This window comes from Capricornis sumatraensis, chromosome 18 (assembly GCF_032405125.1).
Source record: "Capricornis sumatraensis isolate serow.1 chromosome 18, serow.2, whole genome shotgun sequence".
In the NCBI taxonomy this organism is placed as follows: Eukaryota; Metazoa; Chordata; class Mammalia; order Artiodactyla; family Bovidae; genus Capricornis; species Capricornis sumatraensis.
Window position 1 is genome coordinate 21187761 of NC_091086.1, and position 576716 is coordinate 21764476.

The window sequence follows — 576716 nt, forward strand, 5'->3', positions numbered from 1 at the left end:
TAGCTATGAAAAGAAGAGAAGTGAAAAGCAAAGGAGAAAAGGAAAGATATAAGCATCTGAATGCAGAGTTCCAAAGAATAGCAAGAAGACATAAGAAAGCCTTCCTCAGTGATCAATGCAAAGAAATAGAGGCAAACAACAGAATGAGAAAGACTAGAGATCTCTTCAAGAAAATTAGAGATACCAAGGGAACATTTCATGCAAAGATGGGCTCAATAAAGGACAGAAATGGTATGGATCTAACAGAAGCAGAAGATATTAAGAAGAGGTGGCAAGAATACACAGAAGAACTGTACAAAAAAGATCTTCACGACCCAGATAATCACGATGGTGTGATCACTCACCTAGAGCCAGACATCCTGGAATGTGAAGTCAAGTGGGCCTTAGAAAGCATCACTATGAACAAAGCTAGTGGAGATGATGGAATTCCAGTTGAGCTATTTCAAATCCTGAAAGATGATGCTGTGAAAGTGCTGCACTCAATATGCCAGCAAATTTGGAAAGCTCAGCAGAGGCCACAGGACTGGAAAAGGTCAGTTTTCATCCCAATCCCAAAGAAAGGCAATGCCAAAGAATGTTCAAACTACCACAAAATTGCACTCATCTCACACGTTAGTAAAGAAATGCTCAAAATTCTCCAAGCCAGACTTCAGCAATACGTGAACCGTGAACTTCCAGATGTTCAAGTTGGTTTTAGAAAAGGCAGAGGAACCAGAGATCAAATTGCCAAAATCCGCTGCATCATGGGAAAAGCAAGAGAGTTCCAGAAAAACATCTATTTCTGCTTTATTGACTATGCCAAAGCCTTTGACTGTGTGGATCACAATAAACTGTGGAAAACTGTGAAAGAGATGGGAATACCAGAACACCTGACCTGCCTCTTGCCTCTTCCTGTATGCAGGTCAGGAAGCAACAGTTAGAACTGGACATGGAACAACAGATTGGTTCCAAATAGGAAAAGGAGTACATCAAGGCTGTATATTGTCACGCTGCTTATTTAACTTATATGCAGAGTATATCATGAGAAACGCTGGGCTGGAAGAAGCACAAGCTGGAATCAAAATCGCCGGGAAAAATATCAATAACCTCAGATATGCAGATGACACCATCCTTATGGCAGAAAGTGAAGAGGAATTAAAAAGCCTCTTGATGAAAGTGAAAGAGGAGAGCGAAAAAGTTGGCTTAAAGCTCAACATTCAGAAAACGAAGATCATGGCATCCAAACCCATCACTTCATGGGAAACAGTGGAAACAGTGTCAGACTTTACTTTTTTGGGCTCCAAAATCACTGCAGATGGTGACAGCAGCCATAAAATTAAAAGACGCTTACTCCTTGGAAGAAACGTTATGACCAGCCTATACAGCATATTCAAAAGCAGAGACATTACTTTGCCAACAAAGGTCCATCTAGTCAAGGCTATGGTTTTTCCTGTGGTCATGTATGGATGTGAGAGTTGGACTGTGAAGAAAGCTGAGCACTGAAGAATTGATGCTTTTGAACTGTGGTGTTGGAGAAGACTCTTGAGAGTCCCTTGGACTGCAAGGAGGTCCAACCAGTCCATTCTGAAGGAGATCAGCCCTGGGATTCTTTGGAAGGAATGATGCTAAAGCTGAAACTCCAATACTCTGGCCACCTCATGCAAAGAGTTGACTCATTGGAAAAGACTCTGATGCTGGGAGGGATTGGGGGCAGGAGGAGTAGGGGATGACAGAGGAGGAGATGGCTGGATGGCATCATGGACTCGATGGACGTGAGTCGGATTGAACTCCAGGAGTTGGTGATGGACAGAGAAGCCTGGCATGCTGCGATTCATGGGGTTGCAAAGAGTCGTACACAACTGAGTGACTGAACTGAACTGATGGCTTCACTACTCCTTCTGCTGATAGCAGCTGCTGTGCTTGGCCTCACGGCCATTCAGGAATCCTATGACTTGGCCTTACCTGTTTATTTGATATATGTGAACAGGAACTTCCTTGTCGTTGGTATCTTTGCTTGTTAAAGTTGCTATAATAACACACCACAGGCTGGGTGGCTTATAAGCAGCAGAGATATATTTCTCAGATTTCTGAAGATTGAGAAGTCCAAGATCAAGGTGTCAGCATTTTGCCTTTTGGTGAGAACGTTCTTCTTGGTTCATAGTCAGAACTTCTTGTTGTGTGCAAGAAGCAAGGGAGCTCTCTGGGATTCCTTTTTTAAAAGCACTAATCCTGGACTTCCCTGATGGTCCAGTGGTTAGGAAGCCAGGACTTGGGTTCAGTCCCTGGTCCAGGAAGATCCCACACATGGCATGGGGCAACTAAGCCCCTGTGTCACAACTACTGAGCCTGCCTCCTCTAGATCCCCTGCTCTACGACAAAGAAGCCATCACAGTGAGGAGCCCAGGCACTGGAACTAGAGAGTGGCCCCCGCTCAGCACAACTAGAGCAAAGCCCACACAGCAACAAGACCCAGTGCAGCCAAAATCTTTTCTAAAAAAAGCACTAATCTCATTCGTGAGCTCCACCTTCATGACCTAAGTGCCTCCCAAAGGCCTCAGTCCCCCACAGTACCATCATCCTTGGGATTAGGATGTCAACATATGCATTTGGGGGCACAAACATTCAGACTGTAGCAATTGGGTTCGTGCTACAAGCAATCGAGAGAGTCCTGCCCATGATCTGTAAGGGCTGCCTGACAAGAAGCAGCAGTTAGTTCCCACAACGAGGCAGGTCCTCAGAAGGGCTAGAAGCACCTTCAAGGGGACATTGGGGGAAGTGAAGAGTCAAGATGTCCTCTGCATTAACTGTGATCCCTCCAGCTTCCTGATCACTGAATAATGATAAAAGTCTTCCTTCACAGATTTATTCACTGCCAAGTGGAAAATAACACATGGTCCATGGCACATAAAAAATAAAAAGACAGGGAAATGCTGAGATAAATTAATATTAAACTCATTGACAATTTAAATGTATTACTCAGCTCATTTTTTTAAATATCTTCCTTTCTTCCTGGCCTGTAAGTTCCTTGAGGACAGGGTTCATGTCTTTCTGGGGGTTGGAAATTGTGTTTTTTTCTGTAACCTAGACCTGAAACAAACATTTTTTAAAGAATTGAATATAGGTGGATATTTGTTTGTTTTCATAGTTTTTAGCTTTTAAAGGAAATGACTTACTTGAATGTAGAGATTTACTTCCAGGAAATCCAGTATACTGGCATGTATACTATCTTAGCCTGGGATACTATAACAAAATACCATAGAATGAGTGGCTTAAATAACAGATATTTATTTCTCACAGGTCTGGAGGCTGGGAAGTCCAAGGTCAAGGTGCTGATCACTTCTGTTCCTGCTGAGGGCCCTGTGCTTGGCTTATGTACAGCTACCTTCTCGTCTGTGTGCTCATTAGCAGAGAGAAAGCTCCAGTGTCTCCTCTTCTTACAATGACACTAATCACATCATGGAGGCCCCACCGTCATGACCTCATCTAAACCTAATTACCTCTCAAAGTCCCCACTACTGAACACCATTATACTAGAGTTAGGGCTTTGACATACACATTTTGGGTGAAAACAAACATTCTGTCCATGACACACATTTATTAGGAAAAGAAACTCTCCTTAGTCTCACTCAAGGTCCAGACTTCCTCTTGGAAGAAGAGATACTTGTTAAGGCTGTGCACTGGGTTAAGTTCTGACCTCCTACTTCCCCAAGGGCAGCCCGCCATATTGGAGTTTTTGAAGCAGGCTCTTTCATATCCTTGGTTGAGACTGGGCCTCATGGCAGATTGTCCTGCTGCTGTGAGACTATATTAGTGTCAGATTTCTTACCTTAGCCCCAACTGGACAAGACTTGTAAGCTTCCCTCTGGACATCAGTCTTGACAAAATTCAGTTCAGTTCACTTCAGTTCAGTCGCTCAGTCGTGTCCAGCTCTTTGTGACCCCATGAATCGCAGCACACCAGGCCTCCTCCCTGTCCATCACCAACTCCCGGAGTTCACTCAGACTCACGTCCATCGAGTCCATGATGCCATCCAGCCATCTCATCCTTGGTCGTCCCCTTCTCCTCCTGCCCCCAATCCCTCCCAGCATCAGAGTCTTTTCCAATGATTAGCCCCACCCAACTCCAAACAGAAGGCACCGCAACTCCTCCATAGGCTGACCCAGGGCAGCAGAAACTGTTAGAGTGTTTAAGCAAGATTTCTTGGTGCCATCATCATTCCCCTCTGACCCCAACTGCCTACCCTCAAGGCCTCTCAGATCACCACTGGACAGGTGCCTCAGCTCCCCTTTCCATAAACAGGTGCCAATCACCATCCAATAGCAGCCATTGGATGTGGGAATCTGAACATATGGAAGCACTGGGGAAATTTAAGTTGTAATGTTTTTTTTAATAGAGTACAGGCCTTTATAGGGTGAAGGTGACCAGACAGAACTGTGATCCCTGTTCCTGGAGAGAGAGAAAACTTAAAAATCATTTAATTATGACTTTGGGGCTTAATATTAACAAGCTCAAAAGTTTTCCAACACCCTTCCACAAAGCCTCTCAGCCTCCAAATAATTTCAGCTGCTCCAAGACAATCCACTCCATGTTTGGGGCATCAGTTTGATTTACAGAGCATTTCAAAATATTTATATATTTTTTAGGGTTTCCATCACTGCCTCAGCCAGTAACCTGCTGTGTTTGAAAATGTCTGGGCAGTAATTGTCATTGTTTGCAACAGCTATTTTGGACTCCAGCGAGTGCCGTGGCATTTTGTAGAATCTAGGAATGCAATTACCAAAATTGTATACATAATCCAAGTGACCTCCTGGCTTCAGAAGCTCAACCCCTAGGAAAAAAAGGATAACAACAGCAAAACGTTTGTTTAATTTTTCTTCTGTAGTTGGTCAGTGGTAGGTGGATTATATTGTGGCCAATTTGGCAAAAAGATGATTAGTGTAACAATTCCTTATAAGTACAAAACAATGTTGAATAAAACATACAAGAAAGAATATGACATGGATGACAGGCTCTTGTGACCCACTGTCCTACCTATGTGTTTGTAGAGGAAACTGAGGGGACGTCTGGGTCCTGTAATGACTCATTCCTCATGATGCAAGAGATTGCTTTTACCAATTAAAAGTGTGTACTCTAATGTCATTTAGAAAAGAGTTGCTAACTGTGAAGAAGTTTATGTAAAACAACAATAACAACAAACATTTGTTTGAGAAAGAGACCATTTTGGAGTCACTAAATGAATTTACAAGTTGCCCCCAGTGTCATTAGGGATTTAGGTTTCTTGAATCTTATCAGTTTCTGATAGTCTCAGGTCATTCTCAAATTATTTTCTCCTCTCCTGTTGTTTCTCTGCTTTCAGATACTCTCTGGAAACTGCACTGTGAAAGCCCTTCCTTAGAGTGAAGCAGAATTGTCAGACCTAGATAAGGAATTGATAAGCACAATCTCTTGATTTCCAAACAGATCCATGGTTTGGGTAACTCTTTTGCTAGGATTACAGAATTGCCAAGAACAGCCTGCAAACTTCCAGTCTTCCCTTAGGGAAAAAACAATAATTTGTCACAGAGAAATACCCAGGGTCGTTCTGCTACCACCTTCAGGCCTATGCAACAGGTCCCCACTCCTGTCTGTCCACAGCCATAGTTGGTGTCTGTGGATGTGGACCCCATGAGTTTCAAGCCTCTGCCAGAGTGTTCCCTCAGACCAGATCCAGTGCTGGGCTTCTGCTTGATAGTGTTCTTTGCTTTCCAGCTTGTTCACAAGGCACTATACTAAAACAAAACTGGCCATAAGCAGCTCTTCTGAACCCCTGTGAGGGCCTATACCTCCCTGATGTGACTCAAGACCAAAAAAATGGGACCCGGCTGACTCTGGGCCTTCTCACTGTTTGGAGTTCATTTTTATTTATTCTACGTCTTTACCAACCCCTTCACTTCATCTACTGTTTCCTCACTCCTGTGTGGAATTACACTGAGTATAGACAAACACCCTCCAACCCTCACGTCCTCCAAAACCACACATTCATTCTGGAGTGCTGCTCTAAACCCAGGCTGGGCTCCCCAGCCTTCTAGGGGAGCCGCACACCAGCACACCAGGAGCACACACAGCTTGTCTCTGCAGAAACACAATGCCAGCGAGTCTCTGGGAAAGAGCCCCGTCAAGATGGGCTAATAACCCCCAGTCCGGCTGGGTACTGCAGGACTGTGTGCAGACAGCTGTCAGCCATGGTTAAGGAGGAGGCAGCCAGCCCAGAGAGGCTGGGGAGGGGTCCTGAGCCCAGACTCGGGAGGGTCTCCAGTTGTGGTCATAATAATTATCTCCAAAGCGTCTGCCACCTAAAGAGGTGACCTCATGCACAGTCTCTTGATAAATCATCCGGAAAGCTCCAGCGGGAAGTTGTCCTCCCGGATGATGTCCATTTTTTTTTTTTTTTCTTTTTCTTTCAGATTATGCACATGACCAAGATAAAATATCTCTGTGGCTACCGTTTACATAAATTATATGGCTCTGAAATGCCAATTTCGTATCCAGACAGGCAAATCTTTCAGCCAAAGGAGCTTTTATAATGTAAGCTTTACTAGGTACTTCCTCTCGCTTTCATGTATTCTCAGTTACCCCGGTTTGTCTTTTATTACTGTAAGCATGGCTTTTGATGAAAGGAAATGAAAGCATTGACATTTTTGTTCATTCATTCATTCATTTTAAAAGGAGACCGATGCTTTTGTGATGTAAAGATGTTCCCTGGGAAGCAATGACAGCTCTGCTGGAAGAGCAGATTTAACAACAAATACATTATTCTTGCGGAATTTTTCCTTGTGCCAGGAAAGCAAAGTGCTGTGAGCTTCCTGGGGGAACACTGCCCTGTCCCTGCGAATTCTAGGCAGTGGAAAGGGCTCCGTACCCTTTAGTGTTCACTGCAACTCTCAGCTAGGATGGCCTCACCACGAGCAAGCAAATTAACCCTTTGATGTGTCTTTATCAAAGTCCAGATACCAGGAGGTGATGGGAGGCTACAAGTTTGTCTTCCATCGTGTATGCCTGAGTCTGAATGAAGTATTTGAGAGCAGATTTTGACAGATGGGGCTTCCCTGGTGTCTCAGACAGTAAAGCATCTGCCTGCAATGCGGGAGACCTGGGTTCGATCAATGGGAAGATCCCCGGGATGGGAAGATCCCCTGGAGGAGGGCATGGGAATCCACTCCAGTACACTTGAAGAGCTTCCCTGATAGCTCAGTTGGTAAAGAATCCGCCTGCAATGCAGGAGACCCTGGTTCAATTCCTGGGTCAGGAAGATCCCCTGGAAATGGAGTAGGCTACTCACTCCAGTATTCTTGGGTTCCCCTTGTGGCTCAGCTGGTAAAGAATCCGCCTGCAATGTGGGAGACCTGGATTTGATCCCTGTGTTGGGAAGATCCTCTGGAAAAGGGAAAGGCTCCCCACTCCAGTATTCTGGCCTGGGGAATTCCATGGGCTCTCTAGTCCTCGGTCACAAAGAGTCGGACATGACTGAGTGACTTTCACTTTTGACAGATGGGAACACAGAATGTTAGAGTCTAAAGAATCTTTGTGTGTGTGTGCACACTCAGTTGTGTCCGACTCTTTGCGACCCCATAGACTGTAGCGTGCCAGCCTCCTCTTTCCATGGAATTTTTCAGGCAATGATACTAGAGTAGTTTGCCATTCCTTCTCCAGGGTAGCTCCCCAACCCAAGGATGGAACCTATGTTTCTTGCATCTCCTGTTTTGGCAGGCAGATTCCTTACCACCAGCACCACCAAGGGAGCACAAGAATCTTCAGAGGAGATCAAACCCCATCTCCCAGTCCTACATTCTGCCTTATAAGTTGTTCTGGACAATGCTAGCCTGTCTATGGGACAGGTCTGAGGGAGAACGGAATTCTATTTCTGTTGTTTGGAACAAAACACAAGACATTCTTTTTTTCTACCTAAATGCCTCCACATATTTGAGGATAACCACTGTGTTTCCATTCAGTCTTCTCTGGGTTTCTGTTCTGTCAATTTCTCTTCATATGGTATCATTTCCAGACCTTTCATATCCTAACTACCACCCACTGAACCAACTTCAGTGGGTCAGTGTTTTTAAAATGTGGTGCCCAGAACTGGATACGGTATTCCAGGTGCTCTGTGGATCACATTCTGTGCTCCAAACAATCCAATTCTTTTCTCAGAGCACACTCTCTTGTTGCACTCAAAGCCAACTTTCTTCCTCATGAGCTGGTATCAAGCCATGTCACCCCCAACCTGTACTTATTCTTAATGTAAAATTGATATTTGTCTATATTGAATATTTCTCCTTGATACTTCCAGTCTTGGTTGTGTCTTGATCCTGCCATCTTTGTATTTGCTAACCTACTTAGTTTTGTGCCAATATAAAATGTGACAAATAGGTCTCCTATTATTGTTTATCAAAATCATGGCTAATAAATAATGTTACATAAGGTATGGACAATGCCTAAGATTTGTGGCATGCCACTAAAAACCTCCCTCTAGATAGAAATCAATTCACCAAGTGGCATTTTTGGATTCTATTCTTACTTCCTTTCTACCATGACTAATTTGTCTTGTATCTCACTTAATTAGCCCAGTGCCTGGCACTGTGTAACTTAACTGTTGACTGAATGAATGACACCCACCATATTTCTCCACTCAGTGCACAAGAACAGACACTTTGTGTATGTATATGTCTGCGTTGTCTTCCCAAATCTAATAATGTGACAAGCCATGTAAAAGGAAATGAGTTTGTTTACAATAACTAATTCAGGGCTGTATTCTTTTCCAACCAGGCATAGCATACCTGCCACAGCTGGGAGCTCAACCTTCCTTAGAGTTTGTCTATTCTTCTGATTAAAACCTGGTCCTTAGCTTTCTCTGCCATCCTGAAGGATCTGGGAGCCGTTTTTGTGTGACACCTGGGAGGCCCTTTGCTTTCATACTTCACTTTCTATTGCCTGTCTTTTGCTTTCAGCCCTTTATTGTCTTTTCCTAGTGATGTGGGGCTTAGCAATATCCATTCAGTTTCATTGACTTTACACTTACTGTTTGCCTCATATACCTCAAAAGCCTGATACTTTGCCCCAGTTCATGTAATTTCTTTCTGCTATTACTGCTAAGTCATTTCAGTCATGTCTGACTCTGTGTGACCCCATAGATGGCAGCCCACCAGGCTCCCCTGTCCCTGGGATTCTCCAGGCAAGAACACTGGAGTGGGTTGCCATTTCCTTCTCCAATGCATGAAAGTGAAAAGTGAAAGGGAAGTCGCTCAGTCGTGTCTGACTCTTCGCGACCCCATGGACTGCAGCCTACCAGGCTCCTCCATCCATGGGATTCTCCAGGCAAGAGTACTGGAGTGGGGTGCCGTTGCCTTCTCCTAATAATTCACCAATAATGGAGCTCTAACAGTTGGACTTCCACCTTGTGCTGGGGGATATGTGTGCTCTACCTACCACCAAACAGGCTATAAGTGATCCAGCTCTAAAACTCAACCTTCCCATCTGTGCTCCCAGACTCCTCCTAGTTCCAGCTTCTCTAGGAAGCAGGGTCAGATAAAACCTACCATGCAAGATGTTTATTAAAAGTACCCTTGCCTGGAACACCTGAATATGACCCCCAGATGCATTGACTGTGTTATCAAGGTTCAATAAAGAAACAGTCATGCATTTGAACTCTGGAGGAAAAACTGGCCTTATTAAACATTCTAACAGGCGATGACTGGGTCCTGACATAGCATCTTCTTGAGGAAATGTTAAGGGGAATTTTGACTCCATGTGAATTTCATATTATTTATCTTATTCCCATGCAATTCTGCTCCACTGGCCTGCACAGTTTCTGTGGAATCTCTGGCTCACTTGCCTTCTCCTGTTATCTCTAATTGCACATCATTCCCAAGGGTGGAAAGCAAACATGAGTGCATTGACACAAAAACTGAGGGGAAACTTGCCTATGTCACCATTTTGTCCATATTTGGAGATGAATAAGCCACAGAGTGTTCTCACTTCTCACCATACCTTCATTGATATATTTATTCATTCAACAAACATTTTTGACTGTCTGCCACACTGGGACTCAAACGTAAAATGCTATGGGCCCTGCTTCTAAGTTACTCTCTCACAGGACAGACAGGAATAGAGCAGATCATGTATTTAGTGATAAAATGTGTGTGTGCAGTAACAGAGGTACAGAAAGCAGCATGGCATAAAGAACCTGAGCGTAGACCTTGGAGCCATGAGACTTGAGTTTGAGTTTGAATCCTGACTCTGGAAATGCATTAAGCGTGAAGACTTGGACAAGTCATTTAACCTTCCTTTACCTCAGTTCCCAGTTTCTTTATTGGATATAACAATCCATATAGACTAATGGTTAGTAGCAGAGAAACTAGTATATAGTATATGTGATGTATTATTATCATTATCATTATCTTCCTTCCCATCATGGAAGGAAGACTACCCTAAACCTGCTTAATAAAGTTAGGGTAAGCTTCCCAGAGCTCAGTTATCTTAAACTGGCCAAGCTGACATAGGAGAAAGTACATTCTAGGCAGAGGAAATTACATATGCCAAGGTACGTAGGCATGTAAAATAGTGTAAGTATCACAAACAATATTTTTATGTATTTATTTTGGCTGTGCTGTCTTCCTTGCTGCACGCGGGCTTTCATTGCTGCACATGTAGTTGTGGTGAGCAGGGGCTCCTATTCATTGTGGTGCGCGGGCTTCTCACTGTGGTGGCTTCTCTTGCTACCAAGTAGGGATCTAGGGTGCACGGCCTTCAATAGTTGTGGTGCACGGGCTTAGTTGATCCGTGGCACTTGGTATCTTCCCGGACCAGGGATCAAACCATGTCTCCTGCATTGGCAGGTGGATTCTTAATCTCTAGACCACCAGGGAAGCCCCCAGGAACAATATTGAGATAGAAGGGGCAGAAAGTGAAAGGAGAAGTGTCAGCTTTGACCAGATCGTAAAAGAGAGGAACTCTATCTTGGGTAGACCATATAAGAATTTTCAGAGGAGCAACACAGTTGGCTTTGCATTTTTCTAAAGACAACTCTGGGTACAATGTCAAGAATAGACTGAAATGAATTAAGGCAGTTAACCAATGGGAGCATTTGGGAGGCTACCACCTCTACTAGGCAGAGTTGGCGTAGCCAGAGAGTAGAAGGGATAACAGATAAGCTTTGTTGATTGAATGCATATTGGGGAAGAGGGAAGGAGGCATCAGAAAGTGACTCCCAGGGATCTAGATTGTTTTCCTAGGAGGATATGGACCACAGGACGTGGACCAGTTTAGGATGCGGTTGGAAATACACATCTGGAACCAAGGTAGAAAGTCTAGAAATACATTTGAAAGCCATCAATGACTAGGTGGTAGCTGGTATTATGAATTCACTATGTTCACCACTGTTTACTCTCTCTCTGGGAAAGCTGACATGGACTTGCTCTCAGGCGCTTATCGACTAGTGGGGAAAGGTAAAACATTTAATAAATGATTTTTGTAAGAACTGTGATGGGTGGTGTTATGATCAAGGAAATAACAGAATATCTAACCCAATTTAGGGCTTCCCAGGTAGCTCAGATGATAAAGAACCTGCCAATGCAGGAGACTTGGGTTCAGTTCCTGGGTTGAGAAGATCCCCTGGATAAGGGAATGGCAACCCACTTCAGTATTCTTGCCTGGAGAATCCCATGGACATAGGAGCCTGGGGTCGCAAAGAATCGGACATGACTGAGGGACTAACACACAATCCAATTTAGAGTTCAGAGTCTGTCTGACAAAGTGGCATTTTACACTTGACTTTAAGGATGAGTCAAAATTAGGAGAAGAAGAGCAATTCAAGCAGAATGGATTCTACATCAGGGTACACAGCGTGTAGTAGAAGTAAGCAAGAGCAAGGGTGCACAGGGCCTGGTAAGCCTCGACAAGGAATTTAGACTTTTAAGTCAGGAGTGTCTTGATCAGGCTTGAGTTCTAGAAAATTCATGGTGGCTGCACTGAGAGAGTGACACAGAAAGGAGTGAAACTGTTTGCAAGATTCAGTGGGAAGGCTTTTAGTGGCCTGGGTGAGACTGATGGTGATATGCCAGATTTGATTTTTTTTTATATTAATAGGAACTCTCAAAGAGACAGAAATGACCTCTAAGAAGCTCTGTTAAAGGTGGGGAATTTTTTGGCTCCTGTAACCAAATCATGGAAATGCAAGGAAGCCACTGGCCCTGTCACAGCTGGTTTGGGGAATGGCATCCTGCCATCTCTTTCTATTTTTATTCTTATCTTTGGAAGTTAGCTGTTCACTCTTTCAGGCCTGGTTACATGACCTGTTGGTGGCTGTGAAATCATGTCTTTGCAGCGTCTGATGAAACCAAGGAGTCCTGCTCTTTGTGATTCAGAACAGCTTCAAAATGTAGGGGCCCAGGGAAATCTGTTTTTGACAAGGCTTGGATCATATGCTTACATCTGGGCTCATCTCTGGATGCAATGGGAGAAGTACTGTGTCTAAGGGATGTGCTCTCATCAGTGGTCAAGGAGGTAAGTACTATCACCAGATAAGTAGAGGGGAGTTTGGGGGCAGTCCTGGGCAGACACAAAGGCATGACAGAATAAACTGAACTTGGTGACTGATTGAGATGATTGATTGATTGTGGAGGAGGGGCAGGAATGAGCCAAGGAGGGCACTTTGGAGATTTTCATTTGGGGTGATAGGGAGATTTCTAGTTGAGGGCATTCTCTTGAAAAGAGTAGAAGCACGTTTGAAGTAGAAGACATTGAGTTCAGATCTGTACCTGGGATATGTTGAAGAGCACATGGAACCTCCAACTTGAGATGCCCAGTAAGAAGCCTGGTGCACAGGAGAAGCAACTGAGCTGGACAGAGACTTGTGAATTGTTAGTGTTGAGAGAGTCCTTGCAGCCCCAAGATTGGAAGTGATCTTCCAGGGAGAATGCAGACTGAGAAAAGAGGTGGCTGAGAAGGAGTTCTGGGGAGCACCAGCATCTGAAAGTCAGAAAAAAGAAAGAGTTTTTTCTGGAGTGGTAGGAAGGAGGAAAGCAGGACAGGATCCTAGTGTTATATGAATTCTGGTTCACCATGGAGGGAAGAACTGTCAAAGAAGGATCAAAAAGCTGGTGGCAAAGGATGAGAGAGAAGATAACACATTCCAGTTCATGATGTCTCCAATGCTACATGAACCTATTAGCTGACAAAACAAGCAGTTTGTCACAGCTGCCAAAATGGGTTCTGGGAAGGAGGGAGCGGGAAGAGTACTGGGATTGATCAGGGCAGCCAGAGGAGGCAGGGTTTAAGTAGATTCTAAATAATGAGTAAGATTTCAATAGCTGGACAGTGGGAGTCAGGGGAGGAATTCCAGGTTGGGGGGTTTCATAAACAAAGGAGGAAACACAGCAGGAAACTTCAGGAGATATGCTTAACGTTGAGAACTGATGAAAAGTCATTTTAGGAGGGTGAGCTCAGGCCAGTGGGAGAGGGCCTTGAATGCCAAGCTAAGACATCCAATAATCAATTGTAGTTAGTAGGGAGCCTCCAAAGATTTTGACTATGCCCTATAAGGAATTGTCTTGTGTTATTATATTTTCCCTTTCACAGCGTCCCTGTTACATGCATATATTTCTCTCCTATCACATTGTTCCTCCCCTTGTTGACTTTGTTTTCAAGAACATTTGGTGTGACTGACACTTCTTGAATGTCAGAGTTGATCTGGACCTATTCAGAAGCTTTCTCCAACAGGTAGTTCAGTTTTCTTTTCCTCCATCCTATTACTTCCAGTTACATCCCTCAGGGACTATGTGAAACAATTCCATGTTCTCCTCATGTTTATGTTCTGAGGATGCTTATAGAGTTTCCACATTCCCTCTGCTTTGAGCTTAGCCAAGGTATACATGTTTAATTCTTTTAATCTCTCCCCCTAAGTCACTCCCTCTGGCCTCTTAATCATCCTAATTGCTCTTCTCTGAATGGCAGCCAACTCAGTGTGTGCCTCTTCCCTGTGAGGCCATGAGGAACATACTATTCCACGTGTGGCCTCACTAGACCCATTTATTACCTCCCAGTTTCATCATCTGATGGTTGGGCATGTGAGGCTGTTCCTCTCTGCCCTGCCCCCTTCCCACAGCGCACCCTGGCCTGGGTAAATCCCTTATCTCGACAGGTTCTCTTTCATTTCCAGGTGGCCTGTTCCAGAGCTTGGAACCTGTGTTTGTTCTCCCCCAAGCTCCCATCCCTGCTGGCTTCTTCCCTGGGAAGGTGGCCTGGGACCAGGCCAAGGATCTATGGAAAATTGCAGCTAAGCTTGCATAAGTAAACCTTGGAAGAGGGGAGGCTGAGGAATGCCCAGAATGGAAGGATGCTGCGGCCTGTCCTGAGCTTTCCAGCCTGCCGAGCTATGAGCCTTCAAGAAGGTGTGACTTGAAGCAGCTTCTCTGTTTCCAATTATCCTTTTTATCTCTGCTCTGGCCCCTCTTGTTACCTAAGTGTTTTCATAGCTCTCAGCCATTACTGTTTAGCTTTGGGAGGATAAACGTGAAACCAAACAAATTATAAATATCCTGTTTCAAGATGTGTTATCACTCTGTGAATAGAATCCCCCAGAAGCCTGAGTCTTTTGAAAGCTCTAGTCTTTTTTTTTTTTAAGCCTTGGGAAAAAATCCTCTGCCGCTCTAAGGATGTGGTGGCAGAGGTTAAACTGCCTTTGAGAAAGTCAAATGTTTGGATTTCAGTGAAGGTTGACATGGAAACCCACCTGAGGCTTCCTCAGGCTTCTTGGGAGGAAATAAAACCCGAGATGGACATTCTTGTTACAAGAGGAAGAGCAGCTTCGTGGGGCAGCAGGTGGGGACCCCCATGTAATGGGGAGTTGGAATTGAAAGCCAGAGAGGGCACAAGGGGTGCGTGTGTGGGAGCCGGGAGCTGGCTGTTCTGGGACTTGTCAGGGCTGCAACTGGAAAGTTGATTTTTATTTTGTGAAGCCCTTCCTGTGAGCAGCTTGATAAACAGCAGCGGCGGTGGGAGCCCCTGGGGATGGCGGCTGGGGGCGCCCTCCTCTTGGGGCCCCACCGCCCCTCCCGCACCAGTCTTGCCTCCTGACTGGTGACTGCAAATCCTAGTGAAGCGTCTCTCGCACCTCAGGGTTAATTGCTTCAATCATGTCTGCACGTCGTAGGTTGAAAATCTACGTGAAAACCACAGTGGAAAAAAGGTGTTTTTTGGTTTTGTTTCCTTTTTTTACTTTTTGTTTTTCGGGATTTGTTTGGCTTTCGGGGATACTGGGGCGAGGAGGAGAAGAGTCGAAAGGGAGAGGAGGAAAAAGAACACGTGAAGAGAGGAGCTTGCAGGAAGAGGAAAGGGCATACCCTGCTGGCTATCTCCTTTTCTTTGATTCCTCTCCCACTGCCCACTGCTGGCCAGGGGAACCAGGGGGACCAGGGGTGCCAGGCTCATGGGATGGACTAACCCTTGCCCTCTAGGAGTCTTAGACTCTTCACCTCTCTACTTTGGGTACTTGTGGCTGCCCTAGAAATCTTGAGGACCTTTCTCTTAGGGATTTTGAAGGCCTCATCCTTCGACAGCCCCTGTCTCCTGCAAGTCTGAGTTATCTGTTCAGTGGAGGGTTGTGAGGATGCCCAGTTCAAGTTGAACCTCAGATCAACAGGGACTATATTGTATATGTCACATACACTAGTTTTTGTCTGTTTTGCTAAATCTGGCAATGCTAACTCCATGTGTATCTATGGTTCTTCTGGTTCAATTCCTGTCCAGATAGCAATTCTTTAAAACAGGAAGGGAGCATGCAATCACCAGGCCAGCCATCAGGCACAACTTCCTGTGTTCCCCCCGGCCCCCCACCCCCACCTCCACCCCTAGATTGGTGCAAGTTCATCTTTAGGCTAAACCCTCAGGTGTCTTCTGGGACAGTCAATGGAGAGACTTGAGGTAGGAGAAAAGATCGAAGGGACAGTAATTTAGGTCACCTCAGTCAGCATTGCTTGTAAGCACTGTTTTCTCATTTATCGGAGGCATTTGCAAGATGTGCTGTGAACATGAGAGTTAAATAGTAATCAGCTTTTGTAACCAGCAACTCTAACTGGGGTTTACATTTGGGATTAATAGTAAACTCCCCAGGCCTTACTGACTGAAGAATGTAGTTGCCCAAATAAACAATATTTTCAATCAGGAGTCAGGACCAATCCTCAGAGCACACAGCCTCTTCCTAGCAAGGAGCATTTCCCAACTCTGAAGTAATTTGTAATGTGCTAGGAAAACATTTTCAAAAAATGGATATCTTCGATTCCATAAAAGGGAAAACACTTCTCTCTTTTGAAGTAATAAATACCATTTGTAGCAGAATTCTTTCAGTTTGTATTTCTCAATTATTTCCTGATAATGCTAGGGTTAGAGTGCCCAAGTGGTGCCTACTGCCTAGTAAGGAAGAGTCTAATGGAACACTGTGGGCCTGGGGTTTACTGTCCTCTAAATGTTACACATTCTTCTTGGGACATAAAACTAAGAATGGCTCCCAGTTATTGGATTACTGTCAGCTTCATGGGGCTGGCCATTCAGACACTGAGGGGAAAGCGCCTCAGACAGTGGAGGGTAGGTACCAAAAGGGTAGGATGAATTATCCACATTTCCTGAGGAATCCCAACTTTCTAGCTCACTGCCTTCCTCCGCTTCCCATCCTGACCGGGACATCACACGCTGGATTTCAGAGATACCGTACTTTGACTAGAAACATGAATGTGCCGAGAAGCACAGAAAATATGTTGTTGTTCTACTGGGAGGTCTCAGACGGCTCCAGGAGGACTCTCTTGAAAAGGCACCAGCTCCCAGCCAACTCCAAAAGTACTGCTCACTCTGCCCCCTGGTGCATGTGTGTGCGGCTCCTTCAGTAAAGAATCTGTCCTCCCCACTTCCAGGTGATGCTGTGAGCAGCTCTGCAGGATCCTACCTCCCAGGGGCCCAGGGAATGTTTCTCACTCTGTGTGTCCTGTGCTCAAGGCGTGGGGAAACCAAAGACTTGGATTCCTTGCCAGTTCATTCCTTCAACAAATATTTATTGGTTTCCTTCTGTGTCCACATCACTCTTCACCAAGCTGTCAAGGGAGGCAGGCTTGTGGATAAATGTAGGGTTCTGAATCATCGTGGGGTGTGGTGAGGGGAGACGGGTGGCAAGGAGCAGGGTAGGCTTGTGGGAGTTTAGCAACAGTAATGCTGCTGTGTGCCTAGTGTCCCAGACTGTGCCTGGCACCAAACAGACGCTCAGAAAATATTTGTTGAATCTGTTTGAAGATGAGATATTCTGGGTATCTAAGTTTTTTGCTTCCCCTAAACTAACTTCTCTTTTCATCTCAGTAACTATCTCTTATAAGTACTACCTTAGTTAAAAGTGTGTACTAAGCAAATTAGTTTTTTTTTGTTTTTTCCTTGGATGGTTAATAACTTAGTATCATATCAGACTCATCCTGATCTTGGATCGTGTCTGCCCAGTGGGGAATGAGTCCTCAGCCAGAGGTATTGTGGGTGATGGGCTGAGAATGCACTGACCCAGGGACCAGTGGGGCTCATCTGAAGGAATCCCTTTTGTGAGCTTCTTTGTGGAGAGGCCGTATCTCACTGAGATCCAGCATATGATATTTGGGGTCAGGATTGGAAGGAGAGGCAATTAGTTAGCTAGAAAACTGGTTAACTTGTGTGTGCTAAGTTCGCTTCAGGAACGTTTGACTCTTTGCAACCCCATGGACTGTAGTTCCTCTGTCCATGGGATTCTCCAGGCAAGAATACCAGAGTGGGTTGCCATCTTCTCTTCCAGCGGATCTTCCTGACCCAGGGATCAAACCGGAGTTCCTTAGGTCTTCTGCACTGTCAGGTGGGTTATTTACCACTAGCACCACCTGAACTTCCCTGGGGAGTCCCTGCTAATTAAGGCAATGGATGTATCCAGCCCAATGGCAATATGCAGGTGCTTTAGGTTTGCTTGAGTAAAGTGGATGGGCCTCTCCTCAATCTTTGGCTTGTAAGAATGTTCTGCGAGAAGCCTATTAAATCCTTGTGACTGGTTGCTCACCCTATATGAAATTTTCAGTTTGCCCAAGACCTGACAAGTGAGCTAATGCTACTGACTTTTCAAGCAATTAAATATTTTTCAAGCAATTAGACGTTGAAGTCTAGAATGTTCCACAGTGCTCAGTGTGGTGGGAGAGGGAGACGGGCGGTGGAGGGGGTGCAGAGTGGAAATGGCTCTGCCTTTCCCTGGTGGGAGCTTGTGGTGCAGTTGGGGAATCACAACTAACACACAGAACCACTAAGCCCTGTGTTAAGGAAGAGTAGAGAAGGCAGAGAAAGGCATGGGTCTTAGGAGCTGGAGAGAGTTGGAAGGCAAGGAGGGACTTGAGCTGGCAGTGTCACCGGCAAAGCCCATTAACAATTCCTGGGAAATATAAAAAGGAATCTGAGTAATGAAATAAGGTCTAAACTTAAAAAAAAAAAAAATCCTTTGTGCTGAGTCTGGTTTCACTTGCTCACAGGGGCCACATGCAGAGGCCTCGCACCCAGCCCTTTAGACCAGAGTTTCCGGTGGGAGATAGCTGTTTCCTATAACTCAATTCTGGCCAGGCCTGTGCAGAAGCGCTGAGCACAACGCTCCAGTCAAGATGGCGGCGGTGGCCGCAGGCAGTGTGCGGAGGAGCGCTGAGCGCGGCTCTCTGGAAGGAGAGCAGCGCACTTGTGCCAGCCCCGAGAGAAATCCGCCCCCTCTGGCGAGATCCCTATAAGGCAGCCGGGGCCACAACCTGTGGGATGCGCTTGTGCTCTAGAGCCCGAGCTTCTGGCTGTCCATTTTCTGAGCTAAGAAAGGTTTCCTTTTCGTCTGCACCGGACTAGTTCTCGCTAGCCTGAGATACCCTGCAGGAGGTGTCTTGTTGGGGTCCAACTGAAAAGGGTCAGTAATGGTAGGAGGAGGCCAGGCAGTGGGCTAAGAGAACTGAGTAGTGGGATCCCAACGTCCTCACAGCAGCTCCGTGGGGGTTGTACCATCGTTGCCCCCTTTTGCATGTGAGAAGCCGACCTTACGGAAGTTAAGTAACTTGCTCCTTGTCACTCAGGGAGTGGAGGTGAAAAACAGTTGTGCAGAAGGTAAGGGTGGGTGAAATTGTAGGTTAGTGAAAAAAAACACCATTTCCTCTCCCCCTTCTCTCTTTACAGCGCAGATAATAATAACCACCTTTCAGGATTGTTTGGTGGGATAAATGAGAGGGTTTGTGAATGTTCTGAGCTGCATGTGCTCAGTGGGAAGTCAGGCCACATTAGGGGAAGGGAGGCGAGGACAGACGTGGCATGGAGGGAACTCTGACATGACTAATGGCAGCCATGGGAAATAAATTTGGAAAGGAAAAGGGCTCTGGTTCATAGAGGGCTTGCAACCTGAGAGAGGGTGGGGATTGATGTGGCCTAGATACTTTCATAAAAGGGATTGTTCTCTTCTTGTTTTTAAAATAGTACATACTCATGAATATTTTAGAGGAAAAAACCCAGGAAAGTATAAAGATGAAAATAAAATAATTCTACTACCCAGAGATACCCACTTAGAGCCTTTTTTGCGTTATCTAACTTTGATCCTAACCTTGTGAAAGGTGTTATAAACTAGGAAATTAAGATATTAAAGTTATGAAATAGTGTTTCTATGCATGATATGTACATAAATACAGTGTTCTTTATACTGTAAAATAAGTCCTGCTTTTTTCAGTTTGTTGTGAACATTTTCCTCATCACTAGATTTAAAAACAATTTTTTAAGGCTATAGAATGTGAATAATAAGGTAGAACCATGATATACCTAACAGTTTCTCTGTTGTTGTCTGTTTCCAACTTTTCACTATTAGAATTAGCACTGTGATGGATATCCTTATACAAAAGCTTTAATTGCATTAAAAATTATTTATTTAGGCTGAATTCCTAGAAACAGAGACATTAGGTCAAAGAGTATAAGTGTTTTTAAGATTCTTGATTCATATTGCCAAATGGCTTTCAAGAAAGGTTGAATTCATTTATACTCTCATCAGCACTATATGAGAGTTTCCATTTTATGGGCCTTCCATTTCATGGAAACTTTGCCAACAGTAAGGTCTTTTTTTTTTTTTTGGTAACTTTGTCAGTTTCAAAGAAAAAATGGTATCTCGTTTCAATTTGTATTTCTTGGATTATAAGTGAGGTACTAACAATTTTTTGTACCTAGTTTATTGTATTTGTTGTTTTGTGAATTTTTTGTACCTAGTTTATTGTATTTGTTGTTTTGTGAATTTTTTCTTTGTTTTCTTAATCATTATTCTAAAACAGCCCTTTTCAATAAAGACCTAACATGAGCCATGTATGTAATTTAAAATTTTCTAGTATCAACATTAAACAAGCAAAAAGAAACAGGTAAAATAATTTTAATGAAAAGTTATTTTAATAATAAAATTTTTTAGCTGAATATACCCCAAATAGTATCATTTTAACACTGACACTAGCCTTGTTTCAAGTCTTCTTGTGGTTAGTGGCTACCCTATTGGACAGTGCGGAATTAGAACAGTTAGATAGAACTAGCATAGAATGTTGGAGAAGGCAATGGCACCCCACTCCAGTGCTTTGCCTGGAAAATCCCATGGACAGAGGAGCCTGGTAGGCTGTAGTCCATGGGGTCGCTAACAGTCGGACACGACTGAGCGACTTCCCTTTCACTTTTCACTTTCATGCATTGAAGAAGGAAATGGCAGCCCACTCCAGTGTTCTTGCCTGGAGAATCCCAAGGACAGGGGTGCCTGGTGGGCTGCCGTCTATGGGGTCGCACAGAGTCGGACATGAGTGAAGCGACTTAGCAGCAGCAGCAGCAGCAGCATCAAATGTTAGTATCTCTGATATTTATTTATGAGTCCTTCATAAATTCAGAATTTTACCTTTTGTCTGTTGTACCTGTTATAACTTTTTCTAGTACATCATTTGCCTTTTTTTTGGATTATGTATTTTAAAATTACATAGACAAATCTTTCATTTCTTTTTTCTGTTGTTCCATTGTTTTTAGATTTACCCACTCTCAGATCAGCTAATTTTTCACCTAGATTTTAAATGGTTTAATTTTTAATGTAATTATATAATTCCAGAATTCATTGCATTTATTTTTAGTCTACCTGACTTATCAAAAAGGTTGCTCTAGTTTTATGTCTATTGACTTCTTATAATTTTTTATTGAATTTTATTAGACTTGGCTAGGTTTCCATTGCAGTGTGCAGGCTTTCTCTATGGTAAGAGGGAGGTACTCTCTCCTTGAGGCACTCGTGTTTCTCATTGCAGTGGCTTCTCTTGTTGCAGAACATGGACTCTAGGGCTCTCAGGATTCATTAGTTGTGGTGCTTTGGGTTAGTTACCCCAACATATGTGGAATCTGCCCAGACGAGGGATTGAACCCATGTCCCCTGCATTGGCAGGCAGACTCTGACCACTGGATCACCAGGGAAGTTCTCCTTGTAATTTTTAATTGTTTCTATCTTATGTACTTTGATGCTTTGTTACTTAGTAGCAGATCCCAATCATTGATCTTTATAAAGGAATATGATCGTCCTTGTCCTTTCTAATGTCTTTTGCTTTAACTTTCAATTGTTTGAAATTAATATTGTCATACCTCGGTTTGGTGTCTGCATTTGCTTAAGAAATCATTGCCTAACCTTCAATTTTTAGCTTTTCAATTTTATTTTGCACAAATGTGTGTGTGCAGAGTCATGTCCGACTCTGCAACCCCATGGACTGTAGCCCACCAAGCTCCTCTGTCCATGGGATTTTTCCAGGCAAGAATACTGGAGTGGGTTGCCATTTCCTTCTCTAGGGGATCTTCCCAACCTAGAGATTGAACCCATGTCGCTTGTGTCTCCTGCATTGGCAGGCAAATTCTTTATCACTGGTGCCACCTGGGAAGTTTTGTGGGAAAGAGGATGAAGAATAAGGGGTAAAGAGAATACACCAGCTGTCTCTTAAAGATGCACGAGCACCTTTGTCTTAAAGGCCACTGGTGAGAACTTCATTCATGGGGATACCTAGGTGAAGAGTAGGTGATGGTTCCTTTTCTTGGAAGCCGTCATCTGGCTATAGATTCTTACCAGAGAAGAAGAAAGAATTGATATTGGGGCGGGGGGAGGGTGGTGGCAATGAGAAGTTACTGCCACACCAATAGTAGGGTTGTCTCTGCCTCCATCTGGTCTGAAGCACTCTGGATAATGGGAGGCATGTTCACCACACCCATTTTTCTATATCCCACCTTGTTGTAGGCTGGGAGCAATAGTTCTAGAAGGACACGGTAGGGGACACACTTAGAATAGTTTTGAGGATATGAGGGGAATGTAATGTGCTACTCCAAAAAGCAGTACGGTGACAGCTGCGTGATTTTCTGAAGTACATTCCAGAATGTCATGCAGGAAGTGGGAAAGAAACATGTCTTTGCCTTTCAGACTGTGGTTTGTTCAATTTTAAGTGGCAAAAATTTGTCACCTTCTATTTTTTGTTGTTTTTTAGTCGCTTAGTCGTGTCCAACTCTTTTGTGACTCGTGGACTGTAGCCCACCAGGCACCTCTGTCCATGGGATTTCCCAGGCAGGAATACTGGAGCGGGTGGCCATTTCCTTCTCCAGGGGATCTTCCTGACCCAGGGATCAAACCCACGTCTCCTGCATTGGCAGGCAGATTCTTTACCACTGAGCCACCAGGGAAGCCCTTATCACCTTCTATAGAATTTCTCAATTCAGTTCCAAATGTTTTGTAATTAGTAGATTGTCCTTGCATACTTTAGAAACTTGCAAACTTTAGATTGACAATCCCGGTTTTAGTTTTTCTTGTATGTATGTATATGTATGTCTTTCATACATATACAAGCAATAGGAATTGTTAATCAAACATTACATGTTTTTCCTCCTGTGTTAATAATTCATTTTGACCGGAAGTTGCCATCATGAAAGCCATGCTTCAGAAGTATGCCTGACTTTACAAAAGATGTTTGGAAGAGATTGAGCTTGGAGGCATGTACACAGGCTGGGGGTCAATGGCAGCAGTCTTACACTGGGGCAGTGAGACCCTTGATAGGATAGGGACATGAGGGATGGAGCAGAAAGTGTGTGTCCACGAACAGTTCCTCTCAAAGGAAACACTGAGTCTTTGTAAAAGACTGGACACAGCTGATAAAGAGAAAAGAGTTGACTTAATTTTTTTGTTTGGGTTGACAGAAATTCTGTGTGAAATCAGAAAATCTCACAAAAATATGAGAGGATTGGAAATCTGACTTATCGGAAGATGTTGTTTTAATTTGGGATATGCTAAATTTGAGAGGTAAGCAGTCCATATAGGGAAGAAACTGAAGATTAGCTTGTTCAACAGCCATTCTCTCTCCCTTCCAGGGGTCCTCTATCACAAGGTATAGGAAGATAACCAAACACACCTATTCCTCTCAGTCTTCTTAACAGATTGGCTATATGCATGTGACTTAGATCCCACAATTAACTGCACCTTTTGAGATTAAATTGCAGAATTGAGTACACACAGGCTTGGGGAAGAGGTTACCTTTGAGCTTGGGTCAGTAATTATGTGCTGAGGGTAATGAAGTGGTAGGATGGCTACTCAATGAGAGGAAGAAGAATGTGTTGGTCAAATATGCGGGGATTGTGCTAAGGAGATACTCTGAAAAGCATAAAAGGATTGATTAGATGCAATTGTGGGGCTTGTTGAAGCTAAAAGGCATGAAACTGTAAGGGCCATATCAATTGAATTTTGTCTTTTTTTCTCCTTTGGAACCCCAGGCAGTGCCTGGTGGGGTAACATGATCTGTATTTGCTACGACTGCGTTGTTACTGTTATTTTAAGTATTTTTAAACAAGAAGACTTGTTTTAAAAGATTCTGTTTATTATTGGCTGGGCTGGGTCTTCATTGCTCTGCAGGCTTTTCTCCCAATTGTGGTGAGCAGGGGCCACTCTGCTGTGGTGCACGGGCTTCTTGCAGTGACTTCTCTTGGAGCGTAGGCTCTAGGTCATACAGGCTCCAGTAGCTGTAGCTCCTGGGCTCTAGAGCACAAGCTCAAAAGTTGTGGCACATGGGCTTAGTTCTGCGGCCTGTGGGATCTTCCTGGATCAGGGATCGAACCCATGTCTCCTGCATTGGCAGGCAGAGTCTTTACGACTGAGCCACGAGGAAAGCGCCACCCTCCCTTATTACTATTGATAATGTGACCTTCAGCAACTTGTTTAGAGTTTTTGAATTTTAGCTTCCTCCTCTGTAAGAGGAAGATCATCTTACATGTGTAACAGAGTTTGCTGGGATTGAAGCACCCTCCAAAGTGAGTATGCAATTACAGTTCCCTGCCCCTGTCAATCAGATAACAGGCTAGGCAATTGAGATACAAAGCATATTATGACAAAATCCCTGCCCTCAGGAGCTCACATTCTACTGGGGGAAACAGAGAGGAAAATGATGATGGCAGTACAAATAAAGTCTGTGATAACAGTATCCAGCAGGTTCGTCTCGTTTTGTAGGACTGGGAATTGCAGGGGAAATCAGGCGGGATTCTCAGAGGAGGGCAGAATTTGCTCTGGGTCAGAAGGGTGAGTGCAAATGGAAGACAGAGAAGGCAGGGCAAGTGGGCAAGTCATTTCTAGCTGATCGAACAACGTGAGGCCACAGATTAAGTGATTCTATACCACAGCGGTGGCACAGTGGTGTGAAAATTCTCTGCCAGCCCGGGGGAAGAACTAGCAGTGTGTCAAGGTTTCTGGGGAGGAGAGGGAATCACGATCAACCCATTCATTGGTTCTGGGACTGGCTCTGTCAGTTGACACCTTCCTTTTTCATGTCTTCATAATTCGTCTCCCTTGACAGCCTCTCCTTGGTTGAAACCTGTACACTCATGTTTCCTCGGGTCTGAAATCATTTTCCTTGTTTGCTGTTTCCTCAATCTACTGTCCTGTACCTCTCTTTCTTTTCCTGTCATTCCTGGCCTCCTTTTCCTCCCTTTACAACTCATTACTCAATGCCCTGTGCTCTGGATTCTCTGCCGATTCCTGTCCTGAGGGGTTCTTACAGGTCACCATGGCCCCTTGGTGGCCAGAACTTGTTGCCTTCTTTTTTATTCCCTTTTCATTTACTTCTGTGATGGTTAGGCTTTTGCCATCTCTTCCAGAGTTTCTGTCTCACTGTCCCCTCAGATCCTGTTGCGTCTTTTGCCGCCTTTGTCAGGACTCTTCTACTGCCCAACCCTAAAGTTTGCTGTTTCATAGCATTCTTTTCTAAGCTCCTTAACAAGTCTCTCTGAGTAATGTCATCCACTCTTAAGGTTTCCATTACCTCTCCTAATTATTCTCGTGATTTCCACTGGGTATCTGTGGAAATCACTTTACCTGTGGCCTCTGCCTCTGTCCTGGGGTTCCAACTCACATTCTTTATCTCCTATTAAGGACTCCACTTCTCTGTCCTTCAGGCGCCTCTGAGTGAACATATCCCAAACCAAGCTTCCTATCCTCTCCAACGATTCTGTTTCCTGTATGTCCCACTTGCATTTCACAGTCCAAATGGGAAACCCGGGAGTGGTCCTTACTCTCTTCTCTTTCTCTCTCCAGTCTATCCAATCTGTCAACAAATCCTTTTATTTCTACTTTCTACATATCTCATGAGTTTATCCTCTCCTCTGTCTCTTCCTGTTACTGTCAAAGCTCTTTTCCTTGTTCAACTTGAGCAGCTTCCTTTCACTGCACTCATATTCATCCTGGAATATCTTTTAGAGTGATTATTCCAAAATTCATTCATTCCTACAGTGAATGATTTAAATCATGCTGCATTATTTGAAGTAATCATGCCCTTATTTAAAGTAATTATTTTTTTATCACCCAAAATAGTAGTTCCCAATCCTTTTTGCATGGGTTTTTTTTTTTGTTTTTTTTTTTTTATGTCAAAAAACATCATGGATGCCCCCATGATAGCTATACTCTTTTCACCTGTTAATTGAGAGATTACCTAAATTAAAAGCTACTTTGAATTCAGCAACAGTTTACAATTTATTATGGGGAGGGAGGTGGGAGGGGGGTTCAGGATGGGGAACACGTGTACACCCGTGGCAGATTCATGTTGATGTATGGCAAAACCAATACAATATTGTAAAGTAATTAGCCTCCAATTAAAATAAATAAATTTAAAAAAAAACTTGAAGAAAGAAATAAAGCATTGACATACAATTGACCAATAATATCTATCCAGAAACATAAGATACATTCAATCTGTAGACAATGAATTCTTGATTTCTTGCCATGATGACTTACCACCAGTCAAGAACCACTGCCTTGAAGATGACATCCGCATTAATTAGCGAGCTGTATAAGCTGTTTTAAACTGTTTCCAGTTTCATCTCCAGTCATTTAGCTGTGCTTACCTTCTTGCCCCACTACAGCCACACAAGCTGCTCCCATTCCTCCTACTTGTCACTCATCACCATTCCCAGAAATGCCCTTGCATCCTTTTCTTTGCCTCGCCTTATCCCATAAGAGTTTTTGCTCTTTTGTGTAACTCATAATATTTCTTATGTCATCCCTAGTGCAGCACTTACTATATTGTATTTGGGTGGTTTTTAACATTTGTCTCCCTCACCAGATTCTGGGCTCCTTGGAGGCAGAGTCTGGGTCCTATTCGCCTTTGTATCCTGGTCCCTAGCAGAGTGCCTGGTGAATAGTAGGTGCTCACATGGTACAGGTGGGTTCATAATGACTATTCGGATATCTTTCACAGCCTTAGAAAGAGCAGTTTCCTGGCAGAAGAAAAGCAAAACAGCCCTGCCCTGAGTGCCCAGGTCTTTCCTTGTAATTGCCGCTCTATACAGAAACAAATAATAATCTTACGCTCAGCTGAAACGCTGCAGAAAGTCACAGCTGGAAGGAACTGCAGCTCTCATTAAATGTAACTCCTTCATATTGTGCATCAGGAAACTGCACTGAGCCTTTCCTTGTCTAGGTCCAGCAACACAGTTTTCAGCTTTCTCCATATTCAGGTTCTTGATTCATTTTCTTTGACTCCTGACTTGTCCACGGTCCTCCTAGTTTGTTGGAGTAAGTTGTTCATTTACGAAAGGTTTAAAAATCGTTTTAGTCACTGACTTTCAAGTTGTCAAATGGCTACAACTCATAGATAATTTACACTTTAAAATAGTTTAGAAACATAGGGAACACAGCTCAGAGCTCCATGATGACCTCGAGGAGTGGGCTGGGGCAGTGGGAGGGAGGCTGAAGAGGAAGGGGATATGTGTATGTATATAGCTGATTGATGTTGTTGTACAGTGAAAACTAGCACAATATTGTAAGGCAATTATCCTCCAATTACCAAAAAAATGGTTTAGACATGTCACCTTTCTTGGCCAAATCTTTTACCAGGCAGAATCTAAGGAGGAACCAAATTGGCAGATTTGAATCCTAACTTCATTTACTTCTCTTGCCCAGGCTCTGGTGGCAGTGCCTGAATGGGCAGCAAAATGCCAAAGGCAAGTGGCCAGAGGAAGAGCAGCAACCCGGACATTCAACCTCTGGAAAAATGAAAATTCACTGGAGTCTCGTCTCATTTCAGAGAGCAGAAGCTGCCTGGTTTCTAAACTTGGAAGTGCTGAGTCTCAAATGCCAGGTATCAGATAAGAGATGGGTGTTTCTGTGGCAACTGAGAGTTTTGTGTAAGGGGAACGGTTTGTATGGAGCTGTGAAGTACGTAGATTGGGGAGAATATGGGGGAAATTTGCCTTTGGCAAGATGCTAAACCTCTGCAGTATCTTCAGGGCACAGCGTATAACATGGAAAAAATGAAACCCTCTTCTGTTGCATCCAGCTGCATGGTCACTGAGAACAGCAAAGTAGTAGTTATTCTTGAGTGTGTGCAAGGAAGATCAGCAAAAGGAAGTCACAGCCTAGGATTCCTGAAGAGCCTGCCTCAGATTATTGCCCCTCCACAGAGGGAAAGCCTGGGCCTCCCTCTGAATTTAAACGAGGTATTACTGCCAACCATTAAAAATGAAATCCTCCTTCATCCAGTAGCCTGTAGGTGTGCAGGCATCCTTACCAATTGGTGTTCCATCTTTTGGCAAGTAAATATGACCTGATATCATCTAGTTGTACTTTATACAAAATTCCTAACTCCAAGGGATAAAAATTGTCAGGCTCCCAAATTCAAGTCTAGAGAAGTTAGAATCCTGATTGTTTACAAAGCTTGCCATCAACTGGAGCTGGTGTTAATTAACTCTGGCATCCCTAAATTCAACTTTGCATATTCAATGGTTGCTATGAAAAGCTGGGTCTGAATAACAAATGCACAGACGGCACCATTAAGCAGAGACCAGGCATCACATAGTTTTCCTTGGGTTGCTTCTGTTACCAATCAAGCTTGTAGACGTGAGGCTAGAGGGTTTCTGACAGTAAGTTCCACAAAAAGATGCTGTTCATTTATTTTGGCAGTGGGCTGTACTATTCTAAGAAGGCAGCTGTACGTGGCAGAGCCCAGCTTTATAACTCAAAATTTGTCCTTCCTTCACAGTTGCAGGGCATTGGGTTATGGCATTTTAGAGGGAGATGGAATGGATAGAGGGCTGCACTGAGAAACAGCAGTTAAAATGCTATGCCTCATAAAATCCCTTATGTGCAGTACAATGTTTTCAGTTGTTAAATGAGCATAATTCAAAGGGCAATTTACTTTTCATCATTTGTACTATTGTATGTTCCTGCCATATTTGTCACTTTTATTTCTTTGCAGACAATTTTCAACTTGCGCAGTTCGATAGTAGCTCATGGATATATTTAAATCCCAAAGCCAAGAGGGTTTACATTGACATTTTAGCAATTATAGTGAGCATTTTCCAAGTTCTACAAAAGCTGTATTTAAATAGAATATTTCTGGACATAAAACAAGCCAGCAATACAATAGCTGAAAAGTGGGCCTTTATTTTTCAGCTGATACTTTTCTGGATAACACAATGGTGAGGTCACGCTGAGGGGATTCTGAGGCACATGGAGAAACACCCATGTATATAGCCAAGGAGCAGTCTGACCTGTGGTGAGCGTGGCTTTGTCTGGGCTCATGTGACAAAACAATTCCCAGATGCTCGAATGACAGGCACATTGTTTTCCTTTCGGTTCTTGGCAGGATGCTCACTGTAAACCGAGAACGGAGTTCAGCACCTGAGAGCAGGGTTCTAGCAGGGCTGGGGGGTGAGAAGGAAAGGAGAAGACAACAAAGGGCTCCATCTTTTTCCTCGGTGTGAAGGGTACACAGTCTGTTTTTGTTTCCTCTGTCGATTTCCAGGCACATATCTGTCTTTGCATATGCTCAAATCAACTGTTTTATCAATGCTTCTAGGATAAAATACACAAACACCCGGGGCTATATTGTTCATCATATATTGTTGTCTTTGCGTATATGCTAGAGTTCACTAACTCCAGTTCACCCCATTGCATCCATATAAATTCATAGTAGTATCTGCATTGTTTGATGTTAGAATAGAGATTTGGGTTTGGAACTGAGATCTATCCATAAAAATTTTTTTGTAATACTTCTTTCTCTGATTATTTCCATTTAATCTACTCTGCTTTAAGCCAGACGCTCCTAAAATAGTCTGTACCTTGAACAGACTGGGCATTGTTGGGGTTGCGTGCTTGTAGTTCCACGGAAACCATGTCCATGAGTCAGAAAGCAAACACCAGGCCTGTTGTATCGATACCATGATGTGTGCTACTAATGTAACACCTAACACGTGTGAACTGGCCAAGAGTTTCTCTGCAGGATGTAGGGAGGGTTGGAGCTAATTGGAAGCATAACCCATGACTGTTCGGGGAACGTAAAGTCATGCCATCTCAGAGGCAGGCCTTTTCTTACGCTTCTCAGTGGGGCTCCTCTTTCCTTGCTAGTGCTCATGGGACTTTCCTGGCTGTCCAGGAGTTAAGACTTCATGCTTCCAATGGAGGGGATGCAAGTTCAATCCTTGGTTGGGGAACCAAGATCTCATGTGCCACAGGGTGAGGCCAAAAAGTTAAAAAAAAAAAAAGATAGTGGTCAGGGTTTTAAGGTAGTGAGTAGAAGACTAGAGGCCTTTTGCTTCCTGCACATCAATCACTTTGCACCTCAGACCTTAGAGTGTGTTTGTTTATAAGAAGGCAGGCCACACAAGCTTTGCTTCTGAATTCTTGGAGAGTTCTTATGTCAGCTAACTGCAAGAGCCCAATGAATCAGACTCTATGGTGGAAAGAGGTGAGAATAAAAACTCAAATGTCTCAAGTGATTAAGCAAGATAGATTGCATATCTGTTGTTTTCCATGGCTTCATAGGTCAGCTTTAAGCCAGGGGTCAGCAAACTATCGTCTGTACCCTGATATCGTGCAGCCCACAAACTAAAAATGATTTTTTTACATTTTTAAAGTGCTGTTAGAAAAAAACACTAAAAGCAAATAATATGGAATAGAGAGTGTATGTGGCCCACAAAATATAAAATATTTAATATCTGGACTTTTACAGAAAAAGTGTCTAAGCTAGGAGGGTGTAATCATGAGAAATTTCTCAGTTTTAGCTGCTATGTCATTTCTCTTTGTCCCTTAAGTTGTCTGTGTTGTCTGTCAGCTTAGGAGAGGACTTGGCTCAAGGACCCTACGAGAACCACATGCAATTTGGGAGCTTTCTGCATCACGCTGAGGCATGCCTTACCACAGTCCAAGGCCGCCAAACCTTGTGTTCAGCAGGTAAGTGGATGCAGAACCAACGGCTTACAGAGAGTGAGACAGAATGTGGACTAGAGCAATGCTCTCTAACTTCCCAGCCATGGAGGGACTCCCAGAGCAGCCTTGCCTCCCAGTGAGCACACGTGTTTATCAAATCGTCTGAGCCATTTGATACTTGGGTGTTTTTCTTCTAATACCCTTCTTTAAGAGCTGGCTCACCTCCAAGGTTTGGGGAAGATAAGATTCTAAGCTGATTCCTAAAGTTTCTGGTGAGATAGAGACTGCCTTTCATTCCAGGTTCTTCTTCTTTACTCTTTGATCTGAATCCCAGAAGAGTCATGAGTGTTTCTCCTGCTGCAACTGTGTCTGAATGTTGCCAGGAAGCTCTGCTGATGTGTCCGTAGGTTGATTACCAGGCATTCGGGGTATAGAGGGGGAGCATCCTTTGTCTTGCTTTCTCATTGGGCCAAACTCTCTTCTTGAAGGAACACAAGTCCCAAGTCCAACATGCTGCCCCTGAGGTCGGTTTTCCCCCCATAAGCAGACTAAGCAACAAGCCCAGGGCTGACATCACCATCTCCTCATGACTTTCATTTCCCCCACTCTTCATCCTATCTGAATTGCCCCAGCTCAGGCCCTCCTCATCTCTCACAGAGACCAGTGTAGTGACCTCTTCGCTGGTGACTTGACTCCAGAGGCCAGCTCAGTCTGCTCTGCGTCCTGCTTCCAGGGAGCTGGAAACCGGGCCACATCACTGAAGGTTGGAGCCCTCCATTTGGGTCTCCATTGCCTACAGAATGAAAAGTTCAGTTCTGTTGCAGCATTTTTAGACCTACTTAGTTTTCTAGTAAATCTGCCTCCTTCCTTCCCTCACCTTCCGTTTGCTCTTATCCTTCAACTGTGGTTACTGAGAGATGTGATTCCTTATGCTCATTTCATTACCTAGCCTTTACTAACAACTCTGGTTCTACCACCTGAAATGCCCAGCTTGTTTCACTAATACCTAATCATTTTCAAGTTGAGGTGTCAAAGGTCATGCTAAGGATTGCATTTTGTCCCCCCAAAAGATGTTGAAGTCCTAATCCCAGTCCCTTATTTGGAAATAGAGTTTTGCAGATGGTCAAGTTAAGATGTGGTCACTAGAGTGAGCCCTAATGCAAAATGACTGGTGTCCTTATAAAAAGACTAAATTTGGTTGTAGATAGACTTGCAGAGAGGAAAGACCAGGCGAAGACACAGAAGAATACCATCTACAAGCCAGGGGATGACAAAGGCCACCAGAAGCCAGGAGAAAGGCATGGAACTGATTCTCCTTTAGCCCTCAGAAGGAACCAAGGCTGCTGACAGTTTGATCTTGGATTTCTTTGCAGCCAAAGGTGGAGAAGCTCTATACAGTCAGCAAAAACAAGACTGGGAGCTGACTGTGGCTCATGTCATGAACTCCTTATTGCCAAATTCAGACTTAAATTGAAGAAAGTAGGGAAAACCACTAGACTATTCAGGTATGACCTAAATGAAATCTCTTACTACTATACAGTGGAAGTGAGAAATAGATTTAAGGGGCTAGATCTGATAGACAGAGTGCCTGATGAACTATGGATGGAGGTTTGTGACATTGTACAGGAGACAGGGATCAAGACCATCCCCAAGAAGAAGAAATGCAAAAAAGCAAAATGGCTGTCTGAGGAGGCCTTACAAATAGCTGTGAAAAGAAGAGAAGCAAAAGGCAAAGGAGAAAAGGAAAGATATACCCATTTGAATGCAGAGTTCCAAAGAATAGCAAGGAGAGATAAGAAAGCCTTCCTCAGAGATCAATGCAAAGAAATAGAAGAAAACAATAGAATGAAAAGACTAGAGATCTCCTCAAGAAAATTAGAAATACCAAGGAAACATTTCATGCAAAGATGGGCTCAATAAAGAACAGAAATGGTATGGACCTAACAGAAGCAGAAGATAATAAGAGGTGGCAAGAATACACAGAACTGTACAAAAAATATCTTCATGACCCAGATAATAACAATGGTGTGATCACTCACCTAGAGCCAGACACCCTGGAATGGGAGTCAAGTGGACCTTAGGAAGCATCACTACAAACAAAGCTAGTGGAGGTGATAGAATTCCAGTGGAGCTATTTCAAATCCTAAAAGATGATGCTGTGAAAGTGTTGCACTCAATATGCCAGCAAATTTGGAAAACTCAGCAGAGGCCACAGGACTGGAAAAGGTCAGTTTTCATTCCAATCCCAAAGAAAGGTTATGCCAAAGAATGTTCAAACTACCACACAGTTGCACTCATCTCACACGCGAGTAAAGAAATGCTCAAAATTCTCCAAACCAGGCTTCAACAATATGTGAACCATGAACTTCCTGATGTTCAAGCTGGTTTTAGAAAAGGCAGAGGAACCAGAGATCAAATTGCCAACATCCGCTGGATCATGGAAAAAGCAAGAGAGTTCCAGAAAAACATCTATTTCTGCTTTATTGACTATGCCAAAGCCTTTGACTGTGTGGATCACAATAAACTGTGGAAAATTCTGAAAGAGATGGGCATACCAGACCACCTGACCTACCTCTTGAGAAACCTATATGCAGGTCAGGAGGCAACAGTTAAAACCGGACATGGAACAACAGAGTGGTTCCAAATAGGAAAAGGAGTACGTCAAGGCTGTATATTGTCACCCTGCTTATTTAACTTATATGCAGAGTACATCATGGTAAAAGCTGGGCTGGATGAAGCACAAGCTAGAATCAAGATTGCTGGGAGAAATATCAATAACTTCAGATATGCAGTTGATACCACTTTTCTGGCAGAAAGTGAAGAACTAAAGAGCCTCTGAAAGTGAAAGAGAAGAGTGAAAAAGTTGACTTAAAGCTCAACATTCAGAAAACTAAGATCATGACATCCAGTCCCATCACTTTATGTCAAATAGATGGGGTAACAGAGGAAACAGTGGCAAACTTTATTTTTTGGGCTCCAAAATCACTGCAAATGGTGACTACAGCCATGAAATTAAAAGACGCTTACTCCTTGGAAGGAAAGTTTTGACCCACCTAGACTGCATATTCAAAAGCAGAGACATTACTTTGTCAGCAAAGGTTCGTCTAGTCCAGGCTATGGTTTTTCTGGTAGTCATGTATGGATGTGAGAGCTGGACTATAAAGAAAGCTGAGCACTGAAGAATTGATGCTTTTGAACTGTGGTGTTGGAGAAGACTCTTGAGAGTCCCTTGGACTGCAAGGAGGTCCAACCTGTCCATCCTAAAGGAAATCAGTCCTGAATATTCATTGGAAGGACTGATGCTTAAGTTGAAACTCCAATACTTTGGCCACCTGATGTGAAGAGCTGACTCATGAGAAAAGACTCTGATGCTGGGAAAGATTGAAGGCGGGAGAAGAAGGGGACAACAGAGGATGAGATGGTTGGATGGCATCACTGACTCAATAGACATGAGTTTGAGTGAACTCCATGAGCTGGTGATGGACAGGGAGGCCTGGCATGCTGCAGTCCATGGGATGGCAAAGAGTTGGACACGACTGAGCGACTGAACTGAACTACAATGTTTTGTTAGGTTCAGGTGTACAGCAGAGTGATTCAGTTATACTTTTGTGTATATTTTCAGAGTCTTTTCCATTATAGGTTATAATAAGTCATTGCATATAGTTCTCTGTGCTATATAGTAGATCCTTATTGGTTACCTATCTTATATACAGTAGTGTGTGTCTGTTAATCCCAAACTCCTAATTTATCTCCAGCCCCCTCTATTCCCTCTCATAACCATCAGTTTGTTTTCTATGTCTTGAGTCTATTTCTGTTTTATAAATGTGTGTTTATATCATTTTTTAAGATTTCACATGTAAGTGATATCATATGATATTGTCTTTCTCTGACATACATAATCTTTAGGTCTATCCATGTTGCTGCAAATGGCATTATTTCATTGTTATGGCTGAATAATATTCCACCGTATGTGTATACCACATCGTTTTTTCCCATTCGTCAGTCCCTGGACACTTAGGTTGCTTCTGTGTTGTAAATAGTGCTGCTGTGAACACTGGGGTGCATGTATCTTTAGAGTTTTTTCCAGATAATACACCTAGGAGTGGAATTGCAGGATAATATTAGTCAGTTCAGTTCAGTCGCTCAGTCATGTCAGACTCTTTGCGACCCCATGAATCGCAGCACACCAGGCCTCCCTGTCTATCACCAACTCCTGGAGTTCACTCAGACTCAGGTCCATCAAGTCAGTGATGCCATCCAGCCATCTCATCCTCTGTCATCCCCTTCTCCTCCTGCCCCCAATCCCTCCCAGCATCAGAGTCTTTTCCAATGAGTCAACTCTTCGCATAAGGTGCCCAAAGTACTGGAGTTTCAGCTTTAGCATCATTCCTTCCAAAGAAATCCCAGGGTTGATCTCCTTCAGAATGGACTGGTTGGATGTCCTTGCAGTCCAAGGGACTCTCAAGGGTCTTCTCCAACACCACAGTTCAAAAGCAGCAATTCTTTGGCACTCAGCCTTCTTCACAGTCCAACTCTCACATCCATACATGACCACAGGAAAAACCATAGCCTTGACTAGACAGACCTTAGTCAGCAAAGTAATGTCTCTGCTTTTGAATATACTATCTAGGTTGGTCACAACTTTTCTTCCAAGGAGTAAGCGTCTTTTAATTTCATGGCTGCAGTAACCATCTACAGTGATTTTGGAGCCCAAAAAAATAAAGTCTGACACTGTTTCCACTGTTTCCCCATCTATTTGACATAAAGTGATGGGACCGGATGCCATGATCTTTGTTTTCTGAATGTTGAGCTTTAGGCCAACTATTTCACTCTCCTCTTTCACTTTCATCAAGAGGCTTTTAAGCTCCTCTTCACTTTCTGCCATAAAGGTGGTGTCATCTGCATATCTGAAGTTATTGATATTTCTCCCAGCAATCTTGATTCCAGCTTGTGTTTCTTCCAGCCCAGCATTTCTCATGATGTACTCTGCATATAAGTTAAATAAGCAGGGTGACAATATACAGCCTTGATGTACTCCTTTTCCTATTTGGAACCAATCTGTTGTTCCATGTCCAGTTCTAACTGTTGCTTCCTCACCTGCATACAAGTTTCTCAAGAGGCAGGTCAGGTGGTCTAGTATGCCCATCTCTTTCAGAAATTTCCACAGTTTATTGTGATCCACACAGTCAAAGGCTTTGGCATAGTCAATAAAGCAGAAAGAGATGTTTTTCTGGAACTCTCTTGCTTTTTTGATAATCCAGCGGATGTTGGCAATTTGATCTCTGGTTCCTCTGCCTTTTCTAAAACCAGCTTGAACATCAGGGAGTTCACGGTTCACGTATTGCTGAAGCCTGTCTTGGAGAATTTTGAGCATTACTTTACTAGCATGTGAGATGAGTGCATTTGTGCGGTAGTTTGAGCATTCTTTGGCATTGCCTTTCTTTGGAATTGGAATGAAAACTGACCTTTTCCAGTCCTGTGGCCATTGCTGAGTTTTCCAAATTTGCTGGCATATTGAGTGCAGCACTTTCACAGCATCATCTTTCAGGATTTGAAACAGCTCCACTGGAATTCCATCATCTCCACTAGCTTTGTTCATAGTGATGCTTTCTAAGGCCCACTTGACTTCACATTCCAGGGTGTCTGGCTCTAGATTAGTGATCACATCATCATAATTATCTGGGTCGTGAAGATCTTTTTTGTACAGTTCTTCTGTGTATTCTTGCCACCTCTTCTTAATATCTTCTGTTTCTGTTAGGTCCATACCATTTCTGTCCTTTATTGAGCCCATCTTTGTATGAAATGCTCTCTTGGTATCTCTAATTTTCTTGAAGAGATCTCTAGTCTTTCCCATTCTGTTGTTTTCCTCTATTTCTTTGCAGTGATCGCTGAAGAAGGCTTTCTTATGTCTTCTTGCTATTCTTTGGAACTCTGCATTCAGATGCTTATATCTTTCCTTTTCTCCTTTGCTTTTAGTTTTTTAAGGAATCTCCATACTCTTTTTCATAGTGGCTACACCAATTTACATTCCCACCAACAGTGTAGGAAGATTCCTTTCTTTCCACACCCTCTCCTGCATTCATTATTTGTAAACTTTTTGATGATGACCATTCTGACTGATGTGAGATAATACTTCATTGTAGTTTTGATTTACATCTCTGTAATAATTAGTGATGTTGAGCATCTTTTCATGTATCTGTTGACCATCTGTATGTCTTCTTTCAAAAAAGTGTCTACTTAGGTCTTCTGCCCATTTTTTATTGTTTTTTTTTTGTTGTTGTTGTTTATATATATATATTTTAAACTTTTTCTATTTTGCAAATTAATCCCTTATCTGTAGCATTGTTTACCAATATTTTCTCCCAGTCTGTAGGTTGTCTTTTGATTTTGTTTGTGGTTTCCTTTGCTGTTCAAAAGCTTTTAATTAAGTCCCATTTAAGGCACTACTTTTAAAGTTATAATGTACATACAAATCACCTTGTAGCCTTGTTAAAATGCAGATTCTGATTCATTAGGCCCAAACTGGGGCCTCAGATGCTGAATTTCTGTTTTTTTTCATTAAGTGAAAGAGGTTTATTTAGGGAGATAAACACTCCAGAGACAGCGTGTGGGCGATCTCAGAAAGTGAGAGGGGTCAGGGCCCGGTGTTGTGAGTTTTTATAGGGGGTGGGTAGTTTCATAAGCTAATGAGTGGGAAGAGTATTCCAGCTATTTTGGGGAAGAGACAGAGATTTCCAGGAATTTGGGCCACTGCCCACTTTCTGGCCTTTATGGTCAGCCTTGGAACTGTCACCTGAGGGTGTGTTGTGGGTAGCTTGCTCATATAGTGTGAAAGTATATTAAGGCTCAAGGTTCAGTGGAAATCAGTTCCGCCATCTTGGACCTAGTTGGTTCTAACCACTGTATGTTGTGTCCTCGATGACTGTCATTCTTGTAAAGGTTCTGCCCTCCCCCTTTCCCTTCCGTTTCATTCCCCACTTAGAAATTTTACTCCCATAATCTTTTGAGAAGCAGAAGGGGATAGTCTGTTTTCTGTAGCTGCTTCAGGACTAAGTAGGGGCATCAACTCTGCCTGTCAGAAAGTAAAAATCTTTTGAAGCCTGATCTAGAGGCCCCAAAGGGCAGGACAGCTTCTTGTTTTAGGTAGGTTTGGGCTGGAATTCCTGCACAGACATCATCTTAATGTGGAACTGTTGTAACTGCTTCTGTAGTCTTTCTATGAATCTTCCTGAAGATAAAGCACTTTTGTAACACCATCAGAGTACAATAATAATTGTCTATGAATGACAAAAGACTGAAAAGTCATGTTTAGACATCTGATTACAGTGTAATTGATATAGAAGCTTGGTTACTGTTGTGACATACAACTTGTCAAGATAACAACTAGAACTATAGCATTATACCAGGACTTATCCAAATTTTAGAAACTTTATATAATTTTTAGAATGTCTATATTAATAACATTCATCTATACAGTATATCTTAAGTCAGTTTATTGCTCGTGTAGTAATGGGCTTTATGTAATTTAATATACCAAATCATATTAGTTAAACATTTTTCTCTGAGATGCCCTCTAAAGCATCCCAACATTAGCTGGAAGTCAAAAGAATGTTAATTAAAATTTGGTATTTGGGAAGTTTGTCAAAAAACTTTGAAATACTTGGTCAAATAAGATCATTGGTCACAGTGAGACAATACTTACTTCTTAACCAAAGTTAAAAGAGACCAAGATGCTGAATTTCTAGCAAGCTCCCAGGAGATACCAATGTAGCTGGCCCACAGGCTACACCTTGAGTGCCAGGACTTTAGGGCACTTGTTTATATGTCTGTAAATGATGCTGTAATGTGCCTCAGGGCTAAATCTTTGAATACCTAGTGCAGTGCTGGGGACTTGACAGGCACATAATAAACACTAGTTGAATGACTGATGAATGAGTGAATGAACCTGTGTTAGAAGATCATAGTGAAGTGAAACTCACTTAGTCATGTCCAACTCTTTGCGACCCCTGGACTATACAGTCCATGGAATTCTCCAGGCCAGAATACTGGAGTGGGTAGCTGTTCTCTTCCCCAGGGGATCTTTCTAACCCAGGGATCGAACCCAGGTCTCCTGCATTGCAGGCGGATTCTTTACCAGCTGAGCCACAAGGGAAGCCCATACCTTGGTATTGAAGTTCAGTTCAGTCGCTCAGTCGTGTCAGACTCTTTGCGACCCCATGAATCGCAGCACACCAGGCCTCCCTGTCCATCACCAACTCCCGGAGTTCACTCAGACTCAATGTCCATCGAGTCCGTGATGCCATCCAGCCATCTCATCCTCTGTCGTCCCCTTCTCCTCCTGCCCCCAATCCCTCCCAGCATCAGAGTCTTTTCCAATGAGTCAACTCTTCACATGAGGTGGCCAAAGTACTGGAGTTCCAGCTTTAGCATCATTCCTTCCAAAGAAATCCCAGGGTTGATCTCCTTCAGAATGGACTGGTTGGATGTCCTTGCAGTCCAAGGGACTCTCAAGGGTCTTCTCCAACACCACAGTTCAAAAGCAGCAATTCTTTGGCACTCAGCCTTCTTCACAGTCCAACTCTCACATCCATACATGACCACAGGAAAAACCATAGCCTTGACTAGATGGACCTTAGTCGGCAAAGTAATGTCTCTGCTTTTGAATATACTATCTAGGTTGGTCACAACTTTTCTTCCAAGGAGTAAGTGTCTTTTGATTTCATGGCTGCAATCACCATCTGCAGTGATTTTGGAGCCCAAAAAATAAAGTCTGCCACGGTTTCCCCATCTATTTCCCATGAAGTGATGGGACGGATGCCATGATCTTTTATTCTGAATGTTGAGCTTTAGGCCAACTTTTTCACTCTCCTCTTTCACTTTCATCAAGAGGCTTTCACTTTCCGCCATAAGGGTATTGAAGGGTCATTCCCAAAATATGTTGGGCATGTAATAATTGCACTGCCAATTATCTCATAGCTTTCCATACCCTTCAGCATTTTTATTCATTTAAAACTCATCTTGGAGCGGAAAAGAAGCTCTAATCACAGTTGAGAGAAAACATTCTAGAATGCCACACTGTTGGTAGGGAGGTATATCACTCTTCTTTCAACTGTATTTGAGTCAACTCATTAACACCAGCTGACAAAAGCTTCCCTCCTCTGTCTTTTTCCTGCATCTCCTCTCTTCAGATCACTGCAAAGAAACTGGTCACCGAGAGCTGAGGGACAGGCAGGAAACATACATGACTAATCTCATAGTAGGGATCTAGCACTGTACACTTAAAACAAGTCACTGGCGTAGGTATTATTATCCCTATTTATAGATAGAGAGTTGAGGCTTGAAGAAGTTTGTCCAAAGCTATTAAATTAGTGGGTGATAGAGCCAGGGGTCAAACATTTAACTTCAAAGTCTGGTTTTTTTTTTCTTTCATCACACTGTGAGAAAGAGATCTAACAGTCTAACTGGCTACACAGGTATTTTTCAAAATGTATGTAGGTCTTGCTTTCAAAATCAAAAATAACTCACATTAACTGCTAAGAAAAGGTTACCAAGATTTCTTATTGGATGCTTTCTGTTGAGTAGAAAACAATATTCATTTGGCCTTAGACAGTCTTAAGTAATTTAAACTTAATGCTATTATCTTTTATGATATTACTTCCATGTAAAATCATTTCTAAAGACTAAAAAGATAAATTCTGATCTCAACCAGGTTGAATTTTGTAAATTCCTAATGAATTTCTAATGAATAGGGTATAACTTTATTATGTGTCTGTTTATATAAAATAACATATATATTTAAACAGCTAAAGAGTCATCTCAGTGACATTTTGACATTTCACAATTTAAGGTTTTCCTGTACCTTTGGGAATCAGTTTTTAAAAGCTAAAAGGGAATTTTATTTATATCTACTTATCAAATTAAATGCTATAGTTTTTCCTTTAGAAAACCGAGAAGAGAACAAAGGAAGAACAAGGGAAGATGAAGAGAAGAGGGGGAGTTGGCCAAAATTAGGCAAAATTAGGCAAAAATGTGTGTAGGCAACGGGAGCCAGAGGATGGGCCCTGCTTTGATTGACTGGAATGCCTGGGTGAGAGTAAATGAAAGGCACAGCCCTTGGAGGCAGCCTAGTCCTTATTTTTACAGACAAATGACCCTTAGGGGTCTTCTTAAAAAATAGCGTTTGAAAAGTCACTGTGGTTTTTCTAAGAAGAATTTCCTACCAGTAAATTAGTTCTTTTAAAAACACAAACTATAAGGTTTACTTTCTAGACTGGGCTTTTTATTCCGAATAGCTTTTGAATAAGGAGATTCACTACAAACTAAAAGTATGTTCATCTCAAATAATGCAACAAATTTGAGTTCTAGCAGGATTTCCTGGTTTAACAGAAGTGTTCCATAACAAATTAAAACTGTAATCTTAACAAAAACAAGGAAACCATACTTTATATGTCTTTTCTTACCTTTTCTTCTTTTGAAATAACAGCAGTTTTTTCTTGTTTCAAAAAGTTTTTATGATTTAGTGAAATAGACTGATATGTTGGAGTTTAGAACTAAACACCAGGCAAACATGCAGTTTAAATAAATTTACAGCTTGCTAGCCAGAAACACATCTGTTGGGCAAAAAACCTTATAGAATAATTCTGAGTATAATTAACTTTGGTTTTCATTGGTCATATAGAAAAACTAAGGGCCATTTCTTTGGCCATAATAGTACTATCCAAAAAAAGAGAAAAAAGGGATATAAAAAGGACATTTTAGTAAAATGTGTGTTTACACAGTCTAAACAGATTTTTAAAGACACATAACCACCTAAGTACAAATTAAATATTCCCCAAAGCTTCAGTTTTTAACCACTATTTTACCAACATTATTTTTCATTATTATTTTGGTTTAAGGAAAAAGCTATTTCCACACAGTCCATCAAAGAGCACGAAAGTCTATCAATAATCTTCTTTAAGCTGTCTGCTCATGCACATCAAAAGGCTTTAATTATCTATTTATTTGTGCTCCAATCAGAGAGATGGCCTTCTTTTCTTGCTCTAGACCGCTCTCTAACTGTGGGAAGGAAATATGCATTTTACTAGGGAAAATGCAAATTGTATTTGCCTGTACCCACAGTACTTGGATCTTTCCTTTAGAAATTGAAAATTTCTAAATCAATCAGAAACCAAGAAGGAAAAGAAAGAGGAAAATCAAGATGTAGGCAAGACTCCCTACAGCTTGTGAAAACTCTTTGATGGCTTTTTTCTAACTAGGAAAGATTTCTCAAGAAAACACACACTCAGTGAAACACACACACACACAAAGCAAAACCAGAAACACTTCCTCTTCTGTCTGTATCATTGAAACTCAAGTTTGTATACAAAGTAATTTGAACTGAATTGCCAAGCCTCTTGTTGTTTTCAAAACTGCATCTTAGAAAAGCTTGGACCTTTTTCGGAGCATTAAAAAAAAAAAGCCAGTATAGAGAAAAGCAGTATTATCGCAGAGTCCATTTTGCCGGTGAACAATGAGGACACTTTGTTAGAGACGAGAGTTACTAGTGGTTCTAAGGCCCAACTACAAAAATGCCCCTATGCAATTATTCAGGTCACTCACATGATTGCTTTCAGGGTACTCCATATCTGATTATCCATAGCCAGGATAAATTAATGGACATAGTTCATTGACATTGTATGTTTTGGTTACCTACTTTTTCAGCCATTTGAAAAAATAAACATTCTGTATATGTGCCAAATTTGTGTTTCATTATGAGAAATGAACTTTAAATGCTTTTTGGCCAAGGGGAAATATTTTTGGCTTCAATCTCATGTCAGGCATTTCTTTTTTCCCTCAAGTTTGTAAGACCTTGGTGGACTTCTTGGAATCCAGGTCTTTTGTGTGTGTGTGTACTGTTTTTAAGTACATGCCGAGACATTTAAGTAAATGTTTTTAAGTAAATTTGATTCTTTATTTTAAACAATCTTAATTTCCTCTCAAAATTGTGGTTATGGGTGAGAGACTCATGGTCTCAGTGTTCCAACGATCCAACTTTCCAATTACTCAGACCGCACCTCCCGAAAACCCCAGTGTCTTCCCTCAAAAGAGGCTGCTCCCACAAATTCTAAGGTCCTTATTGATTTTCCTTCAACAGTGAGTTGACAGATATTTCATGTGGTGCCATAGTGGGCAGCCTCTCTTCCTTCCACCTTCATGGACCTCACCCGTGTTTGCTATAGGAATGGATTTTGTCTTTCTGAGAGAATCCTGTTCATTGGAACTGGGTGTTCTGTTAGTTTTTTGTGGTAAGGAAGAAGCATTGCAACAGTTCCCTACCCTTCTGCTGGAAAATCTGTCTCACCCTGGCCCTTATCTCCTTTTCGTGTAGAGTGAGGTAAAGAAATGCTTTATCCTCTCAACTGCATGTTCGGCATTGTCTCGCTGACTTCCCTTCCAGGCTCTCCATGGGATTTGAGAATTTATATTTCCTCGCTTTTGTTTGCTGATTGTATAAAGGATTTTTATCTTCTTGTTTCACGTTAAGTCTCACAAGCTAGGATTTCCTTTCTTTAGTAACACTTTGTCCCCTAAGCATTTTTAAACTTTTTTTTTTTCCTGGAGTTTGTTCACACTCTATTTCACTCTTATTCTGTTTCTTGTATACTCTGAGGCCATTGCTTTTCAGCTTTATCTATTGTCTTTTTCTTTCCTTTGTTTTCCTGGAATGGCAAACTATGGCCTCCCACTCTCCTGTCTTTCTTTCCCTATTCTTTAAAATGACCTGAAAGGTGAAGTCCAGTATCCACCCCATGGGCTTCTATTTTTTGCTTCTAAATGCACCATCAATCAGAACTTACACCCATACTGAATAGCTGTTCTCAATTTAGAATCACCTATTGTCATTCACCTAAGTGTCATTTGTCCTTGGGGTGTAAGTTTAGCTCTACACAGGTGAAATGGAATATACACCAGAGGGCACAGAAGAACAAAGACCATCATTCTCTGGGCTGCCACCTACCTAATCACTAGCAGACAAGGACTTACAGCAAATAGTTTGGGCCTAGGACTTAGAGTGTTTCACACCAGGGTGTGTGTGTGTGTGTGTGAGAGAGAGAGAGAGAGAAAGAGAGAGAGGGAAACATATATTAATTTCTGTAAGAATTAAAAAATTAATGAATCTCATAAAGACAAAAGAAATAACATTGCAAGTTAAATTCAATTTGTATAAAATAATTACAACAGAAGGTATATTTATAAGATATTTTCCAAGCTGCAATTGATGGCTCACTTTTTTTTTTCCCCATGGCTCACATATTTTTTTTTATTGCTTACATTTTTGAAGATAATATTCTGTATGATAAAATTCCAAGTCAGTGAAATTGGAATGTGCCTTAGAATTTGCTATAGGGAAATCCAGTTTGTATTTAGTTAATTCAATTGTTTTGAAGTTTTCCTCTTAATACTTTAAAAATATTTAACTGATAAGTAGTAGCATTAGTTTGATTCAGGTTTATAAGGTATAAAGTAAAAGACCTAGTAAGTTACGTGGTTTAAGGCAACAATGAAAAAAATCTGGCTCTAAAAATTCCACGCATTAGCAAAAGCAGCAAAAAGGAATCAAATCATCAGCCTTTTCAAACATGACCTCTACTGTCTTAGAGGATCAGCAGCAGCAGGAGAAAAATCACAGCCCTAAGATTTCACCTTACGAGATGACTCCTGGTGTGCAGTTAGAAAAGATCAGAAAGAGCTAACTAAAAAGCAAGAGTTTTAAAAAGCACAGCAAACATTTATCTGACTTCCTCTCTCCCCTGTTTCAAAATTGCTAGCTTTCATGGTTGTGTCAAACATTTTTTAATGCATTTACTATTGAGGTCTTATATCACAACCTAAATACACCTATAACAAATGTGCAAGAGGATTTTTAGGATAGTGAAATTTAACGATTGTGTATGAGGCTATAATGGTAGACACATGTCATTCATTATACTTTTGTCCAAACCCGCAGGATGTACAACAGCAAGAGTGAACCCTAATGTAAACTGTGCTCTTTCAGTGACTACGATGCGTCAGTGTAGGTTCAGTTGTGGTGGTGGAGCATGTTGACAATAGGTGAGGCTGTGTGTGTGTGGGGAGAGGGAGTATATGGGAAATCTCTGTATCTTCCTCTCAATTTTGCTATGAACCTAAACTGCTCTAAAAAATCAATTGAAACAATGTACACATCAGAGACCCCCCCCCAATCCCCTGCCTACTCTCTCCAGGCATTTCAGTTCAGCTTTTCACATGCTTTGGAGTAACCGAGACAGCACGTAACTAGCCTCCAGACATTCCTGTATCTAATATGGCCACAGAATTTATCAACTACATAAAGCATTTTCGGAGTGAAGGGACCACTATTAATAATTGTGTAGAGACAACAGGCACCTGAGACTACTCTAGCAAAGCAGGATGTATGATTACCTAATATTCCCCGGTTTACCAGCAATTTTAGACTATGAAAGTAATGTGGCAACATGATGGAAAACTTGAAAATGAGGGGGGGAAACATAATCTCAGTATCCTGAAAGAACCATTCAGTTAATAATTTTGGATTTGCTTCCAATGTTTTCCCTATTTTTTTTTTTTACAATTGCAATCCTAATATGTATACGATTTTGTATCCTGTGTTTTTCCCTTACTGTATGTCATACACACTTTTTCACATTAGTTGTTTTTGAAATCATTTTAACATCCATTTCAGTATTCCATAGAGGAGGTATACCTATCATTTATTTAGTCATGTACGTGTTTGATTTTTTTAAAAAGTTGCATATAATGGAGAAGGCAATGGCAACCCACTCCAATACTCCTGCCTGGAAAATCCCATGGACGGAGGAGCCTGGTGGGCTGCAGTCCATGGGGTCGCGAAGAGTCGGACACGACTGAGCGGCTTCACCTTCACTTTTCACTTTCATGCATTGGAGAAGGAAATGGCAACCCACTCCAGTGTTCTTGCCTGGAGAATCCCAGGGACGGGGGAGCTGCCTGGTGGGCTGCCGTCTATGGGGTTGCACAGAGTCGGACACAACTGAAGCAACTTGGCAGCAGACTTAGCAGTGCATATAAAGTAAGCCCCTTGGGACTCAAAGTGTGGCCTGATAAGCTGGATATCACCTGAGAGCTTGCTAGAAATGCAGAGATGAGAGCCCCACTCAGACCCACCAGATCTACTAAATCTGCCCTTTAAGAAAACCTCTAAGAGATGCGCATCAACTTTGAGAAGCTCTGAGTTTGTCTACTTATAAATAATGCTGCTGTGAACATCTTCATGCACGTGCATTTCCCCTGCTCATGGAGAATTAGGGGAGAGTGCTTTAAGAGGCAGAGGGGCGGGTTTAACTGAGCACTCTAACCTGAAGATTGGTCCAGTTAGCTCCTCTGCTGGGTGGTGGACTATGATTGACCCATTGGGCCCTCTGGTGTTAAAAATTGTATGGCGTAAAGAACAAGCCTCATATTCCCATCTGAAGGCAGAACCAGAGAGGAAAATAACTTTCTATTGCATCTTCCCACCCCGTAGAACCACAGAGCTCCTAGCAGTGCCCATCAGATTTCAAGACTGACAAATCCTAAATATTCCAATTAGAGGCTAGAAATCTCCTTAAGTTTCGTGTCTCGGGAATTCATTCCTGACTTTCTCTGAGTCATGAAGAGAAAGAAATGCTTCTTTGGGGGGCCTTTAGAGTCACCTCCAAGCCACAGTAATTCTAGCTCTGCTCTGGCATCCATACCCAAAGGATCACTGTGCTGCTTCCCTGATGGCTCCTAAGTCTTTCTTCCTCCCTGGGAGCTGCTGGTATTTTCTTTTACAGATCATCTCAGCCCTTTGGGGGCCTGTAATTCCAGTGTTTATGCCATCCCTCTTGGGTTCCAGCACACCATCCAGACTTTGCTCACCACTCCTTTCCTATCTGACCTGCGTTTGTACTCCAGAATCTCCAGTTTTTCAGCTGGCCTCTGGGTTGCTATTTTTCTTGGGGCAGTGTCACATTCTGAGGTTTATGATATGCTTTCCTGATAGTGATACTGTCCAGATCCTCAGTTTGCTTCGTAGTGTTCTTAAGCCTGCCCAGCAAAACTGCCACACCTCAGGCCTGCTTATCGGTGTGGATGTCTGGAATAGAGTCTGACGACTTCATCCTGCTGGCTCACCTTCCTTTAAGGATGGTTTCAAGGGAACATCTGGATTTCTCTTAAGATAACTGGGATTCAGTGTCCATCCTGATGGACCTGACTAGATCACTGACCCGTCATCACTCTTTCTTCTGAAGACATTTTCCTCACTTAAGTTGCTTTCCCTTTCCCATTAGTGACAGAGCTTAATGTTATTTCAGAGAGAAATGGAAGAGTGGTTTCTGTGACCTATTCTTTATGGGAGTAAACCTGTAATTCCTACTTTATGTAATCATCTTTGGTGTTCAAGTATGGTACTATAATTGCCATCATTTGGAACTGTTTGTGTAAGTGTGTGCATGCATGTGCCTGTGTGTGTGTAAGGAAAAGAGAGAAATGTTGAGAATCTAACTGACCTTTACTGTAGTTCATTTTGCTCTGAGATAGGCCAAGTAAATTAACTTGTCCCCAAGATGACTACCATCCCTTCATTCCTGGAGGGAAAAACTGCTCACACTGAGCACTAGAATTTGTGCCTCCACATATTTGAGTCTGGGCCAATCTGTGAATGCTGTGACCTACAGAAGAAGTGAAGTTAGTTTACAAGAAGGCTTATAGCTTTTGACTGGCTCTCTTGCAATGCTCACTTTAGGGGGAAATCCATTATGATATGAGAAATCTGACTTCCCCAGGGCTACCATGCTGTGAGGAAGCCCAAGGTAGTCACACGGACAGAGATATGACCAAGAAGCCCACAGTTATCTCAGCTCATTTGTCACACATGTGAATGAAAAAATCTTTTAAGACTCCCAGCCTCTGCCTCCATCCTGCTAAAATTATATGAGGGACCCCATAAAAGAAAAACACCCAGCTGAGTTTTTAAAGGCTCAGAATCATGAAAGATAATAGTAAATATTTGTTGTCATCTACTAAGTTTGGGGGTTTTGGCAGGGGGCAGAAATAAATAACTAACTACAATACCAAGTATCTGTTTTTGTCAGGAAATCTCTCAGATCCAAGGTAGTGAGACAACTGAATCTGTTATTATGCCACAGGGTTTGAAGTTCTGCTTCACCTTGTCTTTAAAAGCTACAGCATGCTGAATTAGCCTGGAAGGGGTAAAGTGTTATGGCTACCTTAATTTGTTATCCAGATGTGGCTTAGATGTGCTCCAGAGCTGGGTGGTGAAGGATGTCAATTCAGTGCTGATGGACTAGCTGTGTTCAAGGACTTCATTCTTGGAGAGTCTGACATTATGAATATTAACTATAGTTATAGTATGAAAGCAGGCAATAGTCATAGAAATTTAGAGGAAGAAGGAGCCATGTGTATAGAAATTGCTAGTCTATTCATGGATTTTTTAGACTGAGTGAGCAGAAGTGCACAAAGGTAAAATGTCTTGCCCAGACCAGAGGGCTGGTTGGTTTTCATGTTAACACAAGAATTCAGGTCTCCTGGTCCAGAATCAACTCCTTTTACTATATCATTTTGTGTTCTGGTTTATAAAGAAACACTGAGGAAATCAGTAGGCTATGTGGCTTTGTCTTCCCTTCCATTTATTGTGTATGTCCTACGTGCTATTGATCTGTTTTCAGATAGCAATAATTAGCAATAATCGTGCCTTGGATAAACCTCATTGGCTACACTACTGCCACTGCGCAAAGCTATTGCTCTATATAATGGGACTTACAAGGACCTTGTATAATCATTATGAGAGTCAAAGGGGATAGAGCATGGAGATTATCTGTCACCTACTGTGTACTCAGTAAATGGTGAGTATCCTCTTCAAGAGCCTAGTGAGACAAGTTCTTGGGATAATCATCTCAAGGGCCTTTAAAATGAAAGAATTTACCCCCACAAACAATACCCTACGTATGAGAAATTCATCCCTGGGGAGGAAAACAAAAGGGAATTCAGCATCCACCCAAGTTCTAACCCAGACGAGGAGACATTTAAACGACCTGTGAGGAAAGAAAGGAGCTGGATGGGGATAATTAGCAGGAGCGCATGGAATAACTCACCATCCTGCGAAGGGAAACAGAGAGCTGAGTCAGCTCTGGACACAGGACTGAGCAGGGAGCGGGCCTGGATGTCTGGATTTCTTTCTGTCAGCTTTTTATAAAAATAAGTACCTCGAGCTGTCTGTCTGTCTGCTGAGGAGACGATCCATCACCCGGTCTGTGAAAGCGGCTTTCCTTGGGCCCATCTCTCCAGACTTCTGTTGTGGTTACTTGTCTCACTGTGGTTATCCCCACGTCTGCTTCTCTGTCTCCCTCGTATCGCATGTGCTGGGTATGTGTGTAAAGCTCTTTATGTGGAGTCTGGGAATGGTTTTTAATACATTCAGAGCAACAAGCCAGAACCTCCACCTTTCATACCTGCTTCTGCCATTTCTCATCAGTGGGGCTGTGAGCACATGTGGGGAGCAGCCGCCTGAAACGGATCAGGGCCTCACTGTGCAGGGAGAAGCAGATGGAGGGAAAAGGGAGCTATTGTGTTGAACACCTGTCCAGCAATAGAGACCAGAAAAAAAAAAAAAAAAAAAAAGGGTTCATAGCAGCTATGAGGAATAGTGGACAGAGCCCAGATTGTGGACACAGTAACCAAGGATGCCACAGGTTAACTATCATAGCGATTTCAGGTGATGAGCAGGAAAAATTTTTCTCACGAGTTTTCTTGCTTGCCTCATGGCAAGCAAGGTGAAATTGTTTCAGCGCTCTTGGCAGATGCCTTTGGAGCTAGACTGATGGCTTCAAATTCCAGGTCTGCTGCTGGTTGGCTTTATGGTTTGTGGTAAGCTATTTAACTTCTTTGAGCTACAATTTCCTCACCCAAAAAAACCCAGGGTTGATGATTATGCCTGCTTTATAGGCATGTTGTAAAGAAGATTACATGGAAATAGTGTAAAGACCTATCACTGCCCTGGAATTTTATACATGCTCCATAAATTATAGCCATTATTATATTGATAATGATTTTCAAAATAAGTGGGGGAATATTAGAGAAATGCAAATTAAAATCATAATGAGATATCATCTCATGCCAGTCAGAATGGCCATCATCAAAAAGTCTACAAACAAATTCTGGAGAGGGTATGGAGAAAAGAGAACCCTCTTACCCTGTTGGTAGGAATGCAAACTGGTGTAGCCACTATGGAGAACAGTGTGGAGATTCCTTACTGGGAATAGAACTGCCGTACAACCCAGAAATCCCACTACTGGGCATACACCCCGAGGAAACTATAATTCAAAGAGACACATGTACCCCAATGTTCATTGCAGCACTGTTTATAACAGCTAGGACATGGAAGCAACTTAGACGGCCATTGGCAGATGAATAGATTAGGGAGCTGTGGTACATATACACAATGGAATATTACTCAGCTATAAAAAGGAACACATTTAAGTCAGTTCCAACGAGGTGGATGAAATTGGAGCCTATTATACATAGTGAAGTAAGTCAGAAAGAGAAAGATAAATACTGTATATAAATGCGTAAATATGGAATTTAGAAAGACGGTAACGACTATCGTACATGCAGCGCAACAAAGGAGACACAGATGTAAAGAACAGATTTTTGGACTCAGTGGGAGAAGGCAAGGTGGGATGTTTTGAGAGAATAGCACTGAAACATATATTACCATATGCAAAATAGATGACCAGTGCAAGTTAGATGCATGAAACAGGGAGTCAAAGCCAGTAATCTGGGACAGTCTAGAGGGATAGGGTGGGGAGGGAGGTGGGAGAGGCATTCAAAATGGGGGGCACATGTATTCTCGTGGCTGATTTATATTGATGTATGGCAAAAACCATCACAATATTGTAATTATCCTCCATTTAATTAAAAAAAAATGGGAGAAGTGCTGTAAAGTGAAGGAAATTAGCTTACTCATTTGTACTAAATCTTCAACCTAACACTTAAAGCATCACTTAACCTCTCTGAACCTATTTTTATTTTTTAAAATTTTATTTGTGTTTGGCTGTGCTGCATCCTCACTGCTTCTTGGGCTTTTCTCTGCGGTGAGCGGGGGCTACTCGCTAGTTGAGGTGTGAGGGTTTCTCATTACAGTGGCTTTTCTTGTTGCAGAACACGGGCTCTAGGGCGGGAGGGCTTCAGAAGGTGTGGTGCATGGACTCGGTAGTTGCAGCTCCTGGGCTGTGGAGCAGAGGCTCGGTAGTTGTGGTGCACGGCCTTAATTGTTCTGCAGCCTGTGGGATCTTCCCGGATCAGGGACCGAACCTGTGTTTCCTGCATTAGCAAGCAGATTCTTTACCACTGAGTCACCAGGGAAGCCCCTCCCTTTTAAATGAGGATCATTTTGTTTGACCCATCACGTATTTGGTGACTCTTAATCTTAGGTCTAGTTGGACTTCCTTTTCACTTCCTTTTCTCTTCAACATCAAAATGTCTAGCTCCAGAAGAAGTGAGGGACCGTATGATTTTAATCCAGGGGTCAGGATTGGTCTGAATCTGTTTATAAGACAACACTCAGTCATGTCCAACTCTTTGTGACCCCATGGACTGTAGCTGTAGCCTGCCAGGCTCCTCTGTCCGTGGGGATTCTCCAGGCAGGAATACTGGACTGGATTGCCTTTCCCTTCTCCAGGCAATTTTCCCGACCCAGGGATCGAACCCTGGTCTCCCACACTGCAGGCCTCATTTCTGTGAGCCACCAGGGAAGCTCCCAATCTGAGGTCCAGTCAGACTTCCTTTTCTCTTCAACATCAAGATGTCTAGCTCCAGAAGACATGAGGGGCCACAGGATTTTAATCCAGGGGTCAGAATTGGTCTGAATCTGTTTATAAGACAAATTCAGGGTGAGGGTTTTTTTTTTTTTTTCTGATGGGAGATGGTTAGAGCTCCTCCTCAAAAGGACATATTATAAACATCCGCTACTATTGTTTATGCTTTTAAAATGTTAATGTTCTGTATAAAGACTGAAAAAGGAATTTCTAGTCCTACGTGGTTTGCTAAATTTTGTAATAAGTATGATAGCGAATTGTGTTTATAGACTCAGCTAATAATAAAAAAAAAAGAGAGAAAAAAACCATTTATTGAGTGCCTGCTGTGTGCAGGCATGTCACAGTCCTCCTCTAAGTAAGGACTATTGCATTCCTATTTTTCAGAGAGGAAATCGGAGACTTTGAGAGGTTAAGTCCTTGTTGAAGTCCCTGCTGGCAATGGGTAGATTCTGGGTTTGGATGCAGATCTGATTCCCGAGCTCTTGTTCTGTCCAGTCCACTTTACTGCCTCCCTCTGCAGCTGGATTTGCTGGACTTTGATATGGACCCAGTAGAAACAGCCTTGCCGTTTTTGAGGCTCTTGAAATCCTACGAAAGATGCGTGCTCTCATCTTAGGCGTGGCTCGCTGCTTCCACTCTGGGTGCAGACGATAGAAACTCTCTGTGCATATGTCAGTTATTTCAAGACGCTGAGTGTGAAACTTTTAATCAAGTCTTTCAGGGGAAGGCCCCATCTGGAAACAGTTATCCAGATGTTATAAACCACTTCGGCCAGCGGTTGCCAGACTGCTGTCCAGGTGATGAGTGGAGGACCCCCCTCCCTATGTGGAAGATGTTCCGCAGGGACTGAGAGCTGGGAAGTTTGTAACTACTGGGCTTCATTCTCCCCTGGAATGGCTGTCAGGGCCTTATGTCCTCAAGACCGAGGGTGTCCTGACTCCCAGAAATGTCTGTGCTGAAGAGTAAATGTCCCCATTTCCTCATGATCCCTAGCGCCTACCCTGAAAGTGGGGTGGGGGAGTAGTCTGTGCAGCTGCAATGCTATGGGCACCTGCCCTCTGCAGCTCCAGTTTGGGACTTTGGTTATGGATTGTTTTCTATTCCCCCAGGCCTCTACAGAGAAAGTGCTGAGTCCCAGAGCTGCCTAACAGAGAAAAACTGCAGAATTACAGAACTATGGCCACTGGGAGACAGAGGCATGGAGCAGATCCTCTGTCTGGATCCTCCATATAAGGCCCAGGTTTTTAATGAACTAGAATCGCCATCCAGAAGTGGGAGGGCTCCCTATGATTCCTACAGCTCTGTGTGACAAAAATGACACAGCTTCTAATCACACTTTATGATTTGTTTTGGTCTCAAAGTTCACTGCTGCTGTTGTCAACTGAAGCCATGCTACTCATAAGCAATATGACATCAGGCAGAAAGGGTGGAAAGCTTAGATGTGAAAATTAGACTGTCTGCATTCACATCTATTGCCTTCTTCCTGTGTTAACTGGTGTGTTAACTCACCAGGGATGAGTTAACCTTAATCTCTCTGAGCTTCTGTATCCCCCTTGAAGAATGGCAACATGACAACATGACAATACAGTGATGTCACATGCCATAGGTCTGCTATGAAGATTTCTGTGGTGGCTCAGATGGCAAAGAATCTTCCTGTAACGTAGGAGACCCAGGTTATATCCTTGGGTTGGGAAGATCTGCTGGAGAAGGGAATGGCCACTCACTCTAGTATTCTTGCCTAGAGAATTCTCCAGACAGAGAAGCCTGGTGGGCTACAGTCCGTGGCGTCATAAAGAGCTGGACATGACTGAGTGACTCATACTTTCATTTTACAGGGCTGCTGTGAGGATTGGAGGAGATGATGCGTGTAAAGCACTTAGTACAATGTAAATACCCAGTGGACCTCATGATTGTGGGGATGGCTGCTGATGACCATTGTTCTAAGAAAACTTGATGTCTTCCTGTTAGCTAGAAGGTGGTGGGATCATTTGTATTTAAACTGAATTGGCTAGTGATCTGGGGCTTCCAAGGTGGCGCTAGTGGTAAAGAACCCACCTGTCAGGGCAGGAGACACAAGAGACATGGGGTCGATCTTTGGAGTCAACCTCCAGGAAGACCCCCTGGAGGAGATCATGGCAACCCACTCTAGTATTCTTGCCCGGAGAATCCCCATGGACAGAGGAGCCTGGTGGGCTACAGTCCATAGGGTCACAAAGGGTAGGACGCAACTGAAGTGACTTAGCACGTATTGGGTCAGAGAAGGCAAAGGCTAACTGGGAGGGACGAGATCCAGCTGATGCCATTTACATTCACACTAGCAGACTGGATTTGTAATCTGGCCCAGCCAGCTTGATTGAAAATCAGCCTCTCCACAGGAATGTCACACATGCAAATAAGGATTTTGATGGTCTCTTGTAAAACAACCTTCAGTTTAGTCTGCGTAGCCCTGCCATTTGAAAGCCAAAGTCCCCAAGGTGGGCCAAACTCACTGCATAATTGCTCTAGTCTGATCCTAGCCTCGGGAACCACAGAGGCAAGTTTTCTACCTTCCAGTCGCAGAGGATGCTGTCAGCATTGCTACTGAGTGAGCAAGCCCTGTGGTTATTTTGGAGCAGAGGGAGCCAGGCAACATGCAGTCTGGGAAACAAAAAGTGAACCCTCACAAGCCCCCTCTGTTTAGTAATATGTTCTAGCAAAAATGTCAGTTGAACCTTTGAGGATGAGAAACCATGGTCTGTAAAACCAGTAGGACCCTTTCAAGGGCTGCTCATTTAGAAACTTTTCCTGATACATTGAATGTTTTGGAGTAGGATTATATGCTTGTAATTATTCACTTACTCCCTGAAAACCTTTATTTATTTTTAACATTTTTTTTTCAGAAGAGTAAAATAGTAGAACTCTTGAATCTATTTAAGTATAATTTTGCTTTGTTTTATCCAGTACATCTGGATTAATTTAGCCCCAGGCAAAGATCCATTCGCATCAAACAAAACAAAACTATAGCTTTCAAACCATATTTTTCACTAAAAATTTCTACCTTAAAGCAAATGTTATTTACATAGTTTGATACAGAGAGGACTCATTCACACTCTGACTTCTTGAATGATACCTTTGTATTTACTTCTTTCTTCTTCTCCCTCAAATGTTGGTCTATCCCAAGAGTCTCTTGTTGGTCCTCTTCCCCAGTCTTATGATGCTTCTGCGCACAGAAATCTTAGTCACCCCTATTGCTTTGCTTGTTACCTCTGCTCAGGTACTACCCAAACAGTGACACTAAGAAAAAATTAGAATGATTTTCAAATGTGTCAAGTTCAAATACAAAAGTCTCAACAGAAGCATACAGAGACACTCTTAGGAAAAGGCTTTTTCTCTTGCCTGTAATTATGTCTTGAAAAAGCTCCTGTTTTAATAAATCATGGTTCATATCTATTTGCCAGAGAGGCTGATGAAGCAGGTCTATTTTTCTAACAACTTTTTCCCCCTAGCCTGTGGGGTCTCCCATTTCATGCTTCTGTTTATCCAAGTTTTATTTACAATATCCTAAATAAATCTTTGTGCTCTGGGATCATGTGGACATGAAGACGGTTTCAGCGGTTACCCGTGAGTGTTGTAATGTTACGAACCATATGGCAACACTTTACTGTTGAGGACAGAGGGATCTCACTGTGTGAGACTGAAGTTAGGCTTCTCGCTCTTGACTTAAGGAAAGTGATTCAGACAGAGAACCAGATGGAATCTTATGCAGACCCCATCCAAACCACCACTGGGCTAGGAACAGTGAAAAATGCCCATGCTCTCCCTTCTTTGCTTGGATGATGACAAGTAGGAAGCAAATTATTTCCATAATAAAAGTGTAAATAAAAATTCTTACTGTCTAAATGTTCCCAAGTCTTACCTGCCTGCAGGTATAAATGAAATCACATCAGTGTTACTTCCTTAGCCTCCTTCTAAAACCTGATCCACAACATTTGGGGGCATCTCCAGGACTGTCCCACATGGGTGAATATTTTGATATTATTCCATCGGGACATACACTTGGTATATATTGCTCTGTTATTTCCCTATTTAGTGTACTGTGAATTTTCTCCTATGAGGGGATATTTTCTATAAACTGATTTTTAAATGATTTATTTGTTTTTAAGTCTTATTTAGTTTTTTTTGGCTGGGCTGGGTCTTTGTTGCTGTGCGGGCTTTCTCTAGTTGTGGTGAGCAGGAGCTCCTCTCTGGTTATGGTGCGAGGGCTTCTCATCGTGGTGGCTGCTCTTGCTGTGGAACATGGGCTTTAGGGTGCTGGCGCCTCAGTAGCTGCAGCTTCCTGACTCTAGAGCACAGGCTCAGTAGTTGTGGTGCACAGGCTTAGTTGCTCTGCAACATGTGGGATCTTCTCAGATTAGGGATTGAACCTGTGTCTCCTGCATTGGCAAGCAGATTTTTTTTTTTACCACTGGGCCTCCAGGGAAGCCCTAACATGACTCTTTTTTTAATTTATTTTTTTACTGATGTATAGTTGACTTACACTGTTGTGCTAATTTCTAATGTATAGCAAACTGACTCAGTTATACACATGTTGTTGTTCAGTTGCCAAGTCATATCTGACTCTTAACAGCCCCATAGTCTCCAGCACACCAGGCTCTCCTGTCCCTCACCATCTCCCAGAGTTTGCCCAATTGAATCAGTGATGCCATCCAACCATCTCATTCTCTGTCACCCTCTTCTCCTTCTACCTTCAATCTTTCCCAGCATTAAGATCTTTCCCATGAGTCAGCTGTTCACGTCAGGTGGCCAAAGTATTGGAGCTTCAGCATCAGCCCTTCCACTGAATATTCAGGGTTGATATCCTTTAGGATTGACTGGTTTGATCTCCTTGCAGTCCAAGGGATTCTCAAGAGTCTTCTCTAGCACCACAGTAGAAAGCATCAATTCTTCAGTGCTCAGCTTTCTTTCTCGTCCAGCTCTCACATCTGTACATGACAATATACATTCTTTTTCATGTTCTTTTCCATTATGGTTTATCCCAGGATATTGAATATAGTTCCCTGTGCTACACAGTAGGACCTTGTTGTCTATCCATTCTATACATAAGAGTTTGCATCTACTAACTCCAAACTCCCAGCCTGTCCTTCCCCCACCTGCCTCTCCCTCAGCAACCACAAGTGTTCTCTATGCCTGTGAGTCTGTTTCTGGTTTGTTGGCAGGTTCCTTTGTGCCTTGTTTTGGTTTCCATATATAAGTGATATCATGATATTTGTCCTTCTCTGTCTGATTTACTTCACTTAGTATGATCATCTTTAGGTCCATCCATGTTGCTGCAAATGATATTATTTCTTTTTTATGGCTGAGTAGTATTTTATTGTTTGTATGTACCATATTTTTTTTATCCATTCATCTGTTGATGGACATTTAGATTGTTTCCTTATCTTGGCTATTGTGAATAGTGCTGCTAGGAACATAGGGGTGCGTGTATCTTTTTTTTTTAACTGTAGTATAATTGCTTTACGATGTTCTGTTAGCTTCTGTTGTACAACAAATTGAATCAGCTATATGTATACATATATTGGGGGCTTCCCTGATAGCTCAGTTGGTAGAGAATCCAGCTGCAATGCAGGAGACCCTGGTTCAATTCCTGGGTTGGGAAGATCCTCTGGAGAAGGCATAGGCTACCCACGCCAGTGTTCTTGGGCTTCCCTTGTGGCTCAGCTGGTAAAGAATCCACCTGCAATGTGGGAGGCCTGAGTTCTATCCCTGGATTGGGAAGATCCCCTGGAGAAGGGAAAGGCTACCCACTCCAGTATTCTGGCCTGGAGAATCCCATTAGTCCATGGGGTCACAAACAGCTGGGCACGGCTGAGGGACTTCCACCTTCACTTTCACTACTGCATTCCCCCCACTCCCCTGCCCTACTCCTCTAGGTCATCACAGAGCACCGAGCTGAACTCCCTGTGCCCTGCAGCAGCTTCCCACTAGCTATCTGTCTTACACGTGGAAGTAGAGTTCAGTCAAACCTAATCTCCAATTCACCTCCTCCTCCCTGCCCCCTGCCCCATGTCTACACATCTGTTTTCTACATCTGCATCTCGGTTCCTGCCCTGGAACTAGGTTCATCTGCACCATTTTTCTAGATTTCATATACATGCATTAATATACAATATTTGTTTTTGTTTTTCTGACTTCACTCTGTATGACAGACTCTAGGTCCATTCATCTCTCTACAAATGACTCAGTTCTGTTACTTTTTATGGCTGAGTAATATTCTATTATATATATGTACCACAACTTCTTTATTCCTCTATTGATGAACATTTAAGTCACTTCCATGTTCTGGCTATTGTAAATAGTGCTTCAGGGAACATTGGGATACATGTGTCTTTTTAAATTATAGTTTTCTCAGAACATATCCCGGTAGTGGGATCACTGGGTCATATGGTAGTTCTATTTTTAGCTTTTAAAAGAACTCTCAGACTGTTCTGTGTAGGGGTTGCACTAATTTACATTTGTACCAACAGTGTAGGAGAGTTCCCTTTGCTCTACATCTTCTCCAGCATTTATTATTTGTGGACTTTCTGATGATGGCCATTCTAACTTGTGTGAAGTGATACTTCATTGTAGTTTTGATTTGTATTTCTCTAATGATTTGCATTGATGAGCATCTTTTCATGTGCCTATTGGCCATTTGTACCTCATGCGAAGAGTTGACTCATTAGAAAAGACTCTGATGCTACGAGGGATTGGGGGCAGGAGGAAAAGGGGATGACAGAGGATAAGATGGCTGGATGGCATTACTGACTTGATGGACATGAGTTTGAGTGAACTCCGGGAGATGGTGATAGGGATAGGGAGGCCTGGCGTGCTGAGATTCATGGGGCTGCAAAGAGTCAGACACGACTGAGCAACTGAACTGAACTGAACTGATGTCATCTTTGGAGAAATGTCTGTTTAGGTCTTCTGCCCATTTTTTGATTGGGTTATTTGTTTTTATGTTGTTGAGTTGTACAGACTGGTTGTCCTTGGTGGTCGTGTTGTTTGAAAATTTTTTCTTCCATTCCATAGGTTGTCTTTTTGTTTTATGTTTTCCTTTTCTATGCAAAGGTTTGTAAATTTGATTAGACCCATTTGTTTATTTTTGTTTTTATTTTTATTGCCTGGGTAACTGATCTAAGAAAGTGCTGGTATGATTTTATGTCAGAGAATGTTATACTTATGAGCTCTTCAAGGAGTTTTATGATGTCTTGTCTTATATTTAAGTCTTTAAGCCGTTTTGAGTTTGTTTTTGTATATGATGTAAGGGTGTGTTCTAACTTCATTGATTTACATGGAGCTGTCCAACTTTCCCAGCAAAAGTGAAGTCATTCAGTCGTGTCTGACTCTTTGTGACCCCATGGACTGTAGCCTACCAAGCTCCTCTGTCCATGGGATTCTTCAGGCAAGAATACTCGAGTGGGTTGCTGTTTCCTTCTCCAGAGGATCTTCCTGACCCAGGGATCGAACCTGGGTTTCCTGCATTGGAGGCAGACTCTTTAACCTCTGAGCCACCAGGGAAGCCCACCTACTTGCTAAAGAGACTATCTTTTTCACATTTTATATTCTTGCTACCTTGTCAAAGATTAATTGACTCTAAGTGTGTGGATTTATTTTGGAGTTCTCTTTTCTGTTTCATTGATACATATGGCTGTTTTTTATGCCAATACCACACTCTTTTGATTACTGTAGTTTTGTAATATTGTCTGAAGTCTGTGAGGGTTGTGTCTCCTGCTTTGTGTTACATTTTTAATGATTATATAGTATTCCATCATATGGATAATTTGTTTAACCAGTCCTTGATTGTTGTACATTTACTACCAATAATAATATAATTCTGTGATGATTGTCTTTGCATGCACGTCTTTACATTCACATCTTTGCACACATCTCTTAAATGCTGTCCTGAAATGAATTCTGGGCATGGAGTTGCTTGGTCAAGGCTGTAGTTATCATAATGGGTTAATTCTATTATTATTAATAAATCATAATGATATAAAGTCCTGTTAAACATTGGGCCAATGGGAGGCAATTACTCTGGAGACAGTGCTTGAAAACAAAAACGCAACATGTAAATTCTCTAAAAAAATGCGTATTAAGAAACAAGAACCAGTCCAAGTTGATCAATACAAAGGAAATTTTTGAATTTTTAAACTCCTTTATAATCTGACATTTTTGTTCCTAAAATTTAAATTAGATACAGTATTTTTACATAGGAGTAGTAAACATCTCTTTAAAGGACAATAATGTTTAAATTGTTTATTAGTGATATTTTTCATCAATAAATCATGCAAATCTGGACAGATATTTTCACTTTATGTGAAGAAAGCTCAGCATCCTAACATTTGCCAACTCTCTACGAGAGAGATTTTCAAGTTCCTGAGGCCCCTAAGGGATTAAGTGGAATGCATGACTTGTATCCTTAACTAGATTTTAAGAGAAAGGAGTTGTCACCAATATATTTTGCCCAAATGTCTTATTAAAGACACCACCAAGAATGGAGCTTGGAAGCAAGGGAGGCCCAGACACTGCTGGCAGCTCCGACGCTCTGTACTTTAATAACTCATTGGCAACAGGATGAAGTAGTTTATGTTCCAGACTTTGCCTCCTGGTATCTAGATTTTTATAGGTGTTTTGACTGAGGTGTAGAGGAGGCATTTTTTTGGCCGCTGATTTCTATTCCAGATTGTGGGATGTGAATAATTTGGTAAATTAACATCAATGGGTTAGACTGTTCTTTGTTACCAAATGCCCCTGGGCTGCCTGTTCCACTGGATGGTCACATTAATTTGCAGCCACAGGAGGATGGCTGCTGGGCAAACACGCCCAAGTTAAATTTCCTTTTGCAGGCTTTCCCCCTATTTTGGATATTCAGGTAGCCACTGAAGCAGCTCTCTCTTGTGCATTCATAATTCTGGCTAAGCCTAGGGCTTCCAAAACTAATATCAGGGAGGAAAGATCCAAACCTTATTGCTTTTGTGGCTTTTTTTTTTTTTCCTGGGGCCAGCTTTCGGCCATGATTCCAGTGATCAGTCTGTACTTCTAGTTATATACTAAATGCATAAACTGTGTGTGCTACAAATGATGTTTTTCTAGCCTGTCCATATAGCCTATTAAACCAGAGTTGGCAGTTTTCCACCCCTTAGGAGAAGCATTTGGCATAAATAATATTGTCATTTGGGAAGGCTAGACATGGTTTGAAGAAGTGACCTTGTATAAATATTGTCTGAGGTATGACTGAGGCTAAATTATATGACAGGGAGCTAGTATAGTCTGGGCTCTGGGCCCTCCTGGTAATGAAGTTGCTTCTTGTAGTAATGGAACCATTTGAATTGAAAATGTAATCAAATACATCAGAGGCTATTAAAACACAGAAACCAGGCTATTTATGAACTCCCAGGGTCCAGAGGATGGCAAAAGGGTACTGGAATTTCTTTGTCATTCAAACAGCTTTGTCTTTTGAAGGGACAAGATGTCCTAGAAAGTGCCTTTGTCCTTGCCTTGGAATTTCCCTCAGTGCTGAGACTCCTGAGCATGCCAGATGTCTGTTGATCCTCCACCCATGTGTGGGGTGAGCTGTGGGCACTGAACGCAGTGTTGCTAGCTAGTGGGTGACCTGGTATATCAACACAACACAGCCCCCCAAGGCAGCTACTTTCCATTCTGCACGCAGCCTCCTACTTTAGGACTTTGTTCCTCTTTCCTGACCTGTGTTACTCTGCCTCTTAATTGTACAGAATTCCCTTTCTCTTCCTTCTGTTAATTGATTTGCCAGATCTGTCTTTCAAAAGTATGATTTTATTTTCATCAGTCCATCAGTTTATCCATTCATTCAACAAATATTTATTGAGTGCCAACTGGGTGTTAAACACTTTGCTCTCTGCTGTAACAAGATTTATGGTCTAATGAGGGAGAGACATATTTGACAAAGAATTCCAGTGCTGAATAGACAATTATAAATTGGTGAGCATTTCTGTAGGAAAGAAAGGTTCTTTGATAGTACCTATAAAACAAAGGGGGCTTCCCAGGTGGCTCAGTGGGTAAAGAATTTGCTTGCAATGCAGGAGACTCGATATGTGGCTTCGACCTCTGGGTTGGGAAGATCCCCTGGAGGAGGAATGTATTCGAGTACTCTTGGCAGCCAAATTCCATGGACAGAGGAACCTAACGGGCCACAATCCATGGGGTCGTGAAGAGTCAGACGTGACTGAGTAAACACACACCTCAATTGGAGAGAGTAGTTGGGGAGGCTCCTCTGAAGAAGTGATGATTAGGTTGTATGCGTATGTGTAGGTATAGGTCTCAACTAGGCAAAAAACTGGGCTGGGCAGCAGGAGCAGGTTGGGCTGAGGAGTGTTTTCCAGAGTAGCAGGCCATGGTGAGGGGAGCATGGTGCCCTGGGAGGAATGGAGAGGAGGTCACTGTGGCTGGAACAGAAGCGCGAGGGCCACAGGAGGAGGGATACGTAAGCTGTGTTCAGAATTGTGATCTCTGTCTACCAGGAGTGGGAAGCCATTGAGGAGCCTTTGAACAGACTGGATTTGCATTTCAAAAAGACCACTTGGGCTTCAGTGGGGGGAGTTCATTGGCAGTGGGCAAAGAGCTCAGGAAGGAGAGATCATAGTGAATGCAGGCTTTAGCAGTGGAGATGAGAAATAGACAGGCTTGAGCATTGTCTATGTGGGAAAACAGAGTTTGATGATGGATTAGACTCAAGGGAAAGGGATCATCCAGGATGACTGAGGCTCCAGTTTGTGCTGCTGGATCAGCTGAGCTCCACTTATGTGTGAGGGATCACTGAAAAGTAGAACAGAAATCATGAGCAAAGGTGGCCTTGAATTGGACAAAACTCGATGGTTTTCAAGGAATAGCATGGGGAAGAGCAGTAGGAAATGAGATCAGAGGTGTGATTGGAGAAGGCAGATGATATAGGTCACCAGGAAAGGATTTTACCTTTTGATGGGATGCTGTCAGGATGGGATGCTATCAGTATGGGATGGCTGTTGGAGGGTTTTGAGCAGAGGCATTGCGTCATCTGATTTAGGGTTTTGAAAGGTTTTTTCTATATGGAGAAAAGACTCTAGGAGGACAAGACTAACAGCAGGGAGATCAGGTGGGTGACAGTTACAGTAATCCAAGTAGAAGGTGGTGGCGGTGATGACTTACTCCAGGGCAGTAGCTGAGATGGTGGTGAGAAATGAACCTGGGCAGATTTTTAATACAGAGTCTTAGTCACTCAAATATGTTCGACTGTTTGCAGCGCCATGCACTGTAGCCTCTGTCTGTGGGATTCTCCAGACAATACTAGAGTAGGTAGCCATTGCCTACTCTAGGGTATCTTCCTGACCCAGGGGTTGAACTGGGGTCTCCCACATTGGCAGGTGGATTCTCTACTGTCTGAGCCACCAGGCAACCAACAGCATTTTCTGATGGATTAGATGTAGTGAGCAATTAAAAGGAGGGAAGGATGACACCAAGATTTTTTGTCTTGAGCTGTTAAAAAGATGGATTGCCAATCACTAAGATATCAAAGACTACTGTAGAGTAAGGAGTTGATTTTGAATATTAGGTTTGATATCCTTACTAGATAATCAATTTGAAAGCATGAATAGACTGACATACAGGTTAAAGTTTAAAGAGGAGAACTAAAATAAACATACAAATTTGGTTATATTGGGGGTATAGATAGATGATACTCAAACCAATGAGAAAGGACAAGTTCACCAAAGGAATTACGATAGAGAATAGGAACAGTATGTTTAGAGGCTGAGCATGAAGAAGGTAATTCTAGTCAGTAATCAAGGTTGATATCAGCAGTAATGAAACATAGCAATATCACCTACCCCTTGATATGATGCGCTGAGAAGAGTATGAAATTACTTCTGTAGCATTTTTGCCAAAAAATACATAATCTCAATCTAACCATGAGAAAACATCAGGCAAATCCAAACCGAGAGACGTTCTACAAAATAACTGCCCAGTTCAGTCGTTCAGTCGTGTCCGACTCTTTGCGACCCCATGAATCGCGCACGCCAGGCCTCCCTGTCCATCACCATCTCCCGGAGTTCACTCAAACTCACGTCCATAGAGTCAGTGATGCCATCCAGCCATCTCGTCCTCTGTCGTCCCCTTCTCCTGCCCCCCAATCCCTCCCAGCATCAGAGTCTTTTCCATTGAGCCCAGTGCTCATCAAAAATAAAAGACAAGTGATTGAGAAACTGTCACAGATTAAAGGAAACTAACAACAACTAAATACAATGTGTGGTCCCAAATTGCATCCTGGGACAGAAAAAAGATGTTAATAGGAAAACTGTTAAAATTCAAATATAGACTGTGGTTTAGTTAGCAGTATTGTACCAATATTATTTTCCTGGTTTTGATCATTGGACTGTGGTTATATAAGATGTTAACATTAGGGAAGCTAGTTTAGAGAAATGGAGGAACTTTTCTGTTTTATTTTTGCAAGTTGTCTGTAAAAGTATTCCACACACAAAAAAAAAAAATTAAAGAAAATTAAGTTCATGACTTTCAGGCACATACCCCCAAGGATGTGGTTGCCCTCACATCCAGTCTAGAGATGCTGAAGAAGTAGGCAGGGCCATCCTGCAGCGTCTTCAGATCATGTTAAAGGCTTTGACTTTCCTCTAAGAGCCAGTGCAGGATTAGGCTGGGAATGTGGAAGAAGATGGGAAACTAGACATGTTTGTTTTAGGCAAAAAGAGACAAGAAAACAGAATAAATACTGGGTTAGGCCCAGATTCAAGCAAACACCCAGTTACTCTCAATTATTCATCCTGTTCTCCAAACAGAATTGACCATGAGTTAGTTCATGACTCACAAGGGTGTTAGCACATTGTAACGTCTGGCTGGGAAGATTGCTCAAATCCCAAAGGATTATCCTTGAGGAGCCTCGCATCCTCAGTCCTGTTTTCTCCTGGCACTCTTACAGTCCAAGCAGAACTGTGGAGGGGATCTGAAGCTTGTAGGCCTGAGAGGTGAACTGTGTGCACGTTACATCTGGTGCTGTCTGTGTGGAATGATTCCAGAACAAGGACCACAGCTGGACTGAGATACCAGCCTGCAGAGAGTGAGGAAATGACCCTCTAGAAATGAGGGGACAGACTCCTGTGCCCTTCTCAGCCAGCGCTGGTGGGGCAGGGCCTGTGGCAAAGCGGGGTGGGGTGTGTTTCATCACGTCAGAGTCCCCAGGGGGGTTGCAGAGCAGTTGGAGACGGTGACTGGGAAGTGCTAATTATAAAATTATATATTAAACATTAGCCAAGGGGAAATTGTAAAAGTGGCTTATATAGAAGACAGAGGGTTCCCTGAAGCTGGAGAGTTCATGCCTCTGCCCAAAGAAGGGGTGAGCCATGGAGAAAAGATGTTCCATTTAACTCCCTGCTGTCCTATGGGGCAAGAGCTGAGAATCCAGAGAATCCCTGGGGTCTAGGGTCTGATCACCCCTTCCCCACCCTCCCGCCAGCAACCCACCCTGTTTGCTTGGCCTGGGAGGAAGCTATCAGCCTCCAAGTCTGCTCTCTGAAACTCTGAGATCATGCAGTCTAACACCTTGAGCCTCCAATCCTACAAAATGTTATTTTTAACAGTTGCCATTGGTTTCTGAATCCTTACTGTGTGCTAGAATCTTTATATAATTGTTTCTAATCCTTTCAACAACGCTTTACAGTAGTTATTATCACCTCCATTTTCTGGGGGCCATTCTTGGTGAGGACTCAGAGGCTTAGCTTGTCTGAGTGTATGGCTGAGTCAGGATTTGAACCCAAGTCTGTGTCTCCCTAGTATTGAATGAGCTCAGGATGCCATGAGTGAGGAACCCTCTGGGAAGGGCCATGCCTGGCACTGACCATCACCCCCAGTAGCCCAACTTCATAAGCATACACCCATGTGCTGGACTTTAGGAAATTTCACTGAGGATGTGGAATCAGCAGCCCATGACTCATAGGGCTGAATTCGGGGGAGGCTGCCTGGTGGGACTGCTGCAGTCTGTTTCCAGGACCCGAGGTCTGGGAAGAGTGAAGAGGAGGGGCATAAAGAGTCGTGACCAGCACACCTGCGCTCCTCATGTTGAAAAATCATGAGGATGTGCTGTCAGTGTTGGCCTGCAACTACATTTCTGGCTTAAATTTTGGGTGGCTTTACTAAGCCTTGAAAGTGGAAAGAACACATCATATTGAGAGTCTGACAGTGAGTGAGGTCCAGGGTGCTAGCTGGCCCGTTGCCATGGACTTGACCTGTGAAGACGAGCAGAGAAGCGTTTTCATTACCATCAAAGTCTGCCATGTGCTCCGGGCATCCTGCAGAGGGAAGGGTCGCCAGGCCTCAGCCCCACTCCCGGGATGCAGAGTCACAGAGACGCCCAGGCCCACATAGACACTGTAATGACCTACCATGTTGATTAAATAGATCTGCTGTGAACTATTTTTAAAAATGCAAGCAGTGGGGCAAGAGCATTTTGCATGTTGCAAGCATTTTAAGAAGTTAGCATTCCCCAGAAAAAATAAAGGAAGGAAAAAGAAAAGTTGGTTCTCATGGTAGGTATTGAGAAAAGGGAGTTGAGAAGGACTCCATCACACTGTTAGGTCATAACACTGCTATTTTCTTGTTCTGCCTCCTCTGTTTCCCTCCTCTGCTGCATTCCCTTTTGTTCTCTGGCTTTTCTGCTTTATCCCTCTCCCCAGGTTATCTCCTGCCATTTTCCTCTCCCTGCTTCCCAGCACTTGAGTAGCTCCTCCGTGTCCTTCACTGTGCGGCTCAGTTTCTTTCTGGGGTGTCTTCCCTGCCCACCTGAGCTTAGGTAGGAGCCATTCCTGTGCATCCTGTCAATTCTTCTAGCCAAACGCTCATCACTTTGTTTTGTTAGCTCCTCCAAAGTAGGGACTGAATCACTGTTCCCGGCTCTTTGTGTGCTAGGCTTCAGGGATATGTAAGAACCAGAAAGTAAGAACACCCAGCTGTAGACTAGACGCGAATGTCCCACTGGCTCCTTCCATGGTTTCCTTGTCCCTTCAACCATCTTTGATTCTTCTTTTCTCTACTTCCTTTATTCAATCACCCTCAAAGTCCTGTCCACTTAAATAACAGTAAAAGGAAGCTCTTAATATGTGTTCAGTTCAGTTCAGTTGCTCAGTTGTGTCTGACTCTTTGTGAACCCATGGACTGCAGAATGCCAGGCCTCCCTGTCCATCACCAACTCCCAGAGTTTACTCAAACTCATGTCCATCAAGTTGGTGACGTCATCCAACCATCTCATCCTCTGTCGTCCCCTTCTCCTCCCTGCTTCAATTTTTCCCAGCATCAGGGTCTTTTCCAATGAGTCAGTTCTTCGCATCAGGTGGCTAAAGTATTGGAGTTTCAGCTTCAGCATCAGTCCTTCCAAGGAACATTCAGGACTGATTTCCTTTAGGATGGACTGGCTGGATCTCCTCGTTAGGTGTTGTCAAAAGTACTCTACATGTGTTGTCATCAAGCTTCACGACTTTGTAAGGTGGATGCTGTCATACTCCTGCTTTACAGATGAGGAAATTGAGGCAAAAGAGATTAGACAATTTGCCTGAAGTCATACAGCCAACATGTGATAGAAGTAGGATTGGAACCCAGGCAGTCTGGCTTCAAAGCTCTAAATACTCAATGTGTCTCAGTCCTCTGAGGCCACCATGATGTCATGTCCCCCGCCCTCGGTTCCCTGTAACACTCCATTCCCTATAATGCAGCCAGAGCAATTGTTCTAAATGAGCTCTCTTTAAAACCCTCTCTAACTCTTATTTCCCTCCAGACAAAGTCCATACTTTTTAGGGCAACAGGCAAGACCCTTCCCCTGGCTGCCCTTACCCACCTTCCAGACTTTTCTCATGCTGCTCCTCACTTCAGCTCCCAAGCCCAGGATATTTTGTGCATGGAACACCATGGCTGCCTCCTCTCTTTGCCTGGCTAATCCCCTCAGATCTCTGCTTAGACGTTACTTCTCCCAGACGCACTCCTTGACCCCTTGACTCAGTGCTCTCGCGGTATCCGGGCTCACCCCTTCGTAGCAACTGTCCTACCTTCAGAAAGTCTGCCCCCCCCCCTCTATCTCCTCCACCAGCTGTAAGCTACACAGATGCAAATATTGGCTCTTGGTTTTGGTGACTCCCCCAGGCATAGCACAGTATTCAATAAACATTTGTTAAATGAAGGAATTAAAGGATGACCTTTTGAAGAAATATTTATTTATTTAGGCTGTGCCTGGTCTTAGTTGTGGCACGTGGAATCTTTTGTTGTGGCATATGGGATCTTAAAAAAAAATTTTTTTTGATGTGGACCCTTTTTAAAGTGTTTTATTGAATTTGTTGCAATACTGCTTCTGCTTTATGTTTTGATTTTTTGGCCTTGAGGCATGTGAAATCTTAGTTCCCCAGCCAGGGATCGAACCCACACCCCCTGCACTGGAAGGCAGAGTCTTAGCCACTAGACCATCGGGGAAGTTCTGGCATGCAGAATCTTTCAGCTGCAGCAGGCAGGATCTTGATTTATGGCATGTGGGATTTTTAATTGCATCATGTGTGACCTTTTAGTTGCAATATGCAAGATCTTCAGTTGAGGCATGTGGGATCTAGTTCCCTGATGGGAGATTAAACTCTGGTCTCCTGCATTGGGAGCATGGAATTCTTAGCCACTGGATCACCAGGAAAGTCCCTAAGGGATGACTTCTAAGCTGAAGTTCTGACCTTGGCTGATTCTGTGAGCATTCCTACCCCTGACTCTTCCTACCTTATGTAATACACAGAATTACCAGATTCATGAGTGAAGACGGTATTAAAGGGCAGATGACATGCAGTAGGGGACTGTAAAGGGAGGCAGACACTCTCCCCATGAGACAGTATCAACTTCTACTTCCCAGGGGAGACAGAAGACTTCCTGGGACCTTTTGCTTGAGAGTCTCTGGCTTTAAATTATATCTCCTGCACTTGTCCACAGCCAGAGTGACATGTGAGAGGTCACACTACCTGTGGCTCCTTCTAGGTGTCAGCACTGCTCATGTGGTGGCTTTTGGACTTGGCTATAGCTTTATCAAACCTCACTTTACTCATCTGGAAAAAGATTATCTGGGTTTTAGTTTCTGGCAGTATAGCAGATTAGATACACCGAATGACACTTCCAACTGAACCAACTAAAATGAAAGAAGGAAAAAAAAAGTGCCTTTAAAAAACAAAAACACGTTGTTAAAGTGTCTTGAAAATAAAGAATCTGTGATTCTCAAAAGGAAAGGAACAGCAGTCACTGAGAACCCAGGAATCCAGGAGTCACTGAGAAACGAGGTAATTTTCACCCTGAGGTTTTCTGGAGGGCCAGCAAATTTCTACTTTGATGGATATGTCAGACTCAAGAAGTTGGAGTTAACTCCCACACTTGCTCAGCATGGAGATTGAGTAAGATACCCTGGCATGAACTGCCACAGAGAGAAATCAGTGCACTGACCTGGTTACTGGGTGAAGGGATTAAACAGCTCCTCCTCCTGAATTATGTAATCACAACTGAGCCCTCATAAGGGTCTATCAGCCTGAATTCATACTCCTTCAGGGTCAAAACAACTTTAAGTAAAGTATTCAACTTCAAATAGTACCAGATTAGTGTCCCCAGGAGACTGGCAGAAGCAATTTGAATCTTCTGAAGAGGAACTCACCTTCAACCCTAGACTTAAAGAATTTTTTCAGATAAAGTTACAAGGAAAATGAGCAACTCACAATAAAATCAAACCCAAAAAGCACACTAAGAAAACAGAACACTATGAATGAGGGAGAGAAAAAGAGACAGCAGAAACAAAACTCCAATTATGAAGAAATTTCCTAGATTAAAAGATGGATGGCATTGTGAACAACTTTATACCAATAAATTTGAAAACTTAGATGAAATGGATTCAGTCCTAAAAAAACATAATGGAAAAACTGACTCAAAAAGTAGAAAATCTGAATAGTTCTACTATAATAGTTTTAAAAAAATGAATTAGTAATTTAAAATCTTTCCACATACAAAAACAAAACAAAACAAAACAAAGAGCTGCCAGGCACATATGACTCAGAAAAAGGCATTTGATAAAATTTAAAATTTATTCATGATTAAAAAACAAACAAAAAGGTTTACCTAATTTGGAAAATGGTGTCCATTAAAATCTCTACAGAATACATTATAATTTTTAAGGAAATATTGAAAACATTCTACATAAGATCCAGGAAAAAAAAGGGAGACTGAATAGCTATTCAGTATTTTACTAGAGAGTCATTCAAAACAGCATATCATTTACAAAAAGCAATGCATTAAAAAAATAATAATAATTTATGGAAATGCCAAAATACACGTGATGAATAAATCTAAGAAGAAAATGTGAAAGTGCTTAGTGGAGAAAATTATAGAACTTTATTAGGAAAAAGATACAGTAAGTTAGTCACTCATTTGTGTCCAATTCTTAGCAAACCATGGACTGCAGCACGCCAGGCCTCCCTGTCCATCACCAACTAGGAGCTTGCTCAAAGTCATGTCCATTGAGTCGGTGATGCCATCCAAAAATCTCATCCTCTGTCATCCCCTTCTCCTCACAGCTTCAATCTTTCCCAGCATCAGGGTCTTTTCAAATGAGTCAGTTCTTCCTATCAGGTGGCCAAATTGTTGGCATTTCAGCTTCAGCATCAGTCTTTCCAACAAAAATTCAGGGTTGATTTCCTTTAGGATTGACTGGTTTGACCTCCTTGCAGTCCAAGGGACTCTCAAGAGTCTTTTCCAATATCACAGTTCAAAAGTATCAAGTCTTCGAAACTAAGCTTTCTTGGGCTTCCCTTGTGGCTCACCTGGTAAAGAATCCTCCTGCAATGCATGAGACCTGAGTTTGATCCCTGGGTTGGGAAGATCTCCTGGAGAAGGGAAAGGTTACCCACTCCAGTATTCTGGCCTGGAGAATTCCATGGACTGTATAGTCCATGGAGTCACAAAGAGTCAGACACGACTGAGCAACTTTCACTTTCTCACATCTATACATGACTACTGGAAAAACCATATCTTTGACTGGATGGACCTTTATCAGCAAAGTGATATCTCTGCTTTTTAATATGCTGTCTAGGTTCAGTCTGAGGAGGTCTTACAAATAGCTGTGAAAAGAAGAGAAGCGAAAAGCAAAGGAGAAAAGGAAAGATATACCCGTTTGAATGCAGAGTTCCAAAGAATAGCAAGGAAAGATAAGAAAGCCTTCCTCAGACTCCAAAAGCCTGTTCTATACATCTGTGTCTCTTTTGCTGAAAGGGTGGGATGATTTGGGAGAATGGCATTGAAACATGTAAAATATCATATATGAAATGAATCGCCAGTCCAGGTTAGATGCATGATATTGGGGCTGGTGCACTGGGATGACCCAGAGAGATGGTACGGGGAGGGAGGAGAGAGAGGGGTTCAGGATGGGGAACACGTGTATACCTGTGGCAGATTCATGTTGATGTATGGCAAAACCAATACAATATTGTAAAGTAACCTCCAATTATAATAAATTTAAAAAAAGAAAGCCTTCCTCAGCGATCAATGCAAAGAAATAGAGGAAAACAATAGAATGGGAAAGACTAGAGATCTCTTCAAGAAAATTAGAGATACCAAGTGAATATTTCATGCAAAGATGGGCTCAATAAAGGACAGAAATGGTATGGACCTAACAGAAGCAGAAGGTATTAAGAAGAGGCGGCAAGAACACACAGAAGAACTGTACAAAAAGATCTTCATGACCCAGATAATCATAAAGGTGTGATCACTCCCCTCACCTAGAGCCAGACATCGATTGTGAGGCCAGGTGGGCCTTAGGAAGCATCACTACGAACAAAGTTAGTGGAGACGATGGAATTCCAGTTGAGTTATTTCAAATTCTAAAACATGATGCTGTGAAAGTGCTGCACTCAATATGTCAGCAACTTTGGAAGACTCAGCAGTGGCCACAGGGCTAGAAAAGGTCAGTTTTCATTCCAATCCCAAGGAAAGGCAATGCCAAAGAATGCTCAAACTACTACACAATTGCACTCACCTCACATGCTAGTAAAGTAATGCTCAACATTCTCCAAGCCAGGCTTCAGCAATATGTGAACTGTGAACTTCCAGATGTTCAAGCTGGTTTTAGAAAAGGCAGAGGAACCAGAGATCAAATTGCCAACATCCGCTGGATCATGGAAAAAGCAAGAGAGTTCCAGAAAAACATCTATTTCTGCTTTAATGACTATGCCAAAGTCTTTGTGTGGATCACAATAAATAATGGAAAATCTGAAAGACAAGGGAATACCAGACCACCTGACCTGCCTCTTGAGAAACCTGTATGCAGGTCAGGAAGCAACAGTTAGAACTGGACTTGGAACAACAGACTGGTTCCAAATAGGGAAAGAAGTACGTCAAGGCTGTATATTGTCACCCTGCTTATTTAACTAATATGCAGAGTACATCATGAGAAACACTGGGCTGGAAGAAGAACAAGCTGGAATCAAGATTGCCAGGAGAAACATCAATAACCTCAGATATGCAGATGACACCACCCTTCTGGCAGAAAGTGAAGAACTAAAGACCGTCTTGATGAAAGTGAAAGAAGAGAGTGAAAAGTTGGCTTAAAGCTCAACATTCAGAAAACGAAGATCATGGCATCCAGTCCCATCACTTCATGGCAAATAGATGAGGAAACAATGGAAACAGTGTCAGACTTTATTTTTTTGGGCCCCAAAACCACTGCAGATGGTGGCTGCAGCCATGAAATTAAAAGACTCTTACTCCTTGGAAGGAAAGTTATGACCAACCTAGATAGCATATTAAAAAGCAGAGACATTAATCTGCCAACAAAGGTCAGCTTAGTCAAGGCTATGATTTTTCCAGTAGTCATGTATGGATGTGAGAGTTGGACTATAAAGAAAGCTGAGTGCAGAAGAATTGTTGCTTTTGAACTGTGGTGTTGGAGAAGACTCTTGAGAGTCCCTTGGACTGCAAGGAGATCCAACCGGTCCATCCTAAAGGAGATCAGTCCTAAGTGTTTGTTGGAAGGACTGATGTTGAAGCTGAAACTCCAATATTTTGGCCACCTGATGGGGAGACCTGACTCATTGGAAAAGACCTTGATGCTGGGAAAGATGGAGGGCAGGAGGAGAAGGGGACGACAGAGGATGAGATGGTTGGATGGCATCACCGACAGAAGGGACATGGTTTTGGGTGGACTCCACGAGTTGGTGATGGACAGGAAGGCCTGCCGTACTGTGGTTCATGGGGTCGCAAAGAGTCGAACATGACTGAGCGACTGAACTGAACTCAATCATTCAGTTGTGTCTGACTCTTTGAAACCCCATGGACTGCAGAATGCCAGGCTTCCCTGTCCATCACCAACTCCCAGAGCTTGCTCAAACTCATGTCCATTGAATCATTGATGCCATCCAGCCATCTCATCCTCTGTTGTCTCCTTCTCCTCCTGCCCTCAATCTTTCCCACAATCAGAGTCTTTTCCAATGAGTTGGCTTTTCACATCAGGTGGCCAAAGTATTGGAGTTTCAGCTTCAGTGTCAGTCCTTCCAATGAATATTCAGGACTGATTTCCTTTAGGATTGACTGGTTAGACTCCTTGGATTCCAAGGGACTCCGAAGAATCTTCTCCAATACCACATTTCAAAAGCATCAGTTCTTGGGCACTCAACTTTCTTTATAGTCCAGCTCTCACATTCCTACATGACTACTGGAAAAACCATAGCTTTGACTAGTGGAACTTGGTGGGCAAAGTAATGTCTCTGTTTTTTAATATGCGGTCTAGGTTCGTTATAGCTTTTCTTCCTAGGAGAAAGCATCTTTTAATTTCTTGATTGCATCACCATCTGCAGTGATTTTGGAGCCCAAGAAAATAAAGTCTGTCACTGTTTCCACTGTTTCCCCATCTATTTGCCATGAAGTGATGGGACCAGATGCCATGATCTTAGTTTTCCGAATGTTGAGTTTTAAGCCAACTTTTTCACTCTCCTCTTTCACTTTCATCAAGAGGCTCTTTAGTTCTTCTTCACTTTCTGCCAGAAGGGTGGTGTCATCTGAATATCTGAGGTTATTGATATTTCTCCCGGCAATCCTGATTCCAGCTCCTGCTTCATCCAGTCCAGCATTTCTCATGATGTTCTCTGCATATAAGTTAAATAAGCAGGGTAACAATATACAACCTTGACATACTCCTTTCCCTATTTGGAACCAGTCTGTTGTTCCATGTCCGGTTCTAACTATTGTTTCTTGACCTGCATACAGGTTTCTCAGAAGGCAGGTAAGGTGATCTGCTATTCCCTTCTCTTGAAGAATTTTTAACAGTTTGTTATGACCCATAGAGTCAAAGGCTCTGGTGTAATTAGTAAAGCAGAAGTAAATATTTTTCTGGAACTCTTGCTTTTTAGGTGATCCAGTGGATGTTGGCAATTGATCTCTGGTTCCTTTGCCTTTTATAAATCCAGCTTGAACATCTGGAAGTTCACAGTTCATGTACTGTTGAATCCTGGCTTGGAGAATTTTGAGCATTACTTTGCTAGCGTGTGAGATGAGTGCAATTGTGTGGTAGTTTGAACATTCTTTGGCATTGCCTTTCTTTGGGATTGGAATGTAAATTGACCTTTTCTAGTCCTGTGGCCACTGCTGAGTTTTCCAAATTTGCTGGCATATTGAGTGCAACACTTTCACAGCATTATCTTTTAGGATTTGAAATTGCTCAACTGGGTTTTCATCACCTCCACTTGTTTTGTTTGTAGTGATGCTTCCTAAGGCCCACTTGACTTCGCACTCCAGGATGTCTGCCTCTAGGTGAGTGATCACACCTTTGTGATTATCTGGGTCATGAAGATCTTTTTTGTACAGTTCTTCTGTGTATTCTTGCCACCTCTTCTTAATACTTTCTGCTTCTGTTAAAGTGAAAGTGAAGTCACTCAGTCGTGTCCAACTCTTTGCGACCTCATGGACTGTAGCCTACCAAGCTCCTCTGTCCATGGAATTTTCCAGGCAATAGTACTGGAGTGGATTGCCATTTCCTTCTCCAGAGGATCTTCCCAACTCAGGGATCGAACCCGGGTCTCCCTCATTGTAGACAGACACTTTACCGTCTGAGCCACCAGGAAAGTCTCTGCGTCTGTTAGGTCCATACCATTTCTGTGCTTTATTGTGGCCACCTTTGCATGAAATGTTCCCTTGGTGCCTCTAAGTTTCTTGAGGAGATCTGTAGTCTTTCCCATTCTATTGTTTTCCTGTCTTTCTGTGCATTGATCACTGAGGAAGTCTTTCTTATCTCTCCTTGCTATTCTTTGGAACTCTGCATTCAAATGGGTATATCTTTCCATTTCTCCTTTGCCTTTCACTTCTCTTCTTTTCACAGCTGTTTGTAAGGCCTCCTCAGACAGCCGTTTTGCCTTTTTGCATTTCTTTTTCTTGGGGATGGTCTTGATCAGTGCCTCCTGTAATGTCACAATCCTCCATCTATGGTTCTTCAGGCACTCTGTCCCTTGAATCTGTTTGTCACTTCCACTGTATAATCATAAAGGATTTGATTTAGGTCTTACCTAAATGTTCTAGTAGTTTCCCCTACTTTCTTCATTTTAAGTGTGAATTTTGTAAGAAGGAATTCATGATCTGAGCCACAGTCAGATCCTGGTCTTTGTTTTTGCTAACTGTACAGAGCTTCTCCATCTTCAGCTACAAAGAATAAAATCAATCTGATTTCAGTGTTGACCATCTGGTGATGTCCATGTGTAGAGTCTTCTCTTGTGTTGTTGGAAGAGGGTGTTTGCTATGACCAGTGCATTCTCTCGGCAAAATTTTGTTAGCCTTTGCCCTACTTCATTTTCTACTCCAAGGCCAAATTTGCCTGTTATTCCAGGTATCTTTTGACTTCTTACTTTTGCATTCCAGTCCCCCGTAATGAAAAGGACATCTCTTTGGGGTGTTAGTTCTAGAAGGTCTTGTAGGTCTTTATAGAACTGTTCAACTTAAGCTTCTTCAGGATTACTAATTGGGGCATAGACTTGAATTACTGTGATATTGAATGGTTTCCCTTGGAAATGAACAGAGATCGTTTTGTCATTTTTGAGATTGCATCCAAATACTGCATTTCAGACTCTTTTGTTGACCATGATGGCTACTCCATTTCTTCTAAGGGATTCTTGTCCACAGTAGTAGATATAATGGTCATCTGGGTTAAATTCACCCATTCTGGTCCATTTTAGTTCACTGATTCCTAGAATGTCAGTGTTCCCTCTTGCCATCTCCTATTTGACCACTTCCAGTTTACCTTGATTCGTGGACCTAACCTTCCAGGTTTCTGTGCAATATTGTTCTTTACAGCAGCGGACTTTACATCCATCACCAGTCACATCAAAGGTTGGGTGCTGTTTTTGCTTTGGCTCTATCTCTTCATTCTTTCTGGAGTTATTTCTCTGTTCTTCTCAAGTAGGATATTGGGCACCCACTGACCTGGGGAGTTCATCTTTCAGTGTCATATCTTTTTACCTTTTCATACTGTTCATTGGGTTCTCAAGGCAAGAATGGTTTGCCATTCCCTTCTCCAGCTGATCATGTTTTGTCAGAACTCTCCACCATGACCCATCCATCTTGGGTGGTCCTACATGACATGGCTCATAGTTTCATTGAGTTAGACAAGGCTGTGGTCCATGTGATCAGTTTGGTTAGTTCTCTGTGATTGTGGTTTCCAGTCTGTCTACCCTCTGATGGATAAGAATAAGAGACTTGTGGAAGCTTCCTGATGGGAGGGACTGGCTGTGGGAAAATCTAGGTCTTGCTCTGATGGGTGGGGCCATGCTAAGTAAAATTTTAATCCAATTTTCTGTTGATGGGTGGGGCTGTGTTCCCTCCCTGTAGTTTGGCCTAAATAATGGCTACCTCCTTCAAAAGGAAAGAGGTTAAAAAGACCTAAATATATGATCCAAGAAAAAGAAATGCAAAAAGGCAAAATGGTTGTCGGAGGAGGCCTTACAAATAGCTGTGAAAAGAAGAGAAGTGAAAGGCAAAGGAGAAATGGAAAGATATACCCATTTGAATGCAGAGTTCCAAAGAATAGCAAGGAGAGAGAAGAAAGCCTTCCTCAGCGATCAATGCACAGAAAGAGAGGAAAACAAAGAATGAGAAAGACTAGAGATCTCTTCAAGAAATTTAGAGGCACCAAGAGAACATTTCATGGAAAGTGAAAGTGAAGTCGCTCAGTCGTGTCCAACTCTTTGCAATCCATGGACTGTAGCCCACCAAGCTCCTCCGTCCATGGAATTCTCCAGGCAAGAATACTGGAGTGGATTGCCATTTCCTTCTCCAGGGGATCTTCCCAACCCAGGAGACCCAGGGATTGAACCCAGGTCTCCCACATTGCAGGCAGATGCTTTAACCTCTGTGCCACCAGGGAATTTCCATGCAAAGGTGGCCACAATAAAGCACAGAAATGGTATGGACCTAACAGAAGCAGAAGGTATTCAGAAGAGGTGGAAAGAATACACAGAAGAACTGTACAAGAAAGATCTTCATGACCCAGATAATCACAAAGGTGTGATCACTCACCTAGAGGCAGACATCCTGCAGTGCGAAGTCAAGTGGGCCTTAGGAAGCATCACTACAAACAAAACTAGTGGAGGTGATAGAATTCCAGTTGAACTATTTCAAATCCTAAAAGATGATGCTGTGAAAGTGTTGCACTCAATATGCCAGCAAATTTGGAAAACTCAGCAGTGGCCACAGGACTAGAAAAGGTCAATTTACATTCCAATCCCAAAGAAAGGCAATGCCAAAGAATGTTCAAACTACCACACAATTGCACTCATCTCACACGCTAGCAAAGTAATGCTCAAAATTCTCCAAGCCAGGATTCAACAGTACATGAACTGTGAACTTCCAGATGTTCAAGCTGGATTTATAAAAGGCAGAGGAACCAGAGATCAATTGCCAACATTCTCTGGATCATCTAAAAAGCAAGAGAATACCAGGAAAAGATCTACTTCTGCTTTACTAATTATACCAGAGCCTTTGACTGTGTGGATCGTAACAAACTGTGGAAAATTCCTAAGAGATGGGAATAGCAGACCACCTTACCTGCCTCCTGAGAAATCTATATGCAGGTCAGAAAGCAACAGTTAGAACTGGACTTGGAACAACAGACTGGTTCCAAATAGGGAAAGGAGTACATCAAGGGTGTATATTGTCACCCTGCTTATTTAACTTATATGCAGAGTACATCATGAGAAATGCTGGATGAAGCAGAGCTGGAGTCAGGATTGCTGGGAGAAATATCAATAACCTCAGATATTCAGATGACACCACCCTTATGGCAGAAAGTAAAGAAGAACCAAAGAGCCTCTTGATGAAAGTAAAAGAGGAGAGTGAAAAAGTTGGCTTAAAACTCAACATTCAGAAAACTAAGATCATGGCGTCTGGTCCCATCACTTCATGGCAAATAGTGGAAACAATGACACACTTTATTTTCTTGGACTTCAAATTCACTGCAGATGGTGACTGCAGCCTTGAAATCAAAAGATGCTTGCTCCTAGGAAGAAAAGTTATGATGAACCTAGACAGCATATTACAAACAGAGACATTACTTTGCCAACAAAGGTCTATCTACTCAAAACTTTGGTTTTTCCAGTAGTCATGTATGGATGTGAGAGTTGGATTATAAAGAAAGCTGAGCATGAAAGAGTTGATGCTTTTGAACTGTGGTATTGGAGAAGCCTCTTGAGAGTCTCTCGGACAGCAAGGAAATCCAACCGGTCCATCCTAAAGGAAATCAGTCCTGAATATTCATTGGAAGGACTGATGCTGAAGCTGAAACTCCAATACTTTGGTCACCTGATGTGAAGAACTGATTCATTTGAAGAGACCCTGACACTAGGAAAGATTGAAGGCTGGAGGAGATGGGGACAACAGAGGATGAGATGGTTGGATGGCATCACTGACTCAATGGACATGAGTTTGAGTAAGCACCAGGAGTTGGTGATTTGATAGGAGGCCTGGTATGCTGCAGTCCACAGTATCACAAAGAGTCGGACCTGACCGAGCGACTGAACTAAACTGAACTGAAATAAGTGAAGCCATATAGCAAATTTTTCAGTAGGAATTTACAGTAGCTTACAAATCAATAAATACAGAGATTCAATAGAATTCCAGTCAATATTCTCTCAGAGGTTTTCCTGGAACTTGATGAAATGATACTAGAATTTTTATGGAGGTACAGAGGCCTAGAATAGCCAATATTCTCTGGAAGAAGACTGCTAGAAAACTTGCCCTACCAGATCTGCTAAAGCCATGGGAATTAAATTAGTGTGATATTTATACAGGAACAGATAAAACAGGCCAGTGGAACAGAAGGGAGGGTTCCAAACAGACATGTACACATGGACAGTTGAAAGAAGACAAATTGGCCATGGTAGATTGCATGAGGTTGACAAATGGTATTGGGACAATTGGTTATCCATGTGGAAGAACCTGAAATCAGATCTGAACTTAACCTGCACACAAACATCAAGTTCAAATGGAATAAAGACTTAAATATGAAAGGCAAGTGTATAAAGTTTCTAGAAGGCAAATTAGAATATCTTTATGGTATTCTAAGGGTAAAAGAGGGTTTTCTAAGCCAAAATATGAAAACATAAACCATAATGAAAAATTGAAAAATTCAATTTGGTTAAATATCTTTCAAAAGATACCATATAAGGAGTAAAAAGAGGTCATAAAGATGAAAAAGGTATTTCAACACATATAATCAAATACCAAAAAGGACTAACATTCAGACTATATTAAAGTATACTATCAATAAGAAAAAGACAGCATGGTCCAATAGATAAAAGAATGAAAATAGGCACTTCATAAGAGAGCCTCAAATTCACTAGTGTTCATCCTTTTCTAACAATCAAGGAAATATATATTAATATTAAAATTATAATTTCCTACTCATTGGATGGGTGAAATTTTAATTCTGATAAATGCAGATGGCAAGTCCATGGAATAATGAGCCCTCTAATCCACTGTAACTTGGAATAATGTAATTATGCAGAATATAACTTGGTGTAACCATTTTACAAACACTTTGGTGTTACCTAGTAAAGCTAAAATGTGCATATCCTGAATCTATTCCTTATACTTCTGAGTCTGTCACCTAGAGAAACTCTGCTTATGTATGTTAAAGACATGTAGAAAAATAGCCTATAGGCTTCCCTGGTGGCTCGGGGGTAAAGAATCTGCTTGCCAATGCAGGAGTTACAGGTTCGATCCCTGGGTTGGGAAGATGCCCTTGAGAAGGCAATGACAACCCACTCCAGTATTCTTATCTGGGAAATCCCATGGACAGAGAGCATGGCAGGCTTAGTGACTAAACAACACAAAAAGAGACGAATATCCTAGCAGCATTGTTCCTGATAGCTCTGATTGGTGACATTCTACATGTCCATAAAGAGTAAAAGACATAGACTACGGCTTATTTATACAGTGGGAAAAACACAGCAGAGAAAATGATTGAACTACTATAACATGGACGATTCTCAAAAACAGAGTGATGATAAAAGATACAAAAAAGCATGAAAAATGTAACAAAATAAGACTACAAATGGGATGATTCCACTTATATAAAAAACAAAAACTGGCAAAACCAAGTATCATGCTCTAAGAGATGCATACACAGTTGGTAAATTATAAAGAAAAGCATGGCTGTGGTTAATAAAAGCTTAGATACAGAGAGAGAAGGCAGTGCAACTGGAGAGAGGCCTCAGAAGCGCTAGGATACTTGGTAATGTTCTGTTTCTTATTCTGGGCAGTGGTTACACATTTCACCATTATTTTAAACATTTACAGATAACATTTATTCATTTATCTGTGGTACCTCCTGCAATTAAATAAAAACTCCACTTTGTGGTATTATGGCAAAGATTAAAAAGATTAAATGGCCCACGACACACCCATGGTGCCAGGCATAAAAGTGATCAATATAATACGTGTGTAAATTTTTTTAAAAAGAATAAAATCATTCTTCCCTGAGTCTTGGCAAGGGCGGGGCCGGACGGCCCAGAGGAGTCGGCGGCGGATGGCAAGACAGTCTGCTGGGCCCCAAGTGAGGATGCAGAGCCTGGACATCGGCTGGAGCCCACCCAGTCCCTGAGGAGTCTGCCAAGTGAGGCAGGCAGACGCATTCCAGAGGATGGCATGTTTACAACCTCTTGGCCCAACACCACTGCCATAAAAGCAGCCAGCTCAAAGGCCGTTCTTCTTATCTACAAATGAGCCCCAGGACATTATACCCTTCCTGGAAGAAAGTACTGTTTTCTAAGAGAAGATGACCTGAAGTCTCTACAGCTCCTCTCCACCCACCAGCCCTGCAGAGATCTCACGAGGAGTAACGTGGCCACCTGGCGATGCTTTTCTACCTCACCACGGGTGTATGTGTGTGTGTTAGTCGCTCAGTCCTGTCTGACTCTTTGCGACCCCATGGACTGTAGCCCAGCAGGCTCTTCTATCCATGGGATTCTCTAGGCAAGAATACTGGAGCGGGTTGCCATTCCCTTCTCTAGGGCATCTTCCCGACCCGGGGATCGAACCTACATCCCCTGCATTGCAGGCAGATTCTTTACTGTCTGAGCCATCAGGGAAGGGAATCTCAGACACACTGGCTGGAGGCCAGGTCTCACAGTGGGCCCTACAGGTCTTTTCACCAACCTTCAGTGAGCGCTGATAACCTCAGGACACCTTGCTGGATGCGTGGTGTTATGGGTTGAATTGTGTCCCTTCGAATGTGTTGCAGTTCTCAGTCCCTGTGAATGTGACCTTATTTGAAAATAGGGTCTTTGCATGTGATCCAGTTAAGATGAAGTCATGAAGGAGGGTGCTAATCCAAAGTGACTGGCTCCTTATAAAAGGGAAATTTGGACGCAGAAAGACCAGTCACACAGGGAGAATGCCATGTGGAAATTAGTGTTCTGCTGCTACAAGCCAAGAGGCTACCGGAAGCTAGGAGAGAGCCTGGAGCGGATCCTCCCTTCATGCCTTCAGTGGGGCGTGGCCCTGCCCAGACCTTAAGCTCAGACTTCTAGCCTCCAGAACTGTGAGACAGTATGTACCCAATTTGTGGTACAATATTTTGGTAACCTCAGGCTGTGCTGTGCTTGGTTGCTCAGTCGTATCTGACTCTTTGCGACCCCAGGGACCGTAGCCCTCCAGGCTCCCCTGTCTGTGGGGATTCTCCAGGCAAGAATACTGAAGTGGGTTGCCATGCCCTCCTCCAGGTGGACCTTCCCAACCCAGGGATCGAACCCAGGTCTCCCACACTGCAGGTGGATTCTTTACTGTCTGAGCCACCAGGGAAGCACCAGGAAACTAATACAAATGAGGAGACATGAAGATGAAAAGGAGAGGACTTCCTGCCCTCACAGAGCTCACTGTCTCCAAGGGCATGGGAAGAAGCAGTTGTATTTCAAGCAGAATGAAGTACATAAAATAACAAAAAAGCAAGGACACTGTTCTGGTTGTGCAAGCTGGAGAGTGATTCCAACTGTAGAATGCAAGGTGAAGCTTCACACTTCCATTGTTTATTCTTTTCCCCACATTTTCATTTACTCACAGGGAGCTGTCAACTATATTAATCAAAAGTATAAGCTTTGGAATCACAAGTTCAAATTTCAGCTCACTTGGTTTTTAGTGATGTGATCCTGGGAATGTTATTTGTTGTTGCTATTATTCAGTCACTAAGTTGTGTCTGACTCTTTGCAACCTTGTGGACTGCAGCACGCCAGGCCTCCCTGTCCTTCACTATCTCCTGGAGTTTGCTCAAATTCATGTCCACTGAGTTGGTGATGCTACCTAACCGTTTCATCCTCTGTCACTCCCTTCTCTTTTTTATATCTTCATTAAGGCTCTTTTTCCCCAATCTGTAAAATGAGGATAATCATACTTAAATGATAGAGTCATTATCTTTATTAAATAAACAGTATATTGGGATCTATATATGCATATATCATATATATATAATGTATATAAATATTTCAGTACGGTCAAGCTCCTTCCTGTCACAGAGACAAATGTGGAAGCAAACAATTACAAAATAACAGAATAAGTACTGGTAGAGGTAGATGTCAAGGGAGAACCAAATCTGGGGTGTCTCAATGAGAGATCAGGGTGGAGGCAGAGAGGTGATGCTTGAGATGGGTTTTGAAGGATGAGTAAGAGTTTGTTGAGGAGAAGGTCATTCCAAGGAACAGGAAGGAGTGTGTACAAAGAAGCAGAAACAGGGAAGAATGGGCAACAACATTTGGAGAAGGGCAAATAGTTTGGTACAGTGGAAGCACAGGAGCCTGGAGGTGATCGTGGAAAGATGGGCAGGGCCATGTTACCAAAAGCTCGCTATGCCAGTCAAAGGAGTTTGGACTTATATCTCTAAGCAACGAGCACTTTTGAGACACTTTTGGTTTTTCAGTAATGGATGGTAAGTAAGGGTAAGCTTTTAGACATGTTCCTCTAGCATTAGTGAGTTCAGTTCAGTCACTCGGTCATGTCTAACTCTTTGTGACCCCATGAATTGCAGCACACCAGGCCTCCCTGTCCATCACCATCTCCCGGAGTTCACTCAGACTCATGTCCATCGAGTCCGTGATGCCATCCAGCCATCTCTTCCTCGGTCATCCCCTTCCCCTCCTGCCCCCTATCCCTCCCAGCATCAGAGTCTTTTCCAGTGAGTCAACTCTTCGCATGACGTGGCCAAAGTACTGGAGCCTCAGCTTTAGCATCATTCCTTCCATAGAAATCCCAGGGTTGATCTCCTTCAGAATGGACTGGTTGGATCTCCTTGAAGTCCAAGGGACTCTCAAGAGTCTTCTCCAACACCACAGTTCAAAAGCAGCAATTCTTTGGCGCTCAGCCTTCTTCACAGTCCAACTCACATCCATACATGACTACTGGAAAAACCATAGCCTTGACTAGACGGACCTTAGTCGGCAAAGTAATGTCTCTGCTTTTGAATATACTGTCTAGGTTGGTCATAACTTTTCTTCCAAGGAGTAAGTGTCTTTTAATTTCATGGCTGCAATCACCATCTGCAGTGATTTTGGAGCCCAAAAAAGTAAACTCTGACACTGTTTCCACTGTTTCCCCATCTATTTCCCATGAAGTGATGGGTTCGGATGCCATGATCTTTGTTTTCTGAATGTTGAGCTTTAAGCCAACTTTTTCGCTCTCCTCTTTCACTTTCATCAAGAGGCTTTTTAGCTTCTCTTCACTTTCTGCCATAAAGGTGGTGTCATCTGCATATCTGAGGTTATTGATTCCAGCTTGTGTTTCTTCCAGTCCAGCGTTTCTCATGATGTACTCTGCATATAAGTTAAATAAGCAGGCTGACAATATACAGCCTTGACATACTCCTTTTCCTATTTGGAACCAGTCTGTTGTTCCATGTCCAGTTCTAACTGTTGCTTCCTGACCTGCATACAGGTTTCTCAAGAGGCAGGTTAAGTGGTCTGGTATTCCCATCTCTTTCAGAATTTTCCACAGTTTATTGTGATCCACACAGTCAAAGGCTTTGGCATAGTCAATAAAGCAGAAATAGATGTTTTTCTGGAACTCTCTTGCTTTTTCCATGATCCAGCGGATGTTGGCAATTTGATCTCTAGTTCTCTGCCTTTTCTAAAACCAGCTTGAACATCAGGGAGTTCACAGTTCACGTATTGCTGAAGCCTGGCTTGGAGAATTTTGAGCATTACTTTACTAGCATGTGAGATGAGTGCAATTGTGTAGTAGTTTGAGTATTCTTTGGCATTGCCTTTCTTTGAAATTGGAATGAAAACTGACCTTTTCCAGTCCTGCGGCCATTGCTGAGTTTTCCAAATTTGCTGGCATATTGAATGCAGCACTTTCACAGCATCATCTTTCAGGATTTGAAACAGCTCAACTGGAATTCCATCATCTCCACTAGCTTTGTTCGTAGTGATGCTTTCTAAGGCCCACTTGACTTCACATTCCAAGATGTCTGGCTCTAGATTAGTGATCACATCATCATGATTATCTGGGTCATGAAGATCTTTTTTGTACAGTTCTTCCGTGTATTCTTGCCACCTCTTCTTAATATCTTCTGTTTCTGTTAGGTCCATAGCATTTCTGTCCTTTATCAAGCCCATCTTTGCATGAAATGTTCCCGTGGTATCTCTAATTTTCTTGAAGAGATCTCTAGTCTTTCCCATTCTGTTGTTTGCCTCTATTTCTTTGCATTGATTGCTGAAGAAGGCTTTCTTATCTCTTCTTGCTATTCTTTGAAACTCTGCATTCAGATGCTTATATCTTTCCTTTTCTCCTTTGCTTTTTGCCTCTCTTCTTTTCACAGCTATTTGTAAGGCCTCCCCAGACAGCCATTTTGCTTTTTTGCATTTCTTTTCCATGGGGATGGTCTTGATCCCTGTCTCCTGTACAATGTCATGAACCTCATTCCATAGTTCATCAGGCACTCTGTCTATCAGATCTAGGCCCTTAAATCTATTTCTCACTTCCACTGTATAATCATAAGGGATTTGATTTAGGTCATATCTGCATGGCCTAGTGGTTTTCCCTACTTTCTTCAATTTGAGTCTGAATTTGGCAATAAGGAGTTCATGATCTGAGCCACAGTCAGCTCCTGATCTTGTTTTTGTTGACTGTATATAGCTTCTCCATCTTTGGCTGCAAAGAATATAATCAATCTGATTTCGGTGTTGACCATCTGGTGATGTCCATGTGTAGAGTCTTCTCTTGTGTTGTTGGAAGAGGGTGTTTGCTATGACCAGTGCATTTTCTTGGCAAAACTCTATTAGTCTTTGCCCTGCTTCATTCCACATTCCAAGGCCAAATTTGCCTATTACTCCAGGTGTTTCTTGACTTCCTACTTTTGCATTCCAGTCCCGTATAATGAAAAGGACATCTTATTGGGGTGTTAGTTCTAAAAGGTCTTGTAGGTCTTCATAAAACCATTCAACTTCAGTTTCTTCAGCATTACTGGTTGGGGCATAGACTTGGATAACTGTGATATTGAATGGTTTGCCTTGGAGATGAACAGAGATCATTCTGTCGTTTTTGAGATTGCATCCAAGTACTGCATTTTGGACTCTTTTGTTGACCATGATGGCTACTCCATTTCTTCTAGGGATTCCTGCCCACAGTAGTAGATATAACAGTCATCTGAGTTAAATTCACCCATTCCAGTCCATTTTAGTTCGCTGATTCCTAGAATGTCAACGTTCACCCTTGCCATCTCTTATTTGACCACTTCCAAGTTGCCTTGATTCATGGACCTAACATTCCAGGTTCCTATGCAATATTGCTCTTTACAGCATCGGATCTTGCTTCTATCACCAGTCACATCCACAACTGGGTATTGTTTTTGCTTTGGCTGCATCCCTTCATTCTTTCTGGAGTTATTTCTCCACTGATCTCCAGTAGCATATTGGGCACCTACTGACCTGGGGAGTTCCTCTTTTGGTATCTTATCATTTTGCCTTTTCCTACTGTTCATCGGGTTCTCAAGGCAAGAATACTGAAGTGGCTTGCCATTCCCTTCTCCAGTGGACCACGTTCTGTCAGACTTCTCCACCATGACCCGCCCCTCTTGGGTTGCCCCTCAGGCATGGCTTGGTTTCATTGAGTTAGACAAGGCTGTGGTCCTAGTGTGATTAGATTGACTAGTTTTCTGTGAGTATGGTTTCAGTGTGTCTGCCCTCAGATGCATTAGTGAAGAGGTGAGAAAAGAGGCAGGGGAAACCAGTTAGGAGGTGATCACAGTCAAGACCACACACTATTAAGACTAGCGCTGAGTCAGCAGTGGTGGGTAGGCTCGGGAAATGGGAGACAATGCGAGCTGACATCTGTGATGCCCTGTGGCTGCCCTCCATGTTTTGAACACTCCTTCCATGCTTTGGAAATTTCCCAGGAAGCCTTCCTGACACATGGGGAACAGGCATGTGATCTAGGCTTTGTCCACTAGTACCTGATTTTAGAAAAGAGGGGCGTGAAGAAAGAGATAACAGGGAACATATTCTGCAGAGGAGAGTGGGGGCCATTGAGTGTTGAGAGACCGTGATCCTAGCTATAATTTTCCCCTCTGGTTTGTTGTGATCTTTGGGGCCTGGGTCAGCAGGGACAGGTTTCCTCCGGACAGCTTGGCAGGGTGATCTGGGCATTGTTCTTGTCTGCAAATCTGCCGAGTTGGGCCTTCGGCCTTCCTGAAGGTGCTGTGTCCTACCTGGTGGTTTAGTAAGTGCTCTTTGATTTTTCTTAAAGCAGCTGCAGTGGATTCTGTTGTTTGTGACCAAGAACGCGATCTGATACCAGTGGAAATGGTGGGATTTGGTGATAGACTGGGGTGAGAGAAAGGGTGAAATCTAGAATGACACCCAGAATTCTGTCTTGAGGGCCTAGATGAATAGTAGTGCTGTTAATTATGCTTGGAAATGATGGGGGATGAATGGAAGGAATAGTGAGCTCAGTTTCCATGCTGAGTTTGAATTTCCTTTTGGACTTGTGGGTCATACACAGCAAGTTATATGGATCTAAGTATCAGTGAGAAAGTCTAAAAACAAACTGTGGACTGGTTGTTGTTGTTCAGTCACTCTGTTGTGTCTGACTTTTGTGACCCCATGGACTGTAGCAGCCAGGCTTCCCTGTCCTTCACTATCTCCTGGAGTTTGCTCAGACTCATGTCCATTGAGTCGGTGATGTCCTCTAACCACCTCATCCTCTGTCACACCCTTCTCCTCCTGCCCTCAGTCCTTCCCAGCATCCGGGTCTTTTCCAGTGAGTCAGTTCTTCGCATCAGGTGGCCAAAGTACTGGAACTTCAGCTTCAGCATCAGTCCTTCTTTATGGTCCAACACTCACATCCATACATGACTACTGGAAAAACCATAGCTTTAACTATACAGACTTTTGTTGGCAAAGTGATATCTCTGCTTTTTAATATGCTGTCTTCGTTTGTTATAGCTTTTCTTCTAAGGAGCAAGCATCTTTTAATTTCATGGTTGCATCACCATCTTCAGTGATTTTGGAGCCCAAGAAAATAAATCTGCACTGTTTCTGTTGTTTCCCCATCTATTTGCCATGAAGTGATGGGACCATATGCCATGATCTTAGTTTTTTGAATGTTGAGTTTAAAGGCAGCTTTTTCACTTTCCTCTTTCACCTTCATCAAGAGGCTGTTTCTTTTTGCTTTCTGCCATTGGGGTGGCGCTATGTGCATATATGAGGTTATTGATATTTCTCCTGGCAATCTTGATATTCATTCAATAAATTAATATAAACTGAACACTTACAATCTACCAGGCACTGGGGAAACACTTGTGAATAAGACAATTATGAAAGTTAGTCACAGAGTCAGATCCAACTCTGTGATCCCACAGACTGTAGCCTGCCCCGCTCCTCTGTCCATGGAATTCTCCAGGCAAGAATACTGGAGTGGGCTGCCATTTCCTTCTCCAGGGGATCTTGTTGACCCAGGGATCGAACCTGGATCTCCTGCATTGCAGGCAGATTCTTTATCAACTGAGCCACTAGGGAAACAAGATCATTATAAAATATAAAATTTATAATCTAATAGGATAAATAAAAATAAGTAAACAAGTAAATATAAAATATGACTTTGGAGTGATAAATGTTCACAAAGAAAAACAGAGCAAAGCAAAGTGGTAAAGAATGATGGTTGGAGGTGGGGTTGGAACAGCTCTTTCAGAAAGGGTGTCCAGGAAGTTGTCTCTGAGGAGGTGACATTGAAAGGAATTAGGGAGTAGGTCCTACAAATGTTTGAAGACAAGGAGAAGCGATCTGAATGAAGCAGTGCAAAGGGAAGATAAGCATAGTGTGTTTTAGGGACAGCAAGAAGGACCACGTGGGCAGAGGAAAATGAGCAAGAAGAGAGGGATAGAGGTTGCTCTTGGAGAGGTGGTCGGGGCTAGTCATACGGAGTTTACATTGTTGACCATGTTGAGGGGTTTGTATCTTATTCTAAGTTTGATGAGAAATCATTAGAGGGTTCTGAGCAGGGAGTGAAATGATGTCACTTAAGCTTTTAATGACCACTGCTGCCATTTGGAGTAGAGTCTTCAGGAAACAAGGGCCAAAGAGGGTAGATCAGATGCAAGGCGAGAGCAGGAATCCAGGCAGAATGTGATGGCAGCTTAGACTCAAGAGGTGATGAGAATGACAGAGTGGTGAAAAATGTTTGGATGCTGGATATCTTTAGAAAGTACAACCAATGGGACTTGCCAGTGGAATTGCTGTGGATATTAGTGAGAGAGAGATCGTGAATGACTCTCATGCTTTTGGCTTAAGGAATTAGGTGACCAGTGGTATGATTTAACAAGGTGGAGGAGAGCCAGTTTGGGGAACAGTGGTGTAAATCAAGTATTTCATTTTGGACTTAAGTTGGAGACGTCTATTAGATATCAAAATGGAAAAGTTTGAGGCAAGAATGATTGATTTGGAAGTCATCATCTCAGAGACAGTATTTAGCCATCTCCCTTCCCTTTCTCCCCCATAAATCTCTTGCCAAATCCCCCCTGAAACCTTGGGGGAAGCCTCCTGTTGTGGGTGAGTTATGGGAGGAATCTTCATTGTTCCTCTCTGGCATAAGTCTTTTCCCAGGAGGTCTGTGCTGAGTCTACCACAAGTAAAATATAGAAAATAGGAAAAACAGAAAACCAAGGCATGAAATTTTAAAGAAAAGTACATTGCATTGTGTTGTGTTTGTTGTTCAGTCACTGAGTCATGTCTGACTCTTTGCAACTCCATGGATTGCAGCATGCCAGGCACCTCTGTCCACCTCTATCTCCCGGAGTCTGCTCAAATTTACGTTCACTGAGTCCATGATTCTATCTAACCATCTCATCCTCTGCCTCCCCCTTCTCCTGTTGCATGCAGTCTTTTCCAGCATCAGGGTCTTTTCCAATGAGTTGCTTCTTGAGTCAGGTGGCCAAAGTATTGCAGCTTTAGCATTAGTCCTTCCAGTGAATACTCACGGTTGACTTCCTTTACGATTAACTGGTTTGATCATTACATTGCATTATGAGTTTTAAATTTTTAAGTTGAGTGCATACATAATATATGTGTGCTACATGTTTTAGGCTTTAATCCTCTGTAAGGTAGCAACTGTTTTGTTTTGTGACTTCTTGAGAAGCAGCTTGGAGAAGTGGTTAAGATCACCGGCCTTGGAATCCCACTTCTTGTTCCAATTTAGAATTCATAATCTTGGTTTTGGTCTATAATCCCAATCTCGGTCTAATTTGGATCCTTTCATATCCTTATCTATAACATGGAGATTATAAGAGAACTACAGGTTTGGGACTATTGTGGAGGTTAAATGACTCTGTAAAGCCCTTGGAGTGGTGCCCATGTTCAATGCACTCAGTAACCACTCAGTTCAGTTCAGTCTCTCAGTCATGTCTGACTCTTTGCGACCCCATGAACCACAGCATGCCAGGCCTCCCTGTCCATCACCAACTCCCAGAGTTCACCCAAACCCATGTCCACTGAGTCGGTGATGCCATCCAACCATCTCATCCTCTGTCTTCCCTTTCTCCTCTCGCCTTCAATCTTTCCCAGAATCAGGATCTTTTCCAGTGAGTCAGCTCTTCGCATCAGGTGGCCAAAGTATTGGAGTTTCACCTTCAACATCAGTCCTTCCAATGAACACCCAGGGCTGATCTCCTTTAGAATGGACTGGTTGGATCTCCTCACAGTCCAAGGGACTCTCAAGAGTCTTCTCCAACACCACAGTTCAAAAACATCAATTCTTCAGCGCTCAGCTTTCTTCACAGTCCAACTCTCACATCCATACATGACCACTGGAAAAACCATAGCCTTGACTAGATGGACCTTTGTTGACAAAGTAATGTCTCTGCTTTTTAATATGCTGTCTAGGTTGGTAACTACTAACTGTTAGTATTATGTGTTTTGTAGGAATGTAGGCCTGCTGTGAACCCCACGTAGGAAATGCTCAAGCAGAGGCTAAAATACTCCTACTGTTAAAACGTTGTAAGTGAATATAGTACTGGGACATGAGGGGACAAGGGTGTCTGGATCTAACATCATCTTAGATTATTTTCCATTCTATGAAATAATTCCTGTGCTGCCTGGGAACATAATATGTGAACCTTAGGACAAAGAATGAGGCTGGTGAACAGGGAGCTTCTCAGGGCCCTTTCAGTGCCACTGCCTTTCTTGAGATGCTCATCCTCATCTCAGGTGCCAGATGGCTGGTTGCGCTGCCTGCTTATTTGGGTTCCCTGCTTCTCCATTCCTCCTGTTTGGTCAAGTGCCTTTGCCACATAACCCCTTTCTCTATCAGCTTGAGAGATAACCCATCTTGATTCTTCAGGTGAGTCTTTGATAGCTAACTGGCTCTAAGGATGCATCTTTCATCTTTCCTTCTAGGCAATAGTTAGCATTTTAGCAGATACTACTATGACGAGGTTGCACAGGTGAATGAGATGGGCACACCAAGCCAGGGAGGGGATGGTAGAGCCCACAGTGGACAGTGTAGTGGGATTTGGACAAGTCCCTATGGCCCACCCTGCGGGGGCCCTTAGAAGAGTTATTCTAGAAATGATTGAATTCATCTAAACTCTAAGCTCTGAAAAATAGAAAATGAAGTTTGTACACACAGTGGGTTTCACTATGCCTGTAGCATGGGACTCTAATTTCTCTGGAGAGATTGGATAAGACCTTTCAAGCTAGCAACAAGGATAATAAAACTCTTTTGCAGCTATGTTTGAGTGCTGTGCTGCTATTCTGAGATAGGCACCATATACCTGCACTTGTCTCAGAAAATCCAGGTCAGTATATATGGTTTGCATTTTTCTTTTAAAAAAAAAAGCACATAATAGAACCTCACCATTAACAGTGCCTCCCGCAGGCGATTCCTTCCAGATGCAGCTGGACAAGACACCTCTCTCCCCTCTGCCTCTCCCTCACTGAGACTGTGAGAGGGGTGGTCCGTGTCTCAGTATTTAATGGTGTGAGGGGGTCTCACTAGGGGAAATGTCAACACTTTGACTGATTCTTTGTGAAACCAAGTAAGCAGCCAAGAAAAAGCTCACATCCTCTGTCTAAAAGGACATGACAGCCAAGTGTAATGAATGATTCCTGACCAGATCCTGAGTTAGGAATAAAAAACTGTCAAAGAGATTTTTCAACTATTGAAGAAAGTTGAATATGGATTGTATATTATTTAGATCCTTACTATTTAGAGTTTGGACAGCTGACCAGCAGTGGCAGCACCTGGAAGCTTATTAGAAATGCAGCTTAAAAAAAAAAGAAAAAAAGAAATGCAGCTTAAACCTCAGGTTGTTTGGATGCACATTAAAGGTTGAGAAGCATTATATTAGAATATTAGATGATATTATTAAATCAGTTTAACACTTCTTTTTAAAATGTTATTTTTAATTTTTAATTGAAGCATAATTAATTTTCAATGTTGTGTTAGTTTCAAGTGTACAGCAAGGTGATTCAGTTATACATATATATATATATATTATTTTTCAGATTATTTTCCACCATAGGTTAGTATAAGATATTGAGTATTGTTCCCTGTACTATACGGTAGGTCTTGTCATTTACCTATTTCATGTATAGTAGTAGTATGTATATGTTAGTCCCAAACTTCTAATTTACCTCCCCCTCATCCCCTTTTGTAACCACAAGTTTGTTTTATATGTCTGTGAATTTATTTCTGTTTTGAAAATAAGTACATTGGTATTAGTTTTTTAGATTCCACAAATAAGTAATACCATATGATATTTGTCTTATTCTGACTCACTTCACTCAGTATGACAATCTCTAGGTCCATCTATGTTCCTGCAAATGGCATATTTCCTTCTTTTTTATGACTGAATAGTATTACGTTTCTTGGTTGTGATGTTACTACATCAGGGGAATGCTTCTGTGTGTGTGTAGAGGGGAGGAGCATCTGGGTCATCCAAGTAGCATTCAGAGGCACGTCCGCAACCCAGACCAAAGGTGAAGCCCTCAAGGGAACTGGACCCTAGACTCTTGCGAGGCACCGTGGGTTGTTCTGCTAGAGCCGTTTAGAGTCTTTTACTAGATGGGATAGCCCAGACATGGAGATGGGTGCTACACAGAGGAGAGGAAGAATGATGGAGGCAGGCTACCCCCATGGGAAGAAATTCTAACCCCAAAGGCGCTTGGGGATTCATTCCCAGTGTGTGACAAGGCAACTAGGTCAGGAGTCTGGGTGTGTCCCCTTAACTCAGTGGAGAATTTTCCCCTGTGTTGGATGACACAGCTGAAAATTCCTTCCTTCATATGTTATAATTCCCTTTGGTTTTCCCCAACCCTTTTCTGAGGTCTGACAACACCCGTACAATGTTGTGCATCAATGACTGGGGAGGAGAGACCTGCCTTGTGTTCACAGCCCTCAGTGGAGGGCTTTGCAGAGGGAGCAGAGTCCTTCCAGGGGGTGGGAGGTCTCAAGGTTCCAGGCTGCATTTTTCAGAAGGAGAGGTAAGCTGCTGCCAGCTCCTGGGTCTCAGTTAAGCATCTCTGTCTCCTCCGCAGGTCTGAATTTTGTATTCAGGATGATTAACTTGGAGACCTTTTCTGTACTTGTCAAATCACATAGGGGAAGTGGTGAGGATGGACCTCCCCCAAACCCCATATGTCTGTAGCTGTAGAGGATTTGATTCATGCTGGGTGTTTATTTCAAATAAAGACTAGCACAAATGGAAAAGATCTGAGAAACTGCCTCCTCCCATTGTTTCCAAATTCCACTCAGGTTTGGAACTTTTTTGAATAATTTTCATTTTGAAACTTGAAAAGGTAGAAGAATCCAGCTTCCTTCTGCTCGTAGGAGACCTAGATAAGCATCTCCCACAAAGGTACACGATTATGTTACCCTTCTGGAATCCTGGTAGCCAATTCAAGTTGTTTTTGAAGCACAATGCTACCCATGAGGCCTAAACTAAAAGAACCAGACATTCCAGATTGACTCAAATAATTCCATTTTTTAAATGTAATGTTCTGGCACCTCTGTGATTTCCATATTTGTTCCAGTTTTCATCACACCCTGTGATATTGAATGGTAAGATCAAGAATAAAATGCTTCTTTGAATGACTCAGCTGCCTTCCTACCTTGTGGCTGTTAGGTATAGAACAGTTTGTCAGGAATTAGAGGAAAGCAAAATTTAGAATTTATTTCTCTTTGAGAATTTAGAGAACTGAGAATTTAGTTTTCTTTCAACAAATATAAAGAAGGTAAAATTTGTTATGTGGTTGTATGGGGAGGGAAAATCTCATTAGAAAATAAAAAACGAAGGAAGGAAGTCCTCGATAGAAACTGTGGATCTTTGATGACTTTTTCATTTCTGCATGATTTGAGATTTAGAAGAGCCAAGCTGAAACCTATTTTGTTCCTCACTCTATCTTATAATTCGAGGGGAAATGACATTAGTAACTATTGGACTATATTATTCTCAAATACCCAATAACTTAGCTTTGCAGGCAAGTCACAATGCAAGTCACCCCAAGATAGGAAGGTTAAGTCTGTTTCATTTCCTTTGGAACTGTTTGCAAGCATTCAGAGCTCAGAACTGGGCTGTCCACCCTGTGGTCCATGCAGTGTAGCTGTGCTGTCTCTGACTCTACAGAACGAGTTTATACAACTGAATTGGAAAACAGCTCTCCTGCTCTATGTCTAGTCCAGTCTGTGTAGGCCAGGCTTTATCAGTTTTGGGTACTCTGTGTGATAATTACTCCTTGCCAAACACACTTGTCTGAATTATTCCATGAAACAACTTGATAAATGGGTTTATCAAGACCATTAAGTCTTGAAGAACTTAAATTAGTCCCAGATGACTCTCTTTCCAGTTAAAAAATGGATTTAAACAAAATCTGAATGTAAACATATTTTTAACTCAGTTCTATTTCAACCACTGAAGCACATTCTGGCAGTAAGCACTGTATCTATTTTTTGGCATTTATGACTTTTGTGCTTGTTGGAAACAAACAAGATCTCAGGTGCCTATATCTATTTTTTATATTTATGACTCTGTTGTGTTTGTTGGAAATGAACATGTTCTTGATTTTTTTATCTGTAAAATAAAATAATAACAGCTGCTTCATAAGGATTTTAAGATGATTAAGATAGTAGACAAAGTGATTTCACAGTATGAGGTACATAGTGAATGTTTAATAAATTTAATTCCTTTAGTTCATGGTAGAAGTATAAAGACTTGGAAAGTGAGTTAAATATAGGTTTCTCCTACTATCTGAAAATAGAGAGTTCCTAGGAAATTATTTCACAAGGTGAAATGGCAAAAAGTGAAAAAGCAATTACCTTAGGACACATCTTGCTAAGGATGCATGAAATAAATCAAGATATCCTCACAGACAGTTCAAAGCTATGGCATTTTTTTTAAAATTGAAGTTTGGTTGATTTACAATATTGTGTTTGTTTTGGATATACAGCAAATGATTCAGTCATACATACATATATATTTCACTTTATTTTCCATTATAGGTTCTTATAAGATACTGAATATAGTTCCTTGTGCTACACAGTAAACTTTGTTGCTTATCAGTTTTATGTATAGTAGATGATATCTGTTAATGCCATGCTTCTAATTTTCTCTCTCTCCCCATTTTCCCCCTGGTTAACCATAAGTTTGTTTTCTGAGTCTATGAGTCTGTTTCTGATTGGTATATAGATAAATATTATATGATATAACTTATCTATGGGATCTAAAGAATAAAGCAAAAGCTATGGCATCTTGATGCGGAGATGCTGAGTGTGGTTTCTGGGGAAGGAGCTTGGTGGGGCCACTCTCACCACTTGAGCTGGGTGCTCCTCTGTCAGTCTCTGCAAGTCAGACACTGAAGTGTATTTTTGCTTTTCACCTCTTTTCATAAAAGCAAAAAAATCCTCCTCAGATTTCTTTTAGCAAAAACAGGCACTAACTTAGGCCTTATGTAAAAGTGAAATGATGTAAAGTCAAGTTTTGAAAAGTGGGTAATACCTGTAATAATATCCATCGGTTTTCAAATTAACATTTGTCTTTCATTGTAAAATAATGAGTTTTTTTTAAAAAAGATTCATTTATTTTCTTTATTTTTGGCTGCACTGGGTCTTCATGGTTGCACACGGCCTTCCTCTGGGTGTGGCAATCAAGGGCTACACTTCGTCGTGGTGTGCGGGTTTCTCGTTGTGGTGGCTTCTCTCATTGCCGAGATGGGCTCTAGAATGTATGGGCCTCAGTAGTTGTGGGGCACGGGCTTAGTTTTTCTGTGGCATGTGGGATCTTCCCAGACCAGGGATCAAACCTGCATCCCCTGCACTGGCAGGTGGATTCCTAACCACTAGACCACCAGGGAAGCCCAATAATGAGTTTTAATGGCAATCAATATTTTGTGCATTAGTTAAGTTTTAAAATTGAAGGCTGTTCCCGATCTGCTTTTAAAGCCCTCTGCTTCTCTGGTCCTATTCCACACCACTTCTTTCCTGCTTCCAACTCACCAGTCTGACAGAACCATGTACTAGTCCTGATACATTCCACAGTTTCTTTTCCACCTTTACTGAGATAAACTGACAGGTAGCATTGTGTAAGTTTCAAGTGTATAATGTTGACTTGCTCACTTATATATTGCAAAATGCTTACCACCACAGTACTGGGTGTGACACCTGCATCATGTCCTAAATGACCACTTCTTCTTTGCAGTGAGAACACGTAAGATCCCCTCTCTTAGGAACTTTAAAGGATGTAATATAGTTTCATTAAATATAATCACTGTGCTATGCATTCGATCCTTGGAACTAAATGACTTTACAACTAGAAGTTTGAACTCTTTGACCAACATTTCCCTCTCTCCTACCACCCCATGCCTCTGGTAACCACTATTCTATTCTGTTTCTTTGAATCTGAGTGTTTTAGAGTTCACACATATGTAATAATCATATACTATTTGTCTTTATCTGACTTATTCTGACTTAATTTCATTTAGTATACTGCATTCAAGATCCATCCATGTTGCCATAAAGGATGGATCTTGAATGCAGTATGCTAAATGAATTCATTCTTCTTGTGGCTGAATTGCATATATACATACATATCTTCATATCCATTCATCTGTTGATGGACACAGGTTATTTTCATATCTTGACTATTGATTGTAAAATTTCTTTCTTTTTGCTTAATTTATTTAATTTTTACTTTTTTTGGCCACATGGCTTGGTTCCCCAACTAGGGATTGAATCTGTACCCTCTGCATTGGAAATGCAGAGTCTTAATCCCTGGACTGCCAGGGAAACCCCTGCCTCCAGCCCCATAGTTGCTTATATCATTTTTCACCTGTCAGTTAACTTCTTCCCTAGTTTTCTTGATTATGATCCTATTCTTCCTTTAAAGTAATCACATCTTTTCTGTTACAAAGTCACCTCTGATTCCCTTAGTACAAAAATAATCTCTTCCTTCTAGTCATTCTCATGGCATTGCATATTTTTAAAATAAAAATTTAAATATAGAATAGGATTAGATTTACAGAAAAGTTGTGAGGACTCTATAGAGAATTCCATATTCCTCTTAGCTAGTTTCCCTTAATGTTTACATCCTACATTACTGTGGTACATTTGCTACAACCAATTAGCATCATTGGTATATATACTGAGCACTTGCATTTATATTATAACTCACTCATAACTGTAAACTCCTTGAAACCAGGCCATTAACTTTTTCATTTCTGTAATACATACTAAGTCTGTTTCCCACTGAGCACTGTGTGAGCACCAAAACAATACACGGCAAATAAAAGAAGAGTTGTCCTCATTCCTTTAATTGCCTACCTCAACCAAAGCCCTCAGTTTGTCTGTTTATTATAAATCAACTTTTTGTTGGGGTAGAACATACATGCAGAAAAACGTGATCATAAATCACAGAGCTCACTGGATTTTCACAAGCAAACACACTCATATAATTCACCCACATCTTCAAATAGAATATTTCCAGCACATTTTCTTTCCCCAGAAGTCCCCCAGTGTACCCCTTCTGGTAACTGCTGCTTTCCATTTTGATGTCTGATATTGCCCTCAGTTATATTTTAATAATGGATTCACAATCACAGTATCTTGGTATAACCCACTTTTATATTATCATATCCATGCAAAGTGGCTTGAATCTATCTATTAAAAAATTAACTGCTTGATTAAAGGAAGTAGAATGAAGTAGCTTTCGCAACAGCCAAACAATGTCCATTGTCTTTGTAGTTTATATAGTTTCTGCATCAAGGTCCAGCTTATGGTTGGAAGTACCCACTCTGGCTGAAGGACAATTCCAGGCTGACAACATCAGTCAGGCCAGTGTAGGAAGTAGGACATAAACCATTTTGGTTTCTGTTCCCTTAGAAACACATGGAACAAAATAGAGTTTGTCAAATGGAAATATACAAAACCACCGGGGAAATAAATGTTATTTTTAAGCTTCTAAGAGGCTATCACAAATAACTGGGAGGAGAGTGGAAAGAATTCAAAACGCAGGTGACCTTTTAACAGGCAGAACACAGCAGGGTCAGCAAGTGCCTAGAGAACGTTGTGACTTAGAGAAAGATGCTGAGAGTCCAGGCCAAGAGGGACTGACCTCACTGGACATGATGAGAAGTAACTGTGAAGGAGCTGGCTTTTTCCTAGTCCTGTGAGAGCCAGACAGCAAAAAGGAAACCATCCTCCAGAAATGGAAGCATTGAAAACCGCTGGCTACTAAAAGAGGACCAGATTTTGAGATCTGGGAGCTGGTGGGTTTGCTGCTGGAAGGCAGGTCTGGAGTGTTGCCCTCCAGAAAGCTGGTTCTCCTCTCCTCGCAGACCAAGTACCATGGTGGTGTGTCTTAATGCTGCCAGTTGGTCAGTCTAGCTTTCCTCTCAGAGATAGCATTGAGGAAACAGACTACACTGGAGACAGAGCTCTTGCATAAAGGGAAAGTGTCCCCAGACCAAGCAAAGAGGGGAGGGGAAAGCCAGGGCTGCTCCTGGCTTTCTCTTGGGTTACAGACAGTCATGGCCAAGCATGGCTGGGACCTGCAGTGCTCTGGTCCTCACACAACTAGTAGGGTGGTGTGCCTCTCACTAACGAGACTAACAAGTGATAGGGTGCATAAAACCTGGGAGAAGAGGCCCTGGGAGGCTGAATTTACTCCCCAGCTGCCAGCCTTTGTCCCACTATCTCCTCCTCCTATCACAACTTGCAGACAAGGTGGCTTGCAGGAGGTAAAATAGAAGTAGGCTTATGCAGGAGCCCACAGAGAAGTTTTGGATGGCTCATGGGTTCTGCTTATCCCAGCTATCTGGAATCTTACAAAAACATTACACCAGTCTCTCATAAAATGGAGCAGGGACTTTCCAGAGGGCAGATCATAGCAGGGCAGTAAATGCAAGTGGTGATTCTCTCCCTTCACTCAGACCAGTTCTCCCACCTTTTTTTCTCTGATTTTATTATTTTTTAATAGAAAGAGACAAGAAGAGTTTCCCCAAATAATACATTGGAGCTTGTGACCAACAGAATTAAAATAGATCATTTAATAACAGTGTTCTAAAAATAATCAAAAGATGCTTGCTCCTTGAAAGAAAAGCTATGACAAACCTAGACAGCATATTAAAAAGCAAAGACATCATTTTGCAAACAAAGGTCTGTATAGTCAAAGCTGTGGTTTTTCCAGTAGTCATGTAGGGATGTGAAAGTTGGACCTTAAAGAAGGCTGAGCACCGAAGAATTGACGCTTTCAAACTGTGATGTTGGAGAAGACTCTTGAGAGTCCACTGGACAGCAAGGAGATCAAACCCATCCATCCTAAAGGAAATCAACCCTGAATATTCATTGGAAGGACTGGTGCTGAAACTCTAATACTTTGGCCACCTGATGTGAAGAGCTGACTCACTGGAAAAGATGCTGACACTGGAAAAGATGCTGACACTGGGAAAGATTGAAGGTGGGAGGAGAAGGGGGTGACAGAGGGTGAGATGGTTGGAGGGCATCACTGACTCAATGGACATAAGTCTAAGCAAACTCTGGGAGATAGTGAAGGACAGGGAAGCCTGGCATGCTGGAGTCCATGGGGTCACAAAGAGTCAGACAGGAATTAGCGACTGAACAACAAAAATTAATTAACCCCTTATCTTCACAGGGAGTTTTCCCCATAGTTGCCAGATTACTACCTTCTTGACCTCTCTGTCTCAGCTGAGTGGAGAGGGTGCATCCTCTTCTGTCGCCAGCCTCCATCTCCATTGCAAAGCCCTGTGACCTCTCACTTCACAGACAACAGAAAGCTCATCCTGCAGCCAGCCCCTACCCTGGTTCCCCACCCTCAGCAATATGGAAAAGGGCGGAAGTTTTCAAGTTCTCTCTTTCTTTAACATAAACTGGATGAAATTCTTAGTTTGGGTTTGTATGTTTCACCAAAAACCAATCCTAGGCAAACATGAGAAAGGCTGCAGAGTTGGTCCACCTGTTACCTGGATTCCAGTAAAAGATGGAGGCATCCTGGCGGTGGTTTAGTCACTCAGTCGTGTCCCACTCTTGTGACCGCATGGACATCCCACGCCCATGGGATTCTCCAGGCAAGAGTACTAGAGTGGGTTGCCATTGCCTTCTCCAGGGGACCTTCCCAACCCAGGGATTGAACCCGGGTCTCCTTCACTGCAGGCATATACTTTACCAACTGAGCTATGAGGGAAGCCCCATCTTAGATGTCCATAAAATAGAAATAATATTTTCGTATGTGAGAGTACATCCACTAAGGAGGTTCTAAAGGAGCTTTACAGAAGCTCTACAGAAGCACATGCAATGTATCTGTTCCCACATTAAGCTAAAAAAGATTCAAAATTATTTCCTTATAACACGACTGCAGCTGGGCAGTGTTAACATCTGAAAATCTATTGCAAAGAAAGACAAAAACGGCTGGAAAGAAATGCATCAAAATGAACAGAGATGGAGCCCGCAGGGTGAGACGTTGCTTGATTGCCTTTTCTCTATAATTTTCCAGCTTTTGAAATGAGCATGTCCTACTTTTATAACTATGAAAAAAAGCACAGAAAGTCTTGAACTTTGCATTTAACCAGTGGGCCAAAGCAATAAAGAGCAGAGGCTCCGTGGCGGGGCACCCAGCGCTCCTCAGGGCCGCAGGGCGGAGTTGGCTACCGCCGTCCGGGCGGGGCGGGGTCCCGGGATCGCCTCCGGGGCTCAGGACCCTGCTCTGCGCCGGAGCCTTCAGAAGGGAGCCTGTTTTATCTCTGCGCACCTATGACGTCACCCTAGGAAAACCAGAAAGCGCCGATTAATCACGAAGTCAGGACTAATCCCTGAAAGGAATTCGGGTCCGGGTGAGACGAGAGGGTGCCCCAGACGGCGATGTCAGACGCCGCCGCGGGGGCCGCCGTCCGGACAGCCACGCCCCCGGCCCGGCGGGCTGCGCAGGGGCGCATGCGCAACAGCCCGCAGGTCGCTGGCCGGCCACCTGCTCCCTCCAGCCAGGCAGATTTGCTGTGCTAAGACCGTGCTTGACTATCACCACAGTGCTGAGACAATGGTTTGCCCACCATCTGCAGTAGTATCAGAGCCCCAAAGTGTAAATTAAATCCTGGACCGTAACTGAAATTCACTTGGAGAGAGAGGCCATTCTTAAAGTATAGGGTTTTATAGCTACCTGCTTTAATGAGATCTGTATTAGAGTTCCATATTATTCATGACTTTATTTTTATTAAAATAGTTTTAACGATTTCCAACCATTGTTAGCCTGCTCCGTTAGCCAGTTGTTGGAGGATGGCCGGGCTCTAGGATCCAGAGTCAGGTGCAGGCCTGTGTTCCCCAGGAGCCCTTGTGGGGAGCCACCGCACCAAAAACAGAATGGGCACCTAGCAGCATTTTATGGAACAGGGCTGCCGACGCCTGGAGAGGCTTGCTAAGGGAGGGTGAACCTTGGATGCTGGCTGCTTTCCTTGGAGATGGTCCTCACACTGGTCTTGGTGAAAAGCTATGTCCTCTGGGAGAAAAAGTGATCAAAGGATTCTAGGGGTTCTGAGATGTCAGTAGAGACATCAGATAGTGAAATATGTCGTTCTTATCAATGGCTTTGTAAAGTCTTCTGAAAAGAATTCTGGGTGAGGTGACACAGTCTTTTCGGGCCAATCAAGCAAAGGGCTTGATGCGTTTTAAGTGGGAAGCTACTGGACTTTGCTCAGGAGGCAGTGCTGGGAAGAGCGCCAAGGGGCACAGGGAGTGAGGGACGCCTCCCTTCGCCTTCACAGCGGCTCGGCTCGTCTCACAGCAGGCTCTTCCATGAACTTTCCTGTGGGCAGTCTTGAAGCACTCCCGCTGGAGTCCCTGCAGCTCAGTGTCCTGGCTCCTACACCCTGTGTTTGGTTTATCAGGCACATGTTAAACTGTCAGCCATCCTATGAGTCACACCAGTGAGCAGGGTGCAGGCAAGTACCTGGAACTTGGGGACGAGTGGAGATGGAGCTGGAGTCGGGGTCCACATGAGCCGCACTGGTACTCCTAAAGAATGCCCCTAAGTGCAAACTGCCCTGCTGATTCGTTTTAATCACATGAGGACTTGACACGATCTGTTTTCTTCCTTCCTTCCTTCTTCCTCTCTCTCCCTCCTTCCCTCTCTCCCTCCCTGCCTCTCACTCACACACACTCTTTCACACTCACACACGCACTCTCTCACATACACACACTCTCTCTCACACAGTCTCTCTCATACACTCACACACACACTTTCTCACACTCAAACACACATACTCTCTCTTACTCACTGTCTCTCTCACACACTCTGTCTCACACACTGTCTCATGCCCACACACACGTTCACTCTCTCTCACACACAGTCTCTTTCTCACACTTTCCCACACACATTCTGTCTCTCTCACACACATTCTGTCTCTCTCACACAGTTTCACTCACACACACACGTTCACTCACTCTCTCCCACACACACTTTGTCTCTTTCTCACTTACACACACACTTTCTCACACCCACTCACACAGTCACTCTGTCTCTCACACACAGTCTCTCATTCACACTCTCTCTCTCTCTCTCTCTCACACTCTCTCTCTCACAACAGAGGTCTCACCAGGGTTGCTTTATGAGCTTCACCCGCACACTCAGTGCTACGTCATGTTAGATTGCCTTGGCAGGGAGAAGGGTGTTTATCTGCTTCTGATCACTGTTGGAGTCTCAGGCCTTTAAATCTTTTGAACTTAGATCCATTGTTCCACACTGGCTGCTACTGATTCTACAACCCCAGTGCTTTCTTGATTATATTTCTTTGGCTAAAATGTGATGCCTTTTCTCCCTCTTGGACCCAAGGGGCTGGGGATGTGGAGGAGGGTTCTTAAGCCATAATCAGTAGCTTGAGTCCCTGTGACCTGTTTGGAGCTCATAGTCAATATCTAACTGGGTTCAGGAGAAGTAGCAGTGGGTTTATATAGCTCAGGAGAGATAAGCCAGTTCAAAGGTGTGGGAGGAAAAGATAGGGATGTTTGGTGGCTACTAAAATCAGAGCTTCTTAACCTGAGGTTATCATCAGAATTACCCAGCAAACTTAAAAATAGAGGCTTCCAGGGTTGGGAGTGGAGCAGACATCTGTGGTTTTCAAAGCTCTTGGCTGATTCTGATATCAGGTAAGGCAGGGCCCACTGGTTTACGGTGTGGGCTACTGTGAATGAGGGGTAGCACTCAGCTTAGGCAACACAGTGTTTCTGTGGGTGAGGCTGCTAATCAGAAATAATGAGGTTTTGGAGATATATTTAGCCCAGTTTTCCAAAATTAGCCTTGCTGTTGGGGATGACCTTAAGACTTGGGACTCAGCTGAAGGGATCTGGGAAGAGGACCAAAGTACCTACCTCCTGAGTGATTAGTAGGAGGCAAAGGTTTGCAGGTCCCTAAGCCTAAAGGAAAAGAGTTTGGCTTAGGTCAAAGAACCATCAGTCTTTTGAGGTAAACTGTATGTCCAAATTACAGATGAGGAAACCAAAGCTCAGAGCAATTAGGTGAATCATCTAAGGATTCCCAGCTAGTTGGTGGCAGAGACAGAGCTTGACCTTTAGGCTGTTTGATTCCCGAATGTGAGTTCTTTTGCTGTCAGATTTCATTTCCCTTTTTAGAGGCCGTTTTAGTCCAAGAAGGGAGTTGAATATAAGTTGAAGAGTTGGGGTAGTGGAGGTGAGCAAAATTTAAGGAACGAATGATAGTGCTAAAAGCCGCAAAGAGCATTTATTTTGAAAACTCACAGTGGGGTTATTGTTTCAGTTAGGTTCTCCATAGGGTGAGATTTTAGTATATCCATGATATCTTCAAATCAGCTTGAGTATTAGGTAGGGGCATAATAAACCAAACCAGTGGAACCAAAGGATGCTTAGGTTCTAAATTTTAATAAACAACTATTCATACCTTTCCAGAATCACTTAAAAGGAAACTGGTATAACTTTGATAATACAGCCCTCACATTTTAGCAGTGTCTCTAAAGTGCTCACTGTCTTGGTTTGAGAAGGAAGTCAGCAATGACTTGGAGACCATGCCGTACTTGCAACATGGGCTTGAGAGTCCAGAGCGGGGAGAGTAAAGGAAAAGACAAAGCACCCTTTGGAGGATGAGGACAGAAATCCATGTAGGAAAATAATCACATCTTGGGGATCATGAAGGGTCTGTAAGTACTACCGATTACTCATCAGTTGTAAGATCTCCCAGCATTAATCCATCTTGGCAGTGGGAAGGATGTTACCAAATGATTACATTGCCTGCTGGCTTCTTCCAAACTCCTGGCTGGAAAAAAAAAAAAGAGTGAATATTCACTCTGGATGATGGAATTGTTTCTTGTATAGAGTCTACCTCATGGAGGTCCTTCAAACAAATAAACTGGGATTTGAAATTTTATTTTTTTGTTGACCACATTCCAACAAATTCTAAAGCATCTAAGTCGTATCCTGGAAGCAGTTTCCTTAAATTTAACCAGACTCATGTCAGGCCAATGACCACTGAGGTTATATTTTAGCCTTATATTTTAAATACTCTGGAAATGTCAAACTTGGCCCCATCATATTGGATGAGACAGAGGGGGGAAAAAGAGCTTGGTTCTTGAAGGTGCTGTAACATTTTTAGGTCAATGTTTACTTAACTTCCAGCACACAAGATGATTGGAAAAAAGTGCACTTGCTGAAAAACAAAATAAAAAATTTTTTTTCCTCTATTGGTAGGAGATTCTTAGAAGCAGTAAGGATAATGTGGGATAGAAGACAAGAGGAACTGCATTCAGGTGCATGCAGGTGCTAGAAGAATTCTTTGGCTACTATGGATTTTGAAATGGCTAGCCCTTCTTCAGGTAATACTTGATGGGATTGTCGGGGGCGGGGGAAGCCCCATTATTAACTAGCAAACCTCAGGAGACGCTAAGTGTCTTGGATATTTAAAGGAGAAAGAGAGAGAGGTAAGTGTACCATTTTAGCATATTACTAACCCTTGTCAGCAGAGAGGAGGTTTTCTTTGAAGAGAGGCGCTAAACACATTTTCACATTATACCTACAGAGAGGGTTCACCCAGGAGCCAAAGGCAGGTTGTCATCCAGGAACACAATCTTCTCCCAGCTCAGCAGGTCATGAGGACCTTGTTCTTAAACCTGGGACTATTGCCAGCCTGTGGAGAGACACTTTGGCTACTCATATAGCTCACAGGCCTCGGAAGCGTGTCTTTGTTCCATATCTTACTGGGTGGCCGTGAAATTATAGGCCTGGTGAAAAACCACCTTCCTCAAAGTGCTGCAGATGGCTGGGGGCCAGAGGCAGAGGGCTGTGGGCCGGAACGGTGATGCTCAGAAGCCTCTTTAGTTATTGTAGAGTCTGAACTTCCAGGCAGATCTATTTCTTGAGCAAGTCATGGGCCTCTGCAGGTGAGATGGAACATTGGCTAGCCCAAGTCATAAATTACTGTCTTGTCACTGAATCAGCTAGCTTGTGCCACAAGTTTTACAGGAAGACAAGTATTTGATGAGTATTCACAGTGGGAAAGTGAGGTAGTACAGGCTAAGTCATGTGGAACAAGCAGCACTTTTAGCTTCCACCTGTTAAATGCCTTGGCTCTGAAGGCCATTTTATCTCAGGGAGTACTGACCAGATTCCTCAGAGCCAGCATCCAAGATGAGAGTTAAAAAAAAAAAAAAAAAAGAAGAGCAGGACAAGAACTGCTGGTAGGAAAGGGAGAGTCAGGATTAAGAGGTGGGAGGAGAGAGTTCCAAGAAGGTAGTGGTATAAACCCTGTGAAGTCAAGCCCCACAAGGGTCTTCCTCCCACACCCCGGTGTTGTTTGAACCAACAGAAAGAGAGCAGGTTTGGTTCAGAAGCGAAGGAAAGCTTTCTTCTTTGATCAGAGGATGTAGAGGCCGACGCTCAGGCTCTAGCGCACATGCCGTGGGATAAAAGAGGATCATTGGAAATGAATCTTCATTTTAACCTGTATCAGAAGGCAAGGACTTTTTATATTCTAAAAGTTCCTAAGGGTTTTCTTTTGTAATCCTAGCTTGTCCTGATTTTCTCCCATTCCCCATGGTTGCAGATGAGATTTCAAAGTGGCAGGAGAATGCGAAGTGGGAACGAATTACTGCTCAAGTCAAAACTACTTGAGTTACATATGAGACCCTTGATTGTTTCCAAAGCATCATTCAAAGCACAATAAAAGTAAATTTGACTTTTAATTGTTATACCTTAGGTAATGAAGGGCCCCTAATAAGGTTCTCTCAATTTATTCTCATTCCTATATCCTTGGGGAAAAGACTTCTGAGAGTGAGTTGAGCTTAAGGCAAATGAAGCCTTAGTACCAGGAAAAAAAATTCACTAATATTTCTTGTAGCAGATTTAGTACTGCCAGAAAAGGATACCTAAGGGATTATATGTAGAGAACAAACACTGTAATCTTGATGTTATGATGGGGGACATTTCACTGATTAACTTTTTGAATAGTTTGCTATCTACTAACTTTGAAGTATTTCTTACAAAAAGATGGCTGTGGGAAGGTTATATTCAAACACACCTGGATAAATCACCCATTGTTTCGGTGAACTCAACTGTTTTTTCTATCTGATAAGTTACTCAGCCTTGGAGCACTAGAAATACTTACCAAGATCATTAATTATATTTCCCATCATGTACACATTGTGTTCGGGAAGGGCTGTCATAGCCACTGCTGTGAATTGAGAACAGACAAGCTGTCCTACTTTCTTCCGCACTTCTAGCTTGATTGCATAGGTGTGCTTGACTTTATGCAGTTTCTGTGAAACATTCTGCATATCATAGAACACAGTGAATTTACTTAGGCACTATTACATAAAGGAAGGACTAAGAGATGTGTAATAAAAAATTTAATCTACGTTTTACCATTTTAAAATTGCATTTCCAATAGATGTATTTCATTCTCTAGCCTTCTGCTTTAGGGCAGCATCTAAGTCTGATTTTCAGGAAACAGGCATCAGAATTGTTGGGGAAGTTTGTTAAAAATCTAACAGAAAAAGCAACAGATGCTTGGGCTCCCACCCCAGATCAACAGACTTGTCATTTCTGAGGCCTGGGAAATTGATTTTTACAAGTTTCCTGACCCTTCCACCTCCCCCATGGTGACCTGGAGCACAGCAATATATTTATGGTCTCACATTCTGTGTTGTTTCTCTGGTGGGGGGAGGAGGAAGGAGAGAGAGATGGGAGGGGAGAGAGAGGGAAAGAGAAAGAGAGAAATTCTGTTTTGCTCTAAACCATGAACAAAGAGAGAGTAACCTCTGTTGACAGGCAGAGGATGAGATGGTTGGATGGCATCACCGATTCAATGGACATGGGTTTGAGCAAGCTCCGGCAGATGGTGAGGGACTGGCAGGCCTGGCGTGCTGCAGTCCATGGGACTGCAAGAGTTGGACACAACTGAACGACTGAACAACAGCAACAAGCCTCTGTTGATGGTTTCTTGCCTCCTGAAATGAACAAGGAAACAGTTGAAGAAATCCTGGGTGTTTTTGTAAAGGGCATGCACTGGTTGTGTGGGCAGATAAACCTGGGGCTGAAAACATTTGAAACTGCAAATTTTCAAAACCATGAATATTTGGAATTTTTAAAAATAAATAGGAGCACACTATCATAGTTACCATAGTTTGAATCCTAGTAATTTAGAGTATGTGACTCTTTAGAGATAAAATCTGCAGAATATCCAAACCAAGAGTCAATGTTCCAAGGTTTCATAAATTTAGGACTTTAAAAGATATATAAATTCTTGAATTCAGCCATTAATTGTGCCTGTTAACAGGTTTTTATAATGCTTAACTAGGTAATATAGGTACTATATTTATAATTTCTCTTAATCTCATCTAATTTAGTCATACCTCTATAGATCTTAGTTTACATGATATACTGTATAAAGGCAAATTACATCAAAATATTGTCTTTTTTGGCTGAAGTTGTGTCTACCTAATGGTCTTAATCTAGCATTCTCAATCCTTGCATGAAATTGGATTTGAAGGGAAATCATTTAGGTGGCTCTAAAAGGAACAGGGAACCTTGCATAAGAGTTGTGTTAGTGGTCTCCAACCAGGTTCCCTCCGCCTGTGGGCCTGGCTCTGGCCTCTGGATGGAGGTGCGTGGGGGAGGTCTCTTGGGGATCCCGGCTTGGTTTACTACTGTGGCGAGGCTGACGGCAGCTGCTTTCCCAGGCCTGGAGGCTTCCACCCTTGAGGTGATGTGCAGTTTCACCCCCTTGTCTAGCCCATCATGACTTCCTGTTCTTTTTCTGTAATGTTTTTCAGATCCGCTCCTTCCTGTTTCTTTCCCCCGCCTGATTCTGGTCCAGGCTCTAATTACCTCACACACACCTGCACTCTACTCACATCCTCTTTCCTGTCTACAACTTTTCCTCTCACCATATTTTTTTCTTCACATGGTTGTTAGCATCCTCTTCCTTAAGCATCCTTTCCATCACACGCCTCTTCCAGCAGCTCCCAGTTGCATCAAATGCAAGCTCCAGTCCTCCCTCACTGCCCAGACCATTATCTCTTTGACAGCTGGACCCCACTCCAGCCAAACAAATGTCCTGACACGATGTCTCTACAATGCTGCAACATCTGGTTAATTCAGTCAACTCTGTCAAATCTTCAGTTAATCATCTGGATGTTTTGTCTACAGGATGCCAAACATCTGGATTGACTGAAGAAATCTATGCTGATAGGGTTGTTGTTTTTTTTTAAACTGAATTGGCCAGATGTTTTGGCATCATGTAGACACATCACTGTCTCCTGCGTTTGTCTTAATGGCTTGTCTGCATAACGTTCTCTCCACCTGCAACATAACCTGTCTCCTCAATGCCATGTTCTCCCTTCCTTCCAAATTATGGTCAGAATTCTCTCCGCCACAAAGCAGTTCTAGACTAATCCCACTAAACCATAGTCCGTGTTCATTCTAGCACTCACTTAGTTTTTACACATATAACTCTTGTCAACTGAAGTCACTGTGCTGTGTCTTTATTCTGGGCTGTTAGCCTCCTTTGGATTGTAACTCTATAGGTATATGCGAGCTGTACTGTAAAGCAGTCTGGTTTGTACAGCAAGAGGCATGGTAGTCTAGTGATCAACTCAAAACTCTGGGTTCAGTCTTGTTTTAAATTTCAGCAAGCTGCTTTACTTCATGTGTGACCTGGACAAATTACTTAACTTTGCAAAGCTTCAAGTCTCCTCCTCATTTGTAAAATGGAGGCAATAGTACAGCCTATCTCACAGAGTTGTTTATAAGGATTAAAAGAGTTAATACAGATAAAGTACTTAGAAGAGTGTCTGGCATAAAGGAAGCATCCATTAAATGTTAGCTGTTTTCATTATATGCTTTATAAAGCTTGGTTTTTGTGTTTATCCCTTCTTTTGACTGTGACAGGTAGGTAAGGCAGCTGATACTGTTTCCATCTGAGAGGAGAAAACTGATATTAAGAGGTTATATTGTTTTTCTGTTAAATCAGTTGCATGTCTGAAGCCTTATACACATTCCACGTCTGGCTTTCTACATATTACCTGTTGGCCCTCGGCTCCCTCTCGTCTCAGGAGTTAGAATATTGCTTTCTATAAAGAGCAGGTACTCAAGGAAGCCATGTGTGTTTTTCTACAGACCAGAGGTCCCTCCAAATGCTCTTTGGATCTGTGCCCACCTGTGACAAAGCATCTTATGTTAGAATGAGAAAAAGACAATGTAGTAAGGTTTCCTAAAGTGAAATTTCTTCAAATATTAGAGCTGTTTCTGAACTGAAGTTATAACCTTCCTTCATTTTTAGTATACAAATGCCCTAGCTTTCTGAAATGATGGTAATATTAAGTGATAAAATACAGAACAACACTACATAACATTGGGCGCTCAGCTGTGTCCAGCTCGTTGCGACCCCGTGAACCATAGCCCACCAGGCTGCTCTGTCCATGGGATTCGCCAGGCAAGAATGATGGAGTGGGTTGCCATTTCCTTCTCCAGGGCATTTTCCCCACCCAGGGACTGAACCTGGGTCTCCCACATTGCAGGCAGATTCTTTACTGTCTGAGCCACCAGGGAAGCCTCAATACTATAATGGATCCTGGTGTGTTTTTTTTTTTGGAGGGAGGGTTATTCATTCAACAAATATTAAGTGTCTGTCTTTGCTAGGCATGGTTCTAGGCACTGGATCAATAATAAAACTGACAAAACTCCTTGTCCTCTTGGAGGGCATTCTGTGGTGGGAGATTATGATAAACAACAAATAATTAACATCTGTAAAGCTTAGTTTCTCATCTGTAAAGTGGTAACAAGAGTTCGTGCCTCCTCCATAGGGTTGTTAATAAGAGTTACATAAATTAATAAGGCAGAGTGCTTAGGAGTTTGTAGTGCCATTGAATATAACTACAGTGGGAGACGTAGAGAAACAGCATGCGGGGTGGGGAGGGGTTGCAATTGTAAAGCTGAGTGGGTTACTGTAGGCCTTACTGAGAAAGGGCCATCTTAGCAGCCTTGAAGGAGCCGTGGGAGTTGGGGTGTGGAGGACAAGAGGTCAGGCGGGACCGGCTAGCGCACAGCGCCTGAGAGGCCCGCATCTAGCTCGTGTGATGCAGCGGCGGACACACGGCGCGGTCAGTCCGGTGATGAGGAGTGTAAAAAGGGGGGAGTCAGAGATTGAGGGAGGGGATGGGGGTCCTCTAGAGCCTCGTAGGCCATGGTGAGGCTGTGGGTTTTACTGTGAATGAAATGGGGAGACGCTGCCGTGTTTTGAGCAGAGAAGTATAACAATGTAACTTATGTTTTAAAAGGGTGCACTTGGCTGCCATGTTGTTAGTAACTTAGGGAAGCAAGGGTGGAAGCAGGGAGCCTGGCTATGGTGCTGTTATAGTTCTCCACACGAACGCTGATGGTCCCTTTGACCAGGGTTGGTAACAGTGGGAAGCAGTAAAAAAAAATGGTGAAATTCTGGGTATATTTCAACGGTTAAGCCAACAGATTATCATAACAGACTGGATACAGGGTGTGAGATGAAGACAGGCATCCAAACTATTTGGCCTGAGCAACTAGAAAAGCCTCACTGCCAGTGGGGAAGATGGGGCAAAGTGCAGGAGAAGCAGATCCGGGGAAGAAGGGCTCGGAGGTGTAGACAGACTCAGTGTGGACATGTTGGCCTGATGACACATGAAATCCACAGGATGGACATTAGGAAGCTTCACTCTGAAATGGACCCACACCTCACATGCATAACTTTTCTAAATCAATTTAAAAATCACTAATTGAATTCTTTGGTTGCTTGGGAGATAGTACCTATTCTTAACTACTGTATTCATTTACACCAATAATATAATGAAAGTTTAGAGCAGAGATCACATTCCTCTTACCCTAAATATTTCCTCAAAAATTGCAAATTAAAGAACAATTTACACACATAATACCAAAAAAGAGGTAGTCCACAAATTTTAAATTTACTCATAACCAGTGAGAACTAGCCATAGATACTACTTTAAAGTAGTCATTTATTTTCTATACATGATGCCTTTCATTTCAAATATATTTTCAATACATGATGCCCTTTGTTTCAAATATATTCTTATTAAAGCATCTGAATAACAAAGCTCTGATTATATTAATCAGAAAACAAATGAGAAAATCACATAAGAGTTTTCTGCTCTCAAAGTTATTCTGATTATTAAAAAGTGCTGGAGCTGCAGTAATGATTATCATTTCTGGCATCATGGAATGAGAAAATAACAATTTTCTAAAAGACTAAGAACGCCTTCTTTTTGACTGGTGCTATGAAGAAAGCCGTCAGAGGATGTTCTTACTGATCAAGTAATGTGAATTAGTATCATGATTTAACCTTAAAGGAATAATCCCCAGCAGATGTGGAAGAGAGAGACCAGATTCCTGTCTGCATTTAGAAGCTGGTGTTCTCTCCAGGTACGATTCTCCAACCTTAGCCCAAAATATTTTCCAAAAAATTTAAATGATGAATTTCTACATTATCACTCACAGAAAATAATTCAAAGAAATGTAATTACATTTCCTTTTCCCTCCCCGTTTTTTCTTTCTGTGAGATTTGGACTAAATTGAGGCAAAAAGATGAGCAGAGGGAAAAATAAATGTGAGCCATGTGACTTCAGAAACCTCTCTCAGCATATATCTAAAGATGCAAACTCTATGAAAAGCATAGGGTGCAGGCGTTGCTACAGTTTAGAACTTCACCAAACTGTCTGAAGTAATCACATCAAAGAGAAATACGCCTGAAGACTGTGTCATCTTGGAAAAAAGGTTAAGAACCTTTGTGAGTTCTCTAGGGCCAGTGCAAGAGTTACTGTAGAGGTTCTTTTTAGCAATGGAACAGAATGGGAAAAACGACCGGTTGTAGCCGAGAGCTACCTTTGGTGGCTTGAGATCAGCCACGGTGAGAGTATTGACACCACAGAAGTTGGTAAATGACGCAAATCAGGGCTTTGCTTGCCTTCTGTTTTCACGGAGCCAGTTAAGCAGCGCACCATTGCAAACTCTGCCCAGGGATCCGCACAGCCCTTAGAACCCGTGACAAAGCCGTTCGCGTGTGGCTTTGCAAGGAAGATTTTGAGGACTAATGAGTATTCTTTCTATAAGCATACTTCTCGTGGAGACTTCTAATACTTGTCAAGATTATTTTATTTCTCGAGGAATTCAGATTTCACCGAATCCTTATTAGAAAGGATTTCTCTAAAATATGGCTCTTATTTGGCCTTTATTAAAAGCTAAAAGAACAGAGATAAAATATATATGGGACAGGAAACCCTCCTGGTTTCTAGGAAGCAGAAGTGGTATCCCAGGATAAACTGTAGTCATTGGAAAGGAGTCAAAGCCATAGAGACACCAGACCTCCCCCCCGCCCCGCTTTTTTTTTGTGAATGACGGTGTTAAAGAATGTAACCCCTCTTAACTTCTCTACACCCCGTACATACAAATTGCTTATACTGATACAACCCTCAGTGGTAACTCACTTCACACATCCATTTTCTTTCTTGTTATCACCAAGATTAAACAGCATGTTGGGGCAATATTCTGCATTTATCTAACCTTTTCACTCAGGCCACAGAGATACAACAGCACAGGTTTCTGTTCCTCACACGTCAGATCCTATCAAGAGACTTGGTAGTGACAGTTGATAAGGACACCATAGTTTATTGAACTTGTTCTAAAAACAACAGCAGCAAACCACTTATCTCCTCACACTTTTTTAATGACCTTGTTCTGTGGTGTCCCTGTTTTTAGATGCAGCAGACGTACTACTGACTGCGTGGCCTCGGAGCATACAGAGAGCTGCGGGCATGTGGTCATGTGCATCTTGCCATTCTATCATTAAGAATTCTAGAGATCTGCATTTCTTCAGTTACCTATTGAGAAAGGGGAGGTCTAGAGTGAATTTTAACTTTCACCTTGCCATCAGCTTCAACCAATGTGATAAAAAATGGCTTGTCAGGAAAATGAGGGGAAAAAAATTGCTGGGAGTTGCTTTTCTCTCTGCTCTCTACAATGTCCAGCATCACCAAAGACAGTGAACAAGAAGGCTTCCAGACTTCACTGTTTCAGGATAACACATCCCTAGAGGATGCATATAGAGAAAAATAAGCCCAAATAAATGTAAAACTAGAATGAACTATTTGGAGAAGGAAATGGCAACCCACTCCAGTGTTCTTGCCTGGAGAATCCCAGGGATGGGGGAGCCTGGTGGGCTGCCATCTCTGGGGTTGCACAGAGTCGGACACGACTGAAGCGACTTAGTCGTAGTAGTAGTAGAATGAACTATAAAGGCTAATTTTCTTACATATTTTCTCTTTTTTCTTTGAATTCATTTTTTTGCTTTTTTTTTGCAATTCACATGGCCCAAACATGTTCCTGTGACATTTCCAAAGATTTTGCTATAAGCACATTTAATATCATATTTAACAGTTTAACCATGTTCTTAAGCTTTTCAAAATTGCTATTGCTATTATTTGGTTAAGTTCAAAGTCAGTTTTATTATCATGGTGAAATTCTGATTAGATTCTAATCTCTGCAGAATTTCAGATCTTTCTGCTCCTTGCAGTTAAAGCAACATAAGGAGCACTCAGCCAACCTGGTTTAATTCTGTCATTCACTTCTTTTTCAGCCTATAAATACTAGTCTTCTGGTTGCACCCCAGAGACCTGAGGTTCCTTCTGTTTTGAAGACAAAACCACACTGTTTTAGGTGGACACAGTCTTGGAGGAATGATAGAGAAAACCTATGGGGTACTTCAATACAAACAGGTCTAGTGGTAATACTTTTCAACAGTAACCAACAGAGACTTCGTGAGCTGAGGAAAGAGCCTTTTGCTTTGTGAACCTCTGTAATACAACTGCTGTTACAGTGATGAGGGAAAGACAGGGCACATTTCCAAACACTGGCTTGTGTTTTGGTGACTTTGCATCTATTTCCCAGAAAACTTTTATCATATTCCTCTCCACTTTGAAACTTTCTCCTACTTCTGTGCAAAAAAGAAAAGGATTGTCCTTCTGTCTTCTTACCCCAGGTTCTAGATATGATCATAAAGAATAAATTATGAAATATTCCAGGCATACCAAAATATATAGAGAAAAATAGAGCGAGGATTGACTACCCAACATCTATCGTAAGAAATCAAACATTACAAACATAAGTGAATCTGCCTATGTACTCCTTTTGCCTCCCTAGAGGTAAACACTAACTTTTGCTACATGTGTACGTCTATAAACAATATATAATTGTGAGCTGCACATTTTAAATTTTTATATGGGAGCTTTCCTTTTCCTCACATGATTTTTAAGAGAAACTAATACAGAGAGATCTGGTTTATTGATCTTTACCGCTTACAAAGTATTCCACAGCATGGATATACAATAACTTATTTATCTAGTCTTTGGTTGATACTTCAATGTATATTTAGTACAGTTCCCTTGAGCAGTGTGTGAGAATTTCTTTAGGGAGCAGACCTAGGATTTGAAATTTTGGATCACTGGATATGAACATTTTAAACTTCACTAGATATTGCTGTCTCAAAGACTGGATCACCAGCAGTGAAGCTGGCAGGTTGTTTAACAAGCTCTCTATGATCAAAGTTTCACATTCTGTCTAGATGGGGTAGCGGTGGTGGGGAGTATGGCAAGAATTTGCTTTTCTAACATGGCCATAAGTGAGGCTGCTGCTGCTACAGCTGTAGTGTCTGGGACTATGTTGTGAGAGAAACTGCTGTAAAGAAAGCCTGCGTGTGTGTGCCACGTTGCTTCAGTTGTGTCTGACTCTGTGCAACCCCAAGGACTGTAGCCTGCCAGGCCCCTCTGTGGAAAACCAGGCAAGAATAATGGAGTGGGTTGCCACGCCCTCCTCTGAGGGACCTTCCCGACCAGGGATTCTGCCTGCATCTCTCTACATCTCCTGCGTTGGCAGGCACATTCTTTATCACTTCCGCCACCTGGTAGCTTCATAAAGAAAGCCTATTGGGTTCCACTTCAAAAGGGAGAACTGATGAGACACTATCTGAAAACATGTAGCTGGTAAGGTTTTTATTAAGTAACTGAGCATTAACCTGTGGTAATAATTTTGGCATTCAGATTCTAGAAGACACTGACTAAATAGTATAGATAACATAGAGCATGACCGACTGTCATAAAAGGCTGAATTCTTAATGAGTTCTGTTGCCAGGATGGGACCTCCGTGTGTGCTCCTGCTGTGGCTGTGCTGAGAAGGGCAGGTGGATGGGCCAGGCCATGGTCTGCAGTAAGCCTGGCTGATACTACTTGGTGTGGTTGCGTCCTGACTGCAGTCAGTAAGCCTAGGTACCTAGATGCAGGTGTCAACACTCACTCAGGGGTTCCTGAAGATTTAAAACAAACCTATCAATCTTTATATTACATAATTTAAAAATTATATTTCAAAGATAGCAGAATGCCAAGGAGGTTTCCCTTAAATATTCTTCCTGTAAAACTTTTATAAAAAAATCTTGAAAACAAAGGCTTCACAGATTTTAGGGTAAAAAGATACAAACAGGCTTGTGCAGTCTGCAAATGGTTAATATGTAAACTGGAAGGAAAGTGATTTTATTTCAGATTTAGCAATACAAAAGGTCAATTAGAAAAAAGAAAAAAACATATACCAGTAACCAAAAGCATTTGCTTACATCATTCCACAATTTACATAAGATAATTGCTTTTCAAAACCAGACAACAGGTTCAAAAATACTTCTTTTCACACCCTTAAGTGATGCTGTTGTTCCGGAACAATGGCTGTTATAAGGCCATTTATTGTGGGCACATTTCCAACGAGTTCTGGTTATCATTACTCTCATTTTATCTTCTTTCTTTTTTCTCTCTCATCAGCTTTTTGCTTTCTTCCCTCCTCCTTTTATTCACTGGATTCCGAGGATCATAGATTTCAAATGTGTCTGAGTCTTGCATGCTTGCATCTTTCACTTTTCTGCTTTTATCCTCAAACTGAAGTACATGCGACATCCTAAAGTGGGAGAGAGATGGTTCACTGATTTTGGCATAAGAACTGAAAGAAGTTCTACACTACACTTGTCTTGGCATAATGAACCAAAAGGCTACAAAACATCAAGATGGGTTGATTGTTTACTGGTGCTTAAACCACATGGAAACCAACTTCTCAGAAAACACTTAAATTTGAAAAACATGTCTGGAGTTTGTTTTGTTGGTTTGTATTTCTAGTAGTGAGTCTCTGTGCTTCAGACTTCACTTGAGGTTCCTTCTCTAATGGGAGGTAAAGAGTTCTACCCAGAAGTCTTCCTTCAACTAAACTCAGAGAACATTTTGTCAGCTTCCTTTAAAGAGCACACTCACTGAGCCAGAGTGAGCCAGGTTGCAAAGCAAAACCCTGACAGTAAACCAGCCCTATCTGATTTGTTTTGTTTGCAGTAGTTCAATGGGTCAAGTAGGGAATGTGTTCAGAAAATTCCTGTTCAAATGGTGTTATGACTCCCTTTTCTGGGGAGTTGCTGAGTTTAAAAAAATAATTGTACAAGAAGAAACGGAGCTTTGGGCACAGATCCATGAATTAATTTCCTCCTCTTACTGTTGATTACAACAAATCTAACCACCCTGCTTCCCTACTTTATCAAATGCTCACTGGTCTTAAGGTATCAACATGTGCTTGAATTCTAAGTGGTCATAAGTTGGCCATGCTTAGCAGCACAGAACTGTGTAAGTGATTAGCTCTGCCCCCATTAGGAGGTGTTCGGAATAAATAGAGAAGTTCCAAACCAGATTCTAGGGCAGCTGAATAAATTTGGAATGAAAACAGTTCAGTTTTTTGATATATAAGTAAAACTACTAAGGCTTCTTTTTCTCACGAGATATTTAAGCAATTTTAAAAACAGGCGTACCCAGCACTTTTCTTTATCACAGCAGATATGGCTAAATTGCCTAAAGGATTAACACTCCCCACATGTCAGCTGTAACTTTCAGATGAAATCCAAATATTATAGTGATTTCTTTTTCCCTCTATAAGCAGAGATTGGGCGATAGGTACTAGCAGAAACTCCCACAGCCTTTCTTCCTGCAGTACCACAAATGCTGGGTGAAGTTTACTTGTGTTAAGAATTCCCATGGATATACTTAGATTTTTGAAGAATTCTAAAAAGATGTTGTGAGCAAAATGAAATGTTACAATATTAGTGATACTACAATTGCAAAGAATTCAGTAGGGTTGATTGTCATGAGTTGACTATATATTACCACCATTCCCACCCTCTTCTTTCCCAGAAAAGCTTATTGGAATGCAATGAGTACAAGTGATATTATTATATGGATGACCTAGAGTCTAGTTTACTAACTGAAGTAAAGCACATTTGCATTTCTGTACTTTATTATTAATATATTATTTGCATTAGACTTCATAACAGTATCACACATGAAAACTGCTGACTTTTCATACTTTCACAGCTTTAACCTCGGAAACAGCCTTATTTAGAAAGTGCATTATAGGATTATTGCTTATTAGATGGAATCCTCTGAGTATGATTTTCTTATGCTTTCAATGTTCTACACTCTTTAAGTATTAGCATCTGAGAATAAAACAATCCTCAACTCCTAGCAAAAGGCAATTACTCTCGAGCCATGGTAGCAAGGGACCATTAGAACCAGACTGAATCGATCAAACAGGATTTAATCAATTAATGATGGCCTGCGTAGGCCAAAATGATCAGTGGTAACTCATTTCAGTTAATATACCTCTGAAAAGCCAAAAAATCAGTGACAGCCTCATGCTCTTGAAAGTTGGCCAGTCAGTGGCAGAACCACACCAGTGAACATGCTTCAGAAAGCCCACCAATCAGTCACCAGGGGCCTCTCCGTAACAGTGGTGCTTCGGAGGCTGTGATCAACCCTGAGACGATCCCCAACCCCAAAACTCTGCATAAGGTTTGCAACCTGCTTTGCTCAGAGACTGTGCCTAAAAGCAAGCTCTTTCTTACTTAATATGCTTTTTTCCCCCCAGATGCTGAGAGGTAGTCTTTTTCTTTTTCTTTGATACTCCATACAATCTATGCAGCATTCCCTACAGAGTGTGCTCTTCAGAAACTGTAAGTGTATTACTGCTGATAAGGACTAAGTTTAGAAGTGTGGCAAGACTGTCCTGTTAAAGGTCCTTATTACATGTGGGGAACCCAGACCCTAACACTTTATTTTGGTAAGTGCGCAGCAGCTTTCCAAATGACTTGTGCTGAGGCTAAGCCCAAACCAGAAAATAGCTGGAATCATCTTCCCTTTAAAACAATCTTATTTGATACTCCTATATTAATATAAGAATACAAACTCCACTATCCTAGTTAACTTAATACCTTTCCATATATACATTCTTCTATTTTAAAAATTAGCCCTTTCTCTGCCCCCAAAGACAGATGGTTTTTTTTTTTTTTTTGTATTATCTACTTCTAGTAGGGGTTGTCCATGTTTCAAAAATGACTTTATCAGAATTTGTCAAGTAAAACCATTACAGGCACCCGCCTTTCTATGTCATGAGAGAATCTTACAACTACTGAATTTAGTTGGCTTTGGTGTTAAGAAATAAAATCTAGACATGTGAATAATAGCATAAGAGTCCACAAAAAGAAACAGATTTTCCTACAAATCTGAAAAAACAGAAAGCTGTAAATTAAAGTAGCTGTCATTTTCAACTGTTTGTTTCATACACCACTGCACTGAACAAGTCCAACATTTTGATTAATAACAAACCTAAACCCAGAGGAAAGAAGGGGCTATCAGCTTACAAACTACTTCAGCCTTAATATCATACTATTTAGCATGGCTGGTTACTCAGCAATAATATTTAATCTTTAATTGAAATAAAAACATAATCAAAATGCTTCTCCCATTTATCTTTCAACATGCTTTGGCCACTTCATTTTAAAAAGCAAAACAAAACAGTTATTATGATTTTCAGCATAATAAACTCCTGACCTGTGTGCCTTCATAAATCACAGACTGCATGAATTGAAAGCACGCCCACATTTTACAGTCTCCTATGAGAATACACACGCAGACTTATTATACAGACTTAATTCAAGTACATAAGGTCTGGTGGTTTATAACCCTGTATGTACTAATAACTCACTCTGTGGCTGCTCATAGAATTGGGCCAGCAAGAGCAGTGAAGTTTTTGGAATTATACACATCATTTACATATGAAAATTTTAGAGCTTGTTCAGCTGAAGGCAAAGACAAATATTTAGTTTTCATTAATTAAAAATTTTACATAAGATCAGATTCTCAAGGAAGAACATTGACTTTAGTGGTTTTAGAAATGTGGAGGCTTTCCATTTCCACAGAGGCTGCGTCTGACAGGTGTATGGTCAGGCCCTTCAAGATGGTGGTTCTCTTGCTTTCTATGCAGTCCCTGCTTTACCACATGACCCATCTTCCCGCTCAACCCCAGAGCCTCAACAGTAACCACTACATGTGTGCCCCCCTGTCCCAGGTAGTGACTATTCCAGTGCTGAGAGCAGAACCAGTCCACCAAGCAAGGCTATCAAAGGGGAGCGTCCCCCTTGGCGACGGTTAACCTGAGGGGCTGGCAGAGACTTGCTCCTCTGTGGTTCTCCTGTTAACTGGTGAGCCAGTCTGACATCAATTTCCCCTGTAAATGGTGACCTCCTTCCCCGCCGTGGTAGCTAAGACTGCTGCTGCCTCCTGCCTGCCATCTGCCTGTGGGGTAGGGTGTCACTCCACGCCCTTCTGCTTCTGGCTTGTAAGGTTCCCTATGCAATGCATCTTGGGTGACTTTGTCACTGTTTCCGGGTTCTTTCTTTGGTCTCACGGGTGGGCAACTAAAAGGCTCATAGGCCAGTGGGGTGCAGCCCACAAACAGGTAAGTTTATTTTTCTTTTTTGTATGAGACTGTGTGGAATTATAAACAGAAGTAAGCAAGTGATTCTTCAGAAGGGACCTGGACTCTGACCAAACTGACATCTGTTTTTAAAACCTCTTATATAATTGTGAACTAGATTAAGATGTGACAGCAGTTCATATTCATTGGGAAAACAAGAGAGGTCCTTATTCTCAGACATAGAGTAAGTAGTATTACAATACAGAATTCCGATATTCATAACTCATTTCTGACTGAAATGCATTTATGTTTAATATAATGTAAACAGCTATCTTTTTCATCAGCAATTCTATAAACCACTCTTTCCCATTACCAAGTCTCCCTAACATAGGAAATTACCACCCTACCCTGAGATTGTTGTAGGTGTCTGTACTATTTCTCCTTTTTCTAACCGCCAAAGGTTCTAAAATAATCTTTCTTATGTTGTTGTTTAGTCACTAAATCATGTCCAACTTTTTTGCAGCCCCATGGACTATATAGCCTGCCAGGCTCCTCTGTCCATGGGATTTCCCAGGCAAGAATGCTGGAGTGGGTTGCCATTTCCTTCTCCAGGGGATCTTCCCAATCTAGGGATCCAACCCATGTCTCCTGCACTGCAGGCAGATTCTTTACTGTTGAACCACCAGTGAAGCCCTAATCTTTCTTATACATATTCTTTGACCAGAAACTATCAGCTATTGGATTCCACTGAGATACCTTAGCCTGACCTTAAAACCCTTTGACAATGGGATCTTCCTCACCAACTCTGTTTCTTTCATCAACTTTGACCATTTTGTAATTGCCTGTTTACTTGAGTTTGAACATCAGTTATTTCAGACAGTCTTTTTCACAGCTAAGTTCTCTCTCTGTGCTGGGAATCAAAGCCTTCAGATCCTCTGTACTGGCCAGGCCCTCTGGCTGCAACTGGCTGGTTTGCTAAACTAACACTTAACCTCCTTTCATGGGCAGGGACTGTTTTTTATTTCTATGATAAACTTCTAAATGTCTAACAGGTTCTGCGGAAAGTCTGGGGCTCCGCACAGGCCCACCTTTTCGTGACCTCTCATAGCTTGGCTCACATTGATGGCTGCTTTTCCACTGCTCTCAGATCAGTGATGGTTAGTTTTTATTCCCTGCAGACTGTGGTGGGAGCGTGTCTTACGTTCTTTCCCATTTCCTATGGTACGGTACCTAATGTAGGTACCTGTAGAACCAGACAGGATTTCTTTTAAAACAGTGTTCCTCAAAGTCTAATCCCAGAGTTCTGCAACAAACATAGGTTGCACATTACAATCACTTGGGTAGTTTTTAAAACCATCAATGCCAGGCTTCATCATCCCAGGATGGGGCCTCAGCCTCAGTAATCTAAAATTTTTTTTTCCCGGTGATTTAAAAATACAGCCAAAGTTAAGACCACAGCATTAAGTTTAAGAACCTTTACATGTTCAGATTGATTGATTTCATCAGCCATTTGTTCTGGTCCCTTCAGAGAACATTAAGAACAGCTGGTTCCTAATGACAAACTACTCACATACTTAAAGAATCTTAAGTGACTTCTGAGCCTATTTTAACTGAATAATCTCAAGTGTATCATCCATTTCTTAAATATAGTCTGAGGGAAAGGCAAGGAGCTACGCTGAATTATTCATTCAACACTGGAGCCTTTTTATGTGTGAGACCTAGTGTCAGACACTAGGGAAATAAAGCCGAACATGACCCAGGCTCTGCTCTCCTGAAGTGAACAGCCTGTTAGGGGAGATGAACATACTGGCACCGGAACAAATGTACATTTTGGAACTGTTTGCAGAGTGTGAGGCAACAGTAAGAAGAGCATCCTCTTACACAGCAGTCTATGAAGAGCTTTCATGTGTCTGGTATTATCTTCATAATAACTATATGGGGTAGGTGGGAAATATGTCATTCATCCCATTTAACAGGCAACCTGAGAGATTTGTGGTCAACAAACTTGTAGCTGATAAGTAGCTGACAGAATGCTTGATTGAATGTCTTTAGAGGTAACAAACGTTCGTCTTGTGAGGATGTATTTAACTTTAGGAATAAATCAAAAGTTAATTCAGTGCTAAATCCTGTTTCTAGGGAACAGGATTTAAAAAAAAACCTCAGATCGAGTAGTGCTTATTTCAGAATACAACATTATGAAAAGGCAGCTCTGAAGGAGAGAAGGGTGGGCGGGCGCCGCGGCCACGGCCATAGAGAAGCTGCGCAGGTCCTAAGCAGCCAGGACGACAGGAGCAGGGCCTGACGGCACAGGTCCTTGATGGCCTCGACGCTTAGTTTCAACACCAGGCTGAAGTGGTTTGCCATATGCTTTGTCAGTGGCATCTTCTCCATCCTTGGAACTGGATTGCTGTGGCTCCCTGGAGGCATACAGCTTTTTGCAGTGTTTTATACTTTTGGAAATATTGCTACATTAGCCAGTACATGCTTCTTAATGGGACCTGTGAAATGACGAAGATCATGGCATCCGGTCCCATCACTTCATGGGAAATAGGTGGGGAAACAGTGGAAACAGACTCAGGCTTTATTTTTTTGGGCTCCAAAATCACTGCAGATGGTGATTGCAGCCATGAAATTAAAAGACGCTTACTCCTTGGAAGAAAAGTTATGAGCAACCTAGATAGCATATTCAAAAGCAGAGACATTACTTTGCCGAATAAGGTCTGTCTAGTCAAGGCTATGGTTTTTCCAGTAGTCATGTATGGATGTGAGAGTTGGACTGTGAAGAAGGCTGAGTGCTGAAGAATTGCTGCTTTTGAACTGTGGTGTTGGAGAAGACTCGAGAGTCCCTCGGACTACAAGGAGATCCAACCAGTCCATTCTGAAGGAGATCAACCCTGGGATTTCTTTGGAAGGAATGATGCTAAAGCTGAAACTCCAGTACTTTGGCCACCTCATGAGAAGAGTTGATTCATTGGAAAAGACTTTGATGCTGGGAGGGATTGGGGGCAGGAGGAGAAGGGGATGACAGAGGATGAGATGGCTGGATGGCATCACTGACTCGATGGACGCGAGTCTGAGTGAACTCCGGGAGTTGGTGATGGACAGGGAGGCCTGGCGTGCTGTGATTCATGGGGTCGCAGAGTCGAACACAACTGAGCGACTGAACTGAACTGTGAAACAACTGAAGAAAATGTTTGAAACAACGAGATTGCTTGCAACAATTATTATGCTTTTGTGTTTCGTGCTCACCCTGTGCGCTGCTCTTTGGTGGCATAAGGGGCTGGCCGTATTATTCTGCATATTGCAGTTCCTGTCGATGACCTGGTATAGTCTGTCATACATTCATATGCAAGGGATGCAGTAATTAAGTGCTGTTCTTCTCTCCTGAGCTGAAAGCTGTTTGAAAAGGAAACTGTTTGAAAAGACCTTTTGAAAGTTGATGTCTGTTGTTGGTGCGGTGTCCTTTTCCTGATACAGTGATCACTCCAGAACAACTGCACTGACCATCTAAGACCATTTTGTATACTGATAAAACTGCATACCCATTAAACTGTTAGATGCTTGTGACAGTAAATTCATCACGTGCCATTAATACGCTCTGTCAGAGACAAGGAGATTTTAATCATTACCAAGTGTAAATGATTTTTAGCCAGTTTTAAAATCGTTTTTCTAAACAGCATTTGAGATGTGAATATTTAAGGATAAACCTACGCTGCAAGATATATTCAGCTTTTTTGGTGGTTTTTAAGGGTCTACATTTAAAATATATCTTTTTAAAATAAAAACTTTAAATGTGAAAGCTTTTACTTTAAGCTAAACCGCTTTATTGTATTCATAAAAATAATATATAAATCTTCATATAATAAACCATGAAATAAATAAATAAATAAATCTTCATGAAATAAACCCACTTGGAAAAAATTTAAAAATAAAAGAAAAGGCAGCTATGATGAGCCAAGAATGATAATATTTGCAGCTCCCAGGCTGGCCTTTAATGCCATTTAGAAAAGAGGCTCCAAAAATGTCCTGAACCATATGAGAGACTCTTTGGGAAAAGGCACTTCTCTGTGAGGTGAACATTTGCCTTTTTTTTTCTTTTTTTTAAAGGGGGCAGTTAATTTTCACTGTTAAGTTTTTATGCCTTTATTGCCTTTTCTTACTGTTCTCTGAAATCAGTCCCAATTTCTCCATAATCCTAAAATGAGGACCTCCATTCGGCTGGAGGTCCAAGAGGAGCAAGAGCCAAGGGCCCCGGCCAGAGCCTGAGAGAGTGGATGTCTGCGGTGCCACAGCCCTGGCTGACCCTGTAGGGTGATGTCTGGCCGTCTCCTCTCAGCCATCCAAATTGCTAAGCAGTGCCTTGTGATTGATGATATCCAGGAAGTCTTTTCTGTTACATATATATTTTTCAAAAATTCAGATTTAGCCACGAAAACTGCCCTGTTCCCACTATCTAAACAATGAAACCCAAATTTCCTATGTAGCCTCTATGACCCAGCTTTTGTTCCTCTCTCTAAGCTACTATGTCCTCTTCACATCTCATGCTCCAGACATCCCAAATTACTCGCTGTTCTCTGCAGAGCCTGCTCTCCTGCCTCCTTGCCACCTCTGTATGGTGATATACTTCTCTCCCTGCTTCAGTTGAGGTATCATCCCTCTGAGAATCAGTCCATGATTCCTCTCCTGCTCTTTTTCAGGAAGGTTAAGGTCCTCTTACGAACCTATTTTTAGTTCAGCCTCCCTCACTAGACTGAAGATAGTTGTTTTATGGACTTCTGTACCATCACAGTCACCAAGGCTTCACAAGAAGGATGCCCTCAATAAATGCTAAATAAACACATGTTTCTGGATAGCTAGTAACCTCTAAAAACCTGGCTTTATTCACCTTTCTCCTTGAGTATTAAAAGGTAATTCCAAATTTTTTTTAGCAATTACAGTTGACCCTTGAACAGCACAGGTTTGAAATGCACAGTCCACTTATATGCAGATTTTTTGCAGATTCTTTAGCACTATCTGATCTGTAGTTGGCTGACTGTGCAGACGTGGAGCCACTTATTTAGAGGAACCAAGTATGTGGAGGGCCAATCATAAATTATAAGTGGATTTTCAACTGCACGAAGTGAGGGTGCCTTAAACCTGCACATTGCTCAAGTGTTAACTGAATGTTTGTAAGTCTTTCACTTTTCCAGATTAAGTAACAATTTCAGAAGGATAGGTATTAACTCTTCTTTAAATGTTTGATGGAATTCACCTGTGAAGCCATCTGGTCCTGGACTTTTATTGGGAGTTTTAAAACCACAGATTCAATTTCAGTACTTGTAATTTGGTCTGTTCATATTCTATTTCTTCCTGGTTTAATCTTGGGAGATTGTGCCTTTCTAAGAATTTGTCCATTTCTTCTAGATTGTCTATTTTATTGGCATATAGTTGGTTGTAGCAGTCATTTATGGCCCTTTGTATTACTTTGGTGATGGTTATAATTTTTTTCATTTCTAGTTTTGTTCATATGGTCCCTCTCCCTTTTTTCCTTGATGAGTCCGGCTAAAGCTTTATCAATTTTATCTTTTCAAAGAACTGGTTTTTAGTTTTGTAAATCCTTTCTATGTTTTTTTAAGTTTCTAGTTATTTCTGCTCTGCTCTTTATGATGTATTTCCTTCTACTAACTTTGGGTTCCATTTGGTCTTTTTCTCCTTGCTTTAGGTGTAAGTTTAGACTGCTTGGTTGGGATTTTTTTTGGTTCCTAAGGTAAGCTTGTGTTGCTATTAACTTTACTCTTACAACTGCCTTGCTGTATCCCATAGGTTTAGGATCATCATATTTTCCTTTTCATTTGTCTCCGGGTATTTTTTGATTTCCTCTTTGATTTCTTCAATGATCCATTGGTTGTTTAATAGGATATTGCTTAGCTTCTATGTTTGCATTTTTTTTGCAGTTATTTCCTTATATAGTCGATTTCTAATCTCATAGCGTTGTAGTCAGAAAAGCTGCTTTATGATTTCAAGTTTCTTAAATTTTGACAATTTCCAGGGATACTGGTTGGATGTTTTGTGGGATGCCCCATCACTGAAATTTGTCTGATTCGTCTCATGATAAGACTGGGCTTTGAGTTACTGGGATAAAGACCAAGATGTAAAGTGCAATTATCATTACATCATATCAAGGGTACATACTATCCACATGATTTATAATGCTGATGTTGACCATGACCACATTGCTGAGGTAGTACTTGTCAAATTTCTCCACTGTAAAGTTAATCTTTTTTTTTCCCCTGCTTTCCATGTTGAGTTCTTTGAAAGCAAGTTCACTATTTGCAGTCCACACCAAGGAGTAGAGTTATACTTATCTACTCTTTTTATTAAGATTATTGTTTTCTAACTTATTTCAGAAAAATGATTGATTTTTGTGTATTTATTTTATATCTGGTAATAATACTGATTGCTTAGGACTGCTGGTAGATAGCTTTGGATTTTCTAGATCTGCAAGTAACTTGTTTTCCCCCATTTCGTTTTATAGATAAGCAACTGAAGAAAAGCTATTGAGATTATTTACCAACCTGAAGCCTGATTTCCAGTTCATGCCTAGAAATCTGTCTCATTATGTCCAATACTTTTACAGGTACTTTTGCTTCTATAAAAAAAATAAAGACTTAAATCACTTGTTGAGGATTTAGGTAACTATGCTAACACACATTTGTTACTTATTACAACTTTAAGAAAGTACAAGCAGTATAAAAATTGCAAACTTTTAGATTTGTATCAAATGAATCAAAACTAGTTATATAAGGAATAATGAAATTATCAACCACAGATATCACAAATCTTTTTTCTTTGAGTCTCAGTTCATTTTGGACACTTAAAAATATAACAGGTATTTTTGTTTAAATATTGACATTTTCTTATGACTTCTCAGTTCAGTTGCTCAGTCTGAAATAACAAGTTAGAAAACAAGAATTTAAATAAAAAGAGTAGGGAAGTAAACTCTTCACTCCTTGGTGTGGACTGCATATAGTGAATTTGCTTCCAAAGGATGCAACATGGAAAGCAGGAAAAAAAAAAGATTAACTTTACAGTGAAGAAATCTGACATGACTTTGTGACCCCATGGACTGCAGCAGGCCAGGCTTCCCTATCCATCACCAACTCCTGGAGCTTGCTCAAACTCATGTCTATCAAGTCAGTGATGCCATCCAAGCATCTCATAGTCTGTCGTCCCCTTCTCCTCCTGCCTTCAATCAGGGTCTTTTCCAGTGAGTCATTTCTTCCCATCAGGTGGCCAAAGTATTGGAGTTTCAGCTTCAGCATCAGTCTTTCCAATGAATATTCAGGACTGATTTCCTTTAAGATTGACAGGTTGGAGGTCCTTGCAGTCCAAGGGACTCTCAAGAGTCTTCTCCAACACCACAGTTCAAAAGCATCAATTCTTCGGCGCTCAGCTTTCTTTATAGTCCAGCTCTCACATCCCTACATGCTGCGGCTGCTGCTAAATCGCTTCAGTCATGTCCGACTCTGCGCGACCCCATTGATGGCATGACTACTGGAAAAACCATAGCTTTGACTAGACGGACCTTTGTTGGCCAAGACCAAGATGTAAAGTGCAATTATCATTACATCATATCAAGGGTACATACGATCAACATGATTTCTAGAATAAATTTAAAAACATTAATTGGATAATACTGATTAGATGATTTAATTTCTGCATTTTTAACTCCAAAATGTAATATTAAAGTTAAAACCTTATGAATTTTTTTATTTTTAGGATTTAGCGCCATCACTAGTTAAAAACAACTTATGGCTCTTGTTTTCACAAATGTTCAAAACTTCTATAGGGATTAAGAAGTTAAAGGGTTAAAAAGTACCAGTTTTTAAAGTATCTTTTTTCAATATGAAGTATATAGAGATCATAGTAATTCATAGGAAGAGACAGACAAAACATAAATGAGTCCAGAGACCAAAGTATGTATGTTTAAAAAGAATTCCTGGAAAATGAGGTCACTAGCATTTTTTATGAACAGCAAAGCAGGATGGCACAAGACAGATGATTGAGAAACAGAAAGACTAAAAAAGCAAGAAAACAAGGAGGGAAAAAATGTAAGAAAACTCAGAGAGGGAGAGAGAAACAGTGACTAAAGGAAGCATAGAAAAATGCAGATAGGAATGTCCAAAACTCAAAGAGTTTTGGAAACTGACCTAGGAGGAAAAATAGGAATAAGCAAAGTACAGGAAACTAGAACACTAGGTAAACCAAGCAAAGAGGAAGATAGACGCTGGCCTTTGAAAAAGAAAACACAGATGAAAGCCAGTGCGTTTTCTTTTTCTGTTCATCATTCACATGGGAAAACTTCCTTTGTTCTGAGTTTTGAATGAATATTAGTATTTCTCCTTTAGTTTAGAATTTTGAAAAGCTGACGTTAAAAATATATTTTGTTTCCTTTAGTTGAAAAAGAGAAATTCCACAATATTATAGAGTGCCTTTAATAAATACTGCATATTGTTGAGGCAAATATAAAATATGTAACTTTTAAAATATATTCAGCGACATGGGAATGCAGTTTCTTGGCTTTCTGGCCTATCTAGCATGCGTCACACTCAACAGGACACAGGTGGAAAGATTTAAGAGGGTTTCCAGAATAAATTTGTAATATGTATTTTTACACTTGCCATGAGATTTAACCAACTGCTCAGGCAGTAACTTTAAAAAAGTTATTTAATTGTAGGGTAATTGCTTTACAATATTGTGTTGGCTTCTGCCACACATCAACATGAAACAGCCACAGGTGTACACATGTCTCCTTCCTCTTGAACCTCCTTCCCACTCCATTCCACACCTCTAGGTTGTCACAGCATCAGATCTGAGCTTCAGCATCATAGAGCAAATTTCCACTGGCTATCTAATTTTTATCTGTGCATGTGGTAATGCATATGTTTTAATGCTACTCTCTTAGTTCTTTTCACCTTCTCCTTCCCTGCCCTGCATCCACAAATCTGTTTTTCTACTGTCTTGGTCTCCAAGGCTGCCCTGCAGATAGGTTCATCGGCACCGTCTTTCTAGATTCCATAATGTGTGCGTATTCAGTTTTGCCTGACTCTTTGTGACCCTTTGGACTATAGCCTCTCAAGTTCCTCTGTCCATGGGATTTTCCAGGCAAGAATATTGGAGTGGGTTACCATTTCCTGCTCCAGGGGATCTTCCTGACCCAGGGATTGAATCTGTGTCTTTTATGTCTCCTGCACTGCAGGAGGATTCTTTACCTGCTGAGCCATTCCATACATATATATATGTGTTAACATTTTGATGTCTGTCGCTTTCTGACTTACTTCACTATGTATAATAGGATCTACGTTTATCCACCTCATCAGAACTGACTCAAATGCATTCCTTTTTATGGCTGAGTAATATTCCATTATGTATATGTACCACAACTTCTTCATCCATTCCTCTGTCGACAGATATCCAGGCTGCTTCCGAGCACTGCTGTGAGTAGTGCTGCAGTGAACGCTGAGGTATAGGTCCCTTTTTCAATTATGGTTTCCTCAGGGTATATGTCCAGTAGTGGGGCTGCTGGATCATATGGTAGTTCCATTCCTAGCTTTTAAAGGAGTCTCCACACTGTTCTCCACAGTGGCTGGATCAATTTGCATTCCCACCAACAGTGCAAAAGGCTTCCCTTTTCTCCACACCCTATTCAGCATTTACTGTTTATAGATTTTTTGATGATGGCCATTCTGACTGGTATGAGGTGACACCTCACTGTAGTTTTGATTTGCATTTTTCTGATAATGAGTGATGTTGAGCATCTTTTCATGTGTTTTATTAGCCATCTATATGCCTTCTTTGGAGAAATGTCTATTTAGGTCTTCTGTTCACTTTTAAAATTGGGTTTTCTGGTATTGAGCTGATTGAGATGCTTGTATATTTTGGAGAATAAACCTTTGTCAGTTGTTTCATTTTCAATTGTTTTCTCCCATTATGAGGGCTGTCTTTTAATCTTGTTTATTGTTTCCTTTGCTGTGCAAAAGCTTTTAAGTTGAATTAGGTCCCATTTGATTATTTTTGTTTTTTTTTTCCCCCATTACTCTAGAAGATGGGTCACAGAGGATCTTGTTGTGATATATATTGAAGAGTGTACTGCCTATATTTTCCTCTAAGTTTCTGGCCTTACATTTAAGTCTTTAATTCATTTTGAGCTTATTTTTCTGTGTGGTGTTAGGAAGTGTCCTAGCTTCATTCTTTTGCATGTAGCTGTCCAGTTTTCCCAGCACCATCTACTGAAGAGGCTGTCTTTTCGCCATTGTATATTCTTGCCTTTGTCAAAGATGAGGTACCTATAGGTGTGTGGGTTTATCTCTGGGCTTTCTAACTTGTTCCATTGGTCTATATTTCTGTTTGTACTACTACCATACTGCACTGTCCTGATGACTTTAGCTCTGTAGTATAGTCTGAAGTCAGGAAGGTTGAGTCTTCCATTTTTCTTTCTCAAGACTGCTTTGGCTATCTGGGGTCTTCTGTGTTTCCAGATAAACTGTAAAAGTTTTTGTTCTAGTTTTAAAATGTCATTGGTAGTTTGATAGAGATTGCACTGAATTTGTAGATTACTTTGGGTAGTATAGCCATTTTCACAATATTGATTCTTCTAAGCCAAGAATATAGTATATCTCTCCATCTGTTTGTGTCATCTTGCCAGTAACTTTTAATATATGGTCTGTGAACTAATAAAACATAGGGAAGATGGAGTTTCCAATCAAAAGGCCTGGTGAGCAGCTGGGGTACATGGCTATTTGCCTGTGTCAAGACAAATCCACAAACAAAGCAAACTTCTCTAATGTGATAGAAATTTATTTCAGAGCAGACAAGAAAGCAGAGTAAATACAGATGAGTCTTCTTCATCCTGAAGAAAAGGGCAGAAAAAGAGGTAACTTCAGGGATTGGACAGAAGGCTTACTACAATTTGAGTAATCACCTTTCCAGGGTCAGCAGCTCTGACAAAGAGTTACTTATAAAGAACCATGTTGGTCTTCAGCAGCATTATTTATAGTCTTGTATAAAATGAACACTAAATAGGGAACCTGGTCTATAATCATATTCCTTCTCCTTTCATTTTCTTACTGCCTTAGAACTTGGCTAAGAGGGAGAAATGGAAGGAAAACATTCACATTACACTTGAGCCTATAATTGTATAATCTCCAAAGTAATGATATTCTGCTTCATATTTAAATTGTATTTACCAGTGAAACCCCACCCCCTAATTTCTTTCCAGCACTGGCATCAAAGGAAAAAACCCCCAACATTTCATTTATGAGGTAGTATGGTTTTTCCAGTAGTCATGTATGGATGTGAGAGTTGGGCTGTGAAGAAAGCTGAGCACCGAAGAATTGATGCTTTTGAACTGTGGTGTTGGAGAAGACTCTTGAGAGTCCCTTGGACTGCAAGGAGATCCAACCAGTCCATTCTGAAGGAGATCAGCCCTGGGATTTCTTTGGAGGGAATAATGCTGAAGCTGAAACTCCAGTACTTTGGCCACCTCATGCGAAGAGTTGACTCATTGGAAAAGACTCTGATGCTGGGAGGGATTGGAGGCAGAAGGGGACGACAGAGGATGAGATGGCTGGATGGCATCACGGACTCGATGGACGCGAGTCTGAGTGAACTTCGGGAGTTGGTGATGGACAGGGAGGCCTGGCGTGCTGCGATTCATGCGGTCGCAAAGAGTCGGACACGACTGAGCGACTGAACTGTTTATCATAAAAATATCAGATCTCAATTTTTTCTCAGAATATTAAGAATTACAGTAAAAACTAAACACTGTAACTTGTGGGCTAATGAGGGAAAGGTCACAAAAACTGTCAAATATTATAGAAATGCTATAAACTCCAATCATCATCTCAATATACTGAAAGTAGTCAAATATAGACAAATTAATTCTTAAAAATATCAGGGACAACACTGAATGAGAATAAAATACTTTCTGGAGCACTGATTGTTCCAGACACCGTGTTAAATCCTTCAAAACCAGTATTCCACTTAATCCACGGATATACCTATCAGGAAGGTACTCTTATTATATCCAATTTACACTTTAAGGAACAGGCTAAGAAAGGATATATAATTTGTCCAAGATCACACAGCTAGTAAAGTTCCAAAGTAGCATTCAAAATCAGGTCTAACTTCAAACTCCATAATCAACCACTCTATTTACATTTTTAAGAAAAATTACAAATAAATCAAAGGTACTTCTTGTTCAAGTTAAACAACATTTTGAGTAACTTTCTGAATTATAATTCTTCAAATAATATAGGGATTATAATAGTAGGGCCATGAATTTAACATTTTCCATGATCTAAAGATGGTCAGACAATTTTTGATCAAGAATTAAAGTCCTGAAGTCACTTGTCTGACCTAGTTACTACAGTTTGAAACAATACTGCCTTATTAGAAATACAAAAATATGCATTGTTGAAATACAAAGTCACAAACAAGGTAATGTTTTTGAAAACAAACAATCAAGTCACTGAGTCAAACATGATTGATTATTTCTGAAATCTACCACTTCCTAGCTATGAGATCTTGACCAAAATTATGTGACCTTTCTGTGCCTCAGATTCTTCCTATAGAATCTGGGCCTAAGAACAATATCAGAAAAGATAGGTGTTTTGAAAATGTTCAGTAAAAGTTAACTTCTTACTATGGTTTACTTCTACTTAGAAAAATAGCTCAAGCCCACTGTTTTATTTATCATAGTCAAGTGAACTATCTGAACACAAAGAACAGAACATTATTATTATATGTAACTTCATTATGCACTAGTGCCAGAGAAGAAAAAGGGTATTAATAATCCAAAATGTCAGGTGGTAGAAAGATTATTAATGAATGTCTTTGGAAGTTGGTTCTGTGACTTGCATTTATACATGGCCACCCTAGATGTCCTTGGAATTCACATCTTATAAAATATAAGTGAGCTATTGTCTACCCTATGGCTTTGTTGATCCTTTGTGCTTTTGTTCAGTAACAGGGAGATGGAAAAATTCTGATCAACCTTCTCATAAAAACTTTTATATACCTATAATAGAAAATGGCAATCAAATATCCTAGATTTTGTCCTTTTTATTCCTCACACTACTTATTTTCCACATGTAGTCTTTTCCATTACTTTGAAGGAAGGGGGTTTGCCTAGGATTGATTACTTCCTTCTTGGCTCTAGGGGCACAATTCAGGTAGTGGCCACCTGTTAAATAATGAGGGCTTTTTACTGATTTCATGGTCAACTGTCTTAAGGTTTCTCCAGGTGTGGTTAACTAAAAGAAAATAAGAATGTAGCACACTAACCAGTTGTTTAAGCATTTACAGTAAAAATAAAAATGTTGAACAATAAAGTCCAACTTGCTTACCAAATAGTAAATAGTATTACACAGCTACGGTTTTGAGGTACGGACACAGGAATAGATAGAAAAATCCATGTAAAATAATAAAGCCAATCCAAAAATGTATGCAAGACCTATTCCATCATAAAGGACATGCTTAATATTGGTGGGGAAACATAGGACTATTCAATTGTGGTGATTAGTAATTTAGGAAAAAAAAGTTGTAACATTAACCTAATATAATATACCAAATCAATTCCAGGTGGATTAAAGATGTAAAATTAAAAATAAAACCATAAAATTACTCGAGAAAGATACAACTAGGTATTTATAATCCTGGGGTTTTTAAAGGCCTAAAGATGAAACTGGGCAGAAAACATGGAGAAAAAGATTAGCAGATTTGGCAATGCAAAGTTAAAACTCTTTTCAAAACAAAACAAAAACCTCTATAAACAAACTATAAAGCAATGACAAACTGGTAAAAATATTTAAAGCAAATAATATCATTCTTAATATTTAAGAGCTTTTTTAAAACAATAAGAAATGTATAATCATCTTAGAGTATACAACTAACCATCACCAAAACAATAATGAAATATAAATGGGCTAGTTAACATATTTAACAAGTTCACTTTGGCAGTAAACAAAGAAACAGAAAATAATGCAGAGTAGAAACTGGCAAAGACTACCGTATCTGTATCCTGGGATATACTACAGCACATACATTAATAACACCTAGAGTATGGAGAATCCAGCAACTTCATACATTGCTGTACAGGTATAGATGACTCATTTTTCTGGAATTCAATCTAGCAAAAGTGTCATCAAAGGCATACCTGAGCTGACAGAAATCAGAGAGTGGCTGGGTGAGGTGGCTGGCTGAAAAGGGGCACGAGGAAACTTTCTGGGGTATTGTAAGTGTTCTCGATCTTGTTCTGGTGGTGTTTATAATGGCTATATTTAATTATTAAAATTCTAAAAATGAACAGTAAGAACTGTTAATTTTTTTATCTGTAAAATATACCTCAATTAAAAAAAAAAAAGCATACCTGGCTCAGCGGTTTAAATTCCTTTAGTCTAAGAAATAACAGTGGATACACAAAATATTTAACTACTGGATTATTCACTGATGAAAGGCTTATAATAAAAAGGTGAGTGTTCTTAGTCTAGACAAAAGCATAGTGATGATTACCTGTGGGATATAAGATCAAAATGATTTTTCCTTTTCTTTTTCAATGTTTTATAATTCAGTGTCCATGGGGTCACAAAGACTCAGACATGACTGAGATCGACTGAACAACAAACAACAAAACTCGTATGAAAGAAAATGACACATTGTTTAAAACTGCTTTTAGAGAAATACAAACAAGACTATGTACAATTTATGTATAGTCTTTCCTTAAATTTTGCCTGGAATCTTACTACTTGGGTTTTTCTATCTTGCTTTAAGCGTCATATAACTTCAGATATGGTTTGCTGAGAATTTCTTGATTGCCTGTGTACGATGGCAACTTCCAGTCTCTCATTTTGTACTGGCTTTATTGCTGTTTGAAACTACCATTGAGAAATGACTTTTTAACTACATTGTGCTAATCCTAAGGACCTTTGCTTGCTCCCTAAACTAAAAAAAAGAAAAAATTATTTATTTATTTGGCTAAACTGGGTCTTAGTTGCAGCATGTGGGATCTAGTTCCCTGACCAGTGACTGAACTGGTCCAGAAGTTCTGCAACTGCTGGAACTGGTCCAGAAGACCAAGGCCCCTTGCCCTCTGAGCTTGGAGTCCTAGCTGCTGGAGCACCAGTTCAGTTCAGTTCAGTTCAGTCAGTTCAGTCACTCAGTCGTGTCGGACTCTTTGTGACCCCGTGAATCGCAGCACGCCAGGCCTCCCTGTCCATCACCAACTCCCGGAGTTCACTCACACTCCCGTCCATCGAGTCCGTGATGCCATCCAGCCATCTCATCCTCGGCCATCCCCTTCTCCTCCTGCCCCCAATCCCTCCCAGCATCAGAGTCTTTTCCAATGAGTCAACTCTTCGCATGAGGTGGCCAAAGTACTGGAGTTTCAGGGAAGTTCCTTAAACTTACTTTTTAATAGAAGTAGACTTCTTATGCCTATATAGTTTTCTCTGTTCCAAAATGCTGTCACTTGTTGGCGGGGGGAGATTCTGGAGAGAGTCTACAATTTATGACTGTGTATTCCCACTCTCCTCCTCTTTTTCTATGAATGCTCTGTTTGTATCAGCTGAACTCTGCCCACTTAAGCATTTTATAATCTTGATTCAGCTAAAGAACCTGCTTGACTATACTTATCCCCTTTTCTCAACAGAATTTAAAATAGAATCACTGAGCACTACTAGCCAATTTAATGACTATGTCTACATTCCTTCCAGGTCACAGATAACATAAGTAAATGAACATTTGCCTTTTCTTTATATGTTATTTTTTCTTTGAGGTTATTACAATGAGAGGACTGTATAACTAACATTTTGCTAGTTTATTTAGTTTGTGTTGTCTGGGTAATTTGGCAGGCTTTATCAATACTACCCTGGTACCATGCACCCTCCTTCTCTCACACCTAACATTTCCCGAGCATTTCCTAAGAGTCAAGCACTCTGTTGACTACTTTACATTAATTAGCTCGTTTAACTCTAATAATAACTCTGAGGTATGTATTGTCATCTCTATTTTACAGGTGAAGAAATTGAGGCTTGCAAGAGAGGCTGCTTGCTGCAGTCACTGAGAGAGAAGGGACATTGAACCAGGTGCTATAACTTAATAGCTCACTGTGTAATTAGGAAATGATTCAATATATGGCATTTCAGAGAGCCTCCATGAATGTATTTTTTTTAAAGGAACATGGAAAGTATTCCAAAGATGAGAATGGGTGATATACTCTGTAACCAGCTCCAGAAGACAGATATTATTATTTGGAATCAAAAGTATCTGAAAGTCCTACTCATCCTACTAATTACTATGATTTCTTCTCATCCTGCAGATTATTACTTCATGTTCAAATGACTGTTGATAGGAGCTGGTGTTCTGGAGGCAGGATGGGCTCTTAAGTGTGACTGACAGCTTCACTATTTATTACTGTGTGATCTTGGACGAATCATCTGTTTGAGCCTCAGTTTTTTCATTTATAGGATGAAAGTAATACTAACTATCTGATAAGAGTTAGAAACAAATCCACCACGGTTGGTCTCTAACCCTCTTGGGTGCCTGAAATGTGGCACATGTAAGTATTTGCTTTAAGAATGAACTGGTGGGATCCAGAGCCCCCTTCATCCCCTGCTCCCAGTGTTATGTGTGTGTGCTCACTCCAGGGCATCTTCCCAACCCAGGGATTGAGCCTGCATCTCTCGCATATCCTGCACTGGCAGGTAGGTTTTTTGTTTTTTTTTTTTACCACTGTGCCACATGGGAAGTCCACTATCAGCACAACAGCAAAAACAAAAAAGCATAAAAAGGATGTACACTTACTTTAAAGTCAAGTATAAGCAACTCTGATTGTCAGATATTTTGTGTAATCTTACTGATTAATCTGAATAACTGATAATTGGCTAAAAGCATACTTAACCAGTGGTTTTAAAAGAAATGATGAGATTTCACATTAAAGTAACCCTGAAGATATACCAAAACAGAAAGTCTATGAAAACATAAACACTCCACAAGCAAAAAAAAAAAAAAAAAAAAAAACCCCAAACTGAATCTAGACAGACTTACATCCTTCACAAAAATTAACTCAAAATTGATCATAGACCTAATGTAAAATGCAAAAGTATAAAATGCCTAGAAGATAACATAGGAGAAAACCTACATGACATTGGATATTTTAGATACAGTATCAAAGGTGTGATCTAGGAAAAAATAATGTATAAGCTGGACTTCATTAAAATTAAAACACTTCTGTGAAAAACAATGTCAAGTGAATGAGAAGACAAGCTACAAACTAGGAGAAAATATTTGTCCAAGATATATCTGATTGAGAACTGTTATGCAAAATATACAAAGAACTCATAAAATTCAACAATTACAAAATTTTAAACTTTTTGCTAATTAAAAAGTGAGCAAAAAACCTTAGTATACACCTTACCAAAGTAGATATATAGAAGGCAAATAGCACGCAAGAAGATGATCAACATCACAGGTCATTGAGAAAGGTAAAAAGAAAGTGAAAGTGCTAGTTGCTCAGTTGGGCCCAACTCTTTGCGACCCCGTGGACTGCAGCCTGCCAGGCTCTTCTGTCCATGGAATTGTCCAGGCAAGAACAGCGGAGTGGGTAGCCATTCCCTTCTTCATGGGATCTTCCCAACTCAGGGACTGAACCCAGGTCTCCTGCATTTCAGGTGGATTCTTTACCAGCTGAGCCACCAGGGAAGCTCTGGTGATCAACATCACAGGTCATTAGGGGACTGCAAATAAATGCAACAACTGGGTACTACTCCACAGCTCCGTCAGTAAAAAGAATCCCTGCAATGCAGGAGACCTGGGTTTGATTCCTGGGTTAGGAAGATCCTCTGGAAAAGGAAATGGCAACTCACTTCAGTATTCTTGCCTGGGAAATCCCATGGACAGAGGAGCCTGGTAGGCTACAGTCCATGGGGTCACAAGGATCAACACGACTTAGCAACTAAACCACCACCACACTTATCACAATGGCCAAAATCCAAAACACAACACCGAACACTGCTGAAGACATAGAGCAGGGAATCCTATTCATTACTGGTGGGAATACAAAATGAAACAACCACTCTGGAAGATAGTTTGGCAATTTCTTACAAAAATAAATGTACTCTCACCATACAATACAGCAATCATGTTCTTTGGTATTTATCCAGAAACCTATGTCTACACAAAAACCTACACACAGAGGTTTATAGTACCTTTCATTGTAACTGTCAAAACTTGGAAACAACCAAGATATCCTTTAGTAGGTAAATGGATAAATAAACTATGATACATTTAGACAATGGAACATTATTCATTGTTAAAAAGAAACGAGCTATAGAAAAATATGAAAAGACATGGAGGAACTTTAAATATATACTGCTAAGTGAAAGAAAAATTAGACATCAAATTGCCACCATTCCCTGGATCATGGAGAAAGCAAGGGAATTCCAGAAAAACATCTACTTCTGTTTCATTGACTATGCTAAAGCCTTTGAATTTGTGGATCACAACAAACTGTGGAAAATTCGTAACTAGAGATGGGAGTACCAGGCCACCTTACCTGTCTCCTGAGAAACCTGTATGTGGGTCAAGAAACAATAGTTAGAGCTGGACGTGGAATAACTGACTCGTTCCAAGTTGGGAAAGGAGTATGGCGAGGCTGTATTTTGTCATCCTACTTATTTAACATATATGCACAGTACATTAGGCAAAATGCCAGGATGGATGAACTACAAGCTGGAATGAAGATTGCCAGGAGAAATACCAACAACTTCAGATATGCTGATGACACTCTAATGGCAGAGAGTGAAGAGGAACTAAAGAGCCTCTTGATGAAGATAAAAAAAGAGAGTGAAAAAGCTGACTTAAAAACTCAACATTCTCCATTGCTGCCCTGAAAATAAATTCATCAGTGCCATCTCTTCAGATTCCATATATATGTGTCTGTATATGATATTTATATTTCTCTTTCTGACTTACTTCAGACATACAGAACAGACCTGTGGGACACAGTGGGAGGAGAGGAGGGAGAAGGGGAGATGTATGGAGAGCATAACATAGAAATTTACAATACTGTATATAAAACAGATAGCCAATGGGAATTTGCTGTATGACTCAGGGAACTCAAACAGGGGCTCTGAAATAAGCTGAAGCATGGGCTGGGGAGGGAGATGTCCGGGAGGGAGGGGATATGGATGTACCTATGGCTGATTCTTGTAGGTATATGACAGAAAACCACAAAATTCTGTAAAGCAATTATCCTTCATTAAAAAAACTCAACTTCCAAAAAACTATGATCATGACATCTGGTCCCATCACTTCATGGCAAACAGAAGGGGAAAAAGTAGAAGCAGTGACAGATATTATTTTCCTGGGCTCCAAAATCACTGTGGATGGTGACTGCAACCACGAAATAAAAAATACTTGCTCCATCCTTATGGCAGGAAGCGAAGAGGAACTAAAGAGCCTCTTGATGAAAGCCAGACATCCTGGAGTCCAAAGTCAAGAGGGCCTTAGGAAGCATCACTACAAACAAAACTAGTGGAGGTGATGGAATTCCAGTTGAGCTATTTTAAATCCTAAAAGATGATGCTGTGAAAGGGCTGCACTCAATATGCCAGCAAATTTGGAAAACTCAGCAGTGGCCACAGGACTGGAAAAGGTCAGTTTTCATTCCAATCCCAAAGAAGGGCAATGCTAAAGAATGCTCAAACTACTGCACAATTGCACTCATCTCACATGCTAGCAAAGTAATGCTCAAAATTCTCCAAGCTAGGCTTCAACAGGACGTGAACTGTTAACTTCCAGATATTCAAGTTGGATTTAGAAAAGGCAGAGGAAACAGCGATGAAATTGCCAACATCCGTTGGGTCACAAAAAAAGCAAGAGAGTCCTGAAAAAACATCTGCTTCATTTACTACTCTAAAGCCTTTGACTGTGTGGATCACAATAAACTGTGGAAAATTCTGAAAGAGATGGGAATACCAGACCACTTTACCTGCTTCCTGAGAAACCTGTATGCAAACTGGTTATCTGAAGAGGCTTTACAAATAGCTGAAGAAAGAAGAGAAGTGAAAATCAAGAGGGAAAGGGAAAGGTACTAAACACAGAGTTCCAAAGAATAACAAGGAGAGACAAGAAGGCCTTCTTCAATGAACAGTGCTTAAAAATAGAGGAAAACAACAGAAGGGGAAAGACTAGATATCTCTTCAGGAAAATTGGAAATATCAAAGGAACATTTCACCTGAAGATGTGCACAATAAAGGACAGAAATGGTAGAGACCTAGTAGACGCAGAAGAGATCAAGAAGAGATGGAAAGTATACATGGAAGAACTGCACAAAAAAGATCTTAATGAACTGGATAACTACGATGGTTTAGTCAGTCACCCAGAGCCAGACATTCTGGAGTGTGAAGTCAAGTGGGCCTTAGGAAGCACTGCTGTCAATAAAGCTAGTAGATGCGATGGAATTCCAGTGGAGCTATTCAAAAGCCTAAAGGATGATGCTATCAAAGTGTTGCACTCAATATTTCAGCAAATTTGGAAGACCCAGCAGTGGCCACAGGACTGGAAAAGGTCAATTCTCATCCCAATTTCCACGAAGGGTAGTACTAAAGAATGTTCAAACCATCAGACAATTGCACTCATCTCCCATGTTAGCAAGATCATGCTTAAAATCTTGGTGAACCAAGAACTTCCAGACATCCAAGCTGGGTTTAGAAAAGGCAGAGGAACCAGAGATCAAATTGCCAACACTCGCTGGATCATAGAGAAAGCAAAGGAATTCCAGAAAAACATCTACCTCTGTTTCATTGACTACACTAAAGCCTCTGACTGTGTGTGGATCATAACAAACTGTGGAAAGCTCTCAGAGTGATGGGAATACCAGATCATCTTACCTGTCTCCTGAGAAACATGGATGGGTTGAGAAGCAACAGTTAGAACCCTGTATAGAACAACTGAGAGGTTCTGGATTGAGAAAGGCGTACGACAGGGCTGTCTGCCATCACTCTGTTTGTTTAACCTATACCCTGAGCACATCAAGAGAAATGCCGGCCTGGATGTGTTACAAGCTGGAATCAAGACAGGCTCGAGAAACTTCAACAACCTCAAGAATGCAGATGATACCACTCTAACAGCAGAAAGCAAAGAGGAGCTAAAGAGCCTCTTGAGGGTGAAGGAGGAGAGTGAAACAGCCGGCTTAAAACTAAATATGAAAAAACTAAGATCATGGCATCTGGCCCCATTACTTCATGGCAAACAGAAGGGGAAAAAGTGGAAGTAGTAACAGATTTCCTCTTCTTGGGCTCTAAAATCACTGTGGATGGTGACTGCAGCCATGAAATCAGAAGATGATTGATTCTTGACAGGAAAACAATGACAAACCTAGACAGCATGTTGAAAAGCTGAGACATCACTTGGCTGACAAAGGTCCGTATAGTCAAGGCAATGGTTTTCCCAGTGGTCACATACGGTTGTTTGAGAGGTGGACCATAAAGAAGGCAGAGCACCAAAGAATTGATGCCTTTGAACAGTGGTGCTGGAGAAGACTCCCGAGAGTCCCTTGGACAGCAAGGATATCAAACCAGTCAATATTAAGGGAAATCAACTCTGAATACTCTTTGGAAGAACTGATGCTGAAGCTGAAGTTCCAGTATTTTGGTCATCTGAGAATAGCTGACTCACTGGAAAAGTCCCTGATGTTGCGAAAGATTAAGGGAAGAAGCAGGAGAGGGAGTCAGAGGATGAGATGGCTGGATGGCATCACTGATGCAACGGACATGAACTTGGACAAACTCTGGGAGATGGTGAGGGACAAGGTGGGGTGGTGTGCTGCAGTCCATGGGGTCACAGAGTTGGACACGACTGGGTGACTGAACAAGAACAACAGTACCAAGTCTAAGTCAACGGTGCTGGGCACATTTAATTCAGAAAGCACCACTTTGGTACCACTTGAGAACAAGGATCACAAACCAGGATGTGGAATAAAGCTTCCCAGGACCTACAGATTGGGTCATACCCTCTGATAAATGAGGACCACTGTGACACACACAATGACTAAAGGTGCTCTAATTTAGCAGTTCTCAAAATGTTGGGGGTCACTGTGCCTGCAATGTCAGAATTATTTTCTATGAATACCAAGACATTATATACCCTCATTATTCTCATCCTCTCATGAACGTGAAGAGAAAATTTTCAGAGAACACATGATGTATTAGATCAAAACAGAGTGAAATGCAGATACGAGAACCAGCTCTTCCTGTTATGCTGGACATGAGATATGAAAAAATGTAAATAAATACCACTCTTTTCAGTTTTTTTGCTGCTGAGAATATAATTATTTTCTGCTTTGAAAATATAATTATTCTTCATCAAAGTACATTACTTATGTTAAATGTAATAGGTTCATTATTGTTATTTTGAAGTGATTTAAAATTTCTAGTATTAATTCCTAATAAGGTAAATATCAATAAATATATTTCACATAAACAAATGCTCTTTGGGGTTCTCAAAAATTTTTAAGAGTATAAAAGTGGCCCAGAGACCAATAGTTTGAGACCTGCAGTTCTACTTATCACTAAAGGGTAAAGATCTCTTAGTTTGCTGACAAAGGTCCTTATAGTCAAGGCTATGGTTTTTCCAGTGGTCATGTATGGACGTGAAAGTTGGACCCTAAAGAAAGCTGAGCACTAAAGAATTGATGCTTTTGAACTGTGGTGTTGGAGAAGACACTTAAGAGACCCTAGGACTTCATGGAGATCAAACCAGTCAATCCTAAAGGAAAACTGTCCTGAACATTCACTGGAAAAACTGATGCTGAAGCTCCAATACTTTGGCCACCTGATGTGAAGAACTGACTCCTTAGAAAAAGCCCTGATGCTGGAAAAGATTGAAGGCAGGAAGAGGAGGGGGCAAGAGAAGATGAGATGGCTGGATGATATCACCGACTGGATGGACATGAGTTTGAGCAAGCTCTGGGAGTTGGTGATGGATGGGGAAGCCTGGCATGTGGCAGTCCATGGGGTTGCAAAGAGTCGTACACGACTGAGTGACTGAACTGAACTAACACCAACTTATTACCCTTGCCTGGCAATGTGCTGCTTGAATGAAGTAGGGAATATAATTAAAATATTCATTTGTTGTCACAGCACCTTTCGTTCAATACATGACCACATCATCCACAGTATGTATTACATTTGTAATTATAGTATTACATATAAAAGGTGTTTATAGCTTTGCTAGTACAAGGAATGAAATGAGACTATATCCTTTAATGGTATCTTATAGTGAGGTCTAAACTGGTCTAACAGTTTGTAATCTTTTTTTAACATCTACATTATTAAATTTTCACTGTGTTGGATACTCAAGACAACTGGTACTTGTTGCTTCTATGCTATGCTAACTTGGTTCTCAGAACTCTAATCTTTAGCAGAAACAAACTGTCTGGCTGATAGACAAAACTGATTTTTAATGCAAGCCAAAGTGTAATAATAAAATGGGAAAAACATTCTAGATCCTGAAGTTCTAACACGAAGGATTATCTTGAAGGCTTTTTCAGAACCAAGAACAAGGATACTTAGAGTGACAATCTTGAGGAGCTATGTTGAAATATGTACCAGTTATTGATAGATTAAAAACAGGAGCAAACCAGACTGGGTATTTTTTAAAAGTTTACAAGGGAAAAGCATTTCTTCTGAAATGTTATACTCTTTCACTAAGCATTGCAAAGTACCATAATTAATTCTTACGATTCTAACAGTCCTAAAAGCAAGTCATAAAAAAGATATTTACTTGGGAGTATAAATTGGAATGACATTTTGCTAGGGCCACTTGAAAATATTTAGCAGAGTCTAACATGCATACCCACTGACTAAGCAATTCCAGTTTTAGAAATTTATCCTGAGAAAACTGGCAGTGACACAGATATAAGGATGCTCATTACAGTGCTGTGTATAATAATAAAAACTGGAAAGAGCCTGAACATCCAACAACAAGGAATTGACCGAGTAAAACGTGGTTCAGCATATAAGGGAATACTTTATGGCCACAATACAGAATACAAACAGAATATCATAAAATTATATATCACAAGGGAAAGTATTTATTATACATAGCTGAGGGAAAAAAGCAAATTATAAGACCGTAGCATTATATAATCTCATTTCTGCTTAAAATATGAGTAAGTATGTAGAAGGGCATATATATATGCATAAATTAATACCACATTGTTGAGTTTGGGATCACAGGTGATTTACTTTACCTCTTTTGAGGAATCTATACTCTGGTTTTTCTACAGTGAATATCTTTTCCTTATATAATAAAATCTTTACTTGAGGTGGTGATGGTGATTTAGTTGCTAAGTCGTATCCAACTCTTGTGACCCCGTGGACTGTGGCCTGCCAGGCTCCTCTGTCCATGGGATTCTCTAGGCAAGAATACTAGAGTGGGTTGCCATTTTCTTCTCCAATTTACTTAAGGCAACCATTGCAATTGTTAGTGTTTTCCTATTCTTATATTACTGAATATTGTATGTACTAAGGGAAAGTGGCGAAGGGGAGAGAGAGGAAAAGGGATGAAGGCAGATAGACATTTATACTGTTCATTATTTTATCATGTATATTTGTTGTGAAGTTTTACGTTAATAATCTGGAAAGAAGTTTCAATGGAACACAGTAATGAATAATTAATGTTCACAAGACTGCAGTCTACTCTCATAGACTTAATTTTTTTCCCTCTTCTTGGAATGCTAATTTTGTTGTATAAGGAGCAGGTGGCTTTCTCTTTTTTTATAAGTCTCCCTACAGCCTTGTCAGACACAACTCTCAAAACTTTTCTGGAAGCTAACCAAGCTTCATGAACTAAACTCAAAATGGCATATGGACTTCATCTACATGGTCATACAAATCCTTTGGCTGATAATTCCTGCTATGTATCTAATTGGTTTTATAAAATCCATGTCTGAAGTTGGTTTCTATATCTAGACGAGTGTGTGATGTTATAGGATGTAGGATGGGAAGAAGGAATGTCATGGCAAAGAGGTTCCTTTAGCTGCTACACTAGAATCTGGTGCCCGTCACTACCACTATCAAATATTGGCAGTATATATCCCAACAAAGGAAGAATGCTAATCGTTTTGAGTGAAAAATTTCTATCGTGCATTTCAGCTTAGATCTACTAATAACACTTTCTTAAATGCCTTGTTAGACAGTGAAATCTGGGAATAATTATCAAACACTATATATGGTGTTTACAATAGAATCATATTTCTTTTCTTTCTCTCCCCTTCCCACTTTTTTTTGCATAAAAAATAGAATGCAGCTGAATGGTACCCAAATGTCTGTTGTATACCATGCCAATACAGCAGCTCGGCCAAAAATGCGAATAGAACAGTTTGCCAAGTAAAAGAAAACATAACAAATTGGTAATGGTTTCTATCTTGACAGAAAACGAAAATGATCCCTCAATGTGTGGTCACTCATGCGGACACATAAAAATGTCTTAGAAGCAATCATTTTACCTCAGATAACAGACCCTGACAGTGTAGTACAGCACTGGCTGACTTTCACTTCTTAGAAAAGTGGCAAGCGTGACCTACAAAACAGTCTGGGAACCATGTAATTTATGCATAACACACATGCATATGCCATGCACTCATAATATTTGCTATAAATCATTCTGAATATAAGACATCTTTTCCTAGTGGAATATATTTTATAAGAGATGATCTAAATCACCAGGGATTTGATAAAGCTGAACTGGTTTATACTGGTTTATTTATGAACAGAAGTGATGCCATTGCTTATCAGGTTATAAAATTTCAATAGTTTACACCGCAATAGAAAGGCAGTAGATAAGAGCTCCAGATATTTTAATTAGATGTTAGATTAAAAAAATACAAAATTGTGTAGGTATATAGTGTAGACTTCTGACTTTCTGGTTGCTGCTGCTGCTTCTAAGTCACTTCAATCGTGTTCGACTCTGTGTGACCCCACAGACAGCAACCTACCAGGCTCCTCCGTCCCTGGGATTCTCCAGGCTAGAACGCTGGAGTGGGTTGCCATTTCCTTCTCTAATGCATCAAAGTGAAAAGTGAAAGTGAAGTCTCTCAGTCTTGTCCGACTCTTCACAACCTCATGGACTGCAGCCTACCAGGCTCCTCCGCCCATGGGGTTTTCCAGGCAAGAGTATTGGAGTGGGGTGCCATTGCCTTCTCCAGACTTTCTGCTTAGGTGACTGTAATTGGAAGCAGAAAGGTACCCCTTGAAAGACCTGGTAATGGTTCCTTTATCCTAATCCCTCTTCCTTTACCACTTATTTTTGTTTCCTAGCTGGAGAACTAGCCAATATCATTGACCTGTGATTATTACCCCCGCCACCCCCAATCTGGTGAAGTTTTCCCGTTTGTTTTAACTTTCTAATTGAGGGTGTTAGAATATTGATTGTATTATGAAATCACCTCAAAAATAAAAATGACCCTTTCAAAAACACTAATTGATATCTGATGCTAATGAGGGATTCAAAATGAGAGGATATGGAACCCAGGGACTAGGAAGAACCTTGGGAAGTTAAATGGTCTTGCCAAGTTGAAAGTAAATTTGAATCCTGTGGGTTATGAGTTTCAAATGAAATTTCTGGGTTTAAATTTGTTGGTGACTTTCCTGTTCAATAAAAAAGGACTTAAATGGCTTATAAAAAGGTTAAAAAAACTTATTGGGCATCAAACTGCTCTTACAAAACACCATCTTGATGAGTTAAGTGTAAATGAATCAGAAACACATGGATCATATTTCCTTAAAAAATGCATATGGATTCAAAAATAAGAGGAAGAGGACTTGGCAAAACATTTTTGTGTGTGTGGTGGCTGAACCCAAAACATTTGAAAGATATTTTGAGACATTCAAAGAATCCAAAATAAAACTAAACCTGTCCAGTCATATAAAAAAACAGAAAGTTCTGTGCAATGTGCATTTATCTCTGTGGGTCACTCACCACTCACTGAGCCTTCACCTTTGGCAAAGAACTATGGGATAAGCCAGCTTCTGTCTTAAGCAACGTTGAATTTAAGTATAAACAAATACACATAAGCAATAGAAACCTATTAAAAGAGACTTAGGGTTTTACAAACATTGGCATCCTAACCCAAATCATACAGAAATTATAGACTGAGAAATACACAAGTGCTTTCAGGATCGTAGGGTACATAAGATTTATCCTATTCAACTCATCATCACCTGGTCCTTTGGATTAAAGTTAGATATAGTTGCAGAGTCTTACTTGCTTAAATGTTTTCTTAGTAAGTGTTTTTATGTCCTTTTAAATGTGTGTTCCAGCCCTCTTTCCTCCACCCTCTAGATTTGTGAGTGTTCAACAAATCTTGCTGACTGGTTTCCTGGAGCATGGGAGTGCTGAACAGTGTTTTGAAATGGGGGAGAGATGCTGTTTGGCAGAGGGGAGTGAGGCTGTGATTCTGGGTTGGGGTAATGGCACACTGTGACAGTTTAGAGGCTCCAGAGAGTGAGTCATGTGTGGGGGTGACCAACTGGCTTGCTTGAAGCAACGTGCCTGAGCCAGGGTGTCGTGGGAGGTGGAGGCAGTTAGGTGTGGGGAGGCCTAATATACTACATGTGAAGTCAACTGGAGGGCAGAGGAGAATGATAAGAGAAAGCACAATTCTTTTTCTTCCCCCTCCAGTATAGGATAAAGTGCTAAGCACAGGACATTAATCCCTTTATTTCTTATCAGTGTCTTTTAAAGCTGAAAAATATCCAAAGATAAAAATGAGTTAACTGTGTACGTATTGCTAGGATCCAGGAGATCATAAATTTGAAGAGGAACTTAGTAGGATTATGAAATGGACTAATGAGTTCTAAAGTGTTTGTGTGAAAGTGTAAAAAAATTAATGATTCGGAATCGTTTAAGACTGTTTTCTCGTTGTTAAATGTGAGTCTTATCTTTCCCATGATATTAGAAAATTATTTAGCGCAAGGATAGTGTCATATATTTCCTGTGTGTATTCTACTGGATAATACAATAGTGGGAATACACAAAGCGTTATGCTTACTGAACTGAAATGGAGTAAAAGGAGGTTGAGACCATATAAGATGAGGATATAATCGAATGTAAAGTCTAAAAAAAAAAGATGCTGTAATAGAACTATTTTAATAGTGTCTCTGCTCTGAGTCCATTTGTTCATAGTTAATATAAAGAAATCAAAGGCCTTACCATCCTTCATCATCTTCTACTTCTGTTTCAGAAATTTCATTTTCAGGAGTTTCAGCAATTGCTTGAGTGAGTTTAGATTTAAACTGGTTCAGCAGCGCAAGAGTCTGAAATAACAATTAGGACTGCTAAACATCCTGATAAGGGTAAATATAATTTCAAAAGAGACACTCAAATTTGGTAGAAGAGAAAATATCCTTCCATAAAACAATTTTCTAACTTTGAAGGAAAATAACAAAACTGCCCTCCAATTATAACCATGATTGATATTTACAAACCTTGACATTGCCCTGTTTGTATTTGCACTAACATTTTTCCCCAGGAATATGTGACTATTTCTCATTTGGGGGATATAAGCTTGTTTATATAGAAGACATTTAAACTTTAAAATGCATGCTTACTAAGAGCTAAGTTTTTAGGGTACACAAGATAGGGAGTATTAATACTTCACTAAGACATGTGAAATCAAAAACAAAACACCAACAACAAACAGCACTTTTCACTGAACAAATTTCCAAAAATGTAAAGATGTCGATGTTGGGAAAGGTGAAATGAAAGAACACATTAATTGTTGGAAGGTGGGTAAACTGGAGTGACATCTTTGGAAAGTTTTTTATACGTATCAGAAACAATAAATGCTCATTGTCTTTGATTCAATAATTCCAATCCTGGGAATATATGTAGAAAAAGAATCTGAAACACTGAAAATGGCTTATGCAAAAGATGTATACTGCAGCAGTATTCATACAAGTGAAAAAAGGAAATGCTAAATATCTATTGATAAGAAAATAGGTAAATTTGGTAAAAAGCAGTGAATGTATGATTACACTATTATTAAAACTATATTCATGAAGTATTCTATTGTTAAGTGAAAGAAGTAGGATATGATGATCACGTTGAGTATAATTTTATAAAAAAGGGACCAGTCCTCTGATTTTTTTTTTTTTGACTCCCATGCCCTTTACAGGTAAGAGGAAACAACAAGTGCCTGAAATATTAATCATACTGTCTCCAGCTATACCTTAACAATTTGTTTCAGAATTTGAGCAGAGAAATCAGAAAAAAAAATTATTCTACAGTTTTAGAAGGTACATAATTGTGAAATGGGATAAAGTACCACCCGTCTAAAAAAAAAAAAAAAAATCAAGTTTCTAATTAAGACAATGGCGCACTGAATTCAGTACTGAAATATAGCTGACCCCTAAACAGCATAAGGGCACCCACCCTCTGAGCAGTTGAAAATCCGCCCTCTCTCTACTTCTGTGGTTATGCAACCATTCATGGTTAGTCCAGGACTCTAGTATACATTTATTGAAAGAAATTTGAGTATAAGTGGACCCATGAAGTTCAAAGCTGTGTTGCTCAAGGGCTAACTGTACTTACATTTACAAGGGAAAACGTGTAATAGCTCAATGTGTGAAAAACAAATATAATAGTCATGGTAACTTGGAGGCTCCAGAATGTACCTAAAATATCATTAAGACCACAGTTTATGAAAAAATTTAGTAGGTGTTGGTGGCCTAGAACCTAGGCTCGCTAAGACAGGTGGTGTCAAAATAACTACAAGAAACAAAGGAAATTATTGTTAAAAAATGATAGGGAAAAGTGCCTTATATGTTTTTGTAAGATTTAATGCCTGCATAGACAATAGCTGAAAATATACACATTACCACAGTTGCTGAATGAGATGAGTTTTAACGAAAAACTATAAATTCCTATAGAATATCCTCATAAGCATTTAAGGGCTGCTAGTGAGTTAGGGTTTAGATATTTTATTTGTTTCTAAAGTAGTAATTAAAGGATTAAGCACTTCAAACAATGTTAATAAAGAAAACATCCTTTGTTTTAAAACCTTATTCATTAAAAAAAAACCCATTCTGCCTTCAAACTTTTATTGTATTTGCTTTATAATAAGGAAATAAATTATTGTGGAAATATCAGAAAACACAGACAAGCAAAATAAAAATATCTACTATCCCACCACTAAGAATCAGTAGCCACTGTGGACAGCTGGTATATATCCTACAGGGGTTCCTGTTCGTGTGTGTATATGTGCATGTGTTTATATATTTATATATTTCAAAAACACGTATCTCTACATGCATGTATCTACAAACATGTATCTCTATCTATCACTTAAAAGCAAACCCCATCAATTTTTAATGGTGGGTTTTCACAAATTTGGAAATGTCTTCTCTGGGGACATAAATAAAAATGAAAACAAAGGAGACATCTTAGTGGAATGATTTTAAAACTTCCTAGAAAATTACTAGACATGGATCTTATTCTTTCGAGGTGAAAGTGGCAAGACAGTCTGTTTTTAGAGCCAACTAATGTGGTACCGGCATTTGCTCAGAGGAGAGCTGGGACTACGACAAGCAAAAAATACCCTCGTGGCCTTTCTTTTTGTTGTTCAGTCGCCAAGTCATGCGTGACTCTTAGTGACTCCATGGACTACAGCAGGCCAGGCTCCCCTGTTCTCTCTATCTTCTACCTAGAGTTTGCTTCGATTCATGTCCACTGAGTCAGTGATGCTATGTAACCATCTTATCCCCTGCAGCCCCTCTTCTCCTTTTGCTGTCAGCTTTCCTCAGCATCAGGGTCTTTTCCAATGAGTGGGCTCTTTGCATCAAGCGGTGAAAATACTGGAGCTTCAGCTTCAACATCAGTCCTTCCAGTGAATATTCAACATCAGTCCTTCCAGGGTTGATTTTCTTTAGGACTGACTGGTTTGATCTCTTTGCAGTCCAAGGGACTCTTAAGAGTCTTCTCCAGCACCACAATTCAAAAGCATCAATTCTTTGGTGCTCAGCCTTTTTTATTGTCCAGTTCTCACATCTATACATGACAACTGGAAAACCATACCTTTGACCATACAGACCATTGTTGGCAAAGTGATGTCTCTGTTTTTCAATATGTTGTCTAGATTTGTCCTAGCTTTTCTTCCAAGGAGCAAGCTTCTTTTAATTTCATGGCTGCAGTCACTGTCCACAGTGATTTTGGAGCCCAAGAAAATAAAATTTGTTACTACTTCCGCTTTATCCCCTTCTATTTGCCATGAAGTGATGGGAGTGAATGCCATGATCTTCGTTTTTTGAATGCTGAGTTTCAAGCCAGCTTTTTCACTCTCCTCTTTTACCTTCATCAAGACTCTCTTTAGTTCCTCTTCACTGTCTGCCATTAGAGTAATACCATCTGCATATCTGCAGTTGTTGATATCTCTCCTGGCAACCTTGATTCTAGCTTGTAATTCATCCAGCATGGCATTTCATATGATGTATTCTGCATATAAGTTAAATAAGCAAGGTGACAATATACAGTCTTGCTGTACTCCTTTCCCAATTTTGAACCAGTCCGCTGTTCCATGTAAGGTTCTAACTGTTGCTTCTTGACCTGCAGATAGGTTTCTCTGGAGACAAGTAAGGTGGTATTCCTAGACAAATAAGTCTGGTATTCCCACCTCTTTAAGAATTGTCCACAGTTTGTTGTGATCCACACAGTCAAAAGATTTAATTTAGTCAATTAAGCAGAAGTAGATGTTTTTCTGGAACTTGCTTGCTTTCTCTATGATCCAATGAACGTTGGTGATCTCATCTCTGGTTCCTCTGTCTCTTTGAAACCCAGCTTGTAAACCTGGAAGTTCCCGGTTCATATACTGCTGAAGCCTAGCTTGAAGGATTTTGAGCATTACCTTGCTAGCATGTGGAATGAGTGCAAATGTGCAGTAGCTTGAACATTCTTTGGCATTGTCTTTCTTTGGGATTGGAATGAAAACTGACCTTTACCAGTCCCGTGGGCACTGCTGAGTTCTCCAAATTTTCTGACATATTCAGTGCAGCATTTCACATTCAGCATACCAGTCAATTTCACAACATTATCTTTTGGGATTTGAAATAGCTCAGCTGGAATTCCATCACCTCCACTAGCTCTGTTTGTAGTAATGTTTCCTAAGGTCCACTTGACTTCACACTCCAGGATGTCCAGCTCTAGGTGAGTGACCATACTGTTGTGGTTCAGCTCAGTTCAGTTCCGTCAGTCAGCTGTGTCCAACTCTTTGCGACACCATGGACTGCAGGATGCCACGCTTCCATGTCCATCACCAACTCCCAGAGCTTGCTCAAACTCATGTCCATCTAGTTGGGGATGTCATCCAACCATCTCATCCTCTGTCATCCCCTTCTCCTCCTGCTTCAATCTTTCTAAGCATCAGGGTCTTTTCCAATAAATCAGTTCTTTGCATCAGGTGGCCAAAGGATTGGAGCTTCAGCTTCAGCATCAGTCCTTCCAATGCATATTCAGGACTGATTTCCTTTAGGAATGACTGGTTGCATCTCCTTGCTGTCCAAGGGACTCTCAAGAGTGTTCTCCAACACCACAGTTCAAAAGCTCAATTCTTTGGCACTCAGCTTTCTTTAAGGTCCAACTCTTACATTCATACATGACTACTGGAAAAATCATAGCTTTGACTAGACAGACCTTTGTTGGTAAAGTGGTATCTCTGATTTTTAATATGCTATCTAGGGTGGCGATGGCTTTTCTTCCAAGAAGCCAGCATCTTTTAATTTCATGGCAGCAGTTACCATCTGCAGTGATTTTGGAGCCCCCCAAAAAGAAAGTCTGTCACTGTTTCCTTTGTTTCCCCACCAATTTGCCATTAAGTGATGGGACCAGATGCCATGATCTTAGTTTTTTGAATGCTGAGTTTTAAGCCAGTTTTTTCACTCTCTCACTTTCATCAAGAGGCTCTTTAGTTTCTCTTTGCTTTCTGCCATATCGGTGGTGTCATCTGCATATCTGAGGTTATTGATATTTCTCCTGGCAATCTTGATTCCATCTTGTGCTTCATCCAGTCAGGCATTTCGCATGATGTATCCTGCATATAAGTTAAAATAAGCAGAGTGACAATATACAGCCTTGACGTAGTCCTTTCGCAATTTGGAACCAGTCCATTGTTCCATGTCCGGTTCTATCTGTTGCTTCTTGACCTGCATACAGATTTCCAGAAGGCAGGTCAGGTGGTCTGAGAGTATTCTCCACTCTAAGAATTGTCCACAGTTTGTTGTGATCTATCCAGCCAAGGCTTTAGAGTAGTCAATGAAGCAGAAGTAGATGTTGTTTTGGGATTCTCTTGCCTTTTCTGTGATCCAGTGGATGTTGGCAATTTCACCTCTGGGTCCTCTGCCTTTTCTAAAACCAGCTTGAGCACCTGGAAGGTCTCAGTTCACATACTGTTGAAGCCTCCAAAATTTTGGAGAATTTTGAGCATTACTTTGCTAGCATGTGAGATGGGTGCAATTGTGTGGTAGTTTGAGCATTCTTTAGCATTGCCTTTCTTTGGGATTGGAATGAAAACTGACCTTTTCTAGTCTTGTGGCCACTGCTGAGTTTTCCAAATTTGCTGGCGTATTGAATGCAGCACTTTCACAGCATCATCTTTTAGGATTTGAAACAGCTCAGCTGGGATTCCATCACCTCCCCTAGCTTCGTTTGTAGTGCTGCTTCCTAAAGCCCACTTGACTTTGCATTACAGGATGTCTGAGGTGAGTGACCGCACCACCACGATTATCTGGGTCATGAAGATCTTTTTGGTATAGTTCTTCTGTGTATTCTTGACTCCTGTTCTTAATATCTTCTGCTTCTGTTAGGTCCATGCCGTTTTTGTCCTTTATTGAGCCCATCTTTGCATGAAATGTTCTCTTGGTATCTCTAATTTTCTTGAAGAGCTCTCTAGTCTTTCCCATCCTATTGTGCTCCTTTATTTCTTTGCACTTATCTCTGAGAAAGTCTTTCCTATCTCTCCTTGCTATTCTTTGGAACTCTGCATTCAGATGGATATATCTTTCCTCTTCTCCTTTGCCTTCAGCCTCTCTTCTTTTCTCAGTTATTTGTAAAGCCTCCTCAGACAACCGTTTTGCCTTTTTGCATTTTCTTTTTGGGGATGGTCTTGATCACTGCCTCTTGTACAATGTTACAAACCTCTGTTCACAGTTCTTCAGGCATTCTCTCTATCCAATCTAATCCCTTGAATCTATTTGTCACTTCCACTGTATAATTGTAAGGGATTTAATTTAGGTGATACCTGAATGGTCTAGTGGTTTTTCCTATTTTCTTCAATTTAAGTCTGAATTTTGCAATAAGGAGTTTATGATCTGAGCCACGGTCAGCTCCCGGTCTTGCTTTTGCTGACTGTATAGTGCTTCTCCATCTTCAGCTGCCAAGAATATAATCAGTCTGATTTCAGTATTGACCATCTGGTGATGTCCATGTGTAGAGTCATCTCTCGTGCTGTTGTGGTTATCTGGTCATTAGGACATCTTTTTTTGTGGTTATCTGGGTCAGTAAGACATACACAGTTCTTCTGTGTATCTGTGACCCTCTTTCTTAACCTCTTCTGCTTCTGTTAGGTCCTTGCCATTTCTGTCCTTTATTGAGCCGATCTTTGAATGAAATGTTCCCTTGATGACTCCAATTTTCTTGAAGAGATCTCTAGTCCTTTCCATTCTACTGTTTTCCTCTATTTCTTTGCACTGTTCGTTTACAAAGGCTTTATCTCTCTTTGCCATTCTCTGGACCTCTGCATTTGGTTGGCCTTTCTAAACATTTCCTATTTTCAAGATTGGACTTTCTCTAGTTGCATTTGAAAGGCAAGACAGATACTAGCCAAAAAAGCAGACACTGTGGAAAGAAATGGATGAAAACAGGATCTGCATGGAGGTATTAATGTTTGGCATCCAGAGGAATCAGTCTCCTGGCTCCCGCAGGAGGAATAAAGGACTGACCACTAGCCACATTCTCTTCAGCACAGAGTGAGCCTTCCAGCTGTGCTGATGAAGAAGATGTGTTGATGGCACCTCCCCTGGTAGACCTTTTGCACACATGTGTATACAAGGGTCTCTCAAATGGCCTTTGCTCCTCCAGTCCTGCCCCGGGTCCTCTACTCTCCATACAGCAACCAGGCTGGAGGGATCTTCCCAAACTGCAAATGAGATTATAATACCTTCTTTCTTCAATGTCTCCCCACTGCTTTTAGGGTAAATCTCAACTCCTTCATATGGTTCAAAAATATCTTGTGTGAACTGGCTCCTGCTTACCTCTCCAGCCTCATCTCTTTCTTTCTCTTAGTTTAAATTCCAGTCATACTTCACATCTTTTAGTTTTTTGCAAAGAGGTTAAAGAATTCTCATATAGTATTCATGTATCTTCTCAGTAACCCTCAAGCGGACACATCATTTTCTCAGGGAAGCCTTTCCGGATTCTTATGCCGTATTAGGTCCTACTGTGATACATTTACATAAGTTCCTGTATCTAACCTGTCATAATGCTCATACCCTTTTATTGGTATTACTTGTTTAACTGCCTTTTTTTCCAGATAGCTCAGAGAAGATAGGGATGTTTCTGCCTCGTTTACCACCAATTACAGTGATTAGGACATGGTAGATTTTTAATAATTATTTCCTAGGAGGAAGAAAGAGAAATGCAAGAATAACAGTGATCCTTAACATCTTTTGGTAATACATTCAGAGGATTTTGTGACTCCATGAAAACAAGTTAATAAAGCACTTTTCTTAATTTCATTTGATGTGCCATTTCTTTTGAAAATTGCACATAAGTTAGTTCGCTGTAATTATAATTTCCTATACCTGAATTCTCGTTGAATTTTCCCTATGATTATTTTCACGCTAGGCACTGATGCATGATCTTCCTTACCAGTAATTAGGTGTCATTTATAATACAGTTCTTGATTAGATTAATTTATTCAAACAGGCCTGGGCTTTTTAATTTACTTTTATTTTGCCCGTTTTATTTATATGCCTAAAATGATGTGTTCTCATATATATATGGCAGCACCAAATATAAGTAATTTTGGTCTGCCCCCTAGCTTTTCAACATAAAGGGCTTCTCAAGGGATCCATCTCACCAAGTGCCAAGTGCTGCATGGTGTTGACTCCCAAGTTGTTGAGCTAACTTTCTCTCTTTTTTATTCTTGATTTGTGACAATCTTCTTATATTACTAGCTAAAGATTCAGGAATTACTTTCAGTAAAGAGAGTTTTGCAATATTGTTTATGGTAGAAGTTAACTAGCAGATCAAGTGCCTTATTTATAGGCAGTGTACTATTTCAAGTGAAGTTGGCTAGCCAGCAGGTGAGATGCTGAGCCCTTCATCATTTATAATTATGGTCTCATAATATTCACTTAGCGAAGATTCTATCTGAGTATCTGGTAATATGTGGTTTTACCACGTTCCTGTGTTTAATTAGGGAGGACTTCCCTGGAGGCTCAGACGGAAAAGAATCTCCTGGCAATGAGGGAGACCTGGGTCAATTCCTGCGTCAGGAAGATCCCCTAGTATACCTAAGGTCTATACCAGGTGCCCATGATTTAAGGCTTGCCAGGTGGCGCTCATGGTAAAGAACCCACCTGCCAATGCGGAGACATAGAGATCTGAGATCAGTCCCTGGATGAGGAAGATCCCCTGGAGGAGGGCATGGCAACCCACTCCAGTATTCCTGCCTAGAGAATCCCTTGGACAGAGGAGTCTGGCAGGCTACAGTGCATGGGGTCACAAAGAGCCGGACACGACTGAAGCGACTTAGCATGCATGCACAAAGTTAAAATCTGAAAGTCTCAGGCTTTATACCTTTCTATCTGGAAAGAACTCTATCATCTGGATCTTAGCTTGAATGGCCAAGGTCCTGGTCACTTCACCGTATCTAATATATCCTTTTTCATTTTTCAGACATAATGTTTTCTCTCATGTATAATCAAAATAGGTTCTGTTAACAACTCCTGCATACAATTAAAAGGCAATGAATTGCATATGGATTCTGGTTTGTGAAGTTACCTGGTCTTCCCGGGAAGTTCCCGTCTTTGCCTGCTGCTTCCTCAAAGCTTCATACTTTTGCTTTTCTCGCCTGTATTCTGCAACAGCACCATCCGGAGCAGCTTCTTCCTCTGAGGAATAATAGACTAGTTTTAGAATAAACACTAAAAAGGCTGTATGGATTCATATTGAAGTCTGTGAATGTCTATTGCCGAAGAGGAGGTCAGAACCTGGGACTGGTTTTCCTCCATTTAAAAAAAGAAAACTCAGCAAACAAACCAATAAACTCTACAAGCTCCACAATGATTTCCTAGATTAGAAAGTGATTGATGTTAATTAAACAATAAATTTTAATGTCTTTATTTTATACTGCACTATTATCGTTGTTCTCACTTGTAATTATTTGACTATAAAATCACCTATGTCACCTTTGAAATAAGATAGTCCTAAAATTCAGCAATACCATTTCATATTGTTCTTCTGCCTTACAAGATATAATCCTTCAATATTGGTTGATTTTCTAATTACTTGCTATTTCTGCTTCCTAGTTAAAACAATAACCAAACAACAACAAACAACTTCAATTTAATAGCATCATAAAATATAAATATATCTAACAAAATATCAGGAAAGTTGCCCAGAAGCAGATAAAAGTAACTTTAACTAAATTAGAAATGAGAAAAAAAAAATGGATTTGATCCTGCAATAAATTCCATACAAAGACTAGTTAACATCTGGGTTCACAGAAAACAGTGTTGCCTCAAAAAAAAAAAAGTACCAATATTTTACAATACTTACATTTATATATATTAATGAAAACTTGTGACTTAAGAAAAAAAAACCTATATCTTCTCATCTTTGCAAACCAAGATGAGCCAGTTGTAATCAAGAATATGAAAAACGGTTCTACTCAAGCCTTGGTTTGTTGCTTGTCTCTTTGTTACCTAGTTTGAGAAGCATAATTAATGTGTAATATATTAATAATCAGCCATTTTGTTCAAGAGATTATCTAGTTTAAAAAAAATGTGTGAACCAAGAAACAAGGAGTCTTCTTATGGTTACCTGATATGATTTTGATGTCAAGGGTACAAAGATTCAATTATGTGGGATAGGAAGGTTCTGGAGATTTAAGGTACAGCATCATCTCACACACTAGTAAAGTAATGCTCAAAATTCTCCCAGCCAAGCTACAGCAATATGTGAACCATGAACTTCCAGATGTTCAAGCTGGTTTTAGAAAAGGCAGAGGAACCAGAGATCAAATTGCCAACATCCCCTGGATTACTGAAAAACCAACAGAATTCCAGAAAAACATCTTTTTCTGCTTTACTGATTATGCCAAAGCCTTTGACTGTGTCGATCACAATAAACCGTGGAAAATTCTGAAAGAGATGGGAATACCAGACCACCTGACCTGCCTCTTGAGAAACCGATATGCAGGTCAGAAAGCAACAGTTAGAACTGGACATGGAACAACAGACTGGTTCCAAGTAGGAAAAGGAGTACGTCAAGGCTGTATATTGTCACCCTGTTTATTTAACTTACATGCAGAGTACATCATGAGAAACACTGGGCTGGAAGAAGCACAAGCTGGAATCAAGATTGCCGGGAGAAATAACAATAACCTCAGACATGCAGATGACACCACCCTTATGGCAGAAAGTGAAGAGGAACTAAAAAGTCTCTTGATGAAAGTGAAAGAGGAGAGTGAAAAAGTTGGTTTAAAGCTCAACATTCAGAAAACAAAGATCACGGCATCTGGTCCCATCACTTCATGGAAATAGATGGGGAAACAGTGGAAACAGTGTCAGACTTTATTTTTTGAGGCTCCAAAATCACTGCAGATGGTGATGCAGCTATGAAATTAAAAGATGCTTACTCCTTGGAAGGAAAGTTATGACCAACCTAGATAGTATATTCAAAAGCAGAGACATTACTTTGCGAACAAAGGTCCGTCTAGTCAAGGCTATGGTTTTTCCTGTGGTCATGTATGGATGTGAGAGTTGGACGGTGAAGAAAGCTGAGCGCCAAAGAATTGATGCTTTTGAACTGTGGTGTTGGAGAAGACTCTTGAGAGTCCCTTGGACTGCAAGGAGATCCAACCAGTCTATCTTAAAGGAGATCAGTCCTGGGTGTTCATTGGAAGGACTGATGTTGAAGCCAAAACTCCAATACTTTGGCCACCTCATGTGAAGAGTTGACTCATTGGAAAAGACCCTGATGCTGGGAGGGATTGGGGGCAGGAGGAGAAGGGGACAACAGAGGATGAGATGGCTGGATGGCATCACCGACTCGATGGATGTGAGTTTGGGTAAACTCCGGGAGTTGGTGATGGACAGGGAGCCCTGGCGCGCTGCGATTCATGGGATCGCAGAGTCGGACACGACTGAGCAACTGAACTGAACTGATGGTAAATATAGTTAATAATACTGTATTGTATACCTATAATTTGCTAAGAAAGGTGATCACCACACATACGCAAAGTGTAACGCTGTGAGGTGTTAATTATGTTAATTATCTAGATTGTAGCTATCTAGTTCTCGGTAATTATGGTTTCTCTAGTTCTCGGTCTTCTGAGATTTTTAACTGTCTGTTTTTTCAGATGTGTTTCTTCTCCTTTTTAGATTTCTAGCCAAAATGAACAAACAACTTTAGAATAGCTGTGAGATCAGCTGGTCTTTCATTATATACATCTGTGATACCAGGATTAAGCCTAAGGTTCCATTTGGACTGCATAGAAACTGTGACTCAAACACTTCAACATGGTACACACAGCCAAACGCAATGATTATCTGCTACACAAACCCAACTGTGTGAAAAAATACGGTAAACTCTTGTATTTCCTAATGGGGCATATTATATCAGCATGAAGTACGTCTGTTTATAGTGTGATCAAATGTTCACAGCACATTCATTTTCATGCTTTTATTTCTCAGTACTATACTCTGAGTAATTTCCTTAGCTCTACTTTAGTTCACTAATTCTCTGTTTAGTTGTATCTAATCAGTTTTAAGACATAAACTGAGTTGTTGATTTTAATAATCATATTTTAAAATTCTAGATATTCTATGTCCTTTTCAAATTGACTTTTTTTTGATGGTCTCTTTTATTATGATTTTTATACAATTTCAAAAAAACTTTTTTATCTTAAACACACTTGTTATGTTTTATCTTTTGGATTTTTCTTGGAGTTGCCTTTGTTATGGCTCTGACTCTCTCCCCACAGTGGCTGTTTCTCCATGCAATTTCTAATTCTTGATTTTGAGTGTTCCTACAGCTAAAGCTGCATCTCCATCATGCTCCATAGGAATCCCTGACACCCAGGATTGTGTCAACATTCCTCCAGAGGGCTTCTGCATTTGTTTCTACCAGGAAATTAAAGGGGTTCCATTAGTGCACAGCCATTTTCTCCCGAGTTAATTTCCTGGCTTAGGATTTCTGTACCACATAGTGTACATTCAGACTTTATAGCTGTGCCTGGTAGAGGTTTAGAGTTTTGATTTTTTATGATGGCCTTTTTCTTTTTCCTTCCATATATAGTTTTGAAAAATGACGAGCTTCTTTGTGGACTTCATGACCAGGAGGACAGTTTTTCTAGCTCCTTCCTCTGTTGATCCAAGACTGTATCTCTAAGTGTGATATTAAAACCGGAGCTTCTAGCTATCAGAGCCCACATCTGGTTTCAATATCCCCCTGGGCAACTACTGTGTCAGTTTGAGCATTTAATGCTCTAGTTAGGCCTCCCCTTTGTTTCTAGTACCTAGGAATTTTCTTTTCTTTCTTAGCCCCTCTCTCTCACTTCCACTTTCCCTAACCCCCGCCAACGCCCCCTCTGTCTCTTTCAAGCTTAGCTACGTATTTATTTTTTAATTGGAGGATAACTGCTTTACAGTGTTGCACTGGTTTCTGCCTTACAGTGTGAATCAGCCTTCCTGAGCCTCCCTCTCACCCCACCTCCATTCCACTCTCTGCACCATCACAGAACACTGGGCTGCCTCCCTGTGCCGCACAGCAGCGTCCCACTGGCTGTCTGTTTCACACAGGGTGGTGTATGTATGTCCATGCTGCTCTCTCACTCGCTCCTTCCCATGTTGTGTTCAGAAATCCATTCTCTATATTTGTGTCTCTATTCCTGCCCTGCAAATGGGTTCATCAGTGCCATTTTTCCAGACTCCATATATATTTAGCTAAGATTTAGACTGGGCTGGATCATATTTTATCTAGCATTTCTATATGTTTGGAGAAAGATGTTCTGTTTTAACTAAGTCCATGTGGCCAGAAGAAAAAGTAGCACATTCACGGTTTCCCTGGTGGCTCAGATGGTAAAGAATCTGCCTGCCATGTGGGAGACCTGGGTTCAGTCCCTCAGTTGGGAAGATCCACTGGAGAAGGGAACGGCTATCCATTCCAGTATTCTGGCTTGGAGCATTCCATGGACAGAAGAGCCTAGCAGGCTACAGTCCATGGGGTTGCAAAGAGTCGAATATGACTGAGCAACTTTCACTTATACTTTAAATGCCCCTGAATAAGCAAAAATTGAGTAAGTGACCAGATGATGTTAGTGATATAAAATTATCTAATAAAATAGAAAAGGGGCTTGGAAAAAAATCAGTTTCTTTAAGTACAGAGTGCTCCACATCTAATACCTTTCTTAAAAATGTTAATATATGTTGGATAATTTATAAATAATAATGCAATATGACAACTATTTGTCATTAACTGAAATCTCAACAAAATGTATGCTAAATAACTAGGTATGGAGAATGGGGGAAAAAAGAACATTTACTAAATACCTACTATATGTTAGGTACCATGCTAAGGTTCTTTGACTCTCCATGAAGAAAGCATCTATAAACTCATTTTACAAACTAGGAAACAGGGTTAAGACCACAATTAGAATATACTAAAGCTGTAACTTGAACCCAAGTCTCTCTGATACTAAAATCCCATCCTGTGCCCAATTAAAAGTTCAGTTCAGAAAACAAAATTTAATGTGTTCCCGCTGTACACCTGGCTTTTCATTCTAGAAAGTAATTTAATGGGTAAACATAATATATGTAAAAATAGTTAAGAAATCAAGCCACTGATTATAAGTATTATGTTGCTGATTCTTGGATAGACTATTAGCCACCAAGACAGGGTTTAAAGCTTACCTATGCTATTGTTCATGTATGGATGTGAGAGTTGGACTGTGAAGAAAGCTGAGCGCCGAAGAATTGATGCTTTTGAACTGTGGTGTTGGGGAAGACTCTTGAGAGTCCCTTGTACTGCAAGAAGAACCAACCAGTCCATCCTAAAGGAGATCAGTCCTGGGTGTTCATTGGAAGGACTGATGCTGAAGCTGGAACTCCAATACTTTGGCCACCTCATGTGAAGAGTTGACTCACTGGAAAAGACTCTGATGCTGGAAGGGATTGAGGGCAGGAGGAGAAGGGGATGACAGAGGATGAGATGGCTGGATGGTATCACTGACTCAATGGAGTTTGGGTGAACTCCGGGAGTTGGTGATGGACAGAGAGGCCTGGCATGCTGCAATTCATGGGGTTGCAAAGAGTCGGACATGACTGAGCGAATTAACTGAACTTAATGTTATTGTTGTTGTGTTAGTTGCTCAGTTGTGTCCAACTCTTTGTGACCCCATGGACTGTAGCCCAGCAGGCTCCTCTGCCCATGGGATTTCCCAGACAAGAATACTGGAGTGGGTTGCCATTTCCTTCTCCAGGGGATCTTCCCAACCCAAGGATTAAACCTGGGGCTCCTGCATTGCAGGCACATTCTTTACTGCATGAGCCACCAGGGAAGCCATTACCTGTGCTATAGTGTTAGAATGAAAAAAAGTGTGAAAGTTAAGTCACTCAGTTGTGCCTGACTCTTTGCGACACCACGGGCTATAGCCTGCCAGGCTCCTCCATCCATGGGATTTTTCAGGCAAGAATACTGGAGTGGTTTGCCATTTCCTTTTCCAGGGAAGCCTGCATAGTATTAGAATAACAAAACTTAAACATATTAGTGATCTTCAAAATAATAATAGAAAATATATTTAAAAGGGTTTGGTGACAAGAATGTCCAACATCACTATAACCATCAACTTACTATTAGAGCATTAGTTTACTAGAGCACCAGAACTTAGCTAGTGTCCCATGTGGATGAGAAGCAGAACTTGGGCTAAAACTTATGTTCTGACTCTGAGAACTGGTGACATTAATACTGTACTTTCCCCGCTGTGTGTTATAAGAATGTCTTTAACTCTTCCCTAAGAACTAGTCAGAAACATAATCTTTGTTCCACTTGACTCTCTTCATTACAAAACTATTTTGTTCTGAGAATAAAGGGGTGAGGACTACTCAATTATTGGTTACTTAGCTAATGAACCAATGGTATCTATCTACAAATCTCACTTCACAGATAAAAGGGCTTATACCTTCTACTGTCTCAGTACTAGAGCTCAGGCAGCTGAAAGCTTCAAGTAGGTGCATATTCATTCATTAAAAAAAAAAGTTTATTAAGTGATTATTATGTGCCAGAAACTGTTAATAAAGTTACTTATGATTTTAAATAGAATTCCCCGATGGCTCAGTGGGTAATGAGCCATCCTGCAGTGCCTGCAATGCAGCAGACACAGTAGACTCAAGTTAGATTCCTGAATCACGAGGATCCCTTGAAGAAGGAAATGGAAACCCACTCCAGTATACTTGCCTGGAAAACTCCATGGACAGAGGAGCCTAGTGGGCTGCAAAGAGTTGGACATGACTAAGCAACTAAGCATGCACATGATTTTTAAACAGATCCAGGCCCACTGTTTCAAGGAAATTTTTATATAAAATATAAATATATTTATATATATTTTTATATAAATAAAGGTGATATGTTAGTGATAATAGTAAACAACATCTGAAAAGAAAAGGGACAGACTTTAATGAATATGAATATGGAAAAATACCAAAGTTACTAACATCTAATTGTATCTCATCATACTGGAAGCTACAAAGTATATTTTTATCAAATTTTATATATACCTGAAATTAATTCTAGGAAAAGCACCAGACTTGAAAATAGCTAACATGATGCAAAAAAAGGAAAATAATAAATAACATGATAGCCTAACATTTCAAGTGCTCACTAAGTGCCAGATACTGGTTCCTTGAATTACTTGTTTAATCCTCATAAACAAGATATTATTAACCTATTCTGCTGACTGGGTTATAATTGGGGATTATAAACATGGGAATAAAAACCAGGCAGTCCAGCTCTAAAGTACAATCTCTTAACCAGCGTGGTTATTTTTTCCTTCATGTCTGAAACAAAAAAACTTAGAAGAAGATATTCCACTTTGACACAAAAAGGCATCATGTCACCATACTGGAAGTGTCCTGATGAAATATAAAGTCCTACCAAAAAATTTGGTCTTGAATTCCTCCTGGACCATAATAAATAGGAACAGTGATATGCCAAACAGTGGGTTAATGAAAATAATTTCCATCTAGAAAGAGTCCTTTATGGCTTTTCTTGATTCCCCTTAATTAATCTTATATTTCCCTCATTTGAATTTTTAAATACTTTCTAGCTCCTCACTTAACTATATCATAACTGTCTTTTTGTACTGCCCCTTCAGCTATAAACTCGAATGTTAGGGACAGTGCTCTGTTTGTGGGCTAGTATATTCCTTGCATATAGTATGTATTCAATAGATAGAAGCTGAATGGACAAATAAACAAAATGTGCTCATTTTTAGATCTTAAATTACAACAGTGTCCATGGTTACCTTGTAGCTCTTGCTGGATGGAATGGCTCCTTGAGGGCCTTGTAGGGGCTTTGGGCCCCTAGTGAACAAACATTTTTTCAATAGATAGCTGCCTAATTGAGTTGAGTTGTAAGGAATTAGATAATTTCTATGCTTATTAAACGAGGTGAGAGGAGTAGAAGTCAACCTGAAGGCAGTTATCCCTCATGAAGCCCTTGAGCATTGAGCTTTCTGGGTAGAATCTCTGTAAGAGCTACAGCCAATCACTGAAGCTTTATACCATCTCCTTGAGGAGCTAGTGGGGATAAACGGCATATCTTCCACCTCAGTCAAAATGCCTGTTTTTTTTTGGTTTGTTTTGTTAAGAAAATCCACTACAGAAATGATAACATTGGGAATATTCTGTGACATTAAAATGAGAGCTAATGTGTAATATAGCCATAATTATAATCCACAATATTTATTTATTGTACTAATTTTGTTTTAAAGATAACTGAAAGTGCTTAGATGATATCTTTAAAAGGTGATAAGAAAACTGGTTTATCCAATGAAACTGCTAATATAAAAACTAATTCACAATAAAGAAATTATTTAATGGAGGTATCTACATTTATGAAGACTAGGCAGAAATTTAGGGAAAGAATGGGCTAAAAGTTTAATTTTTTCTGTACTATGTGCCGACGTAAGAAATCTACAACTTATTAATTTCATTTAATCAATTTTTATTTTCAGTATATTTTAAATTTTACAAATCAAACAATGCTGGCTCCATCTGGTGGTCAAAATAAGCCTCTAGAAATTCAGGAAAATTACTCAAAAGTGATTAAATAATTTAGGTACTATGTGAAATAATATACTTGAATATTGAATACTACACATTGAGGTATGCCTCAACATTGAACGTTAAGTGGAATTGTCTACATTTACACAAATGTAAAACATTTTTCTTTCTGTTGTTCATACTAGCCTCATTTCATCATGTTATTTTGGAGCTTAAAATAATTCTCCAAAGTAATATAGACTACCTTCCTGTGTGCTTTTCTATTAGATGATTTAAGAAATATAAAGGCAACACATTAAATACAGTTAAATTTATCCACATTTTCAGATTGTATTTTATATTTTCATTTGGAATATAACTATATAAATATATATATATATATATTACTTTTTTCCCCCATTTAGGCACTTCCAGGAGGGGTGACTAGTGAACATATGACAGTTCATATCTAGGGGTCTGTATGTTCATGTTCTGCTGCTGCTGCTAAGTCGCTTCAGTCATGTCTGACTCTGTGTGACCCCAGAGACGGCAGCCTACAAGGCTCCCCCGTCCCTGGGCAAGAACACTGGAGTGGGTTGCTATTTCCTTCTCCAATGCATGAAAGTGAAAAGTGAAAGTGAAGTTGCTTAGTCGTGCCCGACTCTTCGCGACCCCATGGACTGCAGCCCACCAGGCTCCTCCATCCATGGGATTTTCCAGGCAAGAGTACTGGAGTGGGGTGCCATTGTCTTCTCCGTGTTCATGTTCTACTAGCTATTAAATCTTAATTTTTAAATTTAGTACAAAAGGAATATGTGCAGAATCACAACACAAAATATCAACACTAAGAATTTAAACAGTAATAACTTGCTTATTTTACAGATGGGAAAACTGAGGTTCAGAGAGGTTAAATGGCTGTGCTAAGCTGAGAATATCAGAAACCAGATTTTCTGATAACCCAATGCTGTTTCCTTTCTCTATACATTGCTATGTGTACTTTTTTTTTGTAGCACATAATCACTGCAGATGTATTTCATTATAGTCTAATAACCACTTTCAATTATATACAGCTGTCCTCAGTATCTGTGGGGAACTGGTTCCAGGACCCTCAACATCCAGAGTAAAACCCAAGGATGCTCAAGTTCCTTATATAAAATGATATAGTATTTGCATATAAATACGCACATCCTCCCATAACCTTTAAATTATCTCTGCTGCTGCTACTGCTGCTAAGTTGCTTCAGTCGTGTCTGACTCTGTGCGACCCCACAGACGGCAGCCCATTAGGCTCCCCCGTCCCTGGGATTCTTTAGGCAAGAACACTAGAGTGAGTTGCCATTTCCTTCTCCAATGCATGAAAGTGAAAAGTGAAAGTGAAGTTGCTCAGTCATGTTCGACTCTTAGTAACTCCACGGACTGCAGCCTACCAGGCTCCTCCGCCCATGGGATTTTCCAGGCAAGAGTACTGGAGTGGGGTGCCATTGCCTTCTCCTAGATTACCTAAACCATTTTGTGTGCTAAGTTGCTTCAATCGTGTCTGACTCTTTGCAACTCCACAGACTATAGTCTGCCATGCTCTTCTGTCTGTGGGATTCTCCAGGCAAGAATACTGGAGTGGGTTGCCATGCCCTTCTCCAGGGGATCTTCCTGACCCAAGGATTGAACGAAACATGCATCTCTAACGTCTCCTGCATTGGCAAGCAGGTTCTTACAAAAATTAGTACAATGTAAATGCTATTGTAAATAGTTGGTATACAGAAAATTCACGTTTTGCTTTTTGAAGCTTCCTGGAATTTTTAATCCCCAAATATAGTCTACTCTTAGTCATTTAAAAACTTGTTTTTTAAAGTCTCATGTATGTTTAGTCACTCAGTTGTGTCTGACTCTTTGCGATCCCATGGACTGAAGCCCACCAGGCTCTTCCGTCCATGGGGATTCTCCAGGCAAGAATACTGGAGTGGGTTGCTGTGCCCTCTTCCAGGGGATCTTCCCAACCCAGGGGTAGAACCCAGGTCTCCCGCATGCAGGTGGATTCTTTACCATCTAAGCCACCAGGAAAGCCCAAGAATACTGGAGTGGGAAGCTTAAGTTTCACTCCTTTCCAAATAAGAAATTTTGTCTGTTTTTTTTAGAGAGAGTATATTGATTTTCGAGTCTATAATTCAAGTAGCAGGCATGTTGGAAATAACTTATACAACACATAAATTAATGACCACAACACATATACTAAAAATCAATTCAAGTAAAGTTAAATGAACTTATCTAGTAAATTAAGAGATAAGAGAACATAGATTGGTAAAGACAGGTTCAGAACCCTAAACGTTAAACTGATTTCAATTAGGCTTAATTGCCTTATATTTTACTAATAAAAGTTTTAAATTATATGACTATCTGATAAGCTTTTCATCAGATGCTTCTCCATTCTTATTAATAATGATCACAAGAAACAAATACAATATATAAATAGTTACTGAGAATTACTGACGGGCATAAATGACTACTCTTCTGGGGGCTCCAGCTTCCCACCTGTCAGCTATAGCCTGTCCTCCTGTTCACTTTTACCTTATTCTGCCTCATATGGACCTCAGGACTAGCACATGGTTGACTGATGTTGCCTCCAGACCCCTCAACAGAACATACTTTGTACTTCTCCAGATGGTACAACACACAATTCTTGTAATTTGATGGGCATTTTGACAACATCCCTATGTTGCCCTGTTATTCTGAATGTGGAGCCTACAAATTATTAATACATATTCTGTGTTGTATCAATAAGGAAAAAAACCCCTGAATATTTAAAAATAAAAAGATTTCATAAAGTCAATCAGTTCAGGTCAGTTCAGTCGCTCAGTCATGTCTGACTCTTTGTGACCCCATGAATCACAGTTCGCCAGGCCTCCCTGTCCATCACCAACTCCCGGAGTTCGCTCAAACTCACGCCCATTGAGTTGGTGATGCCATCCAGCCATCTCATCCTCTGTCGTCCCCTTCTCCTCCTGCCCCCAATCCCTCCCAGCATCAGAGTCTTTTCCAATGAGTCAACTCTTTGCATGAGGTGGCCAAAGTACTGGAGTTTCAGCTTTAGCATCATTCCTTCCAAAGAAATCCCAGGGCTGATCTCCTTCAGAATGGACTTGTTGGATCTCAAGGAGGATACTAAAGAAATAACTGCTATCTAAAATCTCCTGAGGCTATGACTACCCTAGCAAATTCAACTGTGCAGAATAACATAATTGCTAACAGTACTTAAAGGAGGATTCTATTATTTTGGAGTAAACTCATGAAGTACTTTTCTTCAAGTTAATTATGAGAGTTTCTAAACTGGTTCAAAATAGCCCTTAAATCATTTCATGTGTGGTATGACAGAGTCTTCTTCCTGTCCTCTATGTGGCTGAGGAAACAAACAATAAAGTGGCTGCTAAAATACAAGCATGACTACCACCAGCACCATCTCCACTTTTTAGGATCTAGCTTGTCTGAGATACTCATAACTCTGTGCCTGCTTTCTCACTTAAATTTATGCTGTAACAACAGGAGTATGATCATCTCATACTTCTGCTGAAGTACAAAGAAACAGAGGTTCAGAGAGTTTAAATATGAAGAAACAGAGGTTCAGAGAGTTTAAGTAATTTGCCCATGGTTATATGGCTAATAAATGATAGAGCAAGAATTTGAAATCAGGGCTCTTAGACTTCAAGGTCCACGCTTTTGCTGGCCTGTTATATGGCAGACAGTTACGGTGGGGGCACTGTTACACATGAGAGCGAGGGAAAAGCAGACAGTTGTGATGTTGTAGAGCTTGTAGGCTGGAAAATGGATAAGACATACTCTTCAACTATGCGATGGTGCAAATGACATATGAGAGGTCCTGATAAAGTAATTATGAAATTTATGCAGAGGAGGGAAAAATTGGGTGGTGGAAGTGGAAGCAGACCTGGGCCTTAAAGGAGTAATAAGATTTAACCACAGCAGGTAGCAAAGACAACACAGCCAAAGCACGAAAGCAGCATGGTGCAGGATACACATGAGGAAGAGGAGTAATATTCTGGGAAAATGAAGAATGGGTAAATAAAATGGGGCATAAAGAAAATAAGTTAAAAATCTGATCACAAAAGGAGTTTGAACTCCCTCAGGGGACACAAGGAGGAAGCCACAATTTATACCGCGCAGGTCACAAGTGTTTTTGACCCTTTTAGAAAATGAAATGAAGTGTGCGGAACCACCCTAGGCTGTTAAGTTGTTAGAACTCATTTCTAAGAAGCTTTTTAAAAGGCATTTCCTTATTATAGTACTAGTTTGAGTTAGTTGATACAATTACAATTCCAAGTTTCCTGACATCCACACTTCCCTAAATCAAGGAAAACAATGCATTTCCCAAATTCAGGGATGAAGAGAGCAAGGGCAAGTGGGTACGAGAGAGAAAGAGACAAAGAGAAACTGACTCCCCAAATCTTATAGGATTTTTCCCTAATTATTTTAGAAAGAAACTTTGAAAAATATCCTGGAAAAATACATTTTCCACATCTATCAGAATAATTTAATTTAAATGTGAAAATATGTGCCATTATTTGAAAGGACCATACTCGGGATTTCTGGCTCTCTTCAGTGTCTCAGATTTTTTTTTTACCTGCCTAGACTGTTCTGTAATCTGGTTCAGATTTTATCTGTTCTTCCCAACCCCCATCTTTAATGATAGTTCTAACAAGGTACATTTAATGAAGTGAGAGTAGAAAAAAAGATGATCAAATTATGCTTCACCTGAAGTTGACTGTCCAAATATGCTTTCTGGAACCTGGGGTTAGAGGGTGAGTTGGACGGGGGTCATTTTATTCAATCTTAGTGGTAATGCTGGAAATTATAGGCCAGTCCTCTGTCTGCTGATTCTGGCTTCAAGCTAACAGGTCATATTGCTTGTGGCTTCTTTTGTTTCATTTTAAAAGGAAACAATGCTTTGCAGTTTTATAGTGGAAAGAATATTGGACAGAAGATCTGACTCCTCAAATCTACCATTTAAGTTAGGGTGACTACTAAGTATCTTTAATACTGGTTTCTTCATTTGCAAAATGGACACAATACTTGTTTAATCTACTTCTCAGGACTGTTATAGAACTAAGTGTAATGAGGCATGTGACAGGATTTTGTAAACTATTCACGTTATATAAATATGAGGTATTATTATTTGGCAGAGAATACAGAATACCACATTTTATGCCTATAAGCTACTTTATAGTTATGGTTCCCCTCAAATGACTAAATCTCAGTTGAAGAAGCAAGGAATAGATATAACATTTTTCATTCTATTAACATACTTGTTTGACTAAAAATATTTTTGTATATTAAATCATCTTTTCAAAGCACCAATAAAACTTACAATTGGAAGAAATGTAGAGAATCCTTGTGATGTGCATTATCAGAACAGTTTATATTTTTATAAATTTAAATGTTCAGGTAGTATTCTTGTTATGAGGCTTACCCACACCCCTGAATTTGCTTAAGAATAGGCAGTATCTGCTGGCATGCTGATAGGATGGAAAACGCTTTGCTACTCCTACCTTCTGAACAACTCCTGTATTCAATCTGTTTTGTTATTCAGTCCCTAAGTCGTGTCCGACTCCTTGCAACCCCATGAACTGCAGCACTCCAGGCTTCCCTGTCTTTCACTATTTCCTGGAGTTTGGCCAAATTCATGTCTATTGAGTCAGTGATGCTATCTAACCGTCTCATCCTCTGCCGTCCCCTTCTCCTCCTGCCCTCAATCTTTCAAAAGACCTAGCATCAGGGTCTTTTGAAAATTTCAGGGTGAGAAATTTTCCACTTCACCAAGAAGAAAAGTGTAAGATTGCTTTGGTAACGATTTCAGTTTATGAAATTAATCAGACAAACAAACCAAAATAATCCTTGGTTTTGGATTATTGCTCTTTGCATCAGGTGGCCAAAGCAATGGAGCTTCAGCTTCAGCGTCAGTCCTTCCAGTGAATACTGAGGGTTGATTTCCTTTAGGATTGACTGGTTTTCAGCTGAGACCAGTTTCAACTCTCCAACTGGTTTGAGAGTTGAAAGGACTCTCAAGAGTCTTCTCTAACACCACAGTTCAAAACTATCAATTCTTTGGCACTCAGCCTTCTTTATGGTCCAACTCACACATCTGTACATGACTACTGGAAAAACTACAACTTTGACCTGTAGCTGACACTTATGCAAATAGGGCTTTCCATGTGCCACTTATTTTAAGTGCTTTGTGCATAATAACTCATTTAAATATAATAGGGAAGAAGCTGCCGCTAGAAAGATGAGGGCATTACATTTGGAAACCTACCATTTTGGAAAAAGCAGAAAACTGAAAAAGTATGTGATGAGTGAATGTTGGTGAGCTCAAACTGAAAAGGGCACCAAAGTTAGATACAACCTGTGAGTTCACTGAGGGCAGTGACTTTTCTGCTTTACTTGCCGATTTATGTCTAGAGCCTAAAACAGTGCCTGTATGTTTTCAGGCATTTGACAAATATTGTTCTAATGAATAAATTTTTTAAAAAAAGGAAAGTCATATTTCAGCGGAAAGTGGATTCTTAAAGAAAATAATTGAGAGTGGGAAATGGTAGTGTGTCAAAGCAGAGTAGGCTGAAAAGCCAGTCTTCTTTGTCTCAAACCATGGAGAGCTGTAATCTTCAGGTGCTCTCTTAGGCTTGGTGTCGCTGAACAATTCTTACATGGTACCCACAGTCAAAAAACAATCAGGAAACCTAGGACATATAACACTCATCAAGGTAGTTTATCAACCAAAGTTAGTCTCTGAACTCTACAGTATAAAAACATATTTAATGGAGGAAATAAAATGATTTAGAAAGTACCTAAGTTTTCAAATGGTATTAATTAATCCTTTAATGAATAAGGATTATTTTGGTTTGTTTGTCTGATTAATTTCATAAACTGAAATCGTTACCAAAGCAATCTTACACTTTTTTTCTTGGTGAAGTGGAAAATTTCTCACCCTCTTATTTTGGATTAGAACATAATTACAGACACATTCTCACTGATTAATTTTTAAAAAATCTCTGGCTTAGTCACAAAAGAAAGCCAACACACTGAATGGACTGGGTTCAATATTTTGAGTTAGCAACTTTACATTCTATTCCCAGTTTGTCACTCACTGAAGTAAAGGCTTGAGTCAACCTCACAAATGCTTTGTCTCTATTTTATTAGATGGCAAACTCAGTATTAATTACTATTGGCTTAAGAGTATATAAGGTAGTAAATTAATTACTGCGGTATGCTTGTTAAAATACCTAGAAAAATGAGAGTGTGAATAATAGAAAAATAAACAAGCTAATCTTGAGAAATATTTCTGAGAAATTAAGTTGATTGGATTCTATCCCAGTAGTCTGCCCAGAATCTTCACAAGATACCACAGACTAGGAAAGTCTTTGGCTGTAGTAGGATAAATATTACAACCATTTTCTTTTCAACCACAGCCAAATTGGTAAGAACACACATAATTTTTCTTATATATTTGCTTAATTTTGAACTCAGCACAATATGAAATGAAAGTGTAAGGGACGTCTCCATGGGTTTTGTGGAAGAGAAAGTACGAAGGCCTTATTTTTGATGCTGTCTTCTTGTAGCAGACTCAGTCTGTCTCCTTAAATCACAGAAAATACTACAACCAAGATGTTTAGAAATGAACCAGAAAAGAGTGGTTAAGTAGGAAATTAATGCCGCTAATTCTTAGTTGGGGTTATTTGAAAAAAGTCCAAACTATAAGGGGGTTTCTGGAAAGTATTCTAGAAAGTATTCTACAGCGTCTAACATACACTGCCAAATAGTAAACTTGACCCTTGAACAGTGTGGGCAGTTAGGAGTGCCAATCCCCCAACAGTTAAAATTCTGAGTACGACTTTATAGTTGGTCCTCCATATCCATGGTTCCATCTGTACAGATTCAAGCAGTCACATGCTGGATGCAGCCACTGAAAAAATCATGAATAAATGGAACTGTACAGTTTAAACCCTTGTTATTCTAGGGTAAACTGTAATAATAAAACTATAAATTTACAAAAATTAGAGACTTTTATAGGATAAAATTTTATTTAATATTCCTTCTTAGCTGTTCATATTATATATATATACATACATACATATATTATATAGGTGCTCAGTCACTAAGTTGTGTCTGATTCTTTGCAACCCCATGGACTGTAGCCCATCAGGCTCCTCTGTCCATGGGATTTACCAGACAAGAATACTGGAGTGGGTTGCCATTTCCTTCTCCAGGGGATCTTCCCAACACAGGGATGGAACCTATGTCTCCTGTGTCTCTTGCTTTGGCAGGCAGATTCTTTACCACTGAGTCACCTGGGAAGCCCTCATGTATATACACATATACATATGTATATATGTGTCACATATATGCATACATATGTACATATATGTCATATATACACACACACATATATGTGTTTTTTGTAGAGAGAGAGAGAAAGAAGACGAGTATAGATATTCTACTCTCACTAAGCATTAAACTATCATAGTAAGGGACAAGATAAAAATGACTGCCTAAAATTCCTTTCTACTTTATATTTCAGACACACAACTTCCAAGACAAGAAAAGGTGCCATATTTTCTCTTATTTCTATGTATTTGCATGCACTGTATCTTCTATCTAAAACAGTTATTCAGCTAATTTACCCACTTGATCTAGTAGCCTCAAAAATCTGTAAAAGTGAGAGGTTTCCAGAATACAAATGACTCACTGAGAGGTGAAAAAAAAAGGTAAGAATGCTGTTTATATTTCATTCTCTCTTTAAGACATTTTGGCATATGTTATATGCAGTACTTACTGAATGAATATGCAGTAGCACCTACGTGAGTCATAAACACACTTTAAAAACATATATATTGGAAGTGTTCATACTTTATAAGTGACCAAAATGTCCATTCAGTTGACAAATTAATAAAATGTGGATTAGCCATAAAATTGAAACCATAAAGAGGAATGAGTTAGTTGATATGTCCCACAATATAGATGAACCTTGAAAACATGATAAGTGAAAGAAACCAGTCACAAAAAGCCACATATTATATGACTCCATTCAAATGAAATATCTTTAACAGAGAAGTCTATAAAGACAGAAAGTAGATTAGTGGTTGTCTACGCTTGGGGGAGGGGAGGCTGAGGCTGTTGCAGTCGCCAGTAAAGAATATATCTTCTTTTTGACATGATGAAACTGTTCTAAAATTACAGTGATGTTTGAAGAAATTTATGAAAAAATGCTATACTGGTAACTGGTAGTCTCTCTCTTTCATCTGTTAAAACTACAAACCCTATATCCTCACTGTATATCACAGATTAAAATAATTTTAAGGTGGCTTAAAGAATTAAAAGTATAAATAAAATAATAGAATAAACTATAGGAAGATATGGAGGAATATTTAAACCATCTTGATCAGACACCTGCGGAGTTTAAAAAAAAACTGAAACTGGGTCTCCCTTCCTGAGCTTTAGAATTTTCAGGTGCTTCTAATGTGCAGAAAAGTTTGAGGACCACTGGAAGTGATGAAGGAGACATCAGAAAAGGCATCTTAGAGAAATGGTCTGAAATAACAACTTGGGTATGGAGGCAATATCCACTACAAATAGAAATCATTTCAGGAAGAGGAAGCTGGATGGAAAATAGGTTGCTTTGCAGAAACATTAAGCCTGTGTGGAGCACAGAATCCACAGTGAGAGATGAGACTAGTGTGGCAGGCAAAGTTTAGTCCATGTGGGTCCTCGTATGGAATGCAAAGGATTTCATCCTGTAGGAAATGAGATGCCATTAAAGAATTTTATGAAGGGGATTGACACATGATCAAGTTTGTGTTTAAGAAAGCCACACACAGAATGTATTGGCAGGATCTGAGATTAGCAACAGAGATCTGTTGGCAGCCTGTTAGCAGGTTGTTAAAATAGCCTAACAGAAAAAATCGTGGCTAAAATGGTCAGGGTAGGACATAAGGTGTGGACTTAAAACCTGCAGTAAAAGAGGTGGAATTTGCAAGAGAAATGTACAAAAACAGATCTGTTTTGAGGATATGGCAGTATTTTGAGATCTAAATCTAATTCTTTTCATTTAGGAAAAAAAAGGCAAACACTAATCCCTCATTGACACATGATAAATGATGTTTTTTTTTTTTTTCTAAAAATACCTCTAGGTATCTAGACAATAAAACGGTTTCTAAAATCATTATCCTTGAAGTCATGGATTTCACATTCATTTTCAGAAATCTTAATTTGTTTATTTGCTAAGTAAAATAATGAGTTTCCCTGAAGTTATAATTCTACATTTCCCAAATTTCTTAAAAGAAAAATCAAATCTTAAAAAGAAACCAAAACACCCACTAGGTAAAATTAAAGTGATTTTGTAAGGTACCATGAGCTCTAAAGTGAGTTGATCACATTAGAGTTAGGGGTTTTCAAAGTGACACTGTTTTTTGATCTTATTTCATCAAAATTATATATTATTCATGATTTCTCTCTCATAGAGGTTACTTCATGTTTCTTCAAGGTTCTGTAAATTATCAAACTAAACTACTTAACTTGTGTTACAGAGATTAAACATGTTATAAGAATGTGCCCTTTTGTCCAGTTAGACCCATTTCTTCCTTTCTCTCTCAATGAGGAACCTTTTCTTGATTTTAGTATTTCTCACTATTCTGAATGCCTCTAAATCTTATAGTTCAGTTCAGTCGCTCAGTCGTGTCCGACTCTCTGCAACACCATGAACTGCAGCACGCTAGGCCTCCCTGTCCATCACCAACTCCCGGAGTTTACCCAAACTCACATCCATCGAGTTGGTGATGCCATCCAGCCATCTCATCCTCTGTCGTCCCCTTCTCCTCCTGCCCCCACTCCTTTCCACCATCAGGGTCTTTTCCAATGAGTCAACTCTTCTCATGAGATGGCCAAAGTACTGGAGTTTCAGCTTCAACATCAGTCCTTCCAATGAACACCCAGGACTGATCTCCTTTAGAATGGACTGGTTGGATCTCCTTGCAGTCCAAGGGACTCTCAACAGTCTTCCCCAACACCACAGTTCAAAGGCATCAATTCTTCGGTGCTCAGCTTTCTTCACAGTCCAACTCTCACATCCATACATGACCACTGGAAAAACCATAGCCTTGACTAGACGGACCTTTGTTGGCAAAGTAATGTCTCTGCTTTTGAACATGCTATTTAGGTTGGTCATAACTTTCCTTAAGACATGGCTGCAATCAACATCTGCAGTGATTTTGGAGCCCCCAAAAATAAAGTCTGACACTGTTTCCACTGTTTGCCCATCTATTTCCCATGAAGTGATGGGACTAGACGCCATGATCTTCGTTTTCTGAATGTTGAGCTTTAAGCCAACTTTTTCACTCTCCTCTTTCACTTTCATCAAGAGGCTTTTTAATTCCTCTTCACTTTCTGCCAGAAGGGTGGTGTCATCTGCATATCTGAGGTTATTTATATGTCTCCTGGCAATCTTAATTCCAGCTTGTGCTTCTTGCAGCCCAGCGTTTCTCATGATGTACTCTGCATATAAGTTAAATAAGCAGGGTGACAATATACAGCCTTGACGTACTCCTTTTCCTATTTGGAACCAGTCTGTTGTTCCATGTCCAGTTCTAACTGTTGCTTCCTGACCTGCATACAGGTTTCTCAAGAGACAGGTCAAGTGGTCTGGTATTCCCATCTCTTTCAGAATTTTCCACAGTTTATAGTGATCCACACAGTCAAGGCTTTGGCATAGTCAATAAAGCAGAAATAGATGTTTTTCTGGAACTCTCTTGCTTTTTCAATGATCCAGTGGATATTGGCAATTTGATCTCTGGTTCCTCTGCCTTTTCTAAAACCAGCTCATCTGCACACCGAATTTAGCACTTCAAATGTCTATTAATTGTGAATACTGTTTAATTATGACTATTAATTATTAAATTGTCTATTAATTATAAAATATCTGTTTCTCATGAATAGTCTTGTTCTACCCAGCAGAGGTTAGCTATTTTAGAACAGGGGGAAAGAATTTTGTGGGGTTTTATTTTTCCTGGTTTAGCACAGCACTATTAGACATTTAGTCTAATGCACTGATGATGAACTTTTTAGACTGTGACTTAGCACAGGAAATAAGTTTTTCACCTTAATTCTACACACATGTTTGGTATACATAACTAACATATAAAACTGTATGTATAAGGCTGAACCATATGAAATCACTGGTATTCTATTGTTTTACCCACAAAAAAGGCAATTTCATATTGTTACTATAATGAAAAAAATAAAAATTTCATAAAACACTATTTACCCTTACTACATGTGATGCACTCTGATGTTTTCTTGTTCATACCATTCCATTAAATCAAAATGTTGATTAAGACACACTATTGATTTCATCCTCTCCCCCCCCCCCCTCAGTGAATTATCAACTACAGTTTGAAAACCCCTCCTCTAACCTCTAACCTACTGTTCAGGCCTGCCTCTAGCATAAGACTTAGGCTTACAGGATAAAAAAATCTTGAGAGACTCACAAGTGGCATAGGGCAGTAGGGTAAAGATGAAGCACGTCAGAAAGGTGGTGCAATTGCCTGGAAGCTCTCTGTGCATCCCTGAGTACTTAGCAGAACTGGCAAGGACCATACAAAACGGACAGAATACAGAGATTGGAGAGCTTGATTAAATCCTTTCTGACTCTACACAACTAAACTGATCACGTAACTAGACTGTGATTCAGCATGGTTGACTGGTAATGTTCAGAAGGAGGGCTATCCCTTGGCACACAGTGATAGCTTTATAAGGCTCTCTCCAAAGCCTTTTCCTGAATCCAAAAAAAACTTTACATGTAATGCCAGATTTTCTTCCACAAAGAGAAGAGGCCCATAGGGAATAACTCTGTCTGACACTTCTTTCCTTGCTTTTTAGAAGATCATCATTTTGTTGGATGAAATGAAACTTTCCATGATGCATAACATGTTCTAAAAGTGAAGCTTATCCAGTTCTGTTAATAACGAGTGAAACAGTACAGATGATAACAGATTGCAGACATACTGCTTATATTCTGATTAGGCTTTTAGCTTATTAAAAATGATGTTTATACAAAGATCTTGTACAAAAGCTTAATTATTAACCATTTTGTCAATGAAAACCCAAAAACATGAGTTCTTATCCAAATGACTCAACTATTACCAGACAGATGCTGATATGTGCATGGGCAAGTGTCACTCTCAGCTCTAAGGCTTCAAGCAAGAGCACAGGCACTCAGGCTAATATGGGAGCAATGAGAATGCATTAACCTGCTCTTTGGTGCTTGAATCATGTGCATTCATACCACCCCCTCTCACCCTTTATGTTACCAGCAGCTTTATCTGATGGAACAGTGTTGACAGAACTTGAACTGGTGCCAGCCCTACTGATGAGAAAAGGTGGAACAGTTGCTGGCTGGAGGGAATGTTTCCTTTTTTGGAAGTAGCAGAAGATGATATATGAAAAAATGGTTGAAATGGATTATCACAGTTTTCTGATATTAAAAAAAAATGTTTTTAGTTTTTAGAAAACAAAGAATCAAAGAAAGTCAAATAAATGGTCGGTGTATACAATAAGGCACTAAAAGGCTGAGATGAAAAATATTAATCTAAAGGAAATAACACCTGGCCACACAGATAAGCATACTAGAACTGAACTGAGTTCTAGCTCATGCAAGACTGTTTAGTCCTTTTACTGTTTATTGCAGCAGATAAAGCATGACAATAGTAAAGATAAGAATGCCAAGTCCTAGTCAGTTGAGAGGCCTGACTACTTATCATGCCAATCAAAAACTACAGACCTATGATGCCAATATAAAAATCAGAGGGAAAAGAAATTTCCTGTCTAATTTTAGGAAGGAAGAAAAATCTGAAACAAGTAAGTTTTATAACTGTAAATGCTAATAAGAGCAAATAGAAATAGCAGTTTTAATAATAAGTATCCTTTTTTTTTTTTTTTTTGCTGCACTGCATAGCTTGTGGAATCTTAGTTCCCTGATCAGGGATCGAACCTGGGCCCTTGGGAGTGAAAGCTCACTAATGAACTGCCATGGAATTCACAATAAGCATCTTTCTTAAACCCAGCACATTTTCAAGTTCCAGACCAAGAGAATGCTTTCATCTGCTCCATCCTGTAATCTCATGTTAGAACTTCAGGGCATTCACTGTGTCTTCTTCACTGAATAGTAAACCTAAATGTCCATCACTCTATTCACCACAAGTTTTGTAAAACTGGACATGCTTAATCACCATGCAATGATAATAATGGATAATGGCCCTGATGTCCACCAAAAGGAGTTACAAAATTCAGAAATACATTTTGAAATGTCAAAGAGGGAATAAATCACATTCAGGATAGCTTTAGTGTTAGATATTTTATTATGTGCACTTATTCTGTGTTATACATTATGTAACATGTACACACTTATGGTATATATGTATGCACATACACATAGCTAGTCTACTAGTATCATGACACATTGGAATACTGTAAATAATTCCTTCTAGGTGAAAAAGTTTACAAATACCTTTTCCTCTACTATCTAACAAAAAAAGGTGACAATTATGCCTGTTCACCTTACTTGACTGGTTAAAAATAACAATCTTTGCTGAAACAGATGATTTCTCATGGGGAAGTGAAGGGAAGGAGGTGGGCAAAATATGGAGGTATCTGAGAGCAAAGCATATTCCGCATACTGTTATGTAAAAAGTACACACTGGCAGTAAATAAGATAATCAGTAACCAATGTACAAATTACTACAAAAGTCCTTTAATCCTAAATACAGAATAGGCTCATATTAAATATTCAGTATTCTTGTTTTTTCCATTTTGAGACAATAGGCAAAGGAAAAGGTAGACTCATAACCACTCTTCTGAAGGTCAAGGCTCTCTTGGCTTGCATGAAGGGTGACACATTATTCCACAAAATACCATACTAGACATTGACTCTTACGATTATACAGTGGAAGTGAGAAATAGATTCAAGGGATTACATATGATAGACAGAGTGCCTGAAGAACTATGGATAGAGGTTCATGACATTGTACAGGAGACAGGAATCAAGACCATCCCCAAGAAAAAGAAATGCAATAAGGCAAAATGGTTGTCTGAAGAGGCCTTACAAATAGCTGAGAAAAGAAGAGAAGCAAAAGGCAAAGGAAAAAAGGAAAGATATATCCATCTGAATGCAGAGTTCCAAAGAATAGCAAAGAGAGATAAGAAAGCCTTCCTAAGTGATCAATGCAAAGAAATAGAGGAAAACAACAGAATGGGGAAGACTAGAGATCTCTTCAAGAAAATTGGAGATACCAAGGGACCATTTATTTCATTCAAAGATGGCCACAATAAAGGACAGAAATGGTACGGACCTACAGAAGCAGAAGATATTGAGAAGAGGTAGCAAGAATACACAGAACAACTATACAAAAAAGATCTTCATGACCCAGATAATCCTGATGGTGTGATCACCCTAGAGCTAGATATACTGGAATGCGAAGTGGGCCCTAGGAAGCATCACTATGAACAAAGCTAGTGGAGGCAATGGAGTTACAGTTGAGCTATTTCAAATCCTAAAATATGATGCTGTGAAAGTGCTGCCCTCAATATGCCAGCAAATTTGGAAAACTCAGCAGTGGCCACAGGACTGGAAAAGGTCAGTTTTCATTCTAATCCCAAAGAAAAGCAATGCCAAAGAATGTTCATACTATGGCACAATTGCACTAATGCTTAAAATTCTCCAAGACAGGCTTCAACAGTACGTGAACCATGAACTTCCAGGTGTTCAAGCTGGATTTAGAAAAGGCAGACGGACCAGAGGTGAAATTGCCAACATCCGCTGGATCATCGAAAAAGCAAGAGAGTTCCAGAAAAAAAACATCTATCTCTGCTTTATTGACTAAGCCAAAGCCTTTGACTGTATGGATCACAACAAACTGCAGAAAATTCTTAAAAGAGATGGGAATACCAGACCACCTTACCTGCCCCCACAGAAATCTGTATGCAGGTCAAGAAGCAAGTTAGAACTGGACATGGAACAATGGACTGGTTCCAAATCAGGAAAGGAGTATGTCAAAGCTGTATATTGTCACCCTGCTTATTTAACTTATATGAAGAGTACAGCATGAAAAATACCTGACTGGATGAAGCACAAGCTGGAATCAAGACTGCCAGGAGAAATATCAATAACCTTAGATATGTAGATGACACCACCTTTATGGCAGAAAGTGAATAACTAATGAGCCTCTTGATGAAAGTGAAAGAGAAGAGTGAAAAAGTTGGCTTAAAACTCAACATTGAAAAAACAAAGATCATGGCATCTGGTCCCATCACTTCAGGGCAAATAGATGGGAAAACAGTGGAAACAGTGACAGACTTTATTTTTTTGGGCTCCAAAATCACTGCAGATGGTGACTGAAGCCATGAAATTAAAAGACACTTGCTCCTTGGAAGAAAAGCTCCGACCAACCTAGACAGCATATTAAAAAGCAGAGACATTATTTTGCCAACAAAAGTCCCTCTAGTCAAAGCTATGGTTTTTCTAGTAGTCACATATGGATGTGAGAGTTGGACTATAAAGAAAGCTGAGTGCCGAATTGATGCTTTTAAACTGTGGTGTTGGAGAAGACTCTTGAGAGTCCCTGGACAGCAAGGAGTTCAAACAAGTCAATCCTAAAGGAAATCAGTCCTGAATATCCATTGGAAGGAGTGATGCTGAAGCTGAAACTCCAATTCTCTGGCTACCTGATATGAAGAGCTGACTCACTGGTAAGACCTTGATGCTGGGAAAGATTGAAGGCAGGATGAGAAGGGGTTGACAGAGGATGAGATGGTTGGATGGCATCACTGACTCAATGGACATGAATTTGAGTAAACTCTGGGAGTTGGTGATGGAGAGGGAGGCCTGGCGTTCTGCAGTCCATGGGGTCAGAGTCGGACACGTTGAGAGAATGAACTGAACCATGGAAAGAGGACTGCAGTTGCTGCCAGGTAGTTTAGGTTCTACCAGTGTGTCGGTGCTCTCGGGGAAAAACAGGTTAACTTATCTGAACCATAATTTCCTTGTGCCAACCTGTCCCACCTTCCTCTTGGGTTCTTGTAAGAGATAAAGTGAAGTTGCTCAGTCGTGTCCGACTCTTCGCGACCCCATAGACTGTAGCCTACCAGGCTCCTCCGTCCATGGGATTTTCCAGGCAAGAGTACTGGAGTGGGTTGCCATTTCTTTCTCCAGAGGATCTTCCCAACCCAGGGATCGAACCCAGGTCTCCCACATTGTAGGCAGGTGCTTTACTGTCTGAGCCACCAGGGAAGTGTTAAAGTAAATGTCACTCAGTCGTGTCCGACTCTTTGCGACCCCATGGACTGTAGCCTACTAGGTTCCTCCGTCCATGGGATTTTCCAGGCAAGAATACTGGAGTGGGTTGCCATTTCCTTCTCCAGGAGATCTTCCCAACCCAAGGATCGAACCCAGGTCTCCTGCGTTGTAGGCAGATGCTTTACCATCTGAGCCAATGGGGAAGCTCTAAGGTGGAGCAGAAAAGGAAAAGGGCACTAAATTATTCACAAGTACAGGCTTATGTTGAATGTGAATGTGAATGTGAAGTCGCTCAGTCGTGTCCGACTCTTTACGACCCTGTGGACTGTAGCCCACCAGGCTCCTGCGTCCATGGCATTCTCCAGGCAAGAATACTGGAGTGGGTTGCCATTTCCTTCTCCAGGGGATGTTCCCAACCCAGGGATCGAACCCAGGTCTCCTGCATTACAGGCAGATGCTTTAACCTCTGAGCCACCAAGGAATCATAACATAAGCCACTAAGGCTTATGTTAGATACAGCTGATTGTCCAAATAATAAGCCTACTTTTTTTTTTTGCTAACAAAATCTGGACCTGTTTTGGGCAATAGAATGCTTAGTAATGGAGGACAAATCATGACTCTTTAAGCCAATTAGTTCATCTTTCTTTATCCAAATATCGTTTTTTGAATATCTGTTGTTGTTGTTCAGTAGCTCAGTTGTGTTCAACTATTTGTGACCCTATAGACTGCAGCAGGCCAGGCTTCCCTGTCCTTCACTGTCTCCCGGAGTTTGATCAAACTCATGTCCATTGAGTTGATGATGACATCCAACTATCTCATCCTGTTTACTCCCTTCTCCTCCTGCCTTCAATGTTTCCAAGCACCAGGTCTTTTCCAAGGAGCCAGCTCTTGACATCAGGTGGCCAAAGCACTGGAGCTTTAGCTTCAGCATCAGTCCTCCCGAGAATATTCAGGGTTGATTTCCTTTAGGATTGACTTGTTTGATCTCCTTGTTGTCCAAGGGACTCTCAAGAGTTTTCTCCAGCACCACAGTTCAAAAGCATTATTCTTCAGTGCTCAGCCTCCTTTATGGTCCAACTCTCACATCCATATATGACTACTGGAAAAACCATAGCTTTGACTCAAATATGGACCTTTGCTGGCAAACTGATGTCTCTGCTTTTGAATACAGTATATAGGTTTGTCATAGCTTTTTGAAGGCCTACCACAAACCAAACATTGTTCTAAGTGTTAGGAAAATAGTAAGGAAAACAGACAAAAATTCTGGTGGGGAAGATAGAAATCAATAATAAGCAAAACATATAGTCTATCAGAAAGTGGTAAGATAGTACAGAGAAGAAAGAAGTAGGGAAGAGCAGTTAGGGAGTGCCAAGCAAAGGTGGTCTAAGAGGGTCCCAGTGAGAGTATGATCTGATAGGTAAGGGGATGAGTCATTGGAAGCCTGGAGGAACTGCAGTCAAGACCAGGTATGAGCCCATACAATGGCCCCGGGGCAGGAAACAATGCCCAGCATGAACTCAGATCAACAAAGAGGCTGCCATGCCTAGAACAGAATGAAGGAGTGGGAACTCCAAGTAGGGGAAGTGAGACAGGTAAAAGGAGATGGGGGAACAGATCAGGCAGACCTTCGTAGGCAAACACTGATGCTTTGGCTTTCAAAAAATCCATTGGTAGGTTCTAAAAAAAATGAGTGATAAGATCTGCCTTACACTTTGAAAAGACCATTCTGGTAACCATGTTGAAAACAGACTTTCAAAAGCAGAGAGCAGTTAAAAAACAACTGTACTAATTTACGTAGGAGATGACTGTGGCTCCCACCAAGGTGGTAACAGTGAAAGTGGTCAGATTACATATCCTAGATTTGCTGACCAGATGGAAGGTATAAAAGAATGAGAGAAGTTAAAGATGATTCTAAAATTAACTGATATAGGGAAGATTTCAAGAGGAGTAGGTTTGGGATATAAGATTAGAGGTTCAATTTGGGACATGCTAAACTTAAGATGCATACTACTAAATACTTTTCAAATTATAAGCATATAGATGATATTTAAATCCATGAGACTTACAGCAAAGTAAGGCTAGAACAGAGAAGAAATTGAAGGCTAAGTAAAGAAGGTGACTAAAAGAAGGGGAAGTGATCAACAGTGCAAAATGCTGCTGACAGATCACTTAAGAAGAGGGCTGAGCAGCTGACTTGCAAGAATGAAGTAAGTTTAAGGGGGAATGGCAGCAGAGGAATTGGAGATGGCAAGCATAGACAGTCTTCCATGGAGTTTTTCTGGAAAGAGGAACAGAGCTAAAGAGCATTAGCTAGAGGGAACTATGGGGACAAAAGAGTTTTTGTTTGTTTTTTAAATGGGGAAAATACTGCACATTTTCATGCTGGTGGTAAATGATCCAGTAAAGAGGGTGCAGGACAGAAAGAAGAGAACTGTTGGAGTGTATCTGTAAGTGGGCAAGAGGTAGCTCTGGGTAAGAGGTAGGTCTGATAGATAGCACGCTTAAGAGGTAGAACTGATAGAGTGCTTGAAGAACTATGGATGAAGGTTTGTAACACTGCATAGGAGGCAGTGGTCAAAATCATCTCTAAGAGGAAGAAATGCAAAAAGGCAAAACGGTTGTCTGAGGAGGCCTTACAAATAGCTGAGAAAAGAAGAGGAGCAAAAGGCAAAGGAGAAAAGGAAAGATATATCCATCTGAATGCAGAGTTCCAAAGAATAGCAAGGAGAGATAACAAAGCCTTCCTAAGAGATCAATGCAAAGAAACAGAGGAAAACAATAGAATGGGAAAGACTAGAGATCTCTTCAAGAAAATCAGAGATACCAAGGGAACATTTCATGCAAAGATGGGCACAATAAAGGACAGAAACAGTATGAACCTAACAGAAACAGAAGATATTAAGAATAGGTGGCAAAAATACACAGAAGAACTATACAAAAAAGATCTCAATGAGCCAGATAACCAGGATGGTATGGTCACAGACCTAGAGCCAGACATCCTGGCATGCGAAGTCAACTGAGCCTTAAGAAGCATCCTTACGAACAAAGCTAGTGGAGGTGATAAAATTCCAGTTGAGCTATTTCAAATCCTGAAAGATGATGCTATGAAAGTGCTGCACACAATATGCCAATAAATTTGCAAAACTCAGCAGTGGCCACAGGAAAAGGTCAGCTTTCATTCCAATCCCAAAGTATGCAATGCCAAAGAATGCTCAAACTACTGCACAGTTCCACTCATCTCACATGCTAGTGAAGTAATGCTCAAAATTCTCCAAGACAGGCTTCAATAGTATGTAAGCCAAGAACTTCCAGATATTCAAGCTGGATTTATAAAAGGCAGAGGAACCAGAGATGAAATTGCCAACATCCATTGGAGAACAGAAAAAGCAAGAGAATTCCAGAAAAACATCTACTTCTGCTTTACTGATTATGCTAGCCTTTGACTGCATGGATCACAACAATTGGAAAATTCTTAAAGAGATGAGAATACTCTCGTATTACCTGCCTCCTGAGAAATCTGTATGCAGCTAAAGAAACAACAGTTAAAACTGGACAAAGAACAATGGACTAGTTCCAAAGTGGGAAAGGGGTACGTCAAGGCTGTATATTGTCACCTTGCTTATTTGACTTACATGAAGAGTACATCATGCAAAATACCTGACTGGATGAAGCACAAGCTGGAATCAAGATTGCTGGAAGAAATATCAATATCCTCAGATATGCAGATAACACCACCCTTATAGCAGAAAGCGAAGAGCAACTAAAGAGCCTCTTGATGAAAGTGAAAGAGGAGAGTGAAAAAGTTGGCTTAAAACTCAACATTCAAAAAACTAACATTATGGCATTCAGTCTCATCACTTCATGGCAAGTAGATGGGGAAACAATGGAAACAGTAACAGACTATTTTCTTGGGCTCCTAAATCACTGCAGATGGTGATTGCTGCCATGAAATTAAAGGACACTTGCTCCTGGAAGAAAAGCTATGACCAACCTAGACAGCATATTAAAAAGCAGAGACATTACTTTGCTGACAAAGATCCATCTAGTCAAAGCTATGGTTTTTCCAATAATCATGTATGGATGTGAGGGTTGGACCATAAAGAAAGCTGAGCACCAAAGAACTGATGTTTTTGAACTGTGGTGTTGGAGAAGACCCTTGAGAGTCCTTTGAACAGCAAGGAGATTAAACCAGCCAGTCCTAAAGGAAATCAGTCCTGAATATTCGTCGGAAGGACTGATGCTGAAGCTGAAGCTCCAATACTTTAGTCACCTGATGCGAAGAACTGACTTGCTGTAAAATATCCTGATGCTGGTAAACATTGAAGGCAGGAAGAGAAGGGTACAACAGAGGATGAGATGGCTGGATGGATCACCGACTGGATGGACATGAGTTTGAGCAAGCTCTGTGAGTTGGTGATGGACATGGAAGCCTGGCGTGCTAGAGTCCATGGGGTTGCAAAGAGAAGGACATAACTGAGCAGCTGAACTGAAGAGGCTGCAGGATCTAGTGCAGAAGTGGAGGAGTTGGTCTGGAGTATGAACAGCTACAGGGCAACAGGCAAGCAAATTGCACAGATACAGGTGAGTTGGTAGCTGTGGTGATACACGTTTTCTTCTCGTTGTTTATAGTAAAAAATCTCACTCCTCTTTGGCAGTGATTAGTCCTATGGGTCTAGTTTTGACCAATGGTATGCAAAGGGACATCTGGCAGGGGATTCTGGGAAAGATTGTCTTTCCCATAAAGAGAAAGGTCCAAGATAAGAAAGGCCTTTTACATTTTCCCTTCATTCTTACCTTGGATGCTATTTTATGAAGATATAATGCTTAGAGTTGGTGTGGACATCTTATTACTGTGATGGGAAATCCACTATGTATGTACCAGTAACTTTGCAAATGTGTGTAGACGGTAAGGTCCACAAGGGCAGAGGTCTTTTTCTGCTTCCCCCAACCCCAGTTTTATTAAGGTGTAACTGACAAAACTGTAAGATACTTAGGGTGTACAGTGTGATGATTTGACCTATTTATCCATTTTAAAAGGACTCCACAGGTCTTCATTTTGTTACCTGGTGTATCCAAGGTGTCCAAAAAGAGTGTCTGGCACATAGTACACACTCAATACATATTTGCTAAATAAATGAAGTATTATCAAATGGGTTGTGCTTTTAAGAAATTCACTGTACATTGATATATACTAGCAAATAAAGAAATAATTACACTCCCATGCTCTAAGTGGTAAAATAGGGGAAAGCACTGGATGTTAGCTAACCTTGACTCTGAAAGGAAATGAACTTCTTTGCAGATTGTGAAAATAAGCTTCCACCATTTGAATGTTAATTATAAAATGTTTTGCCTCATATGAATATTTTGATAATTTCTTTATAAAAATAAATTGAAAAGAAATTTATTTTATATGATCCTTATATTCTTCCTTAGTAAGACACAACTAGGGCCATGATCTAGGAGAACATTTGTTTTATTCATTAACTTCATTGTTCTCTCTTGTCTCCATCTTTTTTTTTTTTTTTTTGACCTAGGAGTACAAGCATACTGATGAAACATTTTACCACAGCTATCACCAGTTTTTATTGAAAAGCACACAGGATGCCCTGTTTTAAACATTTAAGAGTTTCAATGTCTGCTTTTTTCTTTAGAAGAGTTATATTTCTTTGTTCCATGCCAGGAGGCTTTTTCCTCCTTTCATTTTTAGCAGATAAAGCATTATCTTTTTCTTCTGGAATCATTTCTGTGTACCTGAGTACAATCCTTTATTATACGACAGAAGATAAAGTATTTGCAATTTTATTATAGGAGCACACATGTGGCATTATATATACAGGAATAAAATTAAAGCTGAAGTATCCAAAGCTTGGAATAAAATCATATTTTTGCTGCTAAAGGCAAGAAAAATTATTTAGTCTACAGTAATGAGTAAGTAGCAGCAAAACAAATATTTGGTTGACTGTGGAAAGCCAATGTTTTCATTACTTGTTACAAGCATAAAAGCTAAAAACAGGCTGACCAAGCACATTCTAACAGCAAATAACACATGCATTCATCAATTCTCTGGTATATGTATTATAAAACTATGATTCCTAATTTCTGGATTTATATGTAATGGAGGCATAACTGACTTTGCCTTAAATATAGTATATGCTATTATGCATATATGCATACATATATATTTATATTGTCCATTTATTTTTAAAAGATCTATTGCCAATTTTTTATTGGTAGAAGATACACTTCCTGCCCTTAAAAGTGCTTCCATCTAGTACAATATACTTAGCATATTAACAAACTTGTTAATAAATTATTTACCTACACATGTAAATAACTCCTTTGATAATCTGCAAAATGGTCATATTTGCTGAATGCTTGCTATGTTCAGAAGTCTGTAATTGGTAATCTATATATATATTACTTAAATTGTTGTACCTAATTTATTTATTATATTCAGATCTTAAAGATAAGGAAACAGGCTCAGAAATAACTCCCCTATCCCCAAAGGTTGCCCATCCCCCAAATCAGAGTAACAAAGCCTGCATCTATCTGAGAATTCTGTAAAATCATATTCCTGATAGTACAGCAGGGACAAGCAAATAGTTCAAGGAAAGGACATTACATATAGTGCAACATACATACATTTATTCACTCATGCAAAACTACAAACATATAGCGTATGCAAATGTAACAAAATGTAAACTACCGGCAAAACAAAGAAAAGATGTAAAGAATCACTGTATTCTTGCTACTTTTTGTAAGTTTAAAATTTTCAAAAGTAATCATTTCTTATGATTTGAATGCTTAATTCCCGTGATCTTTGGAAAATCAGTTTTTCTAGGCTTTAAAAAAGAGATTTAATTCTGTTCAGCATATAGCCAATGAGCATCTCATTTATAAAACCTCATGTCAGGTCCTACAGATCAGCTGGAGTAATGTTCTGAGTGTGATACCCAGACTGCACTTGGAGTATCAGCTTCACTTGAAAACTTGATAGAAACTCAAATTCTTCAGTTCCACCCTAGGACCACTTATGCTCTACAGAACATAAGAGCAGTAATAGGGAATAGGATGCTAAACTGTTTGAAAGTAAGATTATGGAGAACAGCATTAGATGATTTTACATTTAATTTGGTACACAATAAGACACTACAGAAGGTTTAATACAAGGTTTAATGACCAGAGGAATAATACAATAATTGTATTAAGAAGATCACTCTCGTAGTAGTGTATAGAATGTGTTACTTCTGGGAGATTCGGGAGGAAAAGAGCACTGTAAGTTTTTTATAAGTGTGCCAAGAAAGATGTGTTAAGAACCTGAACTAGCCTATGGGACTAGAAGGGGACAGATGAGAGATTTCACAGTGGGTGAGTGTATTGGCTGAATGAGATACAGGCACAGGATAAGCAACTGTGGTGAGAAGAGCTGAAGAGGTAAGGGAGAGACGAGAGGGAGCAAAGGTTACTGAGATTTCACGCCTGGGTGGTTGATAGAAGAGTTTGGATCCAGATGAATTCAAGAAAACTTCCTATAGCTGGGCCTTTTAAAGGCCAAGATCCCAGCCTTATAATCCTATAAAAGCATGTTCTTCTAAACAGTGTCAAGTAAGGAAGTGGTGATTCCAGCCTTAACATTCTATAAAGCATGTTCCTCTAAACAGTGTCATGTAAGGAAGTGCTTTTCAGACGTGCAGATTTTAGAGATCTAAAAACATTCCAAACAAACGTAATGGATGAGTTGCTTTTTAATTTCATAAATTAAGAACTCCAAAAAAAAAAAAAAAAACCAAAAAACTTCTTTTAGCTGTTGAGAGTGAAAGCTGGTAAAACTACTTTGGAGAAAAATGTCAATATCCAGGGGAGGTGTTCGTGTTCTGCTGAGCACGGCTTGTGTATTGTGTATTTGCTTCTCCCTCACTGCAGGCAGGGAAGCCATCAGGGAAGCCCCATCGCTAAGAACATACATCAGCTGAATCAGAGCTCTGACCCCTTCTACTTATTGGATTGGGACCTAGAGTTCAGTTTCCTTCATCTGTAAAATGTAGATAATAACAGTGTCTACCTATTGTTTTGAGGATTAACTAAATTAATACATATGAGGCACTTAGAACAGTGCCCATGCCCAGTACATAACAGTGGTAAACACTGCCTGCCAATAGGATCATCAAGATGTTGACAATCCAGATCTAGCAATTCCATTCCAAGACCTTACCGAGAGAAACTCTTTATTTACGTGCACAGTAAATGCTTAAGGATGTTTTCTGCAGAATGTTTAAAATAGAAAATATACGGAAAGAATGTCAAAGTCTATGAACAGGTATAAGCATTCAGTGAATACACCATTTAAAATGAATAAAGATGTAGTACATTTAAAAACAGACAAGTGTGGAAAGCATAATGCTAAGTGCAAATATAAGGTGCAACTGGATACACAGCATTTGATAATGCTTATTTTAAGGGGCATACTAACAATATTATTATTTTTAATGACTATATACAAATATATGTAGTAAAAGTTTAAAAATATGCACAGGAAGGAAACACACTTACTTCTGGGTAGTGGATACTTTTGAGGAGGGAGAGAAACTAAACTGGAGAGTACATATATATACAGATGACTTAATATATGTAAATTCACATTAAAAAACCCTCTAAAACAAGGGTGAAAAAAATATTCTGGTTAGTTAGGTAAAATATAGGTTAAATCCCTGTACTTCTCTGTGTTTTAAAAATATTTCATAAGGTAAAAAGGGGAAAAAGCAGAAGAAAAAATGGCAGCCCATCAATTTGAATAAAATTTAAAACTCACATCTTAATGAAATGTAGAAGAATTAGAAAAGCTGAAGAATAATAAAACATATTTTTATACAAAATCATCAATTTTTAACATTTTGCCACAGGTTTTATTATTTTCTCTCCCTTTGCATATTTTCTCTCAACCCCTTGAATGTAGTTTACCATGGCCCTTTAGTCCTTAATATTTCAGCTTGTAATTATTAGAACAAGGATGGCCTATTATGGAACTAAAGCATGATTATCAAATTCAGAAGATAAAAATTGATGCAATGCTTTAATACACCATCCACATTCCAATTTGTCAAGTACCTCAATGATGTTCTTTTTTAGCATTATTTTTTTTCCTTTGTTTCAAGAGTCAGTCTAAGATCATGTACAGCATTTAGTTAAACATCTCTTTACTCTCCTTAGCCTTTCTTTGTATTTTATAAATGGACATTTTTTGAAGAATATAGGGCAGTTGTTTTTTTAATAAACAAGTTTGGGTTTGTCTGATGCTCCCTTATTAGAATTCAGGCTAAAGCACCATATGAGGGACTTTTCATCCTTCTCAAGGTATCATTAGGAGATACGTGGTGCCCCTCACTGCTGATGTTAATTCTGATGAGCCAATCAAGGGCTTCCCTGGTGGCTCAGCTGGTAAAGAATCTCCCTGCAATGTGAGAAACCTGGGTTCGATCCCTGGGTTGCGAAGATCCCCTGGAGAAGGGAACGGCTACCCACTCCAGTATTCTGGCCTGGAGAATTCCACGGACTGTAAAGAGTCAGACACGATTCAGCGACTTTCATTTTCAATCAAGGTGTTATTTGATTTCTCTAGAGAGAAACAATGCATGTATTTCATATTGCAACTAATAAGCAATCAGTGGGGAGGTACTTTAAGATCATGCAAATACATCGCTCTTCATCAAACAGTCCCCATACATTTAGTATCCTTTGATAATTTTTAGCCAAACCCATCTTAACTATGAAAACTTCAATTCTACCACACTTTGCACATCTACTGGTTGGCATCTTACTGTAAGAAGACTTTCTTTTGCTTCTAAGTATTTATTTACTCATTTATAGCTTATGGACTCACAGATATTATTTTAAATTTCATTCCTGTTCTAAATTACTATTTTTTGCATTTTCTTTTTTTTTTTAATATTTATTTTTGTCTGTGCTGAGTCTTCACTGCTGTGCAAGGGCTTTCTTTAGTTGCAGTGTGAGGGCTTCTCATTGTAGGGCTTCTCTCGTGAATCCCAGGCTCTAGGCACTCGGGCTTCAGTAGTTGTGGCTCATGGGCTCCAGAGCTTGGGCTCAGTTGCCCCTAGGCATGTGGCATTTTCCTGACCAGGGATAGAACTGATGTCCCTTGCATTGCAAGGCAGATTCTTAACCACTGGACCACCAGGGAAACCCATATTTTTTGCCTTTTCTTATTAAGGTAAAAATCCACATAAAATTCACTATGTTTAAATGTGTAAGTCAGTGATTTTTAGTACAATCATAATATTGTACAATCATCACCACTATATAATTCTAGAACAGTTCCATCACCCAAAAAAGATATGGTACCTCTTAGCAGAAACACTCTGAAAAGTGAGTCACAATTTTCACCACCCTGCAGCCCCTGGCAACCACTAATCTTTTTGTCTCTATGGATTTGCCTATTCTGGATACTCCATATAAATGGAATCATGCCATGTGACCTTTTGTGTCTGGCTCTTTCATTTAGCGTAATGTTTTTAAGGCTCATCCATGATGTAGCATGTGTCAGTACTTCATTCCTTTTTATGGTTGAATTACATTTCATTGCATGGAACTATATTTTGTCAGGTTGTTTCTGTTTGGTTTGTTTCTACTTTTCAGCTATCATGGATAACTGCTGTGAACACTGTGTACAAGTTTTTGTTTGAACTCTTGTTTTCAATTACTTTAGGTATATAGCTAGGAATGAGATTGATGGGTCATCTGTTTAATTCAACGCTTAAATTTTTTGAGGAAGTGTTAAATTTTTTTCTACAGTGGTTGTACCATTTTACAAGCCCACTGGCAATGTATGAGGGTTCCAATTTTTCCATATCCTTGCCAAAACTTCTTCCCTATTCCCTTCCTCTTTCCCTTCCTTCTTTTCTTTTAAAATTAAAGACATCCTAGTAGGTGTAGAATAGTACCTGACTGTGGTTTTGATTTGCATTTCCCTGATAGCTAGTGATGTTGAGTATTTTTCATCTTATTGGCTGCCTGTATATCTTCTCAGAATAAATGTTTTGCCTATTTTTACACTGGGCTGTTTACCCTTGTGTTCTTGAGTTGTACATCCTCAATTAGCTGCAGCTCAAATTATTCCATATGTGACCTGGGAGTAGGGAGGGGCCTTTCAAGATGCCTCCTATGACTTCTTGACACTTGGCTTGCATAACAGGTGATCCAGGCTTAAGAATACTGCTTTTCTCCAAAGAGCTCTGTTTCCTCTCACTGGCAAATAGTATTAGAAACCAATATCTGGGTGCTAGGTGTGTTCATTGCTGTTGATTTTCTGCTTTTAGGTCTTTTTAGCAATCATAGGTAGGAAATACACATATCTATGTATATATACAAGAGAGTTCCAGAAGAACATCTATTTCTGCCTTACTGATTATGCCAAAGCCTTCGACTGTGTGGATCACAATAAACTGCGGAAAATTCTGAAAGAGATGGGAATACCAGACCATCTAACCTGCCTCTTGAGAAATCTGTATGCAGGTCAGGAAGCAACAGTTGGAACTGGACATGGAACAACAGCCTGGTTCCAAATAGGAAAAGGAGTACGTCAAGGCTCTATATTGTCACCCTGCTTATTTAACTTATATGCAGAGTACATCATGAGAAATGCTGGACTGGAAGAAACACAAGCTGGAATCAAGATTGCCGGGAGAAATATCAATCACCTCAGATATGCAGATGACACCACCCTTATGGCAGAAAGTGAAGAGGAGCTAAAAAGCCTCTTGATGAAAGTGAAAGAGGAGAGTGAAAAAGTTGGCGTAAAGCTCAACATTCAGAAAATGAAGATCATGGCATCTGGTCCCATCACTTCATGGCAAATAGATGGGGAAACAGTGGAAACAGTGTCAGACTTTATTTTTGGGGGCTCCAAAATCACTGCAGATGGTGATTGCAGCCATGAAATTAAAAGAAGCTTACTCCTTGGAAGAAAAGTTATGACCAACCTAGATAGTATATTCAAAAGCAGAGACATTACTTTGCCGACTAAGGTCCGTCTAGTCAAGGCTATGGTTTTTCCTGTGATCATGTATGGATGTGAGAGTTGGACTGTGAAGAAGGCTGGCTGGATGGCATCACGGACTCAATGGACGTGAGTCTGAGTGAACTCCAGGAGATGGTGATGGACAGGGAGGCCTGGCGTGCTGTGATTCATGGGGTCGCGAAGAGTCGGACACGACTGAGCGACTGAACTGAACTGAACTGATGTATATACATATATATGAAATTATGAGTTTATGCAAATTCATTCCCTCTCCCAGAGTGTTTATCTTCCCTCTTTCTGTATTTTTTATTTCCTTTCTTCTCTGATGAGAACTCTGGCTCCCTACAACATCAACATATGCATTCATTTACTAAATCTCATTCATAAACAGCTTTATAATTAGTGGGTCTATAGAACAACAAAAATAAAACCTCCTAAGAAGAGTTCAAAATTTGTTGGCTATTCTCATCTTCCCCCCAGACCAAACATAATATAGTCAAAATACCAAGTTCAAAGTTTGAATTAATTTTCTCTTTCTTTTATCCTTCATCAGTGTAATGTTATTCATTTGACTTATAGTTGGGTTTATTTGTTTCTGTTTACATTCAGTTTTAGTCTTTTTTTTCTTCCTGTGCTTGCTGATTTAATTTAATTTTTAAAACACATAGAACATATTTCCCAAAGTCAAAACCACACCAAAAGACAAACACAGACCAGTGTTACTGCCTCCCCATCTCTTCCACCCATTCTTGCTCTTCTGCTCCTTACAGACAACGAACTTCACTGTTCTCTAGCTTATCCATCCCATGCTTTTTTTTTTTTTTTTGCAAAAGTAAGGGTGTATGTGTACACTTATTTCCTCACTTTTCCCTCACATAAAAGTAAACATATGGCATATGCATAGCATATACTTAGTTTTTTCACTTATTTTCAAAGAATAATAAAAAAAAAGTTTAAGACTCTAAAAAGGTATTTTCAAGGATTCCCTTGGGAAGGAAGTAGTAAATTACGAGTTTTCTCCTATCTTTATTTGAAGTAGTCCCCTAGTAATCCCTTTTCAGCATTAGCTTTACAACACAGAGATTGCTAAAAGAAAAACAAAACAACTGATAATTGAAAACAAACAATATTGTCATTTCCTATGATTCTACTGGATATCTGGACTTTTAAAAGTTTATTTTTGCTATGGAAGAGTAAAAAAAAAAAAATGTATTTCAGAGAAGCAACTGGCATGCCTGTGTTGTAAACCTGAAGAGGCAATGGTGATAAGAAAAAGACTCAAGTTCCTCAACAGAATATGAGAACTGAAAAAAGGCAATGAGTATGGATGACTGTTGACTTTTAAAAGGACAATTTTTGCAGCCACTATGGAAAACAGTACAGAGGATCCTTTAAAAACTAAAAATAAAGCTACCATCTGATCCAGTAAACCCACTTCTGGGCATATATCCAGAAAAGATAAAAATTTTAATTAGAAAAGATATGTGCACTGCAATGTTCACAGCAGCACCATTTACAACAGCCAAGACATGGAAGCAACCTAAGCACCCATCGACAGACAACTGGACTAAGAAGACATACACAACGGATATTACTCAGCCATAAAGAAGGATGAAATATTGCTATCTGCAGCAACATGGATGGACTTAGAGATTATATTACACTTTAGTGCAAGTATTATACTAAATGAAGTACATCAGATAGAAAAAGACACATATATGATAACACTTGTATGTGGAACATAAAAATTAACATTAATGAATACAAAAATAGAACAGATTCACAAACAGAAAACAAACTTATGGTTAACAAAAGGAAAAGGGAGGTGGGAAGGAATAAATTAGAAGTGTGGGATTAACAGGTTTAAATTGCTACACATAAAATAAATAAGCAACAAGGATTTACAGTGAAGCACAAGGAACTATATTCGATCTTGTAATTACCTATAACGGAGAATAATCTGGAAAGATATATCAGTTCAGTTCAGTCGCTCAGTCATGTCGGACTTTTCGCGACCCCATGAATCGCAGCACGCCAGGCCTCCCTGTCCATCACCAACTCCCGGAGTTCATGCAAACCCATGTCCATCGAGTCGGTGATGCCATCCAGCCATCTCATTCTCTGTCATCCCCTTCTCCTCCGGCCCCCAGTCCCTCCCAGCATCAGTCTTTTCCAATGAGTCAACTCTTCGCATGAGGTGGCCAGAGTATTAGGTGGCCAAAATATATGTGTGTACATGTATATACAAACTGAATCACATGCTGCATACCTGAAACTAACACAATATTATAAATAAACTATTTTTAAAGTTCTTAAAATGTTTGTCAGTCAGTTGTGTCCAACTCTGCGACTCCATGGACTGGAGCCTGCCAGGCCCCTCTGGTCCATGAGATTCTCCAGGCAAAAATGCTGGAGTGGGTTGCCATTCCCTTCTCCAGGGGATCTTCCCAACAGAGGGATTGAACCTGAGTCTCCTGTATTGCAGGCAGATGCTTTACCATCTGAGCCACCAGCGAAGTCAATAATTCTATTTAATAAACTATACTTTTATTTTTTTTAAAGGACAATTTTCATACAGTTGTGAAGTTAAGAACCTAGATCCCAAGAAATAATTAGAAGCTGTAAAAAGAGACAGGATTTTTAAGATTGCTCCTTTCAGAAGTAGATCAACAGTGGAAAACAGAATTTGAAAGGAAATAACAAACTTCTTCTACAGAAGAAACAAAGTTAAAACATCATCTTTAAGGTCAGGGGAGAAATAAGCAGATACCAGACAAAGGGAAAAAAGTTTGTGGATGTGGAGAGACTTTTGCACAAGAACAAGGATTGAGAAGAGAAAGTTCCTGAAGATCGTGGGGCTGGGTAGATAGCTGGTTAGCCTTAAAAAGAATTAGGGTCACCTTGTCATGAGTCAAAAGAGTCTGCAGAAATATGTGGCGAAACAAATCCTGTGGTGGAGAGGAGTGAAGTTGAGGAAGCTCATATCAGATGGTCTTCTGAAAAGAGTAAAGATGAGGTAATCTGTGAAAAGTTGGGGCAGGGAGGCAGCGTTGACACTGTGATGTGAGAACTGTGGAAAATGCTTGGCAGAGAGAGAGGCTACATGGAGAACCCAGAACAGAACGAACAATATAAATATGACAATCTCTGTACTGGAATTTATTCAGCTTTGAGTTTAATAATGTAAAGTACACTTACCTACATTAAAACCAGGGATGTCAATAACAAGTAAACTCTTTCAATTTTTCCCTATTTCAGTGGAACATTTGCCAGATACTAAATGATGTGACTGTTCTGAAATTGCTGCCATCTTTTTATTATTGGACTAAAAATTTTAAGCTATCCCATAAAATCACAAACAATATATCAACTCAACAAAGAGTTGAACTTTTAAAAATACAGCACTTGCTAAGTCTGAACTAGAAATATGCATATTTGTGATTATAGGCACACATTGTATTTACATGTTATTTTAAGCTTGTAGTAATAACTATCTAAAGAATTCTCTTCACCATTATAAGTACTTAAAAGAATGAACTGATTTAAAGGTTAATGTTCAATAACATTGCTTTTACACAGTAAAACACCATTCTTTGAGAACAGTTTTCAGGAATGTCTCGATTTTTAGAGCCAAAAAAAAAAGCTGACTGCTCATAAAATAAAATGGTGGTGAATCCTAGTTCAGAGAGAGATTAAAAAGTGAGACAGTTAAAGAAACTGAAAAAACATTCTGTGAGATAACTCTGTGAAGCAAGTAGCATAATATGCTTTTTTCCTACTTTGTTTGAAGTCTGCCATAATTTCCTTTCAACACTCCTCTTACAACACAGATATTTTAAAAACAAACAAACAAACAAACTTTCTGGCAACTTAAAACTAGTAGAACTGTCACTGTTGGTTGCTCAGTAGTGTCTGACTTTTTGTGACCCCCATGGACTATAGCCTGCCAGGTTCCTCTGTCATGGAATTCTCCATGCAAGAATACTGGACTGGGTCATTACCGAACATTATAAAGTATATTTGCTTCATTACTGCCTATCCCAACTCACCACTGCCTATCCCAACTCACCCCATGCCTAACTAGAATGTAAGTCCCCTGAGAACAGATACTTATCATTTTATTCTTTGTTTTCTCAAGAGCCTTGAATGTTTAGACTAAGTACTCAATAAATATGGATTAATAGACAAAAAATCTGGAGAAGGAAATGGCAACCCACTCCAGTATTCTTGCCTAGAGGATCGTGTGGATGGAAAAGCCTGGTGGGCTGCTGTCCATAGGGTCGCACACAGTCGGATATGACTGAAGCTACTTAGCATGTATACATACATTGGAGAAGGAAATGGCAACCCACTCCAGTATTCTTGCCTGAAGAAACCCAGGGACAGAGGAGCCTGGTGGGCTGCCGTCTATGAAGCTGCACAGAGTTGGACACGACTGAAGTGACTTAGCGGCAGATAGAACATCAAATATATAATCCTAATGCATATAAAGGAAAATGTAATCCTAAGGAAAAAAGGTTTATATGATATAACATCAGCCCTGTGGATACTGGGAACTATATATTTGGTTGATTAGATCATTGCTAAATATCTAAGATACAGTCAAGAGTATAAATTGCTTTTTAAAGATTACCATTTTCTTTTGCATAAAATAAATGGTTTAAAGCTTATGTATATTTAATGAAATTATGTTTAATTAGATGAAAGACATATTTATTGTGAGCCTTCAGTATACATGTTATGGATTGATACAGAAGATTAATACAAGGCAGAATATGGTAAGTATCATAAGAAATTTACTGAGATATCCAGGGAAATGTATTTTGAAATGTCTGAGGTATGGAGCTAGAAATAGATTGGTGAACCAGCAACCATATCTTTTGTGGGATTTTGATTAGAGTCTAAGGGAGTTTGGGAAAGGTTTGTAGGTGGAAGAGTGTTTGAGATGGGGCACGAAGGACAATAATTCCAGAGACTAAAATGGTGGGAGAATGGTACAACAAAATTGTATAAGCAGTAAGCAATTTGACACAGACAAGAAAGGGTGGAGGGTAGTCAAAGATCCATGGGGCAGCTGGGGGAGAAGATGGAATCTGTCTGGGGAAATAATGGAAGAAAAGACTTCAAATCTGTTTTACAGCAGATTCTGAGTGCATATAATTTTCTTGAAAACAGGATGGGCATAGACTGAGAGTTTTTCTTGGCTTAGCTTATCTGACTTAATCCTCTAGACAATCATGTGAGACTGGTATTATTATAATTGTGGTGGGCAAACTGCTCCTCTGAGTCCATGTGACTCTAAGGGAGCTGATTCTATGGCATGAGAAATGGCATGTGCTTCAGGACTGTTCAATTAAAGCCTTTAGTTCTATAACTACAGTAATCATTATAGTAGCAGCAGCAATGTGGTGGTGTGAGATTTTTGTTGAGACCTCTGGGAAAAAGGAAAGCATCCTCTGTCCACTGGATTAGATTCAGGGAAGATATGAGGAGCTGATATGACTATTCAAACCCACAAGGGGGAAAACCTGAATGGCACAAATAAGGTGTGTATATGGGGACTGAGGTGGGGATGTGAAAGCAGAATGAAAAGATGGAGACACAGAAATCAAGGTCTACCTGACATTATTTTAGCCTCTGATAAAGCTGTGCCTGAAATCAGTTCTATCTATAGCTCCAAAATACCAATGGACTATTTCATGCAAAGATGGGCATAATAAGGGATAGAAACAGTATAGACCTAACAGAAGCAGAAGATATTACGAAAAAGTGGCAAGAATACATAGAAGAACTATACAAAAAGATTTTAATGACTCAGATAACCACGATGGTGTGATCACTCACCTAGAGCTAGACATTCTGGACTGTGAAGTCAAACGGGCCTTCGGAAGCATCACTATGAACAAAGCTAGCGGAGGTGATGGAATTCTAGCTGAGCTCTTTCAAATCCTAAAAGATGATGCTGTGAAAGTGCTCCACTCAATACGCCAACAAATTTGGAAAACTTAGCATTGGCCACAGAACTGGAAAAGGTCAGTTTTCATTCCAATCGCAAAGAAAGGCAATGCCAAAGAATGTTCAAACTACTGCACAACTGTGCTTATCTCACATGCTAGCAAAGTAATGTGCAAAATTATCCAAGCGAGGCTTCAACACTATGTGAATTGAGAACTTCCAGGTGTTCAAGCTGGATTTAGAAAAGGCAGAGGAACCAGAAATCAAATTGCCAACATCCAGTGGATCACAGAAAAAGTGAGAGAGTTCCAGAAAAACACTGACTTCTGCCTTATTGACTACACCAGTAGTCAATTGGAAAAGCCTTTGACTGCGTGGATCTCAACAAACTGTGGAAATTTCTTAAAGAGATGGGAATACCAGATTACCTTACCTGCCTTCTGAGAAATCTGTATGCAGGTCAAGAAGCAGCAGTTAAAACCAGACATGGAACCACGGACTGGTTCCAAATTGGGAAAGGAGTATGTCAAGGCTGTATATTGTTACCTTGCTTATTTAACTTACATGCAGAATACATCATATGAAATGCCAGGCTGGATGAAGCACAAGCTGGAATCAAGATTGCTAGGAGAAATACCAATAAACTCAGATATGTAGATAATACCGCCCTTATGGCAGAAAGTGAAGAGGAACTGAGGAGCCTCTTGATGAAAATGAAAGAGTGACAAAGCTGGCTTAAAACTCAACATTCAAAAAACTAAGATCATGGCATCCCATCCCATCACTTCATGGCAAATAGGTGGGGAAACAACAGAAACAGTGCCAGACTGTATTTTCCTGGGCTCCAAAATCAATGCAGATGGTGACTGCAGTCATGAAATTAAGAGATGCTTGCTCCTTGGAAGAAAAGCTATGATCAACCTAGACAGCATATTAAAAAGCAGAGACATTACTTTGCCGACAATTGTCTGTCTAGTTAAAGCTGTGGTTGTTCTAGTAGTCATGTATAGATGTGAGAGTTGGACCATAAAAAAGTAGAGTGCTGAAGAATTGATGCTTTGGAGCTGCGGTGTTGGAGAAGACTCTTGAGAGTCCCTTGGACAGCAAGGAGATCCAAACAGTTCATCCTAAAGGAAACTGGCTCTGAATATTCACTGGAAGGACTAATGCTGAAGCTCCAATACTTTGGCTACCTGATGCAAAGAACGGACTCATTGGAAAAGACCCCAATGCTGGGAAAGAGTGAAAGCAGGAGGAGAAGGGGACGACAGAGGATGAGATGGTTGGATGGCATCACCAATTGGATGGATGTGAGTTTGAGTAAGCTCCAGGAGTTGGTGATGGACAGGGAAACCTGGTGTGCTGCAGTCCATGGGGTTGCAAAGAGTGGGACACGACTGAGTGACTGAACTGAATTGCTAGCTCAAATATAAGCTTTTTAGAATGTCAATAAGCCTGATTAACTATTTGACACCGTAAGATTCCCAACTGATAGATAGAATGTCATTTCCATTTTACAAAAGAAGAAATTGAAGGATAGAGAAAGTAAATAAGTTGTCCAAGGTCACATAGGGCTTAAATAATAGATTTATAGCTCAAATTCATATTTGATGGCTTCAGGCCCATGTTGCTAACTATGAATTTTTTATTTCATGTGTTTTCATATATATGTGTATATATGTCTAAAAAAGAGAGTGAGGAGACAGAAAATCAGGATTTAACTTTAGTTTATTTTGGTATATAAAAATACTACCTACTACTCATTGAGCACACTATGCCTTTACCTAGAATTTCTCTAGGTGCCAATCATTACCAGCTTGTCCATATCTATGTCTAATGGGATCTCCTTGTCCACAGCTGCAGCTCCTTCTATTAGCCTCAGAGGCTAGAGTCAGGGGTAGCATGTGAGACATGCATGCTCCCAAGGGACTGTGACTTGTGTAGCTAGTCAAAATATGTGATAGGCCAATCAGGTTCCTTTCTTGAAAATACGGTGAGACTGAGCCAGTTGGTGGTAGGCAAAAAGATGTGCATATTCAGAGATAGGATGGGCATTATGATACCATGTGCAACACAGAATTCTACAGGAGATGAAAAAGAGAAGACTGAACAGAAAGAACAGTGCAGGGCACATGTAGAAGGAAAAGCAGAGACACAAAGCGGAAAGGAGACGGCCTATCTCTAGGAGGAGGACAACCTCAGTTTCTGGTCATATCTGTTCGGTTTCTGTCTCTGGGTATTCATGAGATTCCACTGTATGCTTACAAAAATTTCCTTTTCACTTAAGCTAGCTTGAATGGTTCCTGAAGCGTGAAACCAATAAAGTATAAACTTGAACAACAGGTCATCCAACTGAAATATCACAGTGAATTACCCATGCGGTAAGGTATTTTCTAGATAAAAAAAACTGAGGTTCAGCAAGTATAAGTAAATTTCCTAAGAAAAAGAACTACTATGAGATGAAGCTAGGATTAAACCTCAGGCTCTGTGTCTTAACTCCACAAATGTAAGAGTAGCTGGAACAAGGAAACATCAAGACAAGGAAACCAATTGGGAATTAATGACAACATTTTAGAAAGAGGTAGTGAGAAACACACCAAGAGCAAGGATGAGGTAACATAACTGAAGGGACAGGTAAAGATGGACAGGGTTGCCTGTGGGTCTAGGGAGGAAGGGCGAATAAGAGATGAAGGATGAGTGAAGAAGTGGAAGAAGCCAAAGATGATACTAAGATTTTTTAACTTGGCTGACTGAAAGAACATTGGTGCCATTAATAATACTAGTAGGGGAATTAGGTCAGGGGCTTATTTTTTTGGAGAAGAAAACACATTTAATTTTAGTCACTATTAGTTTTACATGGGTCTGAAGCTCAGAATTTTGGAATTATTTTAAATAACTGACTTCACTGAGGTCTTTGTAAAACTAAGTAAATCATCATATATATAGAAAAAATTCAGTACTGCACAAATACAAAGCTTTAAATTAAGAGATAAACACCATATTTAATCTTAAGAAGAGATTGCTTTAGATTTCTAGCCAGCTTTTACAGTGACAAATTTACTGTATCCAAATGACAAAGTGGAGCAACAAAATCAAAATCTAGTTATTTAGTCCTATACAGTCAACAGCATGTGTGCACACACACACCCTCAAACATTTATATCTCTAAAGGATATAATAATGTTTTAAATTGTACAGCAAAAATATATGGATATAATGAAAATGACTTGTTTTTATACCTTCCACTTCTCCATGGAACTTAAAGTCCTTTAACAGACATTATCTCATTGTTTTAAGAACTGTTATGAAACAATATGACATTTATACAACACGATTCATTCTCAATCATCCCAAAGGGCTTTACAAACCCTGGAAGAATGACTTTGCTCATGTTCAATACATAACCTCTGAGGGATGGAGGTGGGGTGGGTGGGAAGAAAAGTGGGCAGGACTGTGGTGGGTATTCTGTGGAACAGAGCAGTAATATTAAACAACCATTTAAGAAAAGAAGTGAAAGACATTATTAAACTGAAACCAAGAAGAAACAAGCAGAAAAGATTCAAGGTAAGACTGCATTACACTTGTTAAATTAAAGAAAAATATTAATACCAACTTGTCTTATTTTCATTTTTTAATCTTATTAGAATGACATATAGATACTTTAAGATTTATTATTTAAAGACTTCTCTCCTCCTTTCCTCTTTTTTTGGACTGAGAGTAGGATGCTGAAAAACAAGCACTCAGCTGGAAAAACAGAAAGGGTTTTTTTTTGTTTTGAATTTACCAGGTGTATTAGTCAGGGTTCTCTAGAAAAGCAAAACCAATAGGATTAGATGCAGTAAGCGGTTTACTATAAGGAACTGGCTCACAAGATTATGGAGGCTACAAAGTTCCAAACCTGCAGTTGGCAAGCTAGAGATCCTGTCTGAGTCTGAAGGTCCAAAAACCAAGAGAGTTGATAGTTTAAGTTCTCATCTAAAAGAGTCATAGGTTTGAAACTGAAGAAGAGCTGATGTTTCAGTTTGATTCTGAAAGCAGGAAAAGACTAGTGTCCCAGCTCAAGGTAGTCCGGGCAGGAGTTTTCTCTTACTCTCAGGAAAACAGGCCTTTTTGTTCTATTCAAGTCTCAAACTGATGGATGAGAGCCATCTACCTGCACTAGGGAGGGCAATCTCCTTTACTTCTCTACCAATTCAACTGCTAATGTCATCCAAAAACACCCTTACAGACACACTCAGAATAATGTTTGACCAAGTATCTGGGTACTTTGTGGCCCTATAAAGTTGATACATAAAATTAAACATCACATCAGATTAAGGGCCTTTGTCCTTTCTTTGACAAAATGAACAGAATTCAGCTTTCATATTACACATGCAGTCCACGTAATAATGCATATACAGAAGATACTGCCAGATGCCCTGCTTGGAACAAGGAAATATGTTTTCCTGGGCTACTAATGCTGGAAGGCTGCAGTACCTCAGTGCGGTCTCCTCTAGTCATAATTACACCAAGGGGACTACAGAAGATGGGTGGTACCTTGGTTGGGCACATGTGTGGAAGCAGAGGGGATTCAGGGGAAGAGCTGAATATCACAAAAAACTGCAGAACTAATCTCCCAGCCCCAAGTCATATGCTTATGAGGGAACAGAGCCAGTTTTCTGGAGGAATGAGAACATAAGCCTTATAGGCGACTTTGACTATCCGTTTAGCTACGGTAGAAAGGGGAGAACATTCTAAAATACCAGCTGAGGTCCCGAACCTGAAGATAACCTTCCAACACACAGCAAATCCTCTATACTATTACTGCCCCTATCACCACTGCCACCAGAGCTGCCACCAAAGATACTGCATACCTTACATGCTCAAACCTAACAATAAACAAATGAATATACTCATTGCACAGAGGAGGAAACTGAGGTAAGAGAGGCCAAGTGTTGTGGGTATGCTTTTGTTTGCCTAGTATATTTCTGACTGCTTCCTCTGATAACAGATCCTGCCCCTGATGACAGAGTGACACACCAATCAATTGATGTCTGACTTCTGGGAGGTGGGTACACAAGAAAGCTAGAAAGAAGCTAGGGTGAGTCGTCTGGTGATAGATCCTGATAAGAATCCTAGACGTCCTGCATCCAATGCCTTTGGTCTTCTTGCCTTTCCTGAAGCTTGGCTTTTCAGTGTGCTATCTCAGTATCCTATCCTGTGGTTTAAATTGTAGTTGGGTGAGACCAAGAACCTTAAGAAATACACAGATATACAACTTATCCAAGAGCAGGAGGTATCGGTGGAAGAGCTAATTCTCAAAACTAGATTCTTCTAACCTCAAAGGTTGTACTTTTAACCATGACACTTTTCTTGTCTTTGAAAATTGAAATCCTATAGTCTTATCTGCCACCAAAAGAAACTACAGCGTTTTTCTAATTATGTATGTATCTTGGCTTCTTTAATAAACTTTTTGAAAACAGTTAAGCTAACATGGAAAATCTTGTAAAATTACTCTGAAAAATACAATTTCATTTTATTGTTGAAAGGGCAAATCTTTAGTAGGCATATTTGAGTTGTGTTATTTGAGTACTATATAAAAGAGACAGACAAAGTAAGAAAATGATACTTGAAAATGATACTCTTTCTCAATCAGTGAGAAGAAATAAGAGCAAAACCGTCAAAGACCTTCATAAGTTGAAAAAACCACAGACCTTCTCCTGCAGGTTAATACAATGGAAACACTCAAATATTCAGATTCTGCTGGTTCTACAACTGTATGAAATGGGCTAGATGAATCTCTCTGAGTTTCAGTTTCCTTATTTATAAAATGGGGATTGTAATATCCATCTGTATAGGGTTGCTGTGTGATAACTAAATTCAGGTAAATAATACATAAAACTTCTAATATACAGCCTGGCACATGGTAAGCATATATGATACGGTAGCTGCTATTACTGTTGTAGCTGTCATTAAACTGAGTCAGGTGAAGGTGGTTAGAGGACTGTCAGGACAAGGATGTTGAGAAGGGTACAGAAAAACAGTTGGAAACCAAAAGCATAGAAGTATCTAATGGGTAGGAATTTTTAATTTGTTGTCAGGGTCTCTTAGATATGCACATATGTGTGTGGGGGTATAATCGTATTTATTGTAACACAGACATTGAAAAATTCTGGATGTCTGGTGCTGCTCTATCAAAATCCTAAAATTGAATTCATATGAGTAGGTCTAGAACCTTATGGTGGACAGAGCTGGAAGGACTTTGAGGAATTTGTTAATGAAAGCTTCAAAATCCTGAAGGAACTGTTTGTAGAAGCATAATAATCTCTGAGAATACCACTGGTGAGGGTTAAAGCAAAGTGAGTGTACAAGAAGTTCATAGAAACTCTATTCAAACAGTCAAGAAGTAGGAAAAACTCAAAGGGCTTCCCAGGTGACTCAGTGGTAAAGAATCCACCAGCTAATGCAGGAGACACAAGAGATGCAGGTTTGATCCCTGGGTTGGGAAGATCCCCTGGAGTAGGAAGTGGCAACCCATTCCTGTATTCTTGCCTGGAGAATTCCATGGACAGAGGAGCCTGGCGGGTTACAGTCCAAAGGGTCACAAAGAGTTGAACACAACAGAGCGTGTGTGCTCATGAAAAGGAAAAAACTCAAAGGTCCGTCAACTGATTAGCAGATAAACAAATGATGGTATATCTATTCAATGGATTATTAACTGTCAGTAAAAAGGAATAAACTACTGATACATGATACAATATGGAGACCTTGAAAATATGCTAAGGGAAAGAAGCCAGTCATAAAAAACTAAGGGAAAGATTTCTACATAAAAAATTCAATTCAAAAATGAAAAATAAGTAAACGAGACTTCATCAAAATTTAAGTTTTGTTTTTTGAAAAAAAATTAAGAGAATGAAAAATTAAGTCAGTATCTGTGAGAAAACATTTGCAAATCATATGTCTGATAAAGGACTTGTATCCAGAATGCAAAATCCAGTAAAAGATAACAATAATAAATGGTCAAAAGATTTAAATAGGCTTTTCACTAAAGACTATATACTGATGGCAAATAAACATGAAAAGATGCTTAACATCATTATTAATTAGAGGAATGCAAATTAAACCACAAGGTAACATTACCAATTATTAGAATGACTAAAATTAAAAGTGACCATACCAGTGTTAATGAGGATGTGGAATAAGAGTATCTCAAACACTGCTTGTAGGAATGTAAAATGGCACAACTAGTTTGGAAAACAGTTTGTACGTGAAGTGTGCTAGGTCTTTATGACCTCATGGATTGTAGCTTGGTAGGCTCTTTTGTCCATGGAATTCTCCAGGCAAGAATGCTGGACTGGGTTGCCATTCCCTCCTCCAGATCTGCCTAGGATTAGAACTTGGGTCTCCTGCAATGCAGGCAGATTCTTTACCACCTAAGTCATCAGGAAAACAGTTTGGCAATCTTTAAAAAGTTAAGCATACAAAACATAAACCTATCACATGACCCAGTCATTCTACTTCCAGATATATATCCAAGAGAAATAAGACCATACAGCTATATAAAAACTCACAGTAAAAACAAAAATCCTCACGGCATATCTATATCATGGGCTACTATTTAGTATAAAAGGAATAAATTACTGATATATACAATAACATGGATAAATCTCAAAATACTTATGCTGAGTGAAAGAAGCCATGCCCCAAAAGGGTATATTATGTAAGAAACATATAATTCTATTTAAATAAAATTCTAGAAAATACAAACTGCTTTATAGTGATAGGAAGAACTTGAGGGGTTGTCTGGGGATTCAGTTCAGTTCAGTCACTCAGTCATGTCTGACTCCTTGTGACCCCATGGACTGCAGCACGCCAGGCCTCCCTGTCCATCACCAACTCCCAGAGTTTACCCAAATTCATGTCCATTGAGTTGGTGATGCCATCCACCCATCTCATCCTGTCATCCCCTTCTCCTCCCGCTTTCAATCTTTCCCAGCATCAGGGTCTTTTCCAAGGAGTCATTTCTTCACATCAGGTGGTCAAAATATTGGAGTTTCAGCTTCAACATCAGTCTGGGGACTAGGGAGGGGATTATCAAGGGGCATGAAAACATACTGGACCTTGAAGAAAATATTATTTTGATTGTGGTGAAGGTTTCACAGGTATATTGTTGTTCAGTAGCTAAGTTGTATCTGACTCTTTGTGAACCCCATGGACTACAGCCTGCAAGGTTCCTCTGTTCATGGAACTTTCTAGGCAAGAATACTGGAGTGGGTTGCCATCTCCTTCTCCAAGTATATACATATGTCAAAACAAGTCAAACTATTAACTTTAAATTATTCCTTAATAAAGCTGTTAAATTTTTTTATGCATTCAAATTAATGTTTGTGGATTCTGTTTGTGATTGGGTCCTTTCGGATACCCACTCAATTTAAAGTAGCTCTCTGGTCAGTGTTTCACACTATCCTGTTTTATATTACTCTCTTAGCTCTTACTATCTACTTTATTATTTGTTCATCTGTACTCTTCATTTTAACATTTTAAAAATATTATCCTGTTTCCTTCATTCTTATTTTTCTCTTTCCCCTTACAAGTTATAGAATTATCCATTTAGATAGAAAAGTCAATTTAATTCATTCCTTCTGCAAATATTTGTTGAATACTTTTTATTTTGTGAGTCACTGTGTCAAGTACCAAGCACAGGGAAGGGATGAATCAGCTATGACTCCTGCCTGGCAGGGCACCCTTCCAACTATTGCTCTACTTTATTGCCCTTCATTTTACGGTGAAATCTTAGTTCTCTCTCAAAATCTGGCTCAGATACTTGGTCAGGTTTTTTCAACCAAATGGATTACTGCCTCTTTAGTTCTTCACGCTTTGGTTTATATTATGTAACAGAATTTGCTGATTTTCTCTGTGAATTTATTCTCTCCTTTTACCTTTTAGTGACAGAACCAACCCTCACCTCCCCAGTCCTAACATTAAGTTCTAGTCAGGCATTTGGCCACCCAGCTGTATTCTAGCTTTCTGAGAGCTGGGTATGGCCATGTGATTTCAGGACAATATGATATGAATGAAAGTGCTGGGTGCCACTTTCTGGTCAATTTTAAGATGAAGCCTTTTGTCTGGTCCTTGATTTTTCCTCTTCCCTCATTAGAACACAGACATACAGGTGAGCAATGCGGACACTGAAAAATCAAAATGAAACGAAATTTGTCTCTTGAATCACTTTCTAGCCCTGAAGTGTTTACACGCCGATGGCCTGCGCGAGAGAAACAATCCCCAGTTTCAACTGAACACTGTATTTCTGTGTCCCTATCTGCTTCTCTCACTCACTCTTTTTAACAGCAGCTTCTTTTGTAGTGAATAAAAGCAACACTGGTAATAGAAACTTTCCCCTGTGGAACTCCTTGTACAAAGTAAGCAGATCTTATTTTCTCAGGATGGGAAGGACATCCAATAAATACCAAGTGACAAATGTCTAACACAACATCATCAAATCAATTTCCTCATTATCTACCATGTTATATAAAGGACTAAGAAGTTATGCCAGGAGTAATTTATTATTGTAACCCTGTTTTAAAAACTATTTTGTTGATCCTGTTATTAGTTCCTTTTTTCCACCTCATTGCATTAAATTTGCCTGCTTCTTTTTCTTTTTTTAAAGCTTCTTTACATGAGAAGCATTTTTTAGTAATTTCCTAAAATAGTACAAGTATCTGAAGCTATGATTTTCCTTCTAAGTACAGCGATAGACACATCAACATATTTGGAAATCATTCAGTTCAAAATCAGTTGTTATTAATTCTTAACAACTGCATTTTGTCAGAGAAGGTAGGCTGTTTGAAAACAGTCAACTGAAACCTTTCTAACTTTCTTCAAGGATGCTGGCAAAGACTGCATTCTGAAGCTGTTGGGTGCAATATTCTCTATAGGTGTATTATATAAAGTAGGTTAACTGAGTAGTCCAAATCTATAGTTTCATTAATTTTTCTATATGCTTTTAAAATCAGTTATTGAGAAAAATGTATTAAATTCTCCCACTATGATGAACTTATTTACTTATTATAGGTCTACCAATTTTTGCTTCATACATTTTGAGTTTGTGTTACTGGGTACACTCAGGTTTAGGATTGATAAATCTTCCTGGAAAAGTAAATTTTTGTTATTAGGTAGAGACTCTCTTTATCCCTAATCATACATTTTGGCCCTAAGAATTAGATTGTACAATATATTTAAGATGTTTCTCAAGTAAATAGTACCTGATTAAATTTCTTTTTTCAACCCAGTTTGACCATCTCAATCTTTTAAAGTAAAGTATTTGACTTTTTGCATTATTTCAGTATAATCACTAGTATATCTTTATTTTATGTCTACTATCTTATTTTGTACCATTATTTTTAATATCCTATCCAGACTGCATTTCTTTTTCTCTTTTTTCTTGCTTCCTTTTCAGTTCAATTTTTCCTTAATCCATCTTTTTTCTCTACCAGTTTGGTAGTTATTTTTCCATTCCTTTTATCAGTTTTCTTAAAAATATTAACATGCATATTTACTGTGATCAAGTCTAAAAGTTAATTTGGGTCTTTACTTTCTTCCCAAATAAGAACCATAGCATGCTTTTCCAAACTTCCTTATCTGCTCCTCAAACTTATATGCCATTGTTATTATATATTTTATTTTTATTGTTAACATAAGACATTATTGTTATTTTATTCATTCAATGTTTCTTCAGATGTACTCATGTATTTATTACTTTCCACATTCCTTTCTCTTTGCACTACAGATTTTCCATATGGGCTCACCTTTTGCCTAAAGTATGTCCTTTAGAATTTCTTTTAATGACGGTATGTAGGTAGCAAAGTCTCTCAGTTTTGAAGAACATTTTCCTTCAACATGCTGAAGATTATATTCTTACGTCCTCACTTGTTGCTGTTGAAAAATCAGCTCTTCCTTTTAAAAAGATGTCTTTTCTCTACTGCTGCTTTTAAGGTCTCTCTGTGTTGAATGCTAGGAAGTAGTAACTTGACGTGTCTAGAACTGGTTTTATTTTTATTTATTCTCTATTCATTTTTTTTTAAAAAAACTTCGTTACTCTGTGAATTGATCTTTTTCATTAGAGAATTTTCAGCTATCATCTCTTCAACTCTTGCCTTTGCCTTTTGATCTCTTCCTAGAATTTGATTAGACATTAGGTAATTTTTTTTCTCTTCTAGGTCTATCATTTGGGGCTGAATTTCACATAATGTTTTCAGATCTGTCTTTCAGTGCACTAATGTTCTTTTAAGCTGTGTCTAATTTGTTAAAAAACCAAACAAACAAAAAAAAAACCTCCTGAGTTTTTAATGTCAACTATTATAGATTTTATTTCAAGGAAATTAACCTTTTTTGTTTCAAAATTTGTTTGTTCTTAGTTTATCATTTCTTGAAATACGTTACATATACTTAACATTCAGTGTCGGAATGAAGTCCTAAGAATCTGTTCGAGTCTGATTCCATTCTCTGTTGTTTCTATCAGGTTTTTGACAGGATGCCTGGATTGGTGTGTGTCTGTTTGTGTTTTCATTCAGAACTACTCTATTTTCTTTTGAATTTTAAGAAGAGGGGATGAAAGCAGGTTCCTCTTAAAAAGATTTATGCTTTCTTCTATCAGACTTATGCGGGCACTAAGAATCCAGGACTATTCCCAACTACATTCTTGGCGGGAGGATTTTGAAGCCATCCAAGCATGGTCAATTGGCACTCCAAACTAATGGGAAGACTGCCTCGTGGCTAGACTTCCTAGTAAATGCTCTTGCCCCAAAATACTCTGTGACATGACTCAAGACAGGTAGTTTTCCTTGTAGTCTTCTGATGGGGGATAAGGTGATTTTGTTTATTTCTAATTCTCCCTGCCATGAAGGATGAGATGGTTTGGGTCCCCAACTACATGGGACAGTCTTTTATTAGTCAGCCTCTACCTTGGGAAGGGCTTGGGTTTTATGTTCTCTCTTGGTAAGACCTCAAAAAACAATGTTTCAGTTCACCCAGTTTAGCAAATGTCATTAGAGTTACAGCTAGACCTGGTGCCCCACTTACTTCTATTACCTCACACCTTTACTTATTCCTTGGTTTGAATATTTCTTGTGGGCTTTTTTTTTTTTAAAAAAAAAGCCCATAGGAGCATATGAGAAGTTCTTTTATTTAAATAGTATATCCAACATTTCTAGTTGCTTTTAGCAGTAAGATCAGTTTGAACTCAATCTGTTGTGTTGTTAGAAATGAACATTTTCTACAACATTACAATTTTTGTCACTCATTCAAAAATCTTATGTTTTAGTCTTTGAAAAAGCACAAGTCTAATGATAAAGTGCTCTTTAAAGGACTCTAGGTTTGTTGAGAAGATCTTAGAAACAATTATTAGCACTAAAACCAAGGTGAGTTTTAATAAATAACAATTGAAAAGTTACAGACTGTACCTACTCAAGATTAGATCAAACTGAAAAGCAGAGCTGTAGAAAGAGCTCTGCTACTGGCTATGCGGCTTGGGTAGGCCCCTTAACGGGCTGGCCTTTGGTTTCCTATGGGTTTCCTGGTGGCTAGGATGGCAAAGAATCTGCCTGCAATGCAGGAGTCCTGGCTTCGATTCCTGGGTCGGGAAGATCCCCTGGAGAAGGGAATGGCTACCACCTCCAGTATTCTTACCTGGAGAATTCCATGACAGAGGAGCCAGGTGGGCTATAGAGTCCATGGGGTGGCAGAGTCAGACACGACTGAGTGACAAACACTTTTGATTTCCTATATATACTGGAGGGGTAGGGCTGGATGTTCCTCTCAGAACCAAACCTCTGTGACTGCACAGAGCTATGGGATGTAGACCATACTCAGCATAGAAGTCTCTGATGTCATAGCATTGCTTGTGGCTAGCCTAGTTTCACATTTTAAACATACTGCAGCATGTTTTTAAAAAGCTTACACTCTGGTGAGGCCATTAAAAAAAATCAATATAGACTACTTTTGTACTTCAAATAAATTCTTAATGATTCTTAATATTTTGACATCTTCTTAGTTCTGAGAACTTCATTATTCTCTTTGTTCTATCTGGTATTTCAAAATTTTTAATGTAGCTATTAACAAAATTTATGGATTATCTGGTTTTTGCATGAAAAATTACTATTACTCAAAAGCTGCATCTGAGTAATCTGCCAGGAGTTTATGTGAAGAATTTTGAAAACAGAACCATTTAAAACTGTCAGCATATTGCATTAATCATTAAAAAAAAAAAATCAACCTAATACCACACAGATTAAACTGTCCCAAGTAAGTTTTAATGCAACATATTCACAGGTTTACACTATAAAGTTGTGAAAATAATATCTTTTTCAAATTTGATTAAGTGCTGCAAGATGTTGAAGAAACTCAGCACTCAAATGAGTTATATGTTTGATGTCATTTTTGGCAAAGCCTCAGAAAATGTCACATAAAAGAAAAACATCTTACTTAAAATAAGGTCTTGACAGCAGTCTGGAATAGTTAACAACACCATTCCCAAATGGAATTGCTGGTTATAATCAAACTTTTAATGACGGTATTAGTTCCCTCTTCGAGACAATTTAAATACCCAAACAAAACAAAATAAAATAACAATATGTGCACGCACACATACACAGTCCTCACCTCTTTTATTTTCTAATGTGGACGAATTTTTAATTATTTCAATTCAAGCTCCAAATATCTTACAGATTTATCAATGGCCACTTGGGAAATGACAAGATGGCAAGCTACCAGGCAATGTCAGTCTTCTAGTTTTAACTTATGAGAGGTACAAATAATTCCCATCAGCAATGCAGATGGAGTCCCTCACATCTTCTAAACCCTAGAACTAAAAACAATGGGAAATTTTCATCTCTCATTTACATTTATACAGTCTTTATCATCTTCTAAAGTCTACTCTATCAGATATGAGAGAATGAAGAGGAAGACATGTCCCTAAAAGCAAGTTGTCCATTTAAGAGTTAACAGTCAATTCACTTGGAAAGTTTGAAAAATATATGTATTACAAAAAAGATTATGATAAAATAAGATTATGGAAAACAATACACATGTGTTTCTGGCATGAAGATTTAAAAGTACAGAAAAATAAATATCACAAAGTTAACCATGGCTATCTTTGGAAGATGTATTATGGAGTGGTCTTTCTTTTTCTCATTTATACTTCTCTATATTTCTGCTATCTTTGCAAAGGACATATGTTACTTTTACTATTGGGAGAAATAACATACTTTTTTTTCTTTTTAAAAAGAGACAGTTATGGCCAAAGGTTCATACTTACCCAAATCAATTAATAAACCTATATTTAATGGGTTAGGAATGGCATTGATATTAAAAAGGAAGACAGGCTGCAGTTACTAAAAAAACAGCTTAAGGTTTTTGTCAAATTTCCAATATTGGAATTACATCAATCACCAGGCAAAAAGAATGCTTATTAAAAAACTATATTAAGACAGTGAAGGGCAGCAAAGAGGTATTCCTAATACACTGGCTTTTAAAAGTAGCAAGAGATGAGAGTCCTAAGTAACTGCTAGGAGGTCTGCAAGACGGCACAGAATTCAAGAAAATAAAATTAAATATGCCCACAATGTATAATCCTTAAAGCACAACAAGATTTGTTCATGGTGGCTAGCGAAAAGTCTGAGAAGGACTGTCTAAAAAAGAATAGAGTTCGCTATGGACTCACAAATTAAAGATAATCATCTCTTACTCACTTTATAAAAAGATTAAATTCTTGGTCTAATTGTGAGGGTATGTACATCTTTATACTTGTTATATGCTTTTAAAAGTCTTTATTATTTTAAAAAGTATATTTTTGAAAAACATACTGTTACAAATAAACATAAATGTAAATGTACATAAATGTAGTAAATGCATGTAAATGTAGTAAAGGTACGTAAATGTAGTAAACTGCATTCAATAAGATTTCACTTGACAGACTGTCCTGACTATAGAAGAAAGCTTCATTTTTCCAGGACTTCTAGGAAATGAAGGATTCCACACAATTAACTATTTCAGATAAAAAAAAATCTTATCTTTAGCTGATAAAATAATTAAAAACAGTTTTTCAATCAATCAAGTTAGACCCACTGCCCATTCTCTGCCTTATTAAACAGTAATAAACAACATCTAAACTTTTCTTAATGAACCAGAGTTATTAAAATGAGCATCAATAATTTGAATATTGACATACTTTCAAATATAGTGAAATATCATCTATAGTAAATATGTCCATAACATTCCACTACCACCTTCCTGTGTTTCCTTGCCTAATGTAGTGTTCAGTATCAACCCTTACTGCTACCTGAATGGATGTCCCCAGCTGTATCTTTATCTCTCACTTTAAAAAATTTTATTTTCTTTTTAGTTCAATAAAATAGTAGGCTAGGAAGATCCACAGGGAAGTCCTGCCCTGGGTTTTCCTTTGCTTATTTATTTTCTAGTCCTTGAGATATACTTTATACACCATCAAATTTTCCCTTTTAAAGAGGACTGTCCCACACTTGTATTATTCTTTAACTTGTTTTGAAATGTAAAATCAGATAAACAATTTGTTAGTACCACGCTCAAAGTAAGAATCTATAGACTATTATTGACGGTTGGACTGAGAGGCTTTCTATAAGTCAAGGGCAAATATACTTCCACTTTTCTGTGTAAATAACATTAAAAGGTGGCAATACAGTAAGAGTAGACTATGGGAAAAATAGGTCTGATACTTCTAGGCTCCAAGAAAAAAATGATGACTTAAGACTCCCTGAAGAGAGTTAACTGCTGTGGCAAACAGGACCAGTTTGCTCAGAGAGGAATTAATTATACATAGTATCAGGCACAACACAGAGCTAACATTCCACAATGGTTTCTGTTTCTTATAAAAACCAAGATTAAGCTAGTTTAACATAATATGTGAGACGAAAAGTAGTTAAAAAAAACCCAAAAAACTATATACTTTCACAACCTATTAAGCGTGAAGGGCCTTAATCTGACTTAATCCAGCATTAAAAAGACAGTTTGAAGAAACCTGAAATGGCCCAGAGCAATTTGAGAGGTACTAAGCACCTCAGGGATGTGTTTCATGAAGAGGGTTTTAAATTCTTTCTTGATTTACAAGCTCAGATTGCTCTTCCTCCTCTAATTTCTGGCACTAGTCATACAGCAGGTATTGTGTGCCTGGAACTTTGAAAAGAGGATCTGACACCTTATCTCCCTAAAGCTGATTAGAGAATATGTCCAAACATGTATTTCTATGTGACTGTGTTCAGTTTGGTACTGGTTTTGATATGATGAAACTTAAAGAAATCTGGAAAGGACTTAGAGGCATAATTTAATGAAAAGGATTATATAGTTTATTAAAGAACTTGACAGAGCCAACCCAGGAAACCAACTCTATCTCCAATTAACTATCAATCTTACTTGAAATTTATTACCCCCTACAAAAATCCTATGCACAGGCCTGGATGATTTACAGTGGGACTAAAGAGACTCCCAGGCTGTAAACAGACTGTCCTGCAGTACATCTCTTTTGACACTGCTGGTATCTAAAGTAAAACACCACATTCCTTGTTTACTTAAATTGGGATGTTAGAGCCTACTGCAGAATCTGTATTCAACTAAGAAATGTAACTGTTTTGAATTTTAGAATCAAGTTTCACATTACTATAAAAATTATCATTATACGACTATAATAGTGGCTTTATTCCGTCACATTCTAGTTCTCTAATTTACTGAAGTCTTCTTTTATACATTAGCTGAAGCCTTTAAAAACTAAATAGGTGGCAGAGCAATGGCAAAAATTATGAGGTTATATTTATGTAGTGCTCTTCTTCATACATAGAGGCATAATTACATCTATTACCTGACCATATCTCTGTGATAGAAGAAAGAGCAGAACTTGAGGTTTACTGGGAAGACTGAAGGGAAAAATGGATGGCCCCATATTCAATTTTACCACATAGAGAAGCTTTTTTACTACACTAGTGTTAGAAAAGATTTATACATTGACTCAATTATATGTACATGCTTTCATACTAGGACAGAGATGTTAAGAGGCTTCTGGTTTACGGATCAATATTCTTTTCTGGGGAACAGCTTTGTTGAAGCATAACTAGCATACAAATGAGCTGTACATGTTTGAACATGCACAGTTTGCAAATGAGCTGTACATGTTTGAACATGCACAGTTTGACGGGTTTGAACATGTGCATATACTCAGGGCCACTATCACTACAATCAGGTAATATCAAAATGGCAATGTATTTAGAATTGCTTAATTGTATGTGGCCCAAAGTATTTATCAATGTAAAAGTAACAATGAATTTTAATTATTTTATTTTCTGTCATAACGGAACTGAAGGAATTAATAAAGAATAAATTCAGTAAAACATTAAAAAAGCAGACCTTATGTTAAGATTATATAAAATCTTATCTTAGATTTTCTATATGGAGAAACAGATGGATCCTGGTTTCAAAGTACTTTCCTCAGGTAATAGAAAAGATTTAGAAGCCAAACTGGTTAAAATGAAAAAAGGGAAAGTTAAAGTATTAGTCACTCAGTCATGACTGACTCTTTGCGACCCCATGGACTGTAGCCCGCCTGCTCCTCTGCCCGTGGAATTCTTCACACAAGAATACTGAAGTGGGTTGCCATTCCCTTCTCCAGGAGATCTTCTCAACCGAGGGATCAAACCAGGGTTTCCCCCAGTTGCAAGTAGATTCTTTCCCATCTGAGCCACCAGGAAAGCCCATGGTTAGAATACAAATTCCTAATTATCTACACAGGTCTGGCTAAGGATCTAGCTCAGGAAATTCGACAGAGATGATAAAACTAAGGGAATACTACTCCCTGATCAAAGGTGATTCCCTGCGATGACAGCAGCCCTGAGGAGAGCACCACATCTTCTAGAGCGCCTGCCTGCGTGGGAGACCTCCATTCACACACTGACCGAGCTTGGGAAACCAGTACAGGGACAGGAGCACACAGAAGCTTTCTTGTTCTTAGGGGTCTCTTGCCAAGTGCTTTTAATGTGGAAGTAATACGTTAAATTCTAAAAAAAAGTGGCAGTAGTCAGCAAGTATTAGACTTGCCAAATTAATTCATAAAATCAGGAAATACTACTACTGGAAGCTTTACTTAAGAATGCAAATACGTAGTTCACACACACATACTTTTTAAGAAAGAATATAATTATAAAAATACAACTGTGAAAACACAGTTAAGGAAAGCTCATTGTGAGATTTAATTTATGTCATATTTACATGTAGCCATGTTGATTATAGGCTTTAATTCGAACACCATATTAAAATTCATATTTTAAGTTTGTAAGTCTGGACAGAGAACAAAATAAAACCATGAATAACTATATTTCTCTTACAAATATAAAATTATTATTTTTATATAGCACTGTAAATTTATTAAAGGTCTTCTCATTACCTAATTCGGAGAAGGCAATGGCAACCCACTCCAGTACTTTTGCCTGGAAAATCCTATGGACGGAGGAGCCCGGTAGGCTGCAGTCCATGGGGTCGGGGAAGCAGTTGGACACGACTGAGTGACTTCACTTTCACTTTCCACTTTCATGCATTGGAGAAGGAAATGGCAACCCACTCCAGTGTTCTTGCCTGGAGAATTCCAGGGACGGCAGAGCCTGGTAGGCTGCCGTCTATGGGGTCGCACAGAGTCAGACACGACTGAAGTGACTTAGCAGCAGCAGCAGCAGCATTACCTAATTTACTTTTTACAAGCAACTTGAAAGGTGCACAATGCATTTTATCTCTAGATTTATGATAAAAAAATAGAGTCACTAAAGCTTAAAAAACTTCACTGCTAGTAACTGAAAGTGAGTCAATACCTTCCTGTATACCTTGAAAGAAAATATAACATTCTAAACGATTCTTACAACCATTAGTGTTACAGATAAATGAGCACCTAGTATTAATGTCAAAATTTGTATTAAAAATAGTAAATTCTTCTTAACGAAGTATTCCAAGTAATAAAAGTAGTAGTAATCAAGAAAACAGTCACCATTAGAACACCACAGTAAATAACTGTTGCCTGTATGCAATATCCATCAATGGAGGCTGAAATTAGTGGGAGGAAATTCAAAAAGAAGCAGGATATTTGTGTAGTCGCAAAATATCTTCCCCCGCAACAGTTATAATTTCAAAGGGAAAAAGCAACTTAACAGTGTAGCAACTAAGCAGAAACCACATTAACCAGGTGATCATGGTAGTATCACCAATAAAAAGAAAGCCGACATCTTGTTACTTCTGGAACAATGTATGGAGAACGACACACCACTTATGAGGCAATCTTTCCAACAAATGTGTAACCTCAGTCTAATTATGAGAAAACAGGAGACAAACTCAAACTGAGACATTCAAAATATTAGATACAAAAATCTAATTAGATACAAAATATCTAATCAGGATTCTCCAAAGTGTCAAGGTCAGGAAAGACAAGAAAGGATGGGGGAAGTGTTAAAAATGAGAAGAGACTAAGGAGACATGATGACTAAATGTGGTATGGAATTCTGGAAGGAATTATAGAACAGACAAAGGACATTAGTGGGAAAACTGATGAAATTCTAATAAGTTCTGCAGTTAGTAATAGTGCTGTGTTAATATTAATTGCTTAGTTTTGATCCTTGTACTATGGTTATAAGACCTTAACATTAAAGGTATATGGAAACTCCTGATTTTTATAACTGCTGTGTAAGCCTAAAATTATTTCAAAATAATAAAAAAAATAAATGGCCCATTCTGAGACTAAAAGAAAAATGACAGCAACCAAATGATCACAGTTTTAGAGAAGCTAATTTTAACTGTCTTTTAGATTTAGGGAAAATCCAGGTATTTCTAGATGATACAAGAAAAATTAAATTGAGAAAATTACCAATATAATTCTCTAATTACAGCATAAAAAGTTTTAATCTGGTTAACTTTCATATAAACAGACTGAAATAAGCTTCAGAAGACTCTTTTGTTGTGTTAAGAAATCAATGTTTTAAGACTCAAATCTTTCTTTACCTAATTGTATTAAGTATTTCAAAGGCAGATAAATTAACTCAGCAATGTTTACATCTAGTATAAGTCTTAACCATACAGCTCTATTTAAGAAACTTCCTACTGCAGTTCTCTCAGTTCTTTGAGATCATAGACTACAAAAGCAAGAACCATCCATTGCCAACTTCACAGTACATCATGGACGTTGAGATGGAGTGTGGGAATAACAATTACTAGGTCAGAAAAGAATAAAAAAATGAAGATCTTCCCAGTTAAAAGGAATTACTTTCATATATTTAGAGTGCTTTTTAATTATAAGAAACAATCTCCTGGGAAAATTATACATAAACTTAAAGAATCCTTATGGTACTTCAAATCTCAATATTGCCAATATATCTTCTTTCTATTCTGGGTTACATTTTACCAATATGATCTAGTCACATATATAAGTTTATCCTTTTTTGGGTGAGTTAACTTTTTAATAATTTGTTTCATTCAAACATATTTTGGCAATTTCAAGTTCTTCATCAAGTATCTTGCCTTTACTACAATAGTCATTGGGAACATGGTGCAAATCATCTAAGAACTTCGAGCTTTAGAGGGTTATGTGGTATAACTTGCGCTACTTAAAATAAATAATAATCACATGGTCAAATGCTGTACCACTGTTTGGTTTTGGAATGTGTATTCTTTAAGGTTAGATGTTACATCTTATGCTTTATCTCCAGTCACTATTACAGAAGCTAGTATCAATTGATAAATTATTCATGCTTTCCAAAAGGGAGAATACACAAGATATATGCACAAAGCAAATTTATTAAGCCAAATTTAGTGTACATTATTAAAGATAACAGTTAAATTTCTGATCATGTTCACCAAATCTATAATGTATTTTACTATTATAAAGAGAAGACAGATTTGAGGGTTCCAATTGCTATTTTGGAAACTGAACATTACATGTTTCATAGCTGAAACAGCTAAAAGATCTTCAGTGCAATAGCTTTTCTGAAGCTGTTCTAGCTTAATAAAAATAAAAAAATCACAGTACAATAAAGAAATATTTAACTTGTATAAAAAGCAGGGTATTATTCTGATAAGCTTTTGATCATTTTTATCAATGTTTTAGAGTTTCTGTACTTAAATAAGAGCAAAATAAAAAACCAGGAATTCGTATTTAATACTATTCAACGATGTATGAATAATGTTTACACAAGTGCCATATGCAGGGCCTAAACACTTTTATTAAATGTGTTAAAGAGTACACAATGTTAAAAAAAAAAAACACTCTATCCTGTGCACTTCTAGATATGTGCTATGACAACATAAGTTTTGCCTGATGTTAAGTACTCTCTTTATTAAGGAACAGTAGTTATGATCACATTTGACTGAATTTCCTTTTCAGACAAAAGTTCTAAATGAAGCAATTTTATTGACTAGCCAAACAAAGTAATAAATACCACCACCACTCAATTCAGGAAGGAGAGAGGGAAGAAATACCAAGTGAAAATATAAGCTTGATAACCGTGCTTACCTTCACTTCTTTTTTCTGCTTGTTTTGCGGAATTTTCTGCTTTCTTCTGTTTTGCTGCTAAGAGTTCCCGCTTTAATTGTCTTGCTTCTTTTCTGAGCTCTTCACTACAAATCAAAAACAATTATGTAAGTTTATAACAGACTGAGAAAAGCTGTTTAGCAAAAAAACCTGAACCCAGTTGTCATGTACGGTAAGAAAACATAAATAATGTAATTCATTTTGTTTCTGTGTATGTGTATTTACGGTATGGAAGTGAAATGAAGTGACAGTCACTCAGTCGTGTCCGACTCTCTGCAATCCCATGGACTGTAGCCTGCCAGGCTTCTCTGTCCATGGAATTCTCCAGGCAAGAATACTAGAGTGGGTTGCCATTCCCTTCTCCAGGGGATCTTCCTGACCCAGGGATTGAACCTGGGTCTCCCTCACTACAGGCAGATTCTTTACCATCTGAACCACAGGGTATGGAAACATACTTAAAAGATATATTAAAAGTTGTGATTTCACCAAAGCAATATAATATGAAAGTGAAAGTGAAGTCGCTCTGTCTGACTCTTTGTGACCCCATGGACTGTAGCCTACCAGGCTCCTCCATCCATGGGATTTTCCAGGCAAGAATACTGGAGTGGGTAGTCATTTCAGAACCCAGGTCTCCAGCATTGCAGGCAGACGCTTTACTATGAAATATAGGGGCATCCCAGGTGGCACAGTGGTAAAGAATCCTCTTGCCAATACAGGAGACCCAGGAAAGGCAGGTTTGATTCCTAGGTTGGGAAGATGCCCTGGAGAAGGAATTGGTAACCCACTCCAGATTCCTGCCTGAAAAATTCCATAAACAGAGGAGCCTGGTGGGCTCCTCCATGAGGTCACAAAGAGCTAGACATGACTGAAGCAACTTAGCACGCACACAGGCATGCACTATGAAATAAAGCCCTTCAAGTATATCAAACAGTTGATGAGTGATAAATGAACCTTTGTTCTCCCTCTAATTTACTTTCAAATTTAACATTCTAAATTCAGTTTAATAACACATGGAGATTCCGAATCAAAACAAACTTTTTAATATAAATACTATTCTCTAAACCTGGGCATACACAAAAAATATCTGACTTCAAAACTTACTGAATTCCTGAATTGGTACCAGTAACTACCACTTATCAAGCGATTATTACATGCTAGGAACAATGCTAAAATTTTTCTTGAATTCCTGAATTGGTACCAGTAACTACCACTTATCAAGCAATTATTACATGCTAGGAACAATGCTAAAATTTTTCTTAAACTCAGTTCATTTCTAACCCTTTTTTATTACAGGCTAGGAGCAATGCTAAATTTTTTTTAAACTCAATTAGTTTTTAAACCTTTTGATACCACAATTTATCAAATAATTTTCTCTTCTGTGAAACCTATCAGGCTGAGATAGTTTGATAATTAATACAATCATATATCAAAGGCAAATGAAGATGTAAGTGCTGGCTTTACTGCAACACTTACATGTTATGTGACTGGTTTCTACAAGCCACTTTAGGGCAGGAGATTCAATTTCAAGCCTTGGAAACAATTATTAACTGCTCATGTCATGAACCCTGTGAGTCACTTGCAAATAGTTAAAACTATGCATTTTATATCTGTGAATGTCAGGCATTCACTCTATTTTCAACACGCTAGAGTGTGTCATGAAGACTGAGAACACTGTAGCCCAAGGAGGCACCCCATTCTGGAAGTCTCTAAAGACACTGGTTCTACGCTGATTCAGCCTTTAGTCCAGCTCAGCAGTTCAGTCGCTCAGTCATGTCCGACTCTTTGTGACTCCATGGACTGCAGCACACTAGGCTTCCCTGTCCATCACCAACTCCTGGAGCTTGCTCAAACTCATGTCCATCGCAGTGGTGACACCATCCAACCATCTCATCCTCTGTCGTCCCCTTCTCCTCCCGCCTTCAATCTTTCCTAGCATCAGGGTCTTTTCCAATGAGTCATTTCTTCACATCAGGTGGCCAAAGTATTGGAGTTTCAGCTTTAGCATCAGTCCTTCCAATGAACATCCAGGACTGATCTCCTTTAGGATGGACTGGTTGGATCTCCTTGCAGTCAAAGGGACTCAAGAGTCTTCTCCAACACCACAGTCCAAAAGCATCAATTCTTTGGGATTCAGCTTTCTTTATAGTCCAACTCTCTCATTCATACATGACTACTGGAAAAACCATAGCTTTGACTAGATGGAACTTTGTTGGTAAAGTAATATCTCTGCTTTTTAACATGCTGTCTAGGTTGGTCATAGGTTTTCTTCCAAGGAGCATGCGTCTTTTAATTTCATGGCTGCAGTTACCATCTCCAGTGATTTTGGTGGCCCCCAAAATAAAGCCTTTAGTGCTTCCTCCTAAACCCCAAGTCTCAATTTTTTTTTACTCCTGTCCTGTATTAGAGTCACCAAACTGATGGGTTTTATAATGTGTGTGACTCAGTTCTTTTCACATTTTTTCTGTATCAAACACACACAACCCTATTTGTATGTATCTGCATGACCTCCAAGGTCCTCATTTCTGAAACTTCCCTCTCTGGTCACTATGCTTTTAACTTTCTCAGTCTTTCATTCCTACTGAACTTAGCTCACTCTTCTATGAATGAAAGACAACTCCTTAATCACAGTTCATGGTCCGCCAGTCTTATTCTAACCAAACTGGCTCTCTGTGCATTCTGATGCTATGGTCAGTCATTTCCCTCATGTCCGCACCAGGATCCTTAATTTTCTTGTTTGTCCTGTTGGATGCATCATAATCATCTACAAGAATTGTTAAAACATGTTCAGGGAGACATATCTCCAGGAAATATGATTACTTTAGAGGTGAGACGTTGCCTGGAATTCGCTCCTGTGACAAGTTACCCAGGTGACTCTAACATCACTCAAGTTTGGGACCCAACGCCTTAGGACCTTACTACAGAAATTATCTTCTCTTTCTTAACAATTTCAAGTGCTTCTACTTTACTGATCCTTTCATTCAGCCAACAGCATACTCAAATTTCCCTGTACTCTGCTCCAACAAGAGATCATTATCTTTACAAGTGGACTCCTTGCCTGAAAGAACAGCTTATATACAGAGTCTAATTCATCAAGCTCTAAGTTCTTAATCTCTTGCAATCGATCCTTCTTGTACTCTACTGAAATTGGTTCTGTATCAGTCAAGTTCATTGGCCTTTTCTCAGTCCTCTTCTTCCTCTTTGGCCTTTCTTATCATCCAATGATATGAACTACTTCCTTCTGAAATTTTCTGCTAATCAGACTATGTACCACTTTAGAGTCCTGATTCTCCATTTCTCCTCTGAATTACTCTTTCTCTTCTCATACTATAATTGTCATTTTCCTCATTTCTATACCCTGTATGCTGGCATTTTATCTAATCTTATAAACTATCACTTCTGTAATAGGATATTTCCAAATCTAGATGTTTCCCCCCACACTTCTATCTATTACAAATCTCTACATAAATTAGTACTGTCCAACAGAAATATAAGCCAAGACACACATACAATTTTGTTTCCTAGCACATTTTAAAAACTGGTAAAAAGAGACAGGTTAATTTTAAAAACATATTTTATTTAGCTCAATAACTAAAAATATCCAAAGTATTATTATGTTAACATGGAATCAATATAAGAATATTAATAAATACACTATTTTACATTTTTTCTGTACTAACTCTTCTAAATGCAGTGTGCATTTCACACTTAAAGGACATCTCAATTCAAACTAGTCATAGGTCAAGGGCATAGATCCAGATGTAGTTTGAGGCTAGATGTCACAAGAATTACAAACTCTCTCTGTCCAAACTCCAAATCATCTTTTCCCTGGTCGAATCTGTTCCTTCTCCTGAAGTCCCTATTTGATCATGAGACCGATTTCCTTCTAATAACCAAACTTTAAACTCCCCCTGGGACTGTTCACCCTCCCTTTCACTGAATCACTGTCCCAGTGTGTCATTTTCCAATTTCTCTCTCACATGCAACTGCTCTTCTTGACTCTCACCATCAATGCCTGGGTTAGGCTCTCATGATCTATCTCTCAGATAAATGTGATTACTTCCTATTTCTTGAAGTTATATGAAAACAGAAAATAGCAACCACATCTTTGCTCCATCTACTAATACTAGCTTAAGTTTTGGTTTTTTTTTTGGTAAATAATTCAAGAAATTCAGATGATATTTTCCGAAGACTAAGGTGATGGGAACGTTATTTTGAAAGCTGAAGAAGTGCTGCATGACAGCCGAACAAACTAGTTATCAGGGTGATCTGAAGTATGCAAAGAATGAGAGGCAATGAGAGTATAAACTATTGTAGAGCCAGCAAAGCAAAGATATCAAAAAGACTAACACAGATATTAAAGCACAGATATTAAAAAGATCAGAAAGTCCTGATTTAAAAGCCAATTCCATCACTTATTGTCTGGAAGACCTAACAACAATTATTTAACTTCTCTGAGATTCAGTTTCCTCAGCTATAAAGTCAGAGTAAGGTATTTAAAATATTGGGCATTCAGTACATTTTCAACAAATGATGGCTATTATTATTTGGATCTGTTAAAAACAGTACCACAGTTAAGGTCTGTTTGTCAAGTAGGAATATTTTCTTATATTATTTGTTATAAACAAATGCCACCGCTACTGCATATGAAGATCAACTCTGTTCATAATTTTTAAAAAGGGTAATAAATGTTTAATGCCAGCTTCTAAAAATCTACTCTTAAATAGACAAAGATTTAGATACACTGCTGAAGTAGCCATAATAATAAACAAACTGAACAATGATGAATAAGAACTCAAAAAAGACAAAGTAAGAGGTTTCTGTCTATACACATAAAACTATGTTTCATTATACTGAATTTTTCAAGTAATTAAAAATTTACAACACTGTCAAAATCTCTCAAGACTATTCAAACAACACCATTTGTTAGTACACATGGAATCTGTAACTCTTAGAATGAAGTGCATGTTTTTAACCTAGTCTTTAGATAACAGTTTAGTTTTAGGGGACCCAATCTTATATTCTCTGGAATATAATTTCATTCATTGGTAATAGAATATATTTGAACCTGCTAAAAAAAGAATGAAAATTGTAAGCCTGGACTATATGTCACTTTACACAGCTTACAAAGCAAGAATACAAACTATGGGCTTGCTTGAGTCCAGGCAGCATCTGTTTGGCTTCCTCAGAGCCTAGTTTCCACTTGTATGATAAAATAAATATTTCTATAAGCTACTGTTAATTTTAAGCTAATTAATTTTTTTTCCTAATAGATCTTTAATTTGGATTCATTTGAATTTTAACATGGTTTTTATGACATCAGCATCAGATAATTAGCCATCAGTTAAAAATTCATCATATATATTTTTAAATTTGGTAAATCTGTAGTATCAGTTCAGTTGAGTTTAGTCGCTCAGTTGTGTCCGACTCTTTGCGACCCCATGAACCGCAGCACACCAGGCCTCCCTGTCCATCACCAACTCCTGGAGTTCACCTAAACTCATGTCCATTGAGTTGGTGATGCCATCCAGCCATCTCATCCTCTGTCGTCCCCTTCTCCTCCTGCCCTCCATCTTTCCCAGCATCAGGGTCTTTTCCAATGAGTCAGCTCTTCGCATAAGGTGGCCCAAGTATTGGAGTTTCAGCTTCAACATCAGTCCTTCCAATGAATACTCAGGACTGATCTCCTCTAGGATGGACTGACTAGATCTCCTTGCAGTCCAGGAGACTCTCAAGAGTCTTATTCAACACCACAGTTCAAAAGCATCAACTCTTTGGCGCTCAGCTTTCTTTATAGTCCAACTCTCACATCCATACCCGACCACTGGAAAAACAATCGCCTTGACTAGACCGACCTGTGTTGACAAAGTAATGTCTCTGCTTTTTAATATGTTGTCTAGGAGTAAGCATCTTTTAATTTCATGGCTGCAATCACCATTTGCAGTGATTTTGGAGCCCAGAAAGATAAAGTCAGCCACTGTTTCCCCATCTATTTCCCATGAAGTGATGGGACCAGATGCCATGATCTTCGTTTTCTGAATGTTGAGCTTTAAGCCAACTTTTTCACTCTCCTCTTTCACTGTCATCAAAAGGCTCTTAGTTCTTCTTCACTTTCTGCCATGAGTGGTGTCACCTGCATATGAGAAGTTACTGATATTTCCCCCCGCAATCTTGATTCCAGCTTGTGCTTCCTCCAGCCGTGTTTCTCATGTTGTACTCTGCATATAAGTTAAATAAGCAGTACACTTTGCTCCAGTGAAAAAAATAATTAAAAAAAAATCACCCCAGTAAAATATCAGGAGCCTACACTTCCCTATGACCATAGTCTCCATCTTGGTCTACATGCTTCTGGTCTGACCTTTCTTACATTCACTTTGCACACTGAGGCCAAATCCTGTGCACTAATCTCTTTCCCCAGCATTCAAGTGTCTCTCATGAGAAACTGTGGAACTACCTTTTAATTTTATCTGTCACAGATCCTCTACAATTACTCTAAATTTCAGCCAAAATATACTAGGAATAATTACCTTGGCAAACTCTGAGCTTCACCACACATACCCCTTTGTTCATGCCATTTCCATTACCTAAAATGGTCTTTATTTCCTATTTCTGCTAACTAAACTCTTCCTCATTTTTCAAGGTTTCATGGCGAAAGTAGCCCCTGAGCACAGCCTTGGGGCAAGGTTGTCAAGCTCACTGAACCTCAATTTTCATATCTATCAGTTCATTTCAGTTCAGTTCAGTTGCTCAGTTGTGTCCGACTCTTTTGGACCTGATGAACCGCAGCATGCCAAGACTACCTGTCCATCACCAACTCCCGGAATCCACCCAAACTCCTGTCCATCGAGTTGGTGACACCATCCAACCCATCTCATCCTCTGTCGTCCACTTCTCCGTCGCTCAATCATTCCCAGCATCAGGGTCTTTTCCAATGAGTCAACTCTTCGCATAAGGTGGCCAAAGTATTGGAGTTTCAGATTCAACATCAGTCCTTCTAATGAACACCCAGGACTGATCTCCTTTAGGATGGACTGGTTGGATCTCCTTGAAGTCCAAGAGACTCTCAAGAGTCTTCTCCAACACCACAGTTCAAAAGCATCAATTCTTCAGCGCTCAGCTTTCTGTATAGCCCAACTCTCACATCCATACATGACCACTGGAAAAAACATAGCCTTGACTAGACAGACCTTTGTTGGCAAAATAACGTCTCTGCTTTTTAATATGCTGTCTAGCTTGGTCATTACTTTCCTTCCAAGGAGTAAGCATCTTTTAATTTCATGGCTGCAATCACTATCTGCAATGATTTTGGAGCCCAGAAAAATAGTCAGCCACTGTTTCCACTGTTTCACCATCTATCTGCCATGAAGTGATGGGACCAGATGCCATGATCTTAGTTTTCTGAATGTTGAGCTTTAAGACAACTTTTTCACTCTCCTCTTTCATTTTCATCAAGAGGCTCTTTAGTTCGTCTTCACTTTCTGCCATAAGGGTGGTGTCATCTGCATATCTGAGGTTACTGATATTTCTCCCGGCAATCTTGATTCCAGCTTGTGCTTCCTCCACCCCAGAATTTCTCATGATGTGCTCTGCATTTAAGTTAAATAAGCAGGGTGACAATATAGAGCTTTGATGTACTCCTTTTCCTATTTGGAACCAATCTGTTGTTCCATGTCCAGTTCTAACTGTTGCTTTCTGACCTGTATACAAGTTTCTCAAGAGGCAGGTCAGGTGGTCTGGTATTCCCATCTCTTTCAGAATTTTCCACAGTTTATTGTGATCCACACAGTCAAAGGCTTTGGCATAGTCAATAAAGCAGAAATAGATATTCTTCCAGAACTCTCTTGCTTTTTCGATGATGCAATGGATGTTGGCAATTTGATCTCTGGTTCCTCTGCCTTTTCTAAAACCAGCTTGAACATCAGGAAGTTCACGGTTCACGTATTGCTGAAGCCTGGCTTGGAGAATTTTAAGCATTACTTTACTAGCGTGTCAGATGAGTGCAACTGTGCAGTAGTTTGAGCATTCTCTGGCATTGCCTTTCTTTGGGATTGGAATGAAAACTGACCTTTCCCAGTCCTGTGGCCAGGCTGAGTTTTCCATATTTGCTGACATATTGAGTGCGGCACTTTCAAAGCATCTTCTTATCTATAAGTAGTGACTATATTCAGCCTATGTATTATAACAAGACCAATGCAAAGATTAAGGATTAAAATAAGATCACTATTAGGTGCTTAGGGCTTCCCTGGTAGACCAGCTGGTAAAAAATCTGCCTGCAATACAGGAGACCCCAGTTTGATCCCTGGGTTGGGAAGATTCCCTGAGAAGGGACAGGCTACCCACCTCAGTACTATTGGGCTTCCCTTGTGGTTCAGCTGGTAAAGAATCCGCCTGCAATGCGGGAGACCTGGGTTTGATCCCTGGGTTAGGAAAATCCCCTGGAGAAGGTAACGGCTATCCACTCCAGTATTCTTGCCTGGAGAATTCCATGGACTGTATAGTCCATGGGGTCACAAAGAGTTGAAAACTACTGAGTGACTTTCACTTTCATTAGGTGCTTAGAACGTGTGCTTAGTTGCTCAGTCGTGTCTGACTCTTTGTGACGCCATGAACTGTAGCACACCAGGCTCCTTTGTCCATGGAGATTCTCCAGATAAGAATATCGGAGTGTGTAGCCATGCCCTCCTCCAGGGGATCTTCCCAACCCAGGGATTGAACCCAGGTCTCCTGCATTGCAGGTGGATTCTTTACTGTCTGAGCCACCAAGGAGGCCCAAAGTATTTGTCCCTCAGTCATATCTGACTCTTTGTGACCCCATGGTCTGTCCATGGAATTCTCTAAGCAACAATATTGGAGTGGTCTGTCATTTCCTTCTCCAAGGGACCTGTCAACCCAGGGATTGAACCTGGGTCTCCTGCAGGCAGATTCGTTACCATCTGAGCTACCAGGGAATTTTTTCTTTTTTTAAGTAAGAAAATATACTACAACCAACTCATGACTATTAAATTACATAAGCAATTTAAAGAATTAAAACTTTAAATAAAAATCAATGATTTTTATGTAAAATGATATTAATTACTATACTGTTAAAGATATACACTCTAATCTCATTGATGGATGTTGTTTTCATCTTAATGCCCATGTCCATTTCAAAAGATTAAACAAAACTTCTGCATAAAAAAAAGAGATGTGTTTCAGAAGACCTAGACCCAACATCACTACATGGTTACAGGAAAGCAGTTAATTCTCTTCCTTTATCTCAGTTGTATCTTCATCTAAAAATAATCCGAGGAAGGTATAAATTAATATTTTTGAAATGCATAATCAACTATAAATGTAAAAAGTAACTGTACTCTGTATATCATTCTGTTTCAATTCCTTTGGTTTTAGGATCTTAAACCCCATTATCTAAAGAAATGGTGAGAGGTCTAGACACAAACAAGTTGAAGTGTAGAGACAGTAAGAGTTTTTTATTTTTTTCAATATTGCCTAAATCAATTACAATACTATAAACATGATACAGACATCCTAATTCTTTATGCAATTTTCCCCTTAATATGCTTCCTACCCACTGAATGAAAAGTACATTTAGACCTGAATACCTTATTTTTGAGCTGAGTATTTTTCATGCAACAGAACATACTATGAATAAGTAAGTAGGCAGTATATTTACATTTTTATCAGACTGTTTATATTACTTTATAAAAGGTAGAATTCTTGAAATTTTTAAAATCGTACAAATTTTAAGCTTGAGATTGAGGATTTAATATGGCAAGGATACGTATCCTGCATAATTTTCAGTCAGTTTTTATTTTTTCCCAGATGCTTTTCTCATTTTCTCCAGTTTCCAGGAATGTGCCTTAGGAAAATTTTGAGTTATATCTGTTCTTTTTACATATGGCATGAGAAATATTATCTTAATATAAGGGTGGTGAACTCAAACACTGAACTCTAACATTTACCTTAAAAAAAAAAAAAGGGAAAGTTATCAAGACTTGAGTACTTGACATGCTTTTGAAAAGAACTTTAATCTACAAAAATAAAATGGAATATGTATATATATCTTACATAAGATGGTAAATGAATTTGCTTAGAGACCTTGTTAAGCAAGCTGACCGCTAAACACATGTCCATTACAGATCATTGCTTCTTGGGCCATGGATGTAGTATTTGCAGTTAGCTTAAGCCTACTATTTCCCAACATCTGATAAGAATTCATAACACATGGAAATGATTGCAAGCTAAACAGTACAGCCTTCATGGTTTTTAGTTTGTCGCTTTAATCACAAAGATACTGAATCTGTTTGTAATGAAACAACAGCTTGGCTGTTGATGAAATCATAAAATGGCCATAATGAAAGACCATCATAAGTATTAAAACTATAAATGTATGACATGATTTTTAGCATGGTATCATCAGCAAAGAGCAGAAAGAGTAGAGATGCAGGTTAAACATGTATTAGGAAGTATAGTATGCTACAGTTTATCCATTAATTTTGAAAGTATACACAGGAAATAAAAAATCAAAATCAAATTAAATCACAGAACCCCTGATTTGTGTGTACAGAGTTCTGTTCTACCTGTTTCTAGCAGTATGGGCTTAGACAGTTAAGCTAACCAATGTAAATCTGTTTTCTCATCTTGAGAATTAAGGTAAAATTGTAAGGAAGAAACATGATTCCATAGAAATTACTCAGTATACTTAACATGGTGCTTGGCTCAGAATATGTGCCCAACATGAGTTTGCTTCTTCAATTACCATCATTCTTCTCCTCTCCAGTATTAACTCTACTATTCTTACTATTTACAGGATCAATTACTGACAAAATAAGATCTCAGGCTAACTGAAGAGATTAAAAAGGCAAATCCTTCCATTTTTCTCATGGATGCACAGATTTTAAAAGCTCACTGTTAAGTTTTGTGTGTGTGTGTCTGATGTACTGCTTGGATTAAATATCATATGCTATGAAAATGAGGAATATAAAGTAGATAAAACCCCTAAAAATTACTAAATTCTCACATCTTAATTGTGGTTACTAAAGACTTGGAATGGAATTGCTTATTGTCATCCATATAGTCTAGTCAAGAAGATAAGGAATAAACAAGTCAACAAGGAAATGTATATATGTATGTGTGTGTGTGTTTACACACTTATAATTTCTATGAGGGAGATTAACAGAGAATCTACATTATTTTAGTCTAAATGATCCTAGACGTATCTATCAGAAGATAAAATTTAACCTGACAGATAATGCTGCACATGCCCTTTTATAATCTGTTATACCGCTACGTAGGAAGACTGTAATACCTATCCATAGGTACATAGTCCCTACATACATGTACACTGAAATTTGAGAAGGAAGAATTTAAATGCATCTGCAACTAGCCTTTAGACTTACAGTCTTATTCCTTTCATATGAAAGAGCACATTTATTTTTAAATAAAAAGTTTAGACATCTGATATAGATTGTCAACCTCCTTCATATATTAGAAAATCTTATTGTCTATTCCAGAACAAACTAAACAAGAGTAAACCCTGCACTAAATCATAAAGTATCCAGAATAAGCACAGGTGATCGTATTATTCTATCTAAATACCAAGTAAAAAATTCTAAATCAAACATGTTATTTCACAGGAAGAACTTGGCTTAGCCAGTATTTCAGAGAAGTAGAGTAAATCTGTTGTGGCAGAAGTTCGGTCTTTAGCCATATGTCTACTCCATAATCCAACTTTATAGAATGACATTAAATCATTATAAAAAACAAATGAGGTTTCCAATTCCAGTAAGGCAGAATACTAGGTAACCCAAAAACTCTCTTACAATCAAATACCTAGGAGGGCTGAATAACACACATTAAAAAAAAACATACGTTTAAATGCATAGCTTAGCTCACTAAAAACCAAGGGGTTGAAAACCAAGGGGAAGACTAAAAACCAAAGAAGCACTGGTACTATTATTGAGACATTGAGTTATTCTACCTAGGAATGTGGGTTTAACATGGGGTTTTAATCATGAACTAGAACTCCTATACATAAAGCTTAACATTCTCCACTCACTGGAAGGGTGGGAATAAACACATCAACTATAAAACAGAGAAAGGCTGCAGTGAAGCTTGTCTGTCTCAGATCTATGTGGATAAGAAGGCGTTCAGGCTAATGCATATTCTCAGGGTATTTAAGGAGTATTTTCAATTAAAATCACTAATATAGTATGGTACTCTGATGCACCTGCTTGATCTAAAATGAAATCCTCTTTGAAACAGAGAATCTTTAATTTAGATATCACAGAACTCTAAAAAAAAGTTCTAAAAAAATCAGCTCTCAATAAAAAGAGTTCATAATATACAAGGAAACAAGGCATTGTTTGTAAGAATAAAGGGACAATAAGTAATTGAACCTGATGCTCAAAACTTCAGATACTGCAAAAATAAAACAAATATGTTTATTATATGGAAAGAATGAAAGAGAATAAAGAACTGAATATGAGATCTACAACAGTAACTAGAAAAAGAATAAAAATACTTTCAGTTCAGTTCAGTTCAGTTCAGTTCAGTCGTTCAGTCGTGTCCAGCTCTTTGCGATCCCATTAACTGCAGCACGTGAGGACTCCCTGTCCATCACCAACTCCTGGAGTTCACTCAGACTCACGTCCATCGAGTCCGTAATGCCATCCAGCCATCTCATCCTCTGTCGTCCCCTTCTCCTCCTGCCCCCAATCCCTCCCAACATCAGAGTCTTTTCCAATGAGTCAACTCTTGGCATGAGGTGGCCAAAGTACTGGAGTTTCAGCTTTAGCATCATTCATTCCAAAGAACATCCAGGACTGATCTCCTTTAGAATGGACTGGTTGGATCTCCTTGCAGTCCAAGGGACTCTCAAGAGTCTTCTCCAACATCACAGTTCAAAAGCATCAATTCTTCGGCACTCAGCTTTCTTCACCATCCAACTCTCACATCCATACATGACCACTGGAAAAAACATAGCCTTGACTAGACAGATCTTTGTTGGCAAAGTAATGTCTCTCCTTTTGAATATGCTATCTAGGTTGGTCATAACTTTCCTTTCAAGGAGTAAGCATCTTTTAAGTTCATGGCTGCAATCACCATCTGCAGTGATTTTGGAGCCCCTAAAAATAAAGTCTGACACTGTTTCCACTGTTTACCCATCTATTTCCCATAAAGTGATGGGACCAGATGCCATGATCTTCGTTTTTTGAATGTTGAGCTTTAAGCCAACTTTTTCACTCCCCTCTTTCACTTTCATCAAGAGGCTTCTTAGTTCTTCTTCACTTTCTGCCATAAGGGTGGTGTCATCTGCATATCTGAGGTTATTGATATTTCTCCCAGCAATCTTGATTCCAGCTTACACTTCTTCCAGCCCAGTGTTTCTCATGATGTACCCTGCATATAAGTTAAATAAGCAGGGTGACAATATAGAGCTTTGACGTACTCCTTTTCCTATTTGGAACCAGTCTGTTGTTCCATGTCCAGTTCTAACTGTTGCTTCCTGACCTGCATATAGGTTTCTCAAGAGGCAGGTTAGGTGGTCTGGTATTCCCATCTCTTTCAGAATTTTCCACAGTTTATTGTGAAATAATAATAAATTCATTCTTCTTAGTATCTTCTGCTTCTGTTAGGTCCATACCATTTCTGTCCTTTACTGAGCCCATCTTTGCATGAAATGTTCCCTTGGTATCTCTAATTTTCTTGAAGAGATCTCTAGTCTTTCCCATTCTGTTGTTTTCCTCTATTTCTTTGCATTGATCGCTGAGGAAGGCCTTCTTATCTCTCCTTGCTATTCTTTGAAACTCTGCATTCAGATGCTTATATCTTCCTTTTCTCCTTTGCTTTTCACTTCTCTTAATTTGGCCTTGGAGTACGGAATGAATCAGGGCAAAGGCTAATAGAGTTTTTCCAAGAGAACACACTGGTCATAGCAAACACTCTCTTCCAACAACACAAGAGAAGACTCTACACATGGACATCACCAGATGGTCAACACCGAAATCAGACTGATTATATTCTTTGCAGCTAAAGATGGAGAAGCTCTATACAGTCAACAAAAACAAGACTGGGAGCTGACTGTGGCTCAGATCATGAACTCCTTATTTCCAAATTCAGACTTAAATTGAAGAAAATAGGGAAAACCAATAGACCATTCAGGTATGACCTAAATCAAATCTCACTTCCACAGTGGAAGTGAGAAATAGATTTAAGGGACTAGATCTGATAGACAGAGTGCCTGATGAACTATGGATGGAGGTTTGTGACACTGTATAGGAGACAGGGGTCAAGACCATCCCCATGGAAAAGAAATGCAAAAAAATACTTTAGAAGTAATAAATAGTTAAATTTAAGGTTAATGAAAAGTTGAATAGCTGAAAAAGAGAATGAGTGAATCAAAAGACCTATTTGAAAAAAAAATGAGTAACACAGGATGCAAAACCCACAGAGAAAAACATCAACTATGAGACTTTAAAGGACATGGAAGACAGAGTGAGGTCTACCATATGTATAAGTGAAACTGTAGAAAGAGAAAAATAGAATGACTGAGACTGAGATAGTAATGTCTGAGAACTTTCCAAAATTGATGAAAAACATTAGCTTTCAGATTTAGGAAGCTCAATGAATTTAAGCAGGATAAATGAAAGTAAAATCCAAATGTAGACATCTCGTAGTCAAAATGCAGAACACCATAAACAACCAGCATAAATTAATAAGGATAAATCACTTCAAATCGAGTTCACTTTTTTCTTTGACAGTACACTGGACAGAATCCCGTGGACAGAGGAGCCTGGTGGGCTGCTGTCCATAGGGTCACACAGAGTCAGACACGACTGAAATGACTTGGCAGCAGCAGCAGCACACTGGACATACTGTGAGAATAAAGTAGTCACGGACTTATGCAGCAAAAGATTTAAGTGATATCTTTCATTACAGCCATTAAAGCAGAGAACAAATAATGCCTAGATGCTTAAGCAAAAATGATTTTTAATTAGTCTCAACTAGTGCAACTCTTCCCAGAATGCTAAATAATAGGTCAAAGTTAACTTTGAGATATATTTCTACTAAGATACTGTCCACTAGGTCCTTACCATATTCTGACATATGACGTTGCATTGAATATAAATCAGAAGACAAAACAATTACAGACAGAGGGTATATGAGTGGGTCAGGAGGTAAGAGGAGTAATAGCGGCAGCAAGAACAAAAAGGACTGTGAAGCATTTAGTTGACCGCACAGTCTGAATCAGGCTTCCCTGGTGGCTCAGACGGTAAAGCGTCTGCCTACAATGTGGGAGACCCGGGTTCGATCCCTGGGTTGGGAAGATCCTCTGGAGGAGGAAATGGCAACCCACTCCAGTGCTCTTGCCTGGAAAATCCCATGGATAGAGGAGCCTGGTAGGCTACAATCTATGGGGTCGCAAAGAGTTGGACACGACTGAGTGACTTCACCTCACCTCACCTCACCTCACCTCAGAGTCTGAATCAACACTATGATGTGACTGCCAAAAATGGTTATGTTCACTAGGTCTAGGTGGTGCTAGGTGGTAAAGAACCTTCATGCCAATTCAGAAGACATAAGAGACGTAGGTTCCACCCCTGGGTCGGGAAGATCCCCTGGAAAAGGGAATGGCAACCCATTCTAGTATTCTTGCTTGGGGAATCTCATGGACAGAACAGCCTGGCAGGCTACAGTCCATGGGGTCACAAAGAGTCAGACACAGCTGAAGTGACTTAGCACACAAGAAAAGTACAGTATTTACACCTTGTGTAACTGTTCTGCAGTCCTTGAATGTTCTTTACTCTTTGCTCAGTTTTTGTTCTCTTTGCGCTTCAGTTTTTGAGGATTCTATTTGATATATCCTTTAGCTCAGCGATTCTTTCCTGAGTCCAGTGTGCTAACTAGCCCATCAAAGGCATTCTTCATTTCTCTTACAGTGTTTTTGGTCTATAGAATTTCTTTTTGGTTTGTTCTTAAGATTTTCATCTCTCTGCTAACATTGCCTATTTTTCTTTCATGCTCTCTACTTTATCCATTAGAGGCTTAAGCATATTAATTGTAGCTGTTTCAAATTCTCAGTTTGATAATTCCAACATCCCTGCCATGTCTGGTTCTGATGTTTGCTTTATTTCTTCAACTTGTGTTTTTGTCTTTTAGTATGCACTTTTTTCTTGATAGCCAGATATTATGTACCAGCAAAAGGAATTGCTGTAAATAGAACTTGAGTAATGTAATAAGGAAGTATGGGGAAAGGGGGTGTGTCCTACAGTCCTGTGATTAGGTCTCAAGTCTCTTAGTGATACTATGCCTCTGGATTGTGGAATATAGAAATGTGTCTTAGGTTTTTTCTCCTCCCTTAGGTAGGGACAGGATGGTTAGGATGGGCTGCAGCTGGGTGTTTCTATTCTCCAACATGGAGGGTTAGAGCCACCTGAAGCTGGCCATTTCCCTTCTCCCAGGTCCATTAAGCTCTGATAACCTGCAGCATGTTGCTGCTGCTGCTGCTAAGTCGCTTCAGTCGTGTCCGACTCTGTGCGACCTCATAGATGGAAGCCCACTAGGTTTCCCCGTCCCTGGGATTCTCCAGGCAAGAACACTGGAGTGGGTTGCCATCTCCTTCTCCAATGCCTGAAAGTGAAAAGTGAAAGGGAAGTCGCTCAGTTGTGTCTGACTCTTAGCGACCCCATGGACTGCAGCCTACCAGGCTCCTCTGTCTATGGGATTTTCCAGGCAAGAGTACTGGAGTGGGGTGCCATTGCCTTCTCCTGCAGCAAGTTGAGCTTTAGTTAACTGGTTTTCCCTGAAGGAAAACAGAAAGAGTGCTCTGGTCTAAGTCAAATGGTTCCTTTCTTCCTCCTCCTAAAGGACGGAGTAGAAATTTTATTTCGGTGATATTTACTATGAGGACCTAGTCAAGCATTCAAAAATAAATCCCACAATATTGTGCCCCCTACATGACCAGGTGCCCCTGGAGTTTTTAACTCTCAGACTTATCCATGCTCCACCAATTTGTCAATTATAGTTCAGGTTTCATATTCTAGCACTGGTTCCAATGCAATTTCTGCTTGTGCTCAGATAAACAGCTGAATACAGGGAGTCAGTTTCTCTCTCTAATCTTGGCCAGCAGTAGTTTGCCCTGTGTCCTCACCTCTTTTAGTGACCCAAGAAGAGGGAAAGGAAGTTTAGACAGATAATTTTATTAAAAGAGACTATTTTATTGTACTTGAATTTAACACAAAAATATTAAATAGAAGTAAACCAAGAAATTTCTAATTTTTACATAAATGTTTGGCTACCCACTCTAGTATTCTTGGACTTCCCTTGTGGCTCAGCTGGTAAGGAATCTGCCTGCATTGTGGGAGACCTGGGTTCTACCCCTGCGTTGGGAAGATCCCCTGGAGAAGGGAAAGGCCACCCACTCCAGTATTCTGGCCTGGAGAATTCCATGGACTACAGTCCAGAGGGTTGCAAAGAGTTGGACACAACTGAGGGACTTTCACTTCTTTGTCTCAAGAGCTTTCTTAAGAAATGTCTCCATTTTACAGAAAAATGTTATGAAAATACTAAGAGAATAGAGTCACTTTTTAAACTACATGATTTAATTTTAGTTTATATTGATTAACATCCTGCCCTAAAGGTTGAGGAAATTAATTACAAATAGCTGTGAAAAGAAGGGAGGTGAAAAGCAAAGGAGAAAAGGAAAGATATAAGCATCTGAATGCAGAGTTTCAAAGAATAGCAAGACATAAGAAAGCCTTCTTCAGCAATCAATGCAAAGAAATAGAGGAAAACAACAGAATGGGAAAGACTAGAGATCTCTTCAAGAAAGTTAGAGATACCAAGGGAACATTTCATGTAAAGATGGGCTTGATAAAGGACAGAAATGGTATGGACCTAACAGAAGCAGAAGACATTAAGAAGAGGTGGCAAGAATACATGGAAGAACTGTACAAAAAAGATCTTCACGACCCAGATAATCATGATGATGTGATCACTAATCTAGAGCCAGACATCTTGGAATGTGAAGTCAAGGGGGCCTTAGAAAGCATCACTACGAACAAAGCTAGTGGAGGTGATGGAATTCCAGCGGAGCTGTTTCAAATCCTGAAAGATGATGCTGTGAAAGTGCTGCACTCAATATGCCAACAAATTTGGAAAACTCAGCAGTGGCCACAGGACTGGAAAAGGTCAGTTTTCATTCCAATCCCAAAGAAAAGTAATGCAAAAGAATGTTCAAACTATTGCACAATTGCCCTCATCTCACATGCTAGTAAAGTAATGCTCAAAATTCTCCAAGCCAGGCTTCAGCAATACGTGAACCGTGAACTCCCTGATGTTCAAGCTGGTTTTAGAAAAGGCAGAGGAACCAGAGATCAAATTGCCAACATGCGCTGCATCATGGGAAAAGCAAGAGAGTTCCAGAAAAACATCTATTTCTGCTTTATTGACTATGCCAAAGCCTTTGACTGTGTGGATCACAATAAACTGTGGAAAATTCTGAAAGAGATGGGAATACCAGAACACCTAACCTGCCTCTTCAGAAATCTGTATGCAGGTCAGGAAGCAACAGTTAGAACTGGACATGGAACAACAGACTGGTTCCAAATAGGAAAAGGAGTACGTCAAGGCTGTATATTGTCACCCTGCTTATTTAACTTATATGCAGAGAACATCATGAGAAACACTGGACTGGAAGAAACACAAGCTGGAATCAAGATTGCCGGGAGAAATATCAATAACCTCAGATATGCAGATGACACCACCCTTATGGCAGAAAGTGAAGAGGAGCTAAAAAGCCTCTTGATGAAAGTGAAAAAGGGGAGTGAAAAAGTTGGCTTAAAGCTCAACATTCAGAAAACAAAGATCATGGCATCCGGTCCCATCACTTCATGGGAAATAGATGGGGAAACAGTGGAAACAGTGTCAGACTTTATTTTGGGGGGCTCCAAAATCACTGCAGATGGTGACTGCAGCCTTGAAATTAAAAGACGCTTACTCCTTGGAAGAAAAGTTATGACCAACCTAGATAGTATATTCAAAAGCAGAGACATTACTTTGCCGAGTAAAGTCTGTCTAGTCAAGGCTATGGTTTTTCCAGTGGTCATGTATGGATGTGAGAGTTGGACTGTGAAGAAGGCTGAGCGCCAGAGAATTGATGCTTTTGAACTGTGATGTTGGAGAAGATTCTTGAGAGTCCCTTGGACTGCAAGGAGATCCAACCAGTCCATTCTGAAGGAGATCAACCCTCGGATTTCTTTGGAAGGAATGATGCTAAAGCTGAAGCTCCAGTACTTTGGCCACCTCATGCAGAGTTGACTCACTGGAAAAGACTCTGATGCTGGGAGGGATTGGGGGCAGGAGGAGAAGGGGACGACAGAGGATGAGATGGCTGGATGGCATTATGGACTCGATGGACGTGAGTCTGAGTGAACTCCGGGAGATGGTGATGGACAGGGAGGCCTGGCGCGCTGCGATTCATGGGGTCGCAAAGAGTCGGACACGACTGAGAGACTGAGCTGAACTGAACATTTTTTTTCTACTTTTTCTTCCTTCATTTTCCAATTTGGGGTATGTTAGTGTTTTTAAAGTTTCAAAGTCTACAGAATCTGCACAAAATTTTCAGAGTTGTATAGCCTTAGTTTTCTTTTTAAATGGATTCATTTTTTGCCACCATCTCTTTTACTCTAGTACCTTTCTCTGGTCCTGAGTTGAAGAGATGGTTGGAATAAAGTTTACTTACTGATAATGATAGTTATTTCTGGATAGTTTTCAGTGACCTGTCATTTTCGGCTTCCTATTTTCTCCTCTCTCTGATGTATTGCCTTCATTTTTTATGAGCAGGCATCATTTTTACAAAAAACGAAAGTCATGTAAAAAATTTAATAAGGTACATTTATCACAGTTTCTAACATTGAGTATACTATGTAGTATATACTAAATAAAAATAGTCATAAGTTAAGGGGAAAACAGTATCAGAATACTAATCCTGGAAACCACCAGAGGGAGGTGTGGAAGCTAGGAAAGAGCAGAAATTTTGTGAGAAGAAAGACATCTCAAATGTAGCACACAGGATAAAAATTACTAAGAAAAAGACATAATTTAAAATAATGTCTACCTAAAAAAAGATGGGGTCATTTTAGTGAAGGTCATACTTACTCAGTGACAGAAAAGCTTTACGCAAATGAGATTTCCCATTTCCCCCAGTATTCTGAAGTGTGCTTTCCTGACATCAAAATGATTTCAACATTACATAAAAGAATGAAAATGTAAACAAGTGATTTTAAGTACAAAATGGACTATATGACTATATAAGGAAAAGAAACTGAGGCAAAAATTTTTCTGGCATTCAGCTGGACTTTCATCAGTATGAATCAGAATTATATAAATTGGCTCTTAGAGAATCATGAGGTTTTATACAGTGTTCCACAAATGGAGCTGCATGGAGGTGTTCCTCTTACATCACTGAAACTTTTCACATTTTAAGTTTAGGGACAATTGGCCCTGCCTTTCTTATAGTATGCAGAGATGCTGAGGTCTCCGTTTCATCTGTAAGTCCACTTCACATGCCTCCGGAACCATTTACGAGGAAGACAAAAAATATAATGTGAGCGAGCATTTTCCTGGCTCCAAAATGTTCTGTGCCTCACTCAGTCGTGTCTGACTCTTTGCGACCCGTGCACTGTAGCCCATCAAGCTCCTCCGTCCAAGGGATTCTCCAGGCAAGAATACTGCAGTGGGTTGCCATTTCCTTCTCCAGGGGATCTTCCCAACCCAGGGATCGAACCCGGGTCTCCCACATTGCAGGCAGATGCTTTAACCTCTGAGCCACCAGGGAAGCCAGGATAACTTTTTAGAGCTCAAATTTGATCTCATTGCTTCCATGCTACACAGCACCCCTTAATTCTCAAGGTCCATATTCAGTAACTCTACTACAAGGTTCTTCACGGTTTCAGCTGTTTTATTCTCCAGCTCTAGCTCTGGTGCCTCAGTCCCTATGTGCATCTCACACATTCTAAAATCCTACTATAATAGTTCCTAGAATGTGTCATAATCTTTGACACCTACTCCTCATGGCCTACAATACTCCTTCCTCTTACATCCTTCCTCCACATAACTCAGTTTGTCCTCAGTTCTCAGCTTTCATGCTGAGACTTCAGAATTCCTGATACTGGTACACAAGCTGCCTGTATTTTATCCTTACTGTTACACTTACCATACTGTATTTTAACTCCCTATTATTTGTTTGTAATCTCCATTAGTCCAATAAAATTGAGTCACTTCACTTTTACAAACCTAATAACTAGCATAGAATCTGACATATAAGCAGTATTCAGCATTCAGAAAACACATCAAATTGAACCAGATTGCTGGTGGCGTTAATTTTTCCTCAAAACTGCCTAATGCAGCAATTTATCTTCATTTTGAATAGGTGAAAAAAGTACATTTAACACTAAAAAAATAGTTTCTCTTAATCACTGACAACATGTATCAGTACTAAATCTGTGTACCCTTGAACTCAGCAATTCCAGGCATTCAACTAAGGGCTCCAAAGTGTTCAAGCACCTGGACCAATGCAAAAAAAAAAAAAAAAGTGCTGGCTGTTCATTAAAACATCATTACAAATGGGAAATGTCTATTTAAAATAATTAGACTATATAATATAGATTATATAATAAAGACAAAGAATCATTCAATTTATATAAAACCATATGTTTGTGTGTGCATGCCAAGCTGTGTTCAGTCGTGTCTGACTCTTGGTGATCCCATGGACTATATATAGATCGCCAGGCTCCTCTGTCCATGGGATTCTCCAGGCAAGAATACTGGAGTGGGTTGCCATGTGAAAGATTTGAAAGTAAGTTTACCAAAATGAAAACAATTATTAGCTCTGTACACTATAATACCACATGACTTACTGATTTTTATAAACTCTCAATTTTGATTATAAAGAAAAATCTATTTCTGTTAAAAAAAATAAAGTTTCTTTTTTAGGGGAATTATTTGAAATAGTTTTCCCTGAACATCTTTGGTATGTATTATGATTCATTGTTTCTTCCTTGATCTTCTTTAAAGCAAAAAAAAGAAATAGAATTAAAAATTACAACTAAGAACTTAAATTTAATCAACTGAAACTTCTCTGATGTCCAGCACTTTGAATGCATCATTCTGACCAATTTAAGAATCCATCTGTTATAACTTTCTGATATCCACAACAGTCACAGTGCATAATCTCAGATATTAATCTCAGATATTTTAGAGCTTATTAATAAAATATACTATTCCAGAAGAGAAGACAGAGTTTAGCATATTTGAATGCTTATACAATGTTTAGATTTTCCTGTTTGTAAGACAAATTCTACTATAGGGCATATTATAGTTAGTACTAAGTAATAAGTTGACTATCACACAATGGCATTGAGATTTTTAGAAAAGCTTTCTTAAAATTTCCATTGCAATTTTATTAGCTGTCACTACAGATAAATAAACTTGCTGTACAAATTTTATAAAATTATGAACCCAAATTACTCAAAATCTTTTACTCAAATTTGATCTCACCTCTCAAAACTAAACATTTTGGGACCTACACTGAAATATGCTTTTGAGCCACTAGGAAGGTGTTTGGAGAATGAACATAAACCTTAATATTTTTTTTAAAGCTTCTTTCCTATCCTCAGAGCCATGGGGGAAGGGAATGGAGGTTGGGGGAAGGAGCAAGAAACCAAGACAATACGAGGAAAAGAGGAAAAAAAATTCTAATACTTTTAATAGTAAAAAGTAAAGCTCTAAATTTAGAGGAAAAACTCCACTAGTTTTCTTTCCTTTCTGGCTACATAACACATACACACGGTACAGTATGAAAGTATTACATATCCAATAGGCACTGAGCCATAGCAAAGGCTATCAATCTGTGTTTCCTGACTTTTGTAAAAACTCTCACCTACACTAGTGAGATTAATTAGTATTCAGATTCTCGACTTCTAGAACCCTGGTTGGTATTTAGCTGAAAACAAGCTGCATCCTCAGAGCATTAGTGGCTGGATGCAAGAACTGACTCACTTCCAGGCTATTGCTGCAAAAAGGTCAGCTTCTCTTTTCTGCAAGTCGATGTAAACTTAACCTCTCTGTGGGTTTCCCAGTCTGTTACCACCTGGCAGACAAAGAGGACCAAAAAACTTGCTTGAACTGTGCTAGACCAAGCCGTCAGGAAAATAAGGACAAGATGTGAGCTTGAAAAAGCACTCTGGAAACTACTTGCACCTAATAAAAACATATTTTTAATTCAGCTTGATGCGAAATCCAAACTAGCGCCATCTAAATGGAAAAGATGCTTTATTTATACTTATGTGAGTTTTTTATTTAGGCTTGATTCGTGATTCATGAATACAAGCTGCCATTTTATAGAATAAGGTGTACATTTGGCCATCACATACCCCTCCTGCTTTTCGTTAAACCAATATGAAATGTGTGGCAAGATTCAGTATTTGTCCTTCAGTTTAGTTCAGTTCAGTCGCTCAGTTGTGTCCAACTCTTTGCGACCCCATGGACCACGGCACGCCAGGCCCCCTTTCCATCATGAACTCCTGGTTTACCCAAACTCATGTCCATCGAGTCGGTGATGCCATCCAATCATCTTCATCCTCTGTAGTCCCCTTCTCCCCCTGCCCTCAATCTTTCCCAGCATCAGGGTCTTTTCAAATAGTCAGCTCTTTGCATCAGGTGGCCAAAGTACTGGAGTTTCAGCTTCAACATCAATCCTTTCAATAAACACTCAGGAATGATCTCCTTTAGGATGGACTGGAAGGAACTCCTTGCAGTCCAAGGGACTTTCAAGAGTCTTCTCCAACACTACAGTTCAAAAGCATCAATTCTTCAGAGCTCAGCTTTCTTTATAGTCCAACTCTCACATCCATTCATGACTACTGGAAAAAACATAGCCTTGACTAGATGGACCTTTGTTGTCAAATTAATGTCTCTGCTTTTTAATATGCTGTCTAGTTGGGTCATAACTTTCCTTCCAAGGAGTATGTGTCTTTTAATTTCATGGCTGCAATCACCATGTGCAGTGATTTTTGGAGCCCCCCAAAATAAAGTCTGCCACTATTTCCCCATCTATTTGCCATGAAGTAATGGGACTAGATGCCATGATCTTCGTTTTCTGAATGTTGAGCTTTAAGACAACATTTTCACTCTCCTCTTTCACTCTCATCAAGAGGCTCTTAGTTCTTCTTCACTTTCTGCCATAACGGTGGTGTCATCTGCATATCTGAGGTTATTGATATTTCTCCCGGCAATCTTGATTCCAGCTTGTGCTTCTTCCAGCCCAGCGTTTCTCATGATGTCCTCTGCATGTACGTTAAATAAGCAGGGTGATAACATACAGCCTTGGTGTACTCCTTTCCCAATTTGGAACCAGTCTGTTGTTCCAGGTCCAGCTCTAACTGTTGGTTCCTGCACTGCATACAGATTTCTCAAGAGGCAGGTCAGGTGGTCTGGTATGCCCATCTCTTTCAGAATTTTCCACAGTTTATTGTGATCCACACAGTCAAAGGCTTTGGCATAGTCAATAAAGCAGAAATAGATGTTTTTCTGGAACTCTCTTGCTTTTCCCATGATGCAGCGCATGTTGGCAATTTGATCTCTGGTTCCTCTGCCTTTTCTAAAACCAGCTTGAATATATGGAAGTTCACGGTTCATGTAGTGTTGAAGCCTGGCTTGGAGAATTTTGAGCATTCTTTGGCATTGCCTTTCTTTGGGATTGGAATGAAAACTGACCTTTTCCAGTCCTGTGGCCACTGTTAAATTGTCCAAATTTGCGGGCATACTGAGTACAGCACTTTCACAGCATCATCTTTAGGATCTTTTTTGGTGTTAGTTCTACAAGGTCTTGTAGTTCTTCGTAGAACCGTTCAACTTCAGCTTCTTCAGCATTATTGGTCAGGGCATAGACTTGGATTACCGTGACATTGAATGGTTTGCCTTGGAAATGAACAGAGATCATTCTATCGTTTTTGAGATTGCATCCAAGTACTGCACTTTGGACTCTTTTGTTGACCATGATGGCTACTCCATTTCTTCTAAGGGATTCCTGCCCGCAGCAGTAGATATGATGGTCATCTGAGTTAAATTCACCCATTCCAGTCCATTTTAGTTCACTGATTCCTAGAATGTCGACATTCACTCTTGCCATCTTCTGTTTTACTACTTCCAATTTGCCTTGATTCATGGACCTAACATTCCAGGTTCCTATGCAATATTGCTCTTTACAGCATTGGACCTTGCTTCTGTCACCAGTCACATCCACAACTGGGTACTATTTTAGCTTTGACTCCACCCCTTCATTCTTTCTGGAGTCATTTCTCCACTCATCTCAGTAGCATAATGGGCATCTACCCACCTGGGGAGTTCATCTTTCAGTGTCCCATCTTTTTGCCTTTTCATACTGTTCATGGGGTTCTCAAGGCAAGAATACTGATCTGGTTTGCCATTCCTTTTTTCCAGTGGACCACATTTTGTATTTGTCCTTAATTTTGTCAATAAACTAAAATTTGTCTAATGGAGTAAATTCACTAAAAAATTATAAGCAGTGAAGTAATATGATCAGAACTTCACACAGTTCCTTTTATCTTTCTGTCTATTCTAAAACGTTCCAAGTGCTTTGCTAAGTACATCTATATACACTTTCGCCTTTAGACCTCACATCAAACTCTATAGAAGTTTTATTTTACAAGTGGACAGAGGGAATGCTATGGGCAATTGAACAGAGGGAATGATATATGCAAAGATAATGAGGCAAGAAACTGCAAAATAAATGAAGTAACATTTCAGCTTACCTAGAAGATAGTGCACAATAACTTAAACTACAAGTCTAAACCTGGGATAACAAAACGACATATTTCATAAACACTGCATTCTAAATGTCAAAAGAGTCTGATTGGACAGATAAGCTTAAAGATCACTTAAGATAACAGTGGGGGCAGGTGGAAAGTGTTTTCAACGGAATCTAGTTTAAACAGTGTTCTCAACTGTTAGCACACATCAGAATCACACTGGTCTCTACTCCCATGCTCTCTCTTTCCTTAAGTCTGAGGTGGGGTCTGAGCTTTCCATTTGCAACAAGTTCCTTGGGGAAGATGATGCTGCTGGTCTGAGAACCATACTTTGAGAACAAATGGCTCAAAGAAATGTCACATATGCAAATCTTCAATTTTTTTAATATTAGTTTAAATTTGAAGATAAGTCTAAGTCAGTTATTGAATAGAACTAGTTTCTTTGTTGTTCCTCACTTAGTTGTGTTAGATTCTTTGTGGCCCTGTGGACTGTAGCACACCAGGCTTTCCTGTCCATCACCAACTTCTGGAGCTTGCTCAAACTCATGTCCAGTGAGTTGGTGATGCCATTCAACCATTTCATCTTCTGTCACCCCCTTCTCTTCCTGCCTGCAGTCTTTCCCACCATCAGGGCCTTTTCCAATGAGTTGGCATTCTGCATCAGGTGGCTCAAGTATTGGAGCTTCAGCATCAGTCTTTCAATGAATATTCAGGCTTGATTTCTTTTAGGATTGACTGCTTTGATCTTGCTGTCCAAGGGACTCTCAAGAGTCTTCTCTAGCATCACAGTCTGAAAGCATCAATTCTTTGGCGCTCAGCCTTCTTTATGGTCCAACTCTCACATCCATACATGACTACTGGAAAAACCACAGCTTTGACTATACAGACCTTTGTTGGCAAAGTGATATCTCTGCTTTTTAATACACTGTCCTGGTTTGTCATAACTTTTCTTCTAAGAAGCAAGTGTCTTTAAATTCACGGCTGCAGTCATCGTCCAATGTGACTTTGGAGCCCAAGAAAACAAAGTCTGTCACTGTTTCCATTCTTTCCCCATCTATTTGCCATGAAACGATCTGATCAAACTTTAGTATTTATAGCTGGGGACAAAAAAACTTCAGCGGCAACTGGGAAATGGTGGGTAAGTACATAGATGTAATTTTGCTCCCAGGTAAGATCTTCAATAAACAAACTCAGGTATTTTCCAGAGGCCAGAGGGAACACAGATTCCCTCTACATGCTTAATGCTCTTTCACTGTCACAGTTAACATGGAGAGCTTTCAGAATGACTTTTCTAATATGTAGTTTAAAAGAAGGTAATACATTTGGGGTAGGGAGAGTAGTCTTCCAGAATCTTGGTAATTTCTTGATGAATTTTCAACATTACCATTAGATTTATAGATGTTACTGCCCCCTGGTTTTATGATGTGCATTCTTAACTGGCACTATAATGCAAGTACTGGCTCAGAAGGATACAAATCTGGTATTTGACACAGCAGTGAATGTCTACAACTAATGTTAAAAACAGAACAAAGAACAAAAACAAATGGGATCTGGAGGTATCTCCTAAAATACTTTCCTTCTCTTCTCCCTTTGATAAGCTTCCCTAGTTGTGGGTGAGAGGAGGTTAGGGTTAGAGATAAGTCCTAATGTTCTGCATTGAAAATAATCTCGAATACTCAATATACTATAGGAATCTTGACATGGGATCACTGTCATTCAATAAGTTCACACATCAAGTGTACTTTGTAAGTACTGGAATATTATGACTGAGAGTACCTTCTCATGTCCCACTGATCTGCAAAGTAATTCCTTATAATTCACACTGGAGGTCTGTCCCAATGCCTAACAAGGTTTTCTTTATCAGGACCCCTGACTTGGTCTGCAAATTTCGACTCTGCAATCTTATCACATATTTTAGATTCTGAGTAGTGCTGCTTGCCCAGCTGTTAGGATTAAGTTAATGATAAATCACTGGCTGCTTTCTTAGATTTCATCTCCTCTCAATATCCACATGAAAAGGGTGCTCATAAAATAGAAACTTATTCTTGTTAAAATGCAAATTCATACTTTATAATCCTGAAAATTTGTAACATATCTATTTACAACAACATCAATAATACCAAAAGCAAGATTCAAACGTATTCCATTTATAAGTTCTATATGGTAAGTTCTGGAGAAGGAAATGGCAACCCACTCCAGTATTCTTGCCTGGGGAATCCCATGGGCAAAGGAGCCTGGCTGGCTACAGTCCATGGGGTCACAAAGAGTTGGACACGACTGAGCGACTATATACGCACACACACATGGTAAGTTCAGAAGTTTTGCAGTCAGAAATATATGGGTTCAAATCCAGAGTCAAAAATTCATGATCTGTGTGACATTAGGGAAGTTTATATACAATCTCTGAGACTGCTTCCAAGGAGTACTGGACCACAGTATTGCTGGGAATTCTCAACAAATGTTGATTTTTCTTCTTTTATTCTCAGACTAACCCAAACTGTTTCTCTTTTTTTGCTAGAAGCTACTGAATTCTATTTATTCATAATTCTTAGGTTTGTGGAATGTTTATAAAGCATTTTAGTAGAAATATCTCAGTAAAAGTGTCATAGCTTTCCCAACACTCCGGCTTATATCTTGTGGTGGACCGAAAGTGTGGGCTCTAATCTATTGAACACTGCACCTATCAAGAGCAGAATATATGTTTTACTCCAGTGCATATAAAAGAGTCTCAGGATAAGCTATATACCAGGTCATGAAACAAGACTCAATGTAGTTGTTAAAAGAAGCGAAATCATACAAAGTATGTTCTCTGAACACATGGAATGAAACTAGAAATCAGTAACAAAGAGAAATTTGGAAAATTCACAGATATGTGGAAATAAACAACACACTAAGTAACCAATGAATCAAATCCCAGGCAAATTAAAGTTATTTGAGATTAATGAAAACGAAAATACAACAAATCCAAATTTGTGGGATACAGCTAAAACAATGTTCAGAAGGAAATTTACAGCTGTAAATTAACAGTAAAAAGATGTCAAATCAGTAATATAAATATAAAATAAAAGCAAACTAAAACTAAACCAAGCAGAGGAAGGAAATGATAAAGACTAGAGCACAAATTAATGAAACAGAAGACACAAAGAAAATCATCTAACCCAAAAGTTGGTTCTTGAAAAGATTAACAAAATTGACAAACCATTAGCTGGATTGACCAAGGGGAAAAAAGAGACAAAATTCAACTTATTGAAATCAGAAATGAAAAAGAGGCTATCACTACTGACTTCACAGAATTAAAAAGGACTATAAGGGAATGTTATGAACAACTGTACACCAACAAATTGGGTAACCTAGATGAAATGGACAAATTCCTAGAAAGACAAAAAATTACTGAAACCAAAACAAGAAGAAATAGAAAATTGGCATAGACCTATAACAAGTAAAGAGACTGAATTAGTCATTGAAAAATTGCCCACAAAGTAAAACCCAGGATGGTTTCAATGGTGAATTCTTATAAACATTTAGAATTAATATTGATTCTTTACAAACACTGCCCCAAAACAGAAGAGATAGGAACACTTTCTAACTCATTCTGTCTTATGTTGATACCAACACCAGACAAAACTATCACAAGAAAATTCCAGATCAAAATCTTGTGGATACAGATTCTAAAATCCTCAACAAAAGTAGCAGATAAAAAGAATTATAATTATGATCAAGCGAGATTTATCCCAGGAAAGCAAGGTTGGTTTATCATCTAAAAATCAACTAATGTAATATGCAATGTTATATTCCAATCAATGGAATAAAGGACAAAACCCATATTTTAATCTTAATAATTGCAGGAAAGGCATTTGAAAAATCTAGAACCCTTTCATGAAAAAGAAACTTAACTAGAAATGTAAATGAACTTCAATCTGTAGTGAGTATATAAAACGTACACAACTATCATCACATCTAAAGGTTAAAGACTGAATGTCTCTCCCTAAGACCAGAAACAAGACTAAAATATCTGATCTTGTCCCTTCTATTCAATATTGTATTGGAGATTTAGCCATTAAAATTAAGAAAGAAGAAGAAATAGAAGACATCCAAATTGGAGGTGATGTAATTTTGTGTAGAAAATCATAAGGAATCCATAAACATAATATTAGAACTAATAAGCTCCACAAGACTGTAGGATACAAACATTCCCATGTGGCGCTAGTGGCAAAAAACCCACCTCCCAATGCACGAGATGTAAGAACCATGTTGATCCCTAGGCTGGGAAGATCCCCTGGAAGGAATGGCAACCTACTCCAGTATTCCTGCCTGGAAAATCCCATGGACAGTGGAGCCTGGTGGGCTACAGTCCATAGGGTCACAAAGAGCTGGACACGACTGAAGTGACCTATCATGTAAACATGCTATATATTAGCAATGAACAACTGAAAAATGAAAATAAAGAAAAAAATCCCATTTATGCATCAAGAATAGACTACTAAGGAATAAATTTAACAAAAGAAGTACAAGGCCTGTATACTGAAAACTAGGAAACACTGTTCAGATAAATTAGTAATTATGTAAATAATTGGGAAAAACTTCTGAGATTCCTGCATCTGAAGACTTAATACTCTTCATATTGATCTATAGATTGAACTCTATCCTTAACAAAAGTGTAGGCTCTAGAGTCAGACTGCTGAGATTTAAAGTCCAAGTCAGTCACTCACTAGCTATTTTCATTTGGATGCAGAGTTCCAAAGAATAGCAAGGAGATATAAGAAAGCCTTCCTCAATGATCAATGAAAAGAAATAGAGGAAAACAACAGAATGAAAAAGACTAGACATCTCTTCAAGAAAATTAGAGATACCAAGGGAACATTTCATGCAAAGATGGTTCAATAAAGGACAGAAACAGTATGGACCTAACAGAAGCAGAAGATATTAAGAAGAGGTGATTAATGTAAGGCAAAACCAATACAGTATTGTAAAGTAAAATAAAGTAAAAATAAAAATTAAAAAAAAAAGAAGAGGTGGTAAGAATACACAGAACAAGTATACAAAAAAAGAACTTCATGACCCAGATAACCGTGATGATGTGATCACTCACCTAGAGCTAGACATCCTCAAATGCAAAGTCAAGTGGGCCTTAGGAAGCATCACTACAAACAAAGCTAGAGAAGGTGATAGAATTCCAGTTGAGCTATTTCAAATCCTAAAAGATGATGCTTTGAAAGTGCTTCACTCAGTATGCCAGCAAATTTGGACAATTCAGCAGTAGCCACAGGACTGGAAAAGGACAGTTTTCATTCCAAATGCAAAGAAAGGCAATGCCAAAAACTGTTCAAACTAATGCACAATTGCACTCATCTCACATGCTAGCAAAGTAATGCTCAAAATTGTTCAAACCAGGCTTCAACAGTATGTGAACTGAGAATTTGCAGATATTCAAGCTGGATTTAGAAAAAGCAGAGGAACCAAAGATCAAATTGCCAACATCCGTTGGATCATAGAAAAAGCAAGACAGCTCCAGAAAAACATCAACTTCTGTTTTATTGACTACGCCAAAGCCTTTGACTGTGTGGATCACAACAAACTATGGAAAATTCTTAAAGAGATGGTAATACCAGATCACCTTTCCTGCCTCCTGAGAAATCCGTATGCAGGTCAAGAAGCAACAGTTAGAACTGGACATGGAAGAACGGACCGGTTCCAAATCATGAAAGGAGCATGTCAAGGCTGTATACTGTCACTCTGCTTATTTAAATTATATGCCATGTGCATCAGGCAAAATGCCGGGCTGGATGAAGCACAAGTTGGGATCAAGATTGCCAGGAGAAATATCAATAACCGCAGATATGCAGATACACCACTCTTATGGCAAAAAGTGAAGAAGAACTAAAGAGCCTCATGATGAAAGTGAAAAAGGAGAGTTAAAAATTGGCTTAAAGCTCAACATTCTAAGATGGTGGCATCCAGTCCCATCTATGGCAAATAGATGGGAAAAATAGAAACAGTGGCAGACTGTATTTTCTTGATCACTGCAGATGGTGACTGCAGCCATGAAATTAAAAGATGCTTGCTCCTAGGAAGAAAAGTTATGACCAACCTAGACAGTATATTAAAAAGCAGATATATTACTTTGCTGACAAAGGTCCATTTTAGTCAAAGCTATGGTTTTTCCAGTAGTCATGTATGGATGTGAGAGTTGGACTATAAAAAAAGCTGAGCACTGAAAAATTGATGCTTTTGAACTGTGGTATTGGAGAAGACTCTGGAGGGTCCCTTGGACTGCAAGGAGATCAAACCAGTAAGTCCTAAAGGAAATCAGTCTTGAATATTCACTGGAAGGACTGAAATTCTAATAACTTTGGCCACCTGATGCAAAGAACTGACTCACTGGGAAAGACCCTGATGCTGGGAAAGACTGAAGGTATGAGGAGAAGGGGACAACAGAGGATGAGATGGTTGGATGCATCACCGACTCAATGGACATGAGTTTGAGTTAGCTCCAGGAGTTGGTGATGGACAGGAAAGCCTGGCGTTCTGCATTCCATGGGGTTGCAGAGTCAGACATGACTAATTGAACTGAACTGAAAGGTGGTTTAATTCCTAGGTCATGTCCAACTCTTGTGACCCCACGAACTGTAGCCCACCAGGCTCCTCTTTTCATGGATTTCCCAGGAAGAATACTGGAGTGAGTTGTCATTTCCTTCTCCAGGGCATCTTCCCAACCCAGGGACTGAATCTGGGTATCCTGCATTGCAGGCTGATTCTTTACCATCTGAGTCATCAGGGAAGCCCCTGGGGTAGGTAACTTAAAATTTTCTAAGCCTCAATTTCTTCAATTTGGAAATGAGATTAACAACAGTACCTGCTTCATAAGGATGTTCTGAATAATAAATGAGATAATTATAAAGTGCTTTTTACTGCTTTAGCACACTGTAAGCCTTAAGTAAACATAAGCTATCAATATGATACTCTTAGCCTAGTAATTGTTTTCCAGTATTTTCTCCTAATTTGGACCATATAATAAGAATCAACCAGTGAATTATTTCCTCTTGTCATTTGCTACTTGGGAATTATACTTCTGGGAGTTCAAAAGTTAATGTGATAACTTGGAGATAAAAATCACTGGCCTTGGTCTCAACCACATATTCAAATCATACCAACAAAGTTTGTGTACACACATGATCTTACCAAAGTCTCAGAGAATGCAGGGCAGGGGCTTATCACCTGTTCCATGGATGAAAAAATTGAGGCCCTTATTAAGAAAGCATCTTGGTCTCAAGTTCCAAGAACTTAGAAATATTTGTTATTTATGTGTGTGATTATTTTAACCAAGTCTTTCTAACATACTTTGGTAATAATGACTTCTTTTGAGTTCCAAATATTTTAAATCCAGATTGACTTTCTTACAGTCACAATATATGACAGATGTATCTGGAAGAATTTAAAATAAGAGGAGCTTTTTAGAAAATGATTCTAAATGTACAATTCTGTTAAGATTAATATTCCAACAAGATATTAACTATTCAGGTTATCAATATAAAAATCTATGAGTCATAAATAATACTCATAAAAAAGAAAGCCAAGACAAACAAACAAAAAACTCATTTGCCATCTCTAGAGGTGACTATCAGAGAAGGAAATGGCAACCCATTCCAGTATTCTTGCCTGGAGAATCCTGTGGGTAGAGGAGCCTGGTGGGCTGTTGTCCATGGGTCACAAAGAGTCGGTCACGACTGAAGTGACTTAGCATGCATGCATGCATTGGAGATGCAAATGGCAACCCACTCCAGTGTTCTTGCCTGGAGAATCCCAGGGACAGAGGAGCCTGTTGGGCTGCCATCTATGGGGTCGCACAGAGTCGGACATGACTGAAGCGACTTAGCAGCAGCAGCAGCAGCAGAGGTGACTATTACACTTGTTGCTAGAAAGTTTGGTAATGAAAGGAAGGAAATAAGGATTTATCCTGTCTTTATATTACTAACAACATCTCAAACTAACCAATAGCTTCAGCTAATGAGTGAAACCTTTTTTTATAAAAGATGGCAAGCTAATAAATATAGAAAGAATGAAGAAAATCACTATTTTGAGACTTCTACTGAAGTAACTGATTCAAGAAAAGAATTACCAATAGATAGGAAAAACTTTACTAGATTACTTGAATACTAGATATTCATGTGATACCAAAGTATCACCTCATAGAGAATATGCCAGGAAAAAACATAACTTTACAATATTGTAGACTAGCTATCAGTACCTAAACTTATTTCTTGAGGAAATAAGAGATAAATAAATAAATAAATAAATAAGAGATAAATAAGAGATAAACTTAATCTTGAGGAAACAAGAGATAACCAGATACCACATCCAACTAAGGCCGCAGATACAGCAGAAAAGAATGAATGGTCCCTTTTGTACCCTATCTAAATTTCTGATGGGCAGAATTAGTTTTTTGTCTTAGTCACTAGGTTTGGGAATAGTTCCACACAGAAAGAGATAACTGTAACAGGAATCTAGTATGGTGCAAAGTCATTTATATACTGATAACATACCAAGAGTACTCATAAGTTAGCAGTGATATTTTTTGAAGGAATTCACCTATATTAATCAGTCCAAATGGTGCCCACAAAGAGTTGGATCAAAATACCTGAGGTTAAGAGGACATACAAATGTTTCTATTACAACAGTTTAAAGGGAAGGGAAAGTCGCTCAGTCTTGTCTGACTCTTTGCGACCCCATTGACTGTAGCCTACCAGGCTTCTCAGTCCATGGGATTTTCCAGGCAAGAATACTGGAGTGGGTTGCCATTTCCTTCTCCAGGGGATCTTCCCGACCCAGGGATCGAACCCAGGTCTCCCGCATTGTAGGCAGACGCTTTACCCACTGAGCCACCACAACAGTTTAAAACATACTATATTATACATGTAAAATACCCACTCAAAAATTTGATGTGAAGTTTTAAGCTAGAAAGATTTATGCTGTTAATATTAACAACATTAAAAATAAAAAGACTCCAACGAGATCCTTGCACTGAACATACTCAAAATAAAACACAGGCAAAGCATCCAAAGGCAAAAACTGAAAATCAAGCCTTAAAACCTTGAGCTTGGGCTAGCATTTCAGCCTTATCTGACGACACCCATCACACCATAGTGGTCTGCTTTAAAATCACATGAAGGGCAGTTCATGGGGTGATGTAGACACACAACCCCAACAGACAGGGGAGGCAAAAGTTCTATTTAAGACAGATGTTGATGTCTGATGCTTTATTTATCATTAATGTTAATGATTTTTGCATTTTATTCACATTGAGGGTTTAAATACATTAAAAAATCTAGTATTATATTAGTTTATAATTTTTTTCACCATTAATATCTTAATTTATTTAAATATCAACAAATGATAAAACTGTTAAAATGTGACAGTTTGTTAAAGTTAATGTAATAATGGTAGGAAATATGACAAAGCAGTTAAATACATGGTTATCTGAAATGAGACTACTTGATCTGGAATGCTGCTCTGCCACTTTTTAGCTTTTGGCCATGGCTGCTTAACTCAAAAATAGGTCTATTCTTCAATATCTGCAAATCAACCAATGTACTACACCACATTAACAAATTGAAAAATAAAAGCCATACGATTATCTCAATATGCAGAGAAAGCCTTTGACAAAATTCAACATCCATTTATGATAAAAACCCTCCAGGAAGCAGGAATAGAAGGAACATAACTCAACATAATAAAAGCTATATATGACAAACCCTCAGCAAACATTGTCCTCAATGGTGAAAAATTGAAAGCATTTCCCCTAAAGTCAGGAACAAGACAAGGGTGCCCACTCTCACCACCACTATTCAACATAGTTTTGGAAGTTTTGGCCACAGCAATCAGAGCAGAAAAAGAAATAAAAGGAATCCAAATTGGAAAAGAAGAAGTAAAACTCTCACTGTTTGCAGATGACATGATTCTCTACATAGAAAACCCTAAAGACGCCACCAGAAAATATCTAGAGCTAATCAATGAATATAGTAAAGTTGCAAGATATAAAATCAACACACAGAAATCCCTTGCATTCCTATACACTAATAATGAGAAAATAGAAAGTGAAATTAAGGAAACAATTTCATTCACCATTGCAATGAAAATAATAAATACTTAGGAATATATCTACCTAAAGAAACAAAAGACCTATATATAGAAAACTATAAAACACTGGTGAAAGAAATAAAAAAGGACACTAATAGATGGAAAAATATACCGTGTTCATGGATCGGCAGAATCAATATAGTGAAAATGAGTATACTACCCAAAGCAATCTATAGATTCAATGCAATCCCTATCAAGCTACCAATGGTATTTTTCACAGAGCTAGAACAAATAATTTCAGAATTTGTATGGAAATACAAAAAACCTCGAATAGCCAAAGCAATCTTGAGAAAGAAGAATGGAACTGGAGGAATCAACCTGCCTGACTTCAGGCTCTACTACAAAGCCATAGTCATCAAGACAGTATGGTACTGGCACAAAGACAGAAATATAGATCAATGGAACAAAATAGCCCAGAGATAAATCCACACACCTATGGACACCTTCAGAGAAGGCAATGGCACCCCACTCCAGTACTCTTGCCTGGAAAATCCCATGGATGGAGGAGCCTAGTAGGCTGCGGTCCATGGGGTCGCTAAGTTAGACACAACTGAGCAGCTTGACTTTCACTTTTCACTTTCATGCACTGGAGAAGGAGATGGCAACCCACTCCAGTGTTCTTGCTTGGAGAATCCCATGGACGGGGGAGCCTGGTGGGCTGCCATCTGTGGGGTCACACAGAGTCGGACACAACTGAAGCGACTTAGCAGCATGGACACCTTATCTCTGACAAAAGAGGCAAAAATATACAATGGCGAAAAGACAATCTCTTTAACAAGTGGTGCTGGAAAAACTGGTCAACCACTTGTAAAAGAATGAAACTAGAACACTTTCTAACACCATACACAAAAATAAACTCAAAATGGATTAAATATCTAAATGTAAGACCAAAAACTATAAAACTCCTAGAGAACATAGCCAAAACACTCTCTGACATAAATCACAGCAGGATCCTCTATGACCCACCTCCCAGAATATTGGAAATAAAAGCAAAAATAAACAAATAGGACAAGTTAAAATGGAAAGCTTCTGCACAACAAAGGAAGCTATAAGCAAGGTGAAAAGACAGCCTTCAGAATGGGGGAAAATAATAGCAAATGAAGCAACTGACAAAAGATTAATCTCAAAAATATACAAGCAACTTATGCAGCTCAATTCCAGAAAAATAAATGACCCAATCAAAAAATGGGCCAAAGAACTACATAGACATTACTCCAAAGACGACATACGGATGGCTAACAAACACATAAAAAGATGCTCAACATCACTCATTATCAGAGAAATACAAATCAAAACTGCAGTGAGGTACCATCTCACAATGGTCAGAATGGCTGCTATCAAAAAGTCTACAAGCAATAAATGCTGGAGAGGGTGTGGAGAAAAGGGAACCCTCTTACACTGTTGGTGGGAATGCAAACTAGTACAGCCACTATGGAGAACAGTGTGGAGATTCCTTAAAAAACTGGAAATAGAATTGATATATGACCCAGCAATTCCACTGCTGAGCATACACACTGAGGAAACCAGAATTGAAAGAGACACGTGTACCCCAATGTTCATCGCAGCTCTGTTTATAATAGCCAGGACATGGAAGCAACCTAGATGTCCATCAGCAGATGAATGGATAAAAAAGCTGTGGTACATATACACAATGGAGTATTACTCAGCCATTAAAAAGAATACATTTGAATCAGTTCTAATGAGGTGGATGAAACTGGAACCTATTATACAGAGTGAAGTAAGCCAGAAAGAAAAACACCAATACAGTATACTAATGCGTATATATGCGTTATATATATTTATATTGAGAAAGATGGTACATATTTAGAAAGATGGTAATGATAACCCTGTATGCGAGACAGCAAAAGAGACACAGATGTATAGAACAGTCTTATGGACTCTGTGGGAGAAGGCGAGGGTGGGATGATTTGGGAGAATGGCACTGAAACATGTTTATTATCATATGTGAAACGAATTGCCAGTGCAGGTTTGATGCATGATACAGGGTGCTCAGGGCTGGTGCACTGGGATGACCCAGAGGGATGGGATGGGGAGGGAAGTGAGAGGGGGGTTCAGGATGGGGAACACGTGTATACCCATGGTGGATTCATGTCAATGTATTACAAAACCAATAAAGTAAAAATAAATAAATAAATAAATAAAATAAAAAAAAAACAAAAATAGGTCTAGTTATAGTAACTCTTGTAGGGTTGTGGAGAGGGTTTAATGAATTAACATGGAAGACTGCATATATAACATGTGCCAAATAAATATCTGTAATTGTTATTAACTTTACCAATAATAAAATGTTGATGCTACAGTTTCAAAATTCAAAATTAAATGAACAATAACATTGGATGGGATTACTGACTCAATGGACATGAATCTGAGCAAACTCTGGGAGATGGTGAAGGACAGGGAAGCCTGGCATGTTGCGGTCCATGGGGTCACAAAGAGTTGGACACATCTGGGCAACTGAACAACAACGGCGACTCTCTGGAAAAGGTCTCTCCAAGAATAAGAAAATCAACATAAAGGACTCAGTATAGTCCCTGAGACAGAATAAGTACTTAACAACAAGAATAGAATCCTAGCAGGAAAGGATCTTAAGGAATCATCTGATTCTGCTTCTGGAATGTGTTGCCTTCTTAATGCTCAAACACACAGCAGTACCTTCCTCAGACAAAGTCCCTGTAGTAACTTCATCATAGCTGATAGGTCTACTTGCCCCTACTTTAGTGATGTTGGTATTCTACTCTGAATTCTAATCATGTCCTATTCTTTTTTGAAATTTTTTTCTTTTCTATGAGATATAATTTAGACAAAGTGTAATAAACTGTATCTTAAGTGTATACAGTTTAACAAGTTTTGATAGATGTTTACACTGGGGTAACCCAAACTCTTAGAGTGTTTCCATCATTTCAAAAGTTCCCTTGTACCCCTTTGCACATAATCTCTGCCACTCCCACTATCCCTGCCCACAACCACTGCTCTGGTTTTCTAACGCCGTATGTTAGATTGCCATGTTCTAATAATTCATACAAATGAAACTCATGTAGTAAGTTCTTTGTTGTCAGGTTTCCTTCACTCAGAACAAAGCACTTTTTGAGATTCATAGAAAATACTATAGTGTGGATCAGTAATTTGTCTCTTTTTTATTGCTGAGTGGTAGTCCATCAAGAATATATACACGTTATCATCGATTATGTTGATACAAATTTGGATTGCTTCTAGTTTTTGGCTGTTATGAATATAGCTATTATGAACACACATGTACAAGTGTTTTTTGTGGATAAATGCTTTCATTTCTCTTGGATAAACACCTGGGCATGATGGAACACAGGGTATGTGCATGATGAACTTTATTAAAAATTCTCAAATTGCTTGTCATATTTCATACTCCCACCAGTGACTAGTTTGCTGCATTTTTGCTAAACTTCCAGTTTTTCAGTCTTTTTTATTAGTCAATCCAGTGGGTGTTATCTCACAGTGGTTTGATTTTGTTTCCTTTAAAATGATGTTGAACGTTTTTCCATGTGCTTACTGGCCATTCGTCTTCCTGTGAAATGTCTGTTCAAGTCCTTTCCTCATTAAAAAAACTATCTTCTTATTTTTGAATGGTAAGATTCTAGATATAAGTCTTTATCAAATATACATGTTGCAAATATTTCTCCAAATCTGTATCCACCTATTCATTTTTTAACAATATCCTTTGATATGCAAAAAATTTTAATTTTGTAGATGTCCTTGTTATTCCTTTAAAGTGCAATTGATACTGGAATTATATAATGTGAAATCATAATTCTAATCATTATTAAATCCAAAAGAAAATGCAATGAGGTCCAAGATGAATTTCCAAACCACATCTGTCACTGACCTCTGGTCCACGATTTCCTCTATTACTTGGATACATTTGACCTGAGCGGCTTTCCATTTTTAAGGCTTTTTCTACACCGCACGCCCCCCTCCACCGCCGACTTAATAAGGCTATTTTAAATCTGACCTCTAGTACTTTAGTAGTGCTACCTTATGTGTACAAATATACTGAATATTAATTTGACTCCTTTTTTCAAAGTCAACAAATTAGATATTCACACGGATCAGGCACTCAATACACCCTCCAGGTTGCCAAAAAGTGCTAACAGTTCCTCTGTGGGTCTGATCCTTAAATTACCTAACAGTAGGTCCCTGTCAAGGGTTCCACTTTCATGGGCTTTGTATTGCTGGATCTTTTAAACCTGGTAGTCATAAAGTGAAACCCTGACTGAGTGTATTCTGCCCACACATAGGCATTTATTCTTGTCTCTATTTGGACAGTAGCAGAACACTAGTCAGTGAGTAAATGGAGCGAAAAAAAAAAAAGCACAATCTCAGTATATTAGGCAGTGATGAATAAACTGAATACTGAAATTTAAACTGATAATAAATAATAAATTGCTTTATTCTTTAAAACAATATATCACTCAGCTATTAACAACTTACTCAGAACTTAAGTAAGAGCTTACAATATCTCCAATCTGAGACCTTCTCAGAAAGAATGGACTGAAAAATGTACTGTCAACTGACACTTTTCTCTTTGCCAGTAAACTATTACTATTCTTTATAGGCTTTTACATATTTACAGATCTTTATCAACATACCTGTATTTTCAACCTGGGCTATTTATATTAGCTAACAGCACTTGGTCCATCACAAACTGTTATTATACAGAGATCATTTACAGAAATAAGAAAACAATGTATATTTGATTTTCAGAACTATTAAAAAAATGGAGTTGATTATACAGAAAGGCTGTGAAAAGGCAACTAATAAGTCTATTTCTACTGCCTCCAACTATTTCTTCAAACATATATCTTTAACAATGTCTACCTCTTAAAACTACCACTGACTTAATATGATCTCTTTTCTTCTAATGAATGTGATATCCCTGAATGAGCCAAGTCCCTAATTCTCCCTAGAATTACATGATGCAACTAGAGCAATAAGAGAACCTCACAAACTTACCCCAAATATTGTTTTATTTCAGCAGACACAAAAACTTGTTGAAAAGCTAAATGATTAAAAATTCAGATTAAAATCTAGGATATATATATATATACACACACACATACACACACAACACACTAAATTTCTTTAAGTATGAAAGTGGTATAACAGCTCTCAAAATATATAGGAAATAGTTTCAAGAAAAAATTAAAAAGCTCTCTTTAAATTTTACTATAAATGCTTTATAATATTTCTTCCTATTAGGAAAACTATTTTTATTTGCTTTTGAAAATATGTTCTACAAAAGCTTTAATTAAAGCATAAATATATCAACATTTAAAAAAAAGTTATAACAATCAGAACAAATCAATCATGTCTATAAGTACTGACATTAGGTGGTGTTATTCTCATTGTTTAACTGCTAAGACATGTCTGACTCTTTTGCATACTCATGGACTATAGCCTGCCAGGCTCCTCTGTCCACAGGACTTCGCAGGGAAGAATACTGGAGTGAGCTGCCATTTCCTTCTCCAGGGGATCTTCCTGACCTAGAGATCGAACCCAAGCTCCTGCATTGCAGGAAGATTCTTTACCATTGAGCCACTTGATATTAGGTGGTATGTGTACCTACTAAATTGGCTCATTACAGGACACATTTTGCTTTTTAAAGAGAATGTGAGGTATTTGTTTAAAATTAATGTTGAAGACTTCAGTCATCTAAAAAACTACAAAATCTGCATTCAAAAAGAATAACCTAAAAACTTTTGGACTAAACAGGATGGTGATGATAATAATTCCCTGTAAGCCAAGCTTCCTCTTGATAGCTAAATTTATGTTTGACCTGCTCATATTATGGATTTCTTACAAATAGCCTTTTTCAGTCTTTGCTTTTCTCTTGGAAACCTACAATAAGACTACATTAAATCAAGAAAAAGTTTTTTTCTATCAAAGTGAGCGTGAGGGAAAATGTCTGAATAAAAATGGTTACTCCCAAGTGTTCAGTTTGAGTTACTCACACTTCCATACCCTTGTTTGCCTTGTTCTATTAAAATAGAAAGAAGAACCTGACGAAGCTTTCTGAAGAATCTTTTCATGTTCAACCAAATATTATTTGTGAAATGGTCATGATGGAACACTATTTAAGTAGGTACATTATTACCACATTACTCCCAACCGCTCACTGTGTAGGCTTGCTTCAGTCATTATTCAATAAACATTTATCCCTGGGAGGTTAAAAGACGTTCCACTTGCTTGAGCCTCATAGTACTTGGTTTTGATTCATAAATAGAGTATAACTATACCTTATACATTTCTTATATTGCTCTCAAAGAAGCAATAAATTAATTGAAACCTCCTCATTTTAAACATAGACCAGAGCCCTGCTCTATGTCAACCCTAACTATACAAGGTGAAACAGCTACAAAGCACCTGCTTATTATGCCAGAATGTTCAGAAAAGATATATATTTTCTACTTGCAGAAGTCTCAGAATGTTGATTTCACTCATTGCTAAGAAAATACTACTTAAAACACTCTTCTGCAATAATTACTTAGGAGTGAAAACTTTCAGCTCTCTTACTTCCTTATTTATTCCCAAACCACTTTTTTCAAATATGATAACAATCATAAATCTCTTTTTCAAAAGGCCAGCAACTGGTAATTGTTAGACCGTTAATACTAAGGTTACCAAGCATTTACTCAAGATAGCAAAAGTTTAAACATGACCACACTAACTATAAACTTGGCTCAGAGTACCAGTGATCTCATATCAGCCTGTAGGCACTGCAGGGGAAGAAAGGAGAAGAGAAAAACTAAACACTACAACTCCAAATGTAGTAAACCAGATTCTTTTCTTGACAAGACTCTTAAAAAAAAAAAAACACAACTCCAAAAACCTTAATTCCTAGATACAGTGAATAGTTTGCTTGTAGACTAATCAGTATGTTTGTCTTTCACAAGTGTTATTTTAAAAGTGCTAGAATAAAAGAAAGAAGCAGACTGCTAAAACCAGGAGATGGATTATGACCCTAAGCTAGGATATTGATAGGTATTTATGAGAAAAACACATATAAGTTAACATCAGTGCTGAAAATTGGAATATTAATCGAGAAACAGCTATAAGAAGAACTAAGGTGTGGCTTCCTTGTTCTATCCTAGAACAGAGAATATTGACTCTATTAATATTTTTTATCCAAGATCAACTTTATAAAATGAACATTTTATGAAAATATGAGTTTTCATCTCAAGTACGAATTTTTACAAAGTAGGTGGTATGTGTAGGGTATTGCACAAGGCACTGAAGTTAAAAGTGTCAGTACTCCTCACATCCATAAGAATGACTATTATCAAAAAAAACCCCAAACAGAAAATAACAAGTGTTGGCAAGAATGTAAAGAAATCAGAACCCCTGTGCACTGTTGGTGGGAATGTAAAGAGTTCAGCACTATGGAAAACAGTATGGCAGTTCTTCAAAAAACTAATAAGGGTAGAATGACCTCATGACCAAGCAATCCTACTTGTGGTTATATACCCCAAAGAACTGAAAGCAGGATCTCACAGAGGTATTTACACATTCATTTTTCTAATAGCATTATTCACAATAGAAACCCAACTGTCTGCTGATAGATTAATGGATAAACAAAATGTGGTACATAAATACAATGGAATATTATTCAGTCTTAAAAAAGAGGGAAACTCTGACACATCGAGGAACCTTGAGGGCATTAGGCTAAGTGAAATGAGCCAGTCACAAAAAGACAACTACTGTATGATACTACCTATAGTAGTCAAGGTTACAGAAACACAAAGTAGAATGATGGTTGCCAGGAACTTGGGAGGAAGGGAAAATTGGGAACTATTTAATAGGTATAGACATTCAGTTTTGCAAGATCAAAAAGTTCTGGAAGCTGGTTATACAACATGAAAAAAATTAACTCTACTGAATTATACACTTAAAAGGGTTATGATGGTAAATTTTATGCTCTGTTTTACCACATCTAAAAATTTTTTTAAAAAAGTGAGTTCCACGAGAAGGAGGGGCAAAATTATGTCAATACTTTGCATAAGACAGTGCTCAATAAACTAAGTCAATTAACTTCTTGATGATATGCTGAAATAAGGTCCAGAAGTTTTGCACTGCTTCCTCAGAAGAAAGCAGGGATTCACTGTTTGACTCAGTAGGGGCCTTAAAGTTCATTTCTTAATAAAGTCCACTCTCTCCCCATTCACACCCCTCCCCAGCACCTCTGGCAAAGGGCCGTTAACTTCCATTTGGACCACTGTAATGCTTTGTGATATGGCATATGTGTGTGCTTAGTCGCTTCACTCATGTCCAGCTGTTTGTGACTCCGTGGACTGTAGCCTGCCAGGCTCTTCTGTCCTATTTTGAGCCTGGTCTACCTGGTACAGGGCTTTCCTGATGGCTCAGCTGGTAAAGAATCTGCCCGCAATGGGGGGATCTGGGTTCGATCCCTGGGTTGGGAGGATCCCCTGGAGAAGGAAAAGGCTACCCACTCCAGTATTCTGGCCTGGAGAATTCCACGGACTATATAGTCCTTGGGGTCACAAAGAGTACGACTGAGTGACTTTCACTTACTACCTATTACAAAGTTTTTATTTATTGTTGAACCCAAAACTGCTTCGTAGTAACGTTCATTCATTAGTTCTGGCTCCCGCCTTAGGAATTCTAGAGAGGACAGAAATCACCTAGTTCTTTCATATGAACATCTTTCAGTATAAAGGGGTTGGAGACAATGCCATAATACCATAGTCTCTAGCTTTTTGCCTGCAAGTTCACTAGCCCGTTGCCCTCAAGGATGGGTAATAGGACCCATATAATTCCAACTCATTTTCTCTTAAAATAGAGTTCAAAATGTTCTGATTAGAAGTTCAAAGGAATGTTAATTCATTTGAAATCATTTATAATTTTAGGTTTTCCTTCTATTTGGCAATGCAAGCCTTTAATCACCAACAGGGTTTTTTCTTCAGACCCTGAAACTCCATTTGGCTCTTCTGTCCTTCCTCCAAGTAGCTCCCAGACATCTATAAATGCTGTTAGCAAAGTGCTTTAGCCCAAAGGTTGTGACAAAAGCACAGTATCTTATTAGGAGCCATTTGGTTCATTTTCATTTGTGTTGGAGATTTTAGGTGTTCAGCACTTAACAATCTAAAGTGATTAAGACGATTTTTGTCACTGTGATCATTGGGTTCATTTGTATAAACAAGAACCAATACTAGGCATTAGTTTGCAGCCCATCTAAATTACTGAAGCACTCTAACCAATTACTTTTGCTTTCCACTGTAAGGAAATCTCCTATATTTCAGTACTAGTGAAAGTTTATTTCAGGAATTAAAAAAAGTAATTTAGGTAACATTATCATGTCTTCAAAATCATTCTGATGGACTATGCTGTCTAACCTATATCGATAGGTTATGCCATATACCAAAATAATTGCTTATAAACTTTTTGAAAAGTCTACTTTCGTGTACTTAATTGAAATTCTATTAGCTTCTAAAAGGGTTGAAATTTACCTGAAGAGGAAAATAAAAATAAATTCAATAACTTAAATGCAATTAAATTCATATAATTAAAATTTACATTTCTCAAAAATTTTCCAGTAAATTTTATTTAAAAGAAGATATTTATATAGGTACTTGAATGGCTATAACTATGTTTCCATTTTGATTTTCCAGTGCTATAAAAAGTTCTGCTAATATTGAGAAAGAGACAAGCAACTAATTTCCCTTTTAAAACACCTGGGACCTTTCTCAAATCAAAATCTATGAGTTCCTTTCATTTTCAACCTAGAAAACAAGGTCCTTCTCTTCTGACAGAATTCCTTACTGGGATAAAGGGTAAAAAGAACTGATTCCTGACATATTTCTCCTAGAATATGTCATTAATAGAGTCTGTTTGAGACTAAACTTGCAAATGAAATGTCTTTGTACTTTAAAATGTTTCAATATTGTTTATTTAGTGCTAAGACACTAAAAAGAATGTTCTCTCATATACATAGCAAAACTTTGATTCCGTTTTCTCTTGCACACAAAGCTATCTTCAACTTTTTTTATTGTGCTGAATTTGGAAGTCTATAAAAGGCTCTCTTTGTTTCCTGATAATATGTAGTCGTCGTCTTTCCAGAATCACAAAATAAATGAAAACAGCAGAAGTGTTAAAAAATCTTAGCAAGCTTCAGAGTTCTCATCGAAGAAGTAAAACTAATGTCTGGCAACAATATTTACTCTTTTCCTTTTTATTGACATATACAACTGACCACCAATAGATGGAGGTTTTCTAAGAAATATCACCTCATAGAAACATGAATTCATCAAATAATTTCTGTACAAGACTTTGAAAAACTAAACTTCATAACATTAACATTAATGGAAATTGTTCTCATGTAAATGATCCCTTTAAAGTGAACCATTACAAAGAATTTGATGATTGAGATAGGGTTTATTGGCAAAGGCATTTTGGGATTAGGATTTGAGAAACTATACTAGAACTCAGTACCTGCTATGTGAAGGAGTTGTAGATTTAATTCTGTTGGCTGTTGGGTGCCATTAAAGAAATATGATCAAAGGGAGCTGATACGACTAGAACTGCGTTTTGGGAAAGTCACTCCATCAACACAGTAAAGGCCAGATGGAAGACTGAAGTCAGGGAAGCCAGCTAACTGCAACAATATACGCCAAGGGCCAGCAATATTTCTGTAAAGGACCAGATAGTAAATATTTTTGGCTTTATAGGCCACATGGTCTTGATCACAAGTACTCAACTCTGCCCTTGTGGTATAAAGGCAGCAACAGACAAAATGTAAACAAATGAGTGTGGCTGTGTTCTCTTAAAACTTCTGCCAACTAAAGAACGTCGCTAGCCATCCGCTCTGCAAGGGTTGAGTCACTAGCCACTGCAGTCGCTGACCTTCAACACACCCTGAAAGGAGTTCAGGGTGGAGATCAAGAATGAGGTACTCTGTGCTCTAGTAAAACTGGCAAAACAGGCCTTCAGATAGATATTTTCAGGAGAAAATTTTGTGAGTTAAATTTCTTGCATCCTCCCATATTTAGTAAAGCACTAAGATCACTAACAGAGGTATCTGTGCCTCGTGACTAGCAGAAACCTTTTACTGAGATGTATTTGGCTGCACGCATCCCTTTGCCAAAATCACATATATGCTGACCTCCCGCCTCACTTCTTCGGAGCAGTTCCTCAGACCTATCTGAGAGGCTGCCTCCTGGGATACAGTCCTCAGTAAGTCCCCAGTATAAATGAAACTCACAGCTCTCAAATTGTGTGTTTTTTATTTCAGTCAACACTTTCAGAAACAGGTGATTCAGAAATAAGTGGCAGGATGGATTTAGTCTGTAAGCTGTAAGTTTGCCAATCTCTGTTCTAAGTAAAAAATAAAAACTAGAACTTGGCAAGTACAGTGGCAATGAAGACATAAAGAAATCAATCTTAAGGATTTAAGTAGAAGATCTGGTAGGTTTTGGAGACTGACTAGATGTAGAGATAGATATGAGAGGAATAAGAGTCTAGGATGTCATCCAAATTTCTAGTTTGGTCATCTAGGTGGGCAAGAACATAGTCACTGAGAGACGGAATCTAGGATGGGAAGTAAATGTGGTAAGAATTACCGCCATTGTGCTTCTTTATATTACACCTCCAAAGGTCTGTATAGTCAAAGCTATGGTTTTTCCAGTAGTCATGTATGCATGTGAGAGCTAGACCATAAAGAAGGCTGAGCGCTGAAGAACTGATGTTTTTGAACTGTGGTGCTGGAGAAGACTCTTGAGAGTCCTGTGGACTGCAAGGAGATAAAATCAGCCAATCCTAAAGGAAATTGGCCCTGAATATTCATTGGAAGGATTGATGCTGAAGCTGAAGCTCCAATACTTAGGCCACCTGATGAGAAGAGCTGACTCACTAGAAAAAGACCCTGATGCTGGAAAAGACTGAGAGGAGGAGGAGAAGGGGACAACAGAGGATGAGATGTTTGGATGGTATCACCAACTCAAGACATAAGTTTGAGCAAACTCCAAGAGACAGTGAAGGACAGGGAAGCCTGGAATGCTAGTCCATGGGGTTACAAAGAGTTGGATGTGACTTAGCCACTCAACTGATCAACAAGAACACTATGGCCAAAAGAACCATTCTCCAACATAAATCTGATCATGGCACTCCCCTGCTTAAAACTCAACAGCTCCCCAACAATGTATAAGTCCTTTTAGGATCTAACTCCTATCTGAAAGTGAAAGTGAAGTTGCTCAGTCATATCCAACTCTTTGCAACCCCATGGACTGTAGACTGCCAGGCTCCTCCATCCATGGGATTTTCCAGGCAAGAATACTGGAGTGAAGTGTATGGAGAGAATACCATGGAAACTTACATTACCATATGTAAAAGAGATAGCCAACGGGAGTTTGCTGTATGGCTCAGGAAACTCAAACAGGCTCTGTATTAACCTAGAGGGGTGGGATGGGGAGGGAGATGGGAGGGAGGTTCAAAAGGGAGGGGATATATGTATACCTATGGCTGATTCACATTGAGGTTTGACAGAAAACAAAATTCTGTAAAGCAATTATCCTTTAATTAAAAAAAAAAAAGAAAAAGAATACTCAAGTGGGTTACCATTTCCTCCTCCAGGGGATCTTCCTGACCCAGGGATTGAACCTATGTCTCCCTCATTGCAGGCAGACTTTTTATCATTTGAGCCACCAGAGAATCCCATCTTGTTGAAAAATAATAACAAGCAATTATAGTAGCTGCCTGTTGCCTTATATAGCATACACCATTACCTTCAGCTGAAAAAAACCTGCTCCATAGAAAAACTTATAAATATTATGCCAAAAATATGAACAGTTCTATATAGATGAGGAAAACTTTTTTAAACAAGTTTTTGTTTTCTGAAATGTCTTGAATTAGTACATATTACACCCCCTCCCTTTCTTTTTAATGAAAAGTGAGAGAAAGTTAAAACACATACAAGAGCAACAACAAAAATTCCCTTTTCTGGCAACTCCTTCTGTTATGTCCTTTCGAATACTCCATCTTTGCATCTATATCCTTTCAGGACAGGGCTCTGGGGTGGTGGAGTCATTCCTCCCCATCTGGCTGTTCTCTGGAACGGCCTGCAGAGTTCAGTTCTCTGCTTGGCACACTCAGTTACTTGTTCCTACCACACTAACTCCCAGACCCAGACTGGAGATTTGGCTCAGGAGGGGGCAGGCCTGAAGGGCTATGTCCCTGGCACGGAGCTCATCTGCAGGAGTTTCCTCCCAAAAAGAATCCTGTGAGATTAGGTATAAGAAAATCTGTAATTTGCAGTCTTCTGGCCACGGATGGCCCTGCTCAGGCAGTTACCAGGCCGCTGGTAAGAAGTGTCAGGAATCCTCTTTGATTCTATCCCCTCTGGGTGCTCAGTCGGTGCCATGTCTAGCTGCCATTTCTTCTTTCACAATCAACTTTTCCCCCATCTTCTCCTTTCTATGTTCTTTTCAAGTGCTTTAATCTTTCCTTTGTATAACTGCCCCAGATTCCTAACTGATCTTTTTGCCTCCAGTCTTCCACTGCTGTAATCCATCTTACAAGTGTAGCACTCAGAAACCTTAAATAGCCCTCCAAGGAAAGCCGAGACAGACTGCCTCAGACTCCACTCCAGATCAGCACTTCTTTCCCCAGTATTTGTCCATGAAGACAGCTGGGTCTCTCCCAGCTCCCTCACCAGACCTTGTGTTTTCCTGCTTTCAGGTATTTTCTCAAATCCCCTCCAAAAAGGAGTGGCCTGTCTTTATCCCACTCAGTTTTAAAAAAAATTTTTTTTAATTGAAGTATAATTGCTTTACAGAATGTTGTTGTTTTCTGTCAAATCTCAACATGAATCAGTCATAGGTATACATACATCCCCACCCTTTTGAACCTCCCTCCCATCTCCCACCATCCCACCCCTCTAGATTGAATCAGAGCCCCTGTTTGAGTTTCCTGAGCCATACAGCAAACTCCCGTTGGCTATCTCTTTTACATATGGTAATATAAGTTTCCATGTTACTCTTTCCATATATCTCACCCTCTCCTCCGCCTCCCCATGTCTATAAGTCTATTCTCTATGTCTGCTTCTCCACTGTTACCCTGTAAATAAATTCTTCAGTACCATTTTTCTAGATTCCATATATATGTGTTAGGATACAATATTTATCTTTCTCTTTCTGACTCACCTCACTCTGTATAGTAGCTTCTAGGTTCACCCACGTCATCAGAACTGACTCAAATGCATTTCTTTTTATGGCTGAATAATATTCCATTGTGTATATATACCACAACTTCTTTATCCATTCATCTGTTGATGGACATCTAGGTAGCTTTCATGTTCTAGCTATTGTAAATAGTGCTGCAGTGAACAATGGGATACATGTGTCTTTTTCAATTTTGGTTTCCTCAGTATCCCACTCAGTTTTTAGTGAGTGAGTGAGTGAGGGAAGTCGCTCAGTCGTGTCCGACCCTTTGCGACCCCATGGAAGGTAGCCTACCAGCTAAATGCTATCTACTCTGTTAAGCTCTCCTTCTTCACAAGAGTCAACCTGAATTCCTTCCAACACTGCCTGGATAATAAACTTAACTCCCCAACTTCTGTCTCCTATGTCACTATACTACATTTTACTGAAGTTAGTTTCCCCTCATCTTCTTCATTATTGGAATCATCACAGGGATCAACATAATTCAACATACAGTAGATGAATGCTGAATTAATGTTTCTTCTCAACAAATGTTTTAAGGACCAAGACTTTGTCTTCACATCTCTAATCTCTGCTCATCTAATTAAAGATCTGATGAAGGTACTTAATAGACATAAGTACTTCACTTATTCACTCATTCAATAAGTGTTTCCTGAGCACCCAGTGTATGTCAGGCACAGAGGTTAGGAGTTCACAAAGAGGACTGAACTAAAATTATAAAAATCGTCTGTGACATGGGAAGATGTGCCTGTGACACAAATCTCCTAAAATACTTGTAATCTGCTGAATGATAGGGGTGATAGAAGTGTCTTATACAGAGCTCCTAAATTTCTTTGAACTTCCTGGGTGACAAGAGTATCTTTTGTTCTAATGAGGTGACTGTTGGCAGGCTAACTGGACAGCCTCAGGATAGAGGCCGGCACGAGAAAGGTCAAACCGTGATTAGAAGCTTGGAACTTTCAGCTTCACCCTCCATCTTATAGGGAGGGAGGAGGAGATGGAGATTGAGTTAATAATCATGCTTTTGTAATGAAACCTTCACAGAAACTCCTAAACTTCAGGTTTTGGAGAGCTCATGGGTTGGTGAAAGCAACTATGCGCTCGGAGGGTGATACCCTCTAAACTTCACAAGGACAGAGGTGCCTGTGCTCAGGACCTTCCAAATCTCATGAGATGATTATCTCCTCTGGCAATTCACCTGTATCCTTTATAACAAACCAGTAAACAAAAGTATTTCCCGGAGTTCTGTGGGTTGTTACAGCAAACTACTGAACTTGAGAGAGAGGAAAAAATGTGGGAGCCTCAGATTTGTATCGAGAAGGCAATGGCAACCCACTCCAGTACTCTTGCCTGGAAAATCCCATGGATGGAGGAGTCTGGTAGGCTGCAGTCCATGGAGTCACGAAGAGTCGGACACGACTGAGCACCTTCACTTTTACTTTTCACTTTCATGAATTGGAGAAGGAAATGGCAACCCACTCCAGTATTCTTGCCTGGAGAATACCAGGGACGGGGGAGCCTAGTGGGCTGCAGTCTATGGGATCGAACAGAGTCGGACACGACTGAAGCGACTTAGCAGCAGCAGCAGCAGCAGATTTGTTACAACGTTGGACTCACTGTGGGTCATCTTCAAACCCACAGCTTGCAACTAGTATCTGAAATGGGGGAACAGTCTTGTGGGACTTTAGTGTAAAAAGGCACAGCATAAGACATGACTGGGCAAGATGGAAGTTGGGGAGTAAGCATATATGAAACCTGTGGAATGTGTGCTAAGTCGAGGTATTAAGTAGCAGAACTGAATAAAATTGTAGGACACCTAGTTAGTGTTGGTGGAGAATTGCTTGCTGTGGAAAACCACACATTTGGTGTCAGAGGTGTGTGAGAAATAGTTTTTTCTTTTATGGTGCCATCTTGCATTGTTTTGAAAGGTTATTTTCCTATTGAAGAAGAGAGCAGGTAGCTTCTTTTCTTCTTGAGTCAAGTTTTCATAATATGAATCATTATTTTTCAAAAATACCCTAGGCACATCAAATCTGAGCATAAAAGAAATTCTAAACCGAAATGAACTATTGTATAAATTTGGTCCATTTAGATTAGTATAGTTCTATTCCTTTTCTTTGATGCAAAAAATCAAGAGCTTACTAGGTTATTCCAAGATCCAAAGTTATAAATTTCAGGTTTAATACTTAGGGGGAAGTGGGCCTTCCAGAACACTTGTAAGTAAAGAGACAGAGGACACCTGTGTATTAACTCTGATTTCGCCCTCTGAATGAGAAAATGTCCTTGCTGACACTGAGTTTGGTTCAAGAACCAGGAGTCTGGTAATTATAAACATTCCCTTAAAAGGAAGCCCACAGATGGTCAGTTTAAGTTCTGGAATAGTGATGAAAATGGAATAGCTCCCAGATCGTTAGTTCTTTTAGAAGAGTGAATCTAAAAGGGTAGTGACATAGAAATAAATGAACTTTTCCTAATTCAAGGATACTACCTTGCATGTAATTTGTTATTAGCAACTGCTGATTCCTATTATGAACTAAAAGAAGCTATGCTCAGATATGTTACATCTGCTTTTGCCCTGACTTAACTTCTGATAAGATACTGGATCTTTAGTTAATTAAATTAGGAACTAAAGCTAAAAAGCACACATGTATGTATATATGTTAACCTCCTGTCAATCTAAAACCCACCCAAAACACTGTACTTAATTTAGAGAAAAACTAAGACAGCTTTGACTAAATAAGTAATGTTACTTATATTACTCAGGAATAAATCAATTACATGATCAATAATAACTACAAAGAATGATCATTTGATTAATTGAAAATAGTCCTTCTAGAACAGATAGTACTCCTACTCAGGAAACAAAATGTATATAATTCAGGAATCTCTAGGAAAAATATAGTATGGTGCTTTTTGACAGACACTTCAACTTTTTAGAAATGACACCTCAAAAGAAACAGAAAATGTCTTTTGACATTAAAAATGTCTTCCAAAGGAAATACTATTAAAAGTTTTCTTCAAAAATACTTTGAAGGGAAGAGTTCCTAGAACCAGCAACAACTACTTTAGATTTTATATTTTGGAACAAGTTCAGCAAAATTACACACTAAATAAGTTGTAAAGTTGTAAAACTAAATAAGAAAGATCCTTGTGAGCAGTTTTTGGGGTTTCTGTGTTTTTTTTTTCAATGTCCAACATGGAAAAAAGAGTGGTAAAATGGATTTTGTTAAGCCTGGATTTCTCTCTTATTGGTCTAAGCACAAGCTGTTTTGCTATATAGTAACAGATAAGACTAACATTAAACACGACTTCACTGAAATCTTTTCTGGTTTCCTTATGAAAAAGAGACTGATTAAAATCTTCTCCTGAGTTCTGAAACCAAATTTGGCAGTTCAGTAGCCAAAGTAAGCAACGGAGTCACATTAAAAACTTATCAGTGTACAAAGTTCTTTTTAAAAGTTAACAAAAATAAAGTAAGCTATTAAAGATTTTAACATCTCTAAAATACCAGTCCCAACAATCAAAAATGTAGTTACATATGACAGAGATTATAATGGTGCTGTTTTACTCCAAAGGTATTAGAATTCCCTCCTGAAATAAAGTGAGCCTCTGATATATCTACTTCTATGTAAACAAACAAAAAAAATTAAATTAAAAAAAATTGTAAACCTTAAAACTAAACCTCATTCCAAAAGTGCAGAGGAAAGACAAGTTTTCTGAGACTTTCTCATTTTTACCTGGAAAAGTCTTGAGCTTGAATGACTTGAGAACTGCAATTAAGTACACCCACAAATGGCCCACTGCAGACATGAGTATTTGTTTGTAACATTTGGTGGGGGTGAAGTGGCAAGCACAAAAGCCATCCTTTTGAAACTTTTCCTGGTGTATGGAAAATCTTAGTTTCTCATTTATGTAAACCAGTCCTGTAACTCAGATAAATACAACTTTTTTAGAATAGGAACATTACAGCAGCCTTGCTTTTCCTTAGCTAAACTTAGAATATTCAATGATGGGCACATTTTCTGGGCTCCACCTTCTGCAAACAAATTTAAAAGTAGTGAAAAGCAACCAAGGCTTTACATCACAGAATAACAGATTTGGGAACAGAAGACTGGAGAAATGTTACAAATAGTACAGTTACCCTTTGGGGTGATTTAAACAGTAAGATTTATGGTCTCTTTCTAGTCTAAGTTTAAACCATGGATTTTGTCAAAGGTTAGTACTAACTCACATCAAATTAGGCTTGATGTGAATGGGCAACCTACTTCTAACCACATACTAAAAGTAAGATGATTTGCCTTTTTTTTTTTTTTTAAAGGTCACATGTCTGGGACCACAGCAAACAGTATTAAAGGGAAAACTCCATGTGGTTCCAAGAATAGCAAAAACATCTTCACAGAGGAAACTCTTGATTAGCAATTGAATGAAAGTAAAAACATAACAGTTAAGTGAAATCTAAAAATAGAACATGCCACACAATGCAGTGCAGGCCTACAGCAAGCAATCTGTGCTATTTGTGCCTGGCTGTCTCAGATTCACTTCTTTTCTCCTTCCGGTCCATTGTCTTCTAGAGCCACCAAGGACATTAGATTACTTCAAAAGCGGAGGATTTATAAGCATTTTGAAACAAAATGGTACCTCAGCAATATTCAGCCTAAGTCCTTTGCTCAAGGTTCACCAGATTCCACTATCACAAATCGATAAGAATAATATACTCTCAGTTGAATGCCTTAAATATGATAATTAAATAATTAATTTGAACGCAGTATTCAAATATTTGTTAAACTGGATATAGGATATAATTTATAAACTAGTTTGCTTAACTCAAGAAGGAAATACTTAATGAGGTAATTTACTCTCTATTTTCATCAAAATTAAGCTGGCAAGTTTTAAATTTTTGTTTGGGTTTGGTTGTCCACATTTCAACAGTATCAAGAATTAAGATAAGCTCACAAGAAATAAGAGATCCAGAAGCAACATATATCAGGACAAAACAAATTTTTTTTCCTTAGGCAAGAATACAGTGAATTCATGTTGATATATGGCAGAAACCAACACAACACTGTAAAACAATTATCCTCCAGTTAAAAATAGAGTCAAAAACAAGAAAAAAGAACACAATGGTCTCTCTCATTAACATTTTTAAAAAAATTATGCAGTCCCAAAGGGTGCCCCCAATATATTTTTTAATCACAAAGGAAAAACAGTAATTTTATAATAGAAAACCTGGGCCATACCACCTTGATGAAATAGTTAGGGATAGATAGTATCATCAATAAAAAGATCTATGGGTATTCTGTACTCCTAATATGACATTTTTTGATACTCTCTGCCTACTTATCAGAAAACATCAAACAAACCCACAGTGAGGGGCATTACAAAATAGTTGATCAGAACTGTTAGGCAGTTAGAATAGGGAAAAGGAGTCCAAAATGGTGGTGGCTAAAAGACATGGAAGAGAAGAGCCCACGAAAATAGAACAGAGGAAGGTCAAAGAAGGTCTGAGGACCAGAGTGAAGACTTTAGGTAGAACAGCACTCCTGACTAAGCCCAATTTGCATAGGGCAGGCCCAGGGGGAAGAAAAAAACATAAAAAGAGGAGCCAAAGGGTTCTCTCTCTCTCTCCCGCATGCTGGGGCGCTCTTCTCTTCATGTCTTTGGATCGATGTGCCCTCATGCCTCAAGATGGATTTTCCTGCTATCTTCTAAATAAAATAGAGCTGTAACACTAAGCTGTAACACTGATTTGTCTAAGAGCTATAACATGGTCTGTTCGAGACCAGAGAGCTGTGACACGGTCTGTCGAAGACCCGAGAGCTGTGACACGCCGAGAGGGCTTTCATGTCCGTCACTCCAAATCTTTGCTGTGAGGAGACAAAGAACCGAGGAGCATACACTCCACCTGACAGAACCCTTCAGAAGTGTCAAGGTTATGAAAGACAAAACGAGGTAAAAGAACTCTTTAAAACTGGAGGAGGCTGAGGAGACACAGAACTAAATGCACTATGGGATTTTGGACTGGACCTGGTAACAGAAAAGGACATTAGCAGAAAAATAAATAAAATTCAAACAATGTCTGCAGTTTAGTTTTAAAAACTTAAATCTTTAATTTTAGGCAGGGCCTACAACGTCTGAGCTGTCTGCTCTGGCCCTCTCTAAGCCCAGGAAGGTCAAAGCCTAATTACACTGTAGTGGATCCTGAACTAGTTGTTGAATGACTACATCAAAACTGAATTTTATCTGTGACACTGTTTTATACTGACCTGTTATGAATTTTAAGTTTCCTCTCTACTATAAGGTTCTTAATTTTTTATCTTCTATATAAAAACTAGATTCGGGGCACAAAGATAAATATCTGTTAAAAGTGTAATACTATAATATCTGTAAAATTGTAATATCTGTTAAAAATGAATATTGTTGAATGTCTAATTTTAAATAGGTTCTTAATTTTTTATTTTCTATATAGAAACTAGATTTGGGGCATAAAGATAAATATCTGTTAAAAGTGTAATACTATAATATCTGTAAAATTGTAATATCTGTTAAAAGTGAATATTGTTGAATGTCTAATTTTAAATAGGAGCCTCTTAGATCGTAAGGATAACCATAGGCTATTAGAAATTCTTGAATTGGGATAATGTTTTTCTGAATGCAAATATATTGTATTCATATGATTTAAAAAAAAATAGGATATACTGTATAGCACAGAGAATTACTGCCATTATCTTGTAATAACCTATAATGGAGTATAATCTGCAAAAATAATCCCTATGCTATACACATGAAACTGCATATTATAAATCAACTATACTTCAATAAATAAATAATATAAAGATATCCTATAAAACAAGTCACTAGAGAAGTCTGATTAATTTTGCTAGAGGCTAAAAATCCATTGAAGTTTAGAAGAAAAAATAAATTATTGAAAGATACTCCTATACAATGAGAAATGTTAATATAAAATCTAATTTATACCAAAAACTGAACCATCAATTTATGGCAAACTATTCCTTCTAATAGAAATGAATCTGCCTTACCTATATTTAGCAAGATAACATCATAGAGAAATATACAGCTATTTCCACTGCTAATTTACATAATGGAAAGTGGAAAAGTTTACTGTTTCCAAATCCCAAGCCAAAGCATATAATTATCTTTGCCAAACATTCAGCAATCTACAGACTCTGAATGCACAAGATATCCATAGCCAGTATGACGTCTTTTTTATGGACAAGCATGTAAATGGGAAGGAGGAACACAGATTTAGCCTATAATCCTTTAAAAAATGTGATTTAGACTTTACATAGAAAACTGCTATTCATTTATTCAGGAATTTTTTGAAAAGTAAATTCTTAAATTGTAATATTGGAAGATGTCTACTAGTCAAAGACACAAGGCTAATATATACTAAAGAAGTTGAGTGGAAATATCCTACTGTTAGAAACGTTTCTTCATTCTACTATTTATGTGTCTGAAAGAGTAGTGTTTTATTTATCAAAATAAATAAAATTACTTGTAAATCTAAAAACCATAAGAAATTGTACATTTATTACAATGTTCTCCATTTCTGTTTTGTTAATTCAGGTTTTAAAAGAGTGTCTCTGTACTGTTAAGAGGGGGACATATGCAGGCTCCAGAAACTGTCAGTTGTTTTGGCGGTGGGAGCCTGGGGAACTCCCAGAATTGCAAACTCTTTTCCTGTTCTACATCTGAATCCAAGGACAATCTTTAGAAACAATTCTTGCTTCACCAAATATGAAGCTTGCTTTTGGAGATGGCTCAGGGGAAAGGATTAAGAGCTTAGGTGTACACAAGTCTTGAAGCATAGTATAAGCATATGACTGGGAAACTTTTGGACCCTAGGTATAGAATACATATGTGTCCTTGGAGTTTACGAAGAAACTTTAATTTCAATCAAAGCAAACAGCAGAAAATACAAAAAAGGGCATACATCAGTAAAAATCAAGCTAAGATATAAATGCTTGGAAATCTCTCCATTTTCCTTTTGAATGTGTCACTGCATTGAGTATTACCTTTTGGCCAGACTGAGAAGAGTGATTATCATCTAGTCTAACTTAGAGTGAAAGGCGTTTCATAGAATGCCAAAAACCAAATTATAAACATGAGGTTAAAACAAAATATAAAAGTATTCCAGACCTTTTGTAGGGTCTTAGCAAATTACATCAAAGTTGCCTTGTTTAAATAGAAAGTTCCTTTGTGTTATGATATGTAGAAGAATACTGAGTTAGTAAGAGGAGACGTAATAGAGCTTTATAGAAGAGTTCATTTAAAGTTCGAATAAGAAAAGAACAGACAATTGTTTCTGGTTATAAAGATGACAGAAAAAATTGTACTTATTACTTTTATGTAAACAGATGAAATTCAATAAATATCGAAAATTTTCAAAGAAATAATTGGGTTTTACTTTCTTTAGAATTTGAATATAAATGATACAATATGTTTTCCTTTAAAAAATGGCAAGGAGCAAATTTTGAGGTTGGTTCCCCCCAAAATTCACCATTGATTTTCCTCCATCTGTTTAGCAATACTAAACATATTCATGTAACTGTTATTTACTATTCTAACAGAATAATTTCATTTGATGTGACTGATCATTAGCATAAAGGGTCCTGTTAGCCTCAAAAATACAGTTAAGCTAACTTTACATTTAATCAGAAGTTATAGCAAGTGTAAAAGACAGGCGATCAATAGCTTGTATATTCTGGATATATGATGAATTTAAATTAAGCAAAGACTAACTTTGACTATATTGAGAGACTCAACATTTTCCTCCTACATTGTGTAGCAAAGATGACAATTAGCCTCTTAGTACAAAGCTCTGAGTGAAGGCCATAGGAAGGAGAGAATCAAAACTCCCGAGTATGTCACAGAGCTAACAACTTTCATGTAAATTCAAGTTGCAAAGAATATATGAACTGAAAGCAAAAGCCTACATAAAGCAATACAAATGGTTGTTTAACTACAAGACTAGCCGAGTTGTGCTATCGTTTAACACTGAAGGCCAGAACAATTCACCAACCCCTTTACTACCACTGAAAATACCTCTAAAGGCCACTTAAGATGCGAAAGGAATCATCTCAAAAGCACACACTGATCAACTGATAAATAAGAGAATCCACTTACAGCACATAAATGGAAGCATTTACTCCTCGACTGCTATCAAACAATCCAAAGAACACTCTTCAAATTGAAGCAATGTCAAAAAAATACATGAAGAACTGTCCCTGAGCATCTTCAGAACTAAAATGTATCACCTATTTGGTTTAAGTATGAGCGGATTTGAAAGCAGTGAGATGAACCTGGAGTTTCCAAATATCCAGAATTAATGGAATACCTACCTAAATCTGTAAAATATAAAAATATAATTTGCAAACCCATAGGCTTACTCTATGCCAGGCAGTGGTCTAAAAGCTTATATATATTAACTCATACCCTCCCACAAACCATATATCACACTATTATAAATTCACTTTACAAATAAAGCTGAAGTAATTACTTGCTCTAGATCTCTAGATCTCATGGCTAGGCAGAGCCAAATGCATCTGAGTGTGCACAATACCTTAAAACCACTCCATGAGCAGTTCTCAAACTATGGTTCACAGACCCTGAAAAGCTATAAAACCATTTCAAGAGTCTGTGACCTCAAAGCTATTTTAGTAATGCTTTTAAGATGTGATTTTCCCTTTCCAATGTGTTGACATCTGCTGTACTGATGGTACAAAAGTGACTGTAGGTAAAACTGCTGGAACTATGCCATGAATCAGGCAGTGGCAGCACTAGGGTGTAAGTCATTGTAATATTTGTCACTGTCAGGAACTCACAGTGGAGAAAACACTTTTTAAACCAGTTTCACTTGTGAATACCCTTGATGAAGCAGTAAAAATTATTAATTTTATGAAACTTCAACCCTTGAGCACAATATTTTATGTGATGAAACTGAAGTATTGCATAAAGCACTTTTTCTGCATACAGAAATGTAGCTGTTCTGAGGAAAAACATGCAATTATTTGAATTGTGAGGTAAAACAGTTTTGTTTTTTCAAATAATACACCGCTTTCATTTGAGTGAACAACAGACAAACTGGTTGTTCTGATCTGGGAACAAAGTGATACTTTTACTTCAAGGAAAAGGACTGAAAATGGTAAATTTGTTGACAATGATAAACTCTGAGTTTTCAAGGGAAAGAAATTGAATTTCAGAAAACTCAGAACCACACTATCACTACACTGGGAGACTCTGGAGATCAGTGATGATATTAATGAATGTGATTTTTTTTTTAATTGCATGGCAAACTGTATCAACATTGGTAGATCTGCATTGACTAACTGGATCAACACTTTCCAAATGATCAATGCAAAATAATAAAAAAATCATGCATGGTAAAAAATCCATTCAAGGTGCAAATTAAACCAATGGGTTTTAAAGTATAGTAGATTATGAAGGATTTATTGGTTTCACATTAACCTATAAAAAACTGAAAGGGCTATTAAATACTCATCTCTACTCAAAGCATATACCTGTGTGAGAACATATTTTCCTCCTATAATTTAACCAAAACAACACACAACAGACTCATTAAAGAAGTAGATATGGGAATCCAGCTGCCCTCTATTGAGCCAGTCATTAAACAGATTTGTAAAAATATAGAACAATTCTACTTTTCTAACTAAATGTTTGTTTTTTTTTTAATTTAGGGAAATAGGCTTTTTTCCCCCCCTAAATGTGCTATTTATGTTAAAATAAAATGAAGTTGACTATTGCTATTTTAAATTTATATTAATGAATATTAAGCTCCTTGGGGTCCTCAATAAATTTTTAAGAATATAAAGGATTCTGAGACTAAAAGTTGAGAACTTCTACACAAAGCTATACTGTCACTATTCTATATGTGTGAGTTTGTGTGTATCCATGTACATGTTAGGGGATAGAGGGAAAACAATAGCCCTTGGCTGCTCCTATATTTACTACCCAACTTCTAGAGTTTTGTTTTGTGAAGGATGATTCTCTACTTCCCTATAGGGAAGAGCATGTACGGACCACAAACATGAAAATAATCTTAGCAACTGTAACTCTCTAACTCAAGAAATTGTTATTCAGCATTAAAATAAAAGTAGTGTTCTAAGCAGAAAGTAGTAATAGTAATTAAGAAAGCTATGAGGGTCAAATGGCCAGCAAAACTATATAAGCACTCCTGAATATTTGAAAAAACACAAAATTAAATGTGTGACTGACAAACAGACCATATTTATAAAGTAAGGCAAATACTTATACAAGCATAACATAATGCAATATACCATATGTTCAAATCCTATCCATCTCTGAAGATCTAGCTAAGATATAAACTTCTTAAAATATGCCATAAAGACATCAGATGCTAAATAGATTTTAACAAAAAATAGGTGAATAAACTGATTAAAATGATTCTCCTTCCGCAGACCTGCCATTGAAATTATTGTCAGGATATATTTAGCAATTGTGTATATGCGCCTTACATGTAGTTCTAAAGGCACTTCCTAGATTTTACACATACACACTAATGCATATGTATGCAAAGTTACATATTTATCTCTTAACATCTTTGTTTCCCTAGTGGCATTCCAATAGATCCCAAATTAAATTTCCCAAATTAAGAAAAACCAATTACAAGTTATAGCCTGCTTCTATAGGAAAATTTTCTTCAATTCTAAATAAAAAAACAAAAAGTATATGATCCATTTACGAATCAGTGAGCACCCTGACATTAAGCCAATAATTCTAAAACTGGAAACTGACTGAATTTCCTCGACCCAACAAATAATCTAACAAAAAAAGAATGAAACATATGAGTCATAAAAGGTACACGTGAGGCAAGTTTTTAGAAAACCCAAATCAAGAAAGGTAATTTTCTTAGTCACATTAACAGTTTAATTATTCTTTTGTAATCAAATTTATCTTAAACATCAGAGTACTGAAAATCACACTTTCATTTGACACCATCACTGGGATTATCACTTGCCTAACTCATAGATTTAATATTCACTCATTCTTTCACAATGGCTGAATAATTTATTACACACAAGATGCCACTGGTAGAAGTTGTGACTAGTTCCTTAGGTGGTTTCCTGGCCTTTTGCTTGTGTGTACTATTTAGGGAGTAGAGGAAAAATAATGTGAAACTCAAGAGCTGCTTCCAGAATTTCACATGTTGCAGCAGACTGGAGAGTGGTTTGGAAGCTTTCAGAGGCAAGTACATGACAAAGCATGCCACACTGACATTCAGACTCACTGAAACTGCTTAGGTTGTCCATAACAAATGATCTTGATCTAGTCACTTAACCTCTCAAAGTTTTATCTGCTAAATGAGGAAGCAGAATTGTAGCTCAGCTGATAAAGAATCCGCCTGCAACGCAGGAGACCCTGGTTCAATTCCTGGGTCAGGAAGATCCTCTGGAGAAGGGATAGTTACTCACTCCAGTATTCTTGGGGTTCCCTGGTGGCTCAGCTGGTAAAGAATCTTCCTGCAATATGGGAGACCTGGGTTCAATCCCTGGGTTGGTAAGGTCCCCTGGAGAAGGAAACAGCTGGCCCACTCCAGTATCCTGGCCTGGAGAATTCCATGGGGTTGCAAGTGTTGGACACTGCTGAGCAACTTTCACTTTCGTGGATCCTCCAGTTTTAAACTTACATAATTCTATTTAGGTGCTGTGAACATTTGGCTTAGAACTATTGAGGCAGGAGATTATATGCTTCTTAGTAGGAAAACAAAAGTAGTATAAATGACTCATCCTAGCTATTTTAAAATGTACTATACATTATTAGTGTCTTCTTAAATTAAGAAACTAAACAGTAAAATGAACAGTATTCAGAAAGAATCACTCAAAAGGTTCTGAAAATATATTAGAGAATATCATTGTAAGTACAAAGTTTCTTGAAAACAGAAAAAGAAACTATTATAACTGATGCAATTTTAATAACTATGATTTACTGACTGCTTACTGATTTACCTCATCATATAACAATCTGGTAAAAAAGGTATTTTAATTCCTATTTGAAAATGAAGAAACTGAGGCTCAGATTAAATAATTCATCCAAAGACACTAAATTAAATAATGGCACCACTGATATTCTAACCTGGGTCTGTCTGACTATAAAGCAATACTCTTCCCACTATAACATCATGCATTTCAATTCACACAAATGAGTATCTTTTTTATAGTCAAGCTTTAATCGCTAATAGTAATGGGAAAAGGAAAAACATGGAAAAATAAATCCCCCACACACATGGTATAACACTTTATGACATGGAATAAATTTCAGTAAAATGAGTTCTGGGGCTGGGTGAGAATCTAGATCAGATGGCTTCTTAGGCCATTTTCCAAGTCTCAAATCTAAGCAGTCTTCTTCATTCACTGAGGCTTAAATAGGTTATCTAATGCATTTTCCCACTCATACATAAATGTATAATTTATATACATCAATCGTAGATTAATCACAAATAATAAGCATATAATTTCAAGAAGTAATACTGGGGATCTTCTAAGGAAAGGATCCGAAGACTTGCTCTTTTAAAACTTTCTATTTTCTTTCATTGAGTTTAAGAAAAACACTGAAAACTCAAAAGACCATTTTAACCCGGGGTAATAATGCTTTCTTAAAGACAGGAAAAACTTGCTCCAAAGGGTACAGCAACAAAATTACCACACACACATAACACACACACACTGTTTTGAAAAAATTAAGTAGGACAAATCCAAGAAAATTTATCAACTAAAAATTTATTCTTTGATAATCAAGAAGAAGCTGAGAAAGATTTCTAAGTATTATAAAAGTATTATATAAGACTAAATTGAAAGCAAAGACATGAAACTAACAGTTGTCTTATATTATGAACTACTGCAAATAATCAAGTAGTAAGAACTGCAGTTAAAATAACTATTAACTTACTAATTGAAATAACTATCTTGCCTAGAAAACCCCATGGATGGAGGAGCCGGGTGGGTCAGTCCATGGGGTCGCAAAGAGTCAGACATGACTGAGCGACTTCACTTTCACTTTTCACTTTCATGCATTGGGAAAGGAAATGGCAACCCACTCCAGTGTTCTTGCCTGGAGAATCCCAGGGACAGGGGAGCCTGGTGGGCTGCCATCTATGGGGTCATACAGAGTCGGACAAGACTGAAGTGACTTAGCAGCAGCAATGAAGTAGAAAGTCAGAACTTATTACTCCATCTTTTAGTTTTTTAGAAATAGGATAATTTTCAAAAATCTGATCAGTCAATGAAATTTATAAGCTACCAGGTATAACTCAAACATTAAAATGCATCTAAGGTCCCATCAAAAATCTTGGGGTCATTTATAGAACATTCCAAACAACCACAGCAGGATATATATTCAAGTTCACATGGAACATAAGCCAAACACTGGACCAAAAACCAAGCCTCAATAAATGTTAAGGAACTGAAATCTCACAGAATATGTCCTCTGACCACAATGAAATCAATTTAGACATCAGTAACAGAAAAATATCTGGAAAATTCCCAGATATTTGGACAATAAACAGCACACTTCTAAATGACCCATAGGTCAAAAAAGAAACCACAAGGGAAATTAGGAAGTATTATGAACTGAATGAAATTGAAAGCACAATTGTATCAGTCCAGGTTTAACCAGTCTTCCCTGGTGGCTCAGACAGTAAAGAATCTGCCTGTGATGCGGGAGACCTGGATTCGATCCCTGGGTCAGGAAGATCCCTTGGAGAAGGGAATGGCAACCCATTCCAGTATTCTTGCCTTGAGAATCCCATGAACAGAGGAGCCCATGGGGTCGCAAAGAGTCAGACATAACTTAGCAACTAAATTACTAGGTTTAACCAGAGCAATAGAACCAGTAGAATTTCTTCTTCAGGGAAGCCTCAGCTCTGCTCCTCAGCTTTTCAACTGATTGAATTAAGATTCCCAGATTATCCTGGATAATCTGCCTTAAATCACTGATTACCGATTTTAATAGTATCTACAGAATACCTTCACAACAACACCAATTGGAAACAGTGGCTGACTTTATATTTGGGGGCTCCAAAATCACTGCAGATGGTAACTGCAGCCATGAAATTAAAAGACGCTTACTCCTTGGAAGGAAAGTTATGGCCAACTTAGACTGCATATTAAAAAGTAGAGACATTACTTTGCCAACAAAGGTCCATCTGTCAAGGCTATGGTTTTTCCAGTGGTCATGTATGGATGTGAGAGTTGGACTATAAAGAAAGCTGAGGGCCGAAGAATTGATGCTTTTGAACTGTGGTGTTGGAGAAGACTCTTGTGAGTCCCTTGGACTCCAAGGAGATCCAACCAGTCCATCCTAAAGGAGATCAATCCTGGGTGTTCATTGGAAGGACTGATGTTGAAGCTGAAACTCCAATATTTTGGCCACCTGATGCGAAGAGCTGATTCACTGGAAAAGACCCTGATGCTGGGAAAGATTGAGGGTAGGAGGAGAAGGGGCTGACAGAGAATGAGATGGCTGGATGGCATCACCAACTCAATGGACATGGGTTTGGGTAGACTCTGGGAGTTGGTGATGGACAGGGAGGCCTGGCATGCTGCGGTTCATGGGGTCACAAAGAGTTGGACACGACTGAGTGACTGAACTGAACGGTCTATAGCATACCCAAGTTGATAGCTGATGAAACTGACAATCATAACAATATGTTAAAATCGGTGAGATCCAGAGAAGGCCGTGCTTAGAGGGAACATTGAAGCTTTAAGTATTTATAATGGAAAAGAAATTCCAAAATCAACTATCTCAGCTTCCAGAAGAAGCTTAAAAAAAAAAAACAAACACAAGACAATAACAACATCAAAGGACAAGAAGAAAAAGAAGAACGAGCAGATTAAATAGAAAGTAAGTAAAAGAAGGAAAGCAGAAAGCTACTTGATTTCAAAACTATTTTATATTATAAATCATGTAAATAGGTATCTCAAAGACTTTTAATCACATATGAAACGTGACAATTTGAAAATTTCTCAGTTTCAACTTCTCCTTGCTTACCATGCTCCAGATACAACTTTCACAGAAGTTGAAATCTGGATGCATCCTTGAAGGTAGAATGAAGTTCAAGCCCTTCATTTTCAAGAAAAGACACCAAAGATCAAACAGCTAGGAAAAAGTTGAGCAAGGACTAGCACCTGATTTCCAAAACTGCTTCCCAGAGTTCTTCCCATGGCAATTTACAATCTCCCAGTTGCTTTACCTGTCACTAAAACTCTGCCACATCTAGGCTACTATGCTAGAGTAACCATCAGGAAAACTACCACCATATCTATCTGCTCATTTTCTTTTACTTCTTAAATTTATCCACAGGCCAGCACATAAAACACCTTTATGCATATTCTCTCTGGAAAATCTCCTACAAAATACACATATTTTTTCAGCTGAGAGATTACAAAAAGGCACCTATTTTCAAAGTCCATGTGGCCCCTCACCAGTGCACAAGGCTTGAAGTGGAGCTCCAGCCAGATTCCAGCCCATGTTCATACTCTCTGGCTAAGTCCTCTTTTTCAGGTTACAATGGGCAAAACTGTATTCAGTAGTCCTACTTAATCATTTGCTATAATGTCAAATGCACAAAATCAAGTAATGTCACTCCATAAAAAATACTCCCTTCATAAATGAGTTGAATGTATATAAAACAAAATTTAAAAAAGGAAAAAATTACATTTTAAAACTCTTAAGCTGTATCTTAAAACTCTTGGCATACAGAAGTTCTAATATTATAAATACTCAAGGAGAATCTCAATGGTAAGTGTTAGACAGAAAAAGTTTATTAACAGTATTTCATTTTAAAAAGTGACATTTTATGTTTGTTTTATTTAGTTAGATTTGAAGTGTTTCTGTAAGTGCTATATTAAAAGTCACATGGAAGGAAAAAATAAAGCAACATGTTTTCCTAAGTAATAAATGTCATCATTGCAAGGACATTTATCTTTCTAAAATAAAACAGTTGCATATACTAGCTAAAGTTAGAATTTTATCTTCTAAATTTGCTTCCTTAAGTGAACATGTCCATAATCACATTTGTAGACACATGCTATTTTTGTTTTATGAAGTTGTCATTAAGTTTTTATTATAAACAGGATGTTCTCAAAAATAATACTTCCATTTTTATAAACATTCAAAATGAAACAAATGAAATAAAAATAGTAATTAACAATTTCAGTAAAACACATTATCTTAGAAGATTTCTTTTACTAGCAAAATTACTCCTACAATCCACTTACTGCAGTTTAGGTTCTGACTATTGGCAATATAAATAAATGGCCTTAAAACACACCTTCAGGAAAACTAATTAACTTCATCTGACTTAACAATATTTTACTTGGGATTTTCTATGTATTCAGAGTACTCTGTCTATACCATTTGGTACTTTTCAATGTATTACTTTCTTAAGTAATTTCATGTGCTCGTCATTTACAGAGCATGAATTAGGCAATAATCGCACGTGATGCAGAGTACATGCTCGGTAGTCAACAGAGGGATGTAGGAGGCTGGACAACCAGGACATCTATGAAGAACAGCAGTGACTAATTTTCTTTCTAGGCAGTCTTGGCTTGTCTCTCTACCTGGTCCCCATGGATCTCTTCTACCCTGTGGTGTCATACCCCTTAAACACATACAGCCCCTTAAACACTACACTGGCTGCCATCCATGCCTAATAATAATTGTCAATTGTCTGAAAAATTAATTTTTCATTTTATTTTAAAATATGCCATGGTTGGAAGGAGTACCAAAAGGTGAGCTGTCCTATGCTCATTAAAGAAAGGGTTGGATTGCGAGGTAGCAAAATCACTTTAAACTCTACAGTCATGAGCCATCAGTAGCATCATGTTTTAAAAGTAGTCTCACATGCAATATTTCATCTGATCTGACCGCAATTCTACTGAGACAGGGAGGGCAGGTACTAATCACATTTTACAGGTGAAGAACAGATTCCGAAAAGTTGACTTGTTCAGATCTCACTTAGAGTAAACAAAGCAATTCAGCATTGTTTAAATTGGCATTAAATTTGAGTAACTTTCAATATGGGTTCTCTGGTGGCGGGGAGTGAAGTGAAATGAAAGTTGCTCATTGTGCCAGACTCTTTGCAACCCCATGGACTATATATGGTCCACGGGATTCTCTAGGCCAGAATACTGGAGTGGGTAGCCTTTTCCTTCTCCAGGGGATCTTCCCGACCCAGAGACTGAATCTTCATCTCCTGAATTGGCAGGCAGATCCTTTACCACTGGCCACCAGGGAATTCCTATCTATATTTGATACCGTATTTCAAATGATTCTGAGGATGTTTTGATCATTTGGAATTCTGTGGAAATTAAAGACATTTTCAGTCTAGAATACAGTTGTTATTCTGCCAAGAAATACACAGAGGGAATACACAGAGGGAAGCTCTCTGCCGGCTTAATGGTAAAGGATATACCAGGAGGAGATGCAGGTTCGACCCCTGGGTTGGGAAGATCCCCTGGAGGAAATGGTAACCTACTCCAGTATTCTTGCTTGGGGAACCCCATGGACTGAGGAGCTTGGTGGACTACAGTCATTGGGCTAGCAAAAGAGTTGGACATGACTTAGTGACTAAACAACCAGAACTTTCATTGAATAATGAATAATGAATTTTAGTTGAATAAATAAAATTTTTAGTACAGTGCCAGAAATAAAACTTGTTTTCGTCTTGCCATTAGGCGGATTCATCTCTCTCCTTAAACTGCAGCCTCATTTACTACAGGCACTCATTTTCCAATTATAAAAAGTAAAATAAACAGTAAACTACCAGCTATAGTAGTCTCACCAAACTCTCTTTTCCAAAAATGTAGAAATCCAAAATTTACCTAACCTTGAATCTTTCAAACTGATATACTTTGGTTGAAAAAAAGAAGTTGATCTGTGGCTTATCTGTACATTTGAATTAATACAAAAGTCAAGCAAAAATGAGTTATATTTCTACTTTACTGTCCTGGAAGGTACCTCATCTATCCCAAACTATCTTCCCAGCTTTATTTCCAACTATATCCTCTCCTCTAGACACAACAGATTGTTCCTCAAATACACTCTGTACTTTTCTAAGTTTCCTCTACTGGAAATGTCCTTTCCCACCCATTTCCTCTTATTCAAACTCTACCCCTTCTTCAAGGACTGGTATTAATGCTATCTACTTTACATACATGCAGACTTCCTGACCCCTAAGTCAGAATTAATCTCTCCCTCCTCCGTGAGGCTACTGTACTTTCTCTGGACCTCTGTTTTATACTGAGTTCATTGCGTTTTATAGTTCATGGCTGTATATATATATATATCAGCTCAGAGCTTGTGGCAAGGGAGTATCTTTCTTTAGTTTTATACCTACCACATGCATACTGTAGATGTATGAAAAACTGTTTTTAACGCAAATTACTTAGCAAACAGAACATTGTCTTATATCAGGCTTTCATCATATCTCACTTGGACTTGGTCTAGTAAAGCAGTCTCCTGGTCAGTTTCCTCAACCTCTAATTCTGGCTTTCTCCACTGTATTTTCCATATTACTACCACAGTAGTCTAAGACAAAAACCTGACTATGTCCCTTTCTCAATGTACACTATTCTCCACTGTCTAAGGGAGATCTTGACATGACCCTAGTCTACTTCTCTTCCATTTTGCATGGTTAATTCATGCAGATGTGCATCCATGTTTACACGCGTTTCCATATTTATCAGAACAGCAAACTCTCACCTATACCTTGTAAGACCATCTACAAGATCCATCATTCTAACAGCTCATTCTTTATACCTCATCTCAGGGGAGGTATAATATGGCAGTTGAGTTAAACATTATCTGTGTTTAAATCTTAGATTGTCCTTACTTGGGAGAGTAATTCTGAGTAAGTTAAACTTTGCAAATACAATTGAGGGAAGACTGGAAAACTCTCTAGCCTCACCATTCTTTTCCTGCTCTCTTTGCAATACAACTCTGCTCTAGTGGTTAGGTGGGCAACATCAACATTTATTGTAAAATACATAAATAAGAGCCAGCATTAAAATCTAAGCTCTAGGTTCCTTGTCAGAGAAGTATTTGATTTACTTTAAAACAAATAAAAACAAATAAGCAGTACTCTTTGTTTTCTTCTAGCTCCATATTCACTGTATACTAAAATATGCAGTAACAAAACAGAAAATTTCAAATTGTTTTTCAGTTACAATCGTTGTCCATCTCAGCAAGGATATACATACTGTACATTTTCATACATTTTTGCCTCATATATCTTTGGTGAAGTCTGTTCAGATCTTTTGTCCATTTCTTAAACTGCTTTGTTTTCTTACTGTTGAGTTTTAAGAGTTCTTTATATACTCTGGATACACGGTTTTTTATCAGAAATGTAATTTGGAAATATTGCTTCCCAGTCTATGGCTTGTCTTTTTATGCCCTTAATAGCATTTTCTGCAGAGCCAAAGTATTCAAATTTATTAGTGTATTTCATGTTTTTTGTATCTTAAAAACTCATTATCAAATCCAAGTTCATATGGGCTTTTCTCCTTTGTTTTCTTTCAGAAGCTTAGAAGTTTTACATTTAGTTTTATGATTCATTTTGAGTTAATTCCTATTTAAATGTGTGTATGTGTCAAGATTCACTTTTGGAGCATATCGAACTCTATTCTATTACCATTTGTTGAAAAGACTACCATTTCTCAAATTATCTTTGTACTTTTGTCAGAAATAAGAAAACCATATTTGTATGAATCTATTTCTGGGCGCTGTATTCTGTCCCATCAATCTCTCTCTACTCTTTAGCCATCTATTATTTCTTCCTCTTTAAGATTTAATAGGTATGCAATGCTCTAGATTTGGTCAACAGAATATGCTTAATTAAGTATTCCTTCTAGTTCAAGGTTCATGTCCAATGTATTGTAGTTTGATTTATGAGTTTCTTTCCGTCCTGAGAATAAAAAAATGGAAATCTAACAACAATAACAAAAAGTTGACCTAAGCAGAAATTGACTAATGTGTAGCAAAAAAGTAATGCTGTAGCATGCAATAATATACTAAGGCTAGGCAATTGTGCTACCTAGAAACTGGGAGTTTTTCAACATTAAAGGGCCCAGATGAGGTAAATCCCTTTGGCATAATCTCATTTCATATTAGATTTATAGCTCTATAGTTGTTTTAATTGCTTGCACTTTGTTTTAACCCGGTTTAGATGCCAGATGTTCATCTATATTAAACTTCAACAGTAATAGTGCTATAAATAAAAGAGTAACTCAAAAATACATACATTACAAACATTCTTAAAATGTTACTTTAAAAGAAAATAAAAAAATTAAAAAAAAATGTTACTTTAAAAACTTTTTAAAAGAACAAATTAATCTTCTCATATGCAAATATGCCTTATGTGCTTTTTGTGGTGGAACAGTCATTTTATCAGTATTTTATGAAAAGTACCTTGAGTTAGTAGGAGCTTTTACTCGTGGTAAAAGGCTATTACTTAAACTTCACGAATTAAGGTAGTTCTAACATTCTCCATTTTATGGCTCTAGCACCAAAGACCCAAAGCAGTGATACTGCATTGAACCATCCTTAGACTGCAGCCCCACTCTGGAGGCCAAGGTCCTAGGTGTTTTGTTGAAGGCTGTGTGTAAGCACTATAGCAGGTGTTATGTCTCTTTCTTCCTAGTGCAAACTGTTGCTATTCAGTGGCACAGCTTAGAAACAAGGTTAGCTTGGCTGGGAGAAGGGTTCTTCTCACTTTGTCTCTCTACAGTAACCACTGTCTTCTGCAAACATCTGAGCCTAACATTGAAAAAGACAAATGTTTGATGCAGGATACAGGATGCTTGGGGCTGGTGCACTGGGATGACCCAGAGAGATGGTATGGGGAGGGAGATGGGAGGGGGGTTCAGGATTGGGAAGACGTACATCCGTGGCGGATTCATGTTGATGTATGGCAAAACCAATACAGTATTGTAAAGTAAAATAAAGTAAAATTTTAAAAAAAACAGAAAAAAAAAAGGATACTGCATAGCTGATGAATCAAAGAGTAGAAATCTCAATAAAGGATCCCAAAGAGATTATTAAAAAAAAAGAAAAAGACAAATAATCTATATTTAAACCTGTTTTTAATCTTTTTACCTTTATTCATCTATACTTTCAATACATAGAAAAACATTAAGTAACATTTTTATCACTAATTAATTTACTAAAAAACTGTGAGCAAAGACTTAAATATTTACTAAAGCATAAACACATTTTGTTACAAAATCCATTGCATACCATACAGTATCCTTAAAACAATAAAAAAAAATCCTAATTTTTCAAAACTTCCCTAGGACACTGATAAATCCTACCTAAGAGTATAATGATGAGCATAAAGTCAAGTAATTAATACTGGTGATAACTCTGCAATGTTATCCTGGCCTTCAAATTCTGGGCTATTCTCCAGAAGCATCAGGATTAGACATTCTCACCTTCTATCACAAATATGCTTTCACAGGTCAGCCATAGATCTTTTTTCCTACATGACTAGGCAAGTACATACAAATTGCATCTAAAACTGAATTTTACCAAAGAGCAGCAAGGATATAAAATAGAGACTATAACACTCAAGTCTTTGTATGAGGCCTACATGACTATCTTTCTGAACTCTTTGAAGTCCAGCCAAGGGTTTTTCTTTTTAACTCCCTTACATAAAGCCCGACTTTAAAACATTTCAAGTTACTGTCAATACTGCGAACAAATAAGCACATCCAGAAAATTTCTATTAATCTGTAATGATTAATAAAATCATTGATAAAAAGGTAAATGCTTATCTAAAAGGAAAAAGAAATTGGCAGGAAGTCATTATATAACTTTTGAAGTTAAGAAAACATTTTCTTAGGATCAAGAAAATCAAATATACAGCAAAGAACAAATCTAACTTCCTATCTGTTGAGTACATATATACCTTTGATCTAATGAATTTCTAGAACAAATTGAAAACACAAATTAAAAAGAAAGGATTTAATACTTAAGCTTGCATGCCAATTTAATAACTGCCTTTGACCATAAGAAAAGTACTTTTCAGTAGGAACAGAATCCTATCCACTATCATATAATAAACTCGAGACTGTTTAAACAAGATAAATCTTTAAAGAAGCAGCTAAATCAACAATATAAATTTTAAAATGGAAAGCAAACTGTGCTGACATTACAAAATTTTCAATTAGTGATACCATAAAAATGTATTAAGAACCTTTAACAAAAAAATGAAGTAGAAGATAGGCTTATATTCACTTCCTTCCTGTCTATATTCCCACCTGAAAGGACCTACCCTATTAGCAGCCCTGGAAGAAACAGGCTTACTATATTTATTGAGTTACTGAAAAATAAATCAAATAGAAAATTACATTAAAAATCTGACATTAAGCCACTGAAGCTATACTTCAAAGTAATACTGGGAAACCTGTTTAAGGTTTAACACTCACATGAAAGTGAAAGTGTTAGTTGCTCAGTCGTGTCCAACTCTTTGCAATCCCATGGACTATAAGCCTACTAGGCTCCTCTGTCCAAGGAATTCTCCAATTAAGAATACTAGAGTGGGTTGCCATTCTATTCTCCAGGAGATCTTTCCAACCCAAGGATCGAACCCCGGTCTCCTGCATTGTAGGCAGATTCTTTACTATCTGAGCCACCAGGAAAGCCCTTAACACTCACAGAGATGCATTTATATAGTACACACATTGAAATCAATATAAATGCACACTTACATTGAACAAACTGATACACATGGCATAGCAATATCTAACAAAAACTAAGGAAGGAGGAGAGGTCAAATTTTTCTAACATATCAAAATTGGAAAAAGGAAAGAATTGTAGTGAATTGTGAGATTCTTCTTCAAAGTAAGTCTTTACTGAAGACTTTATATCACATCTACTCTTAAAAAGACAAGCTTAAATAAACGCTAAGATTCAATAAGGCTAACAAAACAGAACAAAATCCACTTGCTTAGAAGATTAATGCTGATTAAACACTAAAGTAATCATTCTTAAAATTGTAGAACTTGTAGAAAAAGTGACTTTGGTGGGGAGGAGAAACCGTCCTAACTCCCTAGAGTAGAGTGCCCATTGTCTTCTACAAAATCTGAGCCTGAAAAGGACAGATAAGTTAGTTCCATACTTGCTTTTTAAACTGTTTAATTTTATTCTCTGATGCTCCCAACACTGTGAAAACATTAAGTAATGTATATTTTCATCACTAATTAACTAGCTTCAAAAACTGTGAGCATTTCTATTCGCAATTTTTTAAGGAATCTCCACTGGAGCCGATTATACAGAGTGAAGAAAGCCAGAAAGAAAAACACAAATACAGTATACTAACACATATATATGGAATTTAGAAAGATGGTAATGATAACCCTGTATGCGATATAGCAAAAAAGACACAGATGTATACAATGGACTTTTGGACTCTGTGGGAGAGGGAGAGGGTGGGATGATTTGGGAGAATGGCACTGAAACATGTATACTATCATGTAAGAAACGAATCGCCAGTCTATGTTTGATACAGGATACAGGATGCTTGGGGCTGGTGCACGGGGATGCTCTAGAGAGATGATATGGGGTGGGAGGTGGGTTCAGGATTGGGAACTCATGTACACCTGTGGCAGATTCATGTCAATGTATGGCAAAACCAATACAGTATTGTAAAGTAAAATAAAGTAAAAATAAAAAATAAAAAAAAATGTGAGCAAATCATATTAGACATACTGAAAGAGTTTTGCTTTTTTGTTTGCTTTTTTGAGGGGAGCCGGTCCTAGCATTTGTTGTTGTTTAGTTGCTAAGTTGTGTCCAACTCTTCTGTGACCTCGTGGACTATACTCAGGAGGAGGACTATAGCTCCTCTGTCCATGGGACTTCCCAGGCAAGAATACTCTGGTGGGTTGCTATTTCCTTCTCTAAGGTCCTGTCCCCAGGTCATTTGGGTATGTACCATCAGTGACACTTGAGTAAGGAATTGAATGGCTACTAAGAGGAGGAATGGTTACTAAGAATATCTCAGAGAAGAAAGTTTCAAGCTGAGGCAACCCCAAGTGCAGAGGCTTGAAAGACGAATGAGCTTTACATGTCCTTGAAATAGCAAGAAGGATAATATGCCAGGTGTGAAGTGAGCAACAAGAGTAAGGTAGCTAACAGCTTGGTAATAAGTGTAAGAAAGTGAGGATCAGAGAAGAGAGTGGGGGGGTTGCCTTCGCTAGAAGATGAATTCAGATGTAGATAAGTAGATTTCGTGGTGGGGAAATGAGAAAGTTCTCCCATTACTTCTGTTTCTGTAATGAAATAAGGAGCAAGATGATTCGCCAAAAAGTAAGAGAAGGGATGGACATGTTGAGTGTTATTGATTGAGATGATTCTCTTCCAGGAACAATGAGAAAACCAACTAAGAAAATTATCTGAAATAATGAAGCAGCTATTCATTTCCTCCCTTCCCACATTCCCACCTTAGAGAATCTGGCCTACTCACAGCCCTGGAAGAAACAGTCTTACACTATCAGTTAGACTTAGGATCTGCCACACTTAATAGAAAGCTGTAACACACCTAGACAGCCTACTAAAAAGCAAAAACATCACTTTGCCAACAAAGGTCCATATAGTCAAAGCTATGGTTTTACCAGTGGTCATGGAGGGATGTGAGAGTTGGACCATAAAGAAGGCAGAGTACCGAAGAATTAATGGTTTCACATTGTGGTGAGGGAGAAGACTCTTGAGAGTCCCTTGGACAGCAAGAAGATCAAACCAGTCAATCCTAAGGGAAATCAACCCTGAGTACTCACTAGAAGGACTGATGCCGAAGCTCCAATACTTCGGCCACCTGATGCAAAGAGCCAATTCATTGGAAAAGACCCTGATGCTGGGGAAGATTGAAGGCAAGAAGGGTACGACAGAGGATGAAATGGTTGGATGGCATCACCAAGATTCGACGGAAATAGCAAGTTCAGGGAGCTGGTGATGGACAGGGAAGCCTGGCGTGCTGCAGTCCATGGGGTTGCAAAGAGTTGGATACAACTGAGCAACTGAACTGATGTTTATTTTTGTGTTTTCTGCCAGGAGGAGGATGGATAAGTTTATTACACAAGCACAGGTGTTTATAGCAATTCCTGGATAAAGCACAGAGGCTGTAGTAGATTGTGTTACTGTTTCTAAGCACTCGATGAAAGGTTGATGCTTTACCATGTGGACATCAGGCTTGGCTATATCACTTGCTCTGGCTAATAAAATGGTGAAGTGATATATGCCACTTCTAGGTAGAAGCTTTAAGAACTAGCATATAATTCATTGTCACTCTTTTCCCTCTACCATGCTTCTCAGAAAGAGGCTGTTCCTTCATCCTCTATCCCTAAATGAAAATGATAATGGAGCAGATGTACAGATCTCACCAGGATGTAGCTAGAGCAAGGAATAAACATTAATTTTAAACCAGTGAGATTTGGGGATTGTTTGTTACTACAGCATAACCTGACCTAAACTGACTTATTTCTGTTTGGTTGCTCAGTCGTCTCTGGCTCTGCAACTGACTTAAAAGGTGAAAGTGAAAGTTGCTTCATTTGTGTCCAGTTCTTTGCTACCCTTTGGACTGTAGCCCACAAGGCTCCCCTGTGCATGGAATTCTCCAGGCAACAATACTGGAGTGGGTTGCTGTGCCCTTCTCCAGGGGATCTTCTAGACCCAGAGATCGAATCTGGGTGTGCTGCATGCAGGCAGATTCTTTACCGTCTGAGCCACCAGGGGGAGCAATTAAATAAGAAACAATTCAGTATGTATGTTTACGTGTTGAGACATCAATGTGTAACAGAAAGGACTAACAGGAGAGAAGCAATAGGAACATCCAGGGTTCCCGTCTCAATTCTTATCACACTACTTAGCCAATTATCCAAGCCAGAAAACAATCATCTGGAATATATCTTTTTCCTCTAAGTCTCCTACATCCAATCTATTACTCCTTAATGTCTCTTGTATCTATCCTCACAGATACTATCTTAATTAGCCTCTTACTACCTTTCCCTTGCACTAAAGTAATAATCTACTAATTTGCCTTCCTGCTTCAGTCTCCTTCCTCTAATCCACTCCCTACATTTATACAGAGTAATACATATTCCTAAAACGATGTTGCCACTTTGCCAGAAACATACCACATGAGACACACTTCAGCTGGAAACACAGGAGTCAACCCTAGCCAACCCCTCTCTAGGCTCATAAAGGTATCAAACCACTGCAGGTTCAGGTACAGGTTTTGCCACTTTTTGGCCACAAGTCACTTAACCTCTTCAAGTACAATTTTTTTTTTCCTTTGTAAAATAAGAATCATAATGTTACTTGCAGCTTTGTTCTCAGGATTAAATTAGAGAAATAAACTGAGTTGGCATAATTTATTGCCTGGTCACACCGTAGAAAAATAAACACTTGTGGAATAAGAGAACAAATCTCTGGCTGTGAAAACTTCACAGCTCTTACTGGCTTATCTAATTATCACCCTTTACTAGAAACTAAGCAGCTTGAGAAGGGGCTGAGCCTCTCTCATCTGAGCACCCTGGGACCAAGCACAGCGCCTGGACTAAAGAGGAACTCAAAGTATTAAAGTTAAGTGATGTCTGAAAGTGGATAACACACCCTGAATGGTTACAGAAGGAAACAGAGACAAAGGGTAAAGTCAGAGTGAATAAAATCAATAATGATAAATCTTCCTTAAGTCCTTGTGTAACTACATGTGCTTTTAACTTTGTGCTAAACAAGAACTTGGCATGTTGGGTGGCTATTCTCTTCTGTATTTAACCAAACTACTCTTGCCAACTTCATTTACAGGTGAATTCACAAAGTCCTGATAAGGAAGGTAGGAAAGCAATGAATGTTTAAAAATTCTTCAGTGTGACAACACTGAACATTTCCTCAAATGCTGGATAACTTAAAAGAATGTTTTCCCGCACATAATCTCAATGCTACATTTCAAATGTATAATTCCACTGCCTATAAACAATTGATACCACAAGATCAATAGAATGTAACTCTCAAGGGTAATACAAATCAATATATTCTGCTGCTGCTATTGCTGCTGCTAAGTCACTACAGTCATGTCCGACTCTGTGCGACCCCATAGATGACAGCCCACCAGGCTCCGCCATCCCCAGGATTCTCCAGGCTCCGCAGTCCCTGGGATTTTCCAAGCTCCGCCATCCCTAGGATTCTCCAGGCAAGAATGCTGGAGTGGGATGCCATTTCCTTCTCCAATGCATGAAAGTGAAAAGTGAAAGTGAAGTCGCTCAGTCGTGTCCGACTCTTCGCAACCCTATGGACTGCAGCCTACCAGGCTCCTCCATCCATGGGATTTTCCAGGTAAGAGTACTGGAGTGGGGTGCCATTGCCATCTCCACAATACATTCTAAAGAGATACAATTACTTCTTCTCTATTTTGACAAGAGAATCTCCCCCCATACGTACACTTCCCTGTTTTCTTTCTGTCATATAAAACCTAACTGTAAAAATGGTAGGGTGGTTGTATTTCTGAAGTGTATAACTGAAGTTCAAGGACTTTTTTGGTTTTATTTTGAAAGTGATTCTTTGGATACGGATTAAGGTTATCAATAAACTAACTTGGCATTTTAAAGTGGTATTTTATTTCTAACTGCCCAAGAAACAGTTTTATCCAAATTCTTGCTATAAATACCCAAAAAGAAGAAAACTGGAAGCTCACCAGAAAAGTCAAATAATGGTATAGTTTATAACTATTTCATAATTTTAAAAATTACAGGTAAAGACAATATGATAAACCATCTAGTCTACATAAGGAGATTATACAACACTAGATGATTTGACAATGCTAAAATGTTATTTCTTTTAGATAGTGGTTCCAAAAAATGGCCTATCTTACTAGGATTTAGGTGGAACTTATATGAGATTACTGTATTTTACTATTCTTGATCTACAAAAAAGGCAATTATACATTCAATCCTTTTTAAACGTGGTATTTTAATCTTTTCCTGAAATATACATTGCCTACTTAACATCTATAATATTTCACATGCACTTCCATTACAGCACATGTCATACTGAATTGCAATTAACTGTTTATAATTCTTACTCTTGTGCTACAGTTGTGAACATCTGTGGGCAGAAACCATTTCTCCTTTGTTTTCATGTTCCTGGGGCCTGGCACTGTCTGGCATATAGCAGTTCTTGCACAGTAACTGACAATAAGAGAATAGAAGGATAGATTAAGAAAGAACATACAAAAAAGAAAAGTCAAGTTCTAGTAAAAGTTAGTATGCAAACTAGCTGCTACCAGACCACTCCAAAACTTAACATCTGATGTTAAACCCAAATATTTTCTGAAAATACAGTATTTAAACCACTACTACTCCATACCAAAGAAATAACACTTGCAAATTTTCAGAGACCACTTATCCAGTATATAGATCGTACATTTCTTTCTTTTCTTTTTTTACTCTCTGCTTCAGTACAATATCTTGGGGCAACAGAAGGTGAAAAGAAGCAGAAATGCTCTAATGGGTTAATTTCATTCCTTGCTTATAAAAGTTCTGAGAGCAGCAGGGGGACTTCTTAGAGATCATGGTTTTAATGATTTACATAGGATGGTTAGAATGTCTCTGGTCTTCAATCTTTGTTACTGTCTTATCTTTTAAATAAATTTTGTACTATCATTTTTAAATGTGCATTATCTTTTAAATTTTTGAAACTTAAATATGACACTATCTTTTTGAATTCGCTAAAGTAAACTAAACTTAAGTACTGGAGACAGCTATGTACTTCCTCAAGTTTGATCACAAAGTAAGAGAAACAGAATACAAAGTATATTAAGACTCAAAAAATTCCCTAAGGCTCAGGGAAAACTTATTAATATTTTTCAGAAGGCTAGAAATATTGAGGAAATAAAAGTATTCAAAGTGCCATAAGAAAATGTGGTCCCATATTTCAAATTCAACAAAAGGAGACTTACAGTGTAAGGCTAAAATTAGCAACAGCTCATTTGGGTGTTCACCCAAGCCAAAGGAGGTATTTTTGACTGTATTATCCCTTGTTTCATAATTTAAAGTTCAACTCATTAGGTTTCAAACTCAATTTCGATATTTATATCTAAATTTTTGATACTATCAGATAAGATAGTTCATATTCAGTTAACCTAACACAGCTTATGAATAGAACACAAATTAACTTGACTTTACCAAGTAAGAGAACTGTTTTTATAAAAAAGGAATAGTGCCACAGTTGACTTAATGTGACATAACACAGCTGACCAAACAAGAACCTCTGCAAACACCAAAACTAACATTACTCCAGTTAACCTTGAACAACTACTACAGAAACTAATGATGGTGATTTCAGGGTACGTGTCAAGATTTCTTTGATTTATATTTTAATTTGATGAAAATAATATAGAAGTAAGAGTAATCACAATAAAATTAGAGATGATAGAAATTACACAATAAAAGAAAGGATTTCCATGATGACTGTAATCAGCACAACAGAACACTGATTTCTGACTATCCAGTCTGCTTGTTACATCTGACTTTACTGTTTAGCCATTTATTATAAATCTATACACAAATGCAAAAAAAGAAGTGGAGCAGACAACTCAGCTTGGTTTATATGACTAACTTGCAGCAGCTGAGCTCCACCTACAGGCAACAAAAGGATTTTTTAGAAAAAATTTTAAAACAGGACTTTGCAAAAGACAGGCTGCAATGCCTTTCAGTTAACCTTGAGTGCACATTAGAATAACCTGTGCTTTCTAAAACTTCTCATGGTCCAAACATTTTGACTGTCTTGATCGTGGCGGGGTGGGGGTGGGGGTTTCCTCAGGTGATTCAAATATATGGAAAAGACTGAGATACTGATTTGGGTTTTTAACAGCACACATCTTGAAAAACATTAGGAAAACTCAGTATCATTCTGTTTCTTCTAAAATGACTTCCCACTATACTGACCCTTTTACTTTTTCAGAGATTAAATTGAGTTCCATTGATATTAATATTTTGTCTCTGTCAGACTGCAAAAAAGACTTGGAGGTGATGCAACTTTTTTTTTTTTTAAGTCTAGTACTTGGTGGGGATTATGGTTCTTAACCCTAACTGCACACTAGAATATATGGACAGATTTTACAAAGTATTATTGTGTAAATTAATGTTATATTCTCAGAAGTTAGAAAAGTAGTTACTGTTAGGGGATAAAGGAAGAAATAACCAGAAAAGGGCAAGAGGGAGACCTGTGGGTAATGGCAATTTTGTTTCTTGAACTGGGTGATTACGTGCACTATGAAATATAGTTCATACAGATAAATTCTGTATGTACATTATATTTAAATTGAAAGTTAAAATGTTAAAAAAGGATATGCCTAGACTTCACTTCAGACTAAATCATTCAGAATCTTTGGGAGTGGGATCTGGGTATCAACAGTTTTTCTTTTTAACATGTTTCCAGTGAATCTAATGTGGAGTCAGGAGGTAAAAACCGCTCCCCTAATGAATCACAAATGCATTCATTCATTCATTCACCCACTCATTACACAAACTTTAATGACTAATTACCATACACTTATTACATAAGACTCAGAGGACCTAAAGATAAATAAGATGATCTCTAAAGGAATTCACTCCAGGCAATGGGTAGAAGGCAAACCAATAAATCTCAAGTGATAAATACAAGTAAGTCACTTACACGATCTACAGAAATGATTTGTCAATGAAGGATTCATTCTTTTTTGTTATTCATTTATTTATGTAAATATTTGTGTACTTATGATTATTTGACCACAGATAAATGGACATAATCTCTGCCTTCAAGAAAATTACAGTATAAGGCCACACAAAGAAGAAATATATATATATATAAACCTGATGTCATACTATCACAGAAGCATGCTATAGGAATACCCTGGGAAACACCCTGGGGAGTTGGAAATTGCTGACCTTAGAGCTAAGATGATACAAATTTGAACTAGTCCAGTGGCACAGGTGGTAAAAATTACTATTCCAGAGGAGTGCTTCTCAAACTTGAATATACAAATCACCTGGGGACTCTATTAAAATGCAGATTCTGATTTAAAAGTGTGAGGTGGGGCTTGAAACTTGGCATTTCTATAAAGATCCCAAGTGAAACACAATTTAAGTGGCAAGTTCGCGAGGATGGTTTTTAAGAGGGAAAAAGCAAAAAAAATGCCAAATTCCACAACAGAGACACTAGGAAAAACAAAAACTGGAAAGCAGTCACTAGATGTGTCAAATACATGGCCTTAGGGAGAGTAGTTTCAGGAGAGTGATGAAGGAAAAGCTGAATGATGTATATTTAGAAATAAATGGGAACTAAGGTGGTGGGGACAGGAAATAAAATTAAGTGGTTTTCTTTTTTCCACTCCTGAAGTCTATCCACAAGTTGAAGGAAGGCAAGAGTGAGAGAGAAAACTAAAAACAAAAAAAAGAGGATGGAATCATTTTCAGTGGCTAGAGGGATTCCTACCTTTACAGTAGAAGAGGAGGAGATAAGAATTGATGTGAATAAACAGGAAAAGAATATGAGTTGAAGAAGGTACTCCTGTTTCATAGAGCAGAAAGTCAGGTGATTTGACGAGAGAGGGTGAACCTGAGGTTGAAGGGGAGCACCAGGGACTGGGTAATGAAGATGCACTGGAGGCACAGCTGAGGCTGGACTTGTCCCTGGCTCTGTGGTTCTGTTCAGCAGCATTCAGTAGTCCAGGTAGAGGCTTAGAGAAAGTGGACTGGATAAGAAAGAGTGAGACTATACACTGAGAAAAGGAAGGAAGCAAGAGACAGAGATCCTCAAGTCAGAATAAGCACATGAAAGAAAAGAAAGGAGAGAAGATAATAAGAGCTTTGCATTTTTTTCCCCTCTTGAACCCCTAAGTATTTTTCAGCAGAACAATTAGGAAAATATTCCACTCTGTAAATCTGCTAAAAATTATATTATGAAATATCATTCCCCAACTTAAATATAAGTACTCAAGAAACCTGCTTGTAGGTTTACCATCCAAAGTGATAAACAGCTTTAACAGAGTCCAGATGTTTCTCTACCACAAATTTTCAGTAAAATCACACTTTGAATGGCTCTAGCATAAAAAGTTGACCAAGGCTAGTCTAGTCCTTGATCATACTGCTCAAATCGGAAAACAACTGAAGGATAATAGAGTACTTCAAACACATCCAGGTGAAAAGTTTGTATATACCAAAAGAATTGCTTTTTGAATAGATAATGATTTCACATTGACATCCTACAGGGCTGGCAACTATCTATACCCATTGTAATTTAACTTAGGCTAAGCAGTGATTTTCTTTTATTAATAAATACAATTATCCTTTTTTTTTAAACCACATGACAATTTTTAAAGACTCTTAGAAGTTTCTTTTTCTTTTAACATAAAATTAACTTGAGACAAACTATAGTAAAGCTGGTTTAGCTGACCAAAACCTCTAATGATTTTGAAATTTTCTTCCACTCAAAATAAGTGGTCATGAGAGAATCATGGATGTTTCGAGACAAGAGAGAAAAACTATTTTCTCTCTGAAATTCTGTACTTTGTCCTGACCTCTGTTTCTTTAATTTCTCTTTGTAGGGTAGGAGACGGAGGATGAAAGAGGGAGAAAGGAAGATGTGAATACTAAAAACCTGGGGGAAGAGAAGAACAGTTATAAATAGATGTTTTGTACTTACTATGGCAAGTTTTACCAAGTAAGTTTTATATATTCTTACAGAAAATTCAACTTAGTTAAACTTTAAGTTATATTAATTATAGGGTATATAAGTATTTAAAGTTGTATTAAGGCCAACAAAACAGAGTTGAGGACTTAAAAAGGACTTACATGAACAAATATTTGGTTCACCTATTAAAAACTCAATGTATTTTTTGTCACATTAGAAAGCTAATCTTATAGAAATCAGACTTAAATTGCAAAATTCAAGCTTAAGTTGAAGAAAGTAGGGAAAACCACTAGACCATTCAGGTATGACCTAAATCAAATCCCTTATGATTATACAGTGGAAGTGAGAAATAGATTCAAGGGATTAGATCTGATCAACAGAGTGCCTAAAGAACTATGGATGGAGGTTCATAACACTGTACAGGAGGCCATGATCAAAGCCTCCTTAAGAAAAAGAAATGCAAAAAGGCAAAGTTGTCTGAGAAGGCCTTACAAATAGCTGAGAAGAGAAACAAAAGGCAAAAGAGAAAAGGAAAGATACACCCATGTGAATGCAGAGTTCCAATGAACAGCAGGGAGAGTTAAGACAGCCTTCCTAAGTGATCAATGCAAAGAAATAAAGAAAAACAATACAATGGGAAAGACTAGAGATCTCTTCAAGAAAATTAGAAATACCAAGGGAACATTTCATGCAAAGACGGGTGAAATAAAGGACAGAAATGGGATGGACCTAACAGAAGCAGAAAATATTAAGAAGAGGTGGCAAGAATACACAGAAGAACTATACAAAAAAGACTGGCACCTAGAGCCAGTCATCCTGGAGTGCAAAGTCAAGAGAGCCTTAGGAACCATCATTATGAACAAAGATAGTGGAGGTGATGGAATTCCAGTGGAGCTATTTCAAATCCTAAAAGATGATGCTGTGAAAGTGCTGCACTCAATATGCCAGCAAATTTGCAAAACTCAGCAGTGGCAACAGGACAGGAAAAGGTCAATTTTCATTCCAATCCCTAAGAAAGACAATGCTGAAGAATGCTCAAACTACCACACAATTGCACTCATCTCACATGCTAGCAAAGTAATGCTCAAAGTTCTCCAAGCTAGTGGAGAACTAGCTTCAACAATATGTGAACTGAGAACTTCCAGATGTTCAAGCTGGATTTAGAAAAGGCAGAGGAACCAGAGATCAAATTGCCAACATCCACTAGATCACAGAAAAAGCAAGAGAGTTCCTGAAAAACATCTACTTTTGCATCATTAGCTATGCTAAAGATTTTGACTGTGGATCAAAATAAACTGTGGAAGATTCTTAAACAGATATGAGTACCAGAGCACCTTACCTGCCTTCTGAAAAATCTGTATGCAGATCAAGAAGCAACAGTTAGAACTGGACATGGAAGAACGAACTGGTTCCAAATCGGGAAACGAGTACCTCAAGGCTGTATGTTGTCACCCTGCTTATTTAACTTATATGCAGAGTACATCATGAGAAATGCTGGGCTGGATGAAGCACAAGCTGGAATCAAGATTGCCGGGAGAAATATCAATAACCTCAGATATGCAGATGACACCACCCTCATGGCAGAAAGTGAAGAAGAACTAAAGAGCCTCTTGATGAAAGTGAAAGAGGAGAGTGAAAAAGCTGGCTTAAATCTCAACATTCAAAAAACAAAGCTCGAAGATGGCAGAGGAATAGGACGGGGAGACCACTTTCTCCCTCACAAATTCATCAAAAGAACATTTCAACGCTGAGTAAATTCCACAAAACAACTTCTGAATGCTGGCAGAGGACATCAGGCACCCAGAAAAGCAGATCATTGTCTTCAAAAACAGGTAGAAAACAATATAGAAGACAAAAAAAGAGACAAAGGAGGTAGGGAGGGAGCTCCATCCCAGGAAGGGAGTCCTGTTCCAGGAAGGGAGTCTTAAAAAGAGAGAAGTTTCCAAACATCAGGAAACACTCTCGCTGCCGAGTCTGTGGCAAGCCTTGGAAGCACAGAGGGCAACATAACAGGGAATAAACATAAATAAATAATTAAAACCAACAGATTACCAGCCCAACGGTAACTCCCCCAGCGGAGAAGCAGCGCAGACGCCCACATCCGCCACTAGCAAGTGGGGGCTGGGCAGGGAGGTGCGGGCTGCAGTGCTTTTTAAGAATTGGGCCAGAATGCCCTGAGTGTAACCAGAGCGAACTAACTTGGGCTAGCATACCAGACGGTGGGATAGCTACCACGTGAAAAGCGCTAAAATAAGAAACCACCAGGACCACACATAGAACAAAGGACGGAACAGAAATAGCCGGCTGTAGACCATACCCTTCCAGTGACAGGCAGCCAGAGCCGTAAGGGCTGGAAGGGGGCAATCGCAGCCCTGGAGAGACATTTTCTACCAAACTGCAAGCAGGCTTCCTTGCTAAGACTTCTTGGGGTTCTGGACAGTCACTATCCACCTCAGAAGGGGCACCAGCAGTACACCCAGAAAACTGAGCAGCAGGGACGGGAAAGGTGATAAGTCGCAGTGACAGCGCTCACCAAACACCTGAGCTACTCAGACCTGGGAAGGGCACAAAATGCAGGCCCAACCAAATCTGCACCTCTGAGGGCTACCTGAGCACCGAGCCTGAGCAGCGTAGACCGGGGAGGTGCATGCAGCCTAGGGCCGGCCTCAGACTGTTCCCTGCAGAGCAACGTAGAGCCTGAGTGGTCTGCACCATGAGCATGTGTGGCTGAGACACTGCGAGCACATGCCAGTGTTATTTGTTTGCAGCATCCCTCCCTCCCCACAGCGCGACTGAACAAGTGAGCTTAAAAAGTGTCCACCACCGCCCCCCTTGTGTCAGGGCGGAAATCAGACACTGAAGAAACCAGCAAACAGAAGAAGCTCAACAGAGGGAACCGCCTTGGAAGTGACCCCACACTGCCCACAACACCAGAGAAAGTCCCAGATATATCTTTACTATTTTTATGATCATTCTTTTTTTTTTTTTTGACGTTGCTGTTTGATTGTTTTTTCTTCTTTTATCTTTTTTATTTAGCTTTTTAAAATTTTAAGTCCTCTATTTCTCCTTTAATTTTTATTTTTATGACCTATTACTATAAAAAAAAAGACCCTATTTTTAAAGCAAACGCCATATATATATTTTTTGTGGTTGTTGTTGTTGTTTTAATAATTCTTGTGACTTTGTTTTTCTTCTTCTTCTTTTCTTTAATATTGTATTTTTGAAAATCCAACTTCTACTCTAGATTTTTAATCTTTGCTTTTTGGTATTTGTTGACAATTTTGTACATTTAAAAACCCAATCTTCAGTATCCAATTTTACCTGAGAGCAAGATTACTGGCTTGACCACTCTCTCCTCCTTTGGAATCTCCTTTTTCTCCACCAGGTTGTCTCTGTCTCCTCCCTCCCCCTTCTCTTCTCTAACCAACTCTGTGAATCTCTGTGTGTTCCAGACGATAGAGAACACTTAGGGAACTGGTTACCGGCTGGATCTGTCTCTCTCTTTTTCATTTCTTCCTGGCCACCTATGTCTACTTCCTCCCTCTCCTCTTCCTTGTATAAATCCGTGAACATCTCTGAGCAGTCCAGACTGTGGAGCGCACATGAGGAAGTGATTACTGGCTAGCTGGCTCTCTCCTCTTTTGATCACACCTCATCTCATTCCAGTCACCTCTAACTACCTCCTCCCTCTTCTCTTCTCCATGTAACTCAGTGAACCTCTCTGGGTGTCCCTCAATGTGGAGAAACTTTTCATCTCTAACCTAGATGTTTTATCATCGGTGCTGTATAGATGGAGAAGTCTTGAGGCTACTGTAAAAATAAAACTGAAAACCAGCAGCAGGAGGCTTAAGTCCAAATCCTGAGAACATCAGAGAACTCCTGACTCCAGGGAACATTAATTGATAGGAGCTCATCAAACACCTCCATACCTACACTGAAACCAAGACCACCCAAGGGCCAACAAGTTCCAGAGCAAGACATACCAGGCAAAGTCTCCAGCAACACAGGAACACACCCCTGAGCTTCAATATAGAGGTAGCTCAAAGTTACTCCAAAACCATTGACATCTCATAACCCATTACTGGACACTTCACTGCACTCCAGAGAGAAGAAATCCAGCTCCACCCACCAGAACACCAACACAAGCTTCCCTAACCAAGGAACATTGACAAACCACTGATACAACCCCACCCACAGTGAGGAAACTCCATAATAAAGAGAACTCCACAACTGCCAGAATACAGAAAGGCCACCCCAAACGCAGCAATATAAACAAGATGAAGAGACAGAGGAATACCCAGCAGGTAAAGGAACAGGATAAATGCCCACCAAACCAAACAAAAGAGGAAGAGATAGGGAATCTACCTGAGAAAGAATTTCAAATAATCATAGTGAAAATGATCCAAAATCTTGCAATAAAAATGGAATCACAGACAAATAGCCTGGAGACAAGGATTGAGAAGATGCAAGAAAGGTTTAACAAGGACCTAGAAGAAATAAAAAAGAGTAAATGTATAATAATAATGCAATAAATGAGATCAGAAACACTCTTGAGGCAACAAATAGTAGAATAACGGAGGCAGAAGATAGGATTAGTGAAATAGAAGATAGAATGGTAGAAATAAGTGAATCAGAGAGGAAAAAATAAAAATGAATTAAAAGAAATGAGGACAATCTCAGAGACCTCCAGAACAATATGAAACGCTCCAACATTCGAATTATAGGAGTCCCAGAAGAAGAAGACAAAAAGAAAGACCATGAGAAAATCCTTGAGGGGACAATAGTTGAAAACTTCCCTAAAATGGGGAAGGAAATAATCACCCAAGTCCAAGAAACCCAGAGAGTTCCAAACAGGATAAACCCAAGACACATATTAATCAAATTAACAAAGATCAAACACAAAGAACAAATATTAAAAGCAGCAAGCGAAAAACAACAAATAACACACAAGGGAATTCCCATAAGGATAACTGCAGATCTTTCAATAGAAACTCTTCAGGCCAGGAGGGAATGCAAGGCATACTTAAAGTGATGAAAGAAAATAACCTACAGCACAGATTACTGTACCCAGCAAGGATCTCATTCAAATATGAAGGAGAAATCAAAAGCTTTACAGACAAGCAAAAGCTGAGAGAACTCAGCACCACCAAACCAGCTCTCCAACAAATGCTAAAGGATATTCTCTAGACAGGAAACACAAAAAGGGCGTATAAACCCGAGCCCAAAACAATAAAGTAAATGGCAACAGGATCATACTTATCAATAATTACCTTAAACGTAAAGGGATTGAATGCCCCAACCAAAAGGCAAAGACTGGCTGAATGGATACAAAAACAAGACCCCTATATATGCTGCCTACAAGAGACCCACCTCAAAACAAGGGACACATACAGACTGAAAGTGAAGGGCTGGAAAAAGATATTCCATGCAAATAGAGACCAAAAGAAAGCATGAGTAGCAATACTCATGTCTGATAATATAGACTTTAAAACAAAGGCTGTGAAAAGAGACAAAGAAGGCCACTACATAATGATCAAAGGATCAATTCAAGAAGAAGATATAACAATTATAAATATATATGCACCCAACATAGGAGCACCGCAATGTGTAAGACAAACACTAACAAGTATGAAAGGGGAAATTAACAATAACACAATAATAGTGGGAGACTTTGATACCACCCTCACACCTATGGACAGATCAACTAAGCAGAAAATTAACAAAGAAACACAAACTTTAAATGATACAATAGACCAGTTAGACCTAATTGATATCTATAGGACACTTCACCCCGAAACGATGAATTTCACCTTTTTCTGAAGTGCTCACGGAACCTTCTCCAGAAGATCACATCCTGGTCCATAAATCTAACCTTGATAAATTAAGAAAAATTGAAATCATCCCAAGCATCTTTTCTGACCATAATGCAGAAAGATTAGATCTCAATTATAGGAGAAAAACTATTAAAAATTCCAACATATGGAGGCTGAACAACATGCTTCTAAATAACCAACAAATCACAGAAGAAATCAAAAAAGAAATCAAAGTATGCATAGAAACAAATGAAAATGAAAACACAACAACCCAAAACCTGTAGGACACTATAAAAGCAGTGCTAAGAGGAAAGTTCATAGCAATACAGGCATACGTCAAGAAACAAGAAAAAAGTCAAATAAATAACCTAACTCTACACCTAAAGCAACTAGAAAAGGAAGAATTGGAGAACCCCAGAGTTAGTAGAAGGAAAGAAATCTTAAAAATTAGGGCAGAAATAAATGCAAAAGAAATCAAAGAGACCACAGCAAAAATCAACAAAGCCAAAAGCTGGTTCTTTGAAAGGATAAATAGAATTGACAAACCATTAGCCAGACTCATCAAGAAACAAAGGGAGAAAAATCAATTCAATAAAATTAGAAATGAAAATGGAGAGATCACAACAGATAACACAGAAATACAAAGGATCATAAGAGACTACTATCAGCAACCATATGCCGATAAAATGGACAATGTGGAAGAAATGGACAAATTCTTAGAAAAGTGTAACTTTCCAAAACTGAACCAGGAAGAAATAGAAAATCTTAACAGACCCATCACAAGCACAGAAATTGAAACTGTAATCAGAAATCTTCCAGCAAACAAAAGCCCAGGTCCAGATGGCTTCACAGCTGAATTCTACCAAAAATTTAGAGAAGAGCTAACACCTATCCTACTCAAACTCTTCCAGAAAATTGCAGAGGAAGCTAAACTTCCAAACTCATTCTATGAGGCCACCATCACCCTAATACCAAAACCTGACAAAGATGCCACAAAAAAAGAAAACTACAGGCCAATATCACTGATGAACATAGATGCAAAAATCCTTGACAAAATTCTAGCAATCAGAATCCAACAACACATTAAAAAGATCATACACCATGACTAAGTGGGCTTTATCCCAGGGATGCAAGGATTCTTCAGTATCTACAAATCAATCAATGTAATTCACCACAATAACAAATTGAAAAATAAAAGCCCTATGACTATCTCAATAGATGCAGAGAAGGCCTTTGACAAAATTCAACATCCATTTATGATAAAAACTCTCCAGAAAGCAGGAATAGAAGGAACATACCTCAACATAATAAAAGCTATATATGACAAACCCACAGCAAACATTATCCTCAATGGTGAAAAATTGAAAGCATTTCCCCTAAAGTCAGGAAAAAGACAAGGGTGCCCACTTTCACCGCTACTATTCAATATAGTTCTGGAAGTTTTGGCCATAGCAATCAGAGCAGAAAAAGAAATAAAAGGAATCCAAATTGGAAAAGAAGAAACTCTCACTGTTTGCAGATGACATGATCCTTTACATAGAAAACCCTAAAGACTCCACCAGAAAATTACTAGAGCTCATCAACGAATATAGTAAAGCTGCAGGATATAAAATCAACACACAGAAATCCTTTGCATTCCTATACACTAATAATGAGAAAGTAGAAAAAGAAATTAAGGAAACAATTCCATTCACCACTGCAACGAAAAGAATAAAATCCTTAGGAATATATTTACCTAAAGAAACTAAAGACCTATATATAGAAAACTATAAAACACTGGTTAAAGAAATCAAAGAGGACACTAATAGATGGAGAAATATACCATGTTCATGGATCAGAAGAAGCAATATAGTGAAAATGAGTATACTACCCACAGCAATCTACAGATTCAATGCAATCCCTATCAAGCTACCAGCGGTATTTTTCAGAGCTGGAACAAATAATTTCACAATTTGTATGGAAATACAAAAAACCTCGAATAGCCAAAGCAATCTTGAGAAAGAAGAATGGAACCGGAGGAATCAACCTGCCTGACTTCAGGCTCTACTACAAAGCCACAGTCATCAAAACAGTATGGTACTGGCACAAAGACAGAAATATAGATCAGTGGAACAAAACAGAAAGCCCAGAGATAAATCCACGCACCTATGGACACCTTATCTTTGACAAAGGAGGCAAGAATATACAATGGAGTAAAGACAATCTCTTTAACAAGTGGTGCTGGGAGAACTGGTCAACCACTTCTGAAAGAATGAAACTAGATCACTTTCTAACACCATACTCAAAAATAAGCTCAAAATGGATTAAAGATCTAAACGTAAGACCAGAAACTATAAAACTCCTAGAGGAGAACATAGGCAAAACACTCTCCGACATAAATCACAGCAGGATCCTCTATGATCCACCTCCCAGAATACTGAAAATAAAAGCAAAAATAAACAAATGGGATCTAATTAAAATTAAAAGCTTCTGCACAACAAAGGAAACTATAAGCAAGGTGAAAAGACAGCCTTCAGAATGGGAGAAAATAATAGCAAATGAAGCAGCTGACAACTAATCTCAAAATTATACAAGCAGCTTATGCAGCTCAATTCCAGAGAAATAAATGACCCAATCAAAAAATGGGCCAAAGAACTAAATAGACATTTCTCCAAAGACGACATACGGATGGCTAACAAACACATGAAAAGATGCTCAACATCACTCATTATCAGAGAAATGCAAATCAAAACCACAATGAGGTACCATTTCACACCAGTCAGAATGGCTGCAATCCAAAAGTCTACAAGCAATAAATGCTGGAGAGGGTGTGGAGAAAAGGGAACCCTCTTACATTGTTGGTGGGAATGCAAACTAGTACAGCCACTATGGAGAACAGTGTGGAGATTCCTTAAAAAATTGCAAACAGAATTGCCTTATGACCCAGCAATCCCACTGCTGGGCATACACACCGAGGAAACCAGAATTGAAAGAGACACGTGTACCCCAATGTTCATCACAGCACTGTTTATAATAGCCAGGATGTGGAAACAACCTAGATGTCCATCAGCAGATGAAAGGATAAGAAAGCTGTGGTACATATACACAATAGAGTATTACTCAGCCATTAAAAAGAATACATTTGAATCAGTTCTAATGAGGTGGATAAAACTGGAGCCTATTATACAGAGTGAAGTAAGCCAGAAAGAAAAACACCAATACAGTATACTAACACATATATATATGGAATTTAGAAAGATGGTAATGATAACCTTGTATGTGAGACAGCAAAATAGACACAGATGTAAACAATGGACTTTTGGACTCTGTGGGAGAGGGAGAGGGTGGGATGATTTGGGAGAATGGCATTGTAACATGTATACTATCATGTAAGAAATGAATCGCCAGTTTATGTTTGATACAGGATACAGGATGCTTGGGGCTGGTGCACGGGGATGATCCAGAGAGATGATATGGGGTGGGAGGTGGGAGGGGGGTTCAGGATTAGGAACTCATGTACACCCATGGCGGATTCATGTCAATGTATGGCAAAACCAACAGAGTATTGTAAAGTAAAATAAAGTTTAAAAAAAAAAAAAACACAAAAAAAACAAAGATCATGGCATCCAGTCCCATCACGTCAAGGCAAATAGATGGGGATAGAATGGAAACAGTGACAGACTTTCTTTTCTTGGCCTCCAAAATCACTGCAGATGGTGACTGCAGCCATGAAATTAAAAGAAGCTTGCTCCTGGAAGAAAAGCTATGACTAATCTAGACAGCATATTAAAAAGCAGAGACATTACTTTGCCAACAAAGGTCCGTCTAGTCAAAGGTATGGTTTTTCCAGTAGTCATGCTGGATGTGAGAGTTGGATCATAAAGAAAGCTGAGCATCAAAGAACTGATGATTTTGAACTGTGGTGTTGGAGAAGACTCTTGAGAGTCCCTTGGACTTCAAGGAGATCAAACCAGTCAGTCCTAAAGAAAATAGGTCCTGAATATTCATTGGAAGGACTGATATTGAAGTTGAAGCTCCAGTACTTAGGCCACCTGATGTGAAGAACCGACTCATTGGAAAAGACCCTGCTGCTAGGAAAAGACTGAAGGCAGGAGGAGAAGGGGATGACAGAGGATGAGACAGTTGGATGGCATCACCGACTGGATGGACATGAATTTGAGCAAGCTCCAGGAGTTGGTGATGGACAGGGAAGTCTATTGTGCTGCAGGCTATGGGGTTGAAAAGAGTTGGACATCACTGAGCGACTGGACTGAAAGGAACTGAAAAATCAGGAAATGTATCTCCTGAGTAAGAGAAAGAAATAAAGGATTCTTGATTATATTCATGATCTAACTAAAAGTTCGGGCTGATAAGAGGCCCATCAACTCCACGGGCCTTATATAAGCATATATATGATCGCTAAAATCTTCATCCAATAGTGGCCCAAAGTTAATCAACTATATTAAATTATTCAACAATGATTACTTGAGCATCAGGTGAATGTCGCCAGAAAAAGATATTTAAAGACAACTTCTAAGTACCATTTCTGAATGCAAAAGGTTATACTATCAGTGGAAATTTCTAGGGAAGTACTTTTCTGGTTACACAAAGAAAAAATTTAGAGATCTAAGTGATGATAATATGAAAATGGTTTTTATTTGTAGTTTTTCTGTGTGAGGTTGAGAAACATAACAGAATAAAACAATGTTGTTTACAGGGAGTTACACCTATCTTACCCCCAGTTGTAGGTCATTCAAAGAAAACAAACACTACCATTTTTTTAAAGCTATATTATTTTATATGTGTAACAAAGTTATAATAACAGAATTATAAAGGAGAGCTTTTCAATTAAGCTGAATTTCAGGAGAATAAAATGTTGTCACAAAATTTAACAAGTCTTTGAAATGAGACATGTGTTGAGATTTTATGATACCACCAAGGTTAGGAGGGGTAGACAGTATAAATCAGACTTGAAAAAATATTTAAGAGTATTTTCAGGCCCACCCCCTTTTTAGCCATTTTTGACAAATTTTACTCCCTTAAATCTGAGGACATCTTTTTGTTTTTTATAATGACTTATCTTGTTTGTTTTAAACAAATACAGTCTTCCACATATAGCTAATATTTTGCTTACCTCAAAAGAAAAAAAAACAAAAACCTTAGAGGCTTTTAAAGAAGAGATCAAAGAGAAATAAAGCAGAATTTGACTCGTAAGACCACTGATGTAAATAAAATCAGTCTATTTTCTTTTAGGCTTGAGTGGGCTAATTTAAGACAACTGGTATATATATCAAACACTATGAAAACAACATTTTAGAAAGTTGAATAGAGGACTCAATCTTAATCTTAAATAAGTATAAAAGACAGAAACTCTGATATTTCAACTGCTTGACTCACCTGCGGCTAATTGACTTCTTCTCCACTTCACCCTCTCCAGCTCTCTTAACATTCTCACTTGTGTCCTTTTTTAACTTTTTTGCAATTCTTTCTCTCATCTGGTTCTTCTCATCACCATCAACATATTCATCATGCTCTGCATCTTCATATTCTCCATCCTGTAAAAATCGAAATGTAGTATTTACTGGGCATTCCATTTTCTCCTTTCACTTCCAGAGGTCTGTCTCAGACTCTCCTCACTGCATTTTAGGCCAGGTTTTTTGTTTGTTTCATTTTGAACTAGTAAGGACTTGAAGAATCTGCTACAGGTGGGAATACCCAGCTCTGAGTATGCCATAGCCCAGCAAGTGTTGCTGCTCAATCCACAACTAGTCCGTCTGTGCAGCAGACTGTGCTCCTGCTGGATCACCCAGACTTTTGTGTTGATCTGTTGTACATTCTTGTTCTTCCCCAGTAGGCAACGTGGCTTCTGGAGGCAGTTGGCTAACATACTGACCTCAACCACGTAATGCAACTTAAAGAAGTGGAGGTAAAGAAGCTGATATTTCCTCCTACAAATTAAGACATAGCAATCACTCCTCTCTCAAAACCCTGCAATGAGCCCAACTCTACCAAGACACTATACAATCTGTAGCTCCTTGACATAATCTCCTACAATTCCAGGCCAGCCATACAGCCAGCTCTGGAGTTGCTCTTCCTTCCAACCTGAAACTCTTACTTTATGACTCTGCATTGCTCACTCTTTCCTCTCCTTCAGGTCTCTGGCCAAATGCTACCCTCTCAGTGCTCCTTCTCTTGATCACCCTAATAAAATTGCAGAACCATACACTCACCCACTGTGGTCTCTATTCCCCTTCCCTATTTTTCCTCAAAACATTTATAACTCCTTTGACATACTATATATTTTAATTATTTATATGATTGTTGTCTCCAATGATCAGAGGAAGGATTCCATAAGAGCTAAAATTCTGGACTGTTGTGCTTATTGCCAAATTGACAACTTCCAGAATAGCTTCCCAGATTAACAGAGAAAGGAGTGGAGAGAAAAAGGAAGAGAGGAGGAGGGAAGAGGGTAGAGAAGAAGGAAGAAACTACCCAAGTTGATCTTTTTCTCTCGTGATTCTTTGACCAGGTGAGTCATGGTAAGGCAGGATTCTTAACTTTAGGCCTGTGGACCCAAGGCCAGTGCTTCTCGGGCTATAAAATGTGGATTGTTTCTAATCTCTGTAGATAGAAATTGTGAGTGTTTTCAGTGAGATGTTTAAGACTTTCTTTAGCTTTAAAATTTCATAACCATTGACCCAGGTCTTCCATGCATGGTCCTCAGGAGACAGAAAAAAATGCCATGCAAATTAGTAAAATTTTGTTTGTGGATGCAGTGTTTCCTAGGACAGAGGTCCACTGTTTTAGTGACTGCAAAGGATCTTGGGACACTAAACAGGTTAAAGATCGTACACTATCCTTAGGTGACCTCACCCCCGCCTAGAGCATAAGAATGTATGGATAATTTTACATCAGGCCTTGGTCCTACCTTCCAGATCCATATTAATGTTACACAGATGTCTCCAAGTTATCTGAATCACAAAATGTACATTATTAAGCACATTATTTTTCATCATTCTCCCCATCTGTCTTTTGTACCCATCTAACAAGCTGCCCAAATCAGAAATCTTATGGTTGTTTCCCTGAGAATAAGTCACCTCTTAGACCTCTTTCAAGTCTCTCGCTCTCCCATCTCACAGCTGTGATTTTCTATCAGCTCTCCTCCAAACAGGACTTCTCTGGTGGCTCAGATGGTAAAGTGTCTGTCTACAATGCGGGAGACCCGGGTTCCCGATCCCTGGGTCAGGAAGATGCTCCGGAGAAGGAAATGGTAACACACTCCAGTACTCTTGCTTGGAAAATCCCAGGGATGGAGGAGCGTGGCAGGCTGCAGCCCATGGGGTTGCAAAGTCGGACACGACTGAGCGACTTCACTTTCTTTCTTTCTCCTCTCAACATAGCTTCCTGACAGTTCTCCTTGACTCTTGCCTATTTCTTCTAATGTGTCCTCTCTGACTTTGCCAATAGGGATCTTCCTAAAATGCAAAGTTGACCACAGCATTCATCTTTTTAACTAATGCCCTCTAACTGTTTCTCATCACTTTTAGAATGAAATTTAAACTCCTCACCATAGTCTATGAAGCTCTCTATTCTTTGACTTCTCCCCACCTCTCCAACCTCACCACTCTCCTTCCTGTCACTAAGTTCTGGTCACTTTGTTCTGCTTTCAGCTCCTGAAACACAACAAACTCTCTCCTACTTCAGAGCCTTTTGTAGATGTAGCTCCTTCTAACCCTCTTCCCTCCTGCTCTCCTCACAGTGAGGTTCCTTCTCAAACTTTAACCTTAGTGTGTACTTCCTAAATAAGATATACTCTCTCCTTGTTACTATGTGTTGCTGCTGCTGCTAAGCGGCTTCGGTCGTGTCTGACTCTGTGCAACCCCACAGATGGTAGCCCACCAGGCTCCCCGATCCCTGGGATTCTCCAGCAAGAGTACTGGAGTGGGTTGCCATTTCCTTCTCCAAAGCATGAAAGTGAAAAGTGAAAGTGAAGTCACTCAGTCATGTCCGACTCTTAGCGACCCCGTGGACTGCAGCCTACCAGGCTCCTCTGTCCATGGGATTTTCTAGGCAACAGTACTGGAGTGGGGTGCATTGCCTTCTCTGGTTACTATGTGTTAGCATATGCTGTTCTCTAAGCTAGAGTGATCCCACCCTTACCAGTTTCTTTTTTGATCTAGTTAACTCCTAATTCTCCTATAAGACACAACACAGCATCATCTCTTCCCAGAAGGTTCTCTTGACCAGGTTAGACAGTCATTCTTTCTCCATTACATATAGAGAAAATGCTGTCTTCTGAATATGATAATAGATGAAGCTGTGTTCTCGCATGGACAGTTATCTGTTTCCTTCTGTACAATGCACAGATCAATGAGTTTTTATATAAGTGAATGACTTGAAAAACTTGATCTCTTACACATAAAGGATATCCTGCCTTATCAGCTTTAATAGCCAGTACAAGTAATGCAGAGACGTCAAGACAGTTTTAAGAGAGAATGTTCTGAAATGTTTGTATGAAGAAGGAAACTACCATAAATGACTGATTTAAGCATTTCCCGTATATCATATAGGATGTCACACAACAACATTTAAACTTATCATAATAAAACAAAATCAATGACATCTAAATTTTGAGTGTTCATGTAACATTATGTGAGATGGAGAAAAAACAGGCTAGAAATTCACATATAAGATTCTGATTTTGTAGGAAAACAAATACATAAATATACTATGAAGAAAATTCCAACACTGAAATACATAATTTATTTTTCAAATCTTTCAAAATTTTTTCAAATTTTTATATATTTATAAAAGATAATATATAGTACCTTTTAGGAAAAATAATCATTTGTAAAGATTTTGAATTTTCTATAAACTGTTCAACTATATTTATACTAAAATTAAAACTCACATCATCTGAATCTTCTGCTGCACCCCCTTTCTCACTACAAAAAATAAGAAAAACAAATTTTAGCTTCAAAATGAAACTAGCAAAATTATTCAATTATTCAAAAACGTAGAATATTTTGCTATGATTAATAACTCAAAAATACTTCAACATAGGAATTTCAGAATGGCATCATAGAGCAAAGAGAAACATTCTAAAAGGAAGCTGTTTTTATAAATAGAATAGAAGGTATGTTCCATTAGCACAAATACAAATTCACTAGAATTTTTTTTTTAAAGCAAATAACCAATAGTGCTATTTTTATGAACAAAAGGCTGCAGAAATTAATTTCTTCTATTGGCTTTATGTCTTCAGGCTGAAGAAGACAAGTCCTTCAAATACAAGTATGTCAAGAAGAGACTGTTTCAATATATAATTTCTGAAAATGAGTTAAACTCAGTACCACAGTATTGTAGTCCCCCTTTCAGACACTGGTCCAGTAAATCACATATAATTACATTTAACAGTCAGACATTTGCCCATACCAAAGAGAAACAACAAAAACAGTAAGATAGTTTTCTGGTAACTCCTGAAATATATATGAAATAATACTCAGTGAACTGGTCCAAAATGTGGTGATTTCCTCACAAAACCCTTCAAATCTGATTTGCTTATTCATGATTCTGAGACAAAAATGATTCAAGAAGAAGATTAGTAAAAAAAAACTTTGAATTAAGCATTAAATCATTAAACCGGACAGCTCTCTAGTGTTCAAACTATCCCGAGATTTAGAAGTTTAACAGATAACTTTAAATGTAATTAGCTCAACAAAAATAGATAGATAGCAAGAGAGTGAATGTGACTACAGGGATTCTCTCTCCATTATGCTAGTAGCGCTATTACCCCCATTACCAAAATGCTTTAGTTTTTTGGTTGGGCTGACAAAATTTGACTTAATGAGAACTGACTGCTTACTCACAAAGGGAGCCAGAAAATTATATGAGCCAAAAAATAAGAGCTTAGCACCATACTAACCTTTCAACAGCTGGAACAGAGCTGAGATGGGGATCATCCTTAAGCAAGTCATGACTACTTTTGCTTTTCCCCTTCATGCTCTAGAAAGAAATGTACAATGTAATCATGACTGGGGGAAAAAACAGTCTTCCAAAAGGACAAGTTAACACATTTACATAGAATCTAGTACTGTTATACTGTGGTTATTAGTAAAAGACACATGTTCCTGAAAAATCTAAGTAGAAAGAAAAGCTTTGTAAAATAGCAATCTTATTCTCCCATAGACTAAAAATATTATTTGAAAAGCATCTCTCCTTCAAAAAGTGTGATATAGCCTTAAAAACAAGTTTATTGATTACTATTTCCAAACACTAAACATTCTTTATGATTTCTTAGTTAATTTTTGATTGATATTTTAAAACTCAGAAGACAAATCACAAGAGTAATTTGAAATAAACACACACTATTATTCTTCAAATATACTGTGTATACTAGCAGTATAGTATTCTTGCACAGAATCACTTTTAAAATGTACCCAAGCAACCAGATGAGAACATCTATAAAATACTATTTAACATATGTAAAAGATCTTTTCATGTATGACTGCTCATTGGTGACCTAATATTAAATAACTTCAAAAGTCATATTCTCAGTAAATTTATACTTTAAATTTATATAATAAGACATTAGAAGATAAGAAGTAGAACTATTAAAACACTGACAAAATAATGTCATTTTTGGCAATATGGATGGGCCTAGAAATTGTCATACTGTGTGAAGTCAGACACAGAAAAACAAATGCCCTATGATAACTGTCTATATGTGGAATCAAAAGAAGGTACAAATGAACTTAGTTACAAAACAGAAGTAGAGTCACAGATGCAGAAGACAGGCTTATAGTTACCAGGGGATAAAGGAGGGGGAGGGATAAATGGGGAGACTGTGATTGACATATACGCATGATTATATGTAAAATAGACTAATAATAACCTACTGTGTAGCACAGAGAACTCTACTCAGCACTCTGTAATGACCTATACAGGAAAAGAATCTAAAAAAAGAGTGGATATATGTGTATGTATATATACTTTGCTGTACACCTGAAACACAACACTGTAAATCAAATATATCCCAATAAAAATTAAAACAAGCTACAACCATTATTCTAATTTATTAAATATATACTTGTGTCAGGCACTGAGCTACAATACAATATTCCCACATCTCAATTCCTCTTGTCCCCAAATGAAAGTAAGTAAGGTAGCCATTATTAGTCCCATTTTACAGATAGAAAATAGACTTAGAGAGATTAAGTAATTCACTAAGCTAGTGGTAGAAGATCTAGGATTTAAATCCTGGTCTATCTCACAATGATCTAATCCATTTTTCTTCTCCTATAGGCCCCCATGGACCCAGGACAGCTGGCCTGTTTCAGAGCTGCAGACTATTGTACAGCTTCCTCACCACAAGGTGAGAACACTTTAAATTCATACTTTCTATCTTAAAGTGGAAAGCTGCTTACCATTCCCATCCCTTAATTAATCATGTCTGAGTGACCAGTATGAGATTAGAGCTGACAAGAAAGAAGACAATTTCTATCTTGAAGGAAATTTTTATTTTGAAAAATTCATTACAAAATGTGTTAACTGAAATTTTAAAATGTCAAATACAGAGAGGTGAAAATACTTTTTTCCCTTTATCCTCATTCTTCACTGCTTAACAATTTTGAGAATAGGCTTCTAAATTTGACAGGCCTTACTTTGAAGCAGATGTATACTTTCTGAAATTTATTTCCATGATGAAAATAATCTATTTTAGAATTTTTCTGTATTATGGAGTACTCCACATTTTAAAGACCTAGTCATTTTTTAGATGTCCATTTAAATATACTTATAGTCCAGTTTCACTAGGCAAAATAAAAACTTTTCTCAATCTAAAGATACTATTATCCATACTTTTAAAATGGCACAGAATCTGATATGCAATTAATATAAATTTCTAATTCCATAACCTTATGAAAACCAAGAAGTAATAAAAAGACAAACATCAAAGAATTACTTGATGTTTGTCTAACAATGTAAACTGTCCAAAAACTGAAGGTGGTATAATAGAAAGAACACAGGAAAAGAGGATAACAGTTGGACCAAAAGAATTTCAAAATCTAATAATCAGTAATTCTGTGGGCTTTAGGCCAAAACTTGTACCATTTGGGGAAAGAGAATGACCTCCTCAGACTTCAGAACCTATGCCTAAAAAATGGAAATAATAATAATAGCAGTTTTGTTAAATGAGATATGTGCAAAAGTAAACAAATGAATATAAAGTGACCACAACTAGAATAAAACACAAGCATCTTTTTTTCATGTTTTCCTTTCTAAAATTTCTTCCTTCTGCACCTCTAGCCACCAATGTTTATTTTCATTTACTCTAAGAAATAGTTCCTTATCAATTCTCCCCATGTGCTTCCTTCATGGAGTCACAATTACAGACATAACAGCCAGAGGAGGCCTCAGACTCTCTAGTTCAGAAACAGATAATAGATCAGGAAATGAGAGCTGCACTAACACATAAGAGGAGTAAGATTAGAATTCAGGTCTCCAGGTTCTTGGTCCATTAATAAGCTATACTATTCCATTTACTTGTAAATATTAGTTTATAATTGTTAGCTTAATTAAAATTTTTTAAAAATGGGTTTTTGGACTTCCCTGATGGTCCAGTAGTAAAGAATCTGCCTGCCAAAACAGGGGACACAAGTTCAATCCCCGATTCAGGAAGATTCCACATGCCATGGGGCAACTAAGCCCATGTGCCACAACTACTGAACCCATGCGCTGCAACTACTGAAGCCTGTGCACTCTACAGCCTGTGGGTCCACAACAAGAGAAGCCACCGCAATGGGAAGCCTGCATGCCACACCTAGAGAGTATCCCCCGTCTGCAACTAGAGAAAGTTCACACACGGCAACAAAGACCCAGTGCAGCCAAAAATAGATTAATAAAATTTCTCTAAAAATGGTTTCTTGTTTATCTCCTAAAACTTAAACCAGCTTAAAGGAAAAGAAGAAACTTGTCTTAACATTAACTTTAAATAAGATTTCACAATAGAAGGAAACTGATTAATATGAATAATCATTACCATTTCAAATTTAAATTAATATTTTCAACTAAACTAGTGGAGAAATATATGATCAAAAGCAATTTTTTAGATGTCCATTCCCACTATAGTAGACTTTGAATCCTGCAGGCCAAGAAAATAAATAGGAGATAGGCTCTAAGAGGGTAAAAATGAATTCAAATATTTCTTTCATGCCTATTCTTTCTGAGACCTATTTTAAGGTTCTTATTTATACCATCAATAATAATTTTAGCAAAAGCAGAAACACCAAATATACTTTTAAATAATTTTTGAAGAAGTTACATAAAGGCAGCTGGCTCATTAATCAGTTTAGGGGCTGAAAAAAATACTAAATATATTTAGTGAGCACAACAGAAGAAGCTCCAAGGTAAATTCAAAACCATAAGCAAACCTGAAAATGAACATCAAAGGGGATTGGGGAAAGTTATATTATTATCTGCTACTTCTTATCAAGAACACAGAGGCAGTGAAACAGTGGAAACTAAATACAAGTAGAAAGAAAGCAAGAGGCATAGTGGTCAAGAAGTTGGAAGGTCTGAGTGTCAATTTCTAACTACTTCAGTGTGTGATGGTTAATTTTATGTTATGTACCCAAGCTGTCTATTCAAACCCCAGTCTAGATGGTGTTACAAAACTAAGTATTTTTTAAACATGTGATTAAACACTTAAATCAGTAGACTGAGTAAAGCAGATTATCCATTAAATGTAGGTGGGCCTCATCTAATCAGCTGAAGGCCTGAAGAGTAAAGACTTTCCCAAGAAGAAGCAATTTGGCCTCAACACTGTAACACAAAAATTAAGCCTGATTTTCCAGCCTACAGATTTTGGACTCAAGACTGTCACAGTAACTCCTCCTTGAGTTTCCAGCTTGCTGGTTTACTCTACTGAATTTAGACTTGCCAGCCCCCATAAACGTATGAGCCAATTCCTAAAATTCAATCAATCTATCAGTCTCCATTTCTGCTTATATATAAATATATACATAGTTTCTATGATGAACCCTATTACAATCTTGTGACCTTTAGTACAGAACCAGAAAACTTGACAGGAGGAAAAATCTTTAAGCCATTTAATCTAGTCTCCCACACAATGCAGGAATCTCCTTGACATCACTGACTAGTCAACTAGTATCTCCACACTGGAAAGGAGCTTAATAACTACACACACACATGAAAAATCACCCCTTTTTAAAGCAGTTCTGTAATTGGACAACTCTTCCTCTAACTGGAGAAAAAGAAAATCTATGTTTAATTTTCAACCATCCAACTAATCCTATTTCTACCTTCTAAACTAAAAATGAACCATAAACAAGTGTCGTCAATAGGAATATTCCGCACAGTTTCATTTAGATACAAATAGGTTGTAGGCAGGTAACAGCCCCTAAAGATGTCCACTTCCTGATCCTCAAAACTTGTGGGTAAATTACTTGACTTGGCAATAGGAACTCTGTAGGTAAATTAAGAATTTTGAGATGAGGAGATTATCCCAGATTATCAGGGTGGGTCCAAGGTAATCACAAGAGTCTTTATAAGAAAGATGGAAGCAGGAAAGTCAGGGGCAGAATGATGAAAGATAAGAAAGTCTTGACCTGCTATTGCTGGCTTTGAAGATGAAGAAGACATTAACCAAAGAATACAGGCAGTGTCTAGCAACTGGAAAAATAAGGGAATGGATTCTCCTCAGCTGCCAGAAGGAAGGCAGCCCTGCCAGTACCTCATTATCTAGGCCAGTGAAGCCTGTTTTGGATTTCTGGCCTTCAGAACTATAAGACACTAAATTTATTTTGCTTTGAATCATTAAGTTTATGGTAATTTTCTACAGCGGAAATACGAAGTGATTACAAATACATCAACATTTTTAAAAAGTGCAATATCAATGGTTAGGAGTCCACATTTCAACTGCTGAGAGGGGGCGCTCAATTCCTGGTCAGGGAACTAAGATCCCACAAGCCATGTAATAAAAAAACTATTTAACGTTTCTGACAGCCTCTGTACAAAACTCTCCAGGCTATGCCTAACCCACCTGGAAACTATAATGAGAATAAGATATAAGGATAAATGAGAATAAGACAAAAATACTATCACTTTATTCTCAAAAGTGATATATTTATCAATATACATTTTTCTGGGTAAGAAAAAAGCTTTTTTATAAATTTGGGTTTGAAATTAAAATGTTAACATATCTTGAAGTAAGAAAAAATACTGTGTATCAATATGAATGTGGCACAATTTAGTAACTATTTTCAAATTTACCTATTATTTTTTTACTAGACCTACCATTTAACTTGCCTCGAGAAAACTACTCATCTAATCCTAAGTTTTTATTAGAAAAACATTTTCTGACATTCTTCTTTAAGTTATATGCAAAAATTCAGGAACAAATTTTAAACCAACATGGATATTTGAATGAAACTATTATTTAAAAAAGCAATATAAAGGAGAGTATCTTCCAGATAAAAATCTTTCAAATATTTGAAGCCTAGGCTCCCATTTTCAGTTAGATTTTATTTCGCCAATGTATATCCAGTTACTCAAGCATTCCCTGAGGAGCATGTTTTTGGCATCCTGCCCATCTTCCTCATGACCCTCCCTTCATCTGGATACATCTAGTTTGTCAGTATCCTTCTTAAAGGTGTTCAGAACTGAACAAAATGCTGCAAACGCAACCCCCCAAAATGCAAAGAATGTTAAATTCCTTATTCCAGAGACCTTACTCTTAATAATTCAATAAGGCTTACAGGCTATTAAGTCATATCTATTTAGCTGATTTCATTAAACTAAAGCACAGAATATACATGTACTCCTATTACATTTCAACTTACTAGTTCAAATAATTAGGCACAGGTTGACAACAAAGCACTCTTTGGGCAGAAGTATTCAAGTAGCTCTAAATCCATCTGACTGTACTATCTCCCAGATCACATTTCCTCATGTTGTCCACAAGCATATCATGAGAGACTCTGACAATGTGCTTTCCTGAACTCAAGATACTTGTTATGGCATCCTCCTATCATGCAATCCTATCAAAAAGGAAATGAAGTCAGTCTGGCAAGTCACTTAACCAGAGTCTCAGTTTCTTCATCTATAAAGAAAGGAAGTTGGACTAGATTCCTTTGAGCTATAAAATTCTATTATTCCAAAAGAGATTTTATCAGGTAGTAGAAAGATACTGAAATAAATAATGAAAGAAAGCTAACCCTTGGGAGAGAGGCACCTTCTCATGAATATTGAGTGGGGTAAAGCAGTGTCTGTAATCCCACACTGATAATCCATAAACCAGAGGGGACTCTATCTTATTTCTCCTTTCACATAAAGTAAAGCCTCAATTCAGACTTTACCAATTATTAACTTGTGATGTTAGGTTCTGGGATAAAGATTAACACTGTGGAGTCACTGAAAGAAAGAAACTTGATAAGCAAATGAATAATGAAACAATTATTTTCAAGCCCTCTAGAAATACTTAATTTCATGCAACCTCTGAAACAGCAAATTGCTTTTAGTCACTATAAAAGACACTGACTTGGCTCTAGTTATCAATATTTAAAAACAGTTAGGCTAAATTTTTTTAAATATACCATTTGGTCACACTTTTCCAAAATTCAAGCTAGCCTTCCCTTTTCTGACCCTATTGTACCCAAAAGGCAAAATGTATTTGAAGGGTGAAGAACAGTACAAAAGCAAAATAAACAAAATATATTTCTATTTCTGTTCTCCCTAGAATTTATCTCATGCTCTCTACAGAAACTTCCTTTTCTTTAAGCCAGTAAATGTCAACAATTTTTGGTGTTGTTGCTCTCTTTTCTCAAGCTAAACTTACCCATGATTCCGTAATATGAATAGACAAAACAGCTAAATTCTGTATGCCAAAAGATTCTGTTCGTTGTTCCAAGACCCACTCACATATGGAGAATGAGTCGTTGGTGGGTCATGATGTACAGGTGTACACCCATGCTCTCCCAGGCTGCTCAAGCTACTATCAAGGACCCTGTGGGAGTGCTCAGGAAGGGCCCTGGGCCAGCTGTGCTGTGCTCATGACCTCCTACCTCAGGAAGCTGGACTGCTGGTGAAGTTTCTCAGCAGCCCTCTAGACTACCTGAGTGCAGGGCAGCAGCTTCTGCATGATAATCATGGTCATATTAGTGACTGATATTCTTTAGCTCTTTGAGAATAAAAGACAACTTCTAGAGTACATTGTTTAAGACACTTGACTTTCAAAACCACTTCTCAATTGCATGACCTATCAAAGTTAAGGATTATCTGTATCCTTATTCCACAGCTCTAAATGCTATCTGTTATTTCCATGCTACAAAGAGAAAAATGGAGGCTCAGAGAGACTTAAGTTCTCCATAGTCAGACTATCTGTAAAAATAAAAGTGCCAATATGAGTTTGTATGATCCCAAATCTACGCTATTTCTACTGCAACACACGGCCACTCAAAGATGACACAAAGTTTACTGTGAAGGAGCTCAGCACCTAGGACCCTACAAAATTAATAAGGCAGAAATGAAAGGGTGTAATGTTTGAATAGTATACAAGAAGAATACAGTCATACATTTCTTGCATAATAAAGTGAAAAGAATGTGTTTAAAAGGAAAATGCAAGAATCACAAGGTAGAAATTAGATCAGAAAAAGAAAAGATTAAGAAAAACTGGGAAAGACATTTAGAAAATATAGTATTCTACATGCTGAAGATAAATATGGCTTTGACACTGAGAAGTGGAATAAGCTACTACACGCAGAGGAAAAAAGACATGAACAAAGACACATAAAGGAAAATACAAGGCATATATGTAGAACAGCAAATAGTTCAGATGTGCTAACACAGTGTTTCCCACATTTTCCAGGTAAGATTTCTACTGAATTCATTAAAAATACAGATTCCTAGGTTTCTCCCCTAGAGATTTTGAATCAGTAGGTCTGAGATGGATATAGGAATTTAATTTTTTTAAGTACTATAAGTGACTTTTTATTAGTGAGGAAGTTTAAGAAGCATTACCCTAAAGGACAGAGTTGGTAAAGAGGAGTCATGAAAGCAGAAGCCTGAAATAATAGGCCAAGGAACTTGGCCTTATTTTTATAGTCAACAAAGAGCAGCTATAGCATCTTTATCAGGCTTCAGGAAGACTATTCTGATAGCAATGAGTGGAAGGGGAAAAAAGAGAAGGGAGATGGGAGATCAGTTTGCAGACTAGGGCAGCGGGCACAGCCTAGAGATAATGAAGGCTGGAATAAGAGGAGTAGTAAAATAAATTAAAAATAAGATTTGAGATACGCCACAGATGAAAAACTGGTGGACCTAATGCAACTAACTGGTTGTACAAGGGAAAAAATAAGAAAAACATCAATTAAATCTAAAATTTTTCTTTAGGGGACACTGATACCAAGGAGTTAGAAAAAGAATTCACAGAACAGGGAGAAGTTTGGGAAGAAAAGATAATGAATTAAGCCTTGGCTAGGGCTTGGGTAACTAGTGAGAAATTCTAATACAGAGATGTCTAGTAGGCAGCTGGAGAAAAATAAGTCAGCCTAGAGATACAGCTTTGAGAGTCAGAAACAAACAGTTGATAATTTTATCACACAGCACCCTCAATTAAAAAGTCAGACGAGAGAAATGTGATGACACAATACTAGTTATACTACTTATTTGATAATGGACTGTGGGCTGCAATGTTCTTGGCAAGAAGGAAAGATTTTAACTGGTCTTTCTACAGTTTAAAGTGTTTACACATTTAAAAGAAAACTTAAAAAGCAAGCTACAGCTATCTACAGTGGATTCTTTCACTTTTCAACCTTTAGCAAACACAAATGGCTTTTGCAGTGGCCAGTTTACTATATTCAGTAGAAGTTAAAACGTGTAAATTTTATTTTTTAAACTTTGTGCAAAAAGCAAGCAGCAGGAGGAAGATATGCTTTCAATATTTAAGACATATTGTTACCAACAGAAAAAATTCAAACTAATTTCCTAGTAAAGTCAATCTCAGTAATTGTGCACAAATCTTATTTTATTTTTTTACAAATCTCATTTTAGACCAGAAATTTAATTCAACAAAAAGACTGACAGAAAATTCCCTTTGACTACCTACTCTTGCTCTACATGGCTGCTAAGCTAGTACAACCCAGGACCCTGCGGAAGTTAGGAAAGGGCAGTGGGCTGACTGCACTGAGCTAGCTGTCTCCAACCCCAGAATGCTGTGCTATCAGTGAAATTTTTTGCCAGCCATTTAGAAGGAGGCAGCTTTTGCAGTATTCAAAACCACATTGGATACTTTAATAGCTATAGAAACTCAAGTCAAAATTCAGATTCCATGACTCTTAATTAGACAAGAAACTTAATAGCTCAGTATTGATTTTGCCATTTATAAATCAGGAATAAAATCCATGACATTACTGTTATAAAGATTACATAAAATACACAGCACAGATAAGAAAAGAAATCATTACAATGAAGGATAATAAGTGCTTTGATGGCTCAGCTTTGGGAGGGAAGTACAGGCATTAAGAAGTTAATAATGAAACTAAATATTACAAAGGAAAAATAAAAATAAGTCAAATAAAGGAGAGCACACACTCCAGGCAAAAGAAAAAACAGGCCTGGGAGGATGCAGCAGAAGGCATTGATACACAAGGAAACTGGACATCTTCAGATAACATCAATGAAAGGGAATCTTGGCAATTCTCAAATCTAACATTCATGATTTTTTCTATTTACAAAAATACCTACAGGATCACAATATATAGTGAATCTTTCATTTTGATTAGGGACAAATGTGAATCATGAATAATGTAAGACTAGTACACTGACATCTAAAGATGACTTCTCAGATACCGGGGTGACAGAGTCAGTCAGTTCAGTTCTGCTCAGACGCTCAGTTGTCTTTGCAACCCCAAGAACCGCAGCACATCAGGCTCCCTGTCCATCACCAACTCCCAGAGTTTATTCAAACTCATGTCCATCGAGTTGGTGATGCCACCAACCATCTCATTCTCTGTCATCCCCTTCTCCTCCCACCTTCAATCTTTCCCAGCATCAGGGTATTTTACAGTGAGTCGGTTCTTTGCATCAGGTGGCCAAAGTATTGGATTCAGGACTGCTTTCCTTTAGGATGGACTCATTGGATATCCTTGCAATCCAAGGGACTCTCAAGAGTCTTCTCCAACACCACAGTTCAAAAGCATTAATTCTTCAGTACTCAGCTTTCTTTATGGTCCAACTCTCTCATCCATACATGACTACTGGAAAAACCATAGCCTTGACTAGATGGACCTTTGTTGGCAAAGTAATGTCTGCTTTTTAATATGCTATCTAGGTTGGTCATAACTTTTCTTCCAAGCAGTAAGCATCTTTTAATTTCATGGCTGCAGTCACCATCTGCAGTGATTTTCGAGCCCCATCCCCACCCCTAAAATAAAGTCTCTCATTGCTTCCATTGCTTCTCCTTCTACTGGCCATGAAGTGATGGGACCAGATGCCATGATCTTCATTTTCTGAATGTTGAGTTTTAAGCCGACTTTTTCACTCTCCTCTTTCACATTCATCAAGAGCTTTTTAGTTCTTGGCTTTCTGCCATAAGGGTGGTGTCATCTGCATATCTGAGGTTATTGATATTTCTCCCGGCAATCTTGATTCCAGCTTGTGCTTCTTCCAGCCCAGAGTTTCTCATAATGTACTCTGCATATAAGTTAAATAAGCAGGGTGACAATATACAGCCTTGACGTACTCCTTTCCCAATTTGGAACCAGTCTGTTGTTCCATGTCCAGTTCTAACTGTTGCTTCCTGACCTGCATACAGATTTCACAGGAAGCAGATCAGGTGATCTGGTATTCCCATCTCTTGAAGAATTTTCCACAGTTTATTGTGATCCACACAGTCAAAGGCTTTGGCATAGTCAATAAAGCAGAAATAGATGTTTTTCTGGAACTCTCTTACTTTTTTGATGATCCAGCGGATGTTAGCAATTTGATCTCTCATTCCTCTGCCTTTTCTAAATCCAGCTTGAATATCTGGAAGTTCATGGTTCACGTACTGTTGAAGCCTGGCTTGGAGAATTTGGGGCATTACTTTGCTAGCGTGTGAGATGAGTGCAATTGTGCAATAGTTTGAGCATTCTTTGGCATTGCCTTTCTCTGGGATTGGAATGAAAACCGACATTTTCCAGTCCTGTGGCCAGTGCTGAGTTTTCCAAATTTGCTGGCATACTGAGTGCAGCACTTTCACAACATCATCTTTTAGGATTTGAAATAGCTCAATTGAAATTCCATCACCTCCACTAACTTTGTTCGGAATGATGCTTCCCAAAGCCCATTTGACTTCACATTCCAGGATGTCTGGCTCTAGGTGAGTGATCATACCATCCTGGTTATCTGGCCCATTAAGATCTTTTCCTTATTGTTCTGTGTATTCTTGCCACCTCTTCTTAATATCTTCTGCTTCTGTTAGGTCCACATCATTTCTGTCCTTTATTGTACCCATCTTTACATGAAATGTTCCATTGGTAGCTCTAATTTTCTTGAGATCTTTAGTCTTTCTCATTATATTGTTTTCCTTTATTTCTTTGCATTGATCACTGAGGAAGGTTTTCTTATCTCTCCTTGCTATTCTTTGAAACTCTGCATTCAGGGATCTTTCCTTTTCTCCTTTGCCTGTCACTTCTCTTCTTTTCACAACTATTTGTAAGGCCTTCTCAGACAACCATTTTGCATTATTGCATTTCTTTTTCTTGGGGATGGTCTTGTACAGGTCTGCCTCCTGTACAAGGTCACAAACCTCCGTCCATAGTTCTTCAGGCACTCTGTCTATCAGATCTAATCCCTTGAATCTATTTCTCACTTGCACTGTATAATCTTAAGGGATTTGATTTAGGTCATGCCTGAATGGTTGAGTGGTTTTCCCTACTTTCTTCAATTTAAGTCTGAATTTGGCAATAAGGAGTTCATGATCTGAGCCACAGCCAGCTCTTGGTCTTGTTATTGCTGTCTGTACAGAGTTTCTCCATCTTTGCCTACAAAGAATATAATCAGTCTGATTTCGGTATTGACCATCTGGTGATGTCCATGTGTAGAGTCTTCTTTTGTATTGTTGGAAGAGGGTATTTGTTATGACCAGTGTGTTCTCTTGGCAAAACTCTATTAGCCTTTGCCCTGCTTCATTCCATACTCCAAGGCCGGATTTGCCTATTACTCCAGGTACTTCTTGACTTCCTACTTTTGCATTCCAGTCCCCTATAATGAAAAGGATATCTTTTTTAGGTGTTAGTTCTACAAGGTCTTGTAGGTCTTCATAGAACCGTTCAACTTCAGCTTCTTCAGTGTTACTGGTTGGGGCATACACTTGGATTACCGTGATACTGAATGGTTTGCCTTGGAAATGAACAGAGATCATTGTGTCATTTTTGAGACTGCATCCAAGTACTGTATTTGAGACTCTTTAGTTGACTATGATGGCTACTCCCTTTCTTCTAAGGGATTCTTGTCCACAGTAGTAGATATAATGATCATCTGAGTTAAATTCACCCATTCCGTTCCATTTTAGTTCACTGATTGCTAAAATGTTGATGTTCACTCTTGCCATCTCCTGTTTGACCACTTCCAATTTGCCTTGATTCATGGAGTTAACATTCCAGGTTCCTATGCAATATTGCTCTTTACAGCATCAGACTTTACTTCTATCACCAGTCACATCCACAGCTGAGTTTTGTTGTTGTTTTGGCTCCATCTCTTCATTCTTTCTGAAGTTACTTCTCGACTCTTCTCCAGTAGCATATTGGGCACCTACCAACCTGGGAGTTCATCTTTCAGTATCCTATCTTTTTGCCTTTTCATACTGTTCATGGGGTTCTCAAGGCAAGAATACTGAAGTGGTTTGCCATTCCCTTCTCCAGTGAACCACGTTTTGTCAGAACTCTCCACCATGACCCCTTCAAATTGGGTGGCCCTACATAGCATGGCTCATAGTTTCACTGAGTTAGACAAGGCTGTGGTCCATGTGATCAGATTGGTTAGTTTTCTGTGATTGTGGTTTTTAGTCTGTCTGCTCTCTGATAGAGAAGGATAAGAGGGTACAGAAGCTTTCTGATGGGAGAGGTGACAGAGTAGTTGGTGATATTGATAAGAAATTTAAAAAGGAAGTTATCATGTGAAAATGAATTTAGTTTTGATATCTAAAAATAGTGATGTTTCCTGAAGACAACACAGAATGAGGGATAAGAGCCCAGAGGAAATATTTGGCTTTATCTCCTACAGTTCAGAATGTTATTAACAGTATACAGGTGGTAACTGAATCTATGGTATTAAACAGATCAATCAAAGATACTGAAGACAGTAAAAGAAAAAAAAATTATGACTAAATTCTTACTTACACATGCCCATTTTAATTCAGTTTTAATGCAAGAGGTATAAGTAGAGTGCTTATTGTGTGCCCAATAGTAGAGCTTACCAAACCAGGCTCAATGATGAGGGAAGCATGCAGATAAAGAAGTAAAGACAAGGGTAAAAATAAAGTGCTTTTGAGTTTATGCTATTGTCAGTGTCAGTAAGAAATAGGTGATTGTGTTACGTGAGAAAGGCAGTACTAGGTCACAGAGTTTTAATTACATACTACAAAAAAGACTTTGAATCTTATCCTTTAGGTCTCAGTGTTCACTACCTGTCATGAAAGGATGAGATGAAAATCTAGGAGAGTAAAAATCCTTGAAGATGATTTTCTTGGGGCATATTTGTCAGAATCACTGCTTTAAACAATGGTACGGTACTGTAGGTGTTTCAGCAATGAGTACCGTGATGAAAGGGATATTGAGGAAAACCATACTTAAAGGCCTAAGGGAAGCATTGGTGGGGTAAAGGCCAGGAAGCAATGTATAACCTTGAGACGTGGATTTTATAGAGACAGCTGTAGGTTCAGCTCTCAGCTCTAGCAACTTACTAGGTATGTGACTTTGAGCAAATTACAACCTATTAGTACTTTATTTACTCATAGGTAAAATGGAAATAATAATACCTACCTTACAGGGCTGTGATGAGAATTAATGAAAAGAATAAATATATATAAATTATATTAAAATGAAGATAAGAGCTTTGGTCTGTCACTGTTTATTACAGTAATACTAATAACAAACTATCTAGTATTCCAATTAAACCAACAGCAATGAAAATCTGAATCACGACATTAAATCATTCTTTAACCCCAGTTTGTAACTGATTTTTAAAATGCCAGATTAAAAAATATATTTCAAAAAATATATATATATATTTCAAATCATTTCAGAAGTTGCAAATATTACTGACCACACAAATCATTTTATGAATCAGTTCAATGAACATTTAAAATTTGCTGTAAAACATGTAAAATATGCTGTCCTACATATAGCATAGATACAAAAATAGATACAAAAATGAATGAGAATATAGACCCTAATCTCTTTTACAATTCTGAACAAAGGGCAAATTAAGAGTTTTACCTGACTAACTCGATTCACTTCCTCCTCTTCTTCCTCAGCTTCCTCTCCAAATGAAAGTAAACTAAAATTTCTATTGAAAAAGAAAGAAGGAAAAAAGAATGAAATAAAATTAGAAAGAAAAAGTTAAACAAAACTTATAAATATCCTATTTTCAAAGCAATAGAACACAATTTACAAGAAGAAACACATTCTCTCAGTAGACAATAATTACTAAGTATTCAGGGGAAATATACTAAGGATATATATATTTCAGCATAACATTAAATGTTTAGTTCCAGATGTTTTATATATTGTTGTTGTTATTCAGTTGAAAAGTCATGTCTGACTCTGCTAACCCAGGGACTGCAGCACACCAGGCTTCCCTGTCCTTTGCTGTCTTCTGGAGTTTGCCCAAATTCATGTCTATTGAGTTGGCGATGCTATGTAACCATCTCATCCTCTGCTGCCCCTTTCTCCTTTTGCTTCAATCTTTCCCATATTTCACATACTAGACTAAACTAATGACCAAAAATCTATCCTGAAAACTATGATTAAATACACTAACTCAAGCATGACAGAAATAATTAAAGCTTTTTGTGGGTTTCCCAGGTGGCACGCACAGTAAAGAACCTTCATGTCAACGCAGGAAACATCAGAACCTCAGGTTCTTTCCCCAGGTCTGAAGATCCCCTGGAGGAGGGCACAGAACCCCACTCCAGTGTTCCTGCCTGCAGAATCCCGTGGACAGAGGAGCCTGGTGGGCTACAGTCCACAGGGTCGCAAAGAGTCGGACACGACTCAGCAACTCAACACAGCATCGCATATTATCAAATAAGGATTGCTAAAAAACTAATAAACATACAGCTCTGAGGGTACTATAAATGGGAAGCAATTTATCTAGTGTCTGCCAAAATAATTTCAATATTTTAAAATTAGTAAGTTACACAAAATTATGGGGTGGGGGGAAGCAACAAACTTAGCTAAGCAAACAGTCCATGGGAATAAAAAACTAACTTTTGTCTTTTTTGACTCTTCAGATTAATACATCACAAGGAAGATACATAGTAAGTTATTAAAACTCCTCTGAAATACTGGAAAAACAAAAGATCAGGCAATAAAAGAGGAATTTCATTTCAAAACTTACTTAGATTTAATCAGTAACTATCACATCACCCCTAACATATTTGCTATGAATTAAAAACAAAAACAAAATATTCAACTTTTGGCTTTGCTGTCAAGATAAATCAGTGATGAAATATTATATCTGAATATAGTGACAGTGACTTTTCACCCAGACATAAATTAGTAAAAATAAATTAATACAAACTAAAAATAAATAAATAAATATATAGTTGTGTAAGAAGTTATTTTGCCACAATATATCAACTGCCTATTAGAGTTTGGCTCATATTTGACAGTTTATAACAGCAACTTAACTTACATTATAGGATATCAAAGAAAGGAAATGAATATGTATTGAATACCTACACTACTGGGTATTTTCAAATTCCCTTTCTCATTTAAACTTTGTAATAAGCAGATGCTATACTATAAATCTCTATTTTATAAGATGGGGAAACTGAAGCTCAAAGATTGGTAGACTTTGCTTCCTATAACTGCAGTAGGCAGGATTATACTTAAAGCTTTCTGAATCTAACACTTATATGCTGCTGCTAAGTTGCTTCAGTCGTGTCCAACTCTGTGCAACCCCATAGACGGCAGCCCACCAGGCTCCCCCGTCCCCGGGATTCTCCAGGCAAGAATACTGGAATGGATTGCCATTTCCTTCTCCAATGCATGAAAGAGAAAAGTGAAAGTGAAGTCGCTCAGTCGTGTCCAACTCAGCGACCCCATGGACTGCAGCCTACCAGGCTCCTCCGTCCATGGATTTTCTAGGCAAGAGTACTGGAGTGGGGTGCCATTGCCTTCTCCAACACTTACATAAGTACAACAAAATCCCTAAAATGGATGCTACAGTATAGTAAAAGAGAAAGTTGAAATCTAACTCTCTGATACCTATTTTAATAAAACAGACAAAATTAATAATGTAAAGAATATTACTCACAGAAATACTGAAGCAATTTCTGTTATTAGAAAACTATTCTCAGGAATTAATCCAGAATACAGAAAGAACTTTATGTGTAAATATATTTATAATAAGGTTATTTTAATAGCATCAAAATAAAAAGTGAGAAAGTTAAATAATATTAACCATGCAGTCATTATATCCTTCATACTTTACTTTCTAACTTCTTTATCCTGAGCGTGTATTATTAGAAAAACAAGTAAACAAACAAACAAAAGTTTCAACAACTCATTTATATAAATAATTCTTGTGGTGGTCATAAATATTTATCTATTTATTAACAGGTTTCATCAGACATCTCAGACAATACTTTTTTGGCTTAAGTTTTTAAGTTATACACTGTATTTGAATATAAGAAATGTACATCTAGAAAAAGAAACACACACAGATAATTTAGACATATATCCTGGTCTAAACTGGCCTCCCCCTAAATTACTAAACAATTATTACAGTAGGAAACAAAGTGAACTAAATAAATCAGTTTTGCTTTTCAAGTTGAGGGAAAAAATCTTTCTACTCTGATTACTTTGTGCCTCTGGGTTTCAATTTCTTTACTTCCTCCTCTGGTTTCTCTTTTTTCGGCTTCTTTATTTCTCTTGGAATGATGTCATCAAAAGGATTAAATAAAACCTATGAAAAGACATATTTTGAAAATATTACTCAATTTTTTAAATTTCACAAAAAAATAAAACCAGTATTTAATTATGGTGCCATTAGTTGTCTATAATTTCTCCTCATAGAACCAGTATAATGATATATATACTTCCACGTACATGGCCTCATTGGATTCTCCCAGTAATCCAATGTGCTATTAAGGAAAAAATGTTTTATACTTATTTAACAAAAGGGAAAGACATTCAAGAAAACAATATATAGTTAGAGAGACAAGCTCGGGTATTTTTTTTTTTTAACTGAGGTATTCTGACTTCAAATCAAATGTTCTCAGGTCCTTGTTTTCTCAATGAAGGATCGCTCTTAAATTACTCACTGGGCTAAATAAACCTAATTCATCCAGCTTTGCACCATGGAATTTTTCATTCATTGGATTATCAGTTTAAGTTTCATCCTTGAATTCAAAATCTTCCATTAAAAAAATTCTTAATCAGAAACTGTAACTGTTAAGGGACCAGACCTGAGCCATGACAGGTCAACAAGCTATACTTGGCCTAAGATTCAGATTCTTGTAAAACCTGAGTCATGATTCTGGGGAACCACACCCTGGGAAAGTCGACCAAACCTGAGCCAATCTGGATAGGGATGCAGGATTTGAAAATCGCGTGGGCACCTATGGCTCAGCCAATCATTACCCGCCAGCTGTACTAAGAGCCACCTGTATAAAAGCAGCTATGATTCAGAGCTCCGGGCTCTCGTCAAGACTCCATTGTGCTGGATGAGACGGGAGCCCTAGCTCGAGCTAGCAATAAAACCCCTTTATGTTTTTGCATTGCTGTGGACGCCTTATTCTCTCAGTTTTGGGGACTCGGACTTCGGGCATAACAGTAACTAAATTACAGAGCTAAAATCCAAGTTGTGATGTTAATTTAGTATAAAGCCTTTATCTGATAACTGAACACAAATATTCAATTTCTTTTAAGTGACAAAGTAATATATCTCTAATAATCATGCTCATACCTCACAACTTCTTATTTTATGTGGATTTCTTGGTCTTTCTTCATCATCAATGTCTACTTCTGTCAGGCGTAGCATGTTATATACTGTATCCCCTGTAACCTATCAAATAAAAAGGGAAATTTAATTGAAAATTATTAAATTAATTCTTTGAAATCAGGGAGGACTTTTGAAAATATTTTTAAAGTAATTAAAAAGGCATTTCATATTGTTATATAAGATTATATGCATTAAACAGTGCAAATAAAGCAACATAATCCTAAAGGGAAAGGTTTGACAAACTTTAATTCCTCAATAAGATTTTTGGGAAATTTCCAATATATACTTAATGTCAGTTTTTATTAAAAACACAGTGCCAATAACTTCCTTCTGAATGACTACATTTTGTTCAAACATTATAAACAAATTTAGACTTTAGAAGAGGGTAGAACAAGCAAATAATAAAAACAATGTGGTAAGTGCTTTGAAGACATTATCATGCTTAATCCTCAAAACATCCTAAAATAGGTACTATCATTATCTTTCTTCTCTAGATAAGAAAATTGAGGCTGAAAGAAGTTGCAGATCTGACAGTGACCGCCTTTCTAACTTCTAACTACTATGCTATACTTTGCCTCTACTGTGTGAGTTATATAACATCGGTTGTAAAGAATGGTGCAGAAGGACAACCTAAATATCATTTTATTAAATACTTATTTTTTTAAATAACAGGGAGGAAAATCCACAAATGTCAGACAGCCTGTGTTGGAGTGGCTCAAAAATATTAAGCAACAATACTGCATTCCATGTTTTTGGCATGACTCCTTTAATCAAATATTTAAAAATCTAAAATAATACCAGTTTTCCAGGTGTGCTGTTTTTTTTCTTTTCATCAGCACAAAATCCAGTTTTGTCTGGGATATGGGGAAACCATTCTAATTGAACCAGCAGAGGGAGCTGATACACTAGTGATGCCTAATATGCCTAACACTTAAGGCATCTGAGAACGTATTCATGAAAAGGGAGAAGTATGAGGGAAAAAAAAAAAACCCTTCAGAATCCCTTTAAAAGAAAACTATTGAATACCCTATGGAAGTGACAATCTCTGATATGCTGTTAAATGTCAGCAGGATTAAATAGGTACTATTCAAAGTAATATTTCAGGTAAGCAGTTTAAATGTTAACACAACTTCCACTTTAAACTGAAGGGAATCCATTATTAACAAAATAAATTTTAAACTACTAAATGTTATTACCTAAATGTCTTTCTAAAAACATTAAAACATATCATCTAAGTGACACAGCAGTTAATAATAATGATTAAAACAATTTTAGAAAAAATAAAAATTTTAAGTTAAAAATCAATGACTGGACTGAAACACACAGAGGAAAATTCAGGTAGTCCCTCACAGCTCATTATAACAGGAACATGGAGCATTTCACCATTTTTAGAAATAATAAATAAATATCATTGGGAATATTTTTATGAAGGCAGCTCTTAGGTAAGTTGATCACATACATCATAGAAGCCTAAGATAACTGGATACAAACCTTTCCAAAGATGGTGTGCTTATTGTTAAGTTCATCAGCTCGACCCAGGGTAAAGAAAAACTGGCTGCCATTATCATGAGGGCCAGCATTTGCCATGGCGACCAGTCCTCTACGATTAAAACGCAACCGTGAATGGAATTCATCCTGAAGCATTAAAAAAACAAAGATTTAGTGAATGTCCTCAGTTATAAGGCCCTTCATACATCAACTAACAAACAAGGTCCCACACAACTGCTACTGATTTTCACATATAATCAAATCCAATATCTACAGTTCCTTCAATCTACTAATCTTGACTTTACTCACCTGTGTCTTCTAAATACACTCAAACACAAATTTTTTGTGGAAAGTTGCCTACTTACACTGAGCAAGGTTACTCAAGGGGAATGGATTTCTGAGACATTTCCCTATTCTTCTCATCCCTCAAAGCCATCTAAGCTTTCAGTTCAGTTCAGTTCAGTTCAGTCACTCAGTCATGTCCAACTCTTTGCAACCCCATGAACCGCAGCATACCAGGCCTCCCTGTCCATCACCACCTCCCAGAGTTCACCCAAACCCATGTCCATTGAGTCAGCAATGCCATCCAACCATCTCATCCTCTGTCGTCCCCTTCTCCTCCTACCCTCAATCTTTCCCAGCATCAGGGTCTTTTCAAATAAGTCAGCTCTTCGCATCAGGTGGCCAAAGTACTGGAGTTTCAGCTTCAACATCAGTCCTTCCAATGGATACCCAGGACTGATCTTTAGGATGGACTGGTTTGATCTCCTTGCAGTCCAAGGGACTCTCAAGAGTCTTCTCCAAAAGCACAGTTCAAAAGCATCAATTCTTCTGCACTCACCAGTCCAACTCTCACATCCATACAGGACTACTGGAAAAACCATAGCCTTGACTAGACAGACCTTTGTTGGCAAAGTAATGCCTCTGCTTTTGAATATGCTATCTAGGTTGGTCATAACTTTCCTTCCAAGCTTTCAGAACCATCTATTTCTTTTTTCTCCAGGATAACTACTTTTGAGTCATTATAGAGGCTTCAACGGGCTTCCCTTGTGGCTCAGTTGGTCAAGAATCTGCCTCCAATGCAGAAGACCCCAGTTCAATTCCTGGGTTGGGAAGATCCGCTGGAGAAGGGAAAGGCTACCCATTCCATATTCTGGCCTGGAGAATTCCATGGACTGTATAGTCTACGGGTTCACAAAGAGTCAGAGAAGACTGAGTGACTTTCATTATCACTTTAAAAAATAAGCCACATTTTTAAATCTGAATTAATGGTTAGGGCTTCCCTTGTGGCTTAGCTGGTAAAATATCCGCCTGTAATGCAGCAGACCTGGGTTCAATCCTTAGGTTATGAAGATCCTCTGGAGAAGGGAACGGCCACCCACTCCAGTATTCTGGCCTGGAGAATTCCATAGACTGTACAGTCCATGGGGTTGCAAAGAGTCGAACATGACTGTGCAACTTTCACTTCACTTCAGAAGCTTCAACTATTCTCTTCTCGATCCTTTTCTGAATGTCATGAAACAACTGTTTTCTTATTTGTTTAATTCAAGGAAGCTAGTGTGATGGTGTTAGGTGCTTTACTATGCTTTTTAAAGTTTTAAGTTGAAATTTCTTTGAACTAGCACTGGTTCCATTTGGCAGTTTTCAAAAAAAGCAAGAGCAAGCCATTCTAAGGTGGTTTTCTTACTAGGGTAGGGCTACCTAACATTTACACCAGTCTCTTAGTCAACAGAAGAGCAGATACTAGACTCACTTTTAATGTAGACATGTTTTATAATCAATGCTTTTCAGAAAGAAAGTTCTTTTCCTTTAATAAATTCTTCTCAAGAGATCTAAACTCAAAAGATCGTAACTCTGTACACTGTATTCAAAATGACCTAACTGAAAAATTTACCAAGCATCCCTGGTGGCTCAGTGGTAAAGAATCCACTTGCCAATGAAGGAGACATACGCTTGATCCCTGGTCCCAGGAAATTCCACATGCCGTGTAGCAACTGAGCCAGTGGGCCACAACTACTGAGCCTGCACTCTGGAGCCTGGCCACTGCAACTCCTGAACCCATGCACTGAAAGGAAGAGAGCCCCTGCTCACCGCAACTAGAGAAAAGCCCACACAGCAGCGAAGACTCAGCACAGCCCAAATTAAATAAAATTAATTTAAAATTTTACCAACTTTATTTTGCTTATAAAATAAGCAAAAATCTCAATTTAGAAAGGAATCATCACAAGAGCTATTCTGTTAACCAAATAATAAAGGAATGCTTCCTACCAGATGGAGGCTCTAAAATTATAAGATATCTCAATTTTGTAAAATATAAAATAGTCTAACAGTGACATTTGAGATTTTTAAAACTATTTCACGTGCTCTAAAGGCCATTATCATGTGAAAATTAAAGCAAACAGTTCAAATATTTTTCTCAAGAGTCATATAGTAGCCCAGTATAAAATTAAAGGAAATTCCAGACACTCTATCCTTTTAGTATAAATGTGAATTTTTAAAAAATTCACGTATTTTAAGAGCTACTGATGTTTACTAATAGAACATAATATTGATACCATAAGATTGATAAACAACCCAGCTTTTAGCCTTTACTTGAACCCACCATTATCCTTAATATCGTAAATATAACATTAACTCTTTCTTTTTAGATCTGTGTTGGCAGTTAACAAAGCATTGACCTATTCTTGATTAAAACTTACATCTTTTTCTAACATTTTTTATGTTGCTTCTTTCATTTCCCCGTGTTATGGCATGCATTTTGTGATTTCTTATTAAGGCATGCAGTTTGTGCTACAAAGGTTACTGTGTACAGTTTAAAATGAATTCTGCCCTGGACTGAATTATGTTCTCCTGGAGTTCATGTTGACACTCTAACCTCCAATGTGACTATACTGAAGAGGAAAAGACACCAAAACGCTCTCTCTCCACCATGTGAAGACACAGTAAGAAGGCAGCCATCTGCAAGCCAGCAAGAGAACCTTCACAGGTGGTGAACGCTAGTACCTTGATCTCAGACTTCTTAGCCTCCAGAACTGTGAGAAATAAATTGCTACTGTTTAAGCCACCCAGTCAGAAGTACTTTGTTATAGTGGCTCAAGTAAATTAATATAAATTCTATGTATTGTTAAAATAAAATGTTTAAAATCAAATGGTATATGCAATGTTCTAGAAATGTTTTACATGTGCAAAGTTACAAAGATCAGATAATCAGATATCAGGAAAAATGTTATACAGTCTTTTCGCTGATTCACATTATGCTCATTACCACCTTTAGCTCCACCTGAATTCAATCTAGCATAAAACTCTGTGATAAGACAACTTAGAAAGAAAGCTTAATGGGATAAGTGCTGCACTTATTCTGTATAATCCTAAATATGTTACAGACCCCATTTTGTGCACTAATGTAAAATGCATTTTCTTCTGGGGCTCAATCATTTCAATTAAGCAATCCAAACTGACTTGAAAATAAATTGTAAAATTCAATCTCACCTTGAATGGGACTCCATAGATAGATTCTCCACCAGTCCCTGTGCCAGTAGGATCTCCCCCTTGGACTATAAAGCCAGGCACAACTCTATGAAATATGGTGTTGTCATAATATGCTGGAAGAAAATAAAAAAGAATTTATCATTCTCTGTTATTTCAGTGTTAGGATAAAGAAATGCAACAGATTTCTGAATGTTAATCTTGTATCCTGCTACCTTGCTGAAATCATTTATCAGTTCTAATAGCTTTTGTGTGGAGTCTTTGGGGTTTTCTACATAGAGTATCATGCCATCTGCATATAATGACAATGTTACCTCTTTCTTTCCAATCTGGATAACTTTTATTTATTTTGCTTGTCTAACTGTTATGGCTAGGACTTCTAATACTATGTTGAATAAAAGTGATGAGTCTTGTCCTGTTCCAAATTTTAGCAAGAAGGCTTTCAGTTTTTCACCATTGAGTATTATGCTGACTGTGGGTTTGTTACAAATAGCTTTTATTATGGTGAGATATTTCCCGTCATACCCATTTTGGTGAGAGCTTTTATCATGAATGAATACTGAATTTTATCAAATGCTTTACTGACACGACCACGTGGTTTGTGTCTTTTTTGTTGACAAAACAGTCCCTTTTAAAATTACATCAAAGGTAATACAGATAAGTTGGTAAAATTTTAAATTAATTTTATTTAATTTGGGCTGTGCTGGGTCTTTGCTGCTGTGTGGGCTTTTCTCTAGATGCAGTGAGCAGGGGCTCTCTTCCTTTTTTCAGTGCATGGGTTCAGGAGTTGCAGTGGCCAGGCTCCAGAAATACCTAGGAATAAACCTGACCAAGGAGGTGAAAGACCTATATACTGAGAACTATAAAACACTGATAAAGGAAATCAGAAATGATTCAAAAAATGGAGATATCCCACACTCGTAGGTTAGAAGAATTAACATTGTTAAAGTGGCCATTCTACCCAAACCAATCTAAACATTTAATGTGATCTCTATCAAATTATCTATGACATTTTTCATGAAACTAGATCAAGTAACCCTAAATTTATATGGAAACACAAAAGACCCCAAATGCCAAAGCAATCCTGAGGAAAAAGAACAAAGGTAGAAGCATAACTATCTCAGACTTCAGACAATACTTCAAAGCCACAGTAATCAAAACACGTGGTGTTAGTACAAAAACAGACATATAGATCAATGGAATGGAATAGAGGGCCCAGAAGTAAATCCACACACTGTGGTCAATTATTTTCAACAAAGGAGGTAAGAATAAACAATGGAGAAAAGACAGTCTCTTCAGAAAGTGGTATTAGGAAAGCTGGACAGCTGCATATAAATCAATGAACTTAGAAAACAAACTCAAAATGGCTTAAAGACTTAAACATAAGATATCACGCAATGAAACTAGTAGAAGAGAACATAAGCAAAACTCTGACTTAAATCCTAACAATGTTTTCCTAGGTCAGTCTCCCAGAACAAACAAAAATACAAGCAAAAGTAAACAAATAGGACCTGGCCACACTTATAAGCTTTTGCACAGCAAAGGAAACTATAAATAAGATCAAAAGACAACCTATGGAATGAGACAGAATATGCAAAAGATGAGACTGACAAGGGATTAATTTCAAAAATATACAAACAGCTCATACAGCTTAACAGAACCAAACAACCCAATCAAATATTGGGCATAAGATATAAATAAACTTTTCTTCAAAGAAGACATACAAATGGCCAAAAAACACATAAAAGGAAGCTCAACATCACTAATTATTAGAGAAATGCAAATCAAAACCATAATGAGGTATCACATCACACCAGTCAAAATGGCCATCATCAAAAAGTCTACAAACAATAAATGGGTGTAAATGTAAATGTAATAAATGAGATAGTGTAGAGAAAAGGAAACTTCTTACACTGTTGGTGGAAATGTAAACTGGTGCGGCCACTATGGAGAAGAGTATGGAGGTTCCTTAAAACAACTAAAAATAGAGTTACCATGTGATCCAGCAATCCCACTCCCGGGCATATATCCAGAAAAGACAAAAACTCTATATATAGAAAACTATAAAACACTGATGAAAGAAATCAAAGAGGACACTAATAGATGGAGAAATATACCATGTTCATGGGTTGGAAGAATCAATATAGTGAAAATGAGTATACTACCCAAAGCAATTTACAAATTCAATGCAATCCCTATCAAGCTACCAGCCATATTTTTCACAGAACTAGAACAAATAATTTCAAGATTTGTATGGAAATACAAAAAACCTCGAATAGCCAAAGCAATCTTGAGAAAGAAGAATGGAACTGGAGGAATCAACTTGCCTGACTTCAGGCTCTACTACAAAGCCACAGTCATCAAAACAGTATGGTACTGGCACAAAGACAGACATATAGATCAATGGAACAAAATAGAAAGCCCAGAGATAAATCCACACACATATGGACACCTTATCTTTGACAAAGGAGGCAAGAATATACAATGGAGTAAAGACAATCTCTTTAACAAGTGGTGCTGGGAAAACTGGTCAACCACTTGTAAAAGAATGAAACTAGATCACTTTCTAACACCGCACACAAAAATAAACTCAAAATGGATTAAAGATCTAAATGTAAGACCAGAAACTATAAAACTCCTAGAGGAGAATATAGGCAAAACACTCTCAGACATAAATCACAGCAGGATCCTCTATGATCCACCTCCCAGAATTCTGGAAATAAAAGCAAAAATAAACAAATGGGATCTAATTAAAATTAAAAGCTTCTGCACAACAAAGGAAAATATATGCAAGGTGAAAAGACAGCTTTCTGAATGGGAGAAAATAATAGCAAATGAAGCAACTGACAAACAACTAATCTCAAAAATATACAAGCAACTCCTGAAGCTCAATTCCAGAAAAATAAACGACCCAATCAAAAAATGGGCCAAAGAACTAAATAGACATTTCTCCAAAGAAGACATACGGATGGCTAACAAACACATGAAAAGATGCTCAACATCACTCATTATCAGAGAAATGCAAATCAAAACCACAATGAGGTACCACTTCACACCAGTCAGAATGGCTGCGATCCAAAAATCTGCAAGCAATAAATGCTGGAGAGGGTGTGGAGAAAAGGGAACCCTCCTACACTGTTGGTGGGAATGCAAACTAGTACAGCCACTATGGAGAACAGTGTGGAGATTCCTTAAAAAATTGCAAATAGAACTACCTTATGACCCAGCAATCCCACTGCTGGGTATACACACCGAGGAAACCAGAATTGAAAGAGACACATGTACCCCAATGTTCATCGCAGCACTGTTTATAATAGCCAGGACATGGAAACAACCTAGATGTCCATCAGCAGATGAATGGATAAGAAAGCTGTGGTACATGTACACAATGGAGTATTACTCAGCCGTTAAAAAGAATTCATTTGAATCAGTTCTGATGAGATGGATGAAACTGGAGCCGATTATACAGAGTGAAGTAAGCCAGAAAGAAAAACACCAATACAGTATACTAACACATATATATGGAATTTAGAAAGATGGCAATGACGACCCTGTATGCAAGACAGGAAAAAAGACACAGCTGTGTATAATGGACTTTTGGACTCGGAGAGAGAGGGAGAGGGTGGGATGATTTGGGAGAATGGCATTCTATCATGTATACTATCATGTAAGAATCGAATCGCCAGTCTATGTCTGACACAGGATACAGCATGCTTGGGGCTGGGGCATGGGGATGACCCACAGAGATGTTATGGGGAGGGAGGTGGGAGGGGGTTTCATGTTTGGGAACACATGTAAGAATTAAAGATTTTAAAATTTAATAAAAAAAAAAAGAGAATGAAAAAAAAAAAAGAAGTTAAATAAGCATGGTGACAATAAAAAAAAAAAAAAACTCTAATTTGAAAAGATACATACAACACCAATGTTCATACAGCAGTATTTACATTAGCCAAGACATGGAAGCAATCTAAGTGTCCATCAACAGAAGAATGGGTAAAGAATTTGTGGCAAATAGATACATAGAGCAATATATATACAGTTCAGTCACTCAGTCGTGTCCGACTCTTTGCAACCCATGAATCGCAGCATGCCAAGCTTCCCTGTCCATCACCAACTCCCAGAGTTCACTCAAACTCAAGTCCATTGAGTCGGTGATGCCATCCAGCCATCTCATCCTCTGTCGTCCCCTTCTCCTCCTGCCCCCAATCCCTCCCAGCATCAGAGTCTTTTCCAATGAGTCAACTCTTTGCATGAGGTGGCCAAAGTACTGGAGTTTCAGCTTCAGCATCAGGCCTTCCAATGAACACCCAGGACTGATCTCCTTCAGAATGGACTGCAAGAGTCTTCTCCAACACTACAGTTCAAAAGCATCAATTCTTCGGCTCTCAGCCTTCTTCACAGTCCAACTCTCACATCCATACATGACCATAGGAAAAACCATAGCCTTGACTAGATGGACCTTTTTTGGCAAAGTAATATCTCTGCTTTTGAATATGCTATCTAGGTTGGTCATAACTTTTCTTCCAAGGAGTAAGCGTCTTGTAATTTCATGGCTGCAGTCACCATCTGCAGTGATTTTGGAGCCCAAAAAAATAAAGTCTGACACCGTTTCCACTGTTTCCCCATCTATTTCCCATGAAGTGATGAGACCGGATGCCATGATCTTCATTTTCTGAATGTTGAGCTTTAAGCCAACTTTTTCACTCCCCTCTTTCACTTTCATCAAGAGGCTTTTTAGTTCCTCTTCACTTTCTGCCATAAGGGTGGTGTCATCTGCGTATCTGAGGTTATTGATATTTCTCCCAGCAATCTTGATTCCAGCTTGTGCTTCTTCCAGCCCATTGTTTCTCATGATGTACTCTGCATATAAGTTAAATAAGCAGGGTGACAATATACAACCTTGATGTACTCCTTTTCCTATTTGGAACCAGTCTATTGTTCCATGTCCAGTTCTAACTGTTGCTCCCTGACCTGCATATAGGTTTCTCAAGAGGCAGATCAGGTGGTCTGGTATTCCCATCTCTTGAAGAATTTTCCAGTTTATTGTGATCCACACAGCCAATGGCTTTGGCATAGTCAATAAAGCAGAAATCACACATATATCAATGAATGAAATATTTCAATCAAAGAATGAAATAATGCTATCTGCAGCAATATGAACGGACTAAAGATTATCATAAGTGAAGTCAGAGAAAGACAAATACCGTATATTATCACTTACATGGAGAATCTATAAAATGATACAAATGAACTAATTTACAAAACAGAAATAGACTAGCAGATGTAGAAAACAAACTTGGAAAAAGGGGTTGAGGAAGGATAAATTAAGAGTTTGGGGACTTCCCTGGTGGCCTAGTGGCTGAGAATCGCCAATGCAGGGGACATGGGTTCAACACCTGATCTGGGAAGATCCTACATGCCATGGGGCCTGCACCACAACTACTGAGCCCACAAGCTACAACTAGAGGAGCCCATGTGCCCTAGATCTCATGCCTCACAAAAGAGAAGCCACTGCAATGAGAAGCCTCCACACTGCAACTAGAGAGCAGCCCCTGTTTGCCTCAACTGGAGAAAGCCCACACACAGCAACGAAGACCCAGCATGGCCAAAACTGAATTAATCTGAAAAAAGAGCTTGGGATTAGCAGATACAAACTACTATACAAAAAATAAACAAGGATCAATGGATAACACAGGACAGTATTCAGTATCCGTATCAGTATTCAGTATCTTGCAATAACCTATAATGGAAAAGAATCTGAATCTATTTACCTATGGACATGGAACAAAAGACTGGTTCCAAATAGGAAAAGGAGTACGTCAAGGCTGTATATTGTCACCCTGCTTATTTAACTTATATGCAGAGTACATCATGAGAAACGCTGGACTGGAAGAAACACAAGCTGGAATCAAGATTGCCGGGAGAAATATCAATAACCTCAGATATGCAGATGACGCCACCCTTATGGCAGAAAGTGAAGAGGAGCTACAAAGCCTCTTGATGAAAGCGAAAGTAAAAAGCTGGCTTAAAGCTCAACATTCAGAAAATGAAGATCATGGCATCTGGTCCCATCACTTCATGGGAAATAGATGGGGAAACAGTGGAAACAGTGTCAGACTTTATTTTGGGGGGCTCCAAAATCACTGCAGATGGTGATTGCAGCCATGAAATTAAAAGATGCTTACTCCTTGGAAGAAAAGTTATGACCAACCTAGATAGTATATTCAAAAGCAGAGACATTACTTTGCCGACTAAGGTCCGTCTAGTCAAGGCTATGGTTTTTCCTGTGGTCATGTATGGATGTGAGAGTTGGACTGTGAAGAAGGCTGAGCGCTGAAGAATTGATGCTTTTGAACTGTGGTGTTGGAGAAGACTCGAGAGTCCCTTGGATTGCAAGGAGATCCAACCAGTCCATTCTGAAGGAAATCAACCCTGGGATTTCTTTGGAAGGAATGATGCTAAAGCTGAAACTCCAGTACTTTGGCCACCTCATGCAAAGAGTTGACTCATTGGAAAAGACTCTGATGCTGGGAGGGATTGGGGGCAGGAGGAGAAGGGGACAACAGAGAATGAGATGGCTGGATGGCATCACCGACTCGATGGACGTGAGTCTGATTGAACTCCGGGAGTTGGTGATGGACAGGGAAGCCTGGCGTGCTGCGATTTATGGGGTCACAAAGAGTCGGACACGACTGAGTGACTGAACTGAACTGATATCTAAATCTCTTTGCTGTACATCTGAAATTAATATACTTTAATAAAATGAAAATTTATCAATGCCTAAAACTAAGTGTATGTATAGTTAGAGTTAACACAACCGGTCACAAGATTTTTTTTCCCCAGAATGTTAAATAGGCTCCTTAACCAAAATCTTTTCTTCCCTACTTACTATAAAATATCTAACTCAGTTTCTACAGAAACCATAATATTGGTTGTTTTGTATCTACTTCAAGGATTCTCTCAAACTCTGGATGCAATTTTCAAAATAAAAATTGAAGAGGTTTTGGTATAGATCTGTGGTTCTCAACTAGGGGTAGGAGGAGCAGAAATTTTTCTCTGTGGCACATATTTGTGAATGTCTGGAAATATCAGGCTGTCACACATGGGAGATGTTACTGGCATCTAGTAGGGAAAGACCAAGGATACTTGTAAACATCCTACAAGGCACAAAAAATCCCCACAACAGAGAATTACTAGCCCAAAATATCAATAGTGCTGGAGATTGAGAAACCTTCAATGAGATAAATAGCCTATTTCTTAATTCTCCCTCGTCTCCCCACAGAAAATTAACTTACACAAACACTATACAAATCCAAAATATATCAAAATTACTCACTGATTATGGGTCTGGCACCATCAGTGCACCCTGCTCAAGAAACAGTCAACAAATAAAATGACTAATCAACACAATATATAATTGAGTCATTGGAAAAGACTCCGATGCTGGGAAAGATTGAGGGCAGGAGGAGAAGGGGGCAACAGAGGATGATATGGTTGGATGGCATCACTGATTCAATGGACATGAGTTTGAGCAAGCTCCGAGAGTTGGCGATGGAGGAAGCCTGGTGTGCTGCAGTCCACGGGGTCTCAATGAGACGGACATGACTTAGCGACTGAATAACAAATTAGACTCTCATTAAGTTTGCTAAATGACTGAAGAAATTATTTGTATTTATATATAAATACACTAATAAACATACGAGATCTTATATGATCCCTGAATTGATTGAGTTGGAGTCAATAATTGAGTGTAGTTATAATTTAATCACATGCTGATGACTGTAAAACAGAGATGAAAATAGCACAGTTCCCTTAATACTTTACTGAGCTGCAGAACTTCTTGACACCAGATTTCTTATCAAAGAGAATGATAAATGTCTCCATTAATTAAATCATTTGAGTTGAGTCTTCTATTATGTGAAACTGAACCAACCCAGCTCATTCAACAACAAATACTTATCAAGTGCCTACTGTGGACCAGGCACTGTACTGATACAATTACTGACATAATCCATAAAATACCAATTACATGAGTACTTTGTGAAACTTTATTAGCCAAAACATGACTATGGTTTATCATAATTTACAAAATACTATAATACTGCGGCTTGTTCACAGGCACCCTTATAATTTTTCACATGAGCAAGCTATAACTGGAAATAAAACTCACAGTTAAAAAAAGTAACAACAAAGTAACAAGTGATCTAACAACTGTACCCAGTTTTTGGAGGATGGATTGGAAGAAATAGAAAGGAAGATTAACTGATTTTTTTTCCCAATCCATTCTGAGTGAAGATCTGTTGCACTACATTCATAAGAACTCCCAAGTACAGATAAGTTCTCTTTGGCTACAAACAGAAATTGTAAAAACCAAGAAGTCTAAAAGTATTTCTCCTGTATTCCTAAGTAACCATTTACTTTGATTAACAATGTGTATTGCAGTTAGCAATTGTAAGTCTTGCCTCTCGTTGGCTTTAACCTGAAAACTCAATTTTCTTAAAAAAAAAAAGAAAAAAAAACAACCTGAGATATAATTGATGTACAAGATTACATTAGTTTCAGATGTACAACACAGGGATTCAATATTTGCATATATTGTGAAATGTTCACAGACAATAAATCTAGTTAACATCCATCACCACACAGTTACAAATTTTTTTTCTTGTGCTGAGAACTTGTAAGATATACTCTTTTAACAACTTCCAAATATGCAATAACTATAGTCAACATGCTGCACATATAATTTTCTAATTATGAAACCAACAATATAAATTACTCATAGTGCTATTCTGAAGATTAAATAATATGGAGGCAACCTATAAATTCTCAAGTTCAACACAAATGTGAGATCAAGCTTTAATATTTCCACTTAAATTTGACAAATCCCTATTTAAATTTGAATATAAAACATACCCCAGCCTACATCAAAAAATAAAAATAATCCACTATGCCCATAATATGTAAGCAACAGTTTTTAGCACATGGTCAGATTTACTTTTTCAAAGAATCACTTAAACTCCAGTAAGTTACAAGGCTGGATAGAGAGCAACTGTTGTCCAATCAAAACACAACTATGGCTTATCTGGAGACACACAGATTCAAGAATTCTCTAGAACAGGATCTATTAAGACTTCACAATCTATTTGAGATGACGGAAGAGGGAAATGAAACAGGTTTTTATTGTGTTTTCAAATTTTAACATTACCCATCTTTCCTTTTTGTGCTTCCTATTAAGTCTTTCAGTGACGTTGGATTTTAACTTTAAACTTTTCTTTATTTTCCTAATTATATTCTTGTCAGATAAATGAAATTATTATAACATTATATATATTGAATATAAATTTTCTGTAGTTTCTCTACACTTTAATTTTGTATTCTATCATGCCTAAAATTCCAAATTTCCACATAATTTCTATATCCATTATTTCCACTTCCTTGTAATTTATTAATAATCACTGTTGAACTGTGCCTGCCTACCCACCTGCCAAAGCAGGAGACTTAAGAGACACGGGGTTCAATCCCTGAGTCAGGAAGATTCCCGGGAGTAGGACATGGCAACCCACTGCAATATTTTTGCTGAGAGAATCTGGTAGACAGAAGAGCCCGGTGGTTACGGTCCATAGGGCTGCAAAGAGTCAGACACAACTGAAGTAACTCAGCATGCATGCATGCACATTGAACTATGCACTTATAGCTTATCATGTGCTATAAAAGATCTTGCTGTTTGCAATGTTTGACGTCCTTCTTAAATGTTTATTTATCATTCAATTAGTATTTTGAAGAGGTCTTGCTATTTCATTATGTGTGTTCATAATATCCTCCTGAATTTTCTCCACTACTGAAAAAAGCAATTTATATGTATCTCAAATAGAAAATGAAGTTTCTATTTGGATGCTGAGTCGGCTACTGTCATTAAGTTTTGTATTTCTGGCTATAACAATGTATGGGTATAACAACATATTCTGACTAGTTATATTTCTGCTTAAGCACATATAGGAATTTACATTGCATTTTAAAATCATGTATATGTGTCTCTTAGAATTTTTTTGTGTTTACTTCTGCAAATATTATCTTTAATAACTTTTTACTTAAAACTTGTTTATCAGCTCTCTATTTTAGCCCATTGGGTTTTTTTAAACAAATATTTTAGTTTTGTAAAGATATTTCTTTTAACCTCTTACTATAATATTTAAATGTTTGTAACTTCTAAAGAATTTAAAACTCTTGCTAATGGAGAAAGAGGATAAAAGATAACTGATGAAGCATGGACACTGAGGAGACATGGTTGAAGTAAAATTTCAAAAGAGTTAACAGTCACATAAAGTATAAAAATTTTGATGTTCCTATTTACTTCTCTTTTTGCTCCCCACTTTGCTTTTCAAACCTAAAATTTTATTTCTTCCTCATTTTTCAGAAGAATTAATCAAATTATCAAAGATAACAAGCTTCCCTTCTCTTCTTTAACCTACTTTTTAAACCTGTAATTTTTAAAAATTCTCACTCATTTAAAAAAAATTTTTTTTGGTTACACCACATGGCATGTGGGATCTCAGTTCCTCAACCAGCAATCAAAGCTGCACCCCCTACATTGGAAGGGCGGGATCTTAACCACTGGATCACCAGGGAATTTCTGGAACATTTTCACATTTTTGAGTGTTCACCTAGCTATCTTGCAAAGATCTGAAATCTAAGATTAAGTCTGTGTAACTGTAAATCTTTTGTTTTCATAAAGACTAAAAACTACCCCCAGACACAGAAAGACAAATAGTTAATTTTCTCACTTTTGTGTGGAACCTAAAATAAAGTTCAACTCACAGAAACAGAGAGTAGAATGATGGTTGCCAGAGGCTGGGGGGGATGGGGAAAATTGGGAGATGATGGTCAAAAAGATACAAATTTTCAATTATAAGATGAGTAAGTTCTGGGGATCTAGTGTACGGTATGGTGATTATTGTATACTAGAAATTTTTATTAATAGAATTGTGTATACTAGAAATGTATACATATCATATTCTCACCACATACACACACACAAAAAGGTAACTATGTGAGGTAACAGATATGTTACTTGATTATGGTAATCATTTCACAATGTATACATATATTAAATTATCACATTGTACACTATTTAAAAAATCATGTTGTACAACCTAAATGTATACAATTTTTGCCAATCACACCTCAATAAAACTGGAAAAAAAAATAAGAACTTCTCTTTAGCTGTAAACACCATTTTAGCTGAAGGCTGTATCTGAGGCTGTGCTCCCACTAGCTCGCTTTTATTCATTTGCTCTTTAATTTTGGAAACCATGGCCTTTTTTTTCTTTTAATATTGATATGACCATTATAAGATCTAGAATATTGTAACTTGCTTAAATCATATAAGCAGAGAATTAAAATGAGGCCCTCTGAATTAAATTTTTAAAACCCTGACTTTATTCATTTAGAAGCATCTTTATTTAAATTAGTTTTCTCAAGTTTCTTGTTAACCTTTGCAATAATAATTTTATTTCTCACCTTTTCAGTTAAAAGAATTGCTCTAGTTATTTTTTATTATTTTCCTTGTCTTTTTTCTTTCTACTTGTATTCTCATAAATAGGGAAATAAATTTATTGATGTTGTGATTAAGTTTCATCATCACCTAACTTAAGAACCTTATTTCTTCTTTCATTGTTATATTATATCCAGATATCTTCTGTTTCTTCTATTCACCTGGTCATGGATTATAATTTACCATTTATTCTTTCTAATGTTTTTATACTTTTGATCCTCTGTAAAATTTGAGCTTAATATTCTTCAAACTTCTTTCCAGAAAAATATCTGACTTTTCTGTGTCTACTGTGTTTCTCAGCTCTGCAGACAGTTATTTGAGGCTTCTCTGACTGAACTACCTGTCTGACTCAATTTCCTTCCTGCCTGCCATAGTAATTATTAATAATGGTCTTTACAGATGTCTTATTTTCTCCTTTTCTTTTTTGTCAGCTCAATTTTTCTTTTCTTTTTTGAGGTGCTGAAGGAGGTTTTGTTTTATTGTTTTGGTCTGGGTATTTTTATTCTTTAAATCTTCCACTGGTAATTATCTCTCCAATTATCTATTTGGAGAGCTCTCACTGCATCCTACTACTGGTTATTCTGTATTTTCTTTCACATCTCGCTTTAGACTCAGAGTGCTGCTTTCTGATACCTTGATTAGCCTTCTCTTTTCCTAAAAATCAGATATAATTTAGGACAATGATTTGCCACCACTGGAGATATCTGAAACTATACGCAATGTATACTGAAAGTAAGCATGTTATAAATGTTAGGGATATTTAGCTCTAAAAGGGAATATTCTAAAGGGGAAAACACCCAAGTGACTGTAATTCTGTAAAGTTTGTTTAAAAGAAAGATAGTCACTTTATTACTCAAATCTAAGAGTTACTAGTAACATTGGTAATATCATCACTGAATGTTGGATGGAAGGCTTTATGAAGCAAACAAAATTTTTAATACACATGAAAAAGTGGATTGGGAATTCCCTGGTAGGATTAACTGGGTGGTTTAACTGGGGCCCCAGGATTTACCCCAGCCCTGGTCAGGGAACTAACATCCCACAAGCGACACCACATGGACAAAAAACAGAAGAACGAGTGAGTTAACTTGAACAGAAAAAGAAGGGAAGAGAAAGTATTCCAAAAAGACATGTGAGGATATGAGATTTCAAGAAATGAAGGAGGTTATGAGTAGAAATGGGAAGGACCTGCTCAGGAAATAAAGGTAATAGTCAACTGAGACCACATGGTTATTCAGTGCAATGAAAAATGAAGTTGGAAAACTAGGAAGCCAAGCTGCCTGAGGATTTAACTACCAGATGAATTAAACATGAGGGTAAAGAGATCAAAGATAAGAAAATGGAAGACCAGGTAAGAGGCAATTACAATCACACAGTTAAGGCAGTTTGGGGAAGAAACTGGTAAATTTGGTTTTATACTATTTGAGTTGTAGCTGACAGTAGAAGATTTGAGTAGAAAAGTCCACTAGGCAATCAGATATATAAATTAGGGTTCAAAAGAGGAGAAATGGTTGGAATTCTACATTTGATGGTTACATGGTTGGAAGTTAGCTCAGTTGGTAAAGAATCCACCTGCAACGAAGGAGACCCCAATTCAATTCCTGAGTGGGGAAGATCCACTAGAGAAGGGATAGGCTACCCACTCCGGTATTCTTGGGCTTCCCTTGTGGCTCAGCTGGTGAAGAATCCGCCAGCAATGTGGGAGACCTAGGTTCGATCCCTGGGTTGGGAAGATACCCTGCAGAAGGGAAAGGCTACCCACTCCAGTATTCTTGCCTGGAGAATTCCATGGACTATACAGTCCATGGGGTTGCAAAGAGTCAGACATAACTGAGTGACTTTCACAACTTTCACTTTCACCGGTTGGAAGTAACAATTGAAGAAAAAAGAACTAAAGCATTTTAGGAGTACCCACTTTTAGAGGATGAAAGAAAGAAGTGAGATAAATTTCTGTTAAAGATGCAGAGATTTACTGACTGGTGGCGGGGGATTGGAGAGATTTTTATCTCTTCTCTCAATCTCCTGACACACAGCTCAAACCCACATTGCTTATATCAACTCTGATCATTCATTACCACTATTTAACATGAGTCTTCAATGTTGTAGGAAAATACATTGCAATTTTTAAATTAACAAAATTTCTTTTACAGAATAAAATTCAAGAATTATGATTACCTTCCAAACAAAGCTGGATGAAATTTCTGCATGCTTTAGGAGCTTCTTTTGACCACAACTCTATATCAATATCTCCAGCTGTAGTTTTCAATAAAACCTGTAGAAAGCACATAAAATCATAAAGTTATCATTTTGCTTCATAATGAGTTTATTGGCTGCTCAACATAAAGTATTCACTACTGAATTCTCAATTTTAAAACAAAAATAAGAAACTTTGCTTGGTTTCTGTTGTTATACTTAAAAACTTCAAATAATCAGTACAAGTTACTCTACTTCTATCTTTTAAATACTATTTTCAGAAATAATTTATGCTTTAAGGAAAAAATATTTTTTAATCACAGAAACAACTGCATTCATTTAAAATCAATACTGTAAATTTGCTTTAATTTTAAAAGTTTTCCACATTTCTTCCAATAAAATTGGTATAGCAAATTAAGACATTAAAGAACAATGATCCCATGAAACTACATCACTAAAAGACGATTTTCCAATTATCTTTTAACATATGAACAGTTGACCTCTTCACTCACAATCACGCCATTTCTAATTTACAAAGGAACATTCTTAATCCAATTCTGGATTGTATATTTGGGATCAAACCTGTGTCTCCTGTGTCTACTGCACTGGCAGGTGGATTTGTTACCACTGAGCCACCAGGGAAGCCCCTTAAAATTACTACTAAAATTACAGTAAATGAAATCCGTTGAGAGTCTTCTTTCCACAGCTTATGAAGGCAGTTACTCCTTGGTGCAAGCAGCCATCTTGCAGGAACCAAAATCCCTACTGAGTCCACAGGAAGAAACAGCTTATAAGTCTTATTAATAAGCACAAACAGCCACAAAGAACAGAAAGCTCTAAATCTGAACACCCTGGCACAGCTGAATCCAACTGCTTTAGTGTCACTTCCCCCACACACCAGCCCTCAGTGTACCAAAGCAGAACAGAGTCCACTGTCAATCGCTGACTAATGGTCCAGGACACATGACCATCACCATCACTTTTGCTACAACTGCCTTTCAGTTTCTACTTCAGAAGCCCAAATTACACTGCCATAATTTATATAACATTGATGAATGTATTGTATCTTTTTGAGCTTTTACTGGCTACATAGTTCTCTTATAATTATGCACCTGGGGGGTGGAGGAGGAAACAATATCTATACTGTTCAGTTCAGTTGCTCAGTTGTGTCCGACTCTTTGCGACCCCATGAATCGCAGCACGCCAGGCCTCCCTGTCCATCACCAACTCCCGGAGTTCACTCAGACTCACGTCCATCGAGTCCATGATGCCATGCAGCCATCTCATCCTCTGTCGTCCCCTTCTCCTCCTGCCCCCCATCCCTCCCAGCATCAGGGTCTTTTCCCATGAGTCAACTCTTCGCATGAGGTGGCCAAAGTACTGGAGTTTCAGCTTTAGCATCATTCCTTCCAAAGAATACCCAGGACCGATCTCCTTTAGAATGAACTGGTTGGATCTCCTTGCAGTCCAAGGGACTCTCAAGAGTCTTCTCTAACACCACAGTTCAAACGCATCAATTCTTCGGCGCTCAGCCTTCTTCACAGTCCAACTCTCACATCCATACATGACTACTGGAAAAATCATAGCCTTGACTAGACGGACCTTTGTTGGCAAAGTAATGCCTCTGCTTTTGAATATGCTATCTAGGTTAGTCATAACTTTCCTTCCAAAGAGTAAGCGTTTTTTAATTTCATGGCTGCAATCACCATCTGCAGTGATTTTGGAGCCCAAAAAAATCTATACTGTAGCAGATTTTAAAAAGTTATGACCAACCTAGATAGTATATTCAAAAGCAGAGACATTACTTTACCGACTAAGGTCCATCTAGTCAAGGCTATGGTTTTTCCTGTGGTCATGTATGGATGTGAGAGTTGGACTGTGAAGAAGGCTGAGCACTGAAGAATTGATGCTTTTTAACTGTGGTGCTAGAGAAGACTCTTGAGGGTCCCTTGGACTGCAAGGAGATCCAACAAGTCCATTCTGAAGGAGATCAGTCCTGGGTATTCTTTGGAAGGAATGATGCTAAAGCTGAAGCTCCAGTACTTTGGCCACCTGATGCGAAGAGCTGACTCATTGGAAAAGACTCTGATGCTGGGAGAGATTGGGGGCAGGAGGAGAAGGGGACGGCAGAGGATGAGATGGCTGGATGGCATCACGGACTCGATGAACGTGAGTCTGAGTGAACTCCAGGAGATGGTGATGGACAGGGAGGCCTGGCGTGCTGAGAGCTGGACACGACTGAGCGACTGAACTGAACTGAACCCTTAAAGAAATATAAAAGAACCAAAAGTACTAATGTGCATGATTTTCTCAGTCCTTTACACTTTCTCTACAAAAAGAAGGGGGTATTTGTTGAGTGCCTCCCATGTGCCAGCTTCTGTGCCAGACACTTTATATATCCTATCTCACTTAATCCTCATCTGCAAGGTAGGTATCATTACTCTTATTTATGAAGAATCAGAGACTCAGACAAAGTCAATTTATCCAGGGTCTACAGTGAACACACTTAAACCAAAGGCTTTCTAATGCAAAGCCCATGCTTCTTCTATCTCACCATACTGCCTCCACAAAGTCCTCCATAAATTCCATACTATGCTGGAAAAAAAACATCCATCAAACTCTAGGGCACCATCACATGTTGCAAAATAAATCTCCAAGTTACCCTGGTCACAAATGATTTGAGTAGAGAACAATGTCTAAGTCAAAAGCACTCACATATTGCTTTGCATATAAGCATATGCAGGCATACCTCTGAGACATCACAGGTTTGGTTTCCCACCACTACAACAAAATGAATATTGCAAAAAAGTGAGCCACATAAAGTCTTTGGTTTCTCAGTGCATACAGAAGTTATGTTTACTCTATACTGTATGCAACAGCATTATGTCTGAAAAGACAAAGTGCAAACCTTAATTTTAAAATACTTTATTATTAAAATTGCCAATCTACATGTAAACCTTTAGTGAATCATAATCTTTTCACTGGTGGGGGGCTTAAAATGTTGCAAGAATTACCCAAAATGTGACCCAAAGACACAAAGTGAACAAATGCTGTTGGAAAAATGCTAAGAGGCTTGCTGTTATATGTATAAGTGCATCACTTTGCAGTATACCTGAAACTAACACAACATTGTACATCAACTATACTTCAGTTAAAAAAAAAAATTAACTGAACAACCAATGGATCATTAAAGAAATCAAAGAAAAAAAAATACCTAGGGACAGAAATACCACATACCAAACCTTATGGGGTACAACAAAAGTGTTTCTAAGAGAGATGGTCATAGCAATACGGGCCAAACTCAAGAAACAAGACAATCTAAAACAATCTAACTTTACACCTAGATGAACTAGAAAAAAGATGAACAAATGAAGTCAAGAGTTGGTAGAAGAAAGGAAATAATAAAGAACACAGTATAAATGATTTAGAAACTAAAAAACAATAGACAAGATCAATGACGCTAATGGCTAGCTCTTTGAAAAGATAAACAAAACTGACAAAACTTTAGCTACACTCACAAAGAAAAAGAGGGCTCAAATAAATAAAATTAGAAATGAAAAAGAAATTACCACTGATACCATACAAATACAAAGGAGCACAGAGATACTCTGAACAATTATATGCCAACAAATTGGACAACCTAGAAAAAAAATGGATAAATTACTAAAAACATACAATCTTCCATGACTGAATCATGAAAAAATAGGAAATAGAAAAAATCTAAATAGATTACTAGTAAAGAGATCGAATCAGTAATCAAAAACTGCCAACAAAAGCACAGGATCAGATGGCTTCACTGATGAATTCTACCAAACATTCAAAGAGTAAGTATCTATCCTTCTTAAAATTTTACAAAGCTAGCATTACCCTGATACCAAAATCAAAGACACCACAAAACAAAATTACTAGAGCTAATCAATGAATATAGTAAAGTTGCAGGATATAAAATTAACACATAGAGATCCCTTGCATTCCTATACACTAACAAGGAGAAAACAGAAAGAGAAATGAAGGAAACAATTCCATTTACCACTGCAATGAAAAGAATAAAATACTTAGGAGTAAATCTACCTAAAGAAACAAAAGACCTATATATAGAAAACTATAAAACACTGGTTAAAGAAATCAAAGATCACAGATAGAGAAATATACCATGTTCATGGATCAGAAAAATCAATATAGTGAAAATGAGTATACTACCCAAAGCAATTTATAGATTCAATGTAATCCCTATCAAGCTACCAATGGTATTTTTCACAGAACTAAAACAAATAAATTCACAATTTGTATGGAAATACAAAAAACCTCGAATAGCCAAAGCAATCTTGAGAAAGAAGAATGGAACCAGAGGAATCAACCTGCCTGACTTCAGGCTCTACTATAAAGCTACAGTCATCAAGACAGTATGGTTCTGACACAAAGACAGAAATATAGATCGATGGAATAAAATAGAAAGCCCAGAGATAAATCCACGCACCTATGGACACCTTATCTTTGACACAGGAGACAAGAATATACACTGGAGAAAAGACAATCTCTTTAACAAGTGGTGCTGGGAAAACTGGTCAACCACTTGTAAAGGAATGAAACTAGAACACTTTCTAACACCATACACAAAAATAAACTCAAAATAAATTAAAGATCTAAGTGTAAAACCAGAAACTATAAAACTGCTAGAGAAAAATATAGGCAGAACACTCTCTGACATAAATCACAGCAGTATCCTCTGTGACCCACCTCCCAGAGTAATGGAAATAAAAGCAAAAATAAACAAATGGGACCTAATTAAACTTAAAAGCTTTTGCACAACAAAGGAAACTATAAGCAAGCTGAAAAGACAGCCTTCAGAATGAGAGAAAATACTGGCAAAAGAAGCAATTGACAAAGAATTAATCTCAAAAATATATAAGCAACTCCTGCAGCTCAATTCCAGAAAAATAAACAACCCAATCAAAAAATGGGCCAAAGAACTAAGCAGACATTTCTCCAAAGAAGACATACAGATGGCTAGCAAATACATGAAAAGATGCTCAACATCATTCATTAACAGAGAAATGCAAATCAAAACCACAATGAGGTACCATCTCACAATATTCAGAATGGCTGCCATCAAAAAGTCTACAAACAATATCCTGGAAACAGTGCAGAGAAAAGGCAGCCCTCTTACACTGTTGGTGGGAATGCAAACTAGTACAGCCACTATGGAGATCAGTGTGGAGATTCCTTAAAAAACTGGAAATAGAACTGCCATATGACCCAGAAATCTCACTGCTGGGCATATACACTGAGGAAACCAGAATTGAAAGAGACACATGTACCCCAATGTTCATTGCAGCACTGTTTATAATAGCCAGGACATGGAAGCAACCTAGATGTCCATCAGCAGATGAATGGATAAGAAAACTGCTGCTACTGCTAAGTCACTTCAATTGTGTCCGACTCTGTGCGACCCCATAGACGGCAGCCCACCAGGCTCCCCCATCCCTGGGAATCTCCAGGCAGGAACGCTGGAGTGAGCTGCCACTTCCTTCTCCGATGCAGGAAAGTGAAAAGTGAAAGTAGTCACTCAGTCATGTCCAACCCTCAGCGACCCCATGGACTGCAGCCTTCCAGGCTACTCCGTCCATGGGATTTTCCAGACAAGAGTACTGGAGTGGGTTGCCATTGCCTTCTGCGAAGAAAGCTACATATACACAATGGAATATTACTCAGCCATTAAAAAGAATGCATTTGAATCAGTTCTAACAAGGCAGATGAAACTAGAACCTATTATACAGAATGAAGTAAGTCAGAAAGAAAAACACTAATTAGTATACTAACGCATATATATGGAATTTAGAAAGATGGTATCAATGACCCTATATACGAGACAGCAAAGGAGACACAGATGTAAAGAACAGTCTTTTGGACTCTGTGGGAGAGGGAGAGAGTGGGATGATTTGAGAGGGTAGCATTGAAACATGTATATTATCATATGTGAAGTGGATCACCGGTCCAGGTTCAATGTATGAGATAGGGTGCTCAGGGCTGGTGCCCTGGGATGACCCTGGGGGATAGGATGGGGAGGGAGCTGGGAGGGATGTTCTGGATGGGGAACACATGTGCACCTGAGGCTGATTCATGTCGATGTATGGCAAAACCCACTACATTATTGTAAAGTAATTAGCCTCCAATTAAAATAAATAAATCAATTAGAAAAAATGAATCGACAACAACAAAAATAAAGGCCAGAAAGTAAAAGGAAAAAAGAAGTCCATACTACCCAAATAATCTATACATTTAGTGTAATCCCTATCAAAACTCCAATGGCATTTTTCACAGAACTAGGACAAATAATCCTAAAATTTGTATGGAACCACAAAAGACCCCAAATGGACAAAGAAACCTTGAGAAAGAATAACAAATCCAGAGGTATCATGCTCCCTAATTTCAAATTATACTACAAAACTATAGCAATCAAAACAAAATAGTATTGGTGTAAAAAACAGAGGCATATATCAATGGAACAGAATGGAAGGCTCAGAAATAAGACCACACTTTCATGGTTAATTAGTTTACCAGGTCACCCTGCTTATTTAACTTATATGCAGAGTACATCATGAGAAACGCTGGACTGGAAGAAACACAAACTGGAATCAAGATTGCCGGGAGAAATATCAATAACCTCAGATAGGCAGATGACACCACCCTTATGGCAGAAACTGAAGAGGAGCTAAAAAGCCTCTAGATGAAAGTGAAAGAGGAGAGCAAAAAAGTTGGCTTAAAGCTCAACATTCAGAAAACGAAGATCATGGCATCCGGTCCCATCACTTCATGGGAAATAGATGGGGAAACAATACAAACGGTGTCAGACTTTATTTTTTTGGGCTCCAGAATCACTGCAGATGGTGACTGCAGCCATGAAATTAAAAGACGCTTACTCCTTGGAAGAAAAGTTATGACAAACCTAGATAGCATATTCAAAAGCAGAGACATTACTTTTCCGACTAAGGTCCGTCTAGTCAAGGCTATGGTTTTTCCTGTGGTCATGTATGGATGTGAGAGTTGGACTGTGAAGAAGGCTGAGCGCTGTAGAATTGATGCTTTTTAACTGTGATGCTGGAGAAGACTCTTGAGAGTCCCTTGGACTGCAAGGAGATCCAACCAGTCCATTCTGAAAGAGATCAACACTGGGATTTCTTTGGAAGGAATGATGCTAAAGCTGAAACTCCAGTACTTTGGCCACCTCATGCGAAGAGTTGACTCATTGGAAAAGACTCTGATGCTGGGAGGGATTGGGGGCAGGAGGAGAAGGGGACGACAGAGGATGAGATGGCTGGATGGCATCATGGACTCGATGGACTTGAGTCTGAGTGAACTCCGGGAGATGGTGATGAACAGGGAGGCCTGGTGTGCTGCGATTCATGGGGTCGCAAAGAGTCGGACACGATTGAGCAACTGAACTGAACTGATGGAGGCAAGAACGTATAATGGGGAGAGGTACTCTCTTCAAAAATCTATCCTGGGAAAACTGAACAGCTGCAAGTAAAAGAGTGAAACTAGACCACTATCATATACTATATATAAAAACAAACTCAAAGTGGACTCAAGACTTGAATGCAAAATCTGAAACCATAAATATTCCAGAATAAAAGATGGGCAGTAAGTGCCTTTAGTACTGGTCTTAGCAAAGTGCTTTTTTTTTTTTTAATCAGATTTCATATGCAAGGCAACAAAGGTAAAAATAACCAAATGGGATGATATGAACAAACAATCTTCTGCACAGCAAAGGAAACCATCAACAAAATGAAAACATAACCACTGAATTGGGAGAAGATATTTGCACATCATATATCTGATAAAGGGTTAATCTCCAAAATATAAAGAGAACTTCTATAACATATGTAACAAAAAATCTGTTTAAAAACCACATATAAGGATCTGAATACACATTTTTTCCAAAGAAGACATACAGATGGGTAACAGGCACATGAAAAGATGCTCAAAATCACTAATCATAAGGTAAATGCAAATCAAAACCACAGTGAGGTATCATCTCACACCCAACAGAATGGTTATTATTAAAAAGATAAGAAATAACAAGTGTTAGCAAAGATATGGAAGAAGGGAACATCTGTGAACTGTTGGTGGGAATATAAATTGGCACAGCCACTATGGAAAACACTGTGGAGGTTACTCAAAAAGTTAAAAATGAACTACCATACTAACCAGCAATTCTACTTTTGAATATTTATCCAAAGAAAAAGAAGACATTAACTAGAAAAGATATATGTACCCCTACGTTCACTGCAGCATTATTTACAAAAGCTAGCAAAGTAATGCTCAAAATTCTCCAAGCCAGACTTCAACAGTGAGTGAATCAAGAACTTCCAGATGGTCAAGCTGGATTTAGAAAAGGCAGAGGAACCAGATATCAAATTGCCAACATCCACTGGATCATCAAAAAAGCAAAAGAGTTCCAGAAAAACACCTGCTTCTGCTTCATTGATTATGCTAAAGTCTTTGACTGTGTGGGTCACACATATCAAGACTGCCGGGAGAAGTATCAGTGACCTCATATATGCAGATGACACCACCCTTATGGCAGAAGGCGAAGAAGAACTAAACAGCCTCTTGATGATAGTGAAAGAGGAGAGAGAAAACGCTGGCTTAAAACTCAACATTCAAAAAAAGATCATGGCATCTGGTCCCATCACTTCCTGGCAAATTGATGGGGAAACAATGGAAACAGTGACAGAATCCTTTCTTGGGCTCCAAAATCACTGCAGATGGTGACTGCAGCCATGAAATTAAAGACGCTTGCTCCTTGGAAGAAAAGCTATGATCAACCTAGACAGCATATTAAAAAGCAGAGACATTACTTTGCCAACAAAGATTCATGTAGTCAAAGCTATGGTTCTTCCAGTAGTCACATATGGATGTGAGAGTTGGAATATAAACAAAGCTGAGCGCCAAAAAATTGATGCTTTCGAACTGTGGTGTTCGAGAAGACTGTTCAGAGTCCCTTGGACTGCAAGGAGATCAAAGCAGTCAGTCCTAAAGGAAATCAGTCCTGAATATTCATCTGAAGGACTGATGCTGAAGCTGAAGCTCCAATACTTTGCCCACCTGATGTGAAGAACTGACTCAATGGAAAAGACCCTGATGCTGGGAAAGACTGAAGGCGGGAGGAGAAGGGGATAACAGAGGATGAGATGGTTGGATGGCATCACCAACTCGATGGACATGAGTTTGAGCAAGTTCCCAGCGTTGGTGATAGACAGGGAAGCCTGGCATGCTGCAATCCATGGGGTTGCAAAGAGTCGGACACGACTGAGTGACTGAATTGAACATAAGAAAACAACTTAAGTGTCCACTGATGGATGAGTATAAAGAAGACACACCAGAATACTACTCAGCCATAAAAAAGAAAGTAATATTGCCATGTGCCACAACATGGATGGAGCTTTACGAGTATTATGCTAAATGAACTCAGTCTGACATAGAAAGATAAATACCACATGATTCCATTTACATGTGGACTCTGAAACAGAAACAAATAAAACCCAGACTTAGATACAGAAAATAGTCTGGTGGTTGCCAGAGGTGAGAAACAGTGAAAATGGGTGGGAGGTGAGGGGTAGAATAGGTGAAGGGAATCAAGAGGTACCAACATTCAGTTGCATAATAAGTAAGTCATGGGGATGAAAAGTACAGCATAGAGAATACAGTCGATAAAATAGCATTAACTTTGTATGCTGACAAGTGGTAACTAGACTTATTGTGGTGACCATTTTGTAATGTTTCAAATGTTAAATCATGTTGCACACATGAAGCTAATATGTATAGCACATATACCATACTTCAATAAAAAATAAAAATAGGGATAGTAATATCTTCATAGGTTCGCTGTAAGGACAAAATGAGTTATTATACACAGACTGCTCAGAACAGTACCTGATAGAGTAAATGCTCAAAATATGGTAGCTATAATTGTTGTAATTATTATTTTTATAAAAATTTTTGACAACAGGAAACTTGTAAGTTTATATGGTAAAACCACATTATGAGTGGGTCATGGTTCTAACCAGGTTTTCTTAATCTTTTCATTGGTAAGCTACTGAATTAAAAAAGAAGGTACATTGCTCCTCCTTCGGCCATGCATTCTATTTGGCCACAACTACTCTGTCATGTATCAGTGGCTCTTTTTCTTAATGCTTACAAGTAAGACAATACTGTGATAATGTTTCTTAAGATTAAAACATATGGGTTAATATAAAATGTAGATTAAATCATCATAATACATGGAAATTTCATCTTCAGTAGATCAGGAAATTTCTTCAAGGGGTACTTTCTAAGTTGATACTACTCTTTAAAGAGAGAAATTTTGTCCCATTTATTTGGAATATCTTTGAATCCTTTTAGTACAGATCACTAAACTAACAGTCATTAAGCAAACTTACTACATCTGCTTTAAATTCTTTCCAGGCCAAAATTATTTTCTTTTTATTTTTAATTGAAGGATAACTGCCTTACAATATTGTGTTGGCTTACATTGTGTCTGCCATACGTCAACATGAATCAATCATAGATATACAGGTGTGCCCTCCCTCTTGAACCTCCCACCTTCCACCCCACCCCATCCCTCTAGGTTGTCACATAGCACTGGTCTGAGTTCTCCACGCCAAAATTCTTGCCAAGCTGTCTACGGTACAGAATTTTGAAGCTTCAATTCTTCAGTTGGTTTTATGCTATAAAAAGTTCCAAACTGGTTTTGAAGGAAAACTTGGGCTATGCCTGATATTCTTTCTCAGTCCAATTCTGTTCAGAAGGACAATGTTTAACACAGTTTGCATACACTAATTTGCATGACTATTTCATGTATATTTCACTCAACTTAAGCTGTGATAATAGGTACAATGCTGGCTTTTCTTTCCACTCCCCAGTTTCGCTGACAAAGCCCAGGTCAAAAGATACTTCGTCCACGAAGACTTTCTCTACTTTCCCAGTTGCTAACTTCTCAGTAATACCATAGCAGATGCTCCTCTGTCCATTAGAACGCCTCGCAAACATACCATTAGGTTTTTGTTTACCTGCCTGTCTCTAAAACTAAAACCATTAGCTCTCCCAGGGCAGCAACAGGTTTTATCCATCCATCTTCGTATTCTCCGCACCTGGTGCCTAGTGGGCATTCAGTCAATATAGAATTGCGGAACAAATGGAGAAATCGCGATCTCCAAGTTTAGCAAAAGAATGTCAATTTTTAAAACATACCTGGCTTTTTACCTACGACCCTAGAAAATGCATGCAGAGTTAGGTTGAAGCAAAACAAGGAACAGTAGGGCCAGGAGGTTGGTTGATGGAGAAATCTCCACTTGAGGACTTTTTCAATTATGTGCTGAGAAGTGCCAGCATATGGTTTTCAGTGCAATTCTGCTCAGAGACAGAGGTAAAGTTTTTGTAATCCCTTCCAACCCTACAACCCCAGAATTCCTTTATTCAATGAGATATCGCTTTGGGGAGCCCAGGTACCCTAGGTGAGACTCACCTTCCCGTTCGTGGGAGGCTCCTGGATATAAATGTTGCTCATTCCGGTCAGTGCTCAGAACTCCGCTCCTAAATGGGGATGAGAGCAAACCGCCGGTAACTAGAGCTGCCCACCTATCGGTACACGCTTCCTTAAATTGGCAAGTCGCGGAAAGCTCCAGCCTGTCAATATCTCGCAAGACAGTAGCACCACACCAAACACTTGCTCTTCCCAAGCCTAGGTCCTCACGGACGCCGCCATGTTGCTCCTGGACCCGAGCACCGCTAATCCTGAAAAGGGGGATTCCAATGGCGTCCAGGGAATTGAGAAGAGACTATTAAACTCCGATAGATTAATTTAACTTGTATTCCAATTTTTAAAACAACAGTTCGTAAGTCTTGGTGTTGTTTACTTCACTACACTCGTGTACAGGTCTCATTCACCTCCTCGAAGCTGGCAGTAATGGTTCGCGCCGTGTGTGGCGTACAATACGATTCCCCCGGAAACTGCATCAGCAGCCACTTGGTTCCGCAATCTCCAGGCGCTTTTAGGGCCTTCCCCTACTGTCACCCGGGTGGCGCGGCGCGGGTGGGAGAAACACGGCCCCCTCGCTGGGTGTTGTCCTCGCGACCAGCGGGAAGCGAGAGAACCCTCCGAAGCCTAGGGGTTCTGCGACCCCTCTTACCAACGCCATGGCAATTCCAGGTAAAGACCAACCGCAGGGGTTTGGGCGAGGGAGGGAGTAGGTAGGGTAGGTTAGTGTGCGCTGGGTAAGGAGTACCGCCAAGGGTGGAAGGTTAAAATGATCAGGTTCGTTTGGTTTACAAGAAAAATTTTACAGTCCAAAAATAAACTCTAAAGGAAAGAAAAGAAGAAAGAAACGATCTCCCCCGCAGCAGCCCAGCTCCCACTGCCAAAAACGGACTTACAGGGAAAGTGTATATAGGGCGGAGTGGGGGAGGGGTGTTTGAGACAGACTCCTGTCTGTAGGCCTAGGAGGCAGTTGGCCCAGAAAAACTAACCTCAACTTTAGTATGGTTTGAAAATAAAATTTGAGGTGGCAACACTTGGCGGACCCAAGTAGCCGAAGGCGTTGTTTGCACTGGAAGTGTCAGGGCTGAAATGAGCCTCTGCGGTTCCACTTCTCTCTTCCTCTTACATGTAGTAGCTGTGTGGTCCTGAACCCTTCTTTTTGCCCTCCTGGGCCTATTTCTGCAACTGTTTAAAAAAAAAAAAAAAAAGGAGATGTGTTGGTTTATACCTGTGGTTCCTTCCAGTTCTCCTTGCAGGAGCTATTTTGAGAAATATACACCACCACCACCCCTCCACCCACTCAAACATGCAACTTGGAGATTCACTGTACTTAGAAAAGACGCTGAGAAGTGCAGTGGTTCAGAAGCCCTAACTTTGTTTTAACCTGCCCTCCCCAGTATTATTTGACCACGTTTGTTCTGTGGCAGCCTTTGCTGAACTGTGGTTTGCACATAGCTGTTATGCATGGGAAGGTTGTGCTGTTCTACCAACTGCAGTTTTGGAAGGATCACACAGGGCACTGTTGTCAGTTCAGTCGTGTCCGACTGTTTGTGACCCCATAGACTACAGCATGCAGGCTTCCTGTCCATCACCAACTCTGGGAACTTGCTCAAACTCATGTCCATCGAGTTGGTGATGCCATCCAACCATCTCATCCTCTGTCATCCCCTTCTCCTACCTTCAGTCTTTCCCAGCATCAAGGTCTTTTCCAATGAGTCAGTTCTTCGCATCGGATGCCCAGAGTATTGGAGCTTCAGCACCAGCTTCATGCTTTCCAATGGATATTCAGGATTGATTTCTTTTAGGATTGACTGGTTTGATCTCCTTGCAGTCCAAGGGACACTCTAGAGTCTTCTGCAACACCGCAGTTCAAAAGCCTCAATTCTTCGGTGCTCAGCTTTCTTTATAGCCTAACTCTCACATTCATACATGACTGCTGGAAAAACCATAGCTTTGACTAGATGGACCTTTGTTGGCAAAGTAATGTCTCTGCTTTTTAATACGCTGTCTAGGTTGGTCATAGCTTTTCTTCCAAGGAGCAAGCGTCTTTTAACTTCATGGCTGCAGTCACCATCTGCAGTGATTTTGGAGCCCAAGAAAAGAAAGTCTGTCACTGTTTCCATTGTTTCCCCATCAGTTTGCCAGGAAATGATGGGACCAGATGCCATGATCTTCTTTTTTTGAATGTTGAGTTTTAAGCCAGCTTTTCACTCTCTTCTTACACTATCATTAAGAGGCCGTTTAGTTCTTCGCCTTCTGCCATAAGGGTGGTGTCATCTGCATATCTGAGATTATTGATATTTCTCCTGGCTGTCTTGATCCCAGCTTGCACTTCATCCAGCCCAGTATTTTGCATAATGTACTCTGCACGTAAGTTAAATAAGCAGGGTGACAATATACAGCCTTGATGTACTCTTTTCCTAATTTTGAACCATTCTGTTCCATGTCTGGTTCTAAGTATTGCTTCTTGACCTGTGTTTTGGTTTCTTAGGAGGCAAGTAAGGTGGTCTCATATTCCCATCTCTTAAAGAATTTTCCACAGTTTGTTGTAATCCACACAGTCAAAAGCTTTAGCATAGTCAATAAAGCAGAAGTAGATATTTTTCTGGAACTCTCTTGCTTTTTCTATGATCCAGTGGATTTTGGCAATTTGATCTCTGGTTCCTCTGCCTTTTCTAAATCCAACTTGACCATCTGGAATTTCTCAGTTCACGCATGTTGAACCCTGGCTTGGAGAATTTTGAGCATTACTTTGTTAGCGTGTGAGACCAGTGCAATTGTGTGGTAGCTTGAACATTCTTTGGCAATGCCTTTTTTGTGGATTGGAATGAAAACTGACCTTTTCCAGTCCTGTGACCACTGCCGAATTTTCCAAATTTGCTGACATATTGAGTGCAACACTTTAACAGCATAATTTTTTTAGGATTTGAAATAGCTCAACTGGAATTCTGACACCTCCACTAGCTTTGTACTGATGCTTCATAAGGCCCATTTGACTTTGCATTGCAGGATGTCTGGCTCTAAGTGAATGATCACACCATCATGGTTATCTGGGTCATTGACATAGACCTGATAATTTTTATTAAAGGCATATTGCATGCTAGGCTCTGTGCTAGGCCCTGGGAATACAGTTGCCCTTGGCACAGGACTTACAATTTAGCAGTAAAAAGAAAGTACTAGAAAGTCAGACAGTGGTATGACAGGGAACATACACAGCCTTGAGGAGCACATAGAAAGGGCATCTAATAGGAAACTGGAGAGTTCAAAAGGACCTTCCAAAGGATGTGGCATTTAGGATGAGACCTGAAGAATTGTGGGAGGGGGAGTTATAGCCAGAGGGACTAGATATGTACAGAAAGAGGAAATGTGTGAGAAGATGAAATGAAAGATGTACCCTTTGGATGGAACTCAGAGTACAAACAGAAAGAAGTGAGAAATTAACTGGAGACAGAACAGTAGCTAATATTTACTCAGCATTTGCTGCATGTCAGATGTGTCAGACGCTGTCTCAAACATTGTATTTTTCTCTTATTTAACATTGGCACCCACACTGTGAGATAGGTATTACAATTTCCATGCTGCGGTTCAGAATGCTGAGGGACAGGGAAGTCAAGTGAGTAGTTGAGACAGCTAGGAAGTGACGGGTCAGTGCCGTTCCTCTGGACCCTGTGTGCTTATCCATTTTGCCATGTTTTAGTATAATTACAAGGCAATTTCCCATCCGTAGAGGATGTTTTAAGCCATGAGGAGGAGTTTGGATGTTTCCTTCAGGACCACAGGAAGAGATTTAAGGATTTTTAAAAGTACTCACATTTTGGAAGTGCATCATGGCTGCACAGTAGATTGGAGGAGAGCTAGTTTGGAAGCAGAGTCACCAGTTCAGAGTAACTCTGATAAGTTATGATGATACCTCACCAGATGGTCTCAGTGAAAAAGAAGAGAAGTAGATAGATTAGAGATATATTTCTGGTGGTGAAATCACTGATTGATTCATGGTAGGTGAGTAAGATTGGAAATGAGATACACCTGAGTTTCACCGATAGGCAGTTGGGTGGGGCTATTTCAGGCAGCACCTGAAAAGGAGCAGTTTTTAGCGAGATGATGCGTTCAGTTGGGTCTTGTGTTGAGGTGTAGTCATGGAATGGGAATATCTAATAGACACTAAGAGAGAAAATATGTAGCTTAGGAAGGAAAACAGAATCAAAGAACAATTTGGTGTCATCCACACACTTAAAATAGGCCAGGGGAATGGAAGTCTTTGCCCAGGTGGAATGTATAGAGTGTGAAGGGAAGGTCTGTGGGTGGATCTTGGAGAATATCAACATGTAAGGGGCCAGCGGAGAAAGTCCAGTCTTCACAGTAGATTGCCTCGGCATCTTGATGAGCTGAGTCAGCCCTGGTGGCCTTTACCACACACAGGTGCATCCTGAGTTGACCTGCTGCCCCTGTTGGTTTCATTATTTGAGCAAGCGTTTTGAGCACCACTGTGGTATAGGCACAGTGGGGGACACAGTGTCACAGCCTGTGTCCTCCTGAAACTTAGGTCAAGTAGTGGAATGCAATGCCCTGCTTAAGAAAGAGGACAACAGGATTCAGGAGGCTTGGGGCTGGTGCGTGGGGATGATCCAGAGAGATGATGTGGGGTGGGAGGTGGGAGGGGGAGTCAGGATTGGGAGCGTGTATACACCCGTGGCAGATTCATGTCAATGTATGGCAAAACCAATACAGTATTGTAACGTAAAATAAAGTAAAAATAAAAAATAAAATAAAATATAACCTGTCAGTATATTAAAAAAAAAAAAAAGAGGACAAAAGTGATTAAAAAAAAAAAAATCCTTATTGAAGTTCCCTTAAACTTAGACCAGAGTTATAGATATGCTAACCTTCTTTCAATTCAAAATAATGCTTCAAAGTGTAATCATCTTAAATTGTGCCATTAAGTTAGATGGTAAGACATAGATAAACTGTTTAAACCCAGGAAAAAATTGAAATAATAAGCATGACAGCCCTGTAAAAGCACAATGCAAGTGCCGTTAGAAAATACAGAAAATGTGAAGGTGATTTCTTGGATGATTGATCCAGATAGTGTATTACATGAAAATAGGGCTCCAACGATTCTCATCATCAAAAAGGATAAGAATGCTCTTTTATTTTTAGGTATAATGCTCATACAGATGTTGCTCAGTCGCTTAGTTTGTGTCTGACTCTTTGCGACCCCATGGACTGCAGCACACCAGACTTCCCTGTCCTTCACTGTCTCCTGGAGTTTGCTTAGATTCGTGTCCATTGAGTCAGTGATGTTATCAAACCATCTCATCCTCTGCTGCCCTCTTCTACAGCATGGCGTCTTTTGGGTGGTCCTGGTAGTGATTATTACAGAGTATGACTATAAAGTATCAAGGTTAGTTTCCACAAATGATAATCAGCCTCACCTATTGTATGGTCACCTCCTCCAGCTGCTTTTCCATAGCAGTGTATGTAACCATTGTGTAGGTAACACAATGAAATGTATACTCTGCTACTTAGTGAAATTATGGACTCGGAGTTGTTACTAAGAAAAGGACATTTTAACACACTGAAACTCAGTGAAGTTGTGGTTTAGTCACTAAATCGTGTCCGCCTCTTGTGACCCCAGGTTCCTCTGTCCATGGGATTTCTCAGGCTAGAATGCTGGAGTGGCCTGCCATTTCTTCCTCCAGGGGATCTTCCCATCCCAGGGATTGAACCCACATCTCCTGCACTACAGGCAGCTTCTTTACCGCTGAGCCACCAGGGAAGCCGCTCAGTGAAGCTTGCTTTCTTTTGAAACTGCTTTTATCATTCACATTCTTACATTCATGTTAATAATTAACCATTCCCAGTGAAGAGTTACCTGGCAAAAGTGGCAATGTCTGTTATTGATGTAGCTGGCAGGAAAACTTTTCTACAACTTGAAGTTCATACGTACATAAAAATTTTGAATATTTCCATCACCTCAGGAAGTTTCCTTGGGTCTCTGTCATTTCCCCCTACCCAGCAATCATTGTTTTGTTTTCTTTTGTCCTTTCATTCCTTTTCTTCTAGAGCCTATCATGTTTCAGATAGGCTAACGACAATAGTTTCATAGCTGGCAATTGGGAGCTGTAGAAATTACTGATTCCCAACTGTTGGAGTATTTTAAGTTTATAACCTCAAAGCAACAAAAATTTGTTGAGAAGCTCCTAGCCACTCTACACCACACTAGGCACTAAGTTGTATACAAAATGTAGCATGGCCCAAATCTGGAGAATCTGGCATTTTTTGCTCCTGTAAGTTCCCTGGGAGGGGAAGGACTCCTACCATTCAACCTCAGCAGAATTCTAGATTCAGAGGAAGCCTGTTAACATATAATAATGCAGGATATAAAGATCTCTACAATTTGCTCCTAAAATCTTCAGTTAATGAAATTTTATTGAAAATCTGCAATATAGCTTCTCTGAAGAATTTGCAAGTGCAATTGTTGCCTTTTGTCTACGAATACATGCATGACAGCAACCCTTCTTAGTGTTGGGTTTGGTTTGTTTGAGAGAGGTTTCTTGGTTCTGTTTTTAAGAAAGCAACTCATTCACATTTTAAATTTTAGAGGTATAAAAGGTCTATAGTGACATATCTCTCACCCTTTCCCCCCTGGAGCCAGGACTGCTTTCTTCAGGTAACCAATGTATATCCTTGCATAGATATTTTTTACATGTCTGTATCTATTAATGTCATGTATATGAAATGTATATTATGTATAACTGTGCAGGGGTTTTCCTTCCTTTTATACAAATGGCAATGTACCATAAGCACTATTCTATAGTTTCCTTTTTTCTTTCAGAGATCGTTGCATATCTTTAAGTAAACAACATCCTTATTCTTTTATACCATAATTGATGACTAGGTTACTTCCACTCTTTTACTGTTACAAATATGCTACAGTGAGTAACTTTGTACATAAACCTGTATGCATTTGTGCAGGTAAATTGAGGATTAATTCCCAAATGTGGATGTGCTGTATCAAAGGAGTATGTACTTGAGTGGTTCTGATAGGTTTTGTCTGCTTACTTTCCATAGAGATGGTACTGATTTATACTTCTTCCAGTGAAACACATAGGTATATTCCCTGCCACGCTGTCTTCAACCTTTTCAATTTCTGCTGTTCAGATAAGTGGAAATGGAATCCCAGGATAGATTTTTAATGTACATTTCATTTATCATGAATAAGGCTGAGCATCTGTCCATGTGTTTCAGAGTTGTCTTTATTTCCTTTTCAGTGAACATTCTGTTCAGTTCCTTTGCCCATTTCTTCCCTGGTGGCTATTGGTCTTAATGATCTGGTGGGTTAGAGTAGGGATAACTGCCCTTTGTTGGCACTAGGAATTGCAAATATTTTTTCTCATTTTTTTAATGTGCATTTTGAGTTTGCTTTTGGTAGTCTTCACCATTCAGATTTTGTTATGTAGCCAGATTTCTGAGTTTTTATTAGATGGCTTTTGGATTATAGGTTATGATTATTTAATGGTTTTTGGATTGTAGATCATGATTATTTAATGGCTTTTGGATTGTTGAAACATTTTGAGGGAGGCAGGGTTTATTATTCTCAAAATTTGAAGAGGAGTGGAACAGAGAACAGCATGGGAACCTAAGTGGGGAAATGGAAAACTTGTCAGAGTCAGGGCCTCCCTTACAATCCTGCTGTTCAGTTTGATGCAGATCTCGAGTACTGGTGTATCAACAGAGTTCTTGTTCCAGACAGCAGAAACAGACTGGTTAATTTAGGCAGAAAAGGGAAGCGAGGGTCCAGGTAGAAGGTTCAAGAAAGATCGGTTCCAGGAAGATAGGTTCAAGGTTCCAGGTAGAAGCATTTAGCTGGCCAGATAGTCATGGAAATTACAGACAGATGAAGCTTGAAATCTTAAGTTAACCAAAGGCTGATGAGGAAATAGCTGATGTGAAATTATTTAGAGTTCTTATTATACTTCCCTTTCATGTAAAAATTACAGCCTTATTAAAGAAGATGAACTACTCTGAAAAAGTTTCATATTTTATTTGATATGAGATACTTTATTTATGAGATACTTGAATGATGAGTTTTATCAACATCTTTCATCAAAGATGCGTTATTTCTAATATGTGCTGAGATGAGATGATTTCCAGTCTGTCCATTACAGCATCTTGAGTTTGCTGTAAGACGGATAACGGGGCGTTTAGCAGTTTTATTCAGTGTTATTCAGTGTCTATGGTTTCTATGGGAACAAACTTCACATTGACCTGGATTCTCTGAGCCTTTTTTTCAGCATGTAGTTATTTCATAACAAAGAGCCTGATTTTATTATTACCAATTTCATTTACAATTGTGCTACAGTGCAGCATATGTGTTTTTACTCTCTGCAATAAAACCCACAGGTTTAAGGGGAGAAATATGAGGTTGGGGCACCACACTGAAAAACTTCATCACTGTACATAAAAAATCATAGGAACCTATCTGCACATGTTAATTGGCTAAAAGATACATAAATACTGAAATAAGTAGGGCATTGTACCTTTTAAAAGTCCTGAAGTTTGCTGTGGAAGTGGAATTCAGAAGAATTGCAGCCTGTGAGTTGTTCTAAAGTAACAGTAGGAAGGTGATAATACAAAACCAGATAGGTATGGGTGCTGCTCTCAGACACATGGGGTGAACTGAGGTCACTGGAAATGTTTTGAGATGTGCCCATGTGTGTTTTGAGGCTTCAATCAACTGGATGCAGTTTTTTGTATTCACCTAGTCTATTTCATGGACACTTTGCACTCCAGTTGTTCCCTCTTAGATGCATTGGAACAAGTTTACGTCTCTAAAATCAAGCGTAGTAGTACAACTGACTGTATTTTTACTAGAACAACTCAGTAATATATATTTTAGCTGGAAATTAATATTTGACTTTATAATATTAAAGAAATGGTTTGAAAATGATCTTTCTTTTAAAATTAGGTATATTATATTACACTATATACCTTATTAAATTGGGATATCTCCATTTGAAGGATTTGGAAGTGAAACACCCTTCATTAAGGAAATAGAGTAATACTGTACTGGCCCTTTGATTGATTGATGGAAGCCCTTGCTGCTGCTGCTCCTGCTAAGTCACTTCAGTCATGTCTGTCTCCTAGCGACCCCATGGACTGCAGCCTACCAGGCTCCTCCGTCCATGGGATTTTCCAGGCAAGAGTACTGGAGTGGGGTGCCATTGCCTTCTCTGGATGGGAGCCCTTACTGCAGGTTAAAATCAGTTTGAAGTATATATACACACAGTGAAATATTATTGTCATAAAAAGGGATGCTATTCTGGTTTGTGCTACAGTATGGATGAACCATGAAAACTTAATGCTAGATGCAATAAGCCAAGCACTAAAGGATAAATATTGTATGGTTCCACTTATATAAGATACCTAAAATAGGCAAATGCATAGAGACAAAGTAGAACAGAGATTACCAGGGGCTAAAAAGGAAAGGTGATGGACTGTATGCTTTATTGGCTACAGTTACTGTTTGAGATGATAAGAATGAAGTTTTGGAAGTCATAAAGTGGTGATGGTTGCATAACATTGTGAATGTACTTAACACCACTGAATTGTACACTTTGAAATGGTTAAGATGATACATTTTTATATGTATTTTATCACAATAAAAAGTTATTTCATCTGTTATTTGTATCTTCAACATTACTTGTGGATACCACTAATTGTACAGAGATACTGTAAATACTTATAAACATTGGTCAGACTGAGGATGTGACTAGTTTCCTTTCTCTTGTCAAAATTTGAGTGCCGATTTGAGATGTTCCTTCTAATACCTAGCAATTATGTATCTTTCTAAAATTTCACCAATTCCTTTAAGAAAGTTAGAATTTCTTTTTCTTTTAAGGGTAAGCAGAAAAGCATTTGTTAACCTGAATGTTTACATATTTATCTAATCAATTGCTTTGTATTTGAGGGATAGGCCAAAGTATCCTGGAATTTCTTCTGCAGTGTTAGAGAATCCTTGAAATGTTGAAACTCTTGACTATCGTACTGCATTTCTGTTGTATTAGAAAAAAAATCTTCTGTTAAGTATTTGTCAAGGAAATAATTTGAGTGAATTAGCTTTTCTAGTGATTTCTAATAATTATAATAATTGAGCAGTACTCTTAAGCTAGGTCAGGGGGAATTCGTTTTTTTTTTTTTTTTTTAAGAAATAAATTCTATCACAAGTGGTTTTCTCAGCTTTTCCATGTGATGAAATGTTTGTTTTTACTTATCTATATGTCTTCTAAAATGTTATCTAATTGTATTTCAGGTTGCAACAAGGACAGTGTCCGAGCAGGCTGTAAAAAATGTGGCTACCGTAAGTAGATTAAAGAATAGCATTTTGTGCAGTGAGTCATTGCCTCTTTGGACAATGTGATTTAGCATCCTGATTTCAGGGCCTTGGGCGTAGTCCTTTAGCTCTGTGATTTGTCTTGGGCTTGCAGAAAATTCAGAAATCCCTCTGTCAGCACTTCTATTCCCCTGCCATGGACCCAGTGACAGGTAGCTCTGTATCTGGTGACTAGCAAAGATGTCATGAAGTACAAGTATAGTAGATTTAGGAGCTTGGAGAAAGTATATTCCAGAAAAAACTATATAGACTCTTAACCTTTTATTCCTTATCCCTGCAAATACTAGGTGAAGAGGTGAGCAGTGGAAACGGTTTATGAAAGGTTTTCCTGTTGATTGAATTAACTCTGTATAAAGGTGAATTTGGTCTGCTGAAACCTTGATTTAAACAGCTCCATTATGATTAATGAAATGGAGTGAAAAAGTAAACTTCAGCATGTGCAATTATGCAATCTAAATTTGTACTATGTACTGTAAACAAATATCATTTCTCTATATAAATGTGACAATTCCTAAAGCCTTGATAACAGCTCTAACAGTGGCATTACACTGTTTTCTAAGTTGTTTGGAGAAAATGCAAATGAACCTGGATTGTTGATACTCTAGTTCATAGCAGAGTTATTTTGTAACGGAATAAAGATGTTCTTGTATGGGAAAAAAATTTACTTTTAAAATCATGTAATAAGAGAATACTTGGGGTATGAATCTCCAAGGGCTAAGAATAAAAGCATGCTGGGAGAACGAAGTCACATGCCTCCAAGCAACAACTGAAACCTGGTTCAGTTGAAGCTTGCCAACAAAGCTAGTGGAGGTGATGGAATCCAGTTGAGCTATTTCAAATCCTGAAAGATGATGCTGTGAAAGTGCTGCACTCAATATGCCAGCAAATTTGGAAAACTCAGCAGTGGCCACAGGACTGGAAAAGGTCCATTTTCATTCCAATCCCAAAGGAAGGCAATGCCAAAGAATGCTCAAACTACCACACAGTTGCAGTCATCTCACACGCTAGTAAAGTAATGCTCAAAATTCTCCAAGCCAGGCTTCAGCAATACATGAACTGTGAACTTCCAGATGTTCAAGCTGGTTTTAGAAAAGGCAGAGGAACCAGAGATCAAATTGCCAACATCCGCTGGATCATGGAAAAAGCAAGAGAGCTCCAGAAAAACATCTTTTTCTGCTTTACGGACTATACCAAAGCCTTGACTGTGTGGATCACAGTAAACTGTGGAAAATTCGGAAAGAGATGGGAATACCAGACCACCTGACCTGCCTCTTGAGAAACTGATATGCAGGTCAGGAAGCAACAGCTAGAACTGGACATGGAACAACAGACTGGTTCCAAATAGGAAAAGGAGTACGTCAAGGCTGTATATTGTCACTCTGCTTATTTAACTCATATGCAGAGTACATCATGAGAAATACTGGTCTGGAAGAAGCACAAGCTGGAATCAAGATTGCCGGGAGAAATATCAGTAACCTCAGATATGCAGATGACACCACCCTTATGGCAGAAAGTGAAGAAGAACTAAAAAGCCTCTTGATGAAAGTGAAAGAGGAGAGTGAAAAAGTTGGCTTAAAGCTCAACATTCAGAAAACGAAGATCATGACATCTGGTCCCATCACTTCATGGGAAATAGATGGGGAAACAGTGGAAACAGTGTCAGACTTTATTTTTGGGGGCTCCAAAATCACTGCAGATGGTGATTGCAGCCATGAAATTAAAAGACACTTACTCCTTGGAAGGAAAGTTATGATCAACCTAGACAGCATATTAAAAAGCGGAGACATTGCTTTGCCAGCAAAGGTCCGTCTAGTCAAGGCTGTGGTTTTTCCAGTAGTCATGTATGGATGTGAGAGTTGGACTGTGAAGAAAGCTGTGTGCTGAAGAATTGATGCTTTTGAACTGTGGTGTTGGAGAAGACTCTTGAGAGTCCCTTGGACTACAAGGAGATCCAGCCAGTTCATTCTAAAGGAGATTGTTCCTGGGTATTCTTTGGAAGGAATGATGGTAAAGCTGAAACTCCAGTACTTTGGCCACCTCATGCGAAGAGTTGACACATTGGAAAAGTCTCTGATGCTGGGAGGGATGGGGGGCAGGAGTAGAAGGGGACGACAGAGGATGAGATGGCTGGATGGCATCACTGACTCGATGGACTTGAGTTTGAGTGAGCTCCAGGAGTTGGTAATGGACAGGGAGGCCTAGCCTGCTGCAATTCATGGGGTCACAAAGAGTCGGACACTACTGAGTGACTGAACTGAACTGAACTAGCAAAAGTGGGCATGTAAGTATACATATCCTTCATATGAATAAAAACTCCTGAAGAATGTGTTCGCGTGCAAGAAATGAGCACAATGAAGTCTTTTCTCTTTTTTAAATTTGCTTATATTTATTTATACTTTATGTCTTTCAATCCTTGTTAATTTCATTTCTTTATTTAAGATTTAAGTTTAGGAGTGCATACATAGGGAGTAAGCCCACAGTGAAAACCAGAGAAGACATACCTAATTGAGGCTAGTGGTTATGAGGAGAGGTTAGAGGGGTCAGCTAGTGGTTTGTGGAGGAAGGGCACGCAGAGGACTAGTCAAGTTTCTGGTAACAGTCTGTTCCCTAACATGAAAGATGCAGCTATTTACTTTATTAATTCTCTTTCAACTGTAAGTATTCATTTTATATACTCTTCTCTAGTCTTCTCTATGTGTGATACACTTAATAATAAAGCTTGTTTGAATTTTTACATTAAAAAAGACTTAAGGAAGTTCTATATATATAAATGCTATATTCACTTCAAAATCTAGAATGGATTTCCTAGTCTGTCTACTAATATCAGTTCGTCTACTTGGACCTCTTTTAACTTAAGACTTGTAGGAAAGCTTAAAGTAAAGAGCTAGTCTGAGCCAGGTTCCAATAGTTTTAGTGGATGGGGGTGTTGTACAGCCACAGAGGGCTGAATCGGAGCGTGTGTTAGTTGCTCAGTTGTATCCAACTCTTTGCAATCTCATGGAATGTAGCCACCAGGCTCCTCTGTCCCTGGGATTCTCCAGGCAAGAATACAGGAGTGGGGTAGCCATTATCTTCTCCAGGGAATCTTCCCGACCTAGAAATCGAACCTGAGTCTCCCACATTGCAAGCAGATTCTTTATCATCTGAGCCATCAGGGAAGCCCAAAGGGGAGCCTAGGAGACTGCTACTTGGAAGCAGTGATAAGAAGTGGGGAGCATGCTAATAACACTGAGGTAAGCTGTAGAGAGGCATCTTCAGGGAAGAGCCAGCTATCCCTTTAAAAAAGTGGTAGAGGGAGAATTCTGAGCACAGTTTGTCCACAAGGGATTGCGTGTTTCAGCAGCTGTCATAAAATGATTGGGAGATACACGGGTGATGATTAGTTAAGTCAGAGGAACAGAAAGAGCAATGTATGGGTGAGACTTCAGGAAAGTTACAGGAATACAGAGGCCTGTACTTTTGGGTAGGAATAAAAATAATAGGGATGTGAAGTTTGGGGGAAATTAGGTGGGTTTAACAATTCAGAAGTTTATAATGTAGCTCTTATGTTCTCAAAACTCAGGACCTAAGATAGAGACAGAGCTTGGTTAAATTCATTGCATTTCATTGCTAAAACAACCCTGTGAGGTAGATAGATTTCAAGGTGGCTAGGTGGTAAAGAATCTGCCTGCAATGCAGGAGATACAAGTTATATGCCCAGGTCAGGAAGATCACCTGGAGAAGAAAATGGCAACCCGCTCCAGTATTCTTGCCTGGAAAATCCCATGGACAGAGGAGCCTGGCAGGTTACAGTCCATGGGATCACAAAGAGTCAGAGATGACTTAGTGATTGAGCACACACACATTTTTAGGAATATTCAAAACCATTGCTCTGGCACCTAGGTATAGCTTTTACACAGCTGGCAATAACTAGCTGTGTGACTTTAGGCGAGTTACTTAACCACCCTGTGATTCACTTTCCCTTCTGTAAAATGAGATTATAGTACTTATTTCCATAGACTTGTTATAAAGATTAAATTATCTAATACAAGTTCTAGATCTATGCTTTGCCATAGTTATTCTTCAAAAGTCAAGAGGATTACTCTGTTGTTAAGTAGGAAAACTGGGAATTGAAATCTGGTTATTTGTAAGACTTTATATACTATGCCATGGTATTTTTTCCCCATTCAAAAAAATTGTGGTAAAATACATATAACATAATTTGCCATTTTAACTCCTTTTAAGTATACAATTCAGTGGTGTTAATTACATTACCAGTATTGTACAACCATCACTCTCAGTTACAAAGCTTTTTCATCACACCAAACAGAAACTCTATAAATATTAAGCACTAACTCCCCACTCCTCCCTTCTGCCAGACTCTGGTAACCTCTAATCTATTTTCTATTTCTATGAATTTGGTCATTATATATATTTCATGTAATTGGAATCATGTATTTGTCCTTTTGTGTCTGGTTTATTTCACTTAGCCTAATGTTTTCAAAGTTTGTTCATGTTGTAGCACATATCATAACTTCATTCCTCCTTATACTGAATGATATTTCATTGTCTTAGATATACCACATTTTCTTAATTCATTTATCTGTTGATAGACACTTGGGTTATTTTTACCTTTTAGCTATTGTGAATAATGAGCAATGAATATTAATGTGTACACATCTATTTGAGTCCCTGTTTTCAATTCTTTGGGGTCCATAACTAGGAGTGGAACGCTGGGTCATATATGTTGAGCTTCTTGAGGAGCTGCCAAACTCTTTTCTACAGCAGCTCCATCATTTTATATTCCAACAGAAATATATCAATATAAGAGTTCCAGTTTCTCCACATTCGTGCCAATATTTATTTTCCTTTTTCCTATTTTTTTTTTGAATTGTAGCCATCTCAGTAGATATGATGTGGTGGCTCATGATTTTCATTTGCATTTCTCGAATGACTAATTATGTTGTGTATTTTTTCATGGTCTTATTGGCCATTTATATATCTTCTTTGGAGAAATGTCTATTCAGTTTCTTAGCCCATTTTTTATTTGAGTTGTCTTTTTGTTCTGGAGTTGTGGGAATTGTGTATATACTAAATGCTAAACCCTATCAAATAAATAATTTGCAAATCTTCTCTTCCATTCTGTAGGTTGTCTTTTCACTTTCATAATTTCTTTGCACAAATGTTTTAAATTTTGATGAAATCCAACTTACCAGTTTTATCTTTTGTTATTTTGCTGTATAGTGTTTTACATGTAAGGATCCATTGCCAAATCCAAGTTAAAGAAGAATTACCCCATGCTTCCTTCTAAGACTTTCATGCTTTTAGCTCTTGTATTGTAATGGTCTTCGATCCATTTTGAGTCAGTTTTTGCATATGATGTGACATGAGGAATTCAACTTCATTATTTTGCATGTGGAAATCCTGTTCTCCTAGCACTGTCTGTTGAAGAGACTATTCTTTCCCCACTGAATAGACCTAACAGTTTTGTCAAAAAGCAATTGGCTATATACGTGTGGGTTTATTTCTGGACTATTTCATTGGTTTATGTGACTATCCTTATTACTATATATCACCCTGTTTTGATTTCTATAGCTTTGTGGTAAGTTTTGAAATCAGGAAATATAAGTCTCCCACCTCTATTCTTTTTCATAATTTTTTGGCTATTCAGGGCCTCTTGTATTTTTGTATAAATTTAAGGGTCTGTTTTTCCATTACTGAGTAAGCCCCATTACTTTTTGCAATCAGCTGGAAGAAGCACAAGCTGGAATCAAGATTGCTGGGAGAAATATCAATAACCTCAGATATGCAGATGACACCACCCTTATGACAGAAAGTGAAGAAGAACTAAAAAGCCTCTTGATGAAAGTGAAAGTGGAGAGTGAAAAAGTTGGCTTAAAGCTCAACATTCAGAAAACTAAGATCATGGCATCTGGTCCCATCACTTCATGGGAAATAGATGGGGAAACAGTGGAAACAGTGTCAGACTTTATTTTTGGGGGCTCCAAAATCACTGCAGATGGTGACTGCAGCCATGAAATTAAAAGACGCTTACTCTTTGCAAGGAAAGTTATTACCCAACCTAGACAGCATATTCAAAAGCAGAGACATTACTTTGTCAACAAAGGTCCGTCTAGTAAAGGCTATGGTTTTTCCAGTGATCACGTACGGATGTGAGAGTTGGACTGTGAAAAAAGCTGAGTGCCGAAGAATCGATGCTTTTGAACTGTGGTGTTGGAGAAGACTCTTGAGAGTCCCTTGGACTGCAAGGAGATCCAGTCAGTCCATCCTAGAGGAGATCAGTCCTGGGTGTTCATTGGAAGGACTAATGTTGAAGCTGAAACTCCAATACTTTGGCCACCTCATGCGAAGAGCTGACTCACTGGGAAAGATTGAGAGCAGGAGGAGAAGGAGATGACAGAGGATGAGATGGTTGGATGGCATCACCGACTCAATGGACATGAGTTTGGGTGAACTCTGGGAGTTGGTGATGGACAGGGAGGCCTGGTGTGCTGCGGCTCATGGGGTCACAAAGAGTCGGACACGACTGAGCAACTGAACTTAGATGTTATAACTTTGAAATGTCTCTACATATCTGTGGTCAAAATTTAAGTTTCTGATCATCTAAGAATTTTTCTGCTCATTGTCTCCTGAGAGTCTATTTCGAAAAGAACTCACAAGAACTATATTTTGGAGTAATTTCCTAAGTTTGTTCACTTATGTTCCCCAACTGAAAAAAAAAAAAAAGGAAGTTTTTTTTGTAGCTTCATAAGCAATGTGTCTTATTATCAGTTTAGGGTCAGTTTCATTAAAGCAAGACTAAAAAGGATGTGAGACAAAGACTGCTGCCAGTGTGATTATTATTTAAGTAATTTGTTTATATTAAATAATAATGACAGGGTAAGATGTTTGGATGTCAAGCTAGTTTAAGTAAAAGAAAAATTGTATCATCAGAAATTCTGATCAAAATGGCAAGCTAAACCAACATAGAAAGTCCTCTGTTTGGCTCCAAACACAGATAGATGCTGGATAAAAATATAGTAACAACAAAAATTAAAATAACCTAGCTCAAAAGCATAAAAGGAGAATTGCCACATGTTAGAAAGTAAAAGGAGCTCAAAGCCAGAGTAGGAAATGATAGCTGAAAACAATGAGGTTCACAGGCCTCCTGGGTAGACTTTTATGGAATATGGAATGAAGCTTTAGACCTCTGCAGGATCACAGCATGGCTGGAGTGAAGGCTCTTGGTTAAAGCCAGACTGCTCAAAAAAGCAGTGAAGCAGGAATTACAGAAATTCCATTTACTCTCTAGGGGAAGTGATGAGAAAGTTCACTGTGTTTAACTTCCTATAAAACAATTATTAGAGGAAAAGGAATAATTCAGAATTGACAGCCCAAGCTTACACCACCTGTAGGTATGAGGAGTAAATTTACACTGCCTCCAATGAGGCAGAAACTAGCTTTCCAAGCTAAGAAATTAATGTGAAAAGTAAGTCTGTTATCAAGTTAAAAAAGTAAGTCCAGCTACATGCCATTATTAGTGAAACTACTTAGAAAACTGAAAACTACATAGGAAATTTCAAAATAAAGGGATGGAGGAAAAAGAGCAGATAGATATTAGGTTGAATATTGTTGATATTAAACAGTTTTACTCATGAAAATGGTAATTTCATATGATTCAACTAATAACCAAAAGAACAACTAGTAGAGCAATTATAATGTTAGACTTTTGAGGCAAGAGCAGTTCTAATCAAACAAGAAGATAAAATAATGATTTTGACTATACCTATTAATATAATGTCAAAACATGTATAGCAAAAATACTACAAGGAAAAATGGACAAATATATAGTGATAAAGGTACTTAAAAATTACACTATCAGAAACTATTACACAAAAAAGTAAGATGGAGTTTTGAACAGCAAAATAAACATAAAAGCCTCTCTTCAACAAGTAGTGATGTATTCTTTTAAAATACATTCCAAGTTTTTCCCCAAATTTACTACAAGATAGGCCATAAAAGAAATCTTAGTAAATACTGAAACACTGATACCATACAGACAAACACTAAAACACTGGTTTACCATACAGATACTTGCTGATAACAGTGTAACACACTTAGAAATCAGCAATAGCATAATCTGAAAGCTCCGTATGTTTGGAACCGAAAAGAACATTTGAATGATTCATTTGGAAGGAAATCACAACCAAGAAAATTTGTTTTCAGCGGTATGGCAGGTTGGACCCTACTATAAACAACTAAGAAACTAGTATAAAATATGCAATACATATTAGATATATTAGTATGCTAGGAGAAAATACAGAATTCATGAATACTTAGAGACTAGCAACCAAAGGAAAGCAGAAAGTCTAGGAGGTGTTGAGGGTATTTGCTGAACCCAGAGTTCTTGAACTTCTATTTTTGTGTATTGACTGAGTTCAGGGAATAAGGCAAGGCCCAGGACCGGGCCCAAGATTGGTACTTTCCTAGGAGATGCTCTCATATGAGTCTAAGACTTCCAGAAGATTTTATCCTTGAGTAAGAACTAGGAATAAATCCTAGAACAGGGTTGTAGTGAATTGATAGTGGGTTGTGAAATAAATTATGTGGTTTCTATCAGCATTCATATCTTTTGAGTATCAAATGTCATAATGCTTCATGTAATTTTTGTTTTAATTTTTGTGAGTTAGTGTGTATTTGCATATGAACATATATATTAATACACTTGATTGCATTGTTATTTTTTATCATTAGTCAGTCCTAGTCAAAAAAATTTCAAAGTTACTGCCTTAGAGAGGCATATGTGCACATTTAACTACACATTTCATAATTATTATAATAGCAAAATGCTAGAAGCAACCTAAGATCCTATCAGTAGTAGAAAGGGTAAACATATTTTTATACAATGGAACATTATTCATCAGATACAATGAGATAATTACATCTACTTATATTCGCATTGGAGAAGGAAATGGCAACCCACTCCAGTGTTCTTGCCTGGAGAATCCCAGGGACATGGGAGCCTGGTGGGCTGCCGTCTATAGGGTCACACAGAGTCGGACACGACTGAAGCGACTTAGCAACAGCAGCATGTTAGCATAGTGGAGAAGGCAATGGCACCCCACTCCAGTACTCTTGCCTGGAAAATCCCAGGGATGGGGGAGCCTGGTGGGCTGCCATCTATGGGGTCGCACAGAGTTGGACACGACTGAAGCGACTGAATCACAAAACATAATATTGAATGGCAGAAACAGTTAAAGAATGATAGCTAAGTATAATTGAGTTTATGTTAAAAAATAATAATATGATATTCTGAAAATATCGATACCAACTTCAGTATAACCAACTTCTGAAAACAAAGAAAATGGAATGGGTTTGGGGCAGGGGTCCAAGGCATGGTGCAAGCTCTCCAGCTTTGTGTGTGTGTGCACGTGTGCAAGCCTTTCACTTAAAAAAAATTATAAGTGAATAAAGCAAAATGTTAACATGCAGGTGATAGGTACTTAGATATTGTGATATTGTTTCATCTCCAGGTGTTTATAATGTTTGATTTTTTAATTGCATCATGCAATAAGTAGATGACTGTTGTAGTTTTCTTATAGGGAGAATCTTTAAGGACTGAATATTATTGTTAGAATTAAAATCATAAGTATTCTTTCGAACAACATGTTCAATTATTTTATTATGACACCTTTAGTTAGGTGAAAGCTGTGTAATGAAAAATGTAATAGTAAGATGAGAAGCAAAAAGATAGGGGAAAGAAATTAAATATAGGAGAAAGAAATTAAATATGAAATCTAAAGTTGAGAATATTTACATTAATTCAATATTCTAAAATCCATAAGATGTAACCAAAAAAAAATATTTATTGAATAAGAAGCCCTGTTAAAAAAAGTTCTTTTTTCATTCAGGTAAAGCAGATGACCACTCACTGAATAAAAGTTAAAACTAAATATTATATTATTAAATTGCAATTGTTGCTTAGTGGACAAACAAAGCAAAAAATATGTAATGTATCTGTAGCTTTGTCATTTTCATATTTCTTTGTTTTAATTAGCTGGTCACCTGACTTTCGAATGCCGCAATTTTCTCCGAGTAGATCCCAAAAGGGATATAGTTTTGGATGTCAGCAGCACAAGCAGTGAAGAGAGTGATGAAGAGAATGAGGAACTGAATAAACTGCAGGCATTACAAGAAAAAAGTAAGCAATACTTTTTTTTCCCTCCAGCGTTAAAGGTTGTTTTTAAATATCTGTTGTTCTGTTCTATTTGTCATTAAGATAGTTTGCATCTTACATAAGAAGTATTGCATGGGTAAGGAAATAGGCCGAACGTTGTAAGTTACTTGCCAAAAATCAAACAATTGGTCATTGATAGAACCAGCAGGCAAGTATGTTTCTAATTCTGCAACCCAGATTTTATTGTGTTTTGTTTTTCCATCTCACTGGAATGTATCACATGGTACAGAGTCTAAAGGATTGGATCATCAAATCACACTGATTAAAATAAGAGATCTTAGCGGTATCAAGGTTTAGTTGACCCTTGAACAACATGGCTTTGAATTGTATGGGTTGACTTTCATACAAATTGTTTCAGCATTACATACCAGAATAATAAACAAGCTGCAGTTGATGGAATTCACAGATTCAGAACCATGCATATGGAGAAACTGTATATGTGGAAAGCCAACTGTAAATTATACTTGGATTTTGGACTGCAAAATTACAGAAAATTTATTTCCTCACAAAATTTATTTCCTAACCCCTATGCCACTCAAGGGTCAACTATAACTTTATGTATGTGGATGACCATGTGGCATGGCAAAGCAGCAAGAGTTCTGGGACGACAGTACAACCTCCTAGTTTCCCACTCTGGCCACGGTTAATGTAAAAGGTTTCAACATTTCTTACACAAAAGAGTCGTTTTGGTCATGAAACACCTTAATTTTATGCCCAGATAGTTACATTTCCCAGGGATTATGGATTTATGCCCTATAAATCCCTAGATTCCAGGGTTACTTACCATAAACAGTCCTAGACCAACCAAGTACATTCAGCTATATGCAATCTATAAATAAGGATTCTTCTGCCAACAGCTTGATCACAGACTTCGAACTTTCAGAACTGTGAGGAAATAAATTTCTGTAATTTGGCCATATACCACCTCCTCCCCACTCACCCAGAAAAGGATTTTCTGGCTAGCAACTACTAGTAATTTATTTCCAGGAAATCTATCATTAGCATGTTTATAAAGAAATTTGACCAAGTTACCTTTTTTCTTTCCTGAGGCATCCTCCTTTCCCCTGCAAAAGAGAACAAATTTCAGACCAACTGTTTAACCATTTGTTTTCCATCTTGTGTGTAAAATGACCTGTCTTTGCAGTGGGGTTTTTAAGCATAAAATATGATGCCATATGTGAAAATATTTTGTAAACTACAAAATGCCATATTGTTAGTTGTCACACAGAAGCAAAATGCAGCTTATTTGAATATGGGTTAAGGCATGGAGTGAGACAGATACAAAAAGGTTAAACTTGTTTTTGATCATAAGAGAACGATAAACACCTTAAAATTTTTTAACCTTTCCATATAATGTCCAGTGAAGGTAAGTGGAAAAAGTCAAATGCCAGGGTACTGGGACAAGCTGAGAAGGCAGAAGAAGGGTAGCATCCCAAAGAAGGCAGGCGAGAGTGACGGAAAATATGAGTCTATACAACTTCAGTGATAGCTGCTTAAATATATATGTTTTTTCTTTTGCTCCCTACTGAAACAACACTAAAATAATAACAGAAGAATTTTTTAAAGACCCAAATTCACAAGGACAAAGAAAACAAGAGTCAGAAAATTTGGGTTAGTGATAATGGACTCACACTTTAAGAAAGCTCAACCCTTTAACAGTGTGGAAAGCTGAGAAATAACCTGAGTATCCACTCTAAAACCCCCTAAAATCTTGACAGTGAGTATCCTTGGTTACCTCTGAAAGTGAGAGTGTAAGGCTGGAAACAGGGAGTGCTTAAAAGCCTGCAGCAGTTAATGCTCCATTCCCTCCCCCTGCTCTGTGAAGCCCTGTCGTCTCAGCAGACTGCCACAGGCCTATTTCTAGACAGGGTCAGATCAACAGTCTTTAAACTGGGACACACCAAACCCAAATGAAGATATTCAAGTTAAAGGTTAGATGCAGAATGGTGAGAGCCTTCTAGCCATCTTCACCTATTGGTTCCCAGTCGTATATCACTCAGGCAGAAGATCTGAAGATACATCCCTGGGGAATCTGACCAGCCAAAGAAGAAAGAAAGAAGGATATTGACATTAGGGATCCTTCAAAGACAAGATCTCACCAGATGGCCAGTGAAGTCTGGTCTTCCAAGTTTTGCTTGCTAAAAGCTTCCGGTCAGCTTTTTAGACAGTGAGGAGTGCTAAATTTCTGCAGAAGGATTCTCACATGAAGTATAGATTCCAAAACACAAATAAAAAATCAACTTGAGAAATACAATCTGTAGAGGGAGAAAACTTAGCAGAATAATAAATATTTAGTTTCATACAAAGATAAGATATAGCATGCATGAATATGAATAAAACCAGCAAAAGGGCTTTTGAAAATTAAAAATTAAGATGGAAAACTTGATAGAGTTGGAAGGTAAAGTTGGAAAAAACAAAGAAGAGCAAACTGAGAGAAAAAAGATAGAACAATTGAAGGGTCATTCTTGAAAATACTTCATTCAAATGAATCCCAGAAAGAGAAGAAATAATTTCCAGATGAAAAGGTTTAACAAGTACCAGGCACAGTGTTAAAAATATCCCACAGAAAGGTACACTATAATGAAACTTAAATGTATGCTAGAAACCGAAAGATATAATCCAGACTTCCAGATTTGAGAATAAGGCAGGTCACAGGTGAAGAATCAGGAGTCAGAATAGTTGTGTACGTCTCTAAACCAATATTGGAAGCTAGTAGAATGTGGATCATGCTTTCAATTGTTGAAGAAAAGTTATATCCAAGTTAGGATAATATACCCAACCAAATTCTTAATCAAATGTGAAAGTACAGTAAAGATATTGTCAGACATTCAAGTCTCAAAAAACAATTTACTTGTCACTCTTTCTCAGAAAACCTCTGGAATAAGTGTTCTACCAATGTAAGGGAATACACTAAATAAAGGAAGACAGGAATGTAGGGAATAGAAAAGAAGGGAAATTTGTAGCATGCTGGTAAGGAGATATTCCAGAAGGACAGCTGCACCAAAAGGGAGAGTAGTCAAGCCACATAGGAGCACAACAGAAGATTCTAGGAGAGAAAGCCTAAGATCCTTAATCCCACAAGGATACTTTCTATCCCTTTCACCTATACTGCCCTATTTTTAAAAAGACAAATGCATAAGAGTTTAGAATTAGGAAGAATCTTTAGAACAAATAATTTAAAAACCTAGTTTTGTAGAAAAAGAAAATGAAAACAGGTGACTTTCCAAAATCACTCACCGGTCACAGTAGAGCCAACAGTTCTTGCCATGATCCAGGTTTCTTGCCTACTTGTCCTGTAGTATTTTTATTACAATGTGCTGCTCTCCTACCTCAGATATCATCCAGTCTGTTGGTTCTTGACCTTTTTGTCCTTTATCACATCAATCTTGAAGGATAAACTACACTTCCATCATGAATAGTGGTTTGTTCTAGAGGTGATTTTTCAATCAGAAGACCAGGGACAGGTCCACTCTGGGAGAAAGGGGAGGAAGTACCATATAATAGCCTCCAGGACAGAGAGTAGTTGGTGAAGCTTCATTATTAGCATCAGCTTTCTGGCTCAGATGGTAAAGAATCTGCCTGCAATGAGGCAGGCCCAGGTTCGATCCCCAGGTCAAGAAGATCCCCTGGAGAAGGGAATGGCTGCCCACTCCAGTGTAGTAGGGCTTCCCTGACGGCTCAGGTAAAGAATCCACCAGCAATGCTGGAGACCCGGGTTCGATCCCTGGATTGGGATGATCCCCTGGAGAAGGGAGTGGCTACCCAATCCTGTATTCTTTCCTGGAGAAAGCCATAAACAGAAGAACCTGGTGCACTACAGTCCATGGGATCACAAAGGGTTGGTCACAACCGAGCGACTAACACATACGCAAAGAAGGGACCCATATTTATTTCGTGATCACCAAATGGGATCCCAGTGTTGTTCTTCAGTTGCTAAGTCATGTCCAGCTCTTTGCTATCCCATGGACTGCAGCATGCCAGGCTTCCCTGTCTTTCAGTACCTCCTAGAGTTTGCCCAAACTCATGTCCATTGAATCAGTGATGTTATCTAACCATCTAATTCTCTGCCACTCCCGTCTCCTTTTGCCCTCCTCACTCTTTCCCAGCATTAGGGTCTTTTCCAATGAGTCAGCTCTTCGCATGAGGGGGCCAAAGTATTGGAGCTTCAGCTTCAGCCCTTCCAATGAATATTCAAGGTTGATTTCCTTTAAAGACTGACTGGTTTGATCTCCTGCTCTCTAGGGGACTCTCGAGAGTTTTCTCCAACACCATGTTTTGAAAGCATCAGTTCTTTGGTGCTCAGCCTTCTTTATGGTCCACGTCTCACATCCGTACATGACTGCTGGAAAAACCATAATTTTGACTGTATGGACCTTTGTCAGCAAAGTGATATCTCTGATTTTTAATATGCTGCCTAGGTTTGTCATGGCTTTTCTTCTGAGGAGTAAGCCTCTTTAAATTTCATGGCTGCAGTCACCATCTCCAGTGATTTTGGAGCCCAAGAAAACAAAATCTATCATTGTTTCCACTTTTTCCAATCTGTTTGCCATGAAGTCGTGATCTTAGTGTTTTGAATGTTGAGTTTTCACTGTCTTCTTTCACTCTCATCAAGAGGTGCTCCAGTTCCTCTTTGCTTTCCGCTATTAGTGGTATCATCTGCATATTTGAGGTTTGATGTTTCTCCCAGCAATCTTGATTCCAACTTGTGAGTCATCAGCCCTGCATTTCACATGATGTACTCTGCATAAGTTAAATAAGCAGAGTGACAATATACACCGAAAAAAACATGTCCTTTTCAGCATAGGGGATTAGAATGCAAAAGTGGGAAGTCGAGAGATATCTGGAGTAACAGGCAAATCTGGTCTTGGAGTACAAAATGAAACAGGGCAAAGGCTAACAGAGTTTTGCCAAGAGAACATACCTGTCATAACAGACACCCTCTTCCAACAACACAAGAGACAGCTCTACACATGGACATCACCAGATGGTCATTACCAAAATCAGATTGATTATATTGATTATTTTCTTTGCAGCCTAAGACGGAGAAGCTCTATACAGTCAGCAGAAATAAGACCTGGAGCTGACTATGGCTCAGATCATGAGCTCCTGATTGCAAAATTCAGACTTAAATTGAAGAAAGTAGGGGAACCCACTAGACCGTTCAGATACGACATACATTAGTTCAGTTCAGTCACTCAGTTGTGTCCGACTCTTTGCAACCCCATGAATCGCAGCACGCCAGGCCTCCCTGTCCATCACCAACTCCCGGAGTTCACTCAGACTCACGTCCATCAAGTCAGTGATGCCATCCAGCCATCTCATCCTCTGTCGTCCTCTTCTCCTCCTGCCCCCAATTCCTCCCAGCATGAGCGTCTTTTCCAATGAGTCAACTCTTCGCATGAGATGGCCAAAGTACTGGAGTTTCAGCTTTAGCATCATTCCTTCCAAAGAAATCCCAGGGCTCATCTTCAGAATGGACTGGTTGGATCTCCTTGCAGTCCAAGGGACTCTCAAGAGTCTTCTCCAACATCACAGTTCTAAAGCATCACTTCTTCGGCACTCAGCTTTCTTCACAGTCCAACTTTCACATCCATACATGACCACTGGAAAAACCATAACCTTGACTAGATGAACCCTTTGTTGGCAAAGTAATGTCTCTGCTTTTGAATATGCTGTCTAGGTTGGTCATAACTTTCCTTCCAAGGAGTAAGCAAGCGTCTTTTAATTTCATGGCTGCAGTCACCATCTGCAGTGATTTTGGAGCCCCAAAAAATAAAGTCTGACACTGTTTCCCCATCTATTTCCCATGAAGTGATGGGACCAGATGCCATGATCTTCATTTTCTGAATGTTGAGCTTTAAGCCAACTTTTTCACTCTCCACTTTCACTTTCATCAAGAGGCTTTTTAGTTCCTCTTCACTTTCTGTCATAAGGGTGGTGTCATCTGCATATCTGAGGTTATTGTTATTTTTCCCGGCAATCTTGATTCCAGCTGGTGCTTCTTCCAGCCCAGCGTTTCTCATGATGTACTCTGCATATAAGGTAAATAAGCAGGGTGACAATATACAGCCTTTCGGACTCCTTTTCCTATTTGGAACCAGTCTGTTGTTCCATGTCCAGTTCTAACTTTTGCTTCCTGACCTGCATATAGGTTTCTCCAGAGGCAGATCAGGTGGTCTAGTATTCCCATCTCTTTCAGAATTTTCCACAGTTTATTGTGATCCACAGAGTCAAAGGCTTTGGTATAGTCAATAAAGCAGAAATAGATGTTTTTCTGGAACTCTCTTGCTTTTTCCATGATCCAGCGAATGTTGGCAATTTGATCTCTGGTTCCTCTGCCTTTTCTAAAACCATACATACATGCATCAAATCTCTTACAATTATACAGTGGAGGTGACAGATAGATTCAAGGGATTAGGTCTGGTAGATGGAGTGCCTGAAGAACTATGGACAGAGGTTCATATGCTGTACAGGAGGTGGTGACCAAAACCATCCCCAAGAAAGAGAAATGCAAGAAGTCAAAGTGGTTGTCTGAGGAGGCCTTACAAATAGCTGAGAAAACAAGAGAGGTGAAAGGAAAAGATATACATAACTGAATGCAGAGTTCCAGAAAATAGCAAGGAGAGATAAGAAAGCCTTCTTATATGAACAGTGAAAAGGAATCCCAGTAACCCCTACCCAAATAAACCATAGATTGGGGTCTGAAGCACACAGAGGAAGGGAGTGTAGAATCTGTGGTGGTTAGTTCCATTGATAATTTGATGATGATGTTCAAAGCCTCTGAAAGGGTAAGTTCTCAGTGTGAGTGACTGAGTGCATTCTTGACCAACACCCTTTAGATAATCCTAGGGGCTCCTTGAATTCTTTCTTAGTCCTTAGAGCTAGAGAGATCTTATTCCCACTCTCTTGAATATTGTAAGTTTTTTTTTTAATGATATAATACAATTAAAATAGCCAGGAGAAAGCAAATAGTTTTTAGTGTACTTATATAAGTCCTTTGTTAGATGCCTGGTTTACAAATATTTTATCCCAATATGTAGCTTGTCTTTTCATCTTCTTAATAGATGTTTCACAGAGCAATAGATTTTAATTTTTATAAAGTCCAATTTATTAAGTTTTCCTCATAGATTATGCTTTGCTTTCAAGTGTAACATTTTACCTATCTCTTGTTCTCCTTTACTTTTTTCTAAATTTTTATAGTTTTATATTTTACATTAAGTCCTTCATCCATTTGAATTGATTATTATATAAGATATGAAACTTAGAGCACTTAGTATTTTGTTTAAGAATAAATAATTGTTCCAGCACTGTTCATTGAAAGGCTGCCTTTCCTTCATTGAATTTTTTGCTTTTGCCAAAAATAGTTGATCATGTTTGTGTGGGTTTGTTTCTGAATTGTCTATAATGCTCCATTGATCTGTGTGTCTATCCCTCCACCCATTCTTGATTAATATAGCTAAAGTTGGTGGGACTGAGATTTCTACTTTATTCTTTTTCAAAATTATTGCAACTATTCTAGTTTCTTTTCCTTTCCATAAAAATTTTGAATAATGTTTTTATGTGCAAAGAATCTTGCTGGGATTTTGATACTCATTGCATTAAGCATGTTTATCAATTTGGGGAAAATTGACACCTTCACTGTGTTGAGGATTCCAACCCACAAATATAATGTGTCTCTGTAATTATTTAGATCTTTGATTTCTTTTCTTATCACTGTTCAGTTTTCAGCATATAAATCCTACATGTTTTATTAGATTTATATATATAAATATTTCTTTTTTGAAAAATTGTAAATGATTTTTTTTTTCATTCTCTGCATGTCCATTACGAGTATATAGAAATGCAGTTTATTTGTGTATGTTTATCTTTTATCCTTGTTGAACTCACTGATTATTTCTAGGAGTGTTTGGCAGATTCCTTGAAATTTTCTATGTCAACCATCATGTCATCTGCATATCAGAACGGTTGTACTTCTTCCATTCTGATTTGTAAGCCTTTTATTTCCCTTTCTTGACTTATTGTTGGGCTTATTGTTGTGGCTAGAACTTATAGTACTATATTGAGAAAGAGCAGTGAGAGATGAATTCTTACCTGGATTCCAACCCTAGGGGACAGAAATGTTCAAACCTTAGCAGTTAGCTGTCAGTTTTTCTGTAGTCACTCTTTATCAAGTTGAGGAAGTATCCCTCTATTCCTATTTTGAAAGAGTTTTTATCATAATGGGTGTCAGATTTTGCCATATGCATTTTCTGTATCAGTTGATAGGATCCTACAGTTTTTCTTTAACCTGTTAATACGGTTCAGTTCAGTCGCTCAGTCGTGTCTGACTCTTTGCGACCCCATGAATCACAGCACAGCAGGCCTCCCTCCCTGTCCATCACCAGCTCCCGGAGTTCACCCAAACTCATGTGCATCGAGTGGGTGATGCCATCCAGCCATTTCATCCTCTGTCATCCCCTTCTCCTCCCGCCCCCAATCCCTCCCGGCATCAGAGTCTGTTCCAATGAGTTAGCTCTTCGCATGAGGTGGCCAAAGTATTGGAGTTTCAGCCACAGCATCACTCCTTCCAATGAACACCCAGGACTGGTCTCCTTTAGAATGGACTGGTTGGATCTCCTTGCAGTCCAAGGGACTCTCAAGAGTCTTCTCCAACACCACAGTTCAAAAGCATCAATTTGTCGGCACTCAGCTTTCTTCACAGTCCAACTTTCACGTCCATACATGACCACTGGAAAAACCATAGCTTTGACTAGACAGACCTTTGTTGGCAAAATAATATCTCTGCTTTTTAATATGCTATCTAGGTTGGTCATAACTTTCCTTCCAAGAGGTAAGCGTCTTTTAATTTCATGGCTGCAGTCACCATCTGCAGTGATTTTGGAGCCCCAAAAAATAAAGTCTGGCACTGTTTCCACTGTTGCCCCATCTATTTCCCATGAAGTGATGGGACCAGATGCCATGATCTTCGTTTTCTGAATGTTGAGCTTTAAGCCAACTTTTTCACTCACCTTTTTCACTTTCATCAAGAGGCTTTTTAGTTCCTCTTCACTTTCTGTCATAAGGGTGGTGTCATCTGCATATCTGAGGTTATTGATAGTTCTCCTGGCAATCTTGATTCCAGCTTGTGCTTCTTCCAGCCCAGCGTTTCTCATGATGTACTCTGCATATAAGTTAAATAAGCAGGGTGACAATATACAGCCTTGACGTACTCCTTTTCCTATTTGGAACCAGTCTGTTGTTCCATATCCAGTTCAAACTTTTGCTTCCTGACCTGCATATAGGTTTCTCAAGAGGCAGGTCGGGTGGTCTGGTATTCCCATCTCTTTCAGAATTAATATAGTAGATTACATTAATTGATTTTTGAATATTCAATCAGCCTAGCATACCTTGAATAAGTGACATTTGGTCATGGTGTATAATTTCTTTTTAAATATTAAATACTGAATTCTCTTTGTTAATCTTTTGTTAACAGTTATTTATATCCATGTTCATGAGAGATGTTAGTCTTTTTTTCTAATTTTGTACTATTTTAATATGATTTTGGCATCAGAGTAACCTTAGCTTTGTAGAATATTGAGAAAGGTTTCATTCTCTTCTGTTTGTTAGATAAGATTATATAAAATTTGTATTAATCCTTTGAATGTTTGGTATCACAGCCTCACAAGGGAGGAAGTCTGTGTTTTCCACTCAGCCTTTGATGATGTGGGTGGTGCCACATTTTTTTCTGTGGTGTTTGCCTGGAGAATGGCAATTATTATCTAAAAGCTTCCTGTCACTATGCTGTCTCTTTTTTGGTCCTTGACTAGAAGGAGCAGATTCTTGGTGGGGCGTTTTTGTCTCCACCTGTTGACATTGCCAGGTTGCCAGCTTTGTAGTTCTTAAGTCTGTGCTGTATGAAGCAAAAAGACATTTCAGGGAACTCAGTACTGGGTCATTTTCTAGATTATACAAGAACCCTAGCTAGTGTCTGCCTTTTCACCTGTCAGTCTTATGCTTGTTTTTGTTATGTCTGGGATGTGTAGTTATACTTAATGAGAGGAATAGGAAAAATATGTCTACTTCATCTTCCTAGAAGCAGTTCAACTGATTTTTTACAAAGGTGAAAAGGCAATTCTGTGTAGAAAAAGTCTTTTCAGCAAATAGTGCTAGAATAAATGAATATTTTTAAAAGTGTTAAGTGAAATAAGTAAGTTGAAAAATATTATATATGCTACATTTTTCAAATGAGAAAAAACTTGAGACTTACATGTAACTTTATTTGTATATGTGAATGTATGTTTGAATTTAGTTATGTATAGAGAAAGCCTAGAAGAATACACACCAAATTGTGTATTTAAAAATCAAGCTAGAAAATAGTGTGTATTCTCTCCGTCCTAGATACTGACAACATAAATATTAGTGGTTATTGTCCCATTACCCTAGGATTTTGTGATCCTAATTTTGCTTGAAAAGGAAAATTTTTTTAAATTATACATGATTGTGTTGTTTCATTTCTTAAGGCCTGAAATAGTACCCACCAAACTGTCAACATTGATTAGGAATTAGAAATGAAATACTTGAAGTTTTTAGTAAATATACGTAGTTGATTTGAAATTTTTATTAAAAACATAGTGTTTTTATTAGATTTTTAATGAGTAAAAATAATCAAGAAAGGGGACATTGTTACAAGAAAAGTGCAGATCCTGACCAGTGAAATTCACCAACCAACAACCAAAATTTTTAAATGTATAAAATATTAATATCATATATTAAAGGAGATATGTGGAATCTAGAAAAATGAACCGATGAACCTATTTACAGGACAGGAATAGACACAGATGTGGAGAATAGACAGGGGCACAAAGGAAGAGGAGAGAGTGGGGTGAATTGGAAGATTGAAATTGCCAAATGTGCACTGCCGTGTGTAAAACAGACAGCTACTGGGAAGCTGTTATACAGCGCAGGGTGCTCAACCTCAATGTTCTGTGGTGGCCTCAGTGGGTAGGGTGGGATGAGTGGTGGCGAGAGGAAGGCGATGTATGTATACATATAGCTAATTCACTTTGTTGTACAACATTGTAAAGCAGCTGTACCCCAATTTTTTAAAAACAATGCTTACATACCACAATAATATATAAACTGATGGTGACCTGATTCTTTCCCCTCAACACGCAGGAATTAATGAAGAAGAGGAAAAGAAAAAAGCAAAAAGCAAAGAGAAAATCAAGTTGAAAAAAAAAAGGAAGAGGTATTTTTTAAACATTTTCTTTAAAAAAATAGGACTGAATATAGGATGGATTAAAAAATTTTATTTTTCACATTACAGTCTAGTTAATTTAATATTAATGAGAGTTTGGTTGTTTCAGTAAAATAACAAAATCCTTCATGTCAGGATTCAAAAATAGAGTCAGCACTCAAGATACCTTAAATTTTCTTTTTTGGAGCAAATTAAGATATAGATAAATAATAGCCCCACCTGCTTCTTTTATGTATTCTATTTGTGTTCTAGAATTTTTAAATTATGGAACATTAGTCAAGTTTTAATTTGGACATATGTTGAAATTCTTCACATACACATTTTGTCCTCATATATATGAAGTTGGGGCTTAAATATCAGTATTCTCAGAATATCATTAATTAATGAAATTAATTAATTCATTAGTTAATTGGATTTGTGTACCTATTTGTCATGCTAAAAATTCCTTCAGGTCTTTCAGAATTCTTAACTACCTATGATTTTTTTTTTTTTTACTGTCAACTCTTTCAACAGCAACTGGGTAAAGAAATTGATCCAAAGACTTAAGAGGCAACTTCTTCCTTGGTTCATGAGTGCACTTTCATTTATACCAGAATAAGCATGTACATATAGGCACTATTTAAGGTATTTAGCAGGTAGTAATATCTAGCTTGGGCCTAAGTTCTCTGATAGAGTAGGTTCTGCATGTCAGGTGTTATCTCTGTAGTTTTTGTGGAGCATGGAATATATAAGCTCTAACACCTCAGCTATTATACATATTGGAAGTTAACTCACTTTCAGGTGTTGAGTTAAATAACAGTGTCCAATGCAAGAACTAATGAAGGAAGGTGGAGCTCAGTGTATAATGTAGTCTGATTAGTATATTGTTGTGTTATTTGCACTAGCACAAGATAATGGATTCCTTGTAGGAAAAGTGAGATTTTCTATTTTCTTCCAAATTTTCATATACTGATTCTGTAGCTCAGTTGCAGACCCCATTCAGACACAGCCCAGAATTAAAAGAACTTTTCTAAGTACACTTTTAGCGAAGATAATGCCACTTAATGTAGTTGCTATGTTAAAGTTTAACATTCTGCCTTAAAAAAGAGAATCCAAGTCCAAAAAGGCAAAGAAAAAAGTATAGGCAAAGAAGCAGCTCTGGTCAGAATGTAGAGGTCAAGAAGGCCTTGAAAACAGGAAAGCAGGCAAGAGCTGAGAAAACCAGGACTGAAGAGAGTGCAAGAGAACGCATGAGAAACTAGGCTCAGGAGAGCCAGAGTCTGAGAGGGCAAACAATGAAAAGGAAGGAACACACTGTTACAGAAACCCCGAGACTCGGGGTCCCTGATCCAGGGAGGCAGCCAAGGAATTCGCACAGCGAGTCTCTCTACAGACGCAACCTCGTGGGCTCCTGGGTTTACTTTTCCTTCTCCTGTGTGTTTCTGTCAGGTTTTCTTAGTTTGAGTTGTAACTTCTCATGTTTAGATCACCCATCTAACTCTGAGATACCTTTTTTTATTATAAATTAACTCAGTTTCTGTTTTGTTCTACTTATTTGGGGTTTGGGTAAATCATTCTCATTTATTTAGATTATACATTTAAAAGTATCCTTTTGTGACTACTGAAAATTATTATGGAATGCAACTGTTCATCTGTATCACTCTGTGTATAAAAGAATCAAGTACTTTAACTTGAAAAATAAAAAAGAAATAACAGAAGTGCTTTTATTTTGCCGATTTTCAGCTTTCATATATTTATATGGAGGTACAATTATGGCTCTTTTTATATTACTGCATTCTTTGTGGCTCTTCTAAGAGAATAAACTAACAAATTATTGTATACACAGTGAATTGTGTATATAATGAGTGTATAAAATGCCTTTCTTTGCCTTATAAGAAAGCTTTTGAAGGGTACACTGAAGGTACACAGGATGAGAAACTGAAAATCACAGAAAAATTTTTTCATCCTTGCTGAATTTAAAACTCATACCTGGAATTGAGCAGAATAGAGATATTTATTTTGTTAGTTTCTCTGGCTAAGTGGCAAAAATTCTGATTACAGTATTTTAAGAGCATACAGATATAAAAGGCACATTTGAGTTTCTCTATACTCTCACCTTGTTCCAAGAAGGATTCAAAGCAGTTCAGATTCCATTTAAATGCACCCATCAGCCATAAATACAGTTATCAGTCAGTATGTACTATTACCCGTAGGTCTTATTCATCTAGTTCCACTGAAGAGGACACTTCAAAACAAAAGAAGCAAAAATACCAGAAGAAAGAAAAGAAAAAGGAGAAAAAGAGTAAGTCAAAAAAGGGGAAGCATCACAAAAAGGACAAAAAGAAGAGAAAAAAGGAAAAGCATTCCTCTGCCCCTAACAGTTCTGAAATCTCCAAAAAGTAACTGAGACTGGCCTGAGCTATTAAATTTAAAAATTTAATTTTGAAAATTATTTCACCTTCTTTGAAATTTGCCATATAATTATGCTTTGCAATAAATCACAGCCATTTCCATATAGACGTTTTTTCATATATAGGACCATTATTGTCTGACAATATTTTAATGTGCTATGATTATAGAGTATTGAATCAGTCTAATTACTTGATAGCCATGCCCCAAGTATGGATATCTGTGCAACAAAACTCATCATTTTTGGTATTCTTTTCTGTGTTAATGTTATTACTTCATAAGCTGATTGTAAATTGCTTTACTACAGTCAACACAGGCAATCTACCTAGCAGTAAATGAATATTGCTGGATTAAGTGGTTATCTTCCAGTGATAAAGTGTGGTAGGCTTGACACGGAAAATTTTAAAAGCTTTATATCCTATGATAATATATTACTATTAAGATAATGAAATTCTTCACTTGGATTTTTTTTTTTTTTTGGATGTCATAGGAGATGAAGCTGCTCTATTGGTCTTGACTAGAACTTTTTCAATGGATGGTGTCAGCAGGAATATGATAATGAAAATATTTATAACAAAATTTCACTGTTTTCTGAGATGCAGAGTTTCTAGTACCTGCCTCCTTCGTTTTTGTAACAAAATATTTCTTCCTTGTTTAAAAAGACAAGTCTAGTTCAACCTATTTGTAAGTCTGGTAGAGATGATGCTGTGTTGGGCAGGATTTTTAGGACAGACTCCTGGGTTGTTTTACAAATGTGCCATATTGGCATGTCTTAAAGAAATACCTCAAACACAGAGTTTTTTATTTAGAAGGACAACAGCTAAATCTTCATTAGAACTGATTTTTATTGTATTCAGTATATAAATTTTATGAAGCTTGTTTCTATGAGTAATGTGGAAATTTTTTATAAATGTGAACATATATATTTATTTGTCTGAAATAATTTGTAGTTTTGAAGCAGGTTTCCATTGAATTTATGATTTCATAATATGACCAGTTTGGGGTGTTTCTCTTACTTAAGTCATAAATCTCAGGAGCAGTGACAAAAATTTAGGATTAAGAATTTTATTCTGTACTTTTTAAAATTTAAGAGCCAGGGAGTTACATCATGAAAGCTTTTATATAATAATGAAAATTTTGTATGAGTCAGCATTGTCAGATACATAGTAGTAGGTTTAAATGTTTCTACATTTTTTTAATTTCACAATGATCAGTGTTACTTACTTTGCCAAATACTCCAATATCCCTTACATCCTATAAGTTAAATACTTTTTATTGTAGCAGCATCGAAAGTCAGCTAGTTATCATGGCACAGCACCAAAGATTGCCGAGTACCTCACTGTGGTGCAGTTGCAAATTGGTAGCCTACATACGTGGCTGTAGGTGTATTCATAATGATGAAATCAGGTAAGTATACATAACCTCCCAGGCTGGAAAGGTGTGCTGACTCTTCCTTCACCCAGCAGCCCTAGTTGGCATGACCTCAGTAAGCCTGGGAGAGCCTCATAGCTCCTCTGAGCATGTGCTTACCAGGCGCAGACTCTAGGGAAGCTGCGTCCACATCCCTGTTCTAGCATTGCAGCTATGGATGCTGTGGCACTGGAAGCTTTTATATAACCCAGCTCAGTCCAGTAGCCGCCTTTAAAAGACCTCCACTTGTTTAAATGTGTTAGTCAGTTATTCAGAGAGAAACACAGAGCTGTTAGGTTCTTAAGGGTTTGTTTTGCCTTTGCTGTAGTTTATTTTTAAAACCAGTACTTTATGAAAATACAGTCCTTTGGTTATCAGAATAAAAAAAGTTAAAAAAAAAATTCCATCTTTAAAAAGATGATTAGAAAGTGCTACATGCACTTTCTAGATGGTCTCATTGTATTGAGTGTGTAATGTGGTTATAAGTGATTATTGTAGTGACACAGAGTCAATCCAGTTATTTATAAGTTTTATTTCTGTTAATTGTAGAGACAATAAATTGGCTTGTCAGATTTGTTTTTTGAATGGTGGCATGTTCAGTGGCTCAGGAGAGTTGTATAAAATTTGGCCTTCATTAACTACTAGAGTTTGCAAATTAAAAGATTTTAATGTGTAATTTTTTTCCTCCCAGAAAAAAATCTTGGAATAGTTCTTGCTTAAATTTCCCATAGTATGAGAATAGTTTATGAAAGATCTCACCTGAATAAAATACATTTGTTTTTACTAAAATAATTTCTACTAAAGTGATCTTGTTATTGTTATTAGGATTGGATGTAAATCTCACTAATATATTGTAGGAGTAAATTAGTGACATTTCCTCTCAGGCAGTGTGTAGCATAAGGAAAATTGAACTTGGTAGTAAAAAATCCAAAAATCCTCGTCATTCTGACTACCTGCATGACCTTCAACAAAGTCATTTACCTTCTCTGGGCTTTGATGTCTTTCATCTATAAAATACTGTACCGAATTATCTCTGAGATCCCTTGTAATCCTTAACATATATGATTATCAATGTTTTAGTAAAATTCAAATAATAATACTTTAGAAATTATATTCATTTAGGAATATAAATTATTATATTCATTTAGAAATGGCCGCAGATAAGCAGGTAGCATTCTGTAGTGGTAAAGGTTGAATTTATTAATATAGCTGGTAAACACATGTCACTTCTCGAAGCAGATAATTGCCATTTGGTTCACATCCTTACCGCTCAGTGTATGTCATTTTCACTAGACGCAGACAGAATTTATTTTTAGATTTGTATCTGTAACCCGATTATCTGAACATTTTGAGACTATTGCTTTTGAGCTGATGGACCTACACCCTACCCAGTTCCCTGTTTCTTTTCTCCATATCATCTGTTGGCTAAAACCTCTCAGAGAGATCCCCAGTTTGTCACAGAATATGTATCTGTTTACATCTTTGGTTCTTTGAGGCTAAAACATCAATAAGTAAAACAACTGTATGTATCTGTATTTATGAGCCTCTCAAATTACATGCCTTAGGTTACCTTAAACTAGATTGATGAGTTACCATTAATAGTCTAGATAAATGCCGTTGAGTCCTTTCTTCAGTAAACATTTATTGAGAACTTAGCATGGCAAGCACTATGTTAAATAACTAGGGATACAGAGATTAATAAGACACATTTGCTTCTCTGAAAGGAATTCAGAGGTTAGTTGGTAGGGTAATCAGCAAACTCATCATTAGGTACAAACTGCAGTAATTGGAAGACTTCAAGGAGTACGTAAGAGTCTGGAAAAGTTAGAAGAAGCTGCCTAGAAAAAGTAATGCCTGAAGTACATTTTGATTGAGGATGAGAGTGGGAGTTAGAGCAATTCCTGACAGAGTGAGTACTGTGAACAAAGCCCACAGTAGACAAGGCTGGGGTGTGTGTGTCAAGAATTACAAGCCTTTTGTAGGACAGGAGTGGTAAGAATCAAGACCACCATTCTAGGTTCTTAGGTACAAGAGAAAGAGGTTTTATGCTCCATGTTTGGGAGCTTAGACTTTATCTGTAAGCAAGAGACCCCACCGGCGAGTTTTAAGAAAAAAATGCTACAGTCCCTGGGGTTGCAAAGAGTCAGATGCAACTTAGTGACTGAACAACGAACAAGGAAAGAAGTGACTTTTATTGGGGTTTAGTTCCATCCATTTCATAATCCAATTCCCAGTTTTTAAAGGATGAACTTGCTTTCATCAGAAGCCCACATAAAGAATAATTTGAAAATTTGATTTTCTGTTAGGCCCACTTTTCTAAGTTCTGATTATTTCTAAAAGCTGTAGTAACTTAAGTTTTCTAAAAAGCTACTGTCTTCTTTATCACACCCATTCCCAGAATTACATGCATATGTACATAATTTGGAATGCTTTGCTTTTAGTTTTATTTTAGGTTATTTCTGACTGTCATAATGTTAGTATTTTTGGTCAAAATAAATCATTTAAAATGTATTTTTCAATGTACACACTATCATAATTCAGTAAGCCTTCTTTTAATATTTTGTCTCAATATTGTGAATATTATGAAGCACAGCTGCTTCAAAGTCACAGTGTCACACATAGTTGGTCCACTCAGTGAGCCCTGTTGCTCTCCCGCAGGCTCCCTGGCTCAGCAGGGAGTGCTCCACAGACTGCAGCTGATACGAGTACTGAGACTTGGTTTTTCCCAGGCAGTTGGCATCCGAGAATAGTAGGGATTTTTTACGTCCACTAAATGATACTTTCACTTGCAGAGCCCAGGGTCTTCAGACCTCATTTATCTCCTCCTAACTCCTCCAAAATTTTGCAGAGTGCCAGAGAACTGGGTTGCCTCCCTGAGAGCATAACCCACGATGCATGCCCAACCCCAGCTTGCCTTTCCGAAAGTCTGGGGAATCAGGAGGATTTTGCTGGCCTGCCCGTCTCTTAAGTTTCCTGCTTCTTACTCTTTATGGCCTCTGCTCTTGCCCTTAAGCAACAAAAGTAGACTAACCAGCGCCTTAACTAACTTTCTCAACTGAGATTTTCACCTGAGGCAACATCTGATTAGTAATATAACTATTTTTATCTGTGTATCAAGATAGCCAATTGTCTGGGATTTTTTTTTTTTTTTCCATCAAAGCTGGATCTGAGATCAAGAACTACCCACAAACGCTTTATGTGTTTTCTCAAAAAATAAATGAAAATTCTTTGGTTTTATAACCACATAAAATATGTCATTTTTGTAGTGGAGATGTTTCAACTTTCAGACATCTCACACACTCTAAGCAATTTTAATATTTAAACATTGGTAAAACTGTTTTCCTGTTGAATTGGAAACACAACACAGGCAGCAGGATGTTGCAATAATGCCCTGGAATTACGCTGTCAACTTAGCCACACGTGGCTGCTGAAATGTAGATTAAGTAAATGAAAACGTATTTCTTCAGTTGCACGAGCCACATTTCAAGGGCCCAGTGGCCACATATGGCTGGTGGCTACCTTGCCAGACAAGACAGATACAGAAGGAACATTTCCATCATCACATAAAAACCTCTACTGGACAGTGCTAGAATTCCCAACTCTTGGTAGAAATTTTGACAGGCTAATGATCAAAAGTTTGTAGCCCTGAGCTTTGCATGCCAGAGAGGAATAAAGCATTCCTTACCCGCCCCCTACCCTAACAGATCAGAGTGTATTTGGCACATCTTGAAAGGCTAGTCTTCCAGCTACAGAAACTTGGTACAACACAGTGGATATGTTTAGCAGAGCCAGCTTAAAATTAATTCTTTTTTTTTCCTATTGAATTCCATTATAGGACCAGGTCTCCATTCTTATAATAGAAACCATGTTTATGAATAAAAATCTTTTAAGGCAGGTTTAATTTGCAGAAACTGTAGTTTTATTTCTAGATGTCTAAATGGTGTTACTGCAGTAGACTTAGGTGGGACCAGAGAAGTAACTTGTTTGCTTTATAACTTTCATTCTAGAAATTCCTTAGGAACTTTATCAGTGAAGGATTTTTGTTATGATTACCCCTTGGTATACAGAAGATATTTATCATGCAGGTTATACATGATATATTTTGTTATCTAATGTTAGTTTTTATAAAGGCAATAATACATTGTGTGCTCAGCAAACCCTCTAAAAAAGGCATGGGTTGATTTCTAAGAGACTTAAGAACATGCCATTTCTCGTTCATAATGCCACCTATCTGAGATTTAGCTTATCCAGTACCATCTCTTATGAAAATAACTGCCTCCAAGAATGAGAAACGTGTGAAATGCTGGTAATGTGACATGAACTTCTCATTGTTCCTCACTGACATAGGTGTGCTAATCTGTGTTACTGATAAATTCTATAATTTCTCCTGAAATGTTAGCATAATTTCATGTAATGTAGAAACACGTTAATTAGCAAATAAAAGTAAACTTACTCACATGGCAATGTATCAGAAACCTAGTGGATATTTAATAAATTAACTGAATGATCAAACCTGCAACTGTGTCTGGCTTTGTGTGTGCAAAGTTTTGAAAAGTATTATTACAAACTGTATTTGAAGTGCACTCTTTATTTTTTTGCTCCATCTCTCCAGTGAGCTTTTACAACACAGGATTTTTAACAATAAGCAGTGTTGATTTGTGTCGTATCCATTGTTTTTTCTTGAATTATATCATCAGCCTCATAGAATGTTTCATTTGTTGAATTTGATGCTGCATTTGAACGGGGGGCTTTGCTTTTTCTATTTGAGTTGCCTGCAAATAAATACACAAAACAAAATGAAATAATTATTTGAAATTATGACATCAAATTTTACTTTAAAATTTGTCCTTAAAAAATAAACTTCTTAGAATATTGGAAGTAAGATGTCCTCTAAGCACTGTGTATGAATCATTGCAGAGTTGTTCTTGAGCATTTTCTCCTGAAGATCAAATAAGGGAAATTTTCAGTAACAAAAGTAAGGATTTCATTTCCATGCTTGCTCTCTTTCTCTACACTTCCATGGAGGAAAGTACACTTTTGATCAGAAGGTAACAATTTCTGGGTTGCTTAGTAAAAGTGTGACTGTCCCTATGCATGAAGTGAACAAAGCTAAAGTCAGTCATAATTTACAACAATCTCAAGGCTTTGCCGTTATAATCAGTTTAAATGTAACATTTAAAAATCGCATGTTTGTTCCACAATCCCATTCACTCAGTTTATGTAAATGAGTCCAGAATGCTCACAGGTGGAGAAATATGGATCTTTGCTCATCAGAAGTTAGACTAACAAGCTCATAGTGAATAAATGGGTTATTATAATCAGTGGATGATGTTAGAAAAATTAAGTGTGAAAATAATATGTAATGTATTTCACCAATATATACAAGTTGAAATATATTTTTTAAATTTACAAATATGTGAAAGCAGTGCAAGAAGTCACAGATGGTGCTATTCACCGACCCCCTGTTGCTAAACCCACAGCCCACTTCACAAGCCACATTTATATGACCCATAAGTGGCATGTTCTTTCCTTGGCTTCCTAGATGCCACCATTCCTCGACTCACTCCGGTGTCACCATTGCTCCTTCCTGATATCCCTTGTTGGCCCCTTTTCCTCTTCCAGGCATCCTGGGCTGGAGGAGGGCCTGTGGGTTCCAGCCATTGGTTCCTGTCTCTGTCTCACTCCCTTATTAGTCTCAACTGCCCCACAGTTTTTAACACTATCTCTGCTGATCATTCCCAGATACGTATGTCTAATCCACACCTCCCCTGAACTCTAGACTCAACAGCCTAGTTGCCATCTCCACTTGGGTATCTAATAGACATCTCCAACTTAGTCCAAAACTGATATTTGGATCATTCCCAGGAAAAAAGCTTCTTAAAGTCTTCATCTTCTCAATCGGTGGCAACTCCATGTGTTTAGTTGCTCAGGACTAAAACCTCAGTCAGCCTTGCTCCTATTCTCTCAGCCCCACCACCAATTCATCTGACATCCTGTTGACTACACTTTTAAAATACATCCGGAATCAGACCACCTTCACTACTACCACTGTTCTGTTTTGAGCACAGCACTCAGAGTAATCCTTTGAAACCTAAAGCACATCCTCTACTCAGAACCTTCATCTCACCCAAGTCTTTATAATGGCCTTCATGTTCTCATACACACACACACACACACACACACACACACACACTAATATCCCTGACTTCATCTTTCTCTACCTTGTCCTTTCATTCTCTCTCACTCTCACCTCTTTGATCAGATTTTCATGCATGTTCTAGCCACTAGACCTTTGCACGGGCTGTTCACTCTGATGTGCTCTTCCCTCTGATTATCTGTATGGTAACTCTTAATTTTAAATTCTTGCTCAAAAGTCACCTTTTCAATCGGACCTAAACACTGTATTTAAAATTACAACCTACATTCCCTCCATCCCATCCCCAATTCCTTCTGCTCTCTACTATTTTTCCCATAGTATTGATCTTCTAATATATAATTTACCTTTTTATTTTATCATTTATTATCTGTCTCCTCTGTCTACAATATAAGCACCACATGCCAGAGATCGCTATTTTATTCATTGATGATGCAGGAAAATTGCCTTGCATGTAGCTAGTGTTCAGTCAGTTTGTTGAGTGAAAGTGTGACATAGTAAAAAGTTTTAAAGTTGTATATTGCACAAGACAAGGCTGAAAGTCAACTGGGAAGAAATGTTTAGAACAAATAATTCATGTCAAATGTAACAGGGACTTACACATCCATACGTAAGACATTAACACCTCTTAGTTGGTAAAGAGATGGACAAAAGATATTCTGCATCTCCACTAGTCAGAAAGATGTGTAAATTCAAAACATTATAATACCATTTTTCATGTCTCAATTAGGAGCAGATTAAAAGTAATCTTTCTTGGCTAAGAGTAAGTAATCTATATTTACTATATTAGTAATTATATTTCCATCATAAAAATTCAGAAGAAAAGTAATAAAACCATATATGGTACCACTCAAGACCCCACATTTTAAACTTAAGATACTTTTAATATTAGCCCAGAGAATAATGCCATGCATGTTTCAGGTCAGTGGGCAATATCTGCTAGCTATAGTGAGACATCATTTTTCAAGACTTATAAATATTGTTGGTCTATGAAATCAACCCATAGTGGGGGATGTCCTGCTGAGCCCTAGGAAGCTGGGCTAATGGGACAGCCCAATGGGAATGTAAACTGGTACATTTATTTTTGAAGTCTCGAGTGTTCATACCTTGTGATTTTAATGTGAAGTTCCCAAGGAATCCATGAGAGATGAGCTCTAAAATTTATATATAAAGATACTCACTGATTATTTTCAATACCAAAAAATGTAAGTACCTTAACAATAGTAGTGAAGTATGATGCAGTCATTTAATTTGAAAAAAGTGATTTCTAGAAATTTTTAATTATATTGAATGTTCTGTTATATTGAATATAACATTAAGTGAGAAAAGGTGCGATACTATCAAGCAATACGATAATAGTTGCTGCTCATACAGCATTTCCTCATAACGGCATCTCCCTACTTAAAATCCTTTAGGATCAAATCTGAATTTCTTGTTTAGACAGAGGATCAGCCCTGCTTCCCTCTGCTGGCTCAGCTGGCCCCATTCCCTTCCTCGTATTTGGCATTTCAGACATACAGAAATACTGACTGACAGGCTCCCAGACTTGCCCTGCTTGCTTGCTTGCTCTCTCTGCCCAAGCCTTTGCATGCTTCCAGCTGCCCGGTGTCCCTAACTCTCTTCTTTGCTTGAATAACTCTTACTTATCCTTTAAATTTTAGAAAGTCTGCTCCAAAACTACCTAAAGGGGAAGGGAGACTCACTAGTCAAGAGATTTCACTATTAGAAGTAGCTTTTCTCTACTGTTTGCCATCTAGTCTGTCTTCTTATATGACTTTTTCACTTTCCCTCTTTAGTTAAATCTGAGCCTCATCTTTAAGTGGGTTCATACTGCCTGGCTTTGCCTATTTCTAAGTAATTTATACATAGACTGCTCTCTGGAGTCAATGAGGACATCCTCCACTGTGCGCTGTTAAGGGGCAATGTTATTGGTAAGTTTTGAAAGATAATGTTTCACGCCAGCTCTCAGATCTTACTCATATGCCTGAAACGTGCGGCATTCGCTGAGCTAACATTGAAAGTATCGTAAGTTTAAAATGTGGGGCCTACAACAGATGGACTTTATTTCATTACTTCTGAACTCTTTGGTGTTAAATAAATTAATGTTCTATCCCTAAACATCCAATCATAATGTTTCGACTATATAATTTGATTTTTAAACAAAAAGATAATTGTTGTAATCACAACATTTTCTAGCCTGGCAAGTAGCTCTTTGCCCAATCAGCAAGCAAGAGTGTTTAAGATAAATGTAGTTGGGGAAGCTGGCATGAAAATTTGATGACCTGATAGATTCTTGACTGTTATTTGCAAGGTAGACCATAAAGGATATTTGAGATTCAAATGTAACTGCTAAAAACTTAAGTAATGGGATATATCTCTCTCTCTCTCTCTCCAGGGTGTATGTATGTATATTAAATATATGTATATATGTAGATCCCATTACCTAAGTTTATATACATATGTGTACACACACACACACACACACACACACACACACATATATATATACATCCTTGAAACTATTTGCTTTATATACATTTGGAAAATAAAATGTAGGTTTATTTTTATTGGTTTAGCATCATTTGTACTCTACAGTATCACAGTAGGTAAAGTTTAAAAAGACCAAGGATTTAAAATATGTTAGTTCCATATTATCTGGGCAGAATTTGTATCTGATATAACCATTTCTTTTCTTTATTATTTTTGGCTGTGCTGGGTCTTCGTTGCTAAGCAGGCTTTTCTTTAGTTGCGGAGAGTGGGGGCTGCTCTCTAGTTGAGGTACGTGGGCTTCTCATTGCAGTGACCCCTCGTTGCAGAGCATGGGCTCTAAGGAGTGCGAGCTTCAGCAGTTGTGGCACATGGACTCAGTGGTTGTGGCTCCCAGGCTCTAGAGCACCGGCTCAGTAGCTGTGACACAGGGGCTTAGCTGCTCCATGGCATGAGGGATCCTCCCGGACCAGGGATCAAACCCACGTCTCCTGCATTGGCAGGTGGATTCGAGGTGGATTCTTTACCTTTGAACCACCAGGGAAGCCCCTCTTCCTTGTTGAAGTATGGTTGATTTATATCATGTTAGTTTTAGGCATACAACATAGTGATTCAACATTTTTACAGATTATACTCCATTTAAAGTTATAAATATTAGCTATATTCCCTATGCTATACAATATGTCCTTGTCACTTACTTATACATAATAGTTTGTGCCTCTTACTCGTCTTCCCTCTCCAGCGTTTCTTTAAACATCTAAAATTTTAACCTTTTAGTCAAAGTCCTGAAAGTCTGAAGACTGTAATGTTGGTTAATTCAAATCCTTCATGTTTCCTAAGCTTTTTCCACAGTTAAATTCCTAATATTCTAGTGAGACATTCAAGATGGTTTTTCAACCTTGTCACATAAAAGGGTTTTTTGCTTTTTATGAGGATTAAACTCAGAAAGTTAATTCCTTAATTTGAGCTTCTCTCTAGGAATCCCTTAGTCTGGGGTTCTCTCTTAAGGCATCTCCAGAGCTGTCAGCTTGTTTCCATTATGCGTTTTTCTGGAAACAACCGAAAGAATTTATCTAACCTGTCTACTGTCCTCTTGAGATTTAAAGGCTTGCAAAGCACATTCCAGCATTATAGATTTTCCTTCTTCTAGGACTTGTAAAACCCCCTGTTCCCCAGCCCTGGCTCATTATGTCCTTGGCTACTGGATCCTTTTAACCAGTGCAGGTACAAAAATCACTTCTTAGACTGGCTGCTTAAGGCAAGGCCGTTCCACTAGCCAAACTGCTTTGCTACATGAGAAAATAAGAAAAGATTTGATATAAACACCATACTGACATCATTTGAAGCAAGAACTTTGATTAGAAAGTCAACACCCTGGTGTTCCCTCTCTTCCTGCAGCTTGTGTGTGTATGTGCTAAGTTGCTTCAATCATGTCTGACTCCGCAATGCTATGGACTGAAGCCTGCCAGTCTCCTCTGTCCATGGGATTTCCCAGGCAAGAATACTGGAGCGGGTTGCCATTTCTTCCTCCAGGGGATCTTTCTGACCCAGGGATCAAACCTGCATCTTCTAAAAGTCAAAGGTGCTTTCAATGTATATCCCTCTGGTAAGTTAGAGTAATTGGGCATATTATGGAAAAAGCAACTGCAGTTAAGTGGGGCTGTGCTTGTAGTGATATCAGAGTCCAGCTAACTGCATCCCTTTGGAATGATTTTAAAAGAGAGACGAGAAAAAGTCTTATTTTTCCTAGTTTCCCTTTTCACCTTTTCGTAGTTTTCCTTTAATAAACAGAAACTACTTTTTAGCCAACAAAGAGAGAAAGCCAGCTGCCTCTTCTGTCACAAGGTCACAACATGGATTAAATTTTAAATAAGAAATCTGTAATACCATTGGGCTTTCAAGGGATTTGTTACACATAAAGGATTTTTGTTGTTTCATTTCTTCTTTTCTTTACCTGAGTGCAGACTACAAAGATCCAACATCCCTGTGCTCTCCTGGGTTGACACTAGTTGTCCTTTCTGCTGCTCATGTCCCATTTTTATTCTTTTCTTCAGTCTGGTCAACATCCCTAAATCTCAACCTTCCTTTAGTCCTACTCCTCTCAGCCCATCATTTAAATTAAAGCTTTGGCCTTTGCCAAAATTTAAATTCAGTTGATCAAGCAAATCAAATTCACCATTTAAATCAAATTCATCAAAATCTTTCTGCTTATCCTCATCACAAACTAGGCCAATTTTTTTTTTTTCTGCAATAGTTAAATTTTACATTCATTTTCAGAACCATTCCTCAGAGGTCCATTTATCCTGAAACTTTTCTGTGAACTCTGCTTTTGCCTGCCATTTCAAAATATCAAAAGAATGCTGGGCCCCACTGCAGGTCTTTACCTTCGGGCTGTGTGGCAGGACTGTAATTAAGCTTTTCTGCCACTCTGTCTGTGACCTCCCAGCTTCTGCATTACCAATCTGCTGCCCTGTAGCAGCCTCAGTGACAAATCAGCTGACTCACCTTATTGTTTAGCAGAAATCTCTCCCACCCGACTCATCTTGCATTTTCTTCTAGTGGAAACAAGCAATCTTAAATTTGCACCCTAAAGGTGTTTTTTATTTATGAGGGGACATTTTTCGCTTCAAATTTAATACAATACACAGAACCACAGAACTGGATCTGAGAAAAATGGTGAAGTGAGCAAAATTTGCCTCGTGATCTATTGACCTCTCCCTTCTTCAATGCTCTGCCTTCCCCTGGAGGACACATATGTATCTCATGAAAATACAGTTAACAATTCATTGTGAAAAAAATCTTAGACATGCTCTAACAACAGTGAATGAACTCAGTTCTCTCCAGAAATGTTTTTCCTACCCTATTTTTTTCCACAATTGGACTTTTTTTTTTTTTTCTTTTCTGCATTGTTGGATTCTTTCAACCATAGGTGACTGGCATAGCTCACAAAAGAATTTAGCTGATATTTTAAATCTTTGGCTTCTGTTTTGCTAATTGGTTCCGGTATCAGCCAGCATTGCCTAACCCGGCTCCCTGAGGAGGAGGAACAGCTGCTAAAAGTAGCAGTAACTCTACTGAGCAATTTGATTTTCTACATTCTAGGAGCAAAAAGAGTTGCAGGAAATTCCAGGTTCATCACTTTCAGTAGAAAGGCCCCTTCAGGAGACACAAGTGTCCTTTTCTGCCATTGAGTTCAAATTACCTCATCTTTTACTGAGGTCACAGTGAGTTCTTAAAATCTCTTTGAAACAAAGAATAGCATTTAAAAATAATTTGGCATCATAATTAGTAAGTGTTCCGAGCAGAATTTGGTTGAAGTGGTATTAAGGCTACTAAGAAAAATAGCTTGCAAAGTTAGCTATAAATTTAATATAGCCCATCAAAATACCACTTAATTTTTAAAAACCTGTCAGTGTGATTCAGAGGTTTATTTGGAATACTGAACACTACAAAAGTAGGCAGGAAATTTTGAAAAATCATAATGGGAAAGAAGAGAAAGTCGTGCCTGATCAGATATTAAACCATATAGCTACAATAATTTTTAAAGTATATTACTGGCTTAAGAATAAACAGACTAATAAGTTTAACAGAACAGAACATCTAAAAACAGATCCCAGTATATATAATAATTTAGTTTATGGCGAAGGTGACATTTTAAATTGACAAGAGAAAAAGATAGATCTCCCGATGAATATTTGGACAATTGGCTCATTATTTGTAAAATAAAAATAAAGGCAAATCCCTACTTCACACTTTACACAAAAATTTAATTCCAGGATTATTAAAGAAATGTATTAGAAGAAAATATAGGTGAATATCTTTATATCTTTATATCTTAGAGTGAGGGAAGAACTTCCTCCTGGAGTAGGAAATGGCAACCCACTCCGGTATTCTTACATGGAAAATCCCCATGGACAGAAGAGCCTGGGAGGCTGCAGTCCGTAGGGTCGCGAGAGTCGGACACGACTGCGCCACTAAGCACACAAGAACTTCCTGAGTATGAAACTAAAGGGAAACGACTTCCCTGGTGGTGCATTGGCTAAGAGTCTGCCTGCCAATTCAGGAGACACAGGTTCTGTCCCTGGTCCGAGAAGATCTGACATGCCACAGAGCAACTAAGCCCGTGGGCCACAACTACTGAGCCCACATGCTGCAACTACTGAGCCCGGGAACCTAGAGCCTGTGCTCCACAACGGAAGCACCGCAGTGAGAAGCCCGTGCGCTGCGGCAAAGAGTAGCCCCCGCTCGCTGCAACTAGAGAAAGCCTACCAGCAACGAAGACCCAGTGCAACCAAAAATATATTAATTAATTTTTTAAAAAAGAAACTAAAGGGAGAAATCACAAAAGGAGAAACATACAGTTGAGAAATTGTCACACATAAAATTAAAAAGGCAACAACTATAAAAAATACATTATATGTAAAAAAAATTTTAGTTACTGTATGGGAAGTTCCTATAAAGCAAAGAAAAATGAACAACCCCCTAGAAAAATGTGTATAAGAATATGAGCAACAATATATCACAAAAAAATGAATTTATGCCTTCACTCCTAATTAGATAAGTTTAAAAACACTATATGGTTTCCCTCAGTGAAATTAGTAAGATATATATCTTTTGAAATAAAAATATTCGTGAAACAGTGCTTCTCTAGAGGACAGCTGGCAACTTGTATCCAAAGCTTTTATTTGTACCAAATCTTTGTTCAGCAATTCCATTCCCAGGGATTTATGCTAGGAAAATACTTCAGTGTTCAGTGCATATGTATAATATTAGTAGAAAAAAAATGGAAGCTAGTTCCAAGTCAGTAATAAAGTATTATATACTCAGACTTTGGTTTCTAAGGGTGAGGGGTGAAGTCACTCAGTCGTGTCCAACTCTGCAATCCCATGGACTGTAGTCTAGCAGGCTTCTCTGTCCATGGGAATTTCCAGGCAAGAGTACTGGAATGGGTTGCTGTTTCCTTTCTCCAGGGGATCTTCCTGACCCAGGGATCGGACCCAGGGATCGAGCCCAGGTCTCCTGCATTGCAGGCAGACGCTTTGCCCTCTGAGCCACTAAACACCATTCCCAAATAAAATGAATCAGACTTCTTGGAGAAATAGCAGACTTCAGGGCTGGCACAGGAAAAAGAAAAAGTACAGGAGGCTTGAGAACATTTTGTGACATTAAAAAAAAATGCTCAAAAAATGATGTACATATTTCAAAAGGATACAGGACTCAATTTAAAGGGGCTCCCACAAGCCAAATCTGGGATAATTTATGAATCAAAATAAACAATGATAGTAATAGAGTATTTTAGAATAAAGATCTGAGTCCATACTGATATTAATAAATTAATAGATAAATAGGTGGAAAAGGAAAGCTCTTCCTTGTAGTAGAATAACAACTAATAAATACAGAAGAAATGATGAGGCTAGAAAATCACTATATTATAGCTATCATAATAATAATTCGGAAATTATCTTGTATTTTGAATGAAAACGTTTAGTCAAGAACGATGGGTGATAGTTGAAGGAGGAACAGGATGTTCTCATACCTCCCAACAAATTACTTGGTAATGGCAAAACGTTTCAAAGACAAAAAAATGATTAAGGAAATATGATAACTAATTATAAGATGTAACTCTGGACTAGATCCTAGATAAGAAAAAAATAGCTACTTAAGGATATTGGCAAAATTTGAATATGAACTACAGATTAGATAATATTACTGTATAACTGTTACATTTCCTGACTTTGATAAATATACTGTGATTACATAAGAAAAAAATTCTTATTCCTAAGAAACACATACTGAAATATTCTGCAAATTATTTTCAAATGGTTCAGAAAATATACATAAAAAGAAAGTCAATTTTGAAGGAAATGAGGCAAAGTATTAACAATTAGTAAAGCTGAGAAAAGGTATACTACCTTTTCTATACTTTTCTTGCAACTTTTCTGGAAGTGTGAACTATGTCAAAATAAAAAAATGAAAATGCATAGCACTCCATCACAGTAATAAAATGGAATCATTAAAAGTGTTTATTTGGAAAACACTGATGTCAATATTGTTCAGTGGAAAAAAACCCATGTTATAGGATTCATTTTTCCCCATTTTGCTATACATACATGTATCTATAGATACATAGGAAAAAAAAATCTGTGAAGGATATTCACCACTGTTAATATCTGTTACCTCTGTGTGGTGTGATCATGGATGAAGTTACTAGTTTTTCTATATTTTTTAATTTTCCTAATAACAAAGTGCATTAAGAGAAAGGATTTTTTTTCTGGGCACGTAAGGATGCCTTCTAAGAAGAAATATAGCAAACCATTTTGAGCTGGTCCAAATCCTACTTTGCTCACAGGCAGAACAAATAATTGCATATGTGATTGTCAAATTTGCTTTGCTTTCCCAGTTTTCTAGATATAATTTCTGTTTCTTTCCTAGACAACCTGTGCCTTACTGCTGATTTGTTTACCATTTTCCATTTATATTGCCTGCCTTTGCAAAAGAGACCATCAAATAATAGGTAATTGGAGTTGTCTATTATTCCTATACAACAATATTATTTTATTTGTATCAAGCAGCTCTATTCTCTGCTCTTCTCATTTTCATCAAAAACTCTGCTTCTAAGGACCCTCTCCTCGATTCTCCACCACACTCCACAACCCTGGAGTGTCAATGGATACTCAAAGCCACAGGATGAATATATTTTATCTTCCAAGAGCATCAATTTTACTCATAAGTGGAAAGGATATGATACTATTATTAGATAAAACAAGTCATTATATTTGCAATCAAAAATTACCATATTTTAAAAAGTATAATGGGCATCTTCAAATAATTTAAAGCTCATAAAGCAAGCCTTTCCAAGAAAACCTTGGAATTTTGGCAGTACCATTCCTTTCTTATCTACCTTTAGGAATTCTCCAATGGAAAAGTTTGAGAAGCAAGAATCTAACACAATCATCCCTTTAATTACTCCCCTGTTAACCATTAATTCTTCCACAATTTATGCCATGAGCCCTCATCCCAGGAGTGTCTACTCAGAAAGATGTCCTTCACACAGTCAACCTTTGCCCAGAACTCTTTGTCCTATACAGTACAATTTACAAACCATGGTATTCTTTTAAACATTAGCATTTGATACAGGTGTAACTCAAAACACAAAAGTTAGAAAGAAAGAAAATGATTATGGGACACAATTTAAAGCCCAATCAATTGCTTAGCAGTAGTACTTCTGTACTAAGTGAGCCTGGAGGTAGCCAAATTAAACCCTACATGTAGTCAGTACCAGTACCTGCTATTTTCAGGATCAATTCAAAATGTATAAAGCCTTCCATTGTATACGTTAAAAATAACGAACCCCAAGAGGATAAACATACCTGAAAGAAACTCTTGGCAAAATAGTCCAAGATTAGACTATTTTAGACTTGGACTATTGTTATAAAACAAAATTCATCTGAGTGAATATGAAAACCTAGTTGGCTTTATCCAGCAATTCATGGATTGGGAGCATCCCACCTAGCAAGTAGAAGGGGGCTCTGAGATGATGCAGGCAATGAAGGATTTTGTAGGAACAGGGGGATAGGATAAGGAAATCATAAGCAAAAGATTTTCTTCTGGTAAAGTCACCCTGTCCTGCAGTTTACCTCACTAGTATTGATCAGGAAATTCCAGACCGATAGGTTTAAAATTTCTCTCCTGGGAGAGACTGAAACTGCAGTTAGGTATAGAGTTTTGGTTTGCTGATGGGTTTAGCACAAGGGACTCCATTTTGGGCCTGTTTATTCTGTAACACTACAGCCATTTATAGAAACAAAAAAAAAGTTCAGTGCCTTAAGTCAGCTTTAGTATGTGCACAAAAACATGTTTCCCTTTAGGCCATTCAAACTGCCAAACATCTCAATTCTAAAAATTAAAATAATGGGGGTTATATGTGGAATCTAAAAAGAAATGATACACATGAACTTACAAAAGAGAAAGAGACTTCCAGACTTAGAGAAGAAACTTCCGGTTGCCAACAGTGGGGAGTGGGGAAGGATGTGAGGAAAGGACAGGGAGTTTGGGATCGACATGACCCTGCAATATTTAAAATGGATAACCAACAAGAACCTGCTGTGTAGCAAAGGGAGCTCTGCTCAGTGTTACGGAACAGCCTGGATGTGAGGGAAGGCTGGGGGAGAATGGATACATGTATATATATGGCTGAGTCCCTTTGCTGTTCACCCTAAACTGTCACAACATTGTTAGTCCATCAGCTTGGTTGTGCTATGCTTAGTTCCATCTGACTCTTCACAACTCCATGGACTATAGACCGCCAGGCTCCTCTGTCCATGGAGATTCTCCAGGCAAGAATACTGGAGTGGGTTGCCATGCCCTCCTCCAGGGGATCTTCCGAACCCAGGGATCAAACCCAGGTCTCCCACACTGCAGACGAGTTCTTTACCATCTGAGTCACCAGGGAAGCCCAAGAATATGGGAGTGGGTAGCCTATCCCTTCTCCAGGGAATCTGCCCAACCCAGGAATCAAACTGGGGTCTCCTGCATTGCAGGTGGATCTTTACCAGCTGAGCTACCAGGGAAGCCCAATCAGCTATAGCCCATCACAAAATTAAAACATTAAAAAAAATTAAAATAATGGGAGGTTGAGTCTTAAGAACAGATGGTTTTGAAAGGAGTGGTAGGGACTTCCCTGGTGGTCTAGTGGTTAAGACTCCACACTTCCAGTTGGGGAACTAAGATCCCATGTGCTGCCTGGCCAAAATTTATTTTTAAAAAATTAAAAAAAATTTTTAAAAAGAAAGGAGTGGTAACTGGTGAAATCAATTTTTCTCCAAGATAGTTTTACTTGCTTGATTATTACACAAACATAATATTATGTTCCTAACCTTTAAAGGCATTCCTTAAACGGAATAAAGTCTTATTTTCTCATGCTGGAACACTGGCATCTATCCCTGGGTGGGAGAATCATTGGAATGAAGCATGCATATTTAACAACAGGTACAGCAATGGTTTTTAATTATAACTTTGAAGAGTTACTTTCAAATATAAACTGCTTTCCCTTCCTATTCCAGTAACATTTGAATTACCTATTTTGTTTTTGACTCTCCACTATGTCTTACTTGGTTAATATCAACCAATGGGCCCACAATCATCTAATTTAAAAGCAGCAGAAGGCAGTGGTTGTATAAAATTTTGCCTTACCAAGAGTAATCACTGAGGAAAAGTGTATTGATCTGCTGACTTGATAAACCGTTTTTCAGAGGAGTGGAGTGGGGATAGTTCATGGCAAGCAAGTAGCCTCAACTTACTATATAAGAAGTACAGTAATGGATCTCCTTAGCTGAAGAGACGTAAGACTACAAGAAGGATCAACAAGCCAACTGTTTCTGTCTCTGGGCTCTCAGAGCCAGCTTGAATAAAATTTTGGAGTACTCCCTGAGATAGATCAGGAAAAAACAATCAATTTTTATTTAGCACAGTGCATTGTATGGAGGAGGCACTCAGTGAATGTTTGATGACTAGAATGGTGACCGTAAAAGTGCTCCTTTGCTCGCCTACAACAGAAGTGCGGTGCTGCGTCCTTAGTTCACCTGTTACGTGTTCTAGGCACTGTGTGCTCACTCAGCCGTGTCCAGTCCTTTGTGACCCCATGGACTGTAGCCCACTAGGCTCCTCTGTCCATGGAATTTTGGGGGCATGAATGCTGGAGGGGATTGCCATTTCCTTCTCTAGGGGATCTTCCCAACCCAGGGATCAAACTGGTGTCTCCTGTGTCTTCTGCACTGGCAGGTGGATTCTTTACCACTGTGCCACTTGGAAAGCCCATTCTAGGCACTAGGGACACACAATGAGCAAGCAGGATAAAAAGTCTTACTTTCCTGGAACTTTCTAGTTGGAATAGAGAAAAACTGGACAATGGATAGGTAAAATACATAGTAAATTAGTGGTAAGGGCTTAGGAGAAAAATAAAGCAGGAAGGGGGCATGATATGTTGAAGTTAAAGATACAAATTTAGTGATGGGGAAAGGTGACTTAGTAAAGATTTAAAGAAAGTGAAAGTGAGGGAAAAGCATTCCAGAGTACAGAGATGGCATGTGCCAAGGCCCTGAGGCAATGGTTTTTAATTGATTTGCAAGGAATAGCAAAGATGCCAAGGAGGCTGGACATAAGGTGCAAGAAATAAAGGTGGGAAGGGCAAGCCCCCGTACTTCACAGTTAGGGTCCATACATATAGGGCTCCATTCCCATCTATCAAAAGATGGGACACAATTAGGATTTTGACCAGAGTAGCGATGTAGCCTGGCTCAGGCTCCCTCTGGTTTCTCTGTGGAGAATAGACAACAGGGGAGAAAGATCAGGGCAGGAAGAGGAGCAGTTTGTTTTGAAATGCAGAGTCTGAAATCACAGGTTTTAACAAGATCCCTTAGTGATTCTTCGGAAAAGGCAATGGCACCCCACTCCAGTACTCTTGCCTAGAAAATCCCATGGGTGGAGGAGCCTGGTGGGCTGCGGTCAGTGGGGTCGCTAACAGTCAGACACGACCGAGCGTCTTCACTTTCCCTTTTCACTTTCATGCATTGGAGAAGGAAATGGCAACCCACTCCAGTGTTCTTGCCTGGAGAATCCCAGGGACGGGGGAGCCTGGTGGGCTGCCGTCTCTGGGATTGCACAGAGTTGGACACGACTGAAGTGACTTAGCAGCAGCAGCAGCAAGTGATTCTTACACACAAGAAAATGTAAGGACTATAAATTGTCTAAGCAATTGAGACAAAAATTGATTTTACTATTTGATAATCACTAGTCCACTGCTTCATGCTGCCTGTGGAGAAATGGAGTCTAAGCCATTGGACTAAATTCAGCTAACAACCTGTCAATTCGGCCATGTAATCTCTAAACAGTGCTTCAGAAAAAGAACTCCAAATGGATCTTGGCTTCTTGCTTTGTGACACAGGGCACCCTTTGAGATCCCTACAGAGATGAAAACTAGAGCTAATGCAGTCATGCAGTGCTGGTGTATTTGAGAAGGTCAAAGAGTATGTAGTCCATAAACATAAGTTTCTGGATTCAGCTAAAGTAGGACATACGGGAAGGAAATTTCTAAATTATTTTGAAGAGAGCTTTTCACTTTCTTTTCAAATAGAAGTTAGTAACCACCTGTGTCTTGTTCTAAATATATATATATATATATATATATGTATAATATATAGTCTAAATTTTTGCTAAATATATTCAGTATGTATATCAAAATGAAATTCATGATCACCACTTTTAAAATGGAATACCAGAGATGGGAATACCAGACCACCTTACCTGCCTCCTGAGAGATCTGTATGCAGGTTAAGAAGCAACAGTTAGAACCAGACATGGAACAACAGACTGATTCTAAATTGGGAAAGGAGTACGTCAAGGTTGTATAGTGTCATCCTATTTAACTTATATGCAAAGTATATCATGCAAAATGCTGGGCTGGATGAAGTGCAAGCTGGAATCAAGATTGCCAGGAGAAATATTAATAACCTCAGATACATAGATGATACCACCTTTATGGCAGAAAGAAAAAAACTAAAGAGCCTCTTGATGAAAGTGAAAGAGGAGAGTGAAAAAGCTGGCTTAAAACTCAACATTCAAAAAACTAAGATCATGACATCCAGTCCCATCACTTCATGATAAATAGACGGGAAAAAATGGAAACAGTGACAGATTATTTTTTGGGCTCCAGAATCACTGCAGATGGTGACTGCAGCCATGAAATTAGAAGATGCTTGCTCTTGGAAGAAAAGCTATGACCAACCTAGACAGCATGTTAAAAAGCAGAGACATTACTTTGCCAACAAAGTTCTGTATTGTTGGAGAAGATTCTTGAGAGTACCTTGGGCTGCAAGGAGATCCGACCAGTCCATCCTAAAGGAAATCAGTCCTGAATATTCATTGGAAGGACTGATGCTGAAGCTGAAGCTCCAATACTTTGGCCACCTGATGAGCTGACTCATTTGAAAAGACCCTTATGCTGGGAAAGACTGAAGGCAAAAGAAGAAGGGGTCGACAGAGGATGAGATGGTTGAATGGCATCACGGAGTCAATGGACATGAGTTTAAGCAAGCTCTGGGAGTTGGTAATGGACAGGGAGGCCTGGCATGCTACAATCCATGGGGTCGCGAAGAGTCGGACACAACTGAGCGACTGAACTGACTGAACTGACTTTTAAAATACACTAAGAGAAATTTGTATTCACAAAAATTTTACGAGTTCTTTCTGATTGTTTCATAATAATAATGATTAGTGTGTATTGCACTTTATAATTAAGATAACAATGAGACTCAGTTCCAAAAACCTTATGTTTTAACATTTCTAATTTATGGTTGCACTACATACACAAATATACACACACATACACATAGGGCTTAACTAGTTTGTGATCTATTCAAGAACAAAGACTGTCTTTTATTTATTTTTTAATTTCTTTTATATGCCTCTGAATTCTGCACACAGTGGGCACACAGCTAATGCCTAACTGACCACTGACTAATCAGTTTAGAGCAATGCAACACTGATGATTAATTATCAGATATTTTGTTCCTCTGTTTATTTGACTTCTTTGGCTCCATCAAAAAACAAAATTAAAAATTTCAAGAGGATACAACCTTTATAATTGAGGGACACCTAAATAAATTAAAGTGGATTTATTAGATCAATGTGTTATTTTTCATGAGAACATTTACATCCTGCCACTATTTTTTCCTTGAGCACAATCTTTCAAAGGTGTTTAATCATTAAGACCTCCTGCTGCTGCTGCTGCTGCTAAGTTGCTTCAATTGTGTCCAACTCTGTGCAATCCCAGAGACGGCAGCCCACCAGGCTCCCCGTCCCTGGGATTCTCCAGGCAAGAACACTGGAGTGGGTTGTCATTTCCTTCTCCAATGCATGAAAGTGAAAAGTGAAAGTGAAGTCGCTCATTCGTGTCTGACCCTCAGTGACCCCATGGACTGTAGCCTTCCAGGCTCCTTCATCCATGGGATTTTCTAGGCAAGAGTACTGGAGTGGGGTGCCATTGCCTTCTCCTATTAAGACCTAATTCAACATAAATTTTTATAAAGACACATACTAAACTGAATTTTCAAAAAGCATTCATTTTTAAGTGTATAATCTGCCACCCAGGCACAGGTTATTACTTTGAATAGAGTACAGGTAATTGGTTGCAAATAATGGCTACTGATTACCTTCTTGAGTGGAAACAGCCTCTAGGTGTTGAAGTTTAAGGCCAGTGTCTAATCTTTGAGGCTTTGTATACAGAAATAAGTAGCAAAGAACACAGACGCTGATGACAAAGGCAAGTAAAACAAGGGCAGCAATTCCCAATCCGATCAGGGCACCAATGCTGAGGAAAACAGAAAAAAACATTGTGACTGTCATACAAACTGGTTTGCACATAAACTAAAGGTTTAAATATTGTTAGTTCTTGTTTCAGTCATTCATAACCAAATTATATTTTACTATAAACAGCATATTATTGAGATCTACAGCTCACCTTTTTCTACCATCAAATTCTTACTGTACTTCTCTATACATTTGTATGTTAATATTATTATAGAATACCACATGAATTCATATTACAGGTAAAAGGTCACACAATTCTCTAGGGATGGTTCAAGAACATCTCAATCCAATAAACCTCTATTATTAATGTATTTTAGGGGAAAGATTAGGTTCACTAATAAAAGATGAATGGAAAAAATCTGTATGTGTTTGGTAGCTCAGTCTTGTCTGACTGTGACCCCATGGACTGTAGCCTTCCAGGCTCCTCTGTCCATGACATTTCCCAGGCAAGAATACTGGAGCGGATAGCCATTCCCTTCTCCAGGGGATCTTCCTGACCCAGAGATTTCCTGCACTGCAGGTGGATTCCTTACCATCTGAGCCACCAGGGAGCTACCTCTGCAAAAATACTGAAACAAATGCTTGCCAGAAGTATAGAACTTTTATTTTGGAGATGTGTATGGGTGTTATCATGTATTAATATACAAAACCATAGCTATTACAAGAGAGAAGAAGAAAGTTTAATTAAAGGAAAGTAATATTTATGGAATTTATATAAAGTTCATGTTCAATCTAAAGTTTTCGTTTCTAAAAGAACATAACACCAATGGCTTCTAGCATTAAGGAAGAAATCTTTGTACTTTCCTCTAAAAATGCATTGCACATCTGATATTTGCTCAGCACTCAGTTTATAATCATTCCTCCTGATACAGTTATGTATAAGGCTAATCATTTGAGAAATAACACAGTTTTCACAAACCAGTGAACTTAATATTTTCAAATGGGAAAAGAAGCTTGGAAAAAAAGAAAGTTGTCTTTAAAGACTAATATATAAACACATGTACTTTCATGAGCCCTATGTGTGTGGGGGTGTGTAAAGATATAAAATTATATTTTAACTGCTCAAGAGCAGATACTTCTGTTGACTGTGTGATCTGCACACTTAAAAATGTTTAATAGAGTACTTAGCTTGCAGTTAATGTTTCATAAATGGAAGTAAATGATAAATGACTGATGATTGATCTGTTTGTAGTCACTGAAAAGTAATCATCACTGAAAAGTAACAATCATTGGAATAGTCATTGAAAACTAGTGATCTTTTTCTTCATTATCTTCCTGGCTTGCCTTTAAGCTTCTGCTATTTCCCAGAGATTAGGGCGGTAAAAAATTGACTTGTTCCAACAGAGAAGGAAGGGAGAATTTGACCAGGGACACTAGGTATGTCATTGCTTTGAGAGGAAGAACAGAATCGAAAGTGAAGGGCTAAATTCATCCCACTTACGCTTGATGTTAGCAGATAAAGTCTCTTTGCCATTTAGAGGTTGTTTGCCTTCTGAGTCAAAGACATGAAGTCAGACTTCAAAAAATTTTTGTGCTCATTTATTGCTAATCAGCCAGTTCCCTTAGCCCTGCACACAAGTGTAGAGTAGGTAATTTTCTGGTTAGAGTCAGTATATAAAGTGAAGTCGCTCAGTCATGTCTGACTCTTTGTGACCGCATGTACTGTAACCTACCAGGCTCCTCTGTCCATGGGATTTTCCAGGCAAGAGTACTGGAGTGGGTTGCCATTTCCTTCTCCAGGGGATCTTCCTGAACCAGGGATCGAACCCGGGTCTTCCACACTGCAGGCAGATGCTTTACTGTCTGAGCCATCAATGAGAGGCAGAGTCAGCATATAGTTAGACATTTAAATTGGAATTTGCCCTCACTTGGTGCCCTCTGTTTCAAGGGGTAGATTCCCTGCTTCTGGCAACTACTCTTCCATGCTTGTTGGTACCAAAGCTGACTTTTGTAAATTCTATGTGTCAGGAAGGGTTAGGACTCTATACAGACATATGGGAACATAAGCCGCTTAATTATTTGCCTCACAAGGCAGCTAGGAGGCCAGACATCTGGAAAGATTTCTGAAACAAGAACCCAGTTATTAAAAACATCTTCAAAGTGAAAAAGTGACTTAGTCAATTAAAAGTAAAATCATCAACTTAATTGAATTCAGTGACATAGTATGGGCTTTACATGCATTAATACACACTTTAAAAACCAGGTCACATGATTTGAAGGAAAACTAAAAACAACATGGCACTTCTTTCTGTTATAAAAAGATATTCTTCATAATCCATAAACTGTGTCAGTGCCATAGTTCCACTTTCTAGAAATGTTGCTTTATGTATGCAAAACTCCAGATAAAGATGCAGCTCTGGGAATCTCCTAAAATATTCATTTCAATAAATAACTTACTGAACTCGAGTGTAGCCTTGTGCAACACATGTTATTTTCCTAGGTCCTGAAGGTTTCCAAAGGGAAACCCTTAGAGCTTAGGGATTTATTTATAAGAGGAGAAGGGATGAGAGTGGGGCAGAGAAAAGGGAGAATTATCTTTCCCTCCCAGCACCACAGGGCAGTTTGCTTTTCAATCCCTGAGAAAAGGTCTGTAGCTGCTGTCACATTAACGAATTCTCCGACTCGCCAACTTCATTTACCTGGAGGTACACACCTGAAACTTTCTGCAGCAGTTACAGAATCTCAGAACAGATGCTAGTGACATTAGGGAAAATTTTTCACAGTTGGACCGTTTTAAATTAGGGGAGAGAGCAAAGAATACAAGGGAACCGAAGCTCTAAATGTTTACCTCCCTCTTGTGTTCTCAGAGCTTAATAACTAAAGAAGAACTCCAGGATTACATTGCCAACTGATGCCATCAGTTGAAATGATTTTTACATTTCCCAGCAACTGAGCTGCATTGTCAGTGCTGAATGAAGACCCCAGCAAGCTAATAATTCTTTTATGCCTTCATAAACCTTTGCAAGGTTTTCTATCCTCTGCTGCTTGTCACTCTTGAACTATTCAGGGATCTGAAAATCCCAGGCACTTTTCCAATTGAGTCTGACTTAAGAGTTGACAGTCTCTTCTCAGAGGTGCTGCCACCCTTATTAACACCTCCAAGGACTCAGAGCTGGGTTACTATGTCATTTTCCAAAAGGCCAGATAATATCCCAGTGCAATACAGATTTCTTCCCCAAGTAGTAAGGATAAGCTGTCATTATTTTCTGAGATTTTGCCGATTAGGGCACAACACTACTTTGTAGTTGGACTTGGTAAATAGGTATTCCTTTTGAGATTTGTTTTAGAAGCTTGCAATGCATTTTTTAAAAAATGACTTTACTGCTCTAAGAAGTAACATTTGAAGTCATTTGCTATGGTCTTGGCATGCGTGCTAAGTTCTGGACCATGCTAGGACACTGGGAGAAAAAGAACTCTTCCTCCTCCTTAGCAGAGTCAGCCTCTTTCTCTCTCCCAGACATTAGCTAATTTGTCAGAAACAGTTTCTGGTGGTGTGGCAGTTCTTGCCTATAACCCCAGCACCATGTTCCTTCTCCAGGCACAATGTAAGAATGAAGGTCTAAGTTTTCAATCCTTTGGAGTGGAGGGGAGGGAAAGCCCTTCGCAATGAAAGTATCTGTGTGAATACCAATTGAATAAATTAATAATTATTATAAAATTCCCATCATGGGGAAAAGAGGCCAGAAAGACACCACCTTTGAAAGCCCCGTCGTTTTCTAGCAATGGCCAAAGGGCTCAGATGTTGAGAAAGGGGGTGTCCTGCAAAGGTTCTTCGGTGTGTAATCATTGCAACTGAAACTCTGCCTCTCTGTGAATCTCCGGTTCTGTTCGGAGTTAGTGTGAGATCAACTGAAAGGGCAAATTATAAAGCCCTGTCGCCTGTGCGCGCCCAAATACATACTCACACATACTTTTTTTTTTTAAAGGATACAGCAAATTCCTTCTCAGCCACAAAGAGGCTTAAAATACTCAGATCCTTGGTTAACGCCTTAAAATTAGTCTCAAAAGAGCCCCTTTCGATTCAAATGCACCAAATACTCAAATCAAAAGGAGAATGAAAACCTCCTCAAGTTATCTGTGAGTCTGTCTGTGCCCCGCAGAGCCGCGGACTTGGGACTGGTCCCCGAGCGAGGGAGAGAGGAGAGCAGAGCAGTCCGCTCGGTTGCGCCCAGGGCGAGTCGCCTGCGCTCCTCCCGCGCGCGCCTCGCTCTGGTCCCCGGGCGGATTCACAACTCTAGAACCACAGCGCGACCTTCACCCGGACGACGGTGGCCACAAACCGGTTCCCTGCAGGGCCCTCACCCGCCCCTGGGGGCTCCCCCACCCCGCGGAGGGATCCGAGGGATCCGAGCGTGTCTCGAGGACGCGGGCGCCCTCCCTCCTCCCGGCGTGGCACGGCTGGTAGCCTCCCCAGAGCCCTGGCCGCAAGCCCCCGGCCCTGCCCACCTGAGGCTCCACATGTAGCTGTGCTTGTAGGGGAAGTAGCTGCCCGGCTCGCTGCAGCAGTACTTGAGGTCGGCGAAGCCGCAGCAGTAGAGGAGGGTGGCCCCTTCGCCGCGCCGGGGGCACTGGAAGGGCTCCACGAAGCTGTGGTTGAGGCTGTAGTAGCCGGAGCACACCCGACTGGCCTCGCTCATCGCGGGCGGCTGCGGGCCGGGGGCTCACGAAGCCCCCCGATCTGCCTGGGCTGCACACGTCCCACCCGGCCCGGCCCGCAGACCCCTCCGGCCGGGCTCACCTCCTGCGGTCCGGAGCTGACTGCCTGGGCGGTCAGCCGTCGCGCGCCTCTTCTGCTCGCTCGCCTCCCGCTGTCCACATGCTGTCTGGTCGCTTCACTCGCGCTTCTCCCTCCCGCTACTGAGCGGCTCTCTTAGCTGCCGATCTCCTGCCCTGTACATTTTCTCCCTCTCGCTTCGTCTGCCTGCTCACTTATCTCCACTTTCCTTCAATTCATGGAGCCCACCCCGCTCCATGCCAGCAAGAGATTGCCCCTGAAGGAAGCCGGGAGGTGTGGGACCGGTTTGCCATCCGGACAGATGCGGCCAAAGGTGTGACTCTGTTTGCCCAGGTACAGGGCAGATGGGCTCCGGGCCAACAGAGCAGGGCTGGGGGAGCGGGGTCGAGGGCGGATCAAGAGGCGCTGAACTACCGTGAGGGGCTGTTGAGTAGGACCCCTTCTATTTTCAGAAGTATGTGTAAGACGTTAAAACCTACCAATTTAAATATCAAGGGCAAGGGACTTCCTTATGGTCCAGTGGTTGAGAATCCCTCTTTCAATGCAGGGTTCATCCTGCATTGAAAACATTGCAAACAGTTGGAACTCCCCATGGGTCTGCGTCCTCAGTCACTCTGTCGTATCCAAGTCTTTGCGATGCCATGAACTGTAGCCCGCCAGGCTTCTCTGTCCCTGGGAATCTCCAGGGCAAGAATACTAGAGTGGGTTGCCCTTCCTTCCCCAGGAGATCTTCCCGACCTCCAGATCGAACCTGCGGTCTCAGGCCTCCTGCATCGGCGGGCAGGTTCTTTCCCACTAGCGCCACATGGGAAGCCCTAGATCCCACTAGCCACGGGGCAACTAAGCCCAAGCACCGCAACCACTGAGCATTCTGTATTAAGTTAAACTGAAAAAGGAAGGAAAGCAAGAGATTGAAGTAAAGAAACTGAGGACTTTTTACAGAGGCGGGCAGAAAGAGGAGGCGAAGGAAATAGGGAGAGAGGGAGAAACTTCATTCTTTTAAAGCATTGCAGACATTTCTCTTCTCTTTTTGTTTGGTATTCTCATTTTAGTGATTCATTTGTTGATCACGATTTTAAAAATAACAGTAGTAATGGATGCTTTTGTAGTAAGTCAAACAATACTTTGATGTGTAAAAAAGAAAATATCAATAGCTTTAAAATGGGAGAGGAGGAGACTATTCATAGAATTGCTGAGATAGGACATTGTTCTTTCCTCTTCATTTTCCACTTGTTTCCTTCAACTGAGGGTTGATTGGGCACCAGAATCGTGAGTTTTATCCTATTGAATGCTGTATATTTTTGTATTCCCATAAGTATTCTTGAGCTTTGCTCTTTGATGGAGTTAAATTACTTGGAAATGTTACTGGACCTGGGACCCCTTCCAGGCCTGAGAGTCGGCTCTTGTCTAACACTTGGAAATGAATTTTCCATGCAGGCATACATACCAGCAAAGCAAGAGACTTTGTTCAACCAGGCAGAGAGTGGCAGGGTAAAGGAACCCAGGAGAACTGCTCTGCCACATGGCTCACAGTCTTGGGGTTTATGGTAATAGGGTTAGCTTTCTGGGTCGTCTCTGGTCAGTCATCTTACTTGTACCTGTAGTTGGTCCAACTCAAGGCCCTTCTTGACTGTGTGCGTATCTCTGAGCCAAGATGGATTCCAGGCTGAGGGTTTCTGGGAGTTGGCAGGACATATTATGGACTGGCCTCTCCTTTCTCCTCTTGGCCCCTCCCACGTTCTCCCAGTTAGTTTTCAGGGTAACACTGTGTTCCTTATTGGGACCGCCTGTTGTGAGACAACTCATGTAAGTGGTAATTATCATGCCTGACCAAGGCAGGCTGCTTCAGTCCACGATTCCCTAACAGAAACAGTTGGATTTTTTTCAGGTTTGATTTTAAACTGTATTAGGCAGTACCAGAGCAGACTCAAGGACTAAACTGATGATTCTCTTCTTGTTGCAGAAAAATAGGGTTAAAGTGGATGGTCATGTCCCAGGTCTCAGGCGAGCCCATGGGACAGGTTGCCAAGTGAAGGTCCTTGGCTTTGCGCAGGAAGGAATTCGTGATCGTGCCTCAGGAAAGTGAAAGGTTTATTTAGAGACATACACATTCCACATGCTACTCCTCTCAAAAAGTGAGAGTGGCCCTGGAGCATGGGGTCATCTCAGAAGTTGAGAGAAGTCATTTTAGATGGACTTGGACAAGGGATCAGACCTAATCCAAGCTAGCCAGTTGGATTCTCACTCCTGGAATTGAGGTTCTGCTGTGTGGACAGGGTGGACTAACAATGTCACCTGCCTAACGGTAAACAAAGGAGGTTGCTACTATCAGGCCATCAGCCTTCACAGCCAACACTGAGCCCTGAGGGAACGCAGGAAAGAAACAGGACACCCTGCCATCAGGCAGCTGGCCACTGCAGTCACCCCACGGGTGTGCCCTGAGGAGACTCAGGATGGAAAATATAGGATACTGGTCCTAGATAACTGAGGTGCATATCAAAGGGATGCCTTCAATGAGCTCTAGACCTTTGCATCCTCCAAAACATAGAAAAGCACGAAATTCATTAACTTGAGATGTCTGGTTTTCTTTAATTAACAGTCATCTTTTGACGTTCCAACTACCTGGTTTTGTTACAAAACTCCTATATAACCCGGCTTCTCCCTTACCTCTTTAAAGCAATCCCTAAGAACAATCCAAGAGTCCTGTCTCCCTGGCTTGAAGTCCTCAGAAAACCTGCTGAATAAAACATAACTCTCAGCTCGCAGGTTCTGCATCTTTTGGAGTCGACAACAGAAAGCCGCAAGAAGCTAGTGTCCAGGAATGAGAAAAAAGAAGCACAGAGGGGCAGCGAAGAATGGTGGAAGGGGCACGGTGCCTCTGCAATTCTCGTTCAAGTCCTTTCCTGAGACCTGTGGCATTCTGACCGTTGGCTTGGTTTTTTGTTTTTTTGTTTGTTTTTATTCCTTAAAGCCCTATTTTCTGGCTTAAGTGCACTCAAATTGGATTCTGTTACCTGCAAGGAAAGGGTTCTAACTCAAACAGCACATCTCCAGGCAAAGGTGAAGAGGAGAGGGCAGTTGAAAAGGAAAAAGTTCTTTAATCAGTGGAGCATATTCCCTTGAAAAGGGGAGCAATAGTCCACACAAGTGGACTCTGCTTCTTGTTGTGTGAGAGGAGAAGAAATTTTGAGGTGAAAAGGAAGGAAGTTTTTCTGAACACTGATACTGTCTCAATACAATGTGCAAAAATCTGCCTGGAGCATGAGACGAGGAGGTGGAATTTGAGTGCTTGAGAGAAGGGAAATGTAAGAGAGTGAACACTGGAAGCCATCCTTGGGGGCAGGTAGAGTGGGACAGAAGGGTTGAGAGCATTGGGGGCCCAGTTAATGATTAAAAATTACAGCTTGCGGGTGAAACCAATTCGTGGGTTCATGAGGTTTCTTCCAAAAATGAACGTTCAATTGTTCAGGAACAGGAGCTAAGCAATGGACAGCAGGATTTGTCAGGATGGTTCTCTGGAGCTGTGCTCTGGCACAGAACCCCCTCTGCAATCACAGCCAGTGCCTTGGCCCTTTCCAACCCTCCAAATACACACAAAAGCTCACACCGAGGAAGACGTGCCCAAACTGCTAGTCTCTACCAAGCTTAGAGTACATTGAGGCCTCTAAAGTTCCATTAGGCAAAGGAACATTTTAATACAGGAAGCTCAAAGGCTGTGTCAAGACTATGGCTCTTTAAAAGGTCCTACTGTGTAGCATAGAGAATTATATTCAATATCCCATGATAGGCCATAACAGAAAAGAATATGAAAAATAATATAGATACAAATATAGATATGTTAACTAAAGGAGCTTCCCAGGTGTCGCCAGTGGTAAAGAACCCGCCTGCCAATACAGAAAACATAAGAGACATGAATTAGAATCCTGGGTCAAGAAGATCACCTGGAGGAGAGCATGGCAACCGACTCCAGTCCTCTTGCCTGGAGAATCCCATGAACAGAGGAGCCGGGTGGGCTACAGTCCATAGGGTTGGAAAGAGTTGGACATGACTGAAGTGACTTAGCATGCATGCACACATTTATAACTAAATAACTTTGCTGTAAAGCAGAAATTAATATGACATTGCAAATCAAGTTTACTTCAATAAAGTAATTTTTTTTTAAAGTCTGTGGGTCTCAGTAATACCAATTCAGAAGATGCATATCCCTTGCTTGACTAGCCTGCTGTGTGATCCTGTGTGAACCAGTCCCCAGCTCTCTGTCTCCAGGCATGACAGGCTTTGGCAAGGAGTGGATGGGGCTGGCTGGGCACCAAAAGATAGCCATACATTACATCTTCTTTTAAAAAGTTTTATTCTATTAAAAAAAAAAAAAAACTTTTTGGCTGCACCGCATGGCTTACAGGATCTTAGTTCCCCTACCAGGAATTGAACCCATGCCCCTGTGCAGTGGAAGTGCAGAGTCCTAACCACTGGACCACCAGGGAATTCCCACTTTAATCTTCTTGTATATCACTGCTTCTCAACCATGGTGGTACTCCCCTTTAGGGAGTCTTTAGGAAATATTCTGGAAATAAGAGGCTTTTTTTTTTTTTGGTTGTCATGATGACTGTACGCTACTGACAGTGAGGGCTATGAGCCAGCGATGCTAGACACGCTGGCAACCTGCAAACGTACAGAAAACTGAAGAATTGGCTGTGACTTTCAAACATTTCACAGGACATTCTTGGAGTGAAAAACCTATTTATAATGATCTGTGCCTAGCACCTGTTCCCTTGTCGCAAATGAATACCACATATCACTTAAACTTTCCAGGAAAGTAACTACCATGTTAATTGAAGGAAGACTGTTGTTTGTTTTGTTTGGAACTTTACCAAGCGTTTTTCACTCTTTCAGAAGATCTCGCATCCACGGTAATGTTGCTTCAAGTTTTGTATTCGAATCGCCAGTACCATGAGCTTTCCATGTCAGCTCTCATTTGCACGGTCACACTTACAGCCGCTGAAGCCCAGTATGGTAGAAACATTATGTCTTTTGGTATAGATGTACTTGATCATTTACAAGTGCCAATACAGACTTTATTGTGAGTCACCTTCCATTTATTTCTTCTTTACATCACAATAAAGGCATTCTATATAATTGTGTGTGAAAGTTGCTCAGTCGTGTCCGACTCTTTGCGACCCCATGGAATTCTCCAGGCCAGAATACTGGAGTGGGTAGCCTTTCCCTTCTCCAGGGGGTCTTGCCAACCCAGGGATCAAACCCAGGTCTCCCACATTGCAGGCGGATTCTTTACCAGCTGAATCACAAGGGAAGCCCAAGAATACTGGAGTGGGTATCCTATCCCTTCTCCAGCAGATCTTCCCCACCCAGGAATCGAATCAGGGTCTCCTGCATTGCAGGCAGATTCATGTACTAGTTTGTTAGGACCACCATAGCTAAGAACCACAGACTGGGAGGTTTAAACAACAGAGGAGTAGTTTTCTCACTGTTGTGAAGACTATGTCTGAAATCAAGGTGTTAGCAGGATTGTTTTCCTCTGAGGGCTGTGCAGGATGAACCTGCTCCAGTATCTTCACATTATCTTCCCTCCCTATGTATCTGGCTTCCCCCTTGAAGACCACATGCAGGGTAGAAACAGTAGCCAAACTTGTTACTGAACCCAGGTCTGTCTGCTCGCCACTCAAAAGACATTAAAGAGGCCAAGTTGGTGAAAAGGAAAGTTTGCTTTATTTTAGATGCTGGTGACCCCAGGGGAGCGTGGACCCGGGTCAAAAGGCGGACTCTCCCACAGGCAATCAATGGCTCAGAGCTTTTGTAGGCTGAGGGAGGGGACTACATGTAGAAACAGCACAGTCAGCTCTTAAGTCGTCTTGATATTGACCAGCGTCATCTCGGTAGTTTTAGGCACAGTTAATCTTCAGTTCCAGGTCAATTTGTTAGCATTTCCTTGAGACCAGTTCTCAGAATTGTGGCGGCATGTGTCATGGCTACAGTCTGGTCCTCGTGTAGTTATCTTCTTCCATCTGCTGGGTGTTACAGTATCTAAAACAGTTCACAGGATATGGCTCAGAAGATCATCAAGAGCTCTTGAGAAGGAATTAAAGGTCCTTGACGATGCTTAAGGGCTACATTATTATTATTATTATTTGGTCTCCTTTTACTGTTTTCCTTTGTTTCTACATTTTCTCACTTCTCTGATTAAACATACTCTTTGGCTAAAGTTTTTTCAGACAAAGGCAGGCAGGGGGCTTGGCCTGGGATGCGGGGGCAGGAGGACAAGGACCCTAGGGTCCTGCTCCATTTCAAACTTAGAATTCACAATCTGATGTAGAAGGAAGTGTCAGATTTTATCCAAAACCTGGACACACATGGTGAGCTCTAGTTTACTCTGGCCCATGAATTCGCTGGATAGGCTCATGGCTAATGGTCCAGTGGGCATGGCTCATCTACGTCCTTCGTCTTTGGGATGAGCATCAGCACGTCAAGATAACTTGAAGAGCTTGTGCTCCTCACATGCAGACTATGACTGGACCAGTGAAAAGCTGGGAGTCCCAGCTAATCCCTGTGAAGACAAGTAGCACGTCATCAGGAAGCGGTGGCTGTTCCCCACAAATGGTGCAGATGTTCCATCAAGAGCCTGTTATACAGAGAGAAGTAAGTCGGAAAGGAAAACACCAATACAGTATACTAATGCATATATATGGAATTTAGAAAGATGGTAACAATAACCCTATATGTGAGACAGCAAAAGAGACACAGAAATAAAGAACAGTCTTTTGGATTCTGTGGGAGAAGGTGAGGGTGGGATGATATGAGAGAATAGCACTGAAACATGTATATTATCATATGTGAAACAGATCACCAGTCCAGGTTCGATGCATGAGACAGGGTGCTCAGGGTTGGTGCACTGGGATGACCCAGAAGGATGGGATGGAGAGGGAGGTGGGGGGTGGTGGTTTCAGGATGGGGAACACATGTACACCCATGGCTGATTCATGTCAATGTATGGCAAAAACCACTACAGTATTGTAAAGTAATTAGCCTCCAATTAAAAAAAAAAAAGAAAAAAGAGCCTGTTACACCGCATGACATGTAGGACCTGAGGTGAGAGAAGGTTGGTTCCCAGTGTTTAGGAGCCTCTATCCTCCTTTGGTCCCTAGGGTGGGGCTGAAATGAGACAAGGTCATTGTATCATAACACAGCCCAGGGACTGGTTTCTGACCTTCCCCTTTCCCTGGGAGTCTCAGGATACGGAGAGAAGGAAAAGTCTCTTCCTCATTTGAGGAGCTGGTTTGATTAGACTTTCATTTCCCAATATGTTATTTTCTAATTTTTCAGGAGTTTCTCTTACTACAGTAACCTAACCATTATTAACCTAATTAATTTTTTTGTTTGTTTAGTCATGTCCCACTCTTTTGCAACTCCATGAACTGTAGTCCACCATGCTCCCTCTGTCCATGGGATTTCCCAGACAAGAATACTGGAGTGGGTTGCCATTTTCTTCTGCAGGGGATCTTCCCAACCCAGGGGTCAAACCTGCACCTGTACTGGCAGGTGGGTTCTTTACCACCAGGGAAGCGCAGTAACCTACCTAATAGTCACTGTTTAAACTGCCCTCCTCTGTCCAAGAAGAAGAAAAAGGTTCTCATTCATTTAGCATTTACTATGACTGAGGAACTGGGATAAAGAGTTCCTCGTCCTTCCCCCTCCTCCAGCATTAAAGGGGAACTTGTGATTTGTGTTTTGGTTGTCTGCTATAAGAGACCAGACGCTGGGAGAGGCACTGTCCAGACTGTTAAGGCTGGTGAGAATCAGTGGTCCAAGGGCAGGTAGGTCCCAGAGAGTGGCAGAAGTGGAATGGCCTCATGTGTCTGCATTATTAGCTTTGGTTCATGGAACTAGTATGTAGTTCCCAAAGATAAACTTGATAGTCAGTCTACCAAGGCTCTGTTTAATTTGTATGGCTGGAGAAACTAGTCTCAGCTAGTATTCAACTCAGAGATTCTGCGCCTCTCTCTCTCTGCTAGATTTTGTAATTTTGAGAATCAAGGACTGGGGATTGGCTCTGCCTATCTGAAAGTTTGACACCTCAGGGAGGAATGCTCCTACTAGGAGAAAAGATCATGGTTTCTATACACTGGTATCTCAGATGGCTTCAGATCCTTCACACCCCCTGGGGGACATTCTTTCCTTGTTTTCCTCCAGGAATGAAGCATTCATATTCTTAACTTTGGTTGCAATTTTGAGCTCTGCTATCTGCATTCAAATGTCTTCGAGAATCTACCCGGGTCAAGTGTAAGTTGGGTCACTGCGCCAGTACCGGCTATGGCAACAGCGGCGACAGCAAGTGCCTTGTGGAGGTGGCACAGGTGTCGTCATCGGAAGCAGAGGGCCGTTGCGGCAGCACAGGTAACCTCAGATGGCTGCGAGGCTCTCAGCTCCAGAAAAGACCTCTGAGGTGATAGGCACTGAGAGGGCTCGTAGGCTGCGAAGACTAGCTGCCCCTCTGAATGCACCTATAAATAAATGCAGGTAATTTGGAAGATGGAAAATAACCTAAAATGCTGAAATAGTAGGTGGAGCTGAAGCAAAGAAATACTGTTATTTACTATTTATATGACATTATTTTATTCCCAGAAGGGTTCAACCTGAGGAAACAGGCTGAGTAGTTTTCAAGCCTAGAACACTTTTAATGACTACCAAGTTGGAGAGGGAAAAGATAACATTTTTACCATTGTTATAGAAGAGACTTTCTGGTAGGAGAATTATCTGGAAAATGTATCTAGATCATAAGTTCTGTGATTGATTTACTTTATAAAATTTTGAAAATTTGACCACCTCCTCCTATGTTTTATCAGAAAAAAATAATCTAAGAATGCTTAGTTTTTTAATGTAGAAAAAAACAAATGTTTAAGCAATAGTTATGTTATAGCAATTAGTTATGTTATAGCAATATTATATTATTATAACTGATATGAATTTAAAGCACGCAGGTAAAGAATCAAATGAGGCAATTCCATGGTGGTCCAGTGATTAACACTTGGTGTTTTCACTGGCTTGGGCCCAGGTTCAGCACAACCAAAAACAAAAAAAAGGCAAGGCAATCTGATGCAACTGATTTGGAAATTGAATAGTCTAACTGATAGGAAATTTAATCTCAGTGTCTCATTTATATTTGGGGAAGCTTTTTCCTCTTCTCCTGATGGTACAAATGTCCTAGAGAGATTATGCAATTTCGAATAATTTCTGCACACCAAAAGTGGACTGGTGGGAACAGTCTGCTCGAGGTGCAGGCAGTAAGGGAGTGCATTTTTGTGGGTAATTAAGAATAATAAGGCTGATTACAAGGTTACTTTTCTATTGTCATCATGCAAGAGCAATTTCAAACACTCAGGGGTAGATACTCTGTTATGAGAAAATCATCTTTGTGTGTATGAATTCTAAACAACTGCTGTGAATGTTGTTGAGTTTTTAGAATATATATCAAACTACATATTCTCTCTTATTCTTTACTAAATATGTTATTCTATATGCATGAACTTTAATTAGAAGAAACTTTATTCAGTTCTTCCCTGCCCGCCACCCCCATTTCTGCCATGGACCCAGCAGTCATACATGTCTGCTTAGTGATTAATTCCTAAATGTTAAGAAACACTTGAATGAATCCCTGTGGTGCTACTTATTCCTGCATTTAAACAGTAGATTCAATTCAAGAGAAGCAAAGATAACAAACTGATTATGCAGATGAAGAAATAAAACTTCAGATACTTCAGTTCTCCCATTCAATTTGACAACTTGGAATTTCTGTGTTTAAATTTTTCAACAGTGAATCAGAGAGTGTATGGTCAGGCCACTCGAGATGGCTATTCTCTCACTCTCTGTCCCTCCCTTGCTCTACCAGTACCTGCTTCACCTACACCCTACTCACAGGACTGACCTTCCCACGAACTCGTCCCAGGCCACAGATGGTGATTGTTCTCATCAAAGGGGCAGTGAGGGTGTGCCCCTCTGCTGGTTTCCCTAGTAACTGATATTAATTCCCCTGTTACTGGCAATCTCTCCTCCCCGCCCCACCCCCTGCAACCCTCTGCTGGCAGCGAAGAGCGCCACCATGCCATGTGCAGCCCACCCACCCCTGGCACCCACCACCATCTGTCTGCACACCCTGGGGAGTCACTCAAGGCCGTTGTTTCAGAAATGTAAGCTGCCGCATCCATTAAACCACTGATGTCTCTGTGGCTCACCCCAAGCCCTTTTTCAGTCTTGAAGCCAGGCAAGCGCAGGCCTTCTAGGCCTCCAGGAGTGGGAGTGGGGGGCAGCCCAACACAGCACAGCCTGTGATGCATAATATTATTGTTTGGGTTAGGGCCTTTTCGTTCCTACATGAATGATCCTAGCGCCTTTGCACAATAACTCGTAAACTGAAATTTTATATTTTAAACTGTTAGCTTTTAAAACTAAGGAATAAGTCAAGAAAATAGTTATTATTATGTGATGAATTCTTTAAAAGTTTTGGCTTAGGGAGGTAGAGATATCAAATAAATTATCCGCTCCTGGTATGAAATGTGCCCTCTGTGCTCCTGCTCTGGTGTTCAGTCGTTTGCAGACGCCGCTGCTCTTGTCAGTAGGGTCTGTTTAAAGGAGACAAGTCTGCCCAACAGAGTCACCGGGGCTCTTTCTGTGCCTCCTTTACATTCGTGCTCTGCTCATCAACACAAGTCGCTTTTCTGCCACGCTGTGGGGACCATTGGTAACTGCCATCCCCTTCCTCCAATTCCAGTCGGGCCAGTCCCCTTCCTCTTAATCCTTAATACCTCCCCCTCCCAGAATAATTCTTCTCTTTGCTTAGGTTTTTGAAGAAAAAAAGAAAAATCACAGCACAGTCCTGGGACAGAGAAAGCTCAACTTTCCTTTGTGTGTGTGTGTTTCATTAGAAGATGCGTCAGGATGGAAACAGGGAATTTGGAGACATATATCTCATTATTTTGTCTTGAGGCTATAGAAACATGAAACATTGCTAATTTTTCTCTTGGGTTATCTTGCCACGTTAGTCAAGATTACTGTGCAGTTGTATTTAAGCAGCGATTCTTGTGCGTACTGTCAATTTAGAAAACGGAAAAGATGGTATTTTTAGTACTCTTAAATCACACAAGCTTAGAAATATTATATTCCACTTGAGTTGCCCAGTTTAGTAATTACAATTTAGCTTCATTCTGTGGGCTCTGGCAACGTCCATCGCTGATTGATTATATCATTGTCCGGTGGTCTTCTCAGTATACTATGCTATTGTGCTATAATGTGGGTGATAGTGTTACTTTGAAGATGACAAAAAATAAAATCACATTTTTGTAAGCCCGAATTCATGGATTAAACCATGGGATGTTAACTGAGCATCCAGTTGTGCATGTTATGCAAGGTGCTTAACTCACCTACAGAAAGTTGGGGATTGTGCTTCAGGATGCTTCTTCTCAACACCACCTTCTGTTTTCCTTCAGAACGCAGTGGCTATTCAAACCAAATGGTTACTTTTTCTCATCAGTTCAGTTCAGTTCAGTTCAGTTCAGTCGCTCAGTTGTGTCCGACTCTTTGCCACCCCATTTTTGTACAAAACATGTTACTAATCCTCAGAAGTTATCCATGGAGATTATTTTGTCTGCTGTACTCCGCAAGCAAAGGAAAACTTTCTTTAGTGGTAGGACTGGGAGCCCTGGGTGGATACCCCCAAACAGGCAAGGCACATCCTTCATCTCTGACTCCAGGTTGTACCAAATTAATCGTCACAACCAAATTCCTCTCCCTAATGACTACACCACCCATTCCTGAACCATCGTCAGTTTTCTTTGCAGCCTCTGTATGATCTCCTGTTTGGCACTAAATAAAATCTCAGGAAATGCTAATTCCCTTTCTCTGCCTTTCCCATCCCCCCTTGATGAATGAATGAATGAGTGAGTGAACAATGAATGAATTCTTCTCTACTGCCAGCTAGATTTCCTTGTTCCATGGTCACATGGTACAAGATGCCTACAGTCCCTGAATTTTTATATTTTGTGTTCAGGTAGACTGAGAATGGGCTTCCCAGGTGGAGCTAGTGGTAAGAACCCACCTGCCAACACAGGAGACATAAGAGATGCGAATCAGATCGCTGGTTCAGGAAGGTCCCCTTGAGGAGGGCATGGCAACCCACTCCAGTATTCTTGCCTGGAGAATCCCATAGACAGAGGAGCCTGGTGGGCAACAGTTCATTGAGTCGCAGAGTTGGACATCACTGAAGCAATTAAGCATGTGTACTGAGAATACTTCAGGTCTGTTGATCTGAAAATTACATTCCTGGGAAGGTAAAGGTCCATCCTTTGTCTAATCTCTTAATATGTTATTCAGATAGAGTTACTAATTTACCCTGGTGGCCCCAGGTTGCAATAACATGGCTGTGGATAGAAGTGGGAATTAGTGAAGGATTTCTCTAAAGAAGGTTCTGGACAGAAATCCCAATAGCTTTCATCACTCTTATTCATAGCCTTGGTTCTGTCCCAGGTTTTGCCTGTTTCAGATCTGATATAGGGCCCACCCCTCCCTGGTGCCCATCCTGGCTGCTGTCAGTTGGCAGTCTCTCTATTAATGGCACTGGCTGGTCAGGCAGGAAGGTTCCCAACAGAGAAAGACTTCTCTACCTCTGCTTCTCCACCGACTGGGCTCCCCCTTCTCAGCCTCTGTGGCCATGTGTGCATGCTAAGTCGCTTCAGTCATGTCCGACTCTTTGCAACCCCATGGACTGTAGCCTGCCAGGCTAACTCTGTCCCTGAAATTCTCCAGGCAAGAATACTGGAGTGGGTTGCCTGCCATCTTCCAGGGTCTATGGTAATAACTGAGTCAGTTTGCTTCTAACCCTTCCACTCCTACTGCAGCTGGCCTTAATTCTTTGTATTCCTTCCAGCAGTGCCTCTCTGATTCCACCTTCTCTTGTTAAGCACTAGGGAAGTTTCCTTTTCCACCATTGGAGCTCAGGGGCTTGATTCTGAAACTGCTACTGAAAACCTACATTCCATTTCTTTGCAGAAATAGCTTTTGCCAGGGTTGAAGTGATGCTTCAGTACCATACCTCTGGTGCATTTTGTATCAAGTAGGCTCTTTATAGGCTGACATGAGAGCCCAACTACAATTTATAACATCGATTCTGAAATGATTGTTCATGTAGACTCAACTATTGTCTCAGAAGTAAATTTTTCTGGGGGAACATAACCCGTTTGTACGTTAGAAACTCTCTGATACGTCATATAAAGTCTGGTCCGTGTACTCTAGCCCATTCCAAAGCACAGTGTGCATGCAGCTCCGTGTTCAGAACAAAGGTTCAAAAAAGGGCATCAAAGCAAGGCATACATTGATGGTAACATCATACCTCAGGATTTGCCAAAGAGGCATGGACACTGGAGTGGGTTGCCATTCCCTACTCCAGAGGATCTTCCCCACCCAGAGACTGAACTCAGGTCTCTTGTGTCTCCTGCATTGACAGGCAGATTCCCACCTGGGGAGCCCCAGGAGGCTCTAGAGGTAAACAATCTGTCTTCCAGTGCAGGAAACACAAGAGACATGAGTTTAATTCCTGGGTTGGGAGGACTCCCAGAGTAGGAAATGGCAACCCACTCCGGTATTCTTGCCTGAAATATCCAATGGACAGAGAAGCCTAGCAGGCTACAGTCCACAGGGTCACAAAGAGTCAGGCATTACTGAGCACACACACACGGACACTGGAATTTGGAGTGTATGTGGAATGTATGAGTATGTGGAAAGGATTGCAGTTGGAAGAAGGAGAGAAGCCTTGGGTGTTCAACCTGTCTAGTCAGGAGTGGCAAAAACTGAAGTGGGACCCAAGAAGGGGCTGGGAAGTGGTCACTGTCCATCACGGACCAGGGAGAATGTAGGGTACATGGACGTGGAAAATCCAGGGCAAGGATGGTAGCTGGAAGATAGAGGTGTAATTATCAAAGCACTTGACCCCAGGTTGGTGTTAAGACTGGGGACTCTAAGCAGGATCTCAAGAGGGAAGCAGGACCTTCAACTGGGAAAAATGAGAAGCTTGATCCTCAGAACTGAAATAAATCATGAGGGGAAAGGAGAATGTGCTGGGGAGAAGAGATGTTTACTGAGGCACAAGAGCCCCATTGTCAGAATGTGGCATCAGAGCAGGGAATGGTGATGAGCTGCAAGCATGAACCCCAGAGGGAAGTCCAGATGCTACGCTGAATCTCCATAGTTGGGTCTACCCTGCACCTGCACATCCCCTGAGGAAAAGGAATGACTGGCAGATCTTTATTCCCTGTACAGTCCTAAGACCCAAGTGCAAGGCATCCTGCATTCCCTCCCATTGCCTAGCAACAGCCTAGGTAAAAAGCCTTGATTACCGGAGTTGCCGTAGTTTTTCTGTATCTATCTGCTCTACAACTAGGTACCTGAGGCCTGAAAGGCAGAAGGCAAAGCCCTAGTTGCTCACCCCAATACAAGTTAACTTGCAAGTATGAGTTAACTATGCTCTCAGTACAGGTTAACAATACAAGTTAACTATGCTCTCAGTACAAGCTCCGAGATGAGGGAATCAATGAGACTGATTTTATGCTGAACCCAAAAATGGATTAGCAGAAAGAGGGAGATGGGAAGAAGGACAGTCTAAGGATTCTGTATATTCCAGAATTATCAGAGACAGAGAGACAGGCAAAGAGAGTAAAAAATAAAATAAAATATCACATAAAGTTATTTTTAAATATTAGAGGACATGTTTTAAATGTCTCACCTTTCTAGTATGGAAATTTCATTCTGTCAAATAAAAGCATGTGGCTTGGCATTCAAAAAGCCTAAAAAAAGTCCCTGGATAAAAATGGTCATAGACGTTTCTCAATCACTGCAGTCATTAAATGCCAACATTTAAAACTGTTGGGCATGTCTATTCTCTGGAAGGTAAGAACAAAGATGCAACAAGTCAACCATTGTATGACATAATGCCTCAGACAGTTCTGGAAAGTCAAGGGTAGAGATCTGCAGGTTCTTTTCCCACCTGACAGCTTATCAGATGGATAACACTCTACCTACAGTGATCAAGTCTGGGTCTGGAGGCACTGTGCTGAGAAGACTACAGAATTGAGAGTCCATGTCTCTGTGCATTAAAGCCCTTAAACTACGTGTTCATCCACCAAAGACTGTTGGAAAATACATTTGCACGTTTTTCTTATTTTAAGTCAGTGGTGCCAAATCTTTTATATTAGGTGTGGCTGATACACCCACCTGAATCAACATTCTCATGCAAGTAAAAAACACATAGTAAAAAACATACATAGTTCTTTGGGTCATTGTGGGTTTTTCAAATACTATCATTATTTGCAGCTAAAGATGGAGAAGCTCTATACAGCCAGCAAAAACAAGACCAGGAGCTGACTGTGGCTCGGATCATGAAATCTTTATTGCCAAATTCAGACTGAAATTGAAGAAAGTAGAGAAAACCACTAGACCATTCAGGTATGACCTAAATCAAAGCCCTTATGAACTATACAGTGGAAGTGAGAAATAGATTTAAGGGGCTAGATCTGATAGACAGAGTGCCTGATGAACTATGGATAGAGGTTTGTGACATTGTACAGGAGACAGGAATCAAGACCATCCCCAAGAAAAAGAAATGCAAAAAAGCAAAATGGCTGTCTGAGGAGGCCTTACAAATAGCTGTGAAAAGAAGGGAAATCAAAAAGCAAAGGAGAAAAGGAAAGATATACCCATTTGAATGCAGAGTTGCAAAGAATAGCAAGGAGAGATAAGAAAGCCTTCCTCAGCAATCAGTGCAAAGAAATAGAGGAAAACAACAGAATGGGAAAGACTAGAGATCTCTTCAAGAAAATTAGAGATACCAAGGGAACATTTCATGCAAAGATGGGCTCAATAAAGGACAGAAATGGTCTGGACCTAACAGAAGCAGAAGATATTAAGAAGAGGTGGAAGAATACACAGAAGAACTGTACAAAAAAGATCCAGATAATCAGGATGCTGTGATCACTCACCTAGAGCCAGACATCCTGGAATGTGAAGTCAAGTGGGCCTTAGGAAGCATCACTACGAAGAAAGCTAGTGGAGGTGATGGAATTCCAGTAGAGCTCTTTCAAATCCTGAAAGATGATGCTGTGAAAGTGCTGCACTCAATATGCCAACAAATTTGGAAAACTCAGCAGTGGCCACAGGACTGGAAAAGGTCCGTTTTCATTCCAATCCCAAAGAAACGCAATGCCAAAGAATGCTCAAACTACCACACAATTGCACTCATCTCACAAGCTAGTAAAGTAATGCTTAAAATTCTCCAAGCCAGGCTTCAGCAATTCGTGAACTGTGAACTTCCAGATGTTCAAGCTGGTTTTAGAAAAGGCAGAGGAACCAGAGATCAAATTGCCAACATCCCCTGGATTATTGAAAAAGCAAGAGAGTTCCAGAAAAACATCTATTTCTGCTTTATTGTCTATGCCAAAGCCTTTGACTGTGTGGATCACAATACACTGTGGAAAATTCTGAAAGAGATGGAAATACCAGACCATTTGACCTGCCTCTTGAGAAACCTATATGCAGGTCAGGAAGCAACAGTTAGAACTGGACATGGAACAACAAACAGACTAGTTCCAAATAGGAAAAGTAGTACGTCAAGGCTGTATATTGTCACTGTGCTGATTTAACTTCTATGCAGAGTACATCATGAGAAACGCTGGGCTGGAAGAAGCACAAGCTGGAATCAAGATTGCCGGGAGAAATATCAATAACCTCAGATATGCAGATGACACCACCCTTATGGCAGAAAATGAAGAGGAACTAAAAAGCCTCTTGATGAAAGTGAAAGAGGAGAGTGAAAATGTTGGCTTAAAGCTCAACATTCAGAAAACTAAGATTATGGCATCTGGTCCCATTACTTTGTGGCAAATAGATGGGGAAACAGTGGAAACAGTGGCCGACTTCATCTTGGGGGCTCCAAAATCACTGCAGATGGTGATTGCAGCCATGAAATTAAAAGACGCTTACTCCTTGGAAGGAAAGTTATGACCAACCTAGACAACATATTAAAAAGCAGAGACATTACTTTGTCAACAAACGTCTGTCTGGTCAAGGCTATGGTTTTTCCAGTGGTCATGTATGGATGTGAGAGTCGGACTATAAAGAAAGCTGAGCGCCGACGAATTGATGCTTTTGAACTGTGATGTTGGAGAAGACTCTTGCGAGTCCCTTGGAGCAAGGAGATCCAACCAGTCCATCCTAAAGGAGACCAGTCCTGGGTGTTCATTGGAAGGACTGATGCTGAGGCTGAAACTCCAATACTTTGGCCACCTCATGTGAAGAGTTGACTCATTGGAAAACACTCTGATGCTGGGCGGGACTGGGGGCAGGAAGAGAAGGGGACGACAGAGGATGAGATGGCTGGATGGCATCACTGACTTGATGCACATGAGTTTGGGTGAACTCTGGGAGTTGGTGATGGACAGAGAGGCCTGGCATGCTGCATTTCATGGGGTCGCAAAGAGTTGGACATGACTGAGCGACTGAGCTGAATTGAACTGAACTGAACTGAACTAATGGGACCGGATGTCTTAATCTTATTTTTCTGAATGTTGAGCTTTAAGCCAACGTTTTCACCCTGCTCCTTCTCTTTCATCAAGAAGCTCTTTTGTTTTTCTTCACTTTCTGCCATAAGGGTGGTGTCATCTGCATATCTGAGGTTATTGATATTTCTCCTGCAGTCTTGATTCCAGCTTGTGCTTCATCCAGTCTGCCTGGATGAAATATATTATATTTTATATTTTAATAAATATAAACATTTTATATTATATTTTATATAAATGTATATTTTAATATATATAAAGTCAGTGATTTCAAGCTGTTGTATTTAGAACTTGCAAATATTCCATTTTCTAAAATCTCAGATATCATATTTCATCTCTGTCAAAAACATTTCAATTTGGCTCACTTTGTAATTGAGTTTCTTGCTATTGAATTCAAATAGTGAAACAGAAAAGTTCTAAAATGAAATAATAAGTATGCTATTATTAACTCAGCAGGATAGCTATTTAGACAGCTACATGATTGTGCTAAGTCCCTGAACACAGAGGGAAAAACATGAAATGGATTTGGTAAACAACATGTTGCCTCTAAATACATCTGGGAACACTGATGTATGTCAAGCAGTTATATTTCTTATCTGAAAAAGCCAATTTGAACAATGTGGGAGACACATTACAGAAGTTAATTTGAAGACATTTTTTATTTCATTAATTTTTTTTTAACCTCTTGCTCTTCAAAGAGAAACCAAGTGTTGCAAAGTTCTTTAAGACTCTCAGGATAAAAAATTATCTTGACTATAATATTTGATTATTGGAGTTTATCATGTGTGCGTGTGTGTGGTCTAACCTTCATATCCCAAGTGATTGCTAGCTCTTCTAAAATTCATTTATCAATAGCTCAGCCTTCTGTTTTGTGACCTAATAGTCTAATTGCTATATAATGTGTGATTTAGGGTCAAAAGAATACAATATTCACAGTTACAAAGAAAAAACATTATTCAAATGATAAACTAAACCCTGTCGTTAGCCTGTCAAAGTGTCAATGATGGTCAGTTGTCACATAATTTTCTATGTTGAGATGCTCTGTGAATCACCCCTTCCCCAGGGACTTCAGTTATTCCTCTGTAAACTTTTAAAAGTTTTAGTACAGAGAATAGTTTAAATCTAATACAATTAATTTAATCTTCCATTCCTTTTCCTGCCCCTCCCCTCTCCTTTCCAATCCTTTTCTGTCCTGCAGTTATCACCCTACCCACAGCCTAGTGCTTGGACTACAGCACAGATTCCTAGCCAACCTTCTTATTCCAGGTTTCTTTCTATTTGGTTCATCTAATCACCTAGTGAAGTGCCCTTCCTCACCCATAGAACTTGAAAAATGAGGGCAGGTTTGCCCATTAGGAAGAGTCCTGTGAATGCTATGAGAGAGCAGAGACAGACAACATGAGCTAAAAGCAGGATCACTCCAAGACCTGCAGGAAACCCCCCCTCTGAACCACTCAGAGTGGATTAACATCTCCAAAGAGTGTCTTCTACCAAACTGTGTCAAACTGACCAAGTCTGGTTATTCCTGGAGGCTTCCAAAAGGGAGGTCCCAAAGTTCCCTTCCAAAGCTTGTGTTTTACTAATCCAAAATGAGAGTTCTGGGGAGCCCTGAGAAACGACCCCTGTCACACTGATGCCTGGGTTCCACTGCAAGAGATTCTGATTCATTTCACCTGGGGTGGTGCCCAGCCTCAGTATTTTTTAAACAGCTTTATTGAGATATCTTTGACATATATATATATACACACACACACATATATATGTATGAATATATGGGTTTCCGAGGTGGCACTAGTGGTAAAGAACCTGCCTGCCAATTCAGGAAATTTAAGAGATATGGGTTCAGAACAACAATCCCATAGTGGCTAAAACAAAACCACATTCAGAAAGTTAATCAGCATGAAAAAGCAGAAAGTTGTGTCCCAGGTGAAGGGACAAGATAAAACTCCAGAAAAACAACTAAACGAAGTGGAGATAAGCAACCTTCCAGAAAAAGAATTCAAAATAATGATAGTGAATATGATTCAGGATCTCAGAAAAAAGAATGGAGGCGAAAATTGAGACGATGCAAGGAATGTCTACTAAAGACCTACAAGAATTAAAGGACAAACAAAGAGAGATGAATAATACATTAGAAGGAATCCATAGTAGAATAATTGAGGCAGAAGCACAGATAAATGACCTGGAGGATAGAATGGTGGCACTCATTGCCACAGAACAGAGTATAGAAAAAAGAATGAAAAGAAATGAAGTCAGCCTAACAGACCTCTGGGACAACATTAAATGCATGAACATTCACATTATAGGAGCCCCAGAAGGAGAAGAGAGAGAGAGAAAGGACCTGAGAAAATATTTGAAGAAATAATACCTGAAAAATTCCCCAACATGGGAAAGGAAATAATCAACCAAGTCCAGGAAGCACAGAGAGTCCCAGGCCAGATGAACCAGAGGAGAAATACACTGAGACACACAGTAATCAAAATTACAAAAATTACAGAGATAAAATTTTAAAAGCAACACGGGAAAAATGACAAATAACTTACAAGGGAACTCCCATTAGGTTGTCAGTGGATTTCTCAACAGAAACTCTACAAGCCAGAAGGGAATGGAATGACATATTTAAAGTTATGAAAGGGAAGAAACTATAACAAAGAATATTCTACCCAGAAAGACTCTCCTTCACATTTGATGGAGAAATCAAAAGCTTTCCAGACAAGCAAAAGTTAAAAAAATTCAGCACCATCAAACCAGCTTTTCAACAAATGCTAAAGGAACTTCTTTAGGCAGAAAACAAGAGAAAGAAAATCCCTACCTACAGAAAATAAACCCAATGCATGAAAGTGAAAAGTGAAAGTGAAGTCACTCAGTCGTGTCCAGCCCTTAGCGACCTCATGGACTGCAGCCTACCAGGCTCCTCCGTCCATGGGATTTTCTAGGCAAGAGTACTAGAGTTGGGTGCATTGCCTTCTCCAGAATAGAATGTTGCATATCTATTTTTTAAATTAGAAATCTGAGCGACTTCCTTTCACTTTTCACTTTCATGCATTGGAGAAGGAAATGGCAACCCACTCCAGTGTTCTTGCCTGGAGAATCCCAGGGATGGGGGAGCCTGGTGGGCTGCCGTCTGTGGGGTCACACAGAGTCGGACATGACTGAAGTGACTTAGCAGCAGCAGCAGCATTCTATTCTAGAGTGCTGTTCTATTCTAGAATGCTAGATTTCTAATTTAAAAAATAGATATGCAATAAGCAACAAAGGTTTACTGTATAGCACAGTGAACTATAGTCAATATCTTGTAATAACCTATAATGGAAAAAAATTTCAAAAATAACACATGTGTATATGTATAACTGAATCACACACAAAAAAAGATTTCTACTTTCTGAAATTTAGTAATGTTTATCTTTTTACCAGTTTTCCTAAATGTCCTATGGACATCTATTAACAATGTATGAGACACAAAATTTTAAATATATTTGTGTAGAATATGATTAATATCAATTAATTAAATTAGATCTACTATATTTAAATTATTAATGACATCATTCAAAATGCTCCTATTATATTTTTGGTAATCCCTTGAATCTATTTCTCACTTCCACTGTATAATCATAAGAGATTTGATTTAGGTCCTATCTGAATGGTCTAGTGGTTTTCCCTATTTTCTTCAATTTAAGTCTGAATTTGGCAATTAGGAGTGTCTATATCCTGAAGCTAAATTAAATCTCTCTATAATTGGATGCAACTGAAGCAACTTAGCAGCAGAAGCAAAGAGTGGTTTTGGTTGTTACAATTCTGCTTAAAAATCTGCCAGGACTTCCCTACCACCTTCTTGGTTGCAATCTACCTTTCCTTTCTTAGGACTTTCTAACCCTATGCTCCAGGCAAACTGTATCTTATAAGCTCCATTTTTTTCCTATCTCTTAATTTTAAGCTTAAACTGGTGTCTTCATCTGGCACACTTCTACCCACTTATCAATCCTCACCATCTTACCTGGGTAACTCATTTTAATGGTTAATTTATTTTCAATATGATCTCAGTCATGTTGCCTTCTCCTCCCCCTGAGCCATGAACAAAATATTCCATTTTGATATGCCTTTATTAATACTATCTCAACTTGTTTTCTCAGTCTAGAACTCTCTTTTGGCCCTTTCCACTAGCTAGCTTCAGATGTTCAAGCTGGATTTAGAAAAGGCAGAGGAACCAAAGATCAAATTTCCAACATCCACTGGATCAAAGAAAAACCAAGAGAGTTCCAGAAACATCTACTTCTGCTTTATTGATTACGCTAAAGCCTTTAACTCCATAGATCCCAACAAATAGTGGAAATTTCTCTAAGAGATGGGAATACCAGACCATCTTATCTGCCTCCTGAGAAATCTGTATGCAGAACAAGAAGCAACAGTCAGAACTGGATGTGGAACAACAGACTGGTTCCAAATCGGGAAAGGAGTATGTCAAGGCTGTATATTGTCACCCTGCTTATTTAACTTATATGCTGAGTACATCATGAGAAATGCCAGTCTGGATGAAGCACATGCTGGAATTAAGATTGCCGGGAGAAATATCAATGACCTCAGATATGCAGATGACATCACCCTTATGGCAGAAAGTGAAGGAGAACTAAAGAGCCTCTTGATGAAAGTGAAAGAGGAGAGTGAAAAAGTTGGCTTAAAGCTCAACATTCAGGAAACTAAGATCATGGCATCCGGTCCCATCACTTCATGGCAAATAGATGGGGAAACAGTGGAAACAGTGGCTGACTTTTATTTTGGGGGCTCCAAAATCACTGCAAATGGTGACTGCAGCCATGAAATTAAAAGACACATGCTCCTTGGAAGAAAAGCTATGAGCAACCTAGACAGCTTATTAAAAAGCAGAGAAATAACTGCCAACAAAGGTCCATCTAGTCAGAGCTATGGTTTTTCCAGTAGTCATGTATGGATGTGAGAGTTGGACTATAAAGAAAGCTGAGTGCTGAAGAATTGATGCTTTTGAACTGTGTTGTTGTAGAAGACTCTTGAGAGTCCCTTGGACTGCAAGGAGATCCAACCAGTCCATCCTAAAGGAGATCAGTCCTGGGTGTTCATTGGAAGGACTGATGCTGAAGCTGAAGCTCCAATACTTTGGCCACCTGATGCGAAGAACTGACTCATATCAAAAGACCCTGATGCTGGGAAAGACTGATGGTGGAAAGAGAAGGGGATGACAGAGGATGAGATGGTTGGATGGCATCACCAACTCAATGGACATGATTTTGAGTAGACTCCGGGAGTTGGTGATGGACAGGGAGGCCTGATGTGCTACAGTCCATGGGATAGCAAAGAGTCAGACATGAGTGAGCGACTGAACTGATAATGAACTGACTAGCTAGCTAGTTCCCTCTCATACCTTCTTCAGGTTTGAACGTCAATCTTTTCCTTTAGGGAGTCTTTTTCTAACTCCCAAGCCTCAGTGAGATGCCCGGTATATGTCCCCATAACACTGCCTACTCCCAACAATTATCACATTGCCATTACTTGCTCGGAGTCTATTATCCCTGCTAATAGTGAGTTCCATGAATATTTGGACAAGTCTATCTTATTCCCTGCTGAACATCAAGCCTCTAGAACAGTTCTTGGGACATAGGAGATGCTAAATATGTATATGCCAAATGGATTTTGAATGAATTCAATTTTAATTTAACACATTTTATTAAGTACCTATAAACACCAGACAATGTTCTAGGTACTTGAGATATATCAGTGAATAAAGAAGAGAAAGACCCCTTCCCTCATGGAGCTCAGATTCTAGCAGGGAAAGATAGACAATATACTTGTAAATAAGTAAGTTATATAGTAGCTTAAATAGTGCTAAGTGCTATGAAAAAATGAAAAAGTAAAGTAAAATGAAACTGGTAAAGTAAAATAATAATGAAGTATGAAGAAAAATGGAGGTGCATAATTTGCAGTATTAAATAAGGCAGTCAGGGTAGGTCCCCTTGTAACTGTACCACTTGAGCACAGATTTGAAGGTGCAGAGAGAGTTAGTCATGCAGACATCTGGGGAAAGAGTTTTCCAGGCAAAGGGATGGCTAGCGCAAAGGTCCTGAGAATTCCTGGTGTGTTGGGGAAAATTTTAGGGCAGAGAGGGCAAGGGAGAGAATGGTGGGAGAGCAGTCATCATCCAGGGCCCTTTTGGCCATCGGTAAGGACTTTAACTTTTATGTGAATGAAAAAGGAAGCCACTGAAGGGTTTTGAACAGTTCTGACATGATCTGACTTTTGTTTCAAAATAATTACTCTGGCATCTAGGTTAATAATACACTACAGAGAAGGAGGGCAAACATAGTAGAGATATCAGTTAAAAACTAAGAAAACTTGGGAATTACCTAGTGGTCCAGTGGTCAGGACTCTGCACCTTCACTCCTGAGGGCCCAGGTTCAATCTCTGATTGCCAGTCTAAAAACCCACAAGCTGTGCAGTATGGCAAAAAAAAGATGGTAAGAGAACCTGAGAGGACCAAGTTAATTGGACCAGTGTGGTAGCAGTGGAGACACTGAAAAATGGTGAAGTTTTGGATATTTTTTAGAAAAGGTAGAGCCAGAAGGATTTCCTGACAGATTGCATGTGGGATGTGAGACAAAGCAAAGGATCACAGTTGACTTCAAGGTTTTGGGCCTGGGCAAATTGAAGGATAAAGTAGCCAGAAGCTAAGAAGGGCAAGTTGTGGGTTAAATAGGATTTTTTAGTTTTGGAGGGTGAGGGTAGATCAGGACTTCAGTTTCAATATATAAACATGCTGAATATAAGATGTTTATTAGACATTCAAGTGGGGTGTCATGAATCCAATTGGATTAATAAGTATCAAGTCCAGAAGAGAGCGCTAGGTTGGAGACACAAATTTGGGAGTCATCAGCAAGAAGGTACTATTTAGAGTCATAAGCCTAGATGAGATCATCAAGGGGGTAAAGGTAGATAGAGAAGAGGACCAACAACTAGGTTCTGAGACACTCAAATTGTAAAAAAATTTAAGAGAAGATGATGAGGCAACAAAGGATACAAAGAGAGACCAGAGAGAGGAGATAAAATGTTATCCTAGAAACCAAGGGAAGACAGAAATTTGGGGAGAATGATGAATTGCAGCAAGTGCTGCTAATAAATCAGATAAGGACTTAGAACTGGCCATTAGATTTAGCAATTGGTCACAGGTGACATTTTTGGAAAAGTGGTATGGGAAAGAACCTTTTTAGGGTGGATTAAGAAAAAAATGGGAGGAGAGAAATTTGAGGATGAGGATGAAAGAATGTATGTCCTTTACCACACTCTACCTTTATTATTATTATTATTATTATTTTTGGCCACACAATGCATGGGTTGCAGAATCTTAGTTCCCCAACCAGGAATCTAACTCAGACCCCTGGCAGTGAGCATGTCTGAGGGAATGGCTTTAGCAAGTAATGCATGAAGGGGGAATGGGAAAAGCTGGACAGTTAGAAAGTAGCAGGAGAAGACACTGGGCATCTGCCTGAGTATAGGGGGAGGGGAGGAAGAGTTATAAAGTGAATGGAGGGGAAAATAAGGTAAAATTTAATTTGACCCTTTAATATTCCTTCAGTCAATCAATCAGTCAACAAACATTGGTCTGGTGCAGCTGTACACTGACACTGTACCAGGTTCCATAGCAGCTATGCAGTTGTCAGAGACACAGCTTCTTCCAGTCTTCAAGGAGTTTCTTTTGTACAGGAGACGAGATGAAGACATCACAATGATGACAAATGGTAGAATGTGATGGGAATTTCCTGGTGGTCCAGTGGTTAGGGTTTAGAGCTTTCACTAGGGGAGGCTATGGGGATAGGAACAGGATAGCTAACCTAATAAGAGAACTTAACTTGGAAATCTACTATTTTATGGGGCTTTTCATGGGTAACATCCACCAAAAAACAAAAACATTCCAATGGAGGATAGTAAAGGTGAGTGGGAGCCAGATCTCAGTACAAGGAAAAGAACTTGAAATATGGAAGTGTATTTTTTTTTTCATTTAATCTGTATTACAAATATCCAACTTTTCTAATGGCATCAGCTGTTTCTAATAGAATAAGAAAGCAGACCAAAGTAAATCAAGGCACAACAGACCTCCTTAATTGCCTTCTCACGGTATTGGCTTTTATTTTATTAGTTGTAAAATAGTATTAATTTTTTTCAAATGAGTCATGGACTTACCTGTCCATTGGTTTAATGTACTTTCTTCCAATTATTTCCTGGAATGTGTTGATTTTAGGCTGTTACATAGTCCTTAGTTAATTTGGGAGTATAGAATTTGGATGGCTGGATTTCATTCATTTATTTATTTAAGGAAAACATATATGCCAGACACTGTAGCATTAACAACAAAACCAAAAACAAAACAAAAACAATAAAAAATACATTTAAAGCAAAGGCCAGATAATGTCCCTTTAAGAATTAGCAGCTGCTGTTGTCCAATAAGGTAGACAGTCTAAAATGAACCAGAAGTTTCCTCCTGTTCCTAAGCTCTCCTTTGCAATTACGAAATACCATTCAACTGTGTCCTCGAACGTTTATATGAATATATTTTGAATAATTGAGTTCTCAATAGATAGGTGCTATATTGTTATTGCAAATGAAAACATTAAAGTACAAAGAAGGAAATTGACTTCATTCAAGTTACTTGACAACCAATGTGCCAAACCGCTCAAGCAACAGAATTATCCAGGCATGGAGTCTGAGAGCAGTTTGATAAACACCTTCTACCAAGTTGAAGGTAAGAATTGTATTAATTCAATAAAGCAAATTATTTCCACAGGGAAAAAGCACACGGGAAGTGCACTGAGAACATTTCTGTCATCTGGGTATCTTATTTTTCGCAGGCAATTAGAAAAAGTCACCCCATGATTTTTTTCTTGGTTTACAAAGATGGCTTGGAAGCCACGATCAGTATCTGGGGTGAAGGACAGGTTTCAGTAAGGTGAAAGAAGTTGAGTGTAATCTGAAAGCAACTTGGTCATCAAAGAACATAAGTATATATGTTATAAATTCATTCATATTTGAATCAAAGGAAAGCAGAAAGAAAATGAAGTAAATAAAGGTAATGAATTTATTCAGGAAATAAAAGCATTATCAGCTCAGCAAAGTTTAGTAGTCACTGTTCAGCTTATGCCTGAAACTCCATGTGGTTTAGGCAAGGCTGCACCAGCTGTCACAATTCAAACTTGCTCCTGTATTATTCAGGCAGTTTTGCAATAAAATACAGAGTTAAATTGAGCTAGCCTTTTCCATTTCCCTTTGCAGCCCTTCCCCCAACAATCAAATTATCATAACAACAAAATAAAACCAAACAGTATCTCAGTAAGAACATTTTATGAGTTTCCCCTCTGTCATTATTCTTTTTTGGCTGAGCAATCTTTTTTTTTGACAACAGAGTATTTATCTCTTTGTAATGCCTAGATCCACGATGCCATCCACTGTGGTAATAATTTAGCTGGATAAAAGGCATGAAGTCCATTTTGCAAGTCAGTTTGTAATTTTTGCATTTTAAACTATTTTATCTCTTCCTCAAAATCCATTTCAGATGAATTAAAAGATTGACTAATAAAATACTAAAGTTTAGAAACCTGAATAAAATGTAATTTAATAGCTTTGAATATTGTGAAGAGAGTTTTAAAATTATAAGCTTAGAAACAGCAGATAAAATAATACAGAAAATATTGACAGATTTGCATATACATAAATAGAAATATTTGCACATAAATAACAGAACAGAAAAAGAGTTACAATCTCTATCTCATAGAGAGCTTGTGGAGGAAAATTCCATTGTGGTAGGATCATCAGAATTTCCATTATTGCTCTTATCATACCATAAAGGTCTTTTATAATATACTTTAAGAAGTCCTCAAAGTCAGTCAAAATAAATGGATAAATCATAAACCAGACTAAATCATAGAAGACTAAATAAATGAGGAAAGAACACAAAGCCTCAAAAAGGTAAATGAACAAATGCCATGAATAGCCAAATTCTCATGAGAAGAAGTCCGTGGACTCAATAAACGTATTGGAAGAAATTTAATTTCAACTTCATTGGTGAACAAAGAAATGCAAATAAATCAATAAAATGTACTTTTGCCATACTGAATTAGAAAAATATATAGTTATTAAACATATTGCTGGCAAGTACAGAAGTTAGTGGACACTATGGTACATTCTGGGCTTCCCAGGTGACGCTCTTGGTAAAGAACCTGCCTGCAATGCATGAGACATAAGAGATGCAGGTTCAATCCCTGGATCAGGAAGATCCCCTGGAGGAGGGCCTGCAACCCTCTCCAGTATTCTTGCCTGGAGAATCCCACGGACAGAGGAGCCTGGTGGGCTACAGTCCATAGGGTTACAAAGAATCAGACATGACTGAAGCAACTTAACACACACGCATGGTACCTTCTAGTGGTTGTACAAATTGCTTTACTATTTTTGTAGCCTATATTGAGTCCAAATGTTGCAGCCACTATAGATCAAGAGCTATAAAAATGTCTTGTTTCTGCTTTCTGTCAAGGCGGTAGACAAGCTTGGGCTGCAGTCTCCTATCCTCAAAAGCCACTCTGGAGTAACTGTAGAAGGGAGGTATGGATTCCAGGAACCAACATCATCCACAGTATTAATCAGTGGAGAATACACTGAGGATCCTTGTCTCAATCAATTATTATAATGAGAGCCACAAAATGTTGATTTCCTCTATCATTTCATCTATATTTATTAGCTGCAGTCTTTTGTAAAGGAGAGTTTTCCTTCTTTCTTTCAAGTATAGCTATGGACCTTTGGGTGTTATAATCATTGTCATAATTATTCTCTTAATGCTCGAATTATTCCAAATTTAACCAGTGAAAATCCCTGTAAGTTAGCACCTATGTCCCTTTGACATGATATGATTAACTTCTGAGCACTTCTTTGATTTGTAGGACAAGAGGTCCCAGGTTCACCTTGAATTTTCCCTGCCCTTGACCTGGAATCAGGAAATTTCCAAGATGTGCTTTCCCTTTTAGTGGGGAATGGTATTTAGAAACTCATCTGGGCACAGCTAAGTCTTTAATGATGAAATGTCAGGCATTGCTGCCTATTTTTTGCAAGGAGCTTTTTGGAATAGGCATGCCCTTCTGACAGTTCCAATCACACTGTGTATTCAGTTCAGTTCAGTTCAGTCGCTCAGTCATGTCCGACTCTTTGCGACCCCATGAATCACAGCACGCCAGGCCTCCCTGTCCATCACCATCTCCCGGAGTTCACTCAGACTCATGTCCATCGAGTCCGTGATGCCATCCAGCCATCTCATCCTCTGTCGTCCCCTTCTCCTCCTGCCCCCAATCCCTCCCAGCATCAGAGTCTTTTCCAATGAGTCAACTCTTCGCATGAGGTGGCCAAAGTACTGGAGCTTCAGCTTCAGCATCATTCCTTCCAAAGAAATCCCAGGGTTGATTTCCTTCAGAATGGACTGGTTGGATCTTCTTGCAGTCCAAGGGACTCTCAAGAGTCTTCTCCAACACCACAGTAGCACTGCATATAACGTTGTTCCTCAAAGGCACAAGGTGGTCTGCAGGCCAGACACCTTCCTGGAGCTTCAGGGTAGAATTGAAAAGGGGTGATTAGAGCAGAATCTTCCATCTTAGTTTTTCAACCTCAGCACCCTAAAATGAAAATGACTTTAGGAAAGAATGATGGCATTTATTACCCCCAACTGTTCTGCCTCGTCTAGGTCATTGAATAGACACAGTCCAAAGCTAAAACTTCTTCCAGATGTCTTCTTTATTTTCTGACTTAGCCCACCTATAGAGTTCACTATATTCTAAGGCAAATTACAGAACAGGCTTATTTGTTTAAGTGCCTTACTAGTCTCCGGGCCTCAGACTAAACTGGAATAAATTCTTCCCTTGTCTTAACAGGAGAATGTGGAATGCCCAGTCACTGACCGTGTGTGGTTTATATGAACTCAATGGATCAAAAATACCAATGTCTCTATCATTGTTGTTCAGTCGTGTCCAACTCTTTGCGACCCCATGGACTGCAGCACACCAGGCTTCCCTGCCCTTCACCATCTCCTGGAGTTTACTCAAAGACATGTCCATTGAGTCAGTGATGCCATCCAACCATCTTGTCCTCTGTCTCCCCTTCTCTTCTTGCTCTCAATCTTTCCCAGCATCAGGGTCTTTTCTAATGAGTTGACCCTTTGCATCAGGCAGCCAAAGTATTGGAGTTTCAGCTTCAGTGTCAGTCCTCCTAATGAATATTCAGGATTGATTTCCTTTAGGATTGACTGGTTTGATCTCCTTGCAGTCCAAGGGACTCTCAAGAGTCTTCTCCAACACCACAGTTCAAAAGCATAAATTTTTCAGCATTCAGCCTTCTTTATGGTCTCACATCCATACATGACTTCTGGAAAAACCATAGCTTTGACTATACAGACCTTTGTTGGCAAAGTAATGTCTTATCATACCCAGTTTAATTTTTCACCTTGAGCTTTCTTGCTCCAGCCATGCTGAGTGGACAGTAGGTGACAGTACTCCTCTGATCCTTTCATGAGTTGACTGGACTAAAGATATTCACTTTACCCTGTCAGATTTCTTCTCTTCAGGATTTGAACCAAGAGACCTAGAGGGAGGTTTCAGTCATCAGTGGTCTAATGTGGAATTGGGCCAATAGCTATGTATAATGTGAGAAAGTAAAGAAGGATGACTGAGAGTCCATGATACATGGACCAATCTGGAGAAAGAATCAGGGGTGAAGGAGGCCACACTATTGCTAAGAGATAGAGAGCTTCTGACATTCCAGCTCTGTGTGTCATCCCTTGTTCTTGGAGTCAGTGAAGTTTCTGTATCCTTGACATTAACTTTTCTCTTTAGTAGAATTATTTGTTCTTTGTAATTGACAATCTTGGCTCTAATACTATATAATATAATTGTGTACATCTTTTTTTGTTATAGGGAAACATTGTGTTCTGGGTTATTTTATTTGCAGTTATCAAATGAATAGGACATTGCTAAATATTTTCATAGAAAAAAACTGCAGTATAAAATATTAAAAGAACGTAACTTCTACTTCTTTGGTAAGAGCGATCAATGTTTTGTGAATCTATGCCTCTAGCAAGCCAGCCAATCAGAACCCAGTGATGTCTTGATCCCGTGTAAACCTCACACGTGTCTAGTTACGTTATCAGGATTTGGTGATTCATCTTTGGTAGCACCTATTGTGGTAAAAGGCACCACTCATACATCAAGAACAGTAAATGCTTGTAGCTAGTGAGTTATATTAAAATAAAAATATGAAATATGATGTAAGTATGGAGAGGAGACATTTTGAAATAAGTTAGGGAAGGAAAAAGATGGAAAAGAAAGTGACTGGCAGAGTGCAATTTGGTGTATGTTTGATCGTCTCCTGGGCCTGGATAGCTCCTGAGCTGTCTCAGTCAGCTTCAGACCCAGGTGTCAGGATGGTAAATTCCACCATGGACATCATAGAAGATGCTATTGTTGTGCACCCACCTCAGCCTCTTCATTATACTGATACACCCAGCCCCCAGCTCCTTTACCTGTTGATTGGAAACAGCTCACAGGTACACCCTTCTCCTGAGAACTGCCTTTTGCTAACAAAAGCACCTGACCTGGAAATGCTTGGGAAGTTATATCCTCCTCTGAAGGGTGGCTCACGGTTAATGTCTGACTGATAGGCAGCTCCATCAGCCAGTGTACTTGCTCCAGAGTTGCCTGTGGGATGAACCCACATCTTTGCCTGGATATTCCCCCGGTCTCCAGCCTGCTTTCCTCACTCCTCTACAGGTTTCCCCTGAGGGCATTCTTTCAATAAAAATGCTTGAACAGTAATTTTCACCTCAGTTGTATTTCTAGCGGATCCAGTTTAAGATATCGTATGTACGTGCTCAGTCGCTCAGTCATGTCCAATTCTTTGTGACTCCATGGACTGCAGCCAGCAGCTTCTCTGTCCATGGAATTTTCTAGGCAAGAATACTGGCACGGGTTGCCGTTTCCTACTCCAGGGGATCTTCCCGATCCAGGGATTGAACCTGCATCTCTTGTGTCTCCTGTATTGGCAGGCAGATTATTTACCACTGGGCCACCGGGGAAGCCCAATTTAAGACATCATCTAACATTCAACTTGATTAAGCAGAGATAGTCTTCCACTTTGCTACTGTCTATAGCTGTGCTAGCAAGTCGATGAAGGAATAACTAACCAGGCTGATCCTTTCATAATTAGTTACAGGTTTCTTCTGTGAGGAGATTCCTCTCCCTCTTACCATCTATGTTTAACATTTAGCACCTGGCACCAGAGTTGTCTTCAGAGTTCTCTTCATGTCTTTGTTTAGGAAAATGCCTTAATGAGCTATTTAGGGGTGGAGGAGAGATCCTGAGGGCATGCATTTAAAGAGGAGGATGAAACAAAAAGACAGACAAGTTGATCTGTATAAGAGTAAACAAAGATTTTATATTGGGGTTAATCTGAAAGAACAGAGGCCTTGGGAGAAAGGAGTAAGAAATGTGGAAGTAAGCCTGATGGAGGAAGAAAATTCCCAGTAGTGGAGGAACCAAAAGATCTTTAAAGCCAAGGATGAGTAATATTCAATAATAATAAGCTGTGTTACGAAGTAAACTCCTCGTAACTCTAAATCTTCAGTATAAATTTAATTTGCCAGAAAAACCTTGTGAGCTGGCGATGCAGGAAATAAAATGTCAGGGCAGTAAATATGCCAACCTCAGAGTCATCCCTTTGCTGATATCTACAAGCAGTAACTACATCCTTTGAAAGGGGCAATAAGCCAGGTGTCCCGGCAGCAAGAAGCGGTAAAGCGAATGATGGCTCATGGGGGCACTAACTAAGGTAGAAATAGCTGCAGCATGAAACTGACTCAGGGCAGGGAGGAGACAAAGCCTCTTTTCTCCCCAACAAACTAGAAGAAAATGACTTAGAAGCAGATGCACACACAGCGCGTGTGCGAGTGCACACACACACACACACAGACACACCCCTAGTGGGTGCCTACTATTGTGAACTCACAGTCTTTAATGAAATTCTGGCAGAGCAGAACACAAAGCATTTAAATTTGTAACACGGTTACATAACCTTTGCTTTTATTCTGCTCTTTTCTTTTTTCCCAGAATAGACAACATCAGAGCCTGTTAGTGCTGTTCTTGGGAAGACTAAGTGCTTTTAGAAAGTATACCCTGGAATAAACAAAGATAAGCACAATCTGGTAACTAAAAATATTTTCCTAAGAGGGAAAGCATGTACCTTTCCTTTCCCCCTTCTCAGAATCCCACTGATTTTTTCATATTCCATCCCAAATATCCTTCTTCCTGACCTGTTCCCAGTCTGCAACGATTTCTTCCCTCTTTGAGCACTCTGGAACTTACAGTTTGAAGTGTTCTTAAATTAATATTAAGTTTTACTATAGTTCATAGTGTTATACCAATCAGGACTCATCTTGGGAAATACAGAGACGTATAACCGGCAGAATTTCAAAATATCTATGGGCCATATAGAATTTCTCACATCGAGAAAGTCAATCCATGTACCAGGGCAACCAAACCAATTTCAGAGTAAGAGTTTAAAAATGACTTTGTAAGCTCCCAAAATATAACAACAACAACTAATACTTGTATAATGTGCCATGTGCAACTTCTCTACACATGTTAATTCATTTAATTTTAATTGTGATCCTATACATACTGCTCTTATCTGCATTTTACAGACAACTAAAGCATTGGGCTGCTAAGTAGCTTATCTCAGGAAGTAGAAGAACCAAGATTGAACCCAAGCAGCTTATCCTTAACTGGTAAGCCATACTGCCTGATATGTACTTTTAAAAATCCTGGTCTACCAATTCCATTCTTCTCTCAACAAAACACCACAACCACTCGTATGTCAAAGCTGTTGAGGGTAGATGAAAGGGAACACGATTCATAAATGCAGCTTTGTTTAAAGTTTACCTTTCCCTTTCACCTGCAGTGCTGTGATGGAGAATCTGTTTGGTGTTTCTTTTGTCTGACCCATCACCCACTGAATTATTCTATCGTAAGTGTAGCAGCTTCAAGAGTTACCGTAAGGGCGCAGACTAGAGTGAGTTGCGATTCTATGTGACCTTATTCACTTCAGTCTGAGCTATTTAATTTGCATTCAAGAGATGTGACAAGATTCTTTTTTAAGGTGACAATTGGTCACCTGGTACTCTAGACTCAATGTGAATAAACTGTAAAAATTCACCTCCATCTTTTTTGTGTCTAAGGTGTTTTGTGTGTAAGACACTTGTGTGGTATATTCCTTTTATTACTTCTATAAATGAAACTATATTCTTACTGTCAAAAAAAGAAAGAGGATGAGGAAAACATATATTCGTTCCCTCTGTCCTGGGAAATCTCCAACTCTGTAAGTTCTGGAGCTCTTGGTATTTCTAATTTTTAACAAAAAAATTCATGCATTTATAAATACTAAAGGATCTAGGCCTTTGCTGTATATTTTGTTGCTCCACATCAACCTTCAAAGCTCTTAAATGTTTATCAGATAGGTGCTGAAATGGGTCCCAGGTCCAGAAACCTAGGACCTCTTTATTAAAGTAATTATTATGACCTAGTTATGACAAAGGACAAGGCAGATGTGTGTGCATTCAGTCCTGGAAGAGCTCTTTTGGCAATAGATGGAGAAAGAGAAATTTTTAAATTTATCCTGAGTTTACCAATTTTATATTCATCTCTGATGAATAAAATGGACTTGTATGTTGAGTATATAATTGTTTCTATGTCTTTTTTCCCCTCACTGCATTGAATAACTAAAGAGCAAGACTCAGTCTCTGTATCTACCACTTTACTTTGCCCAGTGCCTCATACCCTAAAGAGTTATTGAAATTGGACTAAATATGTTAGGCACATGTTGAATCTGTCAAGGTTAGAGCAGGAAACAGAAGTCAAGAAGAAGAACCAAAAGAGGAATAAAAGAAATTTAAAGAAAGGGCTACTTACAAAACTGTGGGTTAGGGGAAGGTGGTGAAGCACACGGGGGCTGAGACGAACAGGAAGCAGTCACTTCCTCTGGGTCTGAAAAAAGCAAGGAAAGGGAGCAGCTGCTGGAATCTGGCAACTGTAGAAAAAAGGCTGCTTCCCAGGTGACGCTAGTGGTAAAGAACCTGCCCGTCAATGCAGGAGACACACGAGACGTGAGTTCAATCCCTGGGTCTGAAAGATCCCCTGGAGAAGGGCATAACAGTCCACTCCAGTATTCTTGCCTGGAGAATCCCAGGGACAGAGGAGCCTGGTGGGCTACAGTCTATGGGGTTCCACAGTTGGACACAACTGAAGTGACTTTGCATGCAGGCTGCCTAGCAAGAGGTGACGTTGGGTAGGGGAGGACATAATTGCTGCCAAACGGTGAGCTGCCAGAGAGAAAGGAAAAGAGAAAGAGCAGATGGAGAAAATACCTGGATCTTTTTCTCTTCCCAAGATCAGATATCCTGGAAGGGCTCCCATTGGCTGAGCCAACCGGAAGCCAATAGATAGGAGATAAAGTGAATTGTAAACCGGAAGGGAACATGGAGAGTATGCAGTACCTATGGACCAAAGTTCACTCATTCAACACCCACTGATTACTTAGCATGTAAGAAAGCGCTGCACTCAGAAATGTGAGAGAAACAAATATAAAATTAGCATAATTCCTATGGAAAGTGGTTATTTACATTTAAAAAATGATTTATGATAGGCTGCAGCTAAAAAATCTCCTATTTTTAAAGTGTTCCCTTCAATAGTATAAGCACATGATGGGCTTGTGATGGAAACTTGTAGTCCATACTTCCTCATAGCACTTTCTTCTTAGAGAAAAAGTCTGTTGAATTCCATGGTAATCTACAGATCTCCAAAAATGTGCTTATGCTGAAATTTTGATTGATCAGCTGTAGACACTGTTAACTTACTTCAGGAAAACAGTCCCAGAGAAAAGACTTCCATTTAATAACAGACTCAAACGCCTTCGCTACCGCTGGATCACTACCCAGTCACTAGTGAAGGTCGCTAGTGGAGAATTTCCACCTAGGTGTGCAGAACCTCCAGTCAGCTCCTCAGCATCTTCGTTAAAATTTAATTTTTTTGAAGTATTAATAATGCATGCATATCTTTAAAATCAGTTAGTATTATAACTAGTATAATGGTGGGGGGAAAGTTCTTGTTCCCTGGACTATTTCATCTCTTTTTCTTCTCCACAGAGGTACTATTTTCAAATATTTTAGCTGTTTCTTTCGGCATTTATCTCTATATTTCTGCACATATTCCGGTAACATTTTGACTTATATATACATAAAAATATTCAGAGTAGTTATATAGGTAAAATCATGCTTATGAAATCTTTAACCTTTGCTTTATTTTTTTTAGTCTTTATTTCATTTGCTTTTTAACTCCAGTTTTTCCACACCTCTGGATGAGGTTCCCAGATGAAAATTCGGTGCCTTAAAAATTAACCAATTAAGAGGACAGAAAGAATGTGTCTTAATGGCCATAAGTATTTAATAGATATACTCTTGAGACACACATAAACCACATTGCCAAACTGATTTTAAGTTCATTTAAGGAAATTTTAAGGAACTTGCCGCAGTTTTCCCTCCGAATCTGAGGGAGATAAGTTCCAGGTCCCTCATGGATACCAAGCTCCTTGGATGCTCAAGTCCCTTACATAAATTGGTACAGCACAGCCAGTCCTTGATATTTGTGGGGTCTGTGTCTGTGGATCTGAGGGGGCTGACTGTGTATGAATCTTCATCAAAAATTATTTTATTTTCAGATCCCTTTTCAATATACATATGCCTTATTCATTCTACCCCAATATCATATTCACTCTAAAAATACCTTCATATTCAATTTATGGCTTATTGTGACACGAAGATAATTTGTTTATTTTCTTGTCTTGCATTTTGTAAGATTTTTCCATCTTAAGTGAATGAGTTTCTGCTTCTATTATCTCATTTGGATCCTAAATTTATTCCCCACCCCCAGAAATAGCCAATATGCTAGATCTGTATTCTTTGTTCAGCAAATTTGTAAGAAGAATATTATGTTCCAACGTTGATTTTCCAAAGAACCAATTCAGTTCCATTTCTGAATACCATCTCTCCCCATCATTACAGAGGTTTTTCTGAAAGCATTCTTTCTACTAAGTGATTCGGTGTGGTGTCTATTTTGAGCATGTGAGCAAGTGCAATTATTTCTAAACCTGATCACAGTGTTAAAGTTACAATAGACAATTCCATTCAGTTCCATAAATCTTTATTAGAGTATATGTTGATGTCTTCATCAATGAATGAAGGGATGAAATATCAGACACAACACCTCAGTTCAAGAAATGTATGGTGTTTGGAGTGACACATACATGAAATAAGTAAAATGTGAAATGAATGAAGTGAGAGCCAAAATAAATGATGCAGGCAAGCATCCAGAGAATAGAGAGATCATCGTGAAGTAGTTGATGCAGGATTTCATGAGATTGTTGAGATGAGAGAGCCTTGAAAACAGAGGGATTGAGCAGAAGGTAGGCATGCTGGGACAGTGGGAATAAGAGACAGTTGTGCCAGAAGTAATGTGTGGGATGTGGGAGACACTGATGGCACCTACTTGCCTATATTGTGTTGGAGTAGAGAGAGCTAGAATCAGAATGACTAGGCAGGGAGAGCTTGCCTTCCATGTTGTGGATTATGACAGTGGATGATTTTTTAAAAATTGTTATTTCTTATTTGCTTATTTAGGTGTGCTGAGTCTTAGTTGCAGCGCACAGGATATTCAATCTTTTTTGCAGCAATGGGATCTTTTTTAATGGCTTTTCGTTATGGTATGTGGGATCTAGTTCCCCGACCAGGGATTGACCCCAGCCTTTTGCGTTGGGAGCACAGTCTTAGCCGCTGGACCACCCGGGAAGTCCTGACAGTGGATGATTTTAATTGTAATGGTGTTTTACTACAGATGCTCGCAGGGACACAAAAGTCTCAACTTATGCAAAGTAAACCTTGGAAAAAATGTTGCATACCATGCACCTACAAAGCTTATCAATGAGAAGGAATTCTAGGTGGAGTGGAACTTCAAACAGTGGTTTGAAGTAAGAACAGTTATCTGGAAGTGAGCCTAAGGCTTGCAAGTCCCAGTTGAGAGCTGAAAATCTGTGGATTTTGATGGGTGTTAGTGTCAGTTGCTTCAGGGTTATTTTTTATCATTCAACCTCCCATTCATCCTCCCTATCCCATTCTCCTCCTTTCAGCTCTTGCAGTCCAATCTTGTCTATAAGTGTTCTGGAAAGACCAGCACTGTATTTGCAGAGCCACTCACACCAGGTTTGTGACAGTTATATATGGTTCATAGATTTTATGTTTATGCCAAAATGATCAACCTGCAGGTGCTGATAGGAAAGCAATATAAACCTATTTTAAAGTGTTTCCAACTAGTGCAGAATTTGAGGTAAGACAACAGAGAGTCAAAATAAGCACAATGGGAGTGGGGATTTTCTGTGTGTGTGTGTGTGTGTGTGTGTGTTTAAAACCAGTAGGCTGAAACAGATCAATTCACTGAACAGCAATTTATAAAAATATTAGTTTACTAAAAAAAAGCAATTTGCTGAGCACCAGTTTGCCAAACTGTGATTTATGGACTGGTAATTAGCTGATTGAATAATTCATCAAAAGACTTATTTGCTGAATTAGCAATACATTAAAAACTTCATTCTATTAACTATTATAGCAGAATGGCATATTTGCTCATTCTATTCATAAAAGTGCAAAAAAAATGTGGTTATTTTATTTTTCAACAAAAATCCAGTCTTGTAAGCACCCTTCCCACCCACGTTTTTGCCCCCCTGAGTATTATGTGTGGGTGTGTGTATGTGAGTATGTGTCCAGGGGAATGCAAATTAAGGATTTATCATTGTATTCTGACTTCAAGTGTTTCCTTTCAGTGTATTTCTTTTCAGTAACTGTTTATTCTTTCACCATTCTCCTTGTCCCTGACAGAGATGGCTTCTAAGGTCATGGTTTTTGTGTTCTTATGGCAATTGCACGGAGAAGGAAATGGCAACCCACTCTAGTATTCTTGCTGGGATAATCCCATGGACAGAGGAGCCTGGCAGGCTACAGCCCATGGGGTCCCAAAGAGTCGGGCACGACTAAAGCAACAGAGCATGTGGCGATAGCAGAGGGAGGGGAGAGGACTCTGATCTGTGAGTGGATCCTTGTCCTTCTGTGGAGAGAATGTTCCTTGTCTGTCTGTCCCTGCTCTCTCTGCTGGCTCCCATTGCTGAAGTTTCTGGAGAAGTCGTGGTCTGGTTTCTCTTGGGGTAGTCTTGTCTGTCAGCTGCGGTGGATGTTGCGTAGTTTGCCCGAGATCTGGCCATGAACTCCCCTTTGGTCTTGACCTAGGTCACGGTCCTGAGACATGGCTCTCAGTAAGATGACCTGGAGAAGCTCACCAACCAGCAATGTTAACTCCTTTGTGCTCCACCCACAAGCCACATGGGAGCTACTAGCAACTTTTTATGCCACCTAGAGCTGAGAAAGTCTAGGAAGCCCCCCAATACCATGTCATCCCATAACCTTTCCAATCTTACTCTAAAGCAGCTGCCTTGAGTTGCTAAGAGTGCCGCACACATCGTTGGACCTCTACACTGTACCCTGCAAGGGTCCTTAGGAGGCCCTGTGAAATCTTGTAGCTTTCTTCTCAGCTTATATTTGCTATGATACCAGTGCAGAGATCAGTTAGCAAATATCTCAAGTCTTGCTTTTTCTTCTGTTCTTTGTCTTTCTCCATTATCTCATGGAGGCTGAAAGGAGCCAGATTTCTACTTCTTGCTGGCCTGTTAGAACTTCCCTTCCATCATGCCTTCTGCCTGAGAGGGCTTCCTCTCTCTCCTCCTTTTGTAGGGGCTATGACAGGCTGGTTCCCTGCGTGATTGCTTAATTTACTGGGGAGAAGAGAGAAAAGAAATATATTTTCAGTTCATATTTTAAAAATTTCATGTGTATACGTTTCTTCCCTAATCTTCTTTCTCTTCACCACAGTTGGATCTAGGTCTTCCTGCCTGCTCTGGGGACAAAACAGGAATTGTAGTTAGACTCCCAGAGGATAAATGGAGGGTGGGTGGCTGATGTGGGGTCAAGTCAGGAGAGAGGAACATGTGGCCTGAGCCAGGCTGAGGAGGAACCCAAGCAAATGCATCAGCCGCAGACTTCATGCATCCATACCACCAGTGTGATGGGAAGGAGTCCATTGCTGAGAAGGTCACAGGTCCCCACAAGGACATGCGTCCATATGCCATCTTGGGGAGAGGCGCTTAGGGGCATCTTTTTTTTATTATTTATTTTTGGCTATACTGAGTGTTCCTTGCTGAATGTGGGCTTTCTCTAGTTGCACCAAGCAGAGGCTACTCTTTGTTGGGGTGCTTGGGCTTATCACTGCAGTGGCTTCTCTTGTTGCAGAGTATCAGCTCTAGGCATGCGGGCTTCAGTAACTGTAATGCTTGGGCTTAGTCGCTCTGTGGCATGTGGGATCTTCCTGGGCCAGGGATTGAACCCATGTCCCCTGCATTGGCAGGAGAATTGATAACCACTGGACCAATAGGGAAGCCCTGGGTCAGGGCATCTGAGAAGCAGAATTTCCCTACAAGCACTATTGATACTGAAAATAAATTGTTGAGGCTGAAGAGATTAAGATATTTCAGTGTGAGTGAAGATTAGAGAAACAGAAAAGTTACACTTACTTTTCATATTTGAATTTCAGTTTGAGTAAATCTGTGGAACTACTTGAAAAGTTTATAGCAATTCACTTTTCACAGAAACTCAGTGTTCTGTGGGTATTCTTTTACAATATTATCTTTTTTGGATATTTTTACTATTAAGTATTGTACAGGTCACAAATTTGAACTGTTTGTTTGTTTCGTTTGCTTTTAATGATGGGGTTGGTTTCTTTGGTTCAAAGAATTTTCCACCATCTTCTGGCTTTCCAAATCCACTTAATTGACTTTGCTTTCTGGAGTAGGACAGAATGAGGCAGAGATGCAGGTGTGTGCAGGGAACTGTGTCTGGGGATGTTTCCCCACATTTATGTGTGCCCTCTGCTTCCTGTATTCACACACACACACACACACACACACCCTTTCTACTTCAACTCCTAATACACTTGATTTTGCTTTCATTTTCCCAGGGGTATGTTATTCTTTGCATATCCAAGATAAAGGATAATGAAAGACCGACCACTTGTGTATCACACATTAAACATTGCTGAATTGTTGAAGTATCTGAAGGGGGAAAGAACTTGCTTTTGCTTTCTGTTGTGTTGGAGGCAAATAGAGGAAGATCTTTTACTTCCACCCACAGTATTTTTCAGCTCCTGTTCTCTGCCGCCCTCTCTCAAACAGCAGCCTCTGAAGAGAAGATGAAAACTTCAAGGAAGTTTTTTTTTTTTTTTGAACCAAGCTGAGACCAGGAGTGACCAGAGTGGAAAATGATGCCACAATGGGCTGAGCTGATGTGTCTGGAATCAATAAGAATGAATCCAGAGATTATGTCTTATCTGCTGCTGCTGCTGCTAAGTCGCTTCAGTCGTGTCCAACTCTGTGCGACCCCGTAGACAGCAGCCCACCAGGCTCTCCCGTCCCTGGGATTCTCCAGGCAAGAACACTGGAGTGGGTTGCCATTTCCTTCTCCAATGCAGCAAAGTGAAAAGTGAAAGTGAAGTTGCTCAGTCGTGTCCAACCCTCAGCGACCCCATGGACTGCAGCCTTCCAGGCTCCTCCGTCCATGGGATTTTCCAGCCAAGAATACTGGAGTGGGGTGCCATTGCCTTCTCCGATGTCTTATCTAGGAAACGGCAAAAAAAAAAAAAAATTATCTTCCCAAACAAAACACAACACTGAATTACAATTTCACTAATTTTTACTGAAGAGTATTAAGTGGGAGGCAATGTTTTGGGCACTGCTTAGCAGAGCTTTGGAGAAGGCAGTGGGATCCCACTCCAGTACTCTTGCCTGGAAAATCCCATGGACAGAGGAGCCTGGTAGGGTGCAGTTAGTGAGGTCGCTAAGAGTCGGACACGACTGAGTGACTTCAGTTTCACTTTTCACTTTCATGCATTGGAGAAGGAAATGGCAACCCACTCCAGTGTTCTTGCCTGGAGAATCCCAGGGATGGGGAGCCTGGTGGGCTGTCGTCTATGGGGTCGCACAGAGTCGGACACGACTGAAGCGACTTAGCAGTAGCACTAGCAGAGCTTACAGAATTATTGGGCAACCACCAGGTAACCAGTGGACAAGGTGATTCAGGGCACTGGTTACCAACAGTCCTGGTTTGTTTGGGACCAAGGAGATTCCTAGGATGTAGGGCTTTCAGTGTTAAAACGGATGAAGCCCCAGGCAAACCAGGATGAGTTGGTCACCCTCCTTATCAAGGCAACTTTATAGCTTCAGTGATTAACTTCTATGATTTTAACCTCAAACTTTTTCTGGATCATAATAACCTGTGATGTTTACAGTAAATTATGAATCTGTAGATGTTTGGTTTTTGCTAAGCAGAGGTGTATAGGAAACAAATTCTGGTCTTTGGAAAACTGATTCTGTTGCTTTACTAGCTGAGTGACTCTAAACTAGTCATGATTAATCTCTGAACTTCATGATATAAAATGAAAATAACCATCATATAGGTTTGTAAGCAAAGTAATTCATGTGATGATGTTTTGCATATTTTAAAGTACTATGCAGATGTGTGATATGATTTACTTGGAGATGGATTCCTGTAGCAAAACAATAATAGAAAGAAAATTTCTATTTTTCTTAGTCTCTCATGATGAAGTTTTCACCTAAAATGTTTTCTAATTTAGCAGGGCTAAAAATACTTGAAGCTATTAACACAACAGAGCACAAAGTATTATTGTACTGCCATCTTTGGGACATATTTTGAACTACAGTTTTGTGTAGTTCAAATAAATTGTTTTTCAAAAGCAATGTAGTTATTATTGTTTTAAAAGTATCAGCAACAGTGAGTATGGTCACTGGTGCAGAACCTGAAGGCTTTTTAGCTCCTAGGCCAACTATAAGATATTGAGTCAACAATGATTAGCACCTGTCAAAGAGTTATGACTGACGCTGGTCTCCTGGAATGATTAGCTGGTAAAGCTGGAAGGGACATTAGAAGTCAATTTTTGCAGATGGCTTCCTGTCTGCAGCCCCCAAACTCAGGAATTTAGCAACAGGAAGATTTTACCCCTGGGAAGTGCCCTGGAGGATGGGATAGCAGTCTCTGGCACAAAGAAAAGACATTGACATCCAGATTCTACGTGTATATATCATCTATGTATCTATTTGTGAATGAATGAATGAGGGAATGAAACTTTTGGTGTTAGGGTCGATTCCTCACTGACCCTGGCTCTGTCTGAATTGAGTAAGGGTGGAAATCAGAAAATCAGCCTTGTAGTCTCTTATCCTGGTAGAATGTGTGCTGGCCTGAAGGGAACTTTGTAGGGGTGACGAGAATGGTTTTCTGTCTTCATCTAGTGGTGATCACATTTTGGTGTATATAAACATACAGAGTTATCAAGCAGTACACATAAGGTCTGCACAGATTTTACTTTATGTAAATCATGGCTCAGTAAGATGCTGTTAAAAATCTCTTTTCCTATACCTTAATTTACCACCAATTAAAATTCCCTTTGGGTTTGTTAGTTCTTCTTGTATAACATTCTAGTGGGTTGGTGGGAGGGGTTAAGTCAGCCTGGAGTATGTTAGTTTTAGTAATGTTAGGAAGCAGAAGTGGGTAGGAAATTTCTCAAGACAGCTTGTTTCCACTTTGTAACTTTACTCAGAAATCAAGGGGTGGCAACTGCTTCAGATATCACAAAAGGAACATCTCCACCTACTCCTTGCCTGTCCTGGATGGTACAGGCTGGAGAAGAAACACAGCTGTGCTCATTTAGTCTCATATTACATTTATCGCCATAAATCTCAAGTGAAGTGTGAAAGTCACTCGGCCGAGTCCAGCTCTTTGCAACCCCATGGGCTGTACAATCCATGGAATTCTCTAGGCCAGAATACTGGAGTAGGTAGACTTTCCCTTCTCCAGGGGATCTTCCCAGGGACCGACCCAGGTCTCCCGCATTGCAGGCAGATTCTTTACCAGATGAGCCACAACCGTCTGAAAATCCTTGCAATCCTATTGCATTTAGTGAGTAAATTTGCTTTCCTACTTCCTAAAATTATTCATCTGTTAACCCTCTCTTCCTCTTCAAAGAAACCACACTCTCTCAGCTCAGACCTTGTTTCATATTTCATGGAGAAAAGAGAAAAGCAATCAGGGAAGAAATGCCTCATCTTCCCATCACCAAGTCGAGCAAACAGTCTGGATCCATATTCAATCTGTCTTTGCTCCTCTTTCAAAGCGTCCATAGTTATCAGTGGGGGCTATAGGTAGAATTTTTTAAATGCTGATGCCCAGATCTCACTCTCAGAGATTCTTAATTAATCCAGTATGGAACATTTTTTTTTTTAATTCTCAAGAGATTCTAATATATAGATGGAATTTAGAACCAAGAGTTTAGAATATTCAGGTTCCTGTAAGTTGGCAACTCCTCTGCTTACATAATGGCTCCCACTCTTTCTCCTCGTTTCAAAACATTTTTCTTTCACGTATCTTTCCTTTCCCCAGATGATCTATTTTTCTCTCTGCTAGAAAAATCCCATCAGTATATGTGTGCTAAGTTGCTTCAGTCGTGTCTGTGTCTTTGCGACCCTTTGGCTTCTCTGTCCATGGGATTCTCCAGGCAAGAATAGTGGAGTGGGTTGCCATGCCCTCCTCCAGGGGATCTTGCTGACCCAGGGATCAAATCCTTGTCTCCGCATCTCTTGCGTTGGCGGGTGGGTTCTTTACTACTAGCACCACCCACAGGTGGTCCTGACGTCTTCTATCTTAACCACAGTCTCAACTCCACTTTTCCCTCCACGTGCTCCCTTTATAGCAAAACTCCTTCGCATAGTTGTTTATGTACGTGCTGTCCGTTCTAAGACCATCCGTTTTCTAACTAACCTACTTTCGTTTCTGTCATTTGCTGTTGAAAGCCTCAATATCCTACATGTTGGCATGTTCAATGACTTGACGTTCAACTTTGTCTTCCTTCACTTTTCAGTCATATTTAGCACAATTGATTTTTCTCTAGGGGATGGAGTTGTCAGTCTCACACTGGTCCAGGCATACCCACCACAATCCTCTTCCCTTGTCCTTGCTGGGGCTTCTTCGTAGACTTCTTTGCTAGTTCCTCCTCTCCTCTCCAAGCTCTAAACCCCAGCCCACCCTCCTGGCTCCTCCCTGTCCCTGATCTTCTCTGACACACTGTTTCCCAGGGCAACCTCCTTGGTGTGTGCTTAGTCGCTCAGGCATGTCTGACTCTTTGGGACCCCATAGACCGTAGCCCACCAGACTCCTCTGTCCAAGGGATTCTCCAGGCAAGAATACTGGAGTGGGTAGCCATTCCCTTCTCTGGGGAATCTTCCCAACCCAGGGATCAAATCTGGGTCTCCTACATTGCAGGTAGATTCTTCACTGTCTGAGCTACCAGGGAAGCCTCTGAGTTTTTTGACTGTATTGCACAGCATGTGGGATCTTAGTTCCCTGACCAGAGATCAAACCTGCACCCTCTGCATTGGAAGCAGGGAGTCTTAACTACTGGACCAGCAGAGGAGTCCAGGGTAACCTCATCCAGTCCCATGTGGGTGTCTCACACATGAGTATTTCTTAAACTCTCATTTCTTTCCTAAGAGCCAGGCTCATACTCAGTTGCCTCCTCGACATCTCAATTTGGATATCAAATAAACATATCAATCCTTATTTTTCTACACCATCCCAATGTTGAAAAACCTAGTAACTGGCATCTGAAGTGTTAAAAATCATAATTTTTAGCAGCAGTCTCTTCCTTTCCCCTTCACTCCATTTCCAATGAATGAGCAAATTCAGATACTTTCTGAATATTGTCCCTTCTCTCCATCTCGTATTGTTGCCAGCCTGATCCATGCCACCATAATCTCTTCCCTCAGCTATTTTAATACTCTGTGCTGCCATTCCTGCTTTACAGTCTATTCTTACACAGCAGCCAATGAATCTTTAAATGTAAATCAGATCATATTTCTCCCAAACTCAACCATTCCCCTGTCCCCCCTCCCCCCCCCCACGAAGGCTGCCCACAAACCTTGGAATCAAATTCACATCCCTTTAACACAACCTACAAAACCTCCTGTTTCCTCCCATTCTCACCATTTTCTCTTTCATTCACTCCACTATAGCCACTTGCATTTATATCTGTCCCTCAGAAGGCCAAACTTGTTTCTGCCTCAGGGTCATCACTCTTGTTTATCCTTTTGCCGGGCAAGTTCTTCCTAGAGATCTTCGTATGTCTGGCTTTTTTTCACCTTGTCCTGGAATCTGCCTCAAAGTCATCTCCGGGAGAAATCCTTCCTTAGTCACCTAGCGGAGGACAGAGGGAGAGGATTTCTTGATGTTGCTCACTGCCGTATTCCCTAAGACCTGGCACAAAGGAGGTTCTCAGGGAGTATTTGTTGAAGAAATGAATGTTTTGTGCTGTTTTAGCGTGAAAGCCTCAGTGTATCAACTATAGGATATAATATACAAAGTAACTCTATCTGTAGGAACCAAATGACTGATTTGAAGGAAGTTTAATAAAAGGACTTATAAAGTATGGACAAGGCGTAGGGAAACCACAAGATAGTGGTGTACTGGCAGTGAGAAGGTGTTACCAAAGCTAGGAAGTGGGACCTAGAGAGGCTGCATGGGGGGATCATCTAGGATGATGGCCATGGTTTCTCATGAAGCATGGTTGCAGGGAGGGCTTCCCTGGTGGCTCAGTTGGTAAAGATTCTGCCTGTATTGCAGGAGACCTGGGTTCCATCCCTGGGTCGGGAAAATCCCCTGGAGAAGGAAATGGCAACCCACTCCAGTATTCTTGCCTGGAGAATTCCATGGACAGAGGAGCCTGGCAGGCTACAGTCCATGGGGTAGCAAAGCGCTGGACACGACTGAGTGACTATCACTTTACTTCATGATTACAGGGAGAGAAAGACTTGACTAAAAACCTAGGTTATCTATTAGCATTGGCAATTCCATTACAGATAAATCAACTGACATTCTGATTTATGTATTAATTCTTATGAACTTAATGTGATCCTTAAAGTGTTAATTTGATTCTCCTGAGACTGCTGACAGGTTTTGAAGTCGCAAGACTGAGAGCTAGAACCCCAGATTGCAATAAATTCATGAAAGAAAGGAATGACACTTCAGTAGATTTTCTAAAGTTATGCATAGTGGGTATATATACGTACAGTAAAATACACTATTTTTTGATGAGTATTTCTGAATTTTGACAAGACATATACAGTCAGGTAACCACCACAATCAAGGCAGTCTCCTCATGCTCTGTCATAAATCAGTTGCCTCCCTTTCCCTCTAGCCCCCAGTGACTGCTGCTCTGGTTTTATCCCTATACATTTGCCTTCTCCAGAATGTCATAGAAGTGGAAGTACTGAGTATCCATTTGAATCTGGCTCCTTTCACTTAGCCTAATGCATTTGAGATTTATCCATATTGTTGTAAGTACCATTCATTTTTATTTTTAATTTTTTGAGATGCAATTGATATAAAACATTATATGAGTATTAAGTGTACAATGGACATTTGAGTTGTTTCCAGATTTTGGCTATTATAGATCAGAGCCATTATAAGCTTTAGCATACAAGTTTTCGAGTGAACATGTTTTCAGTTGAGTAAATGTTTCGGAGTGGGGTAAGGAGATCCAACCAGTCCATTCTGAAGGAGATCAGCCCTGTGGGATTTCTTTGGACGGAATGATGCTGAAGCTGAAACTCCAGTACTTCGGCCACCTCATGCGAAGAGTTGACTCATTGGGAAAGACTCTGATGCTGGGAGGGATTGGGGGCAGGAGGAGAAGGGGACGACAGAGGATGAGATGGCTGGATGGCATCACGGACTCGATGGACATGAGTCTGGGTGAACTCCGGGAGTTGGTGATGGACAGGGAGGCCTGGCGTGCTGCGATTCATGGGGTCACAAAGAGTCGGACACGACTGAACTGAACTGAAGTGTATGATTTATCCTAATGACAAAGTACCATACTGTTCTCCAAAGTGGAGGTGCCATTTTTCATCCCCATCAGCAATGCATCAGTTTAGTTCAGTTCAATGAGTACTGGAGTTTCAGCGTCAGCATCATTCCTTCCAAAGAAATCCCAGGGCTGATCTCCTTCAGAATGGACTGGTTGGATCTCCTTGCAGTCCAAGGGACTCTCAAGAGTCTTCTCCAACACCAGAGTTCAAAAGCATCAATTCTTTGGCGCTCAGCTTTCTTCACAGTCCAACTCTCACATCCATACATGACCACTGGAAAAACCATAGCCTTGACTAGACTGACCTTTATTGGCAAAGTAATGTCTCTGCTTTTGAATATGCTGTCTAGGTTGGTCATAACTTTCCTTCCAAGGAGTAAGTGTCTTTTAAGTTCATGGCTGCAATCACCATCTGCAGTGATTTTGGAGCTCCCCAAAATAAAGTCTGACACTGTTTCTGCTGTTTCCCCAGAGTTCCAAATGCCCCATATCCTTGTACACACTTTGTATTGATATGGTTGTTTTTTTTTCCCCATGCCCTCTTCTAATAGGTGTGTGTTAGTCACTCAGTTGTGTCTGACTCTTTGTGACTGCATAGACTATAGCCTGCCAGGCTCCTCTGTCCATGGAATTCTCCAGGCAAGAATACTGGAGTGGGTTTCCATGTCCTTCTCCAGGGAATCTTCCCAACCCAGGGATTGAACCCAGGTATCCTCCATTGCAAGCAGATACTTTATCAGCTGAGCCATCAAGGAAGCCCTTTCTAATAGATACATAGTGTGATCTCATTATAGTTTTATTTTGCATTTTCTCAATGACTGATAATTCTTTTTGTATGTTTATTAGCCATCTGTGTATCCTCTTGGATGAAATGTTTCATCAATCTTTTGCTTGTTTATAAAAATTGGATTATTTTTATCAAAGTTCAAGAGTGTATATATATATATACATATGTCTATATATATATGTATATATACATATTCTGGATATCAAAGTTTCATCAGATGTGTATCTTACACTTTCTCCCAGTCTGTGGTTTGATTTTTATTTGTTAAACAAAATCTTGCAAGGAACAGAAATTTTAAATTTTGATTAATTCCAATATATCCATGTTTTTCCCATGGTTTGTGCTCTTTGTGTCCTAGCTAAGAAATCTTTGCCTATTTCTTTTTTATTCTTTGCTTCACTGACTGAGACCACTGGTACACTTGAAAAAAAAAAAAGACCTTTATTGAGATCTAACTCACATACCATACAATTTATCCATTTGAAGTATAGAGTTCAATGGTTGTTAGTGTATTCTCAAAGTTGTGCAGTCATTTTCACCACAGTCAATTTTAGAACATTTTCATCATTCTCAAAAGAAGCCCGATAGCCATCAGCAGTCACTCCTCATGTCCCCCGCAACCTGCTGCCTCTAGGAAACCAGCAATCGCTTCCCTGTCTGTATAGACTTACCTATTCTGGATATATCATATAAATGAAATCATATAATATGTGGTCTTTTGTGACTAGGTTCTTTCTCTTAGTTTATGTTTTCAACATTTATGTATGTTGTAGTATGTATCAGTATTTCATTTTGTTTTACTGCCAAAGATATTTCATGATATGGATATGCCATGTTTATTTATCAATTCATTGGTGCCAGGCACTGTGCTAGAGGCTTGGAGTTCATCATGAATGATGCTGATACGAATGTTTGGTTGCAGATTTTTGTGTGGACGTTTGTTTCCTGTTGGGCATATACCTAGGAGTGAAATTTCTGGGTCATATGGTAACATTACATTTAAACTTTTGAGCAATAGCTTATACTGTTTTCTAAAACAGCTGTACCATTTTAAATTCCCACCAGCGATGTACTAGTGTTCCAGTTTCTTACAACCTAACCAATTTGTTATTTTCTATCTTATAGCTTCAGTACAATTTTGGTAAGAGTAAATATTCTCACCTGTTTCTTCCTCTTAGAAGAAGAATTCTTCTTGGTAAAGAATGGTAAATTCAGTTATTTACCATTAAGCATGATGTTAATTGTAGTTTTGTGTGTTTTTTTTTTTTTTGTAGATGCCCCCTATCCTTTTGAGAAAATTTCTTTTAGTTCCCAGCTTGCTGAGAGTTTTTTTTTTTTGTTTGTTTGTTTAATTATGAATGTATGGTGAGTTTTATCAAATGTTTTTTTCCCCTACCTATTGAATTATCATATGATTTTTCTTCTTTGATTTCTTGATGTTTCAAGATGGTTTCTTCAAATATTGACTATTTTTTTCTCTTTTCTCTTCCTTCTCAATTGTTTCTTGAAAACTGAACTAATCGTGCATTCCTGAGACAATAGCCTTGGTCCACTTATACTATCTTTGATTTTGTAGTGCTTTCTTAAATAATTATTTCAAATTTTTATTTCAGCAATTGATTTGAATTTCATTAGCTCCTCTTTACTCCCTATCTTTTTCCTTTTTCAGAATATCCTATATTTGTTTGATGAGGATACGATATTTTCTCAAATTTATTTGAGTATATGTAATTAGAACTATTTGTTTTCTCTGATATTATTGTTTCTAATTTGTTTATTTATTTGATGATAGTCTTTCTCTTTTAAGTTGTAAACTACTCTCAATGTCCAATGAGCCTTGCTTGTCTATTCCTGACTAACAATGAGTAGCCATTGTTACTGGCTGCTGAGTGGTGAAGTGAAGTGAAGTGATGTTGCTCAGTCGGGTCTGACTCTTTGCGACCCCATGAACTGTAGCCTGCCAGGCTCCTCTGTCCATGGGATTTTCCAGGCAAAAATACTGGAATGGGTTGCCATTTCCTTCTTCAGGGGATCTTCCCAACCTAGTGGTTGAACCCAGGTCTCCTGCATTGCAGGCAGAATTCTTACCGGCTGACTAATGGCTTCATTCCAGCATGGTTTCTAACATTAGAATTTTGCAGCATAATCATTTTTGAACTATTCATCTCATTGCCCTTTACCACTGTGCCAATTTTTAGAACTGTTCATTGCCATAACAATAATCTTTTTTATATTAATGAGGCAAAACTACTGTATGTTTAGGAAGAACCCAATCTTCCAGTTTATTTTCTAAGTCTCTTACCTTTCATTTGGGCTTCCCTTGTGGCTCAGCTATAAAGAATCTGCCTGCAATGCTGGAGATCCTGGGTTGGGAAGATCCCCTGGAGAAGGGAAAGGCTACCCACTCCAGTATTCTGGCCTAGAGAATTCTATGGACTGTATAGTCCATGGGGTCGCCAAGAGTCAGACACAACTGAGCAACTTTCACTCACTCACTCACCTGTTATTTGAAGGTGGCTCCTGCTCTATACAATTCATACAGTTTTCTCAGCTCAGTGGAAAACTCACCATAGCAACAGCTAGCAAAAGTATTACTAAAATTTCATATAGATCAAAATTTGGAGAACTAGACAATTGCACCAGTGTTCTAGAAACTTGTGTGTGCAGAAATCCCTTTTAAATCTGTGAGAAAATAAAATACAGAAGTAATTTCTAGGTTGGAGGAGGGCAAGTGGGAAGCAACAAGTACAGAGGGCTGCTGGTGGAAGGGGTGAGCCCAGCTCAGGTGTCACGGTTGGGGTTCTGAACATTTACCACAAGGCGAATGCTGGTCCCACACTACCCCTAACTTGGGGTAAAAATGCCTCTCTCTACCCATAAGTAGAATAAATTCTTACAGAGATAAGAGATGAAATAGAACCCTCAGAGATAAACGATGTACTGTATTAGGAGATGGAGCTTTAACAGAAGAGTAGAGAGGATTTTAAAAGATGGAATTAGATTGGAACAAATCCTTTATGAGAAAGCTTTTCTGAAATATGTTCAGTTCATTTCAGTCACTCAGGCATGTCTGACTCTTTGCGATCCCATGGCCTGCAGCATGCCAGGCTTTCCTGTTCATCACCAACTCCCGGAGCTTGCTCAAACTCATGTCCATCAAGTCGGTGATGTGATCCCACCATCCTATCTATCCTCTGTTGTCCCCTTCTACCCCTGCCTGCAATCTTTCCCAGCATCAGGATCTTTTCAAATGAATCAGCTTTTCGCATCAGGTGGCCCAAGTACTGGGGCTTCAGCTTCAGCATCAGTCCTTCCAATGAATATTCAGAATTGATTTCCTTTAGGATTGACTGGTTTGATCTCCTTGCAGTTCAAGGGAATCTCAAGAGTCTTCTCCAACACCACAGTTCAAAAACATCAGTTCTTCAGCACTCAGCTTTCTTTATGGTCCAACTCTCACATCCATACATGACTACTGGAAAAACTATAGCTTTGATTAGATAGACTTTTGCCAGCAAAATAATGTCTCTGCTTTTTAATATGCTGTCTAGGTTGGTGATAGCTTTTCTTCCAAGGAGCAAGTATCTTTTAATTTCATGGTTGCAGTCACCATCCGCAGTGATTTTGGACCCAAGAAAATAAAGTCTGTCACTGTTTCCATTGTTTTTCCATCTATTTGCCACGCAGTGATGGGACTGGATGCCATGATCTTAGTGTTTTGAATGTAGAGCTTTAAGTCAGCGTTTTCACTCTCCTCTTTCACTTTCATCAAGAGTCTCTTTAGTTTCTCTTCGTTTTCTGCCATAAGGGTGGTGTCATCTGCATGTCTGAGGTTATTGATGTTTCTCTTAGCAATCTTGATTCTAGCTTGTATTTCTTGTCAGTAGGTCCATGCTGGAATTTCTCATGATGTTCTCTGCATATAAGTTAAATAAGCATGGTGACAATATACAGCCTTGACGTACTCCTTTGCCGATTTAGAACCAGTTGGTTTTTCCATGTCCTGTTCCAACTGTTGCTGCTTGACCTGCATACAGATTTCTCAGGAGGAAGATAAAGTGGTTTGGTAGTCCCATCTCTTTAAGAATTTTCCACAGTTTGTTCCGATCCACACAATCAAAGGCTTTGGTGTAGTCAATAAAGCAGAAGTCAATGGTTTTCTGGAACTCTCTTGCTTTTTCGATGATCCAATGGATGTTGGCAATTTGATCTCTGTTTCTTCTGCCTTTTCTAAATGCATGTTGAACATCTGGAAGTTCATGGTTCATGTAGTGTTGAAGCCTGACTTGGAGAATTTTGAGCATTACTTTACTAGTGTGTGAGATGAGTGCGATTGTGTGGTAGTTTGAGCATTCTCTGGAATTGTCTTTCTTGGGGATTGGAATGAAAATTGACCTTTTCCTGTCCTGTGCCCATTGCTGAGTTTTCCAAATTTGCTGGCATATTGAGTGCAACACTTTCACAGCATCATCTTTTAGGATTTGAAATAGCTCCACTGGAATTCCGTCACCTCCACTAGGTTTGTTCACAGTGATGCTTCCTAAGGCCCCCTTGGCTTCGAATTCCAGGATGCCTGGCTCTAGGTGAGTGATCACACCATCATGGGTCATGAAGATCTTTTTTGTACAGTTGTTCTGTGTAGTCTTGCCTCCTTTTCTTAATATCTTCTGCTTCTGTTAGGTCCATACTGTTTCTGTCCTTCATTGTGCCCATCTCTGCATAAAATGTTCCCTTGGTATCTCTAATTTTCTTGAAGAGACCTCTAGTCTTTCCCATTCTATTGTTTTCCTCTATTTCTTTGCCCTTATCACTGAAGAAGGCTTTCTTGTTATTCTTTGCAACTCTGCAGTCAGATGGGTATATCTTTCCTTTTCTCCTCTGCTTTTTCTGTCTTCCCTGTCATATGCAGTGGATGTGTTTGTGAAAGCTTTTTCTTAGGCACATAATTTCACCTTACAGGTGAGGTGACCAAAACATGATGAACTGAGATTGTGTAGAATGAGACTGTGGTCACGCAGGAAGGAGCTAGAATAAAAACCATATACTGTGAATCCAAACCTCGGAGCACTCTCCACCAAATTGTTTCCTGCACTGAGTGATATCATGGAGACTTTCACCCTGTGGAGTTCTGTAAAAATTTCTTTCATATGAAAGTTTCTCTTGCAGAATCAGAAAGTAACAGCTGAGTCCCAAGCACTGTAAGCTTGTAACATAATAATGCTATTTTTGACACCTATTATTAATTTATTGTTTTGCATTATTTTTTCCTGACACGTATTGATGAAGACAGAGCTTAAAAAACTTAGAAAAACACATAGTTAAATAAATCTTTGGGGCAATCTCAGCCTCACTGTTGATGGGAAAATGGTAGGTGCCAATTAGAGAGTAAAATTCTCTGAGGAAAACCCAGGGTGGAGAAATGATTGTTTTGTTAACTGAAAAGATATCCATTTGTTTGATATGCCAGATGACAAGACAGTAATATTAAGAAGCCATTTATTCAAAAGAGTTATTCAAGGATTGCTATGTGCCAGGCACTCTTCTGGCACATCGTGATCAACAGCAGACAATAAACCCTGCCCTCATGAAGCTTACATTTTACAAGGAAGATATGAGTAAAAAAAGTAAATATTAGAAGCTGATAAGCTCTCTGGAGGAGAATAAATCAAGGAAGGAAGCTGAAGAGTGCTGAGCTTCCTATTTTAAACAAGGAAATCATATAAGACCCCAGTGAAAGGTGACTCTGGAAGACATGATACCTTGCCCGATAGCCTTTCCTGGGCCATCCACCTTCCTCAATGGCTGCTGATGGTTCACAGAGAACTGTCCTCAGCTGATGACCTACCTTTCTCCAGGGGCTACTCTGCACAGTTCCCTTGTCAGGTGGCCCACACCAATGACTGAGGAATATGAGGGTGCGAAGCTGGACTTCTTCCCTCAGAGGGCACCATTAGGCAATGCAGATCAAGCTTCAGACCATCTGTCTCCCACACCCGACAGCCTAGATTTTACCTGAGGCAACATCGTTACTTCCCTGTTTCCTGTCCTGCTTCCTTCTCTCCCTCCTAGATTTTTCCCAAAGAGCTTTCAATCAAATGCTTTAGGAGTCCAGTGGTGTGGGGAGATGCTGAGATACCCCATCCCTCAAAAAAAGAAAAGTTATATGTGCACAAATCCTTATTTTTGGATCCACTTCTTTGAAACCTACCTGAAGACTTTGGGTACTAGAAGTAGTCCTAGGAAACTGACTCTAAGGGTGGGATTACTCACCAGACAGATAGTAGTGATGTTCCTGCCCTGATGGTAGGTGGAACACTGCATTGGCGATGTTGTAGTAGTGCGATTTCTAAGACCTTCACCTCATGAATTTGGACAGGATATAAGTAGGAGGGGTTGTGCTGACTCCCATGGTTTCCTTTGTTGTTCAGTTGCTAAGTCATGTCTGACTCTTTGCGACCCCATGGACGATAGACTACCAAACTTCTTTGTTCCTGGGGTTTTCAGGCAAGAGTACTGGTGAGGGTTATCATTTCCTTCTCCCGGGGATCTTCCCAACCCAGGGGTTGAACCCACGTCTCTTATGTCTCCTGCATCAGCAGGCAGATTCTTTGCCACTGAGCCACAAGCAGTTTCCCTGGCTTGGGAGAAATAGCAGTTAGGAGAGCTGTGGAAAAGGTATAAGAAGTCTGAAGAGGGATCAGGATTCCAGAGACACTGTGACTTCCCAGTGAGAATTACTACTTTTGTCTTCCCTACAACAAATTAACTATCCTTAAAAGTCCCCAGCAGAGACTTTTTTGTGGGGCTGGTGAAGAGGAATCCCTAAAATGCCAACCATTAAGTGAATTGAGGTACGTATGTACTATTATAAGTTATGCCATATTGTTATGGACTTTTATCTAACAATGAGAACATAGACGATAGAACTCTATTACTCACAATATAATGTTATTACTTAGCAGCTGTGAACTGGGGTATAGTCCAACTCTGTGTCCTCAGATGACCTTTTAAAATCCGGCTTCTAATAGACTTTCCACATCTATAGCACTCTGTGTTCTCATTTATAATATTTACTTTAATCATTGAGTGGTAGGTACCCAAGGTTTAGCATAAATCCATGTCCACAGATGGCTTTTTGAAACCAGGCTTCTTTATCCCTAGAAGGCCTCTCCACATCTCACAACAGCATAGTCTGATCCTGCTGATCTGAGCATTCTTTCTAGAAAAGATCACATTTGCCCACTAAGTTGATGCCATCACGTTACGTGCACATAGTGAGCAAAAGTGCTGAGTACTCTGAATGCCTTGGTAAGTAACACACATGAACTTCAGAGGGAGGGAGATAAGACTCACCAATATTAAGAGGCCTGCACATCAGTGACTTTTTAGGAGTCCTGTGGTCAGGGGATGCTGGGCTATCCCATCCTAGGTGACAACAAGTTTTTGTCCCTTCCATCTTCTACCACTGAGAAAGAAATGTCAGGCTTGGTTGGCCTCATCAGGCCTTGGAAGCAGTGTATTTCACACTTGGTGATTTCCTACTTGACCCATTTATTGGATAATGTTAAGAGATCTAGCTTTAAGTGGGTTCCAGAGCAGGAAGGGGCTTTGCAGTGGGTTTAGGCTTAAGGCTAAGCAGCTTTGCCACTTAGGCCATAACTGGTAAAGGCCATCTGGGTAAAAAGGATGGTATTAAGACTCTGGCAAACTCCAATAAGAGAGTCAAGGCATGGGTGCTTAGGATTCTAGAGCAAGGGCATACGATTGGCAGCAGGAAATGGTACAGTATTCAGAAAGCAGCTCCTAGAAGAGACGGAGGCTATAAATGGGTCCAACAACATTGGTTTTGTGGTAGACAGAATAGCAGCTCCCCAAAGATGTTTGTTGGATGAAGCACAAGCTGGAATCAAGATTGCCAGGAGAAATATCAATAATCTCAGATATGCAGATGACACCACCCTTATGGCAGAAAGTGAAGAAGAACGAAAGAGCCTCTTGATGAAAGTGAAAGTGGAGAGTGGAAAAGTTGGCTTAAAGCTCAACATTCAGAAAACTAAGATCATGGCATCTGGTCCCATCACTTCATGGCAAATAGATAGGGAAACATCTGACTTTATTTTTGGGGCTCCAAAATCACTGTGGATGGTGACTGCAGCCATGAAATTTAAAAATGCTTATTCCTCAGAAGGAAAGTTATGATCAACCTAGACAGGATATTAAAAAGCAGAGACATTACTTTGCCAACAAATGTCCGTCAAGTCAATGCTATGGTTTTTGCAGTAGTCATGTATGGGTGTGAGAGTTGGACTATAAAGCTGAGTGCCAAAGAGTTGATGCTTTTGAACTGTGGTGTTGGAGAAGACTCTTGAGTGTCCTTTGGACTGCAAGGAGATCCAAGCAATCCATCCTAAAGGAGAACAGTCCTGAGTATTGGAAGGACTGATGCTGAAGCTGAAACTCCAATACTTTGGCCACCTGACGTGAAGAGCTGACTCATTGGAAAAGACCCTGATGCTGGGAAAGATTGAAGGCAGGAGGAGAAGGGGATGACAGAGGATGAGATGGTTGGATGGTATCACTGATTCAATGGACATGAGTTTGGGTGAACTCTGGGAGTTGGTGATGGACAGGGAGCCCTGGCGTTTTGAGGTCCGTGGACTGAGTGACTGAACTGAACAGAACTGAACTGAAAGATGTTTAAATCCAAATCTCTGGAACCTATTAATATGTTACTTTATTTGGCAAAATGGGATTTGCAGATATGATTATGTTAAGGATCTTAAGATGGGAAAATTATGCTGGGTTATCTGGGTGAGCCTAATGTAAACACAAGGTTTCCTATAAGAGGGAGCCAGAAGAATAAAAGTTGAGAGGATATGTGATGTTGGAAGTAGGAGTCACAGTCAGAGACAGAGAGTTGAAGATGTTACATTGTTGACTTGAACATGGAAAATGAGCCATGAGCAAGGAATGCCTAAGGCCTGGAAAAACTGGAAAAAGAAAGGAAATAGTCTCCCTTACAGCCTCCAGAAGGAATGCAGACCTGCTGACCTCTTGATTTTAGACTGTTTTAAGCCACTAACTTGTGGTCATTTATTATATCCATAGGAAGCTAATACAGGCTTTTCTCTTCAAGACTAGCTTATTTATTACCTCTGATGAATGTCCTGTTCGCAACAAAGATTGACACTGTGCTCTTGATCTAATAGCATTCCTTGGGAAGAACACCTGCCGCTTGGTGACCTGACCAGGGCTAAGTTGATATCTGAATGTGGGTTTGCCATTACCAACTGAAAGGCTGCAGCCAGTACCTGTACTCATGGGCTCACAGAGCGTCTGATCTATCCACATGGAATCCTACATAACATTGTCTCAGACCAAAGGTCCCAAATGGCAAACCGAAGGGGAAAAGGTGGAAGTGGTTACAGACTATTTTCTTGTGCTTCAAAATCACTGCGGATGGTGACTGCAGCCATGCAATTAAAAGACATTTGCTTCTTGGAAGCAAATCTATGAAAAACCTAGACAGCATGTTAAAAAGCAGAGACATCACTTTGCTGACAAAGGTCCCCATAGTCAAAGCTATGGTTTTTCCAGTAGTCATGTATGGATGTGAGAGTTGGGCCATAAAGAAGGGTGAGTGCCAAAGATCTGATGCTTTTGAATTGTAGTGTTGGAGAGGACTCTTGAGAGTCCATTTGACTGCAAGGAGATCCAACCAGTCAATCCTAAAGGAAATCAACCCTGAGTATTCACTGGAAGGACTGATCCTGAAACTGAAGCTCCAATACTTTGGCCACCTGATGTGAAGAACCAACTCATTGGAAAAGATCCTGATGCTGGGAAAGACTGGGGGCAGGAGGAGAAGGGGATGACAGAAAATGAGATGGTTAGATAGCATCACTGATTCAATGGACATGAGTTTGAGCAAGCTCTGGGAGATAGTGGAGGACAGAGGAGCCTGATATGCTACAGTTCACGGGGTCACAAAAAGTTTGATACAACTTAGCAACTGAACAACAACAAAAAGGCTCCACTTAATAGCAAAGGAGGTGCATCAGTGACATGATTAGGATCCACTCTTCCTACATACACTCCACCAAACAGAAGCTGCCATCCCAGTGTGGTGGCATGGTCTCTCAAGGGAGTGGAGACCTTGCAGCATTCAGTTTACTATACTCCAGTGCACTATATTTCTTAACTCAGTCATCACCGTTTGGTTCTGAGTCACTAATACAATGCCTGAACACACATGAATACAAATAGCTGTTGTTGTTTAGTTGATAAGTTGTGTCCAACTGTTTGTGACTCCATGAACTGCAGCATGCAAAGCTTTCCTATCCTTTGTTCAAACTCGTGTCCTTTAAGTCGGTGATGATATCCAATCATTTCATCCTCTGTTGCCCTTTTCTGCCCTCAATCTTTCCCAGCATCAGAGTCTTTCCAATGACTTGGCTCTTTGCATCAGGTGGCCAAAGTATTGGAGCTTCAGTTTCAGCACTAGTCCTTCCAGTGAATATTCAGGGTTGATTTCCTTTAGGATTGACTGGTTTGATCTCCTTGCAGTCCAAGGGAATCTCAAGAGTCCTCTCCAGCACTACAGTTCAAAAGCATCAGTTCTTCAGCACTCAACTTTCTCTATGGTTCACCTCTCACATCCATACATGACTACTGGAAAAAGGGAAAGATATACCAACTGAATGCATAGCTTTGACTATAGGAACCTTTGTCAGCAAAGTGATGGCACTAGTTTTCAATATGCTGTCTAGATCTGACATAGCTTTTCTTTCAAGAAGCAAATGTCTTCTAATTTCATGGCTGCAGTCACCACCCACAATGATTTTGGAGCCCAAGAAAGGAAAATCTGTCACTGTTTCCACTTTTTCCCCATCTATTTGCCACGAGTGATGGGATCAGATGCCATGATCTTAGTTTTTTGAATGTTGAGTTTTAAACAAGCTTTTTTACTCTCCTCTTTCACCTTCATCAAGAGATTCTTCAGTTACTCTTCACTTTCTGCTCTTAGAGTGGTATTATTTGCATATCTAAGGTTGTTGATATTTCTCCTGGCAATCTTGATTCCAGCTTGTGATTCATTGAGCAGGGCATTTTGCATGATATGCTCCACATAGAAATTAAATAAATAGGGTGACAATATGCAGCCTTGACCTGCTCCTTTCCCAACTTTGAACCAGTCCATTGTTGCTTCTTGACCTGCATACAGGTTTTGCAGAATGCAGGTAAGGTAGTCTGGTGTTCCATCTCTTTAAGAATTTTCCACAGTTTGTTGTGATCCACACAGTCGAAGGCTTTTGCTTAGTCAATGAAGAAGAAGTAGAGGTTTTTCTGGAATTCCCTTGCTTTCTCTATGATCTAGCTGATGTTAGCAATTTGATATCTGGTTCCTGTGTCTTTTCTAAACCCAGCTTGTACATCTGGAGGTTCTTAGTTCACGTACTATTGAAGCCTAACGTGAAGGATTTTGAGCATACCCTTACCAGCATGTGAAATGAGTGCAATTGTACAGTAGTTTAAACATTCTTGGGCATTGCCCTTCTTTGGGATTGGAATGAAAACTGACCTTTTCCAGTTCTGTGGCCACTGCTGAGTTTTCCAAATTTGCGGACATAATGGAGTGCAGCACTTTAACAGCATCATCGTTTGGGATTTGAAATAGCTTAGCTGAAATTCCATCACCTCCACTACCTTTGTTCCTGGTAATGCTTCCTAAGACCCACTTAACTTCACACTGCAGAATGTTTGGCCCTAGGTGAGTGACCACACCATTGTAGTTATCTGGGTCATTAAGAATTTTCTTGTATAGTTTTTCTGCGTATTCTTACTACCTCTTCTTAATCTCTTCTGCTTCTGCTAGGTCCTTGCCATTTCTGTCCTTTATTGTGCCAATCCTTGTGTGAAATGTTCCCTTGATATCTCCAATTTCTCAAATAGATCTCTAGTCTTTTCCATTCTATTGCATTCAGTTGGCATATCTTTCCCTTTCTCCTTTGCCTTTCACTTCTTTTCTTTTCTCATTTATTTGTAAAGCTTCATCAGACAACGTTACCTTCTTTTTCTTTGGGATGGTTTTGGTCACCACCTCCTGTACAATGTTATGAACCCTCATCAGTTCTTCAGGCACTCTACCAGATCTAATCCCCAGAATCCTTATCATCACCACTGTATAATCATAAGGGATTTGATTTAGGCCACATCTGAATGGCCAAGTGATTTTGCCTACTTTATTCAATTTAAGCCTGAATTTTGCAATAAGGAGCTGATGATCTAAGCCACAGCTCAAGATCTTTTTTTGCTGACTGTATAGAGCTTCTCTATCTTTGGCTGCAAAGAACATAATCAATCTTATTTTTGTATTGATCATCTGGTGATGTCCATGTGTAGAGTCGTCTCTTGTGTTGTTGGAGGAGGGTGTTTGCTATGACCAGTGTGTTCTCTTAGCAAAACTCTGTTAGCCATTGCCCTACCTCATTTTTTACTCCAAGGTCAAACTTTCCTGTTACTCCAGGTATCTCTTTACTTCCTACATTTGCATTCCAATCCCCTATGATGAAAAGGACATCTTTTTTTTTTTTTTTTTGGTGTTGGTTCTAGAAGATTTTGTAGACCCTCATGAAACCATCCAACTTCAGCATCTTCAACATAAGTGACTTGGGCATAGACTTGGATTACTGTGATATCAAATGCTTTACCTTGTAAATGAACCAAGATCATTCTGTTGTTTTTGAGATTGCACCTATGCAATGTGTTTCTGACTCTTTTGTTGACTATGAGGGTTACTCCATTTCTTCTAAGGTATTCTTGCCCACAGTAGTAGATATAATGGTCATCTGAATTAAATTCGCCCATTCTCATCCATTTTAGTTCACCGATTCCTAAGATGTCAATGTTCACTCTTGCCATCTCCTGCTTGACCATGTCCAATTTTACCTTGGTTCATGGAACCAATATTCCAGGTTTCTATGTAATATTGTTCTTTATAGCATCAGACTTTCACTACCAGACACTTCAGCTGAGTGTCATTTCTGCTTTGGCCAAATTGTGCTATGAAGTTTTGCTTCATCCACCATATTCACCAGACCTCTCACCAGCCGATTACCACTTCTTCAAGCATCTCAACACCTTTTTGCAGGGAAAACACTTCCACAACCAGCAGAAGGCAGAAAATGCTTTCCAAGAGTTCTTTGAATCCCACAGCAAGGATTTTTCTGCTTCAGGCATAAGCAAACTTATTTCTCATTGGCAAAAATGTGTTGATTGTCATGGTTCCTATTTTAATTAATAAATATGTGTTTGAGCCTAGTTTTAATAATTTAAGGTTCACAGTCCAAAATAGCAATTACCTTTTCACAATCTAATATTTGTGGGGTCTAGAATCTGTGTCTAGAGGTTCTGGGTCACAGGGAAATGTCCCACAAAACTTTAAGCTACCACTGCTACCTGGTCACTTTAGGTTCCTCATGCCAGGAAACAATTACGTGAATAAAGGAGTTACTATGCTGACCGAGATTATTGGCCCAATCATCATGAGGAAAAAGGGCTACTCTAACACAGTGAGGCACATAGGAACATGTCTGACACATAGATGACTAGGTCATCTCTTGGATGCTCATGGGTTTTTCAGGTTTACCTATAAATGGGCAAGTACAACAACCATACTCTACTGAAGGGTCACCAGAGTCTCAGACCACTAGGAGTGAGGGTCTGGTTCATCATACCAGGCACTTCAGAAGTGCTAGACTAGGATGAAGGAAATCTAGAATGGGTGGTTGATAAGAGAGGTCATCAGTAGCTGCTACATAAAAATTGGGACCACCTGCATAAGTGGGGGCAATGCTTTGTGCACTGTGTCTCTTTTTGTATGTGTGAGTTGTGACAACAGAATACAGAAGAAACTAAAACTGGATGGTGTAGATCAATGTGACAAGCAACTGGATCTGAGCAGTGCAGAGGATGAACTGTAGTAGATGTTGCGGTGCCTGCCTACATTTGTTTTACTGCACCACAGCATCCATCACTCAGCTTCTGTGAATGCTGGATGCTAATGGCAGTATGCACTTTTAAACCTAGATTTATTTGTACATTCAGCACTGCTGCTGCTAAGTCGCTTCAGTTGTGTCCAACTCTGTACGACCCCATAGACGGTAGCCCACCAGGCTCCTCTGTCCCTGGGATTCTCCAGGCAAGAACACCGGAGTGGGTTGCCATTTCCTTCTCCAATGCATCAAAGTGAAAAGTGAAAGTGAGGTCGTTCAGTCATGTCCGACTCTTAGCAACCCCATGGACTGCAGCCTACAAGGCTCCTCCATCCATGGGATTCTCCAGGCAAGAATACTGGAGTGGGTGCCATTTCCTTCTCCGTCATTCAGCACTACAGTGGTTTTATTCTTTCATCTACTTATGAATAGCTGTAATGAAGGTCATTTCTTTTTTTGCTGTATAGTATTCAATTGTATCAGTGTAATACAATTCATTTTTCTATTCTTTTGTTGATCGATCCTTTTGCTGAATTGTTTATGGGTTTTGGCTATTATAGACAATGCCACTATGGATATTCTTTTAACCATCTTTGAATACAGACACATATATTTCTCTTGAGTCCCTCCTAGAAGTGAAACTATTGGATCATAGAGTACACGTATGTTCCACAATAGCAGATAATGTTAAACAGTTTTCCAACATAGTTTGCATTTTGTTAGGAACTGTTTCACAACTCTCTGGGCAAGATGATATTATCCTATATTCTGGAAGATTTATTGTTTTTTTATATTAAAATTTATTTATTTATTTATTTTTATTTTACTTTACAATACTGTATTGGTTTTGCCATACATCAACATGGATCTGCCATGGGTGTACATGAGTTCCCAATCCTGAACCCCCCTCCCACCTTCCTCCCCATACCATCTCTCTGGGTCATCCCAGTGCACCAGCCCCAAGCATCCTGTATCCTGCATCGAACCTAGACTGGGAATTCATTTCTTACATGATATTACACATGTTTCAATGCCATTCTCCCAAATCATCCCACCCTCTCCCTCTCCCACAGAGTCCAAAATTCTGTTCTGTACATCTGTGTCTCTCCTGCTGTCTTGCATACACAGTTATTGTTACCATCTTTCTAAATTCCATATTTATATGTGTTAGTATACTGTATTGGTGTTTTTCTCTCTGGCTTACTTCACTCTGTATAATCAGCTCCAGTTTCATCCACCTCATTAGAACTGATTCACATGTATTCTTTTTAACGGCTGAGGGCTGTGACCAGCACACTAAGTGTGGCAGAGAGGAGCTACCCCATGTCCGAGGTCAGGGGCAGAAGCCAGGAGGAACCCATGCCTGAAGGGCGGCGGCCAAGAGGAGTTACCCCACGTCTGAGGTCAGGGGCAGCAGTCGAGAGTGCCAGGCTGTGACGGCACAGGAACAGCCAAGAGGAGCTACCCCGTGTCCAAGGCCAGGGGCGGCGGCCAGGAGGAGCAACCCCATGTCCAAGGAGCAGTGGCTGTGTGGGCACAGGAGGGCCTAGAGGAGCCATCCCACACTGAAGGTCAGGAACGGTGGCGGTGAGATACCCCTCATCCAAGGTAAGGAGCAGCGGCTGCGCTTTGCTGGAGCAGCCGTGAAGAGATACCCCATGTCCAAGGTAAGAGAAACCCAAGTAAGATGGTAGGTGTTGCAAGAGGGCATCAGAGGGCAGACACACTGAAACCATAATCACAGAAAACTAGTCAATTTAATCACACTAGGACCAGAGCCTTGTCTAACTCACTGAAACTAAGCCATGCCCGTGGGGCAACCCAAGATGGGCAGGTCATGGTGGAGAGGTCTGACAAAATGTGGTCCACTGGAGAAGGGAATGGCAAACCACTTCAGTATTCTTGCCTTGAGAACCCCATGAACAGTATGAAAAGGCAAAGTGATAGGATACTGAAAGAGGAACTCTCCAGGTCAGTAGGTGCCCAATATGCTACTGGAGATCAGTGGATAAATAACTCCAGAAAGAATGAAGGGATGGAGCCATAGAAAAAACAATACCCAGCTGTAGATGTGACTGGTGATAGAAGCAAGGTCCGATGCTGTAAAGAGCAATATTGCATAGGAACCTGGAATGTCAGGTCTGTGAATCAAGGCAAATTGGAAGTGGTCAAACAAGAGATGGTAAGAGTGAACATCGACATTCTAGGAATCAGCGAACTAAAATGGACTGGAATGGGTGAATTTAACTCAGATGACCATTATATCTACTACTGTGGGCAGGAATCCCTCAGAAGAAATGGAGTAGCCATCATGGTCAACGCAAGAGTCCGAAATGCAGTACTTGGATGCAGTCTCAAAAATGACAGACTGATCTCTGTTCGTTTCCAAGGCAAACCATTCAATATCATGGTAATCCAAGTCTATGCCCCAATCAGTAATGCTGAAGAAGCTGAAATTGAATGGTTCTATGAAGACCTACAAGACCCTGTAGAACTAACACCCAAAAAAGATGTCCTTTTCATTATAGGGGACAGGAATGCAAAAGTAGGAAGTCAAGAAACACCTGGAGTAACAGGCAAATTTGGCCTGAAGCAGGGCAAAGACTAATAGAGTTTTGTCAAGAAAATGCACTGGTCATAGCAAACACCGTCTTCCAACAACACAAGAGAAGACTCTACACATGGACATCACCAGATGGTCAACACTGAAATCAGATTGATTATATTCTTTGCAGCCAAAGATGGAGAAGCTCTATACAGTCAACAAAAACAAGACCAGGAGCTGACTGTGGCTCAGATCATGAACTCCTTATTGCCAAATTCAGACTGAATTTGAAGAAAGTAGGGAAAACCACTAGACCATTCAGGTATGACCTAAATCAAAGCCCTTATGATTATACAGTGGAAGTGAGAAATAGATTTGAGGAACTAGATCTGATACATAGAGTGCCTGATGAACTGTGGAATGAGGTTCATGACATTGTACAGGAGACAGGGATCAAGACCATCCCCATGGAAAAGAAATGCAAAAAAGCAAAATGGCTGTTTGGGGAGGCCTTACAAATAGCTGTGAAAAGAAGAGAAGTGAAAAGCAAAGGAGAAAAGGAAAGATATAAGCATCTGAATGCAGAGTTCCAAAGAATAGCAAGAAGACATAAGAAAGCCTTCTTCAGCAATCAATGCAAAGAAATAGAGGAAAAGAACAGAATGGGAAAGACTAGAGATCTCTTCAAGAAAATTAGAGATACCAAGGGAACATTTCATGCAAAGATGGGCTCGATAAAGGACAGAAATGTTATGGACCTAACAGAAGCAGAAGATATTAAGAAGAGGTGGCAAGAATACACAGAACTGTACAAAAAAGATCTTCACGACCTGGATAATCATGATGATGTGATCACTAATCTAGAGCCAGACATCCTGGAATGTGAAGTCAAGTGGGCCTTAGAAAGCATCACTACGAACAAAGCTAGTGGAGGTGATGGAATCCAGTTGAGCTATTTCAAATCCTGAAAGATGCTGTGAAAGTGCTGCACTCAATATGCCAACAAATTTGGAAAACTCAGCAGTGGCCACAGGACTGGAAAAGGTCAGTTTTCATTCTGATCCCAAAGAAAGGCAATGCCAAAGAATGCTCAAGCTACCGCACAATTGCACTCATCTCACATGCTAGTAAAGTAATGCTCAAAATTCTCCAAGCCAGGCTTCAGCAATACATGAACTGTGAACTTCCTGATGTTCAAGCAGGTTTTAGAAAAGGCAGAGGAACCAGAGATCAAATTGTGAACATCTGCTGAATCATGGAAAAAGCAAGAGAGTTCCAGAAAAACATCTATTTCTGCTTTAATGACTATGCCTAAGCCTTTGACTGTGTGGATCACAATAAATTGTGGAAAATTCTGAAAGAGATGGGAATACCAGACCACCTGACCTGCCTCTTGAGAAATCTGTATGCAGGTCAGGAAACAATAGTTACAACTGGACATGGGACAACAGACTGGTTCCAAATAGGAAAAGGAGTACATCAAGGCTGGATATTGTCACCCTGCTTATTTAACTTATATGCAGAGTACATCATAAGAAACACTGGACTGGAAGAAACACAAGTTAGAATCAAGATTGCTGGGAGAAATATCAATAACCTCAGATATGCAGATGACACCACCTTTATGGCAGAAAGTGAAGAGGAGCTAAAAAGCCTCTTGATGAAAGTGAAAGACGAGAGTGAAAATGTTGGCTTAAAGCTCAACATTCAGAAAAGGAAGATCATGGCATCCAGTCCCATCACTTCATGGGAAATAGATGGGGAAACAGTGGAAACAGTGTCAGACTATTTTTTTTGGGCTCCATAATCACTGCACATGGTGATTGCAGCCATGAAATTAAAAGACGCTTACTCCTTGGAAGAAAAGTTATGACCAACCTAGATAGCATATTCAGAAGCAGAGACATTACTTTGCCAACTAAGGTCCGCTAGTCAGGTCTATGGTTTTTTCAGTAGTCATGTATGGATGTGAGAGTTGGACTGTGAAGAAGGCTGAGCACCGAAGAATTGATGCTTTTGAACTCTGGTTTTGGAGAAGACTCTTGAGAGTCCCTTGGACTGCAAGGAGGTCCAACCAGTCCATTCTGAAGGAGATCAGCCCTGGGATTTCTTTGGAGGGAATGATGCTGACGCTGAAACTCCAGTACTTTGGCCACCTCATGTGAAGAGTTGACTCATTGAAAAAGACTGTGATGCTGGGAGGGATTTGGGGGCAGGAGGAGAAGGGGATGACAGAGGATGAGATGGCTGGATGGGATCACTGACTCGATGGACGTGAGTCTGAGTGAACTCCAGGAGTTGGTGATGGACAGGGAGGCCTGGCGTGCTGCAATTCACGGGGTCGCAAAGAGTAGGACACGACTGAGCGACTGAACTGAACTGAATACTCCATTGTGTATATATACCACAGCTTTCTTATCCATTCATGTGCTGATGGACATCTAGGTTGCTTCCATGTCCGGGCTATTATAAACAGTGCTGCGATGAACATTGGGGTACACGTGTCTCTTTCAATTCTGGTTTCCTTGGTGTGTATGCCTAGCAGTGTGATTGCTCGGTCATAAGGCAGTTCTATTTCCAGTTTTTTAAGGAATCTCCACACTCTTCTCCATAGTGGCTGTACTAGTTTGCATTCCCACCAACAGTGTAAGAGGGTTCCCTTTTCTCCATACCCTCTCCAGCATTTATTGCTTGTAGACTTTTGTATCACAGCCATTCTGACTGGTGTGAAATGGTACCTCACTGTGGTCTTGATTTGCATTTCTCTGATAATGAGTGATGCTGAGTATCTTTTCATGTGTTTGTTAGCCATCCATATGTCTTCTTTGGAGAAATGTCTATTTAGTTCTTTGGCCCATTTTTTGATTGGGTCATTTATTTTTCTGGAATTGAGCTGCATAAGTTGCTTGTATATTTTTGAGATTAGTTGTTTGTCAGTTGCTTCATTTGCTATTATTTTCTCCCATTCCCAAGGCTGTCTTTTCACCTTGCTTATAGTTTCCTTTCTTGTGCATAAGCTTTTAAGTTTAATTAGGTCCCATTTGTTTATTTTTGCTTTTATTTCCAATATTCTGGGAGGTGGGTCATAGAGGATCCTACTGTGATTTATGTCGGAGAGTGTTTTGCCTATGTTCTTCTCTAGGAGTTTTATAGTTTCTGGTCTTACGTTTAGATCTTTAATCCATTTTAGTTTATTTTTTTTTTACGGTGTTAGAAAGTGTTCTAGTTTCATTCTTTTACAAGGAGAAGGGGACGACAGAGGATGAGATGGCTGGATGGCATCACTGACTCGATGGACGTGAGTCTGAGTGAACTCTGGCAGTTGGTGATGGACAGGGAGGCCTGGCATGTTGTGATTCATGGGTTGCAAAGAGTTGGACACGACTGAGCGACCGGACTGAACTGAACTGAATGACAAGTTTTCCCAGCACCACTTGTTAAAGAGATTGTATTTAATCCATTGTATATTCTTGCCTCCTTGTCAAAGATAAGGTGTCCATAGGTGTGTGGATTTATCTCTGGGCTTTCTATTTTGTTCCATTGATCTATATTTCTGTCTTTGTGCCAGTACCATACTGTCTTGATGACTGTGGCTTTGTAGTAGAGCCTGAAGTCTGGCAGGTTGATTCCTCCAGGTCCATTCTTCTTTGTCAAGATTGCTTTGGCTATTCAAGGTTTTTTGTATTTCCATACAAATTATGGAGTTATTTGTTCTAGCTCTGTGAAAAATACCGCTGCTCGCTTGATAGGGATTGCATTGAATCTGTAGATTGCTTTGGATAGTATACTCATTTTCATTATATTGATTCTTCCAATCCATGCTCATGGTATATTTCTCCATCTATTAGTGTCCTCTTTGATTTCTTTAACCAGTGCTTTATAGTTTTCTATATATAGGTCTTTAGTTTCTTTAGGTAGATATATTCCTAAATATTTTATTCTATTTGTTGCATTGGTGAATGGAATTGTTTCCTTAATTTCTTTTTCTACTTTCTCATTATTAGTGTATAGGAATGCAAGGGATTTCTGTGTGCTGATTTTATATCCTGCAACTTTACTATATTCATTGATTAGCTCTAGATATTTTCTGGTGGCGTCTTTAGGGTTTTCTATGTAGAGAATCATGTCATCTGCAAACAGTGAAAGTTTTACTTCTTCTTTTCCAATTTGGATTCCTTTTATTTCTTTTTCTGCTCTGATTGCTGTGGCCAAGACTTCCAGAACTATGTTGAATAGTAGCGGTGAAAGTGGGCACCCTTGTCTTTTTCCTGACTTTAGGGGAAATGCTTTTAATTTTTCACCATTGAGGATAATGTTTGCTGTGGGTTTGTCATATATAGCTTTTATTATGTTGAGGTATGTTCCTTCTATTCCTGCTTTCTGGAGAGCTTTTATCATAAATGGATGTTGAATTTTGTCAAAGGCCTTCTCTGCATCTATTGAGATAATCATATGGCTTTTATTTTTCAATTTGTTAATGTGGTGAATTACATTGATTGATTTGTGGATATTGAAGAATCCTTGGATCCCTGGGATAAAGCCCACTTGGTCACGGTGTATGATCTTTTTAATGTGTTGTTGGATTCTGATTGCTAGAATTTTGTCAAGGATTTTTGCATCTATGTTCATCAGTGATATTGGCCTGTAGTTTTCTTTTTTTGTGGCATCTTTGTCAGGTTTTGGTATTAGGGTGATGGCGGCCTCATAGAATGAGTTTGGAAGCTTACCTTCCTCTGCAATTTTCTGGAAGAGTTTGAGTAGTATAGGTGTTAGCTCTTCTCTAAATTTTTGGTAGAATTCAGCTGTGAAGCCGTCTGGACCTGGGCTTTTGTTTGCTGGAAGATTTCTGATTACAGTTTCAATTTCCGTGCTTGTGATGGGTCTGTTAAGATTTTCTATTTCTTCCTGGTTCAGTTTTGGAAAGTTGCACTTTTCTAAGAATTTGTCCATTTCTTCCACGTTGTCCATTTTATCGGCATATGGTTGCTGATAGTAGTCTCTTATGATCCTTTGTATTTCTGTGTTGTCTGTTGTGATCTCTCCATTTTCATTTCTAATTTTATTGAATTGATTTCTCTCCCTTTGTTTCTTGATGAGTCTGGCTAATGGTTTGTCAATTTTATTTATCCTTTCAAAGAACCAGCTTTTGGCTTTGTTGGTTTTTGCTATGGTCTCTTTTGTTTCTTTTGCATTTATTTCTGCCCTAATTTTTAAGATTTCTTTCCTTCTACTAACTCTGGGGTTCTCCAATTCTTCCTTTTCTAGTTGCTTTAGGTGTAGAGTTAGGTTATTTATTTGACTTTTTTCTTGTTTCTTGACGTATGCCTGTATTGCTATGAACTTTCCCCTTAACACTGCTTTTATAGTGTCCCACAGGTTTTGGGTTGTTGTGTTTTCATTTTCATTCGTTTCTATGCATACTTTGATTTCTTTTTTGATTTCTTCTGTGATTTGTTGATTATTCAGAAGTGTGTTGTTCAGCCTCCATATGTTGGAATTTTTAATAGGTTTTCTCCTGTAATTGAGATCTAATCTTTCTGCATTATGGTCGGAAAAGATGCTTGGAATGATTTCAATTTTTAAAAAAAATTTTTCAAGACTAGATTTACGGCCCAGGATGTGATCTATCCTGGACAAGGTTCTGTGTGCAGTTGAGAAAAAGATGAAATTCATTGTTTTGGGGTGAAGTGTCTTATAGATATCAATTAGGTCTAACTGGTCTATTGTATCTTTTAAAGTTTGTGTTTCTTTGTTAATTTTCTGTTTAGTTGATCTATCCATCGGTGTGAGTGGGGTATTAAAGTCTTCCACTATTATGGTGTTATTGTTAATTTCTCCTTTCATACTTGTTAGCATTTGTCTTACATATTGTGGTGCTCCTATGTTGGGTGCATATATATTTATAATTGTTATATCTTCTTCTTGGATTGATCCTTTGATCATTATGTAGTGGCCTTCTTTGTCTCTTTTCACAGCCTTTGTTTTAACGTCTATTTTATCTGATATGAGTGTTGCTACTCCTGCTTTCTTTTGGTCTCTATTTGCGTGGAATATCTTTTTCCAGGCTTCACTTTCAGTCTGTATGTGTCCCTTGTTTTGAATTGGGTCTCTTGTAGGCAGCATATATAGGGGTCTTGTTTTTGTATCCATTTAGCCAGTCTTTGCCTTTTGGTTGGGGAATTCAATCCTTTTACGTTTAAGGTAATTATTGATAAGTATGATCCTGTTGCCATTTACTTTATTGTTTTGGGCTCAGGTTTATACACCCTTTTTGTGTTTCCTGTCTAGAGAATATCCTTTAGCATTTGTTGGAGAGCTGGTTTGGTGGTGCTGAATTCTCTCAGCTTTTGCTTGTCTGTAAAGCTTTTGATTTCTCTCTCATATTTGAATGAGATCCTTGCTGGGTACAGTAATCTGGGCTGTAGGTTATTTTCTTTCATCACTTTAAGTATGTCTTGCCATTCCCTCCTGGCCTGAAGAGTTTCTATTGAAAGATCTGCAGTTATCCTTATGGGAATCCCCTTGTGTGTTATTTGTTGTTTTTTGCTTGCTGCTTTTAATATTTGTTCTTTGTGTTTGATCTTTGTTAATTTAATTAATATGTGTCTTGGGGTGTTTTGCCTTGGGTTTATCCTGTTTGGGACTCTTTGGGTTTCTTGGACTTGAGTGATTATTTCCTTCCCCATTTTAGGGAAGTTTTCAACTATTATCCCCTCAAGTATTTTCTCATGGTCTTTCTTTTTGTCTTCTTCTTCTGGGACTCCTATAATTCGAATGTTTGAGCATTTCATATTGTTCTGGAGGTCTCTGAGATTGTCCTCATTTCTTTTAATTCGGTTTTTTTTTTCCTCTCTGATTCACTTATTTCTACCATTCTATCTTCTATTTCACTAATCCTATCTTCTGCCTCCATTATTCTACTATTTGTTGCCTCCAGAGTGTTTCTGATCTCATGTATTGCATTATTCATTATATATTGACTCTTTTTTATTTCTTCTAGGTCCTCGTCAAACCTTTCTTGCATCTTCTCAATCCTTGTCACCAGGCTATTTATCTGTGATTCCATTTTGATTGCAAGATTTTGGATCATTTTCACTATCATTATTTGGAATTCTTTATCAAGTAGATTCCCTATCTCTTCCTCTTTTGTTTGGTTTGGTGGGCATTTATCCTGTTCCTTTACCTGCTGGGTATTCCTCTGTCTCTTCATCTTGTTTATATTGCTGCGTTTGGGGTGGCCTTTCTGTATTCTGGCAGTTTGTGGAGTTCTCTTTATTATGGAGTTTCCTCACTGTGGGTGGGGTTGTATCAGTGGTTTGTCAATGTTTCTTGGTTAGGGAAGCTTGTGTCGGTGTTCCGGTGGGTGGAGCTGGATTTCTTCTCTCTGGAGTGCAATGAAGTGTCCAGTAATGGGTTATGAGATGTCAATGGTTTTGGAGTAACTTTGAGCTACCTGTATATTGAAGCTCAGGGGTGTGTTCCTGTGTTGCTGGAGAATTTGCGTGGTATGTCTTGCTCTGGAACTTGTTGGCCCTTGGGTGGTGCTTTGTTTCAGTGTAGGTATGGAGGTGTTTGATGAGCTTCTATCGATTAATGTTCCCTGGAGTCAGGAGTTCTCTGATGTTCTCAGGATTTGGACTTAAGCCTCCTGCTGCTGGTTTTCAGTTTTATTTTTAGAGTAGTCTCAAGAGTTCTCCTTCTATACTGCACCGTTGATAAAACACCTAGGTTAAAGATGAAAAGTTTCTCCACGTTGAGCGACACCCAGAGTTTCACAGAGTTACGTGGAAAAAGAAGAGGGAGGGGGGAGTTAGAGGTGACCTGAATGAGATGAGGTGGAATCAAAAGAGGAGAGCAAGCTAGCCAGTAATCACTTCCTTATGTGTGCTCCACAGTCTGGACCACTCAGAGATGTTCATGGAGTTACACAGAGAAGAGGAGAGGGAGGAAGGAGACAGAGGTGGCCAGGAGGATAAAAGAGGGGAATGAAAAAGAGAGAGACAGATCCAGCCAGTAATCAGTTCCCTAAGTGTTCTCCACCGTCTGGAATACACAGAGATTCACAGAGTTGGGTAGAGAAGAGAAGGGGGGAGGGAGGAGACAGAGGCAACCTGGTGGAGAGAAAGGAGAGTCCAAAGGAGGAGAGAGCAGTCAAACCAGGAATCTCACTGCCAAGTAAAAATGGGTACTGAAGATTGGGTTTTGAAGGTATGAAATTTATAACTAATACCAAAAAGCAAAGATTAAAAGTCTAGAGTAGCAGTTGGATATTCAAAAATACAATATTAAAGAAAAGGAGAAGAAGAAAAAAAAACAAAGTCACAAGAATTATTAAAAAAATATATATATATATGAAGTTTGCTTTCAAAATAGGGTCTTTTTTTGGAAAAGTAATAGTAGGTTATAAAAATGAAAATTAAAGGAGAAATAGAGGACTTAAAACTTTAAAAATGTTAAAAAAAAAAGAAGAAAAAGAAAAGAAAAAACAAACAAACAAAAAAAAAGAATGATCGTAAAAATAGTAAAGATATATCTAGGACTTTCTCTGGTGGTGTTGTGGGCAGTGTGGGGTCAGTTCATTTTCGGTTAGTTCCTTGGTCCGGCTTATATTTCCCAAGATCTATAGGCCCCTTCCTATGTAGTCGGTACTAACAACAGGGTTTTAATCTGTTGCACCTGTCGCTTCCAAGGCGGTTCCCTCTGTTTTAGCTTTTTCTGTTTGCTGGTCTCTTCAGTGTCTGATTTCTGCCCTGACACAAGGGGGCGGTGGTGGACACTTTTTTTAAGCTCACTTGTTCAGTCGTGCTGTGGGGAGGGAGGGATGCTCCAAACAAATAACACTGGCGTGTGCTCGCAGTGTCTCAGCTCCGCTGGGCCTGCCCCCGCTCACAGCACACACAGCTCAGGCTCTAGGTTGCTCCGCCAGGAACCGTCTGAGTCCGGCCCTGGGCTGCATGCACCTCCCAGGTCTAAGCCGCTCAGGCTCAGGCACTCAGGTAGTCAGAGGCGCAGACTCAGTTGGGCCTGCGTTTTGTGCCCTTCCCAGGTCCGAGTAGCTCAGGTGTTTGGCGAGCACTGTTGCTGCAACTTATCGCCTCTCACATCCCTGCTGCTCAGTTTTCTGGGTGTACAACTGGCTCACCTTCTCAGGCAGATGATGACTGTCCAGAACCCCAAGAAGCCTTAGTTAGCAAAGAAGCCTGTTTGCAGTTTGGTAGTTAATGTCTCTCTGGGGCTGCTATTGCCCCCTTCCGGACCTTCTGGCTCTGGCTGCCTGTCACTGGAGGGGGATGGTCTGCAGCTGGATAATTTTGTTCTGTCCTTTGTTCTGTGTGAGGTCCTGGCGGTGTCTTATGGTAGAGCTTTTAGTGCGGTAGCTATCCCACGGTCTGGTATGCTAGCCCAAGTTAGTTTGCTCTGGTTACCCCTGGGGCCTTCAGGCCCGATCTTTAAAAATCAATGCAGCCCGCGCCTCCCTGCCCAGCCCCCTCTTGCTAGTGGCGGATGCAGGCGTCTGCGCTGCTTCTCAGCTGGGGGAGTTATCGTTGGGCTCGTAATCTGTGGGCTTTAATTATTTATTTATTTTTCCTCCCTGTTATGTTGCCCTCTGTGCTTCCAAGCCTCGCCACAGACTCGGCAGTGAGAGTGTTTCCTGGTGTTTGGAAACTTCTCTCTTTTTAAGACTTCCTTCCCAGGACGGAGCTCCCTCCCTACCTCTTCTGTCTCTTTTCTTCTCTTTTATATTTTTTCCTACCTGTTTTCGAAGACAATGAGCTGCTTATCTGGGTGCCTGATGTCCTCTGCTGGCATTCAGAAGTTGTTTTGTAGAATTTACTCAGCGTTGAAATGTTCTTTTGATGAATTTGTGGGGGAAAAAGTGGTCTCCCCGTCCTATTCCTCTGCCATCTTAGGACCACCCCCTGTTTTTTTTTAAATTAATTTATTTTTTAATTGAAGGATAATTGCTTTACAGGATTTTGTTGTTTTCTGACAAACATCAACATGAATCAGACATAAGTTTACATATGTCTCCTCCCTCCTGAACCTCCCTGCTATTTCCCTCTGCATCCCACCTCTCCAAGTTGTTACAGAGTCCTTTACTTTTATATCAATAATCAACTTGGAATGAGGTAAGAGTGAAGTTTAATTTTTTTGCAAATGGAAATCAATTGACCATTTGGCTGAAAAGCACTATTTATTTCAAAGATTTCCCTTTGCTGTTCTGCAACACAGTATCATGCAATGTTTGTTTGGTTTGACTTTTCTCATAAAAGAGCTTTAATTCTAAGAAAATAATTGGACAGTTATTTGGTTGAAGCTTTTGTAATACTGATATATTATTTCTATTTCACTCTCAGGAAACTGAGGCTTATAGAAGATAACTAATTTAGTGAGCAAGTTCTTCTAGGCAAATATTCCCATTATTAATGCCTTCAATGAGATAGAAATTAATTAATTAGTTAAGCAGATAACAGTGTGAGATAGGTAATCTCTGCTAAAGCTCTTCTGTCATTATCATGTGGTGTCCAACTCTGGATCCAAGACAGTTGTTTCAGCTCCCACCCTCATGGTTTCCTCACAGCTTAGTGGGAAGGGAGACATGCCCCTTATCTTAGGAATGTTACCTTTAAATTGGCTTCCCTGATAACTCAGTTGCTAAAGAATCCACCTGCAATGCAGGAGATTCTGGTTCAATTCCTGGGTCAGGAAGATCCACTGGAGAAATGATAGGCTACCCACTCCAGTATTTTGGGGCTTCCCTTGTGGTTCAGCTGGTAAAGAATCCGCCTGCAACGTGGGAGACCTGGGTTTGATCCCTGGGTTGGGAAGACACCCTGGAGAAGGGAAAGGCTATCCACTCCAGTATTCTGGCCTAGAGAACTGCACAATTTCATTCAGAAGCTATTGGCCAAAATTCAGTCGTACTGCCAAACCCATAACCAAGGGAGCCTGGGAAATGAAGTATTTAAGTGGCCAGTGTCTTCCTGAAATTTGGGATCTCTAGAAAACAGGTTTTGGAACTGCTAGCCATAGGTGGGGGTACTTTGTTGCAGCCTGTCTGATATTCAGACAAAAGTCTGTAACTCTAGGATATCCTGCACAATCCTTGACAACTAGCTGAACTCAATAGTTTGCCTTTTGAAGAACTTCAGATGTGTATCATCTCCTTTTATTAGAAAATAAAATTATTTAACTCACTTTCACTTAATTCCCCCCACTCCCGCTTCTGTTCTTTTCTTCTTCTCTCTTTCCTACCCACCCCACTTTGTCTGCCTCTCTCTCTCTTTTCTCTTCAAAGGTTACGGTCCCCTGTTATTTCCTCTCCATGTCTCCACTGCCAACATTTTGATGACAGGAACATGTCAAGGGGGTGGGGTGAAGGGGTGGGTAGGATCGTTGCAAGTGATGAATCACAAAGTCTCTCACTTTTTCATTCTTTTTTTTTTTAAACTTTAATTATTAGTTTTTATTACACAAGTAATACATATTCATTGTAGAAAAATTAGAAAACACAGAAAAGCGAAAAGAAAAAATAATCACCCATAATCCCACTACCCATAAATAACTACTATTAACATTTTAGTGTATGTCCTTCTAGCTTTTTATGCATATATATCAATATATATACATACATAGATATATTTATATATATTTTCTTTTTTTTTACAAATATTGTGTCATACTATACACACTGTTTTAGAATATGTTTTCAATTTAATATATATTGTGAACATTATTATTTATTCCCTGAAAAAATTATAGTTACTACATGCTCATTGTGAAAAAGTCAGAAATTACAGATATGCAAAAAAAAAAATATATAGTTGCTCCAGATCTCACCTCCCAGAGATAAATGCTGTTAACATTTTAGCAAATATCTTTTCAGACTCTTTAATGCACATATATATGTAAGTACATTTTTTAAATGGGATGATGCTATAGATATTCTTCTCTGTTTTCATTTAACAGTATAATTCCATAAATATATGTATGGTGCTTAATTGGTGTACAGTATTCCACTGATAGGATATACCATATTTAATCAATCTTATTTTGTGGGTTTATTTACAATTTTTCCCATTCTTCCAAATAAGTATTCTTTCTCGCATTTTTTTTTGAATAATAAATGACTACATCTTCGGTCATTGTTTTCTGAACTTTTTCAGGATAATTTCCCTACAGTGGAATTACTTGGTATAGGTGAAAAATATATTGCCTAATTATTTTCCAGAAAGGTGGAATCAGTTTACATACATGTTGCTCTAAGAGGATGTTCACTTCCAGATTTCCTTGCTGTCCCTGGAAACATTCATTCTTTATATTCTTGCCTTTCTGATACATTAAAAAAGAGTATATCATAATAGCTTACATTTTTGATTACTAGTCTATTCAAATATTTTCACATTATTAGTGCATTATTTTAATTTATGGTACATTGCCAGTTTGTATGCTTGGCTCAATTTTCTACTGGAAAGTTTGATTCTTTTTGAGTCATAAAATGTCATTGATTCATGCATTCATTATTCACTCATTCCATAAATATGTTTTCACTATTTGCTTTTGTGTTTAGCACTGTGCTGAGGATATAAGAATAAGCAAAATAGACATGGTCGCTGCCTTCTGGAACTTCAGTTTAGTGGGGACAGACAATTAAACAAGCAATAATGAAAAAAGTATAATAAGGAAAAGAAAAAAATGGGAACACTTGGCTGGGGAGGGAGTTGTAGATCATGAAAACTTGCCAAAGGTAGTGGAATTTAAGCTCTTGATATTTATTAGACATCTGTACTCTTTGTTGCATATATTTAAAATTTTGCTTTCTCTTAATCTGATTTTTTTTTTTTACTTTATAGGAATTTTGCATTTTTAATTGGTCAAACCCATCCATCTTTTCCTTTGGCATTTCTTGCTTCATTATAATGCTTAGAAAAACTTCCCTCCTACCACCCCACATACACTAAAATTACATCATATTCATCAATACTGCCAGTTTATGTGCTTTAACATTTAAATATTTACTTCACTTAGAATTTATTTTGATGACAGTTTTCAGGTATCGATCCAATATATCCCTCAACAAATGGCTAGCCATTTCTCCCAATATAATGTACTTAATAAACCAACCTTTTCTCATAGATTTGAAATGACATCTTTGTAATGTACTCAGTTCTTTCATGTTCTAGGGTTTATAACTTGGCTTATATTTAATATTAATGGTTTATTCTGGACCATTTCTCATTCTTTCTGTAGTTACCTGAAAGTTGAGCATTCTGCATTTGGTGATGTTCTAGAACACAAAGAAATGGTAGACATTGCTAAGGTATGTGTGTAGGTGGGTGAGAAGTTATTATGGATGGATATCCTTAATTCTTTCAATTTTGAGACTTCCAGAGGCTGAAATCTCACATGGGATCATTGTTAATCTGGCCAATTTGCTGGCTGTCTAAAATTAATTAGGTGCTTTTATGCTCTGTATAAAGCTTAGATTCCAGTAGGTGGCAGTATTGCCAAACAGTAAGTATCCAAACTTGCAGGCGCACTGAGGAACAAAATGATCTGGCAGATTTTAGAGTTCCCCCAAGAGCTTTCATTAGAGGAGGCATCGGGGCTGTGCTACTTTTAAAGTCTTCCTTGTACACTTGAACAATGGCACAATCAGAAGTGTGCACTGAATCTGTTCCTAGACGCATGCAAGAAACAGGAGTGGACTGATTTTTAAAAGTGGTGCCTACTGCGGGCCCTTCTTCACACACCTCAACCAAAAGAGCCTTTGGGCCCAGCCAATGACTGATGCAAAGCCTGAAAATGTGGTTTTAAACAACGTCATTGTGGTGGGAATCAAGTGATTTTTATTTTCTATGTATTTGGGGGTATTTTTTCAGATTTCCCACAAAGAACATGCATTGTCTGTAATCTTAAAAAAAAACAAAAAACAAAAAACCAACACAGGGTATTAAAAATAGGGTGGTAAAATGGGTGGTTGTGTGCCAGAGAAACTTTATGTCCTTTTTTGTTTCAAGCATATGTGCACATGAAACAAAATGAATTCAATGGGCTCTCCTTATCCCTAGAGATCAGCTCAGTGTTATTGCTAATCTGAAAGCAAATTACCAGCAGGAAACAGTCAGTTCTCTCATGGAACTACACCTGAGAAAGTCCTTTGGTAGGTAACAGGGGAGTGGGGTCAGCTCCTAACAAGATGCACTGCATTCCTAATAGGGGATGGTGATTACCCAGTGCAACTCTGAGCCAGGGTAGGTTATAGGGACTCTGAGCACTAAATGTAATTTTAGGACCTGCTATAGTGAAAGAAGATCTATAAATCTTGGAGTATGTCCACAGGAGCTACAAAACTGATCCAAGGCTGGGAAACAGGCACTATGAATCAAAGATAAGGTGGCTGAATTTATTTATCTTAGATATGGAAAGCCTAGCTGGGGAATTAGACAAATCCCCATCTCCATGAATAGCGACTATAGCCCTCCCCAGACATGGAGGTGAGACCTGAATTTATTAACAGTCTTCAGTTGTACAAAGGACAATTGCACGGAAGGTGTTACTTTCACACTGAGACTAAGGCGAGAGTGAGCACAAATTCACCAAGCAGAAGTGATTTAGGTCAGGCATTTAGAAGAAGGTGCTGAACACCAAGACTGGGCTTATCTGTTAATAACTGTACATGGATTAGTAGGAACTAGATTGAAGCTGACGGTTCAATATGGTAGAAGGTGGGAGAGGGAAGAGATGGCAGAAGAGCATGCCAGAGTAGGTTCCTTCGTAATTTCTAAAACAATGGACCTGAAGTGAATTAAACTCCAGAAGATGAAAAAGAGCCACATTCAGGAAAGAGGGGAATCAAACCAGATGTGTGAAAATTGGGGCTTGCAGGCCATGTAAATTTGGGAGTGGTTACCTATTTTGCAAAGGAGCAGTCATCCTAGGAGTCTTTCAATAGCATATTCTGACAACTGTTTTATAAGTATTTGATTTAGAAAATTGTGATTTTTCTTGTATAACTTTCAAGGGTATGTCTTGACATGAAGCTAGTCATACTTGTAACCATGTATCAGTTGCCAAGTCATTGGAACACATCTCTGGACTCCAAGAATAAGGCCAATAGCCAGCTGGTGTGATCTAAATAGAGACGTGTGTAGTCTTTTGAGATCTCTTCCAACTCTTCAATCCTTTCACTTTCAATCAAAAAAACTAGAAGACAATTCCAAGGATAATTTCCACAACAGCAGATACTAGGTTGAACTATATGCAGTTGCCATTTTAGGTCAAAAACAGTCAAATATCAGCAATTTCATATAATTCAACCTAATATGATAATTATTCCAGTAGTTTGTCTCTACCTCTCTCCTTCTTCACTGAAGCTACTAAAAACTTGGGTATATTTAGTTTTTTAGGTCAAAATGTTGGTAGATATATAAATGCCTGTGCACATAAATGCTGAGAAATTATAGGGTTGGTATTAAATTCGTGTCTTGGATAAACCATGGATAGCTCATCCTTTTATTGTGCTGGATTCTGGGCCTCTTGTCTGACCTTAGGAATTTTAAGACTATGGTAAACAAGAAAAGAAGTTCAAAGGCTTGATCTTTCAACCCATGGGAAATTCTGTCTGGGAAATGGGCCAAAGGAAGAACAAGGGAAAATATAACAAAATCTGTACCATGTTACAAGTTTAGTGGAGGAAGAGCACAATAAAGCTGTGAGCAGAAAAACAAAGCATGTGGCTTCCTTCTTTCTAGAATAGAGTATTGCTTATTGTGTCCTGCTTGTAAGTTTCTAAGCATAAGACAAGACACCAAGTACACGTTGGAAAAGTCTTATCTGCATAGTTATCTAAAATGAGACAAGCTTAGCTTAACTAAAAAGATTTTATTAACAATGTAAAATGTTAAGTATTTTTACGATCTGAGCTAAATCCAGCATGCCCTATAAGATTTAACACTATGCTGATATGCAGACATCATGCTTCAATTTCAATTAGAACAAAATGTGATAATATTCAATTTTACATTGGAGGGTAATTGTATATGTTACTACACCATTTCCTAACTGGATTACTTCATTCTCCAAGAAGCTGAAAAAGACACCATTGGATCGAAAGGAAATTAGTTGCCCATATGCACTGTATGAAAGTATCAGGATTATCGTGTATTTACAAAATTTAAATACTTTTCATATATGGTTTTTGTTACATTGTAAATTAAGACATTTTTCTGTTGAAGCTCTTAGTCTGACAGAATGGAAGACTAAACATAAATGAGTGCAGAGAAAGCAATAGGTTGAGGTGGTATATATTTGATTATAATATTATTTCTAATATTGGTTGGATTTTGAACAGTTTTGCAGTTTTAAATAGATTTCTATGTTTAAAGACTCTCATATGTGATCAGTTGTTTACATAGATCAGCAAGAGCTACAGATATACTATTATACATGAAATAATTTTTCTCTGTATAATACACTTAAAAATTCTTTAAATAATTTAAAAATCATAATTCTTGCGTCTGTCATGGTGTGGTTTAGAGCAGACATGTGCAATGTGAGCTTTAAAAATCCTTTTAAAAACAGACTGCTTTTTGAATCTGTTTTTTTTTTTTTCCTTGACAGCAGCTGCTTTCAAATGTAAAATCATTTAAAAGGACAGCGAGAGGTGGATAAAAGTAATAAGGAAGCTTAGAAAATATAGTCAAAAGCCAATGACTGTGGTTCAGCTGTCTGGAGGTCCTCAGGTTCAGTGATATTTTCAGGTCTTCCCAGTGGTGGCTTCCGGGAGGAACTGCCTAGCTTGAGACGAGACAGCACAGCCCAAAGAACCTTCTCTTCCGTCTTCTAACCAGGGGGTAGGGAGTTAGATTTAGAAGGCTGCTGTCATCTGTGAGAGGATAGAATGTACAGGTTGAATGAGGTACAGACAAAACAACTGTTTTTTAAGGATTGGCCTTAAAAATCCACCATCCTCCAAATCCAGGTTTCCCAACTTCAGCATCGTTGACTTTTTGGACCAGATCATCCTTTATTGTTGGGGGCTGTCCTGAGCATTGTAGGATATCCAGCAACATCTCTGGCCTCTACTCACTAGATGCCAGCAGCACTTCCCTACCAATTGTGGCAACTGCAAATGTCCCCAGATACAGCCACATGCTCCTGGGGTGGGGGCGAAAGTGAAGCAGTTGAGAACCACTGCTTAGAGTTAAACTGCCTAGAGGCAGTTTTTCACCTGGGCAATGTATCCTTCTGAGAAAGAGCCTGTGCTTTGGAACAAAATTGGCTTCTTTTCTATAGTTTACTGCTTACTAGTCCTGTGACTTTGAACATGTCGCTTAAGCTCATTAAGCTTCATTTTCCCTATATGTAAAATACAGTTGAATAATACTTACCCTAGGTGAGAGCTAAATGAAATAATCTATTAAAACATTTAGCTTGGTTGATGACTTTGGTGCCTAGCATAGAGGAGAGACATTATTAATAATAATATAGCTATGATTAACTATTTTTCCTTTACATAGGACCTTGTTTTACCTCAGTTCACTCATTTTATGCCTCAGGAAGAGGTTTCAAATATTTCTTGTTGAGAGTTTCCCTAGCACTTTTTACAGCCAGGCATCTGAATACAAAGGCTTTTGGAGAAGGTTATCAGCTGTTAAATTCACCAGTTCTGGCCTGAAATTTTTAGTACAATGACAAGTAGAGAAACAAGGAAACAAACCTGTAAACCAAATACAGTTTAATGAGTTGGATTTTGGGGAAATAGTGCAATTCAACAGAGAGAGTGCATAGAAACAGCCTGTTGGAGTGGAACTGGCCAGTATGAGTCCCAGAGGCTGGAGAAGGACCACAAGGAAATAGCCTGTAAATTGTCAACTAGGGCAGTGCTAGGATATGGTCAGAATGGAATTAGGGACAACAAAATGGCTGGTTGGCTCTGGGAAACATTTTTAAAAACTTATTTGGCTGTATTGAGTCTTCGTTGTTGCATGCCGGGTCTTCACTGCACCACACAGGATCTTTGTTGCGGCACATGGACTGGCTAGTTGTGGTGTGTGGGCTTAGTTCCTCCATGGCATTGGGATCCTAGTTCCCTGACCAGGGATTGAACCCACGTCTTCTGCATTGCAAGGTGAATTCTTAACCACCGAACCAACAGGGTAGGCCCTCTGGAACTTTTTTAAACCTAAGCTTTGTCAGGACCACTTGCACTGCTCTCTAAGAACAAAGCTAAGATGTTCCCCTCCTTTCCCCATGCTAATCTTGAAGATGCAGGGCCCTGGGAAAGAGCCCAGAATTGGGAGTGAGATGAAGAGATGGATATAGTGAAGAATGTGCCCCAGTTGAATAAAACTGGCTTGTAGATGACAGTTGGTTTTCTTGGTAACTCAGCCTGGCATGCTGCAGTCTATGGGGTCGCAAAGAGTTGGACACGACTGAGTGATTGAACAAAAACAAGAAGACACTCAGGAAACTGTCAGGAACAAAAATGAGTCCTGGCTTCCTGGTCCTCTTACATAAATTGTCATCCAAGTGCCCTGGCTTTTCTCTCCCCAGCCCCCAAGGCTCCCATGTGTCATGCTTGTTTGTAAATTAGCATCACCCACCGAGCTGACAGTGTTCCTTGGAATGCTGCACTATGTTACACATTTAGATGGAACTCGAGTAGCAAGTTGGAGGCAGGAAAGAAGACAGGCGCCCCAGCTGGGCACATCAGATTAATCAAACACAGCCTTCTCCGCACAATCTCCACAGATTACAGTTCTCTCTTAAAACCCACACTCTGCTAATGTGGAGAAAAACAGGACTTTCTTTGTCTTTTTTCAGAGTGAAAAATAATTCACTATAATCTGGATGTCAACATTTTGAGACTAAAAATGGGACATCTCTTTTTTTAAAAACAGTTAAATTTGCCCCAAATAGTTTAAGACGCTGAAAGCAATGTCAAATCCTATATATAAGCCTAATTTCTCAGCAGAATCTCTCAGAGATGAATCATGATATATCTGGAGCAGAAAGAAATGATAACCATATTCTCTCATCATTTTTAGGGCTCTCACTTCTTTAGCCACCAAATGATCAGTGAACTTAACCTAATCGGATATGGCAAAGATACAGCAGACCCTGAAGGTTTTGGTATCTCTTTGAATGCTGACCACGCTTCCTGAAACTCAAGTTCAACTGAAAGTCAACACTTCCTTGGAATAGATGCACCAAAACTATGAAGATACTGATAGGAAAGGAAAGTTTTATTTTTATTTCTTTGAGACTTTAGAGATCTATTTTCTGAATTCCCATTTATTTCCTGAATTTCCTATATGTTTGCCTTTCTCCAAATATATAAGAGATTTGGGAGTGATCTCACTGGTATTTATATATTATAAAATGCAATTCTTGATATACATCATTCCCACTACATGGGGAAATGTCTACACACATTGGTATGTTGTATTTACAAAGAAAGTGTGCATGTGTGTGCTGTGGCATGTGTGTGCTATGGTGGTGTATTTGCTTTCATTTCCTCTTTTTTATGTATTAAAAGCATACAGCCATTATACACAGGGATTATGAGATTTGTATCAAGACTGACCTTTGTATCTGTGCATTCATTACAGTGAATCAAAAAACCTCTGTGCTATTGAAATTCTCCTCATTCACCCTTCTTTTCATAAATATATATATATATATATATATATATAAAACATTCACTTGTGAGTGCTCTATATACACACGCACACACATACTTATATAGCATACACAAGTGAATAGGATGTGCTAGAATTGATGAGAAAGTGCTCAGATGTTAAACAAAGAATCGGCTACCTAAAGGATGACTGCTGGTTTGGGGTATCTTTGTTGAGCATTTGTGACACCTTTGCATAGCCCAGAGCTTGTCTGATCATCACCTAGGGCTGAGGTGACACCAAAGCTTAAAAAATTCTTGGCAGAAATTCAGAGCAGCTTTCTACACTGTAGGAAGCTGACACCTGCAAGTAAATGCTGAAATTCACCGAGCAGTAAGTCTGCCTGGAATGGTTTGAAATGAATTCAATGCCAAGGAAAGATCTCTTTCCACATTGACTGAAATCCTGACTTCGAAGTGAGGGGGTGTCAACAGAATGTGAGCAAAATGGGTGTTTCCCCACTTATTCTAAACTTTCTGGGCTAATCCATCTGAACTTGGGAAATCTTTTATTTTTATTGCTAATGTTTGAGACTTTTATGGTGTCTTTTTTCCAAAGTGCATACTCTCAAAGAACTATAACCTAGGACAGTTTTAAATTTGAAAATAAAAAGTGAGAAAGGGAAGAGGAAGGAGGAAAGCACAGCAGAAAGTGAAAGAAAAGGAGAGTAGGGTATTCAGTCATCAGTAAATTCAAAATCCAGTCATTTGATGTTTAATTTTTGGGTGCTATTAGAGCCAGGCACACTGAAGTCCCCTATAAGGTACAATAATACCATTTTAAATTGCTTTTGCCAATAAAAGATTTTTTACATAAATGATGTGTTAGAAACAGAGGGCATGAAAATGAGGTTTGCAAATAATAAACAGGTTTGAGTTTAAAGCTATGTTCTCTAAGTCAAGAGGAGTGCTTATGATGAAACTGCAGTTGGAAACTTCTATTCTGGGGAAAAAAAAAAAAAAGAGATCTTCATCTAATTCCAGGGTTCCCAAACATGGGCAGCATCAGTTTCATCTGAGGGCTTGTTGAAGCACAGATTGCTGGCCCCACCTCCAGAGTTTCTGAATCAGTAGGTCTGGGGTGGGGCCAGACAATCTGCATTTCTTACAAGTTCCCAGGCCTGCTGATACTTCTGGTCCTGAGACCACACTTTGAGAACCATTGAATTAATCAAAGGCCTATAAACTGCAAGGCTCTATGTCAAGTGCTGAGGGTAACACCAGATGGGTCCTAAAAGAAAGGTGACCCTTGGCCTCAGGGATCTTGGTTTGAGTAACTAGGAGGCTTCATTAGAAATGCCACTGGAGAGATACAAATAGAATGCTGTGAGAATTCTCAGAGGGAAATTACTCCCATCTGTAAAGAGAACATTTGTGGAAGATTCCCGGGGCCTTGGTGTTCATGCTAGGGCAAAAGGGATGGGGAGAACTTGGACATTTGGTGAAGCAGGGGGCAGGCGTTCTGGATGAAGAGAGCAGTGTGAACAAAGATGTGGAGGTCAAGGGAGCCTGAACTGGGTCTAAGTAAATAGTCCAGTCCGGCTGGAATGAAAGGCATATGAAGAAAGGCTAGTGTAAAACAAAACTACTGAGAATTCCCTGAATAAGGCCATATACCTTCTCTCGCCTCCCTGACTTCACATATGCCATCTCCTTCTATCCAGAAAAGTCTTTTCTGATTGCTCTGTGCCTCTACCTTCATGCCTGCATTCATTCTATAAACAATTGCTATAGCCCTTGGGCTTCCCTGATAGCTCAGTTGGTAAAGAACCCACCTGCAGTGTGGAAGACCTGGGTTCGAAACCTGGGTTGGGAAGATCCCCTGGAGAAGGGAAAGGCTACCCACTCCAGTATTCTTGAGCTTCCCTTGTGGCTCAGCTGGTAAAGAATTTTCCTGCAATGCAGAAGACCTGGGTTCGGTCCCTGGGTTGGGAAGATACCCTGGAGAAGGGAAAAGCTACCCACTCCAGTATCCTGGTCTGGAGAATTCCATGGACTGTCCATGGGGTTGCAAAGAGTCGGACATGACTGAGTGACTTTCACTTTCACTTTCATAGCCCTTGGAATGTTGTCTGTTTCCAACCCTGTGCATCCACAATTCTATAAGCAACTCTTTATGAGACAATAAATTTACCCTTGCTGTTCAACTCTTCATCACTCACTCACTCCTCAACCCTCCTTAACTAAGCTCTGTACGTGCCCCCAATTCCAAGAAAGCTGATTCTGGCCGCCTCACCAATGACTCCTTTGTTGCTAAATCCTATGGGTAATTTCAGTTCTTATTTAGCTGAATTGCCCCACACTATGAGCCATTTTTTCCTTGCAACGTTCTTATTCCAGTATGCTGAGCTTCATATCAATTTTTTATAAACTCTTCTTTTTTTCCCTCAAAACTTAAATTTTGGTATTTCAGAGCTCTTCTCTGTATACTCTCTGGGGGTAGTCTCAAGTATTTTCAGGGCTTCAGTTACCTACATGCTGCTTGTGTTTACACCTGAATTTCCTGCCCTTCCAGCTCCCATGTCTCACACCAACAGAAGGCATGTACATCCACCACAAGCTCTAAGCACTGGTCTTGGAGTGTCCCCACAATCAGAACTCCATCTGTCCTGGGCTCTATCTCTGCTGGTACCGCTCTGTTCTACCTTAGTGACGGGTACCATCATTCACTCTGCTTTCCAAATCTGAACTCAGTTTTCATCCTTGATTCTGCTTTGCTAACATATTTCAGCCAACTGGCCATATCCTCTTCTCCAAGCCCCTGGCTTTAGGTCAGATCGTAAGCATTTCTTACCTGGCTTATCACACTTGCCTACTAACTGAACCCCTCCAGTAACCAGGATAAAGCCCAAACATCTTAATATGAAATAGAGCGGTCTTAATAACATAGCCCCCCTACCTCTCTAGTCTCTCTCTGAAGGCTCTTTTCTAACCACTTTCCCAATTAATGAAGTGCTTGTAGTTCATCAAAATCCCCTGCTCTGTCATCTTCCCAGATGCCTTCACACATTTAGAATTTTCTGCCTAGACTGTCTTCTTTCCATCTCTTTCTTTGGCTAATTCTGATCTATCATAAAAAATCTCAGCTCACACACTTTGCAAAAAGCAATTCTCAATTACTCCCATCTCTTCCACCCCAATTTGTAACTAAAATCTGACTAGGTGAGAATCCAGTTTGCCCTTGTAGCATCCTTTACTAACTATTATGGCACTGTTGCATCTAAACACTTTTTTTTTTTTTTGTCTTTCCAATAGTGTGTGTGTTTCCAGAATTCACGTGCCATGCCCTGAGGGCTCTATCACAATCTCTGCAAGGGATGGCTATGTCATTTGAAAAAGCTCCCCAGGTGATTCTCATTCCCATTCTGTCCTGTTGAGATGGAGAGCCTCTAGGGCAGTGGTGCCCAATCGTTTTGGCACCAGGGACCAGTTTCGTGGAAGACACTTTTTCCGCAGCCTAGGGTGGAATAGTTTCAGGAAGATTCAAGAGCATTATACCTACTGCACACTTTGTTTCTATTATTATTACATCAGCTCCACCTCAAATCACCAGGCATTAGATCCCAGAGGTTAGGGGCCCCTGCTTTAGGGATAGAGAGATCCCCAGCACCTGGCACATCATGGGTGACCATCACATGTTGGATGATGGTGGGGACAAAGAATGCTGAGGTGAGAAATCTATTTTTTCTTAGAGTAATGTACTAAGAAACTGATGTATGATCAGTGATGAGTGGATTAGATTGGAGGAGAGAGAGAGGGGCATAGCATACGTCACACTGAATCCTGGGCAAAATGTTGTACAGATTGCAAAGAATCTGGGATAACTGGTAAAACTGCCCAGAGTGATATTCAGTTTGAAGCACAGAAAGTCTTTAAATGAGGCCCTGGGAAAGGGCCAACAAGGTCATCTCTAGGCTAGCAGGTGGCATAACAGCTCAGTGTCCTTCGGCCCCATGCCAGAGGACTCAACCGTGGCTAGGTTGGTCCAGTTATGCATACTCACGCCAGAGTGGAGCAGGGCTGTAGAGAATGGGGGAACTGTTCCTGGACCTGGTTTAGTCTGGAGCAGGACTGTCCACAGGTGGTGCAATGGTAAAGAAACTGCCTGGCAATGTAGAAGACGCAAGAGATGCTGGTTTGATCCCTGGGTTGGGAGGATCCCTTGGATAGAAAATGGTGACCTGCTATAGTATATGCCTGGAAAATTCCACAGACAGGAGAGTCTGGCAGGCTACAGCCCATGGGGTCACAAAGAGTCGGACATGATTGAGGGACTGAGTGCATGCACGCATGTGCGTGCAAGTGCGCACACACACACACACACACGACTGCTGGAGAGGACCCATTCTAGAACAGCTGCAAGTCCTGACCGATCCACTCGAGACAGACTCGAATGCGTGGCACCACCAACCGAATTTTAGGCAAAAGTGAATGTGCTGACAACGCCGCACAGGATTCGTGAAGTCAGAATTTTGGAAAAGGTGAAACTGTCTTTCAGGCTTAATTTACTTCTGCGATGCTTTGTTTGATTACAGCCTGCACTTAGAAGATGCTTGTCCTTCACTTTCCCGTCTCCTTTTAGCCTTTGTCAGTAACCTTGTGGGCTCTCCACAGGTGGTTCCATTTGTAATCCATTTGACACAGCAAGACTCTCATAATTAATGAAGCTCCCTACAGAACTGCCAGTGACCCAGAATGTAGGACAGGAGAGGCGCTGAAGCAGAGGAAAGGACAGCGGGTTGAGAGCCAGGAGACGGGGAGGCTGCGAGGAGCTGGGGCAGAGCAAGGCAGGCTCCCTCTTCTTCTGCACACATTTGTCTCCAGTCTTAAACAAAATATGGGAAGGTAAAGGCCCCATCTCAAATGAAGGCATAATCATTAACCATTACAATTCCTGCTCTTGGCCACTTTTGCTTGTCACTGAAAGTCAATTTACAGCATATTGTTGTTAAATCAAGTTTTGATTGTGGTGGGAAGGGGAGATGATAGGATTAAATCTTGAAATGTTAAAATCAACAGGAAGAGTTTTTAAGTTGAGGGACAGGATAGAGTCTCGAAGGGCTTCCCTGGTGGCTCAAATGATAAAGAATCTGCCTGCAAGGCAGGAGACCTGGGTTCCATCCCTGGGTCAGGAAAATCCCCTGGAGAAGGTAATGGCTACCTACTCCAGTATTCTACTGCCTGGAGAATCCCATGGACAGAGCAGCCTGGCGGGTTATGGTCCATGGGGTTGCAAAGAGTTGGACACATCTGAACAGCTCACACACACACACATCTTATTCCTTTTTCTCTCTGCTTCAAACACACATGTAAATGGAATAAAAAGAGAAAAGAAAGACACAGGCAGAAGGAAAACAGATGGCTTTCTATAATGCTTTTCATCCAGTTAGAATTATGTTTTGAAAATAAGGTCCTACAGAAAAGAACTGGAATACATTTTTCCACATGTCATCCCACACCACTTTCTGCTTAGATGAGACCTGGATAATAAAAAGATTGTCTGAACAGAGTTCCAGGAAGATAATGGGACAGCCCCTGTGCTCTACCTTGGTGTATGCAGTCAAAGAGAGGAATCTGGCTGATTTGCTCATTAAAATGGTGCCCTATGCCTCTGCTAAAACATGTTCCCAGAGTGACTCCCAGATACCTTCTCTCCTTCCTTTAGGCCTTCTCAGACCCCTGGTGGAGACTCACATCCCTGCTTCTCCACTGTTCACTCCCAGTGTGGTCAGTCAAGTCCTACTCTCTGCAATTCCATGAACTGTAGCCCACCAGGTTCCTCTGTCCTTGGAATTCTCCAGGCAAGAATACTGGAGTGGGTAGCCATTCCCTTCTCCAGGGGATCTTCCTGACCCAGGGATCGAACATGGGTCTCCTGCATTGCAGGCACAGTCTTTACCATCTGAACCACTGATCTCTGTTCTGGGTGTGTTTAATGAGCCCTCCGTCATACTGTAAGGACCGATTAAACATGCCCAGAATAGAGATGCATCTTCATGTGCTAAGGGTTCCCTTTTCTCCCCCAAATGAAGTAACCTTAATTTCCCATAAGACTTCACTGTTTTAAAAATTATTTTAGTACATGTATGACTCGGTCCCTTCACTGTTCACCTGAAACTACCACAACACTGTCAATTGGCTATACTCCAAATCAAAATTAAAAGTTTAAAGTTGGAAAAAAATTATTTTAAAATCATACAGCATCACTCCCTCCTGAAGAAGACCTTCTATCTCCTAGCTTTTTCCTTTTCATGTCCCAAATGGATTTAGGATTCAAGTCCTGGGTGTCCCTTGTTCAGATTTTTTTTTCCTTTTCGCTGATAATATCAATCATTCACTACTATTATTATGTTTTTAAAATTCTAGTTATTTTTTCTGCTTATAAAAGTAATAAAGTTATACAAAAGATGTCTATTATATTATACTTTTATGATTATAAAAATGCCCTAAATAAATAAAATATCTGTTCTTCCAATAATGCCTAATGCAAAAACTTTTGGATGAACTTTTATTAATTGTAGGAGGAATATTTCAGATATAGGTTACATGGAATCCATGAAATTCAGCCTGGGGGGGCCTTGGGTTGTCATCTTTCTAAGCAAGTACAAGAGGAGGCCCATGTGCTGTTGGTGGGGGTACTTGTCTACATATTAAGAAGCTGAGGATATTAAGAAGCTCAGAGTTGAGCCCCAAATCCAGTCTCTGGGATCAATATTCTGGAGAGCAGGTTCAAGGTCAACTTTTCATGGGCTCAAGGTCAACTTTTCATGGGCGTTACACACAGTGGCTTCAGAGTGAACAGAAGCAGGGATTATTCTATTTGATGATGATTGGGAGTTTTCCTGAGCTAGGCTGGTGGGCCAGCTGGTAAATAAAAAAATAATAATAATAACAATATACTGCACTGGTTGAGCGCTTCCTCTCTAAGTTAGTAGCAGGCATGCAATCTACGTTTTTTCATTGAATCTTCACAACAACTCTCTGAAGTAGGTCACCTGATCTCTTTTTCATGGATGAGGAAACATACATGTTCAGAAGGGAAACAACTTCTTCCAGGAAAATGGCAGAGCCAGCATGGTAACCCAAGGCTAGCTGTAACCATGCTGACCTCTAGCAGCAAACCTGCATGCTGTGTCCACAGGGCCCTCGTCACCACCATGAGTTGGAGTAAAATACGGCTTCCTGAAAACTCTACAAGGCCTCTCAAGCATAACCCACAGCCCAAGGCGGTAAGCCTGGGTCAGCAGGCCCTTCGGGGGTCCTTGCAGCTACCTGATGCACCGCATCTCCTGCCTCTTATTTTCCAACACCCGCCCCCCTCCCCTGCAGCTCGGGTCACACCACATTTTTCTGTGTTCTCACCTCCACCTCTCCACCTTCTGCCACGCGGCTCCCTGAGCCAAGCTGCGCTCCAGCTCTGCCGCCAAATCCTCTCCCTCCTTGCTCAGAGGCAACCTGCCCTCCCTCCTGCTGAGGCTGTGCTCAGCGAAAACAGGAGGGGGATCTTTTCTTCTCCTACAAACCCTTTCCCCACCCTGCGTGTACCACTCTCTGAAGCGGATGCTTCACTTAAGACTGCTCTTGGCCACATGTCTTAGTGAAAGTGGTTAAGACTAGCCCTTTGTACCTATCTTCAGACTTTGGGGCTGCAAAGTTGGGTGCAGGTTGAACAAACATTTACTGTTTATGCCGGCTGTTACTCTACTGTGTTCCAAGCATTTCTCTAGGTACTGAAGACAAAACAGTTAATGGAAGCATACAGAGACCCTTCCCTCACAGAACTTACATCCTAGTGAATATCCCCTTTCCCTCTCTGTGTTAGAGTGTATACTCCCATAGGATAGTTCTGGAGACACGCTGCCTGGGATCACATCCCAGACTTCCTACTTATAGTCTGTTTGGCCTTGGCCAAGTTAGCTAGCCTGTGTCTCAATTTCCTGTAAATTGGGAAACATGAATAGCATTTCCCGCAAAGGTGTTATTAGAATTAAAGAAGTTAATACAGTTAATACATCTAAGGTATTTAGACTAGTCGCTGTGACACTGTAATTTATATATATTTGATCTTTGACCTATTCCTGGCATAGAGCTACTAAAACTCTTGGAATGTCCTTAGAGAGCCATAAAGATGTCTTTTGTTAGGTTAATAATGTGATTTGGGGAAAACACCTGCTAGGAGAACCAACTCTGTGATTGGAGGATTACTACTACTACTACTAAGTCGCTTCAGTCGTGTCCAACTCTGTGCGACCCCATAGATGGCAGCCCACCAGGCTCTGCCGTCCCTGGGATTCTCCAGGCAAGAATACTGGAGTGGGTTGCCATTTTCTTCTCCAATGCATGAAAGTGAAAAGTGAAAGTGAAGTCGCTCAGTCATCTCCGACTCAGTGACCCCATGGACTGTAGCCCACCAGGCTCCTCCATACATGGGATTCTCCAGGCAAGAACACTGGAGGGGGTTGCCATTTCCTTCTCCAATGCATGAAAGTGAAAAGTGAAAGTGAAGCCGCTCAGTCGTCTCCGACTCTTAGCGACCCCATGGACTGTAGCCCACCAGGCTCCTCCGTCCATGGGATTTTCCAGGCAAGAGTACTGGAGTGGGGTGCCATTGCCTTCTCCTTCAATCCCATCTCTGACTTTTAGGGAGGGGGAGGGGTTGGAGGTTGAACCAATTGCCAATGGCCAATGATTTAATCAATCATTGGAAGTTTAGGAAGTTGCCAGAAAAACCAAAAAGGAAAGGGTTTGGAGAGCTTCTGAGACTGGGAAGATGGCCCTCCTGAAGGGGGCATGGAATTTCTGCACCCTTTCCCCACATCTCGCCCACACTTCTGCCATCTGGCTGCTCCTAATAAGTCAGCAAACTGGTAGGTAAAATATCTCTGAGTTCTGTGAGCTGCTCAATTAGTGAACTAATTGAACCTATGGTGGGTCCAATGATGGACCCTCCAATCTAGCTAGAAGTACAGAAGCTCAGATGACAACCTGGGCTTGGGCCTGGGGTCTAAAGTTGGGGGCGGGGGGAGACAGTTTTTTAGGACTACTGAACCCTTCACCTGTGGAATCTGATGCTATCTCCAGTAAGTGTCAGAAATCAGTTGAGCTGCAGGACACCCAAGTAGTGTCTGATAATTGCTTGCTGATGTGGAAAACGCCCCCACACATTGGAACTGGATACAAAATCACAGTGGCAAGATATGTTAGTTATTACTGTTAGTTTGTTTAGATAACATGTGGATGGCAGAGCATTTCCTTCGGAGGTGCTCTTAAGTCTCTTCCACTATAAAGAAATTTTTTTTATTTTGACTGGCTCTTTGCAGTTGCTGCAGTGGCAAGTGGGGGCTACTTTCCCTTGTGGTACACAGGCTTTTCTCAGTGTCACAGCATCTTCTGTTGCCGAGCAAAGGCTCTAGGGCACGTAGGCTCAGTAGTTGCCACTCTTGGATTCTAGAATATAGGCTCTGCAGTTTTGACTTAGTATAGGCTTAGTTGCTCTGCAGCAAGTGGGGTCCTCCTTGACCAGGGATGGAACCCGGTCTCCTGCCTTGGCAGGCGAATTCTTTACCACTGAGCCACTGGGGAAGCTGGCTGTGAACTTCTTAAAGATAAGCGTCAAGTCTTCAGCCCTTCTGTGTTTGCCACACACGGTGTAACAAGGTAACAATGAATACATGCTCTCGACTGACAGGGCCAGAGAAGGAGGTGTCTGTTATCAGTTGTGTTTCTCTGCGCCCCTCAGAACAAAACTGCTTTCACCTGATAAACTATTCTTTCATATCTTCTCAAGGAAAGACAAATGTATGCTCAGTGCCTTCTATTGTTTGTGTAAAAAACACTTGCTTTCATTTCTCAAGAAACAAGACCCAAGGTTATTGTGTGAAAAACATCCTCTGCCTCAAGAAGGAATGACAAGACTCACCTTGATTTTTCAGTGGTAAAGGCATAGTTTCCCTGAGTTTGCTTAAAAGGTTTTTCATTTCTCGCATGTCTCTGTAAAATTGATAAAAAGAAAAAATAATCAGCTGTGCATTTTGGAAATGCAATCTCCAACCGTCTGTTCTATGGCACAACTGAAGGACAAAGTCTGTGCCCAAGTGGACCAGTTCAAGCCTCCAGTAGGCAAATAATTGCATTTATTTTGCTTTTATAAGAAGAAGAAATAAAAAAGCTGAGTTGGGTTGGCTCTGAAAGAATGAGAACTACTCTGACAAACATTTCCACAGGGCATTCTGCTAGTAGGAGCCCTCCATCTCTGCTGTTAGCTGGACCTGGCTGAGATGAGAGACGAGCCTCTGGTAACGAGGACAGTACTTCAGTTTCCAAGGGCAGGTGAAGGACACGCAACTAGGGCATCAGGGGTGCCCTGGGTGGAGTTGAGGCTGGGCAATGCTGTTCTCATGTGGTCCCAGTGCCGTCCTCGCTGTGCGTTCACTCCGTCGCCTCTCGTTACTCGACTGAGAGTCAGAGGAACACAGGTGTTAAGCATTTCCAAGGGTCAACACATTAAATTGACTTGGAATATTCTTAAAAAGCCCTCCCAGTAATTTTAAAGTGCAGGCCAGTTTGAAACCCACAGATCTCTTAGGGCAAAGTGATAGGGAGAAGCAAGGAAGCCCTCTCCCGTAACAGGTCTACCGTGCCTACTTCTCCCACGCGCTCCCATCTCCTTTGACCAGAATCTGGATTTTGAGGCTGAAATGAAACACTGCCAGTGCTGAGGGGTGGACTCTCCTATTATTATTATCCGCCATAGCTTGTTGTCTGACAAGCTTACAAGACTTGATTAGTGCTTTTGTTCAAGGTTTCTGAAAACGAAAATGGCTTTGCTGATGGACTACAGCCTGACCATGGCAGGTTTTTCTTCCTGGGAATAGAGCAAAGCATTTTCTACTTTATAAATTAAGAGAAATCACTCCCTCATCATTTGTCTATAGTTCTATCAAATCGTGCCAACCAGCTTTATTGTTTGAATTGTTGGATTTCCAAGCTTATACAAAGTCCAAGTTTTATTAATAGCACATAATTACCACATGCTTCAATTTTCTATAAACACAGAAATTTGGTAATTAGCTTTAGAATTATATTACAATCTGAAAGTAAAACCACAATGGCTATAAATGCCACTGTGTGTTACATTTCTAAAAATAAAAAAATAAAATGTTCATTATCTTGTCAATGACTCAACCCCACACACACAGAGCTCTTGGGGGAATTGCCCAGCATCCATTCAGCTGCTCCACGTTGGCTCTGGGGACATTAGTAGCAAAGGACAAGAAAGCAGTGTGAAGGCCAACAAACAAGGGGCTGATGCCTCTCTGTCTCAAAGAATGGAATTTTTAGCATCAAGATGTGATTATGGTTGTATTGTTATTGCTTCCGTTTCCCAAGTGAAATAGAATCACTGTAGAATCTCTTCTTCCCAAGAAAGAAACTGTCTCTGGCCTTGAGCTACTGCTTGTAAAGACAAATGCATTAACACGCTTTGACCACTAAGGGGCCATCAGCTAAATCCCAGGAGAGGTAGAGAAGACAGCTCTTCAGAAAACTGTTAACTAGATAGATGCCTCAGCTCCCGACTGGCCACTAAATAGGCCATCCCATACACCTGAACTCTGAAGATCTCCTGGAGGTATCCTTGCACGATTTTGAGTTATTCTCCCTTAAACAAATGGAAATTTTGGGACCCAGCCTGGTGAGTGAGCAGTGATGGGTATATAGATTCAACTGTCTTGCTTCCCAAGGAAGCACTCGGCTTGCATCTCCATGGAGATGCAAGGCTGATGGAGTGGGATAAGCAGAGGCTGGGAGCCCACGTCTCCTGGCAGTTCTGCTGCCATTCTCTAGATGGATTTGGACTCCTTACTGTCTCTCATCTCGGTTTACTGAGAGCTCTGTTTTCTGAATCTGAAAGAAAAATAATGTCAACCCTCTGTAGCCCCTAAGTATTAATTGGAGGAGGACTGGCAATCTATTTAGGGTAACTTCCCACTTACCTTTCAGTGTTCTCAATGTCTGTGGAAACCTGCCAGGAATGTTGCTGAATATCTACAGGGGATGACGAGGAGTCCTCGAGAGCAGGTGTTTCAGCACACTCCTCAATTTTGCAATCCAGACTCTTGCTTCCCCCTCCAGGCTCCTTTCCTAAGGGAGTGGGTGTTAGTAAAGAGAAGGGGATAAGAAATCATAAATGCAAATCCTATACCCAAGGTATCATTGCAGACTTTGGCTATGCTTTGAGCCAAATGCTCCATTAACCCTAAAAGCTTTTATTAATCTTTATTTTATTAATATTTATTATTATTATTATTTATTTATTTTGGCTGTGCTGGGTCTTTGTTGCTACACATGGATTTTCTCTAGTTGTGGCTGGCAGGGGCTACTCTTCGTTGCAGTGTGCAGGCTTTTCATTGTGGTTGTTTCAGTTTGTTAAGGATGGGCTCTAGGCTCACTGGCTTCAGAAGCTGGGGTGCACAGGCTTAGCTGCTCTGTGGCATGTGGAATCTTCTTGGAGCAGGGATTAAACCTGTGTCCCTTGCATTGGCAGGAGGATTTTTAACAGCTGGATCACCAGGGCAGCCCCTAAAGACTTTCTGAATACTAAAGTTATTTGTGTGTGTGTGAGGAGCCTATTTTCACAACATTCTGGGACAGGTATCTGGAGGTCAATTCAACCTGTAGTAAGGGCCCTGCTTTTGAGGGAGTATTGGTGAGTGGAATCAGGTTGGCTCGGGAGAAGGGGAGTTAGCCTGCCAAGTCGTGCTGCTTTTTGGTCCTCAGATGCTGGGCCAGAAGCCGGTGACACCCCGCAGGAGGAACAGGAGCTCCTGGTGCTCTCTCTGATTCTGACACCAGCTCTGTGGGCCTGAGGGAAGCAGCAGAGATTAAGGACCTGCCTTCCGTTCCGTTGGCTCTCCAGCCTCCTCCAGTGTATCCTTCTGTGAAGGAAGAGCCCAGTCTCAGGATCCGGCCACACTCTGTTGAGACCATTAGTGTCATCAGCTGAAGCACCTTGCACTGAGAATCTGTCCATAGCAGTGCGTTGCCAATGCACTAAGACTTGTACTCACCGCGACTGATCTTAAGGGAATAAATCAAATGCTTTCTGGAAACAAATCTCCAAATTGGTTAAGCCATAAATTCCTATGAAATTATATGGGAGGTATATAGTCTGTGGCCCAGGTGTCCTCTGTTAATGCCTTTTATTCTACCTTGAACATCTGTGTATCTGCAAGGAGATATCTTGCTATCATGAGAAGGGCCTGTGAGGCTCAAGAACAGGATTTGAAACCTGGCCTTTACAGTTGTTCAGTTATTCATTCATTCACTCACAAATGTTTCCTGAGTGTCCGCTAAGTATCAGGTACTGGGCTTGATGCTAGAGATACAGAAGTGAGAGAAAGACATAGTCTTTGCCTCAAGGAACTCAAAGTGCTGGAGATAGACAATTTAAAAAATTTACAAATAATTACAAAGCTGTTGTATAATATGATGTAATCTGGTAAAAAGTGGGTAGCTATATTGTTTCACTCTTTCAACGAGTTTTATTTGTATTATGTAACTACAGCTCTAGACTGGTTGTCAAGAAATAGTTATAGCCTGTATCATTGAATGTTCATGAGATAGCAGCTCCACCTGGTTACCTCTTAGCTCAGTTTTCTTAATCATCATGTAATTGCTTTTGCACGTTAAAAAACAAAATATAAAAACACTTAAGAAAAAGCAGGCTGTTATGGTAAAATCTAATGGGAATCTTTTCCCTTGGGTTCCTGATTTGAAGGGGTCTAGCAAAAATTTTATCCCTGTCATTTCTAACCCATGAGGTAGCAACACAAGGAGAAAGAGACAAGCAATTAACTGGTAATTGTGTACCATTCATCAGCCTATAGTAGAAATGGACCTCTGAATATTCAGCCAAAGCACAAACACAAGTTTACTGGTGAAATTTTTGTTCCTTTTGTGTATACTTTATGCACACTGATCCTGGGTGATTTAATTGCCTTTTCCAGTTTTATGGTATTTCTGTTGGTAGAGATTAATCAGGTACATAATTTAGCATACTCCCATTTCCCAGTTGGAAGGCATTGGCTTCTTAGCATTTGCACTCATCTCCTGGTAGAGTGCACAAGTGCAGTCCATGTGGCACCTACTTCTGAGCATTCAGCCTTGGGATGTGAATCTGAGCAGTGGTGGCTAATATTTGCATAAGAGACAAAACAGGGTGTGTCCCCCCTAAAACAGCCCAAAGCTCTAAAGGAGAGGCCCATCTGAAAGCACGCATGGCTCCTGTTCTGCTCCTTTGGTGCTGAAATCTGTGGAGAATGGAGTATGGTTTGGGCAGCAAATTGGAGACCCAGAAGATGCACACAAATTCTCTGCTTTATGGGCTCTGCTTGGCGTGGGACCACTGTAGGCTTTGTCCTGTGGTCAGGACTAGAGAGCCCAAAGCTTTCCTTCGTGGGAACAAGGGAGAACTCAAGGCAGTGAGATGTTCAGACTTAAAGTCCTCCCTCTACCTCCTGCATATATTCACCTCTTACACATGAAGGCTTAGATGGACTCCAGCCCACAGTGACTTTGTTTACTCTTACTGCCTGTGCTAATCCTACTTAATAAGGCAACTACATTCTATAACTTTTTCAAAGTAACATAACTACTCATGTTTTCCTGAAACAGGCCTATGAGCTTGCGATGCCAAGTATACCCTCCTTTCCCTCATTTTTCAGAGCTTAGGTCTAATTCTGCTAATGCAGATGAACAAGAATGGAAAACCTAGATGCTGGACCTGCAGTTTGGTGCTTTCTGTCAGCTCACAAAATCTCTGCAGAATTTTGATCATACTATATCTTCTCTGGCTGGCGCATCATAAAAGACAGGAAACTGGAGTGGTTTTCAATTTCAGAACATGTATTCAGATCAAAACTGCCTTCATTTACTGAGAGCACTGACTTGACACTGGGCATCTTTCCCACTGCAGTCCCTATGTATTGCCTTCATAGAACTTACCACTGTTAGAAAGTATGTTATCTATTTGCTAACTAGCTTATTATTTGCTTGCCCCAACCCTACTCTAATCACTCATCTCCAAACTGGATATGTAAAGTCTGTAAGGCCAGGAATTTATCTGTTTTCTTTAGTTCTGTAAGTCCAGTACCAAGGATGAAGTCTTACACATTGGACAATTTCAATAGATGTATGGCATTAAAAAAGGTAATTATATATGTTATACAACTTTCTTCACCATGCCATCACGGTTAGAGATACTTTCATATTAGTGCATTCTGATTTATCTCATGTTTTTAATGGATGCATAGTATTCCCCAGCAAGGAACTGACATTGTCATTCTTCCCTTTCTTTACCATATGCCAGTATTTGTATAGGACAGATCCTTTAATATACAAAAATGGGACAAAGTACACGTATTCACATTTGGTACTTTAATACATATTGCTAAACTGGCCTCCAAAAAGGCTATGCTAATTTTTGGGGGCTGGGGTGTTGGGTCTTTGCTGTGGTGTGCAGGTTTTCTTGTTGTGGAGGATGGGCTTTGCTGTCCTACAGCACGTGGGATCTTAGTTCCCCAACCAAGGTTTGAACCTGTATCCCCTAAATTGGAAGGCAGAGTCTTTACCATGGCCTACCAGGGAAGTTGCAGCCTATGCTAATTTACATTTTGCTTCCACCAACTCTGAATGAGAGAATCCATTTCCATACACTTTTCCCAGAACTTTAATTATCAATATTTAATTTTTGCTTATTTGATGGGGGAAAATAGAATCTTTCATTGAAGTTCTTTTTCCCTTTCTTTTATTACTACTGAGATTAAATTTGGATCATTGAAAAAGCAAGAGAGTTCCAGAAAAATATCTACTTCTGCTTTACTGACTACACCAAAGCCTTTGACTGTGTGGACCACAACAAACTGTGGAAAATTCTGAAAGAGATGGGACTACCAGACCACCTGAGCTGCCTCTTGAGAAATCTGTATGCAGGTCAGGAAGCAACAATTAGAACTGGAACAACAGACTGGTTCCAAATAGGGGAAGGAGTATGTCAAGGCTGTATATTGTCACCATGCTAATTTAACTTATATGCAGAGTACGTCATAAGAAATGTTAGGCTGGATGAAGCACAAGCTGGAATCAAGATTGCCAGGAGAAATATCAGTAACCTCAGATATGCAGAGGACACCACCCTTATGGCAGAAAGTGAAGAATGACTAAAGAGTCTCTTGATGAAAGTGAAAGAGGAGAGTGAAAAAGTTGGCTTAAAGCTCAACATTCAGAAAACTAAGATCATGGCATCCAGCCCCATCACTTCATGACAAATAGATGGGGAAACAGTGGAAACAGTGGCTGACTTTCTTTTCTTGGGCTGCAAAATCACTGCAGATGGTGACTGCAGCCATGAAATTAAAAGATGCTTACTCCTTGGGAGAAAAGTTATGACCAACCTAGACAGTATATTCAAAAGTAATGTGCCTTTGCCAACAAAGGTCCATCTAGTCAAGGCTATGGTTTTTCCAGTGATCATGTATGGATGTGACAGTTGGACTATAAAGAAAGCTGAGTGCCGAAGAATTGATGCTTTTGAACTGTGGTGTTGGAGAAGACTCTTGAGAGTCCCTTGGACTGCAAGGAGATCCATCCAGTCCATTCTAAAGGAAATCAGTCCTGAATATTCATTGGAGGGACTGGTGGTGAAGCTGAAACTCCAGTACTCTGGCCACCTAATGTGAAGAGCTGACTCATTTGAAAAGACCCTGATGCTGGGAAAGATTGAAGGTGGGAGGAGAAGGGGATGACAGAGGATGAGATGGTTGCATGGCATCACCGACTCAGTGGACATGAGTTTGAGTGAACTCCAGGAGTTGGTGATAGACAAGGAGGCCTGGCGTGCTGCAGTCCATGGGGTTGCAAAGAGTTGGACACAACTGAGCAACTGAACTGAACTGAGATTAAATTTAATATTTTTTTGTAAGTTAATTGGCTACCTGTATTCATTCCTTCTTTACATTTTCTGTTCATATCACTTCGGCTGTCTTGCTGATTTGAAAGAGTTCTATCTCCAAGATAGATAATGATAATTTCCACTGCAAGTGAAACTATAAATTACTAGCATCTGAAACTTGGAAATTTAGCAAAAGATGACTCATTGATTACTTTTTCAGTACTGTCTAGGTGTCATGATTTATTAAAAGATTTTGCTTTCCTTGAGTCTGGTAATTTATTTGTCCTTGAAAATCATTCACTAATTACATTTTTAATAGTATAGTTTTCTATTGTAACTGTTTCTAATCTCTAATGCTGCATATTGATGGCTGACAATTTTTTTGTATACCACTGCTTCTTGGATTTCGTATCTTCCTCTTTCCTGGACTCATTTTAATTTTTCTAGAATATATCTTTGACTATTTCAGAGGAGATCTTTGAATACAAAATTTCTTAGTCTTCATATTACTGAAAATACTTTTTGCTTCTCTCTCTGTACTCGCACTTAAATTCTAATTGGCTGGATATAAAAATCTATGTTCTAAGTTTCTTTCAGAACTTGGCTGATATTGTTCTCTTTCTTCTATATATATCCAAGGATGCTATGTATGTAGACTGTTTATGGCCTTCTGAAATTTTTTTTATCTTTAAACAATTGAGTTATGAAATGGTTCCTAAATATGTCTAGATATGAGTACTTTATACATTACTCTTTTTTTTGGCATTTGACTTGCATTTGCAGTCTATTTTCTCCAGTTATTTTATATTGAAAATTTTCAGACCTATAGCAGACTTCCAGAATAATTCAATGAACACCCCAAATAGTCTAGTTTCAACTGTTAATATTTAGAGCTATTTTTCCTTTTTTAACTTATTTTTTAATTGCAGGAAAATTGCTTTACAGTGTTGTTGGTTTAACCATATTTTTTTTTGTCTCTGTGTGTGTGTGTGTGTGTGTGTATATATATATATATATATATGGGCACATATATAGATTTCACAGATAAGATTATGTATATAATTTATATATGTACAAGGTTTATAATTTTTGATGGGCCATGTAAAAGTTACAGACATTAATGATATTTCATCCCAAACACTTCAACATATATCTCCTAAAGAACATTTTCCTATAGGATCTTAAAACCATTATCACATGAAAAACTTGGTTTAACTTTAATTAAATCCATGATTCAATTCAATTTGATGCAATACTATTATTTAATGGCTGGGCTTCCTTAGTGGTTCAGATGGTAAAGAATCTGCTTGCAATGCAGGAGATCCCAGTGGGATCCCTGGGTCGGGAAGACCCCCTGGAGAAGGAAATGGCAACCCATTCTGCCATTCTTGCCTGGAAAATTCCATGGACAGAGGAGCCTGGCAGGCTACAGCCCATGGGGTCGCAAAGAGTCAGACACAATGAGCAACTAACACTTTTACTGTATTATTTAATATATATATCTAAATTTTCCAGTTTTCCAAATATTCCACAATTTCCAGTTTTCCCAGTAATGTCATTTATAGCTTTCTTTTTACATTGAAGGATTCAATTAAGGATTATGCACCACATTTATCTGTCATGTTTTTTTATTCTCTTTTAATCTAGAACAGACTCCCGGTCTTTTTTCATCCTTCATGATGTTGATATTTTTGAACAGAGGGTCCAGACCAGTTGTTTTAAAGAATGTCTTTAAATATAGAATTGTCTGATTATTTCCATAAGTCTAGATTCAGAGTAAACATTTTTAGCGAGAATATTATAGAAGCAATACTGTGTCCTTTTTAGTGCCTTGCATTAGAAAGCACACAAGTATTTGTTCCATTATTAATGAGGTTAGTTAAGTACTGATAGCACAGTTAAGGTGATTTCTTCCAGCATTTATAGGTGGAGGAATCCTTTTCCCTTTGTAATTACTAAGTAATATGTGGAGTGATTCATTGAGATGTTATAGCCTTCTCAATTAACATATTTCTTCCATTAGGTTCGGGGAAAGCTTTTCTATTTGTTGATTATCTATTTATATTTTCTCAGTTCTATCAGAATTCCTATTTCATGTTAGAGTTTCTGGATCGTATTTATCCCCTATATTCTAAATTCACTGTGGGGACTGAGTTCTGGGACAGCAACTTGACTTGACCTTTCAGGTAGCTATTTTATGGGTTTCTGTTTGTTTTGCCTGCACTGCAAAGCATGTGGGTTTTCGTTTCCTGACCAGGGACCAAACCAGCACTCCCTGCACTGGAAGCCCAAAGTCTTAACTACGAGTCCCTATTTTAAGCTCTCGGTATTTCCATTATAATAATTGTTAAGAACTGTGAAGGGTCTGAATTTCCTCTGTGTGTTAACCTGCCACAGTCTCATGGGTACTGGAAAGAGACCCAAGGTTAGAGACAAAGACAACTTTGTGCACAAAACAGGAATAGAGTAGCAGCATTTGTGTGAATTTCTTGAGACCCCAGAAGGGTGTCTCATACCTCCACACACACAGGAGATAAGAGCTCTGAAATTAAGGATCCAAAGACTTCTATAAGAAGACTTTATAGAAGAGATAAGAAGGCATGTCTGCCCTTTGCTTCAGAGGGAAATATTTTCATTATACTGAATTGTAAGCATGCCTTGCTCTGGAGGGAAACACAGTCTTTCTTTTTCAAGACATTTACTAAATAAACATCCTTGAAAAGATAGTGCGAAACAAAGGTAGTCAGTATCTCACTATGTAAGATATGCAGACATGCAAGAGACTGAAAAACTGTCTCCCAACACTAATTAAACCATCCACTGAAATTTTTATTTGATAGATAACACTTTCATTTCCAACAAAACTGATAGATCCGTACTGCTGTAATGACTGTTTCTGAGCTGTGACAGACCTAAAACAAATCTCTCTGAGACTATGAATTACATTTATATTTTAAATTCTTCATCTGTTTCTACTTAAAATCTGTTCATCAAGCATTAGCTGTTTGCATATTGCCATTTGGTACATCCCTTTCAGGGTGTGGGTTTTTCTGTTTGCCTATCATTCTGATGAGCATCTTTCTTCTGGTGACTGGAAAAGGAGCAGGTGTTTGGCTGGACAATGTGTGTCTACAGCTTGTCTTCTGGGTGCTTCTCATCTCCACTGATAAGCTGACCTGGGTACACATCTTATTTCTTGGGTCCCTGTTTGCTTGGAGTTTCTTGTTTACAAGTTCTACTCCAAAGAGATACAATTTAGCCTGAGAAAAAACACTGCACTCTTGTGTTCCCTTTCCTGTTCTGCAGCTGCCCTCATGGAGGATCCCAGTTATTTCACCCTCTGTTCTGCTTTGCTGCCCAGACCCGACACTCACAGCAGGTGTCCTCCTGGGGCAAGCAATGCCTATCTCCGTTACTCAGTGTGGGGTAGTCCAGCTCTTCCTGAATGCAATTTCGAACATTCATTTCCCTGACAGCGTTTCCAGAAATCTTTCCTGTGATTTGCATTTGTTGACTCTTAGGTTGAAGTATCTCTGGAATCAATTTTATTTTTGTAGTATTTTTCTCCTGCATGAATTTCTTTTGTTTCTCCTTGAGTTTCTTATCGGCTCTGGCTTCCTTTTTTCATTTATATCCACCAATCCAATTTCCATTGCTTTTGAGCTTTGAGAAATTCCTCAATTCTGGTTTGTTGAAATCATCCTTCCTTGTTTTTCAGGGCCACAGGAGACTGTTTTGTGTTTGCCGACCTCTATTTTTTTTCCTCTTCCTCCCTTTTTTTTTCCTCTCCTGTGTGACAGAGTTTTGGCAAATGAATTCTGAGTAAGAATGATGTATGCTTCTTCCCGATGAGCTTCTAAAAATCCTCCCGTAGAAACCCTTATGCTTTCTTTTCTCCCCTGACCATTGGATGGATGTGGGGAATGGAAAGAACCAAAAGGCCCAGCCCACCCCAGCTCTGGGGTTGGACTCTGACATAAGCAGTGAACTCTTTTGTTCTAATCTGTTGAGATTTGGTGTTGTTTCATGCAGTTGGTACCCTACCCTGACAAATACAAGAACTAATATGGATTTATTCTGTTCATTTTATATTTTGCTGGTACTAATTCAGTCCAACATCTCTGGACAAGCTTCTTTTTCTCCAGGTATACTCCCTCTCTTTCAGCAACAGAGTGAAAGTAAATTCCTTTTGCTTATTCAATAATTATTAACTGAAAGTAATGGTGAACACACTCAAGGTGATCAGTTCTAGAGAGGACAACAGACAACAGGTCAGATGTCTGTCCCTCAATTTGACATGTGCCTGGGGAGCACACTGGGTGGGCCTAGGCCCAGCCATGGAGAGCCAGGGAGAGCTCTCTGCAGGGAAGTCCCATCTAAGTTTCAACTCAAAGAGAGCGAAGGGGCAGACTGTGTGAAAGGGTGGTTGTGGGATAGGGTGAGTGAAGTGAAGTCACTCAGTCGTGTCTGACTCTTTGCAACCCCATGGACTGTAGCCTACCAGGCTCCTCTGTCCATGGGATTTTCCAGGCAATAGTACTGGAGTGGATTGCCATTTGACAATATGTTATAGGCAGAGGGAGCAACTGGAAAGAACTTCCAAATTCAGGTTCCTCAAAGTAGTTCAAGATTCCTTGAGTGTGGCCAGCAGGGTTTGGGGGGCAGGTGGGCTGGGGTGGCTGATTAGAGATGAGGTTGGAGAGGCTAGATGTTCTTTTGAGACCCATCAGAAAGTCAGCAGGGGAGTGCCCCACACACCTGGACAGTGGCAGATCTGAGTTCTGCATCCCCAGCTTCCCCCCGTTGACCAGGGATCCTTGGAAGAGCACCTCAGATGGTGTCTGCGCTGGTCTCAGGAAAAGGGTCAGGCTGCTTCCAGACGGTAACTTCAAGTCAAAGTTTTACTTTGCCCAAGAGTGACTATGCATTTAAAATCATTTTTTTTTAAATTATGAAATGAAAAACTCTGTCCCCTGAAAAATCAATTTCAGGCCTCAGTGAACAAGTATTTTCTCAGGGAGGCGATGGAGGGAGGGGAGAAGGAGAGCCTTTAGAACACCTTAAAATCACACTAAGCTGACTTCACCCTGTCGAGAACCAAGACATCAAAAAGTTGGCCACTTTCCTCAGGGCTGTGCAAAGCTTTTGGCCTTCAGCTCCTTTGGGATTTCCATGTATTTTTAGCCTGTTTATGGATACTATAACAGTCATGTTTGAGAAAAAGTTAAAGGAAACCACCCATGAAGCACATACCAGTTTGGAAGGCTGGTTATTCTTATATTCGTGAGAAATGGTCAGTTGTTGAGGAGGAACAAAAACACACTGATTGTGGGGCAGCCTGAAAAGTCCCACAGAGCTCCTTCCACCTCCAAAGTCCTAGGACTTCACTAGCCCCAGCAGACTGGGCTGGGGTCTTTTATTTAGAGTGGTGGCCCCTTTTTCACCCTCCACGCTGGAGACCTCTTTCCTACTCCTGATCTCACTTCTCCCATTCTTTCTTCTCTTACTATTTTCCTCTCTTCCCTCCCCTCCCCTCCTTCTTGCTGCCACTCCTTCTTCAGCCTAGAGTGACAGTAGAAACCACTGCCATAGCGTCCCCTTGGAGGCCCTGAGTTTGGCCTCTGATGTCCACCATAGTCAACTTTATTCATTTGTATGAATGTCCCTAGGAATCAAAACAAACCAAACTAATCTTCTCTGAGCAAATATTACATCACCACACTATCATTTCCCTGACGGCAGGGGCAAGTTTCTCATGTCCTCTGTGCTCCAGACACACTATCTGCTATGATACTGTATCTAGGGAAGGCTCCTGGGATGGATTTTGTGCTGACTGTGAGCAACTAAATGAACACAGCTTACAGGAAATGTGTGGAAGCTTATCCACATGGTTACGCTTGTTCTCATGCATTTTCATAAATGGTAGAAGCTTTGTAACTCCATGCACTGTGAACAGGAGTGGGGAAATGTAGCTGTTAAGTAATTCACTTTTATCCTTGCATTTCCAAAAAGCATGTAATTTAAATAAAAGTAAGTTATATTAATTCAGTTAGTTGTTTACCTGTATTAAAAAAATAGTTTCAAAGGCTCTTCTACATTGTGGTGAGATATTCATAGTGCCATAAAACATATAGTGGAAAAATAATACTTATACCATAAACAGAGCTCTTTTCTTGCCCATACACTGGGAAATTAACATTTTCCAATTGAGAGAAGAGACAGAGCTACCTCCCTCTTCCTAGCCCCTCCCACCTCCCTCTGTCCTCTGTACTTCTTACGACACTACAGTAGTAATGCCCCCAGAGCAATAGTCATCTTGGTGGTTCTCCTAGCTGCATGGAGGAAGCAGAATAACAGGACACTGGAGACAATAGAAACATGTTTGAGGGAGGTCCCTGTGAGGCTTTCATTGCTCCAATTCCAGCCCCTAAGGTAGAGCAGAACAATGTTCAGGAGGTATCAACTGTGTAGTTAATTGACTTCAACTTTCTCAGAATGAGTATCATAGCTAAAATCATGCTCCCTTTGTATCACATGAAAGCTGCATTTGATTTTCCTAAATATAAGCATTTCCTAGGCAGAATTAAACTTCTTTACCCAAATCAAAATATTTTGTAAATCATTAAGTGATTGATGGAGTTCACTTTCCCTCCCATCTTAGAAGTAACTCTCTGAACTTCTTTTGGTAAGAAATAAAATGCACAATGAATTTTAGCAATTCATTAAACGTGTCTTGAAATATGCACACCAATCATTAAGTCAGATCTGAGAATAAATTCAGCTCATGGTGCTAGGCTAGTATTTTTCATTTCTCCATTTGATATGTTCTCTTGCCTTTCTCCAAGGTAGCTTAGTGGGCAATGGTTTGGTGTGGTAGAACAATCACAAACTTTGTGGAGGGGATGAATGTGTTAGATGACCCTGGACATGTTACCTCTTTGAGCCTCAGCTTCTCCATCTGTAGAGTGGGAAAAACAATATTTGAGTACAAAATAAGATGGCATGGATAAAGCACCTGGCAACTAGAAGGTACATAACAAGCGGAAGCTGTGACCATTGTTATTTTCCTAGTCCTCAGCTGACATCTACTTTGACTAAAGGTGATGAATACGGTGTCCTGCTCCCTGTTTGGTATTTAAGACAAGGAGACGGAATAATAAATGGTGTTAGACTGCCCTTCGATTCCAGAAGTTGTTTATATTTATGTTCTTCAAATAGTATAAACTTGTTCTGGTCTTGGGTCCTTTGCATTAGATACAAATGTTCATGAAATTGTGTCCTTCTTGTCATTAAATCTCAGATTAAGTTCTGTCTCCTCAGAGAGTTTTGATCACCCCTTCTAAAACAGTCACCCAGTCATGGTCACTTTCTATTACATTACCTATTCTATTTTAATTATTGACATTGTAATTATTAGTGTTTGGGATTTTTAGAACTTTCTTCCCCTCCTATTTCTCTCCACGAGACTATATACTCAACAAGAACACGGATCTATCTCTGTAGTCCTGATAATTTCAGTCTCCCAGTACCTTGCATATGATAGGTGCTCAATAAATATTTGTTCAAAGGACAAATGCATGTGTCCGCCCATAATTTGAATCATAATCTATTTTAAGATTTATCCCGCTTCATTTCTTCTAACCTAATGTTCTATTTCAGTATCAACTGCCTCATTACATTGGAAAGTAAGGCTTGCAGCTCTATTCTATTTCTGTCTTTATGTTGCTTGTTTCTTTTATTGGTGTGGGTCATTTTCTTTACATTCCTTAATAGGAGATGGAATACCCAGGAGTCTTTATTGCTCATATGCTATTCTTTGTCTTGAGCTTATCCTGTTTTTGCTGGATGGATGACTGTTCATTAATTTCTTATTAGAGCATCTTGATCTCTCAACTCCCACTAGATTTTTAATTAAGAATTTTTAACTTTCAACATTTCTGTCTTCTTTTCCTTTTTGTGATTACATTTCCTCTGCATTTTTTCTATCTGTATATATCCTAATGGCACAATACAGGGGAAGAATCCATCTTATCTTAGATCTTAAGAGGAGGAAGGGAGGGTGGTATACCTCAAAGGACCTGGGGAAAATCTGACTGTAAGCGATGGATGGCAGAAGGTTGGAGCAGAGACAGAGAAAGTGCTTGACAGAGTGAGAAGAAATGAGCATAAAAACGGAAAGAGCAAGTTCACATATAAAGGGAGCTTGCACTGGAGTGTTCTCTCATCTCTGCTTCTTCCAGAATGGGGATGTTGTAAAAACTGACTAACTGGGAGTAGAATGGGAGAGAGGAAAGCTGTGGGCAAAATAGTAGAATTGTTGAATTCTCTTAGAAACCTGGCTTCACTTTCTGCCACTGGAGTGAATGAATCCTGAGGTCTCATTTTATCTGATGTCAGTAAACAGGCATTAATGGTCAATGTGATACATGGATTCAGTTGTGGGAAAAGATTTCCTATGTAATTAACCGTGAAGAAGTGAGAGCAATTATTTTTCACTATAAACACAGAAATTAGACTTTGTCAAATAATAGTGCAATCTACAACTTAAAACTGTTAGAATATGAGGCCTAAAATTATTCCTATTTGTCATATTCTCATAACAGTTTTTCAGAACCACACTTGTATAGCATAATCTAATAGCCTTTATTAAATGTGTGTTTCTACCTCATATTTCTGTAATTTACTTTAATTTTGTTGGCCATGAAATAGGACAATCATCTTAGTACTGTTTGTCTTCATTTTTGGCAATAGCGTGATCTTATAAGTATAAAAGATTTCCAAGTAGATTGTACCAATCAGACTTATGAGACAGCAAAAATTTAGAAACATGGGGTATGCAGAAAGCATGAAGAGCCACTGAATATATTGTTAATGAAGGATACTTATAATTTGCTTAATTGAGAGAGAAGGACAATCTTCATTATTAAATTCAAGCTCCCTGCAGAAACCTTAAAATGATTTTAGGCTTAGTTTTTCCCAGAAACAAACTGTACTCCTCACCCCTGCAGTAACCTTGTGTGCCCTTTTCCTCCAAAGAGTAAACACATGACTACTCAATACAATAGTAAAACTAAATGTGATATACAGTCCTTTCTGGACTTCTGGTAGCAGTCAGGGAGGTAATTATAAACAAAAATAAAATAAAAGTACAGATAACTGCAAAATAATTTGGCTTCAGAATCTAATCACAACAAAAAAATTGACCAGAAACTCTCATATAGAGCCAAAATAATGACTCAATTGCAATTTCCTTTTTCCCCCCCTTCATGAAATAGAGTAAATAAGAGAAGTGGCCAACCTGTAATAAGAAATTAGCAGGAAGAAGAAATTAGCTAACCTAATAGTTAAAATACAAATTTTTACTATAGCATTAAAAGAAACATACCAGAAAGAGATTCTAAGCAGAAAGAGACTGAATGTTATAGACTAGAATGGCAATCACCATTCCCCTAAGATTCTGAGGACTACACTCATCCCTCAGTATCTGTATGTGTGGGGAGATGGGGTGGTTGGTTTCAGGACATACCCAGGACACCAAAATTCATGGATGCTCAAGTCCCATAGGCAGTCATCTGTATCCGTGGTTCCACATCCATGGATTCAAACAGCCACAGATTGTAAGCATAGCGCATGATCTGCCATTGTTTGAATCCGGAAGGGTCGAATGTATTTTATTTCAGGAAGGGACTTTGTGAGATCGCCTAGACCCTTCCTAGCCCAAGGCCACACTAGAGCTATAACTATTTGGATAAAGAGTGTATTTTCTGACATCTTAAATCTTGGTGGATAAATTTCTTTCTAGTGTTGATAAAGAAAGCATACAACACGTATATACTTAGATGAGTAAGAATAGCTGGGTAAGAGTTTGGAAGTTTCCATTTTTATACATACAATTGAGTTATTTCCTTTTGTTTTAAAGGGTAACTAAATGGTTATCCATCTTCACTGTGTTTCAGAATCACCTGGAGTGCCCCCAGATTCTGATTCAGTGGGTCCTGGACAGGATCCGTGCATCTCCATGTTTATCCTGGATAATTTTGTAGCACATTTTCTAAGGATTTATAGGAGTAGTACTACTCTTAAGTAGTACTCCTAAAGTACTACTTTAGGATTACTTTAGAAATCCAAATGGAGACTTAATCCTACAAAGAGGAGAAATCAAAGATGCTCTTAGGTATACTCTTTTAAGAGTTTTACTTAGATGGTAAGATGCTAGAGCAGGGAGCAGGGGCTTATATTTTTAAAGGAAGAAGCAGAGAAGGGCACCAATCAGAGACTGACAGTGAAGACAGGAGGCAGTGCAGGTCAGATGAAATGATCAGTTAAGAATCTATGTGTTTTTTATTATTATGGAAGAAATAAAAAAGGAAATCAAAATATGCATAGTAACAAATGAAAATATGACAACCCAAAACCTATGGGATTCAGTAAAAGCAGTGCTAAGAGGAAGGTTCATAGCAATGTAAGCTTACCTCAAGAAACAAGAGAAAAATCAAATAATGTAACTTTACACATAAAGAATCCAGAAAAAGAAGAAATGAAGAACCCCAAAGTTAGTAGAATGAAAGAAACAATAAAAATCAGAGCAGAAATAAGTGAAAAAGAAACAAAAGAGACTATAACAAAAAGAAACAAAACTAAAATGTGGTTCTTTAAGAAGATAAATAAAATAGACAAACCATTAGCCAGACTCATCAGAAAAAAAGGGAGAAGAATCAAATCAACAAAATTAGAAATGAAAATGGAGAAATCACAACAGACAAATAGAAATACGAAGGATCATAAGAGACTACTATCAGCATATATATATGCCAATAAAATGGACAACTTGGAAGAAATGGATCAATTCTTAGAAAAATATAACCCTCCAAACATGAACCAGGAAGAAATAGAAAATCTTAACAGACCCATCACAAGCACAGAAATCAAAATTTTAATAAAAAATCTTCCAACAAACAAAAGCCCAGGACCAGATGGCTTCACAGGTGAATTCTACCAAAAATTCAGAGAAGAGCTAACACGTATCCTACTCAAACTCTTCCAGAAAATTGTAGAGGAAGGTAAACTCCCAAATTAATTCTATGAGGCCACCATCAATACCAAAACCACACAAAGATCCCACAAATAAAGGAAACTATAGGCCAATATCACTGATGAATATGGATGTAAAAATCCTCAACAAAATTCTAGCAAACAGAATCCAACAACATATTAAAAAAATCATACATCATGGTCAAGTGGGCTTTATCCCAGGGATGCAAGAAAATTCTTTAATATCTGCAAATTAATCAATGTAATAAACCACAATAACAAATTGAAAGATAAAAACCATATGATTATCTCAATAGATGCAGAAAAAGCCTTTGACAAGTTTCAACACCCATTATGATAAAAACTCTCCAGAAAGCAGGCATAGAAGGAACATACCTTAACATAATAAAAACCATATGTGATAAATCCATAGCAAACATTATCCTCAATGGGAAAAAATTGAAAGCATATCCCCTAAAATCAGGAACAAGACAAGGGTGTCCACTCTCACCACTACTATTCAACACACTTTTGGAAGTTTTAGCCACAGCAATCACAGAAGAAAAAGAAATAAAAGGAATCCAGATTGGAAAAGAAGAAGTAAGAGTCTCACTGTTTGCAGATGACATGATTTGCTACAAAGAAAACCCTAAAGACACCACCAGAAAATTACTAGAGCTAATCAATGAATATAGTAAAGTTTCAGGATATAAAATTAACACACAGAAATCCCTTGCATTCCTATACATTAACAATGAGAAAACAGAAAGAGAAATTAAGGAAACAATCCTATTCACTATTTCAATGAAAAGAATAAAATACTTAGGAATAAATCTACCTAAAGAAACAAAAGACCTATATATAGAAAACTATAAACCACTGATGAAAGAAATCAAAGAGGACACTAATAGATGGAGAAATATACCATGTTCATGGATTGGGAGAATAAATATAGTGAAGATGAGTTTACTACCCAAAGCAACCTATAGCTTCAATGCAATCCCTATCAAGCTACCAATAGTATTTTTCACAGAACTAGAACAAATAATTTTACAATTTATATGGAAACACAGAAAATCTCAAATATCCAAAGCAATATTGAGAAAGAAGAATGGAACTGGAGGACTCAACCTGCCTGACTTCAGACTATACTACAAAGCTACACTCATCAAGACAGTATGGTACTGGTACAAGACAGAAAAATAGATCAATGGAACAAAATAGAAAGCCCAGAGATAAATCTACATACCTATGGATGCCTTATCTTTGACAAAGGAGGCAAAAATATACAATGGAGAAAAGACAATCTCTTTAACAAGTGGTGCTGGGAAAACTGGTCAACCACCTGTATAGAATGAAACTAGAACACTTTCTAATACCATACAGAAAAATAAACTCAAAATGGATTAAAGATCTAAATGTAAGACCAGAAACTATAAAACTCCTAGAGGAAAACATAGGCAGAGCACTCTCTGACATAAATCACAGTGAGATCCTCTATGACCCACCTCTCAGTAATGGAATTAAAAGCAAAAATAAGCAAATGAGACCTAATTAAACTTAAAAGCTTTTGTACAATGAAGGAAACTATAAGCAAGGTGAAAATACAGTCTTCAGAATGGGAGGAAATAATAGCAAACGAAGCAACTGACAAAGAATTAATCTCAAAAATATACAAGCAGCTCATGCAGCTCAATTCCAGAAAAATAAATGACCCAATCAAAAAATGGGTCAAAGAACTAAACAGACATTTCTCCAAAGAAGACATACAGATGGCTAACAAACACATGAAAAGATGCTCAACATCACTCATTATCAGAGAAATGCAAATCAAAAGCACAATGAGGTACCATCTCACAATGGTCAGAATGGCTGTGATCAAAAAGTCTATAAACAATACATCCTGGAGAGAGTGTGGAGAAAAGGGAACCCTTTTACACTGTTGGTGGGAATGCAATCTAGTATAGCCACAATGGAGAACAGTGTGTGTGAGTGTGTTAGTTGCTCAGTTGTGTCTGAATCTTTGTGACCCCATGGACTGTAGCCCACCAGACACCTCTGTCTATGGGATTCTCCAGGCAAGAATACTGGAGTAGGTTGCCATTTCCTTCTCCGAGAACAGTGTGGAGATTCCTTAAAAAATTGGAAATAGAACTGCCATATGATCCAGCAATCCCACTCCTGGGCATACACACTGAGGAAACCAGAGTTGAAAGAGACACATGTACCCCAATGTTCATCACAGCACTGTTTACAATAGTTAGGACATGGAAGCAACCCAGATGTCCATAGGCAGACAAATGGATAAGAAAATTGTGGTACATATACACAATGGAATATTACTCAGCTATTAAAAAGAACACATTTGAATCAGTTCTAATGAGGTAGATGAAACTGGAGCCTATTATACAGAGTGAAGTATGTCAGAAAGAAAAACACCAATACAATATATTAACACATATATGGAATTTAGAAAGATGGTAACGACTCTACGTGCAAGACAGCAAAAGAGACACAGGTATAAAGAACAGACTTTTGGACTCTCTGGGAGAAGGTGAGGGTGGGATGATTTTAGAGACTAGCATTGAAATTTGTATGTTACCATATTTGAAATAGATGATATTCCAAGTTCTATGTATGAAGCAGGACACTCAAAGCCAGTACATGGGAACAACCCAGAGGGATGGGATGGGAAGGGAAGGGAGCTAATCTGCAGTGGGAGGAATTCTCTCTATGCATATGTGATGACTGAAACTGTTGGAATCAGTTTCTGAATGTGGGGGAAGGCAGCTTGAGGGTTAACACCAACACCCAGGAGAAGGCAGAGCATCGCTCAGAATGGAATTCAGAAGTCTGATCAAACCATGCTGAAACCACTGCCATCTCTGGAGGTTTCAGTCCTTTAGGCCTATATAGTTTCTTTATAAGTTTAAACCACAGGATGAGATTTTTCAGTCACTAATATGCCTCTCTATTGTTTATTGAGTTCCCCCTATTTTTAAATCTTTGGGGCACAATTTGTGATTTGTCATCTTGCAATCAAATACATTTAGGGACATAACAGCAATTTTGGATAGCATTTACCACCCTAGTAAGATCATTATATAGTTTTGCTGCCCACACTGATTCTAGCCAAAATCATGTTCGCAAGTGGTAAAATAATAAATCTGAGAATTGTTTCTACCACAATTTCTGTTCAAGATAATCAGGGTTGTTATGCATTTTGATAGTACTGATACAGACTTCTTTTATTTATTTCAATTATTTCCTGAACATATTCTAATTGTGTGTAGGCAGCATCTGCCTACAATGCGGGAGACCCAGGTTTAAGCCCTGGGTCGGGAAGATCCCCAGGAGAAGGAAATGGCAACCCACTCCAGTATTCTTGCCTGGAAAATCCCAAGGACGGAGGAGTGTGGTAGGCTACATTCCATGGGGTCGCAAAGAGTAGGACATGACTGAGCGACTTCACTTGCACTTTCCACTTTTCAAACATATGGTACACATTGGTCTTTGCAAAATATAAGTTTTGGTTTAACATTTCTCACTGTTTATGACAATATAATAAATGTAGATACCTTTTCGATGAAATTGAAGAGACCCCAGCAGGCATATAGATTTTAGCATTTCTGTTGTGTACATTTCTAAGCAGCATTGCAGCTGAATGTAGAGCCGACAGATTTCTGGATGGATCTCACCATCTTCTGGGCTGCAACAGAATGAAGGAGAAAAGCTGTGAACATTCTCAAGATTTCACTCATCAGCCATTTGTCTCAGTTCTGAGAGGGGAAAATGCTCACTAAAGATTTCTAAAGGCTTGAGTCTAAAGTATAGGACTTTTTGCTTTCAAATCAATAACCAATGTCACAGTTCTTACATAAGTGTCTTTCTGACTAACAGCTCTTAATATTTTTCCCCTTCAGCAGCAGATTTCTGCTAGGAGCTTAAAATCATAAATGTTTTATGCAATTGAAAATATCAGACATTTTCAATTTAAGTATTGGAACAAATTTCCAAAATATATTTAAATCGTAAGACTGTCTTAATCTGTAAGACTAGATTAAAAACTCTTATTTTTGGAGAAACTAACGAAGAGCTATTCAATTACCAGTCAGAAGATAACTCTTTAATATTAAAGCCCTAGGATAATATGGTCAGAGAGCCAAGATAGAAATTATTTTTATCAAGGTCTTTTGTCTCAGTCTAAAGGACATCCCTTTATTGTTTGCTATGGTTAATTTATGAAAGGCTAAGTGTTTTTATTGAAAAAAATGAAAAATTTATGGAAAATGAAATGTAGTAAAATTCTAATAATTTTGCTTCATGATCTAATTCTAAATAAATACTAAATTTATGCTCTCAAATTTATTTGAAGCCTTGAGCCTTTCTCTATTAACTATGGTAAAATATACAAATGTGAATATGATAAAACATGAAGTGATCACTTTTATTTTTTGAGAGGACAGACAGAAACTAGTTGTGGATAGGACACTATTTTATATGTTACTAAAATAGCATGTATTGAATAAAGCAAACTAAATCAAAGGGATACAGTTTAGAGCTAGATTATAAATGGAAGAAGCCTAAAAGTGAACTCTGTCAAATACCCTAGGGTATCTTTACTTCTATCTCCATTCATTTAAAATGAATGAAATCTGACTAAGCAATGCAGCATTTGGATTTGATTTCTTTGTAAAGTGGTCAGTGGCAAAATAGCAGGGGCAATTATCAGGAAAAAAAAAGGTGACTTCATTTTTATATAAGTTCTGGAATCACACTAAATAGAATTTGTATTTACACAGCAATTTACCGTAATAATAAGTTTTCATTTTCAATATTTATTTAGTAGATGAGCCAGCATTTATCTAACTATATGGCTTATGTAACACAGAAAAACGCAAAATCCTTTGCCTGAGTATGAACGGTGCCTGCAAAATTATTCTATGTGTTTCCTGTGTCAGAACAAAGGACTTCATAAAAGCTTACATGCAAAATTTGGCTTTATCTGAAAAATATGAGCTTACATTACTTTCTCATTTGTGTCTCATGGGTCCAGCCCTAGGCCAACATTGGAAGCAAGTGTATTTCTGGCAAAAGTCCCAGATTTTCTTGCAGAGCTTCTTCCCACAGGTGCTTTCTACCCTCAAGCTGTCCTTCTGCTTCCTGGAGCTTTCCGCCATCGCAACACACACATACACACACCCATACCCATCCACCCCCACCCCCCCACACCACCTCATTATTTCATATTAACTCCAGCCTTTTTAAATGTCTGTGTCCCCTCCCCTCCCCTTATGGCCCTGCTAGACTCTGAAGGAATAATGGGCATCAAGGTTCATATAATAGAAAGTGATCCTGGTATATTACCTGCTAATACACTAATTTGGATAGAAAAATTTGAAGATAATGTCTTATCCCAAGGAGAAGCTAGAGCAAAAATATTTTATGGCAGGTAGGTCTTTTCTGTTCTGCTTCATCATTTCAGTTATAGCTGCTTGTTTTCACCTATGCATAACGTTGGCCCTGGTGGCTTGTATGTAGATTAAAAAAAAAAACTGCAATGAGTATGTGGTATGTATTATACATTTGATGAATGGGGAAATTAACAGTACAGTATTATTACAAGCCAAAGAATATTGTTATTTTCAAGTGTACCCCAATGTTCATCGCAGCACTGTTTATAATAGCCAGGATATGGAAGCAAGCTAGATGTCCATCAGCAGATGAATGGATAAGAAAGCTGTGGTACATATACACAATGGAGTATTACTCAGCCATTAAAAAGAATACATTTGAATCAGTTCTAATGAGGTGGATGAAACTGGAGCCTATTATACAGAGTGAAGTAAGCCAGAAAGAAAAACACCAATACAGTATACTAACGCATATATATGGAATTTACAAAGATGGTAACGATAACCCTGTGTACAAGACAGCAAAAGAGACACAGATGTACAGAACAGTCTTTTGGACTCTGTGGGAGAGGGAGAGGGTGGGATGATTTGGGAGAATGGCATTGAAACATGTATAATATCATATATGAAACAAATCGCCAGTCCAGGTTTGATGCATGATTCTGGATGCTTGGGGCTGGTGCACTGGGACGACCCAGAGGGATGGTATGGGGGTTCAGGATGGGGAAAACATGTATACCTGTGGAGGATTCATGTTGATGTATGACAAAACCAATACAATATTGTAAAGTAATTAAGCTCCAATTAAAATAAATAAATTTATATATAAAAAGTACAAAATATGTGCTTTGTGGCTTCATTCTAAAAATATGCCAACTTCATATATAGATGATGTTTTATGTAATTTAAACAAATGATTACTGTATTAGCATATCTTAAGAGCCAATATTTTTATTATTTTACAGCTAGATGGTGAGAGACAATGTATCAAGTGGTTCTGAAAAAAAAGATGTCAGAATAGAGATTAAAATGCCTAATTCATATCGTTTCCTAATGGTCTCTGTAACGAATGGAGAGTCTCAAAACCATTTTGCCCTTCCTAAATGTTATGGGAGGAAACCGAATGGTTGCTACCAGAAATATAGCCAGCCTAACAAAAATTAATTGATACTAAATTTGCATTATAAATTTCCTGCTTAAAAATTCTTACGTATGCTCATAGATCATCCTTTAATATCTTGATAACTGAAGTATAAAGAAAAAAAATAGTCAAAGAACAGTGGACAATTTATCTTTTATGTTAGTGTTTCCCAATGCTTTGACTAGACTACATTAGCCTCAGGTCTTGTACAGTTTATTTCTCCTACTTTTGTCTATTTATTTTTATTTATTTTTGGATATGCTGGGTCTTCGTTGCTTTGGGAGATTTTCTCTAGTTGCGGCACACAGACTTCTCTTCATGGTGGCTTTTCCTGTTGCACAGCGTGGGCTCTAGTGTGCTCGGGCCTCAGTGGTTGTGGCACGTGGGCTCAGTAGTTGGCAGTTCCCGGGCTCTAGAGCACAGGCTCAATAGTTGTGGCACATGGGCTTAGTTGCTCCACGGCACGTGGGTCCTCCTGGACCAGGGATTAAACCAGTGTCTTCTGCATTGGCAAGTGGGTTCTTTACCAATGAGTCACCAGGAAGCCCTATTTCTCCTACTTTAGAGCTCTAAGCTGTGTTGCTGCTATTGATTATGAAAGTTCATTAAAAGAAAAATTGTCAAATGGGTTATAATAATATGTCTAATATGATCAGTGGACTGAAATTCATTTTTGGGAAACATTAGGAGTATTTAGGTTATTTTTGTAACAAGTGAGCAAGAGTTAGAACTTGAAAATGGAAGAAAAGTCAAGAAGACAGCAATGTAAAGGCTTGAAACTCACTAGGAATATATTAGATGGCCCATAGAGAATTTTACATGAAACAAAATTAGACCTACATACTTCCTCTAGGAACTGACATAACTTACAGGTAACTTTACTACATGTGGTTGATGCTCAGTCTAAAACTATTTACTCATGTTATTCAAGTTTAAGTCTATGAGAGTCACTCTGATGTACATTTAATTGTGAAAGAAATTTTATAAGGTGTGATTATTTTTCTACTGAGCATAAATCAAGAACTAACCTTATTTTGATTAATTTGACAGCCTAAGTATTAATAGAAAACCACTATAAAATGAACTTAAATGATATTCAGTGATTTAGAGCTCAAGTTGAATCAAAAAACTTTAAAAATAACCACCAATTTATGAAACTTCAATCAGCTTGAGAACCAGGATTTAGCATCTTAATATTAGGACTTAAGAGAACTGGACTGGTGTAGTTATAGGCAGACAAGAATATAGACATTGCCTAAGTCACCCGTTGATTGTGGAAATGCTCTCTATTATGGATATTCTTGTTTTATAACTCAAAAGTAATATGATGAACACCTGTTTGTATGGTTAAAATTATTAAGACTGACAATACCAAATCTCATACATTATTAGTAGGAGTTAAAATTTTGAAAAGAGTTATGGAATTTTCTTAAAAAACTAAACATATACCTTCCTATGACCTGATAATTCCACTTCTAGGTATTTACCCAAGAGAAATGAAAACTTATTCACAAAAAGATCCTTTTAAGAGTGTTCAGAGTAGTTTTATTTAAAATAACTAAATACTAGAAATAGCTTGGGTGTCTGTCAAGAGGAAAGTGGATAAAGAAACTAGACTCTCATACATCAACTATACTTAAGTGAAAAAAAAAAGAATATTCCTACAGTAGACTAATACTTGATAATTAAGAGGAGTAAATTCCTGATACACAAAACAACACAGATAATTTGTTTTTTCACTTTAAAAATGTTAATTTTTAATTGGAGGATAACTGTTTTACAATATTTTGTTGCTTTTTGCCATATGTCAGCATAAATCAACCATAGGTATACATATGTCCCTTCCATCTTGAACCTCCCTACCACCTTCTACCATATCCCTCCCCTCCAGGTTGCCACAGAGCACTGGTTTGAGATTCCTGTGTCATACAGCAAATTCCCACCGGATATCTATTTTACATATGGTAATATATATGTTTCTGTGCTTCTCTCTCAATTCGTTCCACCCTCTCCTTCTCTGACTGTGTCCAGAAGTTTGTTTTCTATGCCTGCATATTCACTGCTTCCTTGCAAATAGGTTCACCAGCACTATCTTCCTAGATTCCATATATATATATGCATTAATATATGATATTTGCTGTTCCCTTTCTGTCTTACTTCAGTCTATATAATAGGCTCCAGACTCATCTACCACATTAGAACTGACTCAAATGCGTTCCTTTTTATGGCTAAGTAATATTCCATAGTATATATGTACCACAGCTTCTTTATCCATTCATTTTTTCATGGACATCTAGGTTGCTTCCATGTCCTAGCTATCGTAAATAGTGTTGCAGTGAACACTGGGGTACATGTGTGTTTTTCAATTATGTCAAACACAATTTTGAGTGAGAAAATCCTTATACAAAAGAGTAAATACTGCATGACTCCATTTATATGAAGTTCTAGAACAGGTAAAACTGATCCATAGTAACAGGTATTAGAACCATGGTGGGGAGGGTATTGTCTGGGAATGGGCAAAAGAGAGGGAACTTTCTAGAGTGAGTGTAATATTTCATATATAGATGAAAGTTTGAGTTATATGGGTATATACATTTGGCAGAGGAACCAGAGATCAAATTGCCAACATAGGCTGGATCACAGTAAAAGCAAGGGAATTCCAAAAACACATCTACTTTAATTCATTGATTTTGCTAAAGCCTTTGACTTTGTGGATCACAACAAACTGTGGAATATTCTTAAAGAGATTCTGGAATACCAGACTACTTTTCCTGCCTCCTGAGAAACTTCTATGCAGGACAAGAAGCAACAGTTAGAACCTGACATGGGAAAATGGACTGGTTCAAAATTGGGAAAGGAGCACATCAAGGCTATATATTGTCACCCTGCTTATTTAACTTCTGTGCAGAATACATCATGTGAAATGCTGGGCTAGATGAATCACAAGCTGGAATCAAGACTGCCAGGAGAAATACCAACAACCTCAGATTTGCAGACGCTGCTGCTGCTAAGTTGCTTTAGTCGTGTCCGACTCTGTGCGACCCCATGGATGTCAGCCCACCAGGCTCCCCTGTCTCTGGGATACTCCAGGCAAGAACACTGGAGTGGGTTGCCATTTCCTTCTCCAATGCATGAAAGTGAAAAGTGAAAGTGAAGTCGCTCAGTTGTGTCCAACTTTTAGTGACCCCATGGAGTGCAGCCTACCAGGCTCCTCTGTCCATGGGATTTTCCAGGCAAGAATACTGGAGTGGGGTGCCATTGCCTTCTCCAGATTTGAAGATGATACCACTTTAATTGCAGAAAATGAAGAGGAACTAAAGAGCCTCTTGATGAAAGTGAGAGAGTGAAAAAGCTGGCTTAAAACTCAACATTCAAAAAATTAGGATCATGGCATCTGGTCCTATCACTTCATGGCAAATAGATGGGGAAAATGCAGAAACAGTGTCAGATTTCATTTTCTTGGGCTCCAAAATCAATGTGGACAGTGACTGCAGCCATGAAATTAAAAGATGCTGGCTCCTTGGAAGAATAAATATATCAAATCTAGACAGTGTTTTAAAAAGCAGAGACATCACTTTGCCGACAAAGGTCCCTCTAGTCAAAGCTATGGTTCTTCCAGTAGTCATGTATGGATGTGAGAGCTGGACCATAAAGAAGGCTGAGTGCTGAAGAATTGATCCTTTCGAACTGTGGTGCTGAAGAAGATTCTTGAGAGTCCCTTGCACTGCAAGATCAAACAGTCCATCCTAAAGGAAATCAGTCCTGAATATTCATTGGAAGGACTGATGCTGAAGCTGAAGCTCTAATACTTTGGCCACCTGATGAGAAGAGCTGACTCATTAGAAAAGACCCTGAGGCTGGGTAAGATTGAGGGCAAGAGGAAAAGGGGATGACAGAGGATGAGATGGTTGGATGGCATCACTAACTCAAAGGACATGAGTTTGAGCAAACTCAGGGAGATAGTGATGGACAAAGGAGCCTGGGGTTTTATGGGGTCGCAAAGAGTTAGGCATGACTTAGCGACTGAACAACAACAACAACAACAACACATTTGACAAAACTTATTGAATGGTACACTTGAGATTTGGGCATTTATTTGATCATATGCAAATTTTTAAAAAGAACTATAGGCAATGATATTTCATAAAAGAGAATATGCTAAGTCACTTCAGTTGTGTCTGACTCTGTGCGACCCTGTAGACGGCAGCCCACCAGGCTCCCCTGTCCCTGGGATTCTCCAGGCAAGAACACTGGAATGGTTTGCCATTTCCTTCTCCAATGCATGAAAGTGAAAAGTGAAAGTGGAGTCACTCAGTTGTGTCCAACTCTTCGCGACCCCGTGGACTGCAGCCTACCAGGCTCCTCCGTCCATGCGATTTTCCAGGCAAGAGTACTGGAGTGGGGTGCTACTGCCTTCTCCAAAAGAGAGTAAAGATGAGTTTAAATTTGTCCTGAAGCTTTTGTAACATGAACATGGAAAGTATGACTTAAGTGTAAAGAATAAGAAAATCATTGTCAGATTTTCAGTATATTAGAAAACATTTATTCCTTAATTTTTTCAGTATATTAAAAAACATTTTTTTCTTAATTGTGTATAAAGATGTTTTAAAGCATCAGTTCAGTTCAGTTCAGTCGCTCAGTCGTGTCCAACTCTTTGCGACCCCATGAATCGCAGCACGCCAGGCCTCCCTGTCCATCACCAACTCCCGGAGTTCACTCAGACTCACGTCCATCGAGTCAGTGATGCCATCCAGCCATCTCATCCTCGGTCGTCCCCTTCTCCTCTTGCCCCCAATCCTTCCCAGCATGAGGGTCTTTTCCAGTGTGTCAACTCTTCACATGAGGTGGCCAAAGTACTGTAGTTTCAGCTTTAGCATCATTCCTTCCAAAGAAATCCCAGGGCTGATCTCCTTCAGAATGGACTGGTTGGATCTCCTTGCAGTCCAAGGGACTCTCAAGAGTCTTCTCCAACACCACAGTTCAAAAGCATCAATTCTTCGGCACTCAGCCTTCTTCACAGTCCAGCTCTCACATCCATACATGACCACAGGAAAAACCATAGCCTTGACTAGACAGACTTAGTCGGCAAAGTAATGTCTCTGCTTTTAAATATGCTATCTAGGTTGGTCATAACTTTTCTTCCAAGGAGTTAAGCGTCTTTTAATTTCATGGCTGCAGTCACCATCTGCAGTGATTTTGGAGCCCAAAAAAAGAAAGTCTGACACTGTTTCCACTGTTTCCCCATCTATTTCCCATGAAGTGATGGGACCAGATGCCATGATCTTCGTTTTCTGAATGTTGAGCTTTAAGCCAACATTTCACTTTCATCAAGAGACTCTTTAGTTATTCTTCACTTTCTGCCATAAGGGTGGTGTCATCTGCATATCTGAGGTGACTGATATTTCTCCCAGCAATCTTGATTCCAACTTGTGTTTCTTCCAGTCCAGCGTTTCTCATGATGTACTCTGCATAGAAGTTAAATAAGCAGGGTGATGACAATATACAGCCTTGATGCACTCCTTTTCCTATTTGGAACCAGTCTGTTGTTCCATGTCCAGTTGTAACTGTTGCTTCCTGACCTGCATACAGATTTGACACAAAAGTTGTTATTAAGATGACTTTAAGTTATAAGCACTCTTTTACGCATTGTGAAAGTTGCTCAGTCGTGTCCAACTCTTTGAGACCCCATGGACTATAAAGTCCATGGAATTCTCCAGGCCAGAATACTGGAGTGGGTAGTCTTTCCCTTCTCCAGGTTATCTTCTCAACCCAGGGATTAGATGCAGGTCTCTTGCATTGCAGGTAGATTCTTTACCAGCTGAGCCACAAGGGAAGCATGTACTTCTACTCTTTTGTCTTTTTCAACCCTTTCAATTGATGCTTAGTTAATAAATGAAATAAAAAATAGAACCATAGGCAAATATTGAACCCCACTTAATAGTAAGCATGCTGAAGCATTTAGGTGTAAAGTTTTCTGATGTCTGCAACTTCAGAAAAAAATATAGATTATGGATGGAGCAATGAATATACAGACAGATGTATGGTAAACAAGTACAACTTAACTGTAGAATCTGGATGATGGGCATTTACTTGACGTTCAAGGATTTACAGTTCCCCTAATAGTTACCTGGCGTAAACTGAATAAAACAACTGGGAAGCTTTATAACTAGTAAGGTCAAGTTCAAGAGTTAGCACACTGGGGACTGTGGTCATGAAATGACTTGACTCTGCATCTGTCTGCTCTTTTGCCAGACTTTGGTGTTCTGCGCAGCTGCTAATAGTGTCTTAAATAACCAACAAAATTTGTTATTTTAAAAGTCTGTGTCTAATGCAGTGGTTTATATATTTATCAATAGATGAAGGCAGCAAGACATAATAAAAGGAAAATGGATTCTGGAGTCAGAAAACAATTCTAAATATAGACTTCATTATTTAGAATTGTGATCATAGGAAAATCACTTTAAGTTCTTCAATACTCAGTCTCCTTAGCTGTGAAATAGGCATATGTGCTTGTGCTGAGTTGTTCAGCGGTGTCTGACTCTTTGTGGCCCCATGGACTATAGCCTGCCAGATTCCTCTGTCCATGGAATTCTCCAGGTAAGAATGCTGGAGTGGGTTGCCATGCCCTCCTCCAGGGGATCTTCCCAACCCAGGGATTGAACCCAGATCTCCTGCATTGCAGACGGATTCTTTACCATCTGAGCCACCAGGGAAGCATAGCTACTTATGATTGAAGTATCTTAAGGCTGGTGCAAGGATCAAATGAGATCATGGTGGGAAAATAAGTAAAACCTGTGAAGGACTGTTAGAAGTTGGCTGCAATCCATCTAAACACATCAAATTTGTCTACTTAGCCTTATGCTTGTGTATAGTCTTTGATATTAAAACTTCTCTGCCATTCAACAACATTCTTTCTTTGTTTACAGCTCCCAAACATGGAACTGAAGGAGACTTTGGTTAAATAAACATGCCATTAGGCTGAGAAAGAAAGGTGTGACCCCACTGACAATCCCTCAGCATTTCACAGACTTTGGTGATGACAGATACACACTTGGAGTTTGTCAGGTAGCAGAGATGGAAACCAGAACTGCTGTTGCAGCAAATATATCACAGTCGTTCTCAGAGTCAACTTTGTTGTTGGCTATTAATTCAAATGGCAAGGAAAGACTCAGGAAGCCAAATGGGATGAGGGAAAGGGATGATAATCTTCGGTTTATTTTTCAGAGCAAATAATTAAGGAGGAAAGGGATTAACTAGCTTACCCTAGGATACTGATCTCAAAATACCTGCAATGGTTTCCTCTCGGATAGATTCCACTTAACAAGGATATATCCTAATGCTGTGCCAAATTCAGGGATGGTTTCAGAGGCCAGCCTTTGTATACTTACTCCTTCTCTTCGTGAAGGACACTTCTCAAGGTGGCTCCATGGGTTAACATAATCAATGAACAGTCAGAGGGCAGAGAGGGTACAAGGGTATATATATTGGTGTATATGTGTGTGTGTGTGACCTAGTTTTTAGTTTGGGTTTCAAATTCTTAAACATAATTATAGGATCTATGCAAGTTCATCAACAGAACAGATGGCATGTACCTACTAAATGACTATAGTCTTTCTCACCAAAATAAGCCCTGCAATAGAAAGAGGAGCCCAGTGAGTCAGAAGAACAGGAACAAGACATTTTTCAAGGTATCTCTATATGTAATAGTTGACTCTCCCTATTGTCTCCATTTTTCTCATAATCTTCCTTTAGTGATTTTTGTGTGTGTGTGTGTGAAACTTGTGCTTTGGGTGACAATAGTATTTTCTTCATAGAGAGTCAGCAAGTTTGGTTCTCCCCCGGCCCAGAAGCCTTTGAAGAAGTAATTGTGGTAATTCCCTTGCTTCTCAGCATGTTAATTTCATGGGAACATATGGCTCCGGGACTTCCTCACCACTGAACACAAATCTGGATCAGACTTTGCCCTGGAGCTATACAGGTTCAGTCAGAAAGGAAACTTGACTTTTAAAAGTAAGGTTAAAACTTGTAGTGCAACAGAATTATCTTTTGGTAGCTGCTTTGAGTACTGTATGCAAAGCAACGGGTCTCAGAGGGGCAGCACTTTTTATGATTTAGCACTGTATTCTGGTCTTCATCTCCCTGTTGTTTTTGGTTTACCCTCTGGCAGGACCTTTGACATTTCCCCATGACCCAGTTGAATAGTGGGTCATATTTACCCACATAAATAGTGAGTAGCATTACCAAGCAGCTTGTTCATTTTTTCCATTTAAAGAATAAAACATATTTAAAAACATATAAAAAAATTGAGAGCCATCATTTTTCTGACATTGTGATACTTAAAATGAAATAAGACTAAAAATACTACTATTGAATTGTAAATCATCTTTTATTTATCTTAAATGGTACTGTTTAAGGCATTACTGAGAAGAGCTGGGAATAGGTGGTGACCTTTGTGGTCATGCTGAAAGGCCTTTCTGGGCATGTCCCAGGGCATCTGAGGTTGAAGGAGTTAATGGGCTGAACATGATAACTTTTTTTTCTTGATACTTGAAACTCATGCTTATTGATTGGAGAAAACTGACATTTACAAGGCACTGTTCGTTCCATTTTCAGAATAAAATATCTTATTCTGTCTTGGCCTCTTTTCCCACCCTTCTATCTTTTTGGCTTGAGAGTCTTTTGATCTTTCCATTTTCCCTCTGATTCTTTCAGTGTTTTTCTTCTTTAAGATCTCTAGTTGGGAGACATGTGGGGTCTGCAAACAGCTCTTTAGGCCTTGGTTTACCAGGTCTTGTGGTTCTTACAGTTACCAGATAGAAGCCTGAGGTTGGTGGGGTCTGAGTTTTAGATTCTTGAATCTTTGCTGAGATGATAATCAGCACCATGGGTTACATGGCTACAACCATCCCTATCCCACTGACTATGGCAAGGATCAGTTTATTTTACACACACACACACACACACACACACACACACACACACACACACACACGTCCTGGGGAATAAAATGGCAACCCACTCCAGTATTCTTGCCTGGGGAAGCCCATGGACAGAGGAGCCTGGCGCGTTGGACACAACTTAGCGACTGAACAATAAACGCACACACACATACACATAGTATTTGCTATTGTTCAGTCACTAAGTCATGTCCGACTCTGTGACCCCAGGGACTGCAGCATGCCAGGCCTCTCTGTCCCTCACTATCTCCTGGAGTTTGCCCAAGTTCATGTCTATTGGATCAGTGATGCTATTCAACCATCTCATCCTCTGCTGCCCCCTTCTCCTTTTGCCTTCAATCTTTCCCAGAACCAGGATCTTTTCCAAAGAGTTGGCTGTTTACATCAGGTGGCCAAAGTATTGGAGCTTTAGCATCAGTCCTTCCAATGAATACTCAGTGTTGATTTCCTTTAGGATTGACTTTTTTGATCTCCTTGCTGTCCAAAGGACTCTCAAGAATCTTCTCCAGCACCACAATTCAAAGCATCAATTTTGGCTCTCATAATCCCATTTATATTTAAATTAAGGAAACATATATATGCTTTTACACTTTAATTAGAAAATACTATTTTTGCATCAAAATCAAGATTTTCAACCTTTAATGCTTACTATTTTCACATGATAGCAATGATCTTCAAAGGTCCGTTATCATTCAGTGATCATGTGTTATACTGGAAAGAATTCAGCTCATTAATTTTCATTATATTCAAAGTCTGGGTCAGTAATTGCTGCAAGTGGTTAATTCCTGCCTTTATCCACTGGAATTTTAGAGTTCAACATACTAAACTGTTGGTTTATCTAAATGACATTTAGCCCTTCATTCTTAGTTATGTCATTAACCTGCTAAGTCACTTCAGTCGTGTTCGACTCTGTGCGACCCCATAGATGGCAGCCCACCAGGCTCCCGCATCCCTGGGATTCTCCAGGCAAGAACACTGGAGTGGGTTGCCATTTCCTTCCCCAAAGCATGAAAATGAAAAGTGAAAGTGAAGTCACTCAGTCGTGTCTGACTCTTAGCGACCCCATGGACTGCAGCCTACCAGGCTCCTCCATCCAGGGGATTTTCCAGGCAAGAGTATTGGAGTGGGCTGCCATTGCCTTCTCCGGTCATTAACCTAGGTGAAGCTACATTTCTTTTTAGCTAAAGTTATAGGCTTCATGAGTATTGCCAAAACAATGATATGACTTTAAAACAACCTAAGATAACTGGGATGGGCAAGTTTATCTCATTCAGTTAATCCAAAAGAGAGTTTTTGATTAAAAAAAAGAGAAATCTCCCCATCTTATTTAACTGGACAGCACAAAATGTTAATCAATACTTAATATCTAATGATGACAATTCAGCATAGTTACATATACTAATGTGTCTACAGAGTTAATAAGTCCATTGTGGCTTGGCCTCCTCTTTGTGTGAGAGACTATTTATATAGAGTGATGGCCTGAGGGGTGACAAAAGGTCACGAGAGTCCAAACTACAGTCCACACAGGCCTGAAATCCTTTTTTTTTTCTTTTTTTCCTTTTTTTGTCTCGCAAAATGATTAAACCAGGAGGACTCTTTGGGGAAGGTTTAGGAAAAGGGTAGAAAGATGGCGTCTGTTTATCATACAAATAACAATGGCAAATACATAGTTTCTTGTTTGTGCCAGAGCTTCGGTGCTGCCAGTTTAGCTCTCTGGCTCATTTTTCAGCTTGCATGAAGGATTTTGAGAAGAGTTAGAACTTTTTTAGCATTTTGCAGTCTACTTGTCCAACTTCAGACTCCTACCCAATGCTAGAGGTTCTTTAAATACTATACCTAATGGGATTCTGTCATGTTATTCTGCCTTTCCATTGGCACGCAATGATAACTTGTATTTTTTGCAGAACTCTCAAAAGATGACACTTCACGCCAATATGGAAATGTGCATCTCTAAGACAGATGTAACAGCTATTTTCTACAAAAAGGCAAAAGCTTTATGCAAACAGAAGAGACCAGTATCTATACACACAGAAAAAGCTCACATTCCATTATGAGTTTTTCCCCCACTGGACTATAAATTCCTTGAGGCCAGAAAGTTTATCTTCTTTATCTTTATATCTTCCAGCACTTAACAGATTCTCAGGAACATAGTAAGTTCTCAATTAAACAGTACCCCAAGGCAGTTTTAAAACGTAGCACCTAGATGATAAGAAGCTGAAGGCTGGAATTTCAGCACTCGTTCGCCATCACCAGCTTCATTTCACAATTAGAGATCATTTGCTTCAGAATTTCTTGTCTTGCAGCCTTCTTTTTTCCTTTAAGCTGTTTTTAATACATTTTAACACACATTTTATGTAGCTAAGTAAAAAAGGAAAAGATGACTTATACTAATACCAGAGGTATCCATTATTAATGTTTTGATATATTTCCTTCCAGATTAATATCCCTAAGAGCCAGAAGTCTTATCCATTATTTCTCTTTGTCAAGCACCCTAATGGGCTTCCCTGGTGGCTCAGTGGTAAAGAATCTGCCTGCAGTGCAGGAGATGCGGGCTTGATCCCTGGGTCAGGAAGATTCACTGGGGAAGATACTGGCAACCCACCACAGTATTCTTGCCTGGGAAACCCCATGGACAGAGGAGCCTGGCGGGCTATGGTTCATGGGGTTGCAAAACAAACACGTAAGCACATAGCAGAGTGCCTGGCTTATTCACAGCTCTCAATCCATGTTTGTTGATATGAATCAAACTGAATGCTGGAGGCTGACCATGTGAGTCCATGTGCTACCTGAAGTGTTCTCATAGGGGCAAGGCTAATAATTTCAGAGCGGTCAAGTCAGTGAAGGAGAATATTGGTAGTAAAACTACTGTAATAAAGTGGACTCTGTAGTCAGAGGAGGAGTAGAGTTCACTTTATTACAGTAGTTCAAGTTTTTTTAAAGAAGGAAAAATATTAACATAAAGGCCACAATCCAGCCTCCATATAAAGCATAAGTGGTCCTGCATCAAACAGTTCTGGGTTTAGATCCTGATTTCATTACTTATAACTATGTGGTCTTGGGCAACTTTCTGAACCTCTCAGTGCTTCAAAAACTGAATTAGGATGGTAATACCTAATTGTGGCTCAAACAGTAACAAATCTGCCTGCAATGCAGGAGACCTGGATTCAGTCCCTGGGTCGGGAAGATCCTCTGGAGGAGGAAATGGCAGCTCACTCCAGTGTTCTTGCCTGGAAAATCACCTGGACAGACGAGCCTGACAGGCTACAGTCCGTGGGGTCCCAAAGAGTCGGACACAAGAGAGCGACTAACACACCTAATCCACAGCATTATTGAAAAGATTTCAGTGAAATAATACATGGGAGTTATATGGCCATAGCAAGTACAGATACACAAGGGAAGTATTCCAGGGAAGCAGTTCTGCACATACTGCCTAGACATCTTTACAATTTTGTTACAGGGTTTTTTCCTATTATTAATTCAAATAATATTTATCCATTTCCTTCTATTAACAAAAGGTGGATCAGGAAAAAAAAAAGGATTACTTATTTAAAAAGAGTTCATAGAAACCCCCATTATTATCCTATGGTGTTTTTATTTGATGATAACATACTGTGAAGTCTCCTCTAAGACACATTAATTTCTCTGAACAGTGACAGAAAACCTGCAGTCTTTTATTTCTTCCTTGATGTGGTATCATTTTATTGCCATCGAGTTTTCAACTTAATGGCTCCGTGGCGGAGATCTAGATATAATTTTTTTTCTTTCTTAATGATGAAGTATAATGTGCCATTAGGTGAAACAGAAGAAAAGGACTCTGCACCCCTGCCAATAGTTAGCTCAAGAACAGAAATAGCTCTTCCAGGCAGACAGACATATGGGCAGGAGGAGAGAGTGATTAACAAATCTTTAGGTCAGTCTCTCCAATAGAGGCATTACTTTTAATTTTCAAAATAGTATGAATTACATAAGATCATTAGCCTTTAGCTAGGAAAAAACACTCGGTTGTGGGCTTCACTGTCACAGGGTAGGAATTCACTTTATTATTTCTTGGCATTTGATTACAAAGTGCAATAAAATGGAATATTTACTGGGGGGTTACTGGGTGCCCAATATCATGCCAAGCACTTAGATCTCATTTAATTCTCCCAATAGTCTATGAAGTACTTACTGTGTCCTTATCCTTAATTTACCAATAGAAGGAAATGAGGCTTAAGAGAGGTTAAGGAACTTGATCAAGGTCACATAATTAGTAAACAGAGCGGTAAGACTCAAACCTATATTTATGCTTTTAACTGCTTCATATTACCAGCACTGAGTGCTCAGGAACCAAACTGTATTTATATCTTTGTCACTGGTCTCACGCATTGTTATAGCGATCATACTTTATGTAAAATATTATGCTAGGAGTGAAATAATTTTTTCCTACATTTTCTTTGTTCGGCCCCTAAATTGTTGTAACTTAAGTTGGTTCTACTCCTAGTTCTTCAGTTTTTCCACTTATAATAAATGCACCATGATAGTTTCTGCTTTGCTCACAGAAATGCATAACGTAATAGCAGCCTAAGTGTACAACACAGGAGGCAAGCCAGGCTAGTGCGAGCTGGTATATGTGGGGGAGCGGGGGAAACCTCCAGGGAGTGCTCTGTGTCCCCTAACCCCCAGGGGTCACTCCATCTAAGCAGAGCAATGAGAGTGGGGAAAGGGCATGTTAAATATTGCATATAGAATCCTCTTTCTGGATTCCTGTACTCTTTTCTGATGCACAAAAATGGATGGACTGGCAGGGGTGGGGTGGTTTGGTGGGAGATGCCCTTGATGCTGTTCAGGGGCCATCACTATTCTCATATTTTGCTCACGGAGAAGGAAAAAGGCTCCAGCATGCAACTCAGAGGCCTCTTTTTACCACATTACTGGAAATGTGAGAACTCTGCACAGGAGGAGAAATGAACACTATAAATTATTTGCAAAGCATTTCAGAAGTGAGCAGTGAGATAAATATATTAATGAAAATATATGACATTGTTGGTGGCTAGTGGCTCAGTTGACTTAGACCATAAGAATTTTAAAATGTTATACTTAGACAAGCAGTCTTCACACTTTGCATATCATGAATCCCTAGCTATAAAAAGATTAAGCATGCACTCTTACTGTACATACATTTGTTGATAAATGATACATAGATAATGATATTAATGTATTGGGTATATTAAAATATAAAGAAATAGAGATTAGAAAAAGAGATCATAAAATATAAAGTTATAATATTTTCCTTCAGATCATCTAGCATACACTTTGAAGCCCAGAGGGTAAGCCCAGAGGTTCTCAAACTTTAATGTGCATTTGAATCACTTGAAAGGCTTATTAAACCACAGAAAGCTGGGCTTCATCCCTAGAGGCTGGGTTGGGGCCTGATCACTTGATTTCTAATAAGTTCCCAGCTGATCCAGGAAACACACTTTGAGAAGCAACGAGTTAACCTAAGGCAGCCTTACTCCTTAGGGAAGGTATCCAGTGTCCAAAGAAAAGCAGTAATGATGCTGGCCAATGGTAAGGCTGATATTTAAAGCAGATGACCCTATAGGGTACCCCCAAATCATAACACTCAGCCATGGAGCTGATTCCATTAAGCCAAAGAGTAGCTTCAATAAACATCCAAGTACATTCCAAGCCCACAGAAAGAAAAATGTTTTCAGATAATATTCCAGATACACATTAAGGAATCCAAACCCACACCTTAGCTCAAAGTTAAGCAGATGGAAGACCATGGGAGGTCCCAGGACTGCAGTGTTACAGCACCCCACATGGCAAGCACCCCTGAGAAGCCAAACATGGCTTGGCAGATTCTTCTGAGAGGCCTCCTGGAGGGTGTGCATTCAAGTTGCAAATCCTATTTGGTTGGCTCTCCAGGTTTTACTGGACAAGGTTTTATCCTAATTTTTAAAACATCCTGTTTTAAAAGTTTGGCTTCATCTTGACCTTCTTTCATTTCTTATCTTTGAACTCACGTTTCAACACTCTTAATATGAACTGACATTTTATTGCAAATCAAAGGAAATGCAGCGACTTTACAAATTAGTGTATGAGTTAGTGAAGCACCCAAATGCTGAGACGACTGGAAAGTGCCACAATTCTGAGCAAAGGCAAGGAGGATAACCTCTGCCTCTTGCTCATTTGGAAGCTAGTGGGAAAGGTAGGGAACACACAAAAGTATGTTCCAGCTCACATTACTAATATCCCAGAGATTCATAACAGAAACCCAACCTGCCTATGGCTGATGAAAACTGCCTGAAAGACAGGAAGCTGCAGCATGGACTGGGGCCTGCAGTCTCAGTATGAAGTAAAAATACAGCTCCTATCTGTCCTCACGAAAGGTAAAAATCCTGGTTGTGTTCTCTGGACCCACTGCAAAGAGCACTTGCATGAGGTTGGGGAACGTTCCTCAGTGGAGTGTAACAGGGAAACCGGAAATCCAGGCAGGAAATGGAAGAATAATAGAAGCCTAGCTGACATGAAGACAGAGGGAAAGGGCCGGTGGGGACAACTCTGTTTGGAGACTTAACTACCTTTCAATGGTGGAAGGTTATGCGTGTTGGCAGTTGAAGCGGCAGTGAAACATGGAATACAGTCCATTCTATCCCAGGGGTTTGGGTGGACAAGAACTAACTTCTACTTAATTTTTACATGACCATTTCTCTCTGTCTTGTTTTTGCTTTTTATAGACACTGCTGGTCCTCTTTGTAAAGAATGTTATTCCCTTCCCAAGTTGATATCTTTGACTAGTGTGTGCTTAAGTTACATTTCTAACCATGAATATGTGAAGTCTCTGAGTGATATACACACATTCATCTCCTTTTACTGTGAATTATGAAAGGCAATTTCTGCTGCAGTTTAAACATGTTGTCTAATTAAGGATACAAATCTTGAAATGTTTATGTTTTTTCACCATTCTATCCTTGCTTCTTACACACACACAGGCACACACAGAGTTTTCAGGTCAGGCATGCAGTGTTCTACCAGAAAGGAACAAGGTCAAAAATAATAGCAAGAATAAAGGAAAAGAATCACTCAGTCTACATAGAGCCAAGACGAAGATTTAGAAAACAGTCAGAAGTTGTCTGGCAATTTCCACAAGCATCAAGCAATATTACATTTGTTTGCTCTTTGAAAATGAGAAAACAGTATTATGACAACGTTAAAATCATTTTTAGATGAGAAACAGATTATTCTCAAATCCCACATCTTACTGTATCTAACAACTTTTGTGACAAATTTTTCAAACTTTGACTATCTAGATTTTTGCTTTTACTCATTTAAAATAATCATAGGCCAATTTTGTGTTCCTTTCTTTTTTTAAATTTATCATTTTATCATAAATATTTTCTCATGTTAAATAATTTCAACACAGTAATGAGGGAAAAAACTGAGTAGGACAGAAGAGGAAATACAAAAGTACAATAAATCCTTTGAAAGTCCTCAACCTCATTAGTAATCAGGAAAATGCTAATTTAAATCAGTGAGCTCTGTTAATTTATACCCATTAGGTAGAAAAATAAAAGTCTGAAAATACCAAGTGTTTAAGAGGAATTGGAGCAGTGTAGCAAGAAGCAATGGGAGACTCATCGGAGAACAATTCGGCATCAAGTACAAGGAAAGTGTTACATATTCAACCAACCATCAATCCTCCTATGTCTGTCTTCTAGAGTGGCACTGTTCTGTAGAACTTCCTGCAATGATGGAAATAGTCTTCTGTGCTGAATGGTCTGGTAGCCAGTCAGTTCATGCAGCTGCTGAGCCCCTGAAGTAGACTAGTGTGGCTCAGGAACTGAATTTTTAAAAAATGCTATTGATGCATAATTGATTTACACTGTTGTATTAATTTCTGCTCTATAGCAAAGTGATTCAATTATACCACATATTCTTTTCATATTCTTTTCCACTATGGTTTATCACAGGATATAGAATGTAGTTCCCTGTGCTATACATTAGGACCTTGTTGTTTATCCATCCTATACACAATAGTTGACATCTGCTAATCCCGAACTCCCAACCCTTCCTGAATTTTTAATTTTAATTATGTAAATCTAAACTTCTATGCCTCCAGCATTATTATAAGCATACCAATTTCACCACTGAACTACCAAAACTGGATGTAATCATCTTTGGACATTTTGTTAATTTACAGTGTGCAAAACTCTATATATCATTTTACCATGTGCTTTTTCAAATATTATATTAGCAGAGTTGAATATTTTCCTTTGTTTTTGCTTATTGCAATTTTGTGTTTATGCCTTTTGCCCATTTTTGGCTGAAGCCTTTGCTATAAATCCCATGCAACATGTTTTAATTCTTCTGGCCACAGTTCCTACTAAATTTATATATTCTTTTTTTTTTATTTCTAGTTTGTATCTCCTAGAATTTCAGTACAATTTTTCCATTGTATTTTTAAATAAGCATTAAAATATTTCTGCATTTTTACTTACAGTTTCTTGTTTGAGGTTTAACACAACTTTAGTTAAAATTAACAGATTCGACTGTATAAAACTAGTATTAAAACAAAGAAAGATGCAAACAGTGATTGCACTGAGCCAAAAGACAGCTATGTTTGTATAAAATACAAAGCTCATTCAGTTCATTAGGAAACAATCCACTGAGAGGTGTAGCAAATTTTTTTTGCTTGTTTGCTGAGTGTCTATTATCTGCTATACATTTTATTTCATTAGCATCTGGCCTCAATTTTTGTTGTGGAGAAAGCTGTTTCAGCTTAATTGTAGTTCCTCTGTAGGTAATGTCTTCTCTTGCTGGTTGCTCTTAAGGTTTTCCTTTTTCCATGAGATCCTATGATATCATTCCAATCTATTTCCTCTTCCTATTACTTCTACTAGAAATATATTGGGCCATCTCATTCTAGCCTTAATATCTTCTTAACACTTTTTTATATTTTCTGTACTTTTCTGTGTTGCATTCTTGTCATTTTCCTTAGATCCTCTCTGCTTATCTCTTTTTAGCTGTATATCACCTATCCATTAGGTTTTCATTTTGAGGATCATATTTTTCATTTCTGGAATGATTTTTTTTTTCCAAATATACTCGGTCTTTCTACATACCCTCTTTTGTCCCATGTTTTTAATTTCTTTTTGTACCTTTAATGATTTAAGACATGCTTACTCGAAGTCATTATCAGATAATGCTATTAACTAAAGTTCTTGGAGAGTTAAAATCCTATTTATTTTGCATGTTACTCTCACCTTTGTGAGGGTCTTTGTGTCTTACGACTGAAACCTGTGATCTCATTTTCCACAGGAGTTTGTAGATTCCTGAGAAATATTGCTTTTGGACTACAATAGTAGTATAAAATATGGTTACAATTTCTTAGGAGAACAAGTCAAGTAAACATCCCAGTTATCTTCTTGTTTTGGTGGTAAATTTCCCTGAACTACCTTTTCACTAAACATGTAGCCCTTCGAGTATTTTGGTTTTTATCAGAATCTCAATAGGAAGCAAAAGGATGGTCTGAGAAGCATTTCTTTACATAGAATTGATTAAAATAAAAAGGTGTGGGTGGTAAATGGGAACTTAAGGCTGACTGCAGAGCACCACTCATCGGCACTAAGTCATGGGAGGAGAGAGAGGTTCTTGGGACTTGAGAGGAGACAGTGGTATAGTGCAGCTTCCTTGGATAGAACAGGTGACTTGGTTTTACGGGACACAGCCAGTTCAAAAGGACCTCATAGGGAGGGAAACAGGAGAATAGATACCTTGATTTCACCTTTCTCCAGGTTTTTGCCAGGGTTCCCTGTTGACTAAGCTCAACTAGAAGACACAGAGCCAGGGAGCCCAGTGATATAGGGTGGAAAAGAGTGAATCTGGAGGATCAAAGAGTAGACTTTCAGCTCACGACTCTCTGGGTGGATATCTCATTTCTAATTCTTGTCCCCATAAGACCATCCAGGTGCAAGCTCCTTGATAATGAAACTAGCAAACTCCCCCAGGAAACCCATCAGATCAGTCCATGCTACCTACCACCCAACTTGTAATTTTTTCTTCATTTTTTGATCCTGGAGATCTCTCTGACTTTCTTGTGATCTCAGACATTTAAAAGGGTGTTTGTCATATTTTAAACATCTTATCTGAAGTTTTAGAGTTGTCTAGCCCTGTGTGAGAAACTTTGTGTTTTGTAACACAGTAGACACAAATTATCTCACCCAATCTTATATATATTCTCTGTCATTATTAACATTTTAAAGATGAAGAAACCAAGTTTGGGTTACTTTCTCAGGGGTCACAGAACTACTAAACTTCAGACTAGAACACTGCCTCCAAAATCCAGGCTCTTTCTAAGACAGGAAACACTGAATATAGGCAAGCTGTGTGGCTTCTGTTTTGAAAACAGGAAGAAAAGAAGGGAGAGTGGGAAAGATAGAGGAAGGGAGGAAGGTTTATAAATTCAGCTAATACTAGGTCATCTGTAAGATTAACTGTGAAGCTTCAAAAAGAGAAGACCAAAGAAAAAAAAAGAGTGTCAGAGAGTCATTAATATAAGAACTAGCACTAAAGTGTTATGTTTACAGGTTTGAATTTGACATTGATTCTTCCATGGAATCCATCATTAAGAGAGTAAAAACAGTGAATCCTGATCATTTATTTCTCTTTGAACAATGAGACTTGAAACAAAAATACTCTGATTTAAAATTATCTGAGTACCATTACCATGTTACTTCAAAACAGAATTAAAAGGCTCCAAATAAAATAGTCAACAGACACCTTAAAAGAAAAAAAGCAACATTTAAAAGTCTAGAAAAATCCTCAGTTTAAATTCAGACTCAAGTGAAAGAAGTTGATGTAGAGCACAGAGAAGAAATTCTGATTCCTAATTATGTTGAATCAGGTCACATAGCTGCCTCATGCATAGAAGAAATTAATAGTGAAGAAATTTAAACTTAATAATCAGAAATTCTGATTCCTGATTATGTTGAGTCAGGTCACATAACTGCTTCATGTGAAGAAAAAATTAAAAATGAAGACTATTAGGCCAATTATATTTTAAAATGTTCATTTTGCAAAAGCAAAGAAAAATCCTGCTTCTTTGAGAAATTAATGCAAAGACAAAAAAATAAGGGCAGGAGGGAAGATTTTTTTAAAAAAAGGAAAAGAAAAAGGACCCCCACCCCATCTCCTGGAATGCAGTAAAATGCATTCTACATGAAAGGCCAAATAGTCCAAAAATGTCAGGAATATCGATAGCTAATATAGGCTTAAAACTGAATTAATTTTGGAAGGCTATTCAGAAAATATTGCTTAGGAAAAGTAATCAGAATTGATGGAAAAAAGGGAGTTAAAAATAAAAAAAATTTTCTGATATGTATATATTAAAATATAATCTGGGGAACTTCTATTTAGGGAGTACACATTTTATATTAGACCACAATATCAATATTTTGTGATCATCAAAAGTATAGTTTATAGTGTGTGGAGGTAATTTGCTTTAAGACATAGTTTAAAATAAGGAAAATGAATTCTGTAGATAAGAGATGAAGAGATGCTTTGACTAAAAGACAAAATACTTGACAAAGGTCCATATTCAGATTCTGAGTCAAGAGAAAAGATCGTTTGTAATATATCAGACATGGAGATGGTAAGCTAACTTGATACTGCTTGAGCACAGTAATAAACTTAATATGAGGATGTCAGGTTAAATACATTTTACTACTATTTTGGCCAAAGGGGGCACGTTCTAGAATAAGAGTGACAAATGGGAAGCTCAGTACAGAAACTAGATGGTAATGACTGGGGTTTCAACAAAATAAAACATTATTTCAGTGAGCATTTGGTTTGAGAAATTGCTGATTTACTCTCATCTAATTGCATTGGAAAATATTATTTTGATAGGTTTAGACTGCTTCATGTTTAATACATTTAAAAGTGTGTGTGTTTTATAAAATGAGGAATGTTCAAATTATGGTCTGAATGTTAGTGAAAGTGTTAGTCACTTAGTCGTGCCTGACTCTTTGAGATCCTATGGACTATACAGCCCACCAGGCTCCTCTGTCCATGGCATTCTCCAGTCAAGAATACTGGCCGGCTTATTTTACTTAACATAATGTCCTCTAGGTTCATCAGTGTGGCTGCAAATGGCAGAATTTCCTTCTTTCTTTCTTGACGCTGAATAATATTCCTTTGTGTGTGTGTGTATACTAAGTGTTAGTTGCTCAGTCATGTCTGACTCTTTGCGACCCCATGAACTGTAGCCCACCAGGCTCCTCTGTCCATGGAACTCTCCAGGCAAGAATTCTGGAGTGGGTTGCCATTTCCTTCTTTAGGGGATCTTTCCAACCCAGGAAATCTGTTGTAGGCAGATTCTTTACCGTCTGAGCCACTGGGGAAGTCCCATATGTGTATATATAATAAGTAAATGTTATATGTCACATTTTCTTTATCTGTTCATGCATCCATAGATAATTAGATTATTTCCATGTCTTTTGATACTAGCCATAGTAAGAGATGTAAAGTGATATCTCATCATGATTCTGATTTGTCTTTCTCTGATGAAAAATAATGCTGAGACATTTCTCAAAAAGAGACATACAAATGGCCAAAAGGCACTATATGAAAGGCAGGAATACTTTTAAGGCTTTTAATAAATGTTTCCAAATAGACATCCATCAACTTTAACTTGATTCATGTTCTCTACCAGGTATTTATGATAATATAGATTTATAATTTTTTGATCTTAACAATCTAATTTGCATTTCTTTGATTACCAAGAAATTAGAAAATGTTTCCGTAAGTGTTCTGATCACTTCATTTCTTCTTTCATTATTTGCAATTTTGCATCCTTTGCTTAGTTTATTCACAAAGTATTTATATCTTTTACTAATTTGTTAAAGTCATAAAAGTAAGTTATTATCTTATTTCAAAAACATTTGTTGAAAATATTTTCTTCAGTATATTTTTCTTAGTATGTTTTCCCTTTAATTGCAAAATAAACAGCTACAAAAATTAAGAAATTAACTTTATACAAAGCATTCTTAATAGTATCTAACAATGTTTTCAAATTTTGTCAATAGTTTTTTAAAAACTTAAAAAAAATTTAAACCAGGAATAAGTAAGGGCTCATCATACAGGTTAGGTCTTTTTCGTCTCTTTTTAATCTGCGAAAGTCCCTTATCTTTTTTCTCCCACGACACTGACATTTTTTTAAGAGACCAGAACAGTTGTCCAGTAAAATGTTTCACGTTCTGAATCTATTACTATGTGATATTATTTTACTCACATGTACAAATTTAAAACTTTAAAATTTTTAAATGTGTCAAACATTTTATGTATGGTCTTGGCTTTTGTGTCATTTTTAGAAAGGCCTTTCCCATTACAATTATATGAAAGTGTATTTTTACACTTAAATATGTAACCCTTCTTATTTTGGTAAAATTTTGAACAGATTTCTTAATAGATTTACCATGACACTTGAGAGAATTAAGTAAATTATTAGGTGATGATATTGACAACAAATCCTGTGTGTAATACTAACAGGAACAAGCTTTTATGTAAAGCAACCATAAATCATACAGGTAATGTTATTTTAGTATCATACACTTATTTTTTGGTCAGGTTTCAGATATTGAATCAAATAGAAACTGCATCAAAGAGAGGGAAAGATTGTGATTACAAAATAATCAGTATTCAATTTTATGTCCACCATTTATTCTATTTCATTATTTCCCCCCCAAAAGACTCACTAGTATTCTTCAAAATAGCAGAGTGTATAATTCTGATCATAGTGAGTGATGATTTCAAATATAGTTCATTTAAATGAAAATGAGGAAACAGAGCCATTATCTCCAAACTTACTACTTATACAGAATGTAAATTGGAATTGATATATCAGTGAATAATTTCTATCATCATATAAACCACTCTGTCCTTACTAGTACATTGGATGGCAATATTTTCAATATCTTCATAATTAGGGCTGAGATTCTTTCTGACAGGATTTTCCTTATCATTATGTTATAATTTAGCTAACTTTAAAGGAGAATTAAATTACCTTTTTCTTATGAAACATCCTGACTTATGTTTACATGTTTTTAATATTAGATTTGGTTTACTGAAGGGCAGTAGCCAATGATGGGAAATACTTAAGATAAAATGCTTTGAAATTTTAATGAGTACCAGCTGAGAAGCTGTGGTTTATAACCTCAGGAAACCTGACTTTCAAATATCTGCTCACCAGAAAGCTAAAATTAAAAAGACAGCCAATACCTAGCTTTGGTGAGAGGAATTTCTATATGTTGATCTTGGGAGTGTAATTGGTACTACCCTCTTGCAAAAAAATACATGGCTCTATTTACTCAAGCTAAATGCACACCTAGTCTATGATCTAGCATTTACTCTTCAGCATTTCCCCAAGAGAATGGAAAACGTATGTCTACCAAAACATATACAAGAATATTCATAGCAGCTTTATTCATAATAGCCCCACACTGGAAAATGGATAAACTGTGGTACATTCCTACCATGTAATATTATACTCAATGTAAGAAATTCATCCTACATGCAACACATGGATACATATCACAGATATGCTGTATGATTTCATGCATGAACTTTAAGAACTGATAAAAGTAATCCATGGTGATACCTATAATAGTGGTTATTTAGCTTTTGGGAATGAGGTTGAGTGAGAAAAGATATGAGGGGAATACTTGGGGTGCTGGGAATGTTCTACATGTCTATGTAGATGGTGGTTCATAGGTGTATTCACATGTAGGAATGGCATAAACTATACACCTAACATGAGTGTATTAACTCACTGTTCCACCTCATATGAAAAAAATTCTGTTGTTACTGTATGAAAGTTAGAATAAATATATTGAAGGCTCTTCCAGCTTAAAAGAATCCTTCATCCTGTGTCCCCTTCCGGTACCTGCCTCTCTCTGTCCTTCCCTTTACAGTCAAAGTTCCTTC

The 576716-nt window shown here is 39.3% G+C and overlaps 4 protein-coding genes, 1 non-coding gene and 1 pseudogene across 6 annotated transcripts in view; 1 reads left to right on the forward strand and 5 right to left on the reverse strand.

Annotated features, from left to right (window-relative positions):
• Nucleotides 1–48460: 48460 nt before the first annotated feature.
• LOC138094745 (U4 spliceosomal RNA) lies at nt 48461–48524 on the reverse strand (annotated as a pseudogene).
• A 52295-nt stretch (nt 48525–100819) lies between these two features.
• Nucleotides 100820–371243, reverse strand: CWC27 (CWC27 spliceosome associated cyclophilin). 2 transcript variants are annotated; one of them, XM_068990605.1, is made up of 14 exons: nt 371074–371243; nt 359529–359625; nt 345806–345918; nt 342320–342463; nt 340793–340891; nt 339687–339790; nt 337096–337165; nt 322527–322606; nt 321516–321549; nt 318002–318159; nt 222902–223005; nt 157558–157667; nt 148717–148820; nt 100820–100910 (listed from the first exon to the last, which is right to left on the reverse strand). In XM_068990605.1, exons 1-14 carry the CDS (start codon nt 371113–371115, stop codon nt 100898–100900), a joined length of 1272 nt encoding a protein of 423 aa, XP_068846706.1. In that variant the 5' UTR covers nt 371116–371243; the 3' UTR covers nt 100820–100897. The 2 variants fall into 2 exon arrangements, with proteins under 2 accessions (XP_068846706.1, XP_068846705.1); XM_068990604.1 differs by lacking the exon at nt 100820–100910 and adding an exon at nt 116328–116637.
• TRNAY-GUA (transfer RNA tyrosine (anticodon GUA)) lies at nt 183787–183858 on the reverse strand. The gene has a single exon. It is a non-coding gene; the product is annotated as a tRNA-Tyr (tRNA).
• Nucleotides 371244–371636: 393 nt separating the features above from the next.
• On the forward strand, nt 371637–405312 carry SREK1IP1 (SREK1 interacting protein 1). The gene is made up of 5 exons (XM_068990754.1): nt 371637–371757; nt 381398–381445; nt 391515–391658; nt 402849–402921; nt 405123–405312. Exons 1-5 carry the CDS (start codon nt 371745–371747, stop codon nt 405310–405312), a joined length of 468 nt encoding a protein of 155 aa, XP_068846855.1. The 5' UTR covers nt 371637–371744.
• A 6051-nt stretch (nt 405313–411363) lies between these two features.
• SHISAL2B (shisa like 2B) lies at nt 411364–433371 on the reverse strand. Its single transcript, XM_068990366.1, has 3 exons — nt 433181–433371; nt 428578–428735; nt 411364–411500 (listed from the first exon to the last, which is right to left on the reverse strand). The coding sequence occupies exons 1-3, from the start codon at nt 433369–433371 to the stop codon at nt 411364–411366; spliced, it is 486 nt and encodes a 161-aa protein (XP_068846467.1).
• An 81786-nt stretch (nt 433372–515157) lies between these two features.
• The window catches only part of RGS7BP (regulator of G protein signaling 7 binding protein), a 103889-nt gene continuing 42330 nt past the window's right edge, over nt 515158–576716 (reverse strand). The window contains exons 3-6 of the mRNA XM_068990749.1: nt 549822–549952; nt 530258–530405; nt 528184–528254; nt 515158–515468 (exon numbers count right to left, since the gene is read on the reverse strand). Of these exons, the coding sequence (XP_068846850.1) occupies nt 515377–515468; nt 528184–528254; nt 530258–530405; nt 549822–549952 (442 nt within the window). The 3' untranslated portion in view covers nt 515158–515376. The remainder of the gene's footprint in view (nt 515469–528183; nt 528255–530257; nt 530406–549821; nt 549953–576716) is intronic.

Excerpts from the sequence above, each read along its gene's own strand:
- CWC27 (XM_068990604.1), bottom strand. The coding sequence starts at position 371,115 with ATGAGCAACATTTATATCCAGGAGCCTCCCACGAACGGGAAG. Across the intron at positions 345,919-359,528 it reads CATCCAGCTTTGTTTGGAAG|CATATTATGACAACACCATA; the intron begins GTAATCATAATT and ends ATTTTCTTCCAG. Across the intron at positions 321,550-322,526 it reads TCTGTTCCAGCTGTTGAAAG|TGAGAAAGGGGGTGCAGCAG; the intron begins GTTAGTATGGTG and ends TATTTTTTGTAG.
- SREK1IP1 (XM_068990754.1), top strand. Across the intron at positions 381,446-391,514 it reads CTGTAAAAAATGTGGCTACC|CTGGTCACCTGACTTTCGAA; the intron begins GTAAGTAGATTA and ends TGTTTTAATTAG. Across the intron at positions 402,922-405,122 it reads TTGAAAAAAAAAAGGAAGAG|GTCTTATTCATCTAGTTCCA; the intron begins GTATTTTTTAAA and ends TATTACCCGTAG.
- SHISAL2B (XM_068990366.1), bottom strand. The coding sequence starts at position 433,371 with ATGAGCGAGGCCAGTCGGGTGTGCTCCGGCTACTACAGCCTCAACCAC. Across the intron at positions 428,736-433,180 it reads AGCTACATGTGGAGCCTCAG|CATTGGTGCCCTGATCGGAT; the intron begins GTGGGCAGGGCC and ends TGTTTTCCTCAG. Across the intron at positions 411,501-428,577 it reads GGCTGTTTCCACTCAAGAAG|GCAACTCAAATAGAAAAAGC; the intron begins GTAATCAGTAGC and ends ATTTATTTGCAG.